A 576,716-nucleotide genomic window follows, 5' to 3' on the forward strand; every position below is an offset into this window, starting at 1 on the left:
CTTGTATTTTCTTTCTTACACCCAGACTGAAGCAGAACAGTTCCTATCTGTGAAGGTTTGCATATGATGCTCGGCCCAGGGCGTGGCACTATTAGGTGTGACTCCGTTGGAGTAGGTGTGGCCTTGTTGGAGTAGGTGTATCATTTTGGGTGTGGGCTCTAAGCCCTCCTGCTAGCTGCCTGGAGGCCAGGATTCTCCTAGCAGCCTTTTGATGAAGATGTAGAACTCTCAGCTCCTCCTGCACCATGCCTGCCTGGACACTGCCATGTTCCTGCCTTGATGATAATGGACTGAACCTCTGAACCTGCAAGCCAGCCCCAATTAAATGTCCTGAGAGTTGCCTTGGTCATGGTGTCTGTTCACAGCAGTAAAACCCTAACTAAGACACTATCCATTGCTCAAAAATTACCACTTGGTTCAATCCCAGGTTTCAGACTGCCCCATCCCCAAAGAGTACATCTCAAGTCCTGTGGTATTGTTTCCCTCCTTTCAACCACATTCTCTGTAGCATACACTCCTCAGTGACTGAGATGTTTCCTACTGACTTACCCCCATCCCACTTCCAGCACGAACACTTGATAGGCAGTATAGAACCCCTTGGTATCTGTAAAGCACACCTAGTTTTGAATAACATCTATTCCTTTTTCTTTTTCTAGTAGGAATATTTTCTTTACCATTTAATATTAATCACTGGCGTGCCACATGCAATTAGCAGCATTTGTTTTCTTTCTTAGTGGTACCCAAAATCAGAGTGCCTATCGTATCTGATATATCTTAGATTCTGGGAAATAAAGCACCATTCAAATGCCCCATAACACGGGTTCATTCCGGTCTCCTCAGTATTTCCCCAGCACTGGCCACTTCCACGTCTGTCTCCACTTTGCCTCCTTTCATTTTTCTCAAGCGGAAGCAGACGGCGAGATCACAATGGGTCTGTAAAAGACAACAGTGTTGCAATTGCGGAGCTGTGCTGCACAGTGGGATCACAGGATTCTAAACGTTGTAGGATTCATCCCAGTTACTAGCGAGAACATCCTTCATTCTGTGAAGAGGCAGCTTAGCAAGCCACAGTTCATGAGGGCAACGTAGTCAGAAGCATAGTGACGTGAGGATTCATAACGGAGCAGTACGTGTACCTAAGGATTGTAACTAAGATTCGAGGCTTTAGACAAACCCAGAAGCCCTATCCCACACAGCTAGCCATTCTAATACGCAGTTCTTCGCTGAACTACAAACTGGAAAACCCAGTGACCTTGGCCAGGCAGGTCCAGGAAAGGGGAGCTGTCCCCCTGGCGCTGGTGTGGTGGAGACCTACCACGAGCCCTACCATGGAACAGCTGGGCTCTCACCCGTCCTTCCCACAGTCTGGGATCACTGAAATGAATGACCTGCCCATGTGTCCTTTACTCTGCGTTTCCAAGCTTCCTTTCTCCTCCCATCTGTTCACACAGGCTAATCCCTTCATCTATGACAGCAGTTCTCAAACTGCGGGTCACAACCCCTTTGGAAAACCTCCATCTCCAAAACCATTGACATTATGAGTCGTCACATTAGCAAAATTACAGTCAGAAAGTAGCCACAAAAATAACCTTATGATGGGGGGACGGGGGTCACCGCAACATGAGGAACTGTATTAAAGGGTTGCAGCGTTAGGAAGGTTGAGAACCACTGCTCTGAGGATCCATCCATCCAGTAAGGAAGCCTCAGGTATTGGTGGCTATTGAAGTCAGTGCTAAACTATGGCCAGTGCCACTAAGAACCAAATATCAATTGTATTTAACTTTAATTAAAATTTAAATATGTGGGTGGCACATGGCTATCATATCAGAGAGCACATGAACAGACCACTACCTCAAACAGAAGCCAAGGCCCTACACTGAGCTCAAAAGTTCCAGGAAGCGACTGTTTGGGGATTGTAAGAGAAAGGCAGCTGACCCTAACCCCAGACGCCCTCTGGTTATAAAAGGACACAACAGACCATGCGGTCTCAAAAACAGCTTGTCTAAGGAGAACACCCAACTTCCCCATTCTACCCCAACAAATCTCTCTTCCCCTTCCCTGTTCTAGGCTAAAAAAAACCCAAGCTAGGGCTTGTAATTTGCATTCTCTTAAATTCCGGTCATTGAGTAACTGGGTCCTATGACCTGACCATTGTGTGGCCGGGATTCATGATGTGGCCTCTCTGGCAGCAAACCATGTCTGCTCCAGCTGTTTGAGGTCACTCAAATTCTCATCTTTCCTTCCCACAGACTTAATTCTTGCTTCTCCTGGCAGAGACCTAGCATGTAATTGGCCCCATGTTTCCTATCCAAATGCCCATCTGTGAAGAGCGTCTGAGGGACATCTTTCTCCTTGAGACCCAGTCTTACCTTTTTCTTTCCTTCTTCAAAATTCACAGCACATGTTGAAGCCTTGTGGCTCTAACATACGATTTAAATGTGGCCCTCAAAGATTCATGTGTTAGAAACTCAGTGATAATTATATCCAAAAGCAGGGCTTTGAAAGGCTTCTGTGGTTTGAATATAAATGTCTCCCAAAGGCTTACGTGTCTGAATACTCTGTCTCAAAGGGTAGCACTATTTTAGGAGCCATGGAGTCTTTGGGACATGTGGCCTGGCTACATGTTGGTTGGTTTTAAAGGTTATACCTGCTTATGGTCCTCTGCTATCTGGTCCACCGATAGGAGTCTCAGCCACACATTCCTGCCAATCTGACCTCTTCCCCACTACAGCAGACTACAACCAAGATCTAAAATAAATCCATCCACCTTTAAATTCCTTCTGTCAAGAATTTTGTCACATCAGCACAAAAGTAACTAATACAGGAAACAGAGTTAGAAGACAAGATTGGATGAGGCCCTTTTTCTGGGACTTCCCAGCCTCTAGAAGCAGTCAGGTACCTGCTCAGCTTCCAGAAAGGCTGAAGACTAAGATCAGTCATGTGGACCATCAACCATGCCAAGTTTCCATAAAGCCTTTGTACACCTTGATTGGTGTTGCACATGCCCTTGCTGGGGAAAACAAGCACAATCTTTATAGGTCCAATGGGAGTCAACAATTCAGAGTCCTGCATCTGTCTCTCCCGGACCCTCTCCTATGCGCCTCTTTTCTTTGGTGAGTCTAGTTTTACATTATAATAATAAACAACCACGAGAATAATGGTTCTTTTGAGTTCTGTAAGTGCATCTAGAGCAGAGGTTCTCAACCTGTGGGTCCTGACCCCTTTAAAGGTCAAATAACCTTTTCACAAGGGCCACAAATCAGAAATCCTGGATGTTACATATTTTCATTACAATTCATAACAGTAGCAAAATTACGTTTATGAAATAAAGAACAAAAATGAGCTTAGAGTTGCAGGGTTACCACAAAATAAAGAACCGTGTTAAGGGGTCGCATCTTTAGGAAGATCGAGACCCATTATTCTAGAGAATTCTTAAATCTCAGAATAGCCTTAGAAGCTTACTGAGTTTGCTCACTCAGGGTAAGGCAGGTCACAGCGGAAACTGGACACATCTGGCTGAATCCCATCTATCGCGGAGCCTCTGAACCAGTGGGCTAGAAGCTACAGCTGAGGTCAAGGCTAAAGGTGACAGATCTTTAGCACGGGCAAGGGACTGTTGAAACAAATAACCGGAGCCAGCTGATAGGAGATTAAGGAAGTACGGAAGATGGAGTGGGGAGTGATCCTGGAACATCGATTCAAGAGCCAATCACGCTAGCGGAGCGAGAGGATCGGGCAGCTGCAGCAGGTCCCTCCCTGGTTTCCTACTCATGGAGGCTCTGGTAATCCTGTGCACCTGCCTGGCCCTCGGAACCAAATCCTTCCCGGGAGCCTCTTGCTGTGGCGCAGACTACAAGCCAGGGCTTACTAAGTCTGAAGCAAGCTTCGCCCTCCCTTGTGGATCGCTGTTCTACTCTTGGCTATATACCCGGTCCCTCACAGGAAGCTAGTGAGGACAGTGTGAGAGTGGGCAGAGTGGTGTCCTTCAGTGAGCATGGATGGAGGGGGACATTCCCTCCTGCCCCTCAGCCTCTGACTCCAGAAACTTTGACTTAGAGGAAGAAATTCTTCTTGAAATCATAGCCTATTTATACGACCCAAAATTCTGGTCGAGTTTTTCTTAAAATTTCTAGCAATCTCCTACACTATTCAGTGTCATTTAAATAGGTTAGATTACCTTCATTCTGTCTCAGCTTCGATCGAGAAGAGACACTCGTACACTCTAGAGTGTAGGAGCCTTCTGGGTGGAGCAGGTACAGCCTCTGGGGAGAGGGCTGGACTTTGGCACAAGGATAATGAATCTGCTGAGGTGGAAGGGGAGGAGCCTGAAACAGGAAGTGAGGGAAGCATCTACCGCAGCCCCTTCTCTCCCGGAACACACTGTGCTTTTATCCAATACTCAAATCCTATTCTCCTCGGCACTCAGTTCATACCATAAGGATGTCTCAGGAGAGAAACACTGGGCTGACTCCAGGAGAGCCTCACGGGAGCTTGGAAATGTTTTGTTGTTTGGTTTTTTTTTTTGTTTTGTTTTGGTTTTTTTTTTTTGTTTTGTTTTGTTTTGTTTTGTTTTGTTTTTTTTAGACAGACCTGGAGCAAAAGCACCCGGAAAGGGAAAGGGTCTTTGGATGACTGAGGCAGAGAAGTTGGGTTTTTTGGGGTGGAGCAGAAATATATTGTGTATGTAAAATGAGCACAGCTTAGGGAAGCTCAATGAAGGGAAAGACTATGTTCATTTCCAGGCACGGGGTGGGAACTCAGTGTTTAATGAATGATTGAATGAACAGGGAAATGAATAACTTCCTCTAGCATTTATAAAATCATCTCAGCTGCCAGTTTTGTTTAGGCCAAATCATTTCCTGTCTCCGTTCTGAGAGTTTTTCCTTACCACTTAATTAATCCAACTGGATAAATTCACAGATTTTTGCATCTAGTTTCTTACCCGGAATGCCCTGTTGTCCCACGCACGACTTTCCGCCGGCAAGAAGCACGCGAGTCATAGAAATTCTTACTATGAGTGACTTTTATTCCTGTCTATTCCTCTCTCATGGTGGAAGCCCCGCTTGCGCCCGCCAGGCGCGCCTTTTTTATCCCCTGTGCACGCACCCACACCTGATTGGTTGCTTACTCATGACCTCATCAGGTGCGCCCCTGAAATGGGCAAAGACCTGGCAGGAAGGCACTCTAGCACATGCGCACATTAACCTCCCCATAGGGAGCGGCTTTATGGCGTAAAGGCTAAGCGCCATCTTGACTGACCTGGCCTTCCACGTGGGGCGCAGTGGAAGCCAGCGCCATCTAGTGGTGGCGAATGTTATTGCGGCCCTCTACATCTCACCCTTATTATTTATAAATTTTATGGCAGTCATGATCACCCATATCGCGTGTAATGAGGAAACCTCAGCGATGTGTAGGGGCTGATCAAAGGAAATCACTGAGTCTCTCTCAATCCCAGTGTAATGATCCACAGATCTATGGGGTGCAAGAGCAGAGAACTCAGAATACAGAGAGAGACCCTCTCCTCCCAGTGCAAATGGACCCACAGGTCCTTGGGGTGTAGGAGCAGGGAACTCAGATACAGAGTAAGTCCTGAGCAAGATAACCAAATTCAGTGGAGGCCCTTTGTACAATGGCCACAAGTGCTTGAGTGAATAACGGCCTTGTCACATTATTGTTGAGGTCTGAGTTTGTAAACCAACCATGGTATGAATACTGATCTACAGCATAGGGCTGCATCAAACAGAGCCACTCCCGATAAGTAGTGGGCACCTCATTTGGTCCTCCTCAGCTGTTGTCACCAAGGGCCATGGTCAAGCCACTCCTATAATGAAATTTAGAATTCCCAATTGTTAGTAACTACTCCAGAAAGTTCACCCACTGTACTTGTCTAACAATAGATTGGTGGAGGATAACTCCAGACACTGCAGACACAATGTCTGCAGCAGTAATGACTGCTACAATAGCAGCGAAAGTATCAAGGTCTTTTCCAGGACAGTTCAGGATCAGTCATTTTTTTCTGGAACAACCAGCAGACAATGGAACCAATTTCTGAGATCTGTATGACCAGGACAGAGTTCTCCAGTCATTGTAGCTTTACACAGGTGGCTTTCTGTGAAGCTACAGTCTGTAAAATGGCAACACCAGTTACCAGTTAAGGCAGCAAGAGTCACCAGGGAAATGAAGGGACAGGGGTAACAGCTGGAATCAGCAAGCAGCAGTGTACAGAGTCTGAGCGTAGGCCACAGTGGGGGGGAACACACGGCGGTAACACTGACTGCAGCAACGGCAAAGATTTCTGTGATGACAAAGGTGAAGGGGGATCTTCCGTCTTCCTTTCAGGGCAGAGGAATGACTCTAGGGACCCGAACCACGAGAGCTGAATCTTCATGTAACCAGGATCAGCAAGTCTCAGCAACCACCCAGGCAGCTGGCACACTCTTGTAGCATCCTGTAGAAAAAACACAAACATTCCCTCTTCCCCATATAAAATATCTGGACAGGATCATGTCAATATGTGGATCTCTCTATTTCACCTAGGCAGAAGTATGCCTAGTTGTAGGGTGCCATAAACTTTGGCATCCAAATTTTAAAATTGAAATAAAAGGAGTATTATTAGCATTCAGGGATATCTCCCCCTATTTATTTATTAAAATTGTTAAAATATTGTTTATTAAGATAAGTCCTCGAGGATTAAATTGAGGACACTGAGCACTTGTATTTATAATTTGACTTGTATACCAAGTTATTGTTTTTAGCATTATTGTTTTGGATATATAAGGAATGAGATTTTTTTATTAATTTTTCTTATGTAAGGCCTAATCTGTCTGGTATCTGTCTTCTCTAGTTAAGGAGTCTAGGCAATCCAGTTTGAGTTCTTAAATGTCCTATAAAGGAACAGTATTTAGTGTTCTTAACCACTAAGCCATCTCTCCAGCACCTCACAAACTTTATTTACCTAAACATAAGCATTAATTAGAAATGTCAAATCCTGTAAACAAGGTCCAGATTTAGCCTTATTTAGAAATCTGAGTTGGCAGGGTGAGGCTGGGCGTTGAAAGTAAGCAAATGGAGTCTTCCTCTTTTCGTGAGGGTGTGTTATCAACTCTATTATCATTTTCAAAGAGCTGGGTCTATGGTTTTGTTTAGTTCTCTGAGCCAGAGCACTGAAAGGACAGTGAGTTGTCAGACAATTTACACTGGAATCACTCACTGATTTCAAGTAGAAAACCTGTCTCCAATAAAGCGTTAAGTAATTGTAAAATTTGAGGGCTAGTAGTATCTAAAAAGATAAAACCTTTTAATCAATTGTAAACCACAAGTCACACATTGGCTATCAGTATATGAAGTGAAAGCTTGATTTTTAACATTTTAAAAACAGCGGCTAAAGCATGGAAATTAATAATCTGTGCTGAAGCAGCAGAAACTCAAGAGAATAAGCAAGTGATCTAATCATACCTGTAGCCTTTTCATTAGATGAAAAATACTCTAAGCGCATTTTCTATGGGTAGTACGCACAAATATGTAGGAAGTACAAAAGCATGTAAAGAGTAAAATTATCAATTTTGTCTGAAAAATTTGTATAAGTGATAGGCCAAATATCAGTATTTTGTAATAACCAATTAACTGTTGTTTGGAAACAAGATATGTTTTACTAGGTTTCTTATTAAAATACTTCTATGACTCTAGTCCACAACTCTGTACTAAAACAGCTGAAGCTTTATCTCCAATGTGCATAACAAAGACCTAAGTCCTCTGGTAAGGTGAGGTACTTAGCCAATTAACATCTTTAGAAGCTTAACATTAGCTTTAAATATTCTTTTTTGGAGTAGTGTAACAGCTACTCCCCAAATATTAAAGCTCATTCTGAGAGCAAATGTTTGTAGTAAAAATTTCTATATATATTGAAAGATTTAATGTTCTAACTTCTTACATTGAAGAAGCAACAAAATTATATAATATAAGGCTGTTAGCCACTTTTAATGATATCACTCTATGGGCTCTCTAAAATTATAAGCAAGCTCACAAAATAAAAACTCACAATCGCCAGGATGTAAACAAACTGCATAAAAACAATCCTCTAAATCTATCTTGAAATGGCAGTTGGAGTAAGCAAACAAGCTGTAATGTTCTCATAAGTTCTAAAACCTCATCAATCCTTTATAAATCTTGTAACAATCTCTATCTAATATAATCTCTACCTGTTTGATTTTTCCTCAATTATAAATAAATTTGAGTTAGTCAATGTAACACTGGCAATCTTTAATCACAATCTTAAATTCTCCTTGTAACAGCAGACCACCACCACAAGGTCACCTGAGCTCTTAGTATGTGACTAGGCAGCTGTTCTCCGGGCAGTGGAAATTAGCATTAGAATACAGATAACTTCAGGGCAAGCCACACCTATGGAAAGCAAAACTCAACCCCCAACAACAATCTAGTCACCAAGGCACCACAAGTCTATCTATTATGTTGTAAAGTTTGACTATCAATTTTACATTTGAACGCACAATGGCGCGGTCTCCAATACCTCTCGAGACAATGTCCTAAATTCTTTTAGAAGCCTGGTTTCTAGCATAAGAATTCCATAAAAACATTACCTCAATTTAGACCTGTCTCACTAGGGTGGCCCAATGTCACGTGTATCTAGAATTACTTCATCTAAATTACAGTTTTAAGCCAACTTTCTGTTACCAATATTATACCTTTTTAACCATATCCAATAACTTGAAAGCCAATAGTCCACAACCAAGGCAAGCAGAGCATATTTATACATTTAAAACCAATGAGAAACAAAATTGAAGTGGCTATACATATCAAACACCATTTTTACCTTTTTAGCTATGATTTTAAGAGATGCACCTTGTCACCTGTTGAGTCAATTAACCAGTCAGGGGTTTTTCTAAGAGAAACAGCTATCAACTCTTGTACCAAAAAGGCTGAGAAGCTGTTAGCGCCTTTAAGATCAGCCCGTGTAGACGCTTAGCCAGCTTCTAAGCCGCTCCTCCAGCTAATCTAGACACCTGGCTCTAGGCACAGGGCTTTAAAGAACTGATTGAAACTGTTTTTTATTTATTTGTTCCTTTTTGAAACGAATTAAAACCAAGTCAAGGTGTGCACGACCGGCAGATAAGGTTTTTACCATTTTTTCTTTTGAACATGAAACGTAAAACATTTAAACAACGAGAAACAAAAATCACAGACATAAACTGACAGACACGGAGACATCCTGGTGCACCAGAGACAAACAATAGACAAAGAGGGAAAAAACCAGATGGTGTTCACGGTGACTATCCACTCGGGTGGAGTTGATATGGGCGATGGATTGTCTCAATTCCTGGACTAGTCCACCAATGTGTTGAAACCCAATTCCTGTAAGATACTAAGATATATTATCTGAGCGGCACAACCGACATTTGCCAATGGTATGGAAGTGAAACACAGCCCTGAATAATTTTATTCACAACCCAATTACATTAACTCTATCAGGCTGTGGACGGGCACTGAGATGTCCTTTTGTTTGATTCTCCTGAATAAATTTTCAGGCGGTCTGCCTCGATCAAATCTGATCAGCATGACTCTGTAAAGCTGTCGAGTCAGCGCCGGACGCCTTGCTGCTTCCCGAGAGCCGGCCCGGAGCTTAAGTACACCTTTATAAGCACCAAGACAAAGTTTTTCTGCCAACATACTGTGTTCTTTTTACCTCCTCCCTTCTCTACCGGGGCATTCTTTCCCCAATATTTTACCTCCGAATTGGAGGGGACTGTTACTTGAGATCGATCAGCTTCCTTTTCTCGTTGTAACTTTTCACTACCCCCTGTTTCTGACCATCTTTTTCTTTTCCCCAACGCTCTCCGCTTTGTTGTTTTAACTGAGCAGTTCCCACGCGACCTCTGAAGCCGTTTGGTGGTAGCTAGAAACTCAAAGGTCAATAGAAAAAAGCCCGAGGGTTGCCAGAGCAACAACCCAGCGCACCTGCCGCGTCCGCAGTGGTAAAAGTTGGAGCAGATCAAGGCTAGCCATGGTCTCTCAGGGTCTTACCCCACTCATAGCTTCTGAATTTCTCCCACGAAATGGAGGCTTCCCGTGGCACCGGCGATGTTTTTATCCCGGGTTTCGGCACCAGATGTCCCACGCACGACTTCCCGCCGGCAAGAAGCACGCGAGACATAGAAATTCTTACTATGAGTGACTTTTATTCCTGTCTATTCCTCTCTCATGGTGGAAGCCCCGCTTGCGCCGCCAGGCGCGCCTTTTTATCCCCCGTGCACGCACCCACCCCTGATTGGTTGCGTACTCATGACCTCATCAGGTACGCCCCAGAAATGGGCAAAGACCTGGCAGGAAGGCACTCTAGCACATGCGCACACAGTTAACCTCCCCATAGGGAGCCGGCTTGCGCGGTAAAGGCTAGCGCCATCTTGACTGACCTGGCCTTCCACGTGGGGCGCAGTGGAAGCCAGCGCCATCTAGTGGTGGCGAATGTTATTGCGGCCCTCTACACCCTGTATTTTCTTTCTCCCCATACTGAGTATCTCAGAACATCTGGGAGGCATTTGAGTCTTTTATTAAGTGGTGTGGGACCGGGGGTGGGGGATAGGGGGTGGGGTGGGGTGGTGGATTCTTGTGAACAAGTTCACACACAGCAGAAGACAGCTCTCTGTTCAGAGAAGTCAAAAGTGTGATCTGGAATAGCGTGAACTAGGAAAAGAGCCATAAAGATGGGGTGAGGGCAGCTGGAGGTCCCTGGGCTCCTCCAAGCCAGGAGCAGCTACTTGGCCTGGTGTAGGAAGTGTGGTCATTAGGTCCATGTATCCACCAACGGATGGTCATGCCCTTTCCCAGATCCAGCCTCAGAATCCCTAGGAAAACACTGACCAATAAATTAGGTTGAAAACTATGTAGAAGGCAGGAAATATCAACCTGGAGTATTTGTCAATGGCATGGGTGTTCTGGAAGATATAGAGTCCCATTTGGCCTTTGAGAAGGCCTTTCTTTCTGGACGAAGTCAATTCACTGTTGAGGGCCAAGTGAACCACTATTTTGTCTTGCCTTTCTTCTTCTGGCAGAATGTGGCTTCTTGGGTAGCCAGCCAGGCTGTTGGCCTCAGATTCACTGTAGCTTCCATCCAGCGTCATGGTTCTTGAATGAAGCATTCCACAGGTGCACGGAAACTACAGGCAGCAAACAGGAAGGCTCAGTTAGATCTTGAAGATGAGAAGGCGAGCTGGCCTTGTTACAGAGCAATGCCCATTGCTACTCTGGCATCCAGAGAGACACAGTTATCAGGACATCAGAGGGCACTGAGTACAGTAATTCTCTGGCCACATCTTATAATCACCAGGACTACTCACACCCACCCTAGGCCAGCTCAAAACTTCCAAATAGTTCCACTATTGCATATCAGTTTCCTCACAATTGAAACATTTCATTCTGTCCCTAAGCTCATTAAGAAAGGAAGGAAACAATTCAAATCAACTTCAGGAAGTTCCTGAAACTGACTTGATTCATCAGACCCCTCCTTTCCCAAGAGTTTAAGAGCTAGCTGTTGACAAGCCAAGTCAAGCCGGGAAGAAAACTAAGACAAGTCCAGACACAGGAGTGAAGTAGAGACCAGGAGACGTGCCTGAAAAAAAACAAAGACCAACCAAGCTGCTTGGAAGAGGCTTAGACTAACTAGTCCACATGGAAAGGACACTCCCCGACCTGCTGAGCTGCCTACAGGCCTCATGCTGCCCAGCTTTTGTGAGCCGTCACACCTGGGCTATAATGATGCAGCTGCCATTGAGTCCTTTCTGCTCCTGTGAGTAACCCCTCAGCCACATTCCTGCAATCCCAGTAAATCCAAGTTGGACTTTGGTGGCATCCACAGGATCTGCTATGGGCTATCTATCTGGGGTGAGTAGATTGTGTGTGTGTGTGTGTGTGTGTGTGTGTGTGTGTGTGTGTGTGTGTGTGTGTGTGTGTGTGTATGTGTGTGTGTGTGTGTGTGTGTGTGTGTGTGTGTGTGTGTGTGTGTGTGTGTGTGTGTGTGTGTGTGTGTGTGTGTGTGTGTGTGTGTGTGTGTGTGTGTGTGTGTGTGTGTGTGTGTGTGGTGTGTGTGTGTGTGTGTGTGTGTGTGTGTGTGTGTGTGTGTGTGTGTGTGTGTGTGTGTGTGTGTGTGTGTGTGTGTGTGTGTGTGTGTGTGTGTGTGTGTGTGTGTGTGTATGTGTGTGTGTGTGTGTGTGTGTGTGTGTGTGTGTGTGTGTGTGTGTGTGTGTGTGTGTGTGTGTGTGTGTGTGTGTGTGTGTGTGTGTGTGTGTGTGTATGTGTGTGTGTGTGTGTGTGTGTGTGTGTGTGTGTGTGTGTGTGTGTGTGTTGTGTGTGTGTGTGTGTGTGTGTGTGTGTGTGGTGTGTGTGTGTGTGTGTGTGTATATGTGTGTGTGTGTGTGTGTGTGTGTGTGTATGTGTGTGTGTGTGTGTGTGTGTATGTGTGTGTGTGTGTGTGTGTGTGTGGAGTGTGTGTGATCTTCTTACACAACAGCTGTGCAGCCAGAATTGAGAAGCACTGGTCTATCCCCATTTCAGAAGTGAAACCTGAGGTGCAGATGCTGCACAGTTCTCCAGACAGCAGATATGAGATCCAGGACTTGCTTTATTTATTTTGTTTGACACTGGATCTCACTGAGCAACCCAGGCTTGACTAGAACCCTCACATTTCCTCTAACTCATGAGGGCTTAAGCCAGGACTTGAAATCTATGCTTTCGGTTTCTAGTGCTGAGATCTGCCTCTGTGTTCGTGAATCAAGAAAAGAGGGTAAAAGGATTAGGAGAGGCTGGGGTTGTCCCTAGTGTAGAACACACTTACCTGGCAGGTGCAAGGCTTTGGTTGTCCTGTCCCCAACATTGAAAAAAACTTAAAGGAAGAGTATCCTTATTTCAAAGTTGCATTTATGTGAGAGTTAGGGCCATAAATGGGCATGGTAATGCATGCGTGTGATTCCCAGCTCTGCGGAAACGGTCAGGAAGATCACAAGTTTGAGGCAGCCTGGGCTATTATTTGTGAGAGACCTTGTCTCTAAACATGTAACTAATAAAATAATTTTTACTGAGCTTTAAAATAACTAATTAATCATGGAGGAGGCAATCTCACGAGTGCACATGCAGAGGCCAGACGAGGACGTCAAGTATCTTTCTGTGTTATTCTTCACTTCATTATTCAGTCAATTGCTCATTCATTCATTCATTCATTCACTCATTCATTCATTCATTTTGAGATGAGGCTTACTATATAGTACTCAGCCGGTCTGGAACTCATTGTGTGGATCAGATTAACCTACAATATACAGAGACCCATCTGTTTCTGCCTCCCAAGTGCCAGGTTTGAAGAGGTAGACTACCACACTGGTCTCCCCTCCTCCTCCCCTCCTCCCCTCCCTTTCCCCTCCTCTCCCTTTCCCTCCTCCCCCTCCTGCCTTTCCCCTCTTCCCCCTCTCCTCCTCCCTCCCCCTCCCCTCCTCCTCCTCATTATCATCCCCATCATCGTGTGTATGCCGTGTATCTGTGTGTGGGTATGTTCATGTGAGCAGAGGACCAGTGAGGCCAGGGGGCTAGCTGCTCTGGAGCTGGAGTTTCGGGCAGTTGTGAACAAACGTGAGTGTTGGGAGCTGAACTCTAGTCTTTTACAGATTCTCAATACTGGAGCCATCTCTCCAGCAGCTCCCTACTCCCCCTGCCCCCTTCCCCAGCACTGGAGCTACAGGCAGGTGTGGGCTCCATCCACTGTCTCAGGAAGTGCTTTTTTTTTTTTTTTTTTTTGCTTTGTTAGAACTTTAGTTTTCTTATTGGTCTTTTGCCTGCATTATTTATGTATATATATATATAATTTTTATTAGATATATTTCTTTATTTACATTTCAAATGTTATTCCCTTTCAAGTTTCCTGTCCATAAGCCCCCTACCCCTACCCCATATGGGTGTTCCCCCCCCTCCACCCCTCTTACCGCCCCTCTCTGATATTCATTCCCCTTCACTGGGGGTCCAACCTTGGCAGGACCAAGGGCTTCCCCTTCCACTGGTGCTCTTACTAGGCTATTCATTGCTACCTATGCAGTTGGAGCCCAGGGTCAGTCCATGTATAGTCTTTGGGCTTAGTCCCCGGAAGCTCTGGTTGGTTGGCATTGTTGTTCATATGGGGTCTCGAGCCCCTTCAGCTCTTTCAGTCCTTTCTGTAATTCCCCCAAAGGGGGTCCTGTTCTCAGTTCAGTGGTTTGCTGCTAGCACTGACCTCTCTGCTCTTCTCTATGGGGTTACCACCAGAGTCCTTATGATACACCGTAAAACAGCCCAGCTGCACCAACAGAAGGCTGAAAAGCTCAGTTGCTGAAGGCAACTTTCTCCTGCTGTCCCACACAGAAAACACTATTCATTGTCAATCTGTCCCCAAAGTGGGAGCTGGACAGAATTAGATGAAAGCCTGGCCATTTTTTTAATAGAAAAGTGAAGGATTATCAAACAAAGGTATTTAAATAAAGAGTGGAGAGAAGGCTCAGTGGGTAAGAGGCCTTGTTTTTGCAGAGAACCCAGGTACAATTCCTGGAATCCACATGGTGGCTCACAATAGTTGGTGTCTCCATAATTCCGGGACATCTGACATGCTCTTCCGAGCTCCTCAGGTACCAGGCATGTACACTGTGTGCAGACATACATAGGAGTAAAATACTAAAAGCATAAAATAAAATAAATAAATCTAAAAAAGAAAGACTATTTTTAAAATATTTAAATAGGGGCTGGAGTGATGGCTTAGAGCAGCCTAATGTATTTGGAGGAAGAGAAACGACAATTTTCAAGGTGCCAGACAAGTGTTGAAGACTTCTAGAAACCTTGACTGGGGGTAATGTCATGTAAATGAGAAAGGGTGAAAGTGGGGATTTAGTCCCTCGTTGGCAGCTACTGGTCAACTTTCTGTGAACCCCGACTGCCTTGACTCTGATGGCTGATGGGTACCCTTATGCCAGCACCAGTTATTTTGAATACTCTGTGGCTGACTTAAGGATGCTCTCAGTCTTTGGTTCCCATTCATCTCTGTCCTTTGTACCAACCACTCTTTCCAGTGGCCACGTTGGGTTGAAGCTCTAGGAAGCCGTTCTCAGTATCCTTCCTATACTCTTGTTATACTCTCTGCAGAGGTACACCTCATCCTGAGGTAGCCTGCTCACAGGATCCCATTCACTGTGGACTCCACCTCTTGTACAGACCCGGGATTCTCCTCACCTTTTCATCCCTGTCTCTCCTTCTTTGCCCTACTGCCATCTGCTTGCAGGAGCCCCTCCTCCCACCACATCCCAACCCCTCAGACTGTCTCTTGGTGGGGACCAGATCCCCGTAGCTTTTTCTCACAGCTCCTCTCAGACTGTTCTAAGCCCATCTCCATTCCTTTCTGCTGGCTACCAACCTGCAAAAGCACTCCATACCAGTGAACCCACAGCCACCACTTGCCTAGGATCACAGAGGGCAATGGCAGCCAGGGTCAGAGCACCCAAGCAACAAAGACAAGACCAGATATCAACACCTAGAATCACCGCAGACACCCTAACTCCGAGCACAGACTCCAACACAAAATCATGAACACGAATAGCCAAGAGAATGTGCCTCCATCAAAATCCAGTAACTGTTACAGTTGGCCCTGGGAAATGCAATGGAGCTAAAGCACAGGACAAGCACTTAGGAATATATATGTTCAAGGGCCTTAAAGAAGGTGTGAAGTAACGCCTTGTTGAAGTCTGTGGAAACACAAATAGTTCGGTGAGAGAATGACAGCATGAAAGAAAACCCAAACTGAAGAAACTGGAAATGAAAAATTTAGCATTTCAAACAGAAACCTCAATGGTAAACATCACCAACAGATTACAAGCATGGGAGAGAGAATCTCAGTTGTTGAACACAAGGCAGAAGAAGTGCAAAGATGGGGGGGTGGGGGGACTGGGAAGGGGATGAAGACTGGACTGAAGAAAAAACAAATGGAAAGTCCAGTCAAAGAAAATGTTAAAAAAAAAAAAAAAGCACAAAATATCTATGAAATCTGAGACACTATGAAAAGACCAAACCTATGAACAACAGGGATAGAGGAGGGAGAAGGAACCAGAGTCAAAGGCTCTAGAACTATTTTTAAACAAAATAATAGAAGAAAAATTCTCCCAACTTAAGAAGGATGTGCCTATCAAGGTACAAGAAGAATACAGAACACCAAATAATCGAGACCAGAAAAGGAACTCCCTTTGGCACATGATAATCAAAACACTGGGCATACACAACCGAGAAAGGATGGTATAAGCTGCAAGGGAAAAGACCAAGGAGAACACAAAGCCAGTCCCGTCAGAATAACACCTGACTCCTCAAACGAGACTCTGAAAACCAGAAGAACCTGGGCAGATGTTCTGCAAACTCCGAGAGGCCGCAGCTGCCAGCCCAGAACAATACATATGCCCAGCAAAACTTTCACAATGAAGAGAAAAAGAAAAACTGTTCCATGGTAAAACCAAATTTAAGTAATTTCTATCTACCAATCCAGCTCTACAGAAGACACTAGAAGAAAATTGAGTCTTAAGAGGTTAACTGCAGCCAAGAAGACACAGTGAATTAATAATCCCAAAACAATAAGTCACAGGGACTGGATCCACATCGTAACCACAAAGTAACAGGAATCAATCAACATTGCTCAGGGATAAATCTCAATAAAAAGACTAACAGAGTAGATTAAGAAACAGGGTCATATACAGCCACCCAATTAGACAAGATGGATGAAGCAAAGAAGTGCAGGCTGACAGGAACCAGATGTAGATCTCTCCTAAGAGACACACCCAGAATACAGCAAATACAGAGGCGAATGCCAGCAGCAATCCACTGAACTGAGAATGGGACCCCCATTGAAGGAATCAGAGAAAGGACTGGAAGAGCTTGAAGGGGCTCGAGACCCCATATGAACAACAATGCCAAGCAACCAGAGCTTCCAGGGACTAAGCCACTACCCAAAGACTATACATGGACTGACCCTGGACTCCAACCACATAGGTAGCAATGAATAACCTAGTAAGAGCACCAGTGGAAGGGGAGCCCTTGGTCCTGCCAAGACTGAACCCCCAGTGAACATGATTGTTGGGGGGAGGGTGGTAACCGGGGAAGGATGGGGAGGGGAAGCACATATAGAAGGGGAGGGGAGGGGAAAAAAAAGAAATAGGGTCATATTGTGTTGCATCCAAGAAACACACCATGAGGATAGACCTCAGGTAAGAAGGATAGAAAGGGCATTTCTGAGCCATGGATCTGAGAAGTAAGCAGGTATAGCCATTTTAATATATAATAAAAATAGGCTTCAGGCCAAAAACTAATCAGAAGGACACGACATACTCATCAAAGGGAAATTCCACCAAGGAATGTTGCTATTTTAAACATTTACACACTGATCACAAAGTTCATAAGAGAAACACTACTAAAGCAGAAATCACATATTGACCCTCATACACCAATAGTGGGTAACTGCAATATCCCACTCTCCTCAAAGAGCAGACCATCCAGAGACAAACATGAGCAGAGAATGCTGGCATTAACTAATGACAAAAGTCACGTGGACCGAGCAGACAGCTTCAGAACATTCCACCCAAACTCAAAAGGGAAATTTTCTTCTCAGAAGCTCATAGAACTTTCTCCAAATTGACCAAATATTCAGGCACAAAGTTAAGTCTCCACAGATAGATGGAAATTAGAACAGCACCCTGCATCCTAGCTGGCGATCACGACTAAAATTGGGTATCAACAGCAGAAACAGGAAAACGATGTCTTACCACTAAATGAAAATTGGGTCGAAGCATAAATCAAGAAGGGAACTGAAAACATATTAGAATTGAATGAAAATGAATACACAGCATACCCAAAGTTATAGGTCATGAGGAAGGCAGTTGTAAGGGGCGAGTTCATAGCACTGAGTGCCTACATAGAAACCCGGGGGAGATCTCACACTAGTAACTTAGCAGCACACTTGAGAGCTTAAGAACAAGAAGAAATCACACTCAAGAGGAGAAGGCAAGAAATAACCGAACTGAGGGCTGAAAACAATGAAATACAAACAAACAATACAAAAAAAATCAGTGAAACAGAGTCAAACTTTGAAAAAAAAAAAAAACCCATGTCTGGTTTGGGAATCAAAGCTGGGTTGAGCCTGGTTAGTAATTGGATGGAAGAAAATTAATAAGGCTAAACACTTAGCTAAATTAATTAAAAGATAAAAAGAGAAGATACGGCGAATAAAACTATGGATGAAAGGAAGATATTGCAACAGATACAAATTCACAGAAGCGCGACATACTCTAAAAATCTGTATTTCAACAAACTAGAACTCCTAAAATAAACGGTTCGATTTCTTCATCTATAAGATCCACAGAAATTAAATCAAGATTAAATAAACAATTTAAACAGATCTGTAATCCCCAGTGAAATAGAAGCAGGAACTAAACGTCTCCAAGCCAAAAATAGATGGATGGCTGGATGGATAGAATAGAATAGAATAAAGTAAAAAAAAAGAAAAAAAGAAAAAAAAAAACAGGATCAGATGAATTCAATGCAGAATTCTACCAGACTTTGAAAGAAGACCAACATCAATACTCCTCAAATTATTCTGCAAAATTGAAACTGAAGAAACATTTTTAATATATACCTGGATTTTAACAATGAAGCTGCCGGGATGCCCCCAAAAAAAAAAAAAAAAAACACACACTGGGAAAAAAGCATTTTTGGCATGGAGCTGGCCAAACAGCATGGCCGCATGAAGAAGAATGCAAATAGATCTGTCCCCACCATACTGCACGAAACCCTACTCCAAATGGACCAAGACTTCAACAGAAGACCTGATACCCTGGATCTGATAGAAGAGAAGGTGGGAAACCGGCAGGGAAAAGGGTATTCCGTACTGAAATTAAATAGGGAAAGGAATAGGAGAAAAGAGAAAAGGAGAGACTGAGACACTGATTGTCATTTGAATATCATATGGAAACCTACTACTACTGCAGATGTTTCCTAAAATATACACATGGAATCTAAATAGAGTCACCAAACTAGACATCTTATGCCACCAAATAAACCAGTACCAGGGATGAGTTACATCTTTTTGAATCACTGGACAAAGGGGCCCCATAGAAACCCCGAACATCACAGGCTATTGCTAAGGCTGTTGGTCACTCTCTACAGCCAAATGGTTTAAGGCCTTATGGCTGAAGACGACAGTTACATATCTCTTTGCGTATGGAGGAGCCTTGCTGATGCCTAACTAGAAGTTTCACTCCTGCTGACTAGCATTTATGATTTCAGAAGGTGCTCTGAGTGCTACCAGAGGAGGAAAATAGTCATCAACCCAGCTACAAACCCCGTGACCCACAACAGCGACCTACCTGTCTGCAGGATATACTCCGACAATAATGGCACAATAGTTACGGGCGCAACCACCCACTTTCTGATTGGATGGGTTTAAGGCCCACCCTACACTCACACCTGACGCTGCTACAGTAACAAGAACCTGAGGCTAGATCAGCGTTGCCTAGGTTAAGACCAAATGCTGTTAAAGGAACGGAGTGAGGTAACTCCAAATGACATTCTGCTGCAGACGGCCCTCTTCCTGCAGTAGACAGTAATCAATGCAGGCTCACAACTGTACAATGTACAGACTGAGAGGCTTTGGAACACTCACTCCTACATGGATGTCTTCATGAAGCCTCTCCTCTCAGGGATCTATGTGGAGGAGAGGAGGAGGAAAGATTGTAGGAGCCAGAGGTGATGGGTGACTCGAAGGAAACAGTGTCTTCCAGGTAGAAAATGACGGATGTACACCTGAACTCACAGAGACTGTGGCAGCATGTACAAGGCTTATACGAGTTCCCATCAGATGGGGTTCCAGCACTGAGAGAGGGGGGAGTGAACATCACTCTTACTCCTAACCAAGAAGCTATAATTGTTGAATTACATTGTATTAATCTGTAATTAATGCCCACTGGCAAAGAAAAAAGTTGTTGTCAGCAATGGCGTCCCCTTGGACCTATTATCCATCCATGCCCACAGTAAGGAGATGAACAGCACAAAATGAACTCAATAGTATTTTTGTACGACTTCTTGTCTCATTTTACTTTGTTCAAGCATTTGTGTGTGTGTGTGTGTGTGTGTGTGTGTGTGTGTGTGTGTGTTATTAGTCTTTTGTTTGTAGAATGGGGAGAGTGTTTCTTGTGTTTTGTTTGTTTCTTTCTTTTAAAGAGAGGAAGAGAAAGAATATGAAGTTGGATTGGTAGGGAAGATCTGGGTGAAATTGGGGGAGAGGGAAACCACGATCAAACTGTATTGTATACGTAGAAGATAGCGGTTGCACATCTAAGAGGCCGGGCTCTAGATGGTAGTCTCTGCTGTGGCTCCTGCCTAACACTTGTTGTCAAATGCTGAGGGGTGCAAAGGTTAGAACAGCACTTAAAGAGCTTCTTTCCTACCCACAATTCCTGTCTGCATAGGGCAAGAAGAGGACTGTTCACACTTTGGCATTAATGTCCCCCTTTCCCACCGGTATTGGCCCCTCCTAACTGTCCCTACCCAACCGACGAACTCATTCTTGTGCAGACACTAGCGCCAGCTTACAACAGAAGAGGAACAAGGTCTCCTTACCTTGTCCCGAAGCTTCCGTTCCTTCCGTTCCTGCACTGTGGTCAGGTAGTTGACAGCTGCGTACTCCAACACCGAGAGGAACACGAACACAAAGCTGACCCAGAGGTAGATGTCCACAGCCCGGATGTAGGACACTCGAGGCATGGAGGCGTTCACGCCCGTGATGATGGTGGACATGGTCAGCACCGTCATGATGCCTGTAAAACCATCTTATCTTAGTTCAGCTGCTGAGTTACCCCAGAGCTGGGCCCACACCTCACAGTCACAATTTTGTATTCTCTGTCCCCTAAACCAAGTAAGAGATTTCTCAGCCATATTTCCACACAGCTGAGGCATGGGGCCCTGCTCCATAAACAAACAGGCCTCCCCTGACGCATGCCTCCCGGAATCCCCAAGAACCAGCTGCCTGTTTTTGGTCACCGTGGGAGTCTGAGTTTCTGTGATGTGGCTGACAATGTCGTGCCTCGTGAGAGAGCACTTATGATGTGGAATTAAAAACAGTGACTCAGGGATACCTCTGAAGGAGTAAATACAGGGACTAAGCCACATTCACTAAGCTCTGTTCAGTTCTTCTCCACTGTGGCTTGCCCCGTAAGCCCTCCCGCTTGTCAGGGTCCACCCCAACTTTACCCAAATTGCGATGCTGGACTGCAAGGCTGGAATTCAGGGTCTGGCAAAAGCCAGTGCTGAAGCTCTGAAGGAACATGGCCTTCACTCCAGAAACTACACGTTAGCGCCTGCTTCCAACTTCTGCTGTATAAGCCAGCAAGGTTTTAGGAGTTACAAGAGAACTTTTTGGCATTAACCAAAACCGTTTATTTACTTTAGTACTGTGCTCCCATACTGCGCTGTTCATACTCCAGATTGGCTCTACTTGTGAGGCAATTGCTAGTGAATTGATGGGATCTGAGGGGTTCTTACAATGTGCTACCTCAGACTTCGGGAGGATAGAGTAGGCAAGGGGCAGCAAATTCCTCCCTCAACTCACAAGCCCATCCATTAAGACTTCTAAAGACTTACTTTGCTTTTTTTCTTTAAAAAAAAAAAAAAAAAAAAAAAAACAATCTTTTTCTGTGTAGCAGAGGTTGGCCGGAAACTTACAGTCCTCCAGGCAGCCTGGGTGCTGGGATTACTTTACTCAGCCACCATGCCCAGATCATGACCTTAGTTCTCCATTACCTAGCGATCGGCTGAAAAATAAAGCAAACCAAAAGCATCCTACCACACCTTATCAAATACTTTTACCCAGTGAAACTCTAGCAGGCACAGCTCTGTGGTCGATCCAGAAGGACACCCAGGACAGCATGACCATGAGGGTGGCAGGAAAGTAGGTTTGGAGCAAGAAGAAGAAGATGTGACGTCGCAGAGTGAAGTTGATGTACAGACGGTTGTACCAGCCTGGGGACACAGGGAGGAGGAGGAGTGAGGTTCCATAGAGAGCATCCTGACGCTTCTCGTCAACCACAGGAGGCAGAGGTTGATACAGTGCCTTCCCTCCTCTGTGCTATGACCACCTTGTCAATATCTAGTACTCTCTCGTGGGGCGTGATCTAACTTTTCACATCAGTCAGGGAGAGAGAAGAGGGAAACGGACATGTAGTTGTCGGTTTGGTGTTTATGACTTGCAAACCACAACTGTATCTCCTGAGTGTCGGGCTCCTCGGGAGCTTGAGAAGTTAGACTGTGTCTCTGTCTTGTTGGGGTCAGTCCTTCCGGGTCAGGAGCCAGGAGAGCTGGGCTCTCACTCTGCTCCTCTTAATCAGAGTTGGTCCCATACTCAATCCCGCCAGCACAAGGAGGGGGCTGTCGGCGTGCCCCGGAAGTCTGGCGTTAGTTCTACTTCTGACGCTCCACCCCTCTCGTGTAATCCTTTACCATTTAGGAAGTCAAAAAAAAAATGCTATAGCACTAACTCGCCATGCGTTCTGAGAATCCCTGTTTAATAGCTGTGAACAGAGTTTCAAAATGTGAGGTCTTGGTCACCTACAAGATTATACAACCATGACCCACAAAGGTCCAAGGACAGAGTGTGTGAGTTAAAGCTAGGTGCGCACATCCAGCCTGTGCTTTTCAGCTTAGCACTGTCAGGGGTCCCAAAGTACCACACAGCGGCAGCTTGGGTGTGGGAGGGGAGGGCAGTACAGAAGCAGGGTTCCTTTTCCTTTTTCCTCCTCTGTATTCCTTGCATTATTAAATTCCTCTCCTAAATTCCTCATGGCGAGTGACTCCAGCTGTGATCTCCATCAGTTACAGGTATGCAAATTTCCTTTTCGGAATAAAGTACACAAAGTTTAGTTGACTTAAAGAGACCGACTGGGTTGCTGAGAGCATGGTCCCATCTTAGGTAAGACAAAGATGGCTGGGGCGTCTTCCTGTGAGTAACCATGGCTGGAGAAATCAGAGCAGTACTACTTGACCCACAGAGGATTTGTGACTCCGGATCTGCTCCAAGACCTTGTCACTTAAGGGTCTCTATCTAAAGACCAGGGCTTTGCTCATACTGTGAGCAGGCATTCGCTGGGCCTGAGGGGATCATTAGAATCTGTTAGAAGTGCAAATTCTTAGAGCCCACAAGTAACCTATTGATGAGGGACACACCTCTCCCCACAAAAGAGATAGATAGATACCCCTAAATAGGACTTGTCAAACACAGTTGCCAGCTCCCCCGAGTGCCTGAACACAGCCTGAGAACCACACAGGCCTAAAGCAGCAGCCTTTGCGTTCTGATCCACCTGAGGTCTGTGAGGTGCCTTGTCCCCAGGCTACTCCTACCCTCGCTCTGACGCCACAAGCTTGCCCCAGGTTGTGAGCACCTTGGTTCGGTAGTGTGGGTACAGGAACCCTCAGGCCTGCATCTCTGAGACTCAAGAAACACTGGGGAGCAGACAGACTGTCCAGCAAAAGCAGGAGGTAAATGCTTAGGGGAAGGGAGGGTTAGGTCCGTAGGAAAAGGCTGCAACAATAGGGTGTGTCCAGGCAGGTTTGACACCTGGTTTCAGTGTTCTCCTGGGCTGTCTGAAAGGGCCGATGCTTTCAGATGGACAAACAGAACGTGCTCTTCTCTTCAAGAACAGGAAGAAAACAATAAGTTCATCCCACCAGGCCCATTTCCCCACTCCAAACACACCATGCACATCAGGTAAAGGGAAGAGATGGAGATCAGCACATAGGGCGAGCACTGAAGCAGGCCTGTGGCTGTCCTGATGCCAGCACAGCACTAGACAGGCCTATGCTCTTCCAGTGTTTAGTACTATGAGCATAGTGGGTAGGGGGAGGCAGGTGACCATCTGGGACAGCCTGCAGGATAAGGAAGGCACACAAAAGCTTTCCATAGAGGGGCTTGGGCATCCCAGCTCTGGGACAAGGGACAATGAAGTATGAGTCCCATTAGAGCCAGTAGCCTACAGAAGTACTACTATTGAATTGTATTTAAAGATAAATGGAAGTCTTAGCTCCTACTACCAGCAAGCGTGACCTTATTTAGAGGTAGGGTCTTTGCAAAGGTAATCAAGACAAAATAAGGCTACATTGGCTTATAGTAGACCCTGACAAAGCGACCGGTGTCCCTACAGAAGAGGGAGGGTTGGACATGGACACACAGGGAAGACACCAATTAAGGACACAGGAGAACGACACATAGGGGTGGCCCAGCTGCAGGTTAGAGCACCAAGCATTGCTGGCAAACAGCAGAGGCTGGAAAGAGAGGTTCTGCCCTCCAGCCTGCAGAGGGAGCATGGCCCTCAGGCTTCTGGCTTCACAAACTGTGACAGACTAAATCTCAGTTGTTCTCAAATGTCCAGAACTCCCTTATGACAGTTCTTAAAATCTAACTGAGGAGCTCAAGGTGAGACTAGACAAAGGTTGACAGATGGATCCCCTCAAATGTTCAAACGTGGCCCGGGATCCAAGAGGTTAAAACAAGGACTGAAAAGAGACACCACTGACGCTGGTGGTGTAGATCCGTGATAGCACACGGACTGAGCGTGTTCCATGCCCTGGGTTCAGCCTCCAGCACAAAATATTTATAGATAGATAGATAGATAGATAGATAGATAGATAGATAGATAGATAGATAGATAGATAGAGATAGATAGACAGATAGAGATAGATAGATAGATAGATAGATAGATAGATAGATAGATAGATAGATAGATAGATAGATAGATAGAGATAGAGAGAGAGAGAGAGAGAGAGAGAGAGAGAGAGAGAGATAGATAGATAGATAGCTTGGCTATAGAGAATAAATACTTCTCCTTGTTATCTGTGAAGTAGAAGATATAAGGCCATAGAACTACATGCAAACTGCCACCCCATTCTTACAAATCAGACAGCTACAGTAAGATTTCTTGAGGGGATTTACAAATCTGGGTCACCTCTGGGGCTGGGATCTCAGAAGAGAGCAGTTGCCTCTCCTTCAAAAGTGCTACTTGGGACTATGCTCTACAGGTGAAGGCCAGAGAATTCAAACGCGTCTCTCCCACATTCGAGTCTGGCTGTGACAGTGGTTAGCTACCCGTGCTGCTGTAGAAGGCCAGTCTGGAAGTCGTGTGGAACTTCTGGATCAGAAACTGGGACAAGGAGATCTTCTCGTCCGTCTTCAGGGACTCGTCCCCGTTCTTCCAGTACAGCATCAGATCCTCGTCCGTGTACGCGTCTTGGGGAGAGGAAAACAAGTGAACTTGACTCCCACTTCTTCGGAAACCCTGTGACAGTTCTGCACACTGGCTGAGAGCCCCTCAGCCTCATGATTCCCGAGTGGCCCCAAGGTGGGAGAGCCAATAGGGCAAAGGTGTAGAAGCCTTGTATACTTACAGCTCTCTAGCTCCAAAGAGCAGGTCTGGGAGTCCAGGGGGAAGTGGCTGAAGTCCATGTTGCACATGGCAGTGACAGTAATCCTGTAAAGCACAAAGATGTGAGCTGGCATGGGAGTGGACCGTAGCTCAGGCTCCAGCCATACTTAAGGAGACCCAGTAGGTCACCCACAGGTGGTGGCAGCCTAGATCTGTCACCCTAGGAAGTCAGGCATCTAAGCCATGGGGACTTAATTAGACCTTTGTCTTCTGGGCCCCCTGGTGGGTCTCCTTTATTGGGCTTGCTGTCCCCCAGCTACTGGAGTGGAGATGTTAATTCCTAACTGTCCACACTTATGAGCGTCTTAGTCAGCACCTCCTCAGCTGTCAGGGCCACCTCCCTCAGAGATGCCTGGGAGGTGGGCAATGAGCATACCTGCTACTAAAATTAATTCGGGTGAACCACACGGACAGGCTAGGAATAAGGACCCTTGAGTCAGCTGAATCCTCTCAGAAGGCAATCCGTAGTAGCACTTAATAAGCAATCAACTCCCATTATTAATTTTAAATTGTTACTGGCAACCAACTAGGATCCTAGAGTCTACGAGATAAAAAGTCATTGTTCCCATCAATGGGCCACACTAATCTTTTAACTCAAGGGTAAAACCCCAGCAGAGAGGACGCTGCCACCTGCAGGGGTGGCATCAGACTGACTGACTTCAAAAGGCTTGTGTCACCCCATAGACTCTACTACAGTGACAAACTCGTCCGGGACCAAAGGAGCTAGCAAGACAACGCTGGACAAAGGAGTGACAGCCCATGGGCTGTTACCTCATGCTGTACAGCACGTGGCCATCGGGAAACACTCGTAGCATGATGTTGTCGGTGGTGGTGTCGTGGGTAAATGACCTTTTGGAGTGAACAAAGAAGACGTCAGGGACCCAGATCTTCTTCACCAGCCTGCCATCGAAGGTCATGCTCCTGTTGCTGCTGCTGGGAAAGGCCAGCCTCTCATCCCTCCAGTAATGCCTCAGGTACAGGGTCATGGTGAAGTCCTGAGAGCCAGGGAAGAAGCCAGGAGTGCTTTAGATAGAAAGGCTTAGAGCGCATCCCTCCCTGCAATGGATCCACCGTCCTCTACTGCACAATACCCCAAATTCTGCCTCAGGACTCCGAGTGACAGCCCTGCAGTCCTCAGCACCCAACTGGGTGGCCCTGTGGCAGTCGGGAAGAGAGTGGCTCAGTTTTGCAACTGAAAACCCAGTTATGGAGCCACTGCCCGGCCACAGCCCAGCAGGGTGTACTGCTTCCAAAGCCCTGGCCTTCTGTGCTGGATCCCTATGCACAGCAGGCATTTTGTTTTGTTTTGTTTTGTTTTGTTTTGTTTTGTTTTGTTTTGTTTTTTTACTGTAATAGAATACAAGCACCAGCAGTCAGTTTGGGAAGGAAGGTGTAACAATTCCCTTTAGTGAACTGTATTAGAAGAAAAGGGCCTCGAGGCCATGACTGAGACTCGAGGGTGGAGGAAGAGTGTTAGAAACAGTACATTAAATGGAGATCCAAACATGGCGGAGCCTTAAAGGGAAGGGGCCTTCCCTTTAAAGCCTGGACGGCTGCTTCAAGAGGAAGAATGAGGGGCTGGAGAGATGGCTCAGTGGTTGAGAGCACTGGCTACTCTTCCAGGGGACCAGGGTTCAGTTCCCAGCACCTACACGGTGGCTCACAACGGTCTGTAACTCCTGTTCCAGGGGACCTGGCGCTCTCACGCAGACATAAATGCAAGCAAAACATCAATGCACATAATAAATAAATAAGTTTTTAAAAGAGGAGGCCTGAGAAAGGGGGAGAAGGGGGTTGGGGATTTAGCTCAGTGGTAGAGCGCTTGCCTAGCAAGCGCAAGGTCCCTGTTGGTCCCCAGCTCGAAAAAAAAAAAAAGAAAAAAAAAAAAAAAGGGGGGGAGAAGAGGGACGGGAGGGAGGGAGGGAGGGAGGGAGGGAGGGGAGGGAGGGAGGAAGGAGAGGGATGGAGGAGAAGGAGCCTTTGCAGATGGCAGCCTTCAAGGCAACCTCCCTAGCTGTCTCCCTCTAAGCCTCAAACCAGTCCCCTGACTTGACTTCTAATAACCTTTAAAGGTCTGGGAAGTTCCCTATCACACGGTTTAGTTCAGCCCAGAATATGTACCACATATCATAATTGAGAATGGTCGAGCCACAGCACAGACCGCTCTACTCCGGAGACAACTCTGGGGGATGAGCCCTGATTCAGGCATCCCAACCAGTGGATGTCAGCGGAGGGGTCAGCTCCAGAAACCTAGACACTCAGGGGTCCCTCCTGCAAAGACGTCTACCATTGGACTTGGGAGATCCTCAAAGGCAGAGAGAGCTGCGCTCTTCATGCACTGAATTACCTACCATTCGCCACTGAACGTAATGCCTAGCAAGTCACAAGGTAAGTGCTCAATAAACGCTTGCTAAATGAGGGTCGAAGCATGTGACTCAGGCAAGGTCTTAGGTCCAATCACCAGCACCAGTGAAGGATACTCGCTCGGTGGAAATCTGGAGCGACGAACGCACGCTTACTACGTGTTTAGCTCGGGGGCTTATCTAAGTCCATTTCTAGACTAATCCAGTTACCTGTGCATAAGCACTTGCTATAACTCCTCTTCTATAAACAAGAAGCAGTAGCTAATTATAAACGGGAAGGGACCAGCCAAATGCCCCTCTGGTCACACAACTGGAGAGCATGCTCTGAGGGACGCCAGGGAGTAGGGCAGGAGTGCCACCCTGCAGGCTCTCAAATACCAACTGTGTGCAGCCAACTCGATCTCTGCCTGCTCCTTCCTTTTCGCTGGACTCCTGCTTCCCCACTGGTGGTGGATTTTCTAAGTAGGGCAAGCCATGTGTCCTGGTTGGTTCTCTGTCAACTTGGCACAGCAAGAAACATCTTGGAAGAGGAGCCGCCATGGAGAACATGTCTCCATCGGACAGTCAACTGACGAGTCTGTAGGGCATTCTCTGGATTAAGGATTGATGTGGGAGGGCCTGGCTCATGTGGGTGGTGCCAATCCTGGGCAGGTGGTCTAGGGTGTGTAAGGAAGCAGGCTGAAGCTGAACATGGTGGCCTTTATTCTCAGCAGTCAGGAGGCAGAGGCAGGTGGGTCTCTGTGAATCCATCCTGAACCAAACAAGGAGACCCTATCCCCCCAGAAGAAAGAAGAAAGCCAGTAAGCGGTGCCCCTCCATGGTTTCTGCTTCAGTTTCTGCCTCTGAGTTCCTGCCTTGAGTTCTGCCCCGATTTCCCTCAGTGATGAGTTGTTGCCTGGAAGTGTAAGCCAAAAAAAAAACCAAATAACAAAAGCAAACAAACAAAAAACCTTTTCCTCCATAAGTTGCATTAGGTCGTGGTGTTTAGTCACAGCAATAGGAACCCTAAGACACCACTCTGGCCACTTCTCCCTTGAATATCCATCTGAAGCAATGCTTGAAGGAAGGCTCTTCATACACAGAATTGGTGAGTCCCCGTGGCCTCAGGAAGCCAGGCTGGACCCAGACCCAGCTGAATCCAGCTGGTGAACAGCCAAAGGGTCTGGCGGGTTGTGCTCCCGTATCCTGGAAACTTCACACCTGCACCTTCCACACCCAGATCCTTGCCAGGAGCTGGAGCTCTGAGGAGTAAACAGCTCTTACCTTCTCAGCTATGCCGTTCTGAGTCAGCTAAGAGCCAGAGGATGGCTGGGAGCTCAGCGGCAGGCAGAGGTCTGCTTAGAGGCACATGGTCTCGGATTTGCTTGTTTGGATTGCTGGGATCAAAGGCAGATGCCTCACGTCCAGTCAGCCTGCTTTCTTACACACCTTAGGATCCCCTCCCAGGATCGCCACCACTCATGAGCCATGCCCTCCCACGTCAATCCAGGAACAAGGAGGAGGCTGAGGAAGGGAGAAGAAGGAGGGAGGGAAGGAAGGAAAACTGAAGGGGAAGGAAGAGAGGAAGGATGGGGGGAGGGAATGAGGGAGGGAAGAAAGGAGGAAGAGAAGCTCCAAACTAATCCATAGCGAGAGAGCTGGTTGTGTGAGTTAGGAAGGAACGACAGAACGCCCAGACCATGTGTTTGGGTGAGCCGATAAAGGAACTTTATCTCAATAGAGAAGAGGTTTCCTGGGAGGACCAGTGGAAGGCCACACGCAGAGGAAGTTTGTAGGCTAAAAGAGCAGCGCACAGAACACAGAGAGGACCAAAGGCATGGAGGGTCACTCTCCCCTTCAAGCTGAGGGAGCCTCCACAAGAGAGTCAAAAGAAGGGTATGGATGTGGAGGGTGGGGTTGTGGTGGGGCTGCTGTGGAGAGGGGGGAGGGGGGATTTGGGGGAGTTGTGCTCACACAAAGATGGAAAAGCAAAGCACTGAAGGATTTCAACCAAAATGCCCACCTCTAGCACTTTCACTCCTCCCAGCGCGATTCATTGGGTCCCTTGTTTATATTACCTGCAGCACGCCCTGAAAAGGCCTCAGTCACCAGCTAATTTTACCAGTGCGAACAATAACCCTGCTCTAGATGTCGCTGTTCCTTGGTCAACTTCCAAGACCGGATCTGGCCACCTTCTGCTTCCCAGCCACAACCTGCATCCCAGAGGCTCCCGTGGTCTCAGAAATGTGATCCCTCCCTGAAGCCAGCCTGGGGCAGTGCCTACCATGTCCACCTCGGAGATGCTGTCCAGACTCTCCACCTGCACGTCCACACCCACGGGGATGGCCGGGCCTGCGGGGAGAGCAGAGACAGCTGATTACGACACAGTCGGCTCCACTAGGGGCTGAGCGATAGCTCAGCAGCTTCCCTGTGGAGTGAGGGGTTGCCTCAGGGGTGTGGCAGGGACTCCGAAGTCCAGGTGGGATGTTTTTTGCTAATTCCTGAAGTCTAAGGTGTCTACACGTTATCACTTAGGTCAGAGACTGGGTCTACACTACATGCTGTTCCTAGGCGGAAGTGAATGCTCTCTGCTTGCTGGGCAGGTTATGAGCTGGATTACACCCACCTCCATTCTAGGCTGTGTCTGCAGGGTAGATGGAAGTCGGAGTGTGTGACCACCCAGTCCCTGAGTGGAGACCTCAATCACTGACAAGGCTGGATCACCTTCCTACAGAGAAGCTAACACACAGCTTAACAATCCGCCGTATTGTAGTAGCTTTTAGTCTAGTATGAGATGAGATGTCTAACCGATTACATCACAGTGCAAGACAGCGCTGCAGAAGGTTGAAGGCGCATCGAGTGAGATTCTATGGCCAGTTTTCTACAAGCATTCATCTGTGAGTTTATCTAGGAGGGCCATCTTTTTCTTGAACTGGATGACAGGAACTTTATGAGTTTACTTAATGGCCTCCCACTGTCATCCAGTTCAAGAAAAAGATGAGCTGAGCACTTAGCCTGTGTACTGTTTATACATGTATACTGTAGAAAGAAACTTTTAAATGGGTCTGAGACCCATGATACCAGATGTAGTACATGACTAATCCCAGCTAGTCAGGGGGCTAAGTCAGGAGGATTGAATTTTGAGGCCAGTCTTGGCAACTCAGCTGGACCAGGTCTCAGGTTTGTTTTTTTTTTTTCTTTTAAATAAAAAATATTTTTTAATATTAAAACCATAAAAGGAGAAAACTAAGAACTGGGTATCTTGGATGGCCAAGCAGCCATCCTCAAGGATCAGGTGAGGTTGAATCTGTGATTAAAATTTTCCCAAAAAAAGAAAATAGCAGGTCCAGATGGCTATACCAGCAAGGCACCAATGGTTTCGGGGAAATTAACAACGTTCTATGTATGCCCTTTCCTGGAAGTTATAGAAAGAATGTTTGAGAAACCAAAAGAGACATCTAAAATATCAATTTGTTTTATGAACTTAAAACAAGGAATGAAAAGGCAAAATCACAAGCCAACCTCACGCAACACTTGGGGCCTAAACCCCTAATGAACCAGCAGCAGCGCCCAGCACTGAACGTTAGGGTTTATTTATTTAATTACTTGTTTGTCTGTTTTTATGCACATGGGTGTTTTGCTGGGCATCAAATTACCTGAGAGTGGGTTTACACAGAGTTGTTAGTTTCCATGTGGGCACCAGGAATTGAACACCCAGTCCTTTGCAAGAACAGCCAATATTCTTAACCACGGAGTCATAGCTCCAGTTCCCCGGGCACTAAATTTTTAAAAGCTGTACATCATGCTTAAATTGGAGTTAGCTTAGGTGCTGAGCATTTGTTTTAGTGTTGGGAGTGTGTGTGCGTGTGTGTGTGCGTGTGTGTGTGTGTGTGTGTGTGTGTGTGTGTGTGTGTGTGTGTTACTCAGAATCTTATACATTCTGGGCAGACCCTCTAGCACTGAGCTGTAAACCCTCCTCTACCATTGGAAAGAATCAAGGGATTCGCTAACTTACAATGGGAAGCTAAGTGGCGCTGGGGAACAAACCCTTGTATGGCAGGCAAAACTGTGCCACTGACTTACAGCTCAGTTTGCTGTCTTCTCTGTGCAGGCATCAATCAACAGAGTTGTGCAGGCTTACGGGAGCGATGCTAGGGGCAGACATGGACCAAAGAGGGGGACCTGGTATTAGGATCTATTCTCCTGGGAGCATTTATCAGTTCCAAAGGGAGCCAGGCATGTACACGGATGTCCATGGTGCTTTAGATGACTCCTCAGGGCTCAAGGAAAGAGACTAGACTGCAAAGACCCCAAAGTAGATGTTTTGTACCACCCTTCTTTTGTTAACAATTTATTTATTTTATGTATGTAAATACAGTGTCACCCTTTTCAGACACACCAGAAGAGGGCATCAGATCTCATTACAGATGGTTGTGAGCCACCATGTGGTTGCTGGGGTTTGAACTCAGGACCTCTGGAAGGGCAGTCGATGCTCTTAACCACTGGGCCATCTCTCCAGCCTTTGTGCTACCTTTCTAAAGATCACACCTTAGTAGTGAAGAAAAAACTTCACCTTAATGTATAGTTTAATGTATAGAATGCCATGTGCAACTCAGCTTCAAATCGTATCAGTCAGTGTCTGTCTTCATCATTTTTCTATTTCCATGACAAAACACCTCGATGACGGCAACTTATAAAAGGAAACATTGAATTTGAGGCTCATTCTTGTAGAAGGTTAGCGTCCATGACCATCACCAGGGGAGCATGGCAACCGGTAAACAGGCATTGTCATGGAGGCATTATGTGAGAGCTTACCTCCTGACTCACAAGCACAAGACAGAATGCTAACTGGGAGTGATGTCTACTTTTGAAATCTCAAAGCTCACCCTGAGTCACACTCCTCCTCCAACAAGGCCACTGGTCCTAATCCTTCCTAAACAGCCCCACCAACTGGGGATCAGGCATTCAAATATATGAGCCTATGGGGATCATTCTTCTTCAGACATTTCATTCCCTAGCCCTCAAAGGCTCCTGGCCATATCATAACAGAAAATGCATTTAGCTCAACTTCAAAGTCCCTGTAGTCTTTCAGTCTCAACACAGTTTAGAATCCACAGACTCTTCTGAAACTTGAGGCAACCTCTTAATTGTAACCTCTTGAATAATCAAAAAAGCAAACCATATACTTGCAACATACATTTGTACACATATACATTACCATTTCAAGGGAAAGAACAGAGCAGAGTGAGGAACTACCGAACCAAAGCAAGACCAGAACCCAGCAGAGCAAACTTCCAATCCCATAACCACAGGTCTGATGCCAAGGTCTTAGATGGCTTTGCCCTTCAGCTTCACTGACAGCAACACACTTCTCCCTCTTCAGCTGGTTCTACTCTCTGTCTTTAGCTCTTCCTGAAAGATACCCCACAGCTTTGGCACCTCCAACATCACGGAGTCACTAGCAGAATCCAGATTTCATATTCACATTTTCACGGTGGCGTCACTGGGACTCCTATAAGAATTCCCCTTGCCACATACCTGGTCTCAGCTTCTCTCCTTATCCACTGAGGAAGATTCCACAACCCCCTTCCTTATTATATTCGGGTTTCGTTGCTGTGAAGAGATACTATGACCAAGACAACTCTTAAAAAGGAAAACATTTAACTGGGGCTGGCTTACAGTTTCAGAGGTCCAGTCCATTGTCAACGTGGCAGCATGCAGGTGTGGTGCTAGAGGAGCCAAGAGTTCTACATCTTGATCAGCAGGCAGAAGGAAGCTGTGTGCCACACTGGGCATAGCTTGAACATGCACAATGTAAAAGCCCACCCCACAGTGACACACTTCCTCCAACAAGGCCACACCTCCTAATAGTGCCACTCCCTGGCCAAGCATTCAAACACATGAGTCTGTGGGGTCATACCTTTTCAAGCCACTATACTTATGTATCCTTGGTGAAGCTAAAGCTAATACATGACTGAACCTGCTGTATTTGGCTACCTGCTTGGGTTGGAGCCTGGCCCCTTCTTGAATTACATTTGCATAAGCAAATTTATTGTTGCTTCTAAGGAACATAATATTCCTCAAGCCTTTTCCTTTCACAAATTGCAGGATTATCTGGCTAGTGTCTTTGTGGGAAAGCTCTGCTTTTAAGGTCAAAGTTCACCATGACAGGATAACCTCTGGGCTCAGCACAATATGGGAGACTCCCTTCATTAGCAGGTCTTCTCCTTCTCTGACCTTGTCTGGGGAATTCAAAATCCCCTACTTGAGGAATATCACAGAGCCTTTGCTTGACTGAAATCGTTCCCCATGCTAAGGAGACATTCCAGGTACCCCAGGTCCCCAGCTAATGACCTTACCCCATCTTGGATGTCCTTATCCTCAGTTCTTCAATCACCCTAAGTAAATTGATCTGCCTACTGGCTGCTGGACCCAGTGACATGCTCGCAGAGCTTCTGAGCCTCATGTTGGACATCTCTGTTCCCAGAGAGCTGTAGATCGACAAGAGCAGGATCCACAGTGTCTTGCCCTGAGGATGCTTCTCCCGTACTCCATTTTACACAGGGCCCTTCTTATCTCTTCAGCACAAGCTCTGGCTCCCACGTTACATTTCCTGGTGCCTGTGCTATCCACCAATGGTGCATTCTGTATACCTTACTCCTCCTGATGTCACCCTCAGTACTAACTGAGCAGAGGGACAGGCCTACAGATGGATTAACTCACGCTAGAGGAAGAACTGTGTCCCAGCCTCTGACACTGGTGTTTAGATCACTGAGGGGCCATACTGAAAATCTGATTCCCGCATGTCTGTCATGTATCCAGAGTGGATCTCTGCCACACTGGTGTTGCCTAAGGTACCTTGATTCCCTCCAACAGGGTTCCTGGGTCATCACCTGGGCCTGGGCTCAGAGGTTACCAGGTAGATTGTGCTTTCCCCAGTGGAGTGGGCACAAACAGGGTTGAGGCCATCATACCCAGAACATAGCGGGAAGGCCTAGTAGCAAAATGCTATGTAGCTCCTCCCAAGCATTGTTAGTAGAGTGTGTTCCTAGTTACCATGGAAATGGAAAAGGTGTCTGTAGAGTCCTGTATTACCTGTCAAGAAGCCGCCACATCGAAATGAATAAGGAAATCATTGAGGGCCCAAAGGCAAAGAATTCTATAAGCTCCTTCACAAAGCCTCTTTTTATGATGACATTTTCTCCAACCAACGAAATTAGTTAAAATGAAAAACAAAACTATAATAACAATCCCTTACTGGTTGCTTTAACTTGACAGTTTGGGTGTCAGATTGCTAAAGAAATAAAACATGGCTGAGAGTATTACTTTGTGGTATAACATGTAGTTAGTATGTGGGGAACCCTGGTTTCAGTCCAAGCTGAGGATGTGGGATGGAGGGAGGAAGGAAGAGAAGAAGGAGGAGGAGAAGGAGGAGGAAGAGGAAGAGGAGGAGGAGGACAAGGAGGAGAAAGAAGAAAGAAGAAGGAGGAGGAGGAAGAAGAACGAAGAAGGAGGAGAAGGAGAAGAGGAAGAGGAAGAGGAAGAAAAAATGATGGTAGAGGAGGAGGAGGAGAAGAAGATGATGATGAGGAGGAGGAGGAGGAGGAGAAGGAGGAGGAAGAGGAGGAGAAGAAGATGATGATGATGGTGATGATGATGATGATGATGGAGGAAGAGGAGGAGGAGAAGGAGGAGGAGAAGAAGGAGAAGGAGGAGGAAGAGGAGGAGGAGGAGAAGAAGAAGAAGATGATGATGGTGGTGATGATGATGATGATGATAGAGGAGGAGGAGGAGGAAGGGGAGGGGGAAAACAAGAGAAAAGAATGAATAGGTATCATTGTAACTTAACTTGAGTAAGTCCTCCCAGGTGTGCAGCACCCCCCAGGTCCACACAGCTTCATGACTGACCAGTAAACCCAACATTTCACTGACAGTGTCTGCTCCAAGCCCCGAGCAGTGCAGCCAGGTTGTGGGGGTGGCTGATGAGTTTCCTTTCTCCGGGAACAACAAAAGGAGATGTAGCACAGAGTGATGTGAGATGCACAGATGCAACTGGAGTCTAGAGGGAGGCCTAGTTAATTCCAAATCCAGGCCATCGAGGAAGTCCCAGGGGCTGGAGGGATGGCTCAGCAGTTAAGAGCATGCATTTCTCCTCCAGAGAGTCTGAGTTCAATCCCCAGCAGCCACTGGACTACTTACCCAGAAACCTCAGACATGTGTGCCCGTGCTGTGGTAGCCATTTTTGTTGCTGATGGCACTTGGCCTGTGCACCCCTCATCCCTTGCACCCGACTTGCTGCTGAGATGTTCCCTGGTTCCTTTTCCTTTCCAGTCAGCCTCTTCCTTGTAATCAATCACCCCCATGGTCCCCATGACACGACTTCCTGTGATTCTCCTTTCAAGATGGTGAGGCCCTTCTTCCTCAGCAGACACCCACAGCCGCTGTCCTCCGAGAACTCAGTTTCTCTCCTAGGGTGGATTGCTGTCCCAACTAATGCAGTTGAATCGTTGGTAAGGGCCGCCCAGTTTCCTCAATCGTATGCCCCAAGCAGGCAAACTTACTGTGTGAATCTAAGTAAACCCGTGTGGTTGGTGAAGCAGCTTAGCAGATAAGTACCTGCCACACAAGCCTGATGGCCCGAGTTCCATCCAGAATCCGTGTTAAATACATTGCCTTTTAAAATGCGAAAGCCTGTGAGATAAATTAATTTCTAAATCCTTCAACAGTCCTGCAGGAGGAAGGCCTGACAGCTGGACTTTCTGAGGATGTGAATGAGCACACGTCGGGGGCTTTGCATATATTATCTCTGGTAGTCTGCTCAGAGCTCCATAAGTTGATTGCTATCCCCATTTTATAAGGGAGCAAACAGGTTTGGGAAGGATCGGTGGCTCGCCTGAGGCTATTCCACACCTTATTGATGCCTCAGGAAAGTGTGGAAGGTGTGAAGGTCATCCCTGCTCCAGGAAAATGGGGTGGGGTGGGGTCCTGCAGGATGTTAGAGGGCAGAGATAAGAAGAAAAGTAGCCTCCCTGGGTTTGTCCTGGCCCAGGCTGCTCTCTACAATGCTCTAGGCCTTAGTTCCTTCACATGCATGAGGTTGGGGTTATCTGAGGGTGTCTGTGTTCTGCTATTCTCATTCTGCATCAGACATGCTGTCTCCTTTCCCAGTTTGCACACCACGAGATGAGAATGTCCGACTCCAGTAACCGCTCTCCCCCTCCCCAAGTGGTGCTATTAGGGAATGAGTAATTAGATCTCAGGCAAGGAACCCACTCTTGGATCCCAGCTTGAAGATGAGACATAAGGCAGAGTTCTTCATAGAGAACCCACTGTCTCCCGAAACTGTGGGCTTTCTGAATAAAGTACAACTTACAGATTCAATGCCCCATTCTGTGGAACAGCTCAGGTAGGAAAAACTCTTACCACCAAGGCACATAGTGGAAGGAAAGAACCTAATTCTAAAAGTTGTTCTCTGACCTCTACACTTGCTCAATGGCAAGTGTGCATGAAGTAAATAAATGTTACATACATATACACATACACTGTCACATACTTACACACACACACACACATACACATGCACACACACACTCACACACACACACATGCATATATATATATATATATACACACACACACACACACACACACACACATATATATATGTATGTATGTTCGATTCCTGGGGAATAAGGTAGTTTAGTGGGTAAAGGTGCCTGCCATCAAGCCTGATGACCTGAGTTCGATCCCTGGGACCCACGTGGCAGAGGGAGGCAACTGTCTCTCACAAGTTGTCCTCTGACCTGCACATGTGTACCACAGCACAAATGCACCCATACATGTACACACATGAAATGAACATTGTAATTTTTTTAAAAGAAGATTCCTCTTCTGTCTCTGGTCATTGGCATTTCTGGTGACGTAAAGCTGAGAATTATAGTGAGCAGAGATCTCATAGGAGCCAAAAGTCTGTGCCTCTCCAGACACAGACCCTGTGCACTCCTGGCCTTGAGAGCTGTGAGAGGCTAATGTGTATGATTTCTGAGCCACCGTGCCTATGGGGCTGTGTTACAGCAGCCCAACCCAACTGAATGCAGGCCCCAGTGAGGGGTCCCCTCCCTGATCCCCAAAGGGGAAAGCTGATGGTGAAATGCAGTACCAAGTGTAAGGGGCCCCATCGTGAACAAAGTGACCGCTGCCTTGGACTATGGTGGCTCCACCACCAGGATCCCCAGCTGGCCATGGAGTGACCTAGGTCCTCCACTATCTCTGTTTGTCAGATTTTCCCCGCTAAAGGCAGTCAACCTGGTCTCCTTGGTAAAGGCAAAAATGGATGAGCTGCCCCACAACCTCTTTCTATCAACAGCCTCTCCACTGCCTGTGACCACTTCCCTCCTTAGCTTACCTCACTGGGGCTAGCGGGAGCTGCGGCTGAGAGAATGTCACAGTCTGCACCTCAGTGCAGCAGCACTGGGGACAGGCGGGACAAAACCTGAGAGTCAACAGTAAGGGGGGGGGGAGCCATCTTACCTCCAAAGGCTGGCCTCATGGTGAAGTCATGGTCCTCTACCCTGAGCAGAGGCCGAGGTTTTCCTGTCCGGATCTTGGTCACATCGAGGTTCTTTTTATACAAGTGACTGCAAAGAAACAGAAATGAGTTTCTATGGCCACCAAGGCACTGGGAGAGACCGACTGGATGGAAGACTCCCTGCAGGATCCACATGTTTAGCATTTTCTTTCTTTATTCTGATACACACAAAGAGGCAGAAGGCTAAGAGTTTCCACACTGCCCATACCCTCACAAGGATGTCCGCCCGGAAACAGGTCCTTCCAGAACATTTCTGGGAGCAGATACCGTCCTCTGCGGACATTTTTATACCTGTCAAGTTCTTAGTGAGTTGTGAGTAGATAAGAGTGGTTAAGCTGAGGGATGGTGAAAATTATGATTTTTTTTTCTTTTTAAAAAACTTCCCCAAAACTGAGCATGGGGGTTTGGTGACACACAATCCCAGCACTCAGGAGGCAGAGGCAGGTGGATCTCTGTGAGGACAACCGCCCTGGTCTACAGAGTGAGTTCCAGGACAGTCAGGGCTGCATGGTGAGACCCGGGTGTTACAATGTGGTTTGTGATAAATGTGCTGTGATATAAGTGTGGTCAAAGCTCTAAGCACTGCTTTCCCCAGTTAGAGCTGCAGTGGCTTCTGTCAGTCCAGGGGACAGATCTGTCCATCTAGCCCTGCCTCTTCATTGTCTTATACTCCACAGATTACGTTTGTCCCATGAGAAGTCAGATCCAGAAGAGTGTAAAGCATTCGCCTTCTGGTCGGTCATTCTGTGGCAGGGAGGATGGTCTGCCTCTGTGGGGCATCTAGGCGGTACCATTTGTATTTCTTGGGCCACCTGAAAGGTGGCGACTGAGCTCATCTCTGTGTGCCTGTGCCCAGCACACATTAGACATCCAGTAAAGCGGGAGCAATGTGAAGCACGCGCCAGCCAGCTTCTAGAAGAAATTCAAATTGAGTCTAGCACGTTTGGTCAACATTGTCTTTAAACCACATGATTCTGGGCTGGAGAGATGGCTCAGTGGTTAAGAGCACTGACTGCCCTTCCAAAGGTCCTGAGTTCAATTCCCAGCAACCACATGGTGGTTCACAACCATCTGTAATGGGATCTGATGCCCTCTTCTGGTGTGTCTGAAGACAGCAACACTGTACTCACATACAATAAATAAATCTTTTTAAAATTATTTAAAAATAAATAAATAAATAAATAAATCACATGGTTCTTGGATTTAACTGTGTGTTAGGGTTCACTGGGAACTTTAAAAATGCTGATGCATGGGGTTGGGGATTTAGCTCAGTGGTAGAGCGCTTGCCTAGCAAGCACAAGGCCCTGGGTTCGGTCCCCAGCTCCGAAAAAAAAAAAAAGCTGATGCTTGGGCATAACCCAGACCACTTAAATCCATCCCTGGAAGGGACCCACACTAATTCTCACATGGCCACACTGAGGACCATGACTCCAGCGTGACATCTTAAGATTCTGTGACACATCAGTGATTGCAAACTATCACTTTCTGTCAGTGGCTCTCAGACTTAACCACACTGTCACCACCCAGAGGCTGCCACGCCGCTGATGAGGGGCTGGGTGATTCCGGGGAGGTAGAAGTGTGGGACTTTCCAAAGCCCTGGTGAATGCTGGGTAAGTGGAACTTGAAAGCCAGCAGGACTTTACTCTGGCCCTGCTTTTTGGGTGCCAGACGTAGGTCAGCGCTAACCACATGGCTTAAGAGGTGAGGTGACCAACACATGAAAAGCCGCAGGTTCTCTCAGGACCTGCAAGCTGCCGTGTGCCCCACTCCCGGGGTGCTGTAGAGCTAATGGGCGCTCTCATTCTGAGTGTTCCCACTCCTTCTTCATCCTATCTTCCTCTCAAGCTCCTGCCCCACCCATTCGGCTTTAGAAAGACCAGTTGTTTCCTGTCGAAGCCACAGGAGACTGGTGGACCTCGGAGACGCCTGTCTTAACGTTCATCCTCTGCCTGCTCTGCACAGACACTGGAATACTGTGGGACAAAGTACATGTTCAAAGCTGTGCACATCCACGAAGCGGCCATTAGATATGGGTAGCCATTTGCAACTTCTATAGAATTCAATACAATTAACATCCAGTTTCTCTCCCATAGCAGCCATGTGTAAGTGCTCAAGAACAACTTTCGTGGCTTGTGGCTACTATCTTGGACAGTATAGGTAACGCAGTCACGACCACAGAACATTTTATCATGAACTCAGTGCCCGTTTAAGGGTTGGCAAGGCTTGGGGGTTGGGGATTTAGCTCAGTGGTAGAGTGCTTGCCTAGGAAGTGCAAGGCCCTGGGTTCGATCCCCAGCTCCGAAAAAAAAAAAAAAAAAAAAAAAAAAAAGGGTTGGCAAGGCCCCTGAGCCACACAGATTCCTTTAAGCCTCCAGCTGCCTTGGGCTGCCTCTCTCCATCTCACAGCCCCAAGCCTCCCATTCATTCCCTCACTTCCAGTGAGGGTCTGAGTCCACCTGCCTCTCCCTCTTCATCTGGGGATGTCACCATCCATACGGACAGCCATCTGGCAGTACCCAGGGCCAGGGATCATGTTCACTTGCTTGACATATTTCTGGGAGCAGCTACCTCTGCCTAATGTGTTCACAGCATGGGACAGTGTTGCCTGCATCCTCAGGGGCTTGTGACCTAGCAGTGGAGACGACAACGAGAAAGTGAACAGGTAAATGGCGTCACTTTAGGGAGTGCCGAGTGATGTAAAATTACAAACCGGGTAAAGAATAAGAGAGAGGGTTGGCAGGGAAACTATTGAGATGAGCCTTGGGAGGTCTTCCGAGACCCGGAGGGAAGAAAAACGGGCAGACTGAGCCAACAGGGACAGGGACAGCAAGCAAAGTGCCAGGGGCATGGGACACCTCGGACTCGGCAGCCATGACCTGGATCAGTCTAGCTGGTTCCAGCTGACCCACCACCAAGTCTTTTGACTCTGTCCGTCTTTAGGAAGACCCCTTTCCTACGTCTTCTTCTACTGTAAGGTTCTAAGGTGATGGGGCTCACAGAGGTATCTGACCTTCCTCGCCCTCAACCACTACTGCCAGTCCCCAGCTTCCCCTCTGTCATGGCTCATTCCCATGTGCAATTAAACGCTGAACTAAAGCAAGCAGGGGGCCAGCCAGTCTTTGGGTTCCTCTCTGTATGCAACTCGCATTAGCCACATCCCTTCCCACAGCAGGGCCTTTTTGACAGTCGATGACCCTGCCCTGATTCATCATTACCACCAGAGTCCATGTTGACCCCAGGGCTCACTCTCGTGTTGGCCATTCTAATGGTCTGGGTAAATGTCGTGACAGTAGTACCATGTAAAAGTAGTTTTGCTGCCCCCACCACAAGTCCTTTTAGCCTCAAATTTTTCTTCACCCCCAAATAAATGAATAAATAAATAAATAAATTCTCCTAAGAGCTGGTCTCCATGTGCAGCTGCCTTGTCTGCTATGGCTGGCAATGCCCAGCCTCAGGCCTGCCTGTGCTGTGCTACCCCACAGAAATCAGGGCACTGTTGTCTTTCAAAATAGAACACTCAGGGGTTCTACCACCCCTCTGCCTGCCCCGACTGTTCCCTTGTGCTACTGCCCTCCCCTCCCCCTCATCCCTCCTTCCAGTGTCACCAAGCCTACGTCCCAGCATGCCTCTTGGGTTTGCATTGCCAGAGCATATGGGAGCCATCATCATCTCTCTGCCTTTGTATCCAACAGTTACACTCCACATCCCCACTTGGGTACCACAGAGGCACTTGATACGGGACCCACACCCTCAGCTATACAGGCCGATGAGAAAGAAAAGGGCGAAGCACGCGGATGGGAATATGAACACTGCTGATTGCAGAAACGGGCGAGCCCCAGGTCAGGCAGAGCTTAACAATCAACCACAGGAAGAATTCTGCCTGTTGAAAGGCAATGGAAAGCAATAAAAGGTGCTGAGCGGACAGAGGTGGATGCAGTGACGAGATTCGCCTTTAGATAAGTCCATCATAGAAGAACATGGTAAGAAGAAAAGCTCACAAAGCTTTTTCTCTACTAGAACTAGACACAGGCCTTGGACCCAGTCTAGTCCCCTTGGGCATGGGCAGGGGTCCCTGAGGGACTCCCACACTCCCTGAAGCCTGGGACCAGGCCTGGTCCTGCAGACAGAGGCAGTGTGAGGAGTTGAGGCAGAACAGAAAAGTCAGGAGATCAGAGAACAGGAGGGGCCAGACGATCTTAAGGAAAGCCTTGACGTTGTTTTACTATGTGAAAGAACAGGCCGGGACACCCCACCTCCTGCCCCAACACACACACCCTAAAGCTGGTATAGGCATAGCAGCACCCTAGAGTATATTAAGATTAAAATATACAACTCCAGGTGAAGATTTGAGATGACAATGAAACCACTTTTAGTCTCAGCACTCGGGAGGCAGGAGTAGGTAGATGTGAGTTCAGGACCAGCTTAGTCTACAGAGTGAGCTCCAGAACAGCCAGAGCTACATGATGAGACCCTGTCTCAAAAAACCAAGCAAACACACACACACACAAAAGATGCCAATGTGACAGCAATGCATGCAATTGTATATGGATTTACATGGAAGCGAGCACGCTCAAGAAAGTCTGCCGCAAAGGCTTGTGCAACATAACAAGAAAGCCTGGCTCTTTTTGTACTGCCACTCTCTGACCTGCTGCCTTAGGTTTGCTTTCTTAGGTTTCTGTTGTGAGAAACACTGTGTCCAAAAGCAACTTGGGAGGGGAGGGGTTATTTCTCCTTACAGCTTACAGCTCATCATCATAGGAAGTCAGGGCAGTAACTCAAGCAGGACCCCGGGGGTAGAAGCTGATGCAGAGGCCATGGAGCATGGCCGCTTGCTGACTGACTTGCTCAGCCTGCTTTCTTATTATACCCAGGACCACTTGCATGGGAGTGGCACCGCCCACAGTGGGCTGGACCCTCTCACATCAGTTGTCAATCAAGAAAACCACGGACCTGCCTACAGGCCCATCTGATTGGACCATTTTACTCAATCGGAGTTCTCTCTTCCTATATAATAACTCCAGCTTGTGTCAAGTTGACAAAACCCAACCAACACAGCTACTGAACTCTGTTGCTCCCAATTTCTCCACTGGAAGTCTTTATAAACGTCTTTACGTTTGCAGCGAATCTATGCTCAGTCCCGGAAGCACAACCGCCATAAGCAGATCCCCTGCAAAAACTGCAGGGAGGGGGGTCGGGGTGGATGAGGAGCTCAAAGGGCTTAGCTGATCACAGACATTAACTGTGCCCTCTGCCTCACAGGCGCAAATCCTTCCTGTCAACACACTTTCCACAGCTATCTAGGGAAGCATTAGCAAACCGGAAGTTACAGAATGCCGTCACTCCGGACAGGATACAGCAGGTTTAAATCCGTTGCCATTGGGGCTCAGGAATTTTTTTGTTTTAAGGGACTAGCTGTTTGATAACTGGAGTGTCACTAAGGCTCTCCTGGTCCCTGAGCTATTCGTCATGAGGGGGCTTCTCCACTCATCCTTGGCCATTAGCCCCAAACTTCTGAGCCCCACCTTCTTGGTAAGAAGTCAGAACTGTTGGGAGACCTTAAACCTGGCCATTTATGAGAAGAAAATTAGAAGGGGAGGGAGTTCTCACCACGCCTGTGGACAGCTATGGCTATGAGCGCAGATTCGAGTTCTGGATCTTGGTTTATCTGCTAACAACAGTAATCCTAACACTGGGTCTCGCAGGTGGCTCTGCTCCGTGTGGGTACTCAGCTGTGAATATTAGGCACTCCACATGGATCATCAAACTTATTTTTCAGTTGGAGAAACGGAAGTCAACAAGACTGGGGAAAAAATCTGCCTGACCAGAGAGCAGCATCCCTGGCCTCTCCCTTCCTTAGCACCAGCAAGAGTTACTGGTGGGCGGGGCGTGGGTGGTGGGGCAGAAGAAGCTGTCCTGGTCCAGAACAACACAGCCATGATGAAAACCACCAGAGAAGTGGCAAAGGATGGGGTCCAGAGAGATGGCTGATGGGAAAGGAGAACAAGAAGGAAGCCCAGGCTCAGAGATGGGAAAGAACAGACTCATCCTTTGAAGCTTGGCTTCCGCCATTAGGAAAGAGAAGCAAACAGGAGTCAGAAAAGCAGGAAAACAAGGACGTTCTCCATGAATGGAACATACCCCCCATGGCAGCAGCTCAGCACAGGGAACCACCAAAGATCAGAGAATCAGAGGCAGGTCTTAAAAACTAGAATAACTGCTTTGTGTGAGTAACTTGCCACAGGATACAAGGAAGGCCGTCAGGTTAACAGAAGGCATGTGGCATATAGGAACATGTGTGTTGTCTGTGACTATGTGAGGAAGACCATGTACACTGTGTGTTTGTGACTAGAAGCACATGGGTGCTATGTGTGTATGAGCGAGTGTTTGTATGCAATCAAGACTTCTAAGAAGTGTCCCAAGGCTGAGAACAAAGGGGTGACATCATATTTTCCTACTTGTCAGATTACATTGCTCCTACGTAATGAAATTTTGAAAACTAAAGTGTCAGAAGCGTGACTGGCACCCCCCGACCCCTGAGGAGACTCATATCCACCGTGATCAACCACATGCATGTCCTGACAGAGCCAGAAAGAGCCTGCTCTGGGCTTCCTAGCCTTTCACAGCTTTGCTTCGGTGAGTACACACCCTGAGGCTATGTTCATTTTTTCTCAGGTTGACTCCTCATGGGGCACGTTTTAAAGAGATGATGTTCACTCCAAGTGTCAGAATGGAGATTTCCCTAGTGCCACATAATGTCAAGTGAAGCTCTGTGTCTTCTGAGAATCAGCAGAAGTTGGGGCATCCAGGCTGCTGAGTGGGGTCCTAGAGTGTGGGCACCATTCTGAGGGGACAGTTTCCTGCAACACTTTTCCTTTAGGGTAAGTGGGCCAGCAACAGAGTGACTCACACCCCTGAGACACTCACGCCATTTTCTAGCATGTTCTCAGTGGGAGAGTATCCCACAAGTCAGTGTTGCTTTCCTGCTTTTAACCTACACTGTGATCTAAGCCCCTCTTCAAGGTTCACAATGCCCGTCTGAATCAAAAAGATTGTAGAATTCTACTGTGACGACACTTAAATGGCTCATAGCAGGGTTGCCCAATCTCCTTTTCACACCACACCTGATCACTTTCCCCAAAATCAGAGTTCAGAAATGCAGCTGGACCTGGTGGGTTCTGAGGTCCCTTTCTGATTCAGGCCTGTTCTCCTGGACGCAAAACCAAGATAAGTTTGGACTGTGCTCCCTGACTGAGTAGACAGGCCCTCAGCGAGATCCGGGTTTCCCAGAGCGGCCGTCTCCACTGAAGTGCTAGAAGTTTATTATAATTCTTACTTTTAGCGTCTTTCTGAAAATAAACAGTCAACACTTAAGCTAGTATGCCTATCTACAATAGTGTGTGTGTGTGTGTGTGTGTGTGTGTGTGTTAGAGAGAGAGAAAGAAAGAGAGAGAGAGAGAGAGAGAGAGAGAGAGAGAGAGAGAGAGAGAGAGAGAGAGAGAGATATTAGAGGTACAGTTTCAGGAAACTGTTATCAGTAACAGTACATGGCCAAAAATATTTGAAGACCACTGACCCAAACAATTCATCTCACATACTCAAGGTTCTGCAAGTAAACAAACAAACTAATCAACAAAAACGTTATTATTTATGAATATTCTCAGAACACTGGGGAGACAGGTGCAAGCCATTTCGCCCAGGGTGTTTATGTCTGTTTGTTCTTTCTTCTTCATGTTGAGCAGCCCTTGTGCCTTAGCTCGGGGGATCAAGTTCTGTACATCGGTCCAAACCAGATTTACTAGGAGTGGAGATTTTTTTTAACACAACAATTTTCAGTGCAAATGCTGGGCCCAATCGGTATTTTTTGGAAACGTCTGCAACAGTATTCATGGTTGCTGTGCATGTATTACTGAGAATGTAGTAGACAAATTCTCTAGAATTCAGAACAGTGGCACCAAGCCCATTAATATGTTCAGATTCCTCTCTGATAAAGAATTTTAAAATGACCACCTCAATTTCATTTTGGCTATTTCTGTCATGCTGGGGCTCCAACTCTGGGCCACACATGCTCTGCGAGCAGCCTGCCACCGTGAAATATTTCAACATGGAACGTTTTGTTACTAGTTCACGTTAAGTCCTTGTATACAGTTGCCCTACAACTCCTGACCGAAATCTTCCCAGCCAACTTCGTGTTCCCTGCTTGGATATAACCTGACAGAATGAAAGCAGCAAAAATCAATAACACAGAGAGATCTTTGCCCTTCAAGTCTGAGCCATCTACCAAAACACTCTTAATGCACACGGGTGTCAGAATCAAGTCTCTGACGAGCATGGCTGTGTGCTCAGAGCCATGGCAGAATGTCAGCACTTTGGGAAGGCAGAGGTCCCTCTAGTTGGGGCATCCTAATAGGACATTTAAGGAGGTAACTACTAGCTCTTCTGGGGAAACCTAACTGAAGATACCCTTCCTCCCTCCTCACCCAGCAAGCCTACCTTGGCTTGGATGTTTCCAGGTGCCCTGTCCATCTCTTCCTCCTGGGTTTTCTGCTCTCCACAAGAGCCATCAGGCAAAACAAGAACAAAGCGAGTCTCATAAAATAAGGCATTCTGCAAACGTCTATGACGCAACAGGCAGCTGTACCTTTAACGGGGAAGATGCCCCGTGACTTAACCATGGATCCTGTCTCCAGTCTCCGGTCAGCGCTTCTCTGAGGGGCTGTGCGAGCATGGTTGGCAAGGCTGAGTTTCCCAACCTACTAATTGATTCTGATGACTGCCTAGCCCCCAGCCCTTCCACACCTGATCATGACACAAACACCAGGCTCTGTCCTCCCCTCTGCTTAGAGATTGGCCATTAGTCAAGGTCCTCCCGGGAAACTGGGGTTCCTCTGAACCCTAGAACAGCTTTGGCTAAGGCTGTTATATAAAAAAGTATTTTAAATCTCTTGAACATGCCAGCTTTCTGCTGAGATCATTAATCCATCTCTCTGGCTGCATAAAACCAGTCTGTCACATCCAGCAGCAAGTCTGCTTGATTCTGAGTGGATTTGCATGTGTTTGGGGAAAGCCAGGGAAAAAACACTGATGATTCTAGAGAGTTCTTTGACCTAAGAGAATATGTTTTACCTATGGCTGAGGATAACTGCCTTTACCTCAAATTTATGCCTTTTTTTTCCAGAAAAAAAAATCAAAAACACACATTTTGATTTTTGAAAAATATCTTGAAAAAAAGAAAAGTCGTGATTATGTAACTGCTTTTTTCCAATCTTTGCCCTTTGACCCTGAAGTGTGTAAAGTCAAACATCAGTTAGGCTGGATTTTTATCCTTTGAAATGGAATTGTGCACACTAGAGGTATAGAGATATGTGAGGTCATGCTTGAACAATACGCTGTATTTTAAACTTGCTTAAAGCTTGCTTACTGTGTACTGGGAATGAAGAGTTTAGTGTGGGAGAAAGGAGCTAAGGGCAGAGGTTAGGTGGAAAGAGATGAATCTGGACTTTTTATTATGTGAGAAAGGAAGAGTCAAAATCAGGGCAGAGGAATGATACATCACATCTTATTTTGTAAGGATCCCTAACTTGAATCAGTTTGGATTAGGAAACCAAATCAAAGAGGACGCTGTAAGACTGTACTGATCCCAGAGATACAAGGAGAAAGACCACTGCTGACCCACGGCATCATGGCCAAACTTAACTGAAGCAAGATTTCCAAATGGGAAGTTTGGCAGGCAAATAGGCAGAGTTACAGGAGCCCGCATAACATGTCAGTCCTGACAAGGTTGTCATGACAACAGGTGGTTACAATAACCTTTTGAAACAAAGGCAGGGTTGCAAGATGGTCATGACAACTTTTTGAAACATAGACATACTTGCAGTTTTCTGTAACAGGCAGCACACAACCATTTGTAGTTAAGGGCATAGTCCAATCCTGAAGAAACAGAGGTTTGATTTTAAAAAGCCTAATTTGGCTTTACTAGATGGCTTTTAAGCTTAAAATGGGCAGGTGGGCTCATCATTACCCCTTTGTCTCAAAGTGTCTTTGTCAAATCCTTGATAAAGTTTTGGCATTGTTTATCTAAGGGGAAACAAAAATTGTAATGTATAGCCCATTCATAAATTATGCCTGTTTGGTTAGCACAGGAAGATCAAAATCTTCAGCCATATAATCTTGGTATGCCGCTAGGTACTATAGGTAACCGTCTTGCCCTGTTGCCAGGGGGTTTTCCTTAATCTAGTATCCCAGCCTTCTGTTGAGGATAAAGGGCTGCGTATCCTCTTCTGTAAGTACTTCCTGCTGAAATTAGGATGCTGTGGTGAGAGCTCAGGAAGACTGGCATGTCAGCTAAAGGCTGGGAGGGGATTAGGGCAGTGGGGTATTTATCAGAAGCATTTGGTTTGCTGACCCAGCTAAAGAGACAGCAAGAATCACATCGACTGGACTGCTTTATGTCAGTTTTCAGCAAGTCCAGGGCTTTCCAGTTCTGAAGGACTACCTGGGGCTGGAGTGGCAGAGCTCACCTTTGGAGCAATTGTAGTCCGCACCTGATTTCTGGATGGTGTCTACCAGCCGAGTGGAACTCTGCCACGACAGATACAGAACTTAAAGAACTTAGAGGAAACCTCTGTATTTGGCGCTTCCCCTTGGAAATAGACAATAGGTAGGGAAACAGGCTGTCGATTGACTGGAGCACTTATCTGGAGACTGCTTGGCCTGGGAAAGGCGGATCTAGGTCTTCTGACTTTCTCAACTCCCTGACGCTTACATTTTCATTGTTTGTAATCTGTACTGAAACCCAATTTGTAGAAAAAAAAAAAAAACAAAAACAAAAAACAGCTAACACGTGTCTGTAAAACTCACTTTTCTTGTGAGTTTTTCTGGAAAAGATTCAGACCTTGGAGTAGTAACAAAGCATAAACGTTCTTTTGTTGCATTTTTTTTTCCCTATCTACAGATTGGACAGAGATGGTTTTTAGCATGATAAGAAGCATCCTTAAGTCTATATTCAAAGACAACCAGAGGAAATTTTAAAAATCTTGAGCTCTGGGGTTGGGGATTTAGCTCAGTGGTAGAGTGCTTGTCTAGCAAGCGCCAGGCCCTGGGTTCGGTCCCCAGCTCCGAAAAAAAAAAGAAAAAAAAAAAAATCTTCAGAAACTTTACAACTCCAGAACCAGCTTTTTACTTCAGCAGAATAGCACGTACACACACACATTATTTATATCCAAAAGTCATTTGACTCCTGCTGAACTGAATCCCGGGGCCAGAAAGATCAGAGGCAGAGAATTTTCAGTCCAGCTATCAAAGCAGCCTTGGCAGGCAGCAGCAGATTTGTGCCTTGGGCTGGGAGGAGGACAAGCCAGTGTTGTGGGAGTGGCAGTAACTAGAGCTTTGTCCAGGCTCCTAAATTCTTCTGTAACTGGAGAAGACTCACTGTGGGAGCACAGAAATATATATATACGGTACAGAGACAGCAAACATGAGACCAATATAACAACAAGGACAAGGACAATGATCGGGCAATTCAAAGATTCACCAATTCAACCAAAGAAATATTTTTAAGAAATAAGACGCTTTTGTGCAATTGCCCCCTTGCGCAACCCGGGCACTTGGAACCCATTAGAAGTGCCGGGTTTTCCCCAGTTCAGTTAGGCCGGGCCTCTCAGATTTCCATCTCCGCCCCAGTCATGCCTGATGTCCCATGCCTATCCAATCTGTTGGCTCCCCGTATCACAGAAGGTCCTCGGTGTTCGTTCCTCTGCTCTGCAGCCTGAACATTGAACTCCTGCCAAGGGTGCTCATATGCTGGACCTCTCCAATTTCTTGGCTCCCAGTCTTACCAAGGGATCCCCAGGGTCCCAAGGAGGGTCAGAAAAATCAAACAACAAAAACAAAAACTGGTGGTCCTGGCCAAACTCCCAAGTAACAAGATAGGTAAAGTGACTTCTCCCTTGCTGCCCTGGACTAAGACCTATTGGATCTTAATCAGAATTCCCCAGGTCCCCAGATCGGGATCCCACAGAACCAGAGGTCAGAGAGAATATCTACGACTTACCAAGGGGTCTCCATAAACCCGTGCTTGCCCCTCTTTTTGATAGTCATTCACTGGGGCAGTTCACCATACCACAGGCAAGTCTTCCGGCCTTAGACTGTCTCCAAGGCCTGCACATCACAGGGAGCAGCCCTTCAGTCCCAGAGGGCTAGAGGGAAGGGTCATGATCTCACTGCAGCCTCCAAATGGTATTCCCAAAGATTCAAGGGACCATCAATCAAACCATCATGGCCAAATTAATTAAAACAATATTTTGGCTTTTCGTTTTGATTTTTATTTTCTTTCTTTTTTTTCTTTTTCTTCCTTTTTTTTTTTTTTTTTTTTTTTTTTTTGACAGAGTTTCTCTGTTCTGGACTCACATTGTAGACCAGGTTTGGTCTTGAACTCATGGAGCTCCACCTGCCCTCTTCCTCCCAAGTGCTGTGATTAAAGGGTCACCCCAACAGGTAAGCACTATTTTTTTTGTTCCTATACACACACTGGTTCCCCCTAAGGCAGGGCTCAAGAGGTCAGCATTGGACATGGGCAAGATAAGGGTTTTTATAGCTCAGGGGAGGTAGGGGGTTTCCAAATGGGAGATTCGGCAGATATCTGGGGCACTGAGGTGTGGAACCCTAGCAGGGTAAAAACACCCCGAGGGAAAACATTTACCGTTTTGTTTTTTTTTTTTTTTTTTTTCTTTTTTTTTTTTTTTGGTTCTTTTTTTTTTCCAGAGCTGGGGACCCGAACCCAGGGCCTTGCGCCTCCCTAGGTAAACGCTCTACACCGCTGAGCTAAATCCCCAGCCCTTGTTTTTACTTTTTTATTTTTATTTTTATTTTTATTTACAACAACACGCCATCATCACCTCACGCTTGCTTTAGCTGAGCTTAAGCAGAGCCGTCCCTGCCTGTCAGGTACCTCAGCCCAGCGAGAGAATTGCTCCAGTCATTGGCTTAGAATGTGTGCTAGCCTTGGGCTTCAGAAAGAACACCATGGACTTTGCTGATGAAGTAGAAGCCATCATTCCCAGGGTGCCCAGCTTAAATGTGCCCTGGCTTCCAGACAGAACCCAAGATCTCACAGACAGTTTGGAGACTGAAGCTTTGGAAAGCCAGGACAAAGCGATTTTGGAGACTTCGTCCGATGACCTTACAAAACTTAGTAAGAGGAAGCTTGCGGAAGGTGGACAAGCTCCAGATACAACACTACAACCCCTGAAAAGAAACTCGCTCCTAACCCTGGTAAGACAAGGAAACCACCCAAGAGTAAAAAATCCCTTTCAAAGTAGTTCTGTGTGACCCTGCCACTTCGTGTAAGTATGTGGTCTAAATAAGCGTTGAAACAAAATAAAGTCAAGTGTGCTCACATATATTCTTAGGGGGAAAAAAGAACCCCAGACTCTACCACATGGGCCCTGATTCCTCTCTTCTGAACCCCCGCCATACTGTCTGTCTCTGGTGCTAGGGACTGGACTCTCTTTAGAGCCCCTACTGTGCTGTGTCATTAATAATTTTTCTCATAAACTCCATGAAACCCCCAACTATATCTTGGTGTTCTTGAACCCAAATGTTAGACTTTTCAGATGAGGGATCTCCTCAAGAGAAGGAGAAGAGAAGGAAACTGGAAGTGAGTCAGTCAGGACGGCCACGCAGTGAGCATTTGAGGCTTCTGCAGAGGATAGAGACCGGAACAGTGATGGGGGTGTGGGCGGGAAAGCGCGAGAGAAGTCTGGCTTGCCTGTCGGTTGGAGAAGTGAGAAAACTTCAGAGACACTGATGAAGCCCAAGCTGCACTTAGGGACGACAGGTGTTTCCCAAAGGTGTCTCACCAAGGACAGGGAACAAACTGCAGATATACGGCCAACGTGCTCTGTGACCTTGAGTCTCTCGAAGCAGCCCAGCGTGTCACCTGAGCAATCACCGGGAATCCACTTTACCACCTGTTTACAGAATGACGTCTCTACCTTCTAACTTGTATGCTTCACTCACTGAGTAACCGAAGGGGAAGAAGGGCTTTCCCTGCCACCTTACAGATAGAACTTTAAGGTCACCAAAATCCTACATTGTACAGGCACCTAAGTGTGAACTGCTCTGGAGAGGCCAACATTTGGGTAAGTCTTATTCTTTCCCCAGCACCCTCCTTTCTAGCAACCTCTGAAATATGGTTCCAAGTTCTTCACAGTTTTGCTTTTCTCTAATTTATAAGTATTCTGCCTGCCTGTGTGAGTATACACATTGTTCATGCTTTGTGCCCTAGGAGATCAGAAAAGGGCACCAGATGCCCTGGACCTGGAGTTAGAGAGAGTTATTACCTGAGTACTGAGAACCATATGCAGGTTGTCTGCCAGGGCGACTCTCTCTCTCTCTCTCTCTCTCTCTCTCTCTCTCTCTCTCTCTCTCTCTCCTCCTTCCCTTCCTCCCCTCCCTTTCTCTCTCCCTCTCTCCCTTCCTCCCTCCTTCCCACTCCAAACCCAGTCCCCACTTTTAAGATAGGGTTTTACTGTGTAGCACGAGCAGGCCTCAACTTCCCAAGGGCTAGAATCACAGGTTGTACTACAACGTATCTGGAGTCTGTGCTCTGGTTAGGAGTACCCTGGCTTTTCTCCTGGTGTCTTGTGTGGTTTCGATGCACAGCCTTCCCAGTAGCTAATGATGTGTTTCTCTTTATATACGCACAGGCTATCCATATATATATATATATATATATATATATATATATATATATATATATATTGAGTTCAAATCTGTTGGTCTTTCTTTATTTCACTCTTTCTTTCTCAATAGGGTCTCGTCTGGCTCATGCTAGTTTCGATCTCGCTATGTAGCCAAGGACTTCAAAACTTCCGGTCCTCCTGTGTCTATTGCCCACATCCTGAGATTACAAGTGTGTACCACATGCCCAGCTCCAACTCTGTTGTCAGCTTTAAATAACGCTACCTCTTTTTAGTACTGAATTGTATTAAGTTTTTGTTATTGTTTGTTTGAGACAGCATCTCACTATGCAGCCTGGGCCAGCTAGAACCTGCTATGCAGACCGGGTTGTCGGAAATTCACGACGATCCACCTGCCTCCTGATTAGCGCCACCGAGGCCAGCCGCCACTTTCTCGATAGAGGAGAGGCAGAAGCAGGTATACTTCAGACTGGTTGTAAAGAATGGCCCGAGACTGGAGGAGATCCAGAGCTAACTGTGCAAATTAGACAGTGACTAACAAAAGCGGAGGCAAGAAGCACAAAGTAAAATGGAACGATCCAGACATGGTACTCAAATATGGACGCCAGGTAAGATTACAGGGCAAAGAATGCCACCTTTGGTTAAAACGAGGGATGAGTACAGTCACTGGTTTTATTGGCTGCTCAAACAAGTTCTGAAAACACATGTTCAAAAGGTACTGGGACAGCTTTGGGTTTCAATAGCTTCCTGCCAGTTTCAATGGCTCAGGTGCGCATCATTCATTACTCTGGGTCAGCCAGTGTAGCCTCGCTATTTCCATCCAACTGAAATACTCTCTTTTGGAGGGAAGAATAGGGAGAGGACAGGGGGCTTATAAGACTCAGGAAGTAAAGGAAACTTGCAGGGGTTAGTAAATTCCCAAAACAAGTTTCACAAGGCCCATCCCAAGCAAGCACCACCCCACTCGGGGAGAAACTCCAATAGGCTGGGCTGCCTGTCAGTCTTGCAGCAGGGATGCTGTTTCCTGAGTCATGGTCACCGCCCTAGCTGAGGTAGGCTTTCCCAGATGACACTGCCTTCAGTTCACTCATGCTCCTGCTGTAAGTAACCCCAACAAATTCATTGGTCACTAACATAGTCTTACGTGAACTGGCTTTTGGCCTGGCGGTAATGCCATTTGAGCTGAACAGATCTTGTTCGCATGGCCTCAGGGATTCACTCAACAGTGAGGGTCACTACGATACAGTTGGTACATACTCATTCGAAGGTCATAGAGCAACGTAGGCTTCTTCACACTTCATCCTGAGGCCCCGTAAGTACAGGTATGTGGGGTTTTAAATTCTGGTCTATGAAAGTGGGCAATCGCCACCGTGTTTCTTCATAAGCCGGAGCTGAGTAAACAGTTCTTACTCTCCTCAAATAGGGAAGGCTGTCACTCTCATCAGAACACCAATAAATAACTGTCTCCTTAATTCACTGAGAAGCTTGATGAAATCATTTATTTCAGTAGAATAAACCAACAGCAGCAGCAAGAAAACGTAAAGTGCTACATCAGAGCCCCACCCACATACAGATCTGGAAGGCTCCCGCGGGCTAGACTGCTACAAGCAAAACAGGCATATTTTTTCAAGCATGCTATTTTGACTAATTTGATGTGTAGTCATATGATATGCTGGTCAGTGAAAAAGCCTTGAGTTTTGAATCTGAGAACTGGGGAGACAAGAATTTAAGACCTACCTACCAGCTTCTACATGGTTTGTGCCTTATGCCAGATCTGGGGGGTTAAACTGAGGCTTTGACAACAGAGGCCTTCAATTGAGTCCACTAACCCCAAGGTGGGGGTTGGAGGAAAATTTTTAGATAGCGGATCAGGGGTAAAAACAAAACGTACCACTTTGATGTATGTATCAGATGCTAAAAATTGCCAACACGCATAAGGAGGTAGCCAGTTAGCGACAGTGAGGGAGTGGATGAGATGTCCCTCCACACCCAGCACAGGTGACCACAGAAGCACAGCAAGGCCGCAGAGCTCCCTCCAAACACTAGCCAGGCCTGGCTGGAGGGGGATGACTGGAGGGGGACGGCTCTAGCGTATGAGCTGTCTCAGCCCAGGGCGACAGCCCAGGGTTCTTCTCCTACGTGGGAAGGCCACCCAGGCTTCCCACGGCGTTACTGACTTCTTACTAGATCACGGAACCACAGTTTTTCATATTATAAACTAAGAATATGCTTTTTCATGGCAAGAACATTATTTTTAAAATGGTAATCTATAGTCTTCCTTACATGAAGTCTTCACAAAGTCCTTGGGCTTTTTAGATTTTTGTCAACCTCATCTATAAACAATCCTTAAATAACAATAAAAATCTACTCTATTAAACTGGAAGATTATATTATATATAGCATTCGGTCCCTTTTAAAACTTCTGGTGTTGAGATAACAACAGTAACAACAAAACCCAGTTACCAAACACAAAGGGGAATTATCTTCAGTGGCAACAGATCCCAACCTCACAGGACAGGAATGAGAACCAGGCTCACTTTTAAAGTGATTTTGCGAGCTGTTTTATCTTGCCGATAATTATATTTAGTTAAAACCACATGAGGACTTTACAACTACCCTCCCACACATACCTAAAAGATGCATGAGCTAACAGTTGTGGACTGAACCCAAATACCACTTATATTCAGTTCTCCTTAAAAAAAAAACAAAAACAAAAACAAACTTCCAAATGGGCTTCGAGAGCATGATATATTTAAAAGCCGGGGACAGTCAGGTCAGCAATGCAGGGCCCTCGGAAGTGCCTCGAGGTTGCTGAAGGAGCATGCGAAGGCAACCTTGTCCTGAGCGGTCTCACTAGGCACTGTGATGACAAGAGCACAGGTCAGCATCTGGGGCACTTGCTGGCACTAAGGGTAGATGGATTCTTCATTAAATATTTCTTAGGCCAGTGAACAGTTCTAAATAAAGGTTTATTTGTGGTTAATCCATCGCTGTCCCTTGGGCCCGGAGTTTCCTATTAAAATTTGAATACTAAGCATATCTCTGGAATACTGAAAAGCTAGAGTGATTACAGAGCTGGGCATAAAATTCAAACCATGTCAGATCAAAGTAAAGATTCAAACTTGGTGACCTCCTCACCTACTTGTGAAGGAAAAATCAAACAACTGCTTGGCTTGGACCCTGGCCTGAGAAGGCTGTGGAAGCCTGTTTTCTTTCATTTGTGTCCATATTGGGCACGGTGCATACCAAGGTGGCTGCAGAGTCTCTCCTCTTCAAGTAAAATCCCAAACAGAATATAACAAAGATCTTCATAAATGTCTGAAATGAAGTTATTCTCACTGCACACAGTTTCCAGTACAAAGATGACAGAGTGGGCAATCCCCGTCCATGTCTCTCCTATGAACGACACAGCTCAAGAAGACAGGAGCAGTGTGCCCCACCGCCATCTTCTCCCTCACCGTCTAACTAGAGAAGGACTCACAGGCGGTACTGAAGAGCCGTAATACTCAATGGAAACACGTTCTTAGCTGAGAATGCCAAAGGATACACAGAAAAGCACTGCGCTCTGTGGAAAAGCAGCGTGGGTGTGAGCAACCGCAGTAAGTTACTTGTCTGTGAAGTAGATTAAATAGTAAGACAAGGACTATGGCTTCCGTCCCTTAACCGAAGCAGGACACACTGCTGGGCCACAGCCTAATGTCTACTTATAGCACAATGAATTTATAACAATAAAAAAAGTAACGAAGGGTAAATACAAAATAATCTTTTGTAAACAATCCTTAGGTTATACCCAATGCAGAATGTTTAATGACGCAACTGAGTCACAGCTCTGAAGTCATAGACCAGCATTATAACTCAAAGTCAAATATGTACTCATTGGCCAGATATATCCGTCGGAAGATGAGAGCTGCCAGTGCTAAAGTCAGAATGATGATCAGCATGGCTGACCCGCCGTGCTCCGTGTGGTTGGCTCTTGGTGGCTGGCCTTGGAGTACATCGGGGGAAGCAGACGACCTTCTCTGACTCTGTTGCTGGGCTCTACGTTGCCGAGGGCTCATGGAGGTATTCTTAGGAGCTGGCTGGGTAGGTTGTGGCAAGGGTGCTCCTGATGGATTCTGGGCGCCATACTAAGAAATAATAAGAAAATCTGTTTGAAATTGGCCACAAAAAGAAAAATTGTACATGCACTTGTTAACAGTTTGAGAATACCTAGAGTATTAAATATGACTAGGGCAAATTTACCAAGAACCATCTGAATGCGGAGACCATGAACCAACCCTGATAAATAAGCTAGAAACACAGGTTATGGTGAGCTCGATGAAGTGGAGGAACCCATTTACAGCAGACAAAGGTCCACTGTGGCTGTTTCCCTCCAGATGGTAGACAGCTGCAGCAATTTCTGCTAAGCTTCCGGACACTGCTCTTCTATCCAAGGGCCCTGAAGGACACTGATCTCTTCAGTATTATCTTACCAATTGACATCCCTCCATCGACAATAATAAGGAAATAATTTTAATTTTTCATGCTGGTATTGTAAAAATGTGATTGTTTTCAAACTCAGCTTACCCTTTTCCATAATCCCAGACAAGTGAACTAAACCCAGGTCTAAAGTATCTGTTACTTAGTATTCAGTATTGTATGCTATGAGGGCACCCTGGGTCCATGAGTGCCTCAGTGTGCTCCACTGTGTGCACGGCTGTCCCCCAAGGTCCCAGGTGATAGCATCTTCCAATTGCTGCAATGACTGGCTCAGTCAGGGGACAATCATAATGTGGCACAGGGTTTCAAAATCTCGTTTGCTTTGGAGACATTAAAACTAGCAACAGCACACTCAGGGAAGCTTGAAAGGTGGAGTCCACACAGACTCCTTAACCTGCCCGCACTGCATCAATGGCTTTAATGCTTTCACTAGGAACAGCCTTTCCACTAGAACATATTGATGTTTTAAGACAAGAAATAGAATGAAGTGTCTTAGTATAATATGAATTACATATGAGAAATATCAAATAGTTTCCAATAGAAAAAATGTAAACACTTAAAAGAATCAAATAATATAACCCAAATGGTTAAAATTATAAGTTTTGTGCTGGCAACAGCTTGAACATGAGGGACTGCTGATCTCAGTTACTTGCAGAATGTCCGTCTGAAGCTTGGCATTCGTTTCAACAGCCACATGTTAACTGGGTATGGTGGATCCCCTTGTAACAGCAGAACTCTGAGTGACGACAGGATGGTAAATCCAAGGCTAGCCTGAGCTACATAGAAAGACACTATCTCAGAATAAAGGTGTGGTGGTGCCCCGTTGTGGCACAGCACATTCATAGCATCCCCAAAACCCTGAGTTTGATCCCTAGCATAGGAAAAAAGCTTAGATAATCTGAATTTCTTAAAATTATTCTTTGAAATTTCTTAAATGTAGTTAACCCATAATACAAAGGTATAAAGAAACTACTGGTAAGTTTGCGTAAAAGAGAGTACTAACACTGAACTATGGCTGCATAAACCTGGACTTGTACAAGCTAGACTCCAAGGACAGTGTGTCCCTTGAGGAGCACAGAGACAGAAAACTGTATGGCATATGAGGTCCCATGCCATCACAAATGCCACACAGTAAGTGAACCAAGATTCAGTCAGTGAACTGGTTACAGTAGCCAACAAAGAAACATGACAGTCTCCTTCCTGCATCCTCCCCTGATCCTCTTGCCTCATCCTCCTCTACCCCCATAACCATCAAGGAACAAGTTCTTAAGGAGAACCATGACAACATAGCACTATAGTCTAAGAGACTGATATATCAAAGCTTGTATTGACTGCATTATTTTTCCCTTAGTCTGAGGGGAAATTATCCTGCCCAAAAAACGGACGAAACAATGAGCCTTTATTATGTCTAGTCTGCCTTTGCCTGCTACATGTGTTTGCCTAAGCCGGCTATTTAACCTAAGTCTCGGCTCCCTCATCTGTCCGATGCAGATAATATCCAATCCAGCACTTGTGAGGATTAGATGGATTAGTGACACCAAGTGCTTATGATACAGACTGACTTAGTGAATGTTAATCATCACTAATATTGTTACTGTTAACATATCGTTTTCCAGGCTTCAGATTTAGACTCAAAAGCTAAGTTGTGAACTTGTTTAGAGTGGCTCTTAGCCTCCTTAGTACTGTGATTAATACATTTAGAAAACAACCCTTAAAACATGTTTGTAATCTCAGCACTTGGGAGGCTGAGGCAGGAGGACTGGTAAATTCAACATTAACTTGGAAGACATGGCAAGACCATGTCTTTAAAAAAAATTAAATAACCCGGCACACACAAAACTCTTAAGTTTGATCCTGGTACTGCAAAATTAATTAATTAGTACATGTACTTTAATTACATTGCTTACTGTTGGGCCGTGGTGGCACATGCCTTTAATCCCAGCGCTCAGTAGGCAGAGGCAGACAGATCTCTGAGTTTGAAGCAGGCTGTCTACAGAGAAAGTTCCAAGACAGCCAGGACTACACAGAGAAACCCTGTCTTGAAACCTGCTCCCCAAAAGGGCTTATATAATGTTTTATTTGGTTTCTATATTTCAGATGCCTTTTGTATAACTGGCTAAATACTAATGAAATCTTATAAAATACTGAAACTTTTCCTCTCTAAAATAAGTACAGTCATAGGTATGTACAGCAAGTTCTCCATACTAACCAGAACAACCGACTGAGTGAATTCTGTTTGTTTTTTATATTAAATAGGATGCTCTTAATTTTTACTTATTACTGTGGGCAAGCATGCGTGGTATTATACACTGTGAACGTGCCGTGTCATACTTGACAAGTCGTCCTTTCCAACTTTGCATGGGCTCCAGGGATTGAACTCAGGTTGCCAGACTTGTGTGGCAAATGCCTTTACCCACTGGGCCATCCTGGAACACTTTTTAATATAAAATAGAATGGCTTACTCAGAATTTCAGTCCCTGGGTGGGTCCAGGAAACTGGTAAGCCTGGCAAACACGAGCTCTCATCAGGTGTTTTCCCTAGACCACTGACTCTATAAAAGCACTACATCATAGACAGTTAATGACAACATAAATGATAACTAAAGTGGCTGGAATACGTAACAAGGTGCTTCCCAGTAGATTTAAAACATGTTGATACATCCCTGAAAGAAAGCCACTCAAAGCTATTGAGTCCCACTTTACGGTAGATACACTTTCTGACCTTTGAAGGCCTCCAGGGCCAGGGAAATGGTTAGTGCACAAAGATGCCTCCTGCCAAGCCTGACACAAGTTCAATGCCAGGTCCCACAGGGCGGAAGGAAAGAACTGATACCTGCAAGTTGTCCTCTGCCCTCCACACATACATGTGCACAACTCCCTCACTAAACCAATAAATGTCTTCTATTCCAGAGGGGGAAATATAATCTGTCAAACGATCTGTAGCAAAATTGAGTCCAAAAGAAGTAAGAACCTCTTGTTAAGTCAAGCGTTTCCCTCACAGAACTCACTAGTCAGTGCCACCGCAGTGCTATCTGTGCCTGTCCTCTCTGGTCACCTGTGCTGACACGCTATTTGAAGCAACTGGTCAGAGCAGAGCTGTCACCACCCACAGGACACTCTTTCACCCAACAATTGCTGGCCACTGACTCTCCATAGCATCAGTTCAACAGGGCTGTGTGCACAGAGCTTAAACTCTGGTCTGTGCTTCTAAATAGAGTGGCCAGCCACATGCTGCACAGGGCTCAGCACAGCCAGTGTGCCTGAGGGCAACACTGCTGGCCTCACTAGAGCCTGCTGAACTTCAACTTGGAGAGCAGGTGTCATAGCGTGCTAGGCAGATTACTGTCAGTGTCTAGTGTCTATTAGAGAGTTAGTTAATAAGCATGTTTTACCTAGGCTAGCACGATGCTAGCACTGACTTTAAAGAAGTCATAGCATTCTGAAAACAATAGAACCTAGAACTATTTCGTTTAACCCCACTTAACAACAACAAAAATCCACAAAACTGAAGTCCAAAAAGATTTGTTCAAAACATTGTAACTAACGGGGCAGCTGGGCTAAAATCCTACTACTAAGAAAAGCACAACTTTCTGTATTTGATCTGTGATCTTATCTTAGTCCAAAATATATGTGTGTGTGTGTGTGTGTAGTGTGCTGTGTGTGTGTGTGTAGTGTGCTGTGTGTGTGTGTGTAGTGTGCTGTGTGTGTGTGTGTGTAGTGTGTGTGTGTAATGTGGTGTGTGTACTGGCACACATGTATATGTGGTTGTGGTGTGCGTGGGGGGTAGAATGATGTGTGTGTGTGTGTGTGTGTGTGTGTGTGTGTGTGTGTGTGTGTGTGTGTGGTGTGTATTAAAAGATAAGAACCATACCGATGTGCTTGCTGCAGCACCCTGGAATGTTGTAGGTAAATCGTCTTGTGAATCATTTAGTGAGAAAGACTGGTTTAAGTCTGATTCAGCGATAGTCTTTCCAGATGAATTGACTTCGGCCTATAAATAAGATATACCCAAGAGCAGTGTTATAAGAAGAAATGTGTTAACAATCAACTAACTCCCTCTCCTGAATTTATCTGCATTGCTCCTTTCGTATCTACCAGCAGTTAAGCTCCGAGCATGTCTGCATCGTTTCCACAGGGCAGTCTGCATTCTGAGGGAGCTGCTACCTACTGAGGAGCCACGCCTATGGTTGCTAACCTCAACTCTAAGACCCTCTACAAACTCAAGCTCTGAGTGATGTTTAGGAGGCTGGCTGGGGCTGTGACAACAGTCCCAGGTTGATCAGACTTTACTATAACTAGTCAGCATAAGATGCACATATTCCTCAAATCTGAAAAATCATAACATTCAAAACACATCTGATCCTAAGATCTTCAGAGAAAAGATTCTAAGTACAATAGGAACCCTGGAAAGGAAAGAGTATCGTCAAGATTTATACTCTAGGAACTAAGATAAAACTGAAGGGAGAGCTCCCAAGAACTGGACCTAGAAGCAGACAAAGGGCAGAAAAGTAAGAGGAGACAGCAGCATACTGCTTCATACAGGTTAACTTATTCCAGAAATACGTGTGATTACTCAGAGTGTTAAAATATTATAAAAATTTTATATTTGGGGGATAAAGGGGAAATTGCCAAAATGTTAACAGCAGTAACACCTTGGAGGTGAGATTACCTACTTTGCTTAAAAAGAACTAGAATTGGGGTTGGGGATTTAGCTCAGTGGTAGAGCGCTTGCCTAGCAAGCGCAAGGCCCTGGGTTCAGTCCCCAGCTCCGAAAAAAAGGAAAAAAAAAAAAAGAACTAGAATTTAAAAAGCACCAGGGAGAGTTCTAAATGCAGCTATAATGCATGTAGTATAGGTGTTAATTACACAGCCTGACAAAATCCCACAAGGAGGTTCAGGTTACTGTCAGCAGGTGTAGAGGGGGCAGGCACACGACAGTGAAGCCTGACACGTGAGCACACAGCCAATGACCTGCAAAGCTGAGATCTGAACGCAGTCTTGTACACCAGTCTAACTGCTATGCTCAAATGCCTTCTTCATGAGTGTACCTTATGTTTTACAGTGAGGAATCATTACTCATAAATCTCATTTCAATAGAACCATATTACTTTCCTTTTCCTAGAATTCAGCAGTAAACAAAGACTCCCCAAGTGGATCGGTTTAGGAATTTACAGTACCTTAAAACTAATTTGTCTAGCCAGTTCTTTGGCTTCTTGGTCAGCCTGGCTTGAATCGATTCCAGATTTTAAAGGCAACAGGACATCCTTCATGGCAGAGCCACAGCCCTCACAACAGAAGTCTTGTGATCTGGAAGGATAGAATGTTGTTCAATGAGCACAAACCAAACAGTTGAGTACTAATTCCCTCTTTTAAGATACTCAGATAGGGACTGGAGAGATGGTGTTCAGTTCCCAGAACCCACGTGGTAGGAAACAACCATCTGTAATTTACATTTTAGGGGAGCTAATGTGCCCTCTGACCTTTACAGGCACTGCACACACATACATGCAGGCAAGACACACACACAAATATAAGACAAAGATTAATAAATCTCGAAAAAATAAAGATACTCAAATACCAAATGTCTAAAAGAAAAGAACACTTAACGTTTTAGTATACTCATCTATTCACTGTGAGAGAGTAAATATTAGTTCTGAGACAAATAAATGTGTTTATTAGAAAAATAGCTTAGACTTCGTTTTTTACAAATACGTTATGTAAAGAAAGACAAGCTTCGGCTCTACAGGGACAACATATTTATGTAAACTGTTTATATACTATATGATGTCCTTAAGAGCACACATCATGAGCCTATCAAAGTCTGCGAAAAGAGCCAATATGAAGGTTCAGTTATCTCTTAGCAGAAACATGTGAAATAGGAAAGAAGCCACTTAAAAATAGTATGTATATCCAGGTGTGTTGATACACACCTTTAATCCCAGAACTTGTGAGTCTGAGGCCAGCTAGCCCTAGATAGTGGACAGCCAGGGATATACAGTGAGACCCTGTCTCAAAAAGAAAACCAAAAAAAAAAAAAAAACAAACAAACAAAAAACAAAAAACAAAAAAGCAAAACCAGATTCTATTATCTCAGTACTACCAAAAGGGAATGGAACTTTGAATTTAATGAATTATTATGATCTATAGATAAAAATACACCAAAAAGAAAATAAAGAACCCTGTATCACTACTTAAGAAAACCTCCTTTATTCTATCCCAGGTCACTCACTAATATCTGCTGTGGGCCCTACGAGTGTCTACAAAGATACAGAGGATTCACGACAGCCCTAGGGGACTGATCCTCCAGGCAGCTATGCATACACAATGGCTCTGGCTGTGCCACCTGTGACACCAGCTGAAGAGGGACAAAAGGCCAGGAGTGCTCTCAGGAGACGTGCCTCCCAGCTAGAGTCAAATCAATGAATGGCAACAATTTTTTACTATTTTTAATTATTATTATTCCTATGTGTATGGATGTTTTGCCTGCATGTACGTCTGTGCATCTCCTGTGTTCCTGTACCCACGGAGACCAGAAGGAGCTAGTTGGACCCTACAGGGCTGGACCATTGTAAGCCATAATGTGGGTGTTGGGAATCAAACTGGGTCCTGTGAAGAACAGCCAGTGTTCCTAACCACTGAGCCATGTCTCCAGCCCGTCAACTACTTTTAAAAGAATGAGATAGATGGGCTGGTGATACAGCTCAGTGGAAGAGTAGCTGCTTAACACAGGGTGAAACCCTGGGATTGATCCTTAATACTACAAAAAAAAGTCACGAGGTCAATTTTTTATATTCTGGTCACTCTGAGGAAATCTGCAGAAATGGTTTCTACAATTAAGACTGGATCCTTGGGGCTGGAGAGATGGCTCAGCGGTTAAGAGCACTGACTGCTCTTCCAGAGGTCCTGAGTTCAACTCCCAGCAACCACATGGTGGCTCACAACCATCTGTAATGAGATCCGATGCCCTCTTCTGGTGTGTCTGAAGACAGCAACAGTGTACTTATATAGAATAAATAAATCTTTAAAAAAGAGATTTCTTATTAAAAAGAAAAGACTGGATCCTTAGCCAAGGTGACAGCAGAGAAAGAGACTTAACACTGCTGACCACTGATAGTGTTCGGCCCTAACAAGGAACTTACTTTTTGGCAAGTGCTCTTCTCTCCTCGGGTGTGTAGTCTAGAGAACCGATGGCTCCCTCTCCTTTAGTTGGCATAAACCCAATGATGGCCAGCAGGGCTGTCCTTACTGAAACAGAAAGTGAACAGCATTTCAGTGACAGGAGCTGGGTTAGGACAGAAGCCAGATCAGCAGTGCAAGTGTGGGAACCCACGGGGTCTCAGTACTCTCATGCTTTCTGTGTGTGTTTTAAGAAAGGAAAAAGCAGGCAGACACAGCAGCCTACATGCTAACCCACGCTAGGCAAGCAGAGTCAGGAGGATCAGTAAGAGACTTTGCCTCAAAAAATAGGTAGAAGAGAATTAAGAGACCCCACAACAACTGCTGGTCTCACACAAACGTGCACAAACGCACAGACAAAACCTTAAGAGAAATTAGGTTAGCTCTGGAAAAAAGAACTGCAGGGTTTTAGAAGAGATTCAAGTGAGAGGTATTTAAGTAATGTATAAACCTACACATGAAAAAGTATTGTTGTTAATTTTCAATGGTGGCACATATTAGCCAAAATATCTTCAATCCCAAAAATGTCTTACAATTCATTATTAGAAACGGAATAGTGATTGGAGCTTGTGTTCACTGGTACTCACTGCTCCATGAAGGCTGCCAGGTCTCAGGATGATGTCCTGAGATGCTTAAACAGATCTTCTTGCCCACTTCAAATCGTCCATTAGCCTTAGAAACAAAGAACACATTTTAAAAACTGCAAAAGTCCAGTTAATGCCTTATCCTTTTCATGAATACATATATTTTATATTTATATATGCATAATAAATTTCAAGATATTTATTATCTTCTTAAATATTTAGACATAGTTTTTGTCCTTTTATCGACACTCAAAAATATGTGTTGAATGCTGAATAAATAATGAAGGCTGGGTGTAGAAGGTGTACTAGCACCTTTCTGAGATGGGGCTAAATAGTTAGCATAGCTTCCTTACTGAGGTGTGCACCGTGCTGCCAAAGTCACCTGACTAGTGGGTGAGGACGGGTGTGGAGAGGTGACTTTGAGCAGCAGTAGCTTTACAGAAGGATGATGCCATTAAATTAGAACACAATCGAGGAAGAACACTGGTCATGATTTCTGGTATCAGAAAAGACTCAAGAGACTCTTGGGCACCTTTCCTTTCAGAGGTGACCACTGAGCTAACTCTCACAAATGAAAAGCAGCTGCAACCCTGAAGAGCAGAGGTATCTACGATGTGAGGGAAGAAGGTGAGAGGGTCGGAACTCGCACTCCACTGGGAGGAGGCTGACAGGTTCTGCCTCATCCACATCACGGGGCCACATTCCATAAACATTTGCCGAATCGAAGTTGGAAGTGACTTTAGGAAAGGAAGTGAGTGAGGAGGCAATACTGACCACTAAGGAGGGCAGGGCTGCTCCAGTGGGGTACATCCACTTGATCCCTGGTTCCTACTGGTAAGAAGCTGCTGCCTATGGCTTAGTACTATCACGTACACACATACATACACATGTGTGCACACAGATGCATGCATGCATACACAGGTGAACACATACATACAGATACATACACATGCATACATGCACACACACAAATGCATGTAGGCACAGATACATGCATGCACACACAGATACAAATATACACACAGGTGCAGACACACACATACACACAGATAATTTGTCTGTATGCACATAGGTGCATACACACAGACACACACACAGTCACACATGTATACACACAGGTCTCCCACATATACCAGCCCTTATTCAGACTGCTTGTTTCTCCCAGTTAATATATCAATGGGAGCCTAAAGGGAAACCCCAGCCTTATGCCAACATCAACAATTAACAGTAAGGCCCAGTGCTTATTAAACAGCTTCTAGATGCCAGGAACTTGAGAACGTGGCTGTATTTGCCACAACAACATTCCATTTGACCGAAACAAAAACTATCAGAGCAGAGCCCTGGCGAGCTGACTCTACACCAAAGGCCTTTGGCAGCCTCCTCCCAAGGACAGCCTAGCTGTGCTAGTGCGCTGCTGCGGACGAACATCTTTTCACAAAGCGCAACCCCTCAGGTCAGATAAAAGTTAGATGGGACAAGATGGAGACTGAGACGCCATGGCTGTTCTCAGATAAGTAGAGGAAGCAAATTATCCGTGAAACCAGACTGCAATAGCCGAAACAAGATAAGGTTACCAAAAAGAAAAACAAGGCAACAAAAAGGTCAGTGTGTGTGTGTGTGTGTGTGGTGTGTGTGTGTGGTGTGTGTGTGTGTGTGTGTGTGTGTGTGTGTGTGTGTGGTGTGGGTGTGTTGCAATTTTCTTGGTTAGGAGAAAATTAAACATAAATAAGGGAAGAAAAGTTTAGCAATCAAAAGAGTTAGATATTAATAGTATTTCACATGAAAATAAAACAAACAAGAAATTCTGAGATAGAAACAGAAATAACATTTATTAAGGTTTCTGTAGCAGGCTCTATCCGAAGAGCTATATACAGATACTGACTCATTTCACTGTCACCCAGTGAGACAGACATCACAGTTCATCATAAATTTGAGGGACTTAGGAAAAGAAAGTGAGGTGGATGGGAAAGAGGTGATGTGCCTGAGCTGCACCAACTGTCCCCCATGTGCCAGGCAGCACACCCAGCATCCTCACACAGGCACTCACTGAGTCCTCACACCGGTGCTACAAACATAAGCATTCGCTAGGATCACCAGTACCTCACAGATGCATCAGCTTCCTCAGAATTATTCTGAGGAAAAAATATTGTACTTCTATGGTCTAGGCTCTGAAGGAAAAAATAGAATAATGTTGTACTTCATTTTTTTATGACTGGAAAAGTTAACCTGCAAGCATTGTAAAGCCGAGAGCTCTTACCGTCAGCAGAATAATGCTGGGTGGTTTCATGGGGTACTCTGGTGGCAGAACTATGCGTCCATGATAAACTCCTCCATCAAAATCGGAATCTGGGGGCCCTCTAACTGTGAAGTGCCATTCAAAAAGGTTATCCTAAACAAAATCAAGAATCCAGAGAATCAAGAACCTTTAAAAAATATTATCATTTTTATCAATAGTAACATTAAAAATGCCAGGTGAGGAAAATCAAAAGCTTTCTAATAGTGCTATAATAGTCTCTAGTGCTCAAAATGCCTCAAAAGTCATAAGTAAAATGTATTATTTAATGTAAATTTTGTCTTATAAAAGCTAAAAACTTTTAAAATAATTTAAAGTGTCTGAGTCCTATTATACACTCATAAATAAGATTAATTTAATTAACTATCAATTAGTGAAAATATGGTCAAATCATTAGTATAAATTTGATTTTAACAAACCTTTAAAAAGTATTCTCCAGTATGTATAACTGGTTAGTAATATTAACAGACTAGCTATATGTCCTTACAGGGTTAACAAGTTACTTTTCTAAGTGCAAAGTTCTTATTCACTGTAACATGTGTACTTTACTATCACTGTGGAAATCTGAGCATGCCCACTGGCATCCTCCTTTCACAGATGAAAACACAAGAGCCAGGACAGCTGCAGGGACCCCTGAAGGATCGGCCGTCTTACTATACAGTGTCTGCGATTCTGTCTGCTCCGCTCGCTCCCTCCCTCAGCACTGAGCACCAGGTTAGCATCTGAAACCCTCTGACAGAGTCTCTGAGTCAGCACTGCCTAAGGAGTCTGACGAAAGGCTAATGAAACACTCAGGAAACAGAAAAGGTACATCAATAAACAAGCACACCATTAACTACGCAAGCAAAGGAAACGCAGCTCTAAGGCTGTCCTGAAAGCGCAGTGCTGCCGTCCTGAGGAGGACGGAGACAAACTAACCTCCAGAGGCTGAGCGTGGTAATGATCTGTTGGATCTTTCAATTCTGCGGCTTCTTTCATCAATCGTTTAACAGCTAAAAGAAAACCCATGAAGTGGAGATCGTTAGAATATACTTTTTTAAGTGATCTGCAAAGACTAATTAAAAAAAAACTTCTAGCCAGGAATGATGGCACCCACCTTTAATCCCAGCTCTGAGGGGGCAGAGGCAGGTGATCTCTGAGTTCGAGGCCAGCCTGGAACACAGAGAGTAGGCAGAAAGAAGAAAACAAAGGGTCAGGTACCAGCTCTTGCAATCAAGTAGTTTAAAAATCAAGCAGACAAAAAGCAGGTAGATCTTAACAGGTAGCCTACAGACCTTAGCGAGGCATTTCTCAACTAAGGCTCCTTCCTCCCTGATGATGTCATGTCGAGTTGACATAAAACCAGCCAATACAAATCATTTTTTAAAGAAAAGGACTGAAATCTTCTTGCATTACTTTTCCTGTTGCTGTAATAAATACCCTGACTAAAGCAACTCAAAGAAGGTCCATCCTCACCCACAATTCCTCATGGTGGGAAATCATGCACATGCAGAGTTGGAAACACAGAGATGAGTGCAGTACTCAGTCCATGCTGCCCTTTTATATCAGCCTACAACTTCAGGCCATGGAATAATGCCTCCCGCAGCTAAGATTACTTTAACCTCACACTGGAAATACTCAGAGGCTCATCTCCTGGGTGATTCCTAGCACTCACGTGGAGGATCGCAACCTAGTTCCAGGGGTCCAATGCCCTTTTCTGACATCAACGAACACCAAGCTCACATAGTACACACACATATTCAAACAAAAGATTCCTACACATAAAAATAAAACCAAACAACTAAAGCAAAATGAACAAACAATACATATTTGAAGACTATCGGAGTGGAGACAGAGAAAGAATAACTTCCTGCCTTAGCAAGCTTACAGCAATTAGAAGACGTGAAAGAACTTAAAGGCATTGTGACAGTATGGACCAGGTGTGAAGGACTACCTACAGGAGCTGAGAAGGCTGGACCGCATAGAAGCTAGAAGAGGGAACAGGGATTCCAGCCGGGCTCAGGGGAAAGCACTCCAACAGAGGACCCAACAGAGATGGAGACATAGCATTGCAGAGTGGCTCTGCTGGAAATGCAAGAGCCTACGAGAGGCAGGAGAAGGAGCTGGGAAGGAAAGCAAGGGTTAAGTCCTGACCAACCTAACTCGGAGCTGCTAAGTGATTACTGCTCAAACACTGTCAGTTTGACAAGAGATCTAGTGAGTGTTTGTTTAGTAGATCTGATGACACAGTAACGCCTTCACCACAGGGCAGAAGGTAAAGGAAATGACCAAGGCTGAAGAGGCCGCCAGTGCGGAAGAGGTCTCAGTGGGAGACAAATTTGCCCAGCGTGCTTGAGGCTTTGGAGTTGGTGTGTGAAGGGCAGGCAGCAGCTCCCAGTGCTATGAATCCACGGGATATGGATTTTAGGGAAATACATGAGTTTGAAGAAGGTTAGGATATCAATGAATTTGGTTTTTACAACTCACAGAGACTTTTCAATCTGTGGGAAATCTGTAAAAATGTTCAATCACTATAATTCTATGCAGACCAGACGACATGGTGTGAGTTCACTGGAAAGTTTGATTAGTATGAAGTTCAGTTGATATCAACGGTATGAACAGGATAATTCCCAAGCTTCTGGTAATCAAAGTAACCATATACACGACAGTTCACTTTAACCATGGTCTATATTGTATTCTCTGATTTCCCATCCTTATCTCTGAGATAACCCAACACTAGCAGATAGGAAATGAGCTGTTGAGATTACTTCCTCTCACCATCCTAGTCTACAGATAACAACGATGGGAGAATAAAACAAAGCAAACATTATCACCAGACTTTACAGCATTTTAGCAAATCCTATAGTTCACCTAAAACATTCTCTATGGACTCAAAATCATCTACATCAACAGGGAAGATATTTTAAATCTCTTTATAAAGAATATCACCTAGAGGGTAGAATTTTTAAAACAGATACAAAAGTCAACCAAAGTTCGACATTCTTTGGAAATTTATTAACTCATTAGGTAGATCCGCTGATCTCACAGAGACCTGCCTACCTTTCCATCCCAAATGCTGGAATTAAAGGCACAAATCACCATACCCATCTAGCAATGTATTAAATTTCTAAAGTTGCTTAAATTTTACCATAATCTCAGGTACGATAACCTATCAAGAAGGAGCAATTTGGGGCTGAAGTGATGGCTCAGAGGTTAAGAGCACTGCCTGCTCTTCCAGAGGACCCTGTAAACTGACCCAGATGGCAGCTCACAGCTCTCTGTAATCCCAGTCCAGGGGCTCTGTCATCCTCACACAGACATACATGCAAGCAAAAGTCCAATGCACATAAATAAAAAGATAGAAAGATAAAAGGGAGTAATTTAAAAAAGAATGAAGGCTGGAGAGATGGCTCAGCGGTTAAGAGCACTGACTACTCTTCCAAAGGTCCTGAGTTCAAACCCCAGCAACCACATGGTGGCTCACAACCATATGTAATGAGATCTGATGCCCTCTTTTGATGTGTCTGAAGACAACTATAGTGTACTTATATATAATAAATAAATATTTTAAAAAGATTGAGCAATTCCCTGACAACATTTCACACTGCATTATTCTCTGGTCATTTGCCTAAGTACCTCTGCAGATCTGGAGCAACCCTGTGACTAAGGAAATACTGTACAATTTAAAGTCCAACTAATTAAGCCAGGTGGCAAACACCTTTAACACCAGTTCTTGGAAGGCAGTGGCAGGAGTATCTCAGAATTTGAGGCCAGCCTGGTCTGCAGAGTAAATTCCAGGACAGCCAGAGCTACATAGAGAAACCATCTCAAAAAATAAAACAACAACAAAAGTCCAACTAATTTAATCATTCTGGCCTCAAAATAGTAAAATTCAGGCATTTCTACTTTTTCTAACCTTTTTTTAATTCTTCAGGTTTTAAGTGATGGGCTGAAGACAAAGAATATGGCCCATTAAAATTCAGCCATGTAACTCTTGCACAGGCTTGGCCAAACGTTTAACAAAATCGCTAAAAACGACTAATTCTACATCTAGTCACCTATGGACTAAATGAGAGAGATTCACAATACCAACTCTTTTCCATAAGGATATCAGACTTAAAGTCCGAACGAAGAAGCAGTGTGGGAAAGAAAATCTGTGGCGAGAGTTCTAGTTCAAGGATCATCAATACCCTGAGGCTTGTTATTCAGAGTTAACAGGGAGGTTTTATTTTTCCCTGACAAATTATCAAAGGACATTTACAGGCTCCAGTAATCTGTGTTACACCTGCCTTAAAAGATTAGACAACTGATAATAATTTTTGCATTGTTCTTAATGCATCAGAAAATAACTGGAGGCCAGGATTGTCTGGGGGCATTAACTGAAGAAATTCACATTAGCAATCCACCCCCAGATCGTGGTTAATTCTCAAGTACACAGCTCAACTAGTTTAGCTACAGGACATTTATGTCTATAAATCCTCCCCCAAATACTGAAATGGGCTATTTCAACCACAGATTTCCTCAAATTTGAGTCAAACACCTAACAAAAGTTCGTCAGCACAGGCGGAAGGGATACGAGGGACGCGGTCCGGCAAGGGATGTTTAGTAGTACCGGCCGACATCGCCTTTACACCTGCCCTTGGCTTGGCTGTCTCCAGCTTCACTCCGCAGAGACTGGGAAGAAGAGGCCAGGAGCCAAGGGGCGCCAGCAGATCGGAGGATCCGTAGCGGCCACCCGCCCTGCGGCCTGCACCCCCAGACCGGCCGCGGCCTCGCGTAAAGCGCGAGCCCGGAGCAGCGCGAGGACCGGCGGACACGAGCCGGCCGAGGTGCGGCGCCCTGAGTCCCGGGTCCCCTCCCGCCGCCCCAACCCGGCTCACCCGGGCTCTTCAGGTTATAGCGGGTCTCCATGGCGGACCTCCCCGCTGCCGCTCTCGTCGGCGCCGCAGCTGCCCGGGTGTCGCGCGGCGGACGCGCCTGACGAGGGCCTCCGCTGACACCGCCCAGTCCAGCCCGACCGCGGGCAAGGTGCGGGCCGCGGGGTCCGCCTCCCTGAGGGCCGGCCGGGCGCCGGGGCGTCGCCGAACGGGGCGCCGGGCTGCGGACGGCCTGCGGGGCTGACGTCCGGGCCGACGCGCCGCTGCGTCACCGCCGGCGCCGGGTCTGTGAAGTCGGCCTGACGTGGCAGTCACTTCGTGGCGGTTGTTCACTCGGCGACAGCGGCAGCGGCGGCCCCGCGAAGCCCGCTCGGGGACCCGAGGACACGGGCGGCACCCTCGTCTTCCTCTCGGCCCAGCCAGGAGACCGACTAGCCGCGGGCCCTGCGGGGTTCCCCAGGAGCTCGCGGAAAGCTCGGAGGAACGGCGCAGCCCGTAGCGGCGGGCAGGCGGGCGAGCACGGCCTAGGGCTCCGCCACGGTGACGGCGCTTCTCCGAGCCCGCAATGGTCTCGGTGCGATGGACCGGAGTGGTCTTGTGTACCCGAGGCCCCTAGCTGCGCGGTGTGATTAGCTAAGACACCGCTTTCGGGGTGCATCAGAACCTTCCAGAAATAAAACCAAGGCGGTCACCTGGAATTTTAGTAAAAGCACATACATAAATGGGACAGGTCATGGATTGTGGAGGACAGAGAAAGGATGGTTCAGAAGGCTTCACGAGGGGTTGGGGATTTAGCTCAGCGGTAGAGCGCTTGCCTAGGGAAGCGCAAAGGCCCTGGGTTCGGTCCCCAGCTCCGAAAAAAAAAGAACCAAAAAAAAAAAAAAAAAAAGGCTTCTACGAAGGAAGTGGGTCTCAAGAAAGGAAGGACCCATAGAGATTACAGAAGGTAATATAGGTGGGATGAAGATTAATTAGACAAATTAGTGTTATATAAAAATCTTGTTTGATCTTATATTGTCAAAGTTTGTAAGTGAATGCCATAGTGATTTGTCCCAGCCTACTGAAGTGGGAGGGTAAAAAAAGATTTAAATGGCATCTTTTAAGCCATTAAAGGTGATGTTTTCTGAATATCAGTAAGCTGATAATCTGATGAATAGAGAAGCAAGCAAAACCAAACTTCAATACGTTTCATTCAGCTTTCATTCTTTGTGTTCAGTCCTCAAATTCAACATCCAACAACCTGCCCAGCTCAGCAACTGACCTCATAACCAGGCCTGCCAAAGGGATGTAGTCATTCTCATTCACCAACCAGCTTCTGAGGGCCCTTTCCCATGAGGCTCTTCTCTTCCTCCAAACAGTGGAGGTAGAATGTTTCTCTTTTATTCTCGAAGCCACCATCACGTTGTCCTTGGGGACTCTTCCTTAGGTAAAAACAGCAACAAATATGGCATTGAGTTACTGGCCGTGGCAAAGCTTAATTATAATCACTGCAAGAGAAAAGCCAACTCTTGAGTTTTCTCTAAATAGAAACGTGTGCAGATAGGGTAAAAATGTGGATAAAAAGGAAGTAAATGCCATTTAAAGGTTGTGACTCTTAACTGGGTGGGAAGGAAATTAATTTTCCCAGAAATGTAGGTTTGTCAAAAGAACAAATTCCTTCCGAGAAGAGAGTAACAATTTTATAGCAGACAAAAAGATTCTATCCCAAATTAAATTTGGAAGAATTTTCACCTTGTTCTTGATAATAATCCTAAAGATAACTTAAAAAAAATTTAAACCAGTCTCAGGAGATACCACAAATGACAAAAGATGAAGTTCAAACACTTCAGAGACTTGACAGCCTTGAGCTTCAATCCCCACGTGTTCCCCTTTCCCTAGAGAGCGAACAAAGCCCTGTGAGTGTGGGTCCCTCTCCCTTAGCACTGATGCCCTAATACAAACTGTACTGGATATCGAATGCTTGATCAATTCCTTTATTCTTCATGAGTGTTTGCAGTGACACCGATTATCTTTATGGTTGAAGAAAATTGAAGTCTTGAAGAAAGTAAGTGGTTCATTTAAGTTCTCTTCTCGAGTACAGTACAGGTGCTTAGCCTCCTGGTATATTATTACTGGTGTAGCCCAGGTCAGAAGTTACAGACCACCACACATGTAAGGCCAAATTACAGCCCTTTACTAAGCCAGCAACCAAGAACAGGCTCTTGCCCCTAAAGAATCTCTCAGCACCAAAGCTCAGGGTATATAAAGAGAAACCACAATGGCATTTGCAGAGTCAGGGGAACATGTTTGCATTTGAGTTGACTATACAACCAGCAAATATTTTGGTTATGCATCTGAGTAATGGAAAGTCCAGAATGTGCTGCCAAGGTGGATGTGACTGTTGGAGCGTTGTGGAGAGGGCGTAGGAGCTGAAAAAGTGCCCAAGCCAACACAAAATGGAGCTACAGTAAGATCAGGACAAAACGGCATCACCGTAGTCATTTCACTCCTCATTTCTTTTAGCTACTTTTCGAATACTTGAACAAGGAAGGAAGGGACATCATGATCCCCATCTCCATGTCTCTTTTGGGATTCTTTAGTTTCCAGTGTGTGCCCACTGGCTTCTGGCTTGGTAGCCAGAGCAGAGCTGGAGAGCCGGATTCTGTAGTCTCTGGAAGGTGAGACCGGTCCAGGTGAACCTTCACAGTCTGGGCTGCTTCCTTCTCAGGCAGTGTTGTTTTCCTTACCTGGACTTGGATCCGTGGGGTGACACATCTCACCTAGTATTTAGATGTCGTCCATATTTAGCCACAGCTGTCTAGCCCTGTGTCAGAGTCTCTGCCTTACGTCATCTGATGTGTGATGGCTCATACCTTTAATCCCAGTATAGGGAAGTTGGAGTCAACCTGGTCTACAAGGTCTACAGATCAAGTTTCAGGACTGCCAGGGCTACACAGAGAAACCCTGTCTCAGAATAAAAACGGGGGGGGAGGGGGTGCACTTTTTACAGAATTAGCTAATTACCTCTCAGCCACGGAATTAGCTTCTCCTCCCAAGATGAGAATTGGTAGCCAGGGTAAAGGGCCAATTGAACTAGTATGCAGTTCCCATACCAGTGGGGATGGCAGGCTTAAGTACAAGGCTTACCCTGTTCTCACAACTCATATGTCTGGCAAACTCCCATTTGTTTGAGTAGCTGTATTTGTGTCTCTGTTGTTTGGGACATTGAGGATGTGGGCACAGACTCTAAGAGAACCTATTCCCCTACATGTGAGACATGAGGAGTAATTCATATTTTTAAACAAATCTTTTTAAATAAGTTTTATGTGCATCTGTGTTTCCCCTGCTTGTATGTCTGTGTGAGGATGTCAGATGCCCTGGAACTGGAGTCAAAGACAGTCGTGAGTCACCGTGTTGGTACTAGGAATTAAACCCAGGTCCTTCGGAAGAGCAGCCGGTGCTCTCAACCCCCGAACCATCTTTCCAGACTGATCATTCATCTTCTGTAGGGAAGGAGGAGGTTTTCCTGGTCTGACCCACATAGCCAGAGACACGAGCAGCAGACTCCTGTCAAATCTGACTGCCCTTGCATCTTTAGTTATTAAATGAGACACGTAATTTACTCTGATGGGGTTGTGTTCTGATAGGGCATTACTTGAACCTGGAGATGTCCCGACATGCAAGTGTGCTGTAAATCTAACCCATTTTATGAACTCATTTCATTTTCAAAAACCAGTTTCTTAAATACACCTTAATTTGAATATTACTCCACATTAAACAAAGTTTAAACTTGTTTTGAGTTTCTTCAGGCTTAACTGTGACGACATACACAGAAGACTATGAAGACTTTATAAAGGCAGATTATAAATTGGTCTCTCCCTCCAAGCTTGTCTCTGTAAATTAATTTCATTTGTGCTTACGATGACTATAAACAGAATTCATGCTTAGGGCTAAAGTGGGCAGGTCAGATTCCGTCTCCTGACCCAGGTTTCAGTGAGCTAAAACAGCAGATGGCAATTTAGAAACAAAACCAAGAGTCTCTGGGTTTGGTGATACAGAAGCAAAGGCAGACCACTGGCAGAGAGTAAGGGAATCCCAAGAATTAAGACTATTTCACATCAGAGGAAGTAGTCTTGGAGACCCAACAGTTAGCATAGCTTTATCTGCAGTCTCCTGCCCAAGCAGGGCAGCTACAGGGACTCTCCCATAGAACAACTGGCACCCGTAGCCACTCTGAGGTGAAGTCCTGGATTCCCCCGCTGCCCTGTCGGGATGCCTCAGTCTTAGTGGAGATAAAGTGGGGGAGGGGTTGCTGTGCCCCTGCCCACACTGCACTTCCTGCTCTGGTGACTGCAACCGCTGGCACACGCCCTGTGCCACAAGCTAGCCTGCAGCCGCTGACCCTACCATACAGGGGCTGCCCTAGGGGCTCAGGGAGCACCTTAGGAGGACTGTTAACTAGGTTCTGGCTCTTTGGGAGGCCATACATGGGAGCTGAGCAGTAGGATAAGAAGGGTTGAGATCAGACCCTGAGGGTCAGAGAGTCTGGGAGAAGTAGAAGAGGGAGGAGAAAGCTAGGAAAGAGGGGCCAAGAGAGGAGAAGGAGAGGCATAGAGCTTGGGGTGAAAGGAGAGAAGCAGATGGGGAGTCTCCAGACAAAATGAAACACAGATGGAATCAGAGGACGGAGGACACCACAGTATAATCCCAGGAAGGAATTGGCACAAGGGCAGGTGACAAGGGCAGCAGATTTCTCCCTTAAAGGTGAGGCGCAAACGCCAAGTTGGTGTCTGGTCATTAAGTCAAAGAGCTTGGAGAGCAGACCAGCTCTCTTGTTCCTGAGATAGAACCAAAGGAGACAGGGCAGAGACATTAATAGCAAAAATGCTACTCTCTGGGCAGAATCTGTCCAGTCACTCACACAACAATTCAGCCAGCCAACCATTAGAAACCCAGGTCTCCCAAACCCTCAGCGGAGTCAGAATCGGAGTCCCAGGTCCTCTATTGGTGTCCCAATATAGCATGAGAGGACAAAGGAATGCCCAAACCCAAGGGCTGCTCAGGAGGCCTGGCCCTCATAGACCTTAGGGCTTCCCAGGAGCCCTGACCTTCTCAACCAGAACTGCGTTCCTGGAAGAACCAGATGGACTTGATCTGTTTTGGTGTCCGGAAACACAGCAGCTATTCCAGACCTTTCTGGGCTCAGCAGGAGGCAGAAGTCTCTAGAATGACTTCAAGGGGTACAGGTATGGACTAGGCTGAGTCCCATGTGCAGAGGGTAATATCACTGTGGCTCCTATGTCACAGTCCAGGTGAGAACGTTGCTGACCACCTTATATAGGCCAAATTATGGTCCTCTGTTAACCAGTGACCCAGAATAGGCTCTTGCCCCAAAGCAACTCTTGGCACCAAAGCTCGAGACTCAGGCTACAACATTTCTAAGGATAAAAGCACAATGACATCACTGTTGGGTATAGGTCAGGGGAGCCTAGCCACATTTGTTTTGACTATACTACCAACAGATATTTTGAATATCTGGGCCGATCAGGGTCATGGAAAGTTCTGGGCAGACACAAAGTGGAGTCACGGTAAGATCTGGACAGGATGGTGTTACCTCTGTCACCACCACCATATTGACGAATTTTTAACATTTTCATTTATTTTTATTATGCTTAAATACTCTGAAATCTATATCAGAGGTCCTTAAAGTTTCAGTGGCCTACATAAGAATGAGAACCCCAGGTGCGCCCGGGCATTCTGATTGAAACCCTGTTTGTTAATGCTCTAACAGCTTGAAATGACGTATGTGTTTCTTACACTTCAATGCTAGTTTCATTCTAGTCTTCATCACTTAAAACTATCCTTTTTCTTTGAAATGGTGGGCATGATGGTGCATGCCTCTAATCCCAGCATTTGAGAAGCAGGCAGATCTGAGTTCAAGGTCAGCCTGACCTACAGAGCATGTTCCAGGATAGCCAGGTCTACTCAGAGAAACCCTGTCTCAAAAAAACAAAGAGAAAACAAACAGAAAAAGAACAAGGCCTGCGTTTTGTTCTTTACCTTAACAGTCATATATGATTACCGTTCCATAGTTGGGATACGAATACAATATAAATTATCCACAACCCTTCTCTTCAGAAATGGTCGTGATTAATAGTTTGGTGTTTTCCTTGAGCATTATTGTAAAGCACATTTTAACAGTTCAAATCCTGTCGCAGCTAGTTTTCTGTAGCACATCTGCTGTCAGCTAATGGATTACACAGTTTGCAAACCGCAGTGCTGTGATCATTTGCCTGGATGGTATGAACTGGCTTATATCAGTATTTTCCTAGAGTAATATTTAGAAAGAAAAACATCCTAAACATTTTATTAGTGATTTTGAATATTTTGTATTAGTTCTTGCTCTTTTTAAGGGGAAAAATCCATCTTCCATAGTTTTTCTCCTATTTTTTCCATCCCCCCCAGAATTGAGAATTTTTTAAATGGTCACGTGTCTGATATTAATGTGACAGAAATGTTGTTTGGGTTATTATTAGGCTCCCAGGTTTAAACTCTTAAGGACAGGATGCTTTTGCCTGCCATCTGGTGGCCAGCAGAGAAATCCGGAAGAGACAAGAGCCTTGTTTTCTGCTCCTGCGCTGCTCACAATGCTGGACCTGATATATTTTTAGCACTCTAGTGGTACCAGGTGTTAGGCTGAGATGCCAGGTGAGTGTACTGAAACCAACAGAGCACCCAGAATAGGACCTCCTGGCACCATGTGTTTGACAGAAACTATTCTTTCTCTTCCCTCCATGAATAAGCAAAAATAAAACCTCCAAATGACAGCGAACCACCATTTATATCATCACTTCTTCCTGTGGCTTTTTCCCCCTAATCTTATGCATTGGTGTTTGGCCATCACGTCTGTCTGTGAGAGAGTGTCAAATCTCAGAGTTACAGACAGCTGTGAGCTGCCATGTGGGTACTGGGATTTGAACCCTGGTCCTCCAGGAGAGCAGTCAGTGCTCCTAACCCCTTGAGCCATCTCTCCAGCTCCTTCTATGGCCCTTTAAATCTATCTGTTTTCACAGAGACTCAGTTTACTAATACAGTCGTGAGCTCTGTGGCGCTCCCCCCAACCCCCCAGGACTCAGTAGTGGGAATGAGGGAGGGGCCCTGCTCAGAATCATGCTTTTGTCTGTCTGTCTGTACATGGACCACATGCGTGTCATTTCTTTTATGAAGTTTTGTTCTTTGTTTTATTAGTAATGGGCTAGAGAGATGGCTCAACAGTTAAAAGCACTTATGGCCATGGCAGAAGACATTGATTCAGTTCCCAGTACCCGTATAGCACAACCACTAGCAACTCCAGTTGAAGGAATCCCACAGCCTCTTCTGATGTTGGCAAGCACCAGAGATGCATGTGGTACACGTACAGACAGACAGACAGACAAGATACCCAAACATATGAGTAAAACTAAAAAGGATTTTTGTTTTAAATTAAGTGCAGTGTTTGGCTTTCTTTTTAAATAAAAATTTTAAAAAACGACTTTGTTTAAAAACAAAACAAAACAAAACAAAACAGAGCCTACAATCTGCCCCCTCCTGTCTCTCAGTGCGGATGGACTACAGGCTGGGTTTGGCAAGCATGCTCTCATCTGCTAAGTTTGGCTCTAAAGGAAACACCTGCAGCTGAGATAAAACCGTCCTTCATGACCAGAAGAGGCGTCCAGATGTGCTTGCAGACAGCTGGGGTGTCTTCTGCCTTCTGCCTTCTGCCTTCTGAGGCCTCTCTTAAGAGCTCCCCATACCAGGCCCCTCTGCCACTCTGCATGTGCCCTTTTTCTTCTGTCCTCACGGTCCCTCCAATCTATTACTCCCTCAGTCCCAGCCAGACAGCCGCTGACTGACAAGGCTCTGCGGTCTTCACACTAACTTGAATGCTCAAAACACCACTGCCCCTTCCTCACGGCTGTGTTGGTTCCTACTCACTAGGAAGTAACAGGAAATAACTGAGTTCAATACTTTTAGGCCAATTTTTATTTTATTCTCTGCTGTAATGGCCACAAACTTCATAAAGACATGTCACATTCTTCACTCTGCAAAGGTCAGAGACCATACAGGAATTATGGAACTTCCGGGCGTAATTCTGTGCCCCAGCATTCCACGCTATAATTACCAGTTTCTTTAGCACACTTGGATAACGCTGTGGCTTTCTCTCACGAAAGCTTTACAATATTGGCAAAGCTAATCCTGGGCTTCCCCACAGCTCACTTAGCACTCAGCGCCCCAGAAGTGTCACAATCCATCTATCTGCCTTCTGGTGCCCTGTGAAGAAATACTGGCACCAATTTTACTTCCCCAGAGGCTTGAAGGGGAGTTGAAGTATAGATGGTTGTAAACAGTCTATGCCATATGTGAATGAGTAGGAAGTAGACGGTTTGGTCTTCCAATCTGTTGGTTTTGAATAAATTACTGTTCAGGGAAACAAGATGTCTTTCAAAATCCTGAGTTGGTAGGAATTTTCTGTTATAAAAGTCACACGCCTCAGCCAATGGGTGCAGAGAGACAAACACCGGTTGACTCACCGTTGCTGAGGGCGTGGCCTTGGGAAACACACAATGGTGGTCATCAGCAGAAAGCTCTTGAGTAATCGTTGAATAAAAAAGTAGAACTTGGGGGCCTGGAGAGATGGCTCAGTGGTTAAGAACACTGACTGCTCTTCCAGAGGTCCTGAGTTCAAATCCCAGCAACCACATGGTGGCTCACAACCATCTGAAATGAGATCTGATGCCCTCTTCTGGTGTGTCTGAAGACAGCCACAGTGTACTCATATATAATAAATAAATAAATCTTTAAAAAAAAAAAAAAAGGGGGGGTGGGGATTTAGCCATACGGGGGGAACATTTCTGTAATGGCCAGAAAGTTGGAAAGGCCCTGATTTCGGGGTTATCTATCCAAGCTCCGAAAAAAAAAACAAAAAAAAAAAAAAAAAAGTAGAACTTATTTGTGGAGATCACTAGGATGTTGGGGAAAACAGAAAATAGTCTCCTGGGTTGAGGGTCACTTAACGACGATACACTTGCCTAGTCAGTGTAACAGTGCCCTGCGGTAGATCCTGACACTGGGAAAAAATGAGAGAACCCATCCCAAGTCAAGCATGGTGGCACACCCCTCATTCCAGCACTCTGGCTGAGGGGAGAACACAAGCTCGAGACTGCCCGTCTCGAACAAGCAAGTTGGTCTTCCAACTCAGTTAAACGTCCTCTGACACTAACCTACTCGATTTAGACACACCAGAAGGAGGGCATCAGACCCCATTACAGATGGTTGTGAACCACCATGTGGTTGCTGGGATTGAACTCAGGACCTCTGGAAGAGCAGTCAGTGCTCTTAATCGCTGAGCCATCTCTCCAGCCCAACCTACTCGATTTAGAGTGTGTCCCATCTTACCCACCCAGAGAACTGTTAGGTCATTCAAAATGTTCTGACGATGAAGGCACTAGGTACATTGAAGGATTTAATGGACTGGTGTGAGGAAGAGGGAATTTAAACATTTATGTAATTTGTTATATAAATGCAAAGATCTAAATATCTAAGTTGATCATTCAAATGGACTTTATAGCATTTACATGTGTCGAAGTGTACACTAAGTGGTACTTTAAATAATAGTTTTTTGGTTTTGAGATTTCATGCATGCAGTGCCAATGGAGGCCAAGAAAGAGCATCAGATTCCTTAGAACTTGAGTTAAATAACTTTTCAAATCTCATAATCAAGTTGGAAGACACACACACACACACATATATATATACGTTTATACACACACCTATATATATGTCTGCGTGTGTGCATGTGCATTTATTATATAGAGGACTCAAAGTTTCCCTTGGTGATTATAATCCTCACGCAAAACAATCTCCCCTCTCTAGCTCTTTAACAGCTACAGGGGAACAAAGTCTCCCAAGAATATTTAAAACGAAGATCCCTAGATGACTTCCCGGATTTTGATTCAGGAAGCATGAGTTAGGGATGGGAATCTGCAGAATTAAACATCCTAGATGATGCTTAGAGCCTAGGCAATGAAATCGGCAGTAGTTTGTGGGTTGTTCCTTACACACTGAGCCTCAGGCAAGTCCCTTTCTCACTAGGGGGACAGGCATACAGGTGTTATCTCTCCAGGAGAGCCACTTCACTGCCCTGCTTTATAGGGAAGTTATAGGGGGAGCCTAATAACTCCCTTACTAAAGGGTAGGGCCAGAATCACCACCTGCTTTGTGTACTAAGGGTTCAAAAGGGCTGGGGCACTTGTCCAATATGTGGAAGGTCCTACACTTGACTGATGCCAAAGGAAAATGGGATTTAAAGAAGAGAACAACAAAAGCCAGGCATGGTAGCACACACATTTAGTTCTACAACCCAGAAGGCAGAGGCAAGCAGGCCTCTGAGTTTGAGGACATCCTGGTCTATATAGTTCCAAGGCCAGGCAGGGCTTGTCTCAAAAAGGTGTAAGCTCAGTTTACATAATGATTTCCCTTCATTTGCATAAAATTAGAACTGAGTTATGAGAAGAGATCTGGCTGAAAGCAGTCAAGGGTGGTGGCTGTCCCAACTTGTGGCCCAGCTGCAGAGAAGCTGAGGCAGGAAGATCTGTTGAGCCCGGAAATCCAAGATCAGCTGGAGTGACATTAAGAGACGCCCCCAACTCAAAAGGTTTTTTTTTAAAACTTCTTTTATTAAATGGACCTAACATAACCAATGAAACAGTAGTGTGTGTGTGTGTGTATATATATATATAGTAAACATCATCTTAAATTTCAACGAAAGAGACCATTCTGCTCCCAGAAAACTAAGCTCTGGGTACGTCAAGCCATCAACACACAAGCATGCTTTTCAAATTGGCAGTTTACATCCCTGAAGGCTGTTACAAATGTCCTATCAACAGTAAAACAGTGTGCTTGGTTACAAACTGCACCCAGCCTGTGTTTGTTGAGTGCATAGCGTACTTTCATCCTGACAGTCCCATTGATTTTATGAATTCTGGTTCAGACACAGTTGGCATAACCCATGCATAAGTACTGCTGTGGTTTTTAGTCATTTTCTATTTAAGGACCCAACATTTATTATGTTCACCAAATAACACTCGTGTCTGTTCATCAGTTTTATCTATACTCCTTCAAAAGCACTCCGCAGGTCACTCACACTAACCTCCACCATTACAGTCAACCAAAGACAGTAATTCAGTACAACTCTTACACGGAAGTTGTACTTGACTCGGAGAGCGAAAGCCTGCCTCCTGGCCTACACATCTTCAAGTTCTCAACTCCTAAAACCAAACGAACAATGTTCCATTGAAGCCACCGTAGCCAGGAGTCTGGCCTTTCTGTTCACAGTCACGTTTGAGCGTAAGCAGTCTGCGGTGCATTAAGCTAACTCCCGAATCTAAGGTAAAATTCAAAACAAATGTGAGGACATGATCAGTTCTAGTCACAGACGGAAACGTCGCCATTCAGACATCTTCAAGAGGTCACTGTCACAGCAGGCTCGAGGCAGCCGTCAGTGTTGTAACTGAAGAGTGCATTTATGATCAGGAACGTGGGCCCTATGTCACAGGATTGTTCCTGCCTATCCTTCAAAGAAATCACATGCTCTTGAAGTGATAGGCTTTTAAGGCACATTTCAACAAAAAAACCCATTATATAACCAGCTTTAAAAATGGAAGCGCCACTTAGACATGCTAATTGTATGTGGTTTTACCAGACAGGCTAGTGCCTTATCTCGAAACTAACGTCTTATTAAAAACTCAAGTCTTTATCTATTCAAAGAGAAAGTCTTTGTAAAAAACTATTACGAAAGGGAGCTGGGGAATACTAGCTTGGTAGAGTGCTTGCCCTCCCATGCACAAAGCTCTGGGCTCGATTCTCAGCCCTGTTCAAGCCAAGCATGGTGGTGCATTCCTACAATCCTAGCGCTTAGGGGAAGTGGAGGCTGAAGCATCAGAAACTGGAGAGCATCCTTGGCTACTTGGCAAGTTCGAGGCCAGCCTGAGCTACCTCAGACCCCACCCCCTCTCAAAAGGAGCAAACTGCCCCTCAGTCCCTGGTGCCTTTGAGGGGGGGGGGGGCACACAGGGCCAACCTCCATCCAGCCTTTTGGCAAAGGCCAATCAGGGAATAGTTCTTGAAAATTAAGGAAAACTCCAGGCTCCTACCATCTCATTCAAGTCTCTTCACAGAAATCATAAGGAAGGCGCCATTACGACTACTAGAAATCTCCTGAATGGGTGGACTACTGGGAGGCTCGAATCTTACATTTCAACCATCCGTCTCCAGGTTCAGTTACCAACTTCAAAAGTGTTAAGACCTGGCCAGTGGTGGTGTTTACCTCTAATCACTCAGGGAAGCAGAGGCAGGTGAGTCTCTGAGTTCAAGGACAGTCTGGTCTACAGAGCGAGTTCCAGGACAGCCGGGGCTACGTAGAGATGTGCTGTCTCGAACAATATAGAATTCGGGGAAAGGGAAGCAAGAAGATGGGAAGAAGACGCTTAGAAGAAGTGAGCTTCAGAGATAAGCTGCTTTGACATCCCTAGTGGACCCTGCTTTAATAACCTCTGCTAATGCCACACATACCTGATAGTGCTAACCCTCGGAATGGTTTGAAATGGGGCTAGATTTAGGACTCTCGGTTCCCTACCGATCTAAAGAAGCACACACATAACTGTGTTGTCACAGATGAAAAGAATGAGTCAGGTAGCAAACTGAGCCACCAAGGACTAAACTCAATCAAGACCAAAGTTCTGAGCACCCTCCTTGGCAGGCGCAGAAGTGTCTCTACGGTTTTCCCCCAACAAATCAATGCTATCTGTCCCGGTCTCCTCAAACAACACTCAGATTCTCTACCCTGATTGGCATCCTTTTAGAATCTGGTCCCCCAAAGGTTCATCCGAATAATGTAGCAGGAAGAAATCACCCATCTGTATAAAGTGACTACAATGGTGTGTGCTGAGGTAAAAAGTCCCATAAAGTCTGGGCGAGTCGGAAGGCATGGTCATAGGGACACGCAAACGTATAGAGGTAAGCTTGGCACTAACATTTTTCTACAAAATTCCTGTTTTGTTTTGGGTTTTTTGGTTGATTGGTTTTGAGACAGGGTTTCTCTGTGTGGCCCTGTCTGTTCTGGAACTCAGTATGATGACCAGGCTGGCCCTGAACTCACAGAGATCCGTCTGCTGGGATTGAAGGCATGCACCACCACTGTCCGGCTACAGAAGTTCTTATTGCTCTGGTCTGGACCTTGCAGCCCTGACCTGTTCCTGCTCCACTGAAAAATTATTTCCCCTTCCACGACTGGCAGCAAAAGAGTCCCAAGTTTACAAAAAGTCTTTAGCAATATATTGGATTAATTTCTGATTGCCATATGTACTACAGTATGTCCTTGTCACCAAGTACAGAAAAGAGTTTTAGAAAAGTCATCTTATCAAAGTTCACCTCAATGAGAGAAAAAAAAAACATGAAAAAGGTGCGAAATATGTACATTTCCTGGCAGGTCTCACAAGGGTCTTTCTATCAACATAAAAGTTTACACATATGTAGTTAAAGTACATACAGTGGGTCTCACTGTCACTGCACAGGTTTTTTGCTTCAAAGTGCTTATTTTATTTTAAAAAGTGTAAGTTTTCTTTTTCCTTAATACGTCTGAGTCAGGGTCCCAGCCCTCCTGCAGTCCAGTAGAGTTTAACAGCCTCCTCACTGAGGTCTGGGCTCAGGCTCCTGACGGCTCCCCTTACAGCAGCACCCGAGGGGTCCCATTGGGAGTAGCTCCAGTCTTCTTGGGTAACCGACTCTGGGCCTTCCGAGATTTCACCATCTTCATCCTCACCTCGAAGACTTCATGGATGGCCTTCCGGAAGCAGTGGAAATTATAATCAATAAGGCCTGCAAGGGAAGACAAAGTCTCTAAATAACACCAAAACCAACCTCTGTTCCGGGCATGCATCTCCAGTAGAGGGCAGCAGGGGACCAACCAGTGCTTCACAGGCCCAGGCTGCAGAAATAGCAGGTCAGTCATGAGGTAGGTGTTCTCTAGAGAGCATTCCAGAAGTTTCCAGAGTATTTCCGAATGCTTCCACAGCTCAAAAGGTCTGAAAAACCACTGAACTGCACTTCCTTAATTATTCACATTAGAGGCTAATATTAATTTAAGATTAATATTAATGTCAAGAAGGCTCAGCTGGTGTGTTTGCTATATGTCAGACTGATGACCTAAGTTCCATCCTGACAAACACACACATATATACACACAAGCCTCATAAGCCTGACAACCTGAATTCTCCCAAGAACTCACCTAGGAACTCACGGCTACATGGTGTGACCCTGCCTCAAAAGGAATTAAATAAATAAGATAGAAAAACAACAGAGAAAGACACCTGTCATTCTAGTAGGTTTCAGGGATAACGTACCAAAGATGTACATGATCAATTTCTACTTCGTTCCACAAAGTCAGATGTTAAAATTAATGCTAAAGGTCAAAGAAGCAACCGGATTTGTACGAGCATTTAATTTTAGAAACTTTGTCGTGGAAACCCTGGCAGTACTTTAACAGAGCGAGGCTGGTTCCCCTTGGAAACCGACAGACAGCATTCAGTGTCTGAGCTGGGAGGGCACAGTGGCGTTCCTATGTCGGACTAACTCTTCCCCGTGTGCACAAGTTCATTCCACCCAGGACTTATAAGACTGTCAGTCCCCAGACCGAATGTCCAAGGGGAGATGGATGAACACTCGGAGATTATTTACTATTTTAGCAACTTTTTTCCAGTTGATTATGAAATCGGTTCAAACTAAACAAGTTCTCTAGCCCAGCTCAAAAGTTCCTAAACTTTAGAACCTGCTGCCAGCTGAGGCTGCACCTCTGTGTGGCCCTTGTGCTCCTTGGCTTCCAGCATCTACAGGAAAGGCCGATCAACAATAAACTGGGGAAGGGACTGACAATGCGAATGTATGCACGCACACTGAGCTCTCTCTACCCAGAGAGGAGCCTTGGTAGCCATCTGTAGATTTAGCAACATCTCTCCCTTCCCTTTCCTCCCGCCACACCCCTCCCCGTCTCCTTCAAATCCATGGCCTCTTTTTTCACTAACTGTTATTCCATGGATTTACACATGTGCTTGTACGTTCCTAAACAAGTCCATAGAATGCTACCTGTATGTATGTTTTCAGGGCTGACTTTTAGCACTGGACAAAACAGTGGGGAGGGCTACCTCCCCTACCCCCTGGCCAGCCAGCCACCTTTACCCCCGACATACATTGGTGCCGTCAGCTCCTAACAAAGACAAAATCAACTGCATGAGAGTAAAACAAAATACAGTCCTGTCTCCCTCCCTTTGTTGACCGGGGATGCAGTACTGGGATCGAACCTACAGCATCATGCACAAGAGGCGAGCCTCTACCACTGTGTACTGGCCCAGTCCTCCTGTCTGTCTTCCCAGAGGAAGCACATAATCTAATAGATAATCTGTTATTCATTCCAGAAGATGGAAATAGGGGAGGAAGGTGAACACTCTTAAGGGGTTTGAGGACAAATGATTCAAAATTCTGTTTGGGGGTTGGGGGGGGGAAGAGGAGTCTGTTTGGCTCGTCATCACCAAACACAGCCTCATTAAGGAGGCTAGAAATGCAAATTTCAATTCAATTATCAATAAGAATACAGCAAACTGGGCATATTAACCATAAAGTCTGAAAGATATTTTGTTACTATTCACCGGAAGTCACCAAAACGTGTCTACCCTTTAGAGCTGAGGCATTCCACTAGTGCTCTTTAGGTAGAGGGGGCTGGCAGCAGTTTGCTGGTCATTCAGCCAGCCCAGCCCAAAATGGTGAGTTCCTGTTTCACTGAGGAACTCTGTCTCAAGGAACAAGGCAGAAAACAATAAAGGTGATATAAGCATCCACACATATGTATGCACCCAAAGACACTATATAACACATGCATATAGCATACATAACATACTAATATACCATATACAACATAAGCATACACCACACCTAACATATACAAATACCACAGCACATACAATAAACTAATACACCACATACAACCCATTTATACGCCATACCTATCCCATGCATATAAAAAATACACCCCATAACATACTAACATACCACATAAAACACTTATACACTACATCTAACATATAAATACAAAATACAGCATACTAATACATATAGCACATGCATATGCCACAAGAACACAACATAGATGTCAGGAGCCATCATGGGACAAGCTAATAACTATCAGCTTCGGATTAATAAATAATCTTCAATAGATTTGCTCCCATAGGCAAGGCCCAGGAGTAAATCATTTCAGGAAAGATTCCATCTATTGATATGCTCTTCCTGTTATTACTAAATATACATAACTATCACTAGGTACGAGCCCACCCTTTTGAGCAGATCTCTGCAGAACTACGAAGATGCGCCGTTTTAGCGATGCTACATAGACAAATGGATGACTTAAGTCTTATGATGATCCTATAAAAGAATTCCTAAAATTATATTAGTGATCATTAACTCTTCTACAGTGGGGTCGCTGTTAGGTTCTTTCTGACGGTCAAAACTGCAAGGAGAATGCTGCCAGTCTCTAGCAAGAGTTAACTGCACCTACTACTCAGAGCACATTCCAAAAGGTTGTTCAACCATTAACCAAAGGTCATAAAAAGGGAACTATGATTTATTACAGGATCTAGAGCAGAAGATAAAAATACTGACTGGGTTTATTTATACCAAACTTTCACTAATAACTTAGTTATGGTTTTTAACTCTCAATGAACCTGTAGAGCTGTGACAGGTGATGGATGTTAAGCCAGATAATTGCTCCTAACGGATATGCATGCAAACACTCTCTGTTGTAAACTTACTCGATTTACGATTTGAACTTGTGTGTAAACTTGTGGTGAACTTTTTACCATGTGATCATGTGTTCTGAAAGATGTGTATGTGCTGAGGACAAAGAGAGGAGCGCAAGTTTCCCTTGACCCGCTTAAGATCTTTCTGCTTTCCCCCTTTTTCTTAGAGAGCTTTCATAGGGAACTTTTTACAACTTAGAAATAAACGCTAAGGGCTGGAGAGATGCCTCAGTGGTTAAGAGCACTGACTGCTCTTCCAGAGGTTCCGAGTTCAATTCCCAGCAACCATATGGTGGCTCACAGTGTACTTATATATAATAAATGAATAAATAAATCTTTAAAAAAAAAAAAAAGAAATGCTAAATTCACTTTTCAAAGTGTCCCCCTTTTCTTCCTGTGCCTTCGACTAGCAAGCAGGCTGAAAGTTAGAGCCACGTAGTTCCTGCTGATAGAACAAAGGCTACTTCACTTAATCCCTGGCCGTTTCAGGATGAGGTGCTAAAAGAGGAAACCAGAAGGCAGGCAGCTACAGTAGCAAAGTAACTTAGTTAATTTTTATTATACAGCAACCCTAAGTATCTTGTTGTTTTTTTTTTTTTAATAGATTTATTTATTATATATAAGTACACTGTAGCTGTCCTCAGACACACCAGAAGAGGGCATCAGATCTCCTTACAGATGGTTGTGAGCCACCATGTGGTTGCTGGGAATTGAACTCAGGTCCTCTGGAAGAGCAGTCCGTGCTCTTAACCACTGAGCTATCTCTCCAGCCCCCTAAGTATCTTGTAAGACAAACATCTGACCCTCCATCGAGGCTCTTCCCCCTGCACTGCCTCAAGAGGAACCCACAAGAAGGAGGAGCACGCTGGGGCTCGCCCCTGGCACATACACAACACATGCCTACACCACATATAACATACTAATACACATCACACATATACCACATGAATACACTACATACAACACACATATACCACACACAAGACACATCGGCTCTAAAACTACTCCAACAGTGACCCAGCTTTGCTGCAAGTGAAGGGATGAGAAGAGGGCAAGAAAAAAGTCTCAGAGATATAACAAGACTTACCTCAGATGTAAAGTTTGACTTTGTTCTTTACGTTTTCCTTATTTTAATTTTATTTATTTATTTGGGGTTTTCAAGACAGGGTTTCTTTATGTAGCCTTGGCTATCCTGGAACTAGCTCTGTAGACCAGGCTGGCCTCAAACTCACAGGGCTCCACCTGCCTCTGTCTGCCTGTCTTCCTTAACACTAGAACAGTTATCAGGAGCCTTACTGCACACAGGATAAGGAAGCTGCTCTAGCGGCTGTTCCCACTGCCCTCCACGGCCTCGCCTTTGCTCCCCACTATAGCTTAGCTTTACTTGTGTAGCACTAGTTAGTGATTGTGCTTGAGGCCAGGTCTCTGACCTCCTGGATAAGCCCTGAGCTACCCCAGATCTGTCAGCAGTGGTAAACTATGCCCTGGCTACCAGTACGCAGCCCTAACCACACGAGCATCATTCACAAAATAAAGGGGGAAAAGAATCAGTTAATTGCTTTTGCTTAAAACATACACGCACACCCATCACCAACAACTGACTTGACTCTTACAGGACGGTGTCATTATCAGTCACTCCTTCACGTGTGGGTCACGGCACCATCCCTGTTATTCCAGGACTTAAGAGTATGGGAATACTAAGCAGACATCAAATGCCAACTACCTCTAGGGCTTCCTTAATCAGAGAGCAATGGTCACACGGCTCACCTAACACCTTCTGTGCAACAGCCTGGTTAACAGGGAGGATTCTGGTTCTCCTGCCACCTCATCCTAATCATGGCCATACACCTAGGGGACAGACAGGTCCAGAAATCCACTCATGGGCCTGCCTCAAGCCTGCCAATCAAGGGCCATGTAACTAAAGTTGAGGCTTCAAGGGCATCCGCTGTCTACACACACATTCAACATGCGACAGAGGCAGTACGAACTTTTAAATCGCACTGAAAGTTACCTTTTCTTTCAAAGCTTTCCTCTCTGACAAAGCAAACGAGCGCCAAGAACTTCGTGACCTCTTTTAGATAAAGAACCGTTGTATTATTCAGTTTTATAATGGCTGTCGAGTCCTTGTCATACGGGGCGCCTGCTCCATCTTCTTTGAGGCTAAATGGAGACAAAAAAACCAAAATGTATTAGACCTTCAAGAAAGAACTACAAATGGCAACCCCGAGACAGACAGACAACCTCCCCTCCCCAACACACAGAAAACAGCTGCCCTAATAATAGGACATTTACAGGAAAGACACATGCAGTACCTTTGGGCACAGACACAGAGGTGACTGTCAGTCTGTTACCAACGTCATGGTTACTATGGCAACTAGGCAACTCTAGGTGCCGGAAGAACACAAGCAGAGGTAGAGAAGAGTTCTCATCCCTCCAAGGCCAAAGGCACCTGCCAAAAGCAAGGCCGAAGATCTCCAAACAGTCCAGACAGACAGACAGACAGGAGAGGCAAATGCTTGCTGAGCTTGACTTGGGCCAGAGGGAAAAACCAATAGAAAACAGAAGTAAGAGGTAGAAGTGACACACGCCTTTAACTCAAGCTCTCGGGAGCTAGAGGGAGGCAGATCTCTCAGTTTGAGGCCAGCCTGATCTACGCAGAGAAACCCTGTCTCACATAGGTGTGCACAGTATGTGTACACACGTACACACACACACACACACACACACACACACACACACACACACACAGGTCCTAGGATCCATCTCCCAGCTCCACAAAGAAGTGCACCCCCCCAGGACTGATAGAATTTGAGTATGGCATATATTAGATAATGGAGCATGCTGGACGTGCTAAATTTGCCTTATTTGATGGTTAGACTGTGGTCCTGCAAAAAGACATCCTTGTTCTCAGGAAATACAAAGAATCAGGAGATCTGCAACCTGTGTCCAAGCAGTGCAGCCAAAACACCAGTGACAGACATGAGGAAAATAAAAGCCAACGTGCCCACGTGGTTAGAAACCCTACAGAAGACACTGAGTTCTTTGTGCAATTGAACTCATTTTCGGTAGAGTCAGCATGTTCAGGTGTGGCCTCCAGGGACAGAGCCTGGCTACCGCTTTCCTGTGTCTGCCTGCTGCCTCAGTTCCCTCCTCTGTAAACGGTCAGCACTTCCAAGTTTCCTACTGGAGAAATGACGTATTATTCAACAGAGCCCAATGGTGAGAACATGCAGAACCCAGGCAAACACCAACACCACAGCCTTAGGGACCAAGACGGGACCCACTGAAGATGCCAGTGTGACTGACTGGTTCTGAATCCTTTCCTCACAAAGAGAGTGTCTGTACCTTTTCCCTTCACCCCAAACTATTTACATTTTCTAGTGTATTGCTCGAATTCATGAATAAGTGGCTAGAAATCTGACTCAACTGGAATCACACTAAACCTTATCAACGTCACCCAAATGTTACTATGTAATAAACAGTTGACCATACTTAATTCTGATCACACACTAGCTGCCAGAAAAATACTCTAAGCCAGACAGATACTGGGGAAAGGTTAAGCTTAATAGTAGTAATAATAATAATAATAATAATAATAACTACTACTACTACTACTACTACCACTACTACTACCACTACTAACACCACCACCACTACTACTACCAACACTACTACCACCACCACCACCACTACTACTACCACTACTACCACTACCACTACTACCACTACTACTACCACTACCACCACTACCACTACTACCACTACCACTACTACCACTACTACTACTACCACCACTACTACTACCACTACTACCACTACCACCACCACTACCACCACCACTACCACTACTACCACCACCACCACCACCACTACCACTACTACCACTACTACTACCACTACTACCACTACTACCACTACCACTACTACTACAACCACTACTACTACTACCACTACTACTACTACCACTACTACCACTACTTCTTGAACAAAGTTAATGAGAGGTAAACCAGAATCTAAAATCTAGGTATGACAAACATCAAAGCTGATGCTTTAATCTTGCAAAAATAAAAAGGGCTGGAGGGGGAGTGGGTGGGTGGGGCTCAAAGTAATAAAGAGCCTGAAGTGTATTTTCAAGGCTATGTGGGAATTTTAGCTTTGACTAGCACTTTAAACTGCTGGTACCCACACACTTAAAAGTAATTTAAGTTTTGATTAGGTGAGCCCAGACGTTCAAGGGCCGCACAGAAAATATAACAGGATCTTATCTCAGAAGAAGAAAGGGGGTGGGAGGAGACAGCTATCCTGCCAGCATTTTTTCTTTCAGATACTGGCCAAAAGCCTGCATGTTTTCTGTGGCACCTGGGCTTTCTCACTCTCCGAATCTCTGCTCCCCTCTGCCATGCACCTACTTGCCGACTTCCATGACAGAACACAGCAGGTTTTTTGAACCCTGATTCAAAAAAGCATCTCTCTCTAGCGTCTCCTTCCTCATAGCAGCTCCCAATACTTAGAGCTGTCATGTCCTGTTTGACTTTCATACTCTAATAAAACGGTCCTTAAATTTAAAAAAAAATAGGGAAATTAGTTTTTGAAAGCGCCAATGAGCCCACTATAACCTGTCAAAGATTCAAAGCCACCTCCCATACTAGGATTTGAATTCAGGAACCTGTGCACGCTAGGGTAGAAGAGGTCTACCATTGAGCTGTATCCCAGCCAGCTTTAACAAAAAAATCTCCCAAGTGCAAGAGTTCAGACGTTTGAAGACATGTCAAGATGGTTTGAATGGGAATGAACCCCCCCATAGACTCATGAGTGTGAATGCTTGGCCCGTAAGGGAGTGGCATTATTAGAAGGCGTGGCCTTGTCGGAGTGGGTGTGGCCTTGTTAGAGATGGTGTGACTTGTTGGAGTGGGTGTGGCCTTGGAGGAGGTGTGGCTTGTTGGAGTGGGTGTGGCCTTGGAGGAGGTGTGTCTCTGTGGAAGCCAGCTCTGAGGTTTTTAGCTCTGCACAGCCTCCTGCTGCTGCCTACAGACCAGAACCCTCAGGTTCTTCTCCTGCGCCACATCTGCCTACATGCTGCCACGCCCCCTGCCATGAAGATGATAGACTAAACCTCTGAAACAGTAAGCCAGCGCCAATCAAATGTTCTCCTTTATGAGAGTTGCCTTGATCATGACGTCTCTTCACAGAAATTCCCTGAGACCTGTACTAACACTTTAACTCCCACAACACTATTTTAGACATTATTTACATTGAGATGGGATCTTGCTACGCTCATGCTGCCCGAGTGGCTTTGAACTCTCCCACTTTCTGCCTCAGCCAATCTCCTGACAGCTAGGATTACAGGCATGTACCACCTCCCAGCACCCACAAGGGGGCTCACAGCCATCAGAAACTCCAGTTCCAAGGGACCCAACAACCCTCTTGTAAACTCTGAGGGTGGCAGGCATGCTCATGGTACATGCTGACAAAGCATGATATAAAAAGTCCCTAAAGCTAAGAACAATGGCTGTCTCTAGACAGTACGTAAGGCTTCGAAGACCTTGGCTTCTGTTTTTAGTTTAGATCTAGCCCAGGTTTCAGGCAAGGCCAGGTAAGTGGCCATCACTGAGCTCCCGTCCCTGATCCTAAACTAGTTTATTTTTTTATGCCTGTCATAAATAGGTGTTGTTGGGGTTAGGGATTTAGCTCAGCGGTAGAGCACTTGCCTAGCAAGCGCAAGGCCCTGGGTTCGGTCCCCAGCTCCAAAAAAAAGAAAAAAAAAAATAGGTGGTATTTTTACAACCACAGCAAGACATCAAACAAAATACAAGAACGAAAAGAATTACAAGTGGAAATTTGTGACGTTTTGCTATTAAAATTACACTCACTTTCTCATCTACAAGCAATGAAAACACAGGAAGATGGAGTGTGTGTGTGTGTGTGTGTGTGTGTGTGTGTGTGTGTGTGTGTGTGTGTGTGTATGTTTACCTGTGTGCTGAGCTGCTAGCTCTATAGAACCCACAGCTGGGAGAGTCCTGCAACACCTAAGCTAATCTGCTGAAAAGGGCAAAGGGCAGTCAGTAAGACCTCCTGCCCCAAGGCCACCTCCTTCCTTGGTTGCCTACAAAGGCCCTCGTCTCACTTCTACCCACATCCAACTCCTGCCTTGCCAGTTAACTGAGCTGGGTCACAGCCGCTTCAGTTAGCTGAGTATCTTAGTCAGGGTTACTACTGCTGTGATCAAACACACAACCAAAGCAACTTGGGGAGGAAGGGATCATTCAGTTTATACTTCCATGTCACTGTTCACCATCGAAAGAAGTCAGGGGGTTGGGGATTTAGCTCAGTGGTAGAGCGCTTGCCTAGCAAGCGCAAGGCCCTGGGTTCGATCCCCAGCTCCGGAAAAAAAAAAAGAAAAAGAAAAAAAAAGAAAGAAGTCAGGACAGGACCTCAAATAGGGCTGGGCCCTCCCACAAACACTAATCAAGAAAATGCCCAGCTGGGCAGTGGTGCTGAACGCCTCTGATCCTGGTACTTGGGAGGAAGAGGCAGGAGGATCTCTATGAGTTTGAGTCTAGCTTGGTCTATAGAGTGAGTTCTCGGACAGCCAGGGCTAAACTGAAAAACCCTGACTCCAAAAATAAAAAACAAACAGAAAGGAAGGAAGGAAGGAAGGAAGGAAGGAAGGAAGGAAGGAAGCAAGCAAGCAAGCAAGCAAGCAAGCAAGCAAGCAAGCAAGCAAGCAAGCAAATGCCCTACAGGCTTGCCCATTTGTGGAGTTACATTCTCAGTTGAGTCAAGTTGACATAAAACTAACCAGCAGTTCTCCCTGAATCCTGAGCCTTCTAAACACCAGCATCCACCATAGAAAAACCATCTCTGGCAAAGCCAGCTCCCTCCCTCTCCATATTTGTTTTAGTGGGCAAAAGTAACTCTGATCAACATCACAACTCACTCTTGTCTAATTACCATGCGCATAATAATGATGTTCATGCATAGCATTAAAAACGTGCGGATATCTGTGTTGTTCGCCATATGGTTACCATAGCAACTGAGACTGTACTCAGACTTCCTCAGCTCCCAAATCTCATTCAAGACCAACAACCACTTAAAATAACAGACTACCACACGGTCGGACTCTTGAGGAAGGTCTATTTATAAAGCTAGATGCCTATGTCTGATGACAATAATAAATTACGGCATGTACATGGACTGGAGGGATAGCTCAGTGGTTAAGAGCACTGACTGCTCTTCCAGAGGTGCTGAGTTCAAATCCCAGCAACTACATGATGGCTCACAATCATCTGTAATGAGGTCAGACGCCCTCTTCTGGTGTGTCGGAAGACAGCTACAGTGTACTCACATATAATAAATAAATCTTAAAAAAAAATTATGGCATATACAATTGATCTAGGGTCTATCAGGACAGGAACACTATAAACCTGCTAACAGTGTTTTCATTCTTACCGTCTAGGAGGTGAGTATGTTGTGTGAACACCTGGGTTTTTATGTACAGGAGTAAGGTAACACGGTTAACAGAAAACCTGACTGGGTGGGCAAAGAATCTTCAGATGGAAGACAGAAATGGCTAAGCTTGGAACTTTAGAGGCTGACGGAGTGTGAGGTGGGGTGACGCAGAGAGAAGAGGGGGTGAAAACACGGGGTCTGAGAGCACAGCTAGCGACAGGCTGACAACAGGGGGCAGCTAGCTCACGCTCCAACAGTACAAACTTGCCCACTAGCCTCTCAGGCATGCAGAGTGCTTCTATATTTAGCAATACAACTTTCTCCACTCGATAATATTATCTCAAGCATATAGGAAGTTTTGGTTTCTATGCGAGTAGGGCCACAGTAAGTAAAAGCAGGCAGAAGTCATTTGCCCAGTTTTACAATTCTCTGCCCACCTAGACAACATCAAATGTTTAAAAATACTGAGAAGGTATTTTCTATAACAAAGGGGCTAATGGAAACATTCTTGGTGGCCTGCAGATCTATTTTTACCCCTTGGACGGCACTGTGTGCAGGATTTCCAGCATCGGGATCATTCAGACCAAGGTTCAAAGTCTAATCTTTTCACACTGACAGCAAAAGCGTGTCTTAGAAGCTTCTCCATCGGAAAGTCCAGTTCTTTATCTGTAAACAGCTATGGCATAGTGCCTGCCCCATGAAACAGCTGAGACTACGTGATGCGTGCGACGAAGCTTGAACCACAGTTAGTAAGCGTTTGCTCAACAATTACTTTTTATTATTGGCATGTTAAATGGCCTATTTATAGATCTCAGTCAACTAAAACAAAAGCATAAGTCAAGTGAATACAAAAATTCCACAGAAGCTATGAGAAGGAAAGCCAGAGGGTGGCCCTCCTCCCGTCCCCCACTTCTCCCTTTTTCTGCAGTGCTGAGGGCTGACCTCAGGACTCTGAGCATAACTGGGCTTCATCTCCAGCCCTGGGAAGGACAGCAGGACTAGAGCTTTAAGCATGGGAAAGAGGAAAGAATAATCAGATAATATACTCTCAAAAAAAAAAAAAAAAAAAAAAAACAAAAAACAAAAAACAAAAAACAAAAAACAAAAAGACCCTGCTTCAATGACAATAAAAAAGAATGTGTTGCTTACCCATAAATACAAGAGATGTCAATCACCACATCAATCATGTCGCAGCACAGCTCGTACGTCTGCATATCCACCGGCGTGCTGTCGGTTGCAATATAAATCTTACTGACCACGTCAAATAGAAATGCTTTTTCAATTCCAGAATTCTGAAAGGGGAAGAAAATAAAAAAGACATGCCTTGGGCTGGGGAGACGGCTCAGCACTGACTGCTCTTCCAGAGGTCCTGGGTTCAATTCCCAGCAACCACGTGGTGGCTCACAATGGAATCTGATGCCCTCTTCTGGTGTGTCTGAAGACAGCTACAGTGTGATCATATACATAAAATTACCAGGAAGGAAGGAAGGAAGGAAGGAAGGAAGGAAGGAAGGAAGGAAGGAAGGAAGGCAGGCAGGCAGGCTAGCCTTAAAGAAACAGCAAGTTCAGACTGCTTCATGGTTACATTCAAAAGAAATGATACTCCATCCCACCAATTAGGGAAGGGTGGGGGGCATGGAGGGACGGGACAGGAACATGGAGGCTGGGGTGGTATAGCGTATGCCTCTATGAAATGTCACAGCGAAGCTCTCTAATTTGTACAGTCACTAGGCAACGATTTTATAACAAAGTGATTTTCTTTGGAGATTTTTTAAAAAAAAAAAAGTGAATGGGGGCTGGAGAGACGGCTCAGAGGTTAAGAGCACTGACTGCTCTTCCAGAGGTCCTGGTTCAAATCCCAGCAATCACATGGTGGCTCACAACCATCTGTAATGAGATCTGGTGCCCTCTTCTGGCTTGCAGGCATACACGTAGGCGGGCCACTGTATCCATCTATCTTTAAAAAAGTCAATGACATCCTCAATGTAATGAGAAAAAAGTCCAAGGACTTCTGGTTGTATGGTTTTACTGCACTTTAAACTGTCGCGAATTTTACAATGGACTTGAAAAAGAAACTGACGGCAGCATTAGCCTAAGTTATTTGTCTGAGGTAAACCACTCGGGTAGTGTTCCTAACCCCTGGCTTATCAGGCTCACCACAGACATGGTGTTGAACCTGTATGCAAGCACAAACCTCACTGACAGAACCAAGGGGTTTTAAAGGCATCTGCTTACATCTATTTACGTATTTTTTGTGTGGCTGGGGTGGTTGGGACCGCAACAGCACACATGTGGAAGGTCAGAAGACGACTCTGAGGAAGGAGTTAGTTCTCTCTTTGTAACATGTGCTCCCATGGTTGCCATGGTGACACTTGGCAACAGGTGCCTTCGCTATGCCAACTTGCCGGCCCCAGAGCCAGGCTTTTTTGCTCCCTAGCTAAGACTGATGCTTGCCTCCCATTTGAACGAGCGATCCAAGCACACTAAGGGGAACGTACATTTTCAGAGTTAAAACTGAAAAGTTCTAAAACACGACGTAGGGGTGAGTGATCCTCTAGAGCAATACTGAAGTGGCCCGAAATGCAGGCAGGCATTACAACTTTGGACCCTCTGTGTTGCTCTCGAATTCTGCCGATGACCCAAGCAGGAACAAAACCGTCTACTCACAGAGATAAAGATGTTCAGCAGATTCTCCAGCGTCGGGAGCTGCGGGATCAGTTTCTGAACCACTTTGCTAAAGGCTTCGAATATTGAATGATCGTATATGCTTGTCAGATAAAAGCTGAAAGAGAAGGCAGCGTTTCACCAGGCTGCATCCGGGCAGTCGTCTTAGGCTCTTCCACCCGCACCAGTGACCTGTACAAGTCTAAGGCACAGGCACTAGAATCCACGATGACCTCGTTCAAAACCAAGCATGTCCCCTCTCCCCCGAGTGCCAGAACCACGGCCATTCCTCACTGCCTGGAACGCCTCAGAGTTTGGCCAGCGTTATCCACAGGAGCAATCCTTACGTGCTGTGAGAGCGTCTACTGTCACCTCTACATGAGCCTCTACAACGATCAGGAGCTTTTAAATCATTTTCATCTTCCAATTTTCAAAATCAACGATGCCGCGTACTGTCTATCCTACCATCCCCACCAAACAGATGGGAGAAGTTTTCCTCTGAAACCCTATCCTAGTGATTTTAAGTCTCCTCTGTTCATGGTTAAATACAATCCTATTAGCAAGAACTGTTACTTAGTGAGCACCCATGAGCATCCCGGGTTAGAGTCATGGGTTTCATTGTGTTTCTCATATGAGATGAGAAGCTTAGCTTTGACGACGTTGTTGACTACAGAAGGAAGAAAACAAACACTGCCTTTTACCAAAAGTTAGCATTTTAGGCAGTGCAAAACATCTTTGACCCTATCTCAGCGAGAAACAGGTGAACAACAGGTAAAATGCCACCGTCTGTGCCCAGCCAGTTCACACCCAGCCTGTGGTGACTGCAGCCCAAACCCACTTGCTCCAACCTTTCTTACCTCAGGTGAATTTTCTCTAATCCAGCATCAGCAAGGTCATCGTTTGCCCTCTGGTGAATGTCTCTTTGGGTTTCGATTTTGTGATCATCCGACAGACCATCCACTTTATGAATAAACACCTCGAAGTTGATATCAGTGTTCACCTTGTAGGCCCTGGTCACTGTGAGATGGAGCCTGGCCAGCGCCTCCATATAGTCATCCTGGAACAAAGTTCATGCCTTCGGCTGTTTCCAGAACCTTCCACACACACACACTCGTCAACACATAGCTATCATCTCCGAAAATATTTTTTTCCTAAACTCCCAACACCCCCAACAAGAAAAATTCTGGCTTCACGGACTTGGAGCATACAAGCCTAAGTTTGTTAAGATGCAGCTGGTCTGGGGAGCCATAGTAGAGACTGTTGATAGCTGTAAAGGCAAGGGCTCCAGGAAAAGAAACTGGATCAATACCTAAATCCTCCAAGGGACAGATGCCTCTAGCTTCCCGGGGCTCCCAAGGACTGTAATGGAGACTACAGATAAAATGAGGTTGGGAGGGAGGGTGAGAAAGGAGTTTAACACTAATCCAGAAAGCTAGCAAAGCCCCACTGGCTTTTGTACCTAACCACACAGGAAGTCAGCTCAGCCGTGCTTGTCTGTCTGTATACCCTGCCAGGGTGCTTGGTGCCACATGGCAGGGTGTGGATTCTTCCTTCAGGACTCCCACAGACAGTGCAGCCCCCAGAGTCTCTGCTTACTGCCCCATACAGAGACTCCTGGTCTAGAGCAATTGTTTCAAACACAATACTATTTTCTCTTCCTTCCTACCTCAGTATAATAAAATAATAAACGCCTATGCAACCATCTTTCCGTTTAGTAATCAAACTATCAGTGTCACAAATGGTGGCTCACACCTGTAATCCTAACAGCGGGGAGGCTGAGGCAGGAGAGGATTGCTTTCAATTATAGGCCAGCCTGGGATATTCTTTGAGATTCTGTTTCAAAACAAACAAGTGGAGCTGGAGAGATGGCTCAGAGGTAAAGAGGCCTCTTCCAGAGGTCCTGAGTTCTAGCTGCTGCAACCACATGGTGGCTCACAACCATCTGTAATGGGATCTGATGCCCTCTTCTGGTGTGTCTGGACAGTTAACGTATACTGACATACAGAAATAATTCTAAACAAACAGAGTTGGTGATGTAGCCCAATGAAAACCTTGCCTAGTATTCATGGTGTTCTAGGATGGGGTCCTGATATTATTATTTTTAATCTTTTAAATAAGAAAAACCTACGCTGGGCATGGAACCACATGATTTTAATTCCAGCACTTGCGAGGCAAAGGCAGGTAGATATCTGAGTCTGAAGCCAGCCTGGTCTACAGAGTGAATTCCAGGACCAATGTCTGGGGAGGGAGGAGGGGGGGGGAGAAAGACAGACAGACAGAGTGGGGAGGGAGGGAGGAAGGAAGGAAGGAGAGCTGAATGATGAATAGCAAAGCCCTTTGTCCTTTCCCCCTAAGTACTATGTGAGCATATCTCTTCCACTCATCTCTTTACAGGTAGTCAACACTTGTATCCAAACAGTGTTCACATTGTTTCAAAAGTCTTAAGAGAGAAATGTCCGCTTGGAGTTGCTCTTGGTTGGGGGGCGCCCCCAACCTAAGGCAGGTACATGGTACCAGCAAAGATAAGTCTCTGAGATCAACTCTAGGCTCCAACTTGTTCTGTAGAGGAACATACATGCTGGGGTACAAGCCAACTCTAAAGATGATCAGACAGGGCAGAGGGAAACTGGCGGTCCTCCCTAACAACCAGCCAGCCAGCTTTGAAGAAGTCTGAAATAGAATACTAGACTGTTAGCCAAAGGGGACGTCCCTCTCTACAGGAGTAATAATATTGAATCACGCACACCACGCTGGAAATACAACAGAGCCTTCCTTGGCAATCATTGCCCCAGGTGATTCTGGTATTAGAAACTTGGCAGAACAGACCAGGAAGAAGTAAACCAGAAAAGTTTCTTTTATTAGAACTTTCCAAAGCTTGTTGCAGGCTGGGAAGATGGCAGAGTGGTAATCTTATCAAGCCTGAAGCCCTGAGTTCAGTCCACAAGATCCAGATGGTAAAATGGTCCCACCTCAGCCTGACCTCTGACCTCTACAGAGACATCATGGCATGTGCCCTGGATAAATAAGTGTTAAAAAAAAAAAAAAAAAAAAACTCAGCTGGAGAGATGGCTCAGTGGTTAGGATCACTGACTGCTCTTGCAAAGGTCCGGAGTTCAATTCCCAGCAACCACATGATAGCTTACAACCATCTGTAATGGGATCCAATGGGATCCAATGACCTCTTTTGGTGTCTTTTGGCTACAGTGTATTCAAATACATAAAGAGTGCACTCTACTGCATGTAAACTATGTCTCAAACATGCTGTGCCTTAAACCTTTAAGGAGAAAGCAAGTTAATACCCTTTGTATAAAATGACCCGATATACACACTATTATCAGACCCAGGCATAGAGAGATGGCTCAGCGGTTAAGAGCACTGACTGTTCTTCCAGAGGTTCTGAGTTCAAATCCCAGCAACCACATGACACCATCTTTAATGATATCTGATGCCCTCTTCTGGTGTGTCTGAAGACAGCTACACTGTACAGGGTATGTAAATAAATTTTTAAAAAACTGTGTCAGCATACCTGGCTCACATTAACAGATGAAGAAATATACAGCCTTAATGACTGAACTGGAGGGAATGAGCACGCTATGGGGTGGCTCAGCACCACCTCCAGTACCAGGAGGCCCAACATCCTCTTCTGACCTCTTTGGGCACACACTCAAGTGCATGTATGTGTTCAGGGACACACACACACACACACACACACACACACACACACACACACACACACACACAGTCTCAAAGAAAGAAAAAGTAGGGAAAAGTCGAAAAAGGAAGAGGGGAAGAAAGAAGGAAGAGAGAAGGAAAAGAGAAAAAAGGGTCTTTCTTAAGCATTATTAGACTTCTCTGAAACCTGCAGTAAACTTACACACACACACACACACACACACACACACACACACACACACACACACACACACACACACATTTACTAACCTAACTAAAAGCCTGCTTCATGATTGGATAAAAATGCCCATCTAAAAATATAAGCAAATATGGACTAGAAAGATAGCCTAGTGTCTAAAAGGAACCGCTGTTCTTGCTGACGACCAGAGTCTAGTTCCTGTGCCTGTGTGGAGCAGTTCACAGCTACCTAAAGCTCTCTCTGCGTCCAGGGGAGCAAACATCTCCGGATGCTGCAAGGTCCTGTCTGTACTCATATACAGAGACTCACACATGTATACATGATTAAACATGAACAAAAGTAAAAATAAGTAACTAAACCCATTTGGGGCTAAATTAAAGCCCTACCGCAAATGCCATAGGCAGATTGGCACTGGAGCTGCTACAGGACAATATGGTGCCTGAGTATTTACTAAGCCGTCAGCTCTGGGTGGAATCCACTTCTCACAGCTACTTAAAACAGCTGCAGAAATAACCTGGGAAGCATTAGGGGAAGCCAGAGTTCCCTGCCCTGTATTGTGCACACATTAGCTGCTCCCTGGGCTCCCTGATTTACATTGCAGGCAAATAGACAGGAGGGCAGATAGGCTAAAAAACACATTAGTACAAATGGGAGGTCCAGGAAATCAGCTCCCAACAGACCCATGCATACCAAGGGTCCAGGCACAAGCTTTGGGTGGACCTGGACAGAGTGAACCCTCCACAAGTCAGGCATGGCTCACTCCCTCTACAGACTTCCCCTGAAGGAAGAATGAATCCCTAAGGCACTGAGAGTCCTGTTCTCAGAGCCAGACACATGTAATACAGATAGATGTTAATTCTGTATTACATATACCCTGGAAGGCTGAACGGACTACAGAAGCCATTCATTTCTGGGAAACCTCTAAACCACTCTAGACTGGGTTTGGCATTCTTTAGAGAACCTGCTTCCTTTAGGCCCAGGGAAAACCTCCAGCCTACACCAGAGTCTCAGGGTCCTCTAAGGACCCAACCCTGCATGCCCTCCATAGAATGGTCAGCCTGATCTCCCCTCCTCCTCCTTCCACTGAGCAAGGGGCAAAGTCCCAGTTAGGAAATGGTGAGATCAACTAACGGCTGACAACGGGGCTCCTCACCAGTCAGTGGATCCCCATTCTTCCTCTATAGCCAATTTGAAGGAGGACTTACATGGATCTATTAAAAAACTACTAAAAATAATTTTTATGACAGAAAACTAGGTGATGTAGGAGGTACAGCTTGGGAGGATTTTAAAATCATGAGTAAACGCTATGACAAAACCGGTATCCCCAACCTATCTATGTGAGTACATTTCTCAGTACTCACAGCCATGGGAGCAAAAACACAAAAGTGGAACTGGTTATCCAAACAGAGATGTGAACTGTGGAAAAAACACAGAACTATCTTCCTAGGAAATATCTACCTCACACTTTAATAGTCATCTATAAAATACATAAAATAGTTATAGTGATCAAGTAGATACTAATAATAATAATTTTTGATTCAAGGGCTAAATAAATGGCTCAATGGTTAGAAGCACTGGTTGCTCTTTCAGAGGACGCAGGTTCAATTCCCAGCTCCTACATGGCTCATATTGTCTATAACTCCAGTTTTCAAGGAGATCCAATGTCCTCTTCTTACCTCTGCAGGCATCAGATACACAGCCTGTTTATGGACATACATGCAGGCAAAGCACCCATACACATCATAAAATAAAGAAAGTAATACTTTGATTCAGAAGAAAAAACTTCACTTAGAATCCTATCTACCTAGAAAGTAAACATTATAAAATGTAACCTTCAAAGTAAATTGTGTTGCAGAGAACCTGTCATTCCACATATCTTCTGGGATCTGGTCTCCACATGTGAGGTTAAGTGTGTTTGGGCTGTGACTAGACAGGAGCCTTTTCTCTGCTGCAAAGTCTGAGGGCTCTAAGAAATTCTGTTTGATAGTAAGACCTGCAGATTTAAAAGCCTAAACCACCCCACCGGGCCAGCAGGATCGCCCCCCAGCAGGATCACTCAGCCGGTAGAGGCACTTGGTTCAGGCTTGAGCCTCTAATCCCAGGGGTGCAGGAGAGTAACCTCTGACAGCCCCAGCCCCACCCCCTTCCACACATCCCATACACCTGGGCTATGGTGCACTCATGCTTACACACACCTGCATATGTGCATGACATACACGCCTGTGTGTATAGACACACTCACACAATTTTACAGAAACAAACCACACTGCAAACAGATATAGGGAGGTAAGCGCTGGCTGTGCCGAGACTCTACGTACCTGGGAGTCTATGACAAAGATCAGTGCTCCTGTCCCTCGGAAGATCATCTCATAGTCAAATGTAGGGTCAAAAAAGTCAATCTGCCCTGGGAAGTCCCAGATCTGGAAGTTGACAAAGCTGCTGTTGGAGACGTCTTCCCGGCAGATCCTGTTGGTGCTCTCCAGGAACAGCGTCTCGCTTGGGGACATTTTGTGAAAGACAACTTTCTGTATGGACGACTTGCCACTCCTCCTGAGACCCATGAGCAGGATTCTGGGCTTCACCTCAGTGCTGAAGGGGTCGCTGAAGTCCAGAACTGGAGAAACCCCAAAACGAGATAAGGTGAGTTGTTCGTGACGGCTAACGGGGAGTTTCCCCCTCCACCTCAGGTCGTCTATGACTCAGATGCTACTCTTCCAAACAGGGCCACCTGTACCACCAACCACGGAGGGACAGCATGGGGACATCAGAACCCCAAAAACTGCCCTAACCCCTTCATACATGCCGGTGCATGGGCCACCATCTCAAGCAGGGACTCTAGAATACGAAAGCGGAGGCTTCCTGGAGCTCGATGCCTGAAAAAGAACTCAGGTCTTCAGCCATGCCCTCCTCTGAGTGGTCATCAGACTGTCTATACACTAAGGAGGCACTCTTGGTGCACAGCCTGCAGGCTACTGTCCTCATGGGCCTCGAAGACTAGAACACAGCACAGATCAGAGGCGCTTATTTGGATTGTGAGATTTGGACGGCCCTGCCCTCTTCATCTGGTAAAAATAAACCACAAACAGTTATTAACATTAAAACCAAAGGGGGTGGAGAGATGGCTCAGTGGCTATCTTGATGTTGTTTTTTCCAGACAGGGTTTATCTGTGTAGCCCTGGCTGGCCTGGAACTCCCTCTAAAGATGAAGACCAGGCTAGCCTCGAACTCATGGAGATCCACCTGCCCTGCCTCCTGAGCACTGGAATGAAAGACTGGAGCCGCCACCACGCCCAGCAAGTGACTGCTCCTCAGAGACCTGGAGTTTGGTTCTCAGTACTCATGTCACGTGGCTTCAGTGCACCAGCTCCAGGGCATCCAACCTTTTCTTCTGGACCGTGGGCACCACGGTCAGATACACAAGCCCACACTCACATGTCTATGCATAATTTAAAAAATAAAATTTTCTTAAAACAAAAAAAGGACCAGCTTTAAAAATGCATAAAATGTAATCGATAACGACAATAAACATTTCTCAGGGTTGTCATGGTAGTTAAATGAATTCGGGGCCTAAAATAATTAAGATTCAGGCAGGTGTGCCGATACACACCCATAATCCCAACACACGGGAGGCTAAGTCAGAAGAATCACGAGGTCTAGACCAGTCTGAGCCACACTGCAAGAAGCCTCATGCAGCCAGGATGCTGGGCGACTGGCCGTGTGCTGACCCTTACCTGAGACCGCATGCAGGTTAACTCCTAATGAACCAAACATCAGCTCAGGAGCTAAAACTAAGCTCTTAGGAAAAAGCCCAAGTGGACGTCATGACATGGTCTCTATGTCATGGAGACCGGGATCTGTTTCCTAGCTGTAACCACAGAGGAAGGAGGAGCACAACAAAACTGTAAAAAGATGGCGCTGAGAGATGGCTCAGAAGTTAAGTGTACTCCATGTCAATGCTCTTGCAGACCAGCATTCAGTTCCATGCACCTAGGTCAGGAGCTCCAGGGGACCTGGCGCCCCACCCCCACCCCTGTGCCCCATTCTGACCTGCTTGGATAACTCCACAGGCAAATACACACAATAATTAAAAAGGAAACAAAAACAAAAAAGTTTTGGTTTGGTTGGTTTGTTTGGTTTTTTTTTCTTCCATTTTTCAAGTCAGAGTTTTTCTGTGTAGCCCTGGCTGTCTTAGGAACTTGCTCTGTAGACCAGGCTGCCCTTGAACTCAGAGATCTACCTGCCTCTAAAGTCTCAAGTGCTGGGATTCAAGGTGTGTGCCATCATGCCTGTCTATGAGACCGTACGTCAACAACAAATCCAAAACATATGCCCAAACAAAAACCTGTACATGAATGTTCACCTAGAATAGCCAAACCAGACACAACTGGATTAATGGTCGACAACCCATTAACGAGTACATAGACTGTGACATACTTATATAATGGAACATTAATGAGCCATGAAAAGGGGGTGGAGTGCTACAACAGACACGCTTAAATCCCCGAGCTATATACTATAAAGGGGATGTGGAAATACAGTGTAGGAAGCACAACTCAATTTAGGAATTATTTAATGACATTTCTTCATTTACAGGAGGGAATGGTATGCATACGGAAGTCAGAGGACAACTCGAGAAGAGTCAGTTCTTGCCCCCTTCCCCCAAGTGGGTTCAGGTCATCCAGGGGTTGGGATTTAGCTCAACAGTAGGCGCTTGCTATGCGCAAGGCCCTGGGTTGGGTCCCCAGCTCCAAAAAAAAAAAAAAAAAAAAAAAGAAAAAAAAAAAAGAAACAACTCATCCTCACCACACACCTCCCCACACACCTCCCCCATCACACCCTCCCCATCACACACCTCCCCATCACAGACCTCCCCCATCACACACCCCTCCCCACTGCATCACACCTCCCCATCACACACTTCCCCCATCACACACCTCCCCCACTGCATCACACCTCCCCCTTACCATGCCCAACACCCACCCCCACATCGATCACCTCCTCCAACACCCCTCCCCCCACCTCCCATCCCCCCCATCCCCAGCACCAGGCCTCTGGTCTTCTCTAGTTCACCAAGTGGCTGATGATGCTACAAGATACAAGCTGTGATCTAGGGTAGGAAATACACCTAAAGGTTCCTTCTTCTTCAGTGACACATACACAGGACTGCTGTGACAAATCTACCTCAGGAAATTAGACCACAGACTTAGGTCACGATAGAGCCTTCCCAAGCTGAATCCCTGAAGAGTGTGCATTATAAATTTTCAGACAAATAAATACATACAAGTGGGAAGTCATCCTGAAGTCCTAAAGTAACACGAAGACAGTGGGAGGAGCCTGCAGGCCCGGAACCAGAGTGTAGAAGTTCCTACTACAGCGCAGGGGCCTCAAAGGGCTCCATCTTCCTCACAGGCCATTTCCTCAATGCTGAACACGTAAGAAATGCCCAGAGGATACGGGCTGGAGAGATGGAAAACGCAAGACGTCCAAAGGATCCAAAGAACAAACCCCAAGTTCCAGAGACGGAAACTAAAGAGAACAACGACTGTCTCAGCCTGTGAGCAACCCAAGAAAGGGACAGGGATTCTGGATATAAAGTACTGTGGGGACAGGACAGACAGGATGAAAGGTGCACCCACAAGGACGGGAAGGGTGAACTGATGAGGAGAGAGGAAGCCCTGGAAGCTGTGAAATAAATAAGCATGGGTGGCATTGGGGTTGCCACTCAGAAGTCCCAAAAGGGCAGGAACAGCCGCAGGTGCCTATAAGCCCTGTGTTCAGGAGGGGGCAGGTCAAGGCCAGTTTGTACAATATAAAGCCTTGTTTCGGAAAACCAAAGCATCACACAGATGCACGCACGCACGCATGCAAAGAAAAACTTGTACAAGAAAGCTCATCCCGGGGGCTGGAGAGATGGCTCAGTGGTTAAGAGCACCCGACTGCTCTTCCAGAGGTTAAGAGTTCAATTCCCAGCAACCACATGGTGGCTCACAACCATCTGTAAAGAGATCTGATGCCCTCTTCTGGTGTATCTGAAGACAGCTACAGTGTACTTATATATAATAAATAAATAAATCTTTAAAAAAAAAAAAAAAAAAAAAAAAAAGCTCATCCCAACTTTACTCATAATACTCAAATACTGAGAACAATTCAAATGTCTAACAAAAGGTAAACGATGAGCGAATTGTAGCACACCATGGCAACACAGAGAATTAACCCAGGGCCAGGTACTTGCACAAGGTTGCAAGCCGGATCATGAGCATCTGAAGAAAGGGAGGCGAGGCAGAAAAGGCTCCAGGTCCCTTTTTTTTTCTTCATGGATTTCTGAAACAACGTAAACTAATATACAATGGCAAATGGCACTTCAGTGGTTGCCTAGGGCCAGGAAGTAGGAGTGGAAGGGACTCCAAGGGGTTAAAGCAATGGATACCGCGTGTGTGTGTGTGTGTGTGTGTGTGTGTGTGTGTGTGTGTGTGTGTGTGTGTGTGTGTGTGTGTGTAACAAAGGTGTACTTACTGATGCAAACTGCACTTTAACACAGGCGATTTTAAAATGCAATCCCAAGGAAAAGTGAGCCCCAGCTCTCTTACTACTTACTTCCTCCCAAACAACACATTAGATGGTGAAGGGCCTCTGGGCCAGCCTAGGGAAGGGCTTGGAATCCAACTGAGGACATCAGGAAGCAAACATCTCTGTCAGCTAAGCCTCTCTTCCAACGACCATTCTCTCTGAATACAACCCTTCTTTTAAGAAACAAAACTCAAAACATCACAAGAATTATCTACAAGAACATCCACTAGCTAATATTGCTAGATGTGGGTGTAGTTTTGGCTTCAGCCGAGCCTTGTCAATCGAGCCTGGGGGCGTGTCTCCTTTTGGGGGGTAGCAAAGAAGACCTTTGTGAAGAAGGAGGGTGTCTGTCAGCTTTAGAAGCAAAGAATGAAGTTAGTAAGTGACGCCGGACATGCAGCTGTCCCCGCACACGGAGCTGGATTTTCCTGGCTGCCAGAGTCCAGCACAGACGCTAACTGTAGAGTGGAGAAGCAGCAGCCAGGTCAGCAAGGTGCCATCAGCAGGGATCCCTAGAGAGCTGGGCGACGCATGTGTCACTTTAATTGAATGTCTACATGCACACGGTGTGCCAGGGACTGCTTTGTTTCACTTCTGCAAACCTTTCCTGGCTAGTGAGGAGTACCAAGGGATCTGGGTAAAGAGGCAGCCTCAGGTCACAAGGCTGGATAGATCCTCCACCACAGGAAAACCATCTCCTTACCATGCTCTACAAAGGGGCTTCATGTCAACCACACAGCCTTCTAACATCAAAGCTCTGTACTCCTCATTTATAATAGGACACATTGCCATTGTTAAAAAAAGAAAAAAGGAAAAAATGAAACCAAAAGCCACAGTGCTAAATAGCAAATACACTTAGAAGGAGCTGAGAGTTCTACATCTTGATCCAAAGGCAGCCAGGAGGCAACTGTATTCCACACCGCTAGGAGAAGGGTCTCAAAGCCCACCCCTTCAGGGACACATTTCCTCCAACAAGGCCACACTTCATAGTGCCACTCCCGGGCCAAGCATACTCAAACCACACCATATTGTGAGCCACCATTGAAAAAAAAAAAAGATTAGTATACCATCGCTGAAGATCCAGTTTCTTTTTCATCAGATTGAGTACTGCAGACAAATCCTCCCCCCTCCTCTTCCTTCTTCACAGTTAAGTTCTATTCATAATCATAAACTTAACTCTGCAAATATGAATCCCAAAGAACTTCAGTGAGAGCAGAAGTTATACATGAGGTATTTATTGCTGGCAGATGCAGTGGGAGCTCTCCTGAGCTACAGAGCCGTCCACTCTCAGCGATGGGCATCTTCTTGCTGGTCTTATTCCTGGATCCAAAACGCCCAGTGGCTTCCACGGTGGCCACACCTTCTTTCACCTTCCCTATGACTGTGTTCGCCATCCAGCTGACTGATCTTGTCAGTGCAAGTAAAAAAACGGGGAACCATTCATGTTTGGTACAGCATGTCTCAGTGACAGACAAGATGCCAGGACCTATAGGCTTCAGAATGACGGTCCCATCCTCAATTGTTTCCCTGTAGATGAATGTGCTGCCAGGGCCATTATGACGTGTGACGTCGCCACCCTGGTACATGAATCCTGGAATGTTCTGGGACAAGAACCATTATATCCTAGTCCTTTCTCTCCAGTGTGGAGGTTTGTGCTGTCTTTGGGACTCTGTCTATGAAGAGCTTGTGGCCCAGTGGCTTGCCATCAGCCATGATATCAAAGAACACGGTTGGGTTAACAATGGCTGCAGCAAGTGTTAACAGGGGACAGTGGTGTCTGTAAGAGAGCTTTTCTTTTTCTTTTCCTTTGAGACAGAATAACCCTGAACTCCCTGTAGAGTGGATCATGATCTCAAACTTCTGATCCTCCTGCTGGTATTACAGGCTTGCACCACCAAGCCAGGCTTATGTGGTGCTATGGATTGAACCCAGGGTTTCCTGCTTGGTAGGGAAGCAAGCACTCTACCTTTCCAAAATCTGCTTAAGAAACCCCAAGGGCCTGAAAGGCAAGGTAGACAGAGCACCCGAATATGTAATATGGGGGTCAGGAGTTCATATCCTTTTCCAAGTGCTCATGGAATGTAGCTCAGAGTCCCTCAAAACACTTCCCCATCTCCATAACACTAGAAAGAGCTCCCATGAAGAAGGCAAGCGCCTCAACCTCCTAGAAGGGCTCTCCACCAACATTTCCTGAGCATGCCTAGTGGGGCAGCACAGGACTGGTGAGGATAAATGATGAATGCTGGCAGGTGCTCTACACAGCACGATACCAGAGAAGAACAGACAGGGAGCTCCAGAGAGGGCTCTAAAAAGTGGCAAAGGGAACATAGATTTTTTTTTTTTTTTTTTTTTTTTTTGGTCTCTGTTTGGAGGCTGCTGTTGACATGGGATGAAACATGTACAAGGGTACGGGCTCTTAGTTCATGCCCTGAGTGCCTCCCAGTGTGTGGCAGGGCTGCAGGTACAGAGCCATCCCTATGAACAGGAGGGGTAGAGACTGGTGCACAGTAACACTTATGAAGCTAAAAAGTCAAAGTCTTAAAGAGGAAGTGTGAAGGACAAGGGAATCATAGAGAGAAAGGCTGTTCCAGAAGGAGCTACAGGGATGGAAGGACAGGGTGCATCCCAAAGACAAGAGAAACCACAGCCAGGAGACCCTGATGCTATCTTCTCTCTCTAAACACTCTTCTCACCCACAGCTGGTTCTCCCTCCCCCTCCCAGCCACGCTGGAATGACCTCGAATGTCTTCTTGCCTCACTCACTTCTCTACCTGAGAGGCTATCCCAGACTTTCCTTACTCAGTCTCCTGCTACACCGGCTCCTTCTTTGATCTAAGCCATACCCCATCACTTCCTAGCCAGAACCTAGGTCCTTTAAATAGTCCTCACTACACAATTCTCTTACTTTGCACATCTGTCCTGTTGCTTTCCTTGTCTGTCTCTCTCAGGATACATAACAAGGCATGTAGCAGCCCTCCAGTAAATACCTCTGAATAAATTAGCTGACAAAACCCTAACAGGTGTGGATGAGAATCCCCGAAAGGAAGCTGTGTCTGCAAAGTCTGACCAGTTAGAGCTGAGGTGCAGGCGAGCAGTTGGAATACCCCAGTTCAGAGCCTAATTATGCCTTTTTCTGGAGTATTGTTAGCCCCCTTAACTGTCATTACTTGGCCACTTCTGTGACTGGCAATAAAAAACCTTTTGGGATGCACCAATTTCTCCTACTGTTGGCTTCCATCAATCCAAAAGCTAAGAATGTCATCAGATAGCAAGCATCTGAGGCATTTACGAGATTCCCCCCACCCCCGCTTACTGAAACCCTTCACTGATGCCCCTGACAACATATTTTTAAGATGTCTTGATTTGTAACTCTTTGTTCTGTTATTATAACTTTCCTATGTTAGAACAGTCTATTCGGGGAGACCAAAAATTTGTTCCCTTGCCATAACCAATCATAGTAGCTCCAGGATAAACCACTTGAGGTGAGAGCTGTTTTACATGACAACGCAGGCTAGCCCACCAATCGGTGCTGGGATGTTTAGCATTTAATCCAACATCCAGGAGGTGATCGATAAGAATACAAGACGATGTCATGGCTACACCCCCATTTAGGAGGTTCCCTTCAGAGCTCCAACTCCCAACCAAGGAAGCGTCTGCGGAGGACTCAGACACCCAACCGTTCTAGGGGCTGGGGAGGCAGTGGTTTCAGTGCATGCACGAGAACACGAACCTGACCCTTAGAACGTGTAACAGGCCTGGCAGAGAGAAAACGACACTTGTGCCTGCCAGTCTGATCATCAGACTATTCTATGAACAATGCACCCCAAAGAAAGGGGAACTTCCCAGGACTCTCACGCTGGAGAAGGAAAGGGTACCAGCCAGAGGGTGAACTGACTCTGGGAGATCCCATTTGATTCTAACACCTTGTCAGACCACCTTACAGGATGACACCCAAGCCCAGACAGGACGGATCCACAGTGGGTGGGGCCTGTCTGCACCATCCTGACCCTGGGTGGGGCTGCACACACAGGCAGAGCTTTGGACCAGGACTCAGAAAAGACAAGATTTGGGAGCTCTGCTGGATCTCCTTGTCCCTCTTCACACGATGGCCACAGTGAGTAGATCATTTTCTGCCTTCCACTTTTAATTGGCTTACTGGTGATGGGTGGGGGCACAGGCTGTGACTCGAAGATGGAAATGCACAGGCAGAAGTGGGGCATGGGTGCTATTCACCTTTAATCCCGGGACACAGGAGGCAGAGGCAGGGGAGTTTGAGGCCAGCCTGGGCTACATAGAGTGTTTCAGGACAGTCAGGGATATGTAGACATCATCTCATATTTTAAAAAAAAGGGGGGGGGGGAATGGTGGCCAGCATTTATAACCGTGGCTAGCGTGATAAAGACAGACACCAAGTGCTTGCAGCCCAGCCAGCCTAGTCTGGAGATTTCCAAGCCAAGTGAGAGAACCTATGTATCTCAAAAGACAAGACACCGAGGAGTAACACTCATGGTTGCTCTACACACATGTGCACGCACACTCACATATGAACACACGCAACTTCATGTCTGGAGCTCCACTGTTAAGAGCACTTAATCGCTCTTACAGACCAGGTTTAATTCTCAGCCACCGCATGGCTGCTCACTCCCTAGTTCCAAGGGATTCAACGCTCCCTTCTGATTCTGTGGACAGCAGCACACACTCAGGGGACCTATGCACACGCAGACAAAACGCTCACACATAAAAATAAAACATTTAAAAAAAAAAAAGGAAAGATAAATAAATAAAAAAAGGAAGCAAACTGGAAGTCTGACCGGGGCTCTTGGAACTGGGGGAAGTGGTTCAGTCACTCTGCTCAGGTAAAACTAACCAGGGTCAGATTTTAACACAGCAGATTTTCCCATCTGCCACCCAGCCCTGATGCTGCCCAAACTCCCACAGAGCCCAGCTGATGAGCCAGACCGGTGAAGACCCTAGCGGACAGACCCTGTTAGCCTGTCAGGGAACAGCAATTAGAGGAAAGGGTTTACCTAGTTGGATATTATCAGTCTTTAACATTTCAAAATTATCCAGTAGCCAGCAGAGCTCTCTCTCCCCCAAACCTAAGCAGCTTTGCAAAAAGAGATGGATTTGTGCCATGAGCACAGGGCTGACCTGTGGGTAATGCTGAACTGAGGGAAATGAGAGGAAGAGTGGCAGGGTGTACTTCCTCACATGGCTAGCTCTTCCTCAGTGCTGCCTAGGCTCCTGGAGTCTAGGGCAGTGTCCTCAATGTCCCTGCGGCTACAACCCTTTAGTACAGTTCCTCACACTGTGCTGACCCCAACCATAAATGTATTTTCATTGCTAATTCGTAACTGTGATTTTGCTGCTCTTATGAATTATAATGTAAATATCTGATATGCAGGATATCTAATATGCGACCCCTATGAAAGGACCTTTCAGCTCCCAAAATGGTCCGGATCATAGGCTGAGAACTGCTAGTCTGGGGTTCTCCCTGGGGAAAACAGGAAAGTTCTCTGCATGAACTCTGTCTCATGACAGTGGATCCTTTACGGCTGACCTCTTAAGTTTGAGGCCAGGATGTTTTACACAGGAAGCTCTAAGTCAACTAGAATTTAAGATTAGAAAAAAAAAATTCTATGCAGAATCAAAATCTTATATAAAATTCTCTCAATTCATACTAGTGGGGAACTAAAAAAGCCTGATTGAATATGTAAGTACTTAATATATATTATTCAGTTACATCTCTAATGTGCTGCGTTTTACCAATGCTTCCTCTAAGGAAGTGTTCTTAGGAGCTTTTTAAAATTGCTTGAGAGAAACTTAAGGCTGCTTCTCAGAGACCCCTTTTCCACACTGAGAAAACAAGTTCTTCTTCTCAGATCTGTAAGAGGAGAATTGAACCGGCTTCTCAGACCAGTAGTAGAAAGCCTGTTAGATTCACAGCAAAACTGGGGAGAGCCACTGTCACCAGAAGAACTGGGGAGAGCCACTGTCACCAGAAGAACTTTAGAAGGCTTGACAGAGGAAACAGAATTCTTAATCTGTTTAATTTTTAAAGGGGTAAGTGGCTTGCGGCCATGAGTTTGGATGCCCACGATCTGCTTATTATAGCAAGATGTAATGCTATGCATCTGTAGCCCAGTGGGCTACAGTGAGATAGTGAGTGAGGGAGTGGACAACAGTGATGCAGTGAAGGAGGCTGAGACACTGAAAGCTCTGGAGGCTCCTGGGCCCAGCACTAACAGGTCATGCTGCCTCAAATAAGGAAGAAGGTAGGGACTGATTCTCAAGTATCCAGGAATGGCATGTGAGCTCTAGCATACACTTATGAAAAAAAAGACAGTAAGGCAGGCAGACAGACAGACACAGACACATGCACACACAAGAATAAAGAAGGTAGGAACAAAACACCAGGTGACGTAGGAAGCCAAGCTGCCCTGCACAGCCGTGGGGATGGGGCGGAGTCTAAAACAAAGTAACACCTGGGACAGAGGCACAGAACCCTTTGAAAGGCAAGATGCTCTTTCAAACTCAAGAGCCCCACTTACCTAGCGCTTGCCTACGCTTCCCCACGTTCCCATTACACTACCTCACACCTGTTCTATTAAAACAAGAGTGACATCGAGTAAAAGTACAGCATTGGGTGCAGTTCAGGCCTTGAACGGGTGGGTGATCCTGGTGCCCTAATCTTTGGAGTGTGAGATCACAGGCTTATTATCACCACACCCAGCTTATCAATGGCCTGCGGGTGGGACTTAGCTGTATATCCTTCAGGGCGGATCAGCGGCTCACCCCGAGGTGACTCTAGTAACAATCCAAACTGTCAATTCCTCAGACTCCAAGGGGCACAGGCCACTGTGAAAACACAGACCAGATTCGGGGACACTGCGGTGAGCTGAGCAGCCATCTTCAACTTTCCCCTAGAAGTTAAGCACTTTAGGGAAAACATACTTCCTAATTAAATGATGGGGGGTGGGGGTCAGATAATGGGTATATCTTTTAATTTTGTTGTCAGTTTTTAAGGCACAGTAATTTACTTTAGCAAATTTAAAGTCTAGGTGTCAAAAATGAATCGTCATGGGCTGGACAGATGGCTCAGCGGTGCACTGAGTTCCACAGGTCCTGAGTTCAATTCCCAGCAACCATGTGGTGGGTCCCAGCCATGAAGCCCTCTTCTGGCATGCAGGTGTACATGCAGCTAGTGCACTTACATAAATAAAAAACGTTTAAAATAATCACAATTTATAGCACAATTATGGGTTTACATGGGGTACGGGGTGCTGAGGATTGAAGCCAGGAGCCAGGACAATTGGTCCGTGGGGTATGGTATCATGTGTTCATGTGTTGGTGTTATACACATGTATGTGAGTGAAGTTTGTGTGCCTTCCTCATTCTATCGACCTTATTCTGCCGAAGATCTGTCTAAACCTAGAGCTTGCCCACTTACCTAGGCTGGTTGTAAATAAGCTCCAGGAGTCCTCTTGTCTTCCCTCCCCAGGAACATACAAGCACATAGCCCCCCAAAATGGATGCTGAGAATCTGAATTCAGATCTGCATAGCAAGCATTTTACCCATTCTGCCCTGTCTCTGGCCCCTCTGGCCCTTGTTTTTGTTGTTGTTGGGTTTTTTTGCTATGTTTTGTTTTGTTTTGTTTTTTTAATGGTTTAACCATAGTCCCTACTGGGGCAGCACTTGAAGGTTAGAGACTTGCCTTACTGTCAACAACTTCTGAGAAAGAAGGGTTAAGAAGGGGAGTAGTCCTTACAGGAACTAAGCTGCTTTGAAAACACCTCTGCTGCTCATGAATAAAATATGGAGTGGAGCCAAAGGAGAGGGGCATCCAAGTCTCACCTTAGAGGTGGCACTACATTTCCGCGCTTCACGGTAAAACTCATAGGGTGCTCAGGTTAGAAATGAGACCAGGGGCCTCCACAGAGATGAGAGGCAGTGGTATTTCCATCTCCAGTCTTGCACAGCTCCTGACAAAACGCCTGTCAGATCCTATCCCATCCCAACTTCCCAACACCTGAGGTTACTGACTTGATGGGGGAAATGCCAGAGCTCCATTAAATACAGTCACTAAATCTCATCTGTCAGGAAGGGGGAGAGAGAGAGAGAAAGAGCTCACTCCTGAGCTGCTCTTTTCATCTCCATCCTTTCTCAAGTTAAAGAAGGCCCTGTCGTCCCCACTCTGTCCCTTAAACTTGAGAAGAGATAGATGCATACGTTACCAACGTTTAAACAAAAATGGACGGCCCAGCAGTTAAAGCACTTGATCTCTTCCAGAGCACCTATGCTGGGTGCTCAGAAACTCCTGTAACTCCACTTCCAGGAGATCTGACACCGTCTTCTGACTCTTCTGGGCACCTACATTCATGCAACACACACTCGAGCGCACACTCAAACATGCACAAGCACACAAACACACATAAATCTTAAAACAAAACCAGCTCGCCTTCAGAAGGACACAGAGCAGTAAGTCTAAATCCTTGGCCTGCCCTCTCCCAGTCCCAGCTCCCGGGGAAGGAATCAGTTGGCAGATTGTTACAGGAAGTGCTGGCTGTGGAAGGCAGATTTTCTGATAGTTTGCTTCAAGGCCGAAACCAAAGAACAGAAGCCAAAAGGGAAAGTGTTCAAAAGATAAAAGATCAGAAATTAGCAGACCACCTGTGAACGACAGAAACCAGAGCAAAGCTAGGCTTCTGCAGTGTTTGCCAGAGAAGAAATTACCATGCACCCTTCCCACCACGTGACTGCACTGTATCCTTTTATAGCAAGATTCCAGGATTCTGCCTGAACTCCCAATGGGGCAAGGGCTTGAGGGATGATTACCAAAGCCATCAAAACCTAGCTGCAGGCAGGTTTGCCTTTAGATTAACTGCACTGGGGGCCTCCCATGCTGGGCTCTGGGGGAGGGGGGGGATGCCTTTGTTTCAGGAATTCTTCCCTTAGGCACGGCTTTACTTTCACTTCAAATTTTGCCAAATCGAATTTCAAAAGAGCTCCCAGGTTCTGCAATAAAAAGACTACAGGAAAATAAACAGGTTCTGCCCCTTCCCTACAAACTCTCTGGCCCCAGGATAGTATCAGATAACTGGCTTTTTTTTTTTTTTTCTCTAGAACAGGGTCTTCTCTTTTTAAACTACAATGGGAACTACTGTGCACCTATCTTTTCAAATGCCTTGCACATACATCCACATTCAGCCTGTCTCTGGGAGGATCTTACTATATGAGTCTAGCAAACGCTATTTAATAATAAAGTACCTGAGCAATTTAATTTAAAAAAATAAAACGTGGCTGAGCGATCCACCGTGGGACCAATTAAGGGGAGTGCGGATGAGTGAAGCGCAGAGGTGCACGCCCAAGTTTAAATAACGCAGAACCAGCACCAGTCGTCCTCTCTGGAGGAAAACTAGGAAAAGGGGTGACTTAGAAGCTGTATTTCAACTGCCAGGCTCAAGTCTTAGTCAACTTTATTCCCTTTCTGATTCACTGATGCAAAAATCAAAACTGTCTTCTGAGAAAGGCTTTGTAAAAGAATTTAAAGTTCCGTTCAATGGATTCTCAATAAAAGTTCTTCAAAACTCCGGTCCTGGGTACTTTGATTCCTCAGTTTCTTCAGTGTGAGACATTAAGATTAGTCCTTTCTCTGGGATGTTTACAACCTACTCCGAGAATGTTAACAGCCCCATTCAACTGACCTTTTAAAATGACCTTCCGCTTTTGTGGGGAATTTTTTTTTTTTTTTGAAAGAAAAGGAAAACATTCTGGAATCCTAAGCTCAACTTCTTTGTGTCCCAGGAATGAAATGCAGGCAGCCCCCATCCGAAAGGCTAACTTCAGCTCCTTCGGCAACAACAAACAGTTGGCTTCAGGGGCCAAGGATTGCTCGCCCGGTGCCCACTCCCCGGTACGACACGAGATGCATTCGGGGTGTCTGCAGACCGAGAACCCCGGTCTCCGGGGAGACGCGGATACCACCTGCAGCGCAGGCCCCGCCCCAGCGCCCGGGTCCCACGCCGCAGACCCTCCCGCGGCCACGGCGGGGAAGAATGACACGCGCAGCTGTGGGCGACCCAGCCGGCACGCTGCCGCCAGCTGCCTCTTTTAGCTCGACATCCGACCCTGCTCCCCGCCGCCCTCCCGCCGCCGCCTGCAGCCCGGCTGCACCCCTCCCCCACCGCGGCGCCCGGGACCCGCGCGCCCCGCATCGTCCCGCACCGCGCCCCGGGCTCACCTCCCTCCTCCGGTCCGCTGTCCAGCTCGGCGTCGGAGGACTCCGGTCCATCCTCGTAGCCCGCCAGCCCCACCAGCTCATCCTCCTCCTCGTCGTCGCCGCCGTCCTCACCCTGCGGCTGCGGCTTGCCCAGCACCTGGCTCATCACGCCCACGCTTGCCTCCGAGGTCCCGCGTGGGCCGAGTGGCCCGCAGCGCCCCGGGGCCGCGCCTGGTGAGCGAGGGGGTGGCACGGAGGCCAGCCCCCTCCCCGCCGCTGCTGCCGGAGGAACCAGCCGGAGCGCGGCAGTTCTCCCCGGGAGCGCGAGGGAGTGACTGCGTGACCCGAGTCACCTGACGCTTGTCACACACACACACACACACACACACACACACACACACACACACACACACACACACACACGCAGCACCTCCGGGCGCGCGCTCGCCGGCTGCAGCCACCGCTTGCTTGGCGGAGCTCCCACCAGGGCCACACAACGTTGTCCCCCCACCACCACCCTAGAGAGAGTGCGGGTGTCCAGACGCGCACCGGCCACCGCCCTCCGGGAGTTCAGCACGCTGTCTCTGCAAGCGTGACCCGGAGGCTGCCCCTTGCCGAGGACCACCCAGACCCTGCCGCCTGGATGCTGCAGGGCTTGTGCAGCGGTCTTCAAGCTTTCTACCCCACCCCGCCCCCGCCCCCGCCCCAGTGGGCTGCCCCGTAACAGTGCGGTACTCAGGCCCCACCCCCCAGCCTGCCGGGGAGTCCCGGAGCTAGGAGAAATGCACAGTGGTGGGGTAGTTTCCATAGCAGCTGCCTGCTAGAAGTGCCTTTTAGTTCAAAGGACTTCCCACCAAGAATACTCCAAACTCTGCCCTACATAGAGCAGAAATCACATGTCCCGTGATTTATATATAAACATACTACGCTAAACGATTCCTTTGCAACCTTCCGGAAAGCCTCAGGTGTATAAAGCACTCCCGGCTTTTTAGGCCCAACTGCTATTGTCTCCTTGGTGTAGTCCCACGTGTTTTAGGCCTTTTGTGGGAGGTGAGGGGCGGCTCTCAGATTGGAATAGAAGCGGTGTGGGATGAGGAGGTGCTTTTCGCCTTTGCCAGCTTCTCGCCACAGGACACAATGTAACCATCCTACCATCCTTTTGGTGGGAGGCAGGGGTAGAGGGGAGGGAAGGGGAAAGGGGAGGGAGGGAGGAGGAGAGGGAGGAGAGAGGGAGAGAGAGAGAGAGAGAGGAGAGAGAGAGAGAGAGAGAGAGAGAGAGAGAGAGAGAGAGAGAGAGAGAGTCACGTGCATGAACTTCCTTCAGTTAAACAGCGGGCCAGCAAGGTGATCCGGACCCTGCAGGTGCCAGCAGCTCAGCAGGTGGTGAGGTGGAGGGGAAAAAAAAGGCAGCTCAGCCAGGACACTGGCAGCCAGGAGCAGGGCTTCCTAGGAGTCCTCGGGAAAATCTGGGTAGGAATAGGGTTACTCAGGACTCATGTCCTGGATCTCTTCTAAATGCTTTCAGCCCGAAAAGCCCTTGCTTCTAGGAGAGGCAGAAGAACTCTGCCTGCATGGTCAAGGTCACATACAAAGATGAGAACTGAAAAAGTCTTTTGAGCGAAGAAACGTTTTTGCAGAGGTACAAGCAGAATTTAGGGAGTAGGGACAAAGATTCTCAGATGGGAAGCTCACACCGCTTCCAAATTTAGTGGGAGGAAATGAAGGGGAACCAGTTCTGAAGCGCAGCCAGGAAACAGGCCTTAGTAGATTCAGACAGGTAGCACCTGCAGCTGGAGCCGCACCCACCCCACCCCACCCCACCCAAACCCCCCTCCCACCAAGCAGATAACAGGAGTACCCTGGCCGCTCTCCTTCTTCCTATCTTAGTGCAGTCTCCTGGAAATGCCTGCCATTGGTCCAACACAACCAGAAACCAGTGGGCAAAGGAAGACAAACCAAGTGGAGAGCAAAGGGTGGGTAGAGAAAGCGGACTCCAGTCACCCTCCCAGTAGGAAGCGCCCTTTTTTGAACCTCATGAGAACACCTTTACCACAGTTAGTAGAAATGTCAGCTGAGCAATGACTCTCGGGTTCTCTCAGAACTCATTTCTCACCGGCGATTTTCCTTTCTGTAGAGAAAAGAGTGAGTGGGCTTTGTGGCTCCGTGGGTAGAGTTATTTGTCTCGCCAGCGCCTTGTCAAAGTCCGTGTGCTGGGCAGCGCAACTTAGTGAGATTGAGGCCAGCTTGAAATCCTTGAATCTGTCTCAGGAAGGAAGCTGCCTGGGGAGGAAAGGGGATGTTTCCCCAGAGTAGCCATAAGGCATTGCAGCTGTCCCAAGGCTAGCTTGCTAGTCTGTGGGGAGGTCTTTGAACTGGCCTATTTCAAGTATCAGAGAGGTCCTTAGGACCTCCACCAGGAGAGGTCCGCCTAGCAACAGCTCAAATTCGGACCTGACTACTGAGCAGGGCCGGCTGGTGAAGCCAGGGTCTCCAGGGAGGACAATTCACAACCCAGCAGCCTCACACACAGATAAGATAAAAATGTGTGGTATTCTCTAACTTCCTTAAGGAGAGAGCTACTGTGTGTGTGTGTGTGTGTGTGTGTGTGTGTGTGTGTGTGTGTGTGTATGCATTTGGATGTGTGTGATTGTTTTCGCCTACATGTATGTCTGTGTACCTCCTGAATGCAGTTTCCACAGACCAGAAGAGAATGTCAGATCCTCTGGAACCAGAGTCGTGGATGAGTCTAAGGCCATGTAACTACTGGAAACTCAGCTTAGGTCCTGTGAGAGAGCAGTCGGTGCTTTTAACCACCAAGCCATCTCTCCAGCACCAAGAAGAGACCCTTCATGGGGAACACCAGCCACAGATCAAGACAACCTGATTTGTCTGAGAATTGGTTCATTCTTTTTTTTTTTTTAAAGATTTATTTATATTTATATAATTTATTTAATAAGTGCACTGTAGCTGTCTTCAGACACACCAGAAGAGGCCATCAGATCTCATTACAGATGGTTGTGAGCCACCGTGAGGTTGCTGGGATTTGAACTCGGGACCTCTGGAAGAGCAGTCAGTGTTCTTAACCACTGAGCCATCTCTCCAGCCCCTGGATCATTCTTGAGAATAAAAAGGACCAACAACCATGTCATCTGTTAGGGAGACAGGCAGATCTCACAGCAACCTGAGGAGCACCTCTGATCTCTTAGGGACTTCGGTTCAGGCCAAACCACGATCATGGATCAAAGCAGAAAAGAATTTCAGGACTGGCAGAGAGGAAGGAGAGCTAGGGATTACACTTCATGACATTGTGGAAAGACCAGGAGCAGAGTCTCACCTGGACAGCTCTACCTCACTATTGAGACCAGGCTGTCCTCAAACCCAAACATCAGAGAGCCACCAAGACTAAACATGCGCACCGCAACAACCCGCCTTTAGATACAGAGTTTCTTTTTGTAACCGGGCTCTCAGACCGTAGCACAACTGACTCCATGGTGGAAGTACCATTCAGGCTACAGCGCTCAGTAAGTAAACAGCACCACCTGCCAAAACAAAAAAGACCTAATCCATCAAAGTCCATAGTTCTGGGAAAGTTTCTAAGTACTTGTCAGGTCTCGAACCCTGTACAAACAGCTAACCAAGGTGCTTATTAACACATCAAAGCACATCCTGGCTGCCAGGTTCTCCCTGCATCCCTCAGCCCCTACTCATTGCAGGTTATAGCTGTCATGCCCTGCCCCCTACCCTAAACTTCTCTAGCCCAGGATCTGGGCTGTGCTACCCTTCTCCCAGTGCCTCTTTCCTATACAATCCAGCCATTTTGGTTACGCTGGCCCTTTTATCTTCTTTTACCCTCCTGGCCTCTTGATCTCCTGGCTTTGCCCTGCCCCTCCTACCTCTCTTCACATGGCCTGGCTCAGGGTCATGTTTGCCCTGGTCCCTCCCAGATGTCCCTGCCTCTGGCTGTGCTCTCCCTTTCATCTACAATAAACCTTCTCCTCCTTTGCCATACCTAGGAGCAGTCAAGTCCTTCCTTTCTTTTTTGTTAACCCATCACTAACCTTGATTTCTGGCTTCTGTAGTTCTGTTTCTGGCTAATTATTCTTGATAACTGAAGTATGTCAACCTGGGACATACTTACTAGGAGCTTAAAAGTGCCTCCTGGAAAAGGCTCAGAGCTACAGTGGGATCCTGAACACCCAGTGTAGTCACCCGACAGCTAATAAAGACTTTCTAGTGACTTAAACCCATGTTTAAGCAGTCTTCTCTGGTGCCTAACCCCACCACTTTTTTGTTGTTGGGGTTATTTTGTTTTGTTGTGTTTTGTTTTTTCTGGAGCTGGGGACCGAACCCAGGGCCTTGCGTTTGCTAGGCAAGCGCTCTACCACTGAGCTAAATCCCCAACCCTTATTTTGTTTTTTGAGATGGGGTATCACTGTGTAGTCTTGGCTGCTTGGAACTCTCTATGTAGAGGAGGCGAGGCTAACCTGCCTCTGTCTCTGAAGTTCTGGAGTTGAAGTCATGCATCACCAAGTACAACCTGAATACCAATTTTAAGCATAAAGATTAAGGGAAGACTAGAGACTGGGCTCAGTAGCTCACACCTTTAGTCGCAGCACTTGGGAGGCAGAGACAGGTGAATTTCTGTGAGTTCAGGGCCAGCCTGATCTATATAGTGAGTTCCAGGACATCCAGAGCTACATAATAAGACTGTTTTGACAGAACAAAACAAACAAACAACATAACAAAAACCGGAAACAGAGAGAATGAGAGATGACCAGAATGAAAGACATACTCGAGAGCATCCTTCATTGCCCGTAGAATAGGCAAAATGTAGGATGTTAGTGAGATTTAAAGCTGTTATCTTGCGATGGTTGCTGAGGAACCTACATGGTTTCTGAGGGTCGCTTATTAGGACTGTAATTGATAATATCACAGAGATTCCAGAAGGTAGGATATCATTACATAAAGAGAGTTGACCAAGACAGCTCAGTCAGTCATCACAGTCTCCAGGGAGGGAGGGAGGAAAAAAAAGAAAAAGACAATTAGACAACACTATAACAGGACCCCAGCCAGCTCTGCAGCTGAAGAGGGTTTTTTTTTTTTTTTTTTTTTTTCAGTCTGCTTTTATACCATTCTAGGTACATGCAAAGAATAGGGTCAGTTCTAGGTCAAAGACAAAGTAGTCAAGGAACAAACAAGGTGTAAACAGAGTAGTTAAGAAACAAACCGAGCATAAACAAAGGGTACCCTGATTACTGTATTCAGATGATCAAGATACTTGCTTGTCCTAGCTCAATGTCAAATTCTTGCCAAATTCCTAGAAGCCCCAAGAGCTCTCCACAGAAAGTTACCATCTTTGTTTGGTGTAAGGAATGAGCCCCCACCCTACCCCCACCCCTCCAACCGTCCTGCACATCCAAGCTTACCTAAGTCTTATTTTAGCCGAAAGGAACATTACTCCTTCATCAGCAACCTTCATGGAAAGCATTAATTGTGTTGGAATTTTGGCTTCTCATTGAGATTCATAAATCACGACACAAACCACACAAACACCGACCTCAGTTAAGTAAGAGTAGTTTATTGAACACACACCCTAATACTGGGAAGACCAGAGATATAGCTAAGAATTATCTGAACTATGACACCAAAATCTTTCTCTGTCTGCTTATAAAGGGGGGAAAAAACACAAAAATCACAATCATAAGCAGGTACAGGAAGTGCTGCCTGGTGGTCAGCTCTGAACCAAGATATTTTAGACATAACAGTTCATATTGACCTTTAATTTGATAGGTCCTACAGAAAGCTTTGTGGAATTTCTTAAGATTATCGAACCTCAGGACATACAGAACAGAACAGGATATATATACGGCCAGCATGACCCTGCTCTGAGTCAATTTGTGGAGAGCTTTTGGGGCTGCTTCTAGAAACTTGGCAGGAATTTGACGTTTGGCCATGACATTTAAGTAAGAATGTGACTTTGGACTAGGATAGGGAAGTAGGCTCACATATCTTGATCATCCTGATAAGCCCCTAGGAACAGTGATCATGGGACTTTGTTTATTGCCTTGCTTGTTCCATAGCCTAGAACTGACCTTATTCCTTGCATGTAATTAAAATGGTATAAACGCAGACTGGGGAAAAAAATAAACCTGCTTCAGCCTCAGAACAGGCTGTGTTGTCTAATTGTCTTTTTTTCTTTTTCATCCTCACTCCCTCCCTGGAGAGCCTGTTGACTGACTGAGCTGACTTGGTTACAAGCTCTGTGTTTGTGTGTGTGTGTGTGTGTGTGTGTGTGTGTGTGTGTGTGTGTGTGTGTGTGTATCTGTGTCTGTGTGTCTGTGTCTGTGTCTGTATCTGTGTATCAGACCACAGCTCTTCTCAGAAGGTAAAAGGTATCAATCAAATTCTGGAGTAAGGGTCTCTCCCTATCTCCCCATACTTTCCTCTTTCTGTCCTGTCTCAGTCACACAAAAGTCAAGGGAAATTAAGTCCTTAATAACTAAATAAAAAGTTGAGGGGGCTGGAGAGATGGCTCAGCGGTTAAGGGCACTGGCTGCTCTTCCAGAGGTCCTGAGTTCAAATCCCAGCAACCACATGGTGGCTCACAACCACCTGTAATGGGATCTGATGCCCTCTTCTGGTGTGTCTGAAGACAGCTACAGTGCACTTATATAATAAATAAATCTTAAAAAAAAAATAAAATAAAAAGTTGAGTGTTTAACCCAAGCTAATGCAGGCTTGAGACGCTCTGATTTAGCATCATTTCAAAGGATCCTGTTGACAAAGTTTGAACGGGCAAGAGAGGGAAAATCTTGGTTGCTTTTCTTTGGCTTCTATTGTCATTTCAATGCTTTCAAGCAAGGGATTAAAAACACAAGAAGTATAAAAATAAGACATAAAGGCAAAAAAATCCTAGAAACAGGCTATTCCAGCTGGGGAGGTCTGGGGGAATGGTCCTGAGCAAAGTCCATCTCTTGGTCAGTGTAGAATATTTAATAAAGTGCTTGCTTGCTTTAAATTTGTCTCTCTGCCCCCGACCCAATCCTAGAAACAATACTAAGATTTTTTTTTTCGGAGCTGGGGACCGAACCCAGGGCCTTGTGCTTGCTAGGCAAGCGCTCTACCACTGAGCTAAATCCCCAACCCTAATATTTTTTTTTAAAAAAATCATGTATGTGGATATTTTCAGGCTTAACTATGAATTGACACGCTGGAAAAACTATGAAAGCTTTTCACAAACTTTTCTGTGGCTCTACCCAGTGAACTGGCTGCTGCAGTGGCCATCTTAGCCAGAAAGAGTGTGCCCTGGAATGTCAACCCGGCTGGGCTGTGGTGGTGCATGCCTTCTAGTCCCAGCACTAGGGAGGCAGAGGCATACATATCTACATGAGTTGAGGCCAGCCTGGTCTACAAATTGAGTTCCAGAGCAGCCAGGGCTACACAAGAAACACTATCTTGAAAACTCCCAAAAGGAGAAAGAATGTCAGCTCCAGTCTCTGGGCTACCCATGGTTTTTGCTGTCGTGGGAGACTATGGCAGGTTGACAGATGCACAGTAAATGGAGACAGAGTTAGGGATGAGGTGGGGAGGAAGGATCCAGAATGAGAGGAGAGAAGATGCAGGATGATGAGGAGGAAAATATCTAGTGAGTTTTCAACATCGTCCTTGAATGTTTTATATAGAGACTTCAAGAAGTGACGAACACCAAAATGTCTACTCACTGTAAGTCTCAGGAGACGCCAGTGAGGTAAACATGAGCTGCAAAACAGCGACTAACCAGGAGCTGACAAGCAAGAAAGGATAATGCACTGGGTGTGGTGACCCATGGCTGTAATGCCCCACTCTCTGGACATGAAGGCAGGAGATTTTGAGTTCCAGACCAGCCTTGGCTACACACCACACGCTGTCTCAAACAGACAAAACACCTGACCAGGAACTTAGGTCAGTGGTAGGGCACTTGTCTAGCCCTCTGGGCTCATTCCTTGGAGAAGGAAACAAAAAATAATGTTTTGTAGACTCTGTCTTCCAGGAGTTCCTACAGATTTTTGGGGATAAAATTGATTACTTAGTTAATATTTTGTAAACATATATTTCCCTTGCCTACTGATTGGTTTAATAAAGACCTGGCTGCCTACCGAAGGGCAGAAGAGAAATGGCTGGACATCTGGGCAGAGATATGCACTGTGGGAAGAACTGAGAAGCCTGGTGTTCACCAGCCAGATCCAGTGGAAGCTGGATGTACCAGGACATAGTGAGAGGTAATGCGCCACATGACAAACGTGGACTAGTACAGACAGGATTAATTAAGCTATATGAGCTAGTTGGGAAAAGCCTAAGCTGTAAGGACTAAGCTTTGATAAATAACAAAAGAGTCTCAGTGTCATTATTTGGGGAGTCAAGATAGTCTGACAATATTGGTTTTCTCAGGCCACTTAATTTGTAGGATTTACTGAACAGAAGGGATAGTGTGGACCGCATGGTGACTACTAATGCTTGACAAAGTTCCAGCATATACACATTGAGGATCACAATTCTCCAGGATCTTTTTACTTTCGTCTTTTGTCAAGGACCAGCCTTGGCTTGGAGAGGGTTTTTTGAGACTGGTGAAAAAAAGACTTGAGGTCCAATTGTGAGGTACAAGCTGACAGCCTATGTTCTGCTCCAGACAGCTTTCTCTCGCTTCAAAAAGATTCTAAAAGTCTCTCTGGCTATCTCATCTTTTGCAGACCAAAATCCCAGTCTTTTATTTACATATCAATTCAATTGTTCACCCCGGGTTCCCATTGGATTATTCCATGAATCAGTATTCACTGATCCAGACCCCTGATTCTTAGAAAAAGACACCAAGTACATTCTTCCCCCCCACCCTTAACATTGCAAATTAATTCAGAGATCTGCCTGATTTTGTAAACACAGACAACAAGCTAGCTGGGTGGGATCTCATCCTGAGATTACCATTCCCACCATACCTGGGCTAAAATCAGCTATGTCTCAGGCTGACCTTGAACTCAGGAATCTGCCTGCCTTTGTATCTGCCTGCTTTTGTATCTTTCTGACAAGCTGGCTCATAGTGCAGCTGCCTCTGTTCTTTTAGGTCCATGAAGCCCTTCATACAATTCATATTGCATCCTTATATTTTTGCATAGTTGAGAAATTCTATATTTTTTGAATTCATGTTTTTCAGAATTATTTCCCACAGCCTTAAAGGCTGTTCTGAAGGTCAAGGTGTTGTGCTATTTTGCAAAGACACTAGACACACCCTTACCTCCTGGACTCTTGCTGTCTCTGATTATCATGGAGTCATTAACCTTGGCAGAGAGGACATTTCCACAAAGGAGGAACATAAAGTAAAATATATGCACATGCTTTATGCCTAGCAACCATCAATATTTGTGGAGGCCCATGCCCTACAGGCTCTGTTCCAGGGGCAGAAAACCATGTCATACTGTCCCTTTCACATGGCCAAGCAGGACTTGGCAACCTTTGATAATTTTGAATATGTGTTATAGTAATTTCCTTATGCCTTTTCCCTTTAGGAAATTTTGTATGGGCTTCAGTGGAGACTGTGAATGTATACAATGGCAGTCTCTCTAAACAAAATGATTCTTCAAAAAAGAAATCTTTACCTACATGAAACCGTGTAGCATAATAATTCTGCCCACTCCTACTTAAGAATCTCCACTTTGAGGGGTTGGGGATTTAGCTCAGTGGTAGAGTGCTTGCCAGCAAGCGTAAGACCCTGGGTTCGGGTCCCCAGCTCTGAAAAAAAAAAAAAGACAAAAAAAAAAAAAAAAAAAAAAAAAAAAGAATCTCCACTTTGCCCCCCTGTTTGCACCAAGAATAGACAAGTTAAAGATTTTTTTAAAGATTTATTTATCATATAAACACTGTAGCTGTCTTCAGACACACCAGAAGAGGGCATCAGATCTCATTACAGAAGTTTGCAGGCCACCATGTGGTTGCTGGGATTTGAACTCAGGACCTCTGGAAGAGCAGTCAGTGTTCTTAACCACTGGGCCACCTCTCCAGCCCAAGAAGTTAAAGATTTATGGTTCCAGAAACTTTTAAGCATTTACACCTGGTCCCAAGTATGAAAACACACAATCGGGGTTGGGGATTTGGCTCAGTGGTAGAGCGCTTTTAGCAAACTGCAAGGGCCCTGTTCGTCCCCAGCTCTGAAAAAAAAAAAAAAAAAAAAGAAAAGAAAAGAAAAGAAAACACACAATCTATGGAAACAATGGGTCATACCCCGAGTCTGAGGCCTTGGCAGTCGAGGGCAAGACTTCAGTTAAGAAGTATAGAATAGTGCCCATGATTGATTCCCTGGGTATGTGACTTACGGGATGAATGACAAAACCTGGTATGCCCCACAAGAAGCAGATTCCGTTAAGAAGTTAGACTGGTTTGCTCCCTCTCTGCCATATACTGGAGCATACATTGAAGGACATATTGTATGACATATTGGAAAAAGAGTAAGATATTGGGACCTTCCCTTAGGGGAGTGTATGAGAGAACAGGTTCATATTGTAAGACTAAGGCACATAGGAACACAATTAGGAAACAGCTCAATATTTATTAAGCCACATGGTATAAACACTGTTTCACACCTCTTGAGGAATGAACATTGCTTTTACAGGTTTGTTTCTCAGGACTCAATGTCTGGAACCTCCTGACCACCAAATCTGAGATGGTCCAGGAGGAAACATAAAGGGGCACCTAGTGGGGTTGCTGAACCTTAGAAGACAATATGGAGTTAGATGCTTGCTGAATTTATTGCTCTTGCTTCAAAGAAAAATACTGTAATAAAGTTAATTATGTCTTTCATTCTGGATGTTGAAAAATAGAACTAGAATAGGCTAAAAACCATCTGTGAGAAGATCATGTATTTCTTGCAGTCATTATGTCTGCATTCAACATTGCCTGTTGACTTAGCTACTATACAAATATAGAGTAGAAAAGATTTAGGCTTTTTCCAATAAACATACTTGCTATCCTCAGATTCACCCTCAGATGGTATCAGTCTCCTTCCCTTGCCAACTCCACACCTCCTCTTTGGGACCTGAGCCCTGCTGGATTCTGGCAAAGGGAAGAGGGCTGCAAACATTCTGACTTAGTTACTATTTTGTTGCTGTGAGAAGACACTGTGACCACAGCAACAATTATAAGATAAAGCATTTAACTGGGGACCTGATTACACTTTTTTTGTTTGTTTGTTCTTTTTTCAGAGCTGGGGACCGAACCCAGGGCCTTATGCTTTCCTAGGTAAGCGCTCCACTGAGCTAAATCCCCAGCCCCCTGATTACTTTTAAAGGGTTAGTCTGTGGTGATCATGACAGTAAGCAGACAGGTATGTGATTGGAGCAGTAGCTGAGAGTTTTACAAGCAGATCTACCCACAGTCAGCAGAGAGAAGGGCTAAAGTGAGGGTTTTTCTTTTTCTTTTTTTTTTTAAAATTGGATATATTTCTTTATTTACATTTCAAATGTTATTCCTTTTTCTAGTTTCCTGTCCATAAGCCTCCATCCCCTCCCCTGCCCATCCCTCATCTATCCCCCCTACCACCCCCACCCCAACATTCCCTTGCACTGCGGGTCCAACCTTGGCAGGACCGAGGGCTTCTCCTTCCACTGGTGCCCAACAAGGCTAGTCTCTGCTACAAATGCAGTTGAAGTGAGGTTTTTGAACTGAAACAGAAAACATGGAGGAATACTGCTTAATGACTTGCTCCCGTGGCTGGCTGTGTTTGTTTTCGTAGACCCAGGATCACATGACCAAGGGTGGTACTACCCACAATGTGCTTGACCCTTCCACATCTGTCAGTAATCAAGAAAATGCCCCACAGACCTGACTCCAAGCCAATCTGATGGAGGTATTTTCTCAACCGAAAGGCAAATTTCCCTTTTCCCAGATGACTATAGCTTCTGTCAAGTTGACACAAACTAACCAGCACATTTCCTACCACTTTGAGGCTCTAACTGAACCTCTTCCGGGACCTCTTGAATGAGATTTGAAGTGGGACGACCCCAACATGTCGGAATGATTAAACTCCTCTTGCTTTTACATCGATCACTGCCTCTGTGAGTCTCATTCAAGAGGTCCTGAAAGAGGCTCAATTCGGACCTCACACCACCATTCTAGAGGTTTCAATCAATAATTGTCATATGCCAAAAATTATTTTTTATTTATTTATTGTATTATTATTTTATGTCTATGAGTATCTTGCTACATGCATGTCTGTGTACCACATGCATGCATGGAAGAAGGTGTCAGATACTCTAGAACTGGAGTTAATGTGAACCACTGGGAATTGAACTTGGGTCCTTTGTTCTTAACTACTAAGCCCAGTACCTACCTGTCTGTCTGTCTGTCTATCTATCTATCTATCTATCTATCTATCTATCTATCTATCTATCTATCAACAAACTCTTGTTATATAGTCCAGGTTGTCCTTGAACTCATGGCAATTCTAAAGCCTTAGCCTCCCAAGGGTTTAGGTGTGCCTTCTATATCCAGGTAACATTTTTTGCTTTTTTGTTTTTTGTTTTTATTGGTTTGTTTTTAACTACAAAGAAAACAGTGGGAAATTCAAGTCTGGACCTTGAGAGAAACAGAGAGGTAAAGTGTGGGGAGCAGATGAAGTCCTGGGTGAATGTGTACTCTTGATATGAGTGTAGACAGGTCAAGGACCCCAGAGCCTCACACTCACGGGAATGACAAAGCCTGGTCCCAGTACAGGTGTTGATAGTGTATGCAAATGTATCAACTGGAGCTTCTGCCTTCATAATGATGGCAGCCTGAGACCCCCATATAAAGACCCCTAACAAAAAGAAGCCTTCTGGTTCATACTTTTTATAAAACACTCAGAGTTTCAGAACAGCTGATGGTGTGTCTCCATCAGAATGCACCGCCTATGTGATCCTAGTGTATGTGTGTCTGTGTTTATTCATTTCCTATCATCAGCCTTGAGAGTCCCAAAGTCCTGCAGGTAGAGGCAGTTAAGAGTGACTGGAGGGACTGGAGAGATGGCTCAGTGGTTAAGAGCAATGACTGCTTTTCCAGAGGTCCTGAGTTCAATCCCAGCAACCACATGGTGGCTCACAACCATCTATAATGAGATCTTGAGCCCTCTTCTGGCAAGCAGGTATATGTGCAGATACCCATACATTAAATAAAAATGTTTAAATTTTTTTTTTTTTTAAAAAGGGTAACTGGGAATGAAGGAAGGACCCAATTAAGATAGGTGTCTTAGGGTTTCATTGCCATGAAAAGACACCAGGAACAAGACAATTATTATGGTTTGTATATGCTCAGCCCAGGAAGTGGCACTATTAGAAGGTGTGACCCTATTAGAGTAGGTGTGGCCTTATTGGAGTAGGTGTGTCACTGTGGATGTGGCTTAAGCACCTTCATTCTAGCTGCCTGGAAGTCAGTCTTCCACTAGCAGCCTTCAGATGAAGATGTAGAACTCTCAGCTCCTCCTGTACCATGCCTGCCTGGATGCTGCCATGCTCCTGCCTTGATGATACTGGACTGAACCTCTGAACCTGTAAACCAGCCCCAATTATATGTTGTCCTTTATAAGAGTTGCCTTGGTCATGGTGTGTGTTCACAGTAGTAAAACCCTAACTAAGACAGCAACTTTTATAAAGGACAGCAAATAATTGGGACTGGCTTACAGTTTCAGAAGTTCAGTCCATTATCACCATGGCAGGAAGCATGGTCATGTCCAGGCAGACATGGTGATAATAAAGAAGCTGAGAGTTCTACATCCTGATCTTAAGGCATTCAGGAAGAGACAGGCTTCAACAGCCAGCCAGCAAGACGGTCTCTTCCACACTGGGTAGAGCTTGAGCACTAAGAGACCTCAAAGCCCACCTACACAGTGACACACTTCCTCCAACAAGGCCACACCTATCCAAACAAGCCCCAGTCCATACTTCCTAAAAGTGCCAATTCCCATAGGCCCAGCGTATTCAAACCACCACAATAGGTTAGTCTGAGAAGACCCTGAGAAGGTGACATCAGAGTTGACTTTGAGAAGATGCTAAAAAAGTAAAAATCGGGGTGGAGAGTCATACCCAAGAGTAAGTACATCACAGTTGGGGGCCAGGGCTGAGTGTTAGAGGGAATGAAAGGTTAGCAATGACTGAAGAAGAGGACAGTGGGCACATGGCACAGTAGTCTCTTCAGCTGGGGTAGGAGTTTGGTTTTTATTCTAAGCACCACTAGAAGCACAGAAGAATTTTGTAGGGGGCGGACAAGCACGGCTTGCCTAATAACAGCTCTTTAGATAGATTGTTCTAAAGATGGTTGTAACCGTCCATCCCATCCCACTTTGCTCTTTTGCAAATGTGATTTTTGCCATTCCTCCTAGGCTTCCTCCTCTTGAATTTGGATAGTTCCTGTGACTTGCTTTACTAGCAGAAGGGGGTAGGACTGACAAAGATACTGTGTGGGGAAGAGACATCATGGCCACTTCCTTCATTACCTCTCTTGACTCCGTGAGCCACTAATGAAGAGGACTTTTGTGCTGTCCATGGATAGAGAGGCCCCAAGAGATGTCTGTAATGGCTATTCTTGGTTTTCAATTTGACTACCTCTAGGATTGACTGTAAAATGTGGAGGATGTGCTTCTGATGCTAAGGTCTTGTTCCCCACTTGGTTCTTGATCGATCCATAAAAATGCCAGGAGCCAATTGCTGGACTGAAGAAAAGATGTGGGACTTCCAGGTCTCAAAATAAAAAAATGAATTATATAATTAAGCTAGTTCATATAAAAGGCACAAAGTTCTAGTATTTTATTTAAAAGCCTAGATTGGGCAGATTTTAAGCTATTCTAACTTACATACCGGCCATATGTCCTTTGTTACTTGTTATTTGATTCTTCCTGGGTTATTCCTCACTTCTCCTGATCATATGGTCATGGTATATTCTTGGTGACATCCTCTTTCTCTTTCTCCTTCCTCCTTCTTGCTCATTGCACCTGAGACCCCCTCACTCAATCGTCATGTCCCGATTTTTTCTCTCTACTGCCCAATCATAGGTTCTAGCCTTTTATTAACCAGTTAACTTTAAATTGGGGAGCAAGGTTTAGACAGCATTACTTGGTGTATGTGAGGATCTGCTCTTTGGGGGCAACCAAGTCTTGGGTGCCAATATTTAGCATTTGAAAACATTAGCAGTAAGTACAGTGGGCTACCAGACTGAAGAAACTGGTAAGGTTGAGTGAGCCCAAACTCTGAAACTCAGAATTGAGAATAGTAGGAGTAGGGTCAGCTCCCTGTCAAATGCTACCTGCTCTGGAACACATAACCACAACACCCCACTGAGAGGACCATGGCAATCAGTCACATAAGGAAAAGACTTAAAGTCCTTCTCTTTGCTAATAGAGCATCACTAAGCATCACTAAGCCAATGGGAAGGATCTACCCCTGGATCCTACCCTATTCCTCAATGTTTATAAAGTCCCTGACCATATGGAATAAAGTGCACAAGGCATTTCACTAGAATTGTCTGAGAGTGGCTGTTTTACTTAGCCATAACATTTTAGGGAAGAGTTTTTGTTCCCAAAGCATTCATGGCTGGACCTTAGACAGACCTGGTAGGAATTGAACTCAGGATCTTGGACTGATGCCTCTGTTGCCCCTGCTGCTGCCAACACCGGTCGGTGCTGCCCATGCTGCTGGCATTAGCGCTGCCACAAGTGGGCAAGACCTGGGACCCTAGCTATGTGCCCTGCACAGATGTCCCTTTTAAGAGGTGTAACACTTGGCCATTTCTGGCCAGAGCAGAGACCTGCATAGCCCTGTTTCCACAGAGGACAACAGAGCAGCGCCAGACCAACCCCCAACAATTAACTAAAACCCAGGGGCTGGAGAGATGGCTTAGAGAAGACTCAGCATAGGTTACACTCCCAGAGGACCTGAGTTCAATTCTCAGCACCCACATAGCTGCTCCTTGTTCTCTGTAACTCCCATTCCAGGGGATCTGACACCCCCCAGAGAAACATATATGTAGGCAAAACACAAATGCAAATAAAACAAAACAAAAAATAGAATTAACCCAAGTGGCAGGGTACACCTGTGAAGGATTTTGTTTTGTTTTGTTTTGTTTTTGAGATGGGTTTTTCTGTGTGTTTCTGTCTGTCCTGGAACTTGCTCTGTAGATCAATCTATCCTCAAACTCAGAGATGTGCCTGTCTCTGCCTTCCAAGTGCTGGTATTAAAGCCGTGCACCACCATCTCCAGCAAGCAATTTTTTCTTTCTTTCTTTTTTAAAGATTTATTTATTATATATAAGTACACTGTCACTGTCTGCAGACACACCAGAAGAGGGCATCAGATCTCATTACAGACAGTTGTGAGCCACTATGTGGTTGCTGGGAATTGAACTCAGGACCTTGGTAAGAGCAGTCAGTGGTCTTAGTCACTGAGCCATCTCTCCAGCCCAGGAAGATCTAACTTTAATCTGGGCTATATTCTGCCTGCTGGCTCTCACTCTCACTGGCAAATCCATTCCTTCACTGGCCTCAGAACCTACTTCTCTAGGATTCCAGCATATACTGAAGACCAGTTGAGACATGCAGCCTTGTAGACTGAACAACTACTGGATTCTTGAATCTCCCATTTGTAGACAGCTATTGGTGGACTAGCTGGACCATAGCTATAAGTTCTGTTCCTCTAGAGAACCCTGACTAATTCAATGACAGACCATAAGATCCAAGAGGCTCCAATGCTCCAACCATGCCAGGTGTCTTTGTTAACAGTATATTGCTATAAGGAGACACCATGACCAAGACAACTTATAAAATAAACATTTAACTGGAAGCTTTCTTAAAGTTTCAGAGGGTTAGCCCATGACCATCATGGCGTGAAGCATGGCAGCAGGCAAGCTGGCTTAGTGCTGAAGCAAGAGCTGAGAACTTATATCCTGATTCACAGGCCATAGGCAGAGAGCAAGGCTGTGCCTTGCTGAAGCTTCAGAGTCTACCCCTACTGACATCTCTCCGACAATCCTTCCTAAATAGTCTACTGACTAGGAACCAAACATTCAAATATACGAGTCTATGGAGGTCATTTACATTCAGCTCACCACACCCACACTGGGTGAGAGACCAGACTCGTGAATGACAATCTTGGATTGTCCAGCCTAAACTTTAATCAGGTAAGCTCATACCACACAGCAGACAGACTTCTATTGTAGTTGAACCTTACACAACCAACCGTAGGAACCATGAACAAATAAAGTGACTTCTATTTAAAGCCATGGACATCTGGGGTGCTGGTTACATAGCAGTAGATAACTGGTGGACATCTGCCAGCCCAAATGAGGAAAATTAATTTTGTAGGGAATTGTGTGGCATTACACCTGAGGAGACATCTATTCCCCAGATAGGGAACTAATGACAGACCAATGTAAGGATAGTAACAAAATCTAACTTGGTGAGCAAATGAGTTTTTTTTTTATTTTAATGGCCATTTTAATAGTTTATGTGTGATTTGGGAAAAAATGCAAGTGGGGGTGGATGGAGCACATAGTTTAGGTACAACATGCTTTTTTATTTTTTATTTTTTGATGTTTTTACACTGATTCGACCCAAATCAGCATCTCCTACCACTGCTTTCTAGATTCTATACATGAGAATCGATACGTTAAACTGTTCAGATGCAACTGCAGCCCAGTCCTTTTAGTCTCAGAAGATTCCATGTTCCGGTGAGAGCAAAGCAAATTAAAAGAAAAGAAGGAGGAGGAGGAGGAGGAGGAGGAGGAGGAGGAGGAGGAGGAGGAGGAGGAGGAGGAGGAGGAGGAGGAGGAGGAGGAGGAGGAGGAGGAGGAGGAGGAGGAGGAGGAGGAGGAGGAGGAGGAGGAGGAGGAGGAGGAGGAGAGAAGAAGAAGAAGAAGAAGAAGAAGAAGAAGAAGAAGAAGAAGAAGAAGAAGAAGAAGAAGAAGGAGGAGTACCAGGTACTCTGTAACTGCCGTTTAGGGGACCTCAGCCTAGAGTGTTTCTCATCTAGTACCTGCAAGTCCAGGTGCTCCTCGACTAAAGACTAAAGCAGAATTAAGTAACATCAGATTAGCGTATATGACAAACATGTTTATAGTTGAACCGGGAGAGCTCTGCTTATGCCAAGCAGCTACCAAATTCCCTCCATCCTGCTGGCATTTGGGGCACTAGCCCCTCATCTGTTTTCCCGGGGGTTGTAGCATAGCCTGTGTGGGCCCTCAGAATCATAGCTTTTATGGTAGGGAAGAAACAGCCATTTGGGTGCATAGGTGGCTGTATTGTACACGAAGCACTGAACGCTGTCCCCAGGGCCTCCAGCACCCTCCCACTCCAGCACTCGCACCTGCAGGGCTGTACGCTGGTACATGCTGGGACAGCCTTCGAAGTCATCCAGGAAGCACAACATCTGCTCAGCCACCTCATAGATCTCACCTGCCACGCAATGGCCCTTGCCTGGCAGGTCCAGCAGCCAAGGTATGTTGTGCTCGCCCGCGGACTCAACTGTGCAGCCTCGGCCTCGGAAGGCGGCTAAGCCATGTGACTGGTCCAGCGTGACTTTGTGGTTGGGTTGGCCCCACTTCGGGGTGCCATACACGAAGATGTGGGCCATCTGTCTGCAGACACTTTTTCTGATTGTGTTTTGAACAATACACACGGATCCTTCAGGAAGCAACTTGTCCCTGCCTAGTGTTACTCAAGCAGCAGGAGCCAGTGTGGGGTAGACACAAGAACACACACCTGGTGTGGTAAGGCATGTCTGAGCCACAGCACTTGAGAACCCAAGTCAGGAGGACTGAATGGTCCAGGCCAGCCTGTTAGAGGCATCTCTCCCGTGAGAGCGAACATCTGCTCTGCTCGGGACAGTGTCTGTGTCTGCGCCGCCCCCACCGTGGCCAAGGCGTTCACAGCATCAACAAATGAGTTTTATTGGGGCTACATATAGGAGTATGAGTAAGGGATTACAGGAGCAGAATACGGTGGTTTAAATATGCTTGACCCATGGGACGTGGCACTATTAGGTGTGGCCTCATTAGAGGAAGTGTAGCCTTCTTAGAGAAAGTGTATCCCTGTGTAGGCGGGCTTTGAGGTCTCCTAGTACTCAAACTCTGCCCATAGCATAAGAGACCCTCCTCCTGCCTGCAGAAGATACTTGCCTCCTAGCTGCCTTTGAATGAAGATGTAGACCTCCTTGGCTCTTCTAACCTGAGTTGGCCTGCATGCTACCATGTTTCTTACCATGATGATAATAGACTGAACCGCTGACACTGTAAGCCATCCCCAATTAAATGTTGTCCTTTATAAGGATTGCCTTGGTCATGGTGTTCACAGCAATAAAACTCTAACTAAGACACACTGCATCACCAAAACCCCACCCAGCACGGGTGACAGCTCACAACATCTAAACTTCTGGAGCTCACCATGAAACTTCAGGCAGCTGAACTGATGGGAAAGTGTTTCTGGTGATCCAAGTCTTCCATGCGGCTCACTGAGTTGCTTCCTCTTCTAGGTTGCTCTGCTTATCTCAGAGTTTTCTAGATAACTCAGCTAGTCCGAGAGCACAGTCTAGGTAACAGCTTCGTGGCACAGACCACATACCTTTATCCCAGCACTCAGGAGGCAGACGTAGGGGATCTCTGTGAATTGGAGTCTAGCCTGGTCTTCGTAGCAAGTTCTAAGATTGCAAGGGACTACACAGAGATGCCCTGTCTGAAAAAGAAAAGCAAGCAAACGGAAACCAACAGCCCAGAGGCCATTGAGCTTGACCCAAGAAAATGGAGCAGTGGAAATGGAGAGGAGATGGGACTGAGGTAGATTTTGGAGACAGGGCAGATAAATAGGTTGGCATGAATGTTCCCCACTCTTGTGTATTGGAAGACCCGGCAGACATATGGCTTTAGGGGCAGAGCTTGTAGGCTTCAGGCCAGTTCCAGCTCCACTCTAGCCTGATGCTTTACTTCCTGGTCAGTTCTAAGTAACAAGTAGCCACACGCTCCCTCTACCATGCTGGACCACGAACCCAAGTAAATTCTTCTCAAATTGTTCCTGCCAGATATTTTTGCTACCATTATCACAAAAAAGCAAAACTGTGAATAGGATTGGAGAGAAGGCAAATCAAATTCTTGTTTTCTACACTCTAGCTACTGCCTATTATTACAAGGTAACCCCTCTTAATCAAGCTATAGTGGCCTTTTTTTTTTAAAAAAAAAGATTTATCTATTTTAAGTATATAAGTACACTGTAGCTGTCTTCAGACACACCAGAAGAGGGCACCGGATCCCATTACGGATGGTTGTGAGCCACCATGTGGTTGCTGGGAATTGAACTCTGGAAGAGCAGTCAATGCTCTTAAACACTGAGCCATCTCTCCAGCCCACCATTTTATTTAAAGGCATCTATCATATTCTTTTTAATTTTGGGGGAGGATAAGGTATTATATCTCTCAGGGCTGGAGTGACACTCATTATGTAGCTGAAGATGACTTTGAACTTCTGATCGACCTGACTCTGCCTCTCAAGTGAAAGGATTATAAGCATATGCCACCACGACTGGTTTATACTGGATCAACCCAGGACGTCCATGCAAGCTAGGAACGTATTCTGACAATTGAGCTGGATCTCCAGTCTTTCTTACTTCAACTTACACATTAGTAAGTTAAATGCTCCTGTGTGTTATATGTCTAACCGTGTATATGTGTGTACATACATGCACTCAAGAACACATGGCATTGTGCGTGTGCGGGTGGAGCCCCAGAAACCTACCTGTCTGTTCCCCTGCACTTGCCTTTCACACGTGTGCCACCGCACGGCTTCTTAGTGGATTTTGAGGATCTGCTCTCAGCTCTCATGCTTGTTTGGCAAGAACTAATGGAGCCCTTCTCCCCTCTCCCTTGTTGCTTTGAGCCAGGTTGTATAGGAACATGGGAGTTAGAAGTGAAGAAGTCATCTTGCAACTGTGAGGTAACAGGATAAGACTGAAACCCATTGCAGGGATGCAGGCTAGAGTGAGATGTCCACACGGACGATTTGCCATATGGATGACTGGAGGGCTTTACCGCCAACTTCTTTGTTTTTTGGGTTTTTTTTTCTTTCTTCTCCAGATGAGATCTTGCTATGTGGCCCAAGTTGGCTTTGAACTAGTGATCCTCCTGCCTCTGGTCCAAAGTGCTATGATTAGAGGTATACGCCATCATTATTGTTGTTTCCATCCAACATGAAGCTGTACTTTTATTTATTAATGAAAGACAGTTCAAATTTCAAATCAAGCTGCAGTTACTTTTGACTCACCACAAAAGCCCCTCATTTTCAGGTGTTTACATCACTGACTCTGTAATAGCACTTACAGAATTGTTACTGGGGGTGGGGTGGGTGGCTCAATGGTTAAGAGCAATGACTACTCTTCCAGAGGTCCTGAGTTCAATTCCCAGCAACCATATGGTGGCTCACAACCATCTGTAATGGGATCTGATGCCCTCCTCTGGTATGTCTGAGGACAGCTACATTGTATTCATATACATTAAATAAATGAATCTAAAAAAAAAAAACAGGGGTTGGGGATTTAGCTCAGTGGTAGAGTGCTTGCCTAGCAAGCGCAAGGCCCTGGGTTTGGTCCCCAGCTCCAAAAAAAAAACCAAAAAAAAAAAAAAAAAAAAAAAAAAAAAAACTGTTACAGGCTCAGCAGTTAAGAGAGCTGTTGTTTGAATGAGGTGTCCATCCCCCAGTTGGTGAAGCCCTTTGAGAGGGTTGTGAAAGCTTTAGAAGGCACTGTCCTGCTGGAAGAATTGTATCACCTAGTTATTGTCTCACCCCACTTCCTGTTCCCTGCCCCTCTTTCCTCTTCTGTGTGCAGTTGAGATGTGATATCTCCACTTCCTCCTCCTACTGTCATGCCTGCCTGTTGCCATGACAGCAACAAATGTCAATGTTTTAAACCCTAGTCCTCTGGAACAATAAGCAAGAATAAACCCTTCCTTCTATAGTTGCTTTTGGTCACGATATTTTATTACAGCAGGAAAGTAACTAATACAAGCATGAGCCACTCTTCTGGAAGACCAGAGTTCAATTCCCAGCACCCACATTGGGTATCTCACCATCGTCTCTAACTCCAACTCCAGGGGATCTGATGCTTCTGGCCTTTGAAGGCCCTTCCCCTACAGGTACACATACTTACAAACACACTCATTAATAATTGTAATTTTAAAAAGCAACTAAGTCATTACTGTTGTTATTCAGAGTTTAGACTATCTTCCCTCTCAGCTGACATGTTTGCTCAGGACATCCCTGGTTTGCTTGCATGTTTGTTTAGAGATGGGTCTCTTTATAGTACCCAGGCTGGCCTCTACCTTCTTGTGACTAAGGATCTTCCTTTCTTAGTCTTTCTAGCAACTGAGACTCTCAGGAGTTTGGGATAGGGACTGTAGAACTCTCTATGACCAGTGAAGGTTCCATTTGGACATAGCCCTCCCTGCATCCTTTTCACTTCAACTCTTCTCCTTTATGCTTTCGGCTGCTGCCTGGTGGCCATGTGTGGTTGCCTGTGAGGAATCTTGTTCCTCGGGCTTTGATAATGATTCATCGGTGTTGGATTCTGTTCCACACGTACGCGAGGAACACAAAACCAACGGTGGCAGAAAATGCTCAAACGTTCTCTTTGTAAAAATATTTATTTCTATGTTGTGTATACATGTATGGGCACCGTGTGCACGCCTAGTGCCTGCAGAGGTCGGAAGATGGCACTGGACCTTTCAGAACTAGAGTCGTAGATGGGGGAGAGCCTCCATGAAAGTGCTGTAAACTGAACCTGGGTCTGCAGCAAGTGTTCTTAGTCACTGAAGCATCTCTCCAATCTCTTAAAATTATTTATTTATTTATTTATTTATTTATTTATTTATTTATTTATGTGCAGGTCTGTGTGTGTGTATCTACATGTGTGTTTACACACACGCATGCAGATGTCTGCAGGGGCTAGAAGAGGGTGTTAGGGTCCTGGAGCTACAGGAAGTTGTAAGCTACCCTAATGTGGGCGTTGGGAACCTAACTCTTGTCCTCTGAAAGAGCAATAATCCATTAACCACCGAGCCATTTCTCCACTTCCCCAAACTTATTTCACAAGAAAGTAAGCCGATACTTCCCCCCCTAGTCCAGCAGACACACACAGCATGCAGGTACTTTCCTAAGAGAAATGGATTCTTACATTATGCTCCCCTTCCAAGTGGATAAATGAGGCATGGCGGTACATGGCTGTCATTCTAGCACTCCCTAAGTCCTGCCTGGGCTACATAGATGCCATGCCCCTCATGACTCCGGGGACAGACCTGACTGAGACAAGCTTCAAGGGAATGAAGAAAAGACAGCTGGACACACAGAAAAGCTGGAACCAGGTGGACAGGGAGCTGTAAGGGAGAAACCACAGACCTGAAAACCTCTGTGTGTTACATAGAGCTGGGTGGAGAGGTGGGTTATTACACATAGCTGAGAAAGGGGGCAGGGTTATTGTGTACTGATTAATAAGGGGTAGGGTTACCATGTACAGAAGGCAGGGTAATTACAAGCAGATAAACAAGGAAGTGAAATTGTGGCATACGGATAAACAAGGAGCTAGAATTATGGTATATGAATGAATTGAGGGGGCAGGTTTAGTTCATCTCAGTAGAAACAATCTTTGTAGGGAGCAGCCTTCAGAAACATATCCCAATTAAGAAAGTTATGATGAACATTTTCTGCATACACTGTCAGCATCTACACACAGACCAGAAGGGAACGCTTGCTAGCTCTCTCAAAGCTTCACCCTGGGAGGGAGAAGGCTTTGTGGTTTCCCATGGGTCTGAAGCTTAGGGGTTCTTGACATGGCCATGCAATGTCAACAGCACACATTCTTGGGGCTGGAGAGGTGGCTCAATGGTTAAGAGCACTGACTGCTCTTCCAGAGGTCCTGAGTTCAATTCCCAGCAACCACATGGTGGCTCACAGCCATCTGTAACTGGATCCGGTGCCCTCTTCTGGTGTGTCTGAAGACAGCCACTGTGTACTCATATACATAGAATAAATAAATCTTTAAAATTATTCATACAAAATAAAAGTAAAGGACAGCGCACATTCTCTCCCTACAGTTAGAGAGTTCGGGCACAGCTTTTGAGACAGCCCCCATTCCAGTTACTCGGGGCCCGGATGAAGACCAAGCTGCACATGTGCTACACATAGGTGGGCAGGCCTAGGTCCAGCCCGTGTATGTTCTTTGGTTGGAGGTTCAGACTCTGTGAGAGTGGGTCTTCCCGTAGAGTTCCTATTGTTGGTATCAGGAATTGCCTTTAGAGGGATACCGGTGGGTCATTGTTGCCATGGCAACGACCATATATTCCCAGAAGACCTTTTGGCTCAATCTGTACCTCCACCTGGGAACCTTTATGTCACATTCCAAATAAAAGGCAGACTCCCTGTCCCCTCGCCCTCTTTCTCTTCTCTCGCCCCTTCCCCTTGTCTCATTCCCCCACTAAAATCTGACCGCGTGGAACCGTGTTGGTGTTAGTTCGGTGTACTCTTTCCCCACGAGTGCGGCCGATATTCTGATATTATTAACAACTGATACCTGATATTAATAACAACATTGGGGCAACTGATATTAATAGCAACATCTATCCCCTTCAGGGGCCAGAAATCCTTCCTCCTGTGGGATCTGTTCTGTCTGGTCTCAATGGGAGAGGAAGCGCCTAGTCTCACAGAGACTTGAAATGCCAGGGTGGAGGGGATGGGGGATGGGGTGACCAGGAGAAGGGCAGTGAGCAGGATGTAAAGTGAATAAGAAAAAAAGTTAAAGAGAATGTTTGACTTGCAAGAGGGCTCAGCAGGTCAAGGCACTTCCTGCCAAGCCTGATGCTTTGAGTTTGAACCTGAGAACCCACATACTAGGAGAAATTCTGCCAATTTCTTCAAGACATCCTCTGACCTCTACATGAATGTCATGGTACCCCCCAACTCCATGTTGGAGACCTCTGGAAGCCTCATGGTCTGCAGGGAAGAATGAAACTCAAGTTAGCACCACCTTTGCAAGCAGGAGACAAAACTTCCAGAGTTTGACCTCAGGGTTTGCTTTTCTCTTCTTTTCTCTTACACATTTAAACACAGTAAAATTTGGAAAAAGGTTTCCAGGGAACAATTATTACCACAAACCTTTAGGCAGAGCTACATAGAGTCTCCCTAGCAAAGCACCTGTCACCTTAACAATGAGTTTTACTGACAGATGAACAGTGCTCAGGGAAGCCTAAGGAGGAGGGATTTGTAATGGGCATAATAGAGTCTATTGATGGAGAATGCAAAACACATGGGGCCGCTTTCTCAAGGATGAGTTCTATTTGCCTGAGACAAAGTTTAGGATTAGGGACTAAATAATGCCCAGGATTTTGGGGGATTCAGGTCAGCTGGCTCCAGCAGAAAGATCACCAGGTTGTCAGACAACATTCACACCAGCCTTCGGGGTGACCAGGGGTCAGTCATTTCCCTCCTTTGAGAAAGCATTGGCTCCTGTAACAGGTTTGGCTTCTCCAATGCTTTCTTTAAGCTGTACCTCCTACACTCCGACTGTTCTTCCTGACAAACACACACATAAATACACGTAGCTCAAAAGATGTATATAAATATTGATAGTAGCTTTATTCATAGCAACCTAAAACTATAAACTCAAAGGATTTTTAGCAGGTAAATAGCAAAATAGCAAGCTGCAGCTTACGCATGTCATAATTATGAACAATAAGAAGATGAACTACGCACACGATTTGGGTGAACCTTAAGAACATACGTTTAGGGGCTGGAGAGATGGTTCAGTGGTTAAGAGCACCGACTGCTCTTCCTGAGGTCCTGAGTTCAAATCCCAGCAACCACATGGTGGCTCACAACCATCTGTAATGAGATCTGATGCCCTCTTCTGGTGTGTCTGAAGACAGCTACAGTGTACTCATATACAATAAATAAATCTTTAAAAAAAATATGCTTAGTGTAAGAAAGAGTTAAACGTCTCATTCTGTATGACGATGCTTTTTAAAATATTATTTTTATTTAATATTTTTAAAGATTTGCATATTTATTTAATGTGTAAGGATGTTTCACCTGCACGTATGTGTGCCTGGTGGCCTCAGAGTTCAGAAGAGGACGTTGGATCTGAGAGCAGGCCGTCTGCAGGAGCAACAAGTGCTCTAAACCACCAAGCCTTCTCTCCGCCTCTTGGTCAGTGTTTTATCTCAGCAACAGAAACCTAACTAGGACAGTGAGTCTTGAACAAAACAATACAAAACAACAGCAACAACAACAACAAAACAAAACTGAAGGAACAATGTAATCTACCATATATTATGATTTCAAATAAAAATTCTGAGTTTCTTAAGGAATCCAACAAACCAATGTTAATATGTCAATGGGAGGGCTAAGCAAACATGAGAGCCCTACACTCAAGTAATAACGAGGCACAGTTGTGTTTGCCAAAACCATAGCATTGGGCAGGGTCTTTGTTATGGTTTCATTGCTGTGAAGACACATCACAACCAAGGCAAACGTTTTTTTTAAAACCTATTTATTCTTTTATGTTATGAGTACACTGTAGCTGTCTTCAGACACACCAGAAGAGGGCATCGGATCCCATTAGAGATGGTTATGAGCCGCCATGTGGTTGCTGGGAATTGAACTTGGAACCTTTGGAAGAGCAGTCAGTACTGAGCCATCTCTCCAGCCCCCGAGGCAAACATTTAATTGGGGTTGGCTTACAGTTTCGTTGGTTCAGTCCATTATCATCATGGTGGAAATCGTGGCAGCCTGCAGTCAGACATGGTGCAGGAATTGCTGAGAGAGTTCTACATCTTGATCGCAAGGCAGCGAAGAGGAAACTACCACCCACAGGCAAGCAAGAGGAGGTTCTCTTTCCCACTGGGTGGAGCTCGAGCACTAGGAGATCTCAAAGCCCACCTACACAGTGACACACTTCCTATAACAAGGCCAGAACTATTCCAGCAAGGCCACATCTCCTAATAGTTCTACCTCTCATGGGCCAACCAAACCCAAACACTACCACAGGCAGGCACGTAGAGACAGGGGGATTCTGGGGGCCTTTGGCCCAGATAGCCTGGATCAAAGAGGGAGTTCCAGGTTTAGTGAAAGACTCATAGAAGATACTTCACATCAACCTCTGCCCTTCTTAGCCCTCTCTCTCTCTCTCTCTCTCTCTCTCTCTCTCTCTCTCTCTCACACACACACACACACACACACACAGGCCTCAGTCACTCGTGTTGTGTTAGCATTCCTTCTAGTCTCCGCCCCACAGGTGTGTCTGACTCACAATAAAAGGGGCTGCTTGCCTCCTCCTCACTCTCTTGCTCTCTTCTCTCTCTGTCCCTTCTCTCCCCATTCCCATCCCCCTCTCTCCACATGTTCATGGCCAGTCTCCACTCTTCCGCTCGCTCTCTCCACTCCCACAACTCCCGTCCCCATGGCCTAAATAAATTCTATTCTATACTAGAATATACTATCCCGTCCCCTCAGGGGGAAGAAATTGTATAAGTGTCATAAAACTGTTCATTTGTCCAAAGGTTAAAAAAAACAGGTCAAGAAGAACCATAGAGTGTTAGTAAGAGAGTATGAAGTTCAGGATGGAACCGAGAAGAACATGATTATAGAGGGGCTTGTGGAAGGCGTCTTACAAAAGCAAAAGCTGGGTTTGTGTGGTAGCAAGCACAGAGGCCAAAACACTGCTGACGGCTGAGTCAACACCAATGTGAAGACAACTCGTGCGGCCAACTCGTTAAATAAATGCTGGTGGGAGCAAGAGCAGGTTACGTGACCACAGAGCACTATCTGTCATTCACAAAGTAGATACCTTTCTCAGGAGGCTGAAGTGAGTATGTGCAGAGGTTTGAATGAGAACGGCCCCCATAGGCTCACATTTGAATACTCCGTCCCCAGCTGGTGGAACTGTTTGGGAAGAACTAGATATGGTCTGGTTGGAGGAGGTGTCATTGGAGGTGGGCTTTGAGGTTTCAAAAGTCCACACCATTTCCGGTTAGGTCTCTCTGTCTGCTGAGTGTGTCAGCTACTGCTGTAACCCCGTGCCTGCCTGCTGCCATGCTCCCCGCAGGATTGTCTGTAATTATAAACCCTAACCGAACATTTTCTTTTCCACGTTTTCTTGGTCATGGTGTCTTATCACAGCAATAGAAAAGTAACTAAGGTGGGGTGGGAGGAGATTAGAGAAGCCAGGCTGTGGCTGCTCCAACCACAGGTGCAAGAATGGAGCTGCAGGCTGGGGGGCCTTCCTTAATCCAGGGAGATTTAGGGCTTTCTTTTCATTGGTTGCTTTAAACTGTGGCTCCTTGGAGATAAGATCTCCATGACAGCTCAGCCACTGCCTGGAATTCCCATTAATCAAAGTCTGGGTACAAAGGCAGACTGGTCAGCTCCCAGGGGAACTCGCAGGTCTTGCAGGATGGCTTTTTGTGGTTTTTTTTGTGAAGTATTTTTTTTTTGTGGGGGGGTTGTTTGTTTTTTATTTTTCCTCATCCAATTCGCTTTCGCTGGGATGCTCTTTTTTTTTTTTTAAACCCAGTCTCTCTCTTCTACTCTTTCATTTCTTTCCTTTTTATTTTTAAAATTTTAACGACCCAACCAATGAATTTCAATAAGATTGTTTACAGAAGCATGGTCCCTTCATGAGGGGCTACAACACAAGAAACACCCCCCTCCCCCAAATCAACTGTTAACTGGGTATTAATCCTTAGGGAGGGGAGAGGATTTCTCACTGTGGAGAAAAGGGAAATAGTCACTTTGAAATGTCACGTGTACATACTTTATGTCGGGAGTTCTGGAGTTTAGTTGAGACCTGCTTGCAGAGCAATCTGGAGCTCTTGGTGGGCAGGGACAGGAGAGGCTCCTCTCCTAACAGTTTCAGGTTGGGAGTGACAGGGATTGAAAACAAATTTCACCCAGAAGGGTTTTCGCACTGCTAAATAAAACAGCTGCTGAGACTGGGAGGGGAGGTGGGGAGCATTCCCAAAGAGTTTCGGAGGATCAAGTGCTTAACTCTCTTCTAGGGTGGGCAGGGAGGGGATTTCGGAGCGTCTCCTGTCTGATACTTTCAGGAGGCAAAAGGAAACAGATACTCTAAGGAAAAGGAGGGGCTGTGTTGCTCTTTCCTTGAGAACCAGCCCACCAGAGAGGCTATGAAAAAAAATATCGCTTCACCATAAATTTATCTCCAGCATTATCTCCAGTAAGATTGAAGCTTCATGTTCACAGTTCCACTTGCTGACCCCTCCTCCTCTTTGAGCAAAAAGTTCCATCATTCCTTCATCATCATTCATTCATTCATTCATGTGTGTGTGCACGCGCGCGTGCACGTGTGCTTGTATGTGTGTTCACTTTCTTGTGTGCATTTATATATATATCAGTGCTAGGGTTTTGAATTTGGGTCCTCTCCCTTTAGCAGCAAGCACTTTACCCACTGAGCTCTCAGACTGCCCCATGAAGATTTTCCTTGAGTAGAATGGCATTCATATAAGGCTGGGGATGGCATTGATTATCTGAGCCTGGTCATTGGGGCTGCTATGAGTTTGAAATAAACACATTCTTTGAAGTAACCTTTGACTCACATTAGGCTACAGGCTTCCCACACTCCTAAATCTCTCAGTAAGCGTTTTTTCCCTTTCTCCTTTTCTCTTCTTTTTCAGGTAGGCTCACGTAGGCCAGTGTTGGAGACATTTGTTGGAGTCTAACCCCTTTGTTTATGCTGCCCAGGGAGCTCTTCTAGGTACTGAAAAAGTAGCAGAGAGAGACAAAAACACTCCAGACAACAGTATGTAAGGCGTGCCTGGAACCCTCGGGTGAGGACTGATGCCCCTGCTGGTCCTTCACTGGGCAGCAGCGGGCGGGACGATTCCCGACCCTCTGCAGCAGCTTCCTCGGTTTCCATCGGTTCCAGCCAGTCGGCTTGTAGGTGGCCACAGGCTGTCTGGCTCCCCGCTCAGTCCATCCATTCGATGCGCCTGGGCTTGATGCGGCCGAGGAAACAGCCCTCAGCGCGGGTCCTCCTGCTGCCGGTGGCGTGAGTCCCAGCGGGCGCCATCCCGCACCGCCTGGATGTGCGGTTCGGGAGGACAGTGGTGCAATGACCAGTGGCCGCTGCGGGGCGCTGTAGCCCTGCGGACAGCCAGGTGGGGCGTGGCCTGTGGGCGTGGCATATGGGGCGGGGTCCTAAGGCATCTAGACCACGCGCGGTGGAGCGTGGGGCGAGCGGCTGCGGGCAGGGAGCGCAGCGGCCCGCGAGCTCCGTGCGGAGCGGCCGGCCGGCGCAGGAGCAAAAGGTACTGGGCAGTCCCCGGCCCCTACGAGTGCTGGTGATCCTCAGGGAGCGCTTACAGGGACACAGGGAGGGGACGCCGCTGGCAGGGGCCGCGCTCCTTGCTGGCTCTCTAGCTCCGGGCGCACTCGACGTCGCGCGTGTGGGGAAGTGCTCGCCCTGCAAACTCTTCCGCTGTCCAGGGCAAGGGCAGTTTCCAGGGTCGTTTGGAGCGCAGCTGGTCCCGCGGGGCCTCAGGGCCTTGTGCGTCGCTTTTCAGTTTCAAGCTTCTCTCCCTTGCCTAGGGCATTGAAGTGTGGCGCTTCCTGTAGATTTGGGGAGCTGGAGAGAAGGGGAGCTTTATGCTGATCCAAAAGAATTGAACTTTGTAAAGCTGGCCAAATCTCCCCCCCCCCCCAGTACACTGAGAGGATTCACGAGGTGGTAAGGTGCGTGTGTGTGTGTGTGTGTGTGTGTGTGTGTGTGTGTGTGTGTGTGTGTGTGTTTACCTCTTTGATGGCATGAGACTGAGTTGTGAAACAACCAGTTAGGTGTGACTGGAAAACCCGTGTCGTTAAGCCTTAATATTTGGAAATGTGAACTGAAAGCGTCATACATAACCTCGAAGTTGGCATCAAGTTTTCCCATGCCCGGCATTCTTCCTGTGAGTCTCTTGGCTGGTGGTAGCCATGTGTATTAAGTTGGTACAGACTAAATGTTATGGAAAGAAATGGGCAATGGCCAATCACACCCAGGTGCAAGGTTGTCTCAAAGGTTGTGAAGGACACTGAGTAACGGTTTCTCATCTTTAAAATAGCTGTTGTGTGAGTAGTTGGCATAATTAACTTCCTTTGTTACCCCTACTGTGTGCTTAGCATATGGTGAGTTTTGTTTTGTTTTATCCTAAGAATACAGTGGCCAGAGGATGACTCATTTGGCAAAGACTCTTGCCACCAGACAATTTGAATTTCATTCTCAGAAGCTGGGACAGGGAGGAACTGACTCGTACAAGTTGAGTCCTCTGACCTCATCATGTATTATGGGTCATACACACACACAATACATAAATATCTAAAACTGAACGAGGAATTCATAATACAATTGGGAGGGTTTTCTGCCCTCTCAGCTTGAGGGGAAAGAGCAGGCCGAGAAAAAAATAAAGGAAAATTGGAGACCAGAAAACAGTTTGACAGTGTTCAGAAGTCTAACCAAAGCTGATTTAAAAAAAAAAAGAATTAAAGCCATCACAATAAAAATGCTAGGCTTAGGGATCTGGAGAAATGGCTCAGTGGTTAAGAGCATTGGCTTCTCTTCCAGGGGACCCAGGACCAATTCTTAGCACCCACATGGCAGCTCACAACTCTGTTCCAGTGAACCCAACACCCTCACACAGATATACATGCAAACCACCAGTGCACATCAGTAAGAATAAATACATTTCAAAAATGCTAGGCCTGGTGGTACGTACCTCCAATTCCAGTCTTCTGGAGGCCGAGGCAGTTTGACGTTTTCGTGGGATGCACAGCAAAATTCCATCCTTAAAACAAAACACCCAACCTCATTTGTTAACTCCTTTCTTGACATTGGTAAGCACCAAATGTTAACCTTAGCATTCCCCTTAGCCCATCTGTGTTTTCAAAGCCTATCTTCCGTATGAAAGCCAACTGCTTGTGCTATAACTCGGCTTAGCAACGCGGCACACTGCTAATTCCCAAAGTCCTCCGTTCCACCTCGAGAAGCTTCTGCTCAGAGACGTGGAACCCAAGAATAACTAGCAGACACAAGTACCCCATCACCCAGCTGAGGAGCCCTTCCCTCCCCCCTCCCCCAATCAGATTACTAGTCCCCCTTTTCTTCTAAATGAAGAACCGTTGGGCAGGGAAATGTCCAAGCAAGCATTTGCGAAACAATTTAGAGCGTTCTTAAGTTAAAAGCAGGATATCCAGAGTCAAACGGAAAACCACCGAAAGCTCACCGTCTGAGCCGGGAGACCTGCGGTGGACTCGGGGCGTGTTCAGTCTGTGTGTAGAACTCCTCAGCTCACTTAGAGGCTCTAATTTAAAAAGCTTGCTTGAGTCCCTAGGAATTTGGAAAACAGTAATTTGTGTCCCCGTGTCTCCAGGAAAAGTTTTTAAAAGAAATACAGCTATCAAGAGAGCATTGTTAAAGCTTTGAAAGTTGAAATGAGGGTTGAGACGAGAGTGATCTTTCAAAATGGCTTTACCCCACAACTCTCTTTCCTTACTGTGCCCTCCCCGGGTCATTGTTTTTCTTCAGGATAAACACAGTTCTCTTCAGTGGTTCTTTTTTTCCCCCCATGAGATAGGTCAACATACAGAAATCCTCCTTCCAGTGACTGTTGGCCAGCTCTGAAGTCTTAGTTGAAGGAAAGCCTCCTGGAGAGGCCCTGGGATCTTCATTGTGTAAGGAAGTTTGTCCTGGTATTCTTAGGCTGAAATAGGTAGGAGTGGATAGGTGAAAACAACTATCTATTTAGATTCCACTTGAAAATAATGATGCATGTAGAAGTTATATTCACTTAATTGAAAATATTTTTGAGATTTTTATGTATGTGGGTGTTTTTGCCTTTGTGTAAATCTGTGCACCGTGTGTGCGAGTGTGTGTGTGTGTGTGTGTGTGTGTGTGTGTGTGTGCACGCGCTACCCATGGGGATCAGAAGAAAGGACTGGAATAGATGATTGTGAGCAGGTGGCCGCTCTTCCTTTGGAAGAGCAGAGAATGCTGTAACCCCGGAGCCATCTTTCCAGCCCTATATTTATTTATGTAAAGGCAGGGTGTTGCTATGTAAGTGCCGGCCTCCCAGCATGGCAGTCGTCCTTCCTCAGTGCCTTGTCTGGATGACAGATGGAGGCCTCAGCATGCCTGGCTTCTGTTAGGTTTAAGTAGCCAGTCACTAGCAGGATGCCTGTGCCTGTCCTGTGTCTGGTCAGGACACTACTCCTCATTTCCTGTTCCGCAGCAAATTTTCCATAGCGCTTTGTCACAGCCAGCCCTGGAAACACAGCTCTGCAAAGACAAGCTATCGTAGGTACAGAATCAGAGCTGTGTTCTCCATCCCGCCACCCTGGGCTGGCCTCAAACTCCGCTGCTGGGATTCAAGGCGTGGGATTCAGTGCTTAGGCTGGGTTCAGCACTCGGGGACCACGTGTTTAGTACACTTAGCTCGTTAAGTGTACTAGAGAGGTCACTCCTGTGCATTACAGCTGCAGAATACCCAGCCAGGGTCCAGACTAACACTCCTAACTGGAATATGGTCAGTGATGTGCAGACTCTGAGACTCTGTGCGTCAGACCTGGAGCAGTCAGATTTACAGGGACGGAAAATCGGTTTTGGTTAACGGCAGTCAGGGAGAACATGCTGAGAAGGTTTGAGCTCTGGGAATCCGATGGTGTGTTTGAAGTTGTTTCTTTTTATTTTCGAGATTATGATATGATGATACCACTCTTCCCTTAATAGTATTTTAAAATAAAATTTAAGGGTGAACATTTCTGTTTGTGATCCCAGACTGTAGCAGAGCACTGAGTTCAGGGACAGTGTAGGGTGGCCAGAGAACCCGGGGTGACATCATCTGCCTCTCCCACCATCTCCTCGAGCCCAGGCAGGGCAGGGAAGAGTTGGAAAGCATCCGCGTGCTCCTTTTGAAAGGCAGGTGTCTGTGTTATTTACTGGGGGCTCCAGTAAAAAGATGAAAGTCAGCTGAACCCTCCACTCTCTGTGCTGGGGACTGAATCTAGGGCATCCCTGTGCTCGGCAAGTGCTTGGCCACAGAGCTGGAGGGCTGGCCTCTGAAATTAGGTAATTTGTCCCAATGACAGATACTTTAACTCTGAGGTTGCCTTTGGTTTATTCTTTGTTTCACAGTATTTGTACAGTGTATTCTGCTCTTTTCAGTATGACATGGTTAAGGGAGCATTTCATTCGCAGATTGTTAGAGTGTGAAGCACCACATAGAATTTACCTAAGCACAGTGTTTCTGAGGCTAAGACATCGACTTCCTCCATGTTCCCCCCCACCCCTCCCGGAGTTGAAGACTGAACCCAGTGCCTTGCGCTTGCTAGACAAGTGTTCTGCCATTGAGCTAAATCCCAACCCGGTTTCTCCATGTTTTTATTTTTTTCTTTCTTTCTTTTTTACTTATCCAAAATGGTAAAATTGTAACTTGCAGGCTTTTCTTACATATATGATTCTTCTCTATCCACTTTCATGTTAGAAGCCCTTTAAATACATTGTACTTAAACTCTTCTGCCCAGGCATGCATGCTGTGCATTGTAACAAACAGTTCTGGAACTCAGTGGCCTAATCCAGGGGAGTATTCGTCTAGTAAAGTTGGTTATTTCGGGCTGGCCAGCTCTCTTCCTGGGTAATTCTCCTTCAGGTCAGTCAAGAGTCAAGGCGCTTCCTTCTTTGTGATGGAGCTGTCTTGAATTTGTGGCCTAAAAGTTTAAGGCAGAAGAGAGTGTGGAGGGTTACCACACTTGGCCCGAGCCAGGTACATAGCTCTCCCTGAATTTAAGGAGTACCAGCCTAGGCAGCTATGGATGGATGGATGGATGGATGGATGGATGGATGGATGGATGGATGGATGAGTCTTTTGTAATACAGGCTAGACTTCACTTGGGAGCTGAAGCAGGAAGATTGAGAGGATTGGCCACAGAAAAAGCCCCTATCTCAAAAATATTCCAAACACCAAAAGACCAAATAAGCCACACATACACACACACACACACACACACACACACACACACACACACACACACACACACACTCTCACACACTCTCACACACACACACACACACCAAAAACTCACACAAAACAGACCGCACAGAACCAAAGAAAACAATAAAAAAAGAACACCACGCACAAACACACACACTCATGTATACACACACGTACACACATACAAACACACACACACTCACTTACATATACACACACTCACATACACACATACTCACTCACTCGGTTTTCACAGTGTAGGTGTGGATGACATCTTCATATAGGACATAATTGTATCATGAGTGCTCTGTGAGCAAGTAAAATGAGATTAAACCATCTGTGTTCAAGTACTTATTAGTGACTGAAGAAAATTGGCTTTATTCAGTCATCTGACCATAGAGAATCGTACGTTTAAGAAAGAAGGCGAGAGGAGGGAGATTAGGCCAGGACAAGAGCCTGCATGTCTCAGTGGCTTCCTAAACGTTATCATCACAGTGTAAGCTACTTAAGACTGCTGGCAGGCGGTAGTGTGAGTCTTGTTTCAGCTCCAAACACGACTTTGGCATGGGCTGTGTCACGTATTCATAAAATATAAGTGTCATTTTTACTTACTTGCTTTTTACAGGAAACTAAAGTTATATAGTTTGGTCCTTCTTAATTGCATGAAGTAAATTTGCTCCAGGAAACCCCATTTAGCTCTATCTAGCGCCTGACAGTTAAATGTGGGACATGTGAAAAAGATCTTGGTACCCAGTCAGCCAAGGAGAAGTTGTTGTTGTTTTTTTAAAATTTATTTATTTTAAGTATATGATCGCACTGTCGCTGTCTTCAGACACACCAGAAGAGGGGATCAGATCTCATTACAGATGGTTGTGAGCCACCAGGTGGTTGCCGGGAATTGAACTCAGGACCTCTGGAAGAGCAGTCAGTGCTCTTAACCACTAAGCCATCTCCCCAGCCCTTAGCACCGCTTTTCAATGTAGATTCCTTTGGTGTTGTCTTGAGTTTATAAGAATCTAATGTGAAATGCTTCTTCCCAGTAAAGAAGACAGGAGGCACACGGTAAATTATGTTCTGGTTTTCCACAAGTCTGGGAGGCCAGAGAGCTTTTCTTGCTTGACTTAATGGATTAATGATATGCTGGGTCTGGGGCCGGGTGCCGTTGGGAGTTGGTCAGCCCCTGGGTGGGGATTTCAGGGACACAGTGGGTCAGAGCTTTGATAGTGATAGTTGTTGGACAAATCTAGCTCCCTGCCTGTTTAATTTTTAAAAAACTATTTATTGCCCTAAACATAGTTATTATAGCAGCTCCCGATTGGCTTCTTGCTTCCAGCATCACTGCCATCTTACCCACTGGATGGCATAGCTGGGAACCTTCGGCCAGTACCCAGTGACAGAATTTGCAGCACTCTGAGCACAACAGCAGGTTTACCCCTAAGTTAAATCACTCATGCAGACACCTGCTGCTTCCCTCAATCCACAGGAAAGAAGTTGGTACGGACGCGTCAGAGAACGTTGGACCTCTTAAAGCTAAGAGTGAGCAAGTTCTGGAAATATTAGCCTAGGAGATCCAGACCTTTTGAAAATCAGGCCAGAAGGTTCACACTCAGCACTGGAAGGAGCGGGGGATGCGGGGGGGGAGGGGGCTGCCTGTGAGGATCTGAAGTTCATGATCATCCTCAGCCACACGAGTGTTAGAGAGAAACCTCGTCTCAAGAAATTAAATTTAAAAGTCAGAATCAAAGTGAATGGATGTCGAAGAGTTGGAGCGTAAAGAACTGCTTGAGTGGGTGCTTCACAAGCAAAGGATGACTGACCATTTCTTTCTTTCTTTCTTTCTTTTTTTTTTTTTTTAAAGATTTATTTATTCTATGTATGTGAGTACACTGTCGCTTTCTTCAGACACACCAGATGAGGGCATTGGATCTCATTACAGATGGTTGTGAGCCACCATGTGGTTGCTGGGATTTGAACTCAGGACCCCGGGAAGAGCAGTCAGTGCTCTTAACCACTGAGCCATCTCTCCAGCCCCCCTGTTTGACCATTTCTGATGCTTTGATTTTTGTTTGTTTTCTTTGTTGTTTGTTTTTTTGTTTCTTGTCTTTTTGAGACAGGGTGACTTGGTCAAGGTTTCTATTCCTGCACAAAACACCATGACCAAGAAACAAGTTGGGGAGGAAAGGGTTTATTCAGCTTACACTTCCACATTGCTGTTCATCACCCAAAAAAGTCAGGACTGGAACTCAAGCAGGTCAGGAAGCAGGAGCTGATGCAGAGGCCATGGAGGGATGTTACTTACTGGCTTGCTTCCCCTGGCTTGCTCAGCTTGCTCTCTTATAGAACCCAAGACCACCAAGCCCAGGGATGGCACCACCCACAGTGGGCTGGGCCCTCCCACACTTGACAACTGGTTGAGAAAATGCCTTACAGCTGGGTCTCATGGAGGCATTTCCTCAACTGAGGCTCCTTAACAGACAAAACCAACCAGTGTACAGGGTTTCTCTGCATAGCCCTGGCTGTCCTGGAACTCTGTAGACCAGGCTGGCCTTGAACTCGGAGATCTGCCTGTCTCTGCACGGCGGACTGGAATTAACAGTGTGAGTTGCCACCGATACTTGGGATGCTTTTAGTCCTGGGTTTTGTGCTGCCTGATGCCTGGCTTGCTCGTGGGGTCTTCTGTTTTCTTCTGGGTGCTGATCAAAACCTGGAAGAGTTGTACAATCAGTAATGGACAGTGGGAACCCTCTTTGTATCTGTTGGGTTTTTATACAATATGGAAATAAAAAAGTGGAACCCAAGAAACACGCTGTGCGGGGTCATTTCCATGCCAACTTGGCACAAGCTAGGGGCATCTGGGAAGATATCTTCACTGAAAAAATGCTTCCACTGAATTGGCCTGTAGGAATGTCTGTAGGGTATTTTCCTGACTGATGGTTCCACAGTACCTCAGGTCATTGTGGTCATTGTCACCCCCACTCTGGCAGTCCAGGGTTGTACACCGGTTGTCTTCCCCAAGCCAATTTGGTCGTGATGTTTCATCCAGCAATAGAAACCTTAAGACAAAAAAAAACTACACATATGGTTACTGCTGTACAAAGAAACTCTGTTTCGGGGCTGGGTGCAGGCTGGGGATATGGCTCAGTGGAGCAGGGCCTGCTGAACATCTCTGGAGAACATCCCCTGCTCTCCCAGGCCCTGGCGAGTGGCAGCATTTTGTATCTTACCTACCCCACTGAGGTAAAACCTGATGTTTTACACACTAAATATAGTAAACATTGTCATCTAATAAAGGCCTGAGAGCTAGTTAGCATCCTATTGGGAGACAGAGAAGGGAATCGATTTCACAGTGACTTCATAGGGCCCTTTAGCCGGCAGATTATTGAAGGCTTTTTTTTTTAAGTAGTGAGGTACTTAATATTTAATTATCATTATTATTAATATCACATAATATTTGATATATGATAAAAATTACCAGAATTCAAATTCCTGCCATTGTTGGGAAGGTGGGAATACCTTTGCAATTTTGTTCCTTCCGGAAGGTTCTCTAACTGCTAGTTATTGTCTATTGTTATTCAAATGGTAATTGTAGGTCCTTCCTCTTCTTCCCCCACTAGAGCTGCTCTCTTAAACACTAGAATTTCTTTGCTCTCCATAACTGAGCCCTGCAGAAGCCATGTGGAACACATCATATTATCCTTAAAAAGAATATCTATTATTTTGACGACACAGCAGAACCGGTTGTCTGGATCTTCTGTGGGACTCAGACTTTTTTAGATTCTAACTTGACACATTTTCTTCTTCCTTTGGTGAGGAACATTGTGCTAACAGTTTACTGGCTGCCTCATGCAGGACCATGCTTTTATGTGTTTGAAAATAAAATCTAAAATCCTGCCCAATTTGGCTGCAAACCTCTGTGCTCCTTGCTACCATGTTCTCCCACCCAACCTTTGGAATTACCTTAACACAGGGGCATTTACTCTAAGAATAAAAGAATAGGGCTGGAGAGATGGCTCAGTGGTTAGGAGCTCTGACTGCCCTTCCAGAGGTCCTGAGTTCAATTCCCAGCAACCACATGGTGGCTCACAACCATCTGTAATGGGATCCGATGCCCTCTTTTGGTGTGCCTGAAGACAGGTACAGTGTATTTATATATAATAAATAAACAAATCTTTTAAAGAAAAAAAAGAATAAATCCTAAGCAACATCTAGTCTCTGTTCTGCATCTCCCAGCCAGCTGGATTGGGCGGAAGTCAGCACCCCAGTTTCATAAGGCGTCTTTCTGATCAGTGTTGATGGAGGACTCGTTCAGAGTGCTCCCCAAATCTAAGCAAACAAAAGCCACATTATACCTGATGGGTTTTGCATTTAAAAAGCAACACCAGGGGTTGTGGGAGGAGAGTGTTGTGCCATAGTTCTGATCCAGGAGGAGAGCCCGATATTGACTATAAGCTGCTCTGAGATCATCCCTGTGCAGAGCTGCCAGACTCTATTAATTAGGGCGGAGTGGATGGCTTCGCTTGAGCAAGGATGCAGACTGCTCTCTGCAGAGCCTGGTCCCTCCGCCGAAAGTGGAGTACCCTTTTTTTTTTTTTTTTTTTTTTTTTTTTTTTTTTTTTTTTTTTTTTTTTTGAGGCATTTGTTCTGTTTCCAACCCCTCCTTGTAATTAGCACAAGGAAAAGTGGTTTCCTTGTAGTTAGCCTTAGTAATGTATCTGAGAAGCCAGGTCTCCACATTCAAACCTGACTGAGCTGCCTTTCTTGAAAGCAGACAATAATGATGCCCTTCGCAGGAGTCTGTTTCATGAAAACCTGGCTGACTTTAAAGAGAGGAGAGCAGAGCTGGCTGCCGGCGAGGCATGGGTCTGATTTCACGTCTGAGGGCAGCCTTTGTGCCCTCTGCCAGCTACCGGCCCTGGTGGGTTAGACTGAGCCTCATTGATTACCCCACTGCTCCCATGGGTCTGAGTCACAGTGACATTGTTCTCGCTCAACAAACTACCACTCTGGTCTGCAAACAGCTCACCCTCTGCCTCCACTGGGAGCTGCAGGCTGTCCTCACGGAGACCCCAATCCTCCCCATCCCGACCACCACATTTTATATAGTGAGAGTGGAGTCTCAGGGAACTGCATGGACACTCGTAGGGGGAGGGGCAGAGCTGTCCTTGCTCTCAGGCAGGTACATTTTCCTGACAAAATCCCTTTACTGTGTGGAAATGGAGAGGCAGAAAGACTCAGTACACTGTCATTTAAGGACCTTAACCTTCAGGACCGACTTGTTTTACTTTTTAAGAGTGGTTTGAACAGAATTTTTCTCAGCAGAGAACTTGTGACGCCCTGGCATCCTTGATAGACCCTGGTGAATCTTCACAGTCCGTTTGAAGTTTGTATCAGGCCTCCAACATTTTCATCTTCTGTGTGTTCAGGGTCGTGAAGTAGCTCCCATGGTTCCTCCAGTGGGAAGTTTGTGTCGTCCTCCCTCCCAGATCCCTCCTTCCCTCTCTCTTCCCTCTCTCCTTCCCTCCCTTCCTCATACCTCCTTCCATTTATCTCTTGTGCCTCTCCCCTTCCTTCCCTCTCTTCCTCTCTTCTCCCTTTCCTCTCTCCTCCCTTCACCGTTTCCTTGTCTCTTTCTTGTTTTGGGGCAGAGTTTCACAGTAGAAATCAAGCTGGCCTCAAACTTGTGATAATTGTTCTGCTCCTGTTTCTTGAGTGCTGGGATCGCGGGAATTATAGCTAGCTTGCTACAATTCCTTTTTCTTTTCCTTTCCTTCCCATCATGCGTATGCACGTGCATGTGGAGGTCCGATGAATCCTCCTGGTTCATCTTCCAACTTTTTCTCAGTCTCTCAGTCAAACTCCGAGCTTGGTGGTGAGACTTAGTCTTCCCCAGCCCCCCAACCCTTTAAGTTCGGGGATCTGAACTTGGTCCTCAGAGTTGTGTAGCAAGCACTCTCATCACTGAGCCATCTCCCTAGCCCTTGTAATTTCTTCATTTAAAACATATCAGAGCTGGACTGGCGCATGCACACAGTTAAATAAAATACATCTAAAAGCTCCCAATTGCTTTCCTCATTTATGTTGATAAACTCTCTTTATCTATCTGTTCTGGGTGACCATTTGCCTGCCATCTTCCAGCATTTACAGAAGCAACATTCTCATAGTCAGGTCTGTCTTCTTCAGAAAACCATGTTTTTTACATTCATTTACGTTATGGTGGGTAGGATATGGTGTGCGATAGCAAGCAGGTAGATGTCAGAGGACAGTTCTCTCCTACCATGTGGGTCCTGGGGGATCAAATTCAGGACGTTGGCCACAGGAGCTTCTAGCCGCTGAGCCATCTCACCGGCCCTCAGCTTTTCCTTGTATAACTATAGACGTCCTAGTCAGTTTTCACATTGAGGTTGCCTTTTTTCCCCTCTTCGTTACACATTCAGTTACGCAAACATGGCCACCCTGTGTTGAACTGGAGGACAGATTAAGAGTGAACGTACAGTGAGCTTTGAAAGGAGGCCTGTAATTGGCCACTGATCACAGGTCGAGCGCATCGATTAAGGAGTGACTTGTGGCCTGGAGAGCTTTCTTAAGATTAAGGAGTGAGCGCTGAGCCATGGCATCCCTGTTGGGGGGATTCACGTCAGGGCCTCTAACATGCTAAGCAAGTCCTCTATCACTGATACATACATGTCAGCCTGCATGATTCTAACCTCCAGTCATCATTTCCTTATATGTTTTATAATCCTACTAAGTGTGCATTGTTTAGTGTTGTTAAATGTTTTTGTTATATTTTCTGATTATTATTTTTTTTTTTTGTTTTTTTTGTTTTTTTTGTTTTTTTCGGAGCTGGGGACTGAACCCAGGGCCTTGCGCTTCCTAGGCAAGCGCTCTACCACTGAGCTAAATCCCCAACCCCCTCTGATTATTTTTAATCCATGAGTTTACTGCCTGTCCAGATGAGATTTATTTATTGATTTATTTACTTAACTTGACACAAGCCAGGATAATCTGGGAACAGGGAACATCAGTTGGGGAAATGCTTCCGCTACGTTGGCCCATAGGTAAGTCTATGTGGTATTTTCTTGATTAGAAGACCCAGCCCACCATGGGGGGTGCCATCCCTGGGCTGGTGGTTTTGGGTTCTCTAAGAAAGCAGGACTGAGCAGGCCATGATGAGCAAGCCATGATGAGCAAGCCAGTAAGCAGCACCCCTCCATGGCCTCTGCAGCAGCTCCTGCCCCCAGCTTCCACCTTCATGATGAACTGTACGTAGTAAGCTGAAATAAGCCATTTTCTCCCCAAGTTGCTTCTAGTCATGGTGTTTATCACAGAATATAAGCCTAACACTGTCCGTATTAATTTGCTGGTCACAGAGCAGGAGGCTGAACTAGCAGGAGCTTCCTTTCTCACAGTGCAGGTTCCAGGCTAGGCTCAGGGTGTCCTCTGAGGCCTCTCCTTGCCGAAAAGAAGGCTATCCTCTCGTCTATACTGGCATGGTCTTCTCTGCATAGCTCGAGTCTGCGTTCCCCAATATCACCAGTCAGAGTGGAAGAGGGCCCTCCCTCAAGGCCTCATTTTAACTTCATTAGTGCTTTATTGGTTTGTCTCCGGTGGACAGTCACACTGCAGTACCGGAAGTCAGAGTTTCAATAAAGGCCTTGTATTTGTATTTTGAGGGGACAATTTAATTTACCTTGAAACATTCTCCATTTCCCACACCCATTTCCTTCCTTCCTCTCCCCTTCCTCTAAGTTTCCCCAGGCCGTGCCTAAATAGTGCTGCCTTAGAGTGTTAAGAAGCACTACACTAAATCGCCTTGTATCTGTTGCAAAGCTGGTGCTCATAATTTAGGATTAAAACACTTATTTGGCACGGGTCCTCACACCCAGGCCCTCTGCCGCTGAGCCTTCCACCCAGGCCTTAAGTTTATGCAGCCTTTCATCAGTCCCTTAATAACTCAGTGTCCTTTGCGACGATGTTCTTCTTGAACACTTAGAAAGATTCTTCCATGTTTGTTTGTTTAGGTTCATCAAGGCATGGTTTCTCTGTGGAGTCTCACTCTGTAGACCAGGCTGGCCTCCAACTCAGAGATCCATCTGCCTCTGCCTCCCGAGTGCTGGGATTAAAGGCAGCTGCCACCACTGCCTGGCTTGGAATGCTATTTTAAAAACAACATTGAAACTGTATGTACACAAATACTTTACATTCTATTAGCTAATTCCTTAAAGTCGATTTTCAGAAATTAAATTATTAGGGAAAAGGGATGAAAATTTTAAATATTTCTATGTTAACGTGATATTTAATCAAGTTGAAAGCCTTATGACTTTTTCAAAAAACAAATAGAAACCATTATTTAGTTCAGATAATAATATTAAGATAGGGCAAGTAAACAGAAAGCAACCTGAACTCATGTTTGCACCTGACTTTCCTTGTAGACAGTCTTTCATTAGGTTGTGTGTGTGTGTGTGTGTGTGTGTGTGTGTGTGTGTATGTGATGTGTTTGTGTGTGTGTTTGTATATGTGTATATGTGTGGTGTGATTGCGTATGTGTGTGTGGTGTGGTTGTGTGTGTAGTGTGTGTGTGTATGATGTGGTTGTGTGTGTGTCTGTATGTGTGTGGTGTAGTTGTGTGTGTGTATGCTGTGGTTATGCGTGTATGTGTATGGTGTGGTTGTGCGTGTATGTGTGTGGTGTGGTTGTGTGTGTGTTTGTGTATGTGTGTGGTGTGGTTGTGTGTGTCTGTGTATGTGTATGGTGTGGTTGTGTGTTTGTGTGTGGTATGATTGTGTATGTGTGTGGTTGCGTTTGGCGGGGAAAGGAGGTAACATGTGTACTGGGGATGAACCCAGGACATTATGCCAAGGAAGGACTTCACCACTGAACTGCATTTCCACCCCCTTTTTTTTTTTGGTTCTTTTTTTCGGACCTGGGGACCGAACCCAGGGCCTTGCGCTTCCTAGGCAAGCGCTCTACCACTGAGCTAAATCCCCAACCCCATTTCCACCCCTTTTTTGTCCACTTTTGGAAGCAAAAATATTTGTATTTGGGTACTGGAAATAAAAGTCAGCCTGCCCAACTTACCGGTTAAGTATAAAACCACAGCCCTTCAATAATGAACATGGTCTGAGATAACAGACTATATAGTCTTATGAACTGTACCTGGGGAGGATTATTAGTCTCTGAAGTTCAAAAGCTGCCATCTTTCTCAGTAAGAGTCTCATGGCTGGTGGTGACATTGTATCAGGTAGTGTGAGCACCTCCTTCCACTGGCCGGGACTTCACTTCCGTTTGACCTGATTAAGTGTCCTGTGTTAGAATAACAGGCGGGTAGAACTTGCTCTACAGATCAGTAGTGTTTTTTCTGTAAGCTAAAACACCTCTTTCGTCCCCTGCAACTTGATCATACTTGCCTCCTTACAGAAATCTGAACCGTGCTGGAGTGTTATCTACAAGCACTTACATCTGTCTGGCTTTTGTTTGGAAGCCAGAGCAGAAATGTCACATGATACACAGGAAAAGATCGTGTGATCTTGTGCATTCATTTGTAACCTGCCACGGTTTGCCAAGACTCTTTGTGTGTTAATAACACCTTTTCTAGAACGTTACCTTGCTTCCATCTAAACTACTTTGTAACTTTCCTTTGGGGGGTGGGAGGTTTACTCTCAACTTTGCTTTCAATTTTATTCTGTCTGTATAGCTTTCAGAGGGGTTGCTGGCAGGGCACACCTTGACTTTAGGGGCAGAGAAGGAATGAAGGAATTGTGGGGACTGAGAAGGCAGCCAGGGAATGCTGCCAAGGGGTGTGAGATTTCATCAGTGTATTTGTGGGTGTGTCGAGGAGGAAGAAGAACAATTTCAGAGAGTCAGAGTGAAATCTAAAACAAAAGGACAGCCTGCTAAGACCAAAAGGAACGTTCATCTTCCCAGCTGCCCTGAAATCTCGGGCCCACACAGATCTGTAAGAATGTGTGTTGTTGCAGGGGCTGCAGACTTGGCTCAGTGGTTAAGAGCACTGGCTGCTCTTCCAGAGGACCTGGGTTCAAGTCTCAGGGCCCACATAGGGAAATCACAGCTTTATACAACTTCAGTTCGAGGGGATCTGACATCTTCATATATGCAGGCAAAACCCCAATGCACATGAAATAAAATAATAAGAAAAGATTGTATTGCTGCCCAGTGAATAGGCATACGTTTCTAAGTTTTTAATTTTAATTTTCTGTGCCTGCGGTGGGGGTTGGGAGCTTATTTGTTTGTTTTGAGACAGGTTCTCTTTGTGTAGCCCTGACTGCCCTAATGGAACTCACTCTGTAGACCAGCCAAACCAGAGGCTGACCTGGAACTTAGCGATCCTCCTGCGTGCTGGGATTAAAGGTCACCACACCTGGCCAGTCTCTGCACAGATTTTATTTCTTTTTTTTTTTTAAGATTTATTTATTTTATGTATATAAGTACACTGTCGCTGTCTTCAGACACACCAGAGGAGGGCATCAGATCCCTTTACAGATGGTTGTGAGCCACCATGTGGTTGCTGGGATTTGAACTCAGGACCTCCAGAAGAACAGTCAGTGCTCTTAACCACTGAGCCATCTCTCTAGCCCAGTCTCTGGACTCTTAATCCCAGCAATCAGGAGGCAGAGGCAGGTGAATCTCTGAGTTCCAGGCTAGCCCAGTCTACAGAGCAAGTCCCAGGACAGCCAGAGAGCTACACAGTGAGACTCTAAAACAAAGAAACAAAAAACTAAAGGAGGAAAAAAGAAAGGAAAAGAAGGAAAGAAGGAAGGAAGGAAGGAAGGAAGGAAGGAAGGAAGTCAGTCAGTCAGTCAGTCAGTCAGTCTGAAGAGTTTGGAAGATGGCGTCAATATGAGGTTCAGGCTGGCTTTGAACTTGCCATATATCCTCAGCTGCCCTCAAACTCTGGTTTCCCCGTGCCTCCACCTACCAAGTGCTGATATTACAGGTATGTGCCACCATACCCAGCTTTATATATTTTTAATCATTTGCTTCTATCTGTGCGGATTGTCTGAGGACATTTTTCTTTTCAAGTTTTTACATGCTTGCAAATTAGGAATTTGTAAGTTTTTTTTTTTCATAGAAGAGTCCTAATTGACTTTTTCCCCCCTTCCCGGAGCTGAGGACCGAACCCACGGACCTCTGCTTGCTAGGCAAGTGCTCTACCCCTGAGCTAAATCCCCAACCCCTAATTGACTTTTAAATGATTCTTTTCAATGAACAGAGTTTTAACACTTGTTGAATTAAGGTTGGTCAATTAAACTTCACCCATGCCATGTAGTCTAATAGAAAAACTACATTTTAGTTAATATTTATCAATTTACAAGATGTGTTATTTATAAATACAACAACAAAAACGTCTTCCTGAATGTAATATTAGTGAGACAATTCAATTTTGGCCTTGGCCTGATTTGCAGAACACAATCTCCCTCACTGTGAATCCTGACTTTCATTCGGTAGATGGCCTGTTATCTTAACCGGTCTCTCAACTGTGTACTGGGCATCCTCTCTGTGCTTAGACTCTAACAGCCAGTTATGGGCTGTGTTTGGCAGTGACTTGTATAGTAGATAGAAGTCAAGATGGAAGGGCCATGGACTAGTGACTTCAGAGTTCTGCCTACTCTCATAATGCCGTAAGCACCTTGGAAGTGGGGTCTTAGATTGGAGTGGTTGCAAAAGGGTTCTCTTTCACCGGTGTCTGCAGGGCAGGCTGAGGCTGGTCTGCGGACAGTGTCTCAGAATCCTCTGCTAGACAGCACGCAGCTTCGAGGTGTGTACCGAAGGTGTGTGACTTGAAGTACAGTTTGAAGCTTTTCTCTTGCTTTCAAACACATCTTAAAGTGTAACAGCCGTAAGACCATCCAGTCCACTCAATGCTAATGGCTCTCCTCACAGCCGTGGGGCTTACATTCTGCCTTCCTTACTTCCTCAGCTTCCCCCAGTAGACATTACTGACGAACAGAGATGCTTCCAAAAATCATAGGTGCCCGGGGTCATCATGTGCGGTTCTTTTTCCTCTGGGGGCAAGCCCAGAGCCATATGTATGCCGGTGAACACTGCCACTGAGCTCTACCCAGCCTTTCTACCTCCTCTTTTGTGATATTTTCTGAATTTTGTGGGTGGGTGGGTGGGTGGCATAGATGTCTCGGTTTAGCAAAGCATTCATTAGTTCCTTGTTCTCAGCATTCTGACCAGTTGTGAGCCTCTGCAGTAACCACTCCCCTCTACAAAAGAAGCTCCCCTAGCAGCTAGGTGGACACAGAATGTCTATCGAGAAGAATATAGCTTCTCCACTAAGGCCTATAACCTCCCCAGCCAGGGGCTTTTGACCAGCTGCATGGCACCATGTGAACTGTATCCTTCTGGGCAGGCTTCACATTCAGTCACATGAATGTGGTTGGTTACCCCTATACCAGACTTACCACACTCACACCAGTGGGTCCGTCTTGCTTGGCAGTTTGGTAGTAAGTATGCAGTAAGTATGCAGTAAGTATGCAGCTCTGTGAGACTGTTAATGCTGTCTCCCCCAGCAACCTTGTCTTAGTTACTTCAAGTTCTGTGAAAGCTGGGTTATCGGGCAGAGCCTCCAGCTCAGTTCCAGCTTCATTTCTCTCTGTGCTCTGACTAGAACATGCGCCTTCTCCAGCAATAGGCGTTACTACCTAGTTCAACACCAGTGGCGATTGCCTTTGTTGCTCTGGGACTTCAGATCTCGGTGATTTTACTTAGTTTGGTCAAACCGTCTATGTTACCTATAATCTTTTATTTAAAGGTGAGAAGAAACTTCAGGGAAATGTCTGAAGGCTTTGTCAATCTGTATGGCAGGAATCGAGTCCCCACTAATAGTCTTTACAAACACCTAAGATTTGCTCGTAAAGACGTTGTCTTTTGAACTTGGAATTTTGCTTCCAATTTTATTCTATTTCCCTGAATTTTATAGCTTTTCTGGATAACCTATAGTGTTTCTCTGGCCATTTACATTTTTTAAAATCATATTTTGAGGAGTTTGATGGTTTCTTAAGATGTAGCATATCATTTTGTAAAAAAAAGTTCTTTGAAAGTTGTTTCTTCCTGTTTGTCCCTTCTTAGCATCTCCCTCCCCACCACCATCCCTTTGTCCCCTAGTTAAACATTTATTTATTTCGCTTTAAGAAAAATGATTATTGTCTGGGGCTTGTCTTTCATAATGAGGCCCTGGTGCTAGTCCCTTGGGCTTTGTGTTTTCTTTAGAACTGATAATTACCTCCGCACTCCTATACTCAGCCCGAAAGTCAATTGCAGAGGGAGAAGAGGATGCACAGGAAACATCCATTTATAATGTGTGGTGTGTGCGTAAAGCTCTTGATGCTAAAATAGCACAGACAACGTCAGGCAGTCAGGTCGACCTTGTCTTGAAGCAGGCGCGCAGATGCTGTAGCGGCGAGGCTTTGGGTACTCGGTGTGGTTCCAACAGTGCTGGGTGCTCCGTGTAGCTATTTCACAGTCCAAGGGTTTCTGTTGCTCTAAGATGCCCTGACCAAAAGCCACCTGTGGAAGGAAAGGGTTTATTTCTTCTTACAGTTCTCAGTTCACACTCATCACTGAGGGGAGTCAGGGCAAGAATTCAAGACAAAAATCTAGAGGCAGGAAGTGAAGCAGAGGCCACGCCCACTCGCTTGCCCAGCTTGCTTTCATTTAGCGCTAGGACCCAGGGGCGACCCCACCCACCGTGATCTGAGCCCTCCCACATTCATCATCCATCAAGAAAATGCACCGCAGGCTTGCCTACACACCAGTCTGGTGGGAGCATTTTCTCAGTTGAGCTTCACCCTTCCCAAATGACTCTCTGGCTTGTGTCAGGTTGCTGTAAAACTAGCCGGCACAGTCTTGTTTACTGCCAGCATTTTAATCCACAATTTGCCCCTTATCTGGGATATGTTTTTTAAAAAACTGATTGGTTTTGTTATTATTTTAAACTGCGTATAGATGTGTGTATCTGCCTGTGGGTATCTGAACATGAATGCAGGAGCTCTTAGAGGCCAAAGGAGCTGGAATCGCAGATAGTTGTGAGCCACCGTGTGGGTGGTGGGAATTGGAAGCAGTCAGTGCTCTTAACCCCGCATCCCTCCAGTGCCCTGTGGTTTTGGTTTTGGTTTGGTGTTGTTGTTGTTTGATTGAGCATTCCCTGCCTCCTGGCCACGTCCCTTCAACCCTAAGTCCAACCAGTAGTCACTGGATCCCACGTATGGGGCCTAAGAGCGAGACAACGGGCACTCATGCCTGGCCTCTGCTTTACTTCACGCTCTAGGTTCTTGCCCTGAGTTCCCACTTTAGCTTCCCTGTAAGCCAAGCACTCACTAAATAAATAAAAATTAAAATAAAAAACCTCTTGCCTCACTCAAATTACTTTTGATCATTGTTTTATCAAAGCCACAGGGACACAAACTAGGACACTACCCAGCCCTGTGCAGAGAAGTGGGATCCACCTCCCTGGAGGAAGGACATGTCTGCTACTTCCTTAACTGACTGACCCGCTCTGCGTGCTTGAGTGAGCGCTTTGTACTGGTTTTTGTTTTTTTTTTTAATTCACTGGACTGACTCTCTCCCTCTCCCTCTCCCTCCTCCCTTTCTCTCTTCCTTCCTTCTTTCCTTTTTCTTTTTTCTTTTCTTTTTTTAAAGATTTATTTTATTTATATGAGTACACTGTCACTGTCCTCAGACACACAGGAAGAGGACATCAGGTCTCATTACAGATGGTTGCGAGCCACCATGTGGTTGCTGGGACTTGAACTTAGGACCTTTGGGAAAGCAATCAGTGCTCTTAACCACTGAGCCATCTCTCCACCCCTCTTTCCTTTTCCCCTAAGGGTTTCTCTGTGTAGCCCTGGCTGTCTTGGACCTCAGTTTGCTGGCCTTGAACTCAGAGATCTGCCTGCCTCTCCTTCCCGTGTGCTGGGATCGAAGGCATGTGTCACCACCTCCCGGCTTAGCGTTTCTTTCAAATCAGTAACTTCCGAGCAGATTCTTTCTCCTAACCTGGCATTTTATTCTCAAATTCAGACATGTTACACATTTTCTTGTCTCTTGCCTGTGCCTTTTAGTATGCAATTGCCATTGTAGGTCTGGAGAACTTACTTAAAAGCATATGTCTGTCATACTTTTAGAAGTTTTAGTTGCCACTTCTTCTTGCGTATATGTCTGTGTTCATATGTGTGAGTACATGTTAATGTGTGTTCTTACGGAGGTCAGAGGTCTCCTCCAGCCATCATCACATCATCCTTGTGTTTTGAGATCTCTCCTCTCTCTCTGTCTCTCTCTGTCTCTCTCTGTCTCTGTCTCTCTCTCTGTCTCTGTCTCTCTGTGTGTGTGTGTGTGTGTGTGTATGTTTCTCTCTCTCCCTCTTCCTCCTGCCCCCTCTCCCTCTCTCTGGGACTAGATCACTTAACTGGGACCTAGTACTCACTGGTTAGGTCAGACTGGTTGGCCTTCAGGCACCAGACAACTGCCTGTACGATGATGTCATTATGCAGTAAGGCAGGTCCAGGATAAGGCAATGATCATTGGATGAGAAGGAAGGGTAGGCGCGGGGAGGGGGGTGTCTAGGAAGGAGATGGAGGAGGAGAAGCGGGAGGATCAAAATGGTGACAACGGAGTAGGATGATCCAGATACAGGTGGACTAGGTCAATTTTATCTTGTTTAGGTGGACAGTTTCTATCTTTATTAATTGGCAGTGAATTTATTGTGTGGATGTATTATGGATTGAGAATTTAACATATAAATCTGATTGATAAATTACAAGTTTCTGGAACTTTGATTTTACCTGGCTACAGAAGATGTTGGCAAAATTCCTGGTGGGCAGAGAGACAGCCTGGAGAGGGTGGCTATAAAATGTCTGGGGCTAGCATGGCGTGGTGCCTTGCCAGAATGGCGCATGGAACTGGATGTGTGTGTCAGGTATGGTAACAATCTGCCTAGGGGACAGAGTGAGAAAGCGGCTGGCAGAGAGACAGCCAGAGTTCGAGGCTCCTGCAGATCCACACGGAGTGGGAATGCACAGGTACCAGTAGCTACCGATCTATTTTTATTTTTACCGCAACAACTGCCTTTCTCCATCTATGCTCTTCTCAGCATTGAACTTGGTTGTCTGTGTTTGCAGGATAAGCATTTTACCAACTAAGCTATCTCCAAAGCCCCTCACCGTCCATCTGAGACAGTGATTATGTCGGCTAGGCTGGCTTTGAATGTTCTGTATAGCTAGGGATGATCTCGAACTCTAGATTCCTTTGCCTCCACCTCCTGGGTTCTGGGGTCGCAAGTGTGCACAGTCAATCCATTTCCTGGTTAAGCACATGCAGCTTTCACTCTGGCCATCGTCTGCACCGTAATTTCTGTTGGTGCGGTAGACAGTTTCACTTACTTCAGCCGAGCCTGTTAACAACTGTGCTGGTTTGCATGGGATCAAAACATGCAGGGTTAGCACCCTGGACCCTGGTCTGTTGCCAACAATGAAGACATCAAAGAAAAGAGTGAAACCAGGTGTCACATCATAGCTGTCTTTCCTCTTTTCTGCCTTCCTTCCTTTAAAAAAATTTTTTTTATCGATTACTCTTGGTCTCTCTCACAGCTTTTCTGAGTGAAACTGTCTCTCTGTGCCTCCTGCCAGCAGGGCAGCCTCCTAGCTGGTTGCCCTCGTGCCTTTTATGTCTGTACACGAGTGAAATGTGTTTTGTAAAGCAGACTCTTTGTGTAGACATAGTTACGAGATGGAACTTTTAAAAGTTGAAAACGGTTGCTAAATTGTCTAGAAAGGGCTTCCCCGCGTGTTTCCCAGCCCCGTGCCAAAGCGATGCTGCAAAGGCAGGAGGTTTGAGTTTGTTCCCCAGAGCCTGAACAAAGAGGCTGATGTGGCACGTATAAGGATGGCACCTTTTCAATAAATACCTCTGAGGTTAACTTCCAGCTTCCATAGGCACCAGTACTCCCACAGGCCCTATTACACTCTCGCGTGCATGCACCCAATTACACACTCACTCATGCACATACATATACACAGTAAAGGAAGGGAAAGGCTACTTGGAGTACACTCATTGCAGTACTGCAGCAGCCAGCTTGGTAACCTTCCTGGCCACCCGAGTGACTTACAGGCAGGCGGTGAATACAGCAGGGATATTCGGAGCAGAGGGACATTGTCCCACACAGGAAGGATTAGGACAGTAGGAGACGGTGCCGTGTTACTTATGGGCTGTTTATTTCTGTAAACCCCGCCCCCATGTATGTGTGCATGCGTGAGGGTGCCCAAGGATGCTGGAAGAGGGTGTCAGAGCCCCTGAAGCTAGAATTACAGGTAGCTGTGAGCGGCCTGACATGGGTGCTAGGAACTGAAGTGGGTGTGTTCTTTTGCAAGGGCATTAAGTGCTCTTCACCATCTCTCCAGTCCAAATTATTTCTGGAATTCTCTACATAGCAATCCTAGAGTGCTTTCTATTGGTGTGTTACAGTACTGACCAGACACAACCTAGGGAAGGGTAATTTGTCTTATATACCCCAGAGTACAGACCACTGAGGGAAGCCAAAGCTTCAACACAAGGCAGGAGGAACTGAAGGCCGGGGCTGACTTTTAATAGCCATGTAGCCAGGGATGACCCTGGACTTCTGGTCTTCTGCCTCCACACCCTTGTGACATCATGCCCAGGGTTTTTTGTTTTTGTTTTTGTTTTTCCTTCATCTTTATTAACTTGGGTATTTCTTATTTACATTTTGATTGTTATTCCCTTTCCTGGTTTCCAGGCCAACATCCCCCTAACCCCTCCCCCTCCCCTTCTCTATGGGTGTTCCCCTCCCCATCCTCCCCCCATTACCACCCTCCCCCCAACAATCCCGTTCACTGGGGGTTCAGTTGTGTTAGGGCCAAGGGCTTCCCCTTCCACTGGTACTCTTACTAGGCTATTCATTGCTACCTATGAGGTTGGAGCCCAGGGTCAGTCCATATATAGTCTTTGGGTAGTGGCTTAATCCCTGGAAACTCTGGTTGGTTGGCATTGTTGTTCATATGGGGTCTTGAGCCCCTTCAAGCTCTTTCAGTCCTTTCTCTGATTCCTTCAACGGGGGTCCCATTCTCAGTTCAGTGGTTTGCTGCTGGCATTCGCCTCTGTATTTGTTGTATTCTTGCTGTGTCTCTCAGGAGAGATCTACATCCGATCCGGTTCCTGTCGGCCTGCACTTCTTTGCTTCATCCATCTTGTCTAATTGGGTGGCTGTATATGTATGGGCCACATGTGGGGCAGGCTCTGAATGCTTGCCCAGGTTTTTGAGGATTGAAGAGCAACCCCACGGCTCTCAGTAAACACTCTCCTGAGGCCCAGCTGCTCAAGTAAAATTTACTGAAGAACTGACTTGTTGTCAGTCTTTTTTTTTAAATTTTAAATTATCGTTTGGAATAACTTTTATAAAGTTCAACTTCTCCTCTTTGTAGACTAACACTTTACTTCCTAGGAACAGCAAGCATGAAGGAGGGCAGGTCTGAACTGAGTGGTGTCCTGACGTGGTGAGAGAAAGGTTTGCTAGGAAGGGTTATATTGTTGGCCTTTGCAAGGATTATACTGAGGGATTTCATCTCCGAAGTGTGCGTGAGGATGTTTTGTTGATGCAATGAGTTACAGGTCCTGAGGACCTGGTTTTAACCCAGTTTTAAATACTGCCTCTCTTGTAGAGTACCCAGGAGTTAATGTTCATCAGTAAGTTTTTATTTAAAAATTTGGTCTAGCCCCTCTTTATTTTAATTATGTATATATTTGTGTCTCTATGTCTGTGTAAGTGCAGGCGACCAAGGAGACAGAGGGTGTGGATCTCTTGGAGTTGGGGTCACAGGCAGTTGTAAGCTGCCCAGTGTGGATGCTGGGACCTAACTCAGTCCTCTGCAAGAGGAACAAGTGCTTCGAACCACTGAGCCGTCTCCCAGCTCTGCCTCTTATTCATCCATCCATCCATCCGTCTGTCCTTCTGTCCGTCCATCCGTCCATCCATCCATCCATCCGTCCATCCATCCTTCCGTCTGTCCATCCATCTCTTCATCCATCCATGTGTGTATGTGTGTGTGTGTGTGTGTTTGTTCATTTATTGGTTTTTCAAGACACGGTTTCTTCATAACGCCTGGGCTGTCCTGGTACTTTCTCCGTATCCCTGTATACTAGGCTGACCTTGAACTCACAGAAATCCATCTGCCTTTGCCTCCTGAGTGCTGGAATCAAAGGTGTGTGTTAAACCAAGTTTAAAGGTGGTTTTAAACCAAGACAAAACCAGACCAAAAACGGTGTCTTGAATTCATATGACTGGTGTAGGTTATAGCTCTGCGGGGAGGGGCTCAGGGATGAACACGGCCGTTGCTACTGTGGATTTAGAGATTCCCTCCCCAGCTTCTGAACTTGCTCTCAAAATGGACTTTGAGAGAGTCCCAGCCCTGTGCTCCAACCAGCACAATCCAAGAAGGGTTTGGTAGGCAGACACCAAGACAGACATTCTGGCCTTGCCTGTCTTCTACTGCTTGAAGATCACAGTTGAGTGTCTCTTTTAAAGAAGGCGATGCACTAACCAATGGCTTTTTAAAGACTTTGCCTTTTCTTGGTCTTGATTGACCTCACCCTTGTGGCCTTCCTGCCAGTCTCTGCCTGCACCAAGTGCACACCTCCCATGTCCATCCGTGTGAGGGCAAAAGTGCTAAGTTGTCAGAAGGCAAACATTCCAGAAGCACACAGTGACAGAGTCAGGCTCCCTTGATCCAACCTTACACAGATAGTCTGTGAATCTGGACAGACACCCGTGGCTACCCACCACCATTTCAAAAACAACAGTGACCAGCCTTAGTAGCTGTAAATGAAATATAAAGAAAAAACAAAATTTTTCTTCTGCTGATCAAGTCCTCGAATACAAAACCAAATGTCAAAAAAAACCTGATTAGTTGGGTGGTGCGTACTGCAGACCTTCAATCCCAGCACTGGGGGAGGCAGAGGCAGGTGGATCTCTGTGAGTTTGAGGCCAGCCTGGTCTACATAGGGAGTTCCAGGACAGCTGGCACTATATAGGGAGACCCTGTCTCTATACAGTAGCAGTAACAGCAGCGTGATTAGTGCCGAGTACTGCTAGAGGCTGCACAGGAAGAGGCTCTCCCACAGAGGCCAGCTGAGAATATGCGCTGTATTTGGAGGCCCACTTACCAGTCTTTATCCAGGTTTTATATGGTTTCCTGTTGACAGCTGTTCTATAATATCTGTAGGGATTGTTTGCAGAGTGAGCGTGTCGGCTTAAGCTTACTGTGGTGGTTTAAGCACTAAGCCTGCTCCCTGATGAAGTTTAGTAAAATCAATCCAAGCTAGCTTTGTACCCAAAATAGTTCTGGGGACAGTGTAAGGCCAGGCAGTTCTGAGTTTTTCACAGCACGGGTCAAGACACTCTTTCCTGGGAGGGAGATTTTTGCCATCGTCTATCCCAGGATGGAGACAGCGTCCATCCAGGTCCTATTCAGAAGACACTTTCTAGAGACTCCCTTCTGTCTTGTGCTTCCTAGGTCTAGACCAGCAGGAGACCCTGTGAAACACTGTTGAAGCCCAGTTAACCACCAAACACTTTTAAGGTAAATTCTGTATTAATCCCAGAGATGGGAGGAGAAAGACTACAGACCCAAATCGCCACGGCCAAATTAATTAAAGCAAGCGTTTTATGCATGTCCATGAGCTGCCTCCCTTTAAGTAGGTTTTAGAGGTCAGCATTGGATATGAGGAAAACAAGGCTTTTATGTCTCAGGGGTAGGGGGTTTCCAAATGGGGGGTTTGGTGGACAAAACAGGTGGGGTTACAGGAGCAGAACATCATAACAAGTTAGTCCTTCCTGAAACAAAGGAGCAGTTGCAAGGTGGCCATAACCAGGTAATCGTAGTTGGTCGTTTAACTTCTTGAAACAAGTTGTGAGATGGTTAAAAACAACTTTCTGAAACAAAGCCAGGACTCCCATTCCTGGAACAGGCAGTGCAGGGCCATTTGTAGTTAAGGTCACAGGTGGGGCACTGCCCAACCCTTGAGAAACAGAAGTTTAGTCATAAACAGGAATGAACCTAGTTTGTCTTTACTAAGAAATGGCTTTTAAGCCTAAAACGGAGACAGGCTTGTTCTTCAGCTGTAAGTGGCATCAGCAGGCTTTTGAGCAATGGGGGAAGAAAGAAGTAATTTAAGGGTCTCAACCTTGCTACCGTCAAACCACCATAAATGGGGCATGGATCTGTGCTTTGGGATTTCAGTAGTGACTGATCCTGTGCTGTTCCCAGCACAGACAGTGTGGCCTTACCTTAGTATATTAGCATCACAGACTGAGTTGCTTTGTAAATCAATGTTTTTATTCCACAGTCAGTTCGTTTTTGCGTTTCTCTGTGTCGCTTGTCTGTCCTGGGATCCTGGGACTTGTACTGTAGACCAGGCTGGGGTTGAAGGCCTGCCCCACCACTGCTGGAGAGAGCCTCTTCTTAAGGCGGAGTTCTCACATGCAGACTGGCGCTTCCTGACATCCAGCTCACCTCTGCCAGCCGTCCTGTCTTGCTCTCAGTGGCCCTGCAGGAAAGGCCCTCACCCACTTCTGAGGAAGTCACTGCTGCTTGTGCAGATGCTGTCCCCATGCACCCAGCAGCCCTTTCTTCTGCTGGCTGCCGCCCCTGAATAAATCTGCCTTTGTGTCCTTAATGGGTGGAGGATGTACTCCTCTCCCCATGAGTTCAAACCATTTCTCCCTCACAGGATGGGACTCTTAGGATTTTGTCCCTTCTTGCTACCACTCCTCCATGAGAACAGCACACAGCCATGCATTCTTTTCGGTCCCCACCACTGACACCATGAAATACTTAGGTTGATTCCGTTGCTTTTGGCACTTGTACTACGTTGATGTCTCATGGTTACGTAGAAGTAGGTTAGTCCAGTCCTCTGAAGTCTTTTGTGTCTTTGCCCCTCCCCGCCCATGGCTCTTGGAATTGAGTATGTCCATGATTTCTATCTAAAGCACACAACTCTCCAGTGTGGCTTCCAGGACAGTGTGAAAAGCCTGCTGGTCCGTCGCTGCTGTATTCACTGTGGGGGAGTTTGCCAAATGCTTGCTGGCAGCCTCTGGCTCTGGGCTCCTTGGATCAGGGGGAAACAAAACCCTGGACTAGGATACCAGACAGGGTGGCGGAGCGGCGGGCGCGGGTTTTCGTATTGACATGTAAATGCCAGAGTCCTCGACCCTCTCTGTCCCTGCAGACTGGCAAGCTGCTGCTGGTGCACACAATGCAGGCTGGAGGACTGCTGTCGTGCCTTTGTGCTGGCTGTCCCTTGTCCCACAGAGGCTAGTGAGGTCGGTAAGAGTCCTCCATTGTGAAACTTCATTGTGGTCTGAGGCTGGACTGAAGGTTCTGCCAGCCCGCGTGGCCAGAGCTGCGTCTTGGGAGTGCCCTTTCCTGGATGTGGACAGAGGGACTCTTGACAGGGTTTGAAGTGGAAATGAGAACTACTAGGTAATTATTAATTTGACTTGATGCAGTGGGAGGAACACATTTGCATATATGTTTAGCAAATGAGTAAGGGCAGATGCCAGGTTAAAGGTATCTTTTCAACACGAACCTGAAATTTCTAAATAATGATTATGCTTGGGATGTTTTTTTTTTTCCTAACTTCTTTGTGGGGGATGGAGGGGATATTGGTTCTGGCTGGAGCTATACTGGACACAGCTGACTGCCTACCTCCCTCATCCTGGGGACCCTGCTCCCCTCCTCACAGGGCCTCACATTACAGCCCAGGCTCCCTCAAACTAGAGGTTCTCCTGCCTCAGCCTCTGGCAGTCGCAGGCCTGCCCACCGATCTGAGCTCGCATCAGGCTTTCTGTCCTGGCTCTGTCCCTACTCACCTTCTCCCCTCTTTCCCAGTCCCTAGCACTCCAGAGTGTGCACTAGTCCTAGGTAAGTTGTGTGCTTTGCTAAACCCCTAAAAGATTGTCATCGTGTCAGAATGTCAGAGAAGCGAAGGGAAGATCATACCATTTACAAAGTGTAAATAGGGCACAGGTAAACTGGTAGATGTGCTGAGAAAAGCTGTGACATGTATGTGTATTCATGTGTGTTTTTGCATGTGTCTGTGAATGCACATGTTTGTGTGTGCACATGCGCACAGAGGTTAGAGGTCGAGGGGCTGGTATTTTCCTTTGTTATTCTCCACCTTATTTTTAATTTAATTTAGTTTAACATGTATGGTTATGCTGTGTGTGTGCTTGGTGCCCTCAGAGGCTCTAAGAGGACATCGGATCCCTTGGAACTTGAGTTACAGACAGTTATGTGTTCCAGTCTTCTGGAAAAGTAGAAACTTAACTGCTGGACCACCTCTCCAGCCTCTCCAAACTTGTATGATTTGAGACAGGGTCACTCGCTTATCCTGGTGCTCACCAGTTCAGCCAGATCAGCTGTCTAGCTAGCCCGAGGGACCTTCCTGTATCCACTCCCTCAGGGATTGCAGGCGTGTGCTCCTGTGCCCTACTTCTTACATGAGTGCTGAGAATCCGAACTTGGGTTTTCATGCTTGTGTGGCAAATACACACAGCCCATGGAGACGCTGAAATTTTAAAAAGAGATTTTTCTCTACGTCTGTGGCAGAGTTGATGCAGTGCTGATCTGAAGTAACGTAGTTGGTACCTCCATCCCTTGGACGAGGTGAATGAGTGCTTGGGGGACGTTTGGGGCCCATCGTGTTGCATGTCCTTTAAGAGCTAGAGGGATGCTACTGAAAATACACGTTTAGACTCCATATCCAGAACGCCGAGTACTGTGCTGAGAGAATTTTATTATTTATTAATTCTGTCGTCTGGGGACCGAGCTTGAGGCTCACCTGCGCTCGCTGCTAGCTACGTAGCAAGATGTGTCTCAGGAAAAGAAGGGAAAGCCTTGGAGTCAGAGCTGCTGAGAAAAGGAGTCTCGCACAGCATCATTGCCTGGGCTCCTTATAGAAATGGCGGCTCTTTAAAGGAAGAGGTTTGTTAAGAAAACGCCCCCTCCCTTTGCTCATTCTCCCTCCTCCTCCTCCTCTGTGGGTGCAGACACAGCTCACAGAGGAACTCAGTGCACAATGCATCCGTAAGCTTTGAGTGTTCTGACACTGTTACAGTCTTTTGGAGTAATTATAGTAATACAATTCCATGCTTACATACCAGAGATAGCCATCATGAGGCTAGGGTAAGGCTCAAACCACGAAGCCTGTTATTAAGTGTGAAGTCTATTTTTAGTTTTTCAAGCGCCGTTGGCTCCCATGAACACAACTTTGGGGAGTTTGGTATGGTGGAAAGAGCACTGAACTGTTTCGAGAAGTAGACTCAGTGGCTACCCAGGTGGCCCTGCACGAATGACTGTGGGCCGTAGGGATGGCCTGGCCCAGTGGGTTTCAACTGGACCTCAGTAAAAACACGAGGGGACATTTTAGGTTGTTGCCGTGTGCGGGGCCCTCTTGCGTGTGGACACCAGACGCTGGGCAGTTGAAGTACCTCGGCGTGTGCTGCTCAGCCTGTTCTGGCCCTGTTTCCCTCCAGTTCATCAGTGGTTCATGGCCAGTATCCGAAACCACAGAAGCCAATGGCATCTGCGTCGGGCGCTTGGCGTTCACCACAGTGCCGTTTAATCGCATAGGTGAGGCTAGGCCAGCATCCTTGGGGCCACAGCAATACCGTATGATGGCTTTGGATTTTCCTTCACGGCCTCGTGTTCTCAGAGGGAAGGGGTGGATTGATGGTGGCTGTGGTCTCCCCAAGGGCCTGGACTTGTATTGTGGAGGCTCCCATCCTCATACTACCAGCCCTGCCACTTACTAATTGGACAAATTATTTAATGGCTTGTGTATCCTGTACATTGAGTGGAATGCTAACACCAAACGGGTATCAGTGTTTTGTTTTATTTTTTAATTATGCAGGGTGTGCGTGCATGTGTGCGTGCATATGTGTGTGTGTATGTGTGTGTGTGTGTGTGTGTGTGTGTGCGTGCATGCGTGTGTATAGTATAGTGTCTGTGGAAGTCAGAATTTGTCTCATTCCCTTATAGAAGCCAGTCCCTTCGACATTAAAATTCTGCTTGACTTCCTTCTATCACTCTACACGCTCAGGGATCTCCCCTTTTTGAACACTGGACGTATAAATCCACTTAGTATTCTGGGGCAAACATACTTGAGGACACTGATTAGCTACAAAGCAATTCATATACATAACGTGCTTTAGAGTCCTCCTGTCAGCACTTGAGCTCCTCCCTGCTGATCAGGAGCCGTCTCTGAAAGGATCTGATCTGGCTGTACTGCCTGTGCTCTTTCTCCAATCCAGCTTAATTTCCATCTGTCTGTCTGCCTGTCTGTCTGTCTCTTCTTTCTCTCTTCATACAAGGTATGTACCTATGTAGCCCTGACTATCCTGGAACTATGTAGTCCAGGCTGGCCTCAAACTCGCAGAGGTCCTTCTGCCTCTCTGTGTCTCCCAAGTGCTGGGACTAAAGGCGTGTGCTGCCATGCCTGTTTCAATTTAGTTTCTAGACACATTAAAGGGAAGAAACTTTCTTCAGCAACATGCGACAGGAAAATGGTCTGAAATGAAATAAATTATAAAGTGAGATGCTGGCCCCTTATATTTGTGGGCTGTAAAGATAACACTTATATTCACTTTTACCTCTGCTATGATGATTTGTCAGGGTCGGTGCACACAGTGGCAGGATCCATGCTAGGCCTTATGCTGCTTGCTGCCACTTTTGGACTGTGAATCAGGACCTACTGTGTGGCTGAGAACAGTCTACGCACCAGGCGTGACCCAGCGTGACCCGTGACCCACAGCTGTGTCCAGGGCAGTGATGGCACAAGAGGCGAGCTTATGTTTTGTTCTTGGTGGCCGGCCCACCCTTCTGCTCTTGACAGAAAGCACAAAGGCAGTCATGGACATTCAAACCCAGGAGTGTATCTACACGAGACTCAGGTAGACGATTTGGAAGATGTCTAGTCTGTTGGGTTCCCATCTAAAACAGTTTTCATGTCTTGGAAAATACAGAATAGGGCTCCAGAGACGGACATGGTTTTCGGGCACTGTCCAAGGTACTTTAGATAATCATTGACATTATGCAGTGAAATAAATATATGCTATATTCTTACCATGGTTGAGTTGAATACTTGTGTTTTCTCAAGAACAGTGGCTTTCAAAGTTGCCTATGAGCCACTGTGAGAAATCGCTTTTACATGGTGGAGAGTATTACATATATGTGTGATGACACAAAATAAAACAGATGTTTTCCAGTGTGCAGAGCCTTGTTGGTGAGCTCTGTTTCACGACTTCCTTCTTGAAAATGCCGTGTGCGACCTATTAGCTTATTTCAGTGACTTACAAGTGACGGCTACTCTACAGGTGGAGACTTGTGACTGTGGGCTGACTGATAGGCTTGGCGGGGACCCGCAGCCCTTCCTTTTCATCAGGGAGCATATTGCCTTCTCCCCAGTGCTGGGTCCAGAGCATATTGTACGTGCTCAGCGCACATCTCCAGAGAGGTCTGAGTGCTTTGGAGCTGAACAGGAGTCAGTGCTAAGCCCCTTGGGTTGGCAGTCGGGGTATCTGAACAACTTTGCTGTAGGACATTAGTCCTTCTCCAGGCTGGCTGCTGTAGCCGACTGCCTGCCTAAGAGGAGGGTTTAAGTGAAGATGGTAATTCAGACTGAATGCCCCTGAATAATGTCTTTGTCTTTGCTCTCCACAGAGCAGAAGGGAGTGCCATTTGCTTGTGATTGATACTGTTACAGTGAGTGTCTGTCTGACTTTCCCAGAGTGTCAGTCTGAAACACCCAGAGAGGTTTAACTTAGAATGTTTACCGAATCACCTGTGCCTAAAATGTTATCCTTAGAAGATTGTTTTGTGAATCTCCCCAGTATGTGGTCTTCCAGAATGCTGTCTATCATAGTAGCATATGCTGTAATATTCCTGTGCATAATACAGGTCAGTCTGCATTTTTATCTGACAAGCATCCCCCACTAAAAGCCCTTATTCTCTATATGTGTTGTGGTGACGTGCTGGGGTATACAGATGGATAAGAACAGATCTTGCTTTTACCATGTCAGGTGACAGTGGGGAAGACGGGTACCAAAGGTCGTTGTGACACAGAGTGCTGGCTCCAGGGGAGGTGGCAGCCTAGAAATCACACCCTAAGGAACTACAGGGAGCTCAGCTATGCAGTGCATGTTGTGACTGAGAGCAGACAGGAAAGCTTAACCAACAAGCCTCCCGTCTGTCTGTGGGAAGAGACTTTGTATATGTCATTTAGGGGAGGATCTTGGAATGAGGACATGGTCTGGATTGTGTGAAGTAAATCCCATGAAAAGTATTCTCTCAAAAGAGGCAGGGGGACTTTGACAGATATTGTAGAAGTGGAAGCCATGTGGTTAGGGACATTGGCCTTGCAAGTTGAAGAGTGCTGGGGCACTCTTAGCATTGTGTGGGAGCAGGGCCTGCTAACACCTTGCTTTCAGAGTTCTGCACTCCAGGATGAGAGAGAAGAAATTTCTCTTGATTTAAGCCACTGAATTTGTGCTAATTTCTCATGAAGAACCTTGGAAATCTAGACAGCCTAGTCTTCCATAGGCAGGAATTACATACACATGGGAGGGTGATGGAATTTAGCACAATTGGTCCCGAATACCGTTAATTTTTTTTAAATTACATTTTCATTTATTTGCTTTGGGAAGAGGGTGGGAGCGCATGGCTGCACATCAGACAACCTGTAGGAGCCGGTTCTTGCTTTCCACCCTCTGCTCTTTTCCTTCCTGGTGACTACAGTTTATGAACTGAAAAAGTCCCCACAGCCTTACAAATTCAAATGCTTTATAGGTTTTCGATTTAAAAATATCCACTCTTTTAAAATCCAAATTCTCTGTAAACCCTTACCCCCCAATATTTTTTTTAAAGTTTAAAGTCAACTGTGGGGTCCTGGGCAATCAAAAATAAATTAAGTAATTTCTTACTTCAAGAGGGAAGAACCAGGGCACAGTCACAATCCGAACAAAGTAAGACTGCCACAAGTTAAACCCAACGGTTTAGCTAACAGAATGTCCGGTGTCCGGGCTCCACTCTTGATCTCCTGGGCTCCTCCCCAGGGGCTCCACCGTCTGCACACACACTCCGTGTCTTCTGTGCTGAGGCAGGTTCCACTGCTGCTGTCCTTCAGTACTTACCCCATGGTACGGCATCTCCAGAAGCTGGGGTCTTCTGCATTTAACTGCATTTTCACCTTCAACTTCTCTGAATGATCCCTTCCATCCTGGGCCTTCAACGGCTGCTCTGGCTGCACCTTCACCAATGGCCTCTCCTGGCTTCTCACAGTGCCAAGTATCAGCTTCTCTCCACGACTCCCTCATTCCTTCAAAACCAGTTCCACCCGGGTGATTCTTACACTCTTAAGCATGAGGTATAACCTTGGCTGCCTCTGCAACACAGCTTCTGTGTGCTGACTCTGAGGAAACACTTCCCAGAAGATGTCACCTCAATGATGCCGGTCTCCTTTTTTTTTTTTTTTTTTGTTCTTTTTTTCGAGCTGGGGACCGAACCCAGGCCTTACCTTCCTAGGTAAGCGCTCTACCACTGAGCTAAATCCCCAGCCCCTGCCGGTCTCCCTCTTAATCACCAATAATTTCTCAGCTCTAGCCAACCAGCATCGAGGATCCCGGCAAAACCAAGGTTTCACTTTAGCAGTTCTGGCATTTTTTAATCACAGCACATTCTTCAGCCCTGAGCTAACCAGAACTACAGATTCTTCACACAGAAATCCCAGTAGAAGCTTTGCTTTTCTCTGACACTTCAAGCCATGCCTCCATCCTCCTCACTGCTCTCAGCGTTCTTATCTTCCAAGCTCCTACAGAAGCTCACTGAGCTCTCAATACTTAGTGAGTTTCTAACCCAAAGTCTCAAAGTCCTTCCATAATCTTCCCCCAAACATGGTCAGGTCTGTCACAGCAATTCCCCATGACACTGGTACCAACTTGTCTCAGGGTTTCTATTTGCTGAGATGAAATGCCATGCCCAAAAAGCAAGTTGGAGAGGACAGGGTTTATTTATCTGACTTACATTCCACATTGCAGTCCATCACTGAAGGAAGTCAGGATAATCCCTTACAGGGGCATCTCTGGAGTGAGCACGGTCCTGGGGACAAAGCCCTGGTAGGAATGGGTGACCAAGCTATCTAGCCTGTACACACACTGTGAGGGGGGTAGCAGGAGAACGGCTTCCACAGAGCTGTCATGCGTGACTCCTTGCCTTGGCGCTGTCTTGTCTAACAGTGTGTTTATAAAGGATCACTCGACAGTCCATTGTTCCTGCGTCTTGGGTAATGGCTCTGAGCATCCAATCACCAGGTAAAGAATACATACTTTTTTTTTTTATTTCCCGAATGGCTGAGGTCTTTCGTGTATACAGAGACAGTATAAATGTGTCCTGATATTGGTCCCTAAACAGTTCTTTTCTGCGGGGACACTGTTACTATTCACTGAATACAATTCTGCGATGCGTACCCCCTGTCGGCTTTCCCAGTCATTTCTTTGGAAGGTTGCTGTGTGTAGTCATCCCCGTGAGTCAGAGGAGACACCTCTCAGCCTGGGGAGAAATGCACACCCCTCAACAAGATACCAGCGCACGCCTCTTTCAGAGATTCTCGAGTTCAGATTCCAGAGAATTCTCCCCTGTGGAGGAAGCACACCATCTGGTTCCTTTGTGTTCTCTAGTGAGCTGGGATGAGCGCCTTGTAAAACCTAACTGGGCTGTGTTTCTTAGGTTGAGAAGCAGCGTGTGAAGGTGCTGGCCCTGGTGGTCCTCACCAGCACCGCGCCTTTCATGCCCTGCTTACCCTTCAGAGACCATGAACGCTGTGTCTGGTGGTTTCTTATGGTCACTTTTCATTATGAAAATCAATGTGTGATACAGAAGTATAGAATGGTGGGCTGTAAACACCATTCCTTATTTCAATTCACGTATTAGCTTCTCACTAAGGCAAAAGAAAAAAATATCCCCAGAAATCCATATCCGAGGTGTTGGCAGGCTCTGCCCCTGCAGGTGCTCTGGGGAGGCCCTGGCCCTCATCTCTTCAGTGTCTAGTGACCACACATGTTTGTTGGCTTGAGTTCTCATCACTCCAGTCTCTGCCTCTGTTAGTAGCTCTTGTATCTATGCTGCCCAACTCCCATGGTCCCTCTCCCATCTCTTGTCCTTCATTTTTAAAATTCTGTTTTTCCTCATGTGTTTGGGTGTTCTGCCTGCATTGTGCACCATGAGCTTGCCTGGTGACCACAGAGGCCAGAAGAGGGTGTTAGAGCTCCTGAGTCTGGAGCTGCAGACCTTTGTCGTGTTCCCACGTCTAGCAATTACGGAGCTGGGGTTAGAACTGGTGCCAACTCTGGTCCAGTGTATGTGCTTGTGTGTATCTCCACAGGCTCTCAGTAAAGATGGGAAGGGTGTCAGGAGCCAACAGTGGCCACCCAGGCCTGTTGGACATCTTACTAAGCCCCTTTCTCAGGGATAAAACAAAAGGGTACAGTTGTATTTCTCCAGCCTTAGGAACACTAGAGAGAGGGATTACCAACCCTAAACTGCCTCCCTCCCTCCCTCCTACCTGTCTGTACTAAGCAGTTTCATTTGTGATATTATCTGAATGAATGACAGCAGCTTTTGCAGGAGGGCTTGTGGGGTCATCTGTACGTTATCAAGCTGAACTGAGGAGGTGAAGTGAATCAGACCAGCCCTGTGGCCAGCCAGTCAGCAGGAAACTGATGTTACTGTGTAACCAAAGCCTGTGTGACAGGATGGGCGACACTGTGTCTTTCCCTTCCTCTTTCTGGAACATGGGAACAAACATCTGGAGTTTGAAATCCATTGTTTGTCCAAGTGACAGCAAACAAACTTGTACTAAGTTTCAGTTTTGGGAAATTTATGATGCTCCCAGATAAGACATTTGTCACAGCAAATGCAATGGTGGTGTTTATCGTTTGGTCAGGTGTTCACATAGGGAGAAGTAGGATATCCTGCTTCTCTCTCCTTACGCCCCCTGCCTGGGATGAGTTTTCAGTGTCCTGCATCCCTTTTTGGTATAAATTCTAATCTGTCAGACGTACTTCCTTTTATTTAAAAAAAAATGAGATGTCAGGTGAGATCCCCCCACCCCCTTACTAGCTGGAAAATTTACTCTCCATGATCAGTAGAGTATTTAAAAAACAACCAAAGAAATTTGTTTTTTAAAAAAGATTTATTTACTATTTATAAGTACACTGTAGCTGTCTTCAGACACACCAGAAGAAGGCATCAGATCTCATTCCACTGGTGGTTGCTGGGATTTGAACTCAGGACCTCTAGAAGAACAGTCAGTGGTCTTAACCACCCAGCCATCTCTCCAGCCCAAAAATTTACTTTTAATTTAGAGTATTTGTTATATTTTTTCCCTGAGATAAAATACTGTGACTGAGGCAGCTTACAGAAAGAAGAGTTTATTTGGGCTTATGGTTCCAAAGGGAAGTCCAAAACGGTGGTGACATCATAGAGCCAGGTAGCTGGAGCCGGAAGCTGAGAGATGACAGCCGCAGCTGCCGGCATGGACTGGAGTGAGTGTGGGGAAATGGCCCCCACAGGCTACAGGGAGTAGCAGTTTTCGGATGTGGAGGGTGTGTGGCCTTGTCGGAGGGTGTGCGTCACTAGGGGCAGGCTCTGAGATTTCAGATGCTCAAGCCAGGCCCAGCGTCAGTGTCCTGCTGCCTACTGATTCAGGGGGAGAACTCTTCAGCTGCTTCTCTAGCACTTGTCTACCATGCTTTTTGAGATGACGGCAGTGGACCATCTCTGAACTGTAAGCCAGCCCCCTATTAAATGTTGTCATTTATAGGAGTTGCCTTGCCTTGGTCATGGTGTCTCCTGTGCATGTTCCCAGAGGAAGGGAGCTGAGGCCCCTGCCACTTTGTCGCTGGCTGGTTCCTTGAAGAGCAACTCAGGGGTTGGGGTCTAGAGCACCCAACCCCTTTAAGGAGAGGCTCGGGGGGGGTATTTTGTCCTCTTTCCTTCTTCCTGTCTTCTCAGAGATGGGAGCCAAGGGCTGCCTAGTTCCCTCAGTAGCAATATTTTTTGATGTGTACAGCAAGCCTTGGCTATACCCAAGGTTTTAAAGATATGTCTGCTTGAAAAAATTTGCACCAGGGAGACTTACATTAAAAAAAAAAAAAAACGGAGTGCATGTGTGTGATTAAATAATGAATAGTGACTAGAACAGAGAAAGTTCTCGCTGTGCTACCAGTCGTTTTCTCTAGTAAGCCACTGAACTTCTGAGCATTCTCACTGCCACGTAATTGGGGCAGAGGGCATAAAGGCACGAATGGAAGAACAAGATAGGAAAGCACATGGTCATAGTCTCTATTTTGTTGTTGTGAAGAGACATTGTGACCAAGGCAACTTATAAAAATAAAGAATTTAATTGGGGCCTTGCTTACAGTTTTAGAGGGTGAGTTCTTTATTGTCATGGTGGGAGACAGGCAGGCATGGTATTGAAGCAGTAGCTAACAGCTCACATCTGATCCACAAGTTGCAGGTGAAGAATGTGATACTGGGCCTTGATGTGAGCTTTTAAAGCCTCAAAGCCCACCCCCAGGGTGGCATACTTCTTCCAATAAGACCACACCTCCTAGTCCTTCTCGAACAGTTCCATTCAATGGGGGCTGTTCTCATTCAAACCACCACACACTTCAGGTCACAAAAAGATATAGTACGTTCTTTACTACTCTCAGGAAAAACAGTGCTGTTTTTAGGGCCTTTGGGCATTAACAGTCGAGAAGTTAGTACTGCAGGACTGAGTATCATAATTTCAGGTTTCTGAGGACTTCTATTGTATTTTGAATTGTTTTATTTCAGGTTACCATAAGTCATCAAGGTAATCAGGATGTTCTTCATAGAGCCAGGACTGTTCCCAGCTTAGCTGGTCTCTTCTATCACAGAGAGGCCCCAGCATGTACTATGTGGAAGAGATGATACATCAGGTCCTAGCTTGCCGAGAGGCCAGTTCTTAGCGGTGTGGCTTTTGCTCCTTTTAATTATGGAATACAGGGTAACTTTGTTACTTCTGGACATGAGAGTTGGCTTTCTGTACATGGAATATATTAGAAAAACAGGACTTATGCTTGTCCAGATGTTTTTCTGAATTTTCTTTATGACGAGCACATGTCTGTAAGAGAACATGGTTATCTCCAGTGAGTGGAACTCTGACCCACTCGCGCATGGAGGGCAATGTCTTCCTGGCAAAAGCGGCACCAGATCAGGTGGTGTCAGGTTTCTTGGGGACACATCAGCTTACTGAAGTGTTCCTTTGGCTTTGACACCTGCCCCAACCCACAAGGCCGCTTGGAAAAGAAACAAAACATAATAAAATGCCCGCTGACTGTTACACTGCTTCTTTGCATTAAAGAAAACGACATTTCAGAAACTGGAAGGGTGTCGTTGCGGATGGCATCATTTGAAGAAGCTTGAAAATAATCCAGTACTATGTGCACCTGGTCTGATGTATAGAGCTGTAATTACATCTTACACCCTCTTTTTGTTTGTCTTGTTTACAAGGTATCTTTGTGTCGAGCCTTTGATACTAGAGAACAAAAGGCCATGATTGAGTGGTAGAGATGACTTGCCCCAACTCTTTCCTTAGCCAAGTGCTGGAATTACAGGTGTGTGACATCTGGAATTACAAGTGTGTGACAGTCACCTCACTCCTGTATACTTGCTGTTGGCATTACATTATACTTGTCTTTACACTTCTTTTTGTTGCATTTCTTTTGGCTATTCGGTGTTGGCGACCCCACCGCCCCTGGCTACCACATTTCTTTAAAGAATGAATATTAGAATAGTTGTCGTTTAAGATGAGTTATGCTGGGTGGAGAGATGGCTCAGCGGTTAAGAGCTCTGACTGCTCTTCCACAGGTCCTGAGTTCAAATCCCAGTAACCATATGGTGGCTCACAACCATCTGGAATGAGATCTGATGCTCTCTTCTGGTGTGCCTGAAGACAGCTACGGTGTACTTATATATAATAATAAATAAATAAATCTTAAAAAAAAAAAAAGCTGTGCCTGTTGACTTGAAAAGAATTTTCCCCTTCAATTAGTTTTAAAATAGCATTGTTCTGGGTGTGACTCATTCCTTTAATCCCAGCACACAGGAAGCAGAGGCAGGTGGATCTCAGTGAGTTTAAAGCCAAGCCTGGTCAACAAATAGAGTCCTAAGCCAGTTAGGGCTACATAGTGAGACCCTGTCTTAACAAAGAAATAAAAATAGCAGTATCCTAACTAAATAGCCATTGTAAAAATAACCTGACCATAATTATCTCCTGTAGAATAAACATTTCAACATCCCAGTAGAGCCATAAGCAGAAACAAATCCAAACACCTGTCTGCTAGTGACTGTTGCCCTTGTCCTTAGGGTTTCAGAGCAGTCTTGGCTGATACATACATTTTTGGAAAGAAAAAAAAAGTTATTTTAGATTTATTTATTTTACGTGTGTAAGTGTTTTGCCTGCAAGTGTATATGTGTACCATGAGTGTGTCTGGTACCTTGGAGGCCAGAAGAGAGTATCAGATCCCTTGGAACTGGAGTTACGAATGGTTGTGAGCCATCATGTATGTGGGTGCTGAGAATCAAATCCAGATCCTCTGCAAGAGCAGCAAAATACTCCAAGTCATTGAGCTGTCTCTGCAGCTGATAAACTGTTAACCCAGGTTAAGATTTGATCCCTGTGGGGCTCAAGAGATGATGGCTCAGAGGTGAGGAGCACTGGCTGCCCTTCCAGAGGACCCAGGTTTGATTCCCAGCATTCACGTGTCGGCTCACAATCATCTGTGACCCAAGCTCCAGAGTTGATCCTTGAATCCTTAGACAGGATCCTTTCTGGGCTTTTGGCTAGCTCTAAGAAAATAGAATGATTATATAAATATAAATTTATATAAAATATAAATGATATAGTAATAGCGCTAAAAATGCAATGCATTGTGGCAAGTATTGCATAATATTACATTAACTTACTCAATTAAAAGCAATTGCAGAGCTGGCTACATAGGCTGTCTAAGAATGACCTGCCTTCTTACCCCTCCCAGTGGCTGTTTCCCACAGTTGGTTATGGGTCCTCCCAGCACAGTGAAGTACTGATTGATCCTCTGTAGCTGCTGACTCCAAAGACATTAATGGGGATGATAGATTCAAGAACCTATTCTTGACCTGGCTTTCAAAGAGCAAGAAGCTGGAGTGTGCCTCCACAGTGTCTCTCAACTCTCAGGGGAAACTCCCATTTGACATAGCTACTGGGGAAAAGATGGAAGTTCCTCAAAGTAGTTAGATTAGAACTTCTCTGAGAAGCAGAAACCCCACTTCTGGGCATAAGTCTGTCTTCAAAGGAAATGAAGTCATCTTTCAACTGGCGCTGGCCTCTCTTTGTGTTCACCACAAAGATGTGCTGAACACCACAATTCTTTGCTTTGAAACAGAGCCTGGCTCCAGAGACCAGGAGGCCTTGAACTTTCTGCCTTCCTTCTGCTTCTGCCTCCTGAATGCTGGGGTTACAGCTTTGATAAAGGAGAAATGTATACATAGTAATACAGTAGACAATGGGACTCGGCCTCACAGAAGGGGAACCGACATCTGCAGCAACAAAGATGAAGATCTGGGGGCCATTGTGCTAAGTGAAATGAGCTGGAGAGCCAAATACTGCATGATCTTACTTCCATATTCAATAGTGAAAGCCACCTACTAGATACAGTGGTTGTGGTGAGGGGAGGAGGAAATACTACAGGAAGTGGGGTGATGTTGACGGAGGCAATACACTCAGTTATAAGGTGCGAGGTTCTGGAAACACAATACACACCATAGCAGCTGCAGTCAGTGGTGATGCTTGAAGTTGCTGGGGAATCGCCAGTGTCCTTATAGCATACGCAAGCGAGCTGACTGCAGGAGATGATGTATCTGATATAACCATCACCAGCGTATACGTTTAATATCTACAGTTTTAACTTGTCGCCATACCTCCGTAAGTTTATTGAAACAAAACTCACACACACACACACACACACACACACACACACACACACACACACACACACACACACACACTCTCTCTCTCTCACACAGCCTCTGCTTCACTTCCAGCTTCCCAGTTTTGGGCAGGTGCCTAGCTAGTCCCCATCTAAATCTCCAGTCTGGGATCTGAAACTGTAGATATCAGTTTTCTGTCCCCAGCATCTAGGAAGTGTGTGAGACCAGCTCCTTCTACGCAGCTGCAGTGTAGGTCTACAGTAAGGTGCTGGCCAGTGGGAGGCAGAAGATCCCTTATGTGCACACACTTCTGTATAAGCACCAAGTCTGACCCTGGGTGTTGCCCAAGCTTATCTCTAACGCATACTGTTTATTTGGGAGTAGCTTCCACTGTTAGTTTACAGTCTCTGGTGCAGTAAGATAAAGGAAGTGAGCTCCAAGTCACTGACGGGCAGGTTTTATTTTTAAAGAAAATAATGGGTCTAGATTTACCCCAAACTGTTTTCATGGTTCATAGCATTACATACAACACAGGCTGATGGTGTTATCTGTCTAGAAATGCACTCCCAGTGTTGGGTGTGAACGGTAATCCCAGCACACTGTTTTCAGCCTAACGTATGCATGCAGACATAGGTTATCAAGAAAAGATGGAGTTGCAATTGGCAAGTCAGCATCTCTTAGAAAACTGGAGGTTTGGGTAAACTAAGCCATGAGCACATATGTGTCGAGGACGGCTTTATATAAATGTGTACCTTACCATGTAAATGTTTATAGTAAATGAAGGCATCTGCTTCTATAATCACAGACTGTCTTCCTTGGTAGGGTAGCAAGGAACATTTTGAAGTACCAGGGCTTCAAATATGCTAGTTTCTATGCTTGACCAGCACTCTGGCCCTTCGTGGCCCTCCTATATCATTCTGCTGCACCAGAGCCGACCTTGTGACTCCTGCACCGACCCGGTTTTATGTTGTGCAGCCTGAGCTTGCCTGCAGTGGTGTGACTATGAATATTTTAATACATAAGCAAAGTAGGAAGGACTCCCCAACCCCTCAATACGGTTTCACTGTGATGTAACCTTGCCAGCGTGGAGTTCGTTATACAGACTAGACTAGCCTTGAACTTACAGAGATCAGCCCGATTTTGCCCCCTGAGTGCTGGGATTGAAGGCTAAAAGCTAAAGGCCTTGGCAGTAAGTTCTCGTCTATGTTCTACTAAAGGTGCACCATCATGACCCACATCTGTATAAGCAAAGAGGCGTGTGGAAACAACTCCACTAAAGGTTCTGTGAGTCCGAAGTCCAGGAGTGCCATAGCTGAATGGTTCTGACTTAGGTTGGGCCTGCAGAGTTCCTAGGACTGAGTTTAATGAGAGTCTGTAGGAGTTGGCTTTAATGTTAAGATGTACCAGGGTCCTGTTGATGGTAAGTGACCCTGAGATGGTGAGAGGCGACCTTGCCAGAGCCCTGAACATGGGTCCAGCCTCACAGCTAGGAGATGTGAACTTGAGCACAGAGAGACGTTTGTGTGGAGCATAATACAGAACAAGAGCGTTGCTCGGACACTCCTGGAGGGGCAGAAGGGGCTGCCTGGGACAGTCCGCACTGGACGTCATCTGCGACTCAGCTACTAAAACTGATATTGTTGACTTGAGCATCCACATTTGAAAAACAGCAGCGCTGAGAGATTTCTTTTCCTGCATGCCTGTGCTTTAGAATAATCAATAATGAGCTTTATTGGTATATTTTCAAGCTTTCTTCTACTAAAACTTAAAAAATCATGGAGCTTTGAAGTTTGTACTTCTGTTCCAGCCTGGACAACAGATCTGTAGGAATGATGGGCTCTCCCTATACAGGAAGGGTGACAGCAACTGTCCTTTGAACACCGAAGGACAGTCCCACCATCCCAAACATTGTCCCAAATGAAGTGTGGGTGAGAGGTGGCTGCAGCGTTTCTGAGGGCTGAAGGAAGCAGTTCTCATCTGTCAGGGTGTGGACCACTGTCTGTCCTCTTCCATCCTGCCTTGGGAGACAAGTGCTTTCTTGTCCCCCCAGGCCAGGAGAGTTAGTTGGGAGGTGTGTGTGTGTGTGTGTGTGTGTGTGTGTGTGTGTGTGTGTGTGTGTGTGTGTGTGTGTGTCTGTGTTTCCCAAAACAGCTTTCACTGCAAATGAGTGAGAATCCTCCATTGATGGTAAAAGGCCAGAACTGCAGCCAAACCAGTGATGGGGTTGAAGCCCCAGCTTTCAGTACTCAGGAGCCTTGGAAGTGCCCTACGATTGCTCTCACCCCCCAAAATAATAATAAGGAAACTAGAAGCTAAGAAATTAGCCCACTGCCTCAGGTCTGGGAGGCTGGCCACACAAGACCAAAGAGTCCTGCTTCTTGCCCGAGAAAGGCTGTGGTTTACCTGAGCCTACTTTGTGTGGCATCGGCAGCTGTAACAATATACTACACAGTGCCCACTTGTTATTTACATTGCAAAGGCAAAACATTGCTTTAATCTTTTTGCCCAAATAATAAAAGGTATGCAGTGCTCCGGACATTAGCACCTCCATATTTCTGTGGAGCACTGTCTATGTTTTTACAGTTAGAAATCCACTCAGATGTGATGGGGTGACTATTAATTCCCCACTGTGTGGATAAGGAGACATCTTAGAGGTATGAGGTGGTGCTGCCGAAGATTGGGAACCTAGCACACTGTGTCACCATCGCCCACTCCCGACCATTCTATACCCTAAGTCCTTGAATAGACATGGGTGCCGTTTGTTGAATATCCAAACCTTCTAAGTCTTTACTCTTCCTGGCCGTCTGGTAAGATCATGTGACTACTTCTAGTTAGAAATGTCTTGTGTCACTCACTTCTGGGCTGGATGTGTGTGTTATTCCAGTTCATGTTCTCTGTCTGCTGGATGCTGGCAAGGCTCCAGATGGTGGATGCTCTGTCAGCCTGAGTCAGAGCGGAAACAGCTGCCAACCCCAGGTGATGTATCCTTCCAGTGTTTGTTACCACAGCTTAATTTAGCGCCAGAGGGATGTGCTGAATGCTGTAAGGGGCACAGCAGCAAACAGGTGGCTACTGAAAGGTCTTTGCAAACAGTTGCATTAAGAAGCCTGCGTAAAACATTGTTACAGACGCCAAGACATACAAAGTAGGCACAAAGTAAACCACACCCTTTCTTCTCCAAGAAGCAGGGTTCTTCAGTCTTGTGTGGCCAACCTCTTCTTGAAGCAGTGGGTTAATTCCTCAGCTTCTAGTTTTCCTTATTACTATTTTGTTTTGGTTTGTTTTTGTTTTGTTTTGACAGCTTTGGCTATCCTGGAACTCACTCTGTACACCAAGTTGCCTCCACCTACTTAGCGCTGGAATTAAAGGCGTGCACCACCATGTCTGGCAAGTCATTAGTTATTTCTAAAACAACCAGACTATCAAATGAGATCAAATCATATGCCATAAAATCCACTGCCTTTCAGTGTGCTTAACAGTTGCAAACCCACCATCATCATAGAACGTTTCGTCATTCCGAATGAAGCCCAATGTCTGCTATAGCAATTTCCACTGTTCTAGTCAATTAAAAACACGGTTTCTGTGTTTGTCTCTTCTGAACTTACACATGTAAACAAAGTTATGTAAATAAAGTATTTATATGCAAATAAAGCTATCATAGACTAAGTTACTTAGAGGCCAAGATCCTTGCTTCATTCTGCTGAAGCGCTGCTGCACTGCACATAGTAGGTGTTCAGCTCTCTGTAGGGTGAGTGGTGTGGAAGGCAGTGGCTGAGTTTGCTTGTGGGTATAGCTGGGAGCTGCTTAGATTGCCCTGACTGAAGAATGAAGGTAGCATTAGAGTGACCACCCTCTGTTCCCTGTTCATCTAGATTCTAGAAAATTCTGCCTTAGCTCTTTATGAGATGTGAACATTTACCTAGCAAGGGCCACCCTTGATGTGGAGTGTAAATCGCAACCCTCTGTAGTCGAGGTCATGAGTGGGCTCACCGTAGCCCAGCTTCTCCTTCATCTGTAGAGTCTTCCCACAGTCCCACTTTCCTCGGGCCCTCACCAGATTCCTTCCTTTCTAAAGAAGCCTGACTTCCTGTCCAGAGATGAGCTCTAAAGCTCTTAGAAGCACACACTGAGGCCTCAGGAGAGCCCTGCTGCTGAGTGGTCTTGTGGCTACTGCTGCTTTGTTGGTCCGTGCAGCTCCTATCTCATCTGCAGACCCAGGCCTGAGTTACCAGCTGCTGTTCTTCAGTTCTTGCCTGGGGTTTTCATGACCACAGAGGCAGTGTAGACAAGTGGTTAGAGCCGGGGAGAAGACCGCAGCAGACTGAGCTAGGCACAGCTACTGTCTGTCCTTTGTTAGCCAAGAGCTGGTGGGGACTCCCCAGCTGTTCTGTTTCTGTCTGGAAAATAAGCACGTGAATAAGTTAGCGGTGTGAGTAGACCTCTGAGGGCTTTGTAGAGTAAATGAGGTGGGTCTTTTTTTTTTTTTTTTTTTTTTTGGTTCTTTTTTTTTTGAGCTGGGGACCGAACCAGGGCCTTCATGCTTCCTAGGTAAGCGCTCATCGGCTGAGCTAAATCCCAGCCCCGAGGTGGGTCTTTATAGAGGTGGGATCACGAGGTGGGACAGGTCTCCATAGATCCCACCTCATGAAATTCTGAAAGCGCAGCTTGCTTTAGTGGAGTTATGTGGCTGCTTTTAATATTATCAGTAATTCAGTCTCATTGCTCATGTCACTGCTCCCCAGGGAAGAGGAAAACAAGGCACTGCTGTTTGTCCTAATGATTTTGTGAGAAGTAATTGGATTCCCTTGTCCCCATCATCTGAGAGAGGGGTGGGTTGACCAGATGGAACATGCTTCCAGTGTGGCCTCAAGTGGGGTATGAAGGAAAAGTTATCATGATTGGAGTTCTAAAGAAATCAAGTTGAAAACAGTTCCAAGGTCTCGTAAGAAGCCTTAAACGTCGATGTATAGCTTATAGGAGGGGTAGCAAACACCTTACACTTTTTATCATTTTTTTTAAACACCAGTAAATTCCCTACTTGTCATATTTTAAGGTGGTCCCATGGGGTGTGGCCGGGGTCTCAAGACAAACAAAGCAATATGGAACAGGTCTCCTTGATATAGTAAAGTCTTTGGACTGTACCCTTCTCTGCACAGAAAGTACTACAGGGGAAATGTAAGCCACATGTGCTGTGAAGCTGGGCTCAACAGCACTCCCTGTGATCCCACCTGCTCAGAAGGCCAAGGCAACCAAACAAAGCAAACAAGACCCCAATAGCGACTGCCCTCTCTTGGGGGCAGAGGTCTGGCTGGTGGGGAGCCAGCCTTGTACCCTGTGAGGACTGTGTTTGTTGGGGTTGAACTGTGTCCTCCCAGTGCTGGTAAAGTCCCCAAAGGGGAGGGTCTTAGTAGTGGCAGAAATGCTGCAAGGCCCAGCAACTGGTGCCTCAGCACACGGTGCTTCAATGTCAGTTTTAATCAGAGGCAGTGATGGGGTGAGAAGGTCAGAGGTCAAAGGTGACACTCCTCACCGACTTTTAAACAAGATGGACTTGTTTCTCCTCAGGAAATCCAGGTCCAAAAGCTTATGGTTCACAGCATTTTTTTTCCTTTTAGGTTTTAAGTTAAAATACACCAACCAGAAGGGCTGGAGAGTTGACCTACCAGTTAAGAGCCCTTGTGATCTTGCAAGGACTCAAGTTTGATTCCCGGTACCTCCATGGTGGCTCCCAACCACTTGTAACTTCATTTCTAGAGTATCTAATGCCTTGGACCTCCACGGGCACCAGGCACACATGTGGTGTCAGTCATACATGCAGCCAAACCCCCATACACATAAGGGCAGAGGGGCACGCAGAGGGGCACAGGTCGCATGTATAGATCAGGAATGGTTGTGTTTACATCTGAATGCTGTTAACCTTCCAGAAGCTTCCTACCCTCCCTACCCAGCAAGCTTCCTCTCTCATTTTTGGCACAACAGGTCATTTTACATATTTTTGAGTACTGGATCATGCAACAGCCTTTCTTAAGTTTAGATGGATGCTTGTGAGATTTGCTCCTATATCTGTGAGTAGACAACTTCTTGATGTGTATTGCTATATAATATAATACACTGTAAATATACTATACAGCACAGTTTGTAACTTTGTTGTTAATGGACATTTTGGTTATTTTGCAGTTTTAAAATATCCATATTTCCAACTCTGTGTAAAATTAAGGCAATTCCTAAACAAGTTACCTCCAAATATAACCTAAAATTTTTAATTTCTTCATGGGACAGAAAGCTATTCATGTTTTCTTTAAGTATCTGTAAGCATCACATAAAGCTATTAAATGTCTCCTTACGTGTGGCAAAAGGCATCTGGAATGCTGTATTTATTTCTTCAGCTTAAAATGTAAATTATAATGTGATTGGAAATGTTCCTGTTCCAGTGTGTGAAGCATTATTACCTAGACTGTCTCATTTCAGCTACTTAAGTCACCAAGCCATAAGTGGGAATACTATCTACATAAAATGCTCCCGGGGGGCTGGAGGGGGCTGCCACAGTTCGTGGGAATAGGTTACACGATTTCTGTGCTTGAATAGATTACCAACAATGTATTTTACAGTTGTCATTGTCGTTCTGATTAGTGCTGGAGTATCACTGCTCAAATGTCTTGTGGCGAATGTTTCTGCCTTTTTTCCCCTAGATGTTCTTCCCAGAACTGGAATGGATCACTGCAGAAAGCCTGTCTCTAGCCCCACCAAACAGCTTTCTGAGGTATTGGTTTTAGCAACTCACAGTGCAAGAGTTCTTACCCTTCTAGACGTGGTCCACCTTTGATATTTTTAGGCTTATAGATTTTTAGCCATTCTTATCAGGGTACTGGTAGTCGTTCTATTTTCTCTTCCCTTGACTTCCCAGCACCTTTGTGGGACTTTCCGGCTGTCTGCGTGCTTGTCTTGGGAAGCTACTGTTTGCAGCTCTAGATTATTTTCCTCCTGGCTCTTGTATCTCTCTTTTGAGGATGAGAGACACGGTTCTGCACGGCCCACACTGGCCTCGGGCTTGCTTTGTAGCTGAGGATGACGTTGAAGTGCTGGCCCTCCTGCTTCTGCTTCCCAGTGCTGGGATTGCGCCACACCATACAGGGTTTTGTGCTGGGCACAGAACCCCGGGCTTTGTGTGCGCTAGGCAAGCAGTTTCTCTACTGAGCCACATCCCTAGCCCCTTAAAAGATTAAAGACACCGTGGCAGTCTCTCTCTGGCTTTCTCTCACTGGGATGACTTGGGGCTGGATCTTGTTCCTGGAATCTGTTCCTGATTTCTAGGTGACTGTCCCCTTTCAAAGTCCCCAGATGAGGTCTAGAGTATTCTCCACCAAAGCCTTTTACTCTGTGTTCTTAACTCTCAGGGAGCAGGTTCCAGGAAAGGCCATGTTGGCTCACTGCAGTGCACAAACCCCTTCTTGATGAGTAGGTCCTTGCTGCCTTAGGATCCTACTGGGTCCTACGAACGGACAGTAGAGAACAGGTTTCACACATTTCCTTCTATTTTTTTGGACTAGATTAAGAAGGGTTGGCAGTTGGCCATCCTTGAAAGCGTGACAGATTCAGTAGTGACTGAAGGTGTTTTATTACCCAGTGTCTGTGTCTGTCTATCTGTTTCTCTCTCTCTCTCTCTCTCTCTCTCTCTCTCTCTCTCTCTCTCTCTCTCTCTCTCTCTGTGTGTGTGTGTGTGTGTGTGTGTGTGTGTGTGTGATTTGTCCATTTCTTCCCATTACATTTTTTTTTTTTTTTTTTTTTTTTTTGGCTTGTAGCTGTTCATAGAAATCCTGAATCTTTTGCGTTTCTGTGATGTTTTCGTCTCTGATTTTGAGTTGTGACTATTTTCTCAGTCTAAAGATAGGACATTTTATCTTTTTAATAAATACTCATCTCATTTGTTTCTTCTCCTATCTCTTTTCTTTTACTAACTTTTGGTTTGTTCTCGTTTTTCTAGTTTCTTGAGATCCAGCTGTAGATTGTTCTCTGGAGATCTTTATTTTATTATTTTATTTTATGTGCATTGGTGTTTTGCCTGCACGCATGTCTGTGTGAGGGTGTCAGATCTTAGAGTTAGGGACAGTTGTGAGCTGCCATGTGGGTGCTGGGAATTGAATCTGGATCCTCTGGAAGAGCCATCTCTCCAGCCCCCTTTGGAGTTTTTTTTAACCATTTATTTATTTATTTATTTATTTATTTATTTATTTATTTATTTATTTATTTTTATTTATTGTACGTTGTAGCTGTCTTCAGACACACCAGAAGAGGGCATTGGATTCTATTACAGATGGTTGGGAGCCACTATGCAGTTGTTGAGAATTGAACTCAGGACCTCTGGAAGAGCAGTCAGAGTTCTTAACCACTAGCCATCTCTCTAGCCCTGGAGACCTTTTAAAAATTGTTTTGATATTGATCTGTCCATGTGTGTGTTTATATATGCAGGCACATTTGTAGAGGTCAGAGCACAGCCTGCATGAGTCAGTTCATTCCTCCTACCATGTGCGTTCTAGACACAGACACCTCAGGCTTGGTGGCGAGCACCTCTGCTCTCTCACCAGCCCAAGCCATTTACTTTTTAGCATGGGTATTGAATGTTGTACGTGTCTCTCTTAGGATACTTTTCCATATTCGATAGCTTTTAATATTGTGAGGGTGATAAGGGATAACAGCCGATGTCCCCAACACGAAGGAAAGGAATGTTTAACTGATTGAAGCTTTGAAGCTTGTCTAGAATGTTTTCCTGAATTAACAGGAGAAACCATCGGTCACAAGCCTTTGCTTTTCTGGTGTGTGTGTGTGTGTGTGTGTGTGTGTGTGTATGTAATTGGGCCACATCCACACTACTTCATTTTCCACATTATCGTGGATCCAAACACACGCAGGAGGTGGGTGGGTCTCATTAATCCCCAGTTATATCTGCTTTCATTACAAGGAGCTGCTGTCACACCGTGTGCTGGTAGCCATGTGACATTAAGTCCTATCTACATTGCAGGCTGTAACCCATAGCTGAGCCCTCAGGACTCTAGGTGGTTAGAGCTAACCTCCAAAGCAGGGCTCATTAGATCTAAACAGGTATGGGGGGATGTGGCCAACCAAATGGAGGAAATAGCACTGACTCAGTTGGCTTCTCCCCGACCTGTCTTACCTGCATTGGTATAATTATGAGAAGCATAGTCTCTGGGCTATTTCCCAAGCTCAGGTTCCACATGCCCTCCTCGGCCATTTGCATCAGCCTTTTTATCAGAAGTCATGTTGGTGGCAGTGTCTTTCTTGTAATTTCTGAAAGGGCCCTCCTCCTCCTCTGAGATTACTCCATAAGCTTCAGCCTCTCTGGTTCCTCTGTGGGCCGCCCTTCTCAGCCACTTCAGACCTGGAGCCAGGCTCGTCTCTAGATCCATGGGTTTTTTATGTGTCTCAAAGTTATCCGAAGTGGCCATTGTGAGCCTTTGGGGAAAACACAAGTCTACCCTCACCCCCACATCAGCAAAGCCAAACCATTTTCCCGTCATGATGTCTTTCCCCAGCAGCATAGAGTCTACCCGGTCCTGTGATGACCCCTGCTGTTCCGTGGCAGTGAGGTCATCTTTTGTGTGATTCTTAAGAAATCGGAGTAAACGAGGTCTTGTTCAAAGACTCGTCAGGGTGTAAGCAGGAGCACTGTCCACCTTGAAGTGCTGAGGGCAGCCCGTAGTGGCAAATGCATCCAGGCAGTGGGCTGTGTGGTCTGCAGCCTTCCTTGTGAGCATAAACAAAATGAGAACGGGTGTCAACAGAAGCTCTCGCCCAAAGGAGACATGGAGAACATCCATCCGCCAGAGAGTACTGGGATGTGATCCTCTGGGGCTGACAAAGCGGCAGGCTGGAAAGGAACAAAGTCGGCTTACTGCTTCACTGTTTGCTTCGCTTGCTCTCGGGAGAGATGGGTCCTTCTTGTAAGGAGGAGGGGTTGGTACAAAGCATGACTATCACAAGCTTGTATTGAGGCAGTCTGCGTAGCAGCAGGACAGCAGGACAGCAGAACAGCAGGACAACAGGATAGGGACACCGAGACAAAGGCATTGGCTTGTGCAGTACCTCCAGCCAATGGCCTGGGCACACGTCAGTGTGGCCGAATAGGGCTAACCTAGCAGGCTCTGTGGGTGATGAGGGTTCCTGTGTTCTCTGGAAAAGATGGCATTAACGTTTATACCTTACCTCTGCTGCATGTAAGACCTTGTGTCCAACATAAAATAGCTCCCAACATGAACATTCGGTATAACACACGTGGGCAGGCTATTGTAGGAAGATCCTACAGGTATCTCAAACAACAGTTAGAGAAACAAGGGAGAGATGCCTCTTCCCCTACTTATTGGCCTTACTCACACTAATTTTTAAAAACTGTGTTAGGGGTTAGTATAAGTCAAGTGGTAGAACTGAAGTCAAACCTGCCACTGCCTGAAGGGGCTCAGTAGTGCACTTTGGTGGCTGAGGTCATAAGTTTGCCCTGTTGGTTCACAGGGATCCACAGGGTGACGACCTCTACTATTTAATGAGACTGAGGAGGGGTTAATGCCCCACTGTTTAACGGGACTGGCATGGGCTACTTCAACAGTTTCCCAACCCTCTCCGAGGTTGGCTGTGAACATTGTTGTTGAACCACAGTCATCAGCCCAATGGATTTCTCTCTGACACCTTGGCATAACCCTAGCACTGCAGTGCCAACCACCAGGGGCTACAAAGCACTGCTTACTTTCAATTTGAAATTCCTGTAGTGGTATCATGAGCAAAATGTCCTTTGTTTCCATGTGGCTAACAACAGGCCACTACCTGCTTTCTCAGGGCACACAGCTTCCTTCATGGCAGCTGTGAGAGACACGGCTTGAAAGTGGCTAAGGTCTGTATCGAGGAGCAATCCTCCTCGTTTGATTTAAGCATTTATAGGAGCCACTAAGTCCCTTCTTACAAGTCTGGCTAGCATCTTTCAAAAGTTGGTTGTTTGGTAAGCCCCTTCCTGTCTGGGGTCAACTCTCCCTGAAGTTGCAGGGCTGGGTCACAGAGTCTGGGTGCAACTTTTCCGGGCCCTGGTGGATCTCAGGCAGCCACAAGGTTCTTCCTGCTTTGCTGGGTGAGTGTCTCCATGCCCCGAAGGCAGCAATGCTGATTGTTGCCGGGCTTGCAGGATGGCTAAGAGGTTGCCAACCCCTCTTTAATGCTCTGTGCCCAAGAACATGCCTGCAGTTACAGCAGTTCCACAGGCTAAATTACATTGTGCCCGGTCCTGACAATTCAGTAAATCCTGTTTTGAATAATAGGTAATCCCCAGGGTTGAGGCAAGATTTTACCACGCTTAGAATGCCAGGCATTGTTGCCAAGGACACTCAATAAATCCTTGGCTCTCCGGAGCTGTAGGCCATGGCTGTACGTGTTTGTTTGATCTCCTCTAAGGATGTAAATCGCACAGTCTCGTGACAGCACAGTATTTGCTCTGGGTTATTTGGCTCAAGTTGTTCAAAATTCGGGAAAGCAGTTAAAACTAGCAGTGTCTTCCCTGTAAACAAGGCCTCCTGGGAAGAGCGAAACCACTTTCTTGAACCTCGTGGTGCATGTGCACATGCGCGTGCACGTGTGTGTCGCCGTGGGCTATGCTGTCGGGTTTTCTTTATCTTCACTCTCCTCAGCGACTCTGCATCTGAGGCATCAGCAGGTCAAGGCAAGCTTGTCTCACAAATTGAGCTTCCTCTATTCCCTCGGGTCCTGGGGATACTGTGGAAACTGCAGCTACCTGTGTGTTGTGCCTCACCTCCACACACATTGTCTATGGCTATTTCTAGGGGACCGGGGATTGGTCCTTCAGGATCTGAGGGGCAAGACCTAGATCTGCCCTGACAGAGTCTTCCCTCCTGTTAGGTAGCAGCAAGGGATCCATGGAGTCACCAATAAGACTCCACAAACCAAAATGGGAACACGTTGGATTCCTCAGCCCTGTGTCTATCCCCCAACTCTTCTGTTCTTTCTCACAAGGCCAATCCTAAAGTCCCTTCTTCTGGAAACCAAGTGGGGTCTGTCATCCCGAAAGTGTGATGGTTTTTCCTGACGGTTCATGAAGGTTGGGACTCACGTGTCAGTCCGTGTTATTTGTCTTTCTTACTGACCATTGTATTCATGCGCTGTGAAATCCGTAGAAGAATTCTGGCTCCCTGGGTCAGCAGCACACAGTGGTCTGCCTGGTCTGAGAAAGTTGTGGGAATACCATTTCTTAGTGCTAGAGCCTCGAGCTCTGCCCACTTAGTCCACTTTTCTGCACTCCAGCATCAGCTCAATAATGGAAGCTTCTGAACAGGAAAGCCAAGACTAGAGTGCCAGTGCCCTGCGTATACCCCTTCCCCCTCAGATAGCAGCCTGAAGCAGGTCAGGGAAGCAAGGGCGTAGGGACCGCCCTGCCCTGGGCCAGTTGTCTTCATGCTTTCTCTTATTCTTGTAGTAAGATACCCTAACAAAAGCAACTTGAATATGGAAGGGTTTCTGTTGCTGCAAAATTATAAAAAATGCTGTCTTTTACCCCCACTAGGTCCGGCACCATAGTGCCCCAAGATATCTGATAGACATCTTCATCTCAGTCAGCAAAGCCTCTCACCCGCTCTGCTCCACCCCATATCACACTGCCAATGGCTTCTCTCTGAGCCTGGCAGCAATCTCTCTACCCATCTAGTTCCCAAGGCAGGTTGCCACCATGCCAGAAGCACACATCCCAATTCCGTGGCGGCTTAGTGTCTCTGGCCGCCACATACTCTCTTAAATCTTAAATCATCACATGAAAGAACACACAACACAGTAACCTCTGATCCCAACTGATAAGATATAATTGCCCACCTAACATACAAATCCCTGCACACATCCATCCCTAAGAATATTCATAACAACCTGTAAATGTGCAGAGAGGAGAACATCAGCCTCCGTGTTCTCTCCGCTGCTTCTGTCTGCTGCTGCTTCTGCCTCCTCCAGTCTTCTCCCTCTCTAAAACTTGTCTCCTGCCCATCCTTCCTTCTCGTCCAACGACAGGCCTCATTCTATCTTGTACCTGCCTTCACCTGTACGACATCCCACAGGTTTCAGCTTTGCACACAGTACAAGGTCCAATATATTCAGGATGAGGGAGGTCAGGGCACAGGAGTTTGAGGCAACCGCCATCCACGGCGAGGGAGAAGAGAGCAATAAATACCCACTGTTCCCTTTCTCCATGTATACGGTCCAGGATCCCAGCCAGGGAATGGTGATCCCTACAGTGGGCAGGTCTTCTTCTGGTAATCCCACACAGGCATGCCCAGAGACATGCCCACATGTCTCCCAGGATATTCTATTCTGTCAAGGTGACAATGCAACACTAGCCATCGCACCAGACATTTCTAGACTGAGATACAGGATGATGGGGGGCCCTGGCTAGCAGAGGGGAGAAGAAAGTAGTCCGCTGCTGTATCCCTGTCTTTGGAAACTACCATGTATGCTGTAGCGTTTGGTTGCGGGTGTCAGCAAAGCGGACAGTGAATGCACGGTTGCCTGCAAGGTTTGCGCTAGGTAAGGCTCGTCTCTTCCCTGTCCTTCCTTCAAGGCCAATCGCTTTTGTCAGGTCCCAAAGAAACTGCAGACACAGGGCTAACTGCCATGCCCGTTAGCATACCCAAGTGCATGGTGGCCTCTAGGTTCTCTCAGTCAGTGTCTGTCACCCTGGAGGGTATACCCTGTCTCCTCTCCCAAACCTCTTCAACTCAGGGGCTTCCCTTCCCTCGCCCCTGAGAGTCTCTTTCTCTATAACCGCCATTTCAGACACATGCTCTCTTGGTTTTCCTCTTGGTCCTCTGCTGTGTCTTGGCCCCCTTTCCTTTGCTCCTCCTCTCTTCTCTTTCCCACTCTTCCCATCTCTCTCCTCTCATGGACTCTTCCAGATACCGCTGGCTCTTCTCTCCCTCATATCCACCATGAAAGCCTTCTAGTCATCCATGCCCAGGAGCAGCCATGTTCTCCCTTCAGCCATTTCTTACCGTCAGCAAGCAGCTGCCATCATAGGGGAGGCCTGGGGGGCCTGGCTCACGATGAGTCAAAGGACAGACTGCCTCCAGAGACTGCCATGGAAGAGACAATTCAACAATGTCTTCCCTGCCGACGGACCGGCTTATCACTGGATGACCTGCGGTCACTATGGGAGGAAGTCCTGTGCACACATAGGTACAGAATAAAAAGTGACAGAGCCACAGAGAAGCGTCTCGCCGTGGCAGCTGTCAGTGAAGAGGCATACAGCTGGTCAAAGTGCTGCGCATGGGGATGTGAATGTGTGAAGTCACTACGCTGGCTTTTCCAGCACTAACAAATCCTTAGTAATCGTCATTAATGATCCTAGAATAAAATTTCTGTCTCTGGTGTCTGATAATGGTGTAGTCTGTTTGGCTGCCAAGCATGTTTCTGGAATAACATGAGCTTGTGTGATTGGTTGGCTGTGAAATGATGTCAGTTTCTATGGTTCTTACTCAAAGCCAGTGAAGTCAGCACGTACGGTCCTCCCCAGAAGGAGAGATCGGTTCCCTCAGCTCAGGCTTCCTCCCTAGAAGTGGCCTGGCCTGGCCCTCATCACCCTCGAGAGCCGGTCCTTCCTCCAGCCGTCTCTAGACCCACATTTCCACGCTGCTGTTCTGCCTACTTTCAGTTCTTCCCTGGCATCTTACTTTACGAGCAGCTAGCTTGCTCAGGAGTGGTTTCGTGTGTGCTCTGGTTGCTGTGGGCTCAGGTTTTAATTATCCTAAGTGGTTTGAACTGTCTGTCCTATCTGTCTTTCCCCACAAGGCGTGCTTCTAACATGGAGAGCCAAGGTGATCGAGCATCCATGAACCAGAAGCAGGAGCTTGAGCCTCTCGATATTGAGCTGTGCTATGACCTTTCTGTCTGAAGAATGTTGTGTCTGGGAGGGAAGAACAGTAGCTGTCAGCTCTCAACGGTTCTGATTGCAGGCTCTGAAATATGCTTCCTCAAGCTGCAGCCTGTGGCTACTGCTGAGGAGAGGATGGGGCGGGAGCCCCCCTACCTCTTGATGGTTCTACTCCTGCTCCATGGACCATTTTCTGAGCGGGGTATGGAGTTAGAGCTCCCCAACCGTTTAGTCAGGGTCTCCAGAGAGGCGAAGACATGAGGAGCTACTTGTCCATATAGCTCCAGGAGATGCAGAAGGTTCGAGTGTTTATTAGGGATTGGGAAGTGGAACTGTTTGTCACCGTAGACTGGAGAACAGACCAAGGAGAGCCTGGGAGCTCATGTGGAGATGCTAAGTCTGAGAGCCTGAAAAAGTAAGATACATAAAGCAGAGAAGGTAAGGCCCAGTACAGTGGGACCCAGCCTTCAACCTTCCCCACTCTTCCTGTTCTCTTGGGGCTTGAGATAGGGGATGGGGGAATTAAGCGATGCCCACCCACATGGAGGTCTTCTGCTTTACTGGGAGCCGAAACTCAAAGGCTAGTCCCTCTGCTGCATAATGATGTACCCCTTAACTTAGTCAAGTTGACACACAAAATCAACCATCCCAAGTATCTTTGGTTTTAGATTTTTGAATTATCTTTAATTGTGTGTCTGTGTGTAGTTCATGTACCCATGGGAGCTAGAGGTGGCTGATCCCCCAGAAGCTGAAGATACAGACAGTTGCAAGCCATCTGATGAGGGTACTGAGAACTGAGCTCGGGCCCTTAACCACCGAGCCATCTCTCCAGTCCCCTTGAGTACCTTCCTATCACTAAGGAAAGGGAAAGTAAACAGTGGTGTGGAATCCCTTTAGGTTTGGCCTGATTCTGTGGTGAGGTTACATGAGCAAAACGTTCTCTCTGTGCAGCAGGGAGCTCAGTAGCCTGGTTTACTTTCAGAAGCACAGCATCAGGGAGCTCTGCTTTGTGCAGTGCCCAGACAGCTTCAGTCACCCCCTGGCAGCTCTCCAAAATGGAGTCAGTCAAGGCCAGCAGGCTGAAGCCAGGTCAGAGGCATAGAGGAAGGTATGCCTGGCCGAGAGGGCTTGCTTGCTTTGCGACCAGACAAGAGGAAGTCTTAGCTTGTGGGGGTAGAAGGTTCTGGCAACATCCTCATCATAGGAAAAAAATCAGAGTTGCTTCTAGAAAATCTGTTCATTTCTACATTTGGATGTCAGGAATCAGACTGTTGAGGGGCTGAAGAAATAGCCCAGCGATTGACAATACATACAGATCTTACAGAAGACCCAAGTTCAGCTCCTGACACCCACATCGGGCAGCTCATAGCTGCCTGTAACCCCAGCTTCAGAGTATTAGCACCACTGGCCTCCTGGTACATCTGCACGTACACACCCCACACAGGCACGCACACCTGCACAGAATTAAAAATGAAATAAAACTTTCCTAAAAAGGCTATTGGATTTGTTCTCACCATGCATGCACAGAATGCAATATTAGGTATCTATGGGAGGCCTTGTTTTCCTCCGTGTGCCTTATGAATGTAAGCGAGGGATTCAAGAAAAATCTTGGCTGCAGCACATCCTGGGGGAGAGCTGTGCCTCTGCGGAGGGCAGGACGGCTCCTTGGCCTGAGAGATGCATCCACCCATCTCCTGGGGCAGAAGGGTTGCTCCTGCCTGGGACCCTAGCCCGATGTATCGGGTCTGATCCTTTCCTCAGCCTCTGCCTTCACAGTTAGGCCACTGTTAGGCTGCAGAAAGGAGAGAGCAGGATCAATAGAGAGAAACGTAGGGACAAATGAGTGTGTTCTGCTCGGAAGAACAGTTAAGTCTTGTCATCTGTCATCCTAGGTGACACTGGCTTTTCCAGTGTGCCACACTACCTTTGCACTCCAGGCCTTTGCTCAGACAGTTTACTCTGTCTGGAGTGCCCCTTCGTCTGGATTTCAGGTACCCGCCGAAATCTCCCCTTCTGTACAGGGCATCTCCCTGACCTCTCCGGGAGGTTGGTTCCCTCGGGTTTGCATCACCAAAAGACCCTGAACCCCCCTCTCCTAGCACATCTCACACGTGCAGTTCCTCGATCAGAGTCAGGCTCCACAGCAGACTTGGGCTGATGAGGATAGGGAGGTTTTGCTGTTGTGTCTGGCATTTCCGGGTTGCTCAGGTATCATTCAGTGAGTGAGCGAGGTGAATGCTTGCAGGGTGCTCCGTTCTTCCCTCATATAGAGAAAAACACGGCGAAGGAAACATCATTCAGATTCACACTTAACAGACTGAGGCCCAGTGCTGCTTGGGACCTTGGCCAAGGCCATGTCACCAGCGTTAAAAAGGCTGGACCTCACAAGAATTAATAAAACCGCCAGCCAGCCTGTATAGTGTCCATCGAGGGTCAGGCATCGATCTGACACCTGCCGGGACCTAATGAGATGGGCAGCATTGGAGTGCCCACAGCGTACGGTGCCTTCTGGTATTGACCCCAGAGAAACCGCTTGAAGCTGGGTGTTAACTGTCACCCTGACAGAATCGAGGCTCTGGAGGGAGACTTGGGCCTGCCTGTGGGAAGTTATCCTGCGTGTGGTGGGTCCATTCCCTGCCTGGCTTCCTGGAATCACGTAAGAGGAGCAGCTGAGTAGTGGGTTGTGTTCACTCCCTCTGCTTCCTGCCTGCTGATTGGCGTGAATGTCAGACTGACTTAGGCTTTCCGCTACATTGACTTGCCCCTCGGTGATGTAATTCCAGCTCCAGGATGTTAGTGCTGACCCTAAGACTAGGAGACAGGATAAACATTTCTCTTTTAAGTTGCTTTTGTCGAAGTATTTTAGTGTTGTAACAGTGAAAGAAATTGAGGCAAGATGTTTTGGGTGTCTTGGGAACCTGGAGTCTGCAGCTTGCGAGAAGACTTTTTTTTTAAAGATTTTATTTTACTTATATGAGTACACTGTAGGTGTCCTCAGACACACCAGAAGAGGGCATCAGATCCCATTACAGATGGTTGTGAGCCACTATAAGGTTATTGGGAATTGAACTCGGGACCTCTGGAAGAACAGTCAGTGCTCTTAACTGCTGAGCCATCTCTCCAGCTCGAGAAGGCTTTCTTGGTGCCCTCTGCCATCTTCTGGCCTATCTTCATTTTTTTTTTTCCTTTCACCAGCCAATGGGAGTAAGTTAGCAGGCCTGCTGGCTAATAAGATGTCCCTTTGAAGAACAGAATACTGCTTTTTCCAGGTTGAAAGAAACCCTGTTAATTACTAGGAACCTGTTGTCTGCAACTGCCAAGAGAGAGAGAGACAGAGACAGAGACAGAGAGAGACAGAGGGACAGAGACAGAGAGAGACAGAGGGACAGAGACAGAGAGAGACAGAGGGACAGAGACAGAGAGAGAGAGAGAGAGAGAGAGAGAGAGAGAGAGAGAGAGAGAGAGAGATGCTTCTGTCTATGGTTGCTACACTATCCTCAAAACTGCCATGCCTTTGCTCTCTGTGTCTCATACAGGTCAATTGGGGATGGGTAGTGTCAATGCAAAAACCACAGTTTTTAATCTTAAAGGAAATACTGGATGTTTTGTTCTGGAGCCATTTTGAGTGGCCATGGCCTGAAAATGTAGTTTTAGATTATCGAAAATTCCATGTTCCGACATGAAAGCAGTTTCATGAGGTTTTCAAAGTTTTATGGAACAGCTGGGTGATGGTGGTACACACCTTTAATCCCAGCACTTGGGAGGGAGAGGCAGGCAGATCTCTGTGAGTTTGAGGCTGGCCTGGTCTACAGAGTGAGTTCTAGGACAGCCAAGACTACACAGAAAAACCTGTCTCGAAACAAAGTCATAAATCAAGGCAAGTTTAAAATACATTGGTGGGCACGCACATCAGAAAGAAAGTTATAGGAAGATGGGGGTGGGTGCGTTTTTCTGTAGGCCCAAGGTGTGCTATCTGATGACATTCTTAGCCTTTGGATTGCTAGAACCTAATAGTCTGCTAAGCCAATAGATTGTAAACGTTGTTTGTCTATTACTCACAGATATTAGTTCCAACACAGGCAAGGAATGGCCATCTGGAAGGCTAAACCTAGCCCAAGATAAGACAACTGGCCTTTTGTGCCTGCAGCTTTCCAGTGTGCAATACTGAAATTCTGATTATCCAGCCAATCTCTGCAGACATAGCTTCTTTTCAGGAGTTTTCATTCACAGTAGGGGAACTAGCTTCTCACAGGGACCTGGGGACAAGCTGCCAACGATAAGATTGGACTTTCTGGGTTCGGAAGGTAGGTCAGTTGGTAAAATGTTTGCCTTGGGACCAGTAGGTCCTGAGTTTGATCCCAGAACCCACATAAAATATCTGGGTGAGGCCGCACACACTTGTCACTCCAGTGAGATACGCGGAACTCTAGAGTTCACTGGATACTAAGCTGCCGACCAGTAAGAGACGAAAGGAAACTATGAGAACAGTGCCTGAGTAGTGACACGGGGTTGACCTCTGGCCTCCACATGCGTGTGCGTACATACACATGGATCCACATGCGTGGGAACCTGCGCGGGTGCACACATGTGTGAGTGTGCACACACACATTTTAAAAAAGATTTCATTTTCCGAAGCCCAACCCAAGCGTAGGTCTGTCGTTTGTCTTAGATATTTCAGATTCTAATTTTATTTATTTGTCTGTACTTCTGTGACGCACATACATCTGTAGAAGGTGGGTCTATTTTGAGGCTATGTCCCCTGAGCCATCAGGCCAACCCCTGAAGGTACGTGGTATTACATTGCCTCTTTGGGCAATGCTACTTTCTATTTTGCTGATGACTCAGGGCTAATATTATAAATCATCATTTATTTATGCAGCATTCTAAGGATTGAACCCAGTGCCTCACACAAGCAAGGCAAACCTCTCTACCTCTCAGCTACAACCACAGTCTCTGAAAAAAAGAGGGTCTGTCTTGAGCTTATATGTCCCCAAGCTGTTCACCCCGAATACTGTGACGTATAATGTCTGAATGGCTATTGCGTCGTGTTACACTGTAAAGCTGACACCCAGAAGAATTAATTCCCCAGATGATGGGTAGGTCTTTTTCTCTCGTTCCAAGCCACGCATTAATACTGCTGCGGCTCAATGTGACGACTGGGAATGAGTTTAATTTGCAAAGACAATTAGGCAATTTCATGGCTGACTTGAAGCATTTGTCTCTCTGGCCACTGAGTTGGTTCTGGTTGTCACCCTAACATCCTCCCTGCCATCCAGAGGAGAGACGGGTGTGAGGAGCACAGATCTCGGTCGTCTACTTCACACACCAGGGAAGAGGCGAGGATTTGCCTCCATCAGAGTGGGCATGTCTGTAGGGCATTTTCTTAACCAGTGTAGGCGGGCCCAGCTGACTGTGTGCTACCCCCGGACAGGTGGTCCTGGGTAGGCACGAGAAAGTTGGCTTAGCCAGGCTCAGTGGTATAGGCAGGCCTGATAATGATGCAGGCAGAACCCTGTGAGTTCCAGGCCAGGCAAGGCTACATAGTGAGACCTCATCTCAAAAAAGGGAAAAGGAAAAGAAAGGGTTTGCATGGAGAGATAGCTCCATGGTTAAGAGCACTGTCTGCTCTTCCGGAAGACGCAGGTCCAGTTCCCAGCACTGATATGACGCTGTCCACCGTCTGTGATTCTGGTTTTCACGGAGATCCATCTGACACCCATTCTGCCCTCCTCAGGCACCAGGCCTGTGTGCAGACAAATCACCTATGCACATAAAGTAAAGGAAGGAAAACTGAACTCAACATGAGCCTGGAAGCAAGCCAGTAAGCAGTGTCCTTCCATGGTCTGTGTCTTATTTCCTTCCTTGCCTTCTCTTACAGGACAGCAAAGCCCTTTCCTCCCAAAGTTGCTTTTGGTCACTGTTTACTTGCAGCACAGAGAAGCAACTAAGACATTTGCTTAACACAGTAAGGGCTGGGCTCAGGCCGCCTCAGTACCTGCACATTCACAGCAGTCAAAAATGAATGGGGCTGGAGAGATGGGTCAGCAGTTAAGAGGTCCAGAGTTCGATTCCTGGCAACCACATGGTGGCTCACAACCATCTGTAATGAGATCTGATGCTCTCTTCTGGTGTGTCTGAAGACAGATACAGTATTCCCGTAGACATAAAATAAATCTTTTTTAAAAAATCAATAAATGCCCTTCGTCTTCTGAGAGTGAAGAGAATGAATGACATTTTCTCGCTTTTGCCTAGCCAGTGCTTGTGTAAAGTGAGTTTGAGGAATACAGTGGTCGTTTACATCAGTCTTCGGGTCCCGTTTTGCGTTCTTCTCTCGCTGTCTCATGTCTAACTCATTCTCTTGACAAATGTTTATTAAGTGTGCTGCTTGGGTGTTCACCGGGGGCCTTACCAACGCGGTGTGAACCAGGACAAGGTTCCTGCTGAATCCATGCTCCCCAGGGCCGGTGCTAAGGGGAGGAGACTGCATGTACACATGTAGTAAAGTAGATTGACCAGGGCCATGTGGAGCAGGGACAGGACCTGCTCAGGTTAAGGACGGTAGGGAGCTGAGAAGGGCCCTCATTCCTATCCACCTGCTCTACCTGGTAAGCTGGTGCTACACTCTTGGCATGCAGGAGGGCAGGCCTTGTCGATCCTGGCAAACCTAGTGAGTCTGTCTGGACTCCAGCCTGCTAAGTGGGGCATGCAGTTTCTTTTGGGAAAAGAGACTAAGAGATTCAAAGTCTTAAACGATTAAACAAGAATACGGCTCCCAAATCACTCACTGCCTTAATAAAGTTCATTAAAACAGAATGTATATTTAAAGCTGCCGAATGATTAACCTTATTGCAGTGTAAGTACTGATAGCTAAATTCCTTCCCGAGGCCTAAGGGCATCTCGAGTTAGGAAGTGGGGAATGGATTGTAAACCTTTGGTACTTGGAAGTAATAAGTCACAGACGTCTATACTATAAAATCAGATAAAATGCCCAAGTTTGGGACTAGAGAGGTGGGTTAGGGTTAAGAACACTGGCTGTTCCGGCAGAGGACCCAGGTTTGGTTCTCAGCACCCGTGTTGGGCAGCTCACAACTTCTAGAGATTGCACTTCCAAAGAATCTGATGTCCTGTGACCTCTCCACAGATGCACAGACAGACAGACAGACAGACAGACACACAGAGAGAGAGAGAGAGAGAGAGAGAGAGAGAGAGAGAGAACATATAAACTTAAACTGGCACTCATAAATACACATAAAATAAGTTTTAAAAATCTTTAAATAGTAGACAGTCGCTCTGGGAAAACTTCCTGCTCTGAAGATTCTGACACTGTGGACTGTATCCAATTCCCCTGGACAGCTCAGATAAGGAAAGTAAACTAAGAACTCAACCCACCACGCACACACACAAGATCAGTGCAGAAGCAGACCTTGTGTTTCGGTTTTACTGATGACTGGACTGTGGTGCATAGATTGTGGGGCAGTGGACCATGCCACCGGACAAACCCGGTAAGGTCGAGCAGATTCAGGAACCCCAGCAAGTCTCATAGTTGATAGCGGTAGGCATTTAAATCTACTCCTGACCAGGTTTCTGTCCTAGAGCACGTGACCCTGACACCCCATTGAGAGGGCTGTGACAATCAGTTACATAGGGACAACACCTGAATTCTCCCTGCAGATGTGGCATCCCTAACATCTCAGACCAAGCCAATAGAAAGCATCTCCTGTTAGAACCCCAACCCACCCCAAAATGTTTATAAGGCCCTATCCACAGGGAATAAAGTACATGAGCTACTTCACCAAAGACCTTGTGAGAGCGCCTGTCACATGGAGCTGTGACACTCCAGGGTAGACTGTTGTTCTACCAAAGCTTTTGTCGCTGGACCTCTACCTGGAGCAACCAGCTGGGTGCTCGAGCCTATCACAGCCACTTCCTGCTTGGTGGCCCTCACCTTGGCTTCTAGCTCCCTGCCACAGAGCAGCCTGCCTTGCTCTGACTTCCCCTCAGAGAGCTGCGATTCTGTGACCACTCTGGCTGGGCCAGAGCCCCTCAGACCTCTGAGGATAGCACCTGGTACACAGCTGGGCAATAAAAGATCATTTTTCTGAACTCTGCCCTGAGCCAGGCCATTGAATACACGAAGGCATTTTTTTTTCTACTGCAGTGAGACCCCTGACAACAGAGTTTGCCTACCTGTGAGCTAACAGAGGAAGCTGACTCCTTGACTAGGAAGGCAAGAGACCCACAGTGGCCCCAGCAGTTGTCCTGATATTTTTGCAGCCTGGATTCAGGTGGACCCCACCTCCCGTCGGCTGTGCACTCCTGAGGTAGTGGTCTGTCCTCTATTTTTAGCTGGAGATGTGCGTGTCACATGGCTAGCCACTTGGGCGGTGGGGAGGATTCTAGGGAGACCTCCCCATAACCCGTGCCTACCAGGAAAACTCAGTGAAGGTCAGCTCCTTCACCATCGGTGACCTCGGGCCTGGCAGCCCTTGCTGTTTTGTGCTTTCCCAGGATGTTCTCGGTGACACAGAGGGAAACATGCAAAGGCTTTCAGTGAAAACGCTGCTTACAGTATTTTTTTCTGTTTCTATTTAACTATATTGGACTCTGCTCTACGTATTTTATACATTTTGAATCTATGAACAAAAATTTGAAACTTGTACTTTTTTAATGTTTTAATTTTCCTAGTGCCGTGTTTTACAAATATTTCAGAATGTAGCGGTTTTAGAAATGATGATGATAAAACAAGATAAAGGTAGACGTCCTCCGGGAACTAAGCGTTTGACTCATTGGACTTGTGTACATAGTAGAAATGGACTCTGCCCAGCCTGCTAGAGTGAGGCGTTTCCAGTCCTCCCCTGGGGTAGCAGTGGTCAGTGGTGAGCCAGCTCCCTATGTGCTTCCAGTAGGAGATGTGCAGTATCCAGGTGCTGCTCCTGCTGCTTCCTCCTCCTCCCCTCCTCCATTCCCTCCTTTCTCTCTCCCTCCTCCTCCTCGTCCTTGTGGAGGTCAAAGGACAGCTTGCAGGTGCGGATTCTCTAAGGTGTGTGTTTGCCAGCAGGGTTTCCGTCTGTATCTCCTGCCGATGACCATCACAAGGAGCCATTAGCTCGCTGGAAAGTGCACAGCATCCTAACCCTCTTATTCCTTCCTCATTTGTCCCCATGCTTCTGCACTAGGAAACATGACTGGAAAGACAGACTTGGTCACATCAGCGTTAGGAGGAGCTAGTATAGGACCCCCAATCCTTCTGCCATTATCAAAAATCCTTCCTTGTTCTGTACTACTTTTCTGGATGCTTCACCCACGGTTTGCGTGTCTACTCTGTGCAAAGTATGATGAACAGAAGAGTAGTAGAGTAGACACCATTCTTCAACCTCAAAATTTTAACTGTTACTGTTTGGATAAGCTCTGAGGTCTGTAATTACTTAAGATCTCCAGGAAAAAAGCCAATTAGAAAAAGTTATTCCACAACCCAGCAAAAATTATCTCACAAGAATTCCTTTTGTGTGTTGGGGTTGGGGAGTTTCTAAGATAGGGTTTTTCTGAGTATCCCCGGATGCCCTGGAACTCGCTCTGTAGACCAGGCCAACCCTGGACTGTAGTGAGATCCCCTGCCTCTGCCTCCTGAGTGCTGGGATCAAAGGCGAGCGCCACCACTGCCCGGCTCTCCCAAGTATTCCTAGTGAGAACTGAACTTCAATTCGAAGAGAGGCAGCCTTTTCCTACCTCACACCTGCCTCTCACACTTCCATTTCTGGACATTAAAAAGAATGTATCTTTGCAAGGAGAGATATTTATTTCCCCAAAGTGGGAATGCTTAATGGCTCGATTTCGAATCGCCAGATGTCTGTTTGTTCTTGGGGTGTTTGGTGTTTTACATTAAGCCTGCTTGATATTGGCCGGAACTCAAGTCACTAAATGACAGAAATGCCAGAAAAAGTAATTAGGAAAAGTCATTCCACCGCCCAGCAAAAATGATCTCACCGGATGAAGGCCAGATGTCGGATGTTGATTACCGCTGCTCATGCAGAAAGCAGGGGATAAGTTGGCCCAATTGATGGGTGTGAACTGTCACTCCCAAGACGGTACAGAGGATTTTGATTTATGTAAGGAAAGCCCTTCCTCATCTCTGCAATGTCCTCACTCTTCATCTACTGAACCATGGTGAGGGTCTGTCAGCTTCGGAGTCTGTCTGTCTGGACCACACCCTTGAGGACTAGAGTGTAACCACATGGTGCTTCTCTTGACTACTGGACCCATGGTGAGACAGCTTTGGCCTCTGCCTTATCTGTCACCTGGACTTCATAAAGCCCGTCTGTTACTGGAGAACCATATGTTAGTCCCTATGGTATCAGAGTCAGCCTAGACCATCAAATAATCTTTGAAAGATCTGCCATTCTGGTATCTGTAGGTGTTGGTGGGTCCTTTCCTAGAAAGAACAGTGAAATCGTTGTTATATGAACTGATGGGGATGTACCTATCACAGGGCCCTTCCCCAAGGAGACCTAGCCCTCCCTCAGCCTGCGGATTGCAGCAGCTGATGTCAACTTTCACTTTGCTCCTTTTTGTGTGTCTGGCAGCCCCAGAGGCTGGAGAGGAGCAGGCCTGCCGGCAGCTTTCCCCTTGTCCTTAGCAATTACAAGATTGATGGCAGTGGCTGAGATGCCATGTCTGCTGTCGCTGTATTTCAAGACATGGTTTCTTTGTGTATCCCTGAGTGTTCTGCACTTGCTCTGCAGATCAGGCTGGCCTCGAACTCACAGAAAAAGAACCTCTAGTCTCTGCCTCGCAAGTGCTGAGATTAAAGCTGTGCATCACCACCACCTGACTGACTGACTTACTGTCCTTCCTTCCTTCCTTCCTTCCTTCCTTCCTTCCTTCCTTCCTTCCTCCCTCCCTCCCTCCCTCCCTCCCTCCCTTTCTTCCTTTTTAAAAAAGATTTATTTATGTATTTTATGTACATGAGTTTTCTATTTGCATATACACCTGCATGCCAGGACATCAGATCCCATTACAGATGGTTGTGAGCCACCGTGTGGTTGCTGGGAATTGAACTCAGGACCTCTGGAAGAGCAGTCAGTGCTCTTAACCACTGAGCCATCTCTCCAGCCCGAAGAGACACCACTTTAAAGCAGTCTTCTAGAGCTGTCACTTGGGGGTTTACACATAATGCGTTTCAGAAAAAAAAGTCAAGGTAGTAATAGGAGGCAGTGGTTGATCTGGCAAGAGTTGAGCCGTGGAGGTAGGGACCCCTATCCCCACACCTTTCTCCTGCCAGCCAAGCTGAGCAGAGTCAAGGTCTGGTAGTAGACATGCCTCATCTCTGGCCTGCAGCCTGGTGTTGCCTGCATTTGAGCAGCAGGAGTGGTGTGGGATGCCAAAACACAATGTCTTATTCCCATGTATCTGAGGTGGCAACATGGATGACTGTGGGAATACTCCAGCTATCTGCTTAGTAATGGCTGGCATTTCTTTGTGGATGTCTTTTCCAAGACTGCAATAATTAACTTCTTGGAATAGTAAACCTGCCCAGCTTAGCTTCTTACATAATGTTCTATAGAAAAGCACATGTTTTATCGGTCTGGTAGAACCATGGAGTACACATCCCAGGAGTGTCAAAGGTTTGCTGGCTGAGAGCCAGGCCCTAGTCTTTCTGTCTTGTCGATGTTGTTGGACAGTTTCTGTGCATCGTCTTCATGACAAACACTTTACTTTCCTATTTAATCTCACAGCATCCATACTAGTAATTCTTTTGTTACCTGCCCCATTTTTGCAGAGGAGGAATCGATGACTTAAACTCCTTGTCTACAGCATTCAAAACGCAGTGCTTAAACTCCTGTTTGCTCGGCTCACTGCTGCAGTACTGAACTTCTTTGTTAAAACTGAGCTGTAGTTCACAGATGCAACTCATCCTTCTAAAGGATGCGGTTGGTTGGTTTTCCGTATAGTTACGGCGGTGACTCACCACCTCTAGTTCTACAACATCTTTATCTCCCCCAAGAGAAAGCCCTCACCCACTGGCAGCTGTTGCCGTCCCCACGCTCTCTCTCCTGGAAGCCATTGCTCTTCTGTCTCTGGATCTGCCTGTCCTGGAGAGTTAGCAGGGATGTGGCTACCGCATGTGATTCTCTGTGTCTGGTTCTTCTAGTCAGTTTGCTGTTGTAACATGAGCTGCTCGTCTTGTGTCTTCTGTGGATGAGGGTTGTGCCCTTGTTTGTTGGTTGAGTTGTTTTCTGTCTGGTTGTTGTGATGCCGCTGAGGACACTTATAGACCAGCTTCGTGTCACCGCATGACCCCAGTTGACTTACCTACGAGTGGCATTTCTATGACAGTTCTTTGCATTAACTAGACGTCTCCTTGAAAATGTTTGAGTGTCCTCAGATTATAAAACTAATACGTACAGCTAGAGAGATGGCTCAGAGGCTAGCAGCATTTGCTGCTCTACCAAAGCTTTGTGGTAAGCCCCAGAGAAGAAACTCGGTCAGCTGTCCAAGTATCCCAGTTCCAGCACCCACGTCAGGCCGCTCATAATTACTTGCCTGAAACCGTGGCTCTAGCCATCAGACATCCTTTTGTGGCTTCTGAAGGTACCTGCACACTCATGGAACCTGTGCAGAAAGGCATACCCACATTTGAAAAGATAGTAAACCTTAAAAAAAAATGAAATGAACCAAGTGGTTTCTGAGGCGGCGTTTCCGAAGTGTCCTGTTCTGAGTACGAAGGTTCAGGTGCTACAAGGAAAAAGGTGAGGAAAAGGCGCTGTGAAGAAAAACTTTTATTCTAAAATCCAGTGACAGAGTTGTGTCTGAGCGTTGCCCAGAGGCTTGCGGGTGGGCCGGGAAGCAGGAGAGGTAGGTAGTGATATTCCTATCGCTGTTTCTGACATCCTCTCCCGTCTCTGGGATATACTCAGGGAAATACTTCAGCCTAATCTGATAGGATCACCAGCTAAAGACATCACTCTTAGTGTCCTCCTCTTTCCAGCTGTTGGACACTTGAAGCCTAGGTCTGGTCATGGGCAGCACTTCCAGTCACAGGGTGGTGAGAGGCCAGCGGAAGACAGACTTCCATACTCCAGTTCTGGGGAGGGGCCTATGGACCTTCCCCAGGGACGAGTCATTCAACACTCGAGAGCATCCAGGAGCTAAGCCCCAGAGAGGAAACTTAGCTATCAAAGTAAACCTACATTTTCCTACTGAGAGAAAAGAAAGCCTCTCCCTATGGGAAAAAAAAGGAAATCAAAAGAATGAAGATTCAGGGTTAACCTGCCACACTGTGTGAGGACCTGAAGGTTTAGCACCTCTCAGGTTGACCTGAAATTTGTGATGTCTTCGGGTTCTCTCCTGAAGCCTGTGGAAGCTGAACTAATTAAATGTATTTTCATTGTAGAAGTAATTTGACTATGGTAATAATTGGACTATACTGACAGAAATGACTATTTTAGGTCTGTTTAAAACTCTTGGGAATGGGTATCTCTGGGATTAACTCCGGGCATATAATAAGCAATTTAAGGTCAGTGTCATTTCCATTAACACCGGTTACAGTGGTTCAAATTAAGAATCTTTCCTTGCAAAGATGTGGCAGGGTTTATTTTTTTAACAGGCTTAAGTGTTTTTAAGATTTTATTTATGTGTGTATTTTATGTAACGGGTGTTTTGCCTACATACATGTCCGCACACCAGAAAATCAAATCAGATCCCATGGAACTATGGACAATTCTAGACTGTTGTGAGCCCATGTCGGTGCCGGGAATTGAACACGGGACCTCTGGAAGAGCAGCCAGTGCTCTTAACTGTTTAGTGGTCCCTTCAGCCTGATGTGGCGGAATTTTAATTTTCAATAATTTATAGTAACTGTGGTGATAATTTGACAGTTGCCGTGTGTTTTGTGACTGCCTGTGGTTCATCTACGTCTGGAACTTAGAAGACAGCCTTAGCCAGAAGATACCCATGAATAACGTGGGCTGGGAAGATGCTGACTATGATGAGCCCGAGCTGACTTCAGGCAGGGAACTCTGGGAAACCTTCTATCTAATTCTGCCTCACCTTCTTGAGGGTCAGAGCCTGAGTCAGAGAGCATTCTGAAGCAAGTTCTGTGCACACATTTGTCTGGTCACAGCAAAGCTCTGTGCTGAAGCCAAGCACCATTGTTCTGTGCGCTGGGAAGTACTGAGTCCAAAACACCCCCAGGGCAGCCCCTTTTACTTGTTAGCTAGAGTTGATAAGGAAGCCAGGCAGAGCAAAGTTGGGAAAGACTTGGAAGTTAATTGGAGACTTTAGCTTGCTGCTAACTTTGTGTTCAGATATGCGCCACTCATATTCATGGAGTACCTTCTCTGAGCTGTGTGCTGTCACCTCCTGTGTGGGTTATGCAGGCTGCCCTATACAGTCAGTAGCCGCTGCTGGGAACTATATAGCTAACCCTGTTTGCTATACAAGAATGTTAAGCCCAAGGAAGCCAGATAGCTCACCTGCCCAGAGTTGAAGATCAGTTTATGGGTGCACTATTTAAATCGACCCTCTTTCCCCATGCTGTTTCCATCCTGCCTCAGTCAGCCTTGGCAGAGAAATGAGAAGCTGGATCTAGCCGTCCTCTGCTTATGCGCTATGGAGAGAGTCTACACAGTTTAGGTCTTGGCATCTGCCTTTGCAGGAGGTGGGCAGTATTAGCATAAAGCACACTTTAACTTGATTTTCAGTAGTATTTCTTCTACTGCATCTCTCAGGGGACGGAGGCCTCTTCAAGGCCTGGGAGGACCCCAAGGCAGGGAGCCCAGGAGCCTCAGGGTTGCCACTCAGCTCCTCTTCCCAGCTGGCTTTCTGCTTTTCTATGCTGCTGTGCTTCCCAGAAATGGTTGCCTGGATCTCTAGGCCTGGATCCCTTTTTGAAGTCCCCTGTATCTAATCCCCTCTTAAGCTCTGTGTGATGAGAGATTATGTCCCACCCCTGCCCCCGCACTGTTCTTCCCTCGTGGCCCCAAGTCCCCTCAGCGGCGTGACTTCCAGTAATAACTGTAAAAGCCACATCTGTCTACACATCTGCCTTGCCCACCCCGTCCTTGCTCATCACCTAACGCCGCTCTTTCTCCCCCTCCTTGTTTGATGTTCAGACTTCATCCACACTTACTGCCTGTATGCATGTACACACACACACACACACACACACACACACACACACACACACACACACATTATAGGCTGCCATTGTATAAGAGGGACACCAACGGGCTCGTACCTTTCTGAGGTCATATGACCTTGCTTAATCTCATACGTCACAGATCATCAATTTTCCCTGCAAGTTCCATGATTTATCACCGCTGGCTATACAACCGGTAGACGATGTGTATTTATCACAGAGGCACCCACATGAGCACCCTAGGGAGCAAGGCTAGGGAATTTCAGCCTCACAGGCTCCTGTGTTTGCAGGGAAATAGTCTAAACCCCAATAGTATAAAAAACAATAATAAAAATAAAATAATATGTATATAATTGCATACTATAATCACTATAAATGATAAATATAATAATTATTATTACTATTATCACTTGTGCTAGGGATCAAACTCAGTGTCTCAGAACACTAGACGAGTGTTTTACCACTGTTGTATCATTAGTCATTACTTTTCTTTAATCATTTAAATTCTTATCTATTTTTCTATATATGGGTTTTGTCTGCATGTATGTTTGTGTACCATGTGCACTCTGTGTCCTCAGAGGTCAGAAGGGCATTGGACACCCTGGTTTGGAATTACAGTTATGAGCTGTTGTGTGGGTGCCAGGAACTGAACCCTTCATAAGTCAGCCTTGTCACCCTCTTTGAATTCTGCATTTTATACCCCAGAACATCTGATCTGGGCAGTCTGAGGGCTTTTCAAGCAAAAGGTAGTAAGAGAGAAAGGGTGGCAGTAATGACTCAGTCACAGTCCAGTTCCATACGCTACAGCGAGCTTTAAAGTGTACATTCCTAGCCAAGTGTGGGGGTGATACCTGGAAACCCCATGCATGGGCAGTAGAGACAGGGGAATTAGAAGTTTAAGACTAACCCTAGCTGTACAGTAAAATCAGGGATAGTGTAGGCTGTGTGAGATCATATATCAAGGAAGGAGAGAGAGAGAGAGAGAGAGAGAGAGAGAGAGAGAGAGAGAGAGAGAAAATTGATTAATTGATCCAAAGTAAATGGCAGAGATGGGAATGCTGCCTAGTATGAATCGTGCTGTGGGAACCTGGAGAACAAAGGAGAGACAGACGAATCTTCTGAGAGGAGGCCACCTTTGAATCAGATATGAAGGAGAAAAGGGGATTTGGGGGTGATGTACAGAAAGTTAGATGCAAAAATAGCACAAGGGTGCTTTCAGATGCTCTAAATACCCCTGTAGCCAAGCTGGGGAGCAGGATGTGGAAGGGTTGTCAGAAGCGGCTGGAATTAGAGTCTGAGGGCAGATCATAATCGGTTTGTGTATCCCTGGCCTTTGGAGGGATGCATATCTGAGGGTTACAGGTCCAGCTAAGGAGAAATATGCCCACATGCACAGGAAGAAGAAACTCTAATATAGAAGAAGGAATGGCAGGACTAGAGACAAAGAGACCAGCATAGCAAATGGCTTAGTGTGCGAGTTCAGTCCTGTAGTTAGCAGAGCCTCTAGTCTTTATGTGATTACTGACACAGGTTTGCCAAGAAACACAGAGAAGTCCAGGGATAAAGACAAAACAACTGGCACCAGGAGCTAGGGAGATGGCTCAGTGCTAGGTAAAGTGCCTGCTGTGCAGGGTAGGGTCCTAAATTTGGACCCCAGTAGCCACATAAACCCTGAGTGTGACAGTATGCCTCTGTCACCTCCGCTGGGGTGGCACAGAGGCAGGTGGTGGATGCTCAGCCGACCTAGCCAAATTGGTAAGCTACAGATTCAGTGAGAGACTCTGTCTCAAAAATAAGGCGGAGAGCTACAGAGAAAGACAGCTGACATTGATTCTGCACACGCACACCACACACACACACGCACACACACACACACACACACACACACACACATGGGGTGGTGGGAGATTGGCACCAAAGGCCTGGCTACCACCTGCAGAGAGACGTGGGGTGAACAGCTCCTTCTGTGTGTCAGCCCACGGTCTGTTCTTCTATCTTTGCCATCTTGAAGCAGATGGAAGCAGAAGGCTCCGTTTCTCATCGCCCCTAACAGTGACAGATCTGATAAGGAAACATGTCTGTCAGAGGCTCACTGATCTGAGACCCGGTGAGCGGACAGAGAATGTCACCACCGTTAACTCCTTAGCCTTCCTGAAAGTCAAGTTGAATGTGCCCCGGTAACTCTGTGTCTGGGTTGTGTTGACTTGAATACAGTTTCCTTTAATGGAAGATACGTTTGAAGCAGAAATACAGCCACTGTCTGAACCTTGAATATGAGTGTTGGTCCGGCTCTGTCTCCCTGGCACAGACCCAAGGACGGAAGCAGATTTCCATGTGTACGCCGAAATCCGCTTTACTTCTTTACTCGGTGCACTTTCTACATTTAGGTCATCACAGATAGGGGCTACAGAAAACATTCTCCATGTCCAGTTAAAGAGCAGCTATCAGTGAGAACCGGATCCAGGCAGTGCTGTCAGAGAAGACAGAACAAGGACCGTGCTTATCTCTCTGAGCACAGCTGCCAGACGTCCTTCAGTGTGCCCACATCTCCGGCCAGTGAATTATGATGGCCAGCATGCACGGGGAAACAGTCATTTAGAAAGCTGCCCGAAGTAAATGGTGGTGCTGGAACGGAAGCCCAGGTGTCTGACTGCAAAGCTCTGGTCTTCGTTTCTGTTCCGTACTCTTTCAAATCAGAGCACTTGGTGATTTGCTGCAGGGTCACGGGGAGGGGAGAAAAAGAAAGGAGAGAACAGTTTCGGGTGAGGGAACCAGGTTGACTGAAGAAACCTGCAGCCCCTTATCAAGGTGGGGACACAAGAAAAGGAAGAGGTTTTGAAGGAAGGATGTTGAGAGGGAGCATCCAAGTAAGTTGTCTGTTGGGTGGCTGGGTGTTTAAATATAGAGCTTTAGAAGAAGTGACTGAGGCTGAAGAAGTAGATGTGGAGAGATCTGTTTCTAGGCAGCAGAAGAGGGTGTGGGCAGCGAGGAGGAGGAGGAGAGGAAAATAAGTAGAGAAGAGAGAGCCAAGAACCTCCAGGACCTGCACCATTTAAGGCCCCTGGGAGAGAAGACCCCCTCAGTGAAAGAAAAGAGAGTCCTGGGGAAGGGGGAGGTCACAGACATTAAAGAGGGAGGAGCATTGATGGCGGGTGGTAGAGCCTGATGGAATGGAGGAACTGTAGAAGGTGGGAGCTAAAGGGACATTGTTGAGCCTGGAGTTAGATCAGTGTAAAAGCAGCTGCTGCACCAGGAAGAGCAAAACTAGCTTCTCACAAAACTCAACCCTGCAGTGTGGTATGAGGGGTTTTGTACTTCCTCGTGTTCCCTGAGTGAGACAAACATCCTGCATCATGTTTACAGAAGCTTCATGCAGAGCAGTCAAACTTTGGAAGAAACCAAAATGCCCTTCAATGGATAGAGTAGCAAACCATGGTACATCCATACAATGGAATATTATTCACCACTGAAAAGGAATTGGCTATCAAACCACAAAACTATACGGGAAATGGACCTTAAATGGTTATTGTTAGTATAAAGTAACCAGTCTGAAAAGGTGACAGAGCTGTCTGCTTCCAGCTCTGTGGCATTATGGGAAAGACAAAGCTGTGCAGACCTTGAAGAACAAGAGGTTTTAGGGAATGGAGCTATTCTGTATACTTTAACTACAGATGCAAGTATGGGGCATTGGTCAAAGTATCTCACTGTGCTCTGTGACAGAAAAGGAACTGTGTAAAAGGCGGAGCCCTATTGGAAACCAGGGGCTGGTCTCTGACACTCAGAGATCCACTTGCCTCTCCTGACATGAAAGGCAAAACAACTGAAAAGAAGAAAGAGAAAGCAACGATGTGCACACCACTGTGAGCAAAGGCAAGCCTGATGTCAGTGAGGAATACCCATGTTCCAAGGAGAGTCAGCACCTCCCTCTCCTCCTGCCGACCAACTCCCACCACCAGGCAGGGCGGTTTCTGTCACATGGTGTGACAAAGTCATTCGCCAGTCTACCCGGTGTCACCTTTGGCCATTGTCCTTGAATTAAAAGCTCTGATGGCAATTGTCATTTTTCTCGTTGTCCCTAATTCTGCATTAATTCTCCTCTTAACGCCTATGTCTGCCTCTGCTCCACCCCCAATGCTTGGCCCTAGCCACTGAAGAGTAACTTCTCTCCCAGTCTCTGCTGTCCTCTTTGCTGTTTGTTAGTCAATAGATAAACAGGTAAAACACCACAAAGAAAATAAACTAAACGATTGACCAAAGGTCTCTGGGGAGGCGGGTGTGATTAGGGCGTGCGGACGCTCATTCTCGGGAGGTTCTGTTGGTTTGGGCACATTCCTGTTTCATCTTGAACATCTGAGGATTTACCCAGAGGGGTTTCAGGGTGGCAGCTCCCAGGGGCTGTGGTGTAGGCCAGCTCTTTGGCGCTCATGGGTATCACTAAGGGCGACCTCCCACTCAGTTACTCTTCAGGTCCCAGGAGCTATTGTGTTGTGTGAGGAAGGAGAGGGAAGACTTGTGTATCTTACTCTTCCTGTTTTCTCAGGGTTGGAGCCATGGCCTGCTTCATCTGGAAAGGACAAGTTGTCTAAGTGGCATATCCTCCCATTCTCACAAAATCCATAGGTCCCGTAGGCCCCTTAGCTATGTAATGGACAATAAAGAGCAGCCTTGTTCCAAGCACAGTGAGAGGCACTGCAGATGAAGATGATGAGAACAGGGCTCACGCAGCTCGAGGTAGGGAGACCAGCCTGAGACGTATGGCATTTTTCACAAGGGATGCTGTCGGGGCCACCGTCACACCTGTAGCCTGAAGGGCAAACCCACAGGCGTTTATCTTCCTTCAATTCTAGAGACTAAAAGGTGTAGATCAAAGTCTAGCAGGAGTCAGTTTCTCATGGAGACTCTACCTCAGCTGCAGGGGGCTGTTTTTCCACATTGTCCCTGTGGCCTTTCACCGGAAGGTGAGGGAGCTCACGGGAAAGAAAGCACATTGGGCACTTTGGATTTTTGATGTCTCTCCTATAACAGCACTCCCCCGTCATGACCTAATTTCTCTTTAGTTGCCACTTGTTTTCAGTGACAGTTGCGGTGGGGCTTAGGGTTGGGTCCATTGCAGAGCGTTGCAGGTGACGTTGATGGTCACATCTTGTTGTGGTAGATGGCATCTGTAGGGACAGCAGTGGGCTGAGTTTTGAGCACAGGTAGAGTCATGGGCTCTGTGATGGGCAAGCACGTGCAGCCGCAGTCGGGAGGTGCTGGTGGTCTACAGCAAGCAGTCAATCATTCTTCAGGAGAATGGGAGGTCACAGCAGCTCTGGACTACCAAGCTAATGGGTGTTACCTCTAAGCAGTGTTTTTAAAAAGGGGGAGCTGTGCACCCCAGGTTTCCTGGATAATACACACTTGTCACCCTGAAGTGGGAACTTTAGGGTTCTTTGGAAAGTCAGTTGTGTTGGATGGTGTTTTGCTGGAGGCAGAGACGTGAAGGAGTGTTTTGTTTTGTTTTGTTTTGTTTTGTTTTGAAGGGAAACCAAGTGAAGGACGTTTTGCTAAAGCAAGCACCTGAAAGGACACAGGATGAAGGGTTCTCTGTTAATGACACACATGTATTGGTCCCCTTATGTTTCATAGTCAAGCTCCTTTTGTTGGGACTCGGGTGTAATTTTAATTTTTTTAAGTCTTATTTTCAATGATTGTTTTTGAAACGTTTTAACCTTCCTTGGAGCCCACCACCCACCAGAGGTAGTGGAGAAAAAAGGATACAGGGGAAGTAGACCTGTTTAAAAAGGTTCTTTGGAGCAACTCCTGTCTGTGCTGTCTGGAAATCCGCACTTCAGTTCACAGGTGAGCAGTGGGAGCTCGATCCACTCACAAACACTTCCCGGATATACCAGCAGCCCAGCTCGACAAAATCTGGTTAGCCACAGCGATGATGTGACCTAGCAGAGACAGCCAGGCCTCAGCCTTAGCTCGAGTCAGCAGGAGAGACCAACAAGAACACCAGGAGTTCTCAGCCGTGCCTCTGTCAGGGAAGATCAGCAAAGACTCAAGACCCACGTGTCGCACAGCTAGCTGTACCAGCAAGGCAAGCTCTTTCTGTCTCTGTCACTCCGTGGAGTCCTATTTTATCCCCTCCAAACATCACACGTCGTCCACGTGCCTTGCCTCAGCTCGTGCTTCCAATCAGCCTGAGTCCTTGGAAGCTGCAGCAAACTGCAGCTCACCACTAGAAGGTTTTTGGTGCATTTCTCTCTACAGCGTCCCAACAAATGCAGCTCAACTACGAAATGTAAGGCAGACCAATACATTCGTATCGTTAGCAAAGAATCTCTCACCACATGCTTGCTTTAACAGAACATCCTCTCTCCTAAGTCTGCTTCAGGGAAACGTTCCTTCCCGAGTCTGTCTTAGCCTTTTGAACCTGCGTCCACTTTAAAGAAACGATACACCAGCAAAACACCATCCAACCGACTTTCCAAAGAACCCTTACGTTTCCACTTCACTCCAGAGAGAAACGAACTAAAAAACTTCTGGTGGTGTGCTGTGGTTTCTTGCTGCTTCTGAGGACTCTACTGAACTGGACTGCTGGTGTATCTGTGAGGTGTTTTTGAGTGGATCAAGCTGCCGCTGCTGACCTATGAACTGAACTGCCGATTTCCTGACAGCACAGATGGGGACAGGTCCACTTCCCTGTATCCTTTCCTTTCCACTACCTCTGGTGGGTGGTGGGTGAGAAGAGAGGTAAAAATATAAGAACCATCATTAAAAAGTAGGGTGTGGAAAACCTAAAGTCACATCACTCAACTTCTACAATAACAGCTTCTTTGTGTCTGCTGCCGAGGTAGCTGTTGATTGATTCAGTAACCATCAGATTAGCCTGTCCTTGCAAAGCTCAAGAAACAGTTGCCCCTCCTGCTTTGCAATGGCGGTATGAGATGAGGCTCGAGGAGCAGCCTCTCTGCCCTGCCACCTCCTCCTTTATGCCGAGAACCTTCTGCAAGCAGTGTGTCTGTCCCGGGACTTGTGCTTACTGCCTCAGGCAGAGGAATTCTCGTGGTCCTTGGAGACAACGGACTTTAAACTGGTTACTTTGTTTCTGTCACCTGGTCTTTGGGTCTTTGTTGTGGTTTAACAGAGGCCAGGTTAATAGTTTCTTCAAAGTAGGAATTTTTTTCACCTTTATCATAATCTCACGTAGCCCCCAGTGGTGATCGCATGAGCAGGGTTGTGATTGGTTTTGGATGAACTCATTATGAAAAATGGTCAGAAGGAAAAGGGAAAGATAGTGCTATTGTCTCTTGGCCATCGTCTCCCTGGTGTATTTCTACATTTGGGCACTACCTAGGCCAGAGTCCACAGTCTGACCTTTCTGTGCCAAAGGACAGAAGCTGGCTTTGTGGCCACAGGAGCTGCTGTCCTCAGGGGAAGAGAGGCGAGGTGTGAGGCAGGATGGTGGTCAGAGGATTCGTGGCCAAGTTGTTCTCCCCCTTCTAACCCTGTCTTCATGTGGGAAACGTGGTGTCTGGATTCAAGTCAAAAATGAAAGCCTGATGTCCCTGGTAGGAAGTTGCTGTTGCTTGAGGAAGTGGACCGGAAGGAAGGCACACCTGTGATACCTGGAGGAGCGGCTGCACTCTCCCATCCTGCTCCCTCACGTGGAGGAGTTTACCAGCAGACTGGGTTTACAGACATCTCAGAGGTTACTCCACCCGACCCTGTCTGCACTGCATGCTGCAGTCCTGTATGGGACTCTGCTCCAACAGCCTGTGTCTGGGTCGCTGCGCAGGACGCCAACATTGAGGACAGCAGGTCGTCCTCCTATCCCTTCCTGTGTGCTCCCGTTCACCCTGGGCTGCAAACCTGGCCTCTCCGTGGTCATCCCAGCATCCCTCTGAAGCACTGTGCTCAGCTGCGAATCGCTCCAAAGCTGCGAATCGCTCCAACGCTTGCCCGGCAGGTTACAGGTCCTCCCCTTGTAAGAGCAGTCTCACAAAACCAGACTCTCCAACACTCAGAACAGCAGCCTCTGGAGCCGAATGGATGCCTTAATCGGTTGGTGATGCAGAGGGCGTCCGTCTGCGGGGGAAGCTAAGGAAGAAGGCTTACAATTGCTGTAGGTAGATCGGTAGATCCGAGCCACCCAGAGCAGCAGCAGCCCCAGGAAGCTTATGATCTCCCCGGGAAAGAATTGACTGCGTTTCCAATAGGAACACAGAGGACAGCTCCATGTGTGAGTAATCTCTCCGGCGGGAACAGGCTACTCTAGTTATTCTGTGTGCTCTCTAACCACGGCTCTGGTGGGCTCTGCACAATGCCTGGCTAGGACTTTTCTTTGAAAGGCTCGTTAGTGTATTGGGAGGAGATGAGATGTGGTGGCTTTCAGACGTTGGCCAGCACCAGGGGAGTTGGTTGTAAATCAGCAATAAAGAAAAGAAAAAAAATCAAACCTCAAAGACCCTTTGCTGTCCACAACAAAACTGAAAAACAACAAAAGAATTAGCCGACGAGGGAGCAATGAATGCAGAAGGGATGGGGCTGGGAGGGGAGGAGGGCATGGGTCTCGGGAGCCCACCCCCACCGCTTGTGGTGTACTCTCTGGACTTACCGTGCTGTGCTGTCTGCTTGCTGCCTGCCTGAGGAACAGGGGGCAAGTTTGCCTTTAAGCTTTTCCCTCCAGAGCACAGTGAAAGCAAATCCTGTGACAAGGGCCGTGATTGACAGGTGCAGGCAGACAGATTGCTACTTCCAGAAGCAAGGCTCTTCCGAGTGGTCTATCTCACTGGAAGAGGAAGCTCAGGTTTCATGGGAGGCCAAAGCTGCAACAGCCAGGGCACCCAACAGGTTAGCAGCGAAGTCTAACTCACAGCCTGCAGACTGGTCACACCCTTATACTTCCTTCCCCTCTCTCAGGGTTCTCCATCCTTCCCCATCCCCGGCTGCCTCCATCTGGCCTAGTTTGCTGGTTCCCAGGCAGGGAGCGGGGCATTCTCTCACTCCAAGTGAGGTTGGGAGGGGAAACGGGAGGAGAGGAGACTCTGTGGTCCTGTGCACCTGCCCTTTGTGTCTGGCGTCTGCCCGTTTACGTCCTAACGTCCTAACGGCGAGATGATCCCTGCACTGAAGTCACAAATGACTTTGAGATGTCCAAGTGCGAGGGGATGGTGTTAGCCGCAGATAAAAACTGATATCCTGGGGTGGCGTTACTGCTGCTCATCTTGCAAGCAGTTTTCTCTGCAAGCATGCTGGGGGCGATGGGGCGTATCCAAGACCTGTTGTAAACGACCACTGTCCTGCAGGGCTGTGGGTTGTATCATGGGGGAAGTAAAGAGGAGCCTTATGTAGCCACGACCAAAAAGCAAGATATAAAATGCCATTGCTGGTTGATGAACACATTCTCATCAATGGGGTGTTTTTATGTTTTTTTTTTTTTTTAATAGTGACGGTAGCTGAACATGCAAATGGCGGTTTACCTGGTAATTATCTAAATGAAGCAATCTCAGCCGGCAGCTATAACCATAAGAACTTCTGGCCTTAGTCTCGTTATCTGAGAGGCTGCATCTGTTGCATGAGACGGCTGTCTGGGATGGGAGTGGCAAGCAGTTTTACAGGAGCTGGTTGGACCTCGTGTCTGTTGCTAAGGGGGCTGGATTGCTGTGGGAATCGGGCAAGCGGGGGTGAAAGTGCAGCTGAGCACCCCACCCTTTCAGGCAAGCTCTGGAGTAGATGGGTGGATTTTAGCAATGGTGATGAAACTGGTCTGAAGCAGGCCCTCTTTGACTCAGATACCCTTTGCAAGAAGGGCTCTGGAAGGGAAAGGGTACAGATAAAGGCAAGGACATAGAAATAGCAAGTGGGTGGATAGAGGGAAGGACCTGCAGATGGGAGAGAGGTCCCTCAGGAGCTGGCGGCTAATGCCGTGCATTTTCCTGCATTTGGCACAGAGTGGTTTTGCAGTGTTGGAGTTGAAAGAGAAACAAATCAGTGTAGTTTGTGTGAACGGAATGCAGCCCCCCCCACCCCCTGCATAAGAAGAAACAATGCACTCTGTGTTCATAAGGACAAGCCTCCTTCACGTGAGTGCGTGTGTGTATGTATGTGTGAGTGTGTGTGTGTTTGTGTGTGTGTGTGTGTGGTGTGCCTGTGCGTGGCAGAGGTGGTCAGGTAGGAGATAAGCCCCAAATGTTCTCTGTGTGGCTTTGGGCTCTTCCAAAGGCATTTCTGTTTCCCTCACTGTTTTGAGTGTTAACTCCATTCTCTCACTGGGCTGGGAATGTGACTTTGTGGTGGCATACTCGCCTGGCATGTGAAAGGCCCTGGGCTTGATTTCCAGCACAGGAAGGGAAGTGCACATCTCAGGGCTGGGACACAGTGCTTCTGGTGACCTGACCTGGTGAGGGAGAGCAGACTGGCCTTGCCAGAGTCCCTTTCTCTCTTTACTTTTTTCTTTTGCCCATATTTGGAGCGACAGATGGAGAACAATATGAAATGTGACAATAGAGACGGGGTAGGTAAGAATTATCTTTCTAAAATTACAGTGTTTACACCTGGCTAGATCTCTTTCTTATAATGAAATGCCACGTCCACTCCCTACTGCTGTGGGAGTAGAGGTGGCCGGGCTCCATTCTGTATATGAAACTCTACCCCAGCTTCCCAGGGTCATTGGCCAAATAACCAAGAAACCTATCAAGTTTCTTGAAGCAACTGTGAAAGATGCTAGTATGAACACCAAAACATGGTCCAGTGTTGGCTTGAAAAGAGTGGTTTTTCCATGCGTGTGTGTGTGTGTGTGTGTGTGTGTGTGTGTGTGTGTGTGTGTGTGTGTGTGTGGTGCCCATGTAGGTGTCAGAGGCCAGCTTGCTGGAGTCTGTTCTCCCTTCTCAGGTCTTCAGACTTTGCAGCAGGTCTGTACCTATACCTGAGCCATCTCCCCGGCCACTACAAACATGTTTTAAACACAGAGCCTCCTTCTTCCTCCCCCTGCCTCAGAGCAGAAATCAGTACCCTGACTTGGTTTGTTCTAAGGGCAACTTGAGCCGAGTGTAGAGTTCTATTAAGGCTCTGCCCTCAGTGGTTTGGTGGCCGTTTATTTTCCTCCCACTGAGCGAGGGGAGAGGAGTGTTTGTGGAGGAGGTCGTTCCTAAACTGGCAGTGCTGGAGCTGCACTGAGTGAGGCGTCAGCTTCTTCACACCGGGCGTATTTCATCACTTCAGAACTGGAGCCCACCCCAGGCTGTGCTCAGTTCTCTGTCTGCTCCAGAACTCAGGAGACTGTATCGTTTGCATAAAGTAAAGGATGAAGGAGATCATGTTTGCTGCGGAAAGGAGCGGGGATGGGGGTGTCTCCTCAAGTGTCTCTGAGTGCATGTTGGCCATGGTGGATTCATAGGGACCTGGGCCTCGAGGCTAAAGGTTGATCATACACAGTATGTGTTGTTATGTATATAACCAGGAGGTATCTAGGGAGTTGTAGCAGATCCCCTCTTTAAAAAAACATTAAAATATAATTGTATCATTCTTCGACCTTCCCGCAACCCCATGTTATAGCAGGCCTCTTTACCCAAGGTAAAAACGCAGCCTCCCAGTTCTGCCCGTCTTGTGGAGAATGGTACTGAGGAGGGAGGAAGTAGAGAGGTTGGCACACTGCTGCCTTCCACTCTGAAATGCTGTGGAAGTGTGCTTTTGGCTTCCCGTCTCCTCAGCTCCCCCACCCAACATCCCTCCCCACCCCCCCACCCCCCCCACCCCCTGGCTGTGCAGCAGAGGAGCACCCTGAGGTCAGCAGAGGTGTGGTCTGTCTGTCCTCGTGTGCTGAGTGGCACTGATGGACGCTTTGTTTTGTGACCCCCTAGGACCTGAAGATGGAGTAGTAACAAAGGCATCCCCCATGATTCTCAGCACCCTTCGCTGTGGACTCCAGCCCCAGCCAGAGGCTGCATGTGGAGCTGAAAAAACTGACCAGCTGCTTTCCTGAGAGCCCCTTTCTCTCCTAATTCATGAGCCAGCAGGATGCGGTCGCCGCGCTTTCAGAACGCCTGCTCATAGCTGCGTACAAAGGCCAAACAGAGAATGTGGTTCAGCTCATCAACAAGGGTGCCAAGGTAGCGGTTACCAAGGTAACAAGGAAAAAATGCCATAGCTATTCTCTGGGAATAGCTTACCTCTTGTTGCCTGCAGAACTGTTGTTTAGTTCATAGTTTTGAAAGAACTGGCTTTTGGTGAAGGGATAAAGGCTTGGGAAGTAACAAGAAGCACTGAAAATGTTTTATTGTCATCTTTCAAGCAGAGAGTTTGTAATTTGCATTTGACCGTCTTTTAAAAAAAAAATCACATGACTTTTCCCCACCCACATTTGTAGCCAGTGGACAAGATGTCTCTTTGGAGAAGTTCCTATCCAGAGGCTCACTGAAAAGTGAGCTGGGAGTGGAGGGTGGTAATTTATATCAGGCAGGCCTCCTGGCAAGGTGAACCAATCTTTGGTCAGAAAGCCCCATTGTAGTCTCACTGTCCAGTCTGACAGCTTGGACCGGATGCCTGATATTACTACTGTGGAGCTTTGTAAGACATTTATCAACCAACTGTATCAGGGCAGATCACAGAACAGTTGATTGAAGGCAGTTTTATAGCAAAACCCCAAGAAAGACCATGTGTGTTTGTGCCAGCATTTGGGAGATCCTAAGTTTGAGGACAGCCTGGGCTACACAGATTGTCACAGAAATAAGCAACAAATAAAACAAAGAAGTCAGGCCCTCCATTCTTGGAGTAATGCTGCTGCAAAGGTATCCAGCTTCTAGGCCTGCTATGAGTACCCTGAAGCCCCCTGGAGAATATTCTCTTCTCATCCTGAAGACGTTTTTGCCCAGATGAAACCTTACATCCTTGGCGCCCTGGTCCAAAGCTCTCCTGCCTTCCACTCCAGGGAGAGCCACACAGATGGAGATACGGTTTCATTTTTTCATGTGGCATTGTCTGTTAATATCTGACATTCTGGGCCAGATGTCAGTCAGCTGTCAGTCTCAGTCCCTCTGAATTGCACACTGGCCTTGAGAGAGAGAATCTTGCCCACGGGACCCCAGAGATCTAGAAGTGTAGCCTGAACCTGGCATTAGGACCCTTGACTGCCACCTCCTGTGGCCAGGCCTGTACCCATCAGAGGTACCAGGTCAACCAGGTTCAGATTTGACTCTGCCGTGTTTGCGAATTGTGTGACTAGTTTGACTTTTCTAAGCCCCAGTTTCCCTATCTGGGATACAAGAATAATATTAACCTTTCAGGGTTGTTATAATAATAACAACTTAGTCAAAGCATTTGCCACATAGGCTGCCATTTCATTTTATTTTTAAATAGAACTCATTGTCATTTTTTTTATCCACAACTTTATTGAGGTCTATTTTACATGCCCCAAGATTAATCTAATCAGAAATTATCAAACTGCTTACACCATGGTGCAGCCAATGCCACTGCTAGGATTGAACTGTCCCTCTCATTCCTAAGTTGACAGAATTTGAGGCGTAATTAAATTGGATGAGTCTGTATGATGAGATGGGTGTCCCTGCACATAGAAACACCAGGGAGTCTAAGGCTGGCCCAGTCTCTGACTTTCTGGGCCAGAGGTTGGTCAGCCGTCCGTCTCAGTCACTCCTGTGTTTGAGTTCCTGCCCTTTGAGCACACAACGAGAAGTTGTCCTCAGCAAGCTAGAGAAAGAATTCACCAGGACCCATCCATGTTTGTGCCCTAATCTTGGACTTCTTTTGGGGAGATAAATTTCTGCTGTGGCAGTCTGAGCATACCAATGAAACTACATTCTAACTTTAGAACGTTTCAATCATCCAGTGAAAGGCTACATATCCATTTACCATCTCCCTAATCCCACCCCAGCTCTCAGTGACCATCAGTCTCCTCTTTTGTTTATGAGTTTTCCTTTCTTAGATATTATAAAGAAATGGAATTATAGGTGACCTGGTTAATTTTATGCCAACTTGACACAAGCTAGAGTCATCAGAGGAGGGAGGCTTTACTGAGAAAATGCCTCCGTAAGATGGGCTGTTGGTAAGACTGTAAGGCATTTTCTTAATTAGTGATTGGTGTGGGAGGGCTCAGCCCATTGTGGGTGGTGCCATCCCTAGTCTGGTGGTTCTGAGTTCTTTAAGAAAGCAGGCTGAGGAAGCCATGGGAGCAAGCCAGTAAGCCGTACTCCTCCACGGCCTCTGCATCGGCTCCTGCCTCCAGGTTCCTGCCCTGTTTGAGTTCCTATCCTGACCTCCTTCAGTGATAAACAGTGACATGGAAACCAAATAAACCCTTTTCTCCTAACTTACCTTTTGGTCCTAGTGTTTTCGCAGCAATGGGAACCCTAACTAGACATATGGCTTCTGGTCTTCTGTCCTGATTTCTTTCCTGTAGTGTAGAGTTATCAAGAGTGATTCACGTTTCAGTGAATGAGTACTTCATTCCTTTTTATGGCTGCATAGCGATGCATGGTAAGCACACATAGAAATACACGGATAGTCTCTGCAGGTAGGAAGGTTACACTGGACAAAGGTGTGATTATTGTCCCTGGTGGGGTGGAGGGAGACAGCGTTGCTCAGAGCAGTGTGCAATTTCAGACTCCAGAATTCTTTATCTCTTGAATTTTCCATTTCCCATTTCAGATTGTGATTGGCCCTGACAATGGGTTATTATAGGGAGTGAGATGGTGGATAAAGGAGGGTCACTACTGTCCTCTAGTCAGTCGATTGACATTTCCGGTTGCTTCTAGTTTAGGGCTATTATTACATGTTTGTGTGGGCAGAGTTTGTATCTGTGTTGAGTGAATATCAGGGAGATTTGCTGAGTCACATAATAAATATGGTTATCACTGTAAGAAAATGCCATGCCTGGTTTCAAAGTGGGTTTGTAATTTCACATCCCCACCAGAATGTGTGAGGGTCCAGTTTCCTACTTCACCAGCGCTTTCTCTATCCTATTGTTTGTGGTGATGTTCTCTCATTATTATAACCTAGGCTGGCCTTGAACACATGGGATTACAGGTATGAGCCACCATGCCTGGTCATTGTTTTAAATACAGATAATCTTTGACATACAATGCAGTCATGTCCCCATAAAACCATCAGAGTTTGAAAATGTTATAGGGTGAAATGCATTTTCTACAATAGGTTATTGACCATCTCAGCTTAGTATGACTGAACACTCTGGATATCCTGTGCTATTTTTCTGATCATGTGGGAAACAAAGTTGTGACTTACTGTTGCTTGCCCAGCATCCCAAGAGGGTCCCAGACTACATATTTCTATCCTTGGGGGAGGGAAAAAAATCAAAATTCGAAATGACTTCTGGTGAATGTGTAATTACTTTTTTAGTCAGTGTTGAGGAATCGTGAGTCAAATCACCATAAACCAGGGATCATTTTTACAATCTTTACAAAAGTTAAACTTATACATACTGGCGGTGGTTATATACAACTTTAATCCTAGCACTCTGGAAGCAGAAACAGGCCTGGTCAACAGAGCAAGTTCCCAGGCAGCTAGGGTCTATGCAGAGAAACCCTGTCTCTAAAAGAAAAAATAAAAGAAGAAGAGGAGGAGGAGGAGGAGAAAGAGAAGAAGAAAAAGGAGGAGGAAGAGGAGGAGGAGGAGGAAGAAGAAGAGGAAGAGGAGGAGGAAAGGCACAGGCATTTAAAAGCTGTATTCTGTGTGAATGGGTATTTTGCCTGCACATGTGTCTGTACACTTACCTGGGTGTAATGCCTTCAGAGGCGATAAGTGGGTATCAGATCCCCTGGCACTGGAGTTACAGATGGTGGAAGACTTCTATGTGGTTCTGGGAATTGAACAGAAGAGTAGCCAGTATTTTTAACCACCAAGTCGCCTCTCCAGAGCCTGCTAGAGGCATCCCAGTTCCACTTCAGCTGAGCGTCCCATTCCCTCTCTGGACCTCACTCAGGCAAACACAGGGCTCTGGCTTCAACATACAGAAGGGACTCTCAGGATGTAAGTAAGCAGCAGGCTTCACTAAAAGAGTAACCTAGATGTTAAGCACATGCTGAGCAGAAGGATCCCAGGGAAAGGGTAAGGTCTCTGAGTGTGGGTGTGGGCTTCTCAGAGGAGACTGTCCTTGGTGGCTACATCCCGTGTCCTTTCTAAGCTACATAGCTCTGTGTCATTTACAACAAGGTTTAAAGGTTAAAGATTTTATCTTTTGTAAGCAAAACTGTAGGCTTTATGAAGGACAGTGTTTAGATTTAGAATGAGAAGAATGCCAAAAACTCAATGCTCAAATACATCATTTTGCCCCCTCCCCTCCCGTGAGCAGTTTATTTACTGTCTTTGGCGTCTCTGTCTGAAAGAGCTTTAGGAGAGCATGCCTTGGGTCTGGCTGATCCGTGTCTGAGGCTTGCTGATCTTGTTGGCAGGACAGGAGAACCAGGCCTAGGGCCGAGGGACTTTTCCACATCCCATGATGTCTTAAGAAATGACTTTCACATCTCCTAGCCGATTCCCTCCCTACCTGCTTGGTTCCCCATTCCTAGAATAAATGCTAACTGACCAGCTCAATTTTTAAAATTAGGTCAAATGATTTTAAGTTTTCAATGCCTACCATGGCATAAGAACAGATTCACATCTTAACCATATGTAGCCGTGAGTTTCAGGGGCCCTATAGACATTCGCACTGTGGCCTGGCGATTGCCACCAGTCACTTCCAGACCTTTGTTCATCTCTCCAAATGGAAGCTGTGTCCTCATTAAACACGGACTCCTCAGTCCCCTCTTGAGCACATGGAACTCCCTCTCCTTTGAGACGAGGTCTCTCTTACAATGTAGCCATGACTGGCCTGAAACCAACTCTGAATTGGCCTTGAACTGGAGGCTGCCTTCATGGGCACAAACGTGCCCATGTCCCCAGCTGGAGCCCGTTACTCCTCTTCGGGTCTCTTTTGTAGTAAGCGGCAATCCCGTGTGCCATCCCGTAGCCAGTCTGTTTCCTACTTGGCTCCCATTGTCCCTCCACTAGCCACCCTCAGTGGGCCGGCCATCCATGCTCCCTCCTGAATTTCTTCTTGCTGGTACTAAGGATGCTATAGGAGACGCCTCTTAGGAAACACAAAGGCGGCGTTCTCTTTCGAGAAAGCCGGGCTTTATAAATGATTTATAATGGCTTTATAAGTGATTGCATTCTCTCCAGAGTTACCTCATGTAAGACGTATCCCCACCTGAGGCCTCATTTTATTACCTTAGCATCCACAGGTATTTTGTTGTCTGGATAAACCCTCTGCAGTGCTCCTGATACTGAGCGTGGTCCTTAGGCTTAGTGCTAATGGAGTGAGGAAGTGTAGGGTAGGCTGGCTTTCTGTGAAGTGAAGCTCTTCTTGGGATGCTGTAGTTTTTCTCTTCCTTTAAATGTATCCAGGTAAAGTTACTTGGCGAAACCTCAATGGAGAAGAAAATAAAGGTTCATTCACAAATTAACATTTATCATTTAATGAAAGCCACTGGCCCTGGATAATAGAACAGGGATTAGATGACTAAGAAACAGAAACCAGGTATTGGGGGGAGGATACACAGCTGTACCCCAGCACTCTGAAGATAGCAAGCAGGTCAGGGTTTACACCCCTGTGTAAGAGAATGAGAGACCTTGGACTGGTTAGTCCTACGAGGGATGTCTCCATTAAATCCCTCCCCTCAGGGCTCAGGGAACTCTGTAGAAGAAGAGGCAGAGGCATAGAGGCCACCAAGGACTCGGGCCTCTAAACACAGCAGGGCTGATGCACAGGTGAGCTCACAGAGACCGTGGCAGCGTGCACACGGCCTGCACGGATAAGCCAGATGGGGTCTCAGGCCTAAGAGGAAACTAGATGCCATCTCTCAGATGCACCAGAAGCTAGCTCCAACTGGCAACCGCAGAAAAGAAAAATTAGTTTTCTCCAATGTAGTCTGACTGGGAACACAAACCACATTTTTTTTTTTTTTTTTGGTTCTTTTTTTTCGGAGCTGGGGACCGAACCCAGGGCCTTGCGCTTCCTAGGCAAGCGCTTTACCACTGAGCTAAATCCCCAACCCCCACAAACCACACTTAAAGGCAGGCTTCGTGGCCAGCAGTAGGTGGCCAACTGAAAAAAGAAAAAACCTCGATGGTATTGTTGGAGGGTTTTTTATTTGTTTGTTTGTTTGTTTTTGACCTTACAGTTCTCTTGCTTGTGTATTAGGGTTTCCGATTCTGTGGTTTTTTTTATGAGCTTTCTGTGTATGCATGTTTCTCTCTATGTGTGTATGTGCTTCTTGTGCTTTTTGCTTTTTTTTCTTTTTCTCTGTCCTGTTCCGTTTTTGTTTGTTTTACAAGAGAAACACAGGGGTGGGTTGATGGGGAGGAAGTGGGAGGAGATGAGGGAGGAGAAATTGATCAGAACATATTGTATAAGGAAAAAAATTCTATTTTCAACTAAAAAAAAAAAATCAGATTCAGAATCGCCTTGAGCTTCGTATTGAGTCTTGACCAAAACAAAAGAAGACATAGAACCCAGGGGGCTGTGCACAGGGAGTTGTCCCAGGGTGTTCCTTAGGGTAGGCCTGAGGGGGAGGGGCAGCGTTCAGGAGGGCTGCCTGACAGCTTCTTAGGAAGCTCTTCCCTTGCATGCTTGTGTCTTCCATATAAGAGGACATCTGCAGGTGATGCAAAATTAAGCCAGCTCTGAGGTGGCCTGGGTAGGACCCCCTAGTTACACCCATGTGACCCCTGTGAGTGGTGTACTCTCGCCCTTCCGTGGTGTTCCGCCTGTCAGTACACTGTATCTGTATCTGTAACCCGCCTCTGTAACAACGGTGTCTAGAGGGTGGTGGTGGGAGGGGCTAGAGGAGGAAGAGTCCACAGAAAAGCATTGAGAATGATGCCTGGTGTATCATAAGCTGCCAGCTTGCAGCCTTCCTCCCCCACCCCCTCCCTCTTTCCTCCCTGTGTAATCTTCCTGTGAGTCCTGCTCCCAAGACCAGGAAATAGTTTTGTATGTTTCCAAAAATATGTAGGCAAGTAAAAGCAGGCCTAAACCGCTTAGAGATGTAAGTTGGCCCACACTTGGCACAGTGACTCTTTACGGGCTGCCTAAGAGCTTTACCGTGGGGATCTACCTGTTTGGTGGGATGGCCCTGTATCTGCCATTATTCGGTTAGACCGGAACCATTTGATCAGTTGCCTCCTGCGGAGGCCGATTATCTGCCGTTCTTCTCAGTATGCTGTGGTGAGCATACTTGGATGTGTCTTCCAGACATAAGAGATCTCGACTGAGCAAATTCTTAGAAAACCCCTGCAGCATAGTGAGGATCCGTTAAAATTATACCGACCCCACTAGAGGGACACGCTAACTTAACTGGTCTGCAGAGAGATTCTGGGGATGACGGAAAGAGACAAACACTGCAGGCTCCCGCTGACGGGGCACCTGGACGAGGGAAATGCCTGCTTTAGACTTGGCAGCTGGAGTGTGAGAGCCATCACAGGCTGTGCCGTCTGAACCTGGAAACGAACTATTCCTGCTTCTTCTTGCTGCCGGTAGTCAGTGGTCCTTGGCTTCCATTCCCCTCCTCTGTCTTCATATGGCTTTCTCTGTGATTTGTGTCACCAGGGCGAATAGTACCTTCACTTATGTGTTAAGGGCTCAGCCTACTCCAGGGTGACATCTCAGATCTTTCACATCTGCAAATGCTAAGTAAAGCCATGATCATAGCCTCACAGGACCCTAGCAAGACAGAGACGGGTCAGAGTAGAGGTAACTAGCCAGGGAAGGGTAAGAGTTCCCCTTGGGGATGCTTACGGTCGGCTCTCTGAGAGGCTTTATCTGGGTGAAAGTCTGGTTGTGCTTTGCAAGAAACAAGTGGCTGTTTTTCGCCTAAAGCAGGGTCACCTCTGAGGGTAAAGGGCTTTATTACAGTTTGGGTAAGTTTCCCAGAAACCCACGATATAAAAATCTGGTCTCTGGTTGTGGCACTGTGAAGAGGTAATGTTAATCCCACCAGGCGAGCAGAAGACTAGTAGTGGGCCCTCGCCTTCCTGGCTTTTGTTCTCTTGCTCCCTCAGGCTCTGTGGCCGTGATGACCTACCTACCTTTCTTTATTGTTTGTTTGTTTCTTCCTTCCTTCCTTCCTTCCTTCCTTCCTTCCTCTCTTTCTTTCTCTCTTTCTAAGATTTATTTTAATTTTATGTATATGAGTACACTGTCGTTGTCTTCAGACACACCAGAAGAGGGCACCAGATCCATTTTATAGATGGTTGTGAGCCACCTTGTGGTGCTGGGAATTAAACTCAGGACCTCTGGAAGAGCAGTCAGTGCTCCTAACTGCTGAGTCATTTCTCCAGCCCCCGTGATGACCTTTCTGACCTTTCCTACCCAGTGACTTCCTCTAACCTCTAAGACTGCATTTGTTATAGTAACAGAACACTGACCTCTGTAGGTTTCTGGCAGCAACTGCACAGGCACAGCGCATGCAAACCAAACCACCCCAACTTACAGGCCTGCACGGCCACTCTAGGAAGGCACCTTTTCCAGGTGGGGCTCTGGACCAGTTCAGTCTGAGCATTTGTGTTTCATGACGGGGCTTATTTGCAAGATTTGTGTCAGAGCCTGGTTTGCCAGCCTGTTGGCTTGTATTCATTTTCTCAAAGCTTCTGGTCTCTGGGGTGGGGTGGGGATGGGGGCAGACAGTGGGAACTACAAGGCTACAGGTTAGTAGTTAGATAAAAGTGAGACCTTGAGAACGTGAGCTACGTATAGCATTCTTTGAAGACTTCATGACTGTATTTAAGGCGAATCTTTTACATTTATTTATTACAATTTACATATATGTGTATGATGTGTGTATGTGGAGGTGTGTGTAGAGATCAGAGGGCAACTTTCAGAGAACAAACATGATTCTCTCCATGTGGCTTCCAGCGATTGAACTTAAGTTATCAGGCTTGGTTAAAAAGCACCGTAGAAAGAATTGTAAAGCTGTACCTGGAATGGTAGGCACACAAGCCCAGCTGTTCAAACTGCTGAAGCAGGGAAGTGGCAAGTTCAGGGCTAGCTTAGACTACAGACTAAGTTCAAAGCTAGCCTGGACACTTTAGTAAAAGCAGATTGGAGAGATGGTTCAGTGGTTTAAAAGCATTGGCTGCTCTTCTAAAGGTCCTGAGTTCAATTCCCAGCAATCACATGGTGGCTCACAACCATCTGTAATGGGATCTGATGCCCTCTTCTGGCACGAAGATCTATGTGCAGATAAAGTACTCAAGCATAAAATAAGTAAATTAATTAATTAATAATCTTTTCATGAATACAGAGTAAAAACAGGTCTGGGGAAGGCTCATTTGGAGAACATTTACATCCATGTGACCCTAAATCCCATCCCCAGTATCACCCCTTCCCCACACCAAATAAATGAATTATTTCCCCCTTTAATAGGCAATAACCTAAAGCAGAGGGCGCAAACGCTGGCTCGTCCTTGTCCTGTGCTGTCTCTCATCAGTCCCTTCCAATGTTCCTTGTGTCTTATAATTCCCCCCTCAGACATGCCCTGCACAGACATGCAAATAGATACAACTGTATACATTTTCCATTTTACCCAAATTATAGGATATTATACATGCCCCTTCTCCCCCACTCCCCTCCCCCTTATAAAAATTTATTTATTTATTTTTATGTGCATTGATGTTTTGCCTACGTGTATGTCTGTGCGAGGGTGCCAGGTTCTCTGGGACTGGAGTTACAGTCGTGAGCTGCCATGTGGGCGCTGGGAATTGAACCCAGGTCCTCTGGAACAACAGCCAGTGCTCTTAACCTTTGAGATATCTCTTCAGCCCCTAGTCCCTCCCCTTTTTAAAATTGTTTGTTTTGTCCTTTTTGAGACAAACAAGTCCTCAGTATGTAGCCTTGGCTGGTCTGGAAGTCCCAGAGACCTTCCTGTCCCTGTCTCTGGAATGCTGGGATTTAAGGCATGCACCACCATGCCTGGCGTCCCTGCCCTTTTTGGTTTATTCAGTAATATTGGTGAAACCGTAGTTGGGGTATCTAATCCCGGGTTGGTGGGTACACAGATTATGCTAATCTTCTTTTTTTTTTTTTTTTTTTTCTCTTTTTTCGGAGCTGGGGACCGAACCCAGGGCCTTGCGCTTACTAGGCAAGTGCTCTACCACTGAGCTAAATCCCCAACCCATATGCTAATCTTCTGTTTTTGCTAATTATGCTGCACTAACTAACTTTGTTTTGAGATCATGTCGCATATGTGCTTCTATGTTGCGTAAAATATTTTTTAAAAAAGCACCATCCCACGCTAACACTGGCTGCTCTCTGGCCCTGGCTGCCTTCATGGTTAGCCCTGTGCAGCCACCGCCCATCTCATGGTTCTCTTGCTGCAGATTCTGCCCACATTCCGTAACCAGGTAAAATCAAAACTCTAGAGGCTTCTAATTTATCAGTCAGATTTATATCAGTAAATTCTTATCCCACAAAACGTCCACACAATGAACTCAGAGCCAATTGACATTGATGGAAACTGCCCACCTAGATAAGACAAATTGTCCTGTAATTATCCATCCCTTATAAGATATTCATATAAAACACTATTTAAAGCCAGGCAGAATCTGGATCATCCTTCTCTTCCTCCACCTTCCTTCTTCCTCTGCCTCTCTGTCCCATCTCTAAAACTCTCAGCCCGCCTTCCTTTTCCACTGCCCAATCACAGGCTCTCGCCCAATTTTGTGCTTGCCCTCACCTGCATATAGACAGCAGCCCACACTTCCACATGGGGTAAGTTTCTCCAAGCGATACTGCCGGGCCAGAATGTGTGTGTCCTTGCAATTTTGACAGCCAGGGTCAATTGTTCAATACGCTGTGCCAATGGCCGTCCACAGCACTGTGTGAGAGAACGCTGGGCTCTCTCTTTGAAGGCTCCTCCTCCCCCTCCATTTGAACTCATCTTACCTTCCTTGCATTCTCCTCTGGAGCTAGTATAGTTAGTCTGACCTCTGACCTCTGTTTCTCTTCAGCTCGGTTTGGGTCCTTACTGTTTCCTCCGGGAAGTAGGAGAGCAGGGAAGTGGGCTGAGAGAAAAATGGACGCCGATCCCACATCTCATTCTCCCTTCTTTGCCTTTTATTCCAACCGGGAAGCAGAGCTGCTTCCTGAGCCCACACTGGACGAGGGCTGACGTCTACATCGGCTGTTCCCATACCTATTCGCCTGTGCTCTGTGGAGCAGTGCATTCCACTGGCCAGACTGCAGCGCACTGAGCCTATGGACGTGCATGCCAAGCTAAGCGGGATGTCTGATGCGGCAGAGGTGTCGGGCGTTACCCCAGGGTCTTGTGACAGCCAGCAAGTGCTTGTCTGCTCACCTGTGCCTGCCCTCGGGTATCTGCTTTGCAATAGACATGGACATTGACAATGTAAAGACAAATCCTATGGAGAAACATAGGCTTCTGTAGACGATCCTCAGAGATCACTGGGGGAACGCATTCATGGCGGTAGTTCTGAGCAATAATTATAGTGTATTAATGGTGAAGCCATTGAGATGGCCCCACTAGTCCCAACAATAAGTGGAAACTTTTGAAATACATAGGTTATCAGTAAAGTGAAAATGTGCTTAGTGGTGTAACGCTGGCCACTATCCACAGGGTCTTCACAGTGTATCCCCACCAGTCACACCGTGGCTTGTGATTGGATGGATGTCTGTGTCACCTCCGGCGCATTGACTGTGCAGTTCTCACCTTACACCCAACACGGTCCAGGGCTGCGAAGTCCACCCACCTGTTGTCTGTCCCCACAGCCTATCTCCAGAACTCTCCCTTCTCTCCACACTAAAACTCTGTCTGTGTTGGAGACTAACTCTTCTGTCCCTTCTGGGAGCCTCTACTGACCGCCATTCTACTTCCTCTCTCCTTGATTTTGTTACCTGTCTTAAGTCTTTCACAATTTCTCTTAAGTATGGAGAAAATGGATCACGACTGCCTTCTCTGTAAGCCGGGTGAGCTTATTAACCTTCCAAGCCTTCACTGGCTGTGTGGGAAGTAGCCGTGATTCCTTTTGGTGATGAAGAGTCTTAATCCAGGCACAGTGCTTACACAGGGTGATCCAGGAGGAGGACAAGGCTCAGTTGAAGATAGTTATGATCAGAGTGATGACCGTGTCCCCACTGCACTTCATTGTCCTCAGAGGTTCCTTTGGGTCAGTGGTTGGCTGCAGGTAGGAACGTGTAGACAGTCCTAAAAAATAACGATGCCCAGGTATGATTCAAGAGACTCTGGGATATGGTCTGGCCTTGAGGGATGCCCACGCGTTCAGAGAGAGAATACACTCTGCTCTAGCAGCTTCTCTTGTGTGGGGAGTAGGATTACACAGTCTATGGAGCTCGGTAAATGTCACGACATACTGATATTCTGAATACTGTTATTCTGTTTAATGGGAAACAGATACTTCTGTTATGGCAGTGAATATATGCTGTGAATTCTTTTTTTTTAAGAATTATTTATTTTATGTCTATGAGTACACTGTAGTAACTTCAGACACACCAGAAGAGAATATTGGATCTCATTACAGATGGGTGTGAGCCACATGTGGTTGCTGGGAATTGAACTCAGGACCTCTGGAGGAGCAGTCAGTGCTCTTAACCTCTGAGCCATCCCTCCAGCCCAATATGCTGTGAATTCTTATGTGGCCTGCCTGGGGGAAAAAAGCCCAGAAGAGTACATGGTCCACAATGGAATGATAACCCCTACCTTACTGTTCTGAGGATCCTGATAATGTAGACGTTATGGGAGCTTGTGTGCTTCTAGCAAAGGTGGGTAGACACCTTCAGGAGATGCTTTCTGGAGGGAAGATGACCTCTCAGACTGGATAAGGGCCACTCAGATTGGGGGCTATTGTAGGTTGATGTCACTATGCAGGTGAAGGCAGGTACAGGATAGAACGAGGCCTGTCATTGGACGAGAAGGAAGGATGGGTAGGAGAAAAGTTTTAGAAAGGAGAAGAGGCCAGAGTGAGGGAGCTGAGAGAACATGGTGGTGGGCGTTAAGATTCCTCTCTGCACATATTACAGGTCGTTATGACTATTCTTAAGGGATGGATGTGTGCAGGATTTTGTGTTGTCTGGATGGGCAAATTACATCTTATCAACTGGGTCAGAGGATGTTGTGTGATGTGTTCTTTCATGTGACAACTTAATTGAGTTCAAGAGAGTGTACGGTGACCAGATGCACCAGGCCCGCCATGGAATTGAGATGTGTATGCCTGGTGTGGTGGAAACCAGTCAAGAGAGCTGTGAGTGAGGGCGGGACGGCCTGACAGGGTGCCATGTTGGAATGGCTTTCAGACAGCAGGCCAGAAAGTAGATATGTGGGCAACGTGGAGCTGCTGAGGTGAATCAGCACTAGTTCCAGTGGCCCACCGGAGCCAGAACTAGCGAGAGAGCGTGACTGCCAGGGAACTCGCAGGAACTGGTTCTGCCCTTTTTTTTATTTTTACAACAGGGTATACTGTAAGAATTGACATGAAGGGGTTGGCATAAACCTCTGTACTGTGACTGAGGAGAACAAGCTCAGGACCTAGGGATGGACCCGTCTCTGGCTTTTCTGGGCTGGGTACCCTCAGTAGAAGGGCTTAGTTAAGTGGTGCTCAGTGGGGCTGGAGGTGACCTTGTGATTCCAGCCCTGGACAGGCCTGGTGAACATATGAGCTCCTGCCTGGGTGTCCTGGAGGAGGCCATGCATCTCCCTCCACTGTGTTTAGTCAGTGCAGTTCGTATGGAAGACTGCACAGAAAGCCTCCATCTAAGTGATTGGTAACCCAGAGAAGAATTGATAACCCATGCAGTTCCCCTAAACCATGTAGGTCCTAAGCCCTAAACTCCCAGGCAACAGGAATTTGTTTCTTGTGAGCATAGGTATGATATGGGGGTGGGGTGGGATGAGCAGTGATTGGCATGTATGTGAAGGTAACTTTACCAGTTCCCTCCAATTGTTTTCTTTTTATAACAATTTATTTACTTTATATATGTGAGTACACAGTCGCTGACTTCACACACACCAGAAGAGGGCATTGGATCACATTACAGATGGTTGTGAGCCACCATGTGGTAACTGAGACTTGAACTCAGGACCTCTGGAAGAGCAGTCAGTGCTCTTAACCACTGAGTCATCTCTCCAGGCCCAGCCTATTTTGCCTTTTTCTTCCACCTTTCCAGGAGCCAGCTCGGGTTGCCAGCCCCTTACCTGCTGAGCCATGTGTACCCGGTGGGTCTAAACCACACTACATGTTATGTTACATATTGTGGCCCAGTTTGAGCGTCAGAATTTTAAAGTCCCCCCCTAATCCTTGTATCTTTCTGAACAAATGCAAGCCAGTCATGAGTGCCCTGTAGGATTCCCAAAGCAGCAGTCTGACAGCTAGTGCTTGGCAGGCATTAGACAACGAACATGCCAAGAGGACTACTGCCTCCTCTGCTCTGAGCTGCCCTGGGGGCCTCTGGCCAGAACCAGCAAGGGGTGGTGGTGGGGGTGGTAGGGGTGGTGGTTGGTGGTGGTGGTGGTGGGTGGTGGTAGTAGTGGTGGTTGATGGTGGTGGTGGTGGTGGGTGGTGGTGGTGGTGGTTGGTGGTGGTGGTGGTGGTTGTTGTTGTTGTTGGTGGTGGTTGTTGTTGTTGGTGGTGGTGGTGGTGGTTGTTGTTGTTGGTGGTGGTGGTGGTGGTTGAAGGTGGTGGTGGTTGGTTGTGGTGGTGGTGGTGATGGTGGTGGTTGGTGGTGATCGGTGGTGGTTGGTGGTGGTGGTGATGGTGGTGGTGGTGGTGGTGGTGGTTAGTGATGATGGTGGTGGTGGTGGTGGTGGTGGTGGTGGTGGTGGTGGTGGTTTTGTTGGTGGTGGTGGTGGTGTGTTGTTGGTGGTGGTGGTTTTGTTGGTGGTGGTGGTGGTTGTTGGTGGTGGTGGTTTTGTTGGTGGTTTTGTTGGTGGTGGTGGTTGTTGTTGGTGGTGGGTGGTTGTGGTGGTGGTGGTGGTGGTGGTGGTTGGTGGTGGTGGTGGTTGAAGGTGGTGGTGGTTGGTTGTGGTGGTGGTGGTGGTTTTTGTTGTTGTTGGTGGTGGTTGTTGTTGGGGGTGTTGGTTGGTGGTGGTTGTTGTTGGTGGTGGTGGTGGTGGTGGTGGTTGTTGTGGTGTTGGTGGTGGTGGTGGTGGTGGTGGTGTTGTTGGTGGTGGTTGTTGGTGGTGGTGGTGGTGGTGGTGGTGGTGGTGTGGTGGTGGTGGTGTGGTGGTGGTGGTGGTGGTGGTGGTGGTGGTGGTGGTGGTGGTAGTGTTGGTGGTGGTGGTGGGAGTGGGTTGGTGGTGGTTGTTGTTGGTTGTTGTTGGTGGTGGTGGTGGTGGCGGTGGTGGTTATTGGTGGTGGTGATGGTGGTGGTGGTGGTGGTGGTTAGTGATGGTAGTGATGGTGGTGGTGGTTTTGTTGGTGGTGGTGGTGGTTGGTGATGGTGGTGGTGGTGGTGGTGGTGGTGGTGGTGGTGGTGGTGGTGGTGGTGGTTTTTTGTTGTTGTTGGTGGTGGTGGTTGTTGTTGGTGGTGGTGGTTTTGTTGGTGGTGGTGGTGGTTGTTGTTGGTGGTGGTTATTGGTGGTGGCGGGGGTGGTGATGGTGGTGGATACTGATGAGTACTCAGAGTCCTTCTTTTCATCTGTAACAAAGTCAGAAAATAGATTGAAGGGCGTGTTTAGAGACTGGCGTGTTTAGAGACTGAAATTCCTTCCTCAGCAGGCTCATTGCTTCCAGCCTGTTAGCTGTTGTATGTCTTAGGCTATTCTAAGGCGGTGATTTAGGGTGTGGTTGAATGGGTAGTGCCTAAGCCTGGTTTGTTTATAGCCCCTGTTCCTATTGAATGCAGCAATATGGAAAAAGAATCCCATACAGCGATCAAGAGAAGTTTCCTTCAATCTGGCTCCCATGGGCACTGGTACAGAATATTCAGACATGCACATGATATATGCCATATACATAGCATATATATACTATGTAATATGTGCAGGCAGGCAAAACACGCATACACGTAAAATAAAAATAAATGAAATATTTCTTTAAAAAGAAAAAGCATTTGACAACATTTTATTCCCAATTCAGCGATTCGGAAATCAAGAGTTTTCTAGGTGTGGTAAAGGACGTCTTGAGAGACCAGAACAGCAACACATTGTACCCTTCTGTTGGCTTCACGCTGAGAAAGGATGCTTTCCTTCTGAGACCACTCCCATCCCGCAGGATCCTGGAAATTCTAGCCTCTGCAGTAGGGAAAGAAAGGGAACACAGAAGCACAGGAGCATACAGGCTTAAAACCAACTTTACCCATGGATGGCAGTCATGACTGTGGACCAATCCACTTGTTGCCTCTGAGTTTTACACTTAAAACTAGGTAAGGCGATAAATGTTAAGGTTGTGTATAATTTACCACAAAAAAAAAAAAAAACATACACAAAAAAGTAGACCCAAGAAGCAACAGACCATATAGATGGTCTAATTCCCACGGGATTCCAAATGCTCCTATTCTACCTCCCAAGTTCTGGGCCTCTGCAGACGTGAGGTACGATGCCCAGGCCAGCATAAGAAGTTCTTACTCCTACTCCGCACCTCTGACATTCTTAATCTTACGTACTTTCCACTGGGAGAGGAAGACAAACAGGTAGGGTTGTTCCAGGAATGCAGGGAGAATTTCAGGGCTCATTATGCCAGCAAATTAAAGGAGGAGAACTTCCTTTTGACAGTTGCTGAAAGGGCAGAGACTCTCATTGCTTTAAGAAGATGGCCCTTAGCCTCCATTTGTAGTGTATCATGCCCTGGGCCACCATGCTTTGTCCGCTGATGGATCACTTCATTGAAGTAGCTCCCTTTGAAGGGCATGTGCCAATGATGTCTTATCAATTAGGATCATGTGCACTGAATAGCCAATTAAATTACAAAAGCCATTTTTAAAAGATTCATTCATTTATTATATATAAGTACCGTGTAGCTGTCTTCAGACACACCAGAAGAGGGCATCAGAACTCATTACAGATGGTTGTGAGCCACCTGTGGTTGCTGGGAATTGAACTCAGGACCTCTGGGAGAGCAGTCAGTGTTATTAACTGCTGAACCATCTCTCCGGCCCACATAAGCCATTTTTAGTCACTTTGCTGGTGGGAACTCTTAAGGGAAGCCAAACTATGAAGATTACTGTGTCATCTAAAATATGCTTCAAATAATCTCTCCAAATTATTGGTGATTGTGGGATGATGTCATCATATAGTTGAGCCAGGTACAGGATAGAATGAGGCCTGTCATTGGACAAGAAGGAAGGATGGGTGGGAGAAAAGTTTGAAGGAAGAGGAGGAGATGGCAGAGAAGCTGCCGCGAAGAGAACATGGAAGCGGACGTTAAGATTCCACTCTGTACCTTTACAGGTTGTTATGAATGTTCTTGAGGGATGGATGTGTACTGGGCTTTGTATGCTTAGGTGGGCAATTATATCTTATCAATTGGATCAGAGGTTATTGGATTGTGTGTGTGGATCTTGTGGAGAATTGAATTTAGGAGAGTGTGTGGGGCGCCACGGAGTTGGGATGTGTGTTTCTGCTACGGTGAAGCCTGCCTTGGGAACTAGACGGGTAGAGAGATTGCTGCCAGGCTCAGAGAGAGGCCTTCGGCAGTGTGATACGAAATGGAGCAGAGCGGGTGAGAAGCTTTGCTGACTGAGAATTAAGATATCCAGCAGATATCTTGGGGCACTGCAGTGCGGACCTAGTGGGGGTAAAAGACAGCCCTTTTTTTTTTTTTTTTTTATAATTTTAGACAACAGGTGATTATTGTTTTTCTAAAGGGCTGTCCCACTAATGGCTGTTGTTACCTGGTCACTATCCATTCCATTACATTTTGTCCTGTTGTTAGGAAGTTCTTCAGTCTGGCTGCTTTTTGTCACCGCTGGTCTGGTTAAGATGTGATACGTCACTTGTCCAAGTAGACAAAGCGTGTTTCTCATAAGGAAAGGAAGCTCTGGAAAATTGTAGACCGTAAGTTGTTTTTAAATGTGGACTTTCATTTTTTTTCCTGCCCCTTCCCCATGCCATTTCTTTCTAAAAGTATTCGTAACTTTGTCTCATTGAATTGTAGGCCCGAGAAGACTTGAAGGTCTTCTAAACAAAATGCAAATCATTCCAGGCACTGGTTGGAACTTTCAAGGTCAATGGTTAGATGCCCTTGGGACATCTAGGAAAGTGGGGGCTCTTGAAGTCCTTAATGGGTATTTTGCTAAGCTAGGTGTACGGTGGTGTACTGTATGGGCCTGTGCTCCCAGCACACGGAAGGTGGTAGCAGGAGGATTAAGAGTTCATGGCCAGCTACATAGTCTATTTGAGGCAGCCTGGGCTTCCTAAGATCTTAACTAAAATAATAATAATAATAATAATAATAATAATAATAATAATAATAATAATAATAATAAGAAGAAGAAGAAGAAGAAGAAGAAGAAGAAGAAGAAGTAGTTGTCATTTTCCCTTCTGAATGCCATGTCTTTAACACAGGCTGCTCTTTCTTGAACTTTACAGTGTCCTGCCACACACTTCACCATCCCTTAGTGCCATGGATAACACAGAGACACTGCCCTCCTCCAACAAGGGCTGCGTGATTCTTGTCTGGTGTGTTCTCACATCTGAGGAACGGATGCACGGTCCTCCTTTTCTTCCCATTATAGTGTTTGCCCTCATGTGGGCCACATCTATCCATCTGTCTCTCTGGAGCATCCCCAGTTAAAATGGCTTAGTTGTTTTTATTTCTCTGGGCTAACATGTCTCTGTCCTGTGACTTCCCCTCACCCTTGCCTTCCTTGGTAGTCTAGTCTCTTCCGTCTTGTTCCTTTGCTTTTCCCCAGGTCTCGGTGTGGCTCTGGGCAGATGGGCATCACTGAGTGAAGCCGTGTTGCTGGAATGACTGAGTCACAGCCAGTACCCACACACCTCACTCTAAGTGTGCATCCAGGTCGTCCACTGCTGCACTGCTGCTCGGAAAGTCTGCCCCATGAGTAAGAACACCTACTCAGGAGCTGTGACCTGGGTGGATGAGTGACCCGAGTCCTGTGTGACCACGCATCCAGACTTTGGGAGGCTTCGGAGGCGATGGAATCTTCTTACACCTTTTTCTGCAGGTTGTGGGTCTCAAGTGATTCTGACCTTGAAGAGTTCTCAGTGTCTGCGTCTGCACATGTACAGGGGGAAGACACATGTGCTTCCTTCCATGTTTAGTTTGCCTTGGTTACCTGTCTGTGTTCTCTTGTCGCCCTCATTGGTGGGAGACCACTATCTCAGGGGGCCTCCTCCTTCTGGAATGTCCCTGTCAGCCCTCCATGCTTCTCTCATTGGAGGGCAGGGATCATTCTGCTCCCCTTACTAATCACCAGTGCGTATAATTATGGGTTACCTGCTGGAAGGGAGACGCTCTGGTGTTCCAGTGCATCAGCTCTGTAGACGCCCATCACACCCAGTGTCCCAGAATCGTTGACAGTGGGCCTGCTTTCCTGTGGCCATTGCTTGACAGCGTCTCTAGGCTGTGTTTATACTTTGGCTGTCTGAAATGAGGCAGCCTGAGCTTTTATCTCACCTTGACTAGATGGAGGGGAAATGAGAGGTATACCCCCTCTAACTCTCCTGGCCTGGGGTGGCCCATCCTGAAGCTACATCTAGGAACCAGTAAGTAGCTTCAGAGAGGTTAGATCAGTCACCACTCCACCTGGACACTAGGATCACCGGAAATTCTAGAAATACCCTCTCAGGATCCCACACAACATTGATAGATTTTAACCCTTTGGTGGTTATTGTTTTGAACTTATTAAACGATTATGGGGGGGGCTGGAGAGATGGCTCAGTGGTTAAGGGCACTGACTGCTCTTCCAGAGGTCCTGAGTTCAATTCCCAGCAATCACATGGTGGCTCACAACCATCTGGAATGGGGATCTGATGCCTTCTTCTGGTGTGTCTGAAGACAGCTACAGTGTACCTTATAATCAATCAATCAATCAATCAATCAATCTTTAAAAAAAAAGATTATAGGTAACTTGGGGCCTGGAAGATGGCCAAGTGTTTAAAAGCACTTGATGCTCTTGCAGAGGTCCAAGGTTTTGTTTGCACCATTCACAACCACCAGTCACTCCAGTTCCAGGGGAGACAGCACCTTCTTCTGGACTCCACTGTCACCAGGCACCTACATACATGCAGCCAAAACGCTCAGACACATGAAAATAAAAGAAAATGCATCTTTGTGAAAGATTTTAGGAGCTGGGCAATGGTGACACATGCCTTTAACCCCAGCACTCAGGAGGCAGAGGCAGGTGGATCCCTATGAATTCGAGAGCAGCCTGGTGTACAGAGCAAGCTCCCGGACAGCCAGGGCTACACGGAAAACCCCTGTCCCAGAAAATAAAACAAACAGAAACAAATGAAGAGATAACAGGTAAATCTAAAGCGTGGTAGGGCTCGCACTCTGACGGTCCATGCTCTCAGTATCCACCTCGGGGTTGTTAGAAATGCAGATTATTAGATCTATCCAGATGCCAGATTGAGAACTCTGGCACGAAACAGAGCTGTGTTGCAGCTAGTCCTCCAGGAGACCCTGGTGCTGTGGTAGAAGAAGGACTGCTGTGATTAGAGGTACCGTTGTTACAAGGAGCTGCATGGTTTTATGTAGCTTGTAGTTATAACCACCAGAGCGTGGAGAAGGAATGTTCTGGTGCAGTGTTATATACTGTTGGCAATGAGGAAGGCACCAAGGAAAGAGCAGCCAAAGGAATCCCTCTCTCCTGGGCAGACGAGGCTTAGCCACAGGGACACTCTTTGGAAACTTATCCCAGCCCCTCATCTCTTCCAGTGTCCCCACCTGTCACAGATCAGGCACCTGAGAAGGTTGTATGAGGACTGGTAGGTGGGCCCTACCATTGATCGGAAACCTGTGCAGGAGGAGGCCAATCAGACATCACAACTAAGCTCCCCAGAAGATGTTAGTGGTGTAGAGAAAGAGAAAATCTCTGTCCATTGCTTTCAGAGCTGGGAAAACCAGGTGATGTCTAAGAGCTCCGAGGGGTCAGTGTCTGGGCACAACATTCAAGAACCCAAGAGCATCCCAAAAGCCAGACACAAGCCCCCTGTGCTATTTCACTTTTGGACAACTTGACACAAGCTTGGGTCAGCAACTGGCTGTGTCAGGTTGGTAGGTAGGCAAGTTTGTGGGACATCTTTTTGATTAATGATTGTGGAAAGTGGTGCCACCTGTAGGGTAGGTGCTCTTAGGGTGTGTAAGACAGCAGGCTGAGCAAGCCGTGAGGAACAAGCCAATAAGCAGTATTCTCCCATGGTCTCTGCTTCAGTTCCTGCCTCCAGGTTCCTGCCCTGCCTTTCCTTAGTGTGACAGACTTTGACATGGAAATGAATGTGAGATAAACTCTTAAGATTGCTTTTGGTCATGGTGTTTATAACACCAACACACACACACACACACACACACACACACACACACACACACACACGGACAGTGTATGGGTGAATCAGAGCATGGGGGTAGGGTCAGAGGGCTTGCGGACTGAGTCTGTATTTCTAGAACAAGTGAGAGCCTCTTTATGCCTTTGCTTCCTCATCTGTAAAATGGGCTTGATAGCGTCCACCTTACAGAGTTGGAGGTCGGAATGAGGTAGCGTGAGGCTCTTAGCAGTGTCTTCAGCATAGCAAGCATCTACTGCTGCTGTCTTTTTGCTCTTCGTTGCTCTCTGTGGAGCCCGATGGTCTAGGCTGAGTCAGGCTTGTCTGAGGATAGAATCTAGGGTACCGGTGCACCAACACTTCTTCATACCTTTGTACTGTACAGTCTTTTCTCCCGCTTACGGTCCCTCCCCCACCAGTCCTAGGGGCATAGAAATAGCAGCAGTTTCATCTTGACCTAGGTTGTGTAAAAACCTACCTCTAGGGAGCTGGGCTTTTTTTTTTCTATTTTCCATAAGTCAGGCCAGAGGTGTGCTGGGCACTGGGTAGGAGAACCTCTTCTCTAAAAGGCCCGGCTGTTCTTGCTCTTCATGACAGAAAGTTCTGAAAACAAAGCCCATTTCTGCTTCTTGCATTCTTCCTTTGTCAGGGGTGGACCTGACAGCTTCGGTCTTCTTTTGCTAGTGCTGTGCCCTCCCAGAGGCCAGCAAAGGAGCTGAGTGTAGGTAGGCACGAGAGCTTTCTCAGAGAAGCCCCTGTGTGCTTGCATCTGCTAATGTGGACCAGGAAGCTGACATGTCCCCTTAGGGCAGAGTCATCCTTGAATCTGAGCCTCTCAGCACCCCACAATTGCCATTTGTTTCCTAAAGTCAATCTAGCTGTGGCGGTGTGAATCAAAATGACGCCCATAGACTCATAAGGAGTGGCACTTTTAGGAGGTGTGGCCTTGATGGAAGTACGTCACTGGGGGGTGGGCTCTGAGACCTCAGAGTCAATCCAGGTCTCGTGGCTCACAGTCACTTCCTACTGCTTGCTGATCTGAATGTAGAATTCTCAGCTACCTCTCAAGAACTCTGTCTGCCTGCATGCTGCCATGCTCCCTGACATGATGATAATGGACTGAACCTCTGCACCTATAAGCCAGCCCCAATTAAATGTTTGCCTTTTTAAGAGTTGCCATGGTCATGGTATCTCTTCATAGCAATAAAACCCTAACTACAACACCGGTGTTATGGAATTTACTCCAGTGTCCCTGTGCTTCAGGAACTCTGGACCTCTTACACATGTCCTTCCCACCACCCAGTGTCCACCTGATTCATCACTCATTAGAGGTACAGTTCTTTGAGGAGATCACACTCCAGCTGGTCTCAGGATGTTCTGTGGTTTTCTAACACAAAACAGCAAATGCCATGAATGAATGAATGAATGAATGAATGAATGAATGAATGCAGAAGTGGCTGGGAAACAGGAGGAGGAGTTTGGAGAAGGGTGTTTCCAGAGAGGAGGACTTTGTAAGCAGAAGCACAAAGTGGGAACTTCAGAGCAGATTTCAAAGTGGAAGCAAGATGTGGAAGGAGGGACCGGCAAGTGAGAGCCTTGAAAATTCTGTCTCTTCACGCCTAGATGACAGTGTGAACAGCTCACCAGGCTTTGCTGTGGTAAAGGTGTAGGGGTGCCTGTCCAAGAGGCACAACAGTTGGGGGACTTCCTTAGCTTGGGGGCTGGGCTGACAGACAGCAGCAGTAGGGAAGCCACACCAGGTGGAGGATTGTACTTCATTCTTGTATCAAGTCTGGGTGGGTGTGGAGTCAGATGAGAAAGCAGGCTTGGGTAATGGTCCTACACTAAATCACCAGGCATCGCTAGAGCTGACTGAGACCTATCTGACTCCAGCAGCCCTAGCCTTTTACTTCTCAATGAGAATACTCTGATTTTGGATTGGGATATGTCAGCAGTAAAGGGACATTGTGTTTGTAATTCTGAGTGCATTCACGCATGTGATCTGGTTTGAGCCCATCTTAGTCCATTCCAGGGTCTGAAACAAGATGCTATAGACTGGCGGCCCAAGTAGCAGATCTCTGCTTCTCATAGTTCTGGCTACCATGAAGTCCAAATCAGGGGGCCAGCACCCATGTGGCACTGTATCATCCCCTGCCCTATCTACAAGACACTCATCCTGTCCTGAGGTTCACTGCTCAAAGGCCATCCCACTGACATGGTCAGTAGGCCAGGAACCGTAGGACCAGGCAGTCACGCAAACGTTAGGCTCCGTGGAGGAACCACCACGCTGTTTCCTTCTGCCTTCTGCCTATGCTCACTTAGACAAACCTTTTATTCTCCTGCCCATCAGGAATAGGTAGGTGCTGGCAGAAACATCCTCAGGGTCCCTTGAGCTGTGTCTCTGGGTCTAGCCTCTTTACGGGCAGTCCTCCATGCCTGGTCTCTGCTGCTTTTCTTCTTAAGGCACTTGTATTTGACTGCTGTGTCTCTTTCCTCACATTCCCTCAGCCCCACGATGAGCTATCCTGAGATCCAAAATGCCTTAGAAAACTTTGTGAAGGTCCCTTAGTCAGTGTTGAGATGTGAGGTCATTTTCAAGGACATCAATGACACTTGGAGCCTGAGCCCAAGAGTAAAAACCATTCACTTCCCTTCCTTTGGGCACCGTGCCTCTTGGAAAGGATCAAGGTTAAGTAGCACTTGATGAGAAAGAAAGGTCAGTCCTTTGTCTCCTTTGCGACCTTCCCTTTTTTGCAAAGTTTTTTTTTTTTTTTGAAGCCTAATTCTTGGGAGTAACCTTGTCCCTTAATTGCAAATTCTAATTTTAAAGCAAGCTCTGGCCTCTTTCTTCCCAGACTCATTCTACTGTTTTGATTGGATTTCATGGCTAGGAATTAAGATCCTTTTTTGTCTGTTGTTTTCTCCACGGTTAGTTATCATGGCTAACGGGTGCTTTAGCGAGATCATAAACATGCTTATCCCACTAGAATATCAATAACGGCAGTGGGTTCTCGGTGAGAAAGGCTGGATAGAAGGACCCCATAAGTCCCTTTTCCTCCAATGCTGTAGTCACATAGCTTTTCCTCACAGTAAATCCTGAGGGAAAACAGGATGTCTCTGGAGAGCTGGGAGTTTGACAAAGTTAGTTCCGTAGACAGAAGCTAATGTACGCTCAGCAAAGTGCACTTCCTTTTGGGTATCACACACCATGGGAGCCCACAAACTTAATACAGTTATAGAGAAGGGACTGGTTCTCCCTGTGACTCAGGCACAGGGCTGAGAAGACCATCTCACTGTAGTGTTGATCCTACTGGGCAAGAATAAGACCACTACTCTAATATCTGAGCCAAATACTGGCCAGGATGATAGACACTGACCAGGTCCTTACCCAGGATTCCCAGAGTATGACACCAAATTACCTTAGGCTTATAAAGTCAAAACCCACAAGTTCTCTCACCTTTGTCTATTGGGCAAGCATATATCCGGATGAGTACTGCCTGAGTACCTCCCACCTTACTTGTGATCAAGCAAATCTTATGCACTTGGGGCAGCCAACCTTGTTTACAGAAGTGAAAACACATGGCTAGCTCTCCCATAAACAACAGCCCCAGCATTCCAGGAAGCTACCTGTCCTTCTGCAAGTGGGGCTTATGGGTTAGAGGCGTTTTTGTTTGTAGATCTCTTACACACAGTAATTTCAACTTAAAACATGACTTTAACCCTCACAACAGTCCACAGGGAATACCTGGATGCTGTGTGGGAAACTGTAACAGTGTGTAACATCGCTGTAATAGAATGTTGAACCAAAACCCAACAACAAACAAAAGTACAAAGAGAAAAGCCAAATGGTACTCTGTTGCTTCGTGTGACTGAGATAGGTTTGAAACAATAACCTGTATGTTGCCTCTGGCAGTGAACAGGAAATGACAGTGTAATTAAAAGCAAAGGAAAGATAAGTGCCAAATTCAAAAGAAAGGTTAGCTCTTGGGGGCCACAAAGAGGTCTGGAAGGCCTCACAGGAACAGCAATGGATTCTCTGAATTTTTTTTAAATAGTTGTCAGGTATGTGGATCTTGATTATACTATATTTTTTAAATGGTCGATTTTGTAATTTTAAAATCTGTCTTTAAAAGGAGGCAGAGCCTTTTCCAAGCCACCTCTGCTTGGCTATGGCTTTTAAGTTTATGGAGTTATTGACTAGATCTTCAGGAACTGATGAATTTGACATTTGTTTGTCCCCCAGGTTCCATTCAGGTTCTTGGTCACGGCCCTTCACCACCTTATGGTTTTAGCACCAGTGGAAAACAGGAGGACAAGAAACCCCACGTTTTGCACTTCCTTGGTGCTTAAAAAATAAGATGTAGGCTGGAGAGAGGGATGGCTCAGTGGTTAAGGGCACTGACTGCCCTTCCAGAGGTCCTGAGTTCAAGTCCCAGCAACCACATGGTGGCTCGCAGCCATCTGTAATGGGATCCCATGCCCTCTTCTGGTGTGTCTGAAGAGAGCCACAGTTAGTGAGTTATGTTATGTGAGTACATAACATAAAATAAATAAATCTTTTTTTAAAATGTAAGAATTATGCACTAAGAGAAATCTTTGCTTTTTTTTTTTTTTTCTTTCTTTCTTTTTTTCGAGCTGGGGACCAAACCCAGGGCCTTGCATTTGCTAAGCAAGCGCTCTACCACTGAGCTAAATCCCCAACCCTCTTTGCTTTTTTAAAACACATTTTGTTGTTGTTGTTGTTGCTATTGCTGTTGTTGTTGTTTTGAGACATGGTCTCACTATGTAGCCTGGGCTAGCCTGGAACTCTGAGAACTGCCTGACTTCTGGGATTCAAGGAGTGCACCACTATTCCTAACGGAACACTTTTATTTCTTGGTCAATTACAATTCCAGTGGCCAAGTTAACCAAGGCAAATTCAATTCTGGATAAATTGGTTGAGAATCCCCTGCCAGAGTAAAAGAACAACTAGGGGTAGGGGCAGGGCGTTCTCGAAGGCTGGTACGCCATCTTCTTCGCTTCAGTGTCCTGCCTGCTTGGGGGATCTTGTTCTAAAACCAGCCATCTCTTTTGCATTAACAGCATGGCCGGACCCCCTTGCATCTCGCTGCCAATAAGGGTCATCTTTCTGTGGTGCAGATTTTGCTGAAGGCTGGCTGTGACCTCGATGTACAAGATGATGTAAGTAGGCGTTCCCTCCGGCGGGCGGAGCAGGGTTGGCCGGGAGTTAGTGTGGGGTAGCATCCTTCGGTGCCGACGTTGGCAGTATGAGGAGCGAGGGGGGAAGAGTGCCAGGATGGTTTTGGCCCTAGCCTGGTCCCTGTGCTGGCAGCAGCTTTCTTAGGAATACCTGCTGGGAGACCCATTCTCAGCAACACACTAGTTTGCTGGAGGCTCCTCCACTCTGGTTCTCCGTCACTCCGTTAGCATTTGAGCTCAGTCTCTAAGAGCATTTGTCTGTGTCTTAGGACAAAGGACACTGGTAGTTGGAAAGACCCACTCACTAGATGTGTGTCTGACCTCACTTACTGCTAAAGCAAAGGTGAAACTTAAACCCATTCCCCATCCCCTCCCCTCTTTTAATCTTAGTTTCATTTAGTTGGACGTACCATTCCAACTAAAAGGGGAGAAGGGATTTAGAACGCAGGAACAAGGCCTGCAGAAAGAGTTCTGTGCTATTACTGAGATATGACTCCATCAGCTCAGGGATGTGCCGGGACAGGACTCACCCTGGAGCCTCCAACATCATGTGTCAGGTCTGCATCTATGAGCATTGGCTGAGTGGGACTGCACAGCACAGAACCCTGTTCCCTTGGGTCTTTGGAGAAGGTGAAGTCTCTGAGGAGTGAGGGTCCTCCAGTGAGTTATAAGGAGAAAGCACTATGACAGTATGATTGGGAACCATTTTCAGGAAGCGTTTTTCTTTCTTTCTTTCTATATATTATTTTATCTGGATGTTTTACCTGCGTGTGTATCTGTGCACCACAGCACGCCTGGTGAAGAGGACATCAGATTCCTCTTTCATTCCCTGAAACTGGAGTTATTTACAAGCTTTGAACTATCTACAAGAATGCCAATAAATGGTTGTGAGAGCTGTGGGTGCTGGGAATCAAACTCGCACCCTTTGATAAGAGCAGAAAGTACTCTTAACCACTGAGCCCGCTCACCACAGTACGATTCTGACAGATAAACGTTCTGCGAGTAAAACAGCATCTTCCAGCATATGACCTTGTAATAACTTCTTCCAGATTCACTTGGAACAACACTAGCTAGAATATTCTTTGCAACTCTGTACAGTATCCTAAAACCTGACAAACACATTCACAAACGACTTGGCTACGTAGCAGGTTTGAGGCTAGCCTTGAGTATGTGAGACCCTATCTAGGGGCAGGCAAGCAAACAGGTAAGCAGGTATGTGAACTGGTCTTATGCATGGGCAGAGGATTTATCAGCGTATCATACAATCTCTGGTTATACCTGAAGCCTACTGGGTCACTAAGGGTGCTATTCTGAGAAATGTTGATTTAGCTTTAAGCTTTTGATTTTCACCTGGGGTGATAACACTTTACTTTTCTACGCTGTCACCAATATAACATTCCTGACCCACATCTTCTCCTTAGAGGACTGATGGGAAATACAGGAAAATAAATGATCAGAGGAAAGGTAGGGCCTCAAGTTGCTGGTACAAGCTTGTTGGGATAACCTAGGCTTCTCTTTGATAATTAAAGTTCTTGCTTGCCACTGTGGCGAGGTCACAGTGCCAGGCATGCCAGCCTATCCAACCAAATTCCAGTCTCAGGTGCTGAGTCTGAGGCTTGCCATGGTCTTGTGCGGCAGACCCTAGGCTGATGTTTCTGGTATGGAAAGGGAACAGAGCAGCAGGCATGAATTCTCACAGCGAAGCCCTGGTAAGCCAGGGCAGGAGGAAAGCCAGCCCTGTGTTTAGATAAAACCCTGCTCTTATCTGAGCCATTAGGGTCTTTTACATCCTCTCCTACCCTATATAGACGGTGCATACCTTGCTTCTCCATATGATATGAAATACTGTAACAACAGCGTGAAAGGTGGAGGCAGGACTGAGGTGACACCCACCTGTTTCCTGTGTACTCACCATTCCTGATGACAACCAGCGTTGCAATATCGACAAGAATGCAAATAAATTGCTTTATCATCATTAAAGAAGAGCGGGACCTAACAGTGGAGGGGCATGTCACTTTAGAAGTTCCCCATCTCGGAGGTGGATAGAAGCACATTGACTATATAAAGATTTACTTCTAACTTCATATTCTGCAGATACTGATCTTTATGGCATGGTAATATCTGAGAATTAGAGGAAGAATGACCTTCAGTGGCCTGGAGTGGGATTATTATGAATTTCAACCCGTGGAAGCCAGTTTTTTAGAATCTGCAGCTCCGGGAGCAAATTCTGTCTTGTTTCCCGCTAATCCTATCAACTCTCAGAGGAGCTCAAACGCCATTTCTGATTGGTCAATGAGTAAGCACATGACTCCTACCCCAGAAATAGTCCAGGATCCTGTGGCCAAGGTAAAAAGCATGAAGGAAGACAAAAATAAGAGAAAGCAGAGAAGAAAGGCTAGGAAGGACCCCAGAAGATCTGAGAAAGAAGAGGTCAGCCCCGCGCGTTTCGCGCTTCGTACCTGGTTGGTGTAGGGCTTGCTTACAGCACGTTTGCTTGGGCCCCTCGGGGCTTCCTCCGGAAGGGGGTGTGCTCCATCCCCGCATGACCAGGGCTTCATTCACGAGCTTGGCTTTGGGACACCCAGTGCTTTTCACTGCATAGGAGATGGAAGTCAAAGCATTTCAGAACAAAGATTTAGACCTCAGGTTCTGGGGTTCTGCCATGTGAAGTCCTGGTATTTCGGGGACGTCGAATGGTGGCAGTCCAGACTGCTGTGCTAGCAGGCCAGTATGTTCCAAATCAGAGTGCCAACTGCAGTGTTCCTGGCAGTGTCTCTTCCTTTGCTCCTTCCCAGCTAATCATTTAACACACAGACGCTGGGTGACTTAGGGACTGGCTGGCCTCGATGCTGCTCTCCCAGCTCGCGTAGTGAGGCAGCCCCAACCTCACAGACGCCAGCTCCTTTTGGAGACTGGTGCTAAGGTTGGACTGGCTTCAAAAGCTGGTGGCAGCTTGCTGTAAAGGCAGAGGCTTTACAGTTTGAATTAGCTAGCTGCCCTAGGTGAGGCTTATCGATAGAACAGGTTAGGGATCACCAAGAGTTGAGGGAACATGGAGAAATGTGCTGAGAGAACTAGGCTTCCTTTGGCATTTTCTTCCAATTCAGGGTTTCCTGATACAGATCCTATTCAAGCTGAGTTGCTGTGTGGGTCCATTTGTAGGTCAAGGGTAGCCTTTGTGTGGTGTTTAAAAGAGGACATGTAGCCAGTAGTATATTTAAAATAATGAGAATATATACTATAGTACCTTCGTGTGTTTAGTTTTATAGGAGCCAAGAATTGATTCTCAGGTAACTGAGAGCACTTCAGCTGAGGGTCTGGGCTCAGCTGTGTTCTGGAGAGTCAGTGGTTCCACACATGGCTCCCCAGCCCTACCCCACCCCCGCACTCTGTCTCTCTCAGAGCCTTTCATTCTCATCTTGGTAACTAACATGAGAGGGCTAGCGTCTAAGATTGGAGGAGGCCACTGGAACCAGTTTAGCCCTGGAGGACAGCGCTGTTTGTCCTGCTGTAAAGAACAGGGCAGTAATAGACACGGTCAGCAGAGCGCCAGGCTCTCCACAGCGGCAGTAAAGCTAGAGTGGGAGTCGGATGCTTGCACGGGGTCGCACCTGAATGGGCCAGCTGGCCTAGGACAGCTTCTCACTACGACTGCACCCAGCTGTCGGATCTCCTTGAGTCTTAACGATCCATTTGGAAATGTTCTACTAAGAACCGACACAAGACTCAGGTTTAGTGTTCCTATCAAGTTGGAGTCTCTCAAAGGGAAGTTGTCTCAAAGGAAGCAAACGCCCTCCATAGGTGAGCAAAGACGTAATAAGCAATGGTGCCTGCTGGCCCAACGCTGCCTCAGCTCTTCATTTCATGAGCAACTTGAGGAATACGGTGGACCGTTTGACCTGAACGGAGCCCTTCACGGGACGGTTTGACCAGACTTGCCGAGTAGGGCACGTTGCTCCCACTTTATATGCAGTAGCATGGAATGCAAGTTTCTTCTAAAGAGGCTGCTCCGATTGATCCCAGGAATGTTTGGCAGAATGCCCGTCACTTGTGGGATGATTAAAAGGCCTCTCCTGCTAGGAACCCGACTGAGTCAGTACTGAGCTCACGTTTCTTGTTGAGAACAATCTTTTTATTTTTTTAAATGACCATTTTGGGACAACCCATGGCTAATCTGATAGGGAAATAAGATGTCTTAGAAATCTTGGCGGAATTTTAAAAAGCTGAGACCTGGATGCGATCCCATCTGACGTGTTTGGGCATTGAGCATGGCTCCACCCGGAAAACCCTTCTCTGAGTCTAGCTCATCTCCAGGAAGCCATGTATAAGTGTTACATTATCCATGTGTCTTAGTCAGGGTTTCTATTCCTGCACAAACACCATGGCCAAGAAGCAGGTTGGGGAGGAAAGGGTTTATTCAGCTTACACTTTCCACATTGCTGGTCATCACCAAAGGAAGTCAGGACTGGAACTCAAGCAGGTCAGGAAGCAGGATCTGATGCAGAGGCCATGGAGGGATATTTCTTACTAGCTTGCTTCCCCTGGCTTACTCAGCTTGCTGTCTTACAGAACCCAGGACCACCAGCCCAGGGATGGCACCACCCACAATGGGCTGGGTCCTCCCCACTTGATCACTAATTGAGAAAATGCCTTACAGCTGGATCTCATGCAGGCATTTCCTCAAGGGAGGCTCCTTTCTCTGTGATAACTCAAGCTTGTGTCAAGTTGACACACAAAACCAGCCAGTGCAATATATGACCATAAGACACAGAAGGATCCTCTCCAAGTTCAATACTTTGGATTAATAGTCCAAATCTAACTTATAGTGTAATGAAAACCGACGGTGTCAGGGGCAGAGTTGTTGAATACAGAGCCAGTCACACCAGTCATGGGGCTGGGGCTGCACATCCTCTCCCAGCCCTCTCCATGACCCTTAAATCATCAAGTAAATGGGGAGAAAGGCTCGTAGAGGGGTAGTCCTGTTCCTCATGCCTTCTTATGGCTTACATTGTAATTGGTAATAACTTTACCTAATGTGTGGAGTTATATATGTTAAAAGTTAAAAGTCGGAAGGTTATACTCTTGTTAGTTCCAGACTTAGAAGGCAGAGGCAGGAGGATCTCCACGACTTCGATGGCAGCCTGGTCTATAGAGCGACTTCCAGGACAGCCAGGGCTACACAGAGATACCCTGTCTTAAAAACAAGTTTTTTAAAGTTGCAAAGCACTTTGGCCAGTTATGAGCATCTGGGGTTGCCAGTAACCATTGCAAAAAAGAAGCTTCCCTAACCAAAGCAGACACCAGCACTATCCTCCAGGCACAAACTTCATTATTTGGAAAGCAATTTGAGAGGTACATCCTGTCGATGCAAAGCAACAGCTGGGGCTTCCCTATCTGGGGCCTATGGCCTCCCTAGCCACCGGTTTCCAACGGAGTTTATAGTGCCAGACGGGATTCTCTCCGGTGGAGAGACCTGGTCCTATGGAGAAAGCCGGTGGTTACCGCCCCGTCTCAGTCTCTCAGGGCTGTGATAACACACCACAGCCAGGGCAACTTTATAAAGCTCAGCTGAGCTCACGGCTTCAGGGAGTTAGAATCCGTGCTGGGATGGCGGCAGGAACAGCCGGACGCTCACACCATGATCCTCAAGCAGGAGGCAGAGAGGCAGCGGCACACTGGGAATGGTTGAAGTTTTTTTGAAACCTCAAAATCCACCTCATCTGACAAGGTCACCCCTGTTCCCAAACACTTCCACCAGCTGAGGACCAAGCATTTGAGTACGTGAGCCCAGGAGGGCCATCCCATTCAAACCACTGCACCCCAGCCCAGACTTGCCGCTGTCGCGCGGGGGCGGGGGAGGGGGCTCACTGGTTAGTGTTGCACACTAGGTCTAAGCTAAGTAGGGTGATTAATGGCCGCTCGCCACTAGCCACCTAAGAGCATTCAAAAGAACAAGGAAGAAATTAAAAGTCACTTCTTGTAGATGAAACAATTTAATTATTTTATGGGCATGGGTATTTTGCCTACATGTAAGTATGTGTACTTCATGCGTACACGATGTCCACGGAGACCCTCTGGAACTGGAGTTACAGCTAGTTTTTTTTTTTGTTTGTTTTTTTTTTTTTTTTTGTTTTGGGTTTTTTTTTTTTTTTTTTTTTCGGAGCTGGGGACAGCTGTTTTAAGCTGCCGTGTGGGTGCTTGGGATTGAATCTGGGTCCTCTGGAGGAGAAACAATGCTTTGAACTACTGAGCCATTTCTCCAGCCCCCTTCCATGTGGATTTTAAGAGAGACGTTAATGATTTTTATTTTAAGAAAAGCAGATTTGAGGTTATTTTGTGTTGAAAATGGAGTCTCGCTGTGTAGACAGGTCTAGCTTTTACCTCATGATTCACCTGCCTTTGCCTCCTGAGTGTTGGGATTATAGGTGTGTACCAAGTACCCAGCCACATGTGTGTTCTGGCTAGGATTGAGTAGGTTTTATTATTCTCTCTCTCTCTCTCTCTCTCTCTCTCTCTCTCTCTCTCTCACACACACAAACTGTAACATGAAATATATTCTGAAACTCTGAAATGTTTCAGAGAAGTTCAGGAATGTGTCCTCGCCCCTCTCTCTGGAAAATGTACTAATGCAAATCTTATCAGCTGACTCATAGAATCCTAAAGAAAGAACCTTGGCCCTTCCTTTTTTCCTGTGAGGGTCCTGAGGCCCTGCAAACGGTACACAACTATAGACAACCTATTCTTCTGATCCGCTGGCCCTTAGCTTATGATTCCTACCTGAAAATATCCACACGGTTCACCCATCTCCCCTTTCAAGCCTGGACCTCAGGCATGACTTGACTTTGCCTTAACTTGACTCTTGAGTGCATGCCAGAGATCAACTGTGTTCCTAGAAGCCCAGAGCTCAGAGGCCTTCATTACTATCACCTCTGGGGTGTTTACTCCTCCTCTCTGCCACAGTTAGGGGGGAAGAGTCAAGTTCTGCTTTGGTGCCTGAAGGAGAAAACTAGTCACCCTAGGAATCCCATTGCTGAGGAAGGGTCAGAATGCAGCATAAATCAGGCAGAGCCATCTCAGAAATATGTGGGAGGAGGCTGCAGTCCTGGGGTCCTCACACCCCCATGTTGCTCTGGGCTAGTGCAAATCAGTGAACAAATTACACACCTGTCATCAAAGCATGAGGCCCTTAAACTGTCACAAGTGGAGAGTGATTCCTCTGTAATCTGGGCCTGAGGACCTCGCAGGGAATAAGGATTGCAGGAGCTGCTGGTTGAACTGTATGCCATATACAGCCTGGCTCCCAGACATGTCTCCATTAGGCAGCCAGAAAGAGCCTGGCTCTCCTTCAGAGGTAGATCTGAGGCCAACACCCACTCTTGCTATTGACATAAGATCCCTTCCAGGTTATGAACAAATTGCTCTGCTGCGTGCATTCTCTACTAATGGGACCCCAAAGCTTGCTTTGCCCAAGCCCTCCTGCAAGTAACCAGTCTCCTTGATGAGATAAGAGATCCCCCGAGACTGGCTTAAGGAAGGAACGACGTGGACTGCTAGAGAAATCTATTGTTCTTGCCTCTGTGTCATTTTGTAGGGGGACCAGACAGCCTTGCACCGGGCCACTGTGGTGGGAAACACTGAGATCCTCACAGCGCTTATCCGGGAGGGATGTGCCCTGGACAGACAGGACAAGGTGAGTGGGGTGGTTACGGCTGACTGGAGCTGAGGAGCAGGCCTGACTCACTGTGGTACGTTCAAGATGCTATCCTTCTCCCAGCCAATGAGAGGCCAATCCAGACCTCTCTGAAAGAGTATCAGGGACCCCAGACTTTGTGTTTGTTTAAAAACCCTTCCCACTATGCTGAAGCTCTGCTAATAAGTCGAGGTAAAGGAAAGGAAATGCAGAACTCAGGACCTGTGAAAGTGCCTTGAAGGTGAGAGGAAGACGCATCCTCAGGGGCTCTGTGTTTTCAAGCAAGTTGAATTTTTTAGCTCTTGAAAACAAAAGGAACCAATCATTTCTTTCTTCTAAGAATCCCAGTGATACATTGTATACTAGCCCAGCGTTTTGAATCCTAATGACACATTGTTTACTAACCCTGTTTTTAAATTGTCGAATCTCAGGATGTGGATGTTTGTATTTAGTGCAGTGCGGCCTCTGTGTCTTTCTCTCACCCGCCCGTGTGCAGCAAAGTGAGCAGACAGGAAATGCAGCACGAGATACCTCAGCACATCCCAGGGCCCTGGCTCAGGAATGGTTCCTCTCTCTTTCTGCTGCTGCTCCAATTCTGACCCCAGCTGGGCCTGGTGACCTCTTGCCCTCCCCAGCGTTGCCCTGCTCCTCGATGCTGGAACCCTGGCTCTCGTCTTTTGGGTGCCATGTGCATTGGGCCTTAGCTCTTTCGTGCACATCTCTCGATGTACATAACTGGAGAATGTACCCTTGCCTGAGCATAACAGCCTGGAGCTACTACATGTGTGTTCCAGCCTGCCGGTCTTTCATTCCCTCTCTCCTAGTAACTTAGGCAGATGGCGGCCATTTTGTTTGTTTGTATTTAAAAGCCATGTATCTAGAAGTCTTGGTTAACTTATTTACAGTCAGTGTGTCTTTGATGAATGGTAAACCAGAGACCCCTAAATTTTGACAAAGACAAGGGTATGGTGTTGCATGCTTTTAATCTTAGCTTTCACGGGGTCTCTGAATTTGAGGCCAGCCTAGTCTGTATATCAAGTTCTAGGCCAGCCAGGGCTAGTGAGATCTTCAGTATCTTCGATCTTCAATAACTAAATATTTTTTGTGTGTGAAGGAATGGGATTGGGGGAATTTTCTATCTAATAAGGCCGTTTTTCAGGGCGTCTTCTGGTATCAGGAGCATGGTGGCGCCTAGGGGACAGTGGAACTGGGAAGGAATGACAGTGTACCATCCCAACCATGCTGTTTTCTACAGACAGAGCCGTGGGGGCTCTGGAGCCTTTCTGGATGGTGCGCTTCCAAGGAGATTTATGCCCTGACCACCCACTGCACCTCCCGAGGTCGTTTCTCCTCCATGAGTCCAGAGTGGCTCTTGTCCTGCTGTTTCTAAGAGAATGGAGAAACCGGCCACTCAGATCTTTGTCTGTGATCCGTGGTTCTGATGGGCACCAGTTGCAGAAGGTCCTGCAGCTTCTGTAGTGTGGTGTTTGGATGAGAGGAGCCAGAGCCTAGGTAATGTGTTGTCTTGCCCATGTGTCACTCAGGATGGGAATACGGCCCTGCATGAAGCCGCCTGGCATGGATTCAGCCAGTCAACCAAGCTGCTCGTTAAAGCCGGAGCCAACGTGCTTGCCAGAAACAAGGTGAGGCCCGGCAGCTGACCTCCTCCTTCACAGATAAGGTGGATTGTGGGAATCTTTACTCCTGTTTGTCTCCTATCTGTGAGAGTCGCCTGGGAGAGCTCACTGGGGCATGGAGGACGCTGCAGGGGCAGCCTCACCTAGACGGTTCTCTGGAGAGGTAGGTTGGCTGGTCAATGCCCCTGCATCCCCTAAAAGGAAACGAAGTTTTACCTGTTTGTATGGTAGCTACCGTCTGAGGTTTCTGTCTTAAAGCAGCGAGGCATGCTAGGAAAACTTTACCCTTAGGTGAATACTACGATAGCAATACTCGAGCAGTAAAGATGCAGGAGAGGAGTGGAAGGTGCTGGCTCAGTGCTAGCCTGGAGAGACATCGCCCAGGTATTATCAGTGGCTGTCTATCTCCGTTTAGACTTATCAGTCTCTGGTGTTCGTTTTTACTTTTGTGCCCTTTCCAAAATTTCTAAACCGAACCGATTATTTCTTCAGCCATCGGGAGAAGAGGCACGTGCTATTTTATAAATAAAAGGAGCGTGGTCAGCACCCTTAGAATATCTGTAGAGGTTTGGAGAAGGGAGGGGGGTTGACAAGGGGTTGCCTTTTCTCTCCTGGGGTGGCCAGTGTTTAGGAACCTGGGGATTTCCCATAATGCACTTGCGTGGTTGGTGACTGGCTGTGGTCTCACATGGAGAAATGGAGGAATTCTGAGTCTGGGCTTGGGGAGACACAGCAGTAGAGCTGTGGTCAGCAGCTCTCCTCAGGCAGCCTTGTGCTCACATTTCTTGAGGTCTCTTCATGGGCAAAAGCCTGTGGGACCCTGAAAGGTGATTCATGTCATTCCCAATGAGCCATGTTTAAAAAGAGCTTCTAAGACAGGACCACGTTGGAGAGTCAGTACCCAGGGTTTGTATCTACTGTAGGCCACATTTCTAATGGCTGCCTTGGAGGAGGGCTTACATAAAGTCTGTATATTAGGAACGACTCATATCTCATGAGTTCATACAAGTGTACGTGGTTGTGTAATTACTGCCAGAGTCAGGTCCCTGGAACTGACTGGTTGTAAGCTGCTTGTGGGTGCTGGGAATTGAACCTGGGTTCAAATATCCCATGAGGGATATTTATTTAGTGGCAAAGTATTTCCCCTTAGGTCAACATTTTTCCATAATTCAAATGTTTATGTTTCAAAACATTGAAAACAGGCCTCCTGGTACAGGCCTCCTGGTACAGGCCTCCCGGTACAGGCCTCCTGGTACAGGCCTCCTGGTACAGGCCTCCCGGTACAGGCCTCCCGGTACAGGCCTCCCGGTACAGGCCTCCCGGTACAGGCCTCCCGGTACAGGCCTCCTGGTACAGGCCTCCCGGTACAGGCCTCCCGGTACAGGCCTCCCGGTACAGGCCTCCCGGTACAGGCCTCCTGGTACAGGCCTCCCGGTACAGGCCTCCCGGTACAGGCCTCCCGGTACAGGCCTACAAGCCACGTGTTAGCCTCCCCTTCCAGGAAGTGTCCATAGCCCATGCTGGACAGAGTCCTCTGAGACGGGTTCATCACAGCACTCGTGCTTGTGATTCAGAAAATACAAGGACCAATGACAAGCTCAGGGCCTCAGGAGGGAGGCCCAAACTCTGTCTCTGGTAAAGAAGTCAAGGCTAAGCGAGTGAAGAGAGGGGACTGTGCAGTCACCATTCCTGTATCGGGAAACAGCAGCTGGGATCCATCCCTGTCACTGTGTGGAATGTGACCATGGCTGACGCCCCTGAGTGAGTATTTCACGGTGCAGGTCTGCAGGTATATGCTGCTAACGCGTCTCCCCTTCTCTCTCTCTCTCTCTCCAAGGCAGGGAACACGGCTCTGCACCTGGCCTGCCAGAACAGTCACTCCCAGAGCACACGCGTCCTCCTGCTGGGCGGCTCCCGGGCTGACCTCAAAAATAATGTGGGTGACAGCGCCAGCCTCTCTCAGGCACTGTCATACGACCTTGGGAAAGAATGTCCCCAGATCAGACTCAGCGTTGATACCTACAAACTATAAAGTACCAGAGCGTTTGGGAGCCTGATCTCTAAATTAGGACTTTGCTGTTTTCTGAGGGGTCGCTTAGGGAAAATGCTGCTTTCCCCATTAATGCCTTGAGTTTACCTTAGCATTTCTTACTGTGTGTCTGTCAGGACCAGAAAGACTGTATGTAAATGAGCAGTTCTCACTCTGTGGGCCGAGACCCCTCTGGCAAACCTCCATCTCCAAAAATACTTAGCATTGCAATTCATAACGGTAACAAAATACAGTTATGAAACAGCAACAGAAATAATTCTACAGCCGGGGTCACCACAGCACGAGGAACTGCATTAAAGGGTGGCAGCATTAGGAAGGTTGAGAACAACCGGTACAAATGATTTCAGGATGTCTACCCACCCACATAGAGGGTTGTATGGCTGCTGCGAGGACAGTACCAGGCAGGGCTGTTCGTGGTACTCAGTACCGAGCCTCTTCAAAGGGCAGCTGTTGACAACAGCAGTGTCTTTCCCAGGAGTAGACAGAGCAGTAGTTCTAGAACAATGTGTCACTAGAAGGGCTTGAGGACATCCTTCCTCCCGTGTTTTCTGAGGAAAGCTTGTGGTTTAAGCTTCTCTCAGAAATTGCCAGTATCTCCCTGTTTGGGGCAGACTTAGATAATATAGTTCTAGAATTCTCCGAATCCTAGCATTGGCTGTCTCTTAGTCCAAAGGACTGAGACAGCCGTGCTAAGTGGCCGCGATTATCTAGACAGAAAGAAAACACCGGCCAGAGCCTGTAGAGTACAGCGATGTCTCCCTGGGTTATCAAAGGCAGTGGAGTCTAGCCTTGCCCACTAAGCAGGATTGTGCGTCTGACTCCTCAGCTCCCTACTCTGTATTGCTCCTTGGGGGATGACAGCAGCCTTCCAGCTGCGATGGGTCCCTGCTGGGAAACTCATTTCGAAAGCAAGATTACAGGTCTTCACTTCATTATTTCAGACACTTTGTGCTGTCGGGGAGGTCACTCAGGCTCCATTATCACCCACATTAGCTTTTCCAAAGCGCTCGTGGGAAGTGAGCGTCTAGTTTTATATGCACAGAAGCAAAGCAAAGCAAAGACTCTTGGGATTGGAGTAGCCATGTTATAGGTCCGTGCTTCCCACAGCATACACTTGTCTGCCAGCTTTTAAGTGATGACCTTCACTGTTGTTGTTGTTGTTGTTGTTGTTGTTGTTGTTGTTGTTGTTGTGTAACCGCTGGCTACTGAGAGTTTGCTTTCCGTCCACAGGCAGGGGACACCTGCTTGCACGTGGCTGCGCGCTATAACCACTTGTCCGTTGTTAGACTCCTCCTCAGTGCTTTCTGCTCTGTTCATGAAAAGAACCAGGTCAGTGCCACACCTCTCCATGCACTGTGTACCCACCACGGGGCAGCCTAATGGGATAAGGACAGGAGCAGAGGCTGCTGGGAAGTGTTGCCTTCCGACTTGTCTGGGACCCCACCAGCACTGTTCTCTGTGGGTATCTCACTGTTCCAGTGGCCCTGGCTTACCTGGCGGCCTCCATCCTTGGACGCGTATCCTTACCGTTCCAGCACACGTCACCGCAGTCACATAGTGAACATTTTGGGGAGAGCTTACCGTGGCTTTTGCTTACACTGGGATTTTTACCAAGAAAACCTACAAAAAGGAGTGTGGCGTAGAAAAGAAGCCAGGATGACAGGTTTCTCACGAATTCCACCGTTCCGTTCCCTACACTGCCTCTTCTGTGTGAGCTGCAGAGTCTCCCGTTTCTTTAAAATTGTGCCTCTGGGAGCTGTCTCCCTTTCAGGGCTGGTTATCTGGGAACACTCCTTATAAGAGAATATGAAAACGTGAAGGCTGCTGGTGGAAGTGCAGAAAGCAGTCAGCTTTAACCAAAGCCTGGGCCTCGGTGTCTCCCCCTGAGCCTGCAGATGAACTTTTCTGGGGTCCACGCAGCTGGCTGAGGCACAGGCACAGGTTCTCAGCTTTCCCTCAGTCTCAGCTCAGAAGCCAAGTGCTTCTAACCCTGACCTCCCTGGGCTGATATACAGGGTGACCTGCTCTTAGCCCCCAAGCCTGTCTGAAACCCAGAAACTTTGAGACCCTCCATTCTCAGCTACCCAACTGGTCCTTTTCACCTCTACAAACGTAATCCTGGTTTGTGGCTTCCGGACTCCTCAGGCAACACGGAGGATGTGGTGAATGCCTTGACCATTGAGTTTTGGGGTCTCCTCCAGGCTTGCACAGAGAGCCTTGTGTTTTTATGACAAGTCTTGCCTGGATTTGGGAGAGCATTCTAGGCAGAGGTGCATAGCTAGCCTAGAACCAATATGTCTGTCGAGCAAGCTGTCTTCTGGTTGCTTTCAGGCTGGAGACACGGCCCTCCATGTGGCCGCTGCCCTAAATCACAAGAAGGTAGTTAAAATCCTGCTGGAAGCCGGTGCTGACACGACCCTTGTGAACAATGTAAGTTGATCCGCAGCAGGGAGTTCCACAGACTCGCAGGTCCTGAGGATCCAGAGAGCTTCGCCCAAGCCAGAGCCCCGGGGGGCTCTCATCTGAATTGGGCCATCTCCAAGCAGCCCCAGGAGTTAACAACTCCTTTAGACACTGGGCTGGGTGGGCACAGCCTAGCAAGAGGAGAGTTCTAAGGGTTCGCAACAGGCGGGCCTGTGTGTCTCAAGATGGCCCCTGACCAGTTGATAAGCCCAGATCCGCTGCCTTTCTCTCTGAGAAAGACTATCCCTCCTTTTTCAGTATGCCCGATCGCTTTTGTAGGCCCCACAGACGTAGGTCCCTTCTTCCTCCAAGGGACCTGCGGCATTGAAGCTGGTATTCCTTGTTTCTGTGTCTAGCTTGCCTTGCCCCAACCCCATCTTCTTCCTCCATCATAACCCTGAACCTGTCTGGCGTTGTCCACAATGACCAGGACACGCTCTCCTTCCCTTTAGAATCCAACTGGCATCCACTCCTGGCTTTTAATTGTGCCAACCTGCATGACGGCTGGAGCTTTGTGCTGAGGCTGCTCCCGGAGGGGAATTCAGGCCTAGCTGGGCTTTCTGGTCCTTCGTGTTGTTCAACAGAAACGCCCACCCTTACCTCCCTCCTTTCCTGCCCCTCTGAGGCTAAGAGGCTTTAATGGGCCTCGCTGATGCCGGCCACCGAGGAACTGAGGTCTGGGAGTGTGGTGAGAAGTGGAGCTACCCTACTCTGGCGTTCCTTTGTCACCTGCCTCCCCTCTGTCTTTCCTCAGGCAGGCCAGACCCCGCTGGAGACCGCCCGCTACCACGACAATCCCGAAGTTGCTCTGCTCCTCACCAAGGCTCCCCAGGTAGGACCCCTGCGGGGCTGGCACAGTTAGCCGGGATTCCTCTGGCCACGAAGTACTGAGGCCAGCTGAGGACAAATTAGAACTGACGGGCCAAGAAGCCAGGCGCGCAGAGTGTACTACTCCATGTGGGGCCAAGGCCAGCTCTTTATCCAGGGTGCCCTGGGCTCTCTGTGGTGTGCTCTTGCTGCCATGAGCTTCCTGAACCCTCCCTTCTCAGATACCCAGCAAGGGAAGACAGTGGTCCAGTTCAAACCAGACAGGGGCCTTGGAGAAATGAGGGGCTATTTCCCAAAGAAAGGTAGGTCAGGGGACCACTCTGTCTAGATAGATCAGTAAGTATCCACCAGAGGCGGTGAAATACAGAATAGGTTCCCACCCCTTCTTTAATTGGATCTGAATACGTTGTTCCTTACTCAGAAATGGTGGCTGATTTTATTAATTGAGTTGACGTTAAGTAACCATATGAGTTTGTAATCACAGCACCCTGAAATCACAGCTCTTTCCCCCTTCATAGTTTTACCCCCTGCAGACAGTCTCTGTATAACTGGGCCTACCCTTTCCATCCTTCCTCAAGCCATAGCTAAGACAGGACGGCATTCTGGAGTGCACCATCACCTCCTCTAGTGGAAGCAAGAGTCACTTTCTTAGTGTTGGGAAGGCAGGCTATCCCAGAGCAAGGCTGGAAACGCAGGTTTGCCCGTCTTATTGAGGCCCAGGGAGTGAAAAGAAGCTACCAGGCACCATGCTGCTAGTACCAGGGCCCAGCCTGTCAGGTGGCCCTCACGCTGCTATGACTAGCAGCAGTTCCTAGACTGCTTACAGTTCTCCTCTTTTGTAAGAGGCGCATGTGGAGTCGGTCCTACTCAGTGGTGTCTGCATATCCACACACTCGGATCAGGCATGGGGGGGTGAGAAGCTACTAGATAAATAATATGAAATCCTGAGGGAATGTTTGTTGCTGAGATGAGAATGGCCGTGTCGAGGACTCCGATGCCTTAGATCCATGGAGGATGCAGCCTTCCCCGGCTGGTGTTGGAGGGGTGGCCAAGCCAATGAGCTCTCAAAGCTGAGGACAGAGGGGCTTGAAATCCCTCTGGTCCATGTGCGGATGCTGAAAGGGCGTGCAAAACCGTTCACCACCACTTGTCCCCACAGACGTTTACACTCTGAAGACCGCGCCCCTTCAGAGACTGCTCATCCTCAGGGTAGCTAAACCTGCCTCTTGGTTCAGTGGTTGACAATGAACCCTGCCCCTTGCATATAATAACCTCAGCCCCCTGTTCATCTGTTTATAATGAGCATGCTCAGCTTCCAGCATGCTGCAGCCACCCCATCAGAGTGATCTCAGCTTTTCTGTGTCTGTCTACGTGCCTCTGTGTTCCTAATTCCCTGTTGCCTCCAGGGTCCCAGGACCCCATTCATGCAAGGGTGGGGTACCCCACCTCACTTGCACTTTGCAAAAGATAGAAAACTGCTCCTGGTCTCTCATAACCGGAAAGTAGGGAGTGCCATAGAAGTGTCATCAGCAGTCCATCTGTCTGCCATTCCAGCCCTTGATATCCACTCAGCTCCATCCTCAGCAAGTCACCAGGCACACAGAGTGGTGTGTGTTTGTCCCATCTGGCACTTGTCTACCAGAGCAGAGCAGAAGAGAGCTCTGCTCACTTCCTGAACAGTTCTCCTCTGTGTTTCTGTTTAGCAGCGGCCTAGGGCTCTGGGGAGGTAGTTTGGGAGCTGAGAGCACTGACTGCTCCTGTAGAGGACCCAGGTTCAATTCCCAACACCCACATCGTAGTTTACAACCATCCGTAACTCCAGTTCCAAGGATCCAGTGCCCTCTTCTGGCCTCTGTGGGTACTGCATGCATATATATTTAATATGGCAGCATCCAGGCAGGCAGGGTACAGGAGGGGCTAAGAGTTCTATCTACATCTTCATCTAAAGGCTGCTAGCAGAACACTGACTTCCAGGCAGCTAGGACAAAGGTATTAAAGCCCACACCACAAGGCCACACCACCCAACAGTGCCATTCCCAAGGCCAAACATAGACAGGCCATCACATTCCATATATGGTTTTACTTACCACATCTCCTCCTTGCACTGAGGGACTCTGAATTTACACACACACTCTCTTTACCTATCGTTTGCTGCTACCTGCTTTGCCTATAAACAAAAGTCCCTTCGTTGAAGCCCTTAGTTAAGTGTAGCCTTCGGTGACCAAGGCCTCTGGGCCAGCATTCGCTGATTGCCGCAGCCTGGGAAGTGCTGTGCTGTTCTGTTTGGTTTCCATTACCCTGAGAACAGCTGTGGGCCTTACTGTTCCTCTCAGGGCTAATAGCACATCTGAGGAGGGACGCTTGCTTGCTGCTGCGGTTTTGGGTTCAGATGACCTGAGTTATAAATGGCGGCTGCGTTTCACAAATGTGAAGACGTTCAGGCTTGAGTTCAGCTGTGCCTTGATGTAAGATCCCACAGGCCAAGCGAACAATCCGTGCTGGTGGCTTTGTCAGACTTGACTTACGAGAGTCTGAACTGTCACTAACTGGTTTGTGGCAGTGGCTCTGAGACTCTGGGCCAGAAGTTGAAGGCCCCTGATTCCTCAGATCTATGTTCTGCAGCTAAACACTCTTTGTCAACTAAACATCTTAGTGGCTGAGGGCAAGCACTGACTCAGGTATGGCCGTCTCCTGGTCCCAGCAGCTCCCCTTCTTTCCCTCTGATGACGAGCAGCTCTTAGTAGCTGAAACATGTGCTAGAGCTCCTCACCCAGCAGCTCCTGGGTACCCCAACATCTGCTGTCTATACCCTTCTACCTTAACTGCATTGTGAGGGGCAGACACCAGCCTTCCTTTGGGACGCCACAGTTAGTCTGACGGCTCACAGATGCCCTCCATGTTGTCCGAATTAAGTCGACAGTGTTTGGGGTGTGCACTCTGGCCAAGGGAACTGGAAGGTGGGGAACGAAACTGCCTGGAGCAGGCCTGCCGCATGGCTTGACGTTCCTGTCCTAGTTCTGAGGGGGTGGCATTCTCTGGAGTTAGGCTGTGCATAACTATCCGGCCACGCCGGCCCAGCACATGGACGCTTGGTATTGTTGCCATCTTAGAAGTTCTTGTGATCAGAGACGATAGCCTACCCTTCTCTGGGTCCCTGTTGTGCCCAGCACAAGACTGAGGAGGAGGAGGCATACAAGCGAGGTCCAGAGGTTTCTATGACGGCATTGCTTCCCACCAGGCTGTGGGTTCTGTTAGGTCAGAGTGCCATGCCCAGGGAGGATTCTCTGCCCCACGCTGATGCTGTGTCCCCCGTCACCCCTACAACTGTGGTATTTGTCTCCTTTAGATCTTGCGCTTCAGTCGTGGGCGAAGCCTGAGGAAAAGGAGGGAGAGGCTCAAGGAAGAGAGGAGGGCTCAGTCTGTGCCCAGAGATGAGGTGGCCCAGAGCAAGGTATGGCGGACTCTTCCGCAGACCCCAGACGCCCTCCAGTTACCGCCCCCTCAGCCTGTCCTCCCCCCTGGGGCCAGGCTGCTGCCCCCTCCCTGGGGTCCCTACTTCTGTCCATAGTTCCAGATCCTGTGTCTTTATGTGTGTGTGAGTGAGTGGCCTTCATCCTCCCTGTGTGTCCCATGTGCCCTCAGCCTTTGTCCCATCGTGCATACACCCGCACTGCACCCTGAGGTGTGCAGAACTTTGGCTGCGCTGCCATATTGTCACCTGGAGCCTTGTTAGCAACAGAGATTCCCAGGGCTTGGCTTGGACCTGCTGGAACAGGAGCTTAGGGTGGGGCGCCTGGTCTGTTGGGAACGGCTTTCTAGGTGATTCTGAGACCAACCAGGGCAAGCTGCCTCGTCAGTTTCTAACTACAGCATGGACCAAGGCAATTCTGGCTTCTGTGTGCACATCAGCAAAGGACGTGGGTTGGATGGTACAGGTTATGAACTGGCTTCGGAGTCCCCTTTGTTCTGTTCACCCCTCCGTAGGTGCCACTGGGCAGTGAACAATATGGTGTCCCTTGTAAGACCAGGGACACTTTGGGGGAAGGGGGAAGTGCAGAGGGTGCAGGGTGACAAGGTCTGATTGGGTAGCCCTGGCTGGTCTGGAACTCACTAAGTAGACTAAGCTGGCCTTGAACTCAGAGATTAAAGACGTGCGATGTGCCCAGCTCTCTGAGAGCCCTTGGCAGGGCCCATGATACAGAGACTTTTTCTGGACACATAAGATGTTATTTCTAAGCTGGGCATGGTGCCACACACCTTTAAAGCAAGCATCAGAGTACACACCTAAGAGCATGCTTCATTTCCTGCAAATAAAAGGCCAGTCGGCCACCCAAGAGAAGCTGTTGAGCCCGCCCACTATGTAGAAGACATCTGTCATTGGTTAATGTCCCTGCGCGTCCATTATTGGATGGAGTCTTGCAAGCACCAGTATCCCAGCTGGAGTCAGAGGCAAAAGGCTCGAGTGGAATAATTCGGGGCCTTTTTCCTTGTAGGGAAGCGTCTCAGCAGGAGACACCCCCAGCAGTGAACAAGCTGTACCCCAAAAGGAAGAAGCTAGGAGAGATTGCCCACCAGCCTCCCAGGAGCCAAGAAAGGATGAAAGGAGGAGAAAGTCAAGGCCAGAGGTCAGGAGCAAGCAGAGAGGGGAGGGGAGCCATGGGGCTGGCTGGCAGGAGGGTCTAGGGTGACTTGCCCAGAGGACAGCATTCCTCCGGCTGGCTGTGTGGGAACAGGCACAGAAATGAAATTCACTGGCTTTAGAAGGAGGAGATGGTGCTCTGGGTTTTTGGGTGCTGCTCTGAGCCCAGAACCAAGGGGGCGCTCTTTATTTTTTACTTCTGAGGTAGGATTATATTATGCAGTGTTGCATGGGAGACAGAAGATGCTGGCAGGGTGTCAGTCTGGGGCGTTGCCGGGACTTAGGAGTGGCGACCCTTCCTTCCCACAGGTGTCAGCACTATCTGACCCCACCCCAGCAGCAGACCAACAACCTGGACACCAAAAGAACCTACATGGTCATCACCACCAGAAAAAGAAGAGCAGACATCGATGCTGGTCCCCACCACCGCCCCACGGGTTCAGGGCGTACCAGCTCTACACGCTGTACCGTGGCGAGGATGGGAAAGTGATGCAGGTACACAGTGGCATGGGCCAGAGCCCTGCAGAGGCCGAGGGCTCGTGAGGCCTGTGCCTGGAGGTGGTTGGCCCAATCCAAACCCGTGCAGATGTGCCCTGCTGTGCAGACCCCAGGGTTGGGGAGGGAGTCACCGCCTGCAGCATTCTCTACCATCTGCAGGGGACCTCTGCTTTGAGGCTCCAGGTGGGTGGATTCGAGCCTCTTTAAGATAGGTGCCCTCAGAATCTCACGCTCAGAATCTTAGTACCTTTGGATCCAGTGCTCGACCCAAGGGACATTCCAAAGCTAGCATGGGGATTAGTCTGGCCTCCTGAGTCTTCTGCCTCCCCCTGGTATCCCTCTCAAGATGATTATTGAATAAAGAAGGGCTAATTTCAGCCTGTCTGTCTGTCTGTCTGTCTGTCTGTCTGTCTTTCTTTCTCTGTTTCTGTGTCTCTGTCTCTCTCTGTCTCTCTCTCTGTGTGTGCGTGCGCTTAGTACAACCAATTTAATTTAAGCTTATCTGTGACTAGCTTACGAATAAACGAGATTCAGACTATGATTATTTTATTTGGCTTTGACAATTACTGGGAAGGGGTAGGGGGTAACCCCTAATCTACTCTTCCAACTGTTGACCTGACTGCCTCCCCAGCAGTGTCCCCCAAACACTTGCTGTTTCTCCTGGCCATGCACTCACAGTACCTCTCTCTGCATGGTGCCTTCTTCTCTCTCCCTTGTCACCTCTCCTTTCTTCCTCATGCTTCTCCACCCCCAACCCAGTAAAAACCCACCTACCTCTAATCCCTCCGATAATTGGCTGTCACCAGTTTTATTTAACCAATAGTTAAGGAACAAGGTTTGCTCAACAAAAGCTGAGAATGTACTGGTAGGCCTAGACCTTTGGGTACAGAATTTAGCATTAGCAGCAGACCAGATTTCAACGTGTGTGTGTGTGTGTGTGTGTGTGTGTGTGTGTGTGTGTGTGTGTCTGTGTCTGTGTCTGTGTCTGTGTCGTGTGTTTCTGTGTGTAGAGAATACCTGTGAGCATAGTGTGTTCGTGTGCATGTTTTTGAGTGCGTACTCCTGTGTGTGCCCTTGCAGAAGCCAGCGGAGGGCTGGGTACCCTGCTCTATCCTTCCCACCTTATCCTTTGAGACAGGGTCTTTCACTGAACCTAAAGGCCAGCCAGCTCCAGTCCCTGCCTCCCAGCTCTGGGATTGCAGACATACTGCTGGCCGACCTGCATTTTTTTTTTCTTTTTTTTTCGGAGCTGGGGACCGAACCCAGGGCCTTGTGCTTGCTAGGCAAGTGCCCTACCACTGAGCTAAATCCCCAACCCCTGTACCTGCATTTTTACATGGGTTCTGGGATCTGAACTTAGGCCCCCAAACTTACACAGCAAGGAGTCTTGCCCAGGGAGCCACCTCTCCACCCTCTTCCTTTTCCTCTCCCTCCTAGGCACCCATCAAAGGTTGTCGCTGTGAGCCTCTGATCAACAAGCTGGAGAACCAGCTGGAGGCGGCTGTGGAGGAGTTAAGAGCAGAGCTGGGATCAGTGCAGGACAAAGTGAACACAAAGCTGGGCCACATGGAGAGCAAGAGCCAGCACCAAGTAAGCAAGGGACTCGGTCTCTCCATGACAGCTGTGAAGGGCTCCTGCTGTGGCTCAGTGGTAGATCCCTGGCCCAGCATGTGGTGGCCTCGCGCACATAAAGATCATGGAAGTCATGCATTCCTGCCAGGCAGAGTGCGCATGCCTGTGATGTCAGCACTTAAGAGGCTGAGTCAGGAGATCACAAACTCAAGGGCCATCTGGGCAGCATAGTGAGACTTTGTCTCTTACAAGAAAGAAAAGTGGCGGGGTGCGGGGGGCGGGGGGTGGGTGGCCGATGGCGGGGGCGCACACCCTTGATCCCAGCACAGGAGACGCAGAGGCAGGCAGGTCTTACAGAATGAGTTCCAGGCCAGCCAGAGCTACACAGAGAAACTCTGTCTTTAAAAATCAAAAACAGGAAAAGGAAAAAGAAAGAGAAAAAAAAAAAGCAATACACTCTCATTTCAGAGAGTGTTTGTTTGTTTGTTTGTTTTAAGAAAAAGCAGCATTAGAGAGGACGCCAATTGCCCACAAGTGGTGATTTAAAAAAAAAAAAAAAACTATTGATATTTAGGTTTATTTTCTTCAACTGCGCTCTTCTGAGACTGGGTCATGTGGGGTCAAGCTCGTCCCAGACTCACTGTAGCTGAGGAGACCCGGGAGTTTGGATCTTCCACCCCCATTTCCCGAATGCTGGGGTTGCAGATCTGCACGCCACTCCTGTTCTTGCATGCTGGGGTCCGAACCCCAATCGTGCTGAGCAAGGACCTACCAACTGAGGCACACCCCCAGCTCCTCTGTTCAGCTTTTCATCAGGAAAACTGTCTGACACAAAGAAAAGCCGAGAGAAGACTGAAGTTGAAGTAATGAGTTCTTTTATACTCGTACTGAGAGCCAACCAATTCTCTGGTTTTGTTTTAAGAAAAAGTCACACCTCATGGCCCAGGTTGGTCTTGAACTCTGGTCTCCTTCCAAGTGCTGGATCAGAAGCAGAGGCCACAGCCAGCTTCAGTTCTTGGCTTTTTGTCCCCCTTAGCGCCTCTCTGTTTTTCTTCTGGAACTGAGGGAGACTGAGTGGCCCTGCCCTGCAGTCATCTCGCCTCTCATCACCTGACAGTGTGCCCACCGGGGATAAGCACGAAGTTATCACATCTAAGAGAATCAACAGTAATTATACAATATCCAGTTCACGGCCATGCTTTCTCAGTTGTTCCCAAGAATTTTGTTTAGTTCTTTTTCCACAGGTTTTGTTGTTTTTTGTTTTTTGGGTTTTTTTGTTTTGTTTTGTTTTGTTTTTGAGACAAAGTCTCACGTAGCCCAGGCTGGCCTCGAAGGTATTACATAGCTGGGACGGTTGGCGTGTGCTACCACATCCAGCTGTTTGGTTTGAGTCTTGGTTGAGGATCCTTTGTGCACCTGACGGGGGTTCTGTGGTCTCTTTGAGTGCCTCCCGGTCCCCTCCAGCTTTCTGTCTTCTAAACACCCAGGCCGGTTGTCCTGTTCGGGATTCATTTGCTTGTTTCTTAATGAGTGTGTAAGTTGTGTCTTCAACCGTGCACTTCTGTCAACGGAAAGGTTTGAGGCCGTGGTTCATGGTTCTGTGAGTGTGGTCTCAAGGCGGCGGCAGCCCATGCTGGGGAGGTGAATTCTTGGGCCCATTCCTCATCTCCATTCCTGAATTTCATCGCCATAACTGGAATTCTGAGTGAGGCCCACAAGTCTGTGCCTAGCAAGACCTTCGAGTGCTGCCATGTCTGTCAACAGTTGCTTAGGTTCCAAGGAATACTTCTGTCAGCCTGTGCCATGGTCAGTGGTGTGAACTCCAGAGTGCCTTCCACACGGAGGCACAGAATCTCCGGGGACCTCAGGGTTCCTGATGCTAAGCTGGGCACTGTGTTCTTCTGCTGTGAAAGCATACTTTCCTTGTCACTAGTAAGAGACGTGCAGCGGGTAAGACTTTTCATCGAGATGTGCTTTAAGGAACTTACAGAATAATATGTCTTAGAGAAAGTGCTCCCCACAAAAGGATGTGATTCCCACCACCATCCCTCGGTGCCCACTGACTCGTCCTTGGAGGTTTTCTTTTGTCACTCAGAACTGCCGTGGCGACCTCTAGAGCAACACAGGCCTCTGTGTCCCGGCAGCTTGCGTTTCCATCCCTCAGGGGGCCTCAGTGCAACCCTGTGTGAGGGCTCCCTGCGGGTGTCGGGCAGAGACGCAGACCAGGGAGAGATGAGAATGAACTCTAGGTTCGTACTGACTTCATCAGCACGGATGAAGACATCTAAAGAGTCTGATACCAGACAGTTGGTTCCCAACATATTTAAGCCTAGTATAGTTGGGAAAATAAGTTTCTTGGTGTAATACAGTACCCAGTGCATGATTACATCAAAACTCAGGAAGACGGATGTGTTCTAGGGACAGACTTCCTGTACTAGGGTAAGGGCCTAAAGGTCTACCTGACTCGGGTCATTTGAGCTATCCGCTACCTCTAGTCCTAGTCTGGGAGTTTGGGGAGTGCCTGGCCCTGAGGGACATTAGAGTACTAGCCACCTCTGGTTGTAGGAGCTTAATATGGCCTGGCCCAACAGTTAATGCAGATCACCAGGCTGTGAATCATGCCTGAGTCTCAGCTTTCTGGAAGGACAAACAGTTTTGGGTTTTTTTTGGGTTTTTTTTTGTCTTGTTTTATTCATTTGTTTGTCTCATTTGTCCCATTGGAAAGAGAATCCTATTTTCTTTTATTTAGGATTTTTTTAAAGACTTATTTATTTATTATATATAAGTACACTGTATCTGTCTTCAGACACAGCAGAAGAGGGCAGCAGATTTCATTACAAGATGGCTGTGAGCCATTGTGTGGTTGCTGGGAATTGAACTCAGGACCTTGGCAAAAGCAGTCAGAGCTCTTAACCACTGAGCCATCTCTCCAACCCCAAATCCTATGTTCTTAACATTCCTGGTTTCTCTGGAGATCCATGGGGTTAAAAACCCTCATGTTATGTTCCCAACACTTAGTTTTATATATCCTGACCACTTCCCCATGTACTTAGTTACATAATATTCTATTAATATGACATAATTAACATAAGCACTTATTAAATATTTTCTTGTGCTCATGAGTCATGTTAAGTTGAAAGTTTATATATGAAACTTTTTGGCTACTTCTCAGAAAACGTTTTTGCATTTAGTTTTAGTGCGCGTTTGCACACATTTGTGTGTTGTGGATGTCAGAAGACAGCTAATGCGACTCTATTTTCTCCTTCTACCGTGTGAGTCCTGGGGATTGAATTCGGGTTCTCAGACTTGGGCATGGGTTAGGGTAACTGTCCAGTGTTCATGCTCAAGGCTCTTGATAAATGCTGGCAGACTACCACATGGAAAGGTTGTATCTGTTTGCAGTCCACCAGTAGGAGTTGGTGGCTCTAAGTTTTTGGCATCACTTAGTATTTCTTTCCAAGGTTGTGTTAAATGAAGGAGCTTTTACTGTTCAAGTTTTATTTCTTTGTTTATGATGAAGCTATACTCCTAACACCACACCCCCCCTTACCCCCCTTACCACCAATCCCCAACCCTACCACCCCCACCCTTACCCCTCCCCCAATCCCCAACCCTACCACCACCACCCTCACCCCCTGTGTATGCGTGTGCCCTGTCTCTCCTCTTTCAGACAATGTGTTACTTTGTAGCCCTGGCTGGTCTACACAAGACCTACCCGCCTCTGCTGCCAGCATTCAGGGTAGAGGGAGCACTACCCTGCCCACAGAGGCTGAACCTTTTCAGATTTACCTGCCTCTTGTATTTGCGGAGAGAAGGTTTGAAAACTATTCAGGTCATGATGCATTAGCCGACCTGTAACCACAAAGGACTGTGTCGGGTGAGAGCTAGATCCTTACAGCCTCTTAGTGTGCGGATGGTGGCAGATTGATGGGTAAAGTCTGTCCTCTTCCCAAGAGGCCAGGGCAAGACGTAAACCTGCTGTGGTTTGCCCTGGAGTTATCTGTAGTTTGATGCTAATTCCACTGCCCCAAAGACAGCTCCTACTCACTACTCAGGACTCAGGTGACTTCAGCAGAACCTTCTCCCCATTGAATTTGTAAAATACAGGTGAGGGGCAGGTACAGGATAGAAGGAGGCCTGTCATTGGAGGAGAAGGAGGGATGGGTGGGAGAGAAGTTTGAAGGAAGAGGAGGAGACTGGAATGGAAAGGAGGAAGAGACAGGAGGGAGAGAGAGAGAAGCCATGGCAGGTGACGTTAAGATTCCGCTCTGTGTGTTTACAGGTTGTTATTAATGTTCTTAAGGGATGGATGGTACTGGGCTTTGTATGTTTAGGTGGGCAATTATATCTTATCAATTGGGTCAAAGATTATTGTGTTGTGTGTTCTTTTATGTGACGGTTTGAGTGTAGTAAAAGTGTGCCGTGGCAGGAGACACTGGGCCGCCGTGGAGTTGGGATGTGTTTCACCAAGATATCTAGCAGATACCTTGAGGCACTGCGGTGCTGAACCTAGGGAGGTAAAAGACAACCATACTTTTATTTTTTATATTTTACAACAACATAAACCTGGTCAGTGTAAGTCAGTCACCTGGGCCAAGGTGTGCTCGCCCCTCCCCCCTTCTGGTTTTATTTTGCTCGTATATACATTGGTTTGCCTAAATGTGTATTGGTGTGAGAGTGTCAGATTCCCTGGAACTGGAGTTACAGACAGTTGTGAGCTGCTGGGAATTGAGCCGGGTTCTCTGGAGGAAAAGCCAGTGATCTTAACCACTTCCTCATCTCGCCAGCCCCAAATGCTGTAGCTTGGAATGAACCCCTGCACACGTGGCTGCTTTGGGTGTGGACGTCTCTGTGGCAGAAAAGGAGAGGGCACCCTGGGAAATAGAGAGAGTAAGCAGCTCATAGAGGAATATAGGAACCCAAGAGACACACGTACCCACTCTGAAACTGGTGCAGCCTCCCCATGAAAGTCCGTGTGCGTCACAGTGAGCCCTGGGGCTGGCTCCTTCTAACACCAGCTTTGTTCTCTTCTTTTGGACCTCGTCAGATCAATGAGGTTGGTGTAGCCTAGGAGTTAGGGCTGACAGAATCATTACAAGGCCCCAGGAAGGTCTTGACTGAGTGGCAGCACTTGTCCTTGTAAGCAGTCTTTGAAAGCCTCTGTTCCCCTTCCACACATGCCTTGACTGCTTTTACCAAGGCGATAGGAAACATGCCCACGGGGTTTTTGATTGTTATTCCTAACGACAGCTTTGGCACTTCTATTCTAGGGCCTGTCAGAATCCCTGCCTACATGATCTACATATACATATACAGAATATACAAAACAATATTTACAAAATAAAATATACAAACATTGTGCATTTTTATGAACTTTTGCTCTACTAAGCACTTAGGACTTCGGGATGAAAAAAAAAGGGACATCAGTGGCCTTAAGGAAATACATGCAGGGACTCTGAACATCCAGAGTCTCGTGCTGCGAAACAGGACAGAAGGAAGAACTGAAGTCCATTGCCTGTTTTGTGGACTCTGCTCACGGGTGGAGACCAGAGTCCTTTCTTAGATCATTTTAGGATGCACTCTGTCTCTTGAACCCTAGATGTGCGTTTTGGACAAACTGATGGTGGAGCGGCTGTCAGCGGAGAGAACGGAATGTCTGAATCGCCTGCAGCAGCATGCGGCTGCTGAGAAGCAGGAGGGAGAGAAACGTCAGGTAAGAACCAGTGTCTGTCAGTCCTTCACTGCTGGCCTACCATGTCTGCCGAGCTGGTCCAGGTCTAGCGATGCAAACCAAGAGGCTGAGAGTGCGAAGACCATAGCCTGTTGTTTCTGTAACCAGAGTAAAGTTAGGAGCAAAGGGTGCGTAGTTCTGTGTGAGCGACTTGCCGGGCCTGCTGGGCACTGTGCTGGAAAGGCCATCTTTGCCAGTCGGTCATTCTTCCGTTCCCTCTGCAGGAGTCTACTGCTTTTCCAGGCCAACAAATGGGACTGGTCCCTGTGAGTTTGTGAGGGACTGAGTTTGTGAGAACAGCCAAAATCACTGGTTTGGAAAATTTGTAAGGTGTTAGGCATCTGAGATCTGGGTGACTCAGAGCCTTAGCTTGGTGGCAGGCATGGCCTGTGGGAGAATGAGTGAACCCTAACCTTTATATGTGCCAATTGTAACCTCAAGTGTCAGTTTAAAAGGTCATTCTCTGGGACTAGAGCATTACTTCCATAGTTAAGAATGTGTCTGTTCGGGGTTGGGGATTTAGCTCAGTGGTAGAGCGCTTGCCTAGGGCAGCGCAAGGCCCTGGGTTCGATCCCCAGCTCCGTAAAAAAAAAAAAAAAAAAAAAAAAAAGAATGTGTCTGTTCTTCTAGAGGACCCGGCACCCATGCTGGGTTGCTCACAACTATCTGTCACTCTAGCTCCAGGGATACCTGCATACATGTTCACACAAATACACAGATTGTCATGGTGGGTTGGGAAGAAGATGTGCATGCCAAGGCACATGCATGGAGCTTAGGCAACTTGTAGAAGTCAGTTCTCTCCTCCTATGTGGGTTCTGGGGATTGAACTGAGGTCTTTAGACTTGGCAGCAAACACTGTCACCACTGAGCCATCTTACCAGCCCATAAAATAAATCTTTAAATAAAATTGTTTAAAAGATTATTTGATTTGTGTGTATGGATGTTTTGTCTGCATGTGTGTCTGTGTACCATCTGGGTACCTGGTGCCCTTAGATCCTCTGTGACTGGAGTTACAGACGGAAAAATGGTTGTGAACTGACATCTGGGTGCTGGGAATAGAACTCAGGTCCTCTGAAAGAGCAGTCTGCCCTTAACTGAGCCACACCTCCAGCCTCCCGAAAGTTTAACTCTGGTGCTTTAACTCATAACCCTCAGCACACTCAGTCTCTGTGTGTTACTCGTTATTTTAGATGTCGTTGGTGGATGAACTGAAATCCTGGTGTATGTTGAAGATTCAGAATCTGGAGTTGAGACTTTCTGGAGAGTCTCGGACCTTTAGAGCTAAATCCACGCCATCTCCCTGCGACTCCTCTCCAGGTACTCACCCTCACACAGTCTCTCAAGGGATCCACTCCTCCTCCTTCCTGACCTGAATACTGATTGTCCACACTCCGGAGCTGCAGCAAACACAGTAAGGCACGAATGTTAGGAAGCCTGAAGTAAGCAGACCACGTGAGAGTGCAGAGTAAAGCAAGGGATGTTGGCAGGTGTCCTTGTGGTTTTAGGCACCAGGACCAAAGGCAGCCTGGGGAGAAATTTGGCTTAAACATCCCAGGCCACACTCCATGACTAAGGGAAGTGAGGGCAGGAATTGAAGGTAGGAACCTGAAGGCAGGAACTGAAACAGACCTCAAAGGAAACCCTGGTCCAGTTCAGTCAGCTTGTTTTCTTCTACACTCCAGGGCCACTCGTCTACTAGTGGTAGTGCACACATCACCGTTAATGAAGAAAATGCTCCCACGGACTTGCCTGTAGACCTTAGCTTCTGTCAAGGGTCGGTGGGTCCTGTGATGCGGAGTGATGAAGGCCCAGCTTTCTCCCAGGCAGGCCTTTCCCCTGCTGCTCCTATTCCAGTGGCCTCTTGCTTTTACTTGAACCTGCAAAGCCTTTAAGCAGCCACCAGTGTCCTGACCTTGCCCTAGGTGTTAAGACATGCTTTAAATGGTGACTCTTTAGCTGCAGTCCGTAACCTTGATAATTTTTAAAACTAGCATGTGTCCATTGGGCAAAGTGGTTTTGTTACATTTCCACACACCTGCATCACCTCAAATTCCACCTGGTACCCTGCTGCTTATTCCTTTCCAAACAGCTCCTCTTCAACCTTAAAAGTCTAGATTCTAATTGGACATGGTGGCACACACCTTTATTCCAGCATTTGGGGAGGCAGAGGCAGATGTATCCCTGTGAGTTCAAGGCCAGCCCGCTCTACATTTCAAGTTCTAAAACAGAACGACATAGCAAGACCTTATTTCAAAAAAAAAAAAAAAAAAAATTCTAGATTCTGAAGGCTCTAAATGTGAGCGAAAAACATGTATGACCTGCCCCCTTTTTGGTCTAGGTTATTTCACTTACCACAGTAATCTCAGGTTTTATCCTTTTTCCTGCAAATAGTATAATTTTTCCTTTATGGTTGAATCAAACTCCATTATGTGTATACATATTTTGGTAATTAGGTCCTAATGGGGAACTTTGATAGGTCAGTTGCTTAATTTAGCCCTATCTATTTACACGGCTTTAGCTCTGTGCCAGTCAAGTTTAGAAACATCTTGAGCCAACTTCTCATGCTAGGGCTAGCTCTGGAACCGGCCATGGTGATTGCAATGTGGATTGAAGAGCTGGATGAGGAGTGTGGCTTACCTTCCTCTCGACTCTGCCGTAACCCTAAAATTGCTCCTAAGAAAGAGTTACCTGTGGGGTGTGATGTCACACACAACTTTGTTCTCAGCATTCAGGAGGCAAAGGCAGGGGGATCTCCTGAGTTCCACTATATGGTAAGACCCTTTCCCAAACAAAGGGTCCAAAAACCAAATTGATACACAGGTTTATATCCCAGAAGTGAAGGGAGCATCTTCCTCCTCAGAGATTAGCGCTCTTTCTGTGTTGAGATATTTTTTAAGTTTTGTCATCCTTACGCATTAGAAACAAGACCCAGAGACATCTATGGTAGGCAATACGGAAAGGCCAGGAATCTAGCCAATATGTTATTCCTATGGCTAACACAGAATCGGAGAAAGCCCTGATGAACTCAGATGGGAGACCTGGTGAAAAAGTGGGAGAGAGGGAGGGAAAGCACGGAGAAGCAGGTGGGTGGGTGGGTGTCCCGGCAAAGCTGATGTTCTCAGCACCCCCCGTCCTATGGCTGAATGTGAGTGTGCTCTGATGTTTCTCTCTCCTTTGAAAACAGCTGTAGACCAACCAGTGGTAGCTGCAGGGCCGGGAGCAGCTTCCGACAGCTCCTCTCAGGTTGTGAGGCCCAAGGACAAGGCACTCAATGCCACTGCTGTCCCCAGACACCAGCAGGAGCTGCTTCCCTCTGACTGCACAGGCTCCGGGTTAAGGAAGGTCAAGGCCCCGGGTGCTTCCAGACTGGGTGATCAGCAGACTGGGTCCTGTGTCAACCGAGGCACTCAAACCAAGAAGTCTGGGAGAGGTGGGCAGACCAAGCATCGAGGCCAACAACCGACAGCCAGCAGCCCCAGTGGGCAGCAGCCATCCGCGGCAAGCAGTGACGCCCGAGATGCCTCGCAAGCCCTGGAGCTAACCCAGTATTTTTTCGAGGCTGTTTCTGCTCAGATGGAAAAGTGGTACGAACGGAAAATTGAAGAAGCACGAAGCCAAGCCAGTCAGAAAGCTCAGCAAGATGAGGCCACACTGAAGGAGCACATCAGAAGTCTAGAAGAGGAGGTTGCCAAGCTGCGTACAAAGATGCAGAAGTAAAACCAGATCCTGAAGTGGACCCAGCAGGGTTTCCAGCTTGATAACAGCAAAGTAACTGTGTCCCCAGAGTTGGTTGTCATGCACAAGGTGGATTTGCCTTTAATAAAGTCACTAATTTGTTGTGGACACATACTTCGTGCTCTGAAGTTACAAGGCCTTCACTGGTTAATGAATCCTGGGAAGATGTCCATAAACAGCAAGACACACCAAGAGGAGGAGGTGTGACCCACATCTGTGATTCAGTGACATGAAGTGTGTCAGAAGCAGAGCAGAGAACTCTGGGAACCCCAGTAGCCATTCACGTCCACGCCAACACACCTGCTGTGCCTAGACGGTCCTTCTAGCAGAGCTGGGACTCAGATGCGGGAAGCCCTCTTTCTCCCATGTAACTCAAGATGCTCATCTTTTAAAGGGGTGAAACCCTTTCAGGTTGTGAGGATATACACTGTGATGACCTCATTGTCCAGTGTGTCTTCAAGTAAGTTTAAGGATCATATAAAGGAGTAGCAATTGCTGACTGTCAAGTGAGAAGAGTTTAAAATATTGGTCAGTTACTGTGGTTTTGGCCAAATAACTGAGCAGATTAATGGAAAAATATTCACCAAACAACTCCAGCCAGTTACCTTAGATTACCTTTCTAGAGTCAAGACGTTTGTTCCATGTTTTGTAAAGAAATCAGGAAATATCACGAAAGTTTAATTTTGAATTGACTTCTCACTGAAGAACATCAAGCCGTCAGAAGGCTTTGCCTGTTTACTGAGTAAGATGTACTAGACTGAGGTGGTGACTCTATCTTGGTTGAGACCTTAGATTTGCCTAATCCTTTGGTACATGGAATATGGATTATGTCCGTCTCCACATATGCATAGAAACGTATGTTTCTCTAAGCCTAAGGACCTAATAACTACTGTCCATGAATTATAACTAAAATGCTGTTCATTGAGCCAAAGAGAAGTGATCTTTGCGGAATAGTATGCATTTATGCCTTGGTCAAGCCAAGTTCTTCCTTTTGCTTGTAGTGACAATCCACAGATAGACATTCATATAAACACGACAGGGCAGATATTGGGTATGCATCATCCAGTGAGCCCAATTATTTCCTGGGACCGACCTATCCTCAGCCTCTTGGGAGGTACAGCCCTTCCCCATTCTCCTTCACTGGAGTCCTGTCCTCAGCTCACTTGCACCTGAGCCCTGCTATGACACTACCCACAACAAAATGTCACTCACTCCTGTAGGATCACTCCTTATTCATACAGTAAATTATTGGGAACTGCCTAATACTGAGTAAGAGACGAAACCCCGAGCTCAGCATGAGTTATTTTCACTATTAGAATACTCATTACCTCAAGAAACCCTTGACGAGAAGGGCAGAAATCAACTGTAACTGAACATCAAGTCTAGACCACAGAATATCTTAGTGGCAGTGCTTTGATGATATCCTCCTACCTATGAGAAGCAGGCAGCTTATCACTGTGAATGGATGTTTTTGTCAAGTCATTAAGCGTAAAGACCAGGCTATTGTCTAAGGCCAGTCAGCCCCTGACCCACAGGGTTGACTTCTGAGGAAGTGGTGGTTGGCTTGTTTTTGGAAGGCTTACCGTGTACTCTAGACTGGCTTTGGTCTCATGACCTTCCTGTCTCGGCCACCTGAGTTGGGACTAAAGGAGTGAGCCCCATGGCCAATCCTGTTTTGTTTGTAACACCAGTGTTAGGTTTGTGGCAATTGGTCCTCAGCATTGTACAGCACTGAGGATCAGCTGTGTCTTTCTCCTCGTGCTGTGTGCAAAAACAAGCAAATATCCCAGCTGTACTTTTACAGATAACTGCTCATACCATACACTCTCACAATAGGTCATGTTTCAGACCGAGGCCTAAAAAGTGTCAACAGCCGTGAAGAAACATGTTATAAAACAGTAGTGTTGCATATCAATGTCCTTTTTAAAAAACAGGTAATTGTTAGCACATCCCTTAGTGTGCATACTGAGCATCTGTGCTGGGGTGAAAGTGTTAGTCTAGCATCACTTTTGATGTGGAGTCCAAAATACAGGTTTTTCATGTTTAGATTTGTGTGTGCAAGGCATGCTAATTTTTTTAGTCACCTTGAACTTGTGTCTCCTATAAGCATTAAACGTTTGAGTTCTGTCGGTATCCTACTTTTTTATAGTCATTAGTTCTGCTCACTGCACTTAAGAATTCCTGAATGAGCCCACACCCAGCCACTTTACAGACGTAGAGCAAATGCATCCAGTTTAAAGTCAACATCAGGCGTCTTTCGTCAAAACAAAGTGGGTGCAATGTGTGTCTGTGGGAAGTCCTTTAACTTGGTGAATGCAAACATATTAAATCCACTAGGTATGAGACAGAATATCACTTTTAAAAAAAGATACAAGGCTGGGCATGGTGACACACACCTTTAATCCCAGCACAAGGGAAACAGAGGCAGGCAGTCCTGTGAGGGTTTGAGGATAGCCTAGTATAGAAAGCAAACTGAAGGACAGCCAGGGCTCAGAAAAATGTTCTCTCCCAAAAATCAATAAATAAAATAAGGTTACTTGCAGTAACCACAAACAGTAAATGATCAAAGAGGCTTACTTTATAATTAGAGGAGGGGGTGTGAGTACAGGTACTGAAGCTAGAGTAATAGGCAGTGTGAGCTGCCCCAAGTAGGTGCTGAGACCTGGACTCTGGTCTTCTTTAAGAGTAGTATGCTCAGGCTGGAGAGATGGCTTAGTGGTTAAGAGCACTAACTGCTCTTCCAGAGGTCCTGAGTTCAAATCCCACCAACTACATGGTGGCTCACAACCATCTGTAATGAGATCAGATCCCTCTTCTATTCACATACAGTGAATAGAAAAAGTATATTCTTAACTGTCCACACTTAATGTGAATATAATTTCTTAAAATCCTGTGATTTCTGACTTGTTAGGGTGACAACTTTTGTTTTTATCTCTTTGAGCCCAATTCTGCATCCTTTTCCAAGGCAGATGTGGGCTGCTTCTGTTTATAATGACCTTTCCTGAGTCATCCTGGTCTGTTTCTCCCACGAGTGCTACAGTAACGTTCAGGCTTGGCCTCCCTCAGTCACCAGCACCAGCACTGTTCAGGAACACACACAGCAGTGCTGTGTGTGAACCTAGACATGGCACTTGTTAACAGGGAGAGCCACGCGGGGCAAACTGGCAAACTGGCTTTTGCCACTTACCTGCTACGAAGCTTTTGTGTAAATTCTTTTTTCCATTTGTTAATCTGTCTTGAGTTCCATCATGTTTTTACCTTCTTTAAAAGTAGTTAGGGAGGGTGTGATGGTCTATGCCTTTAATTCTGGCACTTGACAGAGGCAGGAGGATCTGAGTTCAGGGTCAGCCTGGTCTACATAGTGCATTCAGGGCCAGCCAGAACTATATAGTAAGCACAAAAACAAAACCAACAACAAAATGAAACCTCGGCTTGCCTTGGGCTCTGATGGCTGTATGTGCTTTATAGAATTCTCTCCACACCACTGCTGGACCATCATCAAACCATCATTGTTCACATCTAGCAAGTGTTGTATAATCTGAGGACTTTAGACTTACTCAGGGTCTGTATTTGAATTTGCATGTCAAGTAGACCACCAAAGGGGACTATTAACATCTTCTCCACTCATGACTGTTGATAGAAAGCATGGAGGCACTTGGAAGACGGAGGGTGGAGTTAAGAGACCCTGTTTCTAAATGAACCACCAAATTGTTCACAAATGCTTGTCAGCTATTTTTGCATAAGCCATGTATCTGAAAAAACAAAACTGACTTATGAAGGTATTAGATCACTCCTGCAAAATTGTACATGGGACCCTAAGGCCTCAGGGTGTGGTGTTGGGCTTTGGAACACAGACCATGCACACCTTGCACCGTCTTTTCATGCATCCCAGTACAGGATACTAGTCAGGTTCCGTTTGGCTTCTCTGTGTAGATGGGATGTGGACTTCTCACAGGTAAGTTCAGATTCATCAACAAGCTTTCACTTGTCAACTTTGTGATGTATTTCTCTCTTTCCAGTTGTCGCAGCAGAATGCAGTGTACGAGACTCTTCCGCAATGACTCAACACTCCATGAGGCTGCACTGCCCACCCAGTCTTCCCTCTTCCTCTTGGCGTCCCAATGTTCTTATCTATTTCCAACAGGGCTCCATTAAGTCTCAGTCCTTTGGCTATCAAACATGCCACACCTGAAGAGAGTCACTTCAAAACTGAAGGACAAAGCAGGTGTTTCAAGCAGGTTCTAGAGCAAGTTCTCAACTTTCCTAATGCTGTGACCCTTTAATACAGTTTAATATTATGGTGACCAACAACCATAAAAACTGTTACTTCATAACTAATTTTGCTTTTATGAATCATAATGTAAATATGTGATATGCAGGATATCTGATATTCAACCCCTTCAACCCCTGTGAAAGAGTTGTTTGGCTCCAAGGGGGTCATAACCCACAGCAAGAGAACTGCTTTCCTAGAGTGTCTCCTGGAGTCAGTACACTGCCAGTCCTATATGTGTTTTAGTAACAGCCTGAGATCTAGGCATCACAACGTACCATACTCTTACAGTCTGAAAGTGGCATGGTGAAGTCCACACATACTCTCTATCTTGTGTTTAAACTGTTTATTGAAAAAGGAGTTGCCCACAAACCACACAATAATCTCAGACAGGGATAGTTTGTTGAGTGCACACCCTAAGATCAGGGCCTTAGCCCAGAATTCAGGGCTAAGGCTACAACCCCAACATCTTTCCTGTCAGCTTATAAAAGCTAAAACCACAAAAACTACAGTGAGCTCAGACACAGGTACAGGAAGTGCTGCCCAGTGGTCAGCTCTGACTCAAGCTGTTTTAGACATCACAGCTCACGTCGATGTTTAGTTTGATGGGTCCTACGTGAAGCTTTGTGGAATTTCCTAAGACTAACAAACCTCATTCATATCTGGATATGTGGTCAGCATGACTCTGTTCTGGGTCAAGTTATTCTTCTGTGTCAATGACTGGCAGGCATGTTACAGCAACAAGACGAAATAGCTGACAGGATGGAACATACCGGCTACAGCTATGCTGGGGGAGTTGTGTGTCTGGGGGCAGAGACGGGGGCGCAGGCCTCCACAACCTCCTTGGACTGTAAACTTACCTTCAAAGCATGAACCTGCATCAGTTAATGGGTCTGCTGCATCCAATATTCAGAGTCTGGTTATGAAGAATACTGAATTCAACTGGGTATGCTGGGCCACACCTTTAATGCTAGCACCTGGTCTGCAAAGTGAGTTCTAGGACTACGAGGGCTACATGGAGACACCCTGTCTCAAAAAGCCAAAGAATGCTGAACTCTGTGGTGCACTTTTACATAGGTAAGGCTTCAGTTCTCTTGATTAGAGACTTGCTAAAGTATGAGGTAACTGCCTATCACGCTCCCCCTTTTATTTTAATCACATTTACTCCCGTTTTGGTTTGTGTGCCACAGTGCCTTGTGTGGAGGTCGGAGGACAACTTTCTGGAGTGGTTTTCTCTTTCCACCATGTGTGTCCCAGGGGTCAAACTCAGGTCGTTGGCGGCAGCAAGAGCCTTCACACGGAGCCATCTCACCAATCCTGTCCACACTGCCTTTTCAAGAACTAATAACTAATAATCTGTTTCTCACCAAAGTGGCTGCCATTTTACCTTCCTGAGGGGCAATGTAGGCTTCCAAGCTCTCATCTTGACATTAGCTCGAGTTTTAATTATAGCCAGGGACTGTTGTGGAAATGTTAACACACCTTCATTTACATTCTCGATCAGACTGATTATCGTCTTTTTCATGGGTGCTTTGTGACAGTGGCTCTAAGCCTCTGCAAACACATGGAGGTCTGAGAATCTTCCAGTTAAGATTTGGCTAAAGCAAGTGTCCTCTCTAATTCCTTTAGCTGCATGTTGCCTTGGGTAATCATCATTCGGATTGCATCCTGTGGAGGAAACGAATATCCTAGTCATTGTTTTACCAGGTTAACCACGAAAAAGTTCTTTTACTGTACCTGCTACATTCAAGAACCAACAGTGGCTGGTTACAGGCGGTAGCTGTGGGCTTACCACGCCCAAGGCACTATAATCCCTTCACCAAAAGAACCCCCAGCAAAAAAAGTGCAAAGTCAGATGCCAGGCTACACAGTACAAAGCCAGATGCTGTTGCAAAACAAATGTAAAATATCCAGTAGGAACTCAGCAGTGATCAAAATGAGCCACCTTAGTGTTCCAAAGATGTTCTCTAAACTTGACAAGCTCAGTAACACAACGGGACAAAGGAGCCGTGGCCCCTCCACGGTCTTGCTCTCACCTCTTCGGTGGCATTTTTGTTTCTTTTAAATTCTTCCCTGGCCCAATCCTGAAGGTATTTCCGGTCAGAATCACTTGGAATTTGCTTAATCGCTCTCAAAATCTTTCTGTAGAGGAGGAGAACTTGTTGCCTTCTCATGAACTGCTCGGGGAAGGAAAAATACAAATTAATACATAGCCGCTGGCTCCACCTCAGCCAAGAGAACTGTAAGCAGAAATGTCCCTTTGGTCCTCAATCTCAAACAGAACAAGACAAAACTCAAAGATCTTGCCGGCGGTTTGCGTGAGTAGGGTACACCTATCACCTCCGCCCTCGGTTCTGTGGTGAGCCAGGTCACAGGGAGAGTGCTTCAAAAGACCTCAGAGGAGACAACCCTTCCCGGGCGGAGCTCCCTCCGCGGCACCGCCAGCCACGGTCTAAACCGACGCGGTCAGGACTACGTAGGCCTGCTCAAGGCGGGCACCCGGGACCCGCGGGGCTGAGAGAACCGCCGTACCTGCTTCAGTGTCATGGTCGCAGGTGGCAGGCGGGAGGCCGCCATGTTGCCTACGGAAGCAGCTGGGCACAAGGGCGGAAGTGAACCTCGAGCACCTGGACACGGAAGCGGAAGTCGGGGAAAGGCGAACCTGGTTTCTAGGAGACGGACGCGCGAGTCTCGGGTTTCCGCTGTTAGCTCTGTTTTTCCCAGAACGCTGGGGGGGGAACTCATCATCCGGGAGTTTAATCGTTTGACTGGAGGAGAGAGATTATGCGCTTTTTTTTTTTTTTTTTTTTGAGCACCTTGATGTGTATAATCGAAAGACCGACATTATACTAGCAAATTCAATTTACATCCTGAAAGCTTTTCTTTTTCTCTAAACTTTATCCTACAGAAAGCAGGTCACCTCGATCGATTGATTGTTCCGGCTCCGTGCATTTTCCCTACTCATGAGGCTTCCCGCTTGTTTGATTTTTGTCCCCCACACCACATACTCAGAAATCAGATTATTGAATCTCTGCCGGATTATTTGTCCAGCTATGCAGTACTGAGCATCTGATGGCTTCACTTGTGATCTAAGTGATCTAACCTTTCCAGCTGTGTCTACTCCCCGCTATGGTTTCATCTCTGAACTGTACCGTGAAACGGCCTCTCCCTCGCAAGTGTATCTATATGTAACTGCTCAGAACAGTTCCAGACACATATGATTCTTAATTCTCGGTGTTTAGTTTCTCAGGCATTGTGAGTGATGCTTCTCATGTGTTTTTTTCAATTTTTCTCTAATATGGGACCTTGAGGATCAAACCTGTATGAGGTTTGGGGGCAAAGCACCTTTACTGTCTGAGCCATTTCAGTGGCCCTTGGATAATTTTCTCTCTCTCTCTCTCTCTTAAAGATTTATTTATTATATATAAGTACACCATAGCTGTCTTCAGACACACCGGAAGAGGGCATCAGATCCCATTACAGATGGTTGTGAGCCACCATGTGGTTGCTGGGAATTGAACTCAGGACCTCTGGAAGAGCAGTCAGTGCTCTTAACCACTGAGCCATCTCTCCAGCCCCCTTGGATAATTTTCTTATTGACTGAGCATCCTCTCCAGCCCTGGGTTACTTCTTTATACTTAGAGCTTTAACTTTACATTAACATATTTGTTTCCTTGGAGACTTTACAATTTTATCTTCTACTCACAGCTGCTGTAAACTTGTAAGCTTTTCTGATCGGTGTTACATTTACTCCACCTAAAAGTTATCTTCATATGGCACAATATGGATCTAAGCTCTTTTTCAGCCAGTAGATTAAAAATTCAAGATCATTTATTAGGTAGTTCATGACTTTCTCTGGTCATTTCTTTTGGATCTGAGTAATCTGATCAGTCTTATTTTATCTTGGATAAGCATCGAGTTATAAATTTCGCCTTTTTGTTGTTTTTCTGGCAGATCCAGTAGTTTCTCGTTAGGATATATTTTATTACTATTTTCTGTGACTCTTGGAAAAGCACTGAGCTGTTTCCACATCACCTGGGGATATTTATAAGAATTCTGAATTAGTGCTGGGTCCAAGTTGGGCACCGAGAACAGGTATTTTGTACATTCTTTTCTCCACAATCACGCTAGCCACAGGCAGTGTTGTCATATGGATATATATTCCCTGTCCTGAAGATTTATATTTTGAGTAGGAAAGCTTTGAAGGTCAATGCAGTGTTACTAAATCAACTGAGAGTAGGGTAGGTCCTTGCCCCGAATAAACTCTCAGTGTCAAAGTTTAGGCACAGCGTTTTTAAAGACAAATGACACAATGACATCATTGTCAGGTGTAGGTCAGGGGATCCGGGTAGCATTTGTTTTGACTATACGACCAGAAGATATTTCGGTTATATGTCTGAGCCATGGAAAGTCCCAAATGTGCTAGCACTGTGGATGTGACTATCCAAGGGGTTTAAGGGACTAAATGTGAGCCTTAGCTGACACAAAATGGAGCCAGGGTAAGCTCAGGACAAGAAGGTGTTACCTTACTCACTTCGTTACTCATTTCTTCTAGTAATTTTTAAATATTTGATTTCTAAGAACGGGCATGTGCGGGCTGGAGAGATGGCTCAATGGTTAAGAGCAATGACTGCTCTTCCAGAGGTCCAGAGTCCAATTCCCAGCAACCACATGGTGGCTCACAACCATCTGTAATGAAATTTGGTGTTTCTAAGACAGCTACAGTGTATTCATATAAATTCAATAAATAAATAAATAAATAAATAAATAAATAAATAACAAATCTCTAAAGAGAGAAGGGGCAGGTGCTGGTTCTTTAGGATTCTTAGACCTACAAGGAGAATAAAAGGTCATGTGGGCCTGTGAGTAAGGTGTCAGTCCTGGCTTCCAATCCACCCAGTTATGGAGCCAGAGATGATTGGCCTTTTTAAATGTATCATTTGTAAGAGCCAATTGGTATTTAAATGCTTAGCTAGGAATGGCTCCATGAATAAAATCAGATACGTTTTTAGAAAGCTATTCCTTAAATACAGCCATTGGGGCTAGCCCCATAGGAACCATGGTGAGTAAAATGAGTCTAAATAGGGGAAGGGACATCATGATCCCCAGTTCCACAGCTCTGCTTAGTTTTAGCTGAGTGAGCCCACTGACTCCCAGCTTTGTAGCCAGGGCAGAGTTGGAGAGCCAGGCCCTGTCAGTCTCTGTAAGGTAAATTGCTCTGATTGGACCTTCACAGTCTGGGCCACTTCCTTCTCAAGTGGCAGTGTTTTCTTTACCTGGACTTGGTGGATCCATGGGGGGACACCTGTCCCTTAGTATTTAGATGTCGTCCATGTTTAGCCACAGCTGACTAGCCCTGTGGCAGTCTCTGTCTTACATCATCTGAAACTCTCTTGGGAACTTTTAACAGAATCAAGCCTTGAATTAGTTTTTTTCTCCTAAGAGGAGAACTGGAAGCCAGGGTAAAGAGTATGGCCAATTGAATTAGTGTGCAGGTCCCATAACAGTTGTGTAGCACACTTAGGAACAGCGTTCTCCTGTTCACTGCATTGTCAACTTGGGAGATACTGAGGGCAGAGTAATTTGTCTCTGTTGTTTGACACACTTAGGATATGGGCAAGAGAAGCCTGTCACATGAGACATGAAGAGTAACTCATCTTTTCTAATAGATAAGGAGGAGGTTTTCCTGGCATGGCCTACGTAGTGGAGACAGGAGCAGCAGACGTCTGGCATGTCTTATTCCCGTGCACTTTTATCCTGTAACAAGGCCAGCATGCAAACCTCTGCTGAGTTTTGTGTCCCATCTAAGGGAACTACTTGAACCTGGGGATGGCTTGCCATTCAAGAGTATCATAAATTAAATCATAAAATATAATTTTATTAGACAAATCCCATGCTTATCCAAAATCCTTTTTAAAACCCTTTTTATAAAAAATATATAACTGGTGGTAGTTTGAATAGGTATGGCCCCATAGCCTTGTGTGTTTGAATGCTTGGCCCATAGGAAATGGCACCATTAGAAGGTGTGGCCTTTTTGGAATACATATGGCCTTGTTGGAGGAAGTGTGTCACCATGGGGTTGGGCTTTGAGGTGTCTATACTTAAGCTCTGCCCAGTGTGACAGTCTCCTGCTGCCTGTGGATCCAGATGTAGAACCCACCTGGGAGTTGCCCCAACTAAACCTGCATTTATTCCTTTTTACTCATGTCTGATCTGGCCTACACCGAGTTGTCAGAAAGCCTATTAATCAGTTTGTAGAACTCTGAACTACTTGCCCAGCAACAAGTCTGCCTGTGTACCACCATGCTCCCTGCCAAGATGATCAGACACTAAGCCTCTGAAAATTGTAAGCAGGCCTCCAACTGAATGCTTTCTTTGATAGAAGGAGCCTTTGCCATGGTGTCTCTTCACAGAAACAGAACAGTGACAAGGACATTAAGATTACTGGCGTTAGAAACCAAGCGCTCCCCCCCGACTGCCTTCGGTGACTCAGCCCCAGCAGCCATGCCATCACCAGCCACCATGATGACAGCCAGCTCTGTCTCTCTTGCTCTCTGTCTACCTCTCTCTCAGAAGAGACTTTGCACTCCTCCCACTGCCACACCAACAAATCTCTTGAATAAGACCTGTTGTGTGTAGTGATCTTTGAGGCATTCCTTGGCCCTGATCCATCAAGGTACTCCTTCCACAGCAAAACCCTAAAGTGTTGTGTGACTCAGGATATCCTGGTGCTTGCATGCTCCCCCCACCCACTTGGGGAGTCTAAGCCACACTGGGACCCCATCACTTAGCTCCAGTCTATCTGCAACTGTTTCATTTTCCAGCTCACCAAGTGCTGGGCACCCCACTGAACAGCAACAATTGGTTGGGTGCAAATGCTTCCCTGGATCCGAGAGAGACTGTTGAGCATCCAACATACCCTGGTTGTGAGGTCCGAGTCGGACCTCTACCAGGAGTCCTTGAATGAGACCCATGGAGGCAGCAATGGACGCAAAAGCAAGAGGAGCTTTATTATTCCAACAAGAAGGGGACAACCCTGAGTGAACTCTTTTTATTTTTTTTTCTTTTTTCCGGAGCTGAGGACCGAGCCCAGGGCCTTGTGCTTGCTAGGCAAGCGCTCTACCACTGAACTAAATCCCCAAACCCCTGAGTGAACTCTTAACAGGGAGTTATATACCTGGATTTATATATAAGGGCAAACGTCAAACAATTGGGGCAGAATTTGAAAAATGGTAATTAGGCAGGGTACCTTGCGCATTTGGTGGAGTGAAACAACTTTCAAATTGACTCAGTGTACCGTTCAGGACTTTCCAACGAGGAATCGGTTGGGAGTCACAGGTAGCTTTGTTTGACAGTTTGGCTTGTAGCTGTTCCAGGAATTAAACCAGCTCTACCCTCCTTGGAAAGGAGGGGTCTTTGTGCTCAGAGGTTTGTGGTGGAATTTTCCCACTGGCCTTAACCCCAACTCTGGCTTTTTCATGGTATTTTTGGAAGTGGGGATACCACTGGCCATAGTCTTTAAGGCTCAGCTGATCCTTTCCCTTGGGTGAGACTTCATTTTTGATCTCAGTTTTCACCTTTTGGCTTCATTTAAAAGTCCTGGTACTAGGGGCCATGTGTCTCTTCTGGCATTTTAGTCCTGACCTTCATCCAGTGCAGTGGCAATCCACTGAACAGCTTGCATTTTGCTTGTTTGGTTCCCTTGAGTCCTGGGGATGCCTTGGACTTTCCCTTCTTCCTCATCTAAGGGACCAGTGTAGCCTCTTCATCTAGTGCCCAACCTAAGAGCTTCTAAACATATTCACTTTTGCAGTCAAATCTGGCCTCAACACCCTTAGATAACCAACCAAAACGGCCACCCAGTGGTCTCTACAACTTGCAGAAATGAAAACAAATTCCCCATTCCTTATTTCTTTTTTTCTCTGCTCCAATTCCTGTTTGTCACACCCCCTCACCCCAAATAATGTCCTGTCTTTAAGTTATGGCTGCTGTTAGGGTAGGAGTAGGTGACTTTAACTTTTCCCTTGATTGATTGGCTCTATTGCCAGACTTTGTGACTGGTTAAGGTTCTGGGGGATTTCGGGGACTTTGGCTGATAGACTATTCTTGGCTCAAGCTAGGGGTGGGTGGGTTGTGGGGCAACTTTCTGGGGGGGGGATTTTTCCTAGAATTGACTTGTTTTGGACTTTTCCAGTTCTGGGAAACAGAAGCCGAGGCCTAGTCTCCCAAACTGCCAGTTTGCAGGCTGTCATGGAGTCAGCCTAGCTCGGGCTGACTCAGTCCTCTCATACGCTCCCTTAACTGAGATCAGAGCCTGAGTGGTTTGTGTAGTGACTCCTGACAACCAACACTAAAGACACTTCCAGGTTCTTTTCTCCTGCGTGCTCTTGGCTACCTCTGGCTCCTGCCTGCAGTTCCTCAGCTTCAGCTATCAGCTCCCTCATGGTCTTATAGCAATACCCTATAACGTGGTGCTCTGTTTTGGGACTCCCTCTCTCCACTGACTCAGATTTATTTGAATAGCCTGTGCTCAGTACAGATCCATGTCCACAAAAATCTTGATTTCCAAACTCCCCTGAACCTTAACTTCTGCCACAAATGACCCCCAAATATCTTTTATCTAAACTCAATCTGCTCTTAAGATTTCTCTACTTTCCACTCCTAGAAATCTTTTATTTTTATGATTTCTTTGTGCTCTGCTCTCAAAAAACAAAAACAAAAAACCCCCAAAACAAAACAAAAAAAGCCCCCCAAAACAAATGAACACAAACAAACAAACAAACAAACAAACCAAACAAACAAACCAACTCCACAAAAACTCTTAAGATGATGTGGTAAACTCTTTTTTTTTTTTCTAGAGCTGGGGACCGAACCCAGGGCCTTGTGCTTGATAGGCAAGCGCTCTACCACTGAGCTAAATCTCCAACCCCGATGTGGTAAACTCTTATCTCAAAAATCTATAAGTTGCTCATTGGGTAGCTACGGTTAAAAAAAAAGATCTAGGGCTGGAGAGACGGCTCAGCGGTTAAGAGCACTGACTGCTCTTCCAGAGGTCCTGAGTTCAATTCCCAGCAACCACATGGTGGCTCACAACCATCTGTAATGGGATCTGATGCCCTCTTCTGATGTGTCTGAAGACAGTTACAGTGTATTTACATGTAATAAATAAATTTTTAAATAAAAAACCCTAGAAAAATCTGTAATGAAGTTGGCGTTAAACTGTTAGGGTCCAAGCTGAGCAGACAGGAATCCACGCAGAGCAAGAGCTTTACTTGAAGTAGGCAGAAAGGGCTGAGCAGTCAGGGACAGCAGCACAGACTCGAGAGCTCATTGCATTCTTGCACGCTCACCTTGGTAAATATTTAAGCAGATGACAAAATTTCATTGTAACCAGGCTGCTACTGATCCACCAGGGCCACAGAACACACTGCTAGGCAAAGCGACAACACCCTCCCACCCCCAGCCAGAATGTTACAAAGCTTTCAAGCTTGAAAATCACAAATATCTGCCAAGTTACAACTTTTCATCAGTCAGAGTCATCTGCTCTTTCATGGTTAGGAGCAATCATTTTGTCTTGGGTAACAAAGATTGAGGAAGAAGTCACAGCTACCCCTCTAGAAAGCTCCCCTAGAGCCTGGGAACATGATCTTAACTTCAGCTTAGGATCAAAATGGAGTCTGACAGCAAGGTGTTATTTGTGTGGTCCCAAATTGCTTATAACAAAAGGATTATCATTAAAGAAATCTATACATGGTTATATATGTATACACATGTGATTTAACACTTGTCTAGGATACATACATGTGTATGTGTGTGTGTATGTAACTTGGTTCAACTCTGTGAGAATTCATAACTTGGATTTAATTCTCAGTCACTAAAAAAAAATCTACTAAGAAAACATGTTTTTAAATAGCAACCATGTGACTCTCCATCTTGGCTGATGTAAGCAGTCACATGGCTGGTTGTCATCTTTACTGCAATAAAGAGTACATGCCAAGTGACGTAACCACCATCTTCATGTGACCATGTGGTATAAACAATTGTACTTCTTTTTTTTTTTTTTTTTTAAAGATTTATTTATTTATTTAATGTATACGAGTACACTGTAGCTGTCTTCAGACACACCCAACCCCATTACAGATGGTTGTGAGCCACCATGTGGTTGCTGGGAATTGAACTCAGGACCTCGGGAAGAGCAGTCGGTGCTCTTAACCGCTGAGCCACCTCTCCAGCCCAACAATTGTACTTCTTTGTCCTAAAGAGTTGTTTATCGGGGTTGGGGATTTAGTCAATGGTAGAGCTGCCTAGCAAGCGCAAGGCCCCTGGGTTCGGTCCCCAGCTCGAAAAAAAAAAAAAAAAAAAAAAAAGAGTTTATCTCCCTCTTAAGTGTATCTTTCTTCAGACGCACCCGAAGAGGGCATCAGATCCCATTATAGATGGTTGTGAGCCACCATGTGGTTGCTGGGATTTGAACTCAGGACCTCTGGAAGGGCAGTCAGTGCTCTTAACCACTGAGCCATCTCTCCAGCCCAGAATTTTACAGATTTTTAACCCCCACCCCACTTTAATTATAGACACTTAATAGGTCCTGAAAGTTTATATTTCAGCAAAAACTTCAGAGATAACAATGACTTTGAATAGGAGATGATTTTTGTAAACAAGACCCAAGAGGAAGGGAAGTAACCAGCGAAACCACCTGCAATTACAAAAATACCTTTTAAACTTTAGCTGTTTTTATGTGCACAAAGCCCCCCTCACCCCTCCTCCACTGTAGGCTTACATTTTTCAAAATCTGCTATAAGGGACTATTAGGGAGAGGAAGATGGTTAATAGGATAAGGGTTAAGTGGACTTGTTTAGACATTTTTTGGGGTAATTCCAATCTTTGTTGTCAGTTCAGTCCACTCATGAATTATCAGCAGCGACTTGATCCAGAAGGTACAAAAAAGTCCATTGAAGCAGCAAGAAGCAGCCAGAATACTCCCATAAGTTCTTTGATGTGTCTATGAAGCTATGACAAGAGATCAGTGGCAAGGACCAATGCTACAGCGTCCTCAGTGAAGACCAGCGTTAGTGAAGCCCAATGAAGTCCAGCAAGGCAAACCAATGCCAGAGCCCCGCCCACTGTTGGGTTACACTCCTTCCAGACATCAAGTGTCCTCTCCAGCCAACCACCTCACGCCCTTTCACCAGAGAGCTTCCACCTGCCTGTTCTCACCAAAACATCCTCTCACAAGACAGCTTCCAGAAAAATAAATACACATGACACAACCGAGTCTCCAACAAAACCAGAAATTCCTACTTCCAGCCCTCAAGTCAGGGAGCCAACTTGGATCTGAAAGAGACAGGACAAATCCCATCTCCAGAAGTAGTTTTCCAGTGAATTAAAAACAAGGTGTGACACACACACACACACACACACACACACACACACACACACACACCCCCTGTTGTGTGTATGTATGTGTATATATATAAAATTACATATGTATATATCATATCCAAAAGGCACTTGTTTTCTGTTAACTGAGGAGCTGAAACAAGAGCAAGCACCTCCAGGCTTAGTGGTGCAGAGACGAAGGCAAACACATAAACACAGGGCAAGAACACAGCTGGTGTAATTTCATGGCTGGACTGAGCTGGGCTGCGTCGACCAGGTTTGAGCTCTCAGCAGGACTGTGTAGGAGCTGGGTGATGGGGATCGAAGGGCTTGAGATCAGACCCTGAGGGGAGGAGAGCTCAGAGAAGAGGAAGAAAAGGCTGGGAAGGGGGTACCACGTGAGGAGAAACATGGAGACTGGGAGAGGAGAGGAGGTAGCTGGGGGTACACAGACAAAAGACAGATGGAATCAGAGGACGGAGGTTCCTGGAACCATGAGTATAATCCCAGAAAGGAAATCAGCACAACTCATGTAGCCAGGTGACAAGGGCAGAGGCCTTCTCCCTTAAAGGTGAAGTACGGGCTGGAGAGATGGCTCAGAGGTTGGGAGCACTGACTGCTCTTTCAGAGGCCCTGGGTTCCATTCCCAGCAACCACATGGTGGCTCACAACCATCTGCAATGGGATCTGATGCCCTTTTCTGGTGTGTCTGAAGACAGCTACAGTGTGCTCATAGAAATAAATCAATCAATCTTAAAAAAAAAAAAAAAGATTAGGCACACACGCCAAGTTGGCTTCTGATCATTAAGTAAAAGATCTTGGAGAACAGAACCAAAGGAGACAAGGCAGGGACACATTAATAAGAAAAATGCTACTCTCTGGGCAGAATCTGTCCAGAATGCATCCAACCACTCATACGGTTCAGCCAGTCAGCCATTAGAAACCCAGGTCTCCCAAATACTCACGGAGGTGGAATCAGAATCCCAGGACCTTTATTGGTGTAAGAGTTGTCGTCTTAGGAATGCCCAAACCTAACAGGGATCCTTACATGGCCTGGCCCTCTTAGGCCTTAAAGTTCCTCAGGAAGCCTGACCTTCTCAACTAGAACTGAATTTGGTGAGCAAATGTAACTCCTAGAACCAGGCCCTGCTCTTTGTTGTCAGGGAGCACAGCAGTCATTCCAGACCCTCTGGGCTCAGTGGGAGGCCTGGCATGTCTTCAACACCTCATCTTCCCCAGTGGCTGGGAGGGTCTGGAGTGAGGCAGACTCAGTCCTGTGGGGAGAGGAGGGAGGGAGGGAGGGAGGGAGGGAGGAGGATTTCCTGGAGCTCCTCATATACTACAGTCCAGACAACTACACATCCAATTTAGAGTTCTTTATTAGCCAACAACCAAGGGCAGGCTCTTGCCCCAGATACTGAGCACCAAAGCTCGGGGGCACAGGTCTTCTAAGGACAAAACCCATGAAGTCACTCCTGTCAGTTCTAGGTCAGAGGGGTCAGGTAACATGTTCTGCCTATACACTGGTAGGCGTTTTGTTTATTCATCTGGGCCATGGTCAGAGGCACGGCACTTCCTCAAGTGTTGCTAAGTGTGACTGTTAAGAGTTCAAGATGGCATCACCTCAGTCACTTTAGTAAGGATTCCAGGCACTGGTACCTTGCAGCACTCTGGTTTCCTGTCAGTGGTGGAGAGGGGAAGGCAGGCACAGGAGAGCTAAGCAGGGTGAGAAGCTTGCCTTAGCCTGTTTACAGAGCTCTGAGGGGTTTGATTCTTTGTTTTTTGAGACAGTGTCTCACTATATAGATCTGGCTGTCCTGAAACTCACCTGCCTCTGGCTTCCCAGTGTTGGGATTAAAGGATTGCCCTACCCAGCCTTGCTTCTGAAGGGCTTTTCAGCTGGAGAAAGCTACTTAGATACCACAAGTAACATGAAATAGAATAAGCAAAACAGTTGAGATGTCAGGCGGGAAACAGAGCTGCAGCTGCAGTACAATCAGAGGCAAAGAAGGGATGACGAATGTCAGATAGCTATGCTAGATAGACGTGTGGTTAGGGTGTGTGGTGTGAGTGTGTGTATGTGGTGTGTGGTATGTGTTTGTGTGTGTATGTGTGGTATGAGTGTGTATGTATGTGTGTGTGATGTGTTTGTATATATGTGGTGTATGTAAATGTGTTTGTGTGTGGTGTATGTGTGTAGTGTGTGTGTGTGTGTGTGTGTGTGTGTGTGTGTATGAGTGTGGTTAGGGTTTTGATGGAGTTATAAAGAAGACCCATGGGGGAAACTTCACCAAGTCAGGTTATGCAACAGTAAACAGGCAGGCAGACAGTGCTGAGAAGAAATTGTGTACCTGAGTATACCATTCAAATCTGGTATATCCAAATACAGTATATTATTTCACATAAATGGTGTCAAAAATTACTAGTATATATTAAGTCTGTTACCCAAGACAGACACTGTCAGTTACCAATGCAGGACAATACTTGGTGGTGGTCTCATAAGATTATACTAATCTTGTAGTTGTTTTAAGTATCATACACTGTACTTATACAGTGACAATGTCTTGCTGCTATGTGACCTACAACTACTTGAGAACACCAAAGATCACCCTTGCTGTGCCTTCATACACTTTCACCGTCTTTTGGTATTATGTGATCCTGGAACACGAGATTCACCTGTCTCTGCCTCTCAAGTGCTGAGATAAAGTGTGCACTACACCACTACACCCACCTTCACAGGCTTTTCTGATTAGATGATTTTACAGCTGTAGTGATGGGAACGTTATCTGAATAAGATCATGACGACAGCATGCAGACAGTGCTTAAATATGAGGCCTTAGCTATCTGGCCAGACTGGGTAGCTGCGGATAGGCGGTTGGGGCAAAAAGCCCAACCATCCCCTTTCCTGTGACATCCCAAGTTGAAATGGCACCTATTTATATGATTTCTGCCCCAAACCCCAAGCACTATTCTATGGGCCAAGAAATCACAGTAAGTACATGATTTGGGAGGCTCTTTCTCAGCTAGACACGCTGATTGCAACTGTAGTCAATGCGACGTGAGTGAAGAGTTATTTCACAGAACAGAATCTTTATACCATGCCATGCGGTGCTGTCAACTTACCCCTTTCCCTTGCTACAAAGCCTGCATGCAACTCCCGAGTCACAGAACTGAGCAGCTGATATTGAACTCCAAGTTTGTGTGCTAGCACGGTCTGATCAGCAATAGGGTCAATGCCCAGGCACACTCTTTCAATCCTGTCATATTTTTCATACTCCACTAAGAATGATCAACTCAACAATTATTTAATAGTTTTCAGAATATAAGCTGCATAGCATTTTTGAATAAAAAATAATATAACTTTAAGTCCATGCTTTAGGACACTTTGTTAAACAAGAAGCAATCTGTCTTTGATGACCACCATAAAAGGGTGGCACACTTCACAGTGTCATCTGCAAACAGATATGGAGACAGATGTATAGCACAATGTATACAGACAACATTTAAATAGAATACAACACATGATTTCAAGTATTCAAACACTGCTTTCTGGCCAAGTAAAACTGCCCCGGCCCCAAGGGAAGCAAACCTAAGACTACTGTGCTGTGTGAGAGGAGGACGAGCTGCTGAGTCCTTTTAAGCCTTCCACAACGGCACTGGCTTGGGTAGCTCGAAAGCAGTATGAGGAACAATTTTCCTCTTAGTACCGGGGGAAGGCTGGCTAAAGAAATAAATTACAGCAAGGGGCTATGGCAGCCCGAGAATGAACAAGCGAGAATCACCTGTCCATTATTGCATAGTCTCCTGAGGCAGCCACTGGCAAGGGCACAAACAGCTGCTTCATTCTTGTGCAGCTCTATGATCACCTTTGCTGGCTGCTTTTATGAGAACACATCATCTAAGTGTTCTACCTTCTAAGCAGGGTAAGACATGTCAACCAAGTGACTCTATGTAGAGCGCAAGGCAGGGACCACAGTCCAGCTCCCTTTAGTCTCTGTCCAAAGGGCTGGCATATGCAGCCCATGATCCTGGGTTCATTTCTCAAGGTGTTGAGCAGAGGAAAGCAAGTGGCTGAGCTCTAGAGAAGGCGCAATGTGATCTTTCTGTGCCCAGGACAGCAGGGAGTCTGAGAGCTTGCACTAAGCTCTTCTGTGTTGTAAATACAAATGTATAGTGCAATTTTAAAAAAATGTTTTTGTAACTGTTGGATAATTAAAAAATCCGATCCAAGACGAAGTAGTATGAGAGCACTGAGTTCACACACTGTGTGGGAGGGAGCTCCAGAGGAGGTGCCGTGCCCCCGCAGCCTCCCTACAGACTGTGCGCTGCTCTAGGAATGGTCAGACGCAGTGACCAGCTCAAACCACTGCCTGAGGGCATCACTGAGGGTCTCAGGAAGTGCATTCACATCCCGAAGAATGATGTAAAACGGAAACGGAAACTCTTCCATGTAGGATCGGATTTCGGGCATCTCTCCTGGTCCTTTAAATATCGGTACTTTAATGTCCAAGATAGAATCCTGTTAACAAAAGACATTTTAGAGGAAAAATTAAATAGATCCTCGACTAGTTCATTAGTTGACAAGAAAAGTTGACATAAGAGAAACTTCCAAAATGTTTATGAAGAAGGCAGCTCTTTCTTTCAAGGAAGAAGCTCAGTTCTTTCAAGTAAGAAGAGGAACAAACAAGAAACTGCTTTCCTTGCATCAGTGTCTCTGCTTTTATGGAGAAATCCCCACTTACCTGGCCAGTTATGATCAGTGCAAGCTGTAGCTATATGCTTCCTCAGACCCTGAGTTTGTCAGCTGCTAGGATGGTATGAGAAAGACTGGTCTCCATTTAAAGGAGCTCAGGGACCACCACTCTGACAACCACTATTCTGTTCACATAGAGGCAAACTATACTCCAGTGGAGGGCTTTTTGCAACTGTGAATCTCTGCTCTCCTACTCACGATTCTTTCTGTGTTGGGAAGAATACTCTTCACCTGGCAGGGTTGTGTGGAGCAACCCTGGACAGAATTGCAGCTACACTTCGGAATAAGTTCTGCAGAATTGTGGCCTTTGGCACTCGCTCACTCACCCGTGAATTGGGATTATCCAACACAACAAAAATGACGAAGATGTTGGCATTCTGGGCAGCCTGGACCGCTGCTAGGACTCTGTCTTTGCCTTCGAGGAAAAGGCCTCGTCCATCAGAAACTATGAGGAGCAGCTGAGCAGTCTCTGCAGAAGCCATGCATTGAAGGAGGGAGGGAAAATGCAAAACCTATGTTAGCAATTGGAAGCCATCTGTGGGCTTTCTAAAGACAGACAGATCCCCGGAACTGCCACATTCTCACACAAACAGGAGAGACAAGACACTCAGTCGGTCAGCACAGCAGACGGATGGTCAAGTTTAGATCAACTCTATTAAAGGCAAAGCATGTGGGCCACGGGAGAGAAAGGCACTTGCTGTTTACTGACAAGCTCAGTCCATCCCTTGACACTCACACAATAGAAGCACAAGTTGTTCTGTGACCTACATGCATAAGTCTGTGGACTTCAGCAGTCATAGAGATGAACAGGCCACAAGAAGTGGCCAAATCAGTAACCTAGAACTATCTCTTCCAGATTTCATATATTGTCTTCTGGACTTTTCTATCCAGGGACAATTCCATGTCCCTAATTTCTTTCCCTTTCCCTCTTCACCAGACAGAATCAGGGCTAAATTACTGCTATATTTCAAGCCTGAAAGCAATCATTTTTGGATTATGTTCTATAGTGAGTGTGAACTTTATACTATATTACAACTTAATCTGTCATATAAATATGTTCCAATTTGTAACTAGCGACTATCAATTATAAGACTTAAAATGAGTTCAGCATAAATTTCAGAATAAATAATGAATAAAGAATTCCATCCATGACAGAATTCCACCTTTTTGTTTTTTCCTATAGAGAATATTTTAAAAGGTGATGGGGGCTTAGAGGGACTCAGAAGATGACTCATTTCGTAAAATGCTTCCTATGCAAGGAGGAGGACCTGACTTTGGATTGCCAGCACCCACATAAATGTCAAGTGTGACAATGCATGCCTGTAAGCCCAGTGTTGGAGAGTGGGGGACAGAAGGAAACTGCGGTGTGATGGCTAGCCTGGCTCTGAGCTCCTGGTTCAGTGAAAGACCCTGTCTCAAAAGATACACGAGCAAATAAACAAAGAAAAGTCTTCAAGGAAGGCTTCCAAAGTCCACTTCAGGCAGGCCCCCACACACACATGCTCTGCACATACGTCAACATGTACACACTCACTCTGAAGTTAAAACAAAAAAACAGCACAGAGAGAGAGAAAAGAAACAGAGAGAGAGAGAGAGAGAGAGAGAGAGAGAGAGAGAGAGAGAGAGAAGCAGTTCTTAGCAAAGAGGAAGAATGTGGCTCACCTGGACTGGTGTTCTGTGATAGCTTCTGGGCAGCTGCAAACATTATGGCTACAGATTCTAGAAACTAAACAGAACCAGCATAAATTAATACAACTATTTAAGCTCCGCTTTCATAACTACAGAGATTCCCATGGCTTCTGACCTAGGACTGTCTTCCTACTGTGCACCACTGAGCACTGACACGCTTAAGGACAGACAGGACTGTCACTGGCTAGTGTCTCTACCTAGTGTTCAACAGGACACTCCAAAGGAAGAAAGACAATTACATGAGCAGCCATGAACAAAGCGGCCTCCTCTTTCAAGTTAGTAAACCTGTTGAGCAAAATAGCAAGAACTAAGAATGGAAGGCTGCTGTTTCATTTTCTTCAGAAATCTCTAGGTTTTAGGTTTTGTCTCTAGGCTTAATGAGAGACCAGGCCCAAACCCACCTGACCAATAGAAAAACTTTGTTTTTCAAATGTTTCAAACTGTTCTATTAGGCTAAAGTCAATGATCTTTGAGGAGTGAGAAAGAGGAGTCCCACTTGGTTAAGGGAAGCTGAGGGAACTGTTTTAGTGACATACAGGCTGAAGTTACTACTATGTATTGTCATATTGCCTGACCTAGTTCCAGAAAGTGTACAGGAAGTTCTAAAAATTGTCTCTTACTATCAGCTTTAGAATTTGTGCGAAACAAATCTCAACTTCATTGGCATACCTGAGCAATCTTAGTCTTCCTTTGCTGGAATTTGCAGAGCCGTAGAACTTGAGACCCTGAAGAATCATTAAACTGCTCATGGAATGGGTGCAACAGCTTTACTGACTCTCCAAAGCTTGAAAGAAAAATCAGACACAATATGATCTCTTCAGCCACGTGACCCAAGCAATACAGGTTGGGGCGACCACATCTTTAACCCCAGGACTTGGGAGTCAGAGGCAGGCAGATCTCTGAGTTGGAGGCTAGCCTGGTCTACAAAGCAATTTCCACGACAGCCAAGATTACAGAGGAACCCTGTCTGAAGAGACAAAACAATCAAACAAAAACCAAAGGCAGTATTAGGGGATGGAGAGATGGCGTCAGCAGCTAAGAGCATCTCATCCAGGTTTGGGTCCTACCACCCACTGGTGGTTCACACTATCTGTAATTCCAGTTCCAGGGATCTAATGCCTTGTTTGGCTTCCAAGGGTATTGCATGCATGTGGTACACAGACATACACAAAGGCAAACCCCTGTACACTGGAACAGAAACAAACAAAACAAAAACTTGTGAAAGGTAACATTACCTGCACACTGCAATCTGACCCACTTCTAGGAGGGTTAGAGCATTACCAATCACAGCCAACGACTCAAATGCAAGCTACGAAGATGAAAGAAGAGTTTAAGGCATCAAAATTCCCCTAAATCAGTTTGCTTCAAGACTTCACAGAAAACATTTTTTGTATAGCAAACAGGTGAACAATAGTACCAAACTGTCATACAACCAACTCAGGCAGGAGTCCTCCTGTGTTTAGCTGCAATACACTGATGGAATGGTTGCTCTATACTATGTAACCACAGTGGTATTGATAAACATGTTCCTTAAATGCAAATTTTCCTTTCTTTCCATGGCAGAGCCTAACTTTAGTTATATGTAATAAAAGATTGTAAGAGTTTGAACTAATTCTCTTGTGGCAGACTCAGACATAAGAACTGAGTTACAAATTTTATTGCCAGAGTTTTCCCAATTTCTGAGTCTCCAGTCAACTTTGCAGAGAACCTTTCTCTCTGTCTACTGTGTGCATGCTTCCTGCCTACAGCAAATGCCCTCCTTCAATGTTGATTCTGCCTGCAATGCTTGAGAATTCTCCTGCCTTTTAATTCTTTAGCTGGCAGAGAAAACAAATCCAATTAAGACCCTAGATTATAACACTACGGCTTAAGAGTGTTGGTGGAAGGGGAGAATATGTGTTTGTGGTTAATCTTTATTTTCATTTTTTGTGCTTCGCCACTCAAAAGACCCCATGCAGCTTAAAGATAGGCTCAAAGCAACTTAAGTTATCAAGTCAGCTAGACAACGGAAATCCCTTGAAACAAAATTACTCATTTTGAAAATAACACTCCTGTCACAGAAAGAAAGAAAAATCTAGCCCATCATGAATAAAGCATAAGAAGAAAATTGTTACTCATTTACAAATGGCTACTAGCACGCCTAACTGATTGGAAGAAACAAGGTTGCCAACTTGTGGGCCCTAAATTTCAGGGTAATGAGTAAATGATAAGGCAGGGAGCTGAGGCATCTCCGTGGCCTCCACCTCACTCCCTAAGCTGTGAGGTAGCCAGGCTGAATGCAGCCCTTTGCACACCTGGTGTGGAGCACACAACCGTCACACTTCAGCATTAGTGCAACACAAACGCATCTCATCTTAGACATGGGATGTGCACTGGCTAAAGAAACAGTTCATTATCTTCATCTGCAGCAAATCCAAGGAGATTTAAAAGTCAAAGCACTCCATTCTAAAGTTTTACACAGAGACAGAACTTTAAAGACATGAAAAACTGGACAAGATTGCTAATTAGCCTTTGTAAATGAAATAATTTTCTTAGTTTTTTTCATTCCTCTTATCAAATACCTGTCTTTAAACAAGTCTATTGGTATAAAGGAGAAGGGAAATGAATGAAATGAAAAACAAACAAACAAATCCCCCAAACCGCAAACTTGGTTTAAAAAACAAATCCCTCTTCACTTTTAATTTTTTTTTCAGTTTCTGGCCAGAATTGATTTTAACAATTCTTTTATCATCTATATTGATAAATCAACCCAACACAGTGCCCACATATGAAGAACAAGCTGAACTGTAAGGAAATTAAAGAAAACTCTTATTACCTTCTGCTGCATAAATGACAGCAGTTTTAGAACAAATTGGTTAAAGAAGCATTAAACTAAGTATTTTACATATCCATCATTTAATTGTCTTCATCACCGACGTAGGTACTGTTAGAATCCTCTTTTTTTTAAAAAGTGAAGCTGATAATAAGGTACCCAGAGTTATGAGGAGAGGGCTGTGAGCTGGACTCCGGGCACGTTCCAGCTTCTTCAGGAGAGCATCGCATCTTAGGAGCCGCTGGCGTATGCCGATAAAATCACTGTAAAGAACTAGCATCCCCGAGACACCAAATCGTTTCAGAAATCCCGTGGTGTGCGATCTTAAACCCCTTTCTAGATGGAGCCGTCACATCCTTCCTGCCAGCTGTCCTGAGCCTGCTTCTTCTCCCCTTACCTGTTTGGTGTGGTTGTCTACCATGCTTGAGGAGTCATCGATGGCCAGACAAATCTGATACTGCCGTTTACTGGGCTTGGTCCTACGAAGCCAAATCCTGTCTTTTCGAAACTGACTAGCAATGTATGGAATGATCTTCCGCATGTTCAGCCGTTTCCCTGTTCGATAGTCTCCTCTGTTATAGGAACCAATGGGAGCAAAGATGAACACAGGCTCAGGTCTCAGAATTTTAAGACAAAAATCACATTATTAAAAACTTAAAACATCCAATGCAGACTGCAATTTTTATAACTGCCAGCCAGAGCACTGGCCTGGGGTCTGACTGTAATAACAAAGCCTTTCCAGAATAGCTAAAACACATTTACAGAATTAGAGAGTAATTTTTTTCTGTATTAAATACAAAGTCTCATTTGCTTCCCTTTTTCCATTCTAAACGACTTTGACCAAATCTTTGTGGTTCTGATCCTAGCTGAATAACACACCATAAGCACAGTAAGTAGCACACATCTAGGGCTGTTTCCCACACAGCAGAATGTAAGCTGCCTTCATTTATGTATTTCCTCATCACAGAAATGCACACAGAGTGTTACTAGTTACAGCTAATGGGGGGACAGTGGCAGACACAATAGTGCCCAGAGAGCAGAAATAGCAACCCAGAAGCCAACACCATAAATGTTTAGTGCTGAGTGTAATTGAACTGACTGTCCCTGACCTCTAAGAGTCGAAAGCAGGGAAGACTTACCGTAGTTTGGCTGCCTGGGTAGGCTCCAGTAGGAGGCGCAGCTGCTCACACAGCTGTTGTGAAAGAGCTGCAGTTAGGACTAGGTAATTCTGCCACATCTCAGCTGCGGCCTTCTCCTAGGACAGCAAATAGAAATTACTATTGAAGTGCTGAAGCAGAGAACTTGCACAAGCCTTCTCAGCAAAAGCACTTTAAAGCTTTTCTCAGCAAGCAGCAATCCAGCTAAACAAAGCCCACTTGCTCCCAAATCCCATTAACATGCAGTTCAAAAGGGAAAAACGAGTGAGACAGGCAGTTAACAATGGGGATTCACAAATAACCCAACAGTTTGCTCCTGCCAGTTCAAGAACTGGACCTGATGCTTTGCACAGTGGCCTGTGAATGAGGACTCTGGGAAGGCTCAGGTACCTGAACATGCATCGGTTTTCAAAATGGAGAGTGACAGTGCACACAAATCCCTCAACAGCACAGATCCACACACACACAAGCCTCATACTGACTACAGCAGAGCATGGAATACATTCGTGGTAGGGAGAATGATGATAAACACAGGATATAGGCATGCACATACACTGTGTATTAGAGGTTAAATCATTAAAATACATGCCACATAGCCAGCAAAGATCTGGGAGACCATTTGAGGCTACATAGCACGAACTTTTGCCTAGATTCCTTACAAAGCCAGCAATACAAGTTAAAAGAAGCACATATGTCTGTTTTAATGAGACTACAGGTGTCGTGACAGAATAGGTAGAACCAATGGACGCCCAGCTTAGAGAAGGGTCTCAGAACAGTCTCCATTGCCTTTTACAAAGATAACTGGAGCTAAGAACCTACTGAGTTATGTCTTTAAGAAAACAGGTGGGGATTACATTTGGAATGTAAACACATAAAATATCCAATTAAAAAAAAAAGTTCAGGCAAGTTATTTTGTGAAAAAAACAAAACAAAACAAAACAAAAAAAAACCCAAACAAACCCAAACAACTCTGACTCACTTCTTCCGCATTCCCATAGTTGTGCGTCTGCCATGTTTCCAGCTGCCTCTCCATCTCTTGTCTCAGCTCACTGATATCTTTTAAAAAGGGCTAAGAAGGAAAAGCTATGTAAGTGGTGGCCCAGGTTGGAATCAGCAATTTATCACTGACTGTCGTCCTATGGTGTAACCTTGATGCAGTTGTATGCCTGAACCCACAACTCAAGCAAACTTAAGGGTGCAAATCAGATGACTCCATTTCTTGTTTTCAGGATCAAATAGATGAACGGAACTTTTATCGCTTATAAATATAGCCTAGTCAAACAAAACCCCAAAATCTTTTTGTGATCCACATATAGGTGACCAGAGGACAACCGACAACCTCAGGGGCTTCTTCTCTACTTTCTGATAAGCCTCTATCTCCACAAAGTCAAATTACTATGGAGCAAGGCTCAGTTACAAGGCTCCTCCTGTTAGGGAGAGATGGTTAAGTTAGCCAGTGCATGTCTTACAAGTGTGATCCCAATCCCAGAACCCATGCAGCAAAAGCCAGGCAGGCCGATCCACAGTGCTGAGGTAGACACACATGGACAACTGCAGCTGGCTGCTCAGCCGCCTTAGCTCCTTGGAACATTCTAGGTCAACCAGAGAACCAGTCTCAGAAAACCCACACCCCAAAACAAACAACCAAACAAACAACAATGGATCGCCCATAAGGAATGTAACCTGAGCTTGTCTCTGGCTTCCACACGCACACACACCAACCTCACTGACTACCCTTGCACCCCCCCAAAAGTTAACTGTCATAAACTGTCAATTGTAAATAAGTGGTGGCCCCGGTTGGACTGCCAATACTCAAGAGCCAATGCCAAGAACTAGTGCCACCATAATGGGTAAGTCTGGGCACAACTTGTAGTTAACAAACAATATACCATTTCCTAAAAGATTATCTGTCATACCAAAAGTACTCTTAAAACTTTGGTAAGACTTAATATTCCAAATGAGCTTTCCATAAAAGTTCTAAAGTAACTTAAAACTAAAAGTTAACAAGTTAACAAGCAAGCTATGAGTTCAGTACTTGGAAAACTGTATCCACAAGGAGTTGACGGAGCGTATGGATAGTTGACTCTCGGCTTCGTTCTGGCCTCTCATTCTCTATCTCCTGGTGAGATGTGGTTGTTCTTGGTTCTTCATCTTCTTTTGTTTTAAGCGTTTGCATATCCACCTCCATCTCACTAGAGCCTATTCTCATAGAAAGACAGTTTCATTTATCACGTGGTTCACTAGTGCCTGTCCTAAATGACTCAAACCTCAACTCGATCAACAATTTTCACACGTGTCTCTGTCTACTCCATTTCCTCATTTTCTTTACTCTATGCATATACCTTATGTAATAAAGGAATCTCTATAATAATCAAGAACTTACTATTCTGCTTTTTCAAACATATTTTAAAAAGACAGATGTGAGTTTGTCAGAAATTGTTTCTCCTCGATGACTGATCTTCAAGACTCTTTTCTGAGATCATGATAGGTGAATTACTCACCTAAGACAGAGATTAGAATAGGAAACAGCCAAGAGTCGACTTGACAACAGTCCAAAGAAGACAGAAAGCATGCAAGGACTCACCAGAGGCTGTAGCAGTCTCTGACCTGACTGCCTCTGGCTTTAGCTGCTCTGTGTCCTCTGCTCTGATCAGCTCCTCCTCTGTATCCATGAGGATATCTTCTTTCTCCTCCTCCTCCTGATCCTCTCCGGAGGCCTTTGCAGTCTGCTGCTGTTCACTACTGGCCACATCTGCCAACAGTACATAGAGGGACAAAGCTTGATTTTTCTGCAAAGAAAGGTGATGCTGAACGGGTTATCATCTCTGTCACTTCCACCTTCTAAGATTTACTAAAGCTGGTTCTCCACTGACCGACCACGGGGCCCAGACATTTGCTGGCCTAGATACCTCCTGCTGTTCTATTGACAGACCTGCTTCTAGAGAGGTTACAGTACATACCCACACGTGGAAAGAGAAGCTGCATTTATCTGGGTTTTTACTGACACAAACAGAAAAGACAGGGTGTAGTGTGGACATGTGACTTGAAGCAGCTACTGAAACCCATGCTTGGAGTAACTTGTGAATAGAAAAACTAGACATAAAATGGGAGTGAGAAAGAAGTCTCAGCATTTTAATCTTAGACAAGTTTTAAAGACCTCACAGCTCTCAGAGATTTGAGAAAATCTATAACCATGTCTCCGATAGCAAAAGCTAAGAGTACACTCATGTCAAGGCATGATCCACTCTCTCTGTGTCTTTCTTTCCCACAACAAAGGACTTCACATATAGACTGGCCGCACACCTGCTATGTAGTCAAGGGTAAACGTGAACTTCTAGTCTCTGGAGTGATGGGGTCACAGACACCATACTGAGCTTTATGTAGTGGCAGGCATCAAATCCAGGGCTTTGTGCATGCGAGGCAAGTCCTCTCATCAACTCAATTAACAACCAGAACTCAGCATGCCTTCACCATCTGCTGCCTATCACCTTCAAGTCACCCAGTGTCACAAGTTTATGGAGCCTTGCCTTATTAAAAGTCATGACACACTGCCTAATGTGAAGAAGGAACAAGCCCATGCTCCAGCCTGAGGGATCTGGACCAAGTATATACACAATGACCAACTTTCTCTTTGGTGCTCGAAACTCAGAGAGAAACACAGCACTGTCATCATTTCTGTCCTGTGCTCAGAGGTACACATTATCATACAGTTTACTTCAGGAAGAGAAGAAAGCAGAGACAGGGGAATTGTGATGACTGGCCACTGACCTCACCCTCCCCATTTCTATCATGGCTGTTCACTGTTCAAGGACATTCCGTAACATTAAATGCCAAGAAACTGAAGGCCAGCACCAGGTTTACAGCATGTGGCATGAGGATAGAGGGCTTACCCCAAGAACCCCGAGTATTTACACTTGGCTACAGTCACCTTAGTGCCAGAAACAAGTTGCATTTCTGCCTTATCAAAATATTGTACTGAGAGAAGAGTTAAATGGCTATTTCTTCCCCTTCTCCTTTGCCCAGGAGGCTGTCACGTGGCATAGCCGAGCACCATACCGTAGGTTTGTGCATCATAAGCATCGCTGCCTTGTTGGATATGCTCAAACGTGTCTGCATCTTCCACCTGAGCCTGGGGCTGGGCTGGCTCCTGTTCAGTCTTCCTATCCGTGTCCACGGTCCTCAGCCTCTTACGCACATGCTCATTGTGGTCACCTATGGAGCGTTCATTGTCAGCCTGCCCAGGTCTCCTCTTAAAACTCTGCAGGAATTAAGGAGATCATCAGAGCCTTATTTGCAAAGGCGAAACCTCAACACAACCAATGCTCACTCCCAGGGACAGCCACACAACAGTGGGATTCAATACAGCTATTAAAAGAACGGCTATTATATTCTTATATAACTTTTATCCCCCCAACCCCCAGCTCAGACTGGCTTTGAATTTGCTATGTAACTAAGATAACTTTTCAACTCCTGACCCCCTGTTTCTGCCTTCCAAATGCTGGGATAAAAGGTATATGCCATGACTAGATTTATGATATAAATTAATAAAGTCAACAAAGCAAAGAAACATACGTATGTATGTGTGAAACTGGTGGCATTCCCTTGGTCTGGGGAAGTCCCCAGAAAACAGCATGCAGGCTTTTAGGGGAGTGTTTGGTTTGCCTTTTGAGAATAGCAATTTCACAAGCACAAATATACCTCATTTAAACACTGTTAAGTGTGAAAAGCAATGGACAGTAACAGAGGAAGTCTGGTTAGCTGGTGCTGGACGGCAGCAATAGCAGTGAGCAGGGAAGGCCTTCTGGTTGAGGTCTTCTTTCCAAGCCTGTCATTTTTCAGACAAGGCTGGAAATGTTGCCATTTGTTGTTGCTGTGTGCGTGTGTGCATGCGTGTGTGCATGCGTGTGTGCATGCAGAGCTTGTGGAGGTCAGAAGAGGAGTTAGGTCTCCTGAACCGCTGAGACGTCTCCAGCCCTTTCGCTTACTATTTATAATCACTTCATCCACAGCATCTTTTTCTGCTTGCCTTCATCTACATTTAATCAAAGAATGATAGAAACCTGGGTATTCTTGTTGGTGTGTTGCTGGGAGGACAAACGCGCGATAAAATTGGATTCATGGCCTTCTGCTTGGTTTGCATCTGCAGCTCCACTACCATGTTCCTAAGAAATCCAAACCAAAAAGGAGGGGAGAAGTTAAAGCCGTGGCTGCTGTGATACCCTGGGTCCGACACTGGGTCTCAGTGTTCTATTGATTTCAGTGGGCTACCTCCCTGTATACCTGCTGTTGCAGAATTCCAGTGCTAATACAGTCCTGCTGGCACACAGCAGCACAATACTGACCCACTGCTGGGCCCTGATTGCTCTGATCAGTTCCTTGTCTAAGGGAACATAGGGTCTTATTCTGACAGGCAGACAGAACAGCTTGAAGTGCTGCCATTAGAACACATTACTATTAGGTCAAGAGAGAAGTCATTTCTTTGTGAAATTAAAACATTTAGAAGCCCAGCAAACAGCAGGGAAAAGTCAAACACCATTAGAGGTATAGGGTTGTCCAAGAAGCCCAAATTTGACCTTTCTATTCTTGCAAGTTTTTTGAAAAATAACATAAACCTGAGGCTCCCATAGAACTTTAAATCTAGTAACTTTTCTTAATAAGGTCATCACTCAAACACAGTCTACAACATATTCTTAGTTTCCTAAGAAGCACATACACAGAGGAAACAACCATCCTCTCCAAGGAGAGATGATTCTTTACACATCAACAAATGAACAAACAAAAACAAAAGAACACAGTGGAAATCACACTTGTTGAAGAAAATATGTTATCCGACAGACAGTCAGATGAGCATGGAGATCCATCACCTCTTTCCCCTGCTCCTTTTCCGGTGCAGCCCCAGCTAGTTCCACGGCCTGTGCACTCTGCACATTGTCCACTCCAGTCTGCCCACAGGAGTCATGCTCCTTTCTCTCTGTGGCCTCTGGCACTTGCTCTTTAGCATCAGACTTCTCCCCCTCCTCTTCCTCCTTCTGCACAGAAAAAACAAACATGCTGTGGGGGATGAACACAAGGGTGCCTACCTGGAAAAAGATGCCTGCCTCACTCCTTGCTAAGGTTAGTGGGGGGCAGGGACTCTGTATGAAGGAGACTGGTTAGGAGAGAGTTTTCAAGTAAAACATAAAACTTTGTAGTGGTAAAGAAATACCTTACCAAAGATTCTGCTGGCATGAAGTGTTTTCCCTATTGCTTTTAATACAAGAAAAGCTCCACAACCCGTGTTACCTGAGGCTGAAGATCTTTGTCAACAGGGCTGACACCACTCTCTCCACTTCCATCAGTGGCGGCCCTGTCTTTGTCTTCCTCCTCTCGCTCCTCCTCCTCCTCCTCCTGCTCCTCCTCCTCCTCCTGCTCTTCTGCGTGGCTGGCTGTATCTTTGTCTTGGTCATCAGCTCCTGTGTCCATTCTCTCCTCGTCTTCCCTGGGGCCTTCGTCAGGCGCAGGTGGACTTTCACCCTCGCTCTGAGCAGCCTCTGGTTCTTCAACCTCACGGTCTGTTTCTTCCATATCTACTGTTTTCTCTTTGATCTCCAAAGGATTCTCTTCTGATCAAAACAACAATTTTTAAAATTCTTGAATTCTTAATCTGGAAGGTGGCTACAAAAATATTTTATTTGGGCATGCATGTGGTATGGGGACAGATGCAGCCAGATCCACGTGGACGCTGAGGTTTAACTCAAGTCCTCATGTTGCAAGGCAGGCACTTCAGGGACTGAGCTTTCTCCACAAGGCTCCGCGGTTCATTTGTCAGAAGAGTATCTCTACACTTTGGACATTTTAGAAAGCTATTGTAGCCAGCAACATATCTGTTCTTTGGCTCATACATACTAATCTAAATGAGCCTAAATAAAATGGATATCTTAAGGAAGATAGGACACTATGCTCTTAGCAGATTTAATCTTAATTTATGTATGCTTGGTTGCTGGAACTAGGATTAAAGTCAGATTCCAAAACTAAGACTTTTCTATACATGGTCTTAGGTCATTCTTTGTAACTTACTTTTTTTGGTCTCAACATCTATCTAAAAATTACAGCTCTCTCTCCTAAGGATGTAAGTCAATCAAATCAGCGAAGCTGTCTACACCTTTCTGTGAGGTTGGTCAGCCTCAGGCCCTTCAGTGAGAATTTCCTATCATCCTCAGAGGAATCCTTAGGGATGAAATGGGTAGCCGAGGCTCTAGGTTACTATCATAGTAGGTGTGACTCTCTTAGGGTTCTTTGCTCTCACTCTCCATTATCATGAACAGCTAAAACCATTGTTTCTGTAGAAGAGCTGCGTAAAGAGCCTTGACAGATCAAGACTGCCTGGAATGTACATCGACCCACCAGACAGGAACACGGTAATTAATGGCTTTGGAGAAAGAGGTGTACATGATAAACATCACCAGTCCTTGGCCATGCAAAATGCAGGATGGGAAGTGACAACAGAAGACAGGTATACCTGCCTATGTGTTGGAGGTTTATTTCTGGCCTTGTCATGCCACTGGCCAAAAAGAAATCAGTACTGCCATTGCCAATGACCCCTAGCTATGGGTGTCCGGAAAGACGTACCTTCTGCTTCTTCATTGTCTGTGTCCTCGCCAGCACTTTTGTCCTCACTGTCAAGTTTCAAGTCATCTGGAAGGTCCAAGGCCTCAGGCTCTGGAAGCTGTTCTTGATTGCCATGGTAAGGGTCTACCTCATTCTCATCATATTCCCTCTTTGGGCACAACAAGAGAATAGGGACAAGAAAAACCTCATAAAACCAAAGGCTAGGATTTCTTAATATTACGGTCACATTTTAGTGATTTAATAGTACTTTTCAGTCTTTCATGTTAGAACTTCAAATTTCTTTTTCTCTGTACCTGTAAGGGTAATAAGCTCTCTGTTACTTAATGTTAAAACCCAAAACTTATGACAGGAAATAAAGGACCACAGATCTTAGCTTTTAAAACATAGTTAAGCCAAACAGCACATTAGCAGAAATGTTAAGATACATTAACAAAATGTTGTGAGCCCCTTCTTTATGCAGTTCAGGCTGGATGTGAACTCATGATTCTCCTGCCTCACCATGTTGAATGCTAAGATTACAATAGTGCATTCTACCGTGCCTGGCTCTGATGCACTCTTCTATAAAATACAAGAAAGGAAGTGATGAAGTCAGGAGGTGAAACTCCACCAAAGGTGCATTACCTCGTCCACCTGTTCATTAATTTTCTCTTGGCCTTGTTCAACATCTTCAGGTTCCGAGTCTTCCTCCTCATCTTGATGTTTTTTATTTTTGTTCAAATTTCCAGCATCCAAGTTGTCATCTTTAGCAACAAGTTCAGAATCTTCCTAAATGAATTAAGAAATAAAGAAAATTCACCTAGGGGACAGTTTTCTAGCCCTCAGATACAGATGACTCTGCTGACTGGCCCAAGTGGTCCAGATAATCGGCAGACAGGGCACTGCTATTCCTGATGTAGAGATAACTGCCTCAGTCTGCTCCAAGAGCAGCAAGGACAGGGCTGAGAGCGGGGTCTGATGGACAGACATACTCTGCTTCCACATGCCTGCCCCACCCTGCCAGTCTCAGCTAGAGCTGGGGATGTAGCTGCATGGGGAAAATTGGCTTGGCATGGATGCTCCCTTCTCCACAGCATAACAACTCATGTGGAGACTTAGGTCACACTGCTGTACGCCCTGAATATGAGGTTAAGAGAAAAAGCAGAGATAGAAGAAAGAGAATAAAAACAAAGAAAAGGCACAGCAGGAGACAGCAGGGCCTGGGAGGAGCAGCTCCTCAGTCAGGGCCTGGGAACTCTGGGATCGGGGCTCGTAATTACCTCATCCATCCCTGGTCCTGTTTCTTCACCTTTACCGTCATCGTCTTCATCTTCTTCTTCCTCATCATCTCCCCAAAGCCTCTCATCTAGTTTGTCAGCTTCCTCGCCATTGAGATTGCCCATCTGCTTATCCAGGTCTCCATCCTCACTGTCAGACTTCTCATCATCCTCTTCTGAAAGGAAACATGCTACACTTAGTTAGGCAGACACCCCACAGACCCAGGTCTGCATGTGAAAAGGCAAAGACGCTTCCCAGAAAAACGTGTCATTAGGATCTACTGCCTGTTTCTACACAGCACTATGGGCAGATGCCATGTATTTCTATCAGGCTTTGCAAAACATCTGAAGGAAAAAGGACTTTCAGCTGTGAATAAGCAGTAAGAAGAGCTGTCTGGATGTCTGGTTTTGATGCTGGGAGGACATTAGCACCCAAATTCAGGTTTAGCTGCAATTCAGATCTATGAAGTAACAGACAAGTATTCCCCAATCTTTTCTAGAACATTTCACTATTTTTGTTCAAATACTTCACTATGCACCACATGTACAATTAATGGGAAATTTCTTTCCTTCTTTTGCCTCCTTTGGTGATGGGTCTACTCATATGTTTCATTGGCAAGAACGTATACATTTCTTATACTGTAAATTAGCGCTCATTTCTGTAAGACCTGCGCTTAAAATAAAACACTATATTTCAAGTTAAAAGTTTCTGTTTGTCAGTAATTATATACGTGCTGAATTACGGCACGACATGACAGTTAATGATGTGCTATAAAAGTAATATTGTCACATGCTTACACGTTAAAGACACGTTAAATGTCACGTTAAAAACAAAATGAAAGTGAACTAGAGAACTGAGTATGGTCTATGTGGGTGCCTATATGTCACAAATTTGTCTTATTCTTACAGTTTAGTAAGAATATATATATATATATATATATATATATATATATATAAATTACTTTATTACTTGTGTGTCTATGTGCATGTTTTTGAGTGTAGGTGTGTGCTCAGGAAAACCACAGGTGTCAGTTTTTGTTTTTCACTTCATGAGACAGGGTTTGGCTTTCTACTGTTTAAGTCTAGTTTGCCTGTCAGCTTCTGGAGTTTGTCCTAGCTGTCCCTAGGACAGCTGGGATTATAGACGCTCATCTGAGTCTGAGGCTCTGAACCCAGGTCTTCCTGCTTCCACGACAGCTGCTTTTTCTTTTCCTTACAGCTTTCCCCCAGCTCCATACTGTTTTTATAATTAAGGAAAAAGTCATTTAAAAAATACACCACTAAAAAAGCCTGTACAAACAAACGTAGAGCCAGTCTGTTAGAGGTCGTCTTTTGGATTTCTCCGCACACTGCTGAGTCACTTCATCCAACACAGTCAGGTTGTGGCTCACTCAAAGGAGATCACTGCGCTTGTAAGTCACTGCCTCAGAAGGGATAGTCATGGTACACACGGCCGCTGATGGGATCTGCAGCCATGTGAGCCACCAGTGTGGTGTCCACACTACAGTAGCTCCTTACTGAGAGCCTCCAAGGGCCTGTACACAACAATTCGTGTCTAACAAGGAGGATGAAGTAAGACATCGGACCTTGTTCAAGCTCGCCATCATGCATCTTCCCATCAAAGTCTTCTGACATCTCCACGGCGCTGTCCTCGCCCTTTGTATCAGGCTTTGAGTCAAGGTCCTCCTTGTCCTTCTCCTGACCCTTCTGAAATGTATCTTCTACCTTTGGGAAAAAATGTAAGGGCCTCAGTGAACACTGTGCTCTGTGGATGCTTCAATTCTACAATACACATGGCCAAGGTTAACAGTGCGAAAGTGCTCTGCAGCAGGAGAAGAAGCAAACAAGAAACCTGATAAAGATGGCCACATGCAGTAATTTATGAAGGCTTGCTTTCACGTTTCTGGAGTAAAATTTTATTTTATTAATTTTCTGATCAGAAAATACAGATTACTGTTTGGCTTTCTTCACAAGAATTGTAAAAACACTACCACCATCATTAAACAAACAAGCAAACCAAGCAACTAAAACCTCAAATCAGTATTCTAGAGATATTTGTAAAGAATATGAATTCTTGCCAGGGGTGCTGATGTAAGTCTTTAATCACAGCACTTTCCAAGACAGAGGTACAGGGGGAACTGTACTGAGTCAGAAGCTAGCCTGGACTATAGAAATAGAATTCCAGTCCAGCCAAAACTACATAGAGACTTTGTCATAAAAATGAAAAAAAAAAAAAAAAAAAAAAAAAAAAAAGCACCTGTTAATACAGAACTTGGGAAGAGTTTAAATTTGAGGTTAGCCTGGGCTACCTTAAGAGCATGCTGACTCAGCACTCTCCTATATACCAGTCTTTACTCTTTGGTTTTTGTCTCTTTGATCATTAGAACAACAGTGCACTTGGGGAAAGAAATGGCTTAGCAGGTAAAGAGAGCTGGCTGCTTCTCCAGAGAACCTGGGTTTGATTGCCAGTCCCAAAATGACAGCTTACAACTAAGGGCACTGTGTGCAGACATAAATGAGACAAAACCTCCATACATATGAAAAAAAATACCTTAAAAAAAAATCTAAGTAAGCTAAAACTTAGTGAATCTTAGTAACATTTTATCCTACCTTATGTTTCCAATGGACTCTACTTTTCTATTAGTTTCCCAAAATTTTAAATCTTATTTTAATTTAGAAAAATACTCTATGGCTGTGTATATTAGAGAAATACAGAAAATTAGAAGTAACAATTAAAAGTACAAAGTTATTACATAAACACTAGCATCAGTTTATTTTTAAAAATTTCTTTCCAGTTTTCCCCTCCAAGAAAAATAACTTGGATTGGTGTCAACTTTTTGTTTGCTTGTTTGTTTTTGAGACAGGTACTCAGACAAAATAACTGAACTTGTCCCTGACCTCTTACACCTGTATGTCTTATCCCACTCCTGCACAAAATAAAAATAAAGTGTAATTTAAAATTAAACAAACAAAATCAATTGTCACAGGCCCCAAAATACTCTTCAGAAATCATCAGCAAATCCCCATTTCAAATCAAACTGTAAAGGTCAATCCTTCCAAGACTATACTCATAACAAATGGCTGAGCTGCAAAGGTAGACCTAGATCAGTACGACGCTGCTGGCTACCAACAGGTCTGATAAACACATACTATGCGAACCTACCTGCTCTTCATTTTCTATCCGGTCACTCACGTCCTTCATGCCCTCGCCATCTCCGATCCCGCCTCCCTCGTAGTCATGAAACTGCATTGCTCCCTCTCCTGCTGAATCTTCTATCAGTTCTTTAGGTAAACAAAAGCCCTTGAGGGGAAAAGAGTTATTAGCAAATGTTATAACCTGCTGGAAATGCTGCAGATGTCTGACATTCTTTCCCCCTTGGAGCTGGCAGGGATCATGCAGGCAGTTTTACAGTTGAGATTGTAAGATCTTAACTTTGTTAGATGCCTCTGGACACAGTAATGCTAAGTTGCCAAGACAAAAACAAGAATGAAATCTACCAGAAAAATAGAATGGTTACTTAGGAGCAAGCTACTGAACAGAAGCAGAACCATCCACTGAGGAGAGGGCACAACACATCTACTGAAGGAGACAGGCTCAGTTATAATCACAAGGGACAAAACTGATTCATTTGGGAAGAAGCTTGAAAATACTCAAAGTAATGGCTTAAAAAAAACTTCTTTAAAGATTTATTTATTTACTATATTTAAGTACACTGTAGCTGTCTTCAGACACACCAGAAGAGGGCATCGGATCCCATTACAGATGGTTGTGAGCCACCATGTGGTTACTGGGATTTGAACTCAGGACCTCTTAAAGAGCAGTCAGTGCTCTTAGCCACTGAGCCCCCTTTCCAGCCCAAAGTAATGGCTCTTACAAAGAAATTTTATTTAACATGCTATCTGTCAGCCCAAGAATGAAAATGTTCTAAAAATGAAGCTACCAATTATTGGAGGTCCAAGATGAACAACACTGTGACTTTGCTACAATGAAACAGCTTTCTAGGAACTCAGTGCTTTAAAAAAAAAAAGATTTATTTATTTGCTTATTTTATAGATATGAGTATAGTGTAGCTGTCTTCAGACACACCAGAACTGGGCATCAGATCTCATTACAGATGGTTGTGAGCCACCATGTAGCTGCCAGAAATTGAACTCAAGACCTCTGGAAGAGTAGCCAGTGCTCTTAACTGCTGAGCCATCTCTCCAGCCCCTAAACCCAGTGCGTTAATTAAAGCCTAAGCCTACTACTGAGATCCTGTGTCATACCCACACTAAAGCTCAGCACCACTCAGAGAAGCTGGATGACAGACACTCAGCACTCATTTTCAAGGTGTGTGCATTTTTAGAAAGCTAACTGGAAATGCTAAAGTATTTTCCTATTGAACTACACTATCATTATTTTCTAGCATTCATTTACGTGTGTGTGTGTGTGTGTCTGTGTGTGTGTGTGTGTGCACGCGCGCGCGCGCGCGTGGGTATGTAAAGGTAGTTGTGTATATGTCATGATGCACGAGTGGGTAAACATGTAAGAGTTGGTTTTTCCCTTCTACCACATGGGTTTCAAGAATTGAAGTTTGGTTGTCAGGCTTGGTTGGCAAGTCCTCTCACCTACCAGACTTGTTATTTTAACAAGTATGTTCAGCTATAGGCAGATGGATGCGTCCACACAGGACAGAAATTCTGACAGCCACCACATGGCCCGGCTGCTATGGAGCTCAGGCCAAGGCCTGCTAGCAGACACCGAGATGGACACAAAGGCACCTCTGCCACTGTGCATCTGCTTTCATCATCTTCTGCATAGCTTTCTTAAGAAGTAACCAGAGGGGTTGGGGATTTGGCTCAGTGGTAGAGCGCTTACCTAGGAAGCGCAAGGTCCTGGGTTCGGTCCCCAGCCCCGGCAAAAAAAAAGAAAAAAAAATTTTTTTCTAAAGAAGTAACCAGAAAAAGACGGGCCAATCTGAAAACTAAGCCATCACTCAACAGATGCACACACTTATCCTCTGGATATGAGACCCCGGGAGAGCTTCCCACTTTCTAGCTAGGACTTTAGAGGCTAAGAATTTTTAAGAGTTTACAAGTCCAGACTCCTATTCTGTTTTTTATTTTGTATTGTACTTAGTTGAAAAAGATCTCAGGATACTAAGGAAGAAATCAAAGAAAACTCTTTCAAGTCATTTGATGGTGGTGCTCATAAAAACACTAGTAAGTAGAGTCATCATATCCACTTGGGACAGTGTCCAACTTGGGTCCAAGATCTGTACTTTCTACCTCACACCATGTCTGCTAGATTTCACCAACTCCTAATCAAAGGCAGGTCTACAATCTACTGCTCTGCTGCTTTTCATAGTATTATATGTATCTTAATGAAAGAGCAACTTTCTCCTCTTTAGCACCAAAAGTCCTTTTATCATCATTTAATTGTAATCAAACTTATAACAGCCTTAAGATCTATCTTCTAAGTCTAGCTCAAGAGACATCTCAAGTGGATAGGGAGGAAAGGCTGACTTAAGAGAAGGCAACAGGGTTGGGGTTTAGCTCAGTGGTAGAGCACTTGCCTAGCAAGCACAAGGCCCTGGGTTGGTCCCCAGCTCTGAAAAAAAAAAGAAAAAAAAAAAAAGAGAGAAAAAAAAAGAGAGAGAGAGAGAGAGAGAGAGAGAGAGAGAGAGAAGGCCTTTAGATAGCCCCCTTGGTCAAGACAGGGATTTGCTAGTTTTAAGATCTTATTCGAGCCAAGCCCTAAACCAACAAGGACACAGACTACCTCCTGGTATTTCTGAGTCTATCATAAAAGCCCAGCAAGTGGGCATATACTCAAAAGATGCTCCAACATATAAAAAAGACACGTGCTCCACTATGTTCATCGCAGCCTTATTTATAATAGTCAGAAGCTGGAAAGAACCCAGATGCCCTTCAACAGAGGAATGGATACAGAAAATGTGGTACATCTATACAATGGAATATTACTCAGCTATCAAAAACAATGACTTCGTGAAATTCTTAGGCAAAACGGATAGAACTGGAAAATATCATTCTGACTGAGGTAACCCAATCACAGAAAAACACACATGGTATGCGCTCATTGATAAGTGGCTATTAGCCCAAATGCTTGAACTGCCCTAGATGCACAGAACACATGAAACTCAAGAAGGATGATCAAAATGTGAATGCTTCACTCCTTTAAAAGGGGAACAAGAATACCCTTGACAGGGAATAGGGAGGCAAAGTTTAGAACAGAGGCAGAAGGAACACTCACTCATAGCCTGCCCCAAGTGTGGCCCATACATATACAGCCACCCAATTAGATAAGAGGGATGAAGCAAAGAAGTGCAGGCCGACAGGAACCGGATGCATATCCCTCCTGAGAGACACAGCCAGAATATGGCAAATACATAGGCGAATGCCATCATTAAACCACTGTACTGAGAACGGGCCCCCGTTGAAGGAATCAGAGAAAGGACTGGAAGAGCTGAAGGGCTCGAGACCCCATATGAACAACAATGCCAAGCAACCAGAGCTTCCAGGGACTAAGCCACTACCTAAAGACTATACATGGACTGACCCTGGGCTCCAACTGCATAGGTAGCAATGAATAGCCTAGTAAGGGCACCAGTGGAAGGGGAAGCCCTTGGTCCTGCAAGACTGAACCCCAGTGAAGGTGATTGCTGGGGGAGAGCGGTAATGGGGGAGGATGGGAGGGGAACACCCATATAGAAGGGAGGAGGAAGGGTTAGGGGGATGTTGGCCTGGAAACTGGGAAAGGGAATAACATTTGAAATGTAAATAAGAAATACCCAATTTAATAAAGATGGGGGGAAAAAAAAAGCCCAGCAAGCCCAGAAAGATGTGAAATGTCTGTGTGTGGTATTCCATGCCAATAGTCCTTACCTTCAGGGCAAGCTCTGTGAAGGTTTGGGTAAGCACAGAGAGCAGTTTCGCAGTGCTCCGGTGAGTTGCCAGCGATATGGTCAGGAAGAAGAGGATAAGGTCTGAGAAGCCGCAGAGCATGGGTATCAGGCGCACAAGCAAGCCACAGGACTGGCTGAAGACCTGAGACAAACAAATGCCAAATCACAGTGCTTAAGAGGCACTTCCTTTGGAGTGATGGGATGCTTCAGAACTAGACAGTGGCATGGCACCTGACTTAGAAATGTGTTGAGAGTCATCATGGTAAATAGCATGTGTTTTAACCTCATCTCCTCGCTCAGAGACCTTTCTCTTATGTGTATCCATCAACATCCACTGTCCTTCTCAGCCAGTGAACGGTACCACCACCACCATCATCACCACTACTAGTACTATTATTTTTGAGGCAGGATCTTACTGTGTAGCCCAGGCTGTCCTGAAACTCACCAAGTAGCCCTGGATGGCCTCAGATTCAGGGTGATTCTCTTGCTTCGGCTTCCCAAGTGCTGGGATAACAAGTCTGAGCTATGATATCCAGCATTATCATCACTACCTCCTAACATGGATACTGGAATCAAACTCACATCCTGTAAAAGAGCTATATACACTCTTAACTGCTTAGCTGTCTCTTTAGCCCACCATTTTAAAAAAAAAAAAAGTATTTACAAATAAATTCTACAAATATACCAAAGTTGGCACTAGATGCAATGAAACAAAATGAGTGGCTTCTCTGGGCTAATCACTGTGACTACTGCTTCTTACTGATAGAGCTCATACCCAGGAGCATGTGATGGGGATGTGAACTGAGCCTAACATGGTATTTATTCATTGGCCAGCTCTCTTGCACCTATTAGAGAGCAAATGCCCAGTCTTTTTAGAGCTTATCATTGACCAAAACAAATCCAGTGGGCTAGTAGGCACTGGGGTCTGCTAGGGAGTGCCCTCTCCCCACTCAGAGTGAGGTGAAAGACCCCACTGTTCCTCATTCACCCTGAGGAGCACTCACTCTGCCGAGAAGCACGGTTACCTTGTGCTTGGTTGTGTTGCCATCCTCACTGCAGGACTTGAGCCTCTCCAACAGTTCGGAGACAGAAGAAATGATTTTCTGGACATGTAAAGTGCTCACACTGGCCCAGAAGTCGTCCTCTAAGAGTTTTGTTAGATGTCCTGGCTGTAGGCTCTTAAAACTTGCCTCCTCTTCTTTTCCTCCTAAACACAGAAGCAGCAAAACTAACTTCTTCAGATCTCTACTCATGCAGCCTATATCTAACATCTGTCTTTAGTTAGTCAAAGAGCCTGACGGAACAAATCTGAAGTTAATTTTTGCACAACTTTCAGACATACCATCCTCTTCTTGCAGTCTCTTGTCAGCAGCACTGTCTTCTGCTTTCTTACTGTTTCTTTCTGCCAAGTTCTGGATGGTGCAGAGAATAGCCCGGATGGCAGTTTCTACCTGCTCAGAGAAGTCTTCAACAAAGCTTTCCTCCAACATCTGGTTTCCTAGTAAGCAACACAGTACATAGCAAAGCCAGCACCCACTCCCTGTGGTGTCTCTTGAATCGTAATACTCATGTGTTACTTTTTGAATGGCTGTTTAAGGAAAGTGCTCTATTATTTGCTAGCCACTGTGTCAACCTGTGCTGGCTCCAAGGAAAAAACCAGCAGACTCCTTGCCTGTATAAACTTAAGAGCTTATCATTTTATATCACTGTTATAAAAAAATTAAAAAAAAAAAAAAAAAAAGCAACAGTAGTTATGGTGGTGTGCACAAACACCTGGTTTATTTTACATATCGGCCTCAGGCATTTGAGCCCAAGGGAAAATGTAATGGGTGAGCCTCCGCTCCTCCAAGGCACAAACCTCCAACAGGACAGAATGTGTCATCAGGACAGATCTGCACTTGATATCCCACCACCTTACATCTATGTCCTCACCTCCTTGCTTGTGTGCAATGAACAGACGTGCTTTCCAGGCAGTGAAGTCATCTATGGCTTTACTGATTTCTCCTCTTAGATAGTCCAGGCTTTCAACTAATGCCATTTGTGAATCTGTCTTTTCAACCTCTATCCCTGGAAGAATGAACAAGGACGCTAGGCCTTGCAAATGAGCTGACACTTGGGACAGGCAATTCAGCCCAGAAGAGCAAACTTCAAAATCTTCCCTGCAACAGAAACATCATAATGTTGAAAGCCACACTTATTCCCCTCTCCCTCTAAACCACAGCAAACATGTTATGCTTCAAAGTTTACAGGTAGATATATGTCAAAGTACCATATAGGTTGGCTGAGTGACAGGATCAAGCACAATCTTTCATGATTTTAGCACAAGACTGAAGTCTGCACAAGCAAGAAATAGTCAAGACAGATATACTTACCATGTATGAAAGAGGGTCTCACAAGACTGCTGCCTAATTTTGTCAACACCAGCTTTCATCGTTTTAATAGTTTTCAGCATCTCTGTCAACCCTGCAGTTGACTGTTGCCAAAGCTGATCTTGTCTCCTCATCCGGCAACCAGAAGGCAGCTGACTTCTAGGTACTGGGGATGGGTAGCTCAGAGCAGAGGGAAGTAAGTCTGGCATTGCCCCAGCTATTGGCTCTTTGGTATCAACTTTTTCCAGATGAGAGGCAGAAGGGTGCTCCTGAAATGGAGCATCACTGTGGCCTTCAGTCGGCCCTACACTGGGACAGCACTGCAAGAGCCAAGAGAACTGCTCCAGGAGGATCTGGCTCTGCATGGCCAGGTGTTGCAGTCGCTCTGTCCACTGCTGCACGCTGTCCTGAGGTGGGAAGGCCACGGGATAGACAGGCGGCCCAGTCAGTCTGCTGTGAATCTCTTGTACACAGCTGAGGAGGTTCCTGTGCAGAAGATGTGGAGAAAAGACAATGGCACCTTCATTCATGACACCAGGTTGTTTGTAAAGGGTAAATTTGTTTGAATACTTCGAAAAAAAGTACAGTTTTTAATGAAAATAAGAAGGGCTGGAAATAAAGCTTTGTGGGAGAGGACTCACCTGCAGGGGGCAGGTTTAAGACACGAGCACGCACGCATGCATGCACCCACCCATCCAAGAATGCATACATGCCAGAGTTCCCTAGGTATGCTCTTTGCAGAGGTTAAGAAAACAGGTAAAAAACCAAAATCGGTACTAAAATGTCTTGTTAAATTAAACACATTCTTCAGTCTTTCAGAAAAGGTCTCAAACGCATGCCATTATCAGCGGAAGCCTTCTGCCCTCTGCTAGACAGCGAACAGTCATGGCACTGCAAGTGATCTCACTCTTGCTACCTTGCAAATGTACTGTTTTGCTAAATGAAACCCAGTGAGTTGAGGAGAAATAGAAGCCAAACTGAATATAAGCCAAGAATCCCAGCCAAGAATCCCCTCAACAGATGCTAACAGCCTTCCTAACTCTCTTAATTATCTCTTTCTTCTGAGGAGCAAACTGTCCTGGGAGAATCTAGAAGCCTGACAGAAATAGACTTAGTCCAGTCCCAATGATCAGGGAGCCCCATACCAAGAACACACTCCTGACTACCAGTCTATGACAGTAAAGTCCTCATTCCAGACCCAGTTTACACAAGTTTTTTTTCCACAGAGTGTTTTTGCCAGCAGTGCCATGGTCTGCCATCTAAGGAAGCAGTAGGACCAAGAGAAACTCTATCTGCCTCTTTGGGCTCAAATTCACTTCAGGGAGTGGAGGGCTTCCCTCTCAGCATGTAAAGCAACTCTGAGCCAATCTGCAGTGATCTTCCTGATCTGCTTCAGCCCTCCTTGCCAGGGCGTACCTGAGGATGATCCACTGCTCAGTCAGTGTGGTCAGGGAGTGACGCTGTCGGATGAGCAGCTTCATCAAGTGTGCGGAGAACCCTTTACACCTGTCAACGTTGCCCATGCCGATTTCCTGGTCGGAGGAAGAGAAAAAGCACACTGAAGGCATTGCTGACAGTCTCTGCCCTCCCAACACACACACCAGAAGCTCCACCAGGAGACTATTTCAGTGTTTTGCCCGCATGTATGTGCATGTATCACATACATTTCTGGTGCCCTTGAGGAACTGGAGTTACAGACAGTAATAAGGCACTATGTGGGTTCTGGGAACTGAACCTGGGTCCTTTATATCATATATAGTGGGGGTGAGCAGCAGTGTATTCATAGTGGCTTTCAGACTAGCTTCTAGACATCACTGACATCCATGAGGAAGAACGAGGTACAACAGCAAAAAAAGGACAGGGGTGGTGGTCTGTTCTCAACTCACAGGAGTCAAGTAATCAGTCAAGTAATCCTCGAGGCGAATGTAATGGAACTTCTAAGATGTTCTAGCATACACACTAACTTACACTGATTTAAATTTAACAAGCATGTCAGTGCCTGGTAGGGACAATGCATGGTTGAACAGAACAGATGCTTTCCCCAGCCCGTGTCAGTCTACCTTGGCAGGAGTTGCCAGTGCTGCAGTAAGCCTGGTGTGCCGTGCAAGAGAGCGATAAAAATACTTCTGGCACCCATCCCACAAAGACGAAATTTCTGTGAGGAGCCTAGGAAAGAAATCAGGCAACTTATTGTATTAAAACCACAACTACTACCCACTGAAGATCTCAAGGACTCTAGACTTCTGACAATATTTAGGTGTAACCCAGAATCAACCATTAAAATCCATGTATCTGAGGAGGGTACTCGGCACTGGAAGCATTACCAGTATATAAGAAGTAGCAATGGTCTGTTTTCTCCAGGGAACCCTTATAAATTAATTTGGTGGTGGAAGGTAAAGCATGTAACCCCGATGTGAGCAGGGGCTAATCAGGAATGAAAAATGAGGGACATACATGCACAAAATGGTAAAGGGCAGGGACAGGGTAACATGAGGCCACACAGGTGCTAAGATGATAAAAGTAAACTGGAAAATGTGTTGTCCAAAAGAGAGGCACAACCCAATCACAGCCACATGGAGACCAAATGAGGAAGCAAGCCCATTTGGCAAATTGTCCTCAAAAACTAGAAAGTTGCTATACAAGTTCCCCATTTACAAGGCTGTTTTTGACTCAAGTTAAAATCCCACAAAGAAATGAGCATTACAACTAATCCAGATCCCTTACAGAAATCCTACACCGATCAGAGTACAGGCAGCTCTGTCTCAAAGGTAATCAATCAGCTCTCAAATTGAGTATTTTTAGAACTTACTCATGCATTCCCAGTGGCAGGCACACTTTTTTTTAATCCCAGCACCTGGGAAGCAGACGCAGAGACAGCCAGCCTGGTCTACAAAGTAAGATCCAGGATAAGCCAGAGAGAATGAAGAAGTGAGAAAGCAAGTGAGAGAGAGCCAGAAATTGATTCCTAGCTGTAAGTTCAAGTCAAGTAAGCAGAGCTCAGGGAGCCAAAAGAACAGAGCAAGAAGGCAAAGGGGAAGCTGCCAGTCGCAGTGAAGACATACTCAGCACCATGAACCAACAGAGCAGAGGGCAAACACAGGAAGGAAAGGCAGAAGAAAATGAGTACTTAGTATATTGTGTCAGATCTTTCTATAATTTCTAACTCTCTTGGAAGTTTAATGACTTCCTCAGTGTACAATTCAAAAACAAACCAACCTAGAATCGGCCTCCCGAGTGCTGCTGACTATGGACAATGCGCTCTGGAGATCTAACGGGTGAAGGTGGAGCAACTCCTGAGGACTTTTTGAACGGGCCCAGGCAAGACCTTTCCGATACGACAGACCTGAAAGTAACAGCACTCATTAAAGCAAAGAAACTCAGAGAGAAAAAGCTATGCCCCTAACACCCCTTTTAGTCAAAGTAAAGTTTGTGACCTATCTCTCCAGGAACCTGTCAGAAATATAGGCTTAGGTAGCAAGGGAAGAGTTCATCCCTACACTCTTAACACGTGGGAGGTACGTGGGAGGTCAAGAAGGATCGATCATGAGTGTGAGGCCAGCAATCAAATGCACCAGCTAAAGCAGGATCAGTTCCTGCATCTCACTGTGATTCTTTAAGTGACCCTGATGTGGTTCTATGATAGCAGGGTATAAGATGCTGCTGAAAGCAGAAAATATCAACTCGGCGATACCTCACCACACAGCCTGAAAACATTCATTGTAGTTCACTGTACAGTCAGTAGCTCACTGTAGGATTTTCCTATGTGTGCCTGGAGTCTTAGAATGACATATCACAACTCTGCCTAGTACTCTGCTATATACAGTTTCACAAATTTCCCACAAGCCACTCCTGTTACCAGCATGAAGATTGGCTAGGTGGTTAGAGCACTTGCTGCTGCTTCTGATGACTCAGTTCAGTTCCTAGCATCTCTCTATACAGCAGTCCACAACTGCCTGTAACTCCAACTCCAGGGGAAGAGGCTTTCTTTTCTGGCTTCCACGAGCACCCGTACATATCACATATGAACACAAACAATTAAAACTTTAAAAGGAAAGTTCATTCTACTTTATAGTGTCTCAGAGCAACCCTTACCAATTTTTGCAAGGTGTTTAAAGAGGTCTGATAAAGCTCGATGCTTCTGCATGAGAATGTGCTTGGCTTCTGAGTGCTGCTTTTCCTTCTCAGCAGAGGGATCCACCGTTAAGCTTTGCAGCTCACTTACAGAGGAAATCACTCCACCTATAGGGAAAAAATAAAATCCCAAGGCCTTCCTTACTAACTCGTGCACATTTGCTCCTGCTGTCTTTCACTTGAACTCTCAACAGCCCCTCACATTTGACAAATGTTTAACCCACTGTCCTTGAGCTACACTTGTAAAACGCATGAAAATGGTAAATATCTCTTAGCTTCAGTAACTCTTGAAAACAAACCAATATAAAACAAATCAATCAAACAAAAACCTATTGAATGAGTACCAACTGTGCGGTTTATTACAGCATGAACTTTAATCACCTGAGTGGAATTTCTGGTAATTGTAACCTGGTTCCTTCCTTATAACTAGTATTTGCTAATTCTCTCTTAATCTATACAAGTTCAGAGGCACTTATCTGCAGCTCCAGTACAACAACGCCCTCAAACCCCCATATGTAGCTGGCCTTGAACTCAAAGAATCACTGAGTTCTGACTCCTGAATGTGCCTCACCATACCTAGCTTCCAATCAAATAATTTTTGTTTTAAAAATGTTTAATTTTATGTGTGTATGTGTTTGCCTGCACACGCCTGTGAACTATTGTGTGTCTGGGCAGGAAGTCACTGAAATCCCAGAGTTTGAGACCAACTGGACAACAGAGAAAGACACAACCAACCAAGATCAAAGGCAATGTACTTGTGAGGATGGAGGGATGAATTTATGATACTGTGTTATTAGCAGGCTTCGGTCTTAGTGCTTTGATTTTTAGCATACTTGTTTAAATACTGTACGAGATGTCAAAAATGACACAGGTCCTACATTGCCAGCCATCAGAGGCCATGGGGGACAGAGTAAGTCCCACTTTCCCACTTTACCCTGGCTATAAACGCTCACCAGTGAATTGGTCCAGGCTTTCCACTAGGTGAGGTAGGGAACTCTCCTTCATAAATATCAGGCACATTTTCCTCATTCGTTTTGAGAGTCGTGGCAATCGACGCAGAAGTTCTCCCTCCGTAGACAAAGGGCCAACAGCATCCTGGCACTGTTCTGTACCTGAAGGCTTTGACGCAGTACAGGTTAATTTTATTGCCAAGAACTGAGTAACATTTTTAACTCAATGGACACTAAATTTAAGTCAACCTCTCCCCCTCTTCCTCCACACACAGCAAATATAAAGTTATCATCTCGGGAGTAGAAACAAGCACATATATGTGGATGTTTAAAAACCCAAATTATGGCCAGCGGTAGCACATGCCTTTAATCCAGTATTAAGACAGAGAAACCTGGATTATTTCTTTGTATGTGACTGACCTAGCAAGTCATGAAGTCTGAACCTATCAAGACAGAATGAACAGTAAACTGACTCTCTCCTTTTACCCTTTATGTGGTGTTCTAAGATTTCAAAGTCAGCAGGAGTTCACAGCAATCAGGTTACCTGCGAGCGCCCGGCTGTTATAAGTCCATGGTTTCTGCCTAATTCTGTAGCACAGCGAGGCAAACAACCAAATGCTATATGGATCCAACTAAGGAAAACACATTGCTTAGCTAGTTCCCAGTGCATCCCTTAACCTGATATATCTGGCTTTAGTGGCTTGGGATTAAATCTGCACCACCCCACAAGCTTGTACCTGCCATGCTATTGGCTGTGCTAACAGGGTCTCCCTCAGTGCACTGTTCAGAGCCTGAATGGGTGATGTCTCCATTGTAGCTTCCTCTGTTGGCTTTGGCAAACAGTCAGGCTGTTCTTCCTTGTTGCTCTCTACCAGACATGACTGACAGGGTTCATTCAGCACAGCTTCAAATTTCTTCATGAATTTAAAGAGGGTCCTGATCTCATGAAATAACAGGTGTAAGGTTAAAAACACACCATTTTAATGGAGTTTGAAAGCAAAGAATTATAATGTGGGCGTGTGCAAACGCACACACACACACACACACACACACACACACACACACACACACACACACACACACACACACACCCCTTTATCTTTTACAGCTATAGCTACACCGATCTCTTTAGATATTCACAATCATCCTGGATCTTTAGGAGAAAAAATATGCCAAATACTGTCACCCCACCCTTTCTACAAGAGAAAACTGAAGCCAGCCACAACAGGGTTGCTTTGCTCAAGGTAAACAGCTAGTGGGAGGTAGACGACAAGCCCCCCCAGGTGGGCACAAGGCCTACATTTTTCCTGCAAGGAGAATTTGTTTGTGGTAGCTTGAGAGCAACATAGGTCTGGCCAGGAAAATAATGTAGCAGCAGGCTCCCGGTTTAGTTATGGTTTTTAAAGGTTACACCCAGGCTTAAAAGACAGATTACCTGTGTGTCTTTTCCACAGATTGCTTAATGGACCAGAAGCTGACATCATTCCACTTTGATATCTTCACAAACTCCTGAAAGATAAAGGGCGTTCAGGAAATGGCTTTACAAAGCTTGTAACCCCTCCCCACTTTGTTCCTACATTATCTACTTGTCAAAGGTCCAAAGCCATCCCTTCCCAAATACAGGACCATGTATCAGGGAGTATATACAAGAATAAAAGGGGAACCATGTTATGTGCCTCAAATCAATCAAAAAGGGTGATGTTACTATCAATAACTTATTTGATAAGCACTCCAGCTTAAAAATCGAAGTTAGTCATGTTCCTCGTGTCGGTGTTGGTTCTTCAACTCTACTCATCACTAAAGTATTAAAAAGAGAGGACTCTCCATGCCCTAAGGATTCCATGGCATATGCCCCATATATTATGGCACACTTCTGAGGTAGACAAAGGACCTGGGAAAGACCAGCAGAGCACAGCCTTTCCTGTGGCAGCTCTCCAATAAACTTCTACAGCCTTGTCTCTCACCTCACTACTAGAAGGATCAAAGGACAGAACTAAAGAAAAAAAATTAGGTGATTTTGTTCTTTAAAGGGTAATTATGACAACTACTCATCTTACTTTAAGCTCTTTTTCTATGGGGGAGCGAAGTTCCACAATTTTAGCTTGGACCGGGTCAAGAAATTGCTTGTAAAAATGGTACAAATTCCACAGAACACTGCAAAGTGAATCTGGAAGAAATGAAAAAGAAACATGCTACATCCACTGTATGTGCTTCTGTGCTAGCCTGAGCCTTCCTTACCACCCACACCATAAAATTATGGCACATTCCAGCCAGGTTCGTTAAAACCTGTCTGAGCTCAGCACCCCTCAAAAATGCAGGTTGTCAAAGCTGCCCTAATTTTCATTCCAGCTTCTAGCAGATTTACTGCCATTTTTTTCCTTGCAGATGATATACCAAGAATCTCTTTAGACCAATCCTTAAAACTCATAAAATCAGCAGACACTATGCTTACATTAGAAAATGGCATCTGCTTGCTCACGTACTATATACACTGAGTTTAAGGGGGTGACTTAACTCCAACCTGCCGGGAGGGACACTGACAGCAGTTTTACATGGAGCTCACCCTCAGGCACAAGCTCCTGGCAAGTCACAGCTTCACGGTGAGGCGGGGCCTCAAGACAAACAATAGTGCATCATAAATGAGGGGAAATCCTCACCTTTTCCTTCAACCTGTGGCATCAGCAAGACGTGACAATGGAAAACCAGCAACATCTGGAGTCGCACATGGAATTCTCCCAGGGAAGAGCCTTCAATAAATGCTTGTAATGTGCTCACCAGCAACATCAGCGTCATCGGCTTGTCATCTTTAGAGACACAGAGAGCAACCCACACATGTACTTTCAACCGTCCTTCCCATCCCTAAAACGCATACAGGGTACCAAACAGCCCCCTGGGAAGGAAGGCCCAGTAGGTAGGTACCGCATCAAACTGAAACAAAATCATGTTTACAAGGATTGACTTCCACATAAACCTGTGTGTAAGTTATGTATTAGATGCACTCACATTGCTAGGAAGCTGCTTTTGATATTAACTATCACTTACACCAAGACAATATACACTGAATTATTAGTTCCTGGATACATAGAATGGCATAACTTTATGATGTGGCTGGTTCTCTAGACCCCACACGAGTTGCCCCCCTTACCTTCCTGCTCCTCTGTGCGTTCCTGCATGTGCTTCTCTAGCATCTGATAGATGGAAAACCAGTGTTTGGTGGATTTCTCAGTATGGCGCCTCATGGTATTATCCAAACTCATCGACCAGCAGCTGACCAGAGGGATGGGTTTTAAAGAAAAAAAAAAAGGCAGTGGAAACATTTAGGTAAACTCATTTGAAATCACAGATTCACAATTGATTTGCTGCCTCAGAATGTCTAAGCTATTTAATTAGAACTGTAAGACTGTATAGCCTGTTTAGTGCTTGCTTTAAACTCATAGCTAAAGCATATGCTGTAGCTGCCATTTTAAGACATAACCCAGGGTCAGGCAGGTGGGAAAGGGCACTCACTTCAGCTCCAGCTTACGCCACCGAATGATCATCTGACTGACAAGATCGAGATGTTTCCGCAAAGACAATTCTCGACTTGCATTCTCCTCCCAATCCTAAAGAAACAGAGACCGGTCTTCACAATCACTGAACACCTTAATCATTTCTTTTCCCTCAGTAACATCTTGGACTTTCCTTCAGAGAAGACTATTGGTCCCATAAGAACTTTAGCAATTGCAACAAATGGTTATGTGATACAACACCAACAAAGCCAAAGTTAGAGGCAGGCACAAAAGAAACAAACAAACAAAAAAAACAAAAAAACAAACAAACAAACAAAACAAAACAAAACAAAACAAAAAAAACAAAAAAACCCCACAAAACCCAAGCACAGTTTGTGAATGTCAGAGTTCCTGCTGCTGGCTCTTTATCTTTGAATAAATTCAGCTGACTACTTCCTGTCAAGTAGGAGGACAGCAGACAGCTTGGAGAATGACTGCAGGCCAGGCAGGTTGTCCTAGCATAGTGAACTCCTGGGGTCCTGGCCTTTAGGCCCTACTCTCCAAATAGTTGCTCACCAGCATATCAATTCACTAGCACTGACCTCACCCTAACTCAGAAAGACCAAGCAAGAATCTTAAATCTTTCCTTAAACCAAACTGTACCTTTCTGTTCTAACACAGATATCAACAGAGAAATCTTGTCCCAGTAACAAAAACTAAACAAGGGGAAGGAGGCATCATCTTACCTGTGCCTTTGCCAGAAGGATCTCTAAGCCATTCAGGAGTTTGGAGATGGGACTGGAAAGCGGAAAGCCACGAATTCTGTCCATTACAACCAGCAGCTTAAGAAAAGAGTTTGGGCATTTCAGTAGTCATCAGTGACTGACAGTGTAGAGTCCTAACAGGAAGTTTTACTCTATGCTTCACACCTACAAAAACCCGTGGAAGAAAGCTTACAGGGTTGTGGAATCTGAGTGAGGGACGCCTTCTATAACTTGCCTTATCCTGGAAATAATAGTGATTCTGACAATTTTATTATTCTCTATACTGAGTTGTTATAAAATTGCTAAAACTGGCATATTCATCCTGCATGTGAGGGAAACCTCACTGGGTTACAGGTAAGCCTTTGTTTTTATGTACAAACGTACAAGTCAACATCCCTGGAGACAGTTTGAGACAACACCCTCTGGGAAAACTTGTGCCCCTGGGCAATCCCCTCTTTCTAGCTGGCTACACCACCTGCTGAAGTACAGGGTGCTCTGGCCAGTCCTGTAGCAGCTGACTGACAGCTTCTGAAAGGCTTTGAAGCACAGGCTGGCACTGCCGTGCTTCTGCCACATTGGGGTGCTGGTAGAAATCATAGGGCCCATCAGGCTTCATCATCAGGTCTGAGGTGGCTTCCCCACAGAGAGTGTTAGAGGAGAGAGTGCAGGCCAAAAGCTGACTTCCCAAGAGCTGGTCATTCATCTCGACTCCTGTGAACAAGATTGTGGTAAAGTTGGTGAGCTCAGAAAGACCGTTTGACAGTAAGTTATAAAGAAACAATGAGCTAATTGAGACTAAAGTCTCTTCCCAATGGAGTAATTGATGAGACCATGTGGGAAACTTCATGTAACCAATTGGTATCAACCACATTCTATGAGTCTCAAAAGTGCTGAGTGTTTTAAAAGAGATATGAAATGGGCTGGAGAGATGGCTCAGCGGTTAAGAGCACCGACTGCTCTTCCAGAGGTCCTGAGTTCAAATCCCAGCAACCACATGGTGGCTCTCAACCATCTGTAATGAGATCTGATGCCCTCTTCTGGTGTGTCTGAAAAACAGCTACAGTGCACTTATATATATAATAAATAATAAATCTAAAAAAAAAAAAAAAAAAAAAAAAAAAAAGAGATATGAAATGAGAGGCAAGGAATGTATCTTGGTGTGTGGGGCATGAGGTTTATACTCCCAGCAAAAAAATAAAGGAAACCTCACTGACACCCCCATGAACCTGTTAGGAAAGTATGAATAGAAAAAACGGAAACAGTTCAAGGAAAACTACCACATACACCAAGTCTACATCCTTTCTCATAGGAAGCTACTGAAAACTTGCATTACTGTAGATTTGTAATCGATTTCTTCAATTTTTAAGCTACGGGAATAAGGAACTAAAAGAAATTGGTAATTTCATTATCTTAATTGTTCAGGAGCAGCAACATCATCTCATTTTGACTTCGCCTGAGGTTATCGAGACCTTCCATACCCATCAGATGGTAGAAGTGTGTCAGCAGAGATGCTCCAGTCTGATAGCAAGAAAAAAACAGGCTGAGGTAGTGCTTTGCTTCGTGTGGTGGCGCACTCTGCTGGTACCAAAGGGACCGTGCAAAGCTGAGGCACAACTGCTGGTGTATCAGCATCACCGCCTGCATTGAGCTCTGGGACAGGAGCGTTGGGTCTGTGGCTGCTTCTTCTCTCCCATCCGAAGCTCTCCTTTTCTCTTCCAGTGTTGGCTCCATTAAAATATCTGCAAAGTCCTGAACAGCAATAAGACAATTCATCTGGTTACCATCAGCAGAAAATGAAGGGGAGGAGAATGAACTGTCAAGAGAACAGTGACATTACGACTGACAAACCGGATGTTAACACAGCCACAGAGCTTATCCCGCTACCTTTTCATGCAGTGGGAAGAGCTTCCTGAGCTCCAGCTCCTCTTCCTCCTCCTCACTCAGGGCTGTCCTGCAGCTCCGGCTCCGGTATCTGTACAGGCTACTCTCTTGTTCTGCCTTCTCTTGAGCTATGCGCTCCTGCTCATCCCACTCATTGATGATCTCCTGAAAAGGGAGATGGGCAGAAGAAGGAAGCATTCGTAGGAACACACCAATCTTAGCTTCTTACCAATATAAAAGTTCCATGGGCCCCAAACAAAAGTCAACAGCTAAGAAACAAAGGCCCCTGTAGCAGAGGGCAGATGAGCTTTCTTTCAAGCTGTGGGTCTTCAGCAGTTTCCTAGCTTCCTTTTATAATCTCAAAGGTCTACAAGTCTGTTATAACACAGCTAATCCTAGTGCCCTTTTTGTTCAAGGGAGTTGACAAAGAGTGCATTCAGTGGGCACTTTGGCCAGCTAATCTAGAGTCCAACATTGGACTATGCTAGATAGACACTTCTTTTCTCTCTTTTTAAGAATTATTTATTTTATGTATATGAGTACCCTCTTAATACTGTCTTAAGACCCACTAGGAAAGGGCACCAGACCCCATTACAGATGGCTGGGAGCCACCATGTGGTTGCTGGGAATTGAACTCAGGACCTCTGGAAGAACAGTCAGTGCTCTTAACCACGGAGTCATCTCTGCAGCCCAATAGACACTCCTTGAATACCCCGCTATCTCAGACTTTAGGTCCTCAGATGGGCAAAAACTACAAGTGACAACAGGCAGAGACCAGAGTAATCTAAATAGTGAGGTTCCAGGCAGCTAGAGTTACAGTGAAGTCTTGTCTCCGACAACAAAAACGTAGTAATTGAAGGACACCACGCACTATCAAATGTGGTTGTTGTTGTTTGGTTTCCTTATTTAAGTCTTTTTAAATTAAAATTTAATTGAACATGTGTGTATGTTTTGCCTGCTTGCCTGTGCACTGGGTGTACCTGGTGCCCAACAAGGCCCAGAAAAGGAAGAAGGACCCCTGAACTAGGGTTACGAATGGCTCTGAGTCACTACATAGGTGCTGGCAATTGAACTCAGGTTCTTTGGAAGAGCAACTAATGCTCTCAGTCTCTGAGCCATTTTTCCAACACCTCCTTTTCTTTTTAAAAAATACTCTCTCTCGTATATCTCATATCTTCAAAGCCTTATTATGTAGCTGCAATTGAACTTGAATTTCTTCTGATCCTCCTGCCTCTTCTTTGCAAGCGCTGGAATTGACAATTGCCACCAACTATTTTTATTTTGTTTTTCCCTAAGTCAGGGTCTCTCTCTGTAGCCCTGGCTGTCCTGGAACTCTCTCTGTAGACCAGACTGGTCTTGAACTCACAGAGATCCACCTGCCTCTGCCTCCCAAGTTCTGGGATTAAAGGCGTGTGCAACCACTGACCAGCGCCACCAAATATTAAAGTGCACTTATTATTAAAGAAAGGTATTTAAAGTTAAATGTTTAAGAAGTAGGTTTAAACATTTATATTTTTAAAAGATTCTACCTTGATGTGTTTGAGTATTTTGCCTGTGTTCATGTAAGTGTACCATGTGCATGCCTTGTGCCTTTGGGAGGCTAAAAGAGGGCACTGGGTCCCCTGGAACCAGAATTAGAGGTATTTAGAGGTCATGTAGGTCGTGGAAACCAAACCAAGGTCTTCTAAAGAACAACAGTTTAGCCATATCTGTAGTTTATTAATGTTTTAAAGATAAAGACTTAACGGAATCTGAGACAAGGTCTCATGTAACCAGGTAAGCCAGAACTGGCTGAAGTCTGGAACGATCATCCTATGGGGATGGTTTGCCTGGGCGTAAGCACCCTGATTTAGGAGGTGCCAAGGAACCAAACTCAGGTCCTGTGGTGTGCTGGGTCAGCACTCTGCCCACTGAGCTATACTTCCAACACATTTATTCTCTGTCCTATAGTCCTGGTCTCTAGGTTACCCAAGGATGCATTATTATTATGAGGTACATTGTTTTTCCCTTCAAAATAGTAATTAAAATATTAAATAATTAAATATTAAGTAACTTAATAGCATGAACATATAGTAGAAAATTAGCAACAAAACACATGACAAATAAATAATACAGTGAGCAGGAATCATCACCAAATGCTATTAAATTTGAATACTAGGCAGACGAACTCATTAGTGTTTTGTGTCTTATAGTGTCTGTGTATCTTATACCTCTAGCAATCTAAGGGCAATCAGACTCCATGGGCAGCCTGGAATTAACCCTGACCATCATGTTCTTTTTGTTGTTGAGTACTGAGTCACTACTGCTAGAATATTAAGTTTTAGCAAGCTGTTCCTATAAAGTAAAACAAACAAACAGCAAACCCGAGACATATTAAAAAAGAAAAAAAAAATGCCTGTAATATGCCCCAGAAAGGAAGGCCTCACTAATCTTTTGAAAGATTGAGGAGAGCTGGTCATGAATGCTATGCTAGCACACACCTGTAACCTCAGTATTTAAGATGGTAATCCAGGATAAGTGTTGTAAGTTTGAGGCTGGCCTGGGCTACATAAGGAGCGCTAAGGCAGCCAAAGATATAGTAACACCCTGTCTCAAAAAATCCAACCGAACAGCAACAAAAAAGCATACCCCACCCTTACACACTTTGTAGTCAAAGGAAAAAAAGAAACAGCATCAGACAAGTGAATAGCCATTTTCCCAACCATGCTCTTCCACAGCAGCTCCCTCAGGAGAGAGGGCAGGCAGACATCCAGGGACTGGCTTACCTGACACAGATGTCTGAAGAGTAGAAGGGCCCTCTGGTCTAGCTCCCCTTTGCACAGCACATGTGAGCGCAGATAAAGGAGAGCATTCATCAGTAACTGCTCCCGGGTAGGGTAAGGTTGCTGGTTCTTGCCTTCTTCCTTTCTTGCTGCACGTTTGACCATCAATTTCCCAAGACCTCGCAGAGCTTCTGCGGAGTTCCCTGAGCATAAAGCATCTGCATGAGCATGGTAGGTGGGGAAGCTGGGGCCCACAGACGGGAAAGCTAGCACGGCCATAGCCAGAGCCTCCACATGTTCTGCACAGATCACACTGCTGTGGAGGGAGGCATGGACCTCAGATGCCACTAGCCTCATGCCATGCTGCAATTGCAAGATGGAAGCCTGTAATGGGGTCACAGTATCTGGATACAAGGCATACTCTTCTACTAGCCGCTTCCTAAACTGATGGTGTGACTGCTGCCAAGAGGCCTCTTCCTTTAGAAGATTCTGGAGCACTTGAGCAGACTTTGGTCCATCTGTGTGGAGGGCCTGAAGAAGCCGCATGAGCAGGTCCTGAACAGCAGTGACCTTGGCGATGCTGGTGACATAGTGGTGAATCTCCTGTACCAAGGTCTCATAATTGGGTAGGTGGGGTCTGAAGGCCTGTTTTTTTGACAGGCTGTGGACTAAATTCTCCAGGTGACTGATCCTTTGGGGAAGTAACCTGAAGGCAAATTACCAACATATAAATGCTGTTAGAAAGGCAGTGAATTCAGAAAAGAGAATGAAAAGAATCATCTGCTAAGGAAACTGTAGGGGAAACACTGGCAATGATAATGAAAATGGAGAACACCCTTAGCGCAGTTATGGATTACCACACTTGCTTGATAAGTACTTTAAATGCATCTCATCACGCCCTTGGCTGTCCTGGAACTCATTCTAGATGATGCTGGCCTAAAAAAACTGATATCCCCCTGCCTCTGACTCCCAAGTGCTGGGATTAAACACTCTACCACTGCCCAGCTTTCAATAGCATTTAAAAAAAAAAAAAAAAGGTTTATTTTATTTTTAATTGTGTGTCTATGTGTAGGTATGCAGGCTAAAGTGACGGTGCCTGAGGCATCAAGATACCCTGGAGCTACAGTCAGAGCTTGCTAAGAGCCTCCTTATAGGAGTGGTGTGAATCCGACTCAGGTCCTCTGCCAGGGCAGTACACATTAAAAAAAACCAAAAATCACCGAACCGTCTCTTTAGTCCAACCTCCTGTGTCTTTTTCTTCTTTTTGACTATACATGTTTCTTGACCACAATGAAGGATCTGGGCTATAACTGGTCATGTAGTTCTCAGATATACACCACTACCAATCACACTAACATAATTACAGTACCAGTCAACCCCCTACTGTCTTTTCTAAAAACAAGGTGTCGGTACCACCCTACCCCCAACACAAACTCTGCTGCTTTACTTGATATGTGGGTGAGAGTGGCTGGTAATTATGTCATCTTCCAGGTCTCTTCCGGTTTGTAGGTGGGACAACAGGTTCCGGGTCTTCAGCTCACACTGCAGCTGGCATAACTATTGGAAAAAGGAATAAAAGGTCTTCTGTGGTAACAGCCATGACATGCACATGATGGATAGAATCTGAACGACCCCAAGACTTGGACCACTCGGTTCAGAGTTGTCAGCCAGAGAAAGTACTCTCCTCTGCTACTGAGCTCCTAAGCGTCTGCCGACAGTAGTGAGGCTTTCATCCTACAGCAGCTATGGATTCAAGGCAGAGAACCCCACATTACATCCTCTAGGTCTAGGGACGCAATTCCACTATTTCTCTCATAATGCCTACTTTCTCCCTGCTAAACTGAGTCAGAAATCTTAGAGGAAAATGCAGTCTTTATAAAACTCATGAGAGGCTGGGTGTGATGGTGCTCCCATTTAATATATAGTACTCAGGAGGCAGAGGCAAATTGATCTCTGAGTTCAAGGCTAGCCTGGTCTACAAGGTGAGTTCCAGGACACACAGAGAAACTATGTCTCAAACAAATCAACCAACCAACCAACCAACCCACCCCGGCCCAAATAAGACTCATGAGACTGCTCACCTCTACATAGCCTTACAGGGAACAAAGGAGTAAACTATAACCAAACTCAAAGGGAAGGAGCTCGGGCCTCCTCTGGCCCTGCCTCTTACCTCCTCTTGGGCATATTTGAGCTTATATGCCTTCTTCACTGCAGGGTCAAAGCGGGTCTGAGGAACCCAAGTCTGAATCTGGAGTAAGCCAAGGCTGACCCAGAGCCTCCCACGCCGGGCTGCTTCACGAAGGTTCTGCTTACTCTCCCCTTCACCAATAAAGTAGTGCAAGGAGGTGAGCAGGAGACAGAGTAGTTCTTTGGGAAGCACCTCTTGACCACCTATACTCGCCAGAGTCTGGTCCACATGGTGGAAGGCCTGAGTGTCCCCAAGCAGCAGATGTTCACAGTTCTGCATGTACTCCTGCCGCTGGGGTGCAGGAAGCAGCTCCGTAAGGCCCAGCAGGTACCGGCACAGGACCAGCCCCTGGAGGCGAGAATCCGTGCGTCTGTGGGGACATGACACAGCACTTACAGAGTCACAGGGAATCAAACAACCTGTGAATACATACTATCTTTTCAGGAGATAATAACTACAGGCTGTTGAGGTGAACTTTACATGTAATCTTGCATGATTTTTTTTGTATTACCTGTTGGCGCAAATATTCTTTTTTTTTTTTTAAAAAAAAATTGTTTATATTTATTTTATTTATCAGTACATTGCAGCTGTCTTCAGACACACCAGAAGAAGGCATTGGATCCCATTACTGATGGTTGTGAGATACCATGTGGTTGCTGGAATTTGAACTCAGGACCTCTGGTAGAGCAGTCAGTGCTCTTTACCACTGAACCACCTCTCTAGCCCTCAAATATTCTTAAAATACAGGAATTAAACTCACAGAAGCCTGTTACAGATTGTTAAGCAAGCTGCTTTACTAAAAACAAAACAAAACAAAACCTACCCTCCTCATGAGAATCAGGTATCTGACTGAGCCTTAAGTTCTGAATGAGCTCTTGTCACACAACGATGGAAAGCAGACCACAGCAGTAAGACTGTTCCAGGGTGAGAAATACCTGAATTCAGCTACTGAAGGCACAGTCATGTTGGTCCACAGCAATGACCTGATGTCCTGGAGCTGTTGGGCTCTCTCAACCCACTCTCCCAGAGTGACATGTGAGGAAGACAGGAGGGGCAGGCCGCTCACATCCCAGGAGCTTCCGCTGCTGCTGTTTGTAAGCACGCCAAAGCAGCACTTGGAGAACACAGCTCTGCAGAGGCTACCAGGGCCCTGAGCAACAAGAGACCCATGTAACTCAGAGATAGAAGCAGACAGAAGAGACAGGAGACAAATAAACACAAAATTGTCCAGCTGTCTTCCTATGGAAGTCTCATCCTATGTGTGCATTTCTCATGCTTTTTCTTTCTTTTAGTTTCTTTTCCTGATTGATTTACTCTGGCTTGTTCTTTTTCTTTTTGAAATATCTTAAAAAAAAAAAAAAAAGACTTATTTATTTTACTTATGTGAGCACGCTGTTGCTTTCTTCAGACACACCAGAAGAGGGCATTCGATCCCACTACAGATGACTGTGAGCTACCATGTGGTTGCTGGGAAGTGAATTCAGACCCCTGGAAGAACCACCAACACTCTAATCTGCTGAGCCATTCCTCCAGCCCACTGTTTGTTTCTTTTTAAAAGAGAAAAAAGGCATGGAGTTTGAAGGGTGGGAGGACCAGGTAGGAGGTGAGAGAAAGGAAATCATGATGAGAATATACAATATCGGGGGGAATTTTTTTTTTTTTTTTTAGTTCTTTTTTTTGGAGCTGGGGACCGAACCCAGGGCCTTAAGCTTCCTAGGTAAGCGCTCTACCACTGAGCTAAATCCCCAGCCCCGGGAAATTTTTTTAATAAAAAGTAAAAAGGGGCTGGAGAGATGGCTCAGTGGTTAAGAGCACCAACTGCTCTTCCTTAGGTCCTGAGTTCAATTCCCAGCAACCACATGGTGGCTCACAACCATCTGTAATGGGATCTGATGTCCTCTTCTGTTGTGTCTGAAAACAGCTACAGTGTACTCATATAAATAAAATAAATAAATAAATCTTTAAAAAAATTAAAAAGAAAACAAACAAGACTTAAAATCCAGAGAATGAAATGATCAGCTAAGGGCTGGAGGTGTGACTCGGGGTACTCAGCACATATAAGGCCCTGAGTTTGATTTCCAGCACCATGGTGGGTAGGGTGTAAATAATGACACTTGAAAAAAATGTAATTTTTTTAAAGCATTATCAAAGAAAATACAATGGCAATTATCAACTAAACAGAGTCTAGAATGACCGGGGAGAACAGCGTTGGGCATGCCTGTGGGAATTACGCCTACTGTGTTGATGAGCCATCCTGACTATGGGCAGGGGTCCTGCACTGTACACAATGGAGGGAAGAAGCTGAGCATGATCGCACACACATGCACTCTTGTCCCATGACCTCTCTGCCGCAGTGGACTGGCACCGGGAACTCTGTGAGCTCAGAGAGTGTTTGCTTCTCTTGTTTTGTTTCTGTAAGAGTATTTCCTCATAGCAATGAAAAGAAACTAAAACTAACCAAGGACTTCAGGATTTCTGTCATCACTAATTCCTTGCTTTCTTAAAAAAGTAAAAAGCAGGACACTGCTTTAAGATCTATTAAACAAATATAAATACACCATATGTATCTTAATTTTATGTGTGTACTGGTCCTTCGGATTAAAGGTTAAAATACTAGTTCTAACAACTTACTTACAATAATACCCAGACAAATACTAATTTACCCAGAATTAACACAGTGTTTCTATTTAAAATAAGAAGGTAGATAGGAGTAAGAAAATTCAACATTTCCTAACTAGAAAGTAAGTAAATAGGGCTGGAGAGAGAGAGTGCAGAGTCTGTACAGTGACCTCCAGGCCAGCCAAGGTTTTCAGAAACCAAAAAATTAAAAAAGAAAATACATAAACTCTACAATGCTGAAATAAAAGGAAGGGTAAACTGGATACATTTTCATGCCATACTATGAACAAAGAAGGAGTTCTTAGAAATGTAAGTAAAGGCAAGGATGCATTATATACACACACTTCCTGTAGCCTGAATATTTTATGATGAGGAGTGAATTAAAGACTTTGATGTCAAATGACACTAGTTGCACAGGCAGGCCAGCTTTGAGTGTGCTGCTCTCTTGTTTTGGTCCCTGAGTGCTGCTGAGATTGCAGGAATGCTCTACCATATACAGCAAAACTAAACATCTTTTAAAAAAAACTTTAACTCAGAATTACACGAGTCATGATCTGGACAGTATAGTTAATATTCCTCCAGAAAACAAAGTATCACAATTACCCATGTAAGCCACTGGTACACAGAAAGAACTGCTGTTTCTATGATTTTAATGCCAACAAACCTTCAGTGTGGAGTCCCAACGGGACCTGGGCATTTCCTGCGGCTGTGCATTAGGCAGAGGGCTCCATGTCAGCCAATACTCTGGATTTGTGGTAACTGGACTGCTCCAGGAAGACCCAAATGTAGAGGTAAATAACTCAGACCACAAACAAGAAACTTCTTGAGCAGACAACTGGAGATCAAGAATTAGGTAAAAGAATATTTGAAAAAGTTTCCATCAAAGCTATCAAGTCTACCAACCAATACCCAACAGTGCTTAAAGGGACCAATCCTAAGCTTCCTATTTTCAACGCCCCTTAATTATTTTGGTGACACTATGTAGGGTGTTTACAGTTTTATAAACTAAGATGAGATGTTTTATAAGCTTGTGCAGAAGGTAAAATAACTCAGACAATTGTAAAATCAGCAAAAGAAATACACAAAACATGACCAAAGGGAAAAAATTTAAGGTTGTTCTAATGGAATTAGATTAACCACATATTACCATAATACATATTAAACATGGGAGCAAAGAAAACGTGATTTTTTTTGTTAGTCAAATGGGAATTTTTAAGCAGTCAATACTCTTATGTCATTTACTGGAAACCAAATGGATAATTCTGTGAGAAGCATTATTTAAAACCTTTGTTAACTTCAGAAGTCGAAAATCCAAGTTCACAATATGGAACTCTGAAAGTCAGAACAATGTCTAGCAGAAATCTAAGACAGACAACAAAGACAGAAGGAGGCTTATTTCCCTTTTGATTTTGCTTTTTTACCTTCTGAATATGCAGTAAAGACCAAAGATTCCAAAGCTTTTGAGGTGCGATTGGTGTATGCTTAAGACAAAATGTGATGTAATGACTTATCTCCTCATCCATCTGCTGATGTGTGCTTGACCTATTCCAAAAGTAAACAGGGAGAGGATGGAGTGTGACCCATCAACAACTCCTGAAGAAAGAAGGTGGAACACACAGCCTACAGCCCCAGGAAACACCTTATGGACGTCAAAGTAACCAGAGGAAAAGCTTTGTCTCTCTAAACGGTAATGACCTCCCCGTGCCTCAGCCACTCCTCAGCACACGTTACCCACACGACAATGCAACAAGAGAATCTGTCCCCCTGGAGAGAATAACAGGAAAAGCGTTTACCTTCTCAGACAAGCCTGTGTTACAAAACCAGCTGTCACTCTGTACTGCCACAGCACAGCCAGGTACTCAGTCACAGGCCACAGCTGAACACGCCTGGTGAGGTGGGCCAGAGAGCTGAGGTCTGGCTGCGACGGGGAAGAAGCTTCATGTGCTTTCTCCAGAAAGCCATGTGAAAGTCCTCTGGTTTTTAATTCTGAACACTGAGTGTTCACAAGATTCTTCAATTCATCTTTAATTCCAATCAGAAAGACACGTATTAGAACAATGTAGTCTAAGTCCAAGGTCTAGATTCCCAACATCTATCTGACAGCAAGGCTGTACCTGTTATCAACCCAAGGTCATCAGCTGGCTGTTCAACCCGAGTTTCCCCAAGTCCAGTCATATTAACTTCTACACATCCAATGCTGTACCTGACTGATACTTGTGAAGCTGAGTCCACTGAGCACACTTTTTGAGCTCACAGGGAAGATGTCATTCAGCAAACCAAATACCAGAAAATATTACCTAAATTGACATCTTCCAGAATGTTGGCTCTGAGGATCAAACCCCAGGTCTGCAGGAGACTTTTCTTCAAATTCCATTCAGAAGCCACCACTTGGAGGCGATTAATGTCTTCTTGCCACCCACACTCCCCAAAGACAGGCAGCCTTTCCCCGATAGAAAGGGCTCTGTTAAGGGCTTGCAGCTGTGAAAAACAGTCCACTACCAGCTTGTCCTAAAATAAAACCAAAGAGAGCCCACTCAAGAGTTGAAGAGCAGTTCTTTCCAGTAGCCTAGACATAGTCTGTATACTCCAATTGCTTTGGTGGACTTAAAAGTAATAAAGCTCTACTCAGCCTCAAGAGAATACAAGGCAGCACTTTCTTATGAAATAAAGGGTTAACTTTGGAGCAAGGGCAGGTCTACCTTTTCAGGAGAAACTGACATGTTTCTAGATGTACCTTAAAAGGGAATGGTCGTCCCAGGAACGCCTGCAGCTTCTTTACGCCAGGAAAGCTGCCTGCAGGGCTGCCCAGACAACTGTGGATCTGCTCAGAGACCATCTGCACCTCTTTATAGTATCTTCAAAACAAAGGGGAGGGGGAAGGCTAAGTACTAAAGAGAAGTCTTCTACATTTTTATATTTTAATGTATTTAGGAAAGCCGAAGAAGTACACCAAAGAAAGAGGAAATGGTTTTCAATTCAAAATCCTCTTATCTTTTAACATTATTTTTTGAAATAGGGTCTTACTTGTCTTCATGATTCACCAGGAGTTGGGGGATCTGACGGATCAAATGTTTTGAAACCCAGTGCCAGTGGAGGGCAAGCAAAGCCAGACCTGAAGCATCTACTGTGACTGCATCAGCCACAGCCCAAAACCGGTCCCGCCACTGCATAGAACCTAAGATCTTAAAACAAAATAAATTGTAACCATTGTATGTAAAAGACATGTAACATGTTGGGTATGGTGCTACAAACCAGTAATCTCAGCACTTGGGAAAGCAGGAGGATTGTGAGTTCAAGGCCAGCTTGGGCTACAAAGTGAGACCTTAATTTAAGAACTAAAGACAATTCACTACCAGTTTGACCTGAAAATAAAACCCAAGAGCGCCTAGCGTAAGTAGTATAAAGCTAAACTGGAATATTTATAGGCAGACAAAGAAAAAGGTGTTTCACAGTTCTATCCAAAGCGCTGTCAGGGTTAGGACGAGCCACCAGAACATCCTGCTCTAAGTAGTAGCATTTCCTTTCTAACATGCTGAGCTATGTCAGCCAGTTGCACTTCACAAGCCTAATGGCAGGAGCAGACATGAGGACCAGCCTTGGTCTTTGAAGCTGTTAGTTATAGCAGTTACAGTTAATTTCAATCAGGAAGAATGGCTTTTATTAAAATAGCATTCATGCTAACAGACTGTATTTGATATTCTATATGTCAGTTCCTAAAAGATCCTTAATGTTGACAGAACACAGCCATACAAACAAAACCTTTCTGTGGTTTTTGATAACCTTTATGGGAAAGGGGTTCTGTGTCTAAAGTTTTCTGGGGCTGGAGAGATGGCTCAGAGGTTAAGAGCTCCGACTACTCTTCCAGAGGTCCTGAGTTCAATTCCCAGCAACCACATGGTGGCTCACAACCATCTGTAAAGAGATCCGATGCCCTCTTCTGGTGTATCTGAAGACAGCTACAGTGTACATATATATAATAAATGAATAAATCTTAAAAAAAAAAAAAAAGTTTTCCTGGATTTACAAAAATAAACTGGAGTTAAAATGTTATTTAACCCATATGTTAAAATGATATGGGGTTGGGGATTTAGCTCAGTGGTTCAGTGGTAGAGCGCTTGCCTAGGAAGCGCAAGGCCCTGGGTTCAGTCCCCAGCTCCGAAAAAAAGAACCAAAAAAAAAAAAAAGATATATAAAAGAAACTGGGTAAGTTAGAATATAATTGTAAACCCCAAATGCATACTAAGAGACACAGGGATAAACTGTAGAACATTTCTAGAAGAGAGTATTACTCAGCCATAAAAATGAACAAAGTACTAATACATGAAACTACGTGCATGTAAGCTGTGTTGGTGCCAATGAGAATGGTCCCTTAGGCACATATATTTCAATGTTTGGTCTCCAGTTGGGGGACTATTTAGGAGGAAGTAGGTGTAGCCTTGTTGGAGGAAGAGTGTCACTGGGGGTGGGCTGTGAGGTTTCAAAAACCTAAGCCAGTCAGTGTCTCTCTTTCTGCTTCCTACTTAATGGCTAAGATGTAAACTTTCAGCTCCTGCTACACTGCCATGCCCGGCTGCCTGCTGTGTGCTTTCCACCATGATGGTCATGGACCAATCCTCTGACACTGAAGCAAGCCCCAGTTAAATGCTATCGTTTAAAAGATGCTTTGGTCATCCTGTCTGTCACAGTAATAAAACAGCAACTAAGACACATCTCTAATTAATCAGACCAGAGATCTATAATGTGCATTTCCATTCAATGGCTACATGATTAATTACAGGTAGGGGTAATTACAGAGAGGAAAGAAACACAAAAGGACACAAGGAAAATCTTACTATCTTGATTGCTGTATTGGTTTTATCAAGCATATGCATGTTGAAATGTACTCTAAAAACAGCGAAGGTCAAAGCACTGCCTCACCTTATTGACATGGGCATCAGGAACCATCCCTTGGGGAGACTGTACCCAGAGCAGGATCAGGCCATCAATCAACTCAAAGAAAGCAGCAAGATTGGCCACAATTTCATGGGGTGGGCTATGGTAGGTCTCTGGATCTTAGAGTTGACACAAAACAATTACATTCCATTAGTGTTAATCTTTAAAACATTTTCAAAATAAATTATAATCTAGATTTTAATGTCATCTCTAATATAAAGGTTTATTAGAAAGCTCAAACTCAAAAGTATATTTTGTATGTATTATAAAATTTTGCAGATAAGGTGTAATACCTACAGATGTAAATAATGTCCTAATGGAAAATGCAAGCTATAAAGCAAAGTTACATATCTTATATTTATATATAAACACAAAAAACTGGGGCTGGAGAGATGGTTCAGCAGTTAGGAGCACTTGCTGTTCTTTTCGAAGGACCTAAAGCCACATGGCAGTTGATACTGGCTGTACCTCATTTTCAAGGGATCTGATGTGTCTCCTGACCACCAAGAGCATTAGGAATGCATGTATGCAAGCAAAACCTATGCTTGTATAAATGTGCACATAATTAAAAAAATTAACCTGTGAAGGCTCGATGCCCTAGTGTAGGGAATGCTACAGTGGTGATGTAGAAGTGGGTGCATGGGGGAGCACCCTCACAGAAGCAGGGGGTGGGGATGGGATAGTGGGTTGAGGATGGGAAACTGGGAAAGGGGATAACAGTTGACATGTAAATAAACTATCCAATAAAAAAATTAAAAAAGGGGGCTGGAGATTTAGCTCAGTGGTAGAGTGCTTGCCTAGTAAGTGAAAGGCCCTGGGTTCAGTCCCCAGCTCCAAATAAATAAATAAATAAATAAATAAAATTTAACCAAACAGGAAACATTGAACTAGAGCACATGAATTTGGATTGTATCTTAGGGTATCTACTGCTGAGATAAAATACCAGACCTGAAAGGAACATTTATTTGGCTTACAATGCTCAGTTCACATTCAATCTAGAAACCGCCCCATGGGCTTGTCCTTGGGATCTTCTGGTGGGCATTTTCTTTCTTTTCTTTTTTTTTTTATTGGATTTTTTAAATTTATACTTCAAATGGTATCCCCTTTCCCAGTTTCCAGTCCATAAACCCCTATCCCATCCCCCCTCCTTCCACCTGCTTCTATAAGGGTGTTCCCCACTCACCCACCCCTTCCCATTTCCCTGCCCTGACATTCCCCTACACTGGGGCATTGAGCCATGGCAGGACCAAGGGCTTCTCTTCCCATTGGTGCCCACCAAGGCCACCCTCTGCTACATATGCAGTTGGAGCCATGGGTCTGTCCATGTGTACTCTTTGGGTGGTGGTTTAGTCCCTGGGAGCTCTGAGGGGTATTTTCTTAATTTAGGTTTCCTTTCAAATGACTCTAGTTTGTGTTACACTGACAAAAACTAGCTTTAAAAACATTAATTCTTTCATATAGTTTTGATTTTGTTCCTAAATGGCATAAGTCTTTGGTTTACAATATGTAAGGAATAGAGATTGCTGGCTCCCATACAGCCACATACTTCTGAACAGGTATTTTCTGAGCCAAGCAACCTGCTTTTGAACTGCTAGTTCTGTAACTTGCTAAATATGTGATCTTGAACTTCTATGTTCCTAATATATGAGAATCGACTTAGCTTTCGAGGGTTACTGAGAGGATACAGAAATAGCATTTAGCTGAGCACCTGGCAGAGTGTTCAGTAAAACAACATTGAGTATATTTCATATCAGGTCAACAAATCAAAGGGAATCTAAAAGCAGCAATGGCTGAATATGTCTCCTAACACCTGCAACAGATAAGCAGACTACAAAAGGGAAAATGTTTTTTACCTTTGTGAAATTCAAAAGACATCCTCAAAGCATTGCTTCTTAACTTTTTACTACCAACAGATAACAAATTTGCTTCGGTGAAAATCCTCTTTTCCCGGTCAAGGTAAATAATTGTCCTACAATGAGATCCAAAACACAGTTTCTTACTGTAACAGAACCTTTTTTGAATTAACAAAGTTGGTTTTTGGGGGTGGGGTCGGCACGGCACATGTAATATTGCAACCAAACTCAGGCAGTGAGCACACTAGGTAAATATTCTCTCCCTGAGCCATAACCACAGGAAAGAAATACTTGGAACCCGGGAACACCAATCCCTACATCTAACCCATTTTTGTTCTGTCTCTACAAATTCTGGCCTGGAGAGGAAGTGTGCCAAGAGTACATGTGGCTGGGAAACACTGGCATTAGGAAGATGACTGGATCTCACTCTACTGTTGTGCCGTAAGCCAACAGTAACCTGAGCTCTGCATGGCAGCTGTCACTGCAGTAGTGAGAGAAAGCAGGATGGTCCCTAGAGTACTGGGACACATTCATACTCATGGACTCATCTGATGAGAATTCATCAAAATCATGTTATTAGCCTACTTTCAGGTAATAATACTGTATTTCAATTATACATTTATTTAAAAAATATTACACACTAATGACCAATTATTGGTTAAAAAGAAAAGAACCAAAATGTTGCCTAGGAAAAAGAAAAATGAAATTAAAAAATGAGGAAAAATGTATTAGACTATTTACAAGTGTGTTTACTTAAGTTGCAGGAGTCACGTCCATCTGCCTGCCATATCTGAGGATGAAAACTGAAGCAGACACACGTGAGAGGATGGGCAGATAATGGGAGGGTACTAGGACCCATTGGCAGAAACACAACTGCCCAACACTAATGCTGAGTGAATACGACGATGTCTAACACGGAATGTTTGTTTCATAAAATTAAAGCCCATGTAGCCTGTATTTGACATATAGCAGAAAAGGCCCATGGAGAACATGTCTAGAGCCACCTACTTGTTTGCAACCGATTCTAAGAGCTCAAAGAGCTGTTCGGCCTGGTCTGATTGTGGATCAAAGTCTAGTGAATTTCTAATGATGTCCAAAGCTTGCATATTCCACCGAGGGTCCCAGGGGATCACAAAGTCATCTAGTTTAAAGTAAAAGAAAAGAATTATGTAATTAACATGCCTGGCTTAGCAAGCCTTAGTTGAGTATTTTCACTATTTCCTGTCAGAGTGAACATGTGATCCCAGCTTTGAAATGAATTAAACAATTATCAAAAGAAGAAACCCGAAGGTTAACTTTTATCATTAAGGCTTTGTATTTTCTCAAGTACATGATCTGTCTACTTTCCCTTCAAGTGAAATATTTGATGCTGGAAACTCTTCTAATCATCAGTAAACAAAAGAACCTTCAAATTAGAAGTGACAGAGAATTAAAAATCTTAATTTTTCTCTTTTCTTATCAGCCATCTCTAACAGAGCCGAGTAGTCTTTGTACTCCATTCAGATGGCCAACAGTGACAAGTTTTGAAGACTAGTTTTCATGCACCCATATTACATCTTTTGAAAGCTGTGATGACAGTGGGAGCTATGAACTTCTCCCCTGAAGTTTTCAGAGAAGAAATCAAAAGCAGGTAAATACCTGTTATATTTGTTTGTAGTATTTTCAAGACATTACTGACTCCAGCTGAGAGAGAAGCTGCATAAAATTTCCTAAGAGCAGTGGCACTGGCTTCCACATGACTCCGCACTGACTCTGCAGAAGGAGAGCGTTGTTAAGGAAAGCTGTGCTATTCAAATGCAGTTTCTGCAAAGGTCAAACAGTCACAGGAGGGGCTCAACTGTGGCTAGGGCAAATAAAACACTGGAGTTTACAAGTTACTCAACTGCCGAGATTTTATGTTCATCTATCTTACTCTCTCTGGTTAGTGGCAATCATATAAAACAGTGTAGGAAAAAACATCACAAATTCCCTCTACAAATACTTAGCTCAAGAGACATGTATGTAGTGGCTTATCTATATGTTCTCAGGAAGCACAAGGGCTCACATATATTCAGTTACTAAGGTTGATTTTTTTGGTGTTTTTCGAGGCAGGGTTTTCCTGTAGAGCCCTAGTTATTCTGTAACTCTCTCTGTAGACTACAGTGGCCTCAAACTCAGAGATCTGCTTGGCTCTGCCTCCCAAGTGCTCGGATTAAAGTGTGTACCACCACTGTCTGGAATGACATTTTTAAATAAACTAAGTGTACAGGAAAGATGCAGGACAATCTTGAGTGCTCAGAACCTTCTAACTCCTTTGAGACAGGGCTCTTATTTGTCTGGAATTTAGAATTAGGTTACACTGCCCAACAAGCCCCAGGCTTCCTCCTATCTCCTTGTTGTTGGCATTAAAAGTAATTCTGGAGCTCCCACTTCTGTTTACAAGACATGTAAATTACGCATTACCAACAAATTCAATATCCAATAATTTACAATGTAGGCATTTTCACTACTACTTTTGTTTTCCTCTTTTGAATAAATAACATATTAATACAGGACTGGGGCTGAGCACAGAGGTACAGCTTTTAATCTCAGCCTCTGGGAGACAGAAGACTTGTAGACCTTGAGTTCTAGGTTACAGAGCCTCTCTCAAACAAACAAAAAATAGATTAGAATCTTAAGATCCTTAAGGGTAAATGAATTATGAAAACCATTATTCTCAGAAAAAAATGTTTGTATAGAAAAGAAACAAATGTTAAAGCTAAACGTGACAGGATGCACACAGTACCTTTTCCTTCTGAAATGAAAAGGACAGTTCCTGAAATACTGAGATATTTCTCCTGATACATTAGGGGTAGACATCTCTCGAATTTAACAGCTCTATAAACAACGTGGTGTCACACATCTTTTTGCTGTTTCTTAGCTACAATTTCAACAGTGGAGTCACAAACTAACAAGTCTGCCAAGGCTCTCAAATAAGGGAAACACATGTAACCCCTTTGACCCATACAAGCTTTGCTACTTACCAAGCCCCTGTGGTATGTTCTTGGCTAAATGGCTAAGCCACTTAACTCTAAGCATCCAATCCTGATTAGTTGCTCTTTCTATGAGCAATTTAACAGCCATGGCTAAAACCTCTGGTTCATCGACCCAGCAAGTATCCACTTCCACTGCATTGAATGTCAGGTTCTCAGGGTTACTAGTCTGCATAATGTGCTCTAAGTCTTGTAAAGTAAGGGGCTGACTCCTGGAACTCACAGAACGGAGAAAAGTTAGAATTAGAACAGTCTTTTACATGACATTTCAAAAAAACCAATGATAACTGGCTTACAAATACCATATAAAGAAATGAAAAGTCAAAGACAAAAGACAACTGAAGCATGTACTTAGGGATGGGGTGTGGCTGACAGAAACATGCTCAGTATGGCAAAGGCCTGCACTCCAGCCTTAGAATGTGCCTATACATTCTGACTGATTGCCTTCTGTGAGCATGTCAGCCATAGCCATAACATCTGGCTCATCAGTCTAGAAGGATCTACTTCTGCACAGGACCTCTAAAAACACGGGACTGATAATAAACAGTAACAATGTGATGGCTAGACAGTAAGTGGCCACAATGCTGGGTGGGCTGCATTGTGCTCACCATTCTCGGCAAAACCAAACTCTACCCAAGAGAACACGCTGAAGATTCTGCTGACCTTGTCCAGCTGATAGTTCTCAGGCTCAGCCTGTTGAGGCAGTATGCCAGAATCTGCCCATCACTGCGGACAACAGCGAGTCGAGAGTCTTCTGTTGCAAAGAGAGCTGAAGGCACAGAATCTGGCCACAGCCCTGTGGCAAGAATGGAGTGTCCCCAAGTTTCCTTAGCTCTCAGAGATGCAGTATGACTTTCCAGCAAAGCCTGCACAAGCTGTAAAATGTGAAGCAGAGACAAGGGCACTGACAAAGTACTATCATCCAAGTTACCAACAGACAAATGTCTGAGGGAATCTAGGGCTCACATAGCTACTTGTAAACACTTCTCAGACATACTCTACAATGGACAACATTGAAATCGTTCTGCCAATGTTTCAGGAAAAGAATATTTACATTTAAATGAATGCCAGAAAAGTACCTAGATACCAGATCTTTAACTGGAATAAAATAGCAGTCAACTCTCTTAAAAATTGCTATCCACAAAAGTAATTTCCTCTACTTCAGTGTTACAACTTGAACAGTGATATGAAACATTCACAGTACCTTCTGGTTTGCTGCTGAATGCTGAGAGCAGACATATACTTCCCAGCATGCTTCAAAAAAGGCTTTGTCTAAACTCAGACCTCGCTGTAGGTACTGAACAATGAGTATGGCTGTGTGACTGAGAGTGGAAACAGATGATGTTGGAGAACCTATAAAGAGAAAACATTTCATTTAAGACCAACAGTATTCTAAAACCTTTGATAAAAATACTGACAATTATGAGGCTGGAGAGATAGCTCTCCAGTTAAGAGCACTTCCAGAAGGACCTGGGTTCAATTCCCAGCACCTACATGATGGTTTCAGGGGATCTGACACACTAACACAGAAATACACAGAGGCAGAACACTAGTGTAAGTAAGAATATTTCAACAACAAAACGCCAAACGAATCAAATGTGCGCTGATAAATATGCCTTTACATTAATCTTCTGTACATTGACTCCTAACCATGTGTTTGTTTTACATCTAGGGTCTCCTGAGGGCACGACAGATGTCTAAGAACATTAATACTCCCTGCCCACCCACCTTCCCTCTTGTCTCCATGGTCTCCTGCAGTGTATCTGAGAACTCTTTCACAGGTGTCACATGTATCTTTAATCTCAGGCTGACATACACCAAGAATGGCAATTCATCTATAAAAAAACCATGTTGGAGGGGTGTGGGGAGGGAACGACGACACAGTTCTACTGTGAAATCACAACTGTCATTAGTAACTAATTCGGATACGGTATCAATTCATTAAGCCTCACCTAGGATAGGAATACATGCTTGCAGAACAGACAAGCAGAACGGGACCCAGTACATAGCAGTAAATAGTATTTCATTTATCACTACTCATCCTTTTAACATAAGGAAAAGAAATGACAAAAATTAGAGCTGCTTCCACTCGAAGTTCCTACCTTACTGCCCTTTCATAAGGGCACCTGGTGGCCCAGGAGAGAGTCTCAAAGCATAGAGCAGAATTACTCGGCAGACAGTTGCAGGAGCACATACCCGTTATCTCAACTACGTATGTACGAATGAATCTGTGCTTCAAACCTGGTTGTCCAAGTAGCAAGAGAGGGTGTCTGACTCCCTGGAGTTGAAATGGTGAGACCACCCACAGGGGTGCTGGGAATCAAATGCCAATTTTTGGAAAGTGCCTGTAACTAGTTGAGTCATCTCGTAGTTCCCTATGGAGCTAAACACAGTTATGGCTACACTTCTCCCACATGAGAATTCCATTTTTGAGGTACTGGAACTTTACATTTTAAACACGTGTTCCTGATCACCAAATGAGAGCGCTCCAAGACTACAGACCCAACGGAACAAGGATTAGTCCTGGATTGTTACAGGACTAAAACTGCAAAGGCTCAGAAATCAAGACTCTCACCTTTAACAAGGCTCTGGACCCCCGTGTGCAGAGCCAAGAGGATGTTACACAGACTGTCCCCCACCAACCCAAGGCTGTGCAGCAGGACTTTTAAATCCAGGTTTTCTAGGATGCTCCCTTCCTTTTCTTCCGAAATGTAGATTTCAAGTCCACGGTTCCTCATAGCTCGGGAAATCTCTCCATGAACAGGATCCATGGAGAGAAAAAGCCTAATAAAGAGGAAATTTAAAGGAAATTGAGGAGAAAGAAAAATCAAATCGCAGTGTGACCAATGGTCTCTAACACCAATTGTTATGGGCAAATTATACATCTCTCACCTACAGGGACTCCATGGAAAAAGCTAACTCCATCTTACTGTGTGATACCTGTACCTCCTTTTTAATACATGTCAATACCAGTCAATCAGCTTCTCTAAACCTACTTTTTCTTTTAAAGATTTGTTCTTTACCTACATGAACTTGAGTCTGTTAATGCACCTGTGTGTGGGTGCTTGCAGAGGGTGCCGGATCTGAAGTTATAGTTTAAATAGTTATAAAGTGCCCAACATGGGTGTTGGTAACCAAAGTCCCGACTCCTGCAGGAGCTGCATTCATTGAGCCATTTCTCTACCCTCATATACTGGCTTTCTTAAGAACTATGTCGAGAATTTACAAAGTCTTGTTTTTTTCAGATCCTCCCCCCAGCTCAGGCCAAGGTTATTGATTATTCTGATCTGTCCACATAGAGCAGAAAGGAGAACAGTCAACTCTAGTCTTGGTGAGGTTTTGTACTTCTGTGATAAAGCAGCATGAGGGGTCATGTCAGCTTACAGTTCCACAGCACAGCCCATCATTTAAGGAAGTCAGGGAGGAACTGAAGCTGGCCAGGACTCTAGAGGCAGGAGTTACTGCACAAGCATGGAGCACTGCAGCTTACTGGCTTGTTTCAGCCTGCGTATTTACAGTATCCAGGACCACCGGATCAGGAGTAGCGAGGCCCAGGGAGTTGAACCCTCCCACATCAATCAATCAATCAATCAATCAATCAATCAAAAATGCACTACATATTTGCCCATAGGACCATCTAGTGGGGATATTTTCTCAGTTGAGGTGGTCCCTTCTAAAATGACTCTGGTTTGTATAAAGCTGTCATGAATCTAGCCAGTCCAACTTTTCTGTAACAGTCAATTTTTCCTCATCAATGTCCCGCCACATTCTCATGTAGCTATCTGACATCTCTACTTATGTTAGAAACAAAAAGAAGGGATTTCTGGCAGGCTGCCCCATATCAAAGTTTCTCTTTTGTAAGCATTCCCCTTCTTAATAAACAGCTTCTCATTTGCCCAACTACTCCAGCCCAAACTAGAGATATCATCCTAGTCTCTTGAAGAAAAGAGACAACTCACAAGTCCCACCCATATGACCATCCCCCTCAACATAGGCCACATTTCCTTCTCCCTAGGCTATTGGCAAAGGACTGTGACTGACTTCCTACCTTCTATGTGTTACTGTTAGTTAACCTTAGAGAAGGACCCCACTTCTTTTTTTACTCTGCTGACCTCAAAGCGTAGTAAGCACCTGGCAGACAGCTGGCCCTTAACACTTTCTCTTTAACTGAATGATAAAGTGGCCTACTCAAAACATGGTGCACAGTTCACAAACAGGTTCTGTTTGGTGTCTACCTTGGTTTCTGAAACCACCAAACTCTTTATTAATGTAAAAGATACAAGTACCTGAAATTGGGATTTGGTGTCACTGTGCAAGTAGATCCATCTACCATTCCTCTCTCGTTAATTGTGAGGACACCTCCGGGTTCGAGCAAGGCATTCAGACGATCCAGCACTGATGGGCTGCATAGAGAGAGATCAAATGGTATTCAGGCCGACATGCTGCTTTCACTCTACTATTCTTGCACAAGTCCACACTTGCTTTTGGACCCACATCTCCCTTTCAGAGATCACGCTTTCAGAAACTGATTTCTTCCAAGAGTCAACTCCCTTTTCTCATTCCCATTCTTTAAGACACATAGCTTTATAAAAGTACACAGTCCATGAAACACGGAAAAGCAACACATAGCTTTCCCCCTCTCAAAATTACCAATATACTTGAAGGTAACTGGATTTCGAATGAAAAACATCCAGAAAAAACTTCCAAGAATAGAAGCCACCACTTTAAAATAGCTTCTTATTGTAGCAACCTCCTACTTGTCTATTTTCTCATGGTAGGATAGAAAGTAATATGGATTGTGGTCATTAGTCAAATGTATTTACCAATGTTTGCCTTTATCAGTTCTTGCATTTAAAATGACCATAACAAGAGATCGATGATGTTAATAGGAAGCAATCCAATTTTGTTAGCCTTTACTTCAGTCAACTAATGACCAACTTAGACTGTTCACTGTAGGATAGTCTAAGAATGGCTGGAGATGCCACACTAGGTGAGAAAGCCAATAGGATAAAAATACAGCCTCAGTTGAGTCTTTATAATTAATAAACACAAGCCAAGTTTCAGTCATACCCACTCGTTATCGCACATAACAGTTCTTACTTGCAGAAATTGACATTGTCCATCAGAAGCCAATCACCAGACTTTAGGGCCTGGACTAACATGCTGTCAACCCACTCAAAGCTGCCATGACTCCGGCCACTGGTTGACTGCAGAAGCTTTACCCCAAAAGTTCGGAAATCTTCCACAAGTTTGGCAAAGTCTGCAATGTCACAGACAAGAATAAGCATCAGGTACTCAATGTTAAAGCAAGGCACTTCAGTCTCCTAGCCAGGATAACCCCAAATCCCAACACTTGTTTAAACACAGCTAATAAAATTATGCTTAGCACAAATACAAACACTTTCAATAATTACAATTTAATAGCTACCTACTTGGAGTTAATTCTGATGAATAATTTTACTTTCTCTCACCCATTATAATTTTATATTAAAGAACTCTAAACTGGCATTGTAGACTTATTGGCACTAAAATCTACCCATCCATTAATCTATAGATGTATCACATAAATACTTTATAGTCTATCCCCAACAAGCGCCTTGTGTACATGAAGTGATGCTATATAAGCCCGGCTCCCCAATTTAAAGTTAATTGGTTAATAGAAGGCTAGAGTCTGTGGTTAGCTGGTAGAGAGAAAGGCAGGTCTTGAGGATTGAGTGAGGGGTCTGAGGAGTGATCAGGTGAGATGGAAAAAGGAGACAGAGAAAGGAGGAGACTACCATGAGTAGAGATGAATTATGAGCACGCAGCCAGGAGAAATGGGCTCCAAGTGCAGGCTGACGGAGCAGAAATAACCAGGCAAGACTCAAACAAGTAACAAGGGACATATGGCTAGGATGTAAGTTAGAATAGCTCACTACCTGGCTCAATCTATGCTTACAGCTTATAAATAAAATACCAGGACTGGGTGTCTAAATAATTCATTACACACGAGAATATACTTAAGTTCCCATTTCTAACTTGAAAACCGGGAAGAAAACACGAGAGACCAAGAGGCAGCACAATGCTGTGTACCTGAGAGCAGGAAGGTAAAAACCAAGATGGAGTCCTAAAATTGCTTTTGTAGGGTGTACAGAAGAGGGGTGGGAAGCCTGGCATCTAACTGAGGCAAGGCAGGAGGGGCAACTAGAAAGAGCAGCAGGATACTTGAAAGGAGGGGCTTCTCAGAGGACCCAAAGCCCTGAACGAGGCCGATGTGCCTGTGTCTAAGTAACTCTGCACATCCATAAAGTCATCTGCCCAGAGATGAAGCAGCAATTACTGGGCTGGAGTGCGCCTGGGACTCTTCTCAGTTACCTCCGGCCTAAAGAGAACCCTCAGCAAACGAGACGCCTCAGGGTCATGTCACAGGAGAAAATGTTCCCCCTCTCCAGCCCTGAAAAGCTTACAAATCATCTTAGGATTAAGATAATCCATAGGGAACGTATTACTTATCAAGAAAAGTCTAAATATAATAATCAATAATATAATATAATGCAGTACTTCACAACTGAAAATCAATGTCTAACATTGGATCAAATTTAAAAGAAAAATGAAAAAGTTCATGTTGTGAGGAAATGAGTTAAAGAAAACAAAACCTGACCTGCATTTCACTTTAGAAGTAAACATCGAGTTCTGAGGAGTAGTCAGCACATAGGTCAGAAGTGTGGCATGCTTCTCTAACATGTCCCTACAGCAGACAACAGTATGGCAATGCGGAGTGCATGCCACACCCTCATATGCACATACCTGCTTTGGAGTAGGAGTTGATCTTATTATTGAGTCGCTGCAGAAGCAGCAATACTGCTTCCAGTTTGTTTACAATCTCTATGGTGACACCTTTACCATCTTCACCGAGACATTTGGGTCTGTATGTCAGAAGGAAATGGCTCCAGGCTCGCAACACTACCTCCGTGTCATCAGCATTGATAAGAAGACTATCCCTTAACAGGACCCTGACAGCACGCTCCACCTTCTCAAGCAGTAGCCTCCAAGGTCGGATAATATCAACCTGAAATTTCCAGAGCACACCAAAACGATTGGCCTCAGTGAGAGGATACTGCTGCATGCAGTCATTACCAGTACAGAAGCCTCCATGGCCAGACCACAAGTTATAGTATTTTACGCCTGTCAATGTAAAAGTATATCCAGGTACCTGCTCAAATCCACCTAGAAGCTCAGTAGTATCCATTGCACTATTCATAGCCATGATCTTTAAGGTATGGCCAGTAAGGTGTGCCAGAAGCTGGACCAGGCTGGTCTTGCCCACAGAGGCTGGCCCCACAAGGATGACCATCCAACTCATCTGCACACACTTCATGATGGGTTCCAGAGACTGCAATGATTGGTGGAGGAGTGACAGGGGCTGGCGGGATGGGTGAGGAACATAGCTGCTGCGAGAAAGGACTGAGTAGCCAATCTGAAGAAAACACAGAAGTCATATGTAGCGACATAGAAGCCACGGAAAATTGTCATAGGGAAAAGAATTATTCCAGTCTGTTTACCTGAACATCATAGGGAGTGATATGAAATAGTCTAGTTCCTATGTATGGCATGGAGTTGGAAGCAAACACATCCTTAAACACAGTGATAACCTAAAGGAAGATAACGCATTGAGAATATAAATCATTATAAATTCTTATAAAACATTATCAAGTCTTACACTATGATGAAACAGATGGTCCCAGAGAATAAGCAGAGCAACTAGTCACAAAACTTAAGACAATACTAGCAAATGTTTCCTATGCCTTTGAATTTTTCTCTTAGATATATCACAGGATAAGGCTGGGCACTGTAGCATAGACCTATAATCACAGTACTGGAAGGGTAAGGCAGGAAGAGCACAGGTTAATGACAAGTCTGGGCTACATAGTCAGTGCTAGTTCAGCCGAGGGTACATTAAGACTGAGCGTTAAAATCCAAACAAAAAGACGTTAAACAGAAACTGTTATTAACAACAAGTTATGAGCTCACGAACAGAGCAATGTGGCTGGACGGATGGCTCGGGGGTTAAGATCATTGGCTGTTCTTCAAGAAGACCCCAGTTTGAGTTACAGTATCCACAGGGCAGCTCATAACTGTCTGTACCTTCAGTTACAGGGAAAACAACGCCCTCTTCTAGCCTTGGTGGGTACCAGGCATGCACATACATGCAGGCAAAGCATCCATACACATAAAATTAAAACTATATAGTAGTTACATGACTTCAAATTACTTGTAATTACAGTAAAATTATATGATAAATTAAAATGAAGTCATGGGCACTATGGCAAATCTCAAGACAAAACATTTGCTTTCATGTCATAAAAATGTCGGTGCTAACCAGAAGATTATGAGGAAAAATGTGGCAGCCATTCTAACTACATTAGAAACAGGCAAGGCCCTTTATAGCCACAGAATAACTATTATTTCTACTTTATAAATTAGCCATCTAATCAATAATAAGGACTCTCTAAAACCCTGCTTTTAGAAACTTTCTTTATCAACTACTCACCAACTGACTGCTTTTTAAAGCCTAAGGTGGGAGATGGGTAGAGGGTATTAAAATACTAAGTAGCACACAGCAAGAGGAAAAGTTAGAATCACCCTCAAAATTATATCAAGTTGAAAAGTACCAATATTCTTATAATTGTACACAAAAGTCAGAAAATAAAAGTTAAGGGAAACTCAATCACTGTAGAATGGGGTAAGTGAAATCTTAAGAGGAATGAACAAGGTATTGCCGTCTTGTCTCCAGCTCCAGGAACTTGGCAGACAGCTCACACCAAAGCTTGCCTCTTTCCCTACTGTTCTGGCAGAGAAATAAAAACTCACTATTGCTCACCCTACCAACAGCTGATGCTACTTCCAAGACTCTGTGATTGACACACGGCTCCTCTTTCAAAAGGTCATGACGGCAGTTCCTATCCACATCTGTGTTAAGATTTAATGAGTTAAGTCTACCACAAACTCAAATGCAGAACGAGGTATGGTGGGACATGCCTGTAATTTTGGCAGAGGAGGCTGAAGTGGGAAGATTACATGAATCCAGACAGTTTTGATCAGCCTTGGACAACACAGAAAAATCCTTTAGGAAACAGAAGCACACATGACAGAACTCTATAAGCTATAAACTCTATTGTCATGTTCTTTTTACAAATATGTAGTCTTACCTCATTTAGATACAAATTATCCTCTCTTTTATATCTACCTATACTTTCTGGATAAAACACATTAAAACCAAGGAAGTTCTGGCAATTCTGGTCTAAGGTTTGTGGCTATGGGGAATTATAGACATAAAAGAAATTGTTGAGATTCAAACTCTGCTAGGAAAGGAGGATGCTTCATTTGTTCTAGCAACTTCTGAATTTCCAAGTGTGTTGGTGTTTTTGTGAGATGATTCTTGATATATTAAGAAGGAATTGCTTTTTTACAAAGAAAGATAAATGAAGAAGCACGAGACTCACTTTCTCTTTGTCCTCCCTGGTTCTCATTCTTTCACCATAAATTAGGAATACATGCTGACCAGGATCATAGCAGCCAGGAGATTGGTCAACCAGCATCAACTGACACCAGCGGAAAAGGTCTCGGAGGTTGAACTCCCAGGGCCCCCCTTTTTGTCCCCATTTCTTCTCAACAGTCACTTCATGATCAATCTAGAAATAAAACATTCTTATTGAAAAGCATGTCCTATCAGGAAATGTACTATGTACTAACATTATATTACATATGAGATCTACAGTGGAAATTATAGGTTTGATTCAAATGGTTCCTCTTAACCTAGACCTCCAAATGCCAAGAAGACATCATGAGCATTACTACTGTTCCCTACAATATAGAAAGGATCTAGTTACCAAAGGGCAGCAAACGTCCCAACATGGACATACTGATTCAGTAAGTTCCTTTTGTCAGACTGCTAATTTGGAAGAGTCTTGCACTGAGGAAATGCTGGTTCAAAAGAGCCAGGAAAATACAAATTGGTACTTACATGGTTATTGAAAGCCACCATTTTCTTAACAATATTTCTGTCAATGGCTGGAAACAAGGTACTGGCAATGAACTCCATGTCAACTACTGTAAGGGGATCCACAAAGACCTATAAAATCCAAACATCACACAGTATCAATGCTTTTCTCTAGAAAACACTAGAAAATGACTACCGTACCATGCTATGTGCTATTTCTACTTAATACTAAACACTAATAATTGAGTTTTAGAAATTTCTTACAATGAAGAATTATAGAATTTTCAAATACACAAAGTGGGCTTGGCTTTCAGGCTATATCTAGTAAGCTGAAGAGGCGTGTGCAATTTTCTCTTTTAAACTCCACTGTTTTCAGCAATTTCCTACAAGTACTCTTGAATACCTTCAGATTCAGATGGATAGTAAAAACACGATCACTACAAATTCAAACTTTCCAGTATTTGACAATTTTAATAATAAACATTCTTCTTTAAAGTACTATTTTGTGTTAGTGTTTTGCCTCATGTACGTATGTATGTACATATGTACGTATGTACATATGTACGTATGTACATATGTACGTATGTACATATGTATGTATGTATGTATATCATGTGTGTACCTGATACCTACAGAGGTCAGAGGAGGTGTCAGATCCTCTGGGATGGGAGTTACAGGTGGTTGTGAGCATGAACACCTGTGCTGGGAATCAAACCAGCATACCCTCCAAGAGTGACCAGCTCTGAACTGGTGAGCCACTTGGCTAGCACAGTAAACATTATTAAATGAAACTCAGAAAATTATTAATCATCAATGAATAGGGATATTAGAGCTAACATCTGTAGGCACTTCAAAATTCCAAGTTAGCCAAGATGAAAAATACCAATTAAAACAAGGTGTATATACACATCCCTTTGCAAAAATGAATGAAGGTTTAACATATTTCTGATTTTATTAATGATAGATGAAGGGATAGTGGATAGCAGTTGCTGGGTTTTTTTTGAGACAGGGTCTCATTATGTAGATCTGGGGGTACTGGAGCTCATTATGTAGACCATGTTGGCCTCAAAAGTGACAAAGAGGTCAACTTGCCTTTGCTTCCTGAGTGTGGAGATTAAAGGTGTGTGTCACTAAGCCAGTTTTCTACTTTCACATTCTAAAAACTAAAATACATTACTTTCACTACAAAACTTGTAATGAAATTTTGTCCCTTGAATTTAATGACCAGCCTCTATGCCAAAGTGTATTAATGAAGTCCTTAAAGGGGCAGTAATTTGTCTTTTAAATGATAATACACCAGATCTCCAGGTCACAGCAGAAACAGGATAAAGACAGGGAAGACAGTCTCCTTTTTAGGAGGCCATCCAGCAGGTCATCAATTACATACATACACAGACAGTAGGCATGCTAAAAGGCGTGGGTTTCTAGAGCAGCACGGATCTCACCTGAGTGAATCTGTTAAGGAAAGACTTGGGCAAGCCCTTCCTCCCACCTCCTTGTCTAAAGGGATTTTGACAACCAAAAATCCTGGTCTTCTCATGCTGAACTTGAAAGCTCATGCCTAGCTCTGGTACATAGATTTCTCCTCGGTGATCAAAACAAGCATTGAGTCCTTCCAGTACGGACTGAGAAGCCAAGTTAAGCTATTTGGGAGAGAAAGCGCAAATATCATTTCATTGTTTCACTGTACAACTAGAACAAAAAAAAAAAAAAAAAGAAGAAGAAAATAATTATGGGTAACAAAGTAAAACAGGTTTTCTTGAAGTAAGAGAAACTCAAATTTTATTTCTCATATATTGCAAGAGATTCAGGGTCTATTTTTTATATATAAATTAAAATTATACTATAAAATTTTTATAAATACTCGTCAATTAGGGCCTGTATATGGCTTGCTTTTTTAAAGAATTCTCTGTTTTATGTGGATTAGCAGTTTCTACCGTGTGCATGCGTGTGTGCCAGCCACTTCTGTGCCTGGTGAATGCTGAAGTCAGAAGCTCTCAGACCCTGGAAATGAAGTTATAGATGGCTGTGAACCACCAATATAAAGACTGGAAACTGAACCGCAGAGCTCTGACGGAGCAAGGGGTGTTCATAACCAACAGCCATCCATCCAACCCCTTGTATAAGTTTTTAAGTAAGATAAGGAAAACTACAGACTAAAATTCTTAAAAAGCTTTAAAAACCTTTGCACACGTTTCATCGTGGGAATGATAATGAACTTACACTGGTCTCTCTAACAACACTGGAAAATCCTACAGCTAACTGTCAGCAACAGTTTTGTGATCAAGGACATAAACAATGGGAAGAGCTAACTAACCAGGCCTTCTGATGCTGAGATGGAGCTCATGGAGCTAAGAGATTGATGCTCTTCAGATACACTGAAAAAAATCAACTGGAAGATTGCAAGTCAATAAAATGCAATCATCTGAGCTAATTCTACCAGAAGCTTCTATAAGCATGGAAAACTCCTCTGTTGTTTTTTTAAAGCCCCCAAATAGAAAGTTGCTATAAGTGGGTATTCAAGCCCAGAATGCCCTGCAACCCCTGATGCAAGTTCAAATACAGTCACTGTGGCCTTTAGCATAAAGCTAAGCTTTCTCTTTTGCTGTGTAAGAGATACTCTGACTTGGTCCCCACTAGAACCAGGGGTAGCTATCACCCCATGGTATCTGCTCTGAGCGGTAGGCAGCAGCTCGGTTGGTTGATTCTCACAGAACCCTCTTGTCATCCAGCACCAGGGAGGGAGGGTGTCTGTGTCAGTAAAGCTGCCATCCACATCATTTCTTCTGTTTAGCACTTTCACTGGTGTGATCCTTCCAGACACTTTCTGAATTAATCAGATCCTATTATAGACGGGTGTGACCTACCTACCATGTGGTTGCTGGGAATTAAACTCAAGACCTATGGAAGAGCAGCCAGTGTATTTAATAATCACTGAGTCATCTCTCCAGCCAAGGTATAGTTTTTCTCTGGTGAAAATTCAATCTGAAATAGATTCTGGTAAGGAATGCCAGTGGATTAGGGAATACTACATGAAGTGCCCTTCCGTATGCATACTCTTGACAAGTAATTTCTGACTGGCAACGAAATGAAAGGATCTTTTTATTAGTCTTGTCTGTCCTTGTCATGAGCTCCTCCACTAAAATGCCTGGTGTTACAACTGCCTTCTCACCGATCTGTAATCCCATCTCAGCACTGATGCTCACCTCATCCAACACAACCCAATGGCCTGCCTTCAAAGCTGCCAGCAAGGGGCCATCACACCAGGCAAACTCTCCACCTTTGCCACCCTCAACAGGTAGGTCCGCTCCAAACAGATCAGTTATATCCTGCAACAAAGGCCACACCATTACCAAAAAACAAAACAAACACCTCACAGACAACCAAATCTACTGGAACCTAAACCCCTAACCCTGAAATGATAAAGGCCTGGGTAGACCTCACACAGTACTCCTTCCCTCCGTTTTCCTGGAGTGGTGGAAATTGAATCCAGACGCCCCAACCACTCCTGATACTCTTTAGCAGGAGCACAAGCATGGCCTCCCTTAAGCCCCCCCCAATTCTGGTAAGAATGCTCCCAATAGCAACCTGCTTCGGCAGATGCTCAGATTATTAGATTATTAGTTCTTCTTGGAGATGAAATGGTAAGCTCCTGCACAGACATGAGCAAAGCAGAACAATGCCTAGGCCGTGCTCCCAGACCCCATCAATTTCTCATTTCTGTTCCACATTTAATGAGACTTTTTTAAAACCTTACTTTACTTCTAAGGTTTCTGAGAAAGAAAAAGAAATTTAAATGACACATGACACACCAAAATGAGTAGTCCTTTGTCAAAAGAAAACTAGAAATAAGACATCTAAATGAAAGAGTAACATTGCAGGTGTCACCTCTGAGGAGTGCAGGACTTAGCTGGATGCTTCTGATATCACCATGACAGGCTTTTGGTGCTGAGAATCCTGACTTCTGTCAGCAAACTCTGTAAGCAGCTACAGACAATCTTCCCTTTCTGCATCTCACGTGCATTTTAAGACACCCAAGCTTACCGTCTGTTCTGACAAGTTGATTCGAACCAGGGTATTTCCTGAGGCCTTTGCTAACGCAGCCACCAAACTTGTTTTGCCAACACCAGGTGAACCCTCCAGGAGAATGGGTTTGTTCAGTTTAGCAGCTCTGAGGAGCCTCTGGGCATTCATAGCTGTGGTACCTGCACTGAGTGCATAGTCAGCAATAGTGTGCCCATTCAGGACAGGTCCTTAAGTAAAGAAGAGCAAAGTCAGATGTAAGTCACCATCAGTCTGCTGCTTTTGAATTTATAAAACGCCTTACAGGAATTTTGAAGCCCATAACCAATTTTTCTCAATTGTGCCTAGACAAACCACCACAAACTAGGCTGATGTGCTGACACCACCTTAATAGAACCCATGTTCAGGAGCGGATATTTCCCTGACTGTCACTGTGCTTCTCCATGTTTCATGTGCTCCATAATTACTGCTCAGAGAAGACAGCACTAGACAACAGATGACCCTGACACGGGAACAACAGTCGTAAGAATCAAGAGTGCCATAGGGGATGGACAATCAGACCAGAGGCCCTGGGTTCAATCCTAGCACCACAAATTAATAAATAAATATTTGGCAGAGGCAATTTAGTGAGTGGGAGAAGTGAACTCTATTGTCTTTGACACTGTATTCCTCATTTAACCACTAATTTATCTACTCAATTCAATCAACAGACATTTTTAGAGTTTTTCCACCTGCCAGGCCATAGCGGCTGCCATTGAGAGGAAGACAGACAAACGACCGGCTCTTAGGGTTCAAAAGCTGTCTTTGTAAAAAACAGAATAGGATTTATAGTTAAAATGCATTATAAAACAGCAGGGCTTGTTTATAGGCTTGCTAACCTTAGTGGGTTTAGATGAAATAATCCTGAGAGCCACACACAAAACTAAGTCATAACAGAAGTACTTCTATAAGCTACAGGAGGGGAATATTAATTTATTTTAAACTACTCTTACCTCTTGGTATAAAGAATGGATGAACTCCCCAAAGGTCATCTACGCTAGTGAATTCTTTGTGTTTAAGTCTATCATAAATCTTCAACTCATCTTTCTGACGTTCTGTCAGTCGGACTACCTTGGAAAGTTTCTTTATTAGGAATTTCAGACATTCTTCACGAGCCAAGAGGGCTGTACCAAATCCAGAGGAAGTTACCCCTATAAAGGAGAATTGGGTCATGAAGGAGTTAGCACCATCAAACCCACTGTAATTAGGAAGAGCTCAACACTTTGCTGAGGAAAAGGCCTCAGCAGAACTACAGGCTAAATGCAGCTTACACTGTAGAACACCCTGAGGAAGAAGGGAAGAATGCACATCTCAGTCTTGAAAATCTATCCACCACCAATAAAGCATCTTCAGGGATAAACTGCTGTCAACCTAGCACAAGCTCAAATGAAGATTCAGCTCCTTTATTTAGTTATTGTGAGTGTGTTTACTGTGGGGCAGGAAGGTGTACACATGTGCCCCACCCGTGTATGAAGGCCAGAGGACAACTTGTGGGAGACAGCTCTCTTCTCCTACAATGTGGGTTTCAGGGATCAAACTCACAGTATCAATCTGGTGACAAATTCCTTTCTCACTGGCTTTTTTTCAAAAGCATGAGGAGTGTTAGAAGTATACAATTAAAATGATTCTGAAAATATATGATCTGGTTCTGGTTTTGCTTCCTTTCACAACTTTCCTCTACCTGTCAAGCCTACTGTCCCCAAAAGAAAACATACCAGAACCTATGCCATCTATGTACACCAGGCATGCAGCATGGACAAAAGACGTCACAGTAGAGATGGTCTCTAGCCTTTTCACAGCAGCTTCCTCCGCCATTGTGTTCATGAAGTTAACCCAGGACAGAATATCTCTGATACTGACCACACACTTTCGTCCAAACTCCTGGTGGGTCAGCCAAGTAATGAAATCCAGCATCACCTCAGCTATGTCAGCTCCTTAAAATAAAGCAAAAATAATTTGTTTTCTACAAAACATCCCAGAACAGTAAGGAGGCAAGGTCTCTGTGCATCCGTCTCAGCTTATATAAAAAAATCTTGTGTATGTGCACTAAAGCTGTTTCCAAAGTCAGTAGTTCTTACTACATTACCACGAAGTCAGGAGGAGCACTCATCCATTAAACTACAACAAAAAATAAAGCCACAACTAAGAAGCTGCCCTGAAAAAACCCAGGAAGAAAGCCTCTGGAACGGCATGCACACGTAACTCTAGCACTGAGGGGCTGCGGCAGAAGGACAAGCCTAAGGGTCAAGACAGTCTACAACTATGTGCTAAGTGCAGGAGGACCTAAATGACAAGCCACCCGCCCCCAAAACAGGTTATTATGAAGTTATTCCACAGTAACATTAGGAAAACACAAACGACTTCTGCATTGACTTTTTATTGTAAATAAGCATTCTTGACTCAAGAAAACAAGGAATTGCTTGAGAAAACAACTGATCGGCTTCTCTGTACTGTTGCTAGCTCCCAAGTTTGATAGATGTGCTGGTTGGTCCCCCCTCTACCCACCCTCAACTCAACTCAAGGAGTCTCATCTGCCTCCATCAGGTTGGTCTGTGGGTAAGTCTACCAAATCATTTTCTTGATTTATGTGGGCGGGCAAATGCCAGCCTACTATGGGCAGTGCCATCTGTCGAGTGTGTAAGATCACAGGCGGGAATACGCCACAAGGAACGAACCAGTAAGCAGTGTTCCTTTATATTCTCCTATACCCTCTCGATCAGTTCCCACTTCAGAGCTCCTTCCTTGATTTCCTGCCTGGCTTATCTACATGATATACTGTGATGTAGAGGGATGAACCAAATATGGTCTGTCATCCTCAAGTTTCTTCTAGTGTTTACCGTAGCAATAAAGAGCAAACTATGGCGGGAGGTTCCATGTATTTCCAATTTGTAAAGCTCACCATGACCTAAGAACATATGTCAGCATTCTTTCTACTGTAATGGATACTCCTACCCTGGTGGCATTAGTTCAGCTCTTTCATTTATCTCTGAGTTTCTAATCTAGCTATTAACCCATTTAACAAATGGAGTGAGGCTTCACACAAAATTGTCTCAGATTCAAACTTTTTAATCATAAAATAACTGAAGACAAACAACATCCTTAAGCAGTTCACAAAGAGCCACAGCATAATGAATAAAATGTAGAAAGCTCTCTAGGAAGCTTCTGCAATGAATAGTAAACATTTAAAAATGAAGATAAGCCAAGAATAGTGGAACATCATCTTATTCTAGTGTTTCAAAGACTGAGGCAGAAGGATCATGAGTGTGAAGCTAGCCTGGGCTACCTAGCCAAGGATTTTACATTGTTATCGTCATTGCCAGATGGAATTGTGTGTGTCTGTCTTACTCTCTCTATGCTCCATGGCTTTAGTCTTTAAAAAAGCATGCTGCTGTTGGGTGACTACAACTGCCAGTTTCTCCTGAAACAGCAGGGTGAGAGCAGGTGATATGGAGGTGACTCTTACACCCTGTCCAGTTCCTAGGGTCTGTTTTAAAAGCAAAGCATGTCCATAGATGACAATCCCAAAGAAGCACATATTCTTGCTTTCTCTATTAAAAGGAAAAGGTCTATAAAGTGCTGCATGTATGTATGTATGTATGTATGTATGTAAGTATAACGAATTTTAAGAGTCCCAATTTAGTCCACTTGATGTCCAAAATTAAAACCTATATTATTAAACCAATACAAAGTTTTAAAAAATGGTCAGACTTGATGTTTTAAGAATTGGCAACTTAATTGAGTTCGAACTTACTGAGTTCAAGGCCAGCTTGATCTACACAGTGAGTTCCATGATAGCCAGGGTTGTCTTGAAAAACCAAACAAGGGCTGGAGAAATGGCTCAGTGGTTAAGAGCACTGACTGCTATTGCAGAGTCAATCCCCAGCAATCACATGGTGGCTCACAACCATCTGTAATGGGACCTGATGCTCTCTTCTGGTGTGTTTGAAGAGACCTACAGTGTACTTATATCCATTAAATAAATAGATAGATAGATAAATCTTTAAAAAAGGAGTTTTTAAATATTATTCTGATTTCCTTATGTTTGAAGGTTTTTATAGCAAGACAGAAATTTGAAAACAGAACAGAATAAAAGATTCATTTATAAAACACGAACCTGTCAAGGTTGTAAATTAAAAGGGTTAGAGATTTGGCTCAAATATTTAAGTGCTTGTCACCCAGCACTAAGGACCGATGATTAGATCCCTGGCACCATGGAACTGCTCGGTGGGCATGCTGTTCTGCCTATGACCCTAGTCTCGGAAGACACAGTAGTCTCCAAAGTAAACTGGCTAGCAATAACCATGCTGTGTGTTATGAAGTTAACTAAAACACCCTGCATCAATGAGTAAGGTAGAACAAAAGACAGTTCCTGACTTCAGTCTGTCTCCAAACACATGTAAAATATGCAAACATACAAAAAAACCCATAAAAAATAAAGAGAAAAATGTGAAAAGATACTTTTTTACTCCTATTTCTTTTATTTTTACTATATACCAACTATACATACAATTACTTTTCCATAACAGACTTACTACTCCCCAAACAACAGCCCTTCCAAGCAGTACCACCCAGACTTACCTTTGTGACCCGCTTTGGCTAGAGACAATCCTGGACGAAGATTATGATTTATTATTTGAACTAAGTCCTCACGCTTTGTGCTTTGAGGGCACCATATTTCTGTAAATCGGTTTCGTAAGGCAGGAGACAGCTGTAAGGAACACAATGGTTAATGTGAATTAAAAACTGAAAGGAATGTTCGCAGTGACTTCAGCGAACACTAGATGTCTTGCTTATCTCCTGTGCTAGCAGATACAGTTTACTGAAGCCAAGGATCCTCAGAGATGTTTACTGATGTTGTGTAGAGCGTCAGGACGTCAGACAGGATTCCAGGACTGGTCAAATGTGACTTCTACCCCTTAAGCACAGATTCTTCCCTTTACTTTCTATGCAGTTACACAAACCATCTTCCCCTAGAAGTACTGTCTTGAGTAAAATGGAGAACAGATCATTTACATGGCTCAAAGCTGATGTGCATCTCACCTTACACACAACAAAAACTTGTTGCTCCTGCAGTCCTACAGCTTCTGTACTATCTACATCCTGTTGTCCTACGGCATCAGAACCACGGAGGATGTACGTCTACAGTGCTATAGAGGCATCATGACTTACATCAACTTCTTGGTTACTACTGTTTACCTGGCACACTACTCAGGGAGCAGGAACAATCTCTACCCCAAGAGCAATTCAACTCTCACACACACACACACTGCCTTTGAGGATGATCAATTCCTTTAGTGCCTGCTCTTTTAGGAGCTTACCTCCTTTATTAGACAGAAGGCAGCTGTCCCTTATGTAAAAGATAACCATTTATATATTAACGTGCAAGCTAACCTGGCAGGCAAGTTAACACAATGTGCTGTTGTTTTGTGCATGTGGATGGGGTTGTTATAAACTATTATAATGCCTCATTTTCTGTAATTAAGCCAGTTGTTTCTGCAAGATTTCCACAATGTACACATGCAGCAAAAGCATGACCAGGCAGTTCACAGCACACAATGGTCTTAAATATGAGCAGGGGTGTTTCAGGCCGTGCTGACTGTCACTCACATGTGAAGGAGTGGGTGGTACTCGCAGGACAAAACACGTAAGTCCTGTGTTCAGAACAAATACTTCAGCAAAGTGGCAGGTGGCAAGATGGTAAGAGTTGTCAGGAATATCATAATGTATTGATTTTGAATTGATTTTTGGTCTTTACATATTCAGAAATCTTTTGATGTCTTTTTATGATCTCCACATTCATTGACACAATTCTTTATGTGGTAACAAGTTCCAGTTTAAGAACCTGAGCTCGACATATACAATATTACATACGTCCCGCAGTACGGAGTGATGCTGGTCTACCCAGGCAGTGGTAACCAAGCTGGTCTTAGGGTTCTTTATCTTTTGAACTGGGGACCAAACCCAGGGCCTCAAGCGCTGTGCCACTGAGCTAAAGCCCCAACCCCTGGTCTTAGGGTTCTTAATTGAGCACACTGCACTTGAAAGAGTGTTCTAAGTTCGTTCAGCTATAAAACGTTTCCATTTTAAGTGTTCATTTGTGGTATGTACAACCATGTGTATATGTCTTCATTATGTGTATGAGTGAATGTAAACAACCCTGAAAAGAGATCTCTATTAAGTACAGTGAGATTTCGTTCTCTTATGCTACTGAGAAAATACCATATTCATGTTTTAGGCATCCAACAAGTTAGTAAAGAGTTGTAACTGCTTCTTTAACAGCAATTCCTCTTTCTTCCTATCACACCTGACCAGGCACCCAATGCTACCCTGCTCATCAAATGGCTCCCTCAGGTTTTCTAAACCACAGGATTACTGGTTCATACCTGAGCCCAACCTCTTGAAGCAAAGGAACTTTACTTCACATAACTCCTAAGAGAATAAACATGTTCTAGCTACAAAACTATGTGAACGTCAAGATTGTTGTAGAACTTCTGCTTCTATCTTCCCAAGCTAGGATTCCAGGCAGGCACCACCATGGTGCCTGTGACATCTACTTGACACCTTGAAATCACTAATAAGACCACTCTAGCATTTAAGAAAGTAAAATTCTAACTGGGCATGTTAGCACACAGTGGCATCCCTAGGAGGTATGGTTACGCAGAGACTTTGTCTCAAACACAAACACACATGGAGATTGAGAGTCTCAATAAAGCTTAGTGTCAGACAGAATGGGGGCAACTCACAGGAACAAATCAGAAATTCATGACATCTCGGGTAGACAGAATGAAATGCCAAATATAGAAATGTCTATGCTTTTCCAGTAATAATGACTGTAATTATAGATAGGCTTGATGAGTTTATAATCTATCACTGAGTTATTAACCACAGTACAATTCAAATGTACTACAGCATACTGCATTTATAGATGTCCATGTCTGAGCAATTTTACCTCTTTTTTTCCAAAGTCTCCCCCAGGGTTCATGGTTGCTAAGATCCGGAAGTGTTTCCCAGCAGTCAGGAGCTCTACTTCAGAGTCCTTACTTTCTGGGCTGCCCTTCTCAGCCAGTACCAGACATTTTTCCACCTCAAGGACACTAAAAGAATATATGGGGGAAAATTAGAAAAGGCATATATGTACTATATTTTGTGGATGTCAACATTCTTATAAATCACTTCTTTTTTTTTTTTTTTACATTGCCCTAGTAAAGCAGTATCATGGCAGTGGGTGTTTCAATACAGTAGGTCACTGTTACACCATTTATAATAACCCCAAAATAGAAAGAACAGAACACTAGCAAACAGTGAAGTGGTGAACAAAGTGCCATAGCCCAGTGCTGCACACAGATGACACACACTGCTATCAGCGCTGCGTGGGTATGGTGGCTCACACTGGGAATCCCAGCACTCAGGGAACTCAGGCACGAAGACTGGTGCCAGACCAATGCCAGTAATGTCCAGACAACCAGTTTTTGCTTCAACAGGGCAGGGAGATAGCTCAGTCCATACAGGGCTTACTGTGCAAACATGAGGAACTGAGTTTGGACTCTTGGACATGCTGGCAAAGAACAGTCAAACTGATGAGCTCCAAGCTCAAAGACAGGCTGTCTAAAAGAATGAAGTGGAAAGCAACTAGGGAAGACACCAAACGCTGACCTCAGGCTTCCTACACAACCATGTTCACAGGCAAGAACATAGTCAGTCACTAACACAGACAGTAGGAAAACAAAGTCTTCACAGGGAAGACTCAGAAAAGACAAAGCTATAGACCAAATGCTAAGTAGTGGTTGCCTGGAGTAGTGGATACGTTCCAGAATAAACTTTACAGGAACGATCATACTTGATGCTAATGCAAACAGGTCTTCAGTGACTGAAAAATCTCAGGAAGCCCACTAAAGACTGAAGTTATAAACAAGGCACATTTTAAATACACAATCCCTCAGTAAGAGAAAAATGGGTATCACTAATATTGGTCTGAGGTTGTGGAAATGCCTCAGTTATCAAATTTAGAATTCTAATTCTAGCTTCATTTAAAATATTAAGTAATAAAGTATATGTGTATAATTTGTTTTCAGGTTTATTACTCCACATCAATTGTTTCTGATTACTGAAAAAGTGAAAATAGTAAAACAGTAAACAAAACAACCACCTGAGCCCTAAAGCCAAAAGCACTGCCACTCTTTGGACATTCTCTCATTTCCTATGCACCAAACATGGAGTATCAATAAACACATGAGGCCATAACCAGGCCAACAGATTTATCAGTAAAGACAAGCCCCATTTACGTCACCTGTTCAGTCTTTCTAGGACAGAGTCATCAGCCAATGAGATCTCATCTAAGAGGAAAAAGCTGTCCTCCTTCATGGCCAGAACCAGTGGTCCATCATGCCACTCAAAGAGTCTTGTGTCCGGTTCTTCCTATGATTTAGAAAAGCAGCAGGGGGAATTAAGTACACACAGAACTAGATGTCTGAGGGGAAACACATATTCCTCAAGAAGCAGGGGTCTAAGAAAGGGACAAAAATCTGCAGATAACTGTAGGCCAGTCACGTGTGCAAACACACATAAAACTGAACTAGAGAACAAACCACATTTCTTTAGGTAAACATATAAATACTCGCTACTAAACAAACCTTGTCGTTTGGCTTCTGTCTCACTGGTCTTAAGCCACCCAGGAAGTCTGATGTCTCCATGTTTAAATGGCAGTTGACTGAGTATAGTTTCTGATTTGATAAGGCTGAAAACAGTTGGCAGACTGTAGTTTTCCCACACCTATTAGAAATATGCACCAGATTAAGGAGTAGCATGTATTCCAAATACAGTCACAGACATTGCATCAGCAAGAGGTGAGCTGCACTGAGACCTCACTACAAGCCTAATCCAACTGAGGTTTATGTGTTCCTCTATAAAACAGAAGTACCACTCAAATCCTTTGTACTAAAGGCCATCAACTACACACATTTCATTCTTTTAATTCTAACAGCAATCAAGGGAGAAAGGGAGAGGAAGAAATAATCTGTTATAAAATCTCCAGGAAACACTAGCCATTTCTCTCCACACCTACTGAATAACTTTAAAAAAAACTAAATGAATTTAGAATAAAGGTAAAGAAATAACAGATCTTGCTTTGAAAGAAAAGGGAAGGAAGAAAGAGGGAGGGAGGGAAAAAAAGACAAGAGAAAGGAAGAGAAGAGAAACTCCTCTAGGTGCTTCACCCAGCCCTGTAGATGTAACCCAATCCCACTGACAGTAAACTGAGACTTCAACAAGCTTTACCCAGTGTCTCCAACCAGCAGCACAGGTTCACCAAATTCCAGCGCCCTGCCCACCAGCACTGCCAGTCTCCGCATGCCTTCAGTCCACACTACATGGCTGAACTTAGATTCCAACACACTTGTCTGGGTAGATGATTTACCTACCAAAACAGAATAAAACTGTAGGCTCTAATGAGCACAACATGATTCATTTTCCTACGAGTAAAGTTACTCACCCAGTAACTTTAGAACATTTTCTTTGGAAAAAAGAGACTGAGGACACAATTTTTTCTTGAAATGTTTTTCTAGGACTTCTTGAATCACATCAGCTTCCTCCTGTTTCCTGACTCTGCCGGCCAGAAGCATGAAGCCTGAAGGTTGAAATAAAGGGACAATTAAGCATCTGGTAGTGACGAACGCTGAGACAAGAAGTAAGAGTAACTGTTACCCTGCTGCCACTGGATCAGGAATCTAAAGAACCTTGGGAAAGAACAGAAGAGCCTATTTTACCAACCACGTGCTAGAGCCCATGTCCTAACCATGGTTATCTCACTTTCTAATGGCCCAGACAAATGATATAAAGGACTATGAGTAAGGGAGCGCCTCAACTGTGCCATCACCATCTGATGAGACACTATTTCATTTTAAGGAAAGAAAAGAGAGGATTTGGTCCTTCTACACAGTAACATGACTAAAGGAAAAAGACAAAACCCAAAGTGTATATGCTATAGGATCCCATGTAGGTAAAGCTCATGGACAAGTCAGAAGAAATGGTTACCTGTACTTACAAGAGAAAATAAGAAACCCGGCTTTACAGATGGCACAAGCCTACAATCTTTTAAAAGGCAAGGCAGATGTATGAGTTTAAGGTTAGCCTGGGCTACATAACAGTCAGTCCTTATGAATTACACCTAAAATTTGAGACTACTCTAAATCTCAGTGAGGGTAGGGACTTACATGGGTGCATACACAGATAAAAATGCTTCATCTTATGTTACTTTAATAGAAAAGAAAAAAGTGTTATCACCTCCAACAGAGTATCATTATGCCACCCAACATAGCTTCAAACTTCTAACCCTCCTGCCTCAGGCTAAGTGCTAGGATTACAGAGCTTTGGTATTAATGAGGTCCAAAAGGGCATCATAATCACCAGATTGTCCATTGTAACCTCAACCAATATGGCTTCAGAAGTGTCCAGCTACTGTGTGCTAAACTTGAAGGCCTGTCACCATCCTGTCCACCCTGGCTTGTCCTTGCTGAGACTCATGCTCTCCTGCAATACTTTATATTCTAAAACAGCAGAGCTGATGGGTAAATATCCTATCAAAGCAGAGCTGATGGGTAAATATCCTATCAATTACAGTAGTTGACAGGGCACACTGTATGTTCAATCCTAAGAAAAGGATCAACCAGTCTACAGACTAACATTGCTTAACTATACTCACTTCTTGTCCTCCAAAAGCTCGTAAGCTCCCAGAACAAGACTGAAGACATTAGACTGTGGACTTTTGTCTCATGCCCCACCCAGCCCCAGCCTTGTCTTCTGATCACAGCTCTACAGAACAGATGCCTTTCCAACTTCATCATTTTTCCATTAGGGTTCGTGGAGACAAGTGGCAAGAGCTACTACGAACGAACCATCCTCCCAGAGTTGGGATCCTATCCCTTCACTCTGTAATGACAGGGCCAATCACTCATGCCCAAGCAAACCTTCACCTTAGTGCTAGAGAGGAAAAACAAGTCACAGGCCAATTTTATTTATGCTACTTATTTTAAAGGGGCCATGTGACTTGTTGGTACTTCTCAAACCAGAAGAGTACAAAATGCTTTCATGATTTTTTTTTTTTTCATTTTCAAAATGACTCATGGCAAACAGCATTTAATTTCTTTCCATGCATTTAACTAAACCAAACCAGTGTTTGGACTATCTTTGGTCACCACACTGAACAAAGTACCAACCTCCTGTACAATTCCCGGAAGGGGCCTGTGAAGCTGGGCACAGTGGTCAAGTCTATAATACCAGCACTCACAGTTGGCAAGAGAATCATGAGTTACAGAAAAGCCAAAGCTGAAAAAGCAAGATCCAGCCAAAAACAAGAGACCCACAAGGAAGCAGAGGCCTTCCAGACTGATAGCTGTTAGCAAGAGCAGTTAGAAGTGAGGGAGAAAGGCAGCTTCTAGAACAAGCAAGAAAACAAATGTACCACACATATTTTAGGAAGCATTTGGTTTAATAATGATCTGGCATAATTTTAGGTGTTAAAACATACCATCATTGGCTAAATGTTGTAGCCAATCATAGTCCTTCTCAGTCTGCTCAGCCAATCTGTATCTTTCCGCCCATCGGAACAGATCTCGAAGGGCAATAAACCCCTGCTTTCCAGCAAACACCGAGGAACGTCTTCGGTAGGACTAGTGAAGTATAAAAACAAATAACTGTTTCTTACTGTACAGAATAGAAAGCACACGATATATCTTATAAAAAATCTTAACAAACTCATTTTACCAGATTTAACTCCTCAGAAATGCAAATCATTGAGAATTGTCTGGAAAAAATGTTCAGAGCAATGTACACTTACAGAAAATAAATAAATCCCATCTCCTATACTGAAAAAGAGAATAATCTCAATAGTAAGAAAACAGGGGGAACAAGATACTAGAACATACATGATGTGAAAGGGGAGGAGGGTTCTGGGTTAAAGTAGGAGAGGGGAAGCTTGAGGAAAACAAAGGGTGGAGGGTAGGTCAACCAAAATTAAAGATGTATGGAAATCACTGCCTTATAAATTACAACATATAATTAAAAAAGTAGAAGGAATTTGAACAGAGGGTTATCTGTATTGGTGAACAATACTCCCTTCAGAAAACACGGGTTATTAGAAACGAAAACAAAACAAAACCCCAAAAACCCTGTGCCAGGTATGGGATGATGATGTACCTATGGGTTGTTGTTGGTCAAGGATGCTCGGGAAGGCCCTGCCCCAAACAACACATGCTACTGCCATTGGTTGTTCACTCTAACTAGATGGTTAAATCCTACTACTGAAGACACAGCATACTTCGGTTGTAGGACACAGAGGTTGTTTTGGAATTGATCTGGAATCTCTCTCCCTACTAACTAGTCAGAGTACAAAAGGAACCCGTACAGTCTGCTGAGGGGAAAAATCATTAATGGATTACCCAGTGGGGGACCCTGAATGCTACAACACTGAGCTGCCATGGAAAATGCACTCACTGACGACAAGGTGCCAGGATTGTGGATAACTGACTACATGTCAAGCCTGCTCCACAGGAGGGAAATCATGCCTGGTAATGTAAACCTAAACGCAAACCCAAGGCTGGTGAAGACATGTTGAAGTAGGTCCTAGGGAGGGACTACTAACGCCTCACTAAATAGAAATCTCCTTATTTGCTTTCTAATTCTTTTATAAATTAGTGCTGTTTTTAACCTTGGTCAGAGAAATGTTTTTTAGCAGTGAGCAGCAATCAAGGTAAAGACTTAATAACTGTTAAAACTGCTAAGTATACAAGACTATAAATGCCCATAATGGGACTTGTATATCAACTTCAGCAAGGCTTGGAAAGCACATGGTAAAAGAGGGAGAAACTCCAAGAGCTGGATGATAGGGAAGGGCGCTGGGAAATGCTGTCATCCGACATGGCTGCACTCCCATCTTGAGTTGCCTGTATGAGACCTGCACAAGATGAAACACGGCAATTCAAACATGGATGAAGGAAGAGCTCATGAAGCCCCGCCTACATGAAGCTGAAGCACCATTGGCAGCTGGTGGCTGCAGAGGGAGGGTCACTGCTCTTCAGGACGACAGCCACTGCTAGGTTGCCTAGACTCAGACAGACAGCAGGAAGACTCACTGGGTAAAATATCACAAACAGAAAACCCACACGAGGTTGTGAACAGGATCATTAATAGTATTTTAGAACTCAATTTAACTAATTTCTGATAAAGAGCACTTTTATCAATGGCACACCGTGGGGGTGGGTAGACTGCTTCATTTATTGTGTGCCTTGCCCTCAACCTATCACCAGCCTTGGGGTGGGAGGAACCAACTGCAGCTTTATAAACTGTTAACAAAGGAGAACCATGAAGGAAGATAATCATGACCGCCACTCCACTCAAGGGTCATATCATGGATGGAACCAACATCATCTCCGTATTTTATTTTGTCGTCTGTAAGTACACACAGGCACAAATATAGGAGAACAATTTCCAAAAGTTGGTTACTGTAGTGTGTTGGACCTAACTCAGGTTGTCAGGCTTGCAAAAGTGATTCTATCCACTGAACCAGCTCAATGGCCTACATCTCTGTTATAAAGAAAATAAGCAAAAAACAAAATAACCAAACAAATAAAACAAAAAAGCCAAGAAAGACATGACTTCTAGGCTACTTGAGGCAACATAAGAAAACAGTGTCAAAAAAATAAGTAGTTTGCCTTTGCTAAAAATTATAAATATACACAGGTATGTTGTGTGTGTTATTAATACACAGCTATCATAATATAGAGTAAACATCATAAAGATTTACAATGATACAAGTGCTGACTTAGAGAAACGGGAGCTGGAGATACAGCTCAGTAACAAGAGTCTGCACACAAGCTCTGGGTAAAGTTCCCCGTCCCTGGGAAACACACAAAAATGGGTATTACCAGATATATTTTAGAAACAAGACCTCCCCCAATTAAAACAAACTCACCAAACAAACAAAAGCCTTACCCTCTAAAATGAAATGGACAGATATACTTCTGCTTGAGAAAACTATCAAACTGTGATACCAATGGTAACATATATTCCCACTAAATTTAAGGTCAGATGAAGATATGAAATACCTGAAGCTCCAACATGACTTTAACCAATTTACTGCAATAAGAAGGTGGTAAACTACATCGCTTGTGCAAAATTGTTTCCAACTCAGAACTGGGCAACTCGTCAAAGTGTAACTCCACAAATCGGTTTCTGAAGGCTCTAGACAGCACCTAGAGACGTACAAAATACAACAAGACATGCACGTGTGATTGAGAACCATGACTGGATATCCAATACAGAGTGGTCAGCCCTAAATCGAGGGGGAGAGAGAGAGGGAGAGAGAGAGCGAGAGGAGAGCGAAAGAGAGAGCGAGAGCAAGAGAGAGAGAGAGAGAGAGAGAGCGAGAGAGAGAGAGAGAGAGAGAGAGAACAAAACAGTAGATTTAGCAGGTTTACCTATGTATTTGTGCAGCTGTCTATCTACCAATCTATCTGTAATACATGTATATATGTAACAATAACTATCAGATGGACAGGGAATTAGGGGAGGCAGACATGGAAAGGATTGGAAGGAGAAACATGGATTGGGTTGTTGGCAGGAGGAATTGAAGTGATGTAATCATTTTAATTAAAATCTTATTTTTAAAAAGCACCTATCGGGGTTGGGGATTTAGCTCAGTGGTAGAGCACTTGCCTAGCAAGTGCAAGGCCCTGGGTTTGGTCCCCAGCTCCAAAAAAAAAAAAAAAAAAAGCACCTATCCTTTTGATTTATAAATAGCAGACTTGTTACTCACCACAAAAATTCAAACCCTTTACAAGAAACCAAAATGGCTTATTCCTAACATAAGAGTTCACTACTTCACATGACAATAAATGGATTGTGGATGAAAATGTTACATACCTTTCTGCCTCCATAAAGTCCTGGGGGATTTTGGGTGGCAAAAAGCATGAAGCGAGGGTGTGCCCTAACAACTTCCTGTGTTTCTGTTATAAGCAATTCACGGTTATCATCCAACAGTCTGTTGAGTGCTTCTAGCACATCAGTAGGTGCCAAATTCAATTCATCTAAGACAATCCAGTAGCCCTTTCTCATGGCATCAATAAGAACACCTAGGAGGAAATGACAAGAATTATCAAAAGTATACTTGAGCACTCCAAGGGCTTAACATGCCTCTGTACAAACGAAAGTTCTACTTGATAGCTACAACTCCAAGCAAATTACTCTGCAGCTGGTTGTGACCCTCAAACTATCTGTGATACTAACAGTCCAAGAAGTAAGACTTGTAACTGACATGGCCTTTTCCTAACCATAGGAGGAGCCAAGGCTAATAAATATCTCATATTTAACCTGTTAAAGTTTCTCTCTGACATCTAATTTTATTAAATCAACAATTTCTCATTATCGATTCTAATCCTTGCTCTTTACCCTATTCTTTGGTCTCTATACTCTAATTGTCTAATCCAAGATTAGCCCAACACAGGAATTCCAGTGCCCTAGGAATTAACCTTAACTCTCTATTATGATATAATTCATGTTCCTCAATTAGAAAAGATTAGAAGAAATGGTTCTGGGGTTGGGGATTTGGCTCAGTGGTAGAGCGCTTGCCTAGGAAGCGCAAGGTCCTGGGTTAGGTCCCCAGCTCCGGAAAAAAAGAAAGGGGGGGAAAAAAAAAAAAGAAGAAATGGTTCTAAAAGCATGAAAGTGTACATCCCAGGGATGCAGTAACACTACCTTCATTAAAGACAAGCTTTCCGGAGGTGTCAGACGTGTAACAACCAATGTACTCCTGGATATCTGTGTGTTCGTGATTGTTGATTCGCACACAGTGGTTGCCAGTAGCAGCAGCCAGCCACCGTATCAGACTTGTTTTACCAACTGATGTTTCTCCCTGGATCAGCACTGGATAGGTGCTGTAAAATATCAGCCAACAAAGCAATTATTAAAAGAGATGAGAAGAGATGAGCTAGAAGAATACTTTAGATATCCATGCATCAAGAAGGTTCTACAATCTTGTTGGTTTCACTACGCAGCTCAGTCTGGCCTGAAACTTGCTATGTAGAGCAGGACTGTGGTGAACTCATAGATCTTCTTGTGTCTGTCCCACTGTGGTAGAATTAAAGGAGTGCATCACCACGCCTGGCTGAACGTATTCTTTTGTCAACTACAATGCAAATCTTGAATGTTACTTGAGATGACTTCAATTCTGAATAAATTGGTCAAGAATCTCCTGCTAAAGCTGGGGCTGGAGACAGGGCGGTGGGATTAAAGGTTTGTACCCCTTGCCCAGCTTTGAGATGCAATTCCAATATCTCTTGCATGACTTGTAAGAAAAAGTGGCGTTAACTGTCAGTCACTCACCCAACAATAAGAAATGTGTTAATCAACAAAATTACAAAGCAATTTTACTTTCAGTTTTTATTTTTGTATTTGTTTGTTTGTTTGTAAGTGTGAATCCTGTGAAGCTACTGTCAGCCAGCTGTAAGCTACCAGACATGGGGCTGGGAACCAGACTGTGAAAGAGCAGCAAGCCCATCCAACCACTTCTCCACGTCTCCAGAAACACAAGACATAAGTATTTAGTATCTTTACATCTTCACCAATCACACAAGTAGAAATACTTCATAGGGCGATAGCTTTTAGAAAGCAGTTATTCAGCTAGGCAGTAAGTACCAGTGAAGCCCTGTCTAGGTTTAAGAAATCAGGCTAAGTAAGCACCATGCCTCTGACAGAAACTTCACAGTACGAGGAGTGAAAACCCACACATACCCTGCAGAGACCACTCGGGCAATGTCCCTCAGGTTCAGTTTAACAGATGGTGTCAAGACATATGTTTCATCTATTTTAGGCTCCTTGTCTCCGACTGAAATCCAGTAACCTTCAACCTGAATAAGGCGGCCTCCTTTGGGTTCTGGAATAGGCTAAAAAAAAAAAAAAAAGACTCTGAGAAATGACCGCAGTCCTATGTCCACTTTTGCATTTTTTTCAGAGGAGAGTAAAGTAGAAAATTAAGTCATTATCAAGAACATTATTTTGCCCTTTGCCCTGAGTGCTTCCAATAAAGACAAAACAAAACCAAAAAGCCTGTGAGCAAAACATAAAATTACTTCCAGGAATGAGAATAACTTTTCATGATTTTAAAATTAAATGAGAGTAGAAAGGTTTAGGGGAAAAAACATAGAGATCAAAATAAATTTTCCCATATGATTCAGCTCTCTCACCTAGCAAAATACCCAATTTTTTTTCAATCAAATATACCTATCATTTTCCTCAAAACTGGTACAGTACTGTAATGAAGGAAGAGGTTTTACATTAGTAGATTCTGAATCGCCTGGAGGACAGAGTGACCCTCTATAGAAACTGATCCTTTATGAGTACGCTGGTTCTTTACATATTAACTTTACACAAGCCAGAGACAACTGAAAGGAAGGTACCTCAACTGAGGCTATAGTGCATGTTCCTGTTTGATGATTGGGAAGGGGAGGACCTAGCCCATTGTGAGTGATGCTACCCATTGGCAGGGGATCCCAGACAGTGCTAAGAAAGCAGACTGAGTAAGCCATGAGGAGCAAGCCAGTAAGCAGCATTCCTCCCTAGCCTCTGTCTGCTTCAGTTATAAAGTACAAGCTGAAAAACCCTTTTTTCCCCAGTTTGCTTTTGGTTATGTTTATCACAATAATAGAAATCTAAATAAAGACAACAGGTAACATGGGAAGGATACAACCATTCTAAGATGTTTGTACATTAAATTGCACAAAGAAAACTTAAACTTTTTTCTTTCCATGTTTTTATAGTCTCCAATAGTTAAGCATGCATTATTTTTAAAATGTTGAAACCAAAATAACTACAAATCTCTCTCTCATCCTAATGAGCAGACAATAAAAACAAAGCAGATGATGAAAGTTTCTCAGCTGTTTTCTGTTCTTGCTTTTAACAGTATCTCCACCCTCTTTTTAAAAAATAAGCTTGTGGTGGTTTGAGTAAGAATGGCCTCCATAACCAGCCCGAGTTATCAGGACTGACCCAAACCATCTGGCAGAAGGGCACCTCCCCCAGCTTACTCAGAGTCACACCTTAACCAGATGTCCTTCAAACCCTGATACGCCCCTAGCTCCTAAGATCCTGTACGCTCCAGTCAGCACGTACTCTCCTGCTGTGCTGTAATCTCACTGCCATGTTTAAATGAGCCAATCACTTATAGCCGCACCAGAAATTAGCCAATTGTGTGTAAACTCGCCAAACCCCCTAGCCTTCCCTATATAAACCCGACTTTTGAGCTTCGGGGTCGACACCTCTGTCTCCTGCGCAGGATACGTGTCGACCCGGAGATCCCCGTAATAGATCTCCATAATAAACCTTGCCTTTGCTTTAAAAATAAATAAATAAATAAAAAGAATGGCCTCCATAGGCTCCCGTTTGAATGTTTGGTACTGTGGTCTTGTTGGAAGGGTGTGTCACTGGGTGTGGGCGGTGAGGTTTCAGATTTAAATTTCTAGCATCTAAGATATACACGGATGGAATGTGGTCCAAAAATGGATTAATATGTAAAGAATTTTGAGTGTTTATGAGAAAACTTCAAGAAAATAAGGGTCTTGTAACTTCAGTTTCTTCAAAACATGGAAATGTTCTAGGAATGTGCTTTCATTCTCCTCCCAGGTGTAGTAGAAGAGTGAATTTACATCAGATTACTCATTACAACTGGATTATTTTTATTTGTTTATATGGCTCTATGGAAAAGCATGTTTTTGCACATCTGACTTGTGTTTAGGTGACTTTTCAGCTCTCAAAATATAAACTGCCTGATGCTCTGAGTAAAGCTGGCTACTGCACAAGACTTTAGTCCACCTCATCCTTGGCTCCATTCTCCCAGGTCTCACTATCTCTGGAGTGGTGACAATACACATCTGCAGTCTTTTTAAGTGTTTTTGCAACAATGACCTGGATGGAAAGATGGCTTAGGGCTTAAGAATGCTTATGCTTGCTTCTCTTCTAGGACTCAGGTTCGATTCTTCTACTCTTAGCACTCATGGAGTGGCTCAGAGCCCTCACTAACTCCAGTTCTAAAGGATCTGGTCCCCTCTTCTGGCCTTCACATACCAGCCACAAGTGTTCCATAAACACACATGCATGCACATGGAATTAAAAAAGATTTCCTCGGTTGGGGATTTGGCTCAGTGGTAGAGCGCTTGCCTAGGAAGCGCAAGGTCCTGGGTTCAATCCCCAGCCCCGAAAAAAAAAAAAAAAAGAAAAAAAAAAAACTATGGAAAAAAAAAAAAAAAAAAAAAAAAAAAAGATTTCCTCAAAGAGCTAAAACCATGATAATTCAGCCTTCCTTTTCATATTAAGCAAGAAAAAGTTGAAGAACAAACCTGTTTCAGTAGACTTTTGACATTGCCAGAAATAATGTGTTGGCAGATGAGCTTCTGAACTACTGGGTGTGATGCCCGGTCAAGCTGTGTTAGGAAACCCAAACAAAAGCCCTAGAGAGAAAACACAAACAGATAAACACAGCCTAGCCTTCCATAACAGTCCAATTTATTTCAGGAATAAAATTTAGCCTCCTGGGGTGCTATCTCCTACAACAACTTTTTTTTTTGGTTTGTTTTTTATGAGACAGATGTAGCCCTGGCTGTCCTAGAACTTGCTACGTAGACAAGGTTGGCTTTGAACTTGGAGATCTGCTTGTCTCTGCTGGGATTAAAAGTGTGTGCCACCACCAGCTTCCCCAGAATAACTTTTAAATGTGGTGAAGTGAAAGAGAAAGGAGCAGGTAGCTCTGTCTACAGTGTTAAGAGACAAAATCTCCTGGCAAGACCTGGTATGTATCTGTGGCATCTGTATTCCTACCCCTCCATTCATGGGCATCCCATCTACCCAGCTCTTAAGTCAGACAGTACAGACACCTCATAGAGTGAGCGCTGGATGTTGCCACACGGGTTGGAAGCTGCAAACCGTAAGGCTCTGCAGAGGGTCCGAAGGCTGTAGTGAGGCCTGTGGCCAGTCCCATCCACCAGTTTGGTCTTCGACTCTTTCCGCAAAGCAGTGTAGAAGCTACAAAGGGAACGAAGTTTGGGCACTTCTGTTAAATAGTAATTATTTTTCTGCTGTTTCTAACTCTACTGAAATTCCAATGGCTACTTCCCTTTTCTCTTTTTGAGACAGAGTTTTGCTGTGTAGCTTTGGCTGTCCTGGAACTAGCTCTGTAGACCAGGCTGGCCTTGAACTCACAGAGATCACATAATTTAAAGTTTATATTTCAAACACCTTAAGGAATAGCTTTGGGGGAAAAAAAAAAAATCAAGAAATGCAATGTCCTACTTCACTAGCCAAAATGAACCAATCAAAGTAAGTGAGAAACTTTTATCTTGTAAACAAAATAATCACACAAGTAGAAATACATCATAGGCCAATAGCTTTTCGAAAGCAGTTGTTCAGTTAAGCAGTAAGTACCAGTGAAGCCCTCAGCCAGCAACTTAGTAGGAAAAGGCTCATATGCAGTGTGTCAGAGTAGACTTTACCTGAGGGGCAAATGAAGATCTACACACAGGAAACAGAATTCATGAGATTTAAAAGAACACAGCTCTATCTACCTTCAGTAATGATAAACTGTTACAGAAAGACATGATGTCTACTGGCATACATTGTTAACACTAATGTCCCTCACAAGGTAGAAGACTGATCTCCACACTGAAGTTTTGTGACTGGTGATCAGCTGCATGCCCACATGAAACCACATATAAAATCCAAGCACCTACACAAGAGAAACGCAGGACATTTGTTCTTTAAACAAATGTCAGGCAAGGCCACAGTGCCTTCTCAGCATATACAAGGTCCCAGGTCTGATATCCAGCGCCACCAAAGGTTCAGGGGTAGGTTAGGGAACAAGCTATAAAATTGAGTGAATAGCTGATCTCCTACTTCAACCCCTTCCAACCACTCCTTTCATGAGAATGATTTGCTTAAAACGACCTAATGTGACATTGTACAAAACATTTCTATAGGGCCTGCAATACATGAGAAAGAGACACGAAGAACCAACCCATACCACAGTTTGATTCAATTAATCTGCGAATACACAGAAGTAATCAAGAGCACAGTACCTATGTATTTTCATAGGCAGTGATTCTTAGTGGTGTAAGTAGTTTCTTTAGAAAAACCCGAGAGTATTTATACAAAGTTTCAATTTTAAAGTAAATCCTTCTACTGGTTTTCTTCACACAGAAGCGAGTCATGAAAATGTGCATCTGCATGGAGTTGGTCTTTCACGAACCGAGTAACTGTACAAAGACAAGCAAAGGGCTACCTACTTTACAATTCCCTGCACAGCGCTCCTGCTCACACTCAGGCCTTTCAGATAATCCACAATAAGAATGTGTAAGTCTTCTTTACTTTCTAGTTCTTCTACATAAAGTTCCGTGAACCTGTAAGAAAATTATTAATCATTTATAAGAAATTACTATGTCCCACATCATTCTCTAGGGTAGCAGTTCTCAAACTGTGGGGTGTGAACCCCCCTTTTTGGGAGAACAAACCTTTCACCAGAGTTGCCTAAGACCATCAGAAAACACAGACATTTACATTATGATTTGTAACAGTAGCAGAATTCTAACTATAAAGTAGCAACCAAAATAATTTTATGGTTGGGGTCACCATAGCATGGGAACTGTATTAAAGGGTCCTAGCATTAGGAAAACTGAGAACTACTGCTCTGGGTCTAACTGGTGAGTTTCCTTTGCAGTCAACCTGTAAGCTTCCACCAGGCTTCTCTCATGCCACATCCAACCTACACACCCAGCCAGATTTACCCACACACTACAGGACTGGACCATGCAGCACACTCTGTATACTGGCCTAGTTCCTTATGTCTACCTGACTTAGTTCTTCCCAAGTTATTTGTGAGCTCTAGGTCCCACCCACCCATACAATTCTCTCTTCTGACTATTTCAGACACAGAACTAACAACATGTCTAGATCTCGCCACAAAAATAACAATATAAGAGATCAAGACAGTGTCTTAGTTCCAAACCTACCAGTCCTGTAGAGATGAACCAAAGGATACAAAATTAAAAGGATCATAAACTTGATCAAAGAATTCAAGGAGTTTAAAGAAGAAAGGAGCAAGAACACAAGGAGGAAAAACTCCCGAGTGACACCTACAGAAACAGAAACTTAAGGCTGATGGAAATGATAAAAACAATATAGAACTTGAGAACAAAATTCAATCACGAGATATAAATATGAGGAGGAATTGAAAAAACAGAAGAAAAACAAGCCCCAATGGCCTTGTAAGAAAAAAAAAGTCTGAGAGCAAAAAAAGCCTGACGAGTAGAATCAAGCAGATGATTTACTAGGATTCAAATCTCCTCCAAGTAGAGGATATGAAACATTTTTAGGAACACACAGGAAATGTGGAACACCATGAAAAAAACAAACCTTGAAATTATTACCACAGACGAGGGAGAATCCCACTCAATGGCGTATCATATTTTCAACAAGGTAATAGAAAAAAACATACCTAAATTGAAGAAAGATACAACTATACAAATACATAAAACATACAGAATACCAAACAGAGAGGACAGGAAAGAACATCTCCATAGCATATAATAGTCAAAACATTAAGCACGAATAGCAAAGAAACAGTATCGAAAGCTGCAAGAGAAAAAAGGTGCAAGTCAAGTCATTTATAAAAGAAAATCCATTAGAATAACAGCTGATTTCTCATTGGAAACTTTAAACAGCCTGGAGCGATGCATTCCAAGTCATAAGAGACCATGAGGCCAATCCAGAGCAGTTCACCAAGTCAAACATGTGCCATAATGGAAAGAGAAAGAAAAAGAGGAATGAGCTAAGGAGATGGAGATGGAGATAGATAGAGAGATGGGGGCGGGGGAGCGGGCACAGCTGAGCGAGAGTAAAGAGCCAGGAGGCTGCTGTACACATTAAAAATACACAACACCACTAAGAACACAACTTACACACATATTTCAACACTAACTTCAATGGCCTCAATTCTCCAATCAAAAGATACATGTAGGCTGACTGAATGGATCTAAAAATAACGCCTGTCTACCTTAGTTTAAAAGAGTAAAACACAAACAAAAGTGCTCCAATCAAATGGGACCGGTAATCAAGCAGGCATCACTATTCTGATACCTGACCTGACAAACAGAATCAAACAAAATAAAATGAATCAGAAGTGATAAAGAGGGACATTTCATTCTAATCAATTAAGTACCAAACACTGGGGTGCTCTATTTGACTTAAAAAGACAAAACAAAACCCTACTTCTGGATTTAAAGATAAAGATAAACAGGTGGGTCTTTTGAGTTCTAGGCCAGCTTGGACTACATATCAAGTTCCCACATAGCCAGGATTACACAGTGAGATCCTGTCTCAAAATAAACAATAACCACCTACACAAACGCATACACCTATTCTCTCTCACATAACAAACTAAAATGGTATAGAAAAAATATACCTTAATTTCTAAAAACTACCTGTAACATTTCCATTATGTTTTAATAATGTAAGTGGGAGACTGAAGAGGCTTTCTGAAACACTCCATTTGTGGTGTGTACACACGTGTGGACAATGACACCACACTGTCACACTGCTGCTATACAGTCAGGAGACAGCTTGCTCGAGTTAGGTTTCTCTTTCCAACATGTGGTTAACTCTCAAAGCCACTTTGCTGGCCCCTAATTGATTTTAATGACACTTTCCAAACTTGAAACAACACAAATATTACTGACACAAATCTTATTCTTCAGTATTAATATATAGAATGCCAAAACTAAGCACTTAACTACAAATGAATTTTCCCTAGTAGCTACGAGATGTACCATGTTCAACAAGACCTATTAAGTATCACGGTAACCACCAAAGGCTGGGTACACAGCCTAGGATCAAATCAGAGAAGCAGCATAAATAACAAACAATAGAGAATGATTCTCCAGTGTGCTAGACTTTCTTACATGCCTAAAATCTATAAAGAAGAGAAATAATAAGGAAACCAAGATTCCTCTATCAGATATCAATTAAATTTCAACCACTATTTGAAGTTTGGTTATGTTGATATTGCTGGTAAAGAAAACAAACAAAGTTCTTACCTGTTTCTTATCCCTGGTGGGAGATTTCTTTTGCCCACATCAGTAGCTGGATTCATACATGCAAATAAACGAAAATCAGGGTGCCGAACCAGTGGCTCTGTTAAGAGAAAATTAGAAAATTTCAACAATTTTTAGCAATCAAGTGATTGGCTAGAGGACCCCAGGGAAAGACAATTTAATCCCCCAGAGCACAAGGACCAGCTAGATGAGTGCTACGAGTTTCATCACTCACTCAGGCCTTTTCTGAAGCCTCAGTGGATCACTTTTCAGACAGACAGACACACTCTTTCTCACAGCTTATCTTCATGCTGACATTCAAATCTTTTCCTGCCTTTGTTAACTTTTGATGATATTTTTATGGCCTAAGACGTACATTGTATTTATTTGGACAGTGTCTGCATATCTACAACTTAAATGCCTTAACGAATTACCCTATTCTTTACATTCCCCACACCTCCTAATTATATTCAGTATACTTCCCCAAGAACTTATTACCTAAATAATACATCCCATTGGAAGACCCATACAGTATGTCTACCTAAAAGAATCTTGCCTTTAACTGACGAAGACTTAGTGACAAGTCAAACTGCAAGGGGATTAAACGCTACCTGTGTCTCCTCGATCAAGCAAAACCAGAGAGCCAGAAGATCCTTCCAGTAAGCCACTCAGACATTCTAGGGTTTCCGGAGCAGCCAGGTTAATCTCATCCAATAAGATCCATTCTCCTTTCTTTATAGCCTGAGCTAAGGTACCCTGGGATAGAACATATTAAAGGCTGTATTTCCAAAACAGGCTTGCGTTAGCAAACGCAGTTACACTATTAAGGTTAGGAACAGAGGCAAGGGCATATTTTCCCCACTAATAAACCAATACTTTAAGTGACAAATAACTAGACAGTTGGCAGTGTCAGGCCACATAAACTCTGTAATTGTCCAAAATGGACAAAATGTACTCTAAGACTACAAGGTAAGCTGATATAAACAAGAGTTATATGGATGGATGAGGAAATAAACATACAACAAATTCAGATGATGGGAAACAGCCAATTAGCTAAAAGCACCCAAGGTGGGGTGGGGGTTGGGACATTTCTTTGGTCCCAGTTCGGAGTTTCAGGCCAGTCAAGGCTACATTCCGAATCCCTGTCAAAAACAGATAACCAAAATAGCACCCAAAAATATCATACTAATACCCCCCAAATTTTCCAATCAATATAGTATTTATAATTCATAGACTAACACAGTGTATACTTAAGTATATTAAAATGAATCTTTATTCAGCTCTACATTACTGATGCTAAATTTATTTAAGATGGTACTTGCCCACAGCAAATAGTAGAGCACCATGGCCTGGAATCAAAATAGGCACTGATTGGACCACATGCAATTCACAGCCAAACGCAGATGTCCACACGGAGAACTATGCTGGAGCCTGTCCTTGGTCCATTATTCAGAGGAGAAGTAACAGAGTACACTAACCTCAGTTACATATGCCTGGCGCTCACTAAAGCCTTACACACTGGGAAGAACACTGCTCCCCAGCTTCTCCTTACAGTGCTGTTTATTCAGTATTTTCTGTCTTAAACGCAGGAAAACACAGACAATACAAAATAATAACCCTCCACAGACTATTCTCCAACAAATCAACATCCATTAACAAAATACCTCCACAAATGCAAACAAAAGGGCGTTTTCAGTCATTTTCATTTGCTGCTGGGCGTGGTTGAGTCTAAGGCCAAATGCTTCCCATTTCTCCTTTAGAAGTAGCCCTAGGAAAGAATAAAGATCTTTACATTTGAAGCTGAAATGTTCCCCATAGGCACAAGTTTTTTAATGCATGTTCCCTGTGTAGAGGAACTTTTTTTAAAATTTAGTTTTGTTTTTCTTAATACTGTGTTTATCAGTGTGGGCACCCAGAGACCAGAGTGTCAAAGTCCCCTGGATTCTCTACAGATGACAAGACCTCGGTGAAAAAAGGTCATCAAACCTGACAACCTGGTTCCATCCCTGAAACCCACAGGCACTAAGACAGAACGGACTCCCAGCTGCTCTCTGCTGTGAGGATTACGGATAGATATTCCCACAGATAGGAATATATGGTGATAGTTGGTCAATCAACACAGATGAGACTACTCCTGCTTGCTGACACAGCTCATGATAGACTAAAATTAATTTTAAATCACAAGCCCAATAAAAGCATCTTAGACAAGTGTAAAGGACTAAATCCAAACACCAATATAATGCCGTGAGCCAGTTATCACCGGCTCCCATGTATACACACACTGTGATGTATTTCCCCTTAGAAGACCTCTGAAGGCCCTCCTATTATTACCATTTCATAGGCGAGGAAGCCAAGTGAAAGAGAAGGGAAGACGACTATGCTACCAAACGTGTGTTTACTGTGGAAGCAGCTGCTCTGAGGATAAGGCATCCTAATTACTAGGCCACACACCAGTACCGAGTCTACGAGCAGGGCAGCAGGAAAACTGCAGACCTAGTCACCTTTGCCTGAAGAACTACAAAGTTCAACTTTTCTCTGTTTTACTTAATTCTTTTACTTCCGCAAAATGAACCCAACTCACGTCGTTCACATTCTTACCTGGCTGGCTCTCCTTCCCTTCTTTGGTAATAGCTGACTTCTGTACATGCTGCATTAGTTTGAGGAGATCATGCCATCGTTTCTGCCTGTAGCAGGTTTGAATGTGTCCCAAAAAGGTAAAGTTTTGTTTTTTGGAAAATGTCTGGACAAATAGTTCTTCAAATGTCTCTCGTAAGGGCAACCAAATAAGCTTATGGTCCACTGGCTTGAACCTGGAAGAAAAGAAGGTAATCAGTGTTCAGCTGTGATCTACTTTGACTCTTCAAGTGTTTGACATATTTATGATGAAGAGTAAACATTCTAAACACTAAGAAAAGTTTGAAATTTCTAATGGCCAACAAAAGAGGCCATGTATTTTACTATCACTTCATTTAAATTAAGCACATGTGAAACAAACCATGTTTCAGTAAGTTTCTATGGATGGAATATGGAACCCTGGTGGCTCAGGGTCAAGCCGCTCTCAGCTTTGATCAGAGAAACACTTTGCAGAGAATGGTGGGGCAAAGAAAGGAACTTCAAGCTTTCTCTTACTACACATTGACAAACATGTTTTAACCTCATTTATTCCATATCAATGTATGAAGCATCTTTCATTTGTTAATCTGGGAATCAGCAACGCCCACAAGGTCCTGGCCTTATGTAGAGAGAGAGCACAGAAAACTTTCTATAAACCCTCAGACAGTGTTTAGCTACTATGGACATACTAACAGTGGTAAAGATTCAGCAACAGGGGCATTGACAATGTATACAGCAGTGATAAGACTTCCTGAAGAAGGGACATTTTTAAGAGATTTACATCAAACAAGGAAGCGAACTGAGCAGGTGTCCGTGAGACGCAGATGCTACTCAAGGATAATGTATACTTATCCCTGGTTGGGCTGGCTGCCTGAAAACAGATGAGTCAACATAGGTTTCAACTGATTAACAAAAGGGGACTGCGGCTGAAGCTCACTCAGCCCCACCAAGGAGTGTTGGAGAAGTGCCCAGAGTTCACTGTGGATGCCTTGCTCACAAAATACACTGCTACCTGGTCTGAGAAGACAGTAGAAAATTTGAGGAAAACAGTGGTGTAATCTGCTGAGAACATAAAGCAGCTGTTCTCAATTTGTGGGTAACATCAATTATTTACATTACAATTCATAACAATCATTACAGTTCATAATAGAATCAAAATTACGGTAATGAATAGCAATGATGTAACTTTATGGTTGGGGATCATCAAACCATGAGAAACTGTATTAAAGGATCACAGCATTAGGAAGGCTGACAACCACTGCCCTAATGAGACTACTTTGGTAACCTTGAAATGAAAAAGGATTTAAGAAGTCAGGAGAGACAAGGTGACAAGACCTGGCACTGGATCAGGCCAAGGAAACTAAATATACATGTAACCTAAAGACCAGTGCCGGTCCTAGAGCACTAGAGGTTGTACCCAGACTAAGGCAGCACTAGACAAGTCGAGAACACAGAGCATCAGGACAAGACTGACTTTCAATTCTGGATCAGCTGCTACTTCGAACAAGGGACAAAGCCAATGTAGCCCTCACAGTTCTCAAGTGCATGGTGAGGAGTCTGTGCACCAGGATGCAACACAGATGAAGGACTCAAAAGAGTGGTGTGGACATAAGGACTGCCACAGACACTTAGTCATTGTAATTACTAAGAACTGCTTGTTCCTGTCTATCTATAGAAGTTACAAAAGATTAGTTCAGTATTTCAAATGAGACCATTTCCTGTAAAAGAAAAATTGGCACATTAAAGGCTGAGCCTAGTACCATAAGCTCAGTTAAGGCAATGCGATCAACCGATCAAGGAAGGGAAACATGTCACAGGTGTACTTGCTACCCACGAGCCTAAAGATCACCTTCAGAAAGTCCCTCACTCCACTCCCAAAAATAAACAAAAGAAAAACCAATTGATTGAAACAATTCAATCAGTGCAGCACAAACAACTCAGAGGAATCAAGCTAAAGAAGGAATGCAGAAACAGACCTATTGCAACTTTAAAGCAAAGTGCCCCAAGTGTCTTTTGGAAATGGTATCTTAGAAACAACTTCAGAGATTTCTGCCAAACAGAATATGGGTCCAAAACATCTGCCCCAATCAAGATACCAGCTACCCATGACATACACAGGGGCTATATTTAAGAACTCTTTTTTTTTTTTTTGGAGCTGGGGACCGAACCCAGGGCCTTGTGCTTGCTAGGCAAGCGCTCTACCACTGAGCTAAATCCCCAACCCCTTAAGAACTCATCTTAAAAGGACTACAACAAGGGAAAAGAACTTTGCATACTGATAACATAAAACGGAAAATTAAGACAGAAACAGCCTGTGCTAAATTATGAAAATGAACGATGCAGAAAGAAAAAAAGAAACATTTTTTTCAGTGTTATTTCTTCTGAGAATGGCCTGAGCATGGCAAGGAAGTTAAAGTGGCCATTTTATCTATGTTCCATTTTCTTTTCATTCTCAATTTCTCCAAAGAGAAACTTTCCCTCTTAATGGAATTATAAATGACTCCCAAGTCTCACGACTAATGTTCACATGCTGTGTTTTACTGTTTGTGCAGTCCCTTCCCACCTGGGGGACACCGTCTGCTCCATCCACACCCCGTCCTTCTTTCGATGAATCTTCACGCTTTCCTCATCCTCACCCTCAAGGAAATTGGTTTTCTCTCCTCACAAGTAATATAAAGGTGTGTGTGAGTGTGTGTGTGTGTGTGTGTGTGTGTGTGTGTGTGTGTGTGTGTCCTAACAGAAGCCCAATTTAAATGGGACAAAAATCAGATGAACATGAAATGAGAGGATGGGAGGGCATACACTGCTATAGACTGCTTGCCCAACATCAACAGAGCCCAGAGTCTGCTTTCTACGAAAGGGGTTAGATGACATTCATTTAAAATTAATAAAAAACACAGGTCTAGATAGAGTAAGGTGGCACAAGCCCATTAATTCCAGTACTTAGAAAGTGGAAGCAGGGGAATCCAGTGTTTAAAACCAGCCTGAGCTACACAGTGAAACTTTAAACAAACAAACAAACAAAACTACCACCAACAAAAACCTGTCAACAAAAGAACCAGAGCAACAACTAGCTGGGAAACAGACTGGACTCAAAAGAAAAAAGAAAATTAGAAACCACAAACAAGAAACAAAAGGAAGGAAGAAAAATCTCCTCCTTACCATGTTATGCCCTCCTTACCATGGCTGGCATAACATTAACAACCCTTGGAAGAGGACTCAGACCATGTTCAATGATGCAAGATTAGTGTCATTTGTGTTAAGAATATTTATTAGCTGTAAATTGCTGAAGACATATTTAAACAAAAATATTATTTAATAGATAGTATTATAAACATGTCTGATTAAAAAGCAGGCCTGCAAAAGCAGTTCTGTAGAGCAAGGATTTAAAGCTATCTCCCTGGATCAACACAAGGATCAGGTGACATACACCATCTGCTTTCTTTAGACTTTGTCCTTTGAGCCAGGCCAAGTAGTACCAGCCTTTAATCCTAGTAGGGGCTGGTAGCTCCCTGAGTTCAAAGACTGCCTGGTCTACATGGTGAGTTACAGGCTAGCCAAAACTACAGAGAGAAACCCTGTCTCAAAAAGCAAACAATAGGGTTGGAGAGATGGCTCAGAGGTTAAGAGCACTGCCTGCTCTTCCAGAGGTCCTGAGTTCAATTCCCAGCAACCACATGTGGCTCACAACCATCTATAATCAGGTCTAGTGCCCTCTTCTGGCCTGAAGGTGCATACATGCAGGCAGAAAGCTGTATGATGTATACATAATAAATAAATAAATAAATAAAAAAGCAAACAATAAAAAGTATTTATTAAATAATTTAAATGCCTCTTTGAGCACAAGGACTTCAATTTAAGTTGTCACTTAAATTTAAGAGATAGGCTCACTGGGTAAAGGTATTTAGTGCTAAATCTGACAACCTTAACATTCAGATGGTGAGAAAGAAAATGAATTTATGCACCTTGCCTTCATGTTGTGACACACATGCATCTTCAGGCACACAGCAATAAGTTAATCTAATATTGTGCAGTGCAACATGCCCTCTGCCTTCCACACATGTGCTGTGGTGCTCATGTGTCCTCAAACTCATACACCAAGAAATTAGTCTGTTACTGTGCTGCACACTGGGAACAAACAGTGGCATATGTCTTTAGTTCCTGTACTCTGGAAGGCAGAGCCATGCAGGTGAGTTGGAGGCCATCTTGGTCTATACAGTTAGCTCCAGACCAGCCAGACTAATGAGAGACCCTGACTCAAAAACAGACTATACTGTGATAGGCGAAGGGGAATAGGTCTTTGCATAAATCTAAGCAGAATAGATTTGACTTTTGTAAGCGCCGGCATTTCCCAACTCTAGTACTAAGCATACCATAGACTTTTAGTAGAATCTGAACCACACTTACCCTCCAAGCAAGTCTGCAGTGTCACTTTGTTGATTCATATTGACAACTCTCAAATGCTGGCCTTTAAGAAACAACGGAAAAGAATTATTTCAAACATTTAAAGGAGTCAGGCTTTGATGGTACATGTCTTTAATCCCAGCCTGGTCTGCAAAGTGAGTTCCAGAACAGCCGGAAATAAAAGTAGAATTGTTTCAAAAAACATGAAAAAACAAACAAAAGATTAATGGAAAATTACCATGCGTTCTTTAAGAAGGCAGGGCAAGTTTCTCAAACATATGTGTTTTGACCTTCTCTATTAATTTCAGAAGCCTTAGAATTCTTTAACATCTAAATTGAAACCAAAAATCGAATCTTCAGCCAGGTGGTAGCTGCGCACACATTTAGTTCTAGAGGCAGAGGCAGGCAGATCTCTGAATTCAAGGCCTGTCTGGTCTACACAGTGAGTTCCAGGACAGTCAGAGCTACACAGTGAGCTTATCTTGAAAATACAAAAAAACAAACAAAAAGATCCTTCAATAAGCTGATGCCTATAATAAACTAGGATTAAATAAATATCCAGAGTAGGTATTATTTGGCCATAAAAAGGAGTAAGACATTTTTAAAAGTTGTCTAGTAAACTTAATTAAGCACAAACATGAGGAAGTCTTGCCTTCCACTTGTAAAGTTGTCCAAGAAGGCAGAAGGATCACCAGGTTCATAAGGAGGAGGCCAACTTGGGCTATACTACAAGAAAAGCAGTATGTTATGGTATATATACAGAACATAATTTCATTTGTTTTAAAACTATCTGTATGCCTATGTTTGTGTGTATGTAGAGCCTGCAAAAAAAAAATTAATGCCAATCTGTTACTAGTGATTATTTCCAGGGAAACTGACTATATATGGAATGAGGCCACTTCAAACATTAATATGCTTAGACTTACTATTTGGAAAAAAACAACAAAATGCAAAGCAAACAAACAAAAACAGCACACCTGGCACGGTGATGCATACATATAATCCAAGCACACAGGGGGGAAGGCAAGAGGATCCCAAGTCTGAGGCCAGTCCAAGGCTAAGAGTCAGGGCCCATGTTCCCCTGCTTGCTCACAATCCCCGGGTTACCTGTGGCATGAGCCAAGTGCTGGACAGCAGAGGTTTTGCCAGTTCCTGTCTCTCCCACTAACAATACAGGCTCCCCTTGACTGACGCACACTGCAAGCTGCTCAAGGAGAACAGAGGATGGGCGGGTAGCAGCAAAAGAGCACTTCTCTCTAGGGAAAGAAAAAGATGATTTACAAGTTAGCTAGACCAGGCATGATGACTTGCACAGAATGATAAGCTGTAGGGCAGCCCAGTATAATCTAGTAATATCCTACTTCAAACTTAGTATCTAGGAATGTAGCTCAGAGGTACAGTCTTGTACAAGTCCCAACAGAAAAATAAAAGAAAAAACAAACATCTAGGCTTCAAGTTTTTCTTAGTGTTGGATATAAACAAATCCAAAAAGGAAAAAAAAAAATGAGAAGATAACCCAGAGTAATTGTCTTTATATTATAACATATTCTTAGAGCAAATAGGCTATAAATTTCCTGTTTCTACAAATACTGACCATTCATTCTAGTGTCACATATAACAAGATAACACTGTTGTTAAGATGCTATGTTCTGGACACCCAAATAAGGCCCGACCTGCACAGCATATCCTCGAGCAACTCACTTTGATCTATCTTAGCTTCAACTCCTCATTCATATATGGACTGGGAAAGGACTCAGCAGGTAAAGGCACTCACTGCCCACCACAAAAGCTTGACAACCAGAGTCGCCCTGTGATGTTTACATGGCATGCTGTGGCACACACAAGCACATACACACGTCATACACATACACATGTATCTTGAAGTATTTAAGAAATATTACATAATTATAATGTGTTAAAAAGTCTTTCCCCAAAACTGAGTCTACACAGAACCTGTGTCTATGACTTGTCCTGAGATAGACCACTGAAGACTTAGTTATATGAAAGGTAGCGGTGGGTGGAGTTGTGCTTGCTTTACTTCAATGGCTGATGTGTTTGACTGCAACTCCAACACCAAAACCACATTTCCTATGAGCATTATTTAGAACTTTATATGATCCTGGCCATCAAGGAGTTTACACACCAGGACAGCCTGATACACACTTGGGCATGTTTCACTAGATAAACTGCCGTGAGTCAGATCAAGGACCTCTATCAGTTCCAAGGTGCTAACAGCCATCTCAGTTCTAGAACCTATTTTGGAAAATTACTATTCCTCCAACATGCACTGGGTCTCTAAGCCTAGGCATGCTCTGTTCAGATACAATCTACAGGCTAGTGAATTATACTTACTTCTGAATTCGAACAACATCACTTTGTTTCCGCAAAAGCCGTACTCGACCTACTTGGACGTCTAACTCATTTATGACAATTTCTGGTTTATAGAGTTTACAGAAAAATTCAGCCTGTGGGAAAGGAAGATTTTAATCAAGTCAAAAATATACTGATTTCTTTAGCCAAAAGTGTCTAAATGAACCTTTCTCATCAACACTCTACCATGAAAGCGGTATCTACTTTCAAGAACATAAGTTAGCATTACACCAAGGGTTTCTGTGTTATTTTCTTTTACTTTCCAAGTTTTTAAAAATGCTTAACACTGCACACACACCCAAGGAGTGGCACCAAAGACAGCTAGTGTTGACTGTCAGCCTGACTGAATTCACTGCCACCCAGAGGACAGAGGCTCTGGCCATGCCTATGAAGGACTGTTGTGACGATGCTGACTGAGATGGGAAAAGCCATCCTTACTTTGGGCAGGACAGTCCTCTGGGTAGGTGCCCTGAGCTGTCAAGCGAAGGCAAGGTAAGCACCAACACTAAAGCATGTCCGCGGTTCTGTAGATATAATCTGACCAGCTCTCTATAGCTCCCACCTCTGCGATTTCCCTGCGGTGATGGGGCCAAAATAGACCTGTTCCCTAAGTTGCTTTGTTATAGGATTGTATCTTAGCAACAGGAAAGAAACTGTGACAGTACCCTTAACTCATCCAAATGAGCCACTGCCTAGATAAAAGTGAGCCATTTACCAAGAGCGTAGAGGAAAGAAAGTCCACTCCTAACACAAAGTCAAGTGTTCTTTAACTGCTTTTGGCGGCTTTGCATTTCTAACAATAAAGTAAGACTCCACAGTCTGTCTCTAGAGAATGAAAAGCTGCAGCAGATGTCCCCAGAAGTCTACAGAGTAACCATTCATCTCTTACCTTCTCACTCAAAAAGAACCCAGATAAAAGCTCAGGTTTGAGACTAAAGTAAATGGACAAAATGTTTAAGGGGAGCCCTCTCCTCCCAATCAGCAGAGGAAACATTCACCGGTTTAAGCCACTCAATGGTGTTTCACACCCTAGCTTACTGTGATGAACACATTTACCAGCTTAGTTTTCAGGAGGCTACTCCAGTCAGCCCCACTACTGCAAAAGCTCAACAAACAACTTTAGTATTAATTACTGGTGTGACATTTCAAGTAAGACTGCCTTGATCAACCCAGACTTTCTGCAGGCTTCAACACCACCAATAAATACCACTGCTCAGAGGCTTTCCCCTTTAAACTGTACTTCAAACCCAGGACTCATGAATGTGGAGCACACATCTTGATTTAAAAAGTACAAGGTAAGATAAGCCCACAACCTCCGTGTTGAACCTGATGAACCTACTTAGTACCACTCACTGAAACTACTCCTTCATGGTCAATGAGAAACAGTAAGCTGGGGGCATGAGCACATGCCTTTTATCTTATTACTCTGAGCAGAGGCAGGTAGGCCATGTGCTCCAGGCCAGAAAGAGCTACACAGTAGGCACTGCCTAAAAATTAGTAAATGGATAGAACAAAAGCAGTTAGAAAAACGTGCACACTGAAGTATAGACAATGTGTTTCTGAGAGTGTTTCCACTCTGAAAACAAGACGCTCACTGAAGAGCTAGAAAACAAGGTCTTCTGTATGATACATGGGACAACAGAGAATGTACTACCCCGACAGGGGGCAACAGACAATTAATGTCTCCAGAGGAATCAACAGCCCAGGAAAGCAGCCCACCTTCAACATGCAGGATAAAGCAGTAGCACATACCTTTTTCTTAGAAATGTTCAGTTTGCTTCCAATAATTTCTGCCATTTTCAGTTTCTTTGTCTGCTCAGAAAGCATGGCAGTGAAACAGTCCAGAGCCTATTAAAGCAACCAAGGGAACAAGAGTAATACATAGGGCAAAAAGATGGCTCATGCTTAAGAGCATGCACTGCTCTAGCAGGACTCAAATTTAGTTCTTAGCACTAATGTTGGACAGCTCTCAACTGTCTGTGACTCTAGTGCTAGAGGATCCAATGCCATCTTCTGACCTTTATGGGCATCTATACTCATATCTAGGAACCTGCTGGCTGACTGACTGATAGACAGACGGGGACACACACACACACACACACACACACACACACACACAAACACACACACACACAGAGTATCATTATATTCAATTTCTCTGTGCTTTCTGACTGTGGGTACAGTCAGGCAACTAAAAGCTCCTGCCACTGTAATTTTCTCATCATGATGGAAGAAACCAATACAAACAAATCCTTAACTGTTTCAACATAAATACTGTTTATTTACTAATAAAGAACTTGTACAGGAATATTCAGACTCATACATCACAACTGCCAAAAGATGAAAGCATAAAGCCCTACTTAATGAAAAAGCAAATGTCATAAACAACTGGAGTATTATTCTGCCTAAAAAAGAATTAAGTGGTACAGGATTAAATATGAAAATATGCAGAAGGCAAGAGGTGGATTTAAAAAGGCAACATGTGGCATATTCCTTCTTATGTCAAGTCTAGGATAGCGAGAAGAAAGACACTTGAAGAAGGTTGTATTAGCCCTCTCCAGAGTGTTAAAAGATAGGAAATAGAGGTTAAAAACTAAAGAGAGGGTGAAATTTTGCAGTGGTAAATATATTAGTAATTTGTTTTGGCATTCTGTTTTATGTTGGGGCAGTTAAGAACATTTACCTTTCTTGCAGAGAACCCAGTACCCACATAGTGGCTCATGACTGACTATAACTCTAATTCCAAGGGATCTGATGCCCTCTTTTGACTTCCACAGGCATCAGGCATGCACATCACACACACACACACACACACACACACACACACACACACACACACACACACACACACACACACACACAGATACACAAATATCCATACTCATAAACTTTCAAAATCACTTAACTTCAAACAAAACAAACAAACCAGCCAGGCTCTCACCACGTGGCAAAAAATTATCCCAAATTCATGGGACTGGGTGATCCTTTTGCCCGAACCTTACAAACTAATCCTAGCACCCAGGAGGCAGAGGCAGGTGGATCTCTAATTTCAAGGCTAGCCTGGTCTACAGGGAGTTCCATGACAGTCAGGGATACACAGAGAAACCCTGTCTTGAAAAACTGGATGGATGGATAGGGCTACAAAGCATGTTAAGGTTGCTTTCTATTCAAAGTCACTTTAGCACATATACTGAAAGAATGTAAACCAACCTGGGTTGTGGCTTTCCCTTCAACTAGTCTTTTAAGAGCCCATTATCTTTAGGAAGCCTACTTTGTTTCTAGGGAATTAACAAAGCTCTACTCCTAAAGGGCCTTCCTCCTCCCTCCCCCAATTTTTACATTCTACATCACATTTTGAAACTCCCATATACTTCTCTACAGCAAAGATAAACACATGAAGAGAGGTATATTAAGCTATAAAGACCACAGCTCTACAGGCACTGTGATATACCACACCAACCCAAGCTCTCATCTCAGCCTTACTTCTAGGTAAGACATTCATTATATCTGATTAGCTTGAAGGCAGCTCAGGTTCAAGTAGCTAGGGAGGAAACAGTAGCTAGAGAAGCTGGTAGCCACTGAAGACACTAAAACATCTTACCTCCTGAAACACATTCAACAATGCTGTTGAAGATGTACTGTCAAAGCCATGAGCAACTCTATTACACCAATTCAGCAGATCCCTTCAAAAACAATGAAACAAAACATAGGGTGAAGAGATGATAGTCTTCCCCCCCCCCCCCGGAGCTGGGGGCCGAACCCCGGGCCTTGCACTTGCTAGGCAAGCGCTCTACCACTGGGCTAAATCCCCAACCCCGAGATGATAGTCTTAAATCTAAGATTATATGCTAACTAAAGTCTCCCCACTTTTCTACCAATGTGAAAGATAAAGTACTATAGATTAAGTCCTTAACCATACAAGTTTCTCCCTGATCCACACCAGAAAAGGTAACAAGGAAAAATATTAAATACCAAATTCAGGGGACCCACTCATTCCTAATCTCCACTGAGAATGGAGATCTAAGGCATAGAACTCATTATATGGAGCAAATCCAGAAACGCTTTAAGTCCTTTTAAGAAAGATCAGGTATGGTGATACACATCTGTCATCCCAAGACGTGGGGGGTAGCTTCAGGCTGTATTGAGTTAGAGGCAAGCCTAGACTACACAGAGTTCCAGGACAGCCAGGGCTACACAGAGAGAATCTGTCTCAATCCCCATCCCTACCACATCAAAAATACAAACAAGCAAACAAGCAACTATTTATTTTTAAAGCTCTGGTTTTGAGCTATGCAAGCTCTGTATTCCAGTCTGGGTCCACAGCCAGGCCTCAGACACTTAGGATTCTAGAATTACAACATTCGAGGTACCCCTACCCAACCCTGCCCAAAGGGATCTGATCTCACATGTAACCCACATGCTTGATCTGTACATTTGACAATGGCAGAAGCAGTCAAGACCATCTGCTTCTAACTACAAACTTCCCAGCAAAGGAAGCTTTAAAGTATCAATTGAAAGCAATGTGTAGTCTAGTACCTTAAAGATAATTCTCTTCCCTCAAGGGCTACTCTTCTGTTTTCTCCCTCAGCTTCTGAAACTTCCTGTGGTGCCTCGTCACAGCCAATACTTGGACAGCAATGCTTTTCTCCAGTGAGCTCAATATAAATGTCAAGTAAGTGATCAGTTGCAGTTAAGAGGCTTGGGTACCTGTTCTGAAGAACCTGAACAGGGGAGAGAAAAAAATAACTCAACAGTTAGAAATTCTTAAAAGTAGCTTAGCAACTTAGCAGAAGAACGTTGTCCTAGTCTGGCCAAGGACCCAGATCCCAGCCTTAAGCACAGGGATGGGGAATGCACACCAACTACTGACATTAGTCAACCAAAGACGACTTGTAAAATTTGAAATCTTTACTAAGCACAGGACTTTGTACTCTCCCTTTGCTCCCACCCATTCATCCTACTTGAATTCCAACAGCTTGTCCCCCTGCTCATGCTATTGACAAACTAGCCAACCACAATAGTCCAGAGAACAAAACCAAGATACCCAAACAACAGCCCACAGGTATCCAAGTACAAGGAATTCATTTGCTAAAGAATTCCTCAAGAACTACTTTGTAGAAGTTTCATTATGTAACCCTAAAATAAATGAAAAGGTACATAGGAAAGAAAATTACAGATCACAAAAGAAGAGTCACTGATAAAAAGCAGTTAAATTCTGAAAAACAAATGTAGAATTTTAAAGCCCCAGGTCCAGTGCTCTTCATTCTAACAGCTATTCAGCACTGCAGTGGAGAGCACAACATGCACACTACCCATCACAACACTTTATAAAGTGTTGATGTGTTCACTCTCTTATGCTTTACAGGGAAATTAAAATAAAAAAGGAACCCTAGTTAATCACCGTGCCAAATAACCATGTGGTCGGGGAAGCATGGGAGACAGGGAAGGTTCCAAGGAGTAGAAAGGAGCCTGTTGGTTGCAGGTGGCTGAGCGGACATTGCTAGCAGAGAATAGAAGGCCTATTCAAGATGTAATTGGGACACAAAGTTTGAGAAAATGGCAGAGCAGTGGTAACACACACCTTTAATCCCAGTGGTTGGGAGGCAGAGGCAGGTGAATATGTGTATGTTCAAGGTCAGCCTGGTTTACAGAGCAAACTCTAGGAAGCCAGGGCTATAAAAAAAATTCAGTTGTAAAAAAAAGCAAAGAGAAAAAAAATAAGAATGCAGGTTGAAAAAATGTTAGGTGTCTGCTGAGATCAACGTTCTGTTCTCAAGTGCAGTGCCTCTACTTCCAGAGCCTGGGATGTCTCTCTATGAACTAGACTTCAGCTATTTCATTTAGGCAGACCCCTCTATTTCCACCTGAGCGGAGCTACTGGCATTTCCGTGATGAAAAACAGAAATGAAAAGCACCCTTATTATCCAGAGCTGCATACCTCCTTCAGGTCTTTCTTGTCCAGATTATGCAGGTGAATTTTGGTCCAGTATTTGTCTAGCATAGCAGCATGACTATTCAGTGGTCGGTACCAACTTCCTCCACAGCTCAGGAGCCTGCAGTTTAACGAGAATCCAACAGTGTCACATAAAAGGTCCAGATTTCAAGTTGAGTTATAGCTAACCTAATTCATATGCAGGGCACTCCCCCAAAATCTATGATGGATGACTGAAACCAGACAGTACACAATCTATCTATCATACCAATGGTAAAGTTTTATTAATGAGGCAAAACAAGAGATGATAAACAAGAATAAAATGATATCCCCACTCCTGGGAGAAATAGAAGCTTATTATTTGATGACAGCCTGTTGTGCAGCAACCTCTACAACAAATCTATGAAATGCCAAAACAACCAATTAGAACAATATGATAAAAGTTATGAATTTTTATTACTGTAATTTTCCATTAATATTTCAAATCCTACTGACTGAGCAACTAAAACCATGGTAGGAAAATCATAAATAGGGTGACTGCTATACACTCGCTCAAAAATAAAAGCAGCCATTTTAGTGCTAAGTTAATGAGGACAGGTGAAAAATTAAAGGCTGATTTTTGACCCCCAAGTCTTATTTTAAAAAGGACTGATAGAATTTTTATCAAATTGTTTTTAAATCACTGGAATAATGCCATGGTGTGTTTAGATATCAATGACAAGATGTTTCTGTAAAGCATAAATGACTTCAGCAAAGCAAAAACCAAAAGGGATTTGAGAAAGGGAACAGAGTCAGACATACCTCCTGGTTGCAAATAACTGAAATGTAGGAGCTACTTTCAAACAGTCGCCTTGGCCAGGAATCAGAAGTTCTCCATTTTCCAGTAGAGGAATCAACACAGAAACCTAAATCACAAAACCCTACTGATAAAGCCATCGGGACAGGAGTAACAATCAAACAAGCAAACATCATCTGTCTCCGGATGATAGACATATCCTTAAAGGAAACACCATCCAGTTTTCACAGTGCAAACTGGAATCAAATGCATTTGTATTCTATAAGTTGCACTCCAGTATTTACTCAATATTCACTGAGTGCTACTGTGGCCCAGAAATGAGAAGACAGTAGGATGTAAACAGAAATTAGGACTCTTAAATTCAAGGGTCTTACAAGAGATGCAAATGACCCAACAGTATAAGCTTAACACAGAATTCACTGAACCTATTCCAAACATAAAAAGAATCACTAAGTTATAAAGAATGAGCCAGAACCAGCTAGATTTGGTGGGAGAAAAGTGCCTTTCCCACACATAACCATTGTTTGTCTCTCCAGTATGTACAGTTCAATATGCACTAATGTCAACATTTGCCTTACAGAACCTGTAGAGACACCTTAACCTTAGGATATCTTTTTTGGTCATAGTTTAAGGATTTCAGAGGAAACAGATTGCCACTTTACTGCAGAAGTGATCTTTCTAAAAACCAAAACAGGCTACCTTGTGGCATGCTCCTATAATCACTGCAGAGTCAAGAGCAATGTCAATTCGAGATCAATGTGGGCTATATAACAAATTTCACAGCTGTATAATGAAAAGCATCTCAAAAAAACCAAACAAACAAAAACCAAAAAACAAAAAAAAAACAAAAACCAAAAACCAAAAAACAACCCTTTGTAGCCTTATTCTACAGCTGCCACACCTAAAAGTTGATCTCAAAGTCCCCAATGAATCACTAACAGTTCCTACCAGGTACTCAATCACTATATAAAAAAAAAAAAAATAGTACAAAGCATTCAATAAATACTCTATAAAACATAAGACAAGTGAAGAAACCCAAGTTCTCAAGTCAGATTAGGCAGGTAACTATGAATGAGCTTCTTACAATTTATCATGTAAAATTCAAAACACCAAACCATTCGCAGGGACTGTGGACAAAATGTCCTTCAAAGACAAAACTGCAGAGTAAAGGGTTAGCAAGATAACATACCACATCCAAGGGAGCATAGTCAATATCTTCCAGAAGGATCCAGTGACCTTTTGTGGCTGCCTGTGTCAGTGTGCCAGGTTGCCATACAAACTCTCCAGGGACATCTGTACAACGATACATGCCGAGTAGCATCTGTGCAAAGAGGTAAATCAGAGAAATCAAACACCTGAGATAGGAAAGCTATTTCCTTTGAAAAGACATGAAATTTCAACAAGAGAAGGAGGTGTGTGAGGTTTACAAAGCTTGTTCCAAAAGTCAGAAGCAAGGGCAATAACTATGCTCCATTAGCAAAAACATTAGCATGCTGACACACTGCAAACACCGACCCAGCGATACTTGCCGCTTCTTGATTACCTTGCTGTCTGTCTGATCGCCAAGCTGGACTTTGAGAAGCTGAGGAGGTTTTGTTCTACCAGTCACTGCAGCTAAATGTTCAACTAAGGAAGTTTTACCACTTCCTATTGGTCCTTCCAGCAACACGGCATTCTGAGAAGCCACGGCAACAGCTAGCATCTGAAGATTTTTACACACAGACTCAACCAACACAAAGGACTTAAGAGCCAGCTCCTGATCGCGTGAAGAACTCCTGTCACTTGTCTAAGAAGAAAAGTGAGAAATGGAAAAACTATTAAGAGAGCCCTTCCCTCAAAAGACAATCAATTTCTGCAACAACGCTTCTACAGGCCTTACATCATAAAAAGTGTGAGAGCCAAACTCAGAAGGAAAAGCTCTTCATGCTCTAAAAATTATTTTTGTGTAGAGCAAAAATATGAGGTACCCCTTTTATTTTTTAAAAACTCAAATAATTTTATTTTATGTGTATGGGCATTACACACACACACACACACCCCCGTATACCACATGTGTACTTGTTGCCTATGGAGTCCAGAAGAGGCCACGAGATCCTCTAGAACTGGCATCACACACAGCCTTGTGAGCTATCTCCTGCAGATGCTGGAAACTGAACTGCGTAGGGTTCCTCTGGAAGAGCAGTAAATGCTCTTTTGTTTATTTGAGGCAGGGTCTCCCTTTATAACCCTGGTTGACCTCAAGCTCAAAGGCTGCCTCTGCTTCCTGAGTGCTACAACTAAAGGCTACCATACTTGGCCCACTAACTGCTCTTAATAGTGGAGTTATCTCTCCAGACCTAGAACAATTTCTAAATAAATTTAAGTACGTCATCAATCACCAGTGGCCTTTTCTTTAAAATTCCGCTTTCCATATGCTAACATTTTATACTTAAAACTAGCAGTGCAGGGGTTATGACTACAGTTCCAGGATATCAAGCACAAACTCTGACCCCTACGGGCTGCTGCACTCATGTGATGTACAAAACACACACTCAGGCACACACAGCCACCCATAAAAATTTAAAAGAAAATTTGTAAAAACTTTAAAAGATCAACAATGCAGGAGCTAGCAGTCTAGTTGTATGTTTCTTACATGTTAAGCATGCACCTCTTGCACAGATGTAGAAACACACATATTAAAAGAATGCACATCTCAATAGCTGTGAAAATCTGGGCAGAGAGAATACATTATGTTTCAATGCATCTGATGTTTTCAGGTACAGTAAGGACTGCAGTCTTCTGTTTTGTTAAGTGATCCTGGCCTAGCCAACGTATGTGCTTTTATACCAAGTTATAGCCTCAGGCCTTAAGTCTCTTTCACAATCAGCCTTGGTTTACTGTCTTGTTCTTTACTATTCTTGAGGCAGAGCCTTGCTGTATTATTTATGCTGGCCTCAAGAGATCCTCCTGCCTCAGCCTACTAAATAGCTCGGACCACAGTTAGCCTGTGTAATTAGGCACATCTTTACATTTTGCTAAAGATCAAGGCAGCACACAGATGACATTCTATTTCTACTTTCAGATTTAAAGGAGATGAAGAGAGGACCCAGGACAAACTCAGAGGTGAATTTATCTTCATTTCTCACTAAACACTTCTAAAGTGAAACATCACTTTGGCGAACTCAATGTGTATCACGCATGATACCTGGACTCTGACCAAAGAAACTGCACATTCACAGTTCATGGGGCATAGCCCCTAGAGAGGCCACCATACCTGCTGCTCTCCAGGGCTGGAGGATTGCTTAGGTAGTACCACACCACAGACGGCTGCCACACTGGAAGAGAGGTCAGCTGAAACTAGGTGTCCCTGAATGTACTGAGGTTCCTCTCCCTTATGCCAAAGGGAGGCTTCTGGGTTGGCTAAAACCAAGGCCTTCTCCAAATCCTGTAGCTGAGCCTCTTCTAACAACCTAAGAGGAAAAAAATGTCCATGAATTGCCCCAAAAACACACGCAAGGCCTCCAAGTAGGCCCCTACTTACCTCAACCTGAAATGCACTAATTCCTCACTACTGAAAATCTTCCTTAGGAAGGATAACTTGTGCTCTTCATTCATACAGGTCACCAAAGCAAGACAGTTAGCTGTATGCCTGAAGGAAAAAGAAGCATATCACTTCTGACCTCCCGTTGATTAATAAAAGTACTTATCAGTTAAACACTAGAGAATAAAATCTTAACCATTACAACACACACTATGAGATAAAATGTAAAGCAAACACAATGAATTGCTTTCCTGGAACAGGAAAAAGGGTGACACTCCATGTATATGATCTCTTTCTAAAGCAAAACTGGATGAATAAGGAAAGGGGGTAAGACCAAAACAGAACAAGATCTAGGGCTGGAGAAATGGATCAGCAGTTTGGAGCATTGATTGCTCTTCCAGAGGACTGGAGTGCAATTCCAAACACCCACATGACAACTCACAACTGCCCATAACTGCAATTCCGGGATCCAACAAACATACAGACAGCACCCATAAAACCAACAACCATATCTAAAGGTTTTCTTTGTCCTTCCCCACTCCCACCCCAAGTCAGCACAGGCTAAGCCACATACCAGCGCACCAAAGCGTCATGGCTCCTGAGGAGAGGGACACACACACTCCAGTCCCAGAGCTCCCGAAAGACAGGCTGCTTGTGCTGCAGAAATATATGGGCTGCTTCCATTAGGTCCCGGAGCTTCATCCGCCTACGTCCATAGCGCACTGGGTTTGCATCAGAACTCTCAAGGAAGAGTCTCTGAAAAACTGGATAGGTGTCCTTGAAATAGCGCAGGGCAAACCTTCAGGAGGGAAGACAGTATCAATATTCATTAGTTAAACAGCCAAGTGCCCATCTGCACTCAGGGACAAGACTGGACATGAACATCTTCATTGACTGTAGAGGCAGCCAAGTGCTGAGGGACAGGACTGCAGAACTAAATAGAACTTTTGGTACCGTAGAACATGGAGAGAACAATGCTGAAGCAATACAATCCTAAAGATGGCAACCATTTCAGGCTGAGGACCCAGGCCATGGCATGAGATAGCAGTTGAGAATCTGCAAATCACCAAAGGTTTTACCCACAAAAGCAGCACACATTTTGAGTAGTAATTACTTAATGTACTCACTGAACACTTACTGAATTCTCACTATGAGGAACATACTATGTCACTATCTAGAGACAAAAAAACCCATGCACTAATTCTTCCTGACATGCTGCTCAATAAGAGAGAGCCACAAACAGAAACAGAAGAGGAACAAAAGAGAAATGTTCAATTGAATCTAGGGGAGGCAAAACCTGGTGCTTAGGCTACAAATTAAAGCATACAGAGATCTTTACGAGAACACACACATACAGACACAAACACATGCAAATAATTGTTAGTTGCAGATAGAACATGAAGTTCAACATAACAGAAAAAAACTGAGTTCAATAATAAAAACCAATGTAACTAAAAGCTGATTTTCCAAAAACAGTACCAAAATTGCAAACTTCCAGATTTGTGTGGGGGAAGGAGGAGAGAGAGGACTCAAAGAATTAGTATCAGGTGTCATATATTCCTGGAACTTCAGAAGTTAAGGCAAGAAAATCATTAAGTTCAAAGTCAGCAATTTTATAAATAGATTTAAAGGACTAGAGAAGACTAAAGTGTCAGAACACTTACCTAGCATGCACAGGGCCTCAATTTAAATCGCCAGCATCAAAACGCATGAGAAAAAATATACGGAAACTCTTAAAGTGACTGTGTTGACAGCTGCATCAACATGAACTGCTCTTAACCATATATGAACCATGCAGTCATTTTTTAATTGCACGCCCATTAGTACATCAATGTACACAATCGCCAATACGTTCACAACATAAGTATGTGTGAGAAAAGGTTACTAGGGGTTTGAGATTCGTTGCTAACCAAAAACCTGAGACAGAGATGGAAAGATGAAATGAGTCAATTTACAGTTTAAACCAGAGCTGGGGGTGTACTCATTTTCTTGCCTGTAGCATCACAATTTACAGAACTCTCAGTTCTGAAAGACATGACTCCTCTGGCCATCAGGACCCAGGCTATTCATATTCCTAAGCATGGATTTTTAATTATTTAGAGTCCCTATTATACTTTAAACATGCTTTTGGTACCCATTCTGGAATCTTGAAGGATTTGGGGTACTCTCTAATAATAAACTGGTATGGAAATTGCTGAAATATACCTATATGGGTCAGAGCTCAGGGCAGGAGTTTCCACATTAGTGTTAGCTAAGCATGCTTTTCTTTGAACCCGAGGATGGAGAGGGGTGCTGTGTAATGCTGTTTCCTGAACATGACATGGCCATGGCTATCATGAATTCACCTGTACAGCATCAAGCTAAAAGATCAGTCGGCATTCCAATAGGTTGTACTAGTTGAATTCAACAGGTTACAAAAAACAAACAAACGAAAGACAAAAACAGAAGAGGAGGACATGAAGCAGAGAAGGGGATGTACCGGGGCGGCTGACAGGGGTTGGACGGCACACACCTGTAATATTAGCACTAGGACAGTGGAGGCTGGTGGATCTGTGAGTTTGAGGCCAAAACCAAACAAGCACAAAAGATTATAAAATTTGATGCTGGTGGAAAACAGAAAATTAATTCACTAGTTTAATGAATCTCTAACATATTCCTAACACATTTTCTAGAGGTGGGAGTTCCAAGTTGCCACAATTCAATTCTAAGGCCACTTCCTTCTACTTCTCCAATAGCATATAAAAATACAGCCTTTCATTTCTTCTTTCCCTGTGTTAAGTCCAGATGAAAAACCTATCAGGCAGTGTTCAGAATGAAAGCCCTTAGTCTTCTCAACGTAAAAACCTACAAGACACAACCTACTACAAATGAAACCAATCACACATCAGAATCCAGTTCTGCATAGCTACCTACCAATCTGATAGACTATTTTGGGTGGTGAGGAGCAGCACTAGGGATTGCACCCAGGCCATACATGACAGTGTCAAGTTGAGGTACACTCCTAGTCTGACAGTTTCTTCCCTATAAAGACTCTGTTGTTTACCTGTATGCATGGGAATTCTGATGCCTGAGGAGGCCAGAGAGGGTGTCAGATCCCAGAGCTGGAGCTGTATGAAGTGTGGACAACTGATGTTGGTGCTGGGAACTCTAGTCCTCTGCAAGAGCAGCAAGAACTCTTAGCCAGTGAGTCAGCTCCAGTTTCTTCAGAGGCTTAGCTAATTCTCCCTTTCAGTTGCTCCGGGAAGAGTTCTCACCCAACCTCAGATCTACCTCATCCGCACATCTTGCCAGATTCTGATATGACTGGGACATATGGCTGCTTCCTCAAACCTGTCATCACAGCTAAGCCAGGAGTACTGGTACACACCTGTAGTCCTAGCAGTTGGTAGACTGAGACAGGACCAGACTGAGGTCACACGAGATACCCAGTAAAAGCAGGTGAGGAGATGGCTCAAGGGTTAAGTACTTGCCACCAAGCTTGAACACATACATGAATTCAACTCCCAGGAAACACATGGTGGAAGGAGAGAACTGACCCAATCTATTCTCTGACCTCGGTGCCACCCTCTATAAATAAATGACTGTAAAACAACAAAACTTAAAACAACTCCTTCCCCAGCCCCGTAGGACTACAGAAATGGTTCAGTATGTAAGAACACTAGCTGCTCCAGAGGTTCTGAGTTCAATTCCCAGCAACCACATAGTGGATCATGGCCATAAAGGAATCTGATGCCCTGTTCTGACATGACTCCTTAAAAAAAAAAAAAATACATAAATAAAATTAAAAAACAAAACAAAAAACCAGAGGTATTGCTGTATGCTGGAGGCTGGCCACAAGTGCACAAGTCTCTCACCTCAACCTCCCAAGTGCTTTGGTTAGAGCAAGAGCCACCCCACTAGAAAAGAGGTTATCACCTTACAGAGAAATATGGATCAAATTGCTACTCACGGAAGAACATCAGGATGGCTACCAATGAGTTTGCTCATTGATACACTGAGCCGTTCATGCAGATCATGGTTGACTTGGCCTCCAGTTTTAATGGCTTTAGCATTTCTTTCCAGCAAATCCAAAAGGATAGGGCGCAACTGGCGACCAAGCAAAAGGGTATAGTCTTTATCTAGCAGCAACTGTGCCAAGGAATTCAGGATGCACTGACGATCTTGAGGTGTCCACACCTGAGTGAGAGGCAAGACAAATATCTATGCAAACCATATGCTTTAGTAGCAGAAAGATCAGAGCACTAGCTTAGAATCCAAACACTAATTTCTACATTTCTTAAGTGATTTCATGATACAACAAAATATGGTTTTGTTACAAGAAGAGATTAGAGTTTGTTACTGAAAGCTCCAGTCTACTGAGGTTCTACACAAGAAAACCAATGCTTGGGATTCCATTTTCAATGACATGCAACTTCAGCTCAACAGTAAGTGTTGCAGGGCCTCAACATTCGGTGTTCTTGTCTCCTTCGCTCCTCATAAACGAAGACATAATTCTGTGGTTACTTCCAGGCAGGAAGGAGCACATCTTTGAAGAAATACCTATGAAGGCAAGGCCTGGGTATAGCTTAGATACAGCTCGGTTACAGAGTTGGTACCTAGCATGCGGTGGGCTCTGTGTTCAATTCCCACAAACGATGAAGATAAAATTCATTCCTAGAGAGAAAACCAACCTAAAATTTAGCAAAACAGAGCCACTATGAACAACCATACCCAAAGAAATGGAGAGGTAAACAACAAAATTCTAATGAGTGGCCCAGAAAATCCATAAGCATACACAGGACAGTTGAGAAGGGGCGGGGGGGAGGGGGGCTTAGTCAGTTGTTACACTGTTACTATGTACACACAGTTAGCACAACTTACTGTTAGAACTGTAGAACATCACATTAAGTTTCCAAAGAGTTCCCTCTGACTTCGTCCTTCCCAAGTTAGTTTTGGTCATAGTGTTTTATCACAGCAACAGAAACTTCAACTAAGACAGCAAACAGTTTCTACAGCTACCACTCAAAGGGAAGGAACTTAGCCAGGACACAGAGAGGTAACTGCACTTTTTAACTATAGGCAAGTGTTCCTTAGAGATCATTTTAAAGAGGATATGATGTCACACACCTGTGATCCTGGCATTCAGGAGTCTGAGACAGAAGATCTATAGTTTGAGGTCACCCTGGCCTTACAGCTGCACAAGACCCTGAATCAAAAAAGGGATTCCGTTCCACAGATTTTTGTTGGTTAAGCTTTGTTTGGTTTGAGATAGGGTCTTACTATGTATCCCAAGCTGGCCATAAGCTCAAAGCGATCCTAAACTTTCTACCACCCCATCAGCCCTGTGCCACCAAGTAATGTTATCATGCGTATATATAGCAAGCACAGCTTCTGTTGTCGAGGAGTGATGCTCTAAGCTCACTAAATACCGTACTTAGAATAACCTTACCAATTTTATCCAATCTTTTTCTAGTTTTGTATGACAATGGGGCTAATCAAAAGGATACATACATACATGCATGCATGCATACATACATACACACACATGTACATACAAACCTTACAGCACTAAAAAGCTATATATGTAGAGGCCTGCTCAGTGGTAGAGGCCTAGCCTATCATGCATGAGGGTGGGCTTAATTCCTAGTACCAGAAACAAATAAATCATGTATTTCTTTTCAGCCTAGATACATAGGGTATTTAAAAGGATATAAAAGTTGCAATGGTTTGATTAACAAGTTTTTAGTATTTAAATGCTGTAAAAGTATATCCATAAAACACTGTTCTTTACTTTCCATTTTTAAAAAAATTACACGAATTATACAACATTATTCTAAAACAGGATTTATGCTGGATGATTCCATCCATCTTTTAACTAATAAACGCTCTGAGCATGTTTCGGGTAAACTCGAGTATCTGGCAGATTAAGAGTATCATTTTATTTTGATTATTTTCAGCTTACAATGGGAATATCAGATATATCTCATTGTAAGCCCAAAGAGCATGTCCTAGTGATCTTGGATGGACTTAAAGAAAAGCTCTTAAAACAAATCTTTATGAAAAATAAGTTAAACTAATTTTCTAGCACTACTAAAACACTCTAATAAACTGATGGTTTAAAATAACAAACAGTAGTCTCATTTATTTCTGGAGTCTGAAGTCAAGATGGTGGCAGGGACATATCCCAAAAAGTTTACAGGAGCGTCATCAGCCTTCCTCGACTCTCTCCACAGCTTTAGCAGTGGCTAGCAATCCAAGCATTTAAAAGGGGGTAGGGGACTGGAGAGATGGTTCAGTGGGGAAGAAAACTGACTGCTCTTACAGAGGTGTTGAGTTCAATTCCCAGCAACCATATGGTGGCTCACAACCATCTGTAATGGGACCCGATGCCCTCTTCTGGTGTGTCTGAAGTGGACTCATTTCTTAAAAAAAAAAAAGATAAGCACGATGATGCACTCAAATGACACTTAAGGCAGAGGCAAGCAGAACAGATCTCTGTGAGTTCAAGGCCAGCCTGGTTGATTCCAGGTCAGTCTTTCGAGGGTCACCTTACCTCAAAAGAACAACAAAGAAAAATGTCCTACTTCTCTTTCCACATATACACTTGGGAACTGTTACTATTAAAATGAAGTCATCCCATGCTTGAAGCACTGAAAAGTTTTTCAAACTGTTCTGCAATGTCTGAATATCACAATTTGTTAGCAGACTGATCTGCTCAGGTTGAGTGTCCCCTGCCTGCCTGACCCTGGACTGGACACCAGAGCTACAGTCCTCCTTAAGGTGCCTTCACTGTTAGTCTGAAACAAAGTGAGCAATGACAAAGGAGACAAATCCTCCTAGGGCTCCACTGAAAACAACTGCAAACACAGCCCTCCAGACAAACAGAAGAGAACTGAAAGATGTGGCTGTTCACAGGCCTGTAAAGCTTTCAGGGCAAACATGAACTCAAGAGCAACAAGTGACTCAAGTTAATGCTTCCCTGGGCATTCACATGTCCCTATGTTCACAAACAGCACAGTCTGACAGCCAGAAGGAAAATGCCTGCTAGGACAGCATCCCATGACAGGGACTGCCAGCAGTAGGCTGAGATGGAGACATCTCAGAAGCCCGCAGCAGCTTCTTGTTAAAAAGATGGAGTCTGGGACACTGAGAAGCAGGAGACACATCCCTCCAGGGGATCCACGATCTGAAATAAGGGACTGCCTGCAACAGACCAGGAAGGAGACAGCTCAGTAGCTGATGGCAGCTCTTCGTAAAAAATAGTTAGTTCCATATATAGATTTCATTTGTGCCTGACTACTTTTTATGCCTTGGTATGCATAATTATTCTATTCTATCTGACTTTCCTATTTCTTTCTTCTGCTCTGAAGAATTCTGTGAAACTAGATGTTCCTTGATTTAATGATTCTTAAACAAAAACTGTTTAAGGCATAGGGGCACAGCCTTAATGGCCAAGATGGAAACAATGCAGTAATAGCACAATGACAGTTCCAGATTAATGCTTGACTTGCAAGGAAAGTTTGAAAAAAATTACTAGAAAATGAATCAGAGCCAACATTGGGACCCCAAAAAAGGAAAAAGTTAAATGCTGGGACTCTGAGGAGAATCATTGTGTGCAATGTGCAGAAGCAGATGGCTAGGTTAAGTACTGAGTTAAGGGTTAACTTGATTCTTCTGGCCACTGCCTGGCAGCTTTGCCCATGTCATTTATCATTAGCACTTCATAAAAAAATGCAAGTAGCTGACCTCAGAGCTCTGGGCTTGAAGTATAATAAGTTAAAGGTTAAAGTTTAAATAACGATAGATTTGCAATTAGTATTATTTTGGCCACAGGCCTGGGAATAGGACAAGCTTGAAACTTTGGGGAAGAACTGTAATTCTTAATTCTTTGTGGGATGTGGTTATTCTTTATAATTTGATTTGGCAATCATTATACAATGTCTTTTTTCTACCTGCTTTTGGAGTATAAATAAAAGATTGGGGTAAGAAAAAGGCAACAGTGAACATGAGAGAGCGAGAAGAGCAAGTGGAAAGCAAGTGAGGTGCACATGAGGTGTGTGGGAGGTGCATGTGGAAAGAGAGACTGTGAGGTGTGTATGAAGAGTGTGTGTGAGTGAAAGGAGAGTGCCTGTGGTGTGTGTGAGAAGTTCAAGAAAAGGGCAATGTGCAAAGAGAATTCAGTGTGTGCAACCTCAAGCTCTGTGTGTGTGTGTGTGTGTTTGTGTAAGAGAGAGAGAGAGAGAGAGAGAGAGAAAGAGGAGAGTAACTGCCTGTCAGTTTGTACCCGAAAAGTAGTCTGTGTTTAATTATGAGCCTTGCAGATATCCCTGCTTCCAGTTGAGAACTCGATCCTGTGTCGAGGCTGGACACCGACAAGTGCCTTTAGGTGTGTCTCTTTGGGTGAGTACGTTCAGTAGTTAGCTCTAAGCCCTCATGATTTCTAAAGCTCCAGTGAAGGCTTGATGCTCGCAGTAACCTGCTGTGCTCTGCAAACACACCAACTGCAGAATAAAGTTGTTCTCTTTTCCACCTTAAAAGAACCCAGAGAGTCTGTGCATCTGTGTGCATTGTTCTTCTCTTCCATAACCCCAAGTTAGCTTTTGCCACACTCATCACAGCAAGAGGAAAGACAAGCATTCCAAGTAAAAACAATGCAAAGATAAATGAGGGGCACATGCCAGTAGCAGGGGACTGGGGCATGTCAACCTGTGGTCATGTGGTAAACTGCCTATCACGTGCGATCTCTGGATTCAAATAGAATTAAATGAACAAGCAATAACAAATAGAACCAAGTGTGGTAGGACAAGTTTGTAATAGGTACTCTGGATCTGAGGCCTGGCGGGTATTTCAAGTGAAGTCTGGAAAATACAGCAAGACCCTGTCTAAATATGACCATTAATACAAATAATAAGAAAAAATACAAATAATAAGGAGAATACATTAGGGCTGGGGTGCTCAATGGCAGAAAGCTTGCCTACCATAGTGAAGCCAACCCCACAAAAAATGCTAAAATAATAATTACTCCAGTTGCTTGCCAACCAATCAATGCTAGGTGCTGTTGGCATTTTCCTTACCTGTATTTTCTAGTCACCAGAGCAGCTGTATGTACAGCAGTCACCACAGCAAACATTATCCATGGCACTTACAATCCTCCATGCATTTTTTCCTTATACCGACCCATAGATTGGAGACTGTCATCCCCACTTCACAGATTATAAACTGAAGGAAAATGCTGAGGCTAATCTAGGCCAAAAAGATGGGGACCCAGTCTCCAAAAATAAATAAATAAAAGCTACAGCTGACAAGACAGTAGAGGAACCTAAAACTGCGTAGGCCCGAGGTGTTGTTGAAACTGCTGCAAGTTGTACTGTTCTGCTGTGACAGCACTAAGGTTCAACCCTAAAGCACGCTAGGCAGGGACTCCCTCACTGACCCACATTAGCAGCCTGGAGATCCTGCTTATAATTACTATTTACGACTATTCTATTTTAAAGCCACTATATGTATTTAATCAAGAAACAGAGATAGAAGTTAAGTAACTTGTCGGGAGGGGAGTAGTTGTGCATGTTTTTTTAATGCCAGGCAGGAAGATCTCTGTGACCTGTATAAGGGCTCTAGAGAATCAGACACTCTCTTCTGGCCTCCATGTGCACCTGAAATTAACAGGTAGGCACACACGCACATGAATGCATCAGCGTCCTTTCTCTCCCCCTCCCCCCAACACCATACCTTTGAAATTAATAAGAACAAATCTCCAGTTATGTTATGTTCCTGTTCCTATGCTTGGTGTTATATTAAACACTCTGCTCTCTATAAATGTAAATGCAGACAGTGGTCCAAGTAGGGGAGACATCACAGTTGCAGGAACAACGCATGTAGACTTTGAAAAATAAGCCCATGATACTTGCTTGCAATCACAGTGCTTGGAAGAAAGGCAGAATAAAGACGAATTCAAGGTCATCCTTAGATACACAGCAAGTTGGAGGCCATGCTGGACTACATATAATCTTGTCTCAAAACGCAAAATTTTTATAAACATTAATACCAAGGCAAGGCAGGGTGGCACATGCCTTTAATAATCAGCACTCAGGAGGCAGAGGTAGGTGGATCTGTGACTTCTAGACTAACCTAAACTACATAGCAAATTCTAGGCCAGCATGAGATGCTGTCTCAAAAATTAAATGAACTCAGTGGTACAGTATTAGGCCCTGGATTCAATACCCAGAATGATGTACCTACTAACAGTTGGTACCTAGTTCTCGGAATCAGGATATAGCCACTGGATAACAGGATTTAAAAAGAAAAAAGAAAACTCTCCTAAATATTCTTGGTTCAAATATCAAATTCCAGCATGAATTACTCCCATCTGTATTACTCTCTAATAAATTGTTTTTGTTTCCAAAACTAGAAGTGCCTATGAACATGGTAAGATGTATCTGTATGCTCAGCACTGGAACTACCAAATTCAAAACAAAAAGAACTACAGGATAAACGTAACCAGTCCTAATGAAAATATCTAAGTTATTAGCCAACAGGGAAAGAAACAAATCTGCAGGATTCCTGAGACTGTCTAGAATTCAACAAGGTCCCAACTCCAAGTCAAGGAAGCTTTCTAGTCTTGTGGCATTACTATACTATTTTCAGAATTTACAATGCATGGTTCTTACACTGTATGTGTCAGTGTCCCTAAAATATTACCCATCCCCCAATACTCAACACCACACCCAAAACATAAATGTGAATCCCCTTAGGTGCTAAGAGTTGATCCTAGGATGTCCTGTATACTAAGCAAATGCTCTCCCACTACAAGAACTCTAGACTATATAGACTCGAAACAAGACATAATCCAAGAGTCTTCCACAAGGTCAGCTCATCTAAATCAATTATCTCCTTCTTTCACAGAACCCACCAAAAAACAGTTTTCACTCTAGACTGCATATCCATGCAGAGTCCACCTGCAGTAAGTTTGATAAGGGAGCCTCAGGCCAGAAATCCAGAAGATGTAGCCTACTAAGTCTGGCTTTTCACAGTCAATTTAGTATCAGAGACACCTTTTGAGCCAAGCTGGTTTGGAAGCCTGCCTTGAATCCCAGCACTCTGTGGATCTCTGTGAGTTCAGAGGCCAACCTGGTCTACACAGTGAATTCCCAGACATCCAGAGCTACATAATAGAGATGTTGTCTCAAAAGGAAAAACAAAAAGCCTTTTGGCTAAGGGGATAATTCAGTGACAGAATGTAAATTCAACACCGCAGAAAAAATTCTCAAAATTTTCTCAGGTGAATTCTACGATGCTCCAAATGACTCAGGGTCTTTAGTCTACATCAGTGATCCTGAACCTTCCAAATGCTGTAAGCCTTTAATACAGTGCCTCATTTTGTGGTAACTTCAAATCATAAGATTATTTTCATTGCTAACTCATAACTGTAATTGTGCTACTGTTATGAACAGTAAATGTATTCTCCGATGGTCTTAGGTGACCCACAGGTTGAGAACTACTGGATATGATATAGTGATGTTGATTACTAAAACAATCGAGTGTCTATGTACTTAATGCACTCCTGACCAATTAAGTTTTACAAAATTAAAAGCACGTTTTTCTAGACTCAGGTTTACAGACAGAGCTTGTAGGGAAATATAAAAGGAAATTAAAACGCAAAGAGCAAAGTTCCCTAGGAAGGATGCTCAACTCAGGCAGTAATCAATAAAAGCAAGGTTCTTTAAAACTCAAGACCCATTTGTCAAAAAAAAAAAAAAATTCTTTCACCTCCCAATCCCTAATGTTAAACTGTCTTGTTTTGACCTTCAGTTGTTTGTTACCAACCGTCTCCAAAGGAGTTGCGAACCCCCTGGTGTAGAGACCAGATTTTTGTGTCTCCTCAGTGGTACTGAAACGTCCAAAAGAAACATTACTCATGTTAGTCAATGGGCCAAACATCAGGGACAAAGTCGAAAAGAAAAAGAAGCTTTCAAGTAAACGAGGGGTGGGGAAAGGTAAGTGTTGACTGAGGCAAAGCACGTGTCCTGAGGGGTGGGGGTCGTACAGAGGCAGCCTCGCAGAAAAGCCAACTGCTTTTATTCCGGAAGGGCATGCTCTCCACCACCGCCTGAGCGCTGGGCAGGGGGCGAGGAAATGAAAGCTGACCCCTAAAACAAAGGCCCTTTCTCGGGACTCCGCGCTCGCCGACCCGGGCCCGCCTCCTTCACCGGTGCTCACCGACTTGGCCAGGAACCTGTTCAGTTCGCCGCTGCTCTTCTCGTTCTTGGTGGCGATTAGCCGCAGCGGCCCGGCAACCAGGTCCACAGAGAGGTGCTCCATAGTCTCCGGCCGCGGCCACAGGGCTGCGGGGTAACCGCCGAAAACCCACGACCGCAAGGAGACCCCCTAGAGCCGGCAAGCCGACACACACGTGCTGAAGGAGTCCCGTTGCGTCATCAGCCTGAGGCGGCGCGACTACCACGCCCACATCGGCGGAAATGCGTCACTGCCGCGCTGCTGGTAGTAGGAAGGGAAGCGGAAATAGCTTTTGAGGCTTGTCGGCTGACTGGGGGTCCTTCTGTGAATGAAACAGAGGTCTCCAAAAGAGGAACTGCGTGGGCGTGAGAACTAAGCGCACAGTGACTTACTCTGTATCAACACAGGTCCTGTGTGAACGATATACGGATTCGCTGTCCAAGATTGATTGCCCGTAGAAAAGTGACGTTGTGAGGAAACAGCCCTTGATGTATTCTTACAAATACTGGAAATAATTGCTTAATTAAAAAGTTTTTCGAGACAGGGATTCTTTGTAGCCCTGGCTGTCCTGGAACTCGCTCTGTAGATCGGGTTGGCCTCTGAACTCAGAGATCTGCCTGCCTCTGCCTCCTCGGGGCTGGGATTTAAAGGCGTGGCTTTAATGCCTGGCTCCCCGCCACCTGCCTTTCTTTTTTTTGGGGGGGGGGGGCAGAAAGAACCGTTCAGATGGCTCAGCCGGTAAAAAAAAAAAAAAAAAAAAGCTTTCCCACACAAAGTACTTCAGTAGATAAAAGTTTACTCTAGGTGCACAGAGAAGGGACACTTCTTCCAGCTGCGGTGGCACGTACCATGGACACCCAGAAAGGCTTTCAACCTCCAAAGCAGCAGCCAATGATATATATTTGTGGAGAGTGTCACACAAAAATGAAATAAAATTCAGGAATCCAATCAGATGCAGAGAATGTGGATACAGAATAATGTACAAGAAAAGGACTAAAAGATTGGTGGGTTTTGATGCTCAAAACCGGGGAATTCAGGAGTGTCTTCATTCATACATTTGCCCCATCAACGTTTCTCTTTATTGTGTACCTTTTAACTTAGTTTATTTAATAACTACAACTATCTATGGTTTCATTTTAGAAAGGCAATTGTATTTTAATAATTCGTATAAAGGAAATTTTGGTTCAAAAAGTTATTTTAGTACTTTAAAAACGTTTAAGATGTCTTACTGTCTTTAGTACTTACAAATGTCAGCATATATCTAGATGTATTCTCTCACTTGGTACTATGTGGGTTTATTTCTTCTTTTAAAGATTTATTTATTTAATGTAAATAAGTACATTGTCACTGTCTTCAGACACACCAGAAGAAGGCATCAGTTCCCATAATAGATGGTTGTGAACCACCATATGGTTGCTGGGAATTGAACTCAGGACCTCTGGAAGAGCAGCCAGCACTTTTTTTTTTTTAAATTGGGTATTTATTTACATTTCAAATGTTATTCCCTTTCCTGGTTTCCTGTCCACAAACCCCCTAACCTCTACCCCTCCCCTTCTATAAAAGTGTTCCCCTCCACATCCATTCCCTCTTACCACCCCCGACAATCCCCTACACTGAGGGTCCAACCTTGGAAGGACCAAGGGCTTCTCCTTCCACTGGTGCCCAGCAAGGCCATCCTTTACTGCATATGTAGTTGGAGTCATGGGTCTGTCCATGTGTACTCTTTGGGTAGTGGTTTAGTCCCTGAAAGCTCTGGTTGGTTGGCATTGTTGTTCTTATGGGGTTGCAAGTCCCTTCAGTTCTTTCAGTCCTTTCTCTGATTCCTCCAACGGTGGTCCCGTTCTCAGTTCAGTGGTTTGCTGCTGGCATTCGCCTCTGTATTTGACATGTTCTGGCTGTGACTCTTCAGGAGTCTATATCTGGTTCCTGTCAGCATGCACTTCTTAGCTTCATCCATCTTATCTAGTTTTGGTGCAGCCAGTGCTCTTAACAATTGAGCCATCTATCCAGCTTGGTTTATTTCTATTTAAACTTTTGTTGGTCTATTATTTCAGTATCAGCACATCTATTTCTGTCCTCTATATTTCTTAAATATGCTTTCGTTGGCTTCCCTTTGGGAGTTTCTTGACCTGAATTTTTCAGCTTACTCATTCTTTAAAATTACTTTCTTTTTATAAAGATTGGTTGTTAAGAGTGCTTAACATGTTCTTTCAGAGGACTCAAGTTCTTAACTATTGAGCTATGTCTGGAGCCCCTCAGTATCTCTCCTCTCTCTCTCTCTCTCTCTCTCTCTCTCTCTCTCTCTCTCTCTCTCCCTCCCTCCCTCCCTCTCTCTGTCTCTGTCTCTCTCAGACAGGTTCTCGGATCTCATTATATATCCCTGGCTGCCCTGGAATCTGATATATACAAGAGACTGGGCCCAAATTTAGACTGCCTCTGCCTCCCAAATGCTATGATTCAAAGTGTCTGTTGCGGACCTTCATTTTTAGGTGCACCACATGCAGGCAGAAGCCTGTAAATGCCAGAAAGGCCCTGGATCCCCTAGAACTGCAATTACAATCACAAGTAGCCATGTTTTTGCTCTTTGTTTTGGTTTCTCTATGTAGCCTTGCTATCCTGGAACTAGCTCTGTAGACTACACTGGACTTCAACTCAAGAGATCTGCCTGGCTCTGCCTCCTAGGTACTAGGATTAAAAATGCATGCAGCACCACTTTTTGGTTCCTGAGCAGCCATCTACTTGCTGGAACCCATAACTGGGTCCTCTTCTAGAGCAGTGTCCTAGCTGGTTTTATGTCAACTCAAAACATGCTAAAATATGAGAGGAAGGAACCTTAACTGAGAAATTACCTCTATTGTAATTGGGCTATTAATAAGCCTGTACAGCATTTTTTAAATTAGTGATTGACATTGGTGGACCCAGCCAATTATGATTCCAGCCCAAACCAGGCTGAGCAAGACATGAGGAGCAAGCCAGTAGTTTTCATGGCCTCTGCATTAGCTCCTGCTCTAACTACTTTTGATGATGAACTGTTATATGGCACTGAGTGAAATAACCCTTTCCTCCCCAGCTTGCTTTGGCCATGGTGTTTGATCTACAAATAGTAACTCCAAGACAAGCTTTTAACTCTCATCTCTCCAGCCCCCCAGTTAAAAAATATTTTAAGTGTAGGATTATCCTAGTTATCATTCTTGCTTTAAAATCTTTTCTTTCAATTTAATGAGGCCACCCTCAGTAACTGAGCTGGTTACACTCTCATTGTGAAATACTTCTAAGAGTTCCCCACTCTCCCTTGGAATTTTAACCTCTTGAGAAATCATCTAAACACCATAAAAGCATACTAGTAAAAATAAAAAGGACTTTACATGTTTTTATTATACATGACTAACTGAAAGGAAAGTTTATACAAAATATTTTATATAGATAAAAAAACCCTTGGCTAGCAAAGCCATTCATGTGCATACATACACTCAAGACACATACACTCATAGTATTTTACATTACAATAATTATACATATATACAAATATACTATTTAAATTATTTCACAATTTTCCAAAATGAGGCAATTATAAAAACAAAAATGAATAGAAAGGTGAACTAAATAGTCATTACATTTAAAATGCTACAAAATTGTTTTTTAAAATCTAAAGAAGTTATTTCATCCAATATCAAAACTAAGGTTTCAGTATTACATTGAGGTTGCTTTTATTCTTTCATTTGATAACAACTTTTAATGATTAAAAATAAATATTCTGACCAATAACAGGAAAGTGAATCAGACTGTTGATCTGAATAAGCCAAGCACAATGACCAGGAAAGTAAAAAAAAGGTAGATGATCATCTAGTCACCAAAACTCAGACAAAACCTCCACCTAGTTCCCCATTTAAAACACGAGGAATCGAAGCTTCTTTGTAGAAGAATTATCAGTGAGGCACCATGAAATCCAGCAACTCATCTGTAATGGAAGAAAATACTGACATTATAATTGAGATTTTTTTTGAGACAGGATTTCTCTGTGTAACAGCCCTGGCTGTCCTAGAACTCACTTTGTAGACCAGGCATGCCTCGAACTCACTTATTGGCCTCCAAAGTGCTCCTGGGAGCAAAGGTGTGTGCCACCATGCCTGGGGGTTTCCTGGTACACCCACTTTCATAGTGTTACCTTCTAAATCAGCTAAACTTATAATACTGGTTTATACAGAATCAATGTGCTAGCCATGAATATACTAATTTTTGTTCCCAAGAATTAAATGAAGCTATAATGGTAGGGATTGGAAGGGGAGTAGAATCAGACATAGCTAAAAATGAAATAACCCGCAACACACAATATGTGCTATTATGCTGGCCAGAGGATAGACTGAAAAAAAAAATAAATAAAAAGAATACTATTTTAAAAGAACATTAACCTAAAATAAATAGGGTTTTGTTTGTTTGTTTTTTAACTTTTTGGAGATAAGTCTTATGTAGCACACACAGGATGGCCTTAAACTTGTTCTGTATCTATTGCCTAACCTTTCTGTCTCTTACTTCCCCAGGTGTTAGGACCTAACATAAGCATGTGGTACAAGATGTGGTTCTTTTCTTTCTTTTTTCTCTTTCTTTTAGAGAGGGTCTCATCATGTAACTCTGGCTGGCCCGGATTCAAAATATCCTGAGTGCTGGTGTTAAAGATAAGCAGTACAAGCCCAGCTACAGCTAATTCCTTTTTAAAAAAAAAAAAAAAAATCAATTTTATTTATATTGGTGTTGTGTTCTGCGTAGGCGTATCTGTGTGAGGTTGTCAGATTCCCCCAGAGGTGGAATTACAGACAGTTGTGCACTGCCATGTGTGAGTGCTGGAATATGAACCCGGGTCCTTTGGAAGAGCAGCCAGTGCTCTGAACCGCTGAGTCATCTCTTTAGCCCCTGAAGTTAATTTCTAAAAGACAACAATGCCATTGCACGACTTATACTACTGTTTAAAAGTTCTTTAGAGTAATTAGTCCTTGAAATTGTCTATTATTTTTAAGTCTTATATTCTGAATTATACAAATTAAACTTATAGAAATTAAATTTCACAATAAAATACTAAGTATCTTTTGAAGATCTCACTAGCATATTAATTGTTTTACAAGGACATGGATATTAAAAGATCAGACATAGTAGGAACTAAATTAGTAACTCAAAAAATAATGGCCTAGAAATGGAAATAACTCAAAAATATTTAGAGCCCTTCATGTAAGATATGTATTCAAATGTGACTCTTTCTTACCACAGGTATTTATTTATAGTGCAGGAGGAGGAGGAGGGAATGTTGTGTGTCACAGCATAGTTGGGCTCAGAGGAAACATCCTAAGTAGAAGCTGGGTCTCTCCTTCTACCAAGTGGAGTCTGGGGATCAAACTCAGGTCATCAGGCTTGGCAGTCAGCGCCTCTATCTACTGCGCTATCATAACAACTCCCAATAAAATTTCCATTTAGTCTTAAATCAAGCTTAATTCAAAATTGGATTTTGTCTGAGGTAGTTTTGTTTTGTGAGACAGTCTTACACTGTAGCCCAAACTGACCTTGAACCATGCAGTTCAAGGTGGCAGCAAACTTGAGCAGATCCAACTGCTTCAGATTCCCAAGTGCGGGAATCACATGAATGTGCCACCATATCTAGTTTTAAAATTTAATGCTTGCATTCAATTATTTTTGATGACAAACTAAAAAATACAATGATACATTAAATACTATGGTAGTTTTTCCTTCCATAAAAACTGGAGATGGCTAACTAGTGAAGCGCATTTACTGCTCTTGCAGAGGACTCAAGGTCAGTTCCTAGCACCAACACTGGGTAGCTTAAAAGCACCTATAACTGACTGCAGGCAATTATGACATTTCTGGCCTCCAAGGACACTGGCACTCATATACAAACCAAACACAGACACACAAGCATACATATAATAAAAATAAAAGGAACCTAAACAAAAAGAGCCCACAAAACCCAAGATACTCAACTGTCTGCAGTGTTTCAGAAAAAAAATTGCTGATAATTCAGGTATCATTGCTTTAATCAACCCACATAACATGGCTTAAACCAAAGAAACCCAGGAGACATGACTTCAAACACTACGATAGTTCACTAAAGCCAATCTTGTCATGTATAGAGATGACACAGATTCATGTCTAGGAATATATGTTTTATATTAAAACAAGTACAAGCGGCTTGATGGCTGGAGAGGACTCAGTGGTTAAGAGTATTTGCTGCACCAGACATGGTAGTATACAACTTTAACTCCAGGAGTGTAGCCAGAAGACTCTCAGTGAGACATGTGGGCCAGCCTAGTGAGTTCCAGGACAGTAGTAGGGCTACAAAGAGAGAACCTGTCTCAAAAAAATTTTCCTGCTCTTTTAGAAGATGCAGATTGGATTTCTAGAACCAACAGGGTAGCACAACTCCAGTTCTAGCAGATCTAACACCCTCTTCTGGCCTCCTCTGGTTCTAGGCATTTGAATGGTACATATACACACATGTAGGCAAAACGTCCAATAAATACAATTAAAAAAAAAAGGGAGGCTGGGCATGGTGTCACACATCTTTAATCACCAACTCAGGAGACAGAGGCAGGCAGAGCTCTTGTATTCAAGGATAGGCTAGCTGGTCTGTACAGCTAGGCCCAGGGCAGAAGGTGCTACATAGTGAGACCCTGGCTGTGTGTGTGGAGGGGGTGGGGGTGGGGTGGGGACAGACCAGATTGTATAATAAACCTAGTGGTTAAAAAACATTGCTGTTTTTCATTCGTTGTCTATAGAAAAATGTTTTGTGATGGGGTATAGTTTAGTGGTAGAATAGTTGTCTAATAAATACAAGGCACTGAGATTGATCTCCAGCACTATTGATAATTAATTATTATAATGGATTTCAGCAATTAACAACTTATCCGCAAACACTAAGCTGAGAGGCCAGCCCTACTCATCTGGTCTTCACTGGTACTCACTACAACAGCCCTGCAGATCAGGAAACATTAGCTACTGTAAGCATCTTCACACCACTACTGTGATCTCCAATGATGAAGGCTGTGACAAGTACAAGGACAGGGCCTAGCACTTACAGCATTAGCATCCTGCGATGGACCCACTACTACCTGCATTTTGACTTCTCAAAAAGCTTTTTCAGTTGCTGGAACCTCTCTGAAACCTGAAAAATAAAAAAAAAAACTATTACAAATATATTCATTTTTAAGGCTGTGATGACTACTTTCATAAAACATACAAAAGAATTATCCTAAATAATAGAGACATAAAATAATGTTTAGAAAAATAAAACATCTTGGGGGCTGAGGACATATCTCATTTGACAGATGCCTGGCATATGTAAGGCTGGAGTTTAATCCCTTGTACTACATAGACTAGGCATAGTTGTGCACGCCTTTAGTCCCTGGTATCTTTAGGGAGACAAGAGAATCTTTGGCTCTATAGTAAATTCAAGACAAGCTCGGGCTCCTCAAGCCTTGTCAAAGTCAGTCTGTCTATACACACACACTCCTTTTGCTTTAATTCTCAACACAAAAATCTTATTTAATTAATAAGAAAACACCACTATCAAGTTCCTTGAAATGAAATAAATATATGGATGGGGGATTGGGATCATTTTTGTCATTTCTTATACAATCAGGTGGCTGAATACTACAGGAAGCAATTATTTTTAAGCAAGTTAGCCAATAAACAGCTTTTGTCTTTTAATAGGTTAACAATTAAATGTGGTGCTGGGTAGATAACTGATGTTTCAAACTGTTTCATAAATAGAATATACTTTGAGTTTTATATCAACTTTTAAAGAAAAGTAGATCATGTTGGGCATGGGTTTTGCACATCTTTAATCCCAGCACTCAGGTATAATGATCAAAATCAAGATCAATGGTAGCAATCAATGTGGCTCTGGGTTCAATCCCCAGCATAAAACTAAGTAAATTAATAAATCTTAAGTAAGTCCTATAGCAATCACCTGTGATCTAATCAAAATATAAGAACTGGTAAGTACCTGATTTGGATTTTTATTCAGTTTGACAGCCAAGTGGGTAAATGTTTTCAGGGACGGCATTCTTTTCTGACATTCCAGTAAAATTTCCCTGTCGTCATTTCTGAGGAGGAAAGGTTGTTATTTAGCTATTACATTGATATAAAAAGATAATAAACTTGACTGCTTTCTTATCTTTCAACAGGTTCCCACTTTTAGTAAAATGTATATTAATATATATACATGCCAAAACCAACAACACTATCAATGACCCATATTTTCCCAAAATTTCTATAGTGAAGATACCAAATAATTTTTAATCTCTCCTCCTCCTTGCTCTTTAGGTCAAGAAACAAGCTAGGTCTTGGTAACCTTCACAGAGAACTTCTGTCTCCACCATGCTTCCACCCAACTTATTTTTCTATAGAGAAAATAAATTTTAAAAAAGTAAAGTATATACTAAAATTACAAAATACTTACTTAGCTTAGGTGTTACTTAAGAATGTTTTTTCTTTTCTCTTTTTTTGGGGTAAGAGAGGGTCTTTTCTATATAGCCCTAGAATTTTCTATGAAGACCAGACTGTACACCTGAATGCTGGGATTAAAGATGTGCAACAGCCGCACCTGGCAAAATCTACTTTTCTTTAAAACTTCACATAAAACTAAAAGTGCATTCTATTTATAAGACAGGTTAGAAACACCCATTATGCACATTCCCTACTAAACCGTACTTATGAGAATTTCTTTCCAAATGAAAGAAGTTTTTTCTTAAAAAAAAAAAAAAAAATAGAAATAGCAAAGTTGGAAATAATGCAACCCAGTGTGGAGTTTTATGATCTTCATACCTGGGAAGCAGAGGCAAGGAGATTCTAAGCATATGCTACAGTGAGACCTACTCTAAAGGCAAACCAGCCAGCACACACCTTTAATCACAGCACTCAGGAAGCAAAGTCAACTGGATCTATGAGTTCTAGTCTAGTCAGGGCTACACAGTGAGATTATATCTCAAAACCAACCCAACATACTATAAATAGCTTGATTAAGACTAGTCAGTCATTCATACCACTGAATAAAAGCTATTATTCTATTCTACACCATAGCTAGTTTGTGCTTAAAAAAAAAGAAAGAAAATAGAAACTTCAGTCAATTGCTTTTTAAATTGTGTTGTGTGGGGTGTGTGTGTGTGTATGGGGGGAGGGAGGGAAGGAGGAAGGGAAGGAGGGAGAAAGACAGAGAGAGAGAGAGAGAGAGAGAGAGAGAGAGAGAGAGAGAGAGAGCGCGCACAGAAGCTCAATATTCTCAGAAGCCAGAGACACTGGTTCTACTGGACCTGGAAGCGTGAGCCAGCTGATGTGGGTGCTACGAACCAAAGTCACATCCCATATAAAAGCAAGTGTTTCTAACCACTGAATCACCTCCCCAGCCCCACTTTGGACATTACTAAAGAAATCAATCCATCACGTTTCTTATTTAGGATGCAGTAGAATCCCGGGGAAATGTTGGATTAGACTGCCCACGTCTCATTCTTTTCTAATGATTTAAAACATTTCAGAAAAGTCTTACCTTGTCCATGAAACTATAATTTCTCCTTTCTTTTTGATAACATTTTTTGCAGAAAGGCTTCCTGGAAAAGTAGCAAGTGCTGCTGTTGAGCCCTTCACCTCTGGGTTGACCTCTGATGACGAGGATGTGTCACTTACTGCAGGTTCCTTCTTCTTGCTGCCATGCTTTCTGTGAGCATCACCATTTCTATCAGAATTAGGACTAAGTCTCTTGGTCTTTTCACTACTTAAGTCCATGTCCTTTCTTTGCTTTTTCTGAGAAGAGTGACTCACAGCAGGACTGTTCTTTCTCTTCTTGTGACCATTCCCCAGAGTCTCAGGCAACTCTAAACAATCCGACTTTGATGGAGGCTCTGACTTTAAAGTGTGTCTCTTTACTTCAAAGGAGCCAGCAGACTCTGAGGTCAAGTCAATACAGGTTTCCTCAACAGTACATTCTAAGGAACTGTTTACCTTCCCCACTTTTCCTTCTTTGTGGTTATCGTCATCTATACATATTACCTGGCATCCCATACCTTCAACAGTTAACACAGGTTCATTACTTTCGTTTTTACTCTCATTTGAAACATCATGTGTCAAATCAATAAAAGCATCTACAGCATCATGCTGTAACGAAGTACACGTTATCTGTGCATCTTGATCTAAGTTGGGTTTAGAATGTTCCAAGTGATCGATATCTAAAGCTGTTACATCCATTAGCTCCAAGCTTTTAGTCTCAGTGGCTGGATCTTTTGTTAGATCTATGTGTGTATTAGGAAGATGATCATCAACAGAGTGTGCATTTTTTTCCATTGAAGGCAATTCTTGAAGGCTCTCAGAAACTTTTGGTTCCCATACTTGATGCAACTTAAAGCAATCATCAACCACTTGATCACAATGAACCACCTTATTTGAAGCATCTTTAAGAAATTCGTATATATCTGGAACCTGTGTTTGTACTATAGAGTTCTGATCTTCATGAGTTGGCTTGCTCTTTTCAATACTTTTGTCGGAATTTTCCAAGTCCTGGACAGGGTTTAAAACTGTACTCTGAAACAGGGTAGGTTCTTTCTCTGCTGCCCCATCAGCTTCTTTTCCAGTTCTAGGCAAAGGTGTCAACAACTCCTCAGCTACCATACCATGTTTAAGGCCAGGGGAGGTAGATGGTGTTGCACGCCGTATTTTCACAATGAAATGATCATTGGACTTTTCCATAATGACAGCATGCATGGGAAGATTAGGGTGGTACTGAAAGCCTGAAGCAACAGACCGGCTTGTCCATGAGGAACAGCTTGACTTACTGCTTGAGTTATCAGACTCTAGAGCTAAATGAATGTCCTGTTCAGATGCATCTTCTTCCTCAAGCAAAGCATCCTCACTAAAATGTGCACTAATAACTTCTTCAGGAGTTGAAGTTGACAAAACTTCAGGCTTTAAGAAACTCAAATGGCCATCTGACTTCAGAGGTGACGGTACTGTTAAAGAGACTGCAAGATCTTCTAAGAGTATGGAAGAAATGCAGGGCTTACTCTTTTCTGAGCTGTATACATTATCTTTACTTAAAGCAAGGTTAGAAGATACTTCAAACATACAATTTTCATCTAACACATCAGGATGAACTGGCAGTGAAAGCCCTGAAGATAGAGACGGGCCCTTTTCAGATGATAATAAAGACCAATTATCATCACTGATCACCTTTGGACAGAGAGAAGCCACCTCTGAAACTAGCTCTTCTGTTGTACAAGCTGGTGCAGACTCACACTTGAGGCTCTCTAGCAGCTGTTTCTCTGGAGTCTTTAATTCCCACTCCGCTTTTTCAGTGCCACCTGTGTCCAACAGATCAGAACCTTGTAGCAAACTTTTAAATATCTCACCCATCTGTGCGTCACTCACTAAGTTAAAAGTAAGGCTGGACGCCTGCTGCTCGGTGAGGATCTCAAAGCCCCGCTCTGACTTAACGCAGGCGTGCTGTGCCGCCGGTGTCCCCTCCTCCACATTGCCTTCAGTTTCTCCTGGCCTGGGGGTACTCGGGCAGTTCATTCCCAGAAACTGCTCTTTACATTCAGAGTTCTTTGTATTATTATCAGTGCAAGTGCTAAAAGTTCTTTTCACATCATGCTTTACTGTAGTAGTATTGGTTTTATTTTGGTCTTGATGTTTTTCTTCAAATTTTTCACAACCCAGTGAAGATTTAAAATTTACAGTATTTTCTGATTTTAGCACTTTTTCTCTCCGTATTTCTTTGTTGTCCATTTTCTTCTTCTGACAATTTGAATGTTGGGCTCTCTCTTTATATTTTTTTCCAAGTTTTCCTTCACTACTGTCATTTTCATGGTTTACAGAATCACAAAACTTTAGTAGGATTTTTTTAAGTTTTTCAAACAAATAATCAAGTTGTTCATCCACAAACTTCCACAATTTTTTTTTCATATCTGTTTGTTGTTGTTCAAATAAACGGTCAACTATGCCATTCTTCTTTACTTGTTTAAGGTTAGATTCTATAACGTCACAAAGACTCTTCTGTAAAGTACTTACTGATTTACAGATCTTAGACAAATCAAGGTATCTAATTAGTGATGTGAAACTCAAAATTGCCGATTCAATAATTCTATGAAATTGTGTCAATGAAAATTTTATCTTGAATTTCATGTAATTTTTCCTTACATGTTTTCCTAGCAACCGTAACATATGCATAACTTCCCATACGGAGGAGGGTGAAAGAATAAGCGGAAGTATTTTTTCCAAGCTGGAGATGCTCATTGTTTTACTTTTCCTTTCGGTGTTTGAGGGTCTAGATTCATTTGATCTTTGGCTCCATGTGATTCTGTCCCGAGGGAGTTTTACAACTGTCCTCCCGTTATCCTTATGCACATGCACAGTGCTCCTCCTGCTTCCTGGGCTGATTTTACCTGGCGGCACTTCAGTAGAAGTTCTGGGTCTTGCACTCTTTTCCAAACGCTTTTGTGCTACAGATTCTTCATCATCACTTCTAATTTCCCCTTCTTCTAATTCATCTACAGACAAATTCTTACAGGATTCTGCTTCTGAACATTTGTCAAATTTGGGAACTGGTTTTTCATTTTCCTTATTTAGATCAGACTGACTCTTGAAGGTAGAAAGAGTTGAATTGGATGGAAACTCATCTGTGGAGAATAATAAATTAAAATCACATGACCACTGAGTCTTAGTCACATTTGACATTTGCATCCTAAACACAACAAACTAATATTTTAATAATATTAACTATTTCTCCTTTTAAGGCAAAATGTTAATGCTTAATACTTAAGTAATTTCTACTGACTTTCATCTCTTGTCTTACAAAGAATTCAAAAGGTTGTGATTCGGTGACAGAGCATTTGCCTAACTTGATTCTCAGCTTTGGGAAAATAAACATCTTAAAAGGTCAGTTAACTGACAAGTGTGTCATCTGAATAATTTTTATTTCATTTACCAGCATCACCTCTTCTGTGCCATTTGATGACTGTTTCTGAATAATGAAGTATATATGAAATCTAAGACTATAGCTCAGTATTAGTAGAATACAGGCTTTGAATACTCAAGGCCCTGGGCCTAATATTCAACCACAATATAATAGAAGTATGTATGTATGTATGTATGTATATGTGTGAAGTAAAGATGATTTGAAATAATTTGTCCAATCACTCCTTTTTAATAAAAACAGTTAAACTGAGCATGGTAGTATGCAAGTACAATTTTAACACCTAGGAAGCTAAGGCAGGAGGATCACCACCAGCTCAAGGCCAACCTAGGCTAGACAGGAAGAATTTGTTGAGGAGTGGGAAGGGGTTAGAGAGACCAATTAGTGAATAAACTGCTTACCACTCAAATGTGAGTTTGGATCCCCAGCACCAACACAAAGCTGTGCAGGTGTGGCAACCGCCCACAATCCCGGTGTATGGGAGGCAGAGTTAGGGTTTGCTGGCAATTCACTCAGCTAAACTAGCTCAAGTATTGAGCTCTGGGTTCAATGAGATTCAGTAACAACAGAGAGAGATTGAAAAAGACATACCACATCAACCTCTGGCCTCATCCTAGTATATATAAATATGAACATATGTACGTTTGGACACTACCAACATGTATACATATAATAAAAACCTTTACACAGTCCAGAGCTGGGGTACAGCTCAGCAGGAATGCACATCTAGCACAGAGGCCATGAGCTCAATTCCCAGCAGCAATTAAGAAATGTTCATAAACTTTATCTGAAGATAGTCTTCCATCAAGCTATTTGTAACTGATACGCACTGACAAGGGAAACCAGTTTTCCTCAGTGAAGTTCACTGGTGTAGCATCTATACTCCAGGTCAGGGACCATGTCCAGAAGTAGTTGCCTAACACAAGACAAACTTTTTGGCTCTTGGGTTGTTTTCTTGGGGGTGGGGGAGTGAGATGGGGAGGCTTTTTGTTTCAATTTGTTCTGTGGAGTTTTTTACTCTTTTTTTCTTTTTTTAATGATTTGTGTTTTTGCAGCTTTGGGGAGGGTTGTAAAGAGAAAAAATATAAAGTTGGGTGGATAAGATGAGGAAGATCTAAGGAGTTGGGGAGTAGAAAACAGGATCAAAACATGTTACATAAAAAATGTAAATTGTTTAAACTTAAAGGCTCAGAGTATGCGTCTAGTTTATACCTGGATGTTTTTTAATATTAGAAAAGATAGCTCAGGAGCTGGAGAGGTATCTCTGTGGTTAGAGGCAGGCACTTAATGCTCCAGAAGACCAGGATTTACTTCTTAGCTCTCACATGGCAACTCAGTGAGAGGAGCTCCAGTGCCTTCCTGTGGCTCCCAGGGCACCAGACATACACTTGATGGACATACACACATGTAGGCATTTATACATACACATGAAGTAAATCTAAGTCAGGGAAGACAAAGTAAGAGAGTTGCCTCAACAAGCCCAGTGGCCTAAGTTCAGTCCCTAGACTCCATGTAAAGGTGTACTAGAGTCCCAACTCCAAGACTGTCCTCTGGCTCCCTTCCACAAGCAGTCCTCAGCACACACAGACCCTACACCTCACATATGTATGCAATCACACGATGTAAAGGTCATTTTTGTAATTCTCCAAAGCACTTATTTTTTGTTGTTATAGGTTGACAAAAGGACAACTTATAGAAGATAACATAAACTACTACCTTTATGGCTGCTATCATACAGTGGAATTGTACATGAGCTCTCCATGCTAAGAACTTTGGATACCGGTCTCACTGGACTATTCAGAGGGCTGATGGGTTCTGGAATAGGTCTCAAATTATTAAAGTCAATACTCAAAACTGAGTTATCATCATCTTGATATACCGAGTTTGATTCTCCAGTATCTATTTTGTGGTCAATCAACTCAGTCTTCTGTGGTGAAGGTACAAACATCTCTTTAGGTAAACAAGGCTCCAAAGGAGAAGATTTATTCTCAACCTTAGATCTCTCTTCAAGAGAAGGTTCAAGTTTAGGATTATTGTCTCCCGAACAGTTTACTGGTGAAATGCTAGGTTCTTCAACCACAGGCTCCAGATGGCTCTCACTGGCTGCTGCTGCTTTTGGTGAAAGGACCACCTTTTTTTTCCCACCTTCAGAAATATCACACGAATTTATATCATCATGTCTTTTGGTGCCCAATTCTTGGCTGAAGTCTTCAGAAGCATGTTCTGGTAATACACGCATCACCACAGAAGCAGCTGCCCTTGCACCACCACATGTCTCTTCCACTTCCATTGATTGGACCAAACATCTTGCTTGCTCAATTTCTACAGGTGCTGGGAAGGAAATTTCCGTGCCACAAGCAAGCAGTTCACAAGGCACAGTATTCTCAACAGATTTAAATAACAATCTATTTTCTTCCTTCACTTTATTTTCTGGAATGCTGGTCCTGAGTTGAGATGTTGCTGCAAGAGCCTCCTTTGGCTCTGGTAACTCTGATTTGGGTTCCTCTCTATCGTGTTTACTGACAGAAGAAGGAAGACATGCCACTGTTTCAGTCTTCTCCAAGGACTGTGAGTCACACACGACACTGGTCTTGGGAACATCAATTATTTGATGCTCGTTATCTTGACAAACAGGCTGCTTTTTAGCAGGAGAAAGAGTTAAGTTCAACTTCTCCATGAAGCTTAACTTTAAGTCCTTGCCCTTTGCTTCATTTGGCCCATTCTCCACTTTCATTGTACACTCTCTATTGTCTGTCCCTTTAGAAAGCTCACTGTTAGAGACTGGACCTTTACCGTGTTTCTGCTCCGTCTGTCTCTTTCCATTAGCAGTGCTTTTCTTAGTGTCTTTATGAGTCCTTTGCAAGTGTTCTGGAGGTGATTTTTTGTCACTTTTCACATGTCTACTTTCTTCTTTGTTTTCTCGTTCTCTTTTCCTCCTGTCCTCAGTTCTATGTCTTTCTGCTTTGAAAGGTGTATTTTCCCACTGGTGTGCAACACTGACTTCCTTGGAGTGTGGGTATTTGCTATTTCTGTTGCTTGAAAGAGAAGATGAACATCTTCTATCTTGAAAGCCATGACTGCTCATGCCTCTGTCTCGTTTACCATCTTCCCTTCCCCTTCTCTCTTCTGGATGATACTTATTGAAGCCATAATATTTCATGTCATTCTTGGAATGAGGAGGTAATGCACGGTCCACTCTTCCCCGATGCCCCTGCTCCTCTCCTGCTGGTTTAAACTTCACATCACCTTTTCTTTCTGCTTTGTCCTGAGACTGAAGCTCTTTTCTGTGTGTATTTTGTAATCTTTCATTTTGTCTCTCTAGATTTTTGTCATTTTGAGGTTCCACTCGAGTATGTGGCCTTTCTCTGGAAGTTTCTTTTTCCCAAGAAGAGGCACTGCGCTCGCTTTTATTTCCCAAACCAGTGCTACTTTTAATCTCTGAAATTTTGTTCTCAGCCCTTGCTTCACTGCTTCCATGTTTCTCAGGGTTTCCGTGTAGTCTGGAAGTAGTCTCTTTGTCCCTTGGCTCGCCATCACTACAGCTGCTATTCAAGTCTTTCTGTGTTCTGTCAGTTCCTCTGCTACCTTGGCTATGTCTGACGCCATTCCTTCCTCTTCTATTATCCTCATTTGAGTTACCTTCACTAACCTGGTAAGGAGAACGTGACCAGACTTTGTTTGTACAATGTTTCTCAATACCCGTAGACAAGTGCAAAGAATTCTGTGCTTCAGAATGTGATTTCCCTTCCTTTTCCAAGTTTGGTTGTGAAGTGTTAGGATGTATATCTTTCTGAACATCACTTTTAACTCCGTGATCAGTCTTTGAACAATTGTCCAAATGGGGAGATTTGGATCGTGAATCTTTTGTTCTTGCAGTTTTATGGTTATTTCGAAAATGTGGAAACTCAGACAATCTATTAAGATACAGGAAATAACAAAAAAAAGCAATGTTAATCGATACTTAGTAGCATTCTAGATTTTACTCACATGACATCTTTCAAATTTAAGAGCATACACACTGGCAAAACCAGTAGGAGCCAGAGATTTGGGCTGGGCTGTAGCTCAATGAGAAAGCCATTTACTAAGCATGCAGGAAACACTGGGTTAAAAAGCAAAGACTGTAATCCATTTCCAACTAAACAGACCCATTCTCAATGCAAGGAACTCTCTCATTTGCTTTTGCTTGAAAGGAACTCTACCCCAGCACCTGCCAGTTCTCTTTGGACTCAGGACAGGTATACAACTCCCAAGTCAGCGCAGCACACTTAGCAGATACACAACCTGCAGCTACATACACACCTCATATCCATTCTGTTATGTTTGAATTGTACTGTTCCCATCTACCCCCAGTAAGCTTACACACTGAGGTCTTCACACACAGCATCTCACAATATAACCTTATTTGAACGTAATAAATTACAAAACCAATACAGATCCCACCTCAATTAGGGGTTAAAGTAGTAGCTCGATGTTGTAGCCTTTGCCTAACAAGTATGAGGCCCTGCACTCAATCTCTGGCATCAGAAAAACAACCAATTACTAGAACATACCTCTGAGACAACTGGGGAAATGTGACAAAAAGCTGTAACCATAGAAGAAAAATGTAACTAACCTTTGCTAAGAGATAGAACTCTGTTTCTCAATAGACATAAAAAAAAGAGCAACAGGCAAGTCATAGAATGAAAGATTTTTCCAATTCATTTACCCAAAGCATGCCGTGTTCGGGTAATGCACCCCACACTTATCAAACTACAGACTCCTAAAAGCCAGTGCTGGGTCACACCTTTTAGTACAGACTACAAAGTACTGCCACTCAAAGTTTTATTTTAATCCTATTTACTTATTTTCCTGAGTTTGTTCATGGGGGGTGGGGATAACACATGGGAGTTGGTTTTCTGCACCACGAGGATTTCAGGGAGGGAACTCACACACGTGGCTTGACTGCAAGCACCTTCATCAGATAAGACATTTTACCAGCCTTCAAAGTTTTACCTTTAAATATGCCTTCACATTGTACATTTCCCAGTACTCACATGCTTTATTTTTCTATTTATATTTGCTGTATGTTAATATTTCAATTTTGCTCCAGTAAATGTTAAATTTCTCCTAAATGCTAATTAGTTACTTGTTAACTCACAGTATATTTGATAGAATATTTATTAAATAATACATATCTACATTAAACAAACTAATACTAAGGTTGCACACACATACAAACACACGCATGCCCACACTCACACAACTTTTCAAGCCAGGTGTGATGGCAATGTCTTTAATCTCAGCCCTCTGGAATCAGAGGTAGGGGATCTCTGTGAACTCCAGGATAATCTGGTCTAACACAGAATTCCAAGTCAAGGCTAGATATAAACAACAACAAACCAAACAGCTTCTTTATTCAGGAACCACTGGGAATGACTTAGGTTAGGAAAAGCTTAAGTAAGGTAAAATAGTCCACACAATGGTAGTCTTAAGTCACACAACAATGATCTCCAATATGCCAGCCTACATACAAGGAAATGAAAAATGCTGAATCTAAGCAAACGCATTTCTGCTTCATGAAACTTACACTGCAGTAAAAAACAGAAGAGACTAAGCAAGGGATCTCATTCATTTGAATAACTACAATACATAATCCCACAAAAGAAACCTGACTTGGACAGAGAACAATAAGTATCTCCAGCCAGAAAGGGGCTAATTAGGGGCTAGAGAGGTGCTCAGTGGTGAGGAGCACTGTGTATTCATCAAAGGATCTGGGTCAGTTCCTCAGGACTGAGGACAGCAATCACAACAACTGTAACTCCACTCCAGACACCGTTTCCAGGCCTCGGCAGATACCAGGCACACACATGGTCTATACACATACACATTAAAAACTATTAACAACAATAAAAACAAGATGGCTATGCCAAAACCAGAGGATGAAGAGACAGGCAAACCACACAGTAGAGAAGGGACACCCACAAAGGAAAGGCAGAACCTGGGGTACCTGAAAGAACATCAGAGTCATGGTATTCATGCAGAGGTAAGCACAGGCAGGGCTTAGAAATAGTTGGGTCTATACTGCAAGGGACCAGAGAGGAAAGTTAAGATACTTGTCCTTTCACCCCCAAGATGAAAAAAAGCTCCTAATACATTTTAATCAAGAGAAGAGCATAAGATGACTTTTGTTCAGGTATGTGCTTCAGAAAACCAGAGGCAGAAGAAAGCAAAGCAGATGCAGAAATGAATGTCAGCACAATAGATTACTGCTGTTTGCATGGACTAGGGGGGCTGCAGCATGTGAATAAACGAAGAGAAATAAATACACTGCCAGTTCACAGGGACATAAGCATCAAGTGGTGGCTTTAAGGAGTGGTTGAGAGGGAAGCTTCATAGGCGACTGATGATGTGTTATAGTTTGCCAAAAGTCTTGGTGTTATTAACAGCAACTTATTACAAGTACTCTAGTGTCAGCAGTAAGTTAAATGTCACCCACTTCCTAGAAGCCTGGCTTACACCAACAGAATAAATGACACTGTTCTCTACTAAGCTACAGAACAACGGGAAAGGCTTTGTGGCAAAACATTCTAGATAAATTTTGAAAACCCTTTAAAGACGCTCATGTGGGTATAAAGTATGCACACACACACAAATTAAATTGGCCTAGCATGCAGGAGACTGTTCATATGAAGAAACTGAAGAAGAATGAAGCAGAGAGACAGGAGAGATGGCTCATTGGTTAAGAGCACCCTACTGCTCTATTTGACGACTAGAGTTCAAATCCCAGTACCAAGATTGGCCAGCTCACAAGTGTCTGATGCCCCCTTCCAACCTCCACAGGCACTGGCAAGCACATATACAGATAAAATAAATCTAAAAGAGGAAGGAAAAAGGACAAAGGCTTGATCTTTGAAAAACTCAAAATAACAACCAAGACAGAAAAATGAATCCCAGGAAAATAATTAAAAAGCATCACATTACAAATGTAATTATAGAAGGAGATTGCTTCAAAGCAGGAGGGTAATGGAGTTAAACAAGCCACATGAAGACAATCTAAATGAAAGGTTAGAAACTATTTGATGGATTTATGGCACTATCTGATGATTAAAAGTCAGATAGGATGCAACTCAAGAGTACACGGGGGCTGGCAAGATGGTTCAGTGGGTAAAGGCACTTGCTGCCCTGAATTTAATCCCTGGAACCCACATGATAGAAAGCTCTACCATGGACTATGCACTCTTTACAAAAAGGCGCCAAGGTCTCAGTGGTGAAGCACTTGCACAGCCCTGAGTTCAACTTTCCACACCACCCAAAATCAAAACTACAACAAAAACATTACAAAAGCAGAATTTGAAGTAGGGTGTGATGACAAAGCAAGAGGATAAACAGAAAGTCAAAGCCAGCCTTAGATATCCTATCCTTAAAAACAAAACACAGTTCTTACCCTATGCTTAAAAGCAAACCAAAACACAACTGAAAGAGAGGAGATGGTAGCAGCAGGTTTAAACAATAATTCTTTCACTTCTGTTTATGGGGAAGATGGGGCAGCCATAGATACAAACTCCCCTGGACCAGAAAGTCACCCTGTATTAAAGAGTGAGAAATATTAACAAAAAAACCCACTCGAAAAGGTTACTTATTGAAAAGGTTAAGGGCATTTTCCTCCTTTACTGTCATTTAAACACTGCATTAGTGTACTGATTTGGGAAGGGAGGGAGGGAGGGAGCGCAAGCGTGCTAGAGCGCGCAAGCGTGCTAGAGCACCCTGTAGAGGTCGCAGTGCACTTGCGGGAGCTGGGTCTCTCCTAGCATCTGGAATCCAAGGATTCATCTCAGGTCAGTAGGCTTGGCTCCAAGTGCCTTCCCTTGCACAGCTTTCTTTCTTTCTTCTAGGTGTTCTGGGCAAATGCTTCACTGAGCTACTTCCCCAGCCCTGCTCTCCCGGTGTCTCAGTTTCTGATGTGACCAGAACTCAACACATGCACAGTGACTTTCTCTCGTAAGCAGTACTAGAGCAAAGCCCCAGTGTATTTTAGGAACTGTGTGACAATGTTCTATCAGTAACCATAGATACCACTATAAATCATTAGCAGAGTAGTTGCCATTGACACTAAGACCATGACTCTCTAATGAAAGACGTATTTCATCCTTTGACTCAAAGTAAACCATATTTTATGTGACTGGGGAAAGGTAACATCCACACACCTTTGGTGAAGATGATTTATCTCTTCATCCTTACGGTTTATCTCCACTCTGGCAGTTTTGATAAGTGCTGAGATATTCTTCTTAAGAGACTGGTTTTCATTTTTTAAGTTCAAGTTCTAAAACACAGATAGGACACATTAACAGACCCAAAATGTATAGAACTGTCAATACTACTCCTTGTAGTTGCCAGTTGTTGTGAGTTTTTAAAGACAAAGCTTGGCTACACAGCCCATGATAGGCTTGAACTCGCTTGATCCTCCTACCTCAGCCTCCAATGTGAGGAATGGTGCACGACACCATACCCAGCTTTGTATCTTATGTAATTCTGAGAAGCAGCTCTCTAAGAATTAATTTCCCTACTGCTCGGATGCAGAAGCTGAGATTCGGAGACAATAACCAATACCAGGAAAGAACCACCTAATAAGGACATGCTTCAGGCAAGCATTGTAAAAGCTGTAACACAAGCACCAAGTTCTACCTGGATCATTACCCTGAAGTTTCAGTTTCAATAACTAAGTAGTTTTAATAACGAAAACATGATTTGCCAGGTATGGTGTGGTGGTACACTTTAGTCCCAGCACTCAGGAGGCAGAGGCAGGCAGATTCTCTGAAAGTTAGAACCAGCCTGGTGTACATAGAAAGTTCTAGGTCAGTCAGAGCTACACAGTGAGACCACATCTTAAAACAAAAAACACTAAGAAATGCTAAGCATTGTCTATTTAAAAAACTAAACATGCTAAGATGTTAGCTTTCAAATAAACAATGAACCTAGAGCTGGTTCTTTCAGGGAAAGGAGAATCAAGAGAATCAAGAGTTTACAAAAAAGTAGACAGAATACTCTCACATTCTTTATTTTTTGCAGCACAATCACAAAAAGAACCATTCTGACAACTGTGAATCACCATTTTTTTTCAAACAAACAAACAAATAAAACAAACAAAACCCCTTAATCTTTGTTCCTCAAAACTATCTTCTTTTAGCTGTGTGTGGTAGTGCAAGCACTTGGGAGGCAGAGGCAGGGCCAGACTGGTGTATACAGGAAGGTACAGGCCAGTCAGGGCTGCACAGTAGGACCATTTCAAACAAAAGAGAACTACCCTCTTTTAAGCCACCCACTTCTAAACTTACCACCCAATTATCAATTCATCCAATATATCGGATATGTTAATGTCATTTTAACTTTGAAGCAGTTTTCCTATAATCCTTTCTAATCAAGAAAAAATTAAAATAGCAATGACAAAACATTTTCTAAAGTGGAGAGGTATAGACATGGCCAAGTTATATTGTCTGCATGTAGGAGATTGTCAAAGAAATGGAATTTTTACGAATACAAAGAAATGTCAGATGCTGCATGTTTAACTCACATTATAGAGACCCAGGCCTTGGGTTCGACCCCTAGCAAATAGAAAAAGAACTTCATAAGCTGCCAATACTTTACCACTTTAATTGCTAATGCTCCAAAAAATAGGGTTGAGGGTACACTTCAGTGGTAGACCCTCACATGCACAAAACCTGAGTATTAAGCTTTTTTAAACAATGTACATTGGTGTTTTGCTTTCACAAAATGTCTTTGTGAGGGTGTTGGGCCCCCTGGAACTCCCTGGAACTAGAGTTACAAACAGTTGTGCGCTGCTACATAGGCACTGGAAATTGAACCTGGAAGGACAGCCAGTGTTCTTAACATCTGAGCCATCTCTCTAGCCCCAGTATTAAACTTTTAAACTGCCAAGATTTTAGTATTTTAACTTTAATTATAACTTTTTCTTTTAAAAGGCGAAGTCACACTGGGCAGTGGTTGCACATGCCTTTAGTCCCAGCACTAGGGAGGCAGAAGCAAGCAGGTCTAAGTTTGAGGGCAGACTGGTCTACAGAGGGAGTTCCAGAACGGCCATGGCTATACAGAGAAACCTTGTCTTAAAGCGGGTGAGGAGATACTCTTACTATGTTAATCAAGCTGGCCCTGAATCCCATGGTTGAGTGATCCCCCCATCCTAGTCTCTTAAGTAACTTAAACTACAGGTACTGTGCTTTAAAAGATTCTTATGTCTGTCTGCCTGTCTGTCCTGGGATCAAGCCCAAGTTTTTATGTTCTTATATTGTTGAGGTTCAGAGTTGCCCCCACAAACCACACCAACAATCATCTCAGCCAGACATGTATGGTTTACTGAACACACACCTAAAGACTGATCGACCAGAACAACAGTTTCAGACTTGGGGGCTGAAAGCTACATATTGAACATTTCTCAGGGCCAGCATATAAAGGATAAAACACAAAAACACAATGAACTCAAAAGCAAGTGCAGGAGGTACTGCAGGGTGGTAGGCCCTGACTTGAGCCATTTTAGATGTAACAGTTCATAGTGACCTTTAATTTGATGGAGTCTAAATGAAGCTTATGGTTGTAGATCGTCTTAAGATTAACAAACCTCATAACATACAGAACATAACAGGGTATGTGGTCAACATGACCTGGCTGAGTCAAGCTGACTTGTAGGAATATTACAGCAACAATATGAAATAGCTGGTGGTCATGGAACAAAATGGCTACAGTTATGCTCGAGGGCAGGCCTCAGCAATATAAAACAAAGGGCTGCCTGGGAAGATAACTCAGTAAAGAGCTAGGCACACAAGTGTGAGGATGTAAGTTTGATTCCTTAGAAGTCACACGAAAAGCTATCTTGGGTTGTACTTACTTATCATCTCAGCACTGGAAAAATGGAGATGGGTGGATTCCTGTGGGTTGCTAGCATGCAGCCTAGCCTACTTTGTGAGATGCAGGCCAGTTAGAGACTATGTCTCAAAAGGCAAGGCAGATGGTGCCTGAGGTACAACACCCAAGGATATCTCTGGCTCTATACGCATGTGCAATCAAGTGCACTCTCACACATAAATGTTAATGAGGAAGAAATAACCATGATACCTGTGTCTGTATTTCCTTAAATCTTTTCATCAGATCTTTCATTTGCTGCTGACATTTCCCATATTCTATCTGCAACTGTAAAACACAAAAGATTAATAATGTAAGCATTACTGTACTCTCTTAGCTTAAGTGACGTAAAATTGCTGTTGTTTCCTAGACAGTGTCTCCAGGTGTAGGCTAGGCTACTTCACTATTGAGCCTCCTGTCTCAGAGCCTATAGGCAAAATAGTGTGCCTGCCTAGATTATTGGCTTTTAAATTTCAGCCCATTCATGGTACATTTTGATAAGCTTCATAGTGTAACTCTGAACCTTAATGTTCTAATATAGTTAAAAAGAAATTTGTGGCATGTAAGTTTCGGCACATTACATAACACACAACTTAATATAAATCATGAAAAAAATATATTTCACTGACAGTCTACTATAGTTTTTTATATAAGCTCAGTCAAATAAAATTGTAACTGAATTTAAACATATATTCAGAAAGTATTTCTTAGAAAAACAAATCAGAGGCAGAAACTGCCTTAAGTACTCTTAATTTAAGAACTAATCCCTAAACACAGACTGTTCAATAGTAATCTGTAGCCATCTCTTCAGGAGCTACAAAAACAAATAAATGTTCTCAACGGTAGAGACAACTCATACGTCATTGTATGTTGCCTCCTTTGCAGTTCCTTCTTCAGTCAGGATCTCTTCATACAAATCTAGACAGTTTCTGAATGACACGCAGGACCTAGCAGTACTGTCTGAAAACAAACAAAACCTTACATTAGATACCTGTTAGATGTTGTGAATCCATTTTATCAAAACATTTTAGTAAGCATCAAGAATGTCTTGTTATCTTTATGTTCTACAAGTATACCATTATTCTTTGTGTTAGGTTCTTGATGCTGCATCTGCCTCAAAGGGTTATTACGTTTCTCCTTAGCTACACAGCCTATACTGATCTCACAGAATGCCGCACTGTATAAAGTAGCTGTTCCAAAGAACCCAGAGTGATAATTATCTCTGTTACAAAACAGACAGATCTGACTGTGGAAAAGCTCTTAATTGGACATGTGTGAGACTTCACTGCCACTCTTACTGGGGTATTTGAAGACACAGTAACAGTCCTCTCTGTGAGAGGATAGGCAGAGATGCATATCCTACAGCACCAGTTGCCATTTCAATGGTGTGAAATACTGTTGTACAAAACCTAATTAAACCTGAGTCACAAATTAATAACATTAGTAAATACTAATAATTAATAATATCTGTGTTAATATGTTCTGATAAAGCTTTGGGCCAAAAAGTAATTATCTCGTGGTAATTACAAAGACATTATTTGGGAGCTGTGAAGTTACCAAGAGTCATTAACAATAAAACAAACACAGCAAACCAATCAAACAAAATCAGACTGTTCTATGAAATTTACATACCAGAAACAGTACTGTCCAACCCAGCATATATGTCCAATGAGCCTTCATCATTATTTTTAAGAGGAGAGGCTGCAAAAATAGCAAAGACTAGTTAAAATGGGCTTATAGGTTGAGGGTTTTTTTGTTTGTTTGTTTGTTTCAATTCCTACTTAGAAGGACAAGGAAAGGAATATATTACTTCTGCTTTAAAGCATGAACAAGGGTCTGGGTGGTAGTGGTGGTGGTGGCACACACCTTTAATCCCACCACTTGGGAGGTGGAGGCCAGCCTGGTGTAAAGAGCTACTTCCAGGACAGCCAAGGCCACACAGACAAACCTGTCTCAAAAGACACACGCATACAACAAACAAACAAAGAAGGAGGAAAAAGAGGAGAAAAAGAAAGAAAAAGTCAAGGTTTATATGTGCTTATCAACAGAAAGATGTTGACATAGAGACTTATAAATTGACTACAAATTCAGACAAAATTCACTTTAAAAAAAATGTATGGAGTTGGGAGAGATGGTTCTTAAGAGTGTTTGCAAAAGACCCGAGTTTCTTCCATGTTGGGAGCCTCACAAACACCTGTAATTACAGCTCCAGGGAATTGGATGCCTTTTTCTGACGAAGAGACAGCTTAGTGGTTAAAAGCACTTGTACTTTTCCAAAGGATCCAAATTTGGTTCCCAGAACCCACATCAGATGGGTCACAACTGCTGATAATTCAAGTTCCAGAGTATTCAACACCTTCAGGCCTTCCTGGGCGCCTGCACTCAGGGGCATGTGTGCAAGCACATGCACATATATACATGTGTATACATCTTTAGAAAATGTGTAATGAGGTTTTAATTCCAACGATAATAAGCTACTTTCCATGTTCATTTAACACTATAAATGCTTAACTAGGTATTAAAGCTACCCGAGGAGGTAGATGCTCTTCCAAAGGATCCAGGTCGGATTCCCAGCACCTACATGGACACTTACAACTATCTATAAATCTATTACCAGGGAATTTGATACTGTCTTGTAGCCTACAGACACCAGGCATGTACATGGTATACAGACATATATACAGACAAAATACTCAAATATATAAGATAAATAAATAAATAAATAAACAAATAAATAAATAAGGAAGTTAGCTCTAAGTTCCCTCTCCCCTTTATCGGAGCTGTTTGTTGAAGGAGTAGTTTGTACTGCTCTACAGCAGAAGGACTTCTCTGCCAAGAATATTCAACCTAAGGCCCACAGGTCACTTCCTGGGACAGCTAAGAATGCAGCCTGACACATCTGTAGGTGACATCATGTTGAAATGTCAACAAGTTAGACGACCTTTCTAGTTCTAGGCTTGAAAACCGAAGGAAAGGCTCTAAGGAAACAGCAACTATGGGTGAGAGAGCAAATTCAGAAAGCCAAGGACAGGACTGCCAAATTGTGCCTCAGACAGCTGTGTGACTCCCAAAGGGAACAAACTCAAAAAAAGACACCAAAAGCTAAAATATGTAAACAGAGATTTTAGTTCCCCCAACTACAAGGGAAGTGTAAGTGAAAATTCAGTCAAGCCAAATACCCATTAAAATAAACACAGAATCCTAAGTCACCACACATTATCAGTTAGACTGTAACTAATGCAATCCAAATTGAGTAAACCTCGCCAGAGAAACAGAAACAATTAAAAGAACCAATTGGGAGTAAGCATGGTGGCACACACCTTTAATCCTAACACTCAAGCAGTTTGGTCTACATTGTGAGTTTCAGGACAATCAGAGCTAAGTAGTGAGACCCTGTCTCAAAACAACAACAAAAGAACCAATTGGCTGAGCATGGTGGTGCATACTTTTAATCCTAGCACTTGAAGACTAGCCTGGTATACACAGCAAGTTCCAGGCCAGTCAGTCCTGCAAAGTAATATCTCATCTTAAAGAACAAAACAGGTGAATCTATGAGAATTCAGGACCAGTCTGGTCTACAAAGTGAGTTTTAGGACCACCAGGGCTACACCAGGAACTCTGTCTTGAAAACAAAACAAAACAAACAAACAAAAAGAACCAACTGGAGCTACATATAATAATTATAATTTTATCATCACCATCATCACTGGATATGCTTGACTGTGAACTACACTGATTAGTATAAATTACTCAATATTTTTTTTAAACCAAATCTTTAGAATAGCAGGAAAGAGGGGAAAGGCTTTAGAAGTCTTATAGGAACTGGTGATGCCTCAGTAGGGAAGAACACTGGCTACTCTTACAGATAATCTGGGTTTGATTTCCAGCACCTACACAGTGGTTGATAATCATCTGCATTTCCAGATGAAACCATCTTCTGACATCTGCAGACACCGAGCACACACATAACGGACATGCAGATACATGTGCATTACATGTAGAAAAAATTTAAAATTAAGTGAATAAAGCTTTATAAAAGAGTTCTACAGAATAAGGTCAAAATCTCACACAAGATATAACTGGAGTCTAGAAATAAGGATAAAGGAAATAATACCATGGTAATACTAGAAGAAGACTAGGAAGAGTTATCTTCCTAAGCGCCTTTAAGTCTGTTTAAAGTAGAAAAGTAAAGCACCATATTGTTGCGTTAACTCTGTACAGACACCATGTTTGGCTTGTCATCATGGCATTCCTAACAATGACCAAGACACAGGACAATGTAACTATACCTAAAAGATTACAATTTCTTGAACAACCAACAATAACACAAACCAGCATAACCCAAAAGCACACATATAAATAAAGATTAAAATGGAACCCAAAAGCACACTCAAAATAAGAGTTTATGGCAGTCTCCCATTATTTAAATATACAGCTTACTGTTTCTAGGTCAGTGACAGAGCACTTGCCCAGAGTTCAATTCCCAGTACCACAAAAATAAAAATAAATTAAGAAAAAAGTAGACATGTGAAGAGTCTTGAGAGTAATGCACAAAAATAAAAATAAATATCTAGTAAGCAAAAATAATAATGTCATTTTTGCCTTTTAAAATTACTAGTTAGTGTGATAAACATTTGTGAGAGGCTGGAGAAATAGTTCAGCAGCTAAGACCATTTCTCGTTCTTATAGACTATGATTTAGTTCCCCCCACCCATGTCTGGCTCACAACCATCCCTAATTCCAGTTCCATGAGACCTGACTCCCTCTTCTGGCCTCAAGAACACCAAGCATGCCCATGGAGCACAGACATATGATGACAAAAGACAGACAGACAGACAGATAGACAGACAGACACACACACACACACACACACACACACACACACACACACCCTAAAAAAGCTTTACTTAAAAATTTAAACATTTGTGAATTTAGGTGGAAAAATGAAGGTATTCATTATATTATACTTTGAATTTTTCTGGTGATTTAATTTGTTTGTTTTTTTGAGACAAGGTTTCTCTATGCAGCTCTGGTTGTCCTGGAACTCCCTCTGTAGACCAAGCTGGCCTCAAACTCAGGGATCTCCTTGCTGCTACCTCCTGAGTGCTGGGATTAAAGGTGTATACCACCACTGTCCAGCTTTTTAAAAGGAAAAAGCTATAATATAATTATAACAGCAATGTAACAACAAGTTGAAACTACATTAGCAAAAAACAAGTGTTAATGATGCTGATGGGAGAGGAGCCCTTCCAGGTCAACCAACATTAACTTTTAAAAACACATTTTAAGTAAGAATGAAGAACTGACTAAGAGATACTCAACCCCAGTGTTACAACTACAATGCAAACCTTACATTTAAGGCTCAGGGAATGCTGTAGAAGAGGAGGGTGGAAAGATTGTTAAGAGCCAGAAAACTAAAACAACTGCTGTAAGACCGTTTCCTATATATTACAGGAAAGCTGCACCTGTAAAAAAACAAAAAACAACAACAAAAAAAAAACCAAACCAAAAAAAAAAAAAACAAAACAAAAAACAAAAAAACAAAACAAAAAACACACAAAAATATGGCTGTGCCTTATGCCAACAGGAATGGGGAAATCTCACAAAGCCCAACTCCTACAAAAATCAATGACTGCTGAGAACAAGGCCCCTGAGAGGTTCTGAATCCCAAGCAGTCAGCTCTTAAACATATAAGCAATACTAAACAGACTCGGCAGGGTGTGTGTGTGTGGCCATAATTAAAGAAAAGGTAATAAATTTGAGGAGTGGGTGACAGACATGGGAGGAGTTAACAGGGTGTGTGTGTGTGTGTGTGTGTGTGGGTGTGTGTGTGTGTGTGTGTGTGGCCACGTGTGTATGAGTGTGCATGTGTATGAGTGTGTGTGTGAGTGTGCGTGTGCGTGTATATGAGTGTGCGTGTGTGCATGTGTGTGAATGAGTGTGCATGAGTGTGAGTGTGTGTATGAGTGTGTGTATATGAGTGTGCGTGTGTGTATGAGTGTGTGCGTGTGAGTGTGCGTGCGTGAGTGTGCGTGTGTAATGTAACCACAGCACAGAAGCTGCAAACCTACACATCACTGTATCTGACATGTAGAGTAGGAGATGTAGCGCATTTGGCAGTATTGCCCTAGCATGCATGAGGCTCTGGACTCTTCCCCCCCAGTCCCCTGCAAAACAGCTATTTTATGAGCTTATTTTATTACAATGTCTTGTGTCATTCTTCACTCCACTGTCACCTCCCTTCCTTCCTTCCTCTACCCCTCCTTTCCCTTCACTTCTCCTGTGTCACGGTCTCCCATATATCTCAAGCTGGCCTTAGAACTTAGTTCTCCTGCCTCCCAAGTGCTCAAACTATAGTCATGTTCCACCACATCCAGGAATAGATAAATTAAATCCAGTTAGTTATCAATCATGACTACCAAAGCTTCCCTAAACAATAATAGGTAAGCATAACTTCACTTATTAAAAATATGTACATCAAGGCCGGGCAGTGGTGGCACTTGCCTTAAATCCCAACAGAGATTTGCTGTTCTAACAGATCAGGTTCAGTTCAAGCACCCACATGGTGGATTACAACCATTTGTAATTTTAGTTCCAGGGGATCCAACACCCTCTGGCCTCCTTGGTCAACAGACACGCACGTGACCCATATACATATAGGCGGGCAAAACACTTATAAGCATAGAGTAAAAAGAAATATATCTTTTTTTAAAAAAGAAAAATGAAAGGAGAGAGAGAGAATGAATATAAAGTCAGCCAGTTACAGGGATTTGTGCCTAGAGGCCCAGCTATCACAGTGAGATCTCCAAACTACACAGTTAGAGCTAAGGAGCAATGTGCTGTGTAGCCAAGTATTTAAGCCCTGTGTTTGATTTTCAGCACTATATAAAAAAATAAAAGCAAAAACCAAGAAAAAGGTTCACATTTACTAAGCACTCCCTATGTTCCAAGTATTTTGCTATGTTAAGTCACGTACAGGAAGAAAAGTTGAGGCGCATTTCCCTTTAGAATAAGTAAATGGTTTTATAATTGAGGTTAGGGCTATCACTGTGACAGAACACGTGCCTATCATTTGAAAGGCCCTGGTTCTAAACTCCCAGCACCAAAGCTTAGAAAGAAACAAAGAGTACATAAATTCAGAGACAACTGAGAGTTCTTACCAGGACAGACATCAAACAAACCCGTTCCATCACCATTGTCATCATCTGCTGCCATGGTCCTATATCCTTTTCATAGGTGCCATCTACGGTAGTAAGCATAAAGATTCCCACCATTAGAATAGCTTCAACTTACAAAGCAACCTTCCAATTTGAGCACACTGAATAACTTCATTCTCATTCTAAAAAATCAGGCCTATACAATAAAAAACAAAACAAAACAAAAAAAACTAACATTTTCTGAGTAAAAGTCTAAACTATAAAATGAAACTCTTAATGTTGTTAGTATAGATAGGCCATGAACAAAGTAAATTACATTAATTTTATAAAATAGGCCCCCATCATCACAGAGAGACAAAAAGAATCTCAAAATACAATACAAATTAACTTTTGCACTAAAGAACCATCAGCACTAAAAACAAACACATATACATACATCAAAAAATGCAAATGCTATCCCCTACAGCTCCTGGGAAGAAAGGTAACAGCTTAAGATCCATTGATTCTTAGAACCCATGGTGGAAGGAGAGAACCAACTCCAGCAAGCTGCCCTCTCACCATCCTGAGTGCATGATGTAAGCACATACCTACCCTCACACACACACCATACACACAAACACAACACCAGTAAGTAAAACATTGAAAATAAAAGGATGCATTCAACCTGAAGTATGGCTCAACAGTAGAACACTTGCAAGCATGTGTAAAGCCCCAGACTCTATAATTAATGTGTTATAAAAATAAATAAATAAATAAATAAGAGAGAAAACACAGAGGGCTGGAAAGACTCTCAGCAGGTAAAGTGCTTGTCATGCAAGCCTGATGACTCAAGTTCAATTCTGGAAACCCAGGTAAAGGCAAGAGAGAACCAACTCCACCAAGTTGTTCTCTGCTCTGTGTGGGCTCTCATTAACATGGCATACACATGCTTGCACTCACATCACATAGGCTCACGCGCACGCACACACGCAAACATGACTTTTTAAAAAGACACAAATGCACATGTGTATGTGCATAGACAAAAGGACAAAAGGTACTTTGTTGACTGTTGTCAGTTGTGCATCTGTGCCATGGTGTACAGATACGGAGGTCAGATAACAACTTTTGTGAGTCTATTCTCTTTACACCATGTGAGTCCTGAGGGCTGAACTCAGGTCATCAAGCAACAAATAAACCCAAACATTTTTTCTTTTTAAATTGCCTTTAGAAGGCCAGTGAGTTGTCTCAGTAAAGATGCTTGCTACCAAGCCTCATGACCTACGTTTAACCTCCAAGGACCCACATGGTGCAAAGAAAGAACCACTCCACAATACAGAGCTATGCCATGAACCTGTAACTTGAGTGCTACAGAGTCAGAGTCAGAAGGACTAAGAGTTTGAAGCTGTTTTAGTCCACATAGAAAGTTCCAGGTCAGTTTGGGCTACACAGCAAGACTCTATCTCAAAATAAACAAAACAAAACAAACAAACAAACAAATAAAGCCAGCTAGCCAGCCAGCCCTTTTTCCCCCTTTGTTTTTTCAAGACATGATTTTACTGTGTAGCTCTGGCTGTCCTGAAACTCAGAGATCTGCCTGCCTCTGCTTCCTGTGTGCTGGGATTAAAGACATGTGCCACCATCGCTCGGTAATAAATAAGCTTTTAAAATTATTTTAGAAAGTTTAAACTCAGTGGTAATGAAGGAAAGGCAAATGAAGAAAACAGGTGTTCTGTGTCAGAGAAGTACTGAAGCCAGGCTTGGAGGCAGAGGCAGTGGCTCTTTGTCCATTACAGGTCAGCCAGAGCCACACAGTGAACCCTCAGCCACCCCCACAGGAGAGGAGGAGGGGAGGGGGGCACTTCAAGAAGAACCCACACATAGTACTGGCCAAAGCACACAGCACAGCCACACACAGCAACCCCCGAGAACGAAGCTGGACTTGCATGTAGATCTTTACTCTTTCCACCCTACCTTTTCTCTCAATACAGCCAGACTTTGTCTCACAAGGGCTTAAGCCTCGTTTTCTTCACATTCTGTGCAAAATTAAACATAAAAAAGGCCAGAGCCATTAAGTCAGTCAGGATAAAATCTACCCAAATGGTGGCTCACAACCATCTGTAACTCCACTTTCAGAGGGTCTAAAACCCTCTCTTGGCTTCCATGAACAGCAGACTTGCATGCAGTGTATAGTGGTACATACACCCATACATACAAAATTATAAAAATAACTTTTAAAGACATGTTAGATTTCTTAATAAATAAATATACCAAGAAGTATATTTTGCCTTCTATAACCATTAAATTAGGATCCAGAAATTTCACAGTCAGCAAGTACAATGCTCTGGTTTCAATCCTTACTACCAAAACCAAACAACCAAACAAAAAAAATTAAGAGAACTTTAACATATCATGCCAGAGCAGAAATGGCTGTATGGACAATTTCTAAAGTATCCCATGTCGTCACCCTCTTGGAACACAGGCAGCAAGTGAGTGTCAACTCCACAGCATCTTACTTTGATCATTCCGTTTCCTCTTAGGACAGTGAGCCAAACAGCAACCACAGAAGAAATAGTCTTTGTCTACAGAGAACTAATCGTACCCGTCAACACACTGAGCTTCCTACACTCAGCAATAACCACGCCAAGCTGCTTTAGTGTGCATGCATACCCGTGTGGTTTGTACATGCATGTCTATCCATGTGTAGCCAGATAGTCATGTTGGTGTCTTTCTTAACCTCTTTTCACCATGTTTTTAGACCTGGTCTCTATATCTGCTCACTGACTTGGCAAGACCAGCTGGGCACCAAACTCCAGGTATCCACCAGTCTCTGTCTTGCCAGCACTAATATAGCCATGTGATGTCTGGCTGTTCAATTGGGGTTCTAGCGATCTGAATGTATATCCATATGTTTAATCAGCGACTTATCAACTGAGCTATCTCCCTGGGCCCCCTAATTTGCTCTCGTAAATGACAGCCTACATCAGAAACACCTGGAAGAACTAAAATACAAGACCAATACTGGTTCCTTCCTTAAAGTTTTCTAGGCTTAGAATTGATAATTTTTATTTTGATGTTTAGACCATCTTTAAGTCAGTGTTATTGGGGATAGAGACAGCTCAAGAGGACTTGCTGCTCTGACAGAGGACCAGAGCTCTGTTCCCAGCACCTACATCAAGTGGCTCACAAGCACCTATAACTCCAGCTCCAGGGGATCTGACACCCTCTTCTGGACTCCTTAGGCAGAGGCGATCAGTGCACATAACCCCTTCCCTCCACATGTACAGTTTCAAAATAATATTCTAAATCAGTGTCATCAAACAGCTTCCTGTGACAGTCAAAATGCTGTGCTATCAATAGAGTAGCTATAAGCATATGTAGCCATTGATAAATGAAATATACACAAGATTATGTGTAGTTTTCTACTTCTGTTTTTACAAGTTACATCAAACAGTGGCTTGAATAACACAAAGTATTTTTATAGCTCTGGAGGATAAAAAAAAAATCTTACTGATCTACAATCAAGATGCCTTCAGGGCTGTGGTTCTATGGGGGCTGAAAGAGGCTGTTGACATTTTCCAGTTTCTAAAAGCACCTGCTGAGCTAGAGCCTCTCTCTCTACCTGCTCTCTCTAGGCCCCAATCATCACATGGACAATCCTAACACTACTCTTCCTCTTCCTCTCTCATTAGAACCTGGGTGACAGATTCTGGGATCACTTAAATACAGGACAGTTCTCCCCACCTCAAAATCCTTAGTCGTGAGAGGAAATGTAGCCCAATCAGTAGAGTGCTTGCCTATCATACACCAAGTCTACTTATAATCCCAGCACTCAGAGGCAGACGCTCGACTACTTCAAGGCCAGCCTGGATACATGACACTCTGCCTCAAAGCAAAATCCTTAAACATATCTCTAAAATCTCTTGCTATCTGTGCTTATATATTTACAGATGGCAGGCATGAAATCAGCTATCTTTCAGGGCCATAATAAACTGATTTTTTTTTTTTTTTTTTGTGGTAGGGAGTGTACAAGACACAGTTTTTCTATGTAACCCTGGCTGTTCTAGAACTCACTCTGTAGACCAGACTGTCCTGGAACTTGAGATCCTCTTGACTCTGCCCAGAAAAATCTTAAATAATTTAAGTAACAACACTGTAACCAACGGATAATAGTTAAGACTACAGATGACCTGAGGTAGGGATTGAGTTTCATATACTCAATATATACACATGAACGCAAATATTTACTAAACCCCCCCCCCCAAAAAGACTAAAGGAGCCAAAATAGTTAAGTTCATAGTTTATTTTTATGATGACTCCATTGGTCTCACTCATGGCCTAGGTAGTCTCATGAAAAGTTCTACCTAGAGGATTTCAGAGCTATGGTTAGTACAAGGTCAGTAACAAACTACAAATGTATGAGTAATTTCCAAAGGCTATGAATTCAGATATTCTTTTATAGAAGCATTGCCTATAGCAATTCTTGCTCAAAAACCTGTCCATAACTTGCTCAAATTCCTTACTTTGACTTAAACTGGTATCTTTCTAGTCACCTTTATTATTGCCAAAATTCTGAGGATTCTGTTTGTAGACATATTTTCGACACCATCTCACCAGATCTATTCTGTATCAAGTCTATCTATGAGTTCACATACAAATGAGTGCAGTCACGAATGTTCAGTTTAAAATGTGTGAAAGCAAGATTAGAATGAGGCTTTAGAGAACCAAGAAACAGTTTATATGTCTAAGATACTTGAACTCTCTCCAGTAGAGACTGGAAGATCACTAAATTCTAAAGCAGAGGCTAACATAACTAAATTCACATTTCAGATGCTAGTGGCCAGGAGCTAGACAGAAAAGACCATCCAACAGTAGAATACACGTCTAGTCTCAGCAGCTGCAAGGCTGAATCAGGAGCCACGGTAAGATCCTATCTCAAAACAAGCATAAGAAAACTGTGCAAGACAAGTAAGGAGTCAAAGACTTAGCAAAAGACAAAGTATAGCTCTGAGAGATTTCTGTGGTAAAGCAGCTCTATTTCATGCAAACCTATTCAAATGTCCACTCTTTCTGATTTGAAATTTCCTTCACATCAAAACTTGAGCTGTCCTTAGAATATACATATATAACATACACAATATATATTATAATATACACATATTTAATACATATTATGTTATTATTAATATACATTGTATATATATTGTGTTTGTACACAAATGAAGGTCTTCCACTGACTTGGAATTTATTCTCTCCTTCTATCATGTGTGTCAACCTCAGTTAGCTTGTCAGGTTTAGCATCCGCCATTTCTACTGGCTAAGCTATCCCAGCCATCCTGAGCTGTCTTCAAAATAGCAATCTGATCGTGTTCTTGCTGATCTTAGGACAATGAACACACTTGTTAACAGTTCTGCAGAGGTCCTGCATACCAGATCTGTACCTGTGAACCAGTGTTATTCTATACATAATTTTTCTGTCCCCAGCAGTCTACGCGGATGACACAAGAAGCTCTAGGAACATACTTGTTCCCTCCCAATCGGCAACTCTGAACAGTGCTGTCTGCTCAATAACTGATATTCTGGCCTAAGTAATATCCCCTAGTCTCTCTCTCGCCCCACTAGGTCAGGATCTCTGATATATTCTTTTTTGGGTTTTAGGAAGCTTATGGGTGAGGGCATTGAGAAAGGGCTCTCCATGTAGCCCTGGCCATACAGGAATTCAATCTATACACAAGGCAGTGTGCAAACTCAGAGATCCCCTTGCCTCTGCTCCCCGAGTGCTGGGACGAAGGGCGTGCACCACTTGGCCTCACACTGTTATCCATCCTTATACCACCGTGTCCTTTCCCTATATGATCTCTTTCCACAGTTCAACTGCTACAGGATATTTATCACACTGTGAATCCCAGGATCTTGTTATTTACTGAAAAGCCCTGGCTGGAATACACCTTTAATCCAAACAATGAAAGTCAAGATAAGTTTGTAGAAGGAAGCACCCATGTTCAAAAGTGATGTCTGATCGAGTGGCAAAGTGCTGAATCAGAGAAACACTGGACAGAACATAACATGCTCAACTCTCACAAGAGAGGAAAGGGAAGCTACTTAAGAGAGCAGTGCATCGAGATTTAAAAAAAAAAAAAAAAAACGAAAAAGGGAGAGGAAGCAGCTTTACTGGGACAATTGTACAGAGACAGGTTACAGAGAGAGAACCAGCTAGAGACAGGAAGATAGAAGGAGCCAGCCAGAGTTCAAAAGGAATGAGAAAAGGTAAGCTCGTTCAGCAGTAAGTCAGGGAGGCTGGAAACACTCCATGCTTACTTAAGACTGTACAGCAGCTAGAAGCTTCCAGGACAAGGTCTAAGTTAGCAGACTGAGGCAGTAAGCCTTGGAGATGACAATTACATCAGGTGAATAAAGTCACGTTTAAATTCAACTCTACATTCCTGTGGGACTTGAGAAAGAAAATGTCCATCTTGCTGACGAAATAGGCCCAGGTGGACAAGGATCATCCGTTTTGTTCCCTACCATTCTCAGCTCTGAGCATAGTCTGCCATAGTGGTAAGTAATAAAATAATCATTTGTTCAGCTAACAAAATTCCAACTTAGTTAAAGATGATTCTGAAATTTCTACCCTGATAAGGTAGAAGACATTCTTTTAATGGCAACAGAGAAATAAAGAAGATCCAGTGAATTATTTGTACTACAATCAGGTGAAAATGTCTGACCAGATTGGAAATAGAGTTCTTAAAAGAAAAAGTCAGTTAACACGATTGATATGATTTGGGACTCATTAGCATCATAGAGACAGGTAATTAAAAGACACAATTACAGGTCAGAGAGTCTCCCCGGGGAAGAAAAAAGGGCAAACAAATAGAAGAAGAAAAAAAAAAAGACCTTTCTATGCTTCTTCTCATCTCCCATCCGAATTACTACTGAGAGGAGTGGTACATCTTTGAAACATGCAGGGGCCAAGTTTTAAAAAACAAGAAGCTAATGATTAATAACAGCTGCTGGGCTAAAAACGTTGCTCAGTGGTGTGCAGTCCTCACAGGCTTTGGACATGCCAGTCCCTAGCACCAAAATGTTAGACTTAATAATTGTTACAGGTTGATACCCATTTATCTGGAGGGATAAACAGCTCCAACAGACTCATAAGCAAACTCGCAGAGACAGGGGCATCTAGTCTTTCTGAAAGCAGTATGAAGGAAGTTCAAATTTTCCAAAACAGAAAACCATACTTTTGTAGAGGGGATTTAAAAAAAAAAAAAAAGGCAAACGCTAAGAGGCAAGTCTCATTCTAGGTTCTGAGGATGAGAAGGACATGAAAAGCGACATACGGTGCACCTTTACTATGAGTCAAGTATTGATAGAAATGCTCTAGAGTACTGGTTCACTTTAAATTATCCTGAAGTTCCTATTAAGTTCGTATTACTCCTTATCCCATTTAAATAGATGAGAAAACGAACAGCGACAATTAGAATATCTGCTGTGACCAACAGCTAGAAAAGTGGAGAGCTGGGATAAGTTCCAGTCAGATGTCAAAAAAGTCAAAAACATTCCTTAAAGTGTAAATTTCTGGGCATCTCCTGAAAGATGGCAGGAAATGCTATGGGGTATAGTAGTAATAGATCCAAGAGGTCTTGCCTAATGGCCTATTCCCTTCCAAAGAGGAGCTGAAGCTCATAGGAGGAAGGCCTTAAGCAAAAGGTCTGGTGTTGGTGTGGAGAGAACAGAAAAGACCGCCAAGATGACCCTGAAGCACAAATGCTTCCTGAGAATTCTACGTTCACATCCTCGCTCCCATGTCAGGGATGGTTCTAGGCGCTGCAGAGACCAACACAGACAACTTCTTCTCTCAAGGTATCGGCTTGGGAAACAACCCACGTCAGTGAGCGCCTGACACTCGGGACAGCCCTTTCTCCACACTCACCGAAAGCTCGGAAGTAGGGACCTAGGAGACACGGGTGGGGGAGGGGAGGGGCGCAGTGTAGACCGGGCGATGCTCCGTGTGCTCGCCCTAGAGCCCCTCGAGACTCTCCAAAGGGCGGTCCCCGAGGACAGCAGCTGGCTCCTTGAGGCCCAGCCAGGCACAACCCTTCGCCCACGGCGCAAGCCATCCCAGGCGGCACCCCGCTGCCTCTCCCCAGCAGCCCCGCGACGGGCCCTCAGGAACTTACCCGGCCGGCCAGCCCCGCACAGCGGCCGCTGTCCGGACGCCAGGCGCTCGGCCGTCTCTACCAATCCCAGCCCGCAGTAAGGACGCCAGGGCGGGACCGAGCGCCGACAACCAATTAGATCAGACGCAAAGCACGTCTCGGCGCACACAGCCAGTTCCCGCCATTGAAGGCGGAAAAAAAAAATTCCAGTTGGCGCCAAACTCTGGTACGCTTCCGTGGCTCAAAAGGGAAATGGGCGGGCGGTGACCTCAGTGACAACGGGGCGGGATTTCTCCGCGGAAAAGACGTCACCAGAGCGGAAGTGGGGAGGTTCTGGGAAACGCTAATGAAAGGGAAAGTAAGGTCGGATTGTCTTAGCTGTTTTGGCTTCGAGCAAGGAGAAAGTTTGACTGTTAAGTTCTTTAGTCCATAGACTGTGTCAGCTGCGCGCTAGACAGCGTTGAGAACTGGCCTTCAGATGCCATCTTGGATGGTTAAACAGCGCAGAATTACTAATTTAGCAAGATTACAAATTTAAACTAATTTTTTAATTAAAAAATTTTATACAACAAATTATTTTTATCGTCTTCCCCCTACTCCAACTCATCTCGAATCCCACCTCCCTACTCATGGAACTTCATGTTCTTTCTCTCAAAACAAACAAACAAACAAAAACAAAAACCAATAAGACACAAATAAACAAAGCTAAGACAGTACAAAACTAACAAAAAGCTCAGACACAAAATCAAGGAAATTTTTTTTTATTCGTCAACTACTCCTGAGCATGGAGCCTTCCCCCAAGATATGGCTGATAGACTAATGACACTCTACTAAAGAAAACTCATGTCCCCTTTCCCCGCAGGTTTCAATTGCAAATACCTCCTCTGGCTTGAACGCCAACAGGTCTCACGTGGGTTATCAGTCTCTGCATTCATATATGTATTAGTCATGTTGTGTCTGGATGACACTGTTCCTTGGAGTCATCCGACACCACTGGCTGTTGAGAGTCTCTCTGCCTCCTGTTGGGGAATGGATCCCTGATTCTGGAGGCAAAGGGTTGAATGAAGATACCCCACTTAGGGCTAAGTGTACCAAAGATTCACTCTGCCCATTGCTAGTTGCTTCCTACAGTAAGAAGTGTCTCTGATGAGACTTGAATAAAGCAGTGATTTAGGGGAATAGCACTATGTTGTGGTGAATATTTTATTGCCCTTAGCAGGATCATAGTAGTAGTTTCCCCCCTGAGCCTATGAGCTGTCTAATCTCAGGTTCTTGGCCATTTGAGCACTGTCAGATATGGTCTCATCGAGGGAACCTTAAATCCACACAGAAAGTGGTTTGTTATTCCTATAGCATGCATGCCACTTTTGCACCAGTATGTGCAGGGACTCATGGAGTTGACCTGGCCTAGCCGCCTCGAGAGACATGCATCACGGGTTTCTCAGCTTGGAGTCCGTGGCTCCCAGAGCACAATGTGCCTTCCGGTTCCTGAGAGACCAGATGCACTCCATCAGGCAGTGAGGCACTCAGGACTCTTTGCATTTCTACGTATGGCCCCTCAGATGTCAAGGAAACAGGGAAAGAAGCTTGATGGGAAATTTGGTCTTAGACATTAGTCTTGTGTAGCTTTTGTAGTTTGCATGCATCACTGTATCCTGGCAACAACAGCTGTATTGATCCTGCAATTGCCATATACCCTGTTCCTGGAAAAGGTATAAAAAGTCTAATTGCTCTTAAAATTGCCACAGCTTAAGTTTTACTATGGACGCCCCAGCTAACCTAATTTAATTTTTTTTTTTTTTTTTTTTTTTTTTTTTTTTTTGGTTCTTTTTTTTTTTCGAGTTGGGGACCAACCAGGGCCTTGCGCTTCCCTAGGTAAGCGCTCTACCACTGAGCTAAATCCCCAACCCCTAATTTAATTTCTAACGCCATTTCTACCTTGGCCTAGTAAGTAAACGCAGGAACATACAAGTATGTCTTGCAGGCATTCCTGTTGGAAGTGGTGGGGTCTATAACTGGGCAATACTGATGATTTCCTTTCACTTCCAGTAGCATCCAGAATACCTCTCCATCACCATGAATACGGATCAGTAGAGATGATGCTTCCAGTTGTGCACCAGATTAACTTTTCCATGTCCTTAAATATGGGTTTGGTATTTTCACCTCATAGTGGTAGAGAATGAGTTCATGGTGCATGCTAAGCAAGTGATCTGCCACCGAGCTACACCTAGCTCAGTACTTATGCAAATAAAAATGTATTCATATTCTTTAGATGAAAGTATAAGTTTTGACTATTTCATTTAATGAGGTATCTTATTACTGGGGTGATGGCTTTGCAAGTAAAGTGCTTTCCACATAAGGGCGAAATTTGAATCTTCAGAAACGATGTAAAGACTTATTTATTTATTATATATAAGTACACTGTAGCTATCTTCAGACGCACCAGAAGAGGGCATCCAATCCCATTACAGATGGTTGTGAGCCACCATGTGATTGCTGGGAATTGAACTCAGGACCTCTGGAAAAGCAGCCAGTGCCCTTAGCCACTGAGTCATCTCTCCAGCCTTTCAGAACCCATGTAAATACTGGGTATGGTGGCCTACCTGTAATTTTGGTGCTCAAGAGGAAGAGACAGGGGATCCCTGGAGCAAGGTGGCTAGCTAGAGCTCTGAGTTCAGGTGAGAGACTGTGCTTCAATATGTAAGATATAAGGCAGAGAGTCATCAAAGAAGACAATGTCAGTTTCTTTGGCCTCTACATGCACACATACACATGCGCCTATACATATGCAAACATGAAAACACACATATATGTTCACTACATATACATTCGAAAATCTATTTTGGATATTATTTAGTTTTCAGCTTAACTGTTTTTATTTTATGCCTGTGAATATTTTGCTTGCATACATTTCAGAATATACCAAGTGTCGTGAAGGCCAGAAGAGAGAGCCTCCACCCCCCGCTCCCTGGAAATGGTATTATGGATGGTTATAAGCTATCCTGTGGGTGCTGGGAACTGAACTCAGATGCTGTGCCAAAGCAGCAAGTGCTCTCAATTCTGACCCTTCTGTCCAGTCTCTTTCTTCCCCCCCATAAGCTCTACCTTTCATAAAACAGGCTCTCGGATTGGGGATTTAGCTCAGTGGTAGAGCGCTTGCCTAGCAAGCGCAAGGCCCTGGGTTTGGTCCCTAGCTCCGAAAAAAAGAAAAAAAAAATCGTGACAAAACAGGCTCTCGCATAGTCAGGCTGCCGTCAAAGTTACCATGTAGTTGAAGATGCTCTTCAGATCCTTGGAGAATATTCTGTATTAGCGCTCTCTCTCTCTCTCTCTCTCTCTCTCTCTCTCTCTCTCTCTCTCTCTCTCTCTCTCTCTCTCTCCCTCTTCCTCCCTCTGTCCCTCTCCTTCTCTCCTTCCCTTCCTCCATTTCTTCCCTCTTTCTTCTTCTTTGGTTCTTGGAACAGGGTCTTAGCTGCCTTCAACTCTCTGTGCTGTCTAGCCTGGCCTCAACAGCCTCTCACATGCTGGAATTATAGATGTGCATCACCACAGCCCAGCTTTTCAATTATTTTGTCTATGTGGAAATGTGACATTATGAGAATGTACCATAGTTGCTTAAATTGACCCCTTATTGGTAGGTACATTGGCAAATGCAAACAATGTGATAATAACTCATCTCACAACGTCATTTCTTCTTTTTTAAGACAGATCTGGCACTTTGTCATTTGTGGAGCCTTCAGGTTGCTCTTTGTCCCAAGTCTAGTGTCTCTTCAGCTCCAATTTTTGCCTCCTTTCTTTTTCTCTGGATGCTGCTGTTTGATGAGCCCTTGGGGACAACAGAACAGAGAATCTAAGGCTGCTCCCGAATGCCCTAGAACCCAGTGGAGGTCATTCTGCAAGAAGCTGCTTTCTTCAGGACACTTTATCAGGCCGGGAAACCCAGGGGTCACAGCATCTTCTTCCTAGGCTGCTTCTTAATCAGGGAACACCTGTCACAGTGAAGATGTTGTGCCAGGAAGCGTTTGTGAACCCCAAAAGACCACCAAGGAGCTGACTTCAATGCAATCGCATTAGACTCTCTTTATTCAAGCTCCAGCTTGGGCTCCCCACCAACCCTGACACAGCAGGAAGGTGGAGCCCTGAGCCTAGTTTTAGGCAAGCATTTATAGACGCTGATAAGGGAGCCATTATGGCCTTTAACATAATTGGCTGGTCCTGGGAGCCAAACCATAAACTTAACTTCTGTTTTCCTCCTGATTGGTGGTTATTAGGAAGCGAAGTGTCAGGGGCGGGCTTGTAACCTGGGGGTGCAGATTCGTTGAGAAATTGGTGCTAGACATAGGTCTTGTCTATGGGGGTGACCTGTAAACTGGTGCTGGGTACCGGCCTGTTAGTTAACTTGAGCTTAACCTTAGGTCAGGTTCTCGAAGGTGGAGTCTGAACCCAAAAGATTTGGTCTCTCAAAGATCAAAGTAAATGAGTAACAACCAAGGCCCTCAGCATCATGGCACCTTGTGGGAGAATCCTCACGGAGTTGTCTAGACTGCAGAACCCTGGTGTGCAGACCAGAGCAGAGGGGACTCCAGGTTGCTAAATTAGAAACGTTTTTGAGGTCCTTATACATGTAATTGCACTGCATGTAATCTGCACAGTGCAGTGCTGTGGAGACCTGAAATGGCTATATAATTCCTGGAAACTGAACTTCAGCACGTTTTTGAGGCACAGGGTGAGTGCTGGAAACCAAACCCAAGTCCTGAGCCGAACGAAACGCAGCCAACTGCTGAGCGCTCCTCACTGCTCAACCACACTTCCAGCCCCTGAGTTGGAAACCTTAACACACCATTGCTCTGTGTTAGTTAGTTTCCTATTACAGTGGCAAAACCCCATGGCTGGAAGTGAGTTATAGAAGGAAGAGTGTTTTGGACTTACAGTTCCAGAGACATAAAAGTCCGTCATGGCTGGGAGGCATGGCAGCAGGCAGGCATGGTGGAAAGATCACAAAGCTGAGAGCTCACATCCGAGACGCAAAGAGTGATGCACAGTGGGCAAACGGGGAGTGGGGCGGGCATTCAGCAGGGCCACACCTTCCAACCTATCCGAACACCGTGATCTTGAAATGCCAGAGACTATGGGAGAAACTTACCCTTCAAACCACCATTTCATAATTATGATGCTGTTGCAAAAATATTTTGAAAAGCATTTGTCTTGGTCACCAAGATTTTTTTTTTCGCAGCTGTGCTTTCCCATTACCGGTGAAGCTACTCTTCAATTTAACAGCGGTTATCTGCTAAACCATGAGAACTTGGTAGTTTACAAAATTTCTTCCGTAACTCTTTATTTTCTCACTGTGGGTTCCCCTGAATAATATTCCTTTGGGGAAGACCCAAACACAAGTGAGCTTCTGGAAAACACCTTCCTCTTTCTTCTGTACCCACCCTGCACTACATTAACTTGACTTAGAGATATATGTGAATCTTCTAATGCCGTCTTCCACCTCCATAAATGTTAAACATGCAGCTGCACAGAGGGCACACATCCCTTTCTGTCTCAGTTATGGGTGAACTTGGTTCAATTTAATTTTATTTTATTCAATTTTATTTTTATCTTAATTTATTTTTTTATTCTTTTTACCCGGAACCCAGGCCCTCACATGTTAAACATGCCTTCTACTACTACGTTACAGCCAGACCCAAGTATTGGTGCCATGAATCAGCTTAGAAGCATTCCTTGTCTTTGCATTGTTTAAATTTCTCCTTACTGTGCATGTGCTCTACCACTGTGTGTATGGGTGCGGGCACATCTACTCCACAGCGTGTGCAGAGGTCAGAGGACAGCAGGAGCTGGTTCTCTCCTTCCACCACGTGTGTTCTCCCCAGAACTCAGTAGGTCAGGCTTCCTCTCCAAGTGCTTTCACCCACTGACCTGTCTCCCTGGCTCTCTCCATCTTTTGCCCCTTTCCCTCCTCTTTAGATATGTGCAGTCTCTAATCTTTCTGCTACCCCCTTTCACTTTCTGGAGCTTGCTTGCCTGAAGCTCTCATAGATTCAGCACCACACTTAGTGGAAGTGAAGCAGAAAATTTGAAACTCGCTGCTCTCCGTGGCGACAGTTCTCACTCACCAGTGTTCTGCGTCCAGCTGTGTTTCTCCTTCTTGGAGTTGGTGTTTCCTCACCAACTGTCTTGGTTACTGTTCTATTGCTATGATAAGATGCCATGACCAATGCAACTTACAGGAGAAATAATGAACTTGAAGTTCATAGCTTCAGGCTGTCATGGCAGACGGCATGGCAACGGGTGGGCAGGCATGGCACTGGAGCAGTTGCTGCGAGTTCACATCTTGAGATAAAACCACAAGGCAGAGTCACTGGGAGTGGCTGTGTTTTTTCTTTTAAACCTCAAAGCCCACCCCACTGATGTATTGCCTCTACCAAGACCACACCTCCTAATCCTTCCCAAACAGTTCCAGTAACTGGGGACCAAGCATTCAAATGTCTGAGTTGATGAAGGCCATTCTCATTCAAACCAGCACAGTACCCTTCTCAGGATGTTATTTCTTACTATTGCTGTGAGGTTTTGGGGATGTAGTCTTCTCTCAGTCTTTGTTCTGTCCTCATGGCATTCACCCAGTTGGTAACAGTCTTCAAGGATGAACTGGTCAGATTGACTTATCTGTGAGGGTCAAAGAAATTTAATGATGCTTTATGATCATAACAAAAGTTTGAATTAAATAAATAGATAGATATATAGTTAATCTTTATTTTGTCTTCTAATTTGAGCGTTTATTTTCTTGAGTCTATACAAAAGAGATACATTGCACAAGTGCCCTTCCTGCCTCCTTATTCATATGGTAATCTCACCTTGAGACTGTTCACACCAGGAACCTCTTGATCTCTTTTCAGATTAATTTATGCACAAATGAACAATTTTATTTATTTACTTATTTATTACTGTTATGGTCTCATCATGTAACTCTAGCAGACCTAAGACTGGCCTGTATCTGCTGCCCTATTGTTGAGTTTAAAGACATGTTCCGTCACAATTTTTATGTTTCAATGCTGAATATATTTATTAAGTGTATGGAGCTCATAATTTTGCTTGTAAATTTTATAATTAAATATCAAAAGCTCCATGGACAGTGACCCATTACTACTCAAATAAGTGTATGCATAGATAGCATGTTTTCACTCAGTTCTCCTGACAGTCAGTCTGTTCTTGAGGCAAAGTTTGACTCCTCAAAGCTTCCTCCTCAACAGATGGGAACAAATACAAAGACCTATAAGCAGACACTATGCAAAGAGTGAGAGACCTTGGAGGAACATTCAGTCCTAAATGGGATGTCTCCATCAAATTCTTCCCCTCACAGCTCAGGGAACCCTGAAGAAGAGAAGACAGAGAGTGTAAGAGGCAGAAGGCACTGACATTACCAAGAAACAAGGCTTTTAAAATAAAACAGTGTGGATGCACATAGGAGCTCAGAGACTGAGGCAGCATGCAGAGGTCTTCACAGGTCATAATAAGACAGTGAGTCTCTGAATCTAAATCTGCTTCTTGTGCCTTTTCCTGGGCTGTCTTCTTTCTGTTAGTTGGTTTTGTCTTATTCTAATGTTTGTCTTACCATATTATAATATTATTATTATTCCTCAGAAGCCCATTTTTTTTTCTACTGAGACACAGAAAGGTAGTGGATCTGGACTGGAGGGAAATAGGGAAAATTGGAAAGAATAGAGGAAGGGGAAAACACAATCAGGATACATTGTGTGAAAAACTATTTTCAATAAAGAAGAAAACAATGTGACTCCTTAGCAATTTATCTTTCATTGTCATCTTTTATGTAAACAAAGCAAAACAAAATAGGATAGGCAAGTAGTACTTAAGGAATATCAGTGATTTTACATTTAGTTCAACATTTTATCTGGAAAAGTCCGTGCTTAGGAATGTATCTCAGAGCTATGGTATAGAGCCATTGTGGGTTCTAGTGTTTGAATGAAAATGAGAAAATGAGTTCTTAGGTATGGTTTAGGAGAAGGTTTTTGTTGTAGATATGGGGAGAGCACAGCCAGAGACATCTGAAGAATTTAGACTGAGCATGGCCAGCAGAGTAAACCAGGCCATGAGAGGGGAGGAGAGAGGGAAGAGGAGAGAAGGCAAATGGATGAAGAGGAGGAGCCAAGAAAAGGCTAAAAAAAAAAAAAAAGAATGCAGCCAAAATGTCTGGGTTTTATACGAAAAAAGAAACTGGTGTGTGTGTGTGTGTGTGTGTGTGTGTGTGTGTGTGTGTGTGTGTGATGGCTAGTCTTGGTTGTCAACTTGACTATATCTGGAATGAACTTCAATTCACAAATGGAGGGCACACATGTGAGAGGTTTTTCTGCTTGGTTTGAAGTAGGGGAATCCACTTCTAGACTGAACCTTTGATCTGGATCTTGAGGCAGGAAGAACTGGACCACACCTTCTGCTAGAATCCTCTATAAGGACATAAAAGAAGGAAGCTGTTGCAAGCGCACCCATTCCTTTCTTGGCATTGGAGCCTTCTTCTTTCAGATACCAGTGCATACTGATGACAATCCAAGATATCCAGCCTTTGGACTGAGCAATTACTGAATTTTTGGACTTTCTGTTCACAGTCAGCAATTGTTGGATTAGCTGGACTGCAGCCTTCAGACCGTATGTCTGTCTGTCTCTCTCTCTCTTTCTCTCTCTCTCCCTCTCTCTCTCTCTCTCTCTCTCTCTCTCTCTCTCTCTCTCTCAACATTTATATAAATATAATCCATATACAGATTATATATCTAAAGATAGGTACATAGATAAAGATACATATAGATGAATATAGATACATACATATAGATATATAGACATATAGATATAAATGAATATATAGAGAGATAGATACAGATATATAAATGAATAGGTAGGTAGGCAGATGGATGATAGATTCATTCTATAAAATTTGCTACCCTAGAGAGCCCCAGTTAAAATGGGATGGAAGCCAAGGTCAAGAGCTGGAGAGGGTTAGGTTGGAGTTTGTCTTTGTTAGGGTTTTACTGCTGTGAACAGACACCATGACCAACGCAACTCTTATAGGGACAACATTTAATTGGGGCTGGCTTACAGGTTCAGAGGTTCAGTCCATTATCATCAAGGCAGAAGCATGGCAGCACCCAGGCAGGCATGGCACAAGAGGAGCCGAGAGGTCAACATCTTGTTCCAATGTCAAACAGGCGACTGGTTTCCAGGAAGTTAGGAAGAGGGTATTAAAGCCCACACCCACAATGGCACACTTATTCTAACAAGGCCATACCTACTCCAACAAGGCCACACCTTCAAGTAGTGCCACTCCCTGGGCCAAGCATATTCAACCGACCCCAGGGATAGAGGAGAGAGGTGCTGAAGAGCCAGGACTGTGCTATAGGTACTCACTGAGATGCTGGTTGCCAGCATCTGCTTTGATATGTTACATAGGCACCTCAGTTAGCCTTTTGTCTCAGGTTTCTTTGAGACCTAACAGTACTGTCAGTCCCTTCAATGTTACAGTAAGAAGATATACTCTTACAATGTGACTATTAAACATGCCGTGGATTACGAATTAGAGAAACTAGTCCCTGATTTTCTGCAAGTTATTTGAACTTTCTGGAATTCTAGTAGTCTTCTAAAATCGGATGTGGGCTCTGAGGATACTCTTAGTTTTCCCGTAATCTCTATATAGAGAAAAGTATTTCCCGAGCCATGTATCATAGTCTAATGGACTCTCACTAGAATGCACTGTACACAGGCTCAGCTCCCCTCTGATGTCTAAGTGTTGATCCTGCCTTGCAGATGCTTCGCATTTTAGCATGGCATAGCTTTAGGTCTGATCGTCACTTCACTCAGTTTTACTCACATTTGATGAGGCCAGATTCACCCCAGGCAGCTATGAAACTGGACACGGCTTATTGATCTGCGAGTGTTGATTTCCAGAGCAATCAATGAAATACAGAAATATACTCAACTCAAATCAAAATCACAAACAAAAAATGACGACTATTATCTGTTTTACTCTTTGTTTCCGAATGAGGTCTACCAGAAGGTGTCCTAACATGGTATCAACTAAACAAATACTACAAGAAAGGGGTAGATTAGTAAAGGACAGTTTTAGTTGGAGGATAGGAGTGGCAACTAGGTCAGGCTACATTGATGGAAACCGCCGTGTTCATTTTGAATTAGAGCCCCACAGCCACCTGACCGGAGCCTTTGTACCAGCAGGCAGCAGCAGAAGCAGCTGTTCTGTTAAATAGCCACACATGGTGCAACTTGAAGGTCTGTAAACTCCAGCGGAATTTTCTGGTCTGACTGTAAGGTAAGTGATAAATGGGCAGGCTGGGCTGATTATGAGAAATGTATAAGAGATCCCTCATGGGATAGAAAGAAACAATCTAAAATCAAATGCTGCCCAGCAAGGACTGTTAGCTTATCAAACAGGAGATGCTAAATTGGCATTTGTTAGTCAACAAGCCAGAATGGTTTAAGGGTCTGTAGTCAGTTCACTGTAGTCCGTAGGAAGTTCTTTTTAGGGAACTTAGAACAACTTTTGCACACGACCTTGTTATTTCACACTGTTGTCAGTTTACTGTGATTTCTTGAGAACCTCAGAAAAAAATTTCTTTTCTATTTAAAAAACAATTTTCACACTTAAAATAGTGACAAAATTAAGCATATATATTTTAGGATGTCAAAATACAGACTAAAAATGAAACTGAATATTTTATACACTTTTAGAAGACTAATTACATAAAACACCTTAACTTCGATAGGATCAAGCTTAAGAAATTATTACTTAAACATCTGAGATATATAAATATAATTTAACTTACATTTAAATTAATATAAATTAAATTTAAAAATCTCTACAATCTTATTTAACATTTTGAATATCTCGCAAATATATCGAATAAACTATTAAAATGTTCTCATTATTTTTTCCAAATTTTGTGAGGTAGACAGTGCTATGGTTGAAAGTCTAACACTTGGGAAGTTAAGGCAGGAGAATTTCTTTTTTTTTCTTTTTCTCTCTCTCTTTCTTTCTTTCTTTCTTTCTCTCTCTCTTTCTTTCTTTCTTTCTTTCTTTCTTTCTCTCTCTCTCTCTTTCTTTCTTTCTTTCTTTCTTTCTTTCTTTCTTTCTTTCTTTCTTTCTTTCTTTCTTTCTTTTTTAAGCCAGTCTGAGCGGTATAGTGAGACTTATGCCTCAAAACAAAACTCATCAAATTATAAGAAGCATTTACTCTCTTAGTTCTTGAACTGGATAGTTTTATGTCAACTTGATCCAAGCTGGGGTCATCCGAGAGGAGGGAACCTCAATTGGGAAAATCTCTCCAGAAGAGATGAGGTGTAGGCAGGCCTGTAAGGCATTTTCTTAATTAGTGATTGGTTGGGAGATATCCCTGGACTGATGGTCTTGGGTTGTGTAAGAAAGCAGACTGAGCAAGGCATGGGAAGAAAGCCACTAAGCAGCACCCCTCCCTGGCCTCTACATGAGCTCCTGTCTCCAGGTTCCTACCTTGTTTGAGTTCTGACTTCCTGTGATGATGGTTGGTGATAATGGAAGTGTAAGGCACATCGTCCCCTTTTCCCTCAACTTGCACTTTGGTCATGGTGTTTTATTGCAGCAATAGAAATCCTAACTGAGACAATCCTATTTAAAATTTCCTTCATAGGTATGTAAGAGAATGGGAGAAGTTTATGTGAATGTTTACTAAATAAAATCGTATCTTCCTTTATAAAAAGGGTGTATTTTATGTGCATGAATGTTTTGCTTGGATGTATGTCTGTGTAGCTCTTCCATGGTTGGTACATGAAGCTGTCAGAAGAGAGAGTTGCATCTCCTGAAGCTAGAGTTATGAATGGTTGTAATCTACCGTGTGTGTGCTCAGAAGCATAACCATTCCAGTCGTAACCAAAGCCAAAGCTGTCCTTCCAGCCCCAGTCATATTTTCTTAGAAATCTGTCGTCCCTTTTCTTACTTTTTTACCTATTTTCTGCCTCTTCTCCCTCCCTTCTAATTCTTCCTGTATCTATACTCCTGGACTTCCTTCCCATGCTCCTACACACAACATACATACATACATACATACATACATACATACATACATACATACATGCATGCATACATACACACATATATATACACACACATATACTCATATATATGCTCATATAATCACATAGCTCTTACATACACATGCACATATGTGTATATTTATGGCATTCTATTCAGTGATCGGAAGTCTTACGACGACTTATGGATTAATTTACGTGAGGAATGATAGTGACTTTCCAATTCCTGTTGGTTTTTCAGGTGAAATCCCAATGTGTGTGTCCCATACCTCAGATACACCACGACTGTGGTTGAGTTTGTGGCTTCTGAGATAATGCCTAGGTAGAGGTAGCACTTCAGGAAATATTAGAGAGATGGATTCAAACATTAAAAATCGTGCCATTGTTGTTGGTTTTGGGGTGGAAGCTGAGAACACTCACTTCAGAGACAGATGGAAGCTTTGTTTTCTGGGTGCTCAGGGAGGTGGCTAGTTCAGGGTCTGAACTACTCCCCAGAAGGGAGAGTGCACATTTTTAAAGGCTGGGAACACAGGGCAAGGGGGGCTGTGTGTTATCCAGGTGTATTTTGACATTACAGGTTAAGCTGGGTTAGGCAAGGAAGTACCTGTTAGAGACTGGGCTGTATCCAGGGCACCTGGCTTCAGCTTTTGCAGCAAGGTCCCCTCCTAGACTCTAGGCTGGAATTTTAGAATGACAAGGGGACAAAAGAGTGGGCAAGCACCACACAGTCAATTATGGTATAACAGGCAATTGGTTATATATTTTTATAATTTATGTGCCTCAGGTTAGATAACAGCAATTTCTATATTCTTTATTGTTTAAGAAAACATTGGACAGGTGGGATAGGGGTTTGATTCTAGGCCTGGGAACATGAACTTGTTTGACCCTGCCAGCGAGATGGAGAAGTGAGACTCAGACATCTGTCTCCTTATAAGATGTTCCTGAGATGTCTGCACTCAGACAACTGTTTGTATCAGAAGCTGTTCAGCTTTTGGGAAGTCCCAAGCTCCCCTAGGACTTAACACCTTGAATTTAGTTTCTCCTTATGATTAAATGGAGTCTGAAAGCAAAATGGTAGTACTTAGAATACGTTTCTTTTGTTTGTTCCTTACAATTGTCTACTTCAACTTAATTACATTTTCCCCTCCGATTTTCATATCTGAAAGCCTTCCCCACATTAGAGCTCTTTAGGTCCCTGTGCTGGCAAGTCTCGTGCTAACTTGACACGCAGACTAGGGCTGTCTGAGGGGAGGGGAACTTGGTTGAGAAAAAAATGCCTCCATAAGATTTGGCTGTAAGGCCTTATCTCAGTGATTGACCAGGGGAGGGCCAAGTGCATTGTGTATGGTGCCATTCCAGGGCTGATGGTCCTCAGTTCGATCAGAAAGCAGGCTGAGCAAGCCGTGAAAGGCAGGTCAGTAAGCAGCACCCCTCCATTGCTTCTTTATCAGCTCCTGCCTCCAGGTTCCAGCCCTGCTTGAGTTCCTGTTCTGACTTTTTCCAATGATGGGCTACAATCTGGAAGTATAAGCTGAATAAACAAACCCTTTCCTTCCAAGTTGCTTTTTGGTCATGGCATTTTTATAGCAGACATGGAAACCCTAAGACAGTGTTTTGACTTATTGAGCCTTGAAAAGCATAATTTTTCCAGGATAAACAAAGTAACTGTGCATGACACTTATGCCTCGACTCTTTTCTAGACTCCAAGCTTTCTAGAGAAACAGTTTATATTAACTTCTCCAAGTTTGCAAGAGTTCCATAAAGACACAAGACATGGTGACACAGCCCTTTAATTTTAGCACTTGGGAGGCAGGCAAATCTCTGTGAGTTCAAGACCAATCTGCTATACAAAGTGAATTCTAAGACAACTGTGGCTGTTATGCAGAGAAAAGGTCCTGAAAAACCAAGAAAGACATGGCTTTCCAAATGTGTCTTAGTGGCTGCCTCAACATTATCACTGCCTTGACCTGAAACACTTTCCAAGGATTTACTTGGTTGATCTCTCCCTCTCCCCTCTCCCCCCTCTCCCCTCTCCCCTCTCTCTCCCTCCCTGCCTCCCCCTCTCTGAAGATTTATTTATTTTATGTATATGAGTACACTGTGGTCTTCAGACACACCAGAAGAGGGCATCAGATCCCAATTACAGATGGGTGTGAGCCACCACGTGGTTGCTGGGAATTGAACTCAGGACCTCTGGAAGAGCAGTCAGTGCTCTTAACAACTGAGCTATCTTTGCAGCACAGCTGATTTCTCTTAATGTGTCCTTTATCTTACAATGATAGCCATGTGTGATATATGAGAAGATCCTACTTTGCTTTCACTGTTGATAGTTAATTCAGTGGAAGACTCAAGGGGACATATTTATACCTTTTGTATAGAGAGACCCAGATACCATGGAGAGACTTCACTTGCAGGGGGTTCATCTTTTCAGGAAGTGAGACAGAAAATGCAAACATCACAAAATTCTTCTAGGCTAAATGCCATATGTGTGATTGCGGAAGCTTAGGAATGGGAAAAGTAAGTGGAGGTTGGCCTGCTTAGAGAAAGTTTCTAGAGTATTTGAGTCTTAAGACCGCACTAGAAGTGAGATAAATGGGCCTCTCGAATGAGTAGAAAAGTAAGCAAGACTGTGGAATACATTGTACAAAGACGGAAACTAACGGGTATCCTGGAATGAAAGGGAGCTGCTTGTGGCCGAGAAAAGGATAGGAAGTAAATTGGGTTAGATTATAGGGGTTAGTGTTTTGTTCAGAAACTGATACTCCTTGGAATATTCCAGTTTCTTCAACTATGAAGTCAGTATCCAGAGTTGTGTTGACTGAAGCAAAGAATCTGTGCTGCTCACGATCATGTGCCTTTGTAAGTGACATCCCCCGGTTTTATGAACCTTCTTGCCCTCTGTATATTGCAGATGTGAAATCCTCGCCATGGGAGATTGGAATTTGCTGGGTGGCATCCTAGAGGAAGTCCACTCCCACTCCACTATAGTGGGGAAAATCTGGCTGACTATCCTCTTCATCTTCCGAATGCTGGTACTCGGTGTTGCTGCTGAGGATGTCTGGGATGACGAACAGTCCTCCTTTGCCTGCAACACCCAGCAGCCTGGTTGCAGCAATATCTGTTATGATGATGCTTTCCCTATCTCCCTGATCCGATTCTGGGTTTTGCAGATCATCTTTGTGTCTTCCCCTTCTTTGGTGTATATGGGCCATGCACTCTACAGACTCAGGGACTTTGAGAAGCAAAGGCAGAAGAAGAAGTTATGCCTCAAAGCCCAGATGGAGAATCCAGAGCTTGACTTGGAGGAACAACAAAGGGTTGAGAGGGAGCTGAGGAGACTCGAGGAGCAGAAGAGGATTCATAAAGTCCCTCTGAAAGGATGTCTCTTGCGCACCTACGTCTTACACATCCTGACCAGATCTGTGCTAGAGGTAGGGTTCATGATAGGCCAATATATTCTCTATGGGTTCCAAATGCACCCTATTTACAAGTGCACACAAGCCCCTTGCCCCAACGCAGTGGACTGCTTTGTATCCAGGCCCACAGAGAAGACCATTTTCATGCTCTTCATGCACAGCATTGCAGCCATCTCCTTGTTACTCAATATTCTGGAGATATTTCATCTCGGCATCAGGAAGATCATGAGGGCACTCGATGGCAAATCCAGCAGTGGGAACACTGAGAATGAAACAGGCCCTCCGTTCCATTCAACCAACTACTCAGGGGCCCAGCAGTGTATGGTTTGTTCTTCTTTACCTGAAAGAGTCTCACTACTTCAAGCCAACAATAAACAGCAAGTCATCCGTGTCAACATACCAAGGTCTAAAAGCATGTGGCAAATTCCACATCCCAGGCAACTTGAGGTAGATGTTTCCTGTGGCAAAAGAGGCTGGGCTGAGAAAGTTGAGAACAGTGAACAGCTCCATGTCCACAGTCCATGTCCACATGAGCGCAGCGCCAGAATTCAGCACCCGGGACAGCAACCATGCCATTCCATCGTTTGCCCCAAGAATGTAATGTCTCAGTCCTGGTTAGGTACAATGACAGCTTCTCAACACCGTCCATCATCTGCGTTAGAAACCTGGGAGCGATCCCAGGGCCCAGAAGTTTCAGGGAAACCTCTCACAGATCGCCAGAGTCACTTCCAAGGCAGCGATGGCAGTGCAAGAGAGAGTGGGGTATGGACAGACAGATTAGGCCCAGGTAGTCGCAAGGCCAGCTTTCTATCGAGGCTGATATCAGAAAAGGGACAACAGCATAGTGACTCAGGAAGCTCGCGGTCTCTGAATAGCTCCTGCTTGGATTTTCCGCACGGGGAAAACAGCCCATCACCTCTGCCATCAGCCACTGGGCACAGAGCATCGATGGTAAGTAAAAGCAGCCATGTTGATTCACCCTCTGTCTCTTCTCCTTTTATCATATGTGGGACATATGTATATGTGTATTAAAAGAGAGGTGGTTTGAGAGAGAAAATAATTTTTGAAAAATTCAAATCATCCATTTATTACATTCAGTTAAACCCATTTAATTAATAATTGAGTAATAAATAATTGAAGTGAATAATAATACGTAATAATCATTTGTTCATAAAATAAATTTATAGAAACATTAACTATGGGGCTGGAGAGATGTCTTACTAAGTAAAGAGAACTGAATGCTCTTGCAGAGGACCTGGGTTCAGATCCTAGAATCCATATGGCAGCTCACAACTGTCTGTAACTCTAAGATCTGACACCCTTACACACACACACACACACACACACACACACACACACACACACACACACTCACGCATGCAGGCAAAACACCAAAATAAAATGAAAATAAATAGATTTTTAAAAAGAAAAATTATACTAAGCGTGATTATAAGTGATGTATGGTATGGTTAAAATACGATTTCTTCCACTGAAAGTCTCAAAGTGTAGTTGTGGAGATGAGACCAGTGAAAGTTCTGTCTCAGTGAGAAGGGTAATGTCAAGGGGTCTGCTCTGTCTCAGTGTCACGGGGTCTGCGGAAGGAGCAGATGCTTCTACAATTGTGGGTTGGGGACACTTATAGGTGAAGTCATTGTGAACTGAATCTTGAAAAAATTCAGAGCTGAGAGGACTGGAAGAAGGCCATACTGTTAAAAACGCAGGGCATGCAAACCCTAACAGCCAGGCTCTCTAGAGGAGCAGCTGTGAGTGTCCAGAGCACAGAGTAGGATGAGAGATGTAGAGACAGGAATGGCCAGAGATTTGGGCATGAAGGCCTTGTGGTGAGGGACTGCAGAACCAACAAAGGACCAGAAGCAGAGCTGAAGAGATGGCCTACTTGGTAAAAACATACATTATGGTAGCCTCTGTTAGACAGGATGGCAAGTATTACTTAAGAGATGGCTCTAAGAGCACTAAAACCCACAGTATTAATACTGCTTTCATTAAAGACAAGTTTCACTGGGGAACTGGATTCATACCAATCAATGTTCTCCTGATTACTGATGTGTTCATAACATGCAGTGTTTACCAGGAGCTGCAGCCAGCCACCATATCAGACTTGTGTTTTACCAGCTAATGTCTTTTCTTACCACTAGATAGGTTCTGTAAAACAGAACAGCTAATTAAGCAATTGCAACATGAAAAATATGTGTTTGTGCATGCATGTGCATATGCACATGCACATGTTGGCAGAGTGCTGGGAAGATGGGTCAGTTAGTAAAATACAGAGTTCCTATCCAATACACACATAAAAGCTGTAATGGCAAAACACATGTGCAATCCCAGCTTTGGTGCGGTGTAGATATGAGGGATGGTAGAGCCAGATGCATCTCGAACAGTTCTAGAGAGCTGAGAAGAGCAACCTGCACTTGGTATTGGTGATACCTAGAAGGCCTGGAAGCCACTATGTGCTTTGGTATGCTAATAGGCATCACAGCCATTGGTCCTGAGTTCCTTTTGGACCTGACACATTCCCCTGTGAAGATCTGGGTAATTGAACAGTTGTAATGGGGTTTAAGAACAGGCTGACCTTTGTTTTAGGCCTGGAATTTGGACAGACAACCGTGGGAAAGAACGGGACAGTTGTAGGTAGGATTCAAGGTGTTCCTACTAAGGTTAGGAGACCGAATCATCTCCATGACTCACATGCACCTCAGGAACTACACAGAGCTATTCTGTGGAGCAGGCTTTGGATCCCTGCTGTTTGTAACACAGAACTTCAAGTGAACAGGCAGAATTGATTACACAAGTCCTTTTGAGTCTATTTTTTGAAATCTCTTTCAGAATATGCTTCTAGAACTTTCATCCATTATGAAAAAATAATGCACCAAGAGCAGTTGCCAATCTACAAGATGAAAGCTATGCCTGTGTCATCTCAAACTGGAAGAACTCTACATGGTCTGCCAGGGTGTGTGCTTGGATCTGGAGTGCCCTCAAAGGTCCAGGTTAAAGGTCCCAGAGTTGTCCCTTGCAGAATGTAAAACTTTAAGAGGTCCTAGTGAGAACTCTTAGGTTACTGGAGATGTGCTCTTGAAGGAAATGTGGAACTGCTCCCCCTTTCTCCTTCCTTTTTCCTTTTTGTTTTTTTAAGGCAGAGTCTCTATTTAGTCCTGGTTGTCTTGGAACTCTCTATGTAGAGGAGTCTGCCCTCAAGCTCACACAGATCCACCTGCCTTGGCTTCTCTAGTGCTGAGACTAAATGCACAGCCACCAAGCCTAGCTCCCCTCCCTTTTCTTTTGCATACTGGCTACGAGGTAAGTCTTGTCATGGAAGGAGGTGTGGCCTTGTTGGAGGAAGTGTGTTGCTGTGGGGTTGGGCTTTGAGGTCTCCTATGCTCAAGCTCTGCCTAGTGTGGAATCTAGTCCTCTTCTGCTGTCTGTGGATCAAGATGTAGAGCTCTCAGCTCCTTCTCCATCACCATGTCTGCCCGGATGCTACCCTGTTTCCCATCATGGTGATAATGGACTGAACCTCTGAAACTGTAAGCCAGCCCCAATCAAATGTTTTCCTTTATAAGAGTTGCCTTGATCATGGTGTCTCCTCACAGCAATAGAAATCCCAATGAAGACAACACTCAAAGAGAGCACCAGATCTGCAGCAGTGGGCCTTGGTCCCTCTCACAGATTCAGAGCAGGCTGGAGGCTCCAAACTCAACCTGGGCTTGAGCATGCTTCCTGTTCGTAAGGGAGAGGCTGATAAGACACTTCTCATGTGATTTCTCGCATCAGTTCGTTTTGTGAGCGTGAAGAAGATGAAATTTTAATTTATAAATGTTTCAGAAATCGAGCAATGACTTAAACAAGGGCAAATATGTCCATGGTCTGCTTATATCCTGGTCAGCACATTCACTGTCAGTGATAATAAATGCTGACTGTGGGGTTGGGGATTTAGCTCAGTGGTAGAGCGCTTGCCTAGCAAGCACAAGGCCCTGGGTTCGGTCCCTAGCTCTGAAAAAAAGAAAAAAAAATAAATGCTGACTGTGGCCCAAAACTTTTTTCCAGGGATTACCAAGAGGCATTACCTTGTCTTGACCCTCCCTGTGATCAGGACCCACCCAAAGGACACTTGAGCCCCACAGGGCAGAGAGGCTTGCGGGTTGTGGGAGGAGTTATATTGAGCTCTTTCATTCTGTATCACATGACCAGATTGCCATGAAACACTGGCTACATACTCTGTAACAAAGACTTCAAAGCCTAAGAAGTGTCAATTTAGTCAGAATCATGAAGCTCTGTATCATTTATGTTCTGTGTGCTGGATAGTTTTATGTTAATTTGATACAAGCTAAAGTCATAGGGAACCTCAATTAAGAAAATGCCTCCATAATATCAGGTTGAAGACAATCCTGTAAGGCTTTTTCCTAATTAGTGGTTGATGTGGGAGGGCCCAGCCCATTGTGGGTGGTACCATCCTGAGCTGGTGGTCCTGGGTTCTATAAGAAAGCAGGCTGAGCAAGCCACAAGGAGCAATCCAGTAAGCTGCACTCCTCCATGACCTCTGCATCAGGTCCTGTCTCCAGAACCCTGTTCTGCTTGAGTTCCTGTCTTGAATTCCTTCATGATGAATCGTGATATGGAAGTGTAAGCCAAATAAACACTTTCTCTTCAAGCTGCCTGCTGGTCACGGTGTTTTATTGCAGCAATGGAAACTGTAACTAAGGCATCCTGTGAGATAGATACTCACAACACGCTGATGTGGCACATGGCTCACAAAACGTTCCACTAACCTGTCTGCCTTGCAAGGGCCTGGTCTCGCCTCTCCTCTCCCTCTCCTCTCCTCTCCTCCTCTCCTCTCTCCTCTCCTCTCTCTCCTCCCTCTGCTCTCCTCTCCTCTCTCTCTTCCCTCTCCTCTCCTCTCCCTCTTCCCTCTCCTCTCCTCTCCCTCTCCTCTCATCCTCTCCCCTCCCTTCTCCTCTCCTGTCCTCCCCTCCCCTCCCCTGTCCTCTCCTCCTGTCCCTTCCAGTCTCCCTTTCTCCCCTCACCCCATCTTTAGTATCTCACTATACAGTGTTTTCCCTTCCCTTTCTCCTTCCCTTTCTTCATTCTATGCTTGTTAGTTTTGTTCATTTATAACTTATTTTTATTTTATGTGCATTGGTATTTTGCCTGCATGTATATCTGTGTGGGGGTATGAGTTACAGACAGTTTTGAGCTGCCATATGTGTAACTTTAAGTTTTTTCAGATCCTATTTTTAATGATAGCTCTTAAATGCTTTAACATTCCTTGTAACCCATCATCCACCAGAGGTGTGGAAAAGAAGAGATATGGGGTTGGAGGTAGGTGGGGTGGCAGAAGTGCATCTGTTTAGAAAGGTTCTTTTGAGCAACTCCCATTTGAGTTGTCTGGAAACCAGCATTTCACAGGTTAGCAGCAGCAGCTCGATCCACTCCCGAACACTTCACGGATACACCACAATCCAGTTCGGTAGAGTCAGTTTTGCAACATCGGTGACATGACCTAGCAGAGTCAGCCAGGCCTCAGCCTTGGCTCCGGTCAGCAGGAGGGATCAACAGAAACACCAGGAGTGCCTCTCAGGGAAGCAAAGATCAGTGAAGATGAGAAACACACAAGTGTTGCACAGCTAGCTGTACCAGCAAGTCAAGCTCTGTCTCTGTCACTCTGTGGAATCCTATTTATCCCTTCCAAACATCATGTGTCCTCCACGTGCCTTGCCTCAGCACGTGCATCCAATCAGTCCAAGTCCTAAGGAGCGGCGAGAAACTGCAGCACACCACCAGAAGTTTCTTGGTGCGTTTTTCTCTATGACATCCTGACAAATGCAGCTCAACTATGCAATGTAAGGTGGTCTAATACATGTGTGTACTTAGCAAAGAATCTTTCGTCACATGTCCTTTCACATGCTTGCTTTAGCAGAACATCCTTTCTCCTGTGTCTGCTTCAGCAAAACATTCCTTCATGAGTCTGCCTTCGCCTCTCACACCTGTGCCCATTTTAACAAAATGTTTCTTTGTGTGTTTGCCCCAGCAAAACACCATCCAACTGACTTTTTTTTTTTTTTTTTTTTGGTTTTTTTTTTCGGAGCTGGAACCGAACCCAGGGCCTTGCGCTTCCTAGGCAAGCGCTCTACCACTGAGCTAAATCCCCAACCCCACCCAACTGACTTTCTTAAGAACCCAAAAAGCCCCCTTCACATGTGGTTTCTGGGAATTGAACCCAGGTCCTTTCAAAGACCATCCAGTGCTCTTAACTGCTGAGCTATCCATCTCTCTAGCCCTGGCTGGCCTGGAACTTCCTAGATAGCCCAGGGTGGCCTTGAACTCACTCTTTAATCTCCCACAAGAGAGAATCTCAGTTGTGGAACTCTCTTCATCAGATTGGCCAGTAGGCACATCTTTGGGGGATTTTCTTGACTAATGAATGTATGGGAGGCCACACCCACTGTGGGGAGAGCCACTCTTGTGCATATGGACCTGCGGACTATCAGATTGCAACCTGTAAGCTAAACTAAACCCCTTTCTCCCCAAGTTGGTTTTTTTTTTTAATTTAACAACGTCTCTAAAGTTATTTATTTATTTAATGTATGTGATTACACTGTAGCTGTCTTCAGACACACCAGAAGAGGGCATCAGATCTCATTACAGATGGTTGTGAGCCACCATGTGGTTGCTGGGAATTGAACTCAAGACCCCTGGAAGAGCAGTCAGTGCTCTTAACCACTGAGCCATCAACTCTCACTTCTGTCCCTCCCTTCCCTCCTTCCTTCCCTCCTTTTCCTCCCTCTTTCCTTCTCTTTCTCCCTTCTAACATGATTTCAGTGTGTTGTCCAGGCTAGTCTTCACTCTTGGCCTCAAATGGTCTCCCTGCCTCAGTTTCCCAAGCACATAGAAATACCGCAGGTCCTCCACCTTGGCATCTGGTGTGGGGACTCATTACTTCTTATGGAAGTAATTTCAGCATAGACTTCCCAGCCAACCCTTCCCCACACCACACCTTCATTTGTTGCTGCCCTGTAGTTACAGTAACTGCTGATATTGGTTTGGGTAGATTATTATGTATTGTATGGCTTTTAACAAACATTTTTGTGAGTGTACAAAATAATAGTTTTCACATGACATTTTCAAGTAAAAATTTCACATAAATATCATGTATTTAGCTCATAGCCATCAACAATTGGTTTCTTCTGTCTCCCTACCGGCCTTGTTTGCCTCTCTCCCCTCTCACTGGTCCTCTTCTTTCACCATATGGTCCTCCTTTTATTTGTGTGTGTGTGTGTGTGTGTGTGTGTGTGTGTGTGTGTGTGTGTGTGTGCACATGCATGCACGCACGCTCAGTACAATGATCTTGAGTTCTATTTATTTTTCTGTAAATAACATAATTTCATTCCTTATGACAGACACACCACATTTTTGTGTCAATCCATCTGTTGGGTATCTAGGCTGTTCTGTATCTCAGGTATTGTGGAAAGTATTCGGGAATAAGTATGAATGTGCAAGTATCCATGGTGTGCTCACTTGGGTCCTCCGGATGTAGGACCCAGGAGGAGCAGCATGGTGGATCTCACAGTACTTGCCTGAGGCACATCCACACTGATTTCCATAGTGGGTTGACAATGTTTGTTAAATTCCCACCAATAGTATTCAAGAACTGTCTTCTACCCATCATGGTTAGCATTTGTCGTTTGTTTTCTTAACTTCGGTGAGACAAAATCTCTATGTGGTTTTGATTTCCATTTTCCTGATGGCTATGGATGTTGGACATTTAAAAAAAATCTATTGGTAATTCTTTGCCCACTTAATGTATGATTGGGTGATCTGTTTAAATTGTATGTGGGGTAGGTGCACATGTGCACACATGCAGAGGCCAGAGTAGGGCCTTTGACTGTAGTAGTGGATACCACTTTTAATATTCTGCACCACACCCCTTCCAGGCAGAGCCCTTTACTGAACTCAGAGCTCGTTTTGCAGGTAGGTCAGCAACCAGCAAGCCTCAGTGATCCCCCTGTCTCTGCTCCCTCAGTGCTGAGGTTACAGGTTTGCATGGAGACCACATTGTTATGTTGGTTATGGCACTTTAGCTCTGGTCCTCACATTGACACAGCAATTGCTTTTATTTGCTTTGGCCCTTAAAACAGTGTTTCTTGCAACAGGGTCTCAGCAGGTAAGGGTACCTACCACCTGGCTGCTCCCTCTTCTCTCAGGTCAGCGTTAGACTCCTCCTATGCAGTCTTCCCAAGAAGCTGGGATTAGAAGCATGTCCCATTGTTCCTCACAATGGTTTTAACTCTTTGTAAGAGTGGTGCATGCCAGATGCATTGTCCATTAGGGAAACCAAGTTTCTTCATCCCTCCCCGTTCGGGTTAGTTTTTGTAAACTTGACATAAACTAGGGTCAGGTGGGAAGAGGGGACACTCCCCCCCCCGCCCCACTAAGGGACTGAGTGCATCATCAGACTGGAGTGTGGGCAAGTCACTGTGGGTCATTTTCTTGTTTACTGATGGATGCTGGGATGCCCAGCCTGCTGTGGGCAGTGTTAGCACTGGGCAGGTGGTTCAGGGTTGTATAAGGCAGCTATGCTCTGTTTCACTCAGTCCCAGAACTGAGCTGGTGAGGAGCGTTCCTCCAGATTTCTGCCTCACTTCCTGCCTTGCATCCTGCCCTACTGGTTTCACTCAGTAAACGATTACCTAGGAATCTAAGATGAAAAAACCCTTTCCTTTCCAAGTTGCTTTTGGTCAGTGTTTCATCACAGCAAAATAAAGAAAAGTAGGGCGCTTCCTCCTTTTTTTTTTTTTTCTTTCTTAATAGTGATGGAGGTTGAATTCAGGTCTCTGCATGTGGTAAGAAAGTGTTGTACTATCTACACTCTGTTACATTCCAGTCCCGGAAAACTTTTCTGACTATCAGACATAGGGTTTCCATAGGAAGTATTCTATGGACAGAGGCTGCGCAGCTGCTGGAAGGTGGCCAAGGGCAGCCTCTCATTGGCTGCAGTTATTCTGAGCTTCAGTCCAAACAGTAGTAAGACTCTTCTACTCCATCTTGGAGGGGTGGAAATGAGGTACAATATAAAGAACCAGTCTTTTTAAAAAGTGTGTGTGTGTGTGTGTGTGTGTGTGTGTGTGTGTGTGTGTTTGAACTTAGGCCCTAGTTCTTCCTCTCAGTCCCATGTTCTTAGAATTAAGACTCAGACTTACAATATATTCATAAATACCTTGGCCATATAGCTAGGCTCTACTCTGACTAGATCATAGCTAAAATAACCCAATTATCTTAACCTACGTTTTGCCACGTGGTTGCTGACCTGTGCTAAGGTACCATGCATCCAGCTCCTCACATCTACCTGGGCAGCTCTCCCACCTTTGCTTCTATCCCAGAATTCTTTCTCTTCCCAGATGTTCTACCTCTACTTCCTGCCACAGGTCACAGGCTTTTTAATTGACAGGTGATGCACCCATGCACTATGTACGATATTCTCTCTCGATGTGTGAACGTGCATGCACGTGCTCCAGCCTGTGCGGAGGTCAGAGGAGAACTTGGAGGGGTTGGTTCTCTCCTTCCACCATGTGAGCTTCAGGGATCAAAATCAGGCTGTCCGTTGGGTGGGTGGTGCCCTTACACAGAGACATCTCATTGGTTCCAGATCTGGTCTTCTAGAGACAGTGAGTTGTAGGAGAGCCAGTGAAGACCAGGGAGATGAAAGGGCCAAGCCCGACCTTTTAGTTTTGACTGGGAGTGTATGGATGTTTTACCTGTTTGTATGTCTGTGCATCACATGCATGCAGTGCCTGAGGTCTGAAGAAGAGTGTGTCGGATTCTTTGAGGTTGTAGTTACAGATGGCTGGGCTACCATATGGATGTGGGACTAGAACCAGGGTCCTTAGAAAGAGCGGCTAGCTAGTGCTTTAAACCACTGAGCATTCTCTCCAGCTCAACCTTTTAAAATATATAATCCACTCCGGGTCCTCAAGGCACATTCTCTATTCCTCATGTAAGTGTGTAAAGTCATTATGGTTCATCTCCATTTTTTTAGATTAAAGGATCCAAAACGATTAAGTAATGTCCTCCATGTCTAAAGGTCCCCCAAGGGGAAATATTAATTGATCCAGACCCAGACTAAGCTACCTAAGGATCCCTCAGGAAGCCATGCGCTGTCCTCTGTGAAAATTAAAAGCCCTGAAAAAGCGATGACTTATTTGTATACATCCCTGCTCAACCAGCTTGTGACTGCTTTAAGGATATTTATGCACTCTTAATAATGGATGCACGGCATGTTGCCTAGTGTTGGTTGAACTAACATGCTTATATATAGCTGCTGTGCTGACTAGTTTCACGTCAATTTGACACATGCTGGAGTCAAATTGAAAGGGGAGACCTCGGTTGAGAAAGATGCCTCCACCAGATTGGTCTGCGGGCGAGCCTGTGGCATATTTTCTTGATTAATGATTGATGTGGGAGGGCCCAGCTTTCTGTGGGCTGTGCCAGCCCCGGGCTTGGTGGTTCTGAGTGCTATAGGGAAGCAGGCTGAGCAAGTCATGAGAAGCGAGCCAAGAAGCAGCACTCCTTTACTTCTGCATGAACTGCTGCCTCCAGGTTCCTGCCTTGAGTTCCTGTGAAAATGGACTGTGGTGTGGAAGTGTGAGCAAAATGAACCCTCCCCCTCCCAGGTTTCTTTGGTCGTGGTGTTTGATCAAAACAGTAGAAATCTTAAGGCACCGACGACAATACCTTACCCACCACTTCCAGTTCCATATTCTTTTTCCATTGTCCTATCAGGGTTAGCAGGCTGATTAGGAGACCTCCTTTACAGCGTTTTCACTGTATGGTGTGGATAAAAAATAAAGACAGAGTTAAAGTGCAAACAGAGTACATCCAGTGACTCCCAGCACTGGTGTCAGGAGGGTTCCAGCCACTGCTTTGGACAAAGCTCATTGCTTTAGAGAGGGACGTGTCTTTGGGTGGTAAGAGTCAAAAGTAGCCATGAACAAGTAGCCAGGAACAAGTAATGCATCTTCCTGGCAGACTAGGCTGGGCCATGGTAGCTTTGTATCAGGATCTTCAGAGTCTGAGGTGCATGAGGAGAGGAGGTGAGATGCTATTGAGGAAATTGAAGGGAAGGATGCATGCTCACAGAAATGTGTAGCTTTCCTTCTCTCTCTAGGACTTGATTGTATCATGCTTAGTTACAAGGAAGGCAAAGGGGCTCACTTGGTGGATGTTATAGGGGCTCACCCCTGCTCAGGACACCAGCTGCTGTTAAAAAAAGCTCAAATAGAACCTTGTTTTATGCATCCTTTCTGATGGGTAGGTTTTTTGGATCAGATATTCTAAAGGAATTTTAAAGGACTTTATTTCAGGGGCTGGAGAGATGGCTCAGCAGTTAAGAGCACTGACTGCTCTTCCAGAGGTCCTGAGTTCAAATCCCAGCAACCACATGGTGGCTCACAACCATCTGTAATGGGATCTGCTGCCCTCTTCTGGTGTGTCTGAAGACAGCGACAGTGCACTCATATAAATAAATAAAAATCTTAAAACCCCAAAACCTTATTTCCAAATGCAATAAGAATTGGCACAGGATCCGATGGAGGGGAAGGAGATTCTCATTATGTCTAGAATCCGATATGAATTACATGAATTAAATGAGAAGCACATTCGAGGCATAGAAAGAACACCAGCTGCCTGCCAGAGGCACGACAAAGCTGGGGAAATTCTGCAGGGTGGAACAATCAGCAAGGTTTATTCTGCCACAGAAGCCAATGGCCAAGGATGGAGATGAACATGGCTGCCAACTCTCCATGACCTTTAGGCAGTCAGTCAGTCAATTTCTCAAATTTAAGATGATCTGACCATGGTTGATTTAGTAGTTTACAGTATATAAGGAAGCCATCCTTAACTCATTAAGGGCCTAGGATATCCTCTGAGGAAGAGTTCTGGAGCCTTTTGGTTTTCCCATGTGGGAGATGGGACAGTACTTGCTGAACCTAGGATTACATAGGTATCAGGTACATTCATTACTCATGGTAGATCACGCCTGCCCTCTACTGGTAGTTTCTCTCCTTACAGCATGAGCTCAGTGTTATTCACAGACATCTGGTCTACCCACGATGCAGCGTGTACATTTCCCCTTCCATAAAACCTGAAGACACTAGCCACAGGTTTGGTGTTATACTTTGATTTTCTTTCACGTCAGTTGTTGATGACAGCTTTACTATGTATGTTCCTGAGACCCTGCTTTAGCCTCAGGAGTAATTGGACCTGGGTAGAGGCCACCACACCTGGCCTTATGTATTTATTCATTTATCTATTTTGTCACCTCTTTTTTATGTTGTTGTAGATCCATCTACAGTTGTAAAACAAAGTTCTTTATCCGTGGCAACATTCTTTATCCATTGCATAGCTACAGGGGAATATCAAAACTGGAAGTGGTTCTAATGTTCAATATCTAATCTTAAGTGCAATGGGGACTTTAAAGATTTAGATTAAAAACGGCATGGTTAAATTCTTAAGATTCCTAATCCGATTAACCAGGGTGCAGGGGAGGGTCCAAAGTAGAGGATGAGAAATGACGTTTGGCAGAGAAAACATTTCTTGAGGCTGTCTGCTCTGCAGAATGTAACACAGGGATTAGAAGCTTTGACAATGTAGAATGATATGTCTTTATTTCGTTAACAGAAATGGCGTCTAGACAAAAATTCAATTAACACTAGCAATTCAGTTGAGAGGGTTTTTTTTTTTGCACAATAGTGTATTTACAACAAGTAAATGAAGTCTCAATTCATTAATCCATAGCAATGCTTTTTCCCAAAAAGGTAAAAATTCTTAGTTACAGAGAATAAGCATCAACAGCCATCTCAATATCTTTACAAGAAAAAAACCACAAGAAAAAACCACAAGAAAAACCACAATCACTTAGGAAAAAAAATAAGGCCAAGCGTAAGAACTTGTACAATAAAATGATGCATTGAATTAAGTTACATTAATCGCATAGAATCTGTGTAAAAAGTATGTAGAAAAAACACCTGATGTAACCTGTTACAGTCGTTGACCAGTTATGAGAGGTACGGAGGGTTATACAGGTAGATATGTGTGAAAACTGTCCGTATTGTTCAAGCTGGGGAGGAGGAGAAGAGGGGCCACAGCCCCTTGCATACACTGAGAAGACCCTGTTTTGCATATGGCCTCTGGAGTTTGTAAGGCATATATTAGAGGTGCACTTGCATCAGACTGGTTCTGGAACAAATTCTCACAGGCCCTCTTGCCTTGAATGGCTCACCGTGTCTAATGAGTCCCCGAAGCTCCCAAATGCATCTGCAATCTTCCTGATAATTCGTTACAAGTGCCAGGCTCTTTTGTCAGAGTGTGAATGGGCATCCCAGCGTTGCCACAGCCAAAAGACATTGTTAGGACCCAAGTGGAGGCCAACTCTTTGTCCCCAGAGACGTGTTTGGTAGAAGTTTAGCACCCATCTTTAGGAAAACCCATTTTTTTTTTTTTGTCCAAGTCCCTTCACTCTTTCCTGATATAGGTGTCTGGTCATTCCCATGGGAGCATTTGGCACTGAGTGTGAGTCTACCTGAAATGAGTGGTCTTGATACACTTCCACGAATAGCCATTGTTTTATCTGAGGTCAATAAACCGGAATGAAAATGACAGCCAAGAGTTTATCCATTGCTTGATAGAGAAACGCATACACCATGCCACAACATCAAACCAAAGCTATAAAAGTTGGGCCTCTGCAACCAAGTGGGATACTGTTCACGAAATGGCAGCATCATTTCATATTACAATTAAAATGCACTAATAATTCACTTGTTATAAATATGATCTCCCAGGGTGGAGTGTAGGAAAAATACTATACAATTACTTTGCAAGTAATGTTTCTGCACCATCATTTGAATAATTTACCTTTGATCTGCTACGAGGAGTCTCTTCAATGTACAAGTACTATTTGCACACGCTATTTATGCACAAATATATCCTATGCTACAGCATCAGTCTTTGACACTCGGGTCGTGAGATGGCTCCGGTAGTAATATACATTTTGAACACAAAATATCTCCATGCACAGACTTCCTTTATGAATACCAACCCCACGAGGCATTGTGGACTGACTTGCCAGAAATGGGATCCGCAACAAAATCCTCAAGTAGATACTAAGGATGCAACACAGAGCTTGATTCTTTTAAAATAATTCCTTTTCTTTCTTTAGTCTGGTGTGTGTGTGTGTGTGTGTGTGTGTGTGTGTGTGTGTGTGTGTGTGTGTGTGGGGGGGGGAAAGGGGAATGGGGAGAGAGGAAGGGGGAATGGGGAGGGGAGGGGGAAGGATAGACGTAGAGAGATCTGAGGGTAAACCTTGACTCTTGCTCTCTTCTAGATCTGAGATTTCCCCCACACTGTAAGCACTAGTGGAGTCGTTTGAAGTCATCAATAACAGCTCCTGGTTTAAACAGGGCCGTGGTGTATAGGAACATGCAATCCAATAGACTCCAAGGAGCTTTACAGATCGACTCATTTTGGAGGACTATGTGTTCCACGGGACGCAGAGCAGCCCCCCAGGGCAAGACTGGGCGATTTGTGAAAGGTTTATGCTTTCAAACCATTGTCTGCTTTGTCCTTTTCCTCTTCAGTGGCCATCATAAAGTATTAAAACAAGAGAAAAGTGTAGGCTTTAGCCAGTCCTCCATGCAGGTCCTCTGGTGGCTCTGTAGCTCCTTTAAGGAGAAGAGGCAGTTAGCACACTAGTTACTAGCCGTTTTTTAAACTTCCTTGGAAAAGCAGTGCAAGGATTATATCCAAAATTATAGTGCATGTTAAAAAGCAGCATACCTTGAGAAAGACAGTAAATAAATTACTCGTATGACATTAAAAATAACGCTTTCTACTGCAGCATCAGCCCTGATGCCTGAGTCATTGTTAGGGAACCTGGAAGGGAAGTAGCAGGATGACCTAGTAGCTTTGCCAACTTTAGAAAAGTTTTTTGAAAATGCTTTGTTCCAGAATCAGTAAGTCACGAAGTTTGACTTTCTCCAAGGCACCCCCAGATAACGCAGAGACACAAACACACACGGCAAAGCACACACCTGCCTACAGCCTGGGTAACCTGAAGGAGGCTATTCAGAGACACAGGAGGACGAGGCTGCTCCAGGGGGAGGCCTGTGTTTGGGTGCTAGCCCTGGACCATAACCCATTCACACCCCAGCCTCTGGGAGACCCAACCAAGCAGTCATGTCGGTCCTATGATTGGAGTATCCTGTATCTTTGAAAGAAAAGATCTTCAAACACACAACTAAATGTCCCCTTAAAACTCAAACACTCTCCTCTGTTCTCTTCCGTTCTCTTTTCCATAGGGGGAATGAGGTTGACTGAGGGATCCCAGGAAGGACAGATTGGGGACTTCCGAATTCCACTTGAAGAACTTATATTCTGGACCCCAGTGAGCCTTCCCTTTGAATCAACTCAGAAATAATTTTGATGAGCAATTGTTTGGAACAGTAAGAGACACAGATACGTCCCATGAGTAATTACCCAAAGCCAGTTGCTGTTCCTGGTGGATACCGAATGAAATTACTTGTTAAAAATACCACAGAAATAATGTTTTTTTTAAGAGTAATTTGAAATCATGGCACAGATTGGGGGTGGGGGGGCAGAAGAGGCAAAGAAAATGAGGAAGATGAGGGCTGAGTTGGGGCAGAGAGAAATGAGGAGACCTGACTCCCCTCCCATGGAAATGTTTGCCACAGGTCTGAGCTACTGGCAACAGAGACTTAGGGGGTAAACTGTGGAATGTGGCAAGACTTCCAGCCGCCCAGGAGCTGGAACAGCATAAAACAAGCAGAGAGGCTCCTCTGGGCTGTGGGTGGCCTGAGCAGAAAACAAGCCTTTTTGTTTCTTTAGAAGAGGTCACTTAAAAAGGCAATGAGAGAGTTTTTAAAAAAAAATACTGTTTGCTGACGCTTTCACCGTAATAGGCAGCTGTGAGCATCACATGATTCACACGGAGCTAAATGCCGGCTTTTCATGAAGACACGCCTCCTGGGGCAGGGAACCAGGAAGTACCAATGGTGTAACAAAGATGGCAGCTCCAAAACAGCTGTATCAAAATCTGTACACACACACACACACACACACACACACACACACACACACACACTCAAAACCCAGAGGCAGGTTTTAAAAAATGGACCTATTTTAAAAGAAGTAAGTTTCCCCTTAAATTCTACTGCATGGATCAACAACTTCTGGCATTTGTACATACTTAAACATTTAGCACTACTATAAGTACAGAAAGAAGTTAATAATACTAGAACATATGTCACTAGGGTTTCACTTTTGCCTACGAGTCATACATTACTTTCCCCTTTTACATGCAGCTTTAATATTGTCCAAAACAATGGCACAGATGAAGAAACAAAGTCAACCATCCATCTAGTTCCCGTTACCCTCTACCCTATCCCAACATCAGACTTTTCTGGACAACCTTGCACAGCTGGAGTGGTCTCCGGGCTGCTGAGCAAAAGGAGATAGAGACCATTTGGGAGAAGGGAGCTGACTCCTCCTTGGGGCATGCCTTCCTGTAAACACGGTTTGGACCAGGATACCCTAGGACCAAGGAAGTTGCTCTCCAGATTTGCAACCAACTGGTTTTTAGCAAAGGAACCTGGGGAGGGGGAAAGGACGGGTGAGGGGCGGAGGGCTTGGGAAAAGGGGGCAGAGGGCTCCTAAGGGTGTCTGTCCAATGACTTGGATGCAGCAGCTTTCAGACAAGAGACTTGGGGAGGGGGTCAGAACAAAACCTCAGAGAGGGCATTTGAAGAATGAAAGGAAGAAAGAAGGCGTTAGCCTATGTCCTTGCGGATCTCAGGCTCCATTCTGCCGTGTTATTTCCTACTCCAGGGGTGGGGGTGGGGGTGGGGCTGCTACTGAAAGCCAAGGCTGTCATTCAAATCCCCTCAGGTCTTAAAATGTGGGAAAGCCAAACCTGGGCAGGAAAGCCGGGTGGTTGGTTAGCTGTGCCCTTCAAAGAAGCAGGTCCTATTACATGACGTTTCTGAGCAAAAGTATAAGCAGAGGCCGGAAAGAAATGCTGAAATGAGAGGGATCCCCCCTTCCCCTGCAAGGAACTGGTTCTCCACTGCTTTCTCCTCACCAGTGCCTTGTGGGATTCTAACAACACCACAGGGTCCTGTCCTTTTGACATGCAGTCCTTCGAGCCGTGCGATCTCTTTCCCCTCATAGGAACGGGACATCCAGTGTCAGCTCCGAATTATCTGCACTTCCGCTTCCCTTGCGGGGGGGAGGTGGGGGAGGAAGTGAGCTACAAAAATATTCAAGCAGATTATTGTCTACACATCCTAGGATGGGTTCATTATTTGGCAAGATTGTTTTTTTTTCCTACATAATTATCACCTGAGTGCTTTTTAATTAGCTAAAATGTTTTTTTTTTTTACTCTTTAACTGAAAGCAAAGAATATACAATATACTTGAGTTATACCGAAGTTACAACTTCATTTAAGAAAATAGGTTTGACTCAAAACTCAGTGCAAGTGGCGAAGTTGACCATTGCTGTGCAGTATCCGCAAGGACGAGGGGGAAACACGAGGAGGAAAGGACAGACCCACGATGCTCACCCAACGCCATTCGGGGGCGCCGAAACCAAACCAACGAAAGTGAAAGGTCTGAGACTGAACCTGGAGAAGAAACTTCCGATGCTGAATTTGGTCTGTAAATAAGTACAGATTAGAAACCGAATTGTGCAGCAAGAAAAGCAACCATGTTAACAGCTACAAAACCAGTTCTGGCATCAGACACAGAAAGAGGAATGTCGGGACATGTTTGTAAATGATAAGTGAAGTTTCCAGTTTCAGGAAATTGAGAAAATTGAGGCATGCAGGACTTTTGCATATGGATATATATTTCATATATATTATATATACTATGTACACAGTATAGCTATAAAACTTTGATGTGTATAGAAGCTGTCTTCAATGAAAAAAATTGAACATTCAGAAGAAATTCCTGAGATAGGGTTTGTGACATGGGCCACTGAGAAAAAAAATCCGTGGTTGGGTCCTAGAGGTGTAGTCTAATCCCTGTGAAGTTTGCAATTAACCCACAGACAGACAGTGTCGGCACTGTTGTCTACCTTGCCAGGGCAAGGGGTAGCACCATTAGGAAGGTAACTAGCACTCCTGCTTACAAGAGAGGAGGGAATACTTCGGAACAGTATTGCTGCTAAGACTGCTGTAGTGTGCACCAAATTCGTCGTTCTCGGTTCTTCAAGACACAGATGAACAGTGCCCCTGGCTGGCAGAGGCACTCCCAGATGAGAGAGGTGTGAAGACCGGGGGTCGGGGGGCAGAGCTGATCGCGGCTAGGCATAATCTTTCCTGGGCTGTTCGTCTGTTGTACACTTCTCAGTCATTTCCTGACAGAAGTCCACCGTCACTGACTGGCTCCTGGCTTCCAGAGGAGGTCCTCTTTCAGAGAAGGTTCCAGGGTCATTGCCTTCCAACCTCCTCCCAGACGTACAATTCTCAGAGGTGTTGCCGGGCACCCAGGGGAGCCCAGGGGGAGCTGCCCCTGGCTCCAGGCAGCAGGGTACACTTCCTCCTACTGCACACTGGGAGGGCGCAAGGCTCTGCTCAACCCCCAAGGGAGGGGGGTTAACACTGGCTCCAGGAAGGTCCATGGGTATGAGAACAGGGCAGTACCGGTGCAGGGCCTGGATCTGCTCTGGACTCTGGATGTCTCGACAGACCTCCTGCGAGAGGCAGGAGAAGTTGTCCAGTAGCTCCCCCATGCATGCTTTCAGTTGATTCCTCTCGGACAACAGCTTCTCTTTCTCGCACACCTGTGAGAGAGGATGACACACCTTCGTGAAACCTGCACGAAAGCCTCATTTCCCAGGCTTTGTTTTGAGACCTTACACGGTAACCTAACTCCGGAAAGAGTAGGCCAGAACCTTTAGGAAGTTAAAAGACACACTGTGAAGGGAGTGCCCGCCTTACCACTTGTCACGCACAGCTTCCCCAGTGTGGCATCCCTCCCTCTGAGGCCCAGGAAGCAATCAGTTGAGGTCCCCCCCAACGACAAAGCTGTAGGGAGTCAAATGATATTCTGCTTTCCGAGTTTGGGGTTTTCAGGGAACTGACTGGAAACGTTTCGTTTCAAACCCGATAGCTGAAAATCTTCCCCTAATACATTAGGTTACTTCTTTTTATTTTCTTGGTGGTGCGTGCGTGTGTGTGTGTGTGTGTGTGTGTGTGTGTGTGTGTGTGTGTGTGTGTGTGTGTGTGTGACATGTTTCTCTGCACTGTATAGTCCTGGATGTCCTAGAACTTACTCTGTAGACCAGGCTGGCCTTGACCTCAGAGATCCTTCCCCCAAAACTCCCCAACCCCGGTTACTATTTTTGAGGGGTGAAAGTCAAGTAACTGATACTTTGAAAAAGACAAAAAAAAAGAAGAAGAAAAAAAAAAGTCAGCGCTGCCAGGGGTTGAGGGAAGGGGAGATGGCTAAGCCATTACAGTAGGCTTTAGGCCACTGAATCTGCCCTGTACACAATGGCACTGACAGCACCCTTTGAAACTCCATATAATACTCACTAATGCATGTGAGCTCTGAGGTAAAGCAGTGGTGTTGGATGAAGGAAATGGCAGCATACGCCTGTCCATAATAATACATGTACTACTGCTCTTGTCCAGAGTCACCAGAGTCTGGGACTGCTGGGTCTGCCATGGCCTTGGTGGGGACAGATTGGCACGGTCCCTGCCCCTGGGACAGGGCAGCAGTCGTGGGCCTCTAAGAATGCCCATGGCTGCCGTGGGCATAAGGCTCGTCTGTAGAATAATGTACATTCCCCTTTCAAGGCATGTCCTCCCTGTTAACGTTAATGACTCCATTACAATCTGAGATAGCATGAGTCCGGAGGCAAAGGTATGGCTAATGTCTCAGCAAAACAGTGAACGATGGGACCTTCAAGACAGCCCTTAAGGCTATGGAAAAGAACTCTAAAGACTGGAGCTCGGAAATATATAATTTCTCAACTGTGCAAAAATTAGGGATACAATATAAATTATATGAGGGAATCGTGGATCTAAAGGAACAAAGGCAGCTGCATCAATGAGCCAGCTTGTCAGAAAGTCACAAAGACAGGCAGATGCAAAGGCAGGCATATTCCTGAGTTCAGGTCAGCCTGGGATACAGCGAGTCCAGGCCCAGGTATGGTAGAAATAGTAATTTCAGGATGGGGTCCCACCCAGCTTGCTTTTTGTCTGTGCTTAGCAGAGGCAGGCAGATCCTCTGCCTTTTCAACATTAAAAGAAAATGCATGCCCACTGTCTCCTAAGAATTAAGCACCTAGGGTCAATGGATGCTGATTCTTAGGATAACCAAAAAGGAAACCTAGAGTAAATGACTGGATTGATAGGAAATAAAAGACTGGGATTATGATCTGCAAGAAATGAACTGTCCAGAGAATTTTTTAGACTAGCAAGAGAGAACTGCTCGGAGAAATGTCTCAAGCAGAATCTAAGAGAGCTGTCTGGAGATCTCGAGAGAAGGCAGATCAGAGAGAAAGAAAGCAGGACAGAGAGAGAGCAGGCTGGAAAGCTGCCTCGAGCAGAGCATAGGCCACCAGCTTGGACCCACAATTTGACTTCTTTCGAGTTGTTTGTTTTCGAAGCTCCCAGACACCCCTTCTCTCAGAACCCCTCTCCAAGCCCAGGCTGGTCCTTGGCTTGGGACATCTGGGAACTCTAGATATTTCATTTAATTTTGCTAGAAATCTAAAATGGCTATAAAGAAGAGAGTCCTTTCACAAACAAACAAACAAACAAACAAAAACAAAAAACAACCAAGTAATCAAGACTGTCTGTCAGCAACTTCATACAATTAGACCTAACCATCACACTCTCCAGCTTTTCCAGCACAACCGACTGGACACAACACATCCTTTGATGGACCCTGGTATCTGTGCACTGAATCCGGAGCAGGGGTCATCCCTGAGCACTGGATGGAGAGGCTCAGGACAGAAAGGTGGGTCCTATGCTTTTGCACAGTAGCCCACTGTTCTAAGATGTTCTTCCCATTAAGAACAATTCCCACACAGAGAGCTGAGTTTAGTCTGAGAGAGGAGAGTAATTTACTATCAATGCTTGTGTGAGGAGGTGTGGGGAGGCTTCGTGAGGCTCACAGATAAAGCAGCCGAAGAAGCTGGGTGTCTAATGCAGTGGGGAGGGGGGTAGCCAGCCCTCTGCAAGTCTTGCAGGCAAGCCCAGGCAAGGATGGGGGTAAACACTGAAGAGGAGGGAGAGAGGAGCAGGTCTCTGACACAGGAGCTGTGCACGGCCTAACGTGAACGAAATCTGGCAGGCAGCGTGGGTATGTGTGTTAGAGAGATTTACATGCGGAAAGGACACCTGCTAAAATATTTATAAATTTAGCTAGAAAACATGTTTTAAAAATGAAAAATAAACAGATGTATGAGTGCAGCTTGAGAGAAATACATTATGTGCATCTGCAAACGAGGGTGGCGAGCCTGCGGGAGACGTCGCAGAAGACGGGATGCTGGGAACTACGCAGCAGCAGACCAGGCTGGCTGGCTCTGACCACTCAAGCCATCCCCTCCTCTGAGACACAAGCAAACGGGCCCAGCATCCTGCCCCTCTCTCCACTCAACCTGGACATCTAAAAGTGAGGGCCAGTGCGTCCTAGGAAAGCAATCTCCTGTCTCTGTGCCACAAGTCCTTGTCTAGGCACTAACCCCCCTGTGGAGCCACTCATCTCAAAAGTGCTCCTGTATACTTTGTAGCGAGCGGAAGGAAACAAGTTGCCACAAGTGACGTGCTTCTAGCTTCTCTTAGAAAAGGAAGGATGTATTGTTGATGTTGTCTTGGTTAAGAACATGGAACTCTGGTAGCACACACCCGTAACTCCAGCGCCTGGGAGGCAGGGGCAAGAGGGCTTCATTTAAGGCCAACCTGGTCTACGGAGGAAGATATTTTGATAATAAACCAAAGCCAAAGACGCCTGACTGCAAATCTCTAAGATGAGCGTAATGAAGAGGTGAAGCTCTAGTTCAGCACTGGGGTGCGGTGTGTTGCCTTTTTTAAAAACTTGATACAAGCTAGAGTAATAGCTTCCATCAGACTGGCTTGTAGACAAGTCTGATTAATGATTAATGTGGGAGGGCCCAGCCCACTGTGTGTGGTGCCACCTCTGGGTGTATAGGGAAGCCATAAAGAACAAGCCAGTAAGAAGAGTTCTTGCATAACCTTGGCATCGGTTTGTGCCTCTGGTTCCTGCCCTGACTTCCTTTCATGATGGGCTGTGCTTGGGATGTATAAGCCAAATAACCCTTTCCTACCTCATGCTACTTTTGGTCACTGCGTTAGAAAGCAAAACAAACCGTACAGCGTATTATTTAAGGCTTGGAAGATGCCGATGGAGAATAAACAGCATTGTCCTGCTTCTTCAGAGGAACGAATCAGTAAAGTGTTTTAGGCATTCGCCTGGCAAAGAGCAGTGTGCTCAGGTTTTTACTGTTTGCTCAGAATCCTGCAACTACATGGACCAGCATGCTAGTTATCAAAACCAGGCGACTGGGTGGAGAGTTAGTTTAGAAGAACACTTGATTTGTATATACATGCAGTAGACACCTTTTATTGTGATATACAAGTGGGAAAACAAAGAGGAGCCAATTCCACATGGCACCCGAGAGATCTGTGTACCTCCACGTACATTTCAGATGCATATTTATGACCCCGGTTGAGAATAAGCCTAAGTTTTCCTGAAGGGTGGTTGTCCCTCTGTTCCTCCAGCTGTAACTGATGTAACTTCACATCGGTCTCGGTCACTCGCGGTTGCTGAATACCTGCCCGCCAACTCACCAGTTTTCGTATCTCGCATTCCAGGTTCTGAATGCAGTCCAGTTTCCTCTTCCGACAGCGCTGAGCCGCAATGCGGTTCTTACTACGCCTCCGGATGTCGTGAATGAACTCCAACTGTTCTGAGGTTAGCTTGTGCATTTTAATCATCATCTGGAAGTCGTTCCTGGGAAGGTCTGTGATCTGATCGACAGGAAAAGGAAGTTTAACCTGAAACCGAGAACAGCGGAGCGGGATTATAGCAGCTGGACCGAAATTTTGGCAAGTGAAACATCACCAAAACTGTAAAGCCTCTTTAAAAAAATTATTTTATTTTATAAATTTATTTCTTATATTTATATATACTGTGTACAGTGTAGCTGTCTTCAGACACACCAGAAGAGGGCATCGGGTCTCATTACAGATGGTTGTGAGCCACCATGTGGTTGCTGGGATTTGAACTCAGGACCTCTGGAAGAGCAGTCAGTGCTCTTAACCACTGAGCCATCTCTCCAGCCTTCCAAACCTCTTTTTAAAGATGAGCAAATCATAGGGGAACTACAGAAAACAAGTTGTGATTAATACTCTCTTGTTTCAAATACAAGTAAGATGAAATATTCGTATAATCAAACAGTACTAACACGCACAAGTAAGCCAGCCTGGTGGTGTATAACTTTAATACTACTACTCTGGAGAGAAGGATTGCCATGACGTCTGAGGATAGCATTGGTTACATAGTAAGCAGGAAGACCTTGCCTCAATACACACACACACACACACACACACACACACACACACACACACACACTGCACAAAACGCACAAAGCAGCACATGCAGATTGTGATGTTGTCATTCCCTGAGTTTTTTTTTTTTTAAAGCAAATGGCATTGAAAATATCGGAAACTGTTAGTTCTTTCAATGTTGTAAAACTTTTGTGAGGAAGACTATGGCTTATTGAAACCCTCTTCTATAAGATGCACAACCAGAATTCAACAGAATGGCCACAGTGACCTTCTGAGGACTGATGTAAAGACCTGGAAGACTGGGGCCAGCACGCCTTTGAAACTCTGGAAAGATGCACCAGTCAGAGAGTCGTTTTTACTCACACAGAACACAAGGGTAGGAGGAGTCAGAGCTGGGCTTTAGTTCTCACACAGCAGAGTTCGGGGAGGTGGCATCGCCCCTCTGCACCCCAGTTTCCTCGTGCAAAACAAGGTGTAAAAGCTTCTTAGGTCAGTGTGATGCTAGGCACTTAGGCAGAATTACGTTTTCTATCGCGGTATAATTCTGTTATTCCTGTCAGGTTGTACACTCCTTCCTTCTAATAAACACACCTCGGAACACACCTCAGTGGATGGCGTTCATGAGGCTAAGCCTTGAAGGACACTGAGACTTCTATTTCGTCTTGTCTCACTGGCTGCTTGGGAGGGCAAACCTGCTCTAGCTCACAGCAGTGGCCTGTGGATGGAAGCATACTCACTGCTTTTTAGATTCGTTTGTTTATTTCAAACTCCATTCTCTCCTCTAGCTAGACGGGTCCTGGGAACCAGACTCGGGATACACACTTAGTCTGTCACCGTTGACCCGATGAACCACCTCGCCAGCCCAGAAGCGAATTCTTGAAGCTAGAGAGACCTGCAGAGGACGGTAGCCCCAGCCAACACCTGACTTCAGCCAGAAATGCTCACAGGGGCCAGCTCAGTTCCTGACACACAGGAAGTGTGAGAGCTGTCGAACGACCACTGCTCTTGTAAGCCACTGAGGTTTAGGCACAATTCTTGCTTTTAAGTCCTTGACAAGTCAAGGTAAATATTTTTAAAAGAGAGGACGGCAGGGGCTGGAGAGATGGCTTGCTAGTTTATACCTGCTGTTCTTCCAGAGGACCCAGGATTGATTTCTAGGGCGCGTACGCACGCACCTTCCCACCCCCACTCCACAGCTCACAATCATCTGTGGCTCCAGTATCAGGGGATCCAATACCCTCTTCTGGCCTCTGTTGGCACCAGACGGACAAACACACAGACGCACAACCATACACATACAGATAAATAAATAAATAGATCTCCACAACAGTAAAGAAAGGATGGCACGGCTTTGGGGGTGTCTTCTCTGTTGTTTGATTTTGGAATGTATTGTTTCGTAAGAACAGCGCCTACGGAGAGCTGACACAGGCAGTGGCACTTGTCTATAAACACAGAAGTGGAGGCATGAAAATTAGCGATTCAAGGTCATCCTTAGCTACAAACTGATAGAGTTTGAGGCCAGCCTGGGCTACAGAAGACCCTAATTTTGTTTAAAAATCAAACAATGAGTTTGTGCCTGATGCAAACTCAGGCTTTCTATCTCTAGGGTCTCATCAGTCTCAGGTCTGTGACGTTGAACAGACCTTGCTAAGGCGGTGCTGATGGTGTGGGGACCTCTGCAGTTAGATTTGTTTCTGCAACTCCTGGAAAGGTACAACCTCAGCAGTCTTAGCCCTTGGGAGGAGGTGGAGGCAGCAGGCGTACGGCCATTCTCAGAGGCCTGTGGAGTTAGAAGCCAGCCCAGGTCATTACACCCAGCTCACATTACTTTTTTCTCACATTCAATGTTTTGTCTTGGCCAGCAGATGGCGCTGTAAGTCTAAATGTCATGTGCCCCGCTAATCTTTAATACTAACATCAGCCCTGTAGGTTAAATTTGCAAGTGTGTGTCAGGTGTGGTGTGTTACACCTTTAATCCCAGCACTTGAGGGGCAGAGGCGGGTGGATCTCTGAGAGTTTGAGCCTCGCCAAAGCTAAATACTGAGAGCTTGATTCAAGAAAACTCAAACCAGGGGTTGGGGATTTAGCTCAGTGGTAGAGCGCTTGCCTAGCAAGCGCAAGGCCCTAGGTTCGGTCCCCAGTTCCGAAAAAAAGAAAAAAGAAAAAAAAATTGACATCGGCCACATTAAATAAAAATCAAAACAAAACAATCCAGGTGAGTTTAATTTTAGGAACGTGTCGTTTATCCCAACATAAAAAAATCTTTCTAACGTAATTTATACAAGTTATTTATAAAAAGATTCGACGATGGAACATTAAAATCCAAAGCCTGTTCTATGGTTCCAGTATACTACAGTTCAGATGAGCCCTCGCCGAAGGCTCGCTAGACATGTGTAGGGTTTCATAGAGCTCTCAGGGAAAAAAAGAGCCACCAGAGAAAGCATGTGGGCCTGGGTTTATTAGTGAAGAAAGCAACTTTCTGTTAGTGTTCAGAGGGTGGAGCGCAGAGCCTGGGTTCTTTGAGAGGTCAAGGATAGGGCCAGCCTGCCCTGAACTCAGGAATTATTTGTCGGTTGCATCAGATGACTGTCACGAGGCCCAGGCCTGGTATTTGCGTCTAGTTGGTCACCAGGCACAAAGGCAAGCACGCTAATGAGTCAGTTGCCTTTCCTAGGGTTGGGTGAAAATTCTTTGTCCGGTTACTTCCTAGCTGTGAGCTTACTCCCTGTGGTGGTCACTGCTGAAGGCTCCCAAAGGGCGCTCTGCTGTGAAGCCTAGGCGGAGCGTGTGCTGCCATGACTCCTGCAAAACTCTGACCCAAGACCAGGAAACTAGAGGGGAACGCGTTACCCCACTGTGGGGTCAGGTCTGCTCTGAGTGTTAAAGAGGAGCCGCCGGGACAAATGGCTCCTTTTCAGGCTCTTGGGAAGGCTTCTGCCTGTGGGGCTTCGTCTCTACTAGGCCTCTGATTACGTGGAGGGCTGCTCATTTCCCTTCTATAAGCTGTGGCGCTCAGATCCCACATGGTGACTCAGCCGCACGGAGGGCATCAGTCGGAGGCACACTGTTTGGGCATCACAAAAGCCGTGCACTCCCGGGGCCCCGGGGGATTTCTCTTTCCGCTGACAGTAGAGCCATCCTACTTTAGCTCCAGAAGGTTATTTGCTTACTCTCGGAAAGAAAACATGCGACGGCCCAGATACAGGGAGAGTCTAAAGGGCTTCCGCCCTGAGCACTACTGTATTTAAAGCCACCTAGACAGCAAACACAGACCAGGTAGATAGGATGGGAGGTTGGCAGGGGAAGACAGGGAAAAATCAACAACGGCAGTGTCAAAGTCCTTGGAGCAAAAGCAAAGGTCATATGAAATTTCATCATCCAGCTGCGTCTCTGGAAGAGGGTCAGTGGAGGGGAAAATAGTCAACCATACACCTTCTTTTCTATCAGGCGGAAGGGAACCCTCACTACTGGGGGGTGGGTTTTGGTTTTTAGATCTGCTAGTCATAGGCAAGGAAGGATTTACATGGACCAGCAGGTGGGAGCACAGAAGCTTAACCATAATCCTTTGCTCTTTCCAAGCCAATGGGCATTCCTGAAGAGGAGGAGCAGCCCCAGGCCTTTGCGGAGGAATATTCTCACAAGCTTTTGTGTGCACAAATGTTTCCCCGCACAGGGCTGGAAACCAGGTAACGTGACAGGCCTTGGAAGGCTGAACATTTCCCAGAAGGCTCATGCCTCTGCCCTTTCCTCCAGGAAGATTAGCACAACTTACACAATTGTGTTTTAGTCAGTGCTCCTGCATAACATATCCTTCCAAACTGTACTTCTCATACAAGGTATCTATTCTCTGGGTCCCCGGAGACTGCACAGAATAGACAATATAACACAATGAGACATTCTGCCAATGCTCACCGCCACCTGTCTGAGTGGCCCGCAGTTATAGCCAGTGGACTCTCTGGGCAGGGAGGCTGCACAGCTGTTGCATCTGCAAGGTTCGTAGGTGACGAGTCCCTTTAGTTGTGAACTGCTCTCGCTCTCCGTTAAGGCTCTGAGGAATAGCCACTGAGTCAGCAGGCCAAATGTGAAAGAGGGCACTACAGGCCACTGCTGTGGTTTGCACAATATGTTCCTGTTGGTCGTACCAGTCTTGCCAAAGTGCTGACTCTTCCCCTGCCTCTGGAACCCACAGGAAGTGCAGGATTAGAGGTCATTTTTTCAGTATGAGATCTACACTGCTCACCAGCAGTGCCCAGAGGAAGGTCAGGCTTTGTGGGAGTCCCAGCTTTTTAGCAGTGTGCGAAATAGATTCCTGCAGAGTAACCCGGGACCTTTTGACCTAGAGATGGCAAAGCGCGGAGGACCTTCTGAATGGTGCATGGAAAGCTAAAATCAGCTTTCTCAGCACATCTACAGAGAGATAAGAGAGAAAGCCTGGACCAGAGAGGCTGGGCAGGCTGCAGGGAGGCCTGGGATACAGTGCATCCTTCTCCTCAGACGGACAACGGCTTGTTAACGCCTGCCCACATCCTGTAGCCTAAGCCACTCTCCCTATTCCCAGCAAAATACAACTGAAACCCCAATTTCCTATAAAGAATTCAAATATGAGACACGAGAGGAACAGCTCCCACTCTTAATGCTTATACCGCCTTGGTGCATTTCTCCACAACGCTTGCTCTGCACGGCTTTTATGGAACGATGTCAGGGACACCCTGCCCATCTCGTCCCACCAAGCTTTTAAACACACATTTCGCTTGCCCGTTGCCTCTGGTTTGCTAGGCAGAGACTACTGCTACTGAAGAAGGAGGGCGGAGAAGTAGATTTGGAAGCAAAAGCCGAAACCAAGAATCTGTTTTCTCTACGAGTCCCAGAAGAGTGGACTGTGAAACCTTCCTGCTTCTGTATTTATCAGACAGGAGCTGGAGCCACAGGCATACAGGACCAGGCTGTGTGCACCTTGGAGACCATGGCAATGGTCTGGCTCTCCAAGACCAAGAGATGTTTCTGCACCACCGTCTTTCTGCTTGTGAATCCCAGGATGCCTGGGATTCACTTCTCAGGCCACAAGGAATTAGCTCTGTGATCTCAGAGAATCCATTCTCTCCATCCAAGACCGCTTGAGGTTCTGTGAATCAGAGATGATACTTGGTCCACTCGGCTTCTGGGTTTGCTATGAAGAATAAAATCAGGTAACAGACGGAAAGGGATTGCCTGGTGGCAAGGGGAGGTGTGTCCTTCCTTGTCATGTGACTTCCTCTTCCAGGCATAAAGCGTTGGGAAATCCAAACACTGAGCATGTTCTAGACAGCATGGGAACATTGTTTTACTCACGAATACCGTTGACTCCCATGCTGCCATTCAAAGACGTCTTTCTATTAAGCAGACCAAGTGCAGACGCTTGTGAAAACATTCTCCCGTCACTGAACCATAGACATAATTTTAAGAATCTTGCACGGAAAGCTATCAAGTCAGTTGGGAAGAAAAAGGGGTTCGGTGGGAGGGGGAGGGGGGCCAGAGGTGGTAATTGGGGTTGAAAATGATCAATGTTTATGGTACGGTGGTACACACCTCCAATCCCAGCACTTGGGAGGTACAGGCAGGTTTCTGTGAGTTAGAGACTAGCCTGGTCTATAGATTCTGTTACAGAATAGCCAGGGCTATGGAAAGAGACTCCCCCGACTCTAAAAAAAAATACTGAAGTATATTATATTTGTGTATGAAATCATCAGAGAATAATAGAACAATGGTTTTAAAAAATATAAAAAAAAGAAGAAAAGAAAAATGGCATCCACAGCTTATCCAAGTCAGCACTCTGGTGAGAAGAATTACTCATGGCTTCTCCGTACTATTTCACTGGTTGCTCTCCCCTCCCATCCCCCACATTTTGTTTTGTTTAGCACAGGTCCTTATTATAGTTATCTGCCACTGTACCTGGGCACTTTCATATATCTTTATTCCTTTCCAAATAACTTGCATGCCAATAAAGCAAGTCCAACTAGTCAGTACCTTTGGATAGGGAAGCACACCATCTTCCTAGTGTTTCTTTATCAAACCCACAGCAGAACACTTTGGGAACTTACTCAGGCATGGACCACTTGGAAAATGATTGTGACTTTGTTCAATTTTCTTTAAAAAAATATATATATATATATACACACACACACACACACACACATACATACATACTGTTGCTGTCTTCAGACACACCAGAAGAGGGCATCAGACCCCATTATAGATGGTTGTGAGCCACCATGTGGTTGCTGGGAATTGAACCCAGGACCTCTGGAAGAGCAGTCAGTGCTTTTAACCGCTGAGCCATCCTCCCCAGCCCTTGTTCAATTTTCAAAATCCGAAAGCAAACTTGTAAACATAAGGAGATGGCATGTCATATCCATCAGACAGACACCCGGAGAAGAGCCAGTATTAGCAGTGAAGAAAAAACTAGTCTAATGGAGGGAATGCGAAACTGGTATAGTTGCCCTGGGAAATGGCGGAAGAGTCCCTCAAAGGCCACATACAGAGTCACCATGTGCTACAGCAATCCCACTCAGAGGCACCTAGGGAATGAACTGGAAGCCTCCTCAAAACCCTCACATGCAAATGCTTGTGCCACCATTCTTCAGAAATATCCAGAGAGTGGGACCCACCAAACTCCCTCGGGCAATGAGGGGTCAATAAAATGTGGCAGGGCTTAACAAAATACATCAGGCATCGGAAATGTGGAGGTAATGTGATGGGAAGGGATAAATCTTGAAAATGATTTCCTATTTGAAAAAAAAAAAACAAATACCACATACACACAGCATGTAGCATGTAGTTAGTGGTTGCTTGGTGTGGAGAGAAAGAAGCCATGAGGAAGACCTGCTCCTGGGGACAGTTCTACTCCTGGGGCAAAGAAAACATGCTAGAGTCAAAAACTGAAGTCAGTCACATTGCACTGTGAAAACATTAGACACACTGGAATTTTCATTCTAATAGGGTAAACTTTATGGTAGGGAAATATTTCATTTAAAGATTTGTTATTTATTTATTGTGTGTGTGTGTGTGTGTGTGTGTGTGTAGCTGTTTTGCCTGCTTGCATGTCTGGCCTTTGTACCATACAGCGTTTCACAGAGGCCAGAGTTACAGAAGATTGTGAGCCACCAATTAACGTGGGCGCTGAGAATTGACCCTGGGTCCTCTGAAACAGCAGTCAGTGCTTGTAACTGCTGAACCAACTCTCCAATCCAATAATTTAAGCTTTTTCAAAGCTGGGGAAGGGTAAAAAGGACGGGGTGGGTCTTTGTTTTATGAACCAGGAGAGTCATTTAACACGGTGATAGATTTTACAGAAGGTAAGATATGCTAACACTTTTCTTCTGGTCCAACGTTTTGGCTTCTTACAGAAGCTGCAGGGAAGCTGCATCACTTTGCCGACAGCTGCTTCAGAGAGGGTCCCTGAGCTGTCTGTCTCTCCTGGTTTACATGGAAGAAAACACCTAAACCCCACCCAAGAGCACTACGGGCAAAATCCCAGATAGATGTGTTTTTTTTTTTTTTCCTTTTAAAACGGATCAGTTCAAGAAAACAAGTTAAAACTCATGGGAATTCAGTGTACTTTTGGGGCAGACCGTCTACCTAGGCCAAGTAACTCCTGAAGCAAGTCACTCACTCCCAGAGGGGCCATTGTGCTGAGGGTGTGGGTGGTTCTGGGAAAATGAATCCCCTTACTGGGGATTGGGGTGAGGTTGTGGGAGCGGGAACACACACACACACACACACACACACACACACACACACACACACACACACTGGAATTTTCATTCTAATAGGATAAATCTTATGGTATGGAAATCATATTTCATTTAAAATTTTGTTATTTATTTTTTTATGTGTATAGTTGTTTTGCCTACTTGCTTGTCTGGTCTGTGTACCATGTATATACAGTGTTCTGCAGAGGCTATCATCCTCTTGTCTAACACACGCTCACAAGAAGGGTGGAGTGTGACTCACGAAATGCCATCGAGTTTTGGCAAATGTGTCTCTTACTGCTTGTGAAGGAAAACAGGTTTGCTTTGAAAAGGAAAGATTAAAAATTAAATGCAAGGGTATTTTAAGGAGAGATTAGTCCTGTTCGTGGCTGTTTCACGGACTGAACAAATCCTCACCCTGCATCATAGCCTTCCGTTCTAAGGTGGAGATTGACAGAGCCCAGTCAGGAAAAACAAAACGACAAACAGATGTGCTCGTGTGGACGGCACTGGATATCTGAAACTGACAGTTCCTAAGGAACATAAGTTCTTGGGCTAAGTGTGGGGCATCTGTACTTCCTCTTGCAGTCCTTGGTAAGTAAGATCAGTTGTGGCAGGAGCATGACTCAGTGGCTAGCATTTGGCATGAGGCACACTTAAGGACAGTTAGTGACAAAAAGCAAACCTCACGAAGGCTGTGGGAAGGGAGAACCCAAGAGGAGAGAACACGTGCCTATTCTTGCTTTTAGGAAGCCTTGCTCCTAAAGGTTGGTGACAAGGCCACCTTGTCTTGGGCATCGATAGCAACCCGATCCTGAACTGAAGACTCAAACAGGAACAGATCCCGCTCGGATTTACTTCATGATTTCTATTTCTTAAATTAAACCCTTTTCAGGGGGTTTTTCTGTCTCTCTATTTCTGCCAGGCAGTTAACAGGAAAGCAGGGACCAGGCGGACTAGCAAAGAAGAGGAAGTGAACCCAGGGTGTGTCTGCCGCTAGCTCGAGGCAGCTCTGGCATCCATTTTCAGTGTCTGAAGTTAAAGCTCATGTGCGTCCGTTCTGCCCACCGGCTTGTGGGTGCTGAGTACATCCCGCTCAGCTCTGTGGCTACCTCACCTCACCTCACCTCATCTCTGCCATCTGGTAGAGTTAATCTTTGCTGAGTAAGAGGCTGATATCTGAAGAGCAGATCAGGATTGAGCACGCTGGCCTCATGGGCAGGCAGCCACCTCCCTTCCTCTCCTCCCTCTCTCTCCTCCCCTCAGTTCATTATTTTAATAGATTTCCAGGGCCAGGTCCTGGTAGGCTGGCACCATTATCATGGAGTCATATTCCCAACCTGTGCTTCTCTTTCCTGTGTTCGTTAGACACAGGGGCCCAGTGGGGTTTGCTCACTTCTGCTCCTGAGATGGGTATGAGACACAGTCTCAGTCTTTAGCTGGTTCTTCGTCAATTACCAGCAAAGACACTGCAGTGGGTACCAGGTCATGACCTAGACATACTCAGGTTTGTCTAGGGAACATTCAAATTACTAGCGAACCAGGGACCTCTGGGACTCCCATTCCTCTTTCTCATAGTCATGTGAGTCTTGCTTCTGCTGTAGCCAGTGCTGTCCCCACTTCCACTCCCAGAAAGAGTGAGTCACAGATGAAGCCTTTCTATGCCTTTGATCTACAAAGCACGATGCTTTCGGGCTGGACAAAGAAACACGCCCTGAGACGGTTAGCTGTGTGTGCCCACAAGGTGCTTCTGAATGGATCCCATGTCTGAGATGGATGATGAGCGTTCTGTCATCTGCGCTGTGACAGACACGGGCTCACCCTGGAGTCTTCGGTTGACAAGAAGTACTTATAAGGCGCAGGAGAAGCACCTGTTTGTGAGGACCAACTCAGTTCCGATTCACCAACTTGAGAGGGCTTCCTCACTTCCCTTGGCATCGAAGGGATAAAGAGCAAGCACTAGGGCATCCTTCCACAGTAGGTGGAAGAGAAGGGTGTGGCGCAGGGATGGAAAGGGGAGGAGACTAAGAGTATCTGAACCTTACGCACTGCATTCAGCCGGCCTCTGCTCATCAAGCACTGGAATCCAGGTTAGCTATCGAGGGCTTTCTAAGGCTGAAGCGGTCAATTTTTGAATCACACTGTAGCATCCTCCCAAGGAAGAGTCAGACCATTTATGGTCCCCTTTAAACTTGACTCCCGTGCTGCTGGTCTTACGTCAGCTGGATGCGCAAACTAGAGCCCTCTGGAAGGATGGAATCTTAGTTGAGAAAATGCCTCCATCAGATCTGGCTGGAAGGTATTCTCCTAATTAGTTGTTGATGGAGGAGGGCCCAGCCCATTGTGGGTGGTGCCACCCCCAGGATGCTAGTCCTTGGTTCTAAAAGAAAGCTCGGGCTGAGCAAACCTCGAGGAGGGGCAAGCACTGCCTCATGGCGTCTGCATCGGCTCCTGCCTCCGGGTTCCTGCCTTGTTTGAGTTCCTGTCCTGACTTCCTTTGATGATGAACGGAAACATGGAAGTGTAAGCCAAATAAACTCCTCCCTCCTCAAATTGCCTTTTGGTCATAGTGTTTAGTCACAGCAGTCGAAACCCTAACTATGACAACACATAGGAATGGTCTGAGAGTGATGTTTGGGTGTGGGACTGTGAAAGGCAGCCTGGTTCCTGGTTGGGCTAAGGCTAGAAACCCCGGACAGTAGGCGTTTTGCCCGATTCCTGGGGAACTAGGCCCCTGTCACTAGCCACAGCCCTCCATAGATTTGTGGCCATCAGTCATGTAAGGGCAATGCCCCAAACCCCTACACTGGTAGAGGACATGACCTATGGTCATGTAGGCTCTAGACTGATCTCCATTTTAATGAGGTACCTAAAGGCCTTAAAGGGCTTAGCCAATGAGCTTTTCTTCCCAGACACTCTTCCCTGCAAAAGGTATTTAATCTCAGGCCCACCCTGAGAAATGGTGTATGGTTTTACTCATCCACTTTCCACCATGACCATAAACGCCTTGAAGCCATGGACTGCCTCCTTTCATCTGGATCCACCATGGAGAGCCACAGAGAAGGCCTTCGCCTACAGAGCCGCTGGCTAATCTTCGTGCGGCTAACCTTCTGTAGAAGGCTTCTCTGCGCTCCCAGCCATGGCAACCAAGTCAAGCTCAAGCCAAGTTCAAGCCCATCAGAATCCAGCCAAGGACTCTCCCCCTAAGGGACCAGCCAGAGCTTCCCCTCTTTTCCTCCTCACCCAGGCCAGATCCAGCCCGTGGCCCCCACTCGGTTCTCAGCTCTTCCACAGCATCCAGCGGTGCCTGGGTGTCTGAGAGCCTGAGAACCGGACAGCCCCGGCCTCGATATAGGCTGGGACCGAAACAGCTCCGGCTGTCCCCCACGCCTCAGACTATACTTTCACACCCTGGAGTGATGTCCCGGGGCTTCCCACAGCCCAACAGCCCAACACTCGCTCGGCGACGGTAAGCCGGTCAAACTTCCGGCATCCTGCCTCCCCGAGCGGCCGAGCGCTGTGGCGGAGCAGACGCGGGACCAATAACTCTAGAGTTGGGGAGAGGAAAAATTCAGGTAAAGGACTGAGATGGTAAGTAGGTCATAACGCTTGAACTTATGTGGATTCCCTACCTCCTGGCCCCTGTCCTGCACAGGACACGACTCACTGTCTGCTTCCGAGAATGATCCAGACTCGTCACTGGAATTGGTTCCGTAAGACTGCTCACATTTAATTTGGGGTCGGACTTGGTTGTACATTCCATCTCCCATCAGGCCTGGTTCCTGATGTTCCGTGGCAAGGAATCTGGCTCCCTGGGAACAGGGTGAAGAGGAAAACTCGCAGAGAGGGAGGCTGCAGGGGGAGCCCCCACTCCCATCCTCTGCGTAGGAATAGGAGGAGCAGGAGCTGGAGGTCCTGGTTCTGGTCTCTAGTGGAGGTGAGCGAGGACAGACTTTGATTGGCACCGGGCAGCTGGTGTTGGGCCGTATCCTTCCTGGCAAGTGGTCAGCCATCAGTCCGCCGTGGGAGTAGGCCTGGGAGCTGGGGAGGGACTGGCCAGCTCCCACCCATAGACTTTTTGGCACCGGCTCGGAAAGGTCTTTGTCCAAACTGCTCACCGAAGAATATGAATGCACCGGAGTGTTCGGTTGGTCACACGTGCTTGCGGAGAAGATGACGCTCCTGCGGTCCAGCTCTCCCTCCTGTTTACAAAGAGTCTCCGGCCCGGGCCCCCTGAGTGGCGACCCCATTGCGAAGTTGGACACATCCTTCTGGCCCACGTGGGGCTGTCCGTAGTTCCCTGCCAAAGGGGTGTAATCAGTTTTAAGGTCACCCTGAGAGATCCCCTTGTTGAAAGGGCATGCTGAACTCCTGACAAAGTGTTGCTGAGATGTACTGGGTAGGCCAGTCGACTCCACGCCTTTTGCTATACTGAACAGAGACCGCAGGCAGGAAGGTGAGGACACACTCCTGGATCTGTCCAGGCTGGTGGCTCCAGTAGGGGTACCGGGAGGAGGGGCAGGGCTCGGTTGTTTCCGGTCCATCTCGACATCTCCTGGTCTGTCTTTGATGTCAGTTTCATCTCCTGACAGGCAGAGCGTGATGCTCTCCTCCTCGGTCTCCTCGTTGGGTGGCTCACTTTTAATCTGTCCCACGGAGAGCCCCGGTTTGAGGCTATTGCCAGGACTCTCTTCACTGAATGTGCCTGCAAACCCTGAGGTACCGTGTGAGGCTGCGCTGTAGACATTCTTGGTACACGCGAGCTGGTACTTCTTATATCGAGGGTACTGGGTCAGTGCACCCTTTTCTGAGTTTTCCTTGGTGTCTGTGGGTACCTCAGACTCAGGGAGCAAGGCTTCTTCTTTCTCTGCTACTGGGATGGCAGTGGCCTCGAAGCTGATGGGGTCTGGGAGCATCTGGTCTGTGGCGCAAGCCATTCTGGCTGTCTCTGAGTCCATTGTCTCTTCCTCCTCCTCCTCTTCTCCTGCAGAGTTCCCATGGTCCTCCTGGGGGCGCTGGCACGCACTGTCCTTCCGGCATACGAACAGGCCATCCTCCCTGTTCAGGAGCTGGGTCTGCAGGAAGCTGAAGCAGGAGTCCTCCAGATTATGCATGCGCAGGAACTCGGCACAGCGGATGACCTCGCGGATGTTCTCTCTGCTGAGTAACAGCTTGGCAGTGTAGGCAAACTGTAGCAGCGGCCCAAAGCCCCTGGCCGTGACCTGCAAAACAAACAGGGGAGTTGCCAACATTACCATCAGCACTGCTATTGTCCCGAATTTCTCAACCAAAGCCAGATAACCAGACAGTGCTCGTGCCCTAGAATAAAAAGTGCAAAGGAGCAGTTAATCTCATACTGGGTCAGCAAGGTCTCTGCTTCCAATAATGAGTGGCGGCCTCGTGCCGGCCACCTCCGTACCTCACGGCACCGGCAGCATTGAGAATCACCAAGGTCAAGTGGCGAGGTGAGATGACAAAGGGTTCATTGTTTACACTAATGAAATACCCTGGCAAAAATGCCAGGAACAATGGGAAGCCTATTAGTTTCTGTCCCCGTCCGTCCTGTCGAGAGCCATTCTACACAAGAGGGGGCGCTGTAGCTCTTCTTGAAGCTCTCTCACACCAAAGACAGCACTATCGTTTTCTTGTCAACCACAGAAATGACAGGAAGGCCCTGTCAAGAAACTCAGCGTCTGTGGGGCTTTTCTATATACTGTTAAGGAACATTGAAAAAAAAAAACAAAAAAAAAACCCCTCTCTTTTGCTCACCCTTTACAGCTTCCATTTGGGATTGTCTACTTCTGGTTATTTATTTATTTTTTTTCCAGACAAGGTCTCACTATGTAGCCTGGCTGTCCTGACAGTCACTCTGTAGACCAGACCGTCCTCAAACGCAACAGAGATCTGCCTACCTCTATCCCCCAAGTGCTGGATTAAAGGCATGCGCCACTGTGCCTGGCCCCACTTGGGATTTTTAATCAGCACGTCGCACCTGATCTTATGATCTTATGACGAGTGTTAACAAGAAATTAACCCTCGGTTCCAAAGGATGAGGGGTGAGAGTGAGATCTACACAATCTTCTGTCATTTCAATAGTTGTAGCCTCCAAGTAGCAAAGGACAGAGGTGTTCCTTCCCTAATTGTTAGCAGCAGCTTTGCCATGGAGATGTCTAAGACCTTCTGTGGCTCAGCCTACTGTCTCGCTGCTTCTCCAGGGTGTTTTAAGGACTGAAAATGTACTTACACACAGCTTCCACATACCTGTGTACACAGGCACACACGAGGCAGTGACTGGACAATTGAAAGTATCTTGCCTGTGACTAACTTACCTTCTTCATTTTTTTTTTTTTTTTTAAGATAGAAATTTCTAAACTGTGGGACTCAGGGTAGGCTCCCTTACCCTGCATACACTATTCGATTTCCTGTAGATTCTTCTGAACACTGCTGCTGATCCCAGGGGAAAAGGGAGACAGATCTACAAATCATGGGAACACATCAAACAAGGGTAGCAGTCCCGGGGGCTAGCTGCAGCTACAGTGGGAGTGATCAAAAGAGGGAGGGAGTAGGAGGGAGATGGAAAGCTGATTGGCTGACTTCTGCATGTCTTAAACTTCCTGCAGTACAGGGGGCCCAAGCTCATTAAAAGTCGCACAAGATTCAACATGCGGTATCCTCGAAACTCTTGTAGCCAGAGAGCAAAGGTCCTGGATTCTCCACTGAATGGCGTCTTACATGTTGATATTGTGGGAGTACTTGATAAAAATGCAACTAAAAATAATCTGTTAGATAATGAGTTCAGAGGAATTCAGCCATCAGCAACAAGCAGATTTGGAAGAAAGACAGAGGGAATCCCATGCGGAGGGAGGAATTGAATTAAAGGCAAGAAAGGGAGAAGTTAAATTGTTACTACTTTCGGATGACATGATTTTTAAAAATAGGTAACCCTGAAGAGTCCACCATTTATGATCACGAACTAAAACTAAAGTTATTAGATCCAAAAAATCAACATACAAAAAGAGAGCAGCACTTTTTTTTTTTTTTTTTTTTTTTTTTCGAGCTGGGGACCCGAACCCAGGGCCTAAACTTGCTTACCACTGAGCTAAATGCCCAACCTGGAGAGCAGCACTTCTATATACTAGCAGTGAATTGTCCTAAGTGGAAATTTAACCAATGAGGTTAAAAATCTCTACAGTGGAAAATGATAAAACACTGAAGAGAGAAGTTGGAGACAGAGACAAACAGAAGGACATTCTGTATATGCGGGCTAGAAGAATTAGCATTGGTAATACGTTCATATTGCCCAAGCAAATTAAATATAATCCGCCGATGCGTCCAATACTGAAACGTGAACATTATTTATGGAAGTCAAAAAATACCTTACAGTTTTGGTGACACATGCCTTACAGTTCTAGTTACCTGAAAAGCTGAGAGGGTTGTTTGAAATTAGACAGAGGTCAGCCTGGGCCACGTTCTTATATATTCTCTCCCCCGCCTCTCTCCAGGTGGGTGGTCTCACTATACAGCCCAGCCTGTCTTTTTAATTTTTCTGCTTCTACCTTCCAAATTCTAGAATTATATTGGTACATCACCACACATGGCCTGGTTCTGCCTCTTTTTTACGAAAGTCGTATTTTTATTAGTTCTTTGTGAATTCCATACGATGTACTTGGATCATATTCCCCTCCTCCACCAACTCCTCCCAGAGCAGTGGCTCTCAACCTTCCTGACACAGAGACCCTTTCATTCGATTCCTTACGCTGTGCTGAGCCCCATCCCTAAAATTGTTTCATTGTTACTTCATAACTGTAATTTTGCGGCTGCTATGGATTGCAATGTAAATATCTGATTTGCTGGGTATCTGATATGTGACCCCAAAAGGACTGTGACCCACATGTTGAGACTACTGTCCTAGGTCCTCCCCTACTAACTTCCCTCCTACTCAATTTCTTGTTTTCCTCTACTCCACTCTTAAAAGCAAACCTCACCCACCACCACCACCCACCACCACCACCACCACCACCACCACCACCACCACCACCAAAAAAATGTCCAATTTTTGTTGCTTTGACCTGCTAAGATGTATGGTTGACCTATTAGTGACCACTAAAGAAACCTGACTCTCCTTCTCTGAGTAGCCATCAAATACCAATAGCTCCCCAGGGACGGGTAGGACTTTGTGCTCCCCACTTCCCCCCATGCTTGGACTTTGTCTGATTTGGCCTTGCCCAGGTTTTGTTCATGCTGTTATAAATGTGCAATGTCTTCTTGTGTCTGGAAAACAGTTTCCTTGAAGTCATCCATCATCTGGGGGCTCTTACAGCCTTCCCACCCCATGTTCCATGAAGAGCCTTAACCCCTGGAAGGAGGGGCATGATACAGAAGTCCCATTTGGGGCTCAGAACTCTGAAGTCTCTTATTTTTTGGTATGTCGAGACCAGCTGTGTGTCTCTGTGTTAATCACCATCTGTTGCAAGAAGAAACTTCTCTGATGAGAGTTGAGAGATGCACTGACCTACAGGTATGGCAGTAAGATATTAGGGGTCACTTTAATATCATGTTCCCTTAGTGGACTCGTATTAGTAGGTTCTTCTCTATGGACCATGACATACCTAGCTAGAGGTTCTTGTTTTCATTAACAGTGACAGGTATGAGTTCCATCTCATGGGGTGGGTCTTAAGTACAATCAGAATGTGGTTGGTTACTCCCTTAACATCTGTGCCGCTATTGTACCAGTGGGCGTAGTTGCCAGGCAGGTCATCACTGAAGCTCTCGGGTCATCACTGAAGCTCTCAGGTCATTCCTGTGGCTCCCAGGGGTCAGTTATGTGAGACTGATGATGACCCTTCTCTTCCATTCGTGTACATATCACCTTTCAGTACTATGAAAGCTAGGCAGTATTGATCACTTCCATGCTCAGAACTCAAGCAGGTGGTGTCCCTAGCACTAGAGTCCTACCATCAAGTTCTGGTTGACAACAGATATTAATGTTTGCAAAGGTAACAACTCAAACATGGTGGCCCGCTCTTAGGGCTTGTATTTGCCACCCTGGGCTATCTAGTTGGAGTATTGTTTCCCTATGGCAGGGTGTTGTGGTTGTCAACTTGACACAAGGTAGAGTTACCTAGGAAAAGGGAACATCAATTAAAGAAATGCTTCCATTAATTCACCCCGTGGGCGGGTCTCAGAAGAATTTTCTTTCTTCTTTTTTTTTTTTTTTGGTTCTTTTTTTCGGAGCTGGGGACCGAACCCAGGGCCTTGCGCTTCCTAGGCAAGCGCTCTACCACTGAGCTAAATCCCCAACCCCAGAAGAATTTTCTTGATTGCTGTTCAGCATGCTGTGGGTGGTGCTACCCCTGGGAAGATGGTCGCTGATGGTATAAGAAAGCAAGCTGAACAAGCCTCTGAACACGGTCTCTGCTTTAGTTCCTGTCCTGATTTGCCCTCATGGCCGACTGTAAGTTATAAGGTTAAACATTTTTCCTTCTCAGGTTGCTTTTGGTCATTGTTGTTGTTGTTTTTTTAAATCACATCAATAGAAATTGAACTAGAACATTGGGTAACTATTTTAACGTTTAATGTGCTTATATTTTTATATTTTAAGGAGCTTCTACGGCAGTAGATAGCTTTTTCAAATCTGGCTATGCCTCTTAATTATTACTTTTCTTTTGGGATGTGTTGTGAGTGACTGTCCTCTATGCCAAGCAACTGCCATCTTGGGGGCATCCAGCTGTGTTCCCTTGCTTGTTGGTGGTTTACATCCCAGTGTAGCAAGGAGGTTCTTGCTGGAGTATCTAGCTACATTCAACTGCTGCCTCCCACCCGGTGATGCTGCATGTGGCTTGGGGGAGGGGTAGAGTATACACACATGCACACGCACACACACACACACACACACACACAACACAAACACACACAAAACACACACACTGAATATATTCAGTATTCAGAGATATGGAGTATATATAGAAAGAGTATATATATTCTCTATATCTCCATATTTGACTATATGTATATATATATATACTTATTATACATCACTCAGGAAAGACTAGATGGGGCTACAGGAAGCCCACTGAACTGCTGCGTAAGGTTTTTCAGGTACAGTTAGTTGGGGAAGGAGTCCTCACACCGCTGTAAGCAACCTCTCAGTTAGACTCTCTAGGGAAGCCGTAAGTAAACTCATTGGTTCTCCAGAGGGAACTTTAGGGGGATCATGTTTCAGTTGCTCATTAGGACTTTCGGAGGAAGACTACACATTGCTTTATGCCTCTCCCCGGGAGAGAATTCTAGCAACAGTACGGAACCACACAAGATCCGAAGAAATCAACAAGAAAAGTAACAAGGCAAGAAGCATTGTACTATACCCGCTTTACAAATATAACAGAAACAGCATTAACCCAAGCAGCATTGTCATGGAATAACATAGACCCCAGACCAGGAGAATGGAACAGAGACAGCTGATCTGACAAAGGTGCTAAGAGCACACAATGGGGAAAGAAATCACTTCTGTAAATACTACTGGGAAAACTGTATGACTTCACAGCACGAAAACAGCTCTCTCTCTCTCTCTCTCTCTCTCTCTCTCTCTCTCTCTCTCTCTCTCTCCAAATACAAATATCCACTCGAAGTGTGTGAAAAGACTTAAACGTGGGATCTCAAACTACAAAGAAATCATGGGAGTGTGCATGGAATTCCGTTATGCTAGTCTGGACTTTGATGGCTTTGGATATTGGATATATTGCTTCATATTTGGGGGTATGAAGAAACAAAAGCAAAACTGGACAAAGGGGCTTATATCAGAATAAAAACGGGTTCTACTGAGCAAATGAATTACAGAGTACCAAGAGATGTGGGGACATGTTTGCACGTTCTACATTTACTAAGGGCCTAATATAAAAAATAATGACAACGAGGCTATATAAAGCTGTGACTTAACCTCGGCACCCCAGAGGCAGGCAGATCTTTGTGAATCTGAGGCTGGCTTGGCCTACCTAAGGAGCTCTATGCTAGCCAGGGCTACATAGTGAGAGTCTGTTTCAAAAAATTATAAAAATAACAATCGGATTGCTGTTAAGGGTAAAACTTAGTATGTGTCGGAGAGGCTGCAGGGAAGAGGAGCCATTGAGAAGTCCCTGGAAAACTAAAAATGAAACCCTGCTGTTGGTGTATCACCAAAGGGAATAAATACAGTGTATCTGTATCCTTGTACTTCCTGCAGCACAGTTCTCAGTAGCCAACTCTCTATAATGGATAAAGAAAGTACAGGGCATGTACACAGTTGAACACAGTGTAGCATAAAAAGCAGGAAACCTGTTATTTACAACAACATAGAGGAGGGCCACACAGGAAATTCTGCAAAGTGAAATAAACCGGGCATGGCTGCATTTATTCACTCACATGCACAGTCTGTCGCAGATTTCAGAGGCACAGAAAAGAAAATGCGGATGGGGAGGCTAGAGGATAGAAGGCACTGGAGCACAGTGGTCACAGAACCCGTAACTGTTAAATAAAAAGTTCATTTGCGAGCCACTGACAACACGGAACCTTCCTGAAAGCGCATGTGTTCTTATCACAACTAGTGAGGTATTTGTTAGTTAAGCTTGGTTTATCCATCCCACAGTGTGGCCATACTTCAAAACAGTACTTCATGCATGAGACAGCCATACAAATTAAAATCACTAAGATGAACAGAGATCGTCTTATAAATTATAATCCAAGCCCAAGACAGAAAATTTCACAAGAGCCTACATCTAACTCTTCTTCCACATCCGGTTGAATCCTGCTTTGCCACACACAACTGTACTCCTCTTCTGCGTGCAAAGGCTTTGTCTAGGGAGTCACAGCCACTGCCTGTGAAGCATCTAACGGACCAGTTCTGTGCCGGTTTGTAAAGCAGCCATGATGGCTTCTACCTTGTACATAGGAAACTGATAGGCTCGGAGGTAAAGGAACTCCTCCAAGGTTGTACCATATACTGGGTAATCAGGCAGGATAACAACCCAGGACCCTTGCACTCAGAGCTGAGAGCTAAGGACAGGCACACCGTGACCTGAAGCTTAGAGGTGTAGAGGAGGAACGAAGAATGAAAAGTTAATTACTGTGTAAGAGAGTACGCAGGTCAACCACAGAAGTGCTATCTCGAGAGTCCGTGAACAGCTGTGAGCTGGGAAATCCAGACACACACACGAGGAGAGACTGCTGGTCTGCTGGTCCGCTGGTCCCTGGAACACGTGCACTGGGGAACCAGGATGTGGCTACTCTGTTTATGCTGTGGGTCCAGGTTTCATTCATACAATGTGCACATTTACAACTGCCCCTGGAGAAACCCCAGGCAATGGTAACAGGTCCAGATGAACACACACACACACACACACACACACACACACACACACACACACACACACACACAAGTGTCCATCACACATTTTGGATACTGGATTATCTACATACTGGATTAGCCTCCATGTCTCTAAAGATGCTTATCCAACCTGCCTATTCTGAGGAACCACTTAAATCCACTCATTGAATTGGATGGCAACTATCTAGGTAGCAAGGTGAAGCCATACATCATAAAGCTGTGATCACGTCTGCACTGGTATTTACTCCTTGTTCTTAAGGAGTAAGTCTGATGATGGGAAAAAATAAGGGAGTGAGACAGAGAATCACTCAGTACACCACTCACCCATAGAGCTGTAATTTAAAAAAGTAACGGTCATAGAGTGGACTGAAGTGCTTAGAGAGAGAAAACTAGATCCGTCCCACTGCTGTTAATAAGCTCTGTGCCGTCGCTGTGAAGGACGTGGACATGTCTAGGTTAAAGCCCACTGGCCCTTTAGGAGTGTCCTAAAGGCGTGATAAACAGTACCAAGTCAGTACAATGCTAGGAAGAACTTGGAAGAACAGCCCTGCCTTTGAATGCCGTACTCTGCATGGATGACTCTGAAGAGCACCTCTTCATCGGCCTTGACCACAGTGCTATGGGGCCCCTGGGACGCACAGCACATATGATGCAGATGCTACTAGATGACAGGTCAGGAGCAGATAGGGTTTTCTGTGTGGGACTGAGACCAGAAAGGGTGTAGGAACTAATATTTTCCTGCTTTCTGTATCCTGCTGGCTACTGACCTTAGCCAGTAACTGGTGCACATGAGGCAGTAGCACCAACCTGTAGGCATTAGCTCTGAACGTTGTATGACCAAGCCACCAAACTCACAGTGACGTGAGCCAACACAGAGACGATGACACGTTAGAATACTGACCCTGTATTCCTTGGGGTGCTGCCTTGCCATTTCTATGCAGTTAACAAAAGGAAAATGGGCTAATTAAAAACTCAACTGGCAGAGCATAGCGTTGATGCAATTTGAAGCATAGTTAGCTCATTACTTCCAAAGGAACCCATCTTGCTACTGGGTGGAGCATACGATAAGAAACAGCTGGCCTTAGACAAATATAAAAACGGGGTCCCGTGGCTTTTATGGGGATAATCAACTGCTTTCTGATTGTATTTAAGGTGTGTTCCACAGGAGATGTTTTTTCATGTCTGCTACCGCCAACCATTGTTGGGGGAGGTGACGTGTGTGTGTGTGTGTGTGTGTGTGTGTGTGTGTGTGTATGTGTGTAAAACCTACTACTGTTGTTTTACTAAGTGGGCATATTATCAGACTATCTTCTAAATATTTATGGTCAGAGAAGTGTCTTTTATCAATGAGTAGCAAAGTGAAGATTCATAACTGGTCGTAAGCATGAGCACTCAGGCTCCGTGAGCATCATGGAAGAGGGAGCAAAAACGAAGGGGAGGCATCCTGCAAAATGCTATCTTCTGGTCCTGCCCTCGTGAACTCACAGCAGCTGGATTTACACAGGACCTTTAGGAGATTAGGGGGGGTCAGCAATTCTAGTGTGGATGGGGGAGAGGGTCATGAGGTCCCACCCACAGCGAGGGGAGTCACTGGTCACTGCTGTCACTTGTTTTTGGAGATGTGGACATAACTATGCTTCTCCTGCCCCCGTGGAGGCTCCATATCTATCTATGGGATGTGGGCGGGCTCCATACCCATGGGGATGTGGGCAGCACTAATTGGACTCAGTGGCTTAGTGAAAACAGATAAAGAAAAAGACATTAAGTCAGGAAAGGTCATGGAAGAAGGATGAAGGAAAAACCAGGGAGTGGATATGATCAAAATACATTGTATATGGCGTGAAATTATCAAATGCAAGGATTATATATTTAAAACAGGGTTTGAAGGGCTGGAGAGATGGCTCGGTGGTTAAGAGCACTCTTGTAGGAGTTCTCAGAACCCACATTAGGAGCTCAAACCTGCTCGGAACTCCAGTTCTAAGAGACCTGACCTCTTCTTCTGATTTCACAGGCACCAGCACACACATGGAACACACACACACACACACACACACACACACACACACACAGACACACACACACACACAGACACACACACACACACAGCAGGCACACACACACACACACACCAGACACACACACACACACACAGACACACACACACACACACAGACACACACACACACACAGACACACACACACACACACACCAGACACACACACACACACAGACACACACACACACAGCAGGCACACACACACACACACACACACACACACACACACACACACACACACACACACACCAGACACACACACACACACAGACACACACACACACAGGCACACACACACACACACACACAGACACACACACACACACAGACACACACACACACACACCAGACACACACACACACACACACACACACACACACACACACACACACACAGACACACACACACACACACAGACACACACACACACACACACAGCAGGCACACACACACACAGCAGGCACACACACACACAGACACACACACACACACACACACACACACAGAGCACACACACACACACAGATTTTTTAATGGGGATTGGGAGTTTTTAATGGGGCTAGGAACAGCATATACATATGGCTGGGGCAGGGAGCTCATTTGAAGGCTGATCAGATGACATGGGAGGTGTGGGGTGACTCGCCAGGAGGGCTTGTATACTCCTCAATGTCTCTTAACTACAGCCTTGAAAGCATGGAAACCTGTATCTTCAGAGGCATCATGGGAACTTTGCCAGTGCAGGAGGAACTGGGAAGAGGAAGGTAACATGGATATGCTTCTGGACTTCCTAAACTCAGGCTGCTATCCTAAACTCACGGACCACTCCTGTAGGATGCACTTTCCTAGCAAAACCCTGTCTTGACTTTTTTGTCCCTTATACCTGCTTACTCAACTAAAACTAACTAGACCAGGCTAAAATGTAAAAGACGTATATACATTTAAAAAAGTCTCTAGAAAAATCATGAAAAGTGAAGTGCAGTCTTAATTATTTTCCATTAGTTTTAAAGCAGACTAAATTCCTCTTTTAAGACTATCCATTCAGGGCTAGGGCACAGCTTAGTGACAGAGCATTTGCTTACTATGTCTATGTACCCCTGGCACCAGAAAACAAAAAGAGATAAGGCATCAATACTAATTTTTCTACAAATGATGGTATCATTTTTTTTATTTTATAGAAACATTAGTGCCCAAAGTAATGGGTTTAGTAGTCATACTTTCATATACCGTCTTTCATTTTAAAAAGTTTGCTTTATTTATTCATTTTACATATATGGGTGTTTAGCTTGCATGTAAGTCTGTGCTCCACTCACCTGTAATACCTATGACAGGCAGAAGAGGGCGTTTGATCCACTGGGATGTGAGGCTGGCCTAGGTGCTGGGAATTAGATTTGGATTTTCTGGAAGAACATCCAGGGCTCTTATCTGCTGAGCCATCTCACTAGCTCCTCTGTCTGTCTGTCTGTCTGTCTGTCTGTCTGTGTTTTTTTCTTGTTTGTTTGGTTTTCAGGACAGGGTTTCTTTGTTAGCCTTAGCTGTCATAGAACACTCTGTAGACTAGGCTGGCCTTGAACTCATAGACATCTGCCTGCCTGACCTGTGGAGTGCTGGGATTAAAGGTATGCACCACCATACCTGACTCCTTGGACTTTCTTAACCTCTTCTTCCACTTTTGTTCCCCTTACCCTCCTGCTTGTGCCCTTCTTTTCTACGTGTCACATGTGTTTCATGATCTTATCTACTCTACACACACACACACACACACACACACACACACACACACACACACACACAATTAAAATAAGAATTCTGAATCCAGGTTAGCTCACACTTACTCTAACAATTTCCAGTTCTATCTGTTTTCCTGTAAACACTTTTTTATGGCTGCATAACACTCACTGTTTATATATACCACCTCTTTAGCCATTCATATGCTCATGGACATCTATTTCATTGCTGGTTCCATTTCATTGCTATTGGGACTCATGCAGCAACAAACACAGATGTAGTAGGGTATAACACGACAGGACACAGCGTCTTTAAGGGACATTCTAAGAGTGGTTTAGCTGGGTCATGTGGCGGTTCTATGTTTTCAGGTGTTTAAGACGCGGTTCATGTTGATTTCCACGGTGGCTGCACCAGATCACATGTTTACGGCCTCACCAGCATTTGCTGTCACTTGTCACACCTAATCTTAATTTTCTGTTGTTAATACTTGTTGCATTTTCTCCTTAACACATTATGCTATACAAGTGCAAAACACTGAGGTTGTACGTGTTAAACTAATTAACCTTGATACTAGGATGGATTTATTAAGGCAATCAACCTCACGATTTCAGTAAAGCTCCTGTGATCATTTTAGTATAATTTAGACGAAGTGTAGTGACTTGAATGAAAATGGCTCCTGTGGGCTCACGTACTTGAATGCTTGGTCTCTAACTGGCAGAACTATTTTCCAAAGTATTACAAGGTGTGGCCTTGTTGGAGGAGGTGTGTCACTGGGGTTTTAAAAGAACACACCAGGCCTTCTCCCTCCCTCCCTCCCTCCCTCCCTTCCTTCCTTCCTTCCCTCCTTCCCTCCATCCCCCTCCCCCCACCCCCACCTCCACCTCTCTCTTCCTTTCTGCTTCTAACCTGAGGACCAGGATGCAAGCTGTCAGCTATAGCACCATGTCTGCCTGTCTGCTGTCAAGCTTCTTGCCATGATAGTCATGGACTCACCCTTGAAAACTGTAAGCAAAGCCTTAGAATGCTTTTTTTTTTTTTTTTAAATAAGTTGCTTTTAGTCATTGTGTCTCTTCACAGCAACAGAAAAATAACTAAGACAGACTTGGTACCGGGGACTGGGGTATTGCTGTGACAAGCCTGGCGATGCCGTTTTGAGGAATGTGTAAGACTCTGAGGCTTTGGACTAGAAAACCATTTAAAGGCTCTAAGTGGGGCTTAATGGACAATTCTCACAGGAGCTTGGAAGACAGTAATGCTGAGAGCAACGGGGCAGAGGCAATGTTAGCAACTGGGCTAGACACTATTCTTGTGGCATTTTGATAAAGAATGTGGCCGCCCTTTGATTTTGACCTAGGAATCTACCTGAGGTGAAATATAAGGGTTTTGGATTAATGGTGTTGGCAGAGGAGATTTCAAGACAGCCTATGATTGACTTGTGTGTCACACGGTTATGAGTGATCACTCTTAGGAAGATCTATAGTGAAAAATAGCAAGGAAGGTGAAAATATGAAATACACAGTTTGAGGAGGAAGAAGAGCACAAGGGCAGTGAATGTAAGGTTGGAGTCATGTCCTGTGCTCAAAGAGATGAGAAACTTAAAGAAAGGCCTAATGCTAGGTGCACTAAAGGGAGTGGTGAGACCCCCAGCTAATTCTCGAAACCCTTGAAAGGAAAAGGCCCAAAGGATCTCCTCAAACTGAAAGGAAACTATAAGAGAAATCTTATGCGAACAAAATTCAAGAAGGCTTTCCAGATTCCAGCCCAAGAAGACAGCTGAACTTGGTAGCACTGGTCATGTGGTTCCACTTCTGGCTCTGGATTTAGGGTCATGGCAGGGGAGTCCCTGCCTGGAGGCCTGCAGAGGCCATTGCATGAAACGGTAAAGGTGAAGCCTGGGCTATGTTGGAGACTCCAAGATGCTGGAGGGAGCCATGGGACACCTGCCAAGGAGAGCTGGTGACAGGGTGTGGGATCAACTTAAGAGAGAGAACTGTGTTGCCGTCAGCAAAGCTTGAAGGAGTGGGTGATCTGAAGAGCCATCAAAGCTTTTTCACAACAGATGTGAAGTTACAGGACTTGAAGTTTACTCTGCTGTGTTTTCTTGCTTTTGCTTTGGTCCAGAGTTTCCTCACGATGCCCCATTCCTCCCTTTTGGAACAGTAACGTACATTTTGTTCCACTCTATGTTGGAAGCATGTAAGTTGCCTTTTGAACAAAGTATTACAGTTAAGGTATTGCCTTGAGTCTCAGAAGAGATCAAAGACTTTTGAAGAGTGTTGAGCCCGTGGAAGACCACAGAGACTTCTGGAGTTGGATTAAATGCGTTTGCATCTTGATATGACCACACACCTATGGAGGCCAGGGAGTAGAGTATGGTGGTTTGAATGAGAATGGTGCCCATAGTCTCATATATTTGAATGTTTGGTCCCTAGTTGGTAGAACTGTTATGGGAAGGATTAGGAGGTGTGGCATTACTAGAAAAAGTGTGTCACTTGGGTCAGGCTTTAAGGCTTCAAAAGTTCTGCTAGCCTCAGTCTTTCCCTGCTTACAACTTCCAAATCAGGATGTAAGTTTCTAGCTATTGGTCCAACCCTAAGCCTGGCTTCCTGAGTTGGCCTCACATTCTTGGACTCAAGTGATACCTTTGTCTTAGCCTCCCAAATAGCAGGGACTGCAGGTGTCTGCCATTAAGACTGGCCTAAACTATTTAATTGTAAGATAAGGTTTCATATATACCAGGCCTGTCTCAAAAGTGCTATGTAGCTGAGAACGACCCGATCTTCCTGTCCCCACCTCCTGAGTGTTAGGATTCTAAGTCCTACATCATGCCCAGTTATGTCCATGTATGAAGGTAGGGGGGCTGTTCTTGTCTGAACTGGTTTGGCGTACATGGGCAGTAAGGCATTATTTTCAATCTTATACCCAAGCATAATTGTGCATTATGGGAAGGGAAAGTTAAAAAAAAAGGGTATAAACCACAATGTGGGTGCTGGGAATGTAACCCAGGTCTCTGGAAGAGAAGCCAGCACTCTTAACCACTGAGCCATCTCTTCACCCCTGCTGTCAACTCTGGACACCCTATCTGATCTGTTCTTTTGCAGTTACCTTGCTACTTCTGTAGCTTGTGTGGACCTTTACTTCACTTCTGATTCATAAGCCAAGAACTTGGAAACAGTTGGTCCAGACCCTCACTACAAGTAACTTTTATCTTTATGGTGTCAAGGCTAGGTGCTTATAAATTCATTAAATGTTCTTTTATTGGCTGACTCCTGGATTCTGCAGTGAGGGAGCATGAGAGGCAGTGGTTCCTTGTCTTCTGTCCTCTCCTTTACTCTGGTGATGTGTTCTGGAGGAGACTTATCCTCAGCTCACTGGTGGACTGTCTGAAGGGAGCTGTTTTCTCCTCAGGTTTACTCCTGAGTCCCCCACCTCTGCTCATGGATTCCTTTCCATTTCTCCAACTGTAGGAACAGCAGATGCTTTCTGAAGTCACCAATAACTGGATTAACAATCTCTCCATTTCTTTTCTTATTTCCTAACGCCCTCGAAAACAATTCCCTCTTTTCTAGACCTTCAGTTTCAAGAAAAATAAAAAACCTTGTTATTGTTTTCAATTTTCCTGACTCAATCACCCATTTTTTTTTTTCCTGGCAAGAAGACTAAGGTCAGCAGGGACTTACTAAAGTCACATGACTATGAAAGTCACCTTGCTACTAAGATCACAGGGCTTATTCAAGCCTTCTGACTGTAGAGTTCAACTTCCAAGCTCTTTTCCTACTTCTTTTTGTTTAAACTCTGAAATGAGGTGGACTAGAAATCCTATTTAATGTGGGAACACGTTATTGTAAATTTCCTTATATTTTCCATAGCTTTCAGTTGTATTTAGGTCTATTTAAAGATGTTTGGCCAACTGGATGTGGTACCTCTTTGGATATGAACAAGGGCGAATTTCATACTTGGTTTTATTGTTATTTGCAGGATCCAGATTCTGGGACTATCTACTAGACTGGAGATAATGGCTATGCTCCTCTCTTGCCCAATGAAACTCAAGAATTTCTTTGCAGAATTACTCTTCGACAATTTCCTGCATGCATATGTTTTGATCAAATCCACCATCATTACCCTTTCTTATCCTCCTCTCAGCCTGACAGAGCCCCTTCCTCTTCCCAGAGAGTCCCCTTTCACTTTCATGTCTCCCTGGGACCCACTGGGTTTAGTAGGTGTGCTTGAATGCTGGGTGGGTGGGTTATCTACGGGAGCACAGTCAGACGCCCTCTTCTCACCCGGAGAGCCTGTAAGACACCAGCAGGTTCAGCTCAACATTGGACTTTAGAATCTGGAAGATGTTTGTTATAACTAACCTGACAGGATCTAAAATTACCAAAGAAACAAGCATCTGGGCCTATCCATGAAGGACTATGTTAGGTTTCGACCCACCCTAAATGTGGAGATGCCATTCCATAAGCTGGGTGCCCAGAAATGCATCAAGAGGGGGAGTGAACTGACGGCAAGCCTTCCCCTCACTGTGCTTTCTCACTGAAGACGCAGCATGACGAGCTGCACCCCCAGGCTCTCGACCTGCCTGCCATCATGGACTGTGCCTTTGAACTGTGCATCAAACCATCAACCCTTTCTTCCCTCAAGCTACCCTTGTCAGGGCATTATATCACAGCAGCAGGAAAAGGGAATGAGACAAGGTCAAAGAACACATGGCGTTTTGGTAGAGAGGTATATGGTACCAGTGCTTTACCCCAGGTTAGAAAGGGCAGCCTGGGAAAGCTGATGCTGAGGGAGCTCCAAGTACATCCTCGGTCAGTGCTGGCTGGCTCAGGACCATCACAGGGTTTCATTATCCCTTTATTTCTTTGGATGTTTCATGGCTAGGGAAGCAAGCGCGTGTTGTCATCTTTCCTGACAACTGCCATCGTCTCGGGCCGAGGAACCTTCACTTCCACTGGGCAGCTCAACTCCTTAGCTCACCCCTCATGGGAGGCACTTGTCATTTCCCCTTTCAGGTAAAGACAGTTGCATTTCCCCACGTAAGTGACAGGCAGAAGTCATATCAGATATAAATACGTTCTTATTTACCCTAACGGCAAACCATGAAAATAGAAGCTCTCCCTCTCTGAACGATTATGCAAGGGAGTTCATGGAACAATTTTTAGAATGCGATTTTCAATATAAGTACAGAGCCTAAAATAGAAATAAAATAGTAGCATTTTACACTTCGCAGTGTAAAATGAAAGCGAGAAGCTCCCACTCACTAGGAAGGGAAGTAGTAAAAACGTGCACCGGGGTTTATAGTTTCATTTGCAAAAAAGAAAAACCACCCCCAAAGATCTATTTTTTAAAAGATACTTTTTAAAAATGACCTCATTTCCATGCTGACTGACCACCTCCCCACTCAGAAGCCCAATGATCTCCACGCACCAGAACTTTCTGGAATCAAGGCCTGTTTCTTTTTTACCCTATCAACCCCTCTAATCATTTCACACTGTCAATCACTCGATTGTTGTCTGAAAATATGAAATATGTTGACCGGCCCCAGTAAAGACTGGCAGAGTCCCTCGTTAATGTCCTCCACATCAGAATCTCTGCTTCTGAAACTGAACCAGTGCTGAGTCTTCTGCTCCCTCCTCCATCTCCTTCTTATCGGATACTGTGGCCTGAGCGATGGCGGCCATCATCTGCTGTAGAGCGTAGCCCAGCACCTCACCCACTGTCAGTGAGATTTTTGAGGAATGTGGGTGAGGATTGATTTCCCACCGTTAACATCTCTCACTCCTGTGCTTCCCAGTTTGTGTCGCTGCTCCCCATGTGCTCATCTTAACCTTGCAAATAAAAATTCTGACCTAAGAATATATCTAAATACTTGTCCAGATATCCTGGAAATGTTCCTGTTAGAGAAACAGTTCTTCCGGTTTTTTGAAGGTTCACCCCACCCTTAAAAAAAAAAAAACTAGCAAAATTTCTGATGTCAAGTTTTCGGGTGATAATCTAGGCTCCATAATTCCTCAAAGATTTTGGCAACGACAGGCCATAGGACAGTCGTGTCTAGTTACCTTCTGGAGTTTGGTGTTTAATTCATCTAGGTTGGGAGTGTAGGTGCTTTCTTATTGTCCACGGACCCAGGGTTTCTAGGTTTCACCTTTCCCTTACTTTTTGGTCTAATGGTTTCTTCCCTTAACAGATATGAGAAGTTAATTCTGGGCTCTTTGTCTCAGCACTGCAGTCTGAATTAAAAAGAATTGCAGGCACAGTTACCATTCTTAATAGAAACAAGGTATTTGTCTGATGTTGTTATGGGTATTCCTGGCCCTCTAGAATCCAGCCAATCTCTACTGTTCTGTTCTTCAAAAATACTTTCAAAATGTCTTGAATCCCAAACTACAAAACTCAAATATGTAAGGGACCTTCAGGACACTGGGTTTGGTAAGGATTTCTTGGATATGACATCAAAGGAGAGGAACCATAGCACATCTCCCTATTCAGGGGAGAGTGCCTTAAGAGCACTGCCCACCAAAACACACGACTGCCAAAGTGCAAGTTGACGTAAGGGGTGGGGAAATCTATGAAAATTATTTACCCTAGAAGGACTTGTTCACACTATGAAAGAATTCCTAGAAGTCAACAACAACGATAACAAAAATCCCTCAGTAATCTGATTTAAAATGAACACTTCAAATTTGCACTTCTTCAAAGATAGACCAATACCCAACAAGTATATGAAAAACGCCCAATACTAACCATTAGAAAGATGCAAATCAAAACCGTACGATGTGCTAAACCATTAGGATGGCTATTTTTTTTTGAAGATTTAATTTATGTACACTGTAGCTATCCTCAGACACACCAGAAGAGGGCATCAGATCCCATTACAGATGGCTGTGAGCCACCATGTGGTTGCTGGGAATTGAACTCAGGACCTCTGGAAGAGAAGTCAGTGCTCTTAACCACTGAGCCATCTCTCCAGCCCAGGATGCCTATTCTTGATAGTAACAGGGGCTGACAAAATGTGGAGAAATTGAGTCCTTATAAACAGTTGATTGTAAATTGAACCAAAAAGGGAAATACCACGGGAATTCCCATTAAGAGTAAACTAGGAGAGCTGTTGTACGTTCAGCAGTTACTCTTCTGCGAAAGCATCCACAAGAGCCAAAGCAGAGCATTGCATAGAACCTGTACACTCATGTCACAGAGACACTCGCTGCAGAAGCCAAGAGGTGTGAGAAACTCAGTGTCCACTGACAGATATAAGGGTCAACCAACAACATACATACAGCGAACCCCTTCTACACGCTACAACATGGACCAATACCATGTTCTCCAGTGTTCTGGTGGCTGTTCATACGGGTAACGTGCAGGAGCACCCCTCTCCTTTGGTTTAGTTTTGTAAATGGGGACGAGAGCATGGCACCCACAATGAACCTAACCATGTGACCCACCATGAACTCCATGGTGTTACTCTGTGTCTTCTCATGCTCTCCAGAGGCCCTGGATTTAGCTGGCCCTCAAGTGCACAAAGCTGCTCTTTTCTTACCCATGATTCCCCCTTTTTTATTGGAACACACATTTCAGTGCGATGCCATTTTCTTCACTAGGTTATTTGGGTTGGGTAAGCAATTTTATTTTTGACCATGTTAGTACGCTAACACTCAAAATTTAAAACGTTAGTGCTGTTGGAGCCAGTGAGATGGCCCAGAGACTGAACTTGCTGTTCTTCCAGAGGATCTGAGTTCAGTCCTTAGCGCCCAGACTTCAGCTCTAAGAGACTCCATATCCTCTTCTGGTCCCTGTAGGCGCACCTACACATGCACACATGCATGCACACATCAAAACACATTACTTAAAAAAATCCCTTCTACTTTACACAGATAGAGAATAGGAATATTGCCGTCTTTTCTCCTTTCTGGGTTTCTCTGGCCATTCACTGTCTGTCCCTGTCAAAGTCAAGCTTGTGAGCGTCTGTCATCATTGGAGCCATGAGTGCAGCAGGAAACTCATCTCCCTTATTCCTCACCATTGGCAGTGTAAAGCACTCATCATAGGCTCTCAGTCACAATGGGCTGAATTGAACTGAGCTAGCTTTGGCATGGGCTCCTGTGGCAAGCGGCTCGAATCCGTCTCTCCTGTTCATCCGTTACATGTTTGAAGACACACATCCTGCCTAGATTGGGAAAGTTTTGTTTGTTTGTTTGTTTGGTTTTTTTTCCCTAAAAGAACTGAAGTTATATTTTCCATCTGAAATAAATATAAAAATTTGGCAGATCACATGTCTCTTACAGGAAGTGGTAGTTTCCTTCTTGACTTCTGGAAGCAAGAGAGTTCGTATGTCACCCTTCTCCAACTAGCCACAAGGGCCTAGTAGCACCAAGGAAGGACCACTAGTCAAATGGGGAAGGCATCCCTCAGCCACTCATCTTCTTCCGCGTCCTCATGTCATTTGCAAAACATGTGGACAGGACCGGGGAATGCAGATGATGTGTTTGAGAGGGTGAGAGACAAGCAGAGCCCTTGCCTTTGCAATGCAAGTTGGGGCTTGCAGGAAGAACAAAGGCATGGCAGGCGTCTTAGAAGAGCGTCTACAGCAGGGACTGTAAGCAGTCTTTGTTTTCCTTCACTTAAGTCCTTTCCTGACCACCACATAAAAGTCGGAGAGGCCAGCTGATTGTATTACATGAAGCTGTAACAACAAGGTTGTACAACAAGTTGGTATAAAATCATATACAAAAAAATCAGTATTATTTTTCTCTCCAAATGGATTGATTTCCGTTTCTACATGGTCTGTGTCAGTGGAGGGCAGTTAACACTGATGCAGGCACCATCTGTGTTCTGAGAGGACTTACATGGAGTTGTAAGTGAACTGGTCAATGGTTGTTCTAAAGCTAAAGGCCAGGCAGACAGATGATAAAACTTTGCTGGGCCGGAGAAGTTCTGATGACACAATAGCTACCCGTTTGGATCAGGACACAGGTCAGGGTTGCCACCCAGCCTCCCCCTTTCTTTCTGCCTAGCTGAGCTCTGGACTTTGGGTGTGAGAATGGAGTGGGGGATTCTGGGATGCCAGGACCATACGCTTGCAAATACCAATAGCAGGGACTGGGGGCATGACTTTACTGGGAAGTGTAGCAACTCCAGGACTTCAGGTTGCTGGGGCATGAAGACAGGGCTCTATTTTTGTCAACCATGTCATCTCTGGTAGCGGCAGAGCCAAGGCATGAGAGGCAGACATTTCCAACAATGACTGTGGTTGGTCATATCCAGTTTCTGTGGGGCTGAAACATACTTTTCAGTCTCTTCAGAGATGCTGAGAAGGGGAAATGACTACAGGTGCATCCAGAATGTACCTGGGAGGTTGCTCTGGGGCCATCTATTTTGGACATACTGGGAATTATTATGCAAGAGCTCTTTACTCATAACTCCCAACTGGGAAAATACCTTTAAAAAAAAAACCCCAACTTTAAATAAGGATATCCAAATATCCTGAAAATGAACTCTTGTCTTTTGCTGAACCTCAAGAACACCAGGTGGTCTTGTTTTGGGTGATTCAAACCATTTCTGAACATGTTGTTAAAGATGCAGATTAGGGTTCTCACCATACTCAGGGGTGTTCCAGTATTTTGATGGAACTGTAGTTACTAAAGGTGAAAGACAAGAACTTAAGGAGCTACAATGAAAACCACGCTGTCCGGAATGCGCCATTCTGCAGTAAGCATCTGGTGCATGGATGGCAGGAGCCACGGGGCTCATTCAGTACATTTCAAAAGCAGCAGCAGTCTTTCAGTGTGGCACAGCTTTGAAAACCTCAACTGAGCTAGAAAGTGTCCAGACAGCATTATTATTTCATTCTGTAATCAGTGTGGAAGACTAGGGCTTAACAATTTCTAGGTTGGGTCACCACTGTAGGGAAAATGTAAGCCAAATCAGAAGTCATGGCCAGTTCCCCGCTCACATGTGCTCTTTCCTGATGATGCCTTATCTCCCCTCTCCCTTTACCTCCACGATCTCTGTGGAGTGTCAATCAGAGGAAGGCTGGGGAATCTCTGAATGAATGCTCTGGGCATAATCTGCTTGAGAAGGGGCTACTTGTCTGTCTGCCTTTCTTGTATGACTTCCAAAATTCCCTCCATCTCATCCTTTTGGTGTTTCTGGTTTTCTTTTCTAGTCATGCTCAGCCCTGCCACTGACTTCTAGAATTTACTGAACTGTACCAGCTGCTTAGAAGCAGTCTGGACCTTACTTTCAATAGTCCTATGGCAACGGTACCCATGGAAACCGTGGAGGATGGAGGGGGTGTCCATCAGTAGAGAATGAAGGGCCAGGAGAAATCTCTACAAAGGAGGTGCCAATTCAATCGGTGCCTTCCTATTTTTGACCTGGGCAACAGATGCTACTAGCAGACCATCACATACATGTAATTTCCAGTGTTCTTTCATAGCATCTGAATATTCCACATTATCTCTCTAGATAAGGAGTACTTCAACTTAAAGTTTTCATGTGCCTCCTGCACGGACTATGATGAGAATTTGTTAAAAATATGCACGGTGAAAGATGATTCTGTAATTTTTAGAAGATGATAACACTGCACATCAGTAAAAGGTCACATTTTCATATCGAGTCAAATACTACTGTACTGGACAAAGATTAAATGACAGGAAACTACCGGATCATAAAGAAATGCTCACTTCGTATTTTTTCGTATTTTTTTTTTTTGTGCAGGAATTCTGAAGAAATTAGGTAACTTGCATAAATAGGATGTTACCAATTTTTTTTTTTTTTTGTGTGTGTGTGTGTGTGTGTGTGTGTGTGTGTGTGACCAGGATGTTACCAATTAACCAGCACAAAATATTATTTGAACATTTATTACATTGGGTCATAGCGTAAACTTGACAGAAGCAAAAAAAAAAAAAATTCGATCGTGGAGGAACTTAGAATGCACAGAAGAAACATGAAACGGGTGTACAATGGCTCACCCATCCATTGTTAAGGTCCCTGGAACAACAGATGAGAGAAAGGGGGTGAGTGTGTGTTGTCGAGCACACTAAGTTGGAATGGAAGCAGGCTGAGTGATGACAGAACACAGAACTAACACAAACAGTCACCACTCTGCATACACAGTGACTCTGACCTTGGTAAATACAAAAGAACAGCCTCGTGGCTTTCTAGGAAAAGACCTTCCACAAACACCCGGATTGAATATCCTTCTTCAGTTAAAGAAAACCAGCACCCTCTACCCACCTAAACACCAAATGGCTGTCTTGAAGGAGGCAACAGAACACAAAGGAACTCCTTGGGAAAGCCTGGCACTGCGCAGGAAGCCGCAGAGCAGAGCAGATGGGTGCTCAGAGAGGACACACTTCGTCAGAGCTGCAGGTCAGAGGGCACCGGCCTGCAGGCTGGTGGGAACGAGAAGGCGCGGAGGGTGAACTGTGTAAGCGGAACTGTTATTTTTCTCAATCTGCTAAGTTTAGAAAACTTTACATTTGGGCAAGCCATTCTAGGTAAGCATGAAAAAGTAAAGTCTTTTCTACGGTAAAGTAGGAAAGACGGCGTGGTTAGCAGGCAAGATATTTTGGAAAGTTTAATGGGGAAAAGCAACACACGGTGGGCAGGCAGGATTAAGACACTATGCAAGAAAGAAGGGAGCAGGGTCAACCTTCGGAAGACCAGTGATGTACTGGCTTTCCTCATGAAGCGTATGGGCCATGATGCTGTCCCACTGTCACCAGGGGAAGCCGTGTGTCCTGTCCCAGGCCTGTGTGTTGAAAGGAAGCACAATGTGGCCAGGCTCTAAAGAGCACTCACTCTGGCTTTTGGAGGGAAAGGGGTAGAGTCTGCTCCTCACCATGACATAGGCCAGATATTTGAAGACTTCGTCTGGTGCATGTTAGGAACAGGATACCAGAGGCTTTATTACTGCCCTAGACTGGGTAATGAGGTAACTAGCACTATTAATAGACCAGCACATTCATACATGGTTCTGTACGTCCTCAGGGAGACATTTTAAAAAAACTGTAGTATCAAGTGCTTTTTGGGCAATGCCTCTCCCCCCTACTTTTTCTGGGAAGCATTTCATTCCTTAGAAAGGGTGTCAAGTTCATTTCTTTCCAGTGCCAGTACCGCCTCTCCTCACTGAGTCAGGCTACACTGCCAATGTGAGGAAAAGATTTTGTTTCTGGTTTCCCGAGGATTTTCTAAAAGACTGCGCTGAGCTGGACGGTGGCTTTGTTTAACTGCTCAGACCCTCACCACCCAGGCGTGCACATCCTAAGTGCGTGCTCTTGCTAAAGGAAGGCCGGGCCAGGAGAGGGAGCAAGAGAACACAAGATATTCCTATATCTGGGTCACAAGGAAAAGTCAGAGGATGAGGTTGGATGGGGCAATCTCTCTCTCTCTCTCTCTCTCTCTCTCTCTCTCTCTCTCTCTCTCTCACACACACACACACACACACACACACACGCGTGTGAAATTCAAATGCTGTGCATTTCTGGGGCTTCAGAAGGACTCTGAGTGTGTTGTTTGCCCATCACCTAGCAAATGTTGTTTTAGCTGATTACTGAATGCTGGTTTTTAAGGGGCGACTGGCTTGTATCAGAGGAGGAACTTTATGAGTTGCCAACTCGACCGACTACTAACACCTGAACTGTACAGTCACTCTGTAGCTCTCCTGGCTCACCATCACCACAACGTACAGTGATTCTGGAGCGAATGTGCCAAAGGAAGATATGTCTGGATTAGGTTCACAGGCTGAGGTGTCACTCACCCAGGAAAGGCTATGTGTCCCTACGGGGACAGGGTGGTCATGACCAACTTTACAGAGCAGAGTACACGTCCTTTAACAAATTCATCCTTGCCACCATCTTCTGTGGTTCCATAGAAGTCGGATGCTTGGGGGACAGGGTGTGTGTGTGTGTGTGTGTGTGTGTGTGTGTGTGACACAAAACATTAAATGAAGATGGACTACCAGGCTAGAGAGGCTCTGCACTAACGAGACAGGACGAGTCAGCAGAAATAACAAGCAAATGACAGGTAGGATGTAGTAAGCGTATAAAGCTGCTGGTGGAAGGGCAGCTAACACTGAGGGGGGGACACATACGCTGCTGGAGCCGGCAGAAAGCAATGTGCAAGGACACAGGGGAGACTGGGTCCAGGGCTTCTGGGGCAGGACTATGTCAGTAGGAGAGGAGGAGCTGTGGTGCTGGAGAGGAGGGAGCAGAGGGCAAGACTGGGAAGGCCAATTCTCAGCCACAAAAGAGGTTGGCAGACTGTGGGCAGGCACTGCAGGGTGCCAAGCAGAGGGGCACCAGGGAGATCATACTGACTGCATTTGGGGACCAGCCTAGGCAGGGACAAACCAGTCACGGAAGTCCAGGAGAGCTCCCACTGTGGCTAGCACAGAGGCAGCACTGGAAGAGCACAGGGCTCGGGATGGCCCTGAGGAGGAAGACTTGACAGTCTGTTAAGAACAACCTACCAGCCAGTTCAAGGATGGCTAACGCAACTTCGCACTGCTTCCAATTAACCGGAGTCACCACCTAGACACCTCTGACATTTTTTGAAATGAGCTCCGGCTGGACCATGTAGGCTATTTTACCATGTAGTGGCTGTAACAGGAAATGTGCAGAGATTCGCACACAGCCAAGACAGACAAGTGATGGAGGACACGGCGCAGTCCTATAGCCTCCAGCTTTCTTGAAGGACCAGCCATTAAGGCCAGCCATTCATTTTGTGCTATAAGAGTACTGTCAGATAAAGGAATTGTACAAACAAATGAAGCCCAAGCTCCCATGGGACTTGAGGATCTCCTCTTCCTTTCTCTCTCTCTCTCTCTCTCTCTCTCTCTCTCTCTCTCTCTCTCTCTCTCCCTCTCTCTCTTAAAAATTTCAAGACAGGGTGTTACTGTCTGCCTCTGCTGGTGTGGGATGCTATGTAAACCAGGCTGACCTCAAACTCAGGGAGATCCACCTGCCTCTGCCTCCCAGGTGATAGGATTAAGCCCTGAGCCATGAACCTGTTCTTATACTAAAACCTTAAACAGACGGATGGAATTTAGGTGAACTAGCACAGTCAGATGATATGTAGAAGGTAGTAGCCATTGCTGCTGTATAGACTTCGAGCTTCAAACTGGGTTTTCTGACTCCGTCTCATGCCTCCCTCTCCAAGGGAGGTAACTGAATCCAACAGGTCAGCCAGAGTGGTTCCACCTCGAGATGCTCTCATCAAAGCTGCAGATCCACAGCCATGTAGGTGCCACATGCACAGGGTTTAGGGACCAGGACACAGGCAGCTCTGTCGGGGCAGGGGGGTTGTCCTGCTTATCACTATGATTACTATAACACTCCTGAGGTATCAGGTGTCTTCTGAGGACCCAGACAAAAGTGGCTTCATCTAAGTTTTGTTACCCCCAAAAAATCCCTTCAGCGAGGTGGCTTGAATTGTAGAGAGGCATTAGTGGGTGGAATGAGAGAAAAAGGGAGATGATTTATTCCAGTTTCGGGTGTTTTCTCTTACTGTCGTAAATTGCACCCCTTCAACATTGTTCCTTATATAAAACTAAATTCCTAGCTCAGGCTGGTGATGCCTTCTGTGTGGTTCGTGGGAACCTTGAGCTACAGGGGGTGCCATTCACCTAGGCTCCAAATGTACAGCTGCCTGGCTGGAGACCCTGGACTTCGTTTCCCCAGCTGTTAAAAGCACAGATGATTTTATTTTCTTACTGTTATTGTATTACTGTTTTCATCTGTGATGTGAGGGTTCAGAACCTGGGCTACGGAACCAGGCTGTCCAAGATGCTATCCAGTGTTCTCTGTTTAGGAGCTGACCAGGTCAAGTGTAACTGTAGCAAGTTAATGAGCCTTTCTTTCTTTTGCCTCAGTTTTCTCATTTGGCCTGTGGCAACTTAGTATCACAATCCCATAAAGTCCCCGTGCTAACTATGCTGGGCAGCACCCATCACACAGTAAGGCGACTGTTCAATAAAGGCGGCCATCACCCCCACCCCCACCATCAAAATCATTATTTTCAATAATTATTAGACATACTGGATATACGAAAGACAATAGCCTGTTTCCTTAGTGCTTGGTCACATGTCTTTTAGACTATGACTCTATGGTTCTCAGTTTATTACGGGAGGAAAACTCCCGGGCATCCTTACTTCCCAGGCACCATGCTGTACTCTCGAGTAACGTCTCTCCCTGCGGCCCACTGGAAGGTGCCGAGGCAAAGTTGTTATGACTACTATTTTATTACTTGCTGGCCTTGCTAATAAAGCTTACCTAAGCAAATGTGACTCCTTTTTTCTTTTTTAGTGGAACATGGTGTGACCAAAACGTGAGGTATACGGGGACCAGCTTGTCTACAAAAGTACTTTAGGGATGCTGAGGGACTGGAGAGATTGCTCAACAGTTAAGAATGTGTGGATCCTACAGAGGACCCAAGTTTAGTTCCCAGCACTCTTATCAGCCATCTTACAATTGCCTGTAATTCTAGCAGCAGGGCATACATATTTCTCCTCTGGTCTCCATGGAACCACACACACACACACACACACCACACCACATGCACCAACACACATACCACACACACACACACACACACACACACAAATGCACCAGGACACATACCAACACACACACATACACACGAATGCACATGTATACACACACGCACACACACACACACACACACACACATGAATGCACAGGGACACTTACCAATACACACACACACACACACACACATACAAATGCACCAGAACACATACCAACACACACACATACACATGAATGCATAGGAACACATACACACATATGAACACACACACATGAATGCACATGGATACACACACGGACACACATACACACACATGAATGCACAGGGACACATACCAATACACACACATACATGAATACACACAGACACACATCCATATACACAGACACACGGGCACACACACATATGCATACACACATACACACACACACACGAATGCACATGGACACACACATATGCACACACACGAATGCACATGGACACGCACACATTCATGGATGCACACGGATACACACACACATTCATACATGAATACACAGGGACACACACACACATATATATACATGAATGCACACAACTAAAATAAATCTTAAAAATGAATGCTTTGGGCTTAGGTGCCTCCAACTGATGCAAATGTTATCGCTTTGGGGGGGGTTATACATAATTTTCAATAATTTTCAGGCATGCGCATTAGTGCTAGGGTTTCCAGGTTACTGTCAAATTCCTACACTCAAGTGATTTTGCCTCTGTCTCCCAAGTAGCTAGGGCTCGGGATACCTTACTGTGCCAGCCTGTGACAGCTGGCAAATCTTGTGAGGTTCAACAAGTCAGCCTTGAGAGCCCGCCTTCAAGTAGCTCTCCTCCACTTGGACTCTGAAGTGTGGAGGTGGAGTGGGTGTATGTTTTACTGCAAGGGTTAGTAATAAAAAACAGAATACAGACACAGCTGTAGAAAGCCAGGATGCGCTTACGGTGGTTTCTGACCAGACCCAATATTGGCTCCTGGTACCATGGAAAGGAATCCTGTCAGTTTGCGCCTTGGTGATGATGTTTGCTGGGGAAGGCAGACCTTCTCTTACACAAAGAGCCAACCAAACAAAGCTTCAGATGCAGATTTTTTTTTCTTCTTCACATTTTCAAAGGAATTTGAAAAGGCAGAAATCGCTAATGGAATACAGGGACAAAAATGACCAGGGTTGGTCATTTTCTACTTTCTGGGAAGTATTCTGGTATTAAATGTGACTGAAACCATTTCTATTGACTGTCATCCCGTGTCATGATAGACCGTTACAACTTCCTTACATTTTTTGACCTCTTCTCTCTTTTACTGAAATATTTCTGCAAAACATAGTATTTATTTAAAATAAAAAGAGCCAAGTCCCCCATTCTTCTACCGTTCCTTTGTTTCCAAAGTCTTTCTGACTTTGCCTACGCTATTCTCCGTTGGCCTGGTGTACAGGAGGTGTACGTTAAGATTGATTTGTTCCTTCTTCCTCTGCTTGGCTCCTGGCTGCAAGTACACATCTCCCTCCTGTCTTCGGTTTAGGGACCACTGGCTAAATAATTGGCTCCAAGAGCCTCCTTCAGAGTCTGTGTCATTTACCTCGAGCTTGGTGCATATGGAGATCTCTCTCTTAAGACACTGTGGAAATGAGGAGGTTTCAGAGAAGGAAAAAAGTCCCGCTTATCAAAACGAAGGGCTTTGATCCCCATTTCAGAGCTCACAGCAGAAAGGAACCTCAGCTTTCAGAAATCCCAGTGAAAAAAACTGACAAGACGTGAAACCTTTCTCTTTGCTGTTTTTCTTTATAATACAGTGTCTATACTACAGGATTAAAACAACACCAGTTTAATTGATCCAATGATGTTTTTAGCAACAGATACACATGTCAACAAAGGCTCGTGCTCCTTCTCCTGGCTAGAACATGCTGAATCTGTTTTAGAATCACAAAAGCTAGGAAATTAAGAGTCAACTGGTAAATTCCATCCTTAATTCATGTTGTCAGGCCCGAATGTCACTTCTCCTATGGTAAGCAAGATCACCCACTGTTCTGAGAATGAAATCTCAGATAGAGAGTGAAATCCTCCGCTACAATGTCACTGTCGCAGACAGGGAAGAGGCAAGAGGACAAGCTTGAGTGCTCTCTGTGAAGCAAGACTGGAGTGAAGAACCAAAAATAAAGAATAAGAGAGGTCGCATCAGACATAGGCCAGGTCCTCACTGTCCCTTGTCCTCTTCCTGACACATTACTGTTGTCCCAGAGGATATCGTCACAGCAGGGCGCTGGGTGCTGCTCTCACTACAGTGGCCTAAGCTATAACCAGTGAAAGACCAGAAATTAACCAGGAAAGAGCTCTATCTACAAGCCACAGTGATCACAACTGATAAAATGCTACAACTTTACACTTGTGTAACTGCAGGTGCGCTGATAGCAAAGGGGGCTTGTCTTCTAGCCCAGCGCCTGCTGGCTTGATCCTCGTAATGAGTGGTCTGAATGATGCGCTTTCAACATTCCACGTTCCACACTTGCTCAAATGAGATGATCACGCTCTATTTATACTGAGTCACTGTTTTAATTTTTTATGCCAACCCAGCAGGGAATCATGTGTTTAGCTCTGTTCGATCATGGCATTAATAAAATGGGTTACTAAAGAAATAAGCCCATGGTCTACCTCAGGTAAGAACAGATTTAGAAAGTGATTTGTCCTGCTCTCTTCCCATTGGCTCCAGAGTAGCTAAAAGCCACATAAAATAGAAAAAAAAAAGAGTATTAACTCGCTTGGGACTTTGGTTTCCATTTTCTACTTCTTCATAAAGAGGTTTGCTTCCTGTTTATAAGCCTGCATTTCTTCAAGGCTTTCTCGATATTTTACAGGCCCTGCGCAGAAGTAACATTCACTGTTTGCTCTTTGTCTGTAAACCTTAATGTTATTATTTTTTCCATGGACAAAGGAATTGCTGGGTTGATGCACAAATTTCCTGATAGCACAGAAAATGAGCCAGCCCTTATTCTGCTCAAAGATCGTTTCTCTCAGTGAAGAATGACACTGTGAGTGAAGAACTCTTGTGAAAAGTATATTTTTACTAGCATTTTTCAAGTATATGAATTTACAAACATGTGCAGAAGAACAGCTGTTACTCTGAACCTAAATTCTGCCGTTACATTTGTATCACAGATGTGCTGTGCTCACAGGAGAGTCTGAGCTCTCAGATTGGCTGGCTTGGATTGATAAGTGCCCATCTCAGCCACTAATGATGCTGGTTCTGGTCCAGTGACTGACCTCAGCAAAACCCCCATCTCTTCATCTTTCCTTCTTACGAAGGTGCCACGGATCTGCCATGCAGTTCCTTTGCTTTTTCCTCATCAGAGAACACATACCAGACATAGTGTGAGAATCGCAGGAAGAAGGATAGAGACTCACGGTAAAGCAGCGTAGTATGCAAAAAAACAAAACAAAACAAAAAACCCAAAAAACCGCTGTCTTACAAATAGGGTTATTTAATTTAAACCGTAGAGCTGTCAAGTTCCTGTTACCTCAGATGGAGCCTGCCTTTTCTGGAGTTCATTATATATTGAGGTTATATTACAATTTACGTTAGGCTAAGTCGCCGGCGAGATACAAGGGGGTTAAAAATATTACACAGCAGTGTCGGTAAATAGAGCAGAGTCACCGCGGCCTCTGAAGAGGCAAAGAAGTCATCTCGCTAAATGAGGATCCGAGCTGTCCTGTACCGAGGCTGTTACTAATAAATAAAAGGCCTCTGGGAAAAATGCTGAGCATACGCTGGGCCCGTTTTCAGCTTGCATCAGCAGCTGCCGCCCCTGGGATCACATCTCTACGCACTCTACACCATATGTAATCACCACGGTGCTGCAGCCGGGAAGACAATGAAAGAGCGTGGCATAAATCTATACTGAGTGGAATGCTAAATGAGAGAAATAGTACAGAAAGGGGGGGAAATAAACCACATTTTCAAGTCATTAGGAAGAAAGACTTTGACATATGAAGTGCTGCAGCCATTAATAGCACTTATCATATAGAGTGGAGACAAAGAGACAAATTAATCAAACTGACAGAATTGGGACGTTTTATGCTAATGCGGGCTCCCGGGTTTCAGTCTGCAGCCCCCCCTGTGTCAGGAAAACTGAAACCATTACAGGGCAGGAAACGGCATGAGTAGGATGCAACAGATCATAAAAATTCACCAGCAACTGCAGCAGCACTGCCAAGAGCTCTGAGGCAACGCGGATGGAGACCTCGACAGAGAAACCACCAGCAGGCAATGAATGCAGATAAGTTGGAGAGCGTCTCCCATTCATGCATTGCAATTAACCATAGGCTTCTTGCTCATAATTATAGTGGGGGAAACTGAAGCCTGCAGAGCAAAGTCTGCCTCACACCCGTGAAGGCTGCCCAGGCTCCCCTGTTCAAGGCTATCCGCTCTCCGCCAGAGCAAGCTTCACCAGCACCTGAATTAACTGGTCGGATTGGCCAGGGCTTTGAAAACACGTAAATTAAACTCAGAAGTATTAACATGAGAAGTATTTAGAGGGAGGAGGGAAGGAAAGGGCAGGTAGTTCAAATACAAAGGTGAGAAGACTTTGTGTGCTTGGGTGGGCGGCACAGGGAAAAAGAACCAGAGACGGAATGCATTCTAATAAAACACACGCTGTTCCTGACTTAGAGACAACTCCCAGTGTGAGCGAGAGCTCGCTTGAGAGTGAATGGCAGGCGAGTGCCCATGAGAGCCCCTGGGAGGCTCTACCCTTTGTTCTCCAACTGTGAACTCCTGGGCGGTTGGTGGGGGCTCTACTAGCCCATTTATACCAATCTACAGAGATAACCCACTGCTGCCCGATACCCTGTCTCTCCCCAGGGGGAGCTTGTGTGTCCCTGATACACGGAGGAGATAGGCTGTTATAAGCCAGAATGCCAAGGATATTTCTCCATACAAAATAACTACGTCCACAGAAGTCAGGTGTGGCTGCAAGAGCGTATCGGAGCTCGTGCCGACAATTCCACATTTGTTGGCATGCTGCATCTCTAGTCTTGGTGATCTGGTTTTGTTTTCTCTCTCATTCTCATTTAATGTACATGGTTCCTTTCCCTTTCTCTGCTCTAATGCCCTCGAGTTCAACGATCTAACCGAATGGCTATCGTGTTACTTACTTTAGGTAATAGACTTGCTGACTGAAAAACACTGCGGCCACTGCAGAGAAATCAGGCACGGCGATTGCACAGTCTAAATGGAGAGACAGGGCAAATGTGGACTGTTCAACTGTAAGCCAATGCCATAGCTGCTGTGATGACCCAACAGAGAGACATGGAGGGGCACTTGATCCAAAATGGCCTTTTCTCCCTTGTTGAAGTTGTTCCTACACTTTGCTCTCAAAGTGTTGTCTCATACTCTCATGAGTAGCATCTACTTCTCCTTTGTACTTTGGTGGCCTTTCACTTTACACAGACTATGGACTGTTTACATGGCGATAAGTATCTCTTCACTGCAAACTAGAAGACAAAACTACACACCACACACACACACACACACACACTCTCTCTCTCTCTCTCTCTCTCTCTCTCTCACACACACACACACACACAGAGACACACACTCTGGCCTCCCCCAACCCCCCCCACATTGTGTGCAAGGTGCAAGCACACACACACAGAGACAGACACACAGAGACACACACACACACACACAGACACACACACACACAGAGACACACACACAGACACACCGACACACACACAGAGACACACACATACACACAGAGAGAGACACACACACAGACGCACACAGAGAGGGAGACAGACACACAGACACACACAGACACACACACACACAGACACACACACAGACACACACACACACACAGACACACAGACAGACACACAGACACACACAGACACACATACACACACACACACACACACACACACACACACACACACACACAGACACACACACACACAGACACAGACACACAGACACACACACACAGACACACACACAGACAGACACACACACAGAGACACACAGACATACACAGAGATACACACACAGACACACAGACACACACAGAGACACACACAGAGACACACAGACACAGGCACACACAGAGACAGACAGACAGACACGCACGCACGCGCGCGCACACACCAATGCCAAGACCTGGGAGTTTATTTTGAAAACACAAGCATCATTCATAACCTATCTCTAAGAAAAACACACAGTCTGTGCTCAGACAGTCAACTTTGGACTTCTAGAATGAAATTTATCCAGACTGTCCATTCTGCCTTTCATTCCTTAGATATCAGGTCATGAAAAATACAGGCTGCATTTGTCTAAACCAAAGTCACGAGATCACGGGAAAGTCTCAGGCACTTGCGTACGGAAAGTGCTGAGTCTTCCCACAGCCATGTAACTGGGATATTCTTACATCTGACTGTTTTAGAGGTTCCCTACCCCACCCACAGCCTGGCTAAAATGAAAACTGAAAAGCACACCTGGATGTACTGATGAAGATGGGGCTGCGTCCCCTCCTGAGTGCTGTGCCCGTGTGCCCTGGCTTAATGTACTCAGGGGCTGCTGCAGCCCTAATTAGCAGATTTTACAGGACATCTTTCCATCCTGCTCTATCCTTTGAGCAGTTTCATTGTATGCATTTCACCGTATTTCACCCTTTGTTTGCATCACTGTCAGGCGTCACCCGACCATGGCGTAGACAGACATGTTTTAGAGCCAATGAGTGACGTCAGAGGAAGCCTGTTTTTTTAATGCATTGTTCGCAAAGACATACTTGAATCCTAACAAGATTTGAAGATGAAAATGGTCTCCTTTGCAGCTAGGCTTAGTTGCTGGTATTTGGAAAGAGAAGGATGTAACGAAAACACAAGACAGATGACAACCAGTTAAGATTAAGTACAATGCTGGTCAATCGGATCCCCACTGAGACACCATTTTACATTGAGAGGAACCCACTGTTGCTGGGGGAGAACACTGAACCTGACAGTGGCACAGGACTGTTAAGAGCTCCCTGACATGAACATTCATGTGAAGCCAAACTCCTTCCCTTAATGGCTGTGTTAAACTCCAAGAAATTACAAAAGCACCAAAAAAAAAAAAAAAAAAAAGTTAAATGTAGTCATAATTGAGACAACAATCTTAGAGGCATTGCTATTTTCCCTCTTAATTCTTAATTCCCCCAAAACAACAACAACAACAACAACAACAACCCCAAACAAACATGGGTTGGGTTGGGTGTGGTGGCTCCCACTGGGGACACTGAGGCCTGCCACAGTTACGTTTAAAAGCTCCTGCACCGGAGTGGGTAGTGGCAATTCCAAGTAGCAATTCAAGTGCTGAGAATAAGCAACAGTGGCCGTTCAGCTGTAGAGGTGCACATCTATCAACTCTCCCTCCCCCAAGCACCCGGGATACTGCGGAAGAGGAGGAACATAAGGGCTGGAGGGTAAGGAGGGGTAATAGGAAATGCCGTCCCTCAGATAGAACACGAACTCACACCAACTATGGTTACCTACCGAAGACTGCACAAGATCTAGCCAGTTACAAATTCCAGTACAGAAGGAGGAGGAGCTCTTAAGGCCCCGGCCTTGGCTGAGGAGCTACTGGCAGTTGATGGCTGTTGGGAAAAGGAAAGTCACTTTTTCACGGAGGGCAGAGAGCCCACTGGTACACTGCCTGTGTACCAGTGCCACTCTACATCCATGTGCTATGGGGCAACACCAACCGGACTTACTGTGTTAAAACAGAAAAGGACATGAAGTTTGGGGGGCCATGTGTGGGTGTGGAGTTAGAGAGTGGGGAAGGGGGTGGGAGATAACACAAATATCAAAATATGTCAAAGACTAAGTAAAAAAAGTGGAAATAGAAAAAGAGAAATGCTGTGTCTAAATAAATAAATAAATGAATAAATAACAGGTTGGGGGGGCAGTGTGAGTCTTCCACACCGCCTTTTCCTGAAGCCCGTCACCTGCATCAGGTGACAGTTATCACAAGGGGACAAAGTGTGGTTTTCTGCTCTGGCCTGACAGGGTGAGACAGAGCTCTGCATATGGGCAGTTAGCGAGCGGAGTGCCCGCCCGCAATCCACTCTGCTGCTGTTGGCGTGAAGAAAGGTGTAGAACCAGGCTGGATGGGGAAGTGATGGCTTATGGGAGAGGGTTTCTCCGTGGAGGGTGATGGGTGGTGCAGGGGAAACAGAGTCTAAGAAAGTCCGTCGGTGCAGGAGAGTCTCTGCGTAAAAGATGGTGGCCAGAGGAAGTAAGACGTTAAGGGGAGGAGTATAGAGCGCTGGGGATGTGAGATTTGGAGGTGGGAGGAGGGAGCCTATGACTCTCAAAGCTCAGCAATACACTGGGAAGGCACGGGGACCTGCTGGCAGCAAGCATGGAGCCCACACACTAAGACCAGGGAGAGTGTAGAAACAGATTTCCCAGAGGCCCTTTCTTTTTCTTTCCTTTTTAAGAGATAAAAAGCCCCCCTCCCCCGCCCAGAATGGTGAGGTTCTGTGTTTGGACGCAGATAGAATCTAGCACTATTTCCCCTAGCCCCAGCTCCAGAGAGATAACAGAATTACACCTTAAGAGCCAGGCTTTCCAGGTATACGCTTGGATGTACCCTAGGTTGTACAGATTGTAATATGTACGTGACAATCGTTTGGTAGATGGTGGTGCTGTTATCTATGCTCGGTGACTCTATCGCTCCTCTCAGCAGCCTGGGGACTGATGTGGGAAGATTCTTCCTCTCCTTTTGGAGGCAGCAATCCTGGCGAAGTGCAGTGCCTGTCTCCCTGAATTTACATCCTGATGCTTCACTGTCCGGTGTAACAAAGTGGCCCTAACCTGCTCTCCTTCCCCAACTCCTGCTAAATGTGTCTTCATTCCTGTTTTGGTTATTTCCTCTTGCATGCTCGGGGTCGGCGTTTAAGATCAGAAACGAAGAGCCTGGCGGTAGCGACCGCAGAACAGACTCTGGCTACCACAGCCAGTTCTCGTCGACTCCCCCTTTGGCTTCATTTTGCCTGCCTGAGGTTTCTGAGCGCTTCGGTCTACACATCTGGGGAAGATCCCAAATATGTCTGGGAAATCCCCTTCTCCTCGTCCTTTGAAATGTCTCCGCAAAACGATAAACCCATCTGAATGGGGCCCGATCCTTGCCTAGATTTCACGGTGTTTTTTTAGTATTTACTTGTGCAACAAATGTCGAGGACCTACTATGTGCCAGGCCTTGTGCTAGACTCTACGACAGAATGGTCTGCAAATCAGGGGCGAAGTCTGAGCTCGCGCTCTAATCCGATATGGCAGTCACGAGCTATGAAGTAACTAAAATTAAGAAAAATGAAAAAAAAAATGTGGTTTCTCAGTCATACTAGCTGTGTTTCCAGTCCTCCACAGCTCCAAGGGCAGATGGCTACCATCTTGGAGTGTGTGTTTTGGTCTTTACAGAGGTGGCATCTGCTCCGGGATGAGCTGCAGCACTGTGCAGTGAGCGCAGCCTGGATGGTTGACTGAAGACACACAAACAACTTCAGGTCTTTTCTACCTCGCTCCCATCTTTAATGTCAACTCTGTTGTTCTCCTCTTGGACACGCCATTTCATGGCCTTTCCTTGCTGCCTGTGACGTCACTGCCATTGTCTTGTTTTCCTCTAGAACCTTCTATGCCTTCTGTCCAATTGGTCCCTAAAGACCCTCAAGGCTTCTCTACAATACTTCCCATCTCCCAGCCTGGCATGGAAGGCTCTTTCTAGTCAGGCCTTTCCCTACGTGACATGTGAGCAGCAGAAATGATGCTACAAGCACTCCCGCTGTCTTCCCTGTCCCTTCTGTGGAAGAACATCTAATTTCCAAGGAAAAAGAACAACGGCAAACCGGGGTTTGACACATGAATTCCACTTGCTTGGTTCTGTTTTCTGAGGAAGGCTCTTTTACTCTGTGGTTCATTATGTGGCCCAGGCTTATCCTGAGCTCACAGAAATCCTCCTGGCTCAGTCTCACAAGTGCTGGCACTTAGTTGTGCACTACCACGTTTAACTTTGAGTTATACTTTTCAAATATATGCATAAATAAGCACATTTTTGGGGGGTGTTTCAGAGACATAGTTTCTTTTTGTCTTGGCCATCCTAGAGCTTGCTCTGTAGACCGAGCCTCTGCCTCTCAAGGGCTGGGATTAACACGTGCCACCATTGCTTGGCCACAAAGCTTTTTTTTTTTTTTTTTTTTTTTTTTTTTAATTAACTTGAGTATTTCTTATACACATTTCGAGTGTTATTTCCTTTCCCGGTTTCCGGGCAAACATCCCCTAATCCCCCCCTCCCTTCCTTATGGGTGTTCCCCTCCCCACCCCCCTTGCCGCCCCCCAACAATCTAGTTCACTGGGGTTCAGTCTTAGCAGGACCCAGGGCTTCCCCTTCCACTGGTGCTCTTACTAGGATATTCATTGCTACCTATGAGGTCAGAGTCCAGGGTCAGTCCATGTATAGTCTTTAGGTAGTGGCTTAGTCCCTGGAAGCTCTGGTTGCTTGGCATTGTTGTACATATGGGGTCTCGAGCCCCTTCAAGCTCTTCCAGTTCTTTCTCTGATTCCTTCAACGGGGGTCCTATTCTCAATTCAGGCCACAAAGCTTTTTAAAGATGTTCTTATAGACAAACTGAAATTGTGGGGTACATAGTCATGGTTTTGGAAATCCTAGGATTAGGAACCTGGACAAGTATACTTGCTGAACCTGGAGTTTGAAGGAATTCTCCCTTTCCCTTGTGAACGTGAGAGAGGAATGTGTAGGACTCCCCTGTAGTAGGGAATGGGCACTCTGGAGAGAGAAGCAGGAAAACATAGCTGAGGGTTGGGCATGAGGTGCTGAGCTCTTAGCCACAGCTGCTGCAGTATTCCTGCGGCAATGAGTGTGGACGGAGCAGAGCTGACGAGGAGTGGGGGACTCCCCAGTGAGGGACTCCCCAAATGTCTACTGTGTCTCATATTTTTGGAAGGAAGCATCTAACTGGGAAACCCCTGCTTCCCAAAGACTCTTTTCCCTGCAGAAGTGGAGGGGGTCTGGTTGCTGGGTGGCATTAGGGGGCCCTGGCTTCTAGGCTAGTGGTGACAGCCCACGTCCCCTCTGTTTAGTTTAGAACTCTAGATGTTGTGAGGCAGTAGCCAGGTAAGGGGAGGATGTTAATAGTCTTATATCAACAACACACAGAGCAACATCCAGCAATCCCTGTAGAGTCCCAGAGAGCAAGCCAGGGCTGCCTCCAGGGCCAGCATATGAGGTCATCCGGATGGCCATCTAGAGGGATGAGCTGCCAGTATCTCTGAAGTATTTTTTTTTAAGGGAGGAAAATCTGACTCTTGAAATGATAGGGATTTTATGAAACTCTTTTGCCATTTTTTTTCTCTTCCTTCTTTTGTAGAACTAAGCCCTAGAAAGCTGGTGTTGAAACGCTTCAGCAAGAAGCCAGGCAGTTGAAAGACCTCCCAACAGCTGTTAATGGTTGTAATGTGCAGGGACACACTGGGGCTGGCAGGAAGGGAACCTAGAAGAACTCACAACAGTGTCTTCCAGGATTCGGTCATTTGTGATGTTGGGGGGTGGGGGTGGGACCTGAAGAAGCAAAGCATGACTTTTTGAAGCCAGCAAAGGAGCCGGAGGGAGGAAGGCTATAGAACGTCCTCGAGAGAGTGTGGAGAAGATGGGTCAAAGTCGGGGAGACTGATGTTGGAGGTGAAAAGACCCTGGTTCTTCACCCGTGGGGTGCTGGACTGCGTGCTGGGGGAGTTTTATGAGGATGGGCATTTCTGGTGCGTTTTCAATCTGCTTTCCTTCTGTGGAGGGCTGATCCCATTCCAGGACAAAGAAGCCAGGGTAGGGTAGGGCTGCTTCTCCTAGGAAACCACACTGAGGAGGAGGACTGCTTCCGGAGAAGTTTTTAATCAGTTTGCTTTCTCTGGGATTCTGAACCTCCGTTATCAATAGTGTGCCTTCAAGTCCAGCTTCCATTTCTTCTTTTGAATTATCTTTAGTCTTTCCATTCATTAACCCCAGGACTCCCCAAAGTGGTTTCTTTTTTCCTGTCTTTAACTTTTTATAATGACAGATAGGACAGAAGAAGCCTTTTCCTGCCACTCCGTTGGGTACACACAGCACAGTAAACACTCTCAGGATAAGCAAAAGCCGGGCCTTCGGCAACATGTCCATCTGGACTCTGTTTGACCTTTCTGAGCTTAGCGTTGTTAACCGCCCAGAACCCAGACAGGAGAGTGGGAACTTAAGCTCCCACTGAAGCTTGACTGGGAACAAGTCATGCCCAAGTGACTGCATTTTTGGTTTTGGTGGTAGTACTGTGGGGAGGATGCAGTGGAAACAGCACCCTGGGAACCCAGCCTGGCAACTAACACCTGCCGGTTCACTCTGCCCAGGTGACAGGAAAAGCAAGCCATCAGCCACTCACGCCAACTTGGGGGAAGTGTCATCCATGTAACCTAACAATGCATAGGTTGATTTAATAAAATTTGATGTAAAATCCTGTAGTGGGATGAGAAAACTCAACCCAAAAGGACAGGGTAGGAGAGTCCTAGCTCTGACAGTTTCCGGGAAAGACAATACGGTCCTAGGTGGCACCAAGAGAAGCATAACTTCTTCTCAGAGCACAGGGACACTCACAGCTCAGAGCATTGGGCCCCAGAACTGCATGGAAGGAGCCATCCAGACTTATGAGAATCACAACAATCACTGAATCCACATCAGGTGATCCTCGGGACAGGGACCCAAGAAATGAGGACTTATGGAGACCCCTAGGAAAATCTCTTCAGGGATCTAATGGGCTACCATGTGAAGATGAGATTTGATTTGTTCTCTTCAACCCAGGGGCCATAAACACAAGAACAACTGAAAATGGAGGAGGATCTCTCTGCTACAAACCAGGGAAGAAGGCATTTCTAGTGACGACAGGAAATGTCAGGTCTTCTTTGAAGGCTGGTGAGCTCTGGAGGGTCACCTGTGTCATTACTACAGCTCCAAACTGGCTGGGAGGTCACATGCTAACATGCTTTATGTTGTCACTGCTCTTACTGTTGTCACTGCAGGACAGGTGATTAAATCTAGAGCCCTGTGCATGTTAGGCAGGCGCTCTGCTATTGAGCTATATATATGGCTTATTTATTTTCATTTAAATGTACAGAGTATTCCTCCTCTTTTTATTTTTTATTTATTTATTTTTTTTCTTCTTTTTTTTGAGCTGGGGACCGAACCCAGGGCCTTGCACTTCCTAGGCAAGCGCTCCTACCACTGAGCTAAATCCCCAACCCCCCTCCCCCTTTTTAAATTAGAAAATTTTTTTTAAAGAATTATTGATGTATTTTATGTGAGTTCACTGTAGCTGTCTTCAGTCTCACCAGAAGGGGGCATCAGATCCCTATTACAGATGGTTGTGAGCCACCATGTGGTTGCTGGGAATTGAACTCAGGACCTCTGGAAGAGCAATCAGTGAGTGCTCTTAACCTCTGAGCCATCTCTGCAGCCCCCTTAAATTAAAACTTTTTATACAATATATTTTGATGGTGTTTTCCCCTTTCCCAACTCCTCCCAAATCTTCCCTACCTCTCTAGCCACCCACTTTTGTTTTTTCTCTTTCAAACAACAACAACAACAACAACAACAACAACAATGACACAAAAAGGGAAAAATCAAAACAACCCACCAAACAAACAAACAAACAAACAAAAAAAGGTCAGAAAAAAAATGCCAAAAGGAATACAAAATCCACACACGAAAACCTCCGGAGTTCTTCTTGTGCTGCTAACTTGTCTTATTACCCTCTAATCTCTGATGTTCCTCAGTTCATTACCCAAGAATCAGAACGAGGTTACAGTCCTAATGCTCCTTAAACCGCCTGCACACAAAGGGTTCGATTCGAAGAAGGAAATACCCGATAATATTTTCATTTACTCTGGATACCCCTGGTAAAGATACCGGCTAGAAAGTTGATAAAATAAACTTCCCTAACTCTCCAATAAGCATACAAAAGGCACCTCTACCTAGCTATATTAGGCTGGGATGCTGTTCCAGTCCAACCAGTCGCTGAGATCAGAAAAGAGGCAGGCTCAGAAGCCTTGACAGGATACAGTGCCAGGCAGGCAGCACGGAGAAAGGGAAGGCGGCAGTGACTTCCTATGTCTTCAAAGGCCAGCATTCTCAGTCAATAGAAATTCAATTGTTTGACTGCAGAGCCTTAAAATCAAATAACCCAGGCTGAGTTGTCTCGGTCTCAAGACATTTGTAAGGCATTATTTTCAGGCATTAGTTTCCCTCCCTGAACAAACCTTCCATTTAGATCTGCCTGGTGAGCAGATGAGATGAGTGCAGTCAGTCACACAGGCCATAGTTAGCGGCAGGCCCTATCTTGTATTTTCCTGGTCTTGACATAATGACTGAGCCATTTAAAAATACTGTAAATGCTGGACACACTCTGTGATTCTACAGACCCTGCAGTGGCAGGAAGAAAAGGGACCAAAGCCCTTCCTTCTTAATAATCTCTTGGCAGTCCTTCACATTAACCACCCCGCCACCTCATCCATGTTCATAATCTCCTGGACACCTCTGAGGACGGAGCCGGCGATACTGAAACTTCAGAGGAACAGGAAAAGAAACCAGATCTAACTGTAAGTAGAAAGAACAGAGAAGGAAGGTGGTGAGCAAGTGAGGGGAGGGTGGAGGGCAGAACTTACGAGGACACAGCTGTGTAGGAGGTAAAGGTTACAGGGACGTTTCTGGACCCTAAGATCTCCTTTCTGGATGTCTCCTACTCTAGACTCCTGTTTAGTTCTTTGTTCTGGGCCAGCAGCTTGTGCTTGCCCCAGATTGGGATTTCTAGGTAGTTCTTCCAGGTCTAAAGTATGGATCTGGATGCAAACTCGAAACACAAAACTGAAGCAGATGATCAGCCAAGGCCTCATATTTCAGTTGGCAGAGGAAGGACCTTATTTGACACTGTCCTTTGATCATAGATGGCCACTTTAATACTGAGACTGGCCATCAGTTCTCTAAGATAGGGCATGGAAAAATGCTGGGATGGTCAGGCAATCATGATTTCCTAAAACAACAACAGCAACAGCAGCAGCATCAACAGCAACAGCATCAGCATCAACAACAGCAGCAACAACAGCATCAGCATCAACAACAGCAGCAACAACAGCATCAGCATCAACAACAGCAGCAACAACAGCATCAACAACAGCAGTAGCATCAACGGCAGCAGCATCAACAACAGCAGCAGCAACAACACCAGCAGCACCAACAGCAGCAACAGCAGCAGCATCAACAGCAGCAACAACAGCATCATCAACAGCATCATCATCAACAGCAGCAGCATCATCAACAGTAGCATCAACAACAGCATCATCAACAGCAGCATCAACAACAGCAGCATCAACAGCAGCAGCAGCACCAACAGCAGCAGCATCATCAACAGCAGCATCAACAACAGCATCATCAACAGCAGCATCAACAACAGCAGCATCAACAGCAGCAGCAGCATCAACAGCAGCAGCATCATCAACAGCAGCATCAACAACAGCATCATCAACAGCAGCAGCAGCATCAACAGCAGCATCAACAACAGCAGCATCAACAGCAGCAGCAGCATCAACAGCAGCAGCATCAACAGCAGCAGCATCATCAACAGCAGCAGCAGCATCGACAGCAGCAGCATCAACAACAAATAATCCCCCATCAACAAAACACCCCCCCTTTTTTAAAGCTGACCCAGAACTTGTGAGGCCACTACTTCGGTCTTTAAAGTGTTGGTATTATGTGTGTTTACTACCACACTTGGATTCAGAGGTCTTTACTTTGACATCAAGATGTTCGGATTTCTAGAAGCTTTTCCTTGCATTGGCCTGACACTGTACCTAATAAAACACAGCTGCAGAAACAAGGCTCTCCAGGCAGAGGGTTCAAAGGCCATCATGTCTGTCATGAGCACCTCCCATGGGGCCTTGTTGTCAAGTCTCTATTCTAAGCACACACTCCAGTCCACAGAACTTCAGCTACCCCTGAAGAATTCACATGAAAAGCCTTCAGGATTTTTTTTTTACAGGGGTTGGGGGGGCAAGGATCTGAATAAATAAGTCGGCATTATTTTAAGAGCAGACTGTAGGAATCTTGGAGGGCGAGCAGAAGAGGCAAAGGAATGCTAACGAATAGTGTCAAAGCTGCCGGGCGTGCTCTTGAGGAACAAAATATGCTTAGAATGTATGTCTCTCACGGAGCCATTTTCGAGGCAAAGAACGGAGAGAAAATTGGCTCAAAAAAATGAAAGGCAGCCTGTGAAACTTAGTGACACGTCAGAGGTCACCGGCAAAAAAATGTCTGGGAACCACTGTTACACTCTGGCTGAACCTTGCGGGGCTGCACCCACTAACTCCTTGTCACGTGTCACTGTCAATACGGCCACATCCTCAGTATCACTCTTTTCTTTCTCCCACTGAAACTCCCAGCAGCACCAAGAGCAGGGTGAGCCCCCTCTTAAGCTCTGTGTGGGGAGTGGGAGGCCAAGGCAAAATCCAGCGCAGCAGGGAAGTTCACATTTTTCATCTGAGTTGGCAGACACAACTTTCGATGAGTTAACTGGTAAACTGAAAAAATTCCTGGGCAAGATTTTTATAAAGCACTCTAATCATCCTATTGTGAGATACCCAGCAGAACCTGGGACATGCCTCGTCCCTCTGCTGGATGGCTTAGTTTGTCACCTCTGTTTGTCGACTTACGTTACCACGAGCCTGTCATTTGTTGGCCGTAGGTCCTAAGCAACTGGAGCCCTTTTAAGAAAGTCCACCCAACTGTTTGTCTCTTCTCCCACCCCATTCTCATATAGATGTATCCGTCTCGGTTACTGGCAAGTTGCATCTTACTGACTGATGGTTATCCTGGATTCTTCTCTCTCTCTCTGCAGTTTTCTTTTGTGCCAACTACCTTTTCCCTGGACTGTCACAGTAGACACTAGTATCCTGTTCTGTCCTGTTCTGTCCTGGCCTTTGGCAGGCAAGTCTCATCTCTGCATGTAAGGCTTCCATTTAAAAGGAGACGTTAAGGATCATGGCTCCAGATACACAGGTGGCAGAGGATGGCCTTGTCTGACATCAATGGGAGGGGAGGCCCTTGGTCCTGTGGAGGTTTGATGCTCCAGCGTAGGGGGATGATGGAGGTGTGAGGCAGGAGAGGGTGGGTAGGTGGGGAAGCATTCTCATAGAGGCAAAGGGGAGGGAGGAGAGGGAAGTTGTGAGATCGGGTGGGGTCTGTGGAGGGGTAACCGGGAAGTGGGATATCATTTGAGATGTAAATGAATGGAATGATTAATAAAAAATAAAATAAAAATAAATAAAAATAAAGGGAGACATTAAGAGTATGTCCTTTCTTTCCTTTCTTTGCGTGCACGTATGTGTTTATGTGTGTGTGTGTGTGTGTGTGTGTGTGTGCACGTGCATACATGTGGGCACGTGCATCCCACCTTGCATATATGTGGGTCAGAGAACTTTGGGTGTCAGCCCTTGCCTTTTAATTTTATTTGAGATAGTCTCTTGCTCCCTGCCACTATGTGTATGCTAGGCTAGCTTGCCTGAAAACTGGGAATTCTCTCGTCTCTGCCTCTTATCTCCCTGTAGGAGCACTGGGATTGCAGACACATGCATCTGGCTCTATGTGGGTTATGGGGATTCAGACCTAGGACCTCATGCTTGCATGGTATGGTGGTTTGAATGAGAATCCCTTCCAAAGGCTCATATATTTGAATGTTTGTCCCTAGTTGGTTTAAGATGAATTAGGTGGTATGGCCTTGTTGGAGAAGGTGTATCACTGGGTGTGGGCTTTGAGGTTTGCTATGTCCTCTTTCTCTCCCTCTCCTTCTCCCTTTCTCTCTCTCTCTCTCTGCATGCCTGCCTGCCTGCTTGCCTACTGTCATGCTGGTCATCGACTAGCCCTCTGAAACTGTATGTGAGCCCCCAGTTAAATGCTAGTCTTTGAGAAGGTGCCTTATTTGTTTACTGTCATTCTGAGTGGGTGGCACGGAATCCTAGCTTAGTTTAGGTTTTTTGTTTTTCTCTAATGCCAGTGAGCATCAACTTTTTTTTTTTTTATGTTTATTGGCCATTCGTGTTCATTTTAGAGAACTCTGTTTCACCAGCTCATTTACTGCCATTTGGTGCCATTTGACTTCTTGTGGTTTTCTGAGTTCTTGTATGCTTATGCTCTGGGTGTTTACCGTCAGTCAGTTGGCTGGTTCCCTTGCTTCACAGAAGCCCCTTCAGTTTCATGAGGTCCCATTTGTCCACTGTTGGCCTTGTTTCCTGAGCACCTAGAGCCCTTTTCAAAAAGCCCTTGTCTATGCCTATACCTTAAAAGGTTTCCCCTATTTTTTCCCTGAGAGTTTCAGGTACTAAAATAAGACCTTTGACCCATTTGCAAGTTTTTGTTTTGTTTTGTTTTTTTGTACAGGCTGAGAGACAGGGATCTGGTTCTATTCTTCTATACATGTGACCGGCCAGTTTCCCCAACCCCATGTTGGAGAGGTTACCTTCCTTAGATATACAAGATAATGTCACTTCCCCCCAATTACTCCCTGCACTATTCTGTTTTATTTTGCTTCTAGTGTTCATTATAATTTAAATGATCACATTTTCTTCTTTGTCTTAAAGCTACATATAGGCTCATCAGAGTGGCTGTCAACTGTTTCCTCATGGCTAAATACTCAGCCTTAAAATGCGACTGAGCATGGCAGAGGTGCTCAGCAGAAGTTTCTCTTCTCCCTTCTTCTCTTTTTTCATTAACCTCTCTCCCCCCTCTTTCAGTTCCTCCCTCCCCTTCCTCCATTTCCCCTCCCATCCCTTTCTTCTCCTCCTCCACCTCCCTGCCTCCCTCCCACCCCAACCTCCTTCATGCTGGGAATCTCACTTCGGTGCTTAGGCTAACCTCAAACCTAGGCTCAAGAGGTCTTTGCGTCATAGCCGCTCAAGCTTGGCCTCTCAAGCAGCGGGGACCAAGCCATGAGCCGATGACATGGCCCAGTGAAAACTTCTTGAAAGAACAGGACAGTTTATACAAAACAAACAAGCCAACAAACACAACCCAAACCCGTTATTTGTTTTTCCCAACCTTTCTGCTAAACTGGAAGATTCTGATTCACAGGAACGATGAAAGAGACGTACCACCATCTATATTTATCTGGGGTGAATCTGGGATTCTGGAAGGAGACGGGTTTATGCTAAATTGCTAAATTTTGCCAAGTTTCATGCCCTCCTTTCTTTATAAATATCTATACATGTAAGATCACATATAAATATCACCCCCTTCCTCCCCAACCATCTGAGAGCAAATCCTGACACTATGACATTTTACCTCCAAGGACTTCGCCATGCATCTGGGAACAAGGACATTATCCAAAGAAAAGAAATGTTGAAACCATGGTTAAAGCCATCACACAGCCTAAGTTTAGCCTCTACTTGCTCTGAACACCCTTCAGATTCTTGTTTCAGTGTAGGTCAGACGACACATGGCATTTGTTTTTGTTAGCCCCCTCTAGTCTAGGACACTTCCCATCACCTTGTCTTTGTGACAATGATAATTTTTAAAAGTACATTCTAGTTTGTTTGTTTATTTATTTATTTATTTATTTATTATATATGAGTACACTGTAGCTGTCTTCAGACATACCAGAAGAGGGCATCAGGTCCCATGACAGATGGTTGTGAGCCACCATGTGGTTGCTGGGAATTGAACTCAGGACCTCTGGAAGGGCAGTCAGCGCTCTTAACCACTAAGCCCCCATTCTAGTTTTCTTAAAGAATGTTCCACAGATGCTATATGCTAACAGCTCCAAATTAAAAAAGCTAATCTATTTTCTTTCTCTGTTGTTAATAAAAAAGATAAAAATAATAGTGAGTTCATTTCTCTGTTTTAAAATTTCAGGCTCGTTGATTATTAACTGTTAAAAAATATTTCAGGGGCTTTACTTTGTAGAATTTTTTTTTTTTAAATGTTCAGGTCAACAGCAAATTCAAAGGTGCAGTCAGTTCCGCTCACTGTGTCCAATCACTCTCTGCAGTGGCCTTTCCTACTAGTTTTTTAAATTATTGTATTTATTTTTTTATTTTTTAATAAAAGGTGCCTGTGTACATATGAGTACATATTTGTAATCCGCACATACATGCACGATCATATTCATGAATGCATTTTTACATTGGAAATGCATATTTCTGTTTGTGTTTCTTGCAAAGGGAGGCAGGAGTCATGGAAGGAAACTCCTTTCATGATTCCAGGACCCACAGCGAATGCTTCCCACATTGGATTCAGGCACAAGGTAGAGAGGGAGGAAGGCAGTGTGAATCTCAAGGACTCTGTGTTCTGAGCTTCCTGGACCTGGTGGCATCTATACAGCGTCTTTCCTTCAACAAAGCACAGCTAAGGATGGGGATGGCTCCGTTTGAAATGCCCCCTTTCAAATGATTACTGTAAAGACGGACACATCCTTGAAGCAGCAGCTATTGGAGATATTCCGTGCACATTTGGAGCCTGAAGTAAGCCTATGTTGGTATACACCTAGATACACAGATACACATCTAGAGCATGAAGTGAGACTGTGGATGTGCATTTGAAAGCACGTACACTTATACATACTCGTGTGTGTTTGAAAATATCCACAGAGAACTTTCCTTTAATCTCAGGGTGGGTATACCAGGGAGACAGTTGGGGTACAGGGTGCTTCTCACATCTCCCTGCCCTTTTCAGTCACAAAAGGCCATGATTTCCTTCCCTGGGTCAGAGCCTGAACTCCCCTGAAAATAACATTCACTATTTACAAAGGAAGTGAGAGAGGGAGAGGGAGAGGGAGTAGAGGGAGAAGAAGGAAGAGGAGGAAGGGGAGAGAGAGCTCAGAAGACAGATAAGGGGGCGAAGGTTTCAATGCTGCAGGTAAAGTTAAAAGGTAAGACAAGGTCTTACATTTAAGTTATTTTTCACGTTTATTTATTTGTGTTCATGTTTGTACATTGGAAGACAATTTACAGAAGTTCTTTGTCTTCGCCCCGTGGTTGATCTCCACCCAGGGATTGAACCCAGGCCATTAGACTTGGCAGCAAGCACTTATATCCACCAAGAGATCTCACAGAGGCTGAGCCTTCTCACAGACCGAGAAAGAACAGTGATCTGCCTTCCTCTGCTGTGGGAGTGGTTTGAGAGAGGGCGTGGTGTAACACAGGTGGGCCGGGTGCTGGCTGAGGTCCAGGATGACCTTGAACTCCTGATGCTCCTGCCCTAACTCTGGAGAGGCCAGGTGACAAGCTTGTGTGCTATCACCACAGGTTTGGACAGTGATCAGGGATTAAGCCCAAGGCCTTTGGTGTACGAGGTGGTACTTTACCTGCTGAGCATGACACCTGCATGTCAGAAGGGGTAGAAGAAATCTAGCTTTGCCTCTTGGCTTGATTTTCATTTAACTACTGAGACTGTGACACAAGCATAGCCAGCTAAGATCCAAAGCTTAAGTGTCTTAGGCACCTTGGTGCTATGCCTCATACTTCACCTGATCTTCCTTTTCTTCTAATAAGCCTGTGTTGCTACTACACAAATGAAACAGTGGGCATGATAGGGTTAGAAAATGTAGACAAACAAAACATCCATTGTTTCCCCACCGTTCAGCATTTCACCACCGTAGCATTTCACACCCTAGCTTGCCCTTCTGGGTCCCCCTTCTGTACTCATGCACACGCTCAGACTGAGCTCATACTGAACATGTAATTGCTCTTCAGTGAACCTGCCCCTCATCACCTCTCATCAAATATGCAGATCATTGTTGAGTGTTTCCATTTCTCCCATTACGTCTTTTATTGCTGTGTTGTGCAACCCAGCCACCACCATAGCACGAGTTACTGCTTCTGGTTATCTGAGGCCCTTGCATTCTGTTTAATCTGGCCAGACCCATTCCCATTCCTATGGAAATCTGGCCGTTTGTTTTGTAGAATGCCTCTAGATTGTCCTGTTGCTTTTTCGTGGTGTTAAGTTTCTTCTAATCCTCAATTTTTTTTCAATTGGCAATTACATCTAAAGGTGTTAAGAGATCAAGTTATACACTGGAGATGATGTGCATTTCGTGACCAATGTAGCACAAGACACTCAAAGTCAGTTAATCCACTAGGAAAGAAGCACAAACCAATCAATGCCTGACTTAGCATGAAGACAGCCAGGTCCTTGGAGCTTCTTTGGAGGTTCTAGCAGGGGAATACAGCTACTCATAAACTCTTGACTGAAGAATGGTCCTCTATCAGGTAAGAGAGTCCTCTTAGAATGAGTATGCCACTTTGGGAGGGACATATGTGGACCATTGAGTAGAAAGGGGGAAAACATCTAGCCAGCCAGGTCAGCTGAATCAACCCTGATGGTCACTGGGACGGCAGAAGCCAGACCACCATCATGTCTGACTCTGATGCTTCAGTGTACAGATCTGACTTTTCCCTTGTGACTGAGGGGTCAAGGAAGAAGAGAGGAAGGGAGAGACAGAGGGAGACTATGCACTGTGGCTTGCCTTGGTATTACACTGGTGTTCACTAAATATTTACCATAATGATTTTGAATTTTAAAATTTATTTGTGTGTATATGTTTCTTGAGTCTGTCTAGAGAATTAATTAACATTGTTTAAAAATAACTCTTAGTATTAAAGGCTTCAACTACCCAATAAAGAGACAGAAGCCAACAGAATGCATCAGAAAATTGGATCCATCTTTTTGTGACCTCTAAGAAACATACCTCATGATACACACTACATACTACCTTGGAATAATAAGGGTAGAAAAGGGTATTCTAAGCAAATGAAACCAGAAGCAAACAGGTATAGCCATTCTAATATCTGACAAAATTGAATTCAAACTGAAAAACTAGTCAGAAGAAATAAGGGGGACATTGAACACTCATTAAAGGAAAAATCCAAAAGGGTACTGCAATCCTACACATATATGTATCAAACACAGGAACATCCAATTTCATAAAAGAAACACTGTTAGACTTAAAACTGAAGACTGACCTACCTCAACACAGTGATAGTGGGTGATTTCAATAAGCCACTCTTATCAATAGACAGGTCATTTGGAAAAAAGTTAGAGAGACTCTAAAGTTCAGTGACATCATACCAAATGGCCCAAAGAGACTCCCACAGAAAACCTCACACAATGAATACTGAATGCGTGTTTTGCTTAGTAGCCCATGGGTCATTCTTCAAAGTAGACCAAACATTAGGACACAAAGTAAGCCTCAATGATAAAAGAAGATTGAAATCACATCCTATATTTTGTCTGACCACTGTGGATCAGAGCCAATATCATTAACAAAAGAAAATCAGAAAGAGTACAAAATCACAGAAGCTGAACAACATAACACAGAACCAAAATTGGATGGAGGAAATCAAGAAAAAAACTGAAACTTTTTTGTAATTGTTAAGTTATGAGATCAAAACAAAATATACCGAAATCTGCAGGACACCATGAAAGCAGTTGTAAGAGAAAAGCCTTAGCACTACATGCCTACATGAGAAGAAATGCAGAGATCTTAAAGTAATACCTCAATCATGCAACTGAAGGTCCCAGAAAAACAAGGACAGCCAACATTCGAAACCAATTGGTAGGAAGAGATAATCAAAATTATGGTTGAAATTAATGAAACAAAAATGAAGAAAACAAAGAAAAATATCAATGAAACAAAGAGTTGGTACTTGGAAAAATTAATGAGATTGATAAACTGTTGGCTAAACCAAAGAAAAGAAAGAGACGATAAAGGGAGACATTATGATAGACACAGAAGAAATTCAGAGAATCATAAAAACATACTTTAAAAATCTATCTTGTATCAGGCTGGAAAATAAAAGAAATGGATGAATTTCTAGATACATACAGACCACCAGAGTTAAACTAATGACATAATTACTCTAAATCAGAAGTTCTCAACCTGCGGGTTATGACCCATTTGGGGGTGGAATAGCCCTTTCAGAAGGGTCCCCTACACACTAGAAAACACAGACATTTACATTATGGTTTATAGCAGTAGAAAATTACAGTTATAAAGCAGCAACGAAAGTAATCTTATGGTTGGGGTAGCACAACATAAGGAACTTGAATTAAAAGGCCAGAACATCAGAAAAGGTTGAGAACCACTGCTTTAAATAGATACACAGTGCTCAATGAGATTGGAGTAATTAAGAATCTCTCAACTAAAACAATCCTAGGACCAGAGGGAGTCAGTGGAGAATTCTACCAGACTGTCAGATACTCCTTAAACTGTTCCAGGAGATAGAAAAGGAAGGGCCATCTCGAATTCCTTTTACAAAGCCATCATTCCCCTGATACTCAAACCGACAAGACTGGACAAAAACAAAACAACAAAACGAACAAACGAACAAATACCCCCCCCAAACCTATAGGTCAATATCTCTGATGAACACATGAGAAAACTCTCAAAAATCCTTGCAAACCAAGTTCAAGAACACATCAAAAAGATCATCAATCATGATCAAGTAGCATTCATCCCAGAGATGCAGAGATGTCCAACTACACAAACAAATGAACACAATCCAGCTCCTAAACAGACTGAAGGGCAGAAACCACACGATCCTCTCATTAGATGCAGAGAAAGCCTTTGACAAAACCCCAACGCCCTTCACGGTTAAAGTCTCGGAGAGAATATGGATGTGTCTCACCACAGTACGGGCAATACGCAGGAAGCACATCTCCAGCATCATCCTAAACAGAGCATTTCCAGTAAGATCAGGAGTCAAACACGGATGTCCCGCCTCTCTCTCCACTTTCTTTGTGTCCTAATATTTGGTCTACTTGAAGTCTTAGCTAGAGCAACGTGACAGCTGAAGGAGATAAACGGGAGACACCTAACAAAGGCCAGAGTCCAAGCACCTGTGCTCTTGGAAGATGGGATTCTACCTTATCCCAAATATTCGAGGGTGTGTTTGCCATCTCTCTGTCATCCTTTCTCAGGCACGGTCCAGTCTGCAGGTCCACTTGCAGATGCAAGAGACGCAGAGGCTACCCTCGCACGGTACAGAGAACTCAGCAAGAAGGAACGATAGGGCAAATGTTAAATCCCTCTGCATGGTCACAGTGTCCACTTTTACACAGTGAGGCCCTTGAGGCCAGGTGGCAGCTCATTTCCTTCCTTTGTAGCGATGTTCTTCCTTCTCTTTCAGGAATGAGCAAAACTGTACAGGAGAACTTGGAAGATATCAGAAGGAGCTCTAGAGAACCCCCACCCTCTTCAGTGCTACGAAGAACTGAACCCAGGCCGTGTGCCTGCTAGGCACAGGCACTACTTCTGCTCACTGAC

The 576,716-nt window shown here is 44.8% G+C and overlaps 11 protein-coding genes across 17 annotated transcripts in view; 3 read left to right on the forward strand and 8 right to left on the reverse strand.

The window, feature by feature from the left end:
* Positions 1 to 10,619: 10,619 nt before the first annotated feature.
* On the reverse strand, positions 10,620 to 47,209 carry Gabrr2 (gamma-aminobutyric acid type A receptor subunit rho2). Its single transcript, XM_032890180.1, has 9 exons — positions 46,938 to 47,209; positions 38,390 to 38,496; positions 30,144 to 30,211; positions 26,289 to 26,512; positions 25,480 to 25,562; positions 25,181 to 25,321; positions 21,913 to 22,065; positions 20,668 to 20,864; positions 10,620 to 11,171 (listed from the first exon to the last, which is right to left on the reverse strand). The coding sequence occupies exons 1-9, from the start codon at positions 47,117 to 47,119 to the stop codon at positions 10,860 to 10,862; spliced, it is 1,467 nt and encodes a 488-aa protein (XP_032746071.1). The 5' UTR covers positions 47,120 to 47,209; the 3' UTR covers positions 10,620 to 10,859.
* Positions 47,210 to 51,317: 4,108 nt separating this feature from the next.
* Rpp38 (ribonuclease P/MRP subunit p38) lies at positions 51,318 to 51,763 on the forward strand (the record flags this gene model as incomplete). Its single annotated transcript, XM_032901943.1, is given in 2 exon segments — positions 51,318 to 51,690; positions 51,693 to 51,763. Coding segments are annotated over 2 exon segments (444 nt in total), but the record flags the coding sequence as incomplete, so codon positions are not given.
* Positions 51,764 to 54,618: 2,855 nt separating this feature from the next.
* Ube2j1 (ubiquitin conjugating enzyme E2 J1) lies at positions 54,619 to 72,726 on the reverse strand. Of its 2 annotated transcripts, XM_032904804.1 has the most exons (8): positions 72,537 to 72,723; positions 68,596 to 68,669; positions 67,642 to 67,773; positions 65,388 to 65,472; positions 64,764 to 64,869; positions 62,802 to 62,931; positions 61,496 to 61,615; positions 54,619 to 57,273 (listed from the first exon to the last, which is right to left on the reverse strand). In XM_032904804.1, exons 1-8 carry the CDS (start codon positions 72,565 to 72,567, stop codon positions 56,995 to 56,997), a joined length of 957 nt encoding a protein of 318 aa, XP_032760695.1. In that variant the 5' UTR covers positions 72,568 to 72,723; the 3' UTR covers positions 54,619 to 56,994. The 2 variants fall into 2 exon arrangements, with proteins under 2 accessions (XP_032760695.1, XP_032760704.1); XM_032904813.1 differs by lacking the exon at positions 61,496 to 61,615 and having other exon boundaries at positions 72,537 to 72,726.
* A 13,397-nt stretch (positions 72,727 to 86,123) lies between these two features.
* Positions 86,124 to 120,817, reverse strand: Rragd (Ras related GTP binding D). The gene is made up of 7 exons (XM_032904826.1): positions 120,185 to 120,817; positions 105,695 to 105,990; positions 100,363 to 100,562; positions 99,509 to 99,623; positions 97,991 to 98,133; positions 91,404 to 91,552; positions 86,124 to 86,426 (listed from the first exon to the last, which is right to left on the reverse strand). The coding sequence occupies exons 1-7, from the start codon at positions 120,327 to 120,329 to the stop codon at positions 86,275 to 86,277; spliced, it is 1,200 nt and encodes a 399-aa protein (XP_032760717.1). The 5' UTR covers positions 120,330 to 120,817; the 3' UTR covers positions 86,124 to 86,274.
* A 17,525-nt stretch (positions 120,818 to 138,342) lies between these two features.
* LOC116888956 (gamma-glutamylaminecyclotransferase-like) lies at positions 138,343 to 138,975 on the reverse strand. The gene has a single exon (XM_032890186.1). It carries the CDS (start codon positions 138,775 to 138,777, stop codon positions 138,343 to 138,345), a length of 435 nt encoding a protein of 144 aa, XP_032746077.1. The 5' UTR covers positions 138,778 to 138,975.
* An 11,436-nt stretch (positions 138,976 to 150,411) lies between these two features.
* Positions 150,412 to 292,988, forward strand: Ankrd6 (ankyrin repeat domain 6). Of its 2 annotated transcripts, XM_032904846.1 has the most exons (16): positions 229,463 to 229,568; positions 233,188 to 233,451; positions 259,891 to 259,989; positions 267,599 to 267,697; positions 269,242 to 269,340; positions 271,172 to 271,270; positions 272,615 to 272,713; positions 273,716 to 273,814; positions 274,602 to 274,679; positions 278,022 to 278,126; positions 279,169 to 279,300; positions 279,624 to 279,809; positions 281,250 to 281,402; positions 286,984 to 287,097; positions 288,306 to 288,432; positions 290,300 to 292,988. In XM_032904846.1, the coding sequence occupies exons 2-16, from the start codon at positions 233,332 to 233,334 to the stop codon at positions 290,830 to 290,832; spliced, it is 2,142 nt and encodes a 713-aa protein (XP_032760737.1). In that variant the 5' UTR covers positions 229,463 to 229,568; positions 233,188 to 233,331; the 3' UTR covers positions 290,833 to 292,988. The 2 variants fall into 2 exon arrangements, with proteins under 2 accessions (XP_032760729.1, XP_032760737.1); XM_032904838.1 differs by lacking the exons at positions 229,463 to 229,568; positions 288,306 to 288,432; positions 290,300 to 292,988 and adding an exon at positions 150,412 to 150,498 and having other exon boundaries at positions 286,984 to 287,528.
* Positions 292,989 to 295,451: 2,463 nt separating this feature from the next.
* Lyrm2 (LYR motif containing 2) lies at positions 295,452 to 297,762 on the reverse strand. The gene is made up of 3 exons (XM_032904859.1): positions 297,653 to 297,762; positions 297,157 to 297,297; positions 295,452 to 296,788 (listed from the first exon to the last, which is right to left on the reverse strand). Exons 1-3 carry the CDS (start codon positions 297,695 to 297,697, stop codon positions 296,708 to 296,710), a joined length of 267 nt encoding a protein of 88 aa, XP_032760750.1. The 5' UTR covers positions 297,698 to 297,762; the 3' UTR covers positions 295,452 to 296,707.
* A 12,021-nt stretch (positions 297,763 to 309,783) lies between these two features.
* On the reverse strand, positions 309,784 to 433,822 carry Mdn1 (midasin AAA ATPase 1). The gene is made up of 102 exons (XM_032904871.1): positions 433,615 to 433,822; positions 425,369 to 425,595; positions 421,994 to 422,218; positions 421,420 to 421,527; positions 421,153 to 421,348; positions 419,443 to 419,685; positions 419,089 to 419,220; positions 417,905 to 418,008; positions 417,110 to 417,224; positions 415,708 to 415,892; positions 414,773 to 414,854; positions 412,924 to 413,019; positions 411,154 to 411,266; positions 409,909 to 410,057; positions 408,805 to 408,865; positions 404,383 to 404,594; positions 403,449 to 403,552; positions 402,396 to 402,540; positions 401,788 to 401,884; positions 398,983 to 399,096; positions 397,579 to 397,726; positions 397,045 to 397,155; positions 394,445 to 394,596; positions 393,410 to 393,588; positions 392,579 to 392,787; positions 391,762 to 391,908; positions 389,187 to 389,328; positions 387,153 to 387,287; positions 386,939 to 387,077; positions 386,296 to 386,434; positions 385,953 to 386,080; positions 384,615 to 384,759; positions 382,244 to 382,373; positions 379,381 to 379,599; positions 378,619 to 378,816; positions 377,648 to 377,856; positions 376,810 to 376,932; positions 375,049 to 375,246; positions 373,628 to 373,735; positions 373,107 to 373,295; positions 371,166 to 371,255; positions 370,817 to 371,080; positions 370,411 to 370,672; positions 368,725 to 368,884; positions 367,911 to 368,027; positions 366,200 to 366,408; positions 364,829 to 364,977; positions 364,288 to 364,499; positions 363,616 to 363,836; positions 362,252 to 362,365; positions 361,622 to 361,754; positions 360,614 to 360,729; positions 358,746 to 358,879; positions 356,853 to 357,010; positions 356,563 to 356,683; positions 356,126 to 356,336; positions 355,622 to 355,850; positions 355,250 to 355,370; positions 354,493 to 354,663; positions 352,145 to 352,359; positions 351,192 to 351,579; positions 350,469 to 350,578; positions 349,025 to 349,727; positions 346,263 to 346,424; positions 345,857 to 346,127; positions 344,854 to 345,089; positions 344,361 to 344,456; positions 343,634 to 343,728; positions 343,272 to 343,393; positions 342,784 to 342,930; positions 342,184 to 342,293; positions 341,562 to 341,635; positions 340,864 to 341,062; positions 340,130 to 340,295; positions 339,138 to 339,284; positions 338,262 to 338,388; positions 337,106 to 337,211; positions 336,462 to 336,577; positions 335,049 to 335,531; positions 334,609 to 334,835; positions 334,019 to 334,174; positions 333,702 to 333,883; positions 332,657 to 332,818; positions 328,935 to 329,072; positions 327,358 to 327,496; positions 325,775 to 325,947; positions 325,140 to 325,283; positions 324,519 to 324,666; positions 323,193 to 323,512; positions 322,775 to 322,939; positions 321,971 to 322,072; positions 320,967 to 321,168; positions 319,495 to 319,662; positions 318,946 to 319,109; positions 317,890 to 317,979; positions 316,893 to 317,008; positions 316,151 to 316,325; positions 314,177 to 314,250; positions 313,611 to 313,725; positions 312,915 to 312,978; positions 311,579 to 311,721; positions 309,784 to 311,018 (listed from the first exon to the last, which is right to left on the reverse strand). The coding sequence occupies exons 1-102, from the start codon at positions 433,714 to 433,716 to the stop codon at positions 310,830 to 310,832; spliced, it is 16,779 nt and encodes a 5,592-aa protein (XP_032760762.1). The 5' UTR covers positions 433,717 to 433,822; the 3' UTR covers positions 309,784 to 310,829.
* Positions 433,823 to 436,982: 3,160 nt separating this feature from the next.
* On the reverse strand, positions 436,983 to 472,843 carry Casp8ap2 (caspase 8 associated protein 2). Of its 2 annotated transcripts, XM_032904887.1 has the most exons (12): positions 472,797 to 472,843; positions 466,594 to 466,655; positions 464,647 to 464,729; positions 459,119 to 459,187; positions 458,346 to 458,446; positions 457,700 to 457,774; positions 454,780 to 454,895; positions 448,313 to 450,510; positions 443,180 to 446,300; positions 441,641 to 441,740; positions 440,712 to 440,797; positions 436,983 to 437,590 (listed from the first exon to the last, which is right to left on the reverse strand). In XM_032904887.1, the coding sequence occupies exons 3-11, from the start codon at positions 464,699 to 464,701 to the stop codon at positions 440,741 to 440,743; spliced, it is 5,892 nt and encodes a 1,963-aa protein (XP_032760778.1). In that variant the 5' UTR covers positions 464,702 to 464,729; positions 466,594 to 466,655; positions 472,797 to 472,843; the 3' UTR covers positions 436,983 to 437,590; positions 440,712 to 440,740. The 2 variants fall into 2 exon arrangements, with proteins under 2 accessions (XP_032760778.1, XP_032760786.1); XM_032904895.1 differs by lacking the exon at positions 466,594 to 466,655 and having other exon boundaries at positions 472,797 to 472,832.
* A 14,946-nt stretch (positions 472,844 to 487,789) lies between these two features.
* Positions 487,790 to 489,310, forward strand: Gja10 (gap junction protein alpha 10). Its single transcript, XM_032890199.1, has one exon. The coding sequence runs from the start codon at positions 487,790 to 487,792 to the stop codon at positions 489,308 to 489,310; it is 1,521 nt and encodes a 506-aa protein (XP_032746090.1).
* Positions 489,311 to 505,182: 15,872 nt separating this feature from the next.
* Bach2 (BTB domain and CNC homolog 2) overlaps positions 505,183 to 576,716 on the reverse strand; it is a 338,351-nt gene continuing 266,817 nt past the window's right edge. For 3 of the 4 annotated variants that reach the window (XM_032904907.1, XM_032904914.1, XM_032904923.1), the window contains exons 5-7: positions 523,262 to 524,851; positions 511,183 to 511,389; positions 506,187 to 507,143 (exon numbers count right to left, since the gene is read on the reverse strand). In XM_032904907.1, the coding sequence (XP_032760798.1) occupies positions 506,664 to 507,143; positions 511,183 to 511,389; positions 523,262 to 524,851 (2,277 nt within the window). In that variant the 3' untranslated portion in view covers positions 506,187 to 506,663. Of the gene's footprint in view, positions 506,013 to 506,186; positions 507,144 to 511,182; positions 511,390 to 523,261; positions 524,852 to 576,716 lie in introns of those variants that run through there. The other variant, XR_004388066.1, reaches the window with a different exon arrangement.

This window comes from Rattus rattus, chromosome 1, assembly GCF_011064425.1.
Source record: "Rattus rattus isolate New Zealand chromosome 1, Rrattus_CSIRO_v1, whole genome shotgun sequence".
Lineage (NCBI taxonomy): Eukaryota > Metazoa > Chordata > Mammalia > Rodentia > Muridae > Rattus > Rattus rattus.

Excerpts from the sequence above, each read along its gene's own strand:
- Gabrr2 (XM_032890180.1), bottom strand. The coding sequence starts at position 47,119 with ATGGTTAAGTCACGGGGCATCTTCCCCGTTAAAGGTACAGCTGCCTGT. Across the intron at positions 26,513-30,143 it reads GCATCTCCGAGGTGGACATG|GACTTCACCATGACCCTGTA; the intron begins GTAGGCACTGCC and ends CCTGGCTCTCAG. Across the intron at positions 22,066-25,180 it reads GGCCTTCTACAGCAGCACGG|GCTGGTACAACCGTCTGTAC; the intron begins GTAGCTAACCAC and ends CTGTGTCCCCAG.
- Rragd (XM_032904826.1), bottom strand. The coding sequence starts at position 120,329 with ATGAGCCAGGTGCTGGGCAAGCCGCAGCCGCAGGGTGAGGACGGCGGC. Across the intron at positions 98,134-99,508 it reads TGCTGAACATCTTTATCTCT|AATTCTGGAATTGAAAAAGC; the intron begins GTGAGTAGACGG and ends TTCCCCTTTCAG. Across the intron at positions 91,553-97,990 it reads GACATCTCTTGTATTTATGG|CCTCAAAGAAGATGGAGCAG; the intron begins GTAAGCAACACA and ends GTCTCCATTTAG.
- Ankrd6 (XM_032904846.1), top strand. The coding sequence starts at position 233,332 with ATGAGCCAGCAGGATGCGGTCGCCGCGCTTTCAGAACGCCTGCTCATA. Across the intron at positions 272,714-273,715 it reads CTGTTCATGAAAAGAACCAG|GCTGGAGACACGGCCCTCCA; the intron begins GTCAGTGCCACA and ends GGTTGCTTTCAG. Across the intron at positions 287,098-288,305 it reads AGGAGGGAGAGAAACGTCAG|ATGTCGTTGGTGGATGAACT; the intron begins GTAAGAACCAGT and ends TCGTTATTTTAG.
- Gja10 (XM_032890199.1), top strand. The coding sequence starts at position 487,790 with ATGGGAGATTGGAATTTGCTGGGTGGCATCCTAGAGGAAGTCCACTCC.
- Casp8ap2 (XM_032904887.1), bottom strand. The coding sequence starts at position 464,701 with ATGGCAGCAGATGATGACAATGGTGATGGAACGGGTTTGTTTGATGTC. Across the intron at positions 459,188-464,646 it reads TTTGTTTGATGTCTGTCCTG|CCTCTCCTCTTAAAAATAAT; the intron begins GTAAGAACTCTC and ends CTATTTTTGCAG. Across the intron at positions 441,741-443,179 it reads ATTATAGTTTCATGGACAAG|AAATGACGACAGGGAAATTT; the intron begins GTAAGACTTTTC and ends TTTCCTCCTCAG.
- Lyrm2 (XM_032904859.1), bottom strand. The coding sequence starts at position 297,697 with ATGGCGGCCTCCCGCCTGCCACCTGCGACCATGACACTGAAGCAG. Across the intron at positions 297,298-297,652 it reads CGACCATGACACTGAAGCAG|TTCATGAGAAGGCAACAAGT; the intron begins GTACGGCGGTTC and ends TTCCCCGAGCAG. Across the intron at positions 296,789-297,156 it reads ACAAAAATGCCACCGAAGAG|GATGCAATCCGAATGATGAT; the intron begins GTGAGAGCAAGA and ends TTTCCTCCACAG.
- Ube2j1 (XM_032904804.1), bottom strand. The coding sequence starts at position 72,567 with ATGGAGACCCGCTATAACCTGAAGAGCCCGG. Across the intron at positions 65,473-67,641 it reads CCAGCATTATTCTGCTGACG|GCTAATGGACGATTTGAAGT; the intron begins GTAAGAGCTCTC and ends TTTGTTTCTAAG. Across the intron at positions 57,274-61,495 it reads GTGCTGCAGCAAGCACATCG|TATGGCGCCCAGAATCCATC; the intron begins GTATGGTTCTTA and ends ATTATTTCTTAG.
- LOC116888956 (XM_032890186.1), bottom strand. The coding sequence starts at position 138,777 with ATGGCCCACATCTTCGTGTATGGCACCCCGAAGTGGGGCCAACCCAAC.
- Mdn1 (XM_032904871.1), bottom strand. The coding sequence starts at position 433,716 with ATGGAGCACCTCTCTGTGGACCTGGTTGCCGGGCCGCTGCGGCTAATC. Across the intron at positions 414,855-415,707 it reads GGAAGAGAATTATCTTTAAG|GGATCTGCTGAATTGGTGTA; the intron begins GTACTAGACTAC and ends TTGTTTTTGAAG. Across the intron at positions 370,673-370,816 it reads TTCTAGGTGGATTTGAGCAG|GTTGATATTATCCGACCTTG; the intron begins GTACCTGGATAT and ends TGGAAATTTCAG.